General features: G+C 43.4%; 6 protein-coding genes, 5 long non-coding RNA genes and 1 pseudogene across 48 annotated transcripts; 6 read left to right on the forward strand and 6 right to left on the reverse strand.

The window, feature by feature from the left end:
* Nucleotides 1-3,557: 3,557 nt before the first annotated feature.
* LOC123383549 lies at nt 3,558-205,644 on the reverse strand. Of its 2 annotated transcripts, none has more exons than XR_006593379.1 (3): nt 204,417-205,644; nt 51,898-51,960; nt 3,558-3,789 (listed from the first exon to the last, which is right to left on the reverse strand). It is a non-coding gene; the product is annotated as an uncharacterized LOC123383549 (long non-coding RNA). The 2 variants fall into 2 exon arrangements; XR_006593378.1 differs by lacking the exon at nt 3,558-3,789 and adding an exon at nt 37,169-37,936.
* LOC105260248 (transport and Golgi organization protein 1 homolog) lies at nt 10,305-30,682 on the forward strand. Of its 8 annotated transcripts, XM_045051398.1 has the most exons (19): nt 10,315-10,749; nt 13,407-13,538; nt 17,393-17,414; nt 18,359-18,447; nt 18,702-18,764; nt 19,504-19,570; nt 19,734-19,872; nt 21,623-21,724; nt 22,408-22,468; nt 22,575-22,610; nt 22,691-22,758; nt 22,883-22,977; nt 23,986-24,062; nt 25,515-25,659; nt 26,538-26,614; nt 28,175-28,313; nt 29,284-29,386; nt 29,881-29,956; nt 30,075-30,682. In XM_045051398.1, exons 1-18 carry the CDS (start codon nt 10,684-10,686, stop codon nt 29,918-29,920), a joined length of 1,521 nt encoding a protein of 506 aa, XP_044907333.1. In that variant the 5' UTR covers nt 10,315-10,683; the 3' UTR covers nt 29,921-29,956; nt 30,075-30,682. The 8 variants fall into 8 exon arrangements, with proteins under 8 accessions (XP_044907334.1, XP_044907333.1, XP_044907332.1 ...); XM_045051399.1 differs by lacking the exon at nt 30,075-30,682 and having other exon boundaries at nt 10,305-10,337; nt 29,881-30,051; XM_045051397.1 differs by lacking the exon at nt 30,075-30,682 and having other exon boundaries at nt 10,316-10,749; nt 29,881-30,051.
* Nucleotides 32,765-388,740, forward strand: LOC123383548 (transport and Golgi organization protein 1 homolog). Of its 8 annotated transcripts, XR_006593371.1 has the most exons (11): nt 38,417-39,480; nt 39,712-40,072; nt 42,352-42,503; nt 339,734-339,834; nt 340,514-340,574; nt 340,681-340,716; nt 340,799-340,866; nt 340,991-341,085; nt 342,360-342,442; nt 344,220-344,433; nt 344,808-346,049. XR_006593371.1 is itself a non-coding variant. In XM_045051426.1 (7 exons), the coding sequence occupies exons 1-7, from the start codon at nt 339,812-339,814 to the stop codon at nt 388,706-388,708; spliced, it is 393 nt and encodes a 130-aa protein (XP_044907361.1). In that variant the 5' UTR covers nt 339,698-339,811; the 3' UTR covers nt 388,709-388,740. The 8 variants fall into 8 exon arrangements, 1 of the variants encoding a protein (XP_044907361.1); XR_006593373.1 differs by lacking the exons at nt 38,417-39,480; nt 39,712-40,072 and adding an exon at nt 32,765-32,901; XR_006593372.1 differs by lacking the exon at nt 38,417-39,480 and having other exon boundaries at nt 39,597-40,072.
* LOC123378941 (transport and Golgi organization protein 1 homolog) lies at nt 33,169-47,850 on the forward strand. 3 transcript variants are annotated; one of them, XM_045051429.1, is made up of 8 exons: nt 33,169-33,201; nt 33,345-33,445; nt 38,417-38,438; nt 44,468-44,566; nt 45,400-45,435; nt 45,518-45,585; nt 45,710-45,803; nt 47,282-47,850. In XM_045051429.1, exons 2-8 carry the CDS (start codon nt 33,438-33,440, stop codon nt 47,288-47,290), a joined length of 336 nt encoding a protein of 111 aa, XP_044907364.1. In that variant the 5' UTR covers nt 33,169-33,201; nt 33,345-33,437; the 3' UTR covers nt 47,291-47,850. The 3 variants fall into 3 exon arrangements, with proteins under 3 accessions (XP_044907364.1, XP_044907363.1, XP_044907362.1); XM_045051428.1 differs by lacking the exon at nt 47,282-47,850 and adding an exon at nt 46,385-46,419; XM_045051427.1 differs by lacking the exon at nt 47,282-47,850 and having other exon boundaries at nt 45,710-46,355.
* On the forward strand, nt 65,545-325,298 carry LOC109497044 (transport and Golgi organization protein 1 homolog). 5 transcript variants are annotated; one of them, XM_045051392.1, is made up of 21 exons: nt 65,545-65,828; nt 108,471-108,788; nt 128,100-128,175; nt 129,420-129,534; nt 308,635-308,766; nt 312,639-312,660; nt 313,605-313,693; nt 313,948-314,010; nt 314,750-314,816; nt 314,980-315,118; nt 316,874-316,975; nt 317,659-317,719; nt 317,826-317,861; nt 317,942-318,009; nt 318,134-318,228; nt 319,237-319,313; nt 320,765-320,909; nt 321,786-321,862; nt 323,422-323,560; nt 324,531-324,633; nt 325,128-325,298. In XM_045051392.1, the coding sequence occupies exons 2-21, from the start codon at nt 108,698-108,700 to the stop codon at nt 325,165-325,167; spliced, it is 1,737 nt and encodes a 578-aa protein (XP_044907327.1). In that variant the 5' UTR covers nt 65,545-65,828; nt 108,471-108,697; the 3' UTR covers nt 325,168-325,298. The 5 variants fall into 5 exon arrangements, with proteins under 5 accessions (XP_044907327.1, XP_044907328.1, XP_044907329.1 ...); XM_045051393.1 differs by having other exon boundaries at nt 108,563-108,788; XM_045051391.1 differs by lacking the exon at nt 65,545-65,828 and adding an exon at nt 82,425-86,823 and having other exon boundaries at nt 108,563-108,788.
* LOC111559263 (transport and Golgi organization protein 1 homolog) lies at nt 208,813-257,076 on the reverse strand. Of its 7 annotated transcripts, none has more exons than XM_045051412.1 (18): nt 256,948-257,076; nt 225,557-225,688; nt 221,680-221,701; nt 220,647-220,736; nt 220,330-220,392; nt 219,524-219,590; nt 219,222-219,360; nt 217,368-217,469; nt 216,621-216,681; nt 216,479-216,514; nt 216,331-216,398; nt 216,112-216,206; nt 215,027-215,103; nt 213,429-213,573; nt 212,250-212,326; nt 210,551-210,689; nt 209,478-209,580; nt 208,813-208,983 (listed from the first exon to the last, which is right to left on the reverse strand). In XM_045051412.1, the coding sequence occupies exons 4-18, from the start codon at nt 220,731-220,733 to the stop codon at nt 208,944-208,946; spliced, it is 1,299 nt and encodes a 432-aa protein (XP_044907347.1). In that variant the 5' UTR covers nt 220,734-220,736; nt 221,680-221,701; nt 225,557-225,688; nt 256,948-257,076; the 3' UTR covers nt 208,813-208,943. The 7 variants fall into 7 exon arrangements, with proteins under 7 accessions (XP_044907347.1, XP_044907341.1, XP_044907342.1 ...); XM_045051406.1 differs by lacking the exon at nt 256,948-257,076 and adding an exon at nt 228,217-228,365 and having other exon boundaries at nt 221,680-221,697; XM_045051407.1 differs by lacking the exon at nt 256,948-257,076 and adding an exon at nt 228,217-228,365.
* LOC123383546 lies at nt 257,133-263,610 on the forward strand. 11 transcript variants are annotated; one of them, XM_045051415.1, is made up of 3 exons: nt 257,133-257,953; nt 258,172-258,338; nt 259,846-263,610. In XM_045051415.1, exon 1 carries the CDS (start codon nt 257,133-257,135, stop codon nt 257,871-257,873), a length of 741 nt encoding a protein of 246 aa, XP_044907350.1. In that variant the 3' UTR covers nt 257,874-257,953; nt 258,172-258,338; nt 259,846-263,610. The 11 variants fall into 11 exon arrangements, with proteins under 11 accessions (XP_044907350.1, XP_044907355.1, XP_044907351.1 ...); XM_045051420.1 differs by having other exon boundaries at nt 263,354-263,610; XM_045051416.1 differs by having other exon boundaries at nt 258,172-258,294; nt 258,668-263,610.
* LOC123383550 lies at nt 271,275-275,991 on the reverse strand. Its single transcript, XR_006593380.1, has 3 exons — nt 275,857-275,991; nt 275,517-275,639; nt 271,275-275,087 (listed from the first exon to the last, which is right to left on the reverse strand). It is a non-coding gene; the product is annotated as an uncharacterized LOC123383550 (long non-coding RNA).
* Nucleotides 276,191-279,672, forward strand: LOC123383547 (annotated as a pseudogene).
* On the reverse strand, nt 292,647-304,888 carry LOC123383551. Its single transcript, XR_006593381.1, has 2 exons — nt 296,959-304,888; nt 292,647-292,913 (listed from the first exon to the last, which is right to left on the reverse strand). It is a non-coding gene; the product is annotated as an uncharacterized LOC123383551 (long non-coding RNA).
* Nucleotides 332,420-338,019, reverse strand: LOC123383552. The gene is made up of 2 exons (XR_006593382.1): nt 337,880-338,019; nt 332,420-333,193 (listed from the first exon to the last, which is right to left on the reverse strand). It is a non-coding gene; the product is annotated as an uncharacterized LOC123383552 (long non-coding RNA).
* Nucleotides 343,095-364,995, reverse strand: LOC123383553. Its single transcript, XR_006593383.1, has 4 exons — nt 364,888-364,995; nt 364,434-364,590; nt 347,814-347,875; nt 343,095-343,993 (listed from the first exon to the last, which is right to left on the reverse strand). It is a non-coding gene; the product is annotated as an uncharacterized LOC123383553 (long non-coding RNA).
* Nucleotides 388,741-562,038: the final 173,298 nt, after the last annotated feature.

Consider the following 562,038-nt stretch of genomic DNA (forward strand, 5'->3'; position numbering starts at 1 on the left):
TCTCTATCAAAAATAAATAAACATTAAAGGATTTTAAATAAAATCCTGGAAGGAAAAAAATCAACGTTGGCAAAGATGTAGAGAAATCAGAACTTTCAAACACTGCTTGTGGAAATGTGAAATGGTACGGCTACTCTGGAAAACAGTTTGGCAATTTCTTAATAAGTTAAAAACTCTTAAATAAGTTAAAATTCCAAGCTATAAACCCAAGAGAACTGAAGACATGTATTCCCACACAAAACTTCTACATAAATGTTCATAGGAGCACTATTCACAATTCCTGAAATGTGGAAACAACCCAGTTGTTCATCAACTGGTGACCAGATACATCAAAGGTGGTAAAACCGTACAAGGGGATATTGTCTAGTCATCAAAAGCCATGCAGTACTGTCACATGTGTAGATGAACTTCAAGAACATTGTGCTAAGTGAGAGAAGCAAAAGTCCATGTCTTGTATAATTCCATTTATATGAAACCTCCAGAACAGGCAGAACCAAGAGACATAAGTAGATTTAGTGGTTGCCAGGGAATTGGCGTGGGAGGAATTGGGATATGGGCTTTCTTCTCAGAATGATAATAATATTTTTAGACTTAGTGGTAATAGTTGTGCAACATCAGGAGTATAAAAAAAGCCACTGGATTGTCCATTTTAAAATGGTCAGAATGATGGCTTTTAACTGTTGTCAATTTCACCTTTTTTTTTACATTTTTTTCATTTTTTAGTATGTTTTAAATATGAAATTTATTGTCAACTTGGTTTCCATACAACACCCAGCGCTCATCCCAACAGGTGCCCTCCTCAATGCCCACCACCCACTTTCCCTCCCTCCCACCCCCCATCAACCCTCAGTTTTTTCTCAGTTTTTAAGAGTCTCTTATGGTTTGGCTCCTCCTTCTCTAATATTTTTTTAAAAAAATAAAAAATTGAAAGCTTCAAAAAAATAAAAATAAAAATAACCAAGAAGGAGCATTTCAAACATAAAGAACAAGAAAAACATGTCCCTGGTTTCCATAAGATTAAAGTCATACAGCCTTGCGGATACTAAGACATGAGATAAAGTCTGTAACTTTCTGGAATGTCATTGGCCATGATGATTTATGACACTTCATGTGAAAAAACATATGTAGTCCTGCACTGACTGTTCCTTCCTCAGGGAAGTCTGTTCTTTGTGAAGATTTTGTATCCTGGGTGGCTATTTTAACTTGGGCTTAAATGAAAGTCTTCTCCCTTCTCTCTAAAATTAAAAAAAAAAAAAAAAAACTTTTATTCACTTTGAATCAACATAGTTGTTTTGTAGTGTTGTTCAACTCTCCTATTTCCTGGTTGATCTTTTGTGTAGTTGTTCTCTCCATGATTCAAAGTGGGATATTGAAATCTCATACTGGGAAGTATACTTTTGAATAAAAAAGGAAAGTTTAGAGTAATGACGCTGCTTTCCTTGGTGACCCTTTCCCAAAGTATCGTCCTAAACTATTTTTTTTTTTAATTTTTTTTCAACGTTTATTTATTTTTGGGACAGAGAGAGACAGAGCATGAACGGGGGAGGGGCAGAGAGAGAGGGAGACACAGAATCGGAAACAGGCTCCAGGCTCTGAGCCATCATCAGCCCAGAGCCCGACGCGGGGCTCGAACTCCCAGACCCGCGAGATCGTGACCTGGCTGAAGTCGGACGCTTAACCGACTGCGCCACCCAGGTGCCCCGTAAGCAGAAGCAATACAATGAAAACAAAGGTATAGTCCCCCAGAGTGGCTTCTTTGCAGTGGGAATATGCATGTTGTGCTACCTCCTTGCAGCATCCTTTCCTGATTTTCTAGCTGAAGGGAGTTTCTTTTCCTTCTGAACTCCTTGTCAATTTACCGAGGACCTTCCTGATTGCATTAAATTGCTCCTTCCTCGATCTCATCTCCCCTAGGAGTGTTTCAGCCCCTCTGAGGGTAGAACTTTGTCTCAGTCATCCTTAGCTCCAGCTTCTTGCTCAGTGATTTTCATTCTATGGACTTTTGATAACATTTCAGAATACACGTTCAGAAGAAACGTATCATTGCTATTTGCCCAAAGAGTGGTTTTAAACATGTATTATTTCACATGTGGTTTAGAGTATGGACTGTGGAGCTGGGGTCAAGATGGCAGCATGGGAGGGGCCTGAACTCACCTCCTCCCATGAACACAAGAATTCAACAGCTGCTTATGGAACAATTCCCTCTGAAAAGGATCTGAAAGATAGCTTAACAGTGTCTGTAAAATAACGGATAAAAGGATAACATATATGGAAACAGGAGAGGCAGAGACACAGTCTCACAAGAAACCCCACTCCAGGTGTGGTGACCCACAGTCAGGAGGAGCTCATAATACAGAAGTTGTCCCAGAGGACTGAGGGGATTGTGAGCTACCTCAGGCACCCCAACTCTTGGGAACTACATGGCAAAGATGAGCCTCCAAGCATAGGGCCTTCAAAAAATAGGACTTACTTCCTGAAGTACTCAAGGGCTTCTGTTGAGCCGTGGTGTGGCTCACTCCTGTCTTGTCTTCTTTGTGCCTCCCACACCTGGCATTCTCAAGGATACCTGCTCTTTGAATGCTCTTTAGGGTTTTTTGTTTTTTAACTACAAGCCTATTCTCAGGCAAAAGCAATAGGCTGAGCCATTTGTGGGAACTTATAATGGCAAACACTTCATGGGAAACCTCCAGGGAACATGTGCTTTGAGTTTCCTAGGAACCTCCTAATTCCACAAAATATTTCTATTTTGGAGCCTCTCAGAGGCTAAGATTTCCTTGCGGTGATAAATGGCCTACAAGGTAGTTAAGCACTCTCTATGGATAATTTGTGTTTTATTCTCACAAAAACACATATGTCTGACTCTATTACTGTGCCCATTTCACAAATAAGGAAACTGAGGCTCAGAGAGGGATGATATTACAAAAGTGGCAGTTCGTGGAGCTGAGATGAAACCTTAGGCCTGTTTATAGACCCCCACACAATGGGAAGAATTCAGGCATCAGATGGACATCCTTTTACCATCTCTCCATTCTGTGAATGACTGAGACTGGAATCCCATAGGAGCCTCTGTCCCAGGGGCTCCTCTCCCATGTCTTACCCAGTCGCACCCAGGCCAGGCAGCTCCAGTAGGTTTCTGGTGCTGGGGGCAGGAATATCATCAGTTGGTCCCCATGGCTGAGGGCCCATGTATCAGAGAGGATGCTAGCCACTTTCTGGGAGAGATTAATCATTCTTCCAGAGCTGCATTTGTCTTCTTCTCCTTTGGCATCATTGATTATCTCATTTAATCTCTTCAACAACACTAAGAAAACGGGTACCATTAACATCTCCATTTGACTGATAACAAAACTAAGGTTTTAGCTAAGCAGTTTCCTCAAGGACATTTGGTTTTAGTGACAAGGCCAGGATTTAAACACAAACCTGTTTGGCTGCCAAGCCTGTGTTTTTAGTCACTTGCTAGAACACCTCTCCTGTGAATTTGTACTTTCTAGGGCCAGGCATGGATGGGGTTTGAATCTCATGATCTTTGGTTATGAAACAGACACCTTACCAGGGGGTCTTTGCCAACATTTCAAAGTTGAAAAACTTTTTTGGTTTTACCTTTTCAAGTTGGGACCTTTGGTTTAGCACATCCTTTATCAAATTAAAGTGTGGAGAATTGTTTTGCCTCGGGTTTGGAGTCAGAAAATTTGAAGGTCCAAGTAGCAGTTTTTCTCTTTGGTCCTCATCAGGCACACCAGGTCACAGAGAAGATTTGAAACCAGCTCCACATTTGTCTCGGGGAACCACCTAGGCAAGTTGGAGAAAAGGCAGTGTGTCGGTACGTGTCTCAGAGAGATCATCTTTGAGGTCCTAGTGCTGCGAACGAATCCATAAGGTCAACAATTTCTTTATGAATACAAACAAGAGTCAGACTGCTGGAGAGAAAGAAATTGAACACAAATATCTACCGACTTCAACAACAGACTCTCTTAAGGGACTTGAGATATTGGGAGGATGGGGGAGCTGTTGTCTCTGTCTCCTCTGAGAACTGCTTACCTTTTGCAATTTCGATGCCAGCTCTGGGGCAGGAGGAACTTTCCCAGACTTGGAACAAACCAAGTACTGGATCACTTTCATTGGCTCCTAGGCCTAAAAGACAATCTCCTTTGCCTGTGGAAGGTGGGGCTTGGGGGCCGTGAGGCAAAATGAAACAATGAATATATCTTGACTTTTAATAGTATGTCAAGAGAAATAGGCCACAGACTATAGTGCCAGGTGTGGTAGACTTTAAGATAACAGACACAGAAGTTGAGTAAGATTTTATCACAAAGTCTTGCACTGATGAAAGAGATTGCTCATCAGTCACAAGAGCACTGAGCCCTGAACACTGAACCCACAAAAATGTCAGGGTTTCTTTTAAAAACTGTCACATTGAAAGTCCTCTAGATATTGTCCCATAAGACTGTCTCATAACAAAGTTTGTAGCATTTAGATCTGGAGAGGAGACCTTGTGATACTCAGCAGAAGAGGGAAAGGTAGACCTTAGAGTCTCGAGTTAGCAAAATCTAAGAAGGTTATTTAAAAGGAGGTATTGATAATATACATTTCAAAGCAGTCCCAGTATTTAACAAAATATCGAACATGTATCCTTTGTTGGAATTTTAACTTCATTTTTCTAACTGTGTGATGTGTAAATTTATCTGTTTCAGGTGGTTGGCCTTCTTCTTCCCAATTCCCATCCACGTTTGCAAACATAGAAAAGAGTAAACAATGACTGCTTTGGGTTATTGATAGATTTATTCAAGTTCTAGAAACTCAGGATTAGTGATTTTCATTTGATGATACTGGCATATCATCAATGTACTCAACATTAGAACAAAAATACTTGTATCAAATCATGAGAGTTCAAATGCTGTTATTAGCTTCCTACTGTCTACAATACGAACAAATTCTTTAGAGTAAGGTCTGGTTAGATATAGGTTCGGTTGCTTCAACAAACACTCCCAGTAATTTATTCCTTCCTTCCTGAATAGTCTGGGCATATGCAGTCCATAGCTGGCTTAGCAGCTCCACCCTCTCAGGGACTCAGGTTCCTTCTGTGAAGGTGCTCCACCACCTCTAGGGTAGAACTGAGAGGACTCAGCATCATGTCCACATCCAGGAAGTGGGAAGTGAAGGTGGGAAAGGGGAGGACATGCCTCTAGCTTCAGAGAATAACCAGAAAGTTTTCCATATCACTTCTGCTCACATTTCATTGGTCTGAACTTAGTCGCCTGGCTGTACATAGCTTCGTGAGAGGCTGGGAAATGTGGTCTTTCTTTTTGAGTGGTTATGTGTTCAGACAGAAATAGGGCATTCCATTTCTATGAGAGAACTGAGGGCATGACTATTGAGTGACCACTAACAGTTTCTGTCAGGGTCTACCCCTTTGATTAAACAACTGTCCGCAAATACACACAGAGCATCATCCCCACACATAGAACATTGTCATATTCAAGAAATATAACCCCCAGGTCTCCTAGAATGACTACATCTGGGTCAAAATTTAGTATCTCTTGTTACTCCTTGGTTCTCTCCATTCAGTAGGGATAGAATTCCTATCTGACAAACTATAAACTAAAGCATGAGTTATGTCTAGTCTCCAGACCAACCAATATCTATCCCTGGAGTAGGGTATTGCTATAAAAACTCCAATACTGGAAAGAGAAGAGTGAATAATGAGGTAACATAGGTCCCTAGCAATGATCCAACTCCCCTAGGCATGAATTATGACAGAACCCTGTCCTGGCACTCTTTGGGGCCTCAGTCCATTCAGTAGGTCCTGATTCTGCTGTCTGGGAGGCGTTGCTTCCTCTGCTGTCATCTTTAGCTTTTGTCTTTCCCTCTGGAACATTCTTTCATGTTCATCATCCTCTGTGGACAAATCTGAGGTGGATGTTTGGAAGAATATACCCTTCTTGAGGACAGGATGGCTTTTGCAGCCCACTTCCTGCTGCGCAGAAAGGGGATCATGAGGATTGTATTAGAGGTCAAACTAGTCTATGCCTTATTGACAATGGCGTTACAAGAAAGGATATGCTCTCTCCTCCCCATTTTCCTAGGCTATGGTTTCTTTTGCAAGCAAATTCCCTCAAACATTTAGGCTTCTGGTCTACTTTTATGTCTGTCAAATTCCATATGTAAATAGTCATCCTGAAATACTTTGTTCAGGCATAGTTTTGGGGCCTGAAAACTCTGGTCTTCTGTGTAGCTTGTTCTGGGATTTACCAAGTCTCCCTACTAAATCAATGACAGCTATTTTGCACTTAGCCAATTTACCTTGAGTCAGCCATATTGGGGAGGTGACTGAGAAAGGCTTGGGTGTCCTGTCCTGCTTAGGCTACCTATTGAAAGCCACTTGTAATTCCTTCAGTTTGGGGTGCAGAAGTTTTTGCCTCTCTCAGGCTTTGGAGGCACTAGTCACTCTCGTTGCCGCCAAATTGGATTGTCATCTACAGGCAGAAAGAGCTTCCTTAGAAGAGCTGTATACCCTTGAATCAGTGCTGGCAGACTGGCTGACCCTAGCCTGAGATCTGTTTGTGGCAAGTTCCTGGTGAAAGTGGCAAAATGCATCCCACAGACACCACGTTCCAAATATTACGATTAATTTCTTCTTGAGTTTCAGGTTCTGATGGCATGTGATCCGCCATGAGAATGATCATAGACAACAGCTTAGTGTTTTGTCACAACATAAAAACTGTCACCAGACTTGCCACCAGACTGTAATACCTGTGCCGTCCCACCTACTGCCTGCCCACCAAACCTATGCCACTTATGTTGGGTTCTAAACTATCAGCCACTCCCTTCTTGTATCAAATTCTGTAATAGTTTGGATATAGAGCGGGTTGCTCTAACAGGGGTATAAATAACCGTGGCTTCGACAAAATATGTATTTCTCTTTCATGTAACAGTCTAGGTATATGTTCAAACCCACAATGGTTACCCTATAGTGTCAGATACCCAGGATTCTGTATGGTTGCTCTGTGGTTCCTTACTGACAAGGTCAAAGATGACTCAGCACAGCAGATCTGTTTGCAGCGAGCAGGCAAGGAAAATGGGGAGGGGAGAGCATATCCTTTCTTTTAACACCATTGCCCATAGCACACCTCACTTCCATTTGCATTCTGTTGACCATAACTTAACACTTCCTGGTAATGTAAAGGCTTAGTCTACAAAGCCATGTACCCAACTAAATATCAGGAATTCTCTCAATATGAGAGAAGGTGGGAATGGATGTTAGGTGGCAACAAGCAGTACTGTTGACAAGTCAATAATCTTGACTCCACTCTTCACTTCCCAGCCTCTCCTCAACATATGGTCATCTGGGTTCTGGCCTTCACCTCCCAGTTGTATCCTTCCCACCAAGGTCATCCTGTCGTAGCTCAATGCAAGTTGTCTCTTGCCCTTCTCGATCCCACTGTAGCAACTGACCCATTAGACCTCTCCCTCTCTCCCAACCCCAAAAGCTAATCATCAAGACCTCTCACTTGTATGTCTGGAAACAATTGCCTCATCTTCCCACTACTTCCAGTCTTGCGCAACTAACATAGGCCAGGCCACCACCATCTCATGCGCAGCCTTAAAATTGGCCTGTTTACTTTTCCTGCCACCCACTTCCCTTTCACGTCAACCCATTCTCCATCTCCAATCAGAATGATCTTTTAACAATGAAAGCTCAGCAATCAGTCAGTGAATGATTGAAATTCTTCAATGGCTTCTCAGTACTTTCCGGAAAAAGCACAAAGTTCTTTACTGGTTTGCAAGGTCCTGCAGAAACAGGCTTTGGTTACTTCTCCAGCTTCATCTCTTAAAAGAAGCCTGTATTCTCTCCTCACCTTTTTGCTCCAGGTATACTGAAGTACCACGTATGTATCTATTTCCCAGGTCCTCTTGTATCTCTGGTGGCTGTTACTCTGTTTCAGGCATTATCCAAAGTCATTTTCACACATTGGAATTTTGTTCATTTATCTCTTTATTTTGGTCTTTATTTGCTTACTTATTTATAATTTTTGATGAATAAAAATTTTATGTATTTGAGACTTACAATGTGATAGGTTGATATATGCATACACTGTGAAGTGATAACCACAATGAAACTGGTTAACATATCCATCACCACCCATAGCTACTTTGTTTTTGTGGTGTGGTTAGAATGCTTGAGATCTGCTCTCTTAGTCAATTTCAAGTATACGATATGCTATTGTTAACTGTAGTCAACGTACTGTACGTTAGGTCGCTAGAACTTGTGCATCTTACAATGGAAAGTTTGTACGTTTTGATCAGTATCTCCCCCTTTTGCCCATCCTCCAGCCTCTGGTAACTACCCTTCAACTCTCTGTCTCTACAAGTTTAACTTTTCTTTAGACGAAGAGTTCACACCTGCATGAGATTATACAATATCTGTCTGTGTGCGTCTGACTAATTTCACTTAGAATCATGTCCTCTGGGTTCACCCACGTTGTCAGAAATGGTAGAACTTCCTTCTTTCTTCTGGCCAGATACTATTCCACTGAATGCACAGGCCATTTTTCTTTATTTTGATGGGCACTTAAAGTTGTTTCCATATCTTGGCTACTGAATAATATTGCAATGAACATGGGAGTACAGATGTCTCATTGAGATAGTGATCTACACCCAGAAGTGGGATTGCTGGATCATTTGGTATTTCTATTTTTAACTTTTTGAGAACCTCCAAACTGTTTTCCACAATGGCTGTACCGATTTACATTCCTGGAAATAGTGCTTAAGGGTTCACTTTTCCTCCACATCCTTGCCCACAGTTGTTATCTTTTGACTTTTGGAGAATAGGCATCCTAACAAACAGGTGTGAGGTAATAGCTCATTGTGGTTTTGGTTTGCATTTCCCTGACAATTAGCGATGTTGAGCATCTTTTCTTATACCGGTTAGCCTTTTGTATGTCTTCTTTGGAAAAAGTCTATTTGGGTCCTTGCCCACTTTTTCACCCTGTTATATGGTTTCTTTGCTGTTGACTTTGGGAAAATTGTAAGAGGAAACTTTATTTAAAATGGAAGTGTTGAATTACTCTATTGTATACCTGAAACGAATGCAACACTGTATGCTAATGAACTGGAAAGAAAATAAAACCTTAAAGAAAATGGAGTCAGGGGGCCAGAAGGGGGAAGCTCACAGGCTCTACCACGTGTCATTTCCTGCAGACCCACTGGAAGGAGACATATCTTGTAAGCTGACACTACTTCAGCTACTGCTATACTACCTCAGCAAGAGGAAGAAAGGTCTTTCTTCTTCCCCCATGATGGCCCAGCTGGTGACGGTCACAACTTAAGCAGTGAAAAGCCACTATACTTGGATCTCCCAGTTTACTCCAATGGACTTTTACTATATCATAGCCCTCCCGATTTCTTCCTTTCCTCTACAAAAGTGTTCCTCTCCTTTGTTCTCCAGACTTGCTATAGCTTCCTTCTCCCAAGGGGCAGTTCTCTGCTATTCCTAAAGAAGCCATTTTCTTTTCCTGGTAACATAACTGGTAGTTTTATTTTTAAGGTTAACTATTCATGTGAACTCCTTATTTGTTTTGTATATTAACTCTTTCTTGGAGATGGTCTGCACATGTATTCTCCGATTCTGTAGGTTGCTTTTCCATTTTGTTGATGGTTTCCTTCCCTTTCCTTCCCTGTGCTTTTTAGTTTGATGTGGGCCCAATTGTTTAGTTTTACTTTTACTTCGTATGCTTTTGGTGCCAATCCCAAAATCTCATTGCCTAGAGCATAGTCAAGGAGCTTTCCTCTTTGATTTTTCCTAGACGTATGATGGTTTCAGGTGTTACATTTAAGTCTTTAAGCCATTTTAAGTAGATTTTTGTGTATCATGTAAGGGAAGGGTTCACTTTCATTCTTTTGCATGTAGATATACAGTTTCCCAACAGAATCTAATGAAGAGATAGATTGTCTCATATTCACCCATTGCTGGGGGTCACCTTTGGGGAGTCCCTTTGAAATTTTTTTTCAACGTTTATTTTATTTTTGGGACAGAGAGAGACAGAGCATGAACGGGGGAGGGGCAGAGAGAGAGGGAGACACAGAATCGGAAACAGGCTCCAGGCTCTGAGCCATCAGCCCAGAGCCCTACGCGGGGCTGGAACTCACGGACCGCGAGGTCGTGACCTGGCTGAAGTCGGACGCTTAACCGACTGCGCCACCCAGGCGCCCCCATGGAAGGGGCTTTTGAAAAGCCATGGTCACGCGGGGCGTCCTTTGTGAGCTATCAGGGTTGAAGGCAGCTGATTGGTGGAGAGAGAGCATAAAGCGTCTGAATTGCTATGGCAATGCTCAAACAGGTGAAGACTTGGATGAAGAGAGATCTTCGTCTGCTCCACCTGTTACTGACAGTCTACTTAACTGGCTACTGTGGCCTGCTCATCTAGTGATTTACTGACCTGCTGAGCTACTAACTTGTCTGAACCCTCCTCCCTCCCTTCTTGTACTTGATCTGATCCGGGTACTCTCCCTGACCCCCTTCTTCTCCTGCCACACCCCCCTCCCCAATCCCATCCCTATTTAAACCCCGCCCCCCCACCTCACCCCCTTTCCCACCCCGTCCCTTCCCCTCCCACCCCCACCACCTCCTCACCCCCATCTGCACCTCCTCTCTGGTGCCCAGGCGCCCCCTGAAAGGACCAGAATATGACGGTTCGGAAGCTATTTTTCTATATCCTCTTACTCGGGTATGCCGGTTACCCCAAGACAAATGTGAGTACACATCCGACATCAGTGACTTCTTCCTTTTGTATTTATTTATCTTTTTCAGACTGTGGTTAAAAAACCAGCTTTTTCATGGAGTCCTTGATGAGAACTCAGTTCTTTTGGAAAACCCATTAAGTCAGGGCAAGGTTTCTCGACCAGCATGTAGGGGTTCTGGCCACACCTGTCCACATGAAGTTGTGGATCCTGTCTGGGCCACTTGGTCCAAAAAGAGTAGTGTTGACAGGATGGAAACCTGAGCTTCATAATGTCAAGAAAGAAGGACATGGGAAGATACTAAAAGCCACTGAGATCTTTGTCTTAAATAAGGGGCTCGTATGATGTTTGAATTATACTTCCTTAAAATCATTTTTAAAAATGTCAGAAACTCGATTGAATAAGAGCCATTTAATAGTATTAATAGTATTTTATACTATTAGATGGCTCCTGGAAGGCCTGTCAAGATTCTTCTTCAAGCTTTGTAAGTTTAGAGTCCCTCTTATACGTAGTTAGTTTTCCTATCAGCACGTTGTTCACGTTTGTGAAGTTTGGTAGCCCTGGGAACCGTGGTGTCCGAAGTGTTGGTGTTGGAAAGTGAAATGTGGTTTGTGCTCTGTGCTTCCTGGTTTGTTCGCTTTTGGAAACTTGTGCATCAGCCCTCTCCCTCTGGTCTTAGAGGCTGCCCCCAAGGACTCTGTGTCCAACCAGGTAGCTGACAAGCTCAGCGTACATGAAGTGGCCTCAGCCTGCTTGGACATTTATAATAAGAAAATCACTAGGAGTGATGTGATCAGGAAGTGAATGCATTCTTGTCCTTTCTTTAGCCAACTATGTGCAGAGTGTTGATTTACCCAAAGCAAAAAGGGTCTTGAATGTCCTTAGGATTGTCCAACTATAAAGAAATACCTGGTTGCCAGTGTGAATGTTTCGTTCTATCATTAAAAAGCAAAACCTGTACTCCCAAGAGCCTGAGACAGAGACACAGGGGACACCCATAGAGAAAAGTAGATTTCTTGAGATTGGCATGCACCAGATTCTCAGAGAGGGATCTGCAACGTCCCAAGTCAGGAACAACCTAAATTGAGGCAGAATCCTCTCACATGAATACCTCCAGGCACAACAGAATCTATTCTGTCTCTTTTGAGTCTACGAAGGAGGAAATTTCTTGGTTCTGTTTATTGCAATTTCCCCCTTCTACCTAGGCTGCATCTCATAGATCAGTTCAGCTCTCTCTCCCTCCCTCATTTCTGAATTCGTGCACAAACTAACTTGTCTTGCATTTCCTACCTCCACCTGGTCATGACCATTGTCTGTGGGAACCAAGTGTTACTGGCTCCCTTGGATCTAATCTAGTTAACGGTAACTAATCAAATCAGCATACAGATAGCTGGCAGAGGTATCAAGAGTGCCCAGGACTTAGGATGTTTACCATTCATGTCAAGATGGCCTCTGTCTTTTGATCCCCATGATCACTGTGCTGACGGCCCCTGGTCTCTTGCAGACACTGGCCACTCAAAGACAGTGTGCATTTCCCACCAGGACGCAATTTAGTGACCTCAGTTCTGAGAGCTGAAGATACAAATGGTACACATTTTGGAGGCTACTTTCTAGAGAGGTTTATTGGCACAAAATTGATTGATTTAGGTGCAACACTATGAAATAGGAACTTGAATTGGTTGTATTGGCTATTTGGAGATGTGTGTTCAAGTAACTTAAAACCTCATAGATTTCATCAAAATAGACAAGATCACCTGATTATGCAAATCTTTATTTAATTCAGAAATCTGACAATTTGGGCTGTGATTCAGATTCAAAGTAAACCTTGAACGTAAAACCTTATGGGGAGCCTGGGTGGTTCAGTCAGTTAAGCATCTGACTCTTGATTTTGGCTCAGGTTTGTGAGTTTGAGCCCAGCATCAGGCTGTGTGCTAACAGCGTGGAGCCTGCTTTGGATTCTCTGTCTCCCTCTCTCTCGTTCCTCCCCCGCTCTCTCTACTTTCAAAAATAAATCAACATTAGAAAAAAGAAAACCTCAGTGTTTTTAGAAACTCAACAATAATGTAGAATTTATTTTTGCTGGAATAATCCCATATTATTATAAGAGCAGCTGCACATCTCTCAGTTATATCCATATCTGTAAACATCGGTCTCTATAACAGTCTCATTTGAATCTCTAGTACATTTTCATTGTTACTTTCTCCCATCCTTCCGTAAATTTTGGGGTATTTTTGGAAATGTTCCAAAGGATTTTATCCAGGTACTTCATGAATGTACAACAGAAGTCATTTACTTCTTGTCTACTAAAAGGGTAAGGAACAATGAAGCCATCACCACAGTAAGATCGTAAACACAATCATCACTCCTACAGGTTTGCCCCTGCTCCTTTGTAAGCCTTCTGTCCTCCCTCTCCTTCAGGAGGAGGCATTAGAGAGGTGTGCTTATAACCTCCTGGAGGCTGGTTGAAGGTTTATAAAAATGATTCTTGGTAATCGGTTAAGCGTATTCAATGATCTCTGAGTTCGATCAGGCTCTTGATGGCTCAGATGGATTTGATTCTGTGTCCTCTGTTCATGCTCTGTCTTCTGTTAAACGTTGATTAAATGATTCTTGGTGACAGATATTATAAATGTCTTTGCTATTCCTCATTATCTCAAATATTATTTCAGCTTGTCCATATTTTGGCTGACCATTTCCCCCTTGGCTCTCGTGTCTTCGGAACTCTGTGGAAGCTTGCCGTTATTACTGCCACCGTTGCAATTTGTGCATGTCTTATTTACCTCTGGAGAGTTGTCCTTGCTGTGAGTATACTAAAATACCTTACAGATAGGCTTTTAAGCATAAGTAAGCAGAAGTTTTTTGGTAAGCACAAATTTTTTACTAGACCATTTGTATGCACTCAGTACTTCAAATTTCCCTTTAAGCACGGCATTCATTGCATCCCACAAATTGTAGTAATTCCAACATTCATTATCATTTAGATGGACATATTTTTACAATTCTGTGAAATGTCTCCTTGACCCTCTTCTTTTAGAATTTCTCTAGTCTATCTCTATTCTCTATCTTCTATTAGAATATCTCTCATATATTTTGTAGCTTTTCAGTTGTCTTTCTATTATTGATGTCTAGCTTACATATGTGTTCTGAGAACGTATTTTCTATGATTTTGTTGACTTCAAGTGAAGGTGTATTTTATGACCCTGAATATGGTCTGTGTCAGTGAATGTTCTATATGAGCTTGAGAAGAATGTGTATTTTTCTATTGTAGAAAGTGTTCTACAGATGGTCATGGATCTAGGTGATTGGTGATGCAGTTCAGTCCAACTGTGTTCTTATATTTGAATATCTTTATGCTCAATCTGTCAATGACTGATAGAGGGTGTTGAATTCTTTCAGCTCTAATAATGTATATGTCTACTTCTCCTATCAGTTGTATCAGTTTTTGCCTCATGTATTTTGGCACTCTGTTGTTAATGCATGTACATTAAGGATTATGTTTTCTTGGAGAATTAAGCCTTTATTATTGACCTCAGTATCTCCAATAATTTCCCTTATTTTGTACATGTTTTGAAGGACAATTTAATTGTTCACAGAATTCTAGGTGGATGGGTTCTTTTCTTTTAACAGTATAAACATTTCATTCTTCTTGATTGCATCGTTTCTGAATTCTGAGTATTTTTTGTCCTGGTTCCTCTTGGGTAAGGTGTTATTTCTTCCATCTCCCTGCAACTCCAGCCCCCAACACTACCCCTTAGCTTCTTCCAAAATTCTTTGTTTTCAATTTTCTCTTGATTGAATAGTATATGTCTAGGGATAGTCTTGTGTGTTTTGTTTTGTTTTGTTTTGTTTTGTTTTTGGTTTGGTTTGGTTTTTTTGGAGGGGGGTATTTATCCTGCTTGAAATTCTTTGAGTTTCCTGAATCTGTGGTTTATGACTATCATTAATTTTGGAAAATTCTCAGTCATTTTCACTTCAAACGTATAAGTAGGTATTCCCATTTTGTGTATGTTACACCTTTTGTCATTGTCACACTGGTCTTGGATTTTCTCTGTTGTATTTTTAATTTTTTTGTGTGCGTTTCTGTTTTGGGTGTTTCTAGCTGACATTTCCTTCTGCTTGTTGAGTCTTTCCTCAGCTGTGTTGTGTGTGTTAATAAATCCAACAAAGGCATTCCTTATTTCTGTTATGATGTTTTGGATTTCTAGAAGTCCTTTTGGATCCTAGAGTTATCGTTTCTGTGCTCACATTCACCACCTCTTCTTGCATACTGACTACTTCTTCCATTAGAGTCATTATCCTATTAATCAGAGCGGTTTTACATTCCCAGCCTGATTATCCCACCATCTCTGCCATAGGAAGTGTGATTCTAATGCTTGCATTCTGTGTTCAAAATATGTGGTTTTTCCTTTTAGGGTACCTTGTTAAGTTTTTTGGGAAGCTTGGGGTCACGTCCGTGTTTTAAAAAACTGAGGTGAAGGCTTTTAGTGTAAAGTTTTGTCTTTACCTAGGTTTTAGGCTGAGTTTACTCCCCTATGAGACAGGAAGGAGGAAGAGCACTGTAGTTGAGTATTTCCCTTCATCTGTATTGCTTGTCTTCAGAAAAACCCCATTAGGCTTTGGAGAAATAGTTTCTCTGGAGGGCAGGCCTTCTTTTAAAAAAAATTTTTTTTCCAACTTTTTTTATTTTTTTATTTTTGGGACAGACAGAGACAGAGCATGAACGGGGGAGGGGCAGAGAGAGAGGGAGACACAGAATGGGAAACAGGCTCCAGGCTCCGAGCCATCAGCCCTGAGCCTGACGCAGGGCTCGAACTCACGGGCCAGGAGATCCTGACCTGGCTGAAGTCTGACGCTTAACCGAATGCGCCACCCAGGCGCCCCTGGAGGGCAGGCCTTCTAAGCAAGAACAGAACAGCATGAGTTTATTTATAAGTGGCTGTTTTTCCTCTTTTCCTGCCAATTTAGAAATCTTTCCCTTCAAAAAGAAAATATGCATATTAAGTATTTGTAAGGCCATCTCTCTTTCCATTTCCCCTGCTTAGGAAAGGAAACATGTGACATTAAAGGACTATCCATGGTTTCCTGTTTGCCCTCCGTAGATACACTTTCCTATAACAACATTTTTATGACTCACTTTTTGATACCATGATGATATTCCAATATCCTGGCAAGATGTTGCGGCCTGCTTCAGCATCACATCATCATTCAAAACTTTCAAATAGGGATATACGTCCTACAGATCAAGAAAATGTGTCTTTCCCTTTTGTTAAAGTAGAGTCTTGCCTAGATTTTATTGAGCTCTAATTCATCAGGGGATGACTTGGGTCTGGGTGTTACTGGACCACCCAGACCAGGTTCTCCAGTCTCAGTGTCTTACTAATGAACACTGATCGAAAGGGAAACAAAGCAGGTGGCGTTTATTAGAGATAGGTTGTATACAGCGGAGCCACCGAGAAAGAGGAATATCGCTCCCCCAAAGGGTGGTGTGCCAGGCTTATAAAGGCACTTTTCCAAAGGGTGAGGGGCTGGGAGTGGGGAAGCATCCTTCAGTCCCACAGTCATTATCTTAGGGTTGTTACTTTTCAGTGGACACAAGACAATCACAGGATGTCTTTTTCCATGGTTGACGTGCTTTTAGTGCTCCTAGAAAATAGAAATCCTAGTGCAGTCAGGCTTTAAATTGTTATGTCTACTTTTGCCCAGACAACCATTACTCCCTAATACCTGTTCTCTCTTTGGTTCACTTTTCCAGAAGTCTCCAGTATGGAAACTGTTAACCCTTGCCTTAGACCAGTGCCTTTACAAGAATTAAGTTCCTCTTGCTTTTCTTATACCTTCTCAACGGGAGCCCTTTTTGCTTTGTTTTTGAAATGTTAGCCATCATTTCTTTTGGTGCCTGTGCTTTTGCCCTAGCCATGTTCCACTCTCTTTCTCATCTGATGATGTGTTTTTGGAAGACCCTCTGTTTTTAGTGATCTAGGAAAATCATAGCACCTGACATGTTGTAATTGTTTATTGATTCGGAAAGCAGCCAACCCTGTGTAACATTTCAGAAAGCTTTCTAGAGAATGAAAGAAGCGTGTCTTCATACAAAGGTTTTCCTTTTCTTTCCTTGCCGCTTCCTTCCTCCTTCCCATCCCTTCCCTTTCCTTCTCGCCCCCCTCTCGTCCCCCTCCATCTCTCTCTCTCTCTCTATCTCTCTCTCTGTCTGTCTCTTTCTTCCTCTCTCCCTTTCTTTTTTTCTTTTTTTGGCATTTCAAATGATCCTGGGTTCTGGACTTCATTGTGGATATTGGGTTTGACTACAAGAGAAAAAAAATCAGACAAATATTTTATTTATGTATTTGTAAAACTGTCCGCCTTATGCACTGACAGAATTGAATATTTTGATATTTATTTAATATAATGTAAATCTACCTTTTGGTCAAAATAAGCTCTGAATCTTTATGCTTTTATCAGACATGGTTTATAAAGAATCATGAACTAAATATGAAATTCTACTTTTTTATTATATTAATGTTATGAATTCATTATGCTGACCAAAATGATCATTGTAATTTCATTGGATGACATTTCAGTATTTTATCAGGAAGAATAAGTTTTTACTCTTACTATGTTTTGACCTCAAACTTAATTTTGTTTCTTCCTCTCTCAGACAGAGCCTCCAGTATATCCAGGTAAGATTTTAGGTTTGAGTAGTCTTTGTAATTTTTTTTCATTACTCGTGTTTGGTGTGGGTTTTAAGTTTTTAACTAGGGATAAATATGGTGACTTCTGATGTCTAATTGACTTGTTAACTCTTGAAAATCTTTCTCTTCCCTGTTAGAGGCTAAGGGACAATGTGGAGGGATTTGCCTCTCTTAAGACAAGAGACCAGGGGAGGAAAACAGCACAGGAGGAAGGAGAACAGAATGAGTGTAATTTTGCATAGAAATGATTAGGACAGAAGTGATGATATGAGCCAGAGGTGTGGAGTGAGTACTTTGCCATGACCTGGCTTTTGGTGAAATGTGAAGATGAGAAAACCCTCTTTGAGTCTGTCAAGAAGCCTAAGCTTAGAGAAGAAGCCAGGTATTGCCAGGCAGGGTGTGTGTCGCAGGAGAGGGTTAAACCAAGGTTTTGAGTCTGAGGTGGAGGGAGCCATTCATGCCAGGGGAAAAGTGAACTTGATGCAAATGGGGGACAATCTATTCTGCACGGACCCCATGGACTGTGGTGATTCTGTGGTGCTGTCTGTTGAGAGGCAAGGTGGCTACCTGACACTTAACAGGCCCTCAAAGACTGGTTGGTGTTTATCACTGTAAATGCAGCGGTGGTGGTGATGAGAAGAGTGATCTCGGGGCATGAGAGCTCTCACATTGGGCCAGTGTAAGAGGAGTTTGCACTTTGTGTCTGTTAGAGGAGTCAGTGTTCTAGAGCTTACATGTATAGGAATTTCAGTGAAATGAGGTTTCTTGGGTTTAAAATGCTGCTGAAACTTGCTTTCTTCAGGCACAATGAGAAAGCTAAAAAGTTAGTTACACCCATGTGTCAGATCATGTGTCTGTGCTGCTAATACAGTGGGATTATTTGATGTCACTGGTTTGGTAACAACCTTAAAAATTGTTTTATCTCCTTTTAGTTAATGTACAGCAAAAAACTGCAAAGAGCAACACGTTGGAGAAAGAAAACACAGAGCTGGCTGAAGCAATATCCATGTGGGAACAGAAGGTAGCATTGCCCTTTCAAATATTTCTTGTGACTTCATTTTGATTAGTTTTACCTCTTGTAGTTCATCCTACTGACCTATTTCATGTGTTCTATATATACTTCCAATTCAAGACAAGCTTCACAAATGTAATAAAAAACTACCTTTTTATTTGTGAAAGGAGTCACACATCAGACATAGGCTTATCTATCACGATGCTATTTTTGAATTCTGATTCCTTTTTCATTTGTTTTGTATATACATCAATGAATTAAAGATACATCTTCAAGAAGCTAAGAGAGAAAGTAACATTCACTCTGCTGAAGCTCTTAAGTTGAAAGTCAGAATCCTTTCTTTGCCTGGATTGCGTTCTAAAAACACAAGTAAAATTAAGGAATTGTTATGACTCATTCAACATGTTCTGTTGAAGGAGAACATCAGAAAAGTTGAGCACTTCAATAAAATTTTAAATGACACCCTTCAAAGTGCACATGCTACCTTGCAATCAGAAAGAGAGAGAGAGAGGAATGTCAAGAATCGGGGAGTGCTAAGAGTTGGCTGCTTTTACTGTAATTTGACTTTGGAGGCTTTTTGTTCATTGGGTGAGGTGAGCATAGCATATTCGCTTGCTGTTTACCATAGTAGAGAGTGGGCCTCTGGGAGACAAACCTCCATCTGCACAGCTGGCATTTCACTAGGACCACCATGAGGAGTTTGCTATTTCAAGGACTAGGAAGTATCTTTTATTTTCACAACTAGGTCATTACCACATCATTCAGACCTGCCCTCCAAGATAGGGAGAAAATCCCCCAAGATAGTTGAGAGATGAAGGGCAATAGCAAATTGTATACTGCCTTCTTCTCTTAATGCTCAACAACGTTCAGTGTGCATAGAGGAATATTCTCCTAAGAAAGCCATTTGTGAGCCCTTTGACTGGAACTATTTTCCATGTTCTTTGCCTTCTCCTTGTTGTATTTATGCCCCAGGATCTTTCTTTGTTGCCATGCACAGTCCTGTTGCACTCACATTGTTGTGCGATCATTATTTCTTGAATGTATTTTCTCATATGTGTCCTAAAGTCAGAAGATGCAAACGGTCAGTTGGAGGAACTGAGAGCCTGGAGGTCCAATAAACGTGCACTGGAAGGTATGTTGTCTGTTGGGGAGAAATCCCCATATGGTGGCAATGACTTTGCATTGGGAAGGGAAAGAATGCCTTCTTGCCTTCACACTAGTTGCCCTTTTCCTGTCACCCCAAAACCAAGTCTCAGGTCATATGCACATGCACAAAATAACCATTTTTTTTACAGCAAGGATAAAGGACGTGGAAGACATTCGTAATGCTTTGAGTTCTACTAAAGCAATCAGGGAAGAAACAGCCAAAAGCCTGAAGGAGAGAGGAGACGTCCTTGATGAATTCTATGAAGAAAGAAAAATGGCTACAGCAAAGTAAGACGTTCATGTGATAATGGTCCCGAGTACTGTTGTATGAATGAATGTGGTGGCCGCTATAGATAAATATATTTCTTCTAGAATTGGATCCAGAGTATTTTTGCCAAATGCATTCAGGAGAATTGTGCCTGCCCTTCCTACCTTGCTTCCTATAACCTGCATTTTCCTTTCTGTCCTTAGTGCTTGTCACACATTCTTGTGTCATGTACCTGGGGTAGAAGAGGGAAGATACTGGCATTAAGCACACTGATAACAGGATCCCCTCTGGATCCATTTACATTGGCCTATAGGTTTCAATCCCATCCCATTGTCTTATCAGCCGGGAATTAGGTGATCTTTGTTCAGCACCAGACTTGGGTCAAACATATTTAGGGAACACATTGACTTATCTTGCTGCAGAAACCATGGGAGTTTCTTTCTAGACTGTGGGTTGGGATGGCATCAGTACTGCATCTCTTCATCCAGTCTGCAAGGGAGACTCGTATGAAATGTGTCTTCATGGGTTCATTAGAAATTTGGTGCACCAGGTGCATGTTTCTTCTTTGGTCCAGTATTTCCTTTTGTTCTCAGGAGGAGGGCCTTTAGAGCCCCTCATTCACATTGAAAAGGAAATGCTTCCTTGTCTTCCCTGGAGACTCAGCTTCTGTTAGTCCTTTCCACACCCGGGGTGGAGCCTGCTCTGTCTCACTGGCATGTTGTTTTTGTTAATTTGTAAGCTCTTTGTGGGAGCAGGTAGAGCACCCTGACCACCTTTCTATCTTCACCCCCTTACAACAGAGCCTCTACATTACAGCCCCCCCAGAAAACATTTGCTGAAGGACTCCCTGAGAGGCCAGAAGGAAATGCATGTACCTTTCTCTGTCTAGTGCTTTTGTGTCCACTACTAACAGTCTTTCAGTTTTGCATGTGATTCTTGAGTACATCCGGTGCCAAGTTGAAACCCTTTAAAGCAACACCATGGACAAAATAGTCTGAGGGCAACACAGCAAACCAGCCTTTCTAAGCATTTCCCTTTGCTGCCTTCACTGTCAATGAACTGAGTCTTGTTAAATTAGACTGAGTCCATGAAGTTGATAGTTTTCCATCTGAAATCTGTTTCCTGAAGACAACAGCCTGACTGTGGGACAGTTCACACCATGTTCTATTTCAGCATATATTGCCACTCTAAGATTGGCCTTTCCCTCCACCAGGATCTTTGAAAGAGTGGGCAGGGGTTGCACTCCTGAACCTTAGTGGTGTATGGGAGTGATTTGCAATGCTGGTGAAGCCATATCCTGGAAGGCTGTCTTTCATGCTCAGTGTCTGTGTCAGGGTACAACTTCTGGACTGAGATTCAGTGCACTGCCCCATGGAGGTGTAAGGCAATGATGATCCCCTGCCTCATCCTAATGGGTACAGTTGGTCAGGCACAGGTTTTCACACTGACCTGAAATAGGCCTTCTCCATCTCAAACAAAAGACCAACTCTGGGAAGGCACAAGGTGCAATGTTATTTGATGACGATGAAGGAGTAGAAGCAGAGAACTAGAAAGGCGGCTCTGATTGTAGGCCACTTGGCAGCAGACGGAGGTTGAATGTTCTCTACCATTAAATGGGGTCTTCATTTCTCTGACTGTGTTGTCAGTCTGTGCATCGTTGGGGGAGGGGATAGGGATATGTGAATCTAGGCTTTAAGAGAGCTGAGAAGGAAAAAGGCAGAATTTCTGGACCTTGGCTACTGGACTATGTATATATCTTTCCCATCGTAGGAATCTGGATATGACAAACTGTGAACTAGTGGCAATGAAGAATCAGATGGCAACTGCAGAGGAAAATCTGAAAATAGCTACAAGGGACATAGACAAGTGCAAGTGAGTTCAGATACTAATTAGCAGCGGCTCATGAAACCCCTGTTCGTTTCTTAGTTCTAACCTTTGTACAATGGGTAGACTCCATGAATATAGTAATACAAACACAAATTCAGAGGACGTATCCGTAGAGAATTAACAGATAGGAAAAGATAAGTATTAGAAAGAATAAAACAATTAAGCTACTAAACATTTCTGGGTCTCCAGCATTGACCTGCCCATGTAGAAACTTCATCCATGCCAACGTTCCTGAGGGGTGGTGTCAGTTGTCATAATCTAGAGGAAAGCAGTGTGTCATAGGATGAAATCCTATCCATCAACAAGGTAGTACCATCTGATGGTCCTGGTCTTTGCAACCCTAGGAAACCTGGTGAGTACACAAGTTAAAGGAGAATAGAACTTTATGTTGGCTTTATGATGAAAGTCACTTGTCACATGATGAATTAGGGCAAGATTGCAAATGGAAAAGAATTCTATGACCTCTGAACCCTACGGGCATGGAATAATGAGTAAGGAGATGGAACAATAGCTTTGGTTCTGTACATTTATAATTGTGTGAAAAGTGTTTCATGTGAAAGGATAAATTGTATTGGGGAAAGATATGAGGATGACGGGAACATGAGCAGATTATTTATAATCCTACCTAATATTAGGCCTTATTTGACGAAAACAATTGTATCTCACAGACAGGAAATTGAACAAACACGAGAACAGCTGCAGAAGGCAGAACTCACCTTCACACACCAGGTAACGTGAGTTCTGCCTGACATATTGAACCCTTAGTACCTCATGTGGTTGAGTGTAGTGGCCCTTGGAATTCCCAAACATGGACTTTTCATTGTTGCTTTTTCAGGTCGCAGTTTATGAGCGTAATGCTGCGGAAAACTGGGTAAGTGTTTTCCTTTTTCCTCCTCTCTCTTTGGTGCACAGTCTGGCACGACTGAAGGTGGATGTGTTTTTCTCCCCTAGATCAAGACTCAGATCTGGGAGACGAAAATGGCGGGACAGAGCCGGGAGATCGCCCGCTTGAAATACAGGTGTGGGAGCGTGACATGAGTTTTTATGGGTGTTTTGAGGGATGACAGCGGTGCCGTTTAGTGTGTAGTCAGAGGACGTGGCATTGCAACTCTTATGGAAGTCCATTCTTTTTCTGTATCCAAGACTGGTTGGGATGGAAGGAGAGAGGCTGGTTGAGGCATACAGGAGGTGGAGACCAATGCCTGGAGGTCCAGAGATGCAGAACGCTCCGAGGAGAGGTAAGGAGCACGTGGTGATGTGCAGCAGCCTAATTTCTGTGGCAGAGCCTTTTCCTGTGGGTGATCATCGTGTGTCCTGGAGAGAACCACAAACACTAAGGACAGCAGGTGGTCTGAAGGGGTGACAGAAGGGTGTTCTCCTCTGGTACTGCAAGCAGTGAGGCACTTGTCCCTGGGACTGTTGGAGCTCATGCCCCTCCTCTGACTGTGACCCTCCCACCTCCTCTAGCATCCCCCTGTCTGAAGAGCCTGGAAAGGATGATAGGACAGGGGCCTCATCCTTCTTCCCACCCGGACTCAATGTGAAGACTTTAGTTTATTTGAGGAGAAGGTCATTTATTGACTATTTTTAATGTTCCTTTATTTTTATTGTTGTGAACTGTAGACCTACATTCCTGAATCCAAGCTCCAAATGGCTTCGCCCTCTGATGTTATCAGTGCACCTCTGCGGCTTCACTGCTAAACATCCATAGTTTTCCTTTACTCCTTAATATAATATCAGTCAAGTTCAGTTCCATTCAGAAATAGTTACATAATACCGGCTCCCACGTGGAAGGCAGCTTATAGATAAGCTGAAAGACTGAACAATTTGCCTGGAGTCAGAAGAAACACACCCATGCTCTTCTGTGGAGGGTTTTTTGATGTTATCCACCAACTGACGCTCTCGTTTTAATTTTTATCTGAAATGAGATGCTGAGTTATTACCCCTCATGTGTATTGAGAAATGGCTGTTTTGGTGACGATTTCCTGATTTCTCTTTGAGCTGCCCTGTTGAAAGTTATTTGACTAATTATGAAGAACATGAGCCAGGACCCTATGGTTTCTTCATTAAGATATGATGGGATAGATCTCCCCCTTATCACTGGGGTCAACTGAGGCTTGTGGGTTACTCTCTGCCTCTCCTCCTGGTCCTGAGTGTGGGCAAGAGTTTAACACGACACAAAATGTGGTGTTTGTGTGAATTCTGCACAGTCTACTAAAATCAGAGTAAACCTCTATCCCTTTTAGAGCCTTCAGCCGAAGCTGGTGTCACTCCCATGAGTCACAACTACAAGCAGTCTACCAACAATGCCGAGAAGGACAAGGTAAATGCTGGGGACATTTTCAGTTGTAAGTCTGTCAGGAAACCCTCATTTGTGGAACAGCATGCTCTGCGGCCTTATCCCTGTTTTGTGTGTTGTGTGATATGTCTGCCTGTTTATATTTTCCAAATGCACAGCCTTCACCCAAGAGTCTACAGGCTGCTTTCTTTTCAGCCTGTCATCTTTTTTCTGGTCAGTTTAGTAGCCAAAGGAACTTAGAAGTTGACCACCTTTATGGCTTTTCCCTTGTGTTCAAAATAACAACAACAGGAAGATACACTGTACTCTATAGCAAAGTCTCTAAGCTTGTTGACTCCTAACACACTACCTCTCTGTGGGATCAGTGTTGTTGTTATTTTCCTCTTTCTGGTCTCACTATTCATGTGTGAAGACTGTCTGTTCATTGTAAACGTGAAAAGACTTCCCTCCATCTTTATATTGTGTGCCTTGTACAATTTATGATGGTTTTAGACAACGTCATTGTCATAACTCACCACCTTCACGTCTTCATGGGTAAATGAAGTGTTTGGAAGCCTTTCAAGCAGTATCTTAGGTAAAAGTATTCTGAACACAAGGTCCTTCAGTTTTATTCATATAAGCAGGTTCTCTTGTGTCTCCAGTCAGGGTTAGAGCTGATACCATCGCTCATGACACATCCCTGGAAGTGTATACCAAAGTCAAAACACATTTGCATTAATTCTGTTTCCTGAATGTCTGCCTCTTTTTTCCCATACGATGTATTACTCTGTGTCTTGTAGTGTACACAAAACCAGAATTCCTTATGAATTCAGGTGAACACTTGGGGGCCTAGTACTCATTGATGTGTAATATGTTCCGCACAGCAAACATTTCCTCAGGTCCCCTACAAGACTCCAGGCATCCCCAACTCCCGAGTGGTTTCTTGGCCTTTGACAGCACTTGCAGAAAGTAGGAAGACCTCTTTCTCAGCGAGGGAAGCAGAGGGGGCCAAGAGTGGGGCCGGCAGGCAGAACTTGTCCCCAAGAGTAGCTGTGATTTCATGTGCAGAGAATGAGCTGTGTATTTGCAGTCCATTTTTCTGTGTTCGGAATAAGCCAAAAACAGAGCTTTTGCCGTCCCTGTAGTGGAGGGATGCAAAGTGATCCTGGACATGGATGTCCGCCTGTCTGGAATATGCTGCTTCATTAGTTTGGAATTACTTATTTAATCCTGTAAGATGGCATCATTTTGTTCTAAATTCTCAGACCTGGGCAGGGACATGTGGTGACAGTAGTTTAACCGCCTGCGTTTAGTTGCCTAAGCTGTAGGTGGTACCCAGTGGCAGGGACAGAGTTTTCAGGTACTGATGCTACTCTCTCGGATCCTGGTGGCAGAGAAGGGGGCAGGTGCTGACCCGTACTTCTATGGGTTTCAGCTGCTTTGGGGATTGGTTCTCTTGTGTGGCATCTGCACATAGCTGTCACTTCTGTTCTGCAGGGCAGTGTGGATCCGTGGCGACCTCCTCCATCAACTGGAAGATTCTGCACACCCTACCCTAGAGGCCACCGTATGATCTCCTGTGCACATCCACCTCCTGTGCCAGGTTCGGGACCATCCCGAAACCCTCCACCTGCACCACTTGGTAAGATGATCTGGGCAGTATGAGTTGGCTTGCTAAGAACCTTCATCTAATTTTTGTTGTTGTTGAATCTTTTTTAAGAAATTTGTTAATGTTTATTTATTTTTGAGACAGACAGAGACTGAGCATGAATGGGGGAGGGTCAGAGAGAGGGAGACACAGAATCTGAAGCAGGTTCCAGGCTCTGAGCTGTCAACACAGAGCCCGACGTGGGGCTGGAACTCACGCACTGTGAGATCATGACCTGAGCCGGAGTCGGACGCTTAACCGACTGAGCCATCCAGGCGCCCCGTAGTTGAGTCTTGTACAAGGTGCAGAGGTGGTACCACAGACCATTGCAACGCAAGGAAAATGCCTGCCATCATCACCACATTCCTTGAGTGTCTCACGATTGACTTATCATCCTTGTGTCATTTCCCCCACCTTGTGTTGGTACAGGTGTCTCTTGTGGAGATGGAATGGGGCTGTATGCAGAAAAGCAGGCATAGCGCTTCAGCAGATGTGTGCCATACACAGTCCATGTGCTGGGCGGTGGGAGGCATGAGGCGCAGCCTAACGTATATCCATCCAGTTGAGCCCCAGTCATCCACAGTTGTTTGAGGAGTTATGAAAACACCTGAACCAGGGCTTTTATGGGTCTTCATCAGAGTTTAAAGAATGGCTCTCCCTTTACCTTGGGATCACCTGAAGCATGTGGGATACCCTGTGCATGTGATTTGGGATCTGACTGGGCCAAAGAGTTTAAGTTGCTTGAGGAATGAGGAGAGTGGTTTTTGTTTTTTGGGGTTTTTGTTTTGTTTGTTTTTGTGTTTTTGGTTTTTTTTTTTTTTTTAATCTCTGCACAATCTACTCAAAGCAGAATAAACCTCCATCCCTTCTAGGGCCTTTTTCAGATCCACATGTTGCTCCTGTGAGTAACAACAACACTGACTCTACCAAAAGGATCACGGAGGACAAGGTAAATGCTGTGGACATTTTCAGTTGTAACTCTTTGGCAAAACCCTCCTTTTTCTGTTCAGCGCTCTCTCCCGGCTTTGTGTCTGTTTTGTGTGTTGTATGATATGTCTGCTTGTTTTTCTCATTTTCCAAATGCACAGCCTTAACCCAAGTGTCTATGGGGTTCTCTACTTTCTGCCTGTCACCTCCTTGTGGAAGGTTTAGAACCAATCGTGCCTAGGGCTGAGCACCCAAGGGCTTTTCTGGTATATACCTGGAAATAACCCAGGGAGGAAGAGACCACACTCCACCTGGAAGTCTTTTGGCATGACTTATTTTTTCTGGACCTCCTCAGTGTGGAATCATTGCTCTTGCTGTTTCTTCCTGTTCTGTTTCTTTCTAGGGGATTAATGTGTTCAGAAAATCGGCAGTTATCCTTATGTTTTGAAAATGCAAACTGCCTTCACTCCAACTTATATTTTTGTATGTGTCATTTAGAGTGGTCTTAGACAAAGTAAATTTAATACCCATCAACATTCAGCCTTTTTTTCTTTTTTTTTTCTTTTTTTTTTTTTTTTTTTTTTTGTAAATGTGCTGTCTGGAATCTCTTCAGTTGTGCCCTGGGTATACATATTCTGAACTCCAAGAGGTGACATATTTGTCCTAGAAAACACGCATGGCTACATGGGTGGTGAAGAGAGACAATCCGTAATTACCTGCATTGTAATTCTCCACTGTGTCCTTTGTGTTCACATGAGCACGTTCTCTTGTGTCCTGTGTCACTGTTACAGGTGAAACATGGAGATGTACAGCAAAAACGAAAGTGTATTTGTGTTAATTCTGTTAGTTAGAATTTCAGCTTATTTTTTCAGAGAACAAAAGTACCCTGCGAGTTGTACTGTAGTTAACTGAGAAGTACCACTGAATGAAAATAAATTAGCTCAGCCTACCTAACATGTATAGGTAACATGTTTCTCTAAGAACATGCTTTTCGAGGTTCTCTGCATGACCTCAGGATCCCCATCCCCCAACATGTCTCTGTGCCCATGGATAGCACTTGCAGAGAGGAGAAGACCTCATTGTCGGGAGAGAAGCAGATCGGGCACAGGCGGGGGCTTAGAGGCAGAGCTTTGAGCCACGAGGGCTATGATTCCATGTGTGGAGCCTGGGATTGTCATTCCTTCTCAATCTGTAGTTCTTCACATACAAATAAGCAGCCTCTGTGGTGGAGGCGGATGCGGGGTGGAAGGCGATTCTGGACTTAAATGCCTTCCTATCAGGAATATGCTATTTTATTAATTTGGTACTCATTCCATAAATCCTCTCGGATAAGAGCTTGCTGTTCTACATTTGCACACATGTGGGAACACTGGTTTGTCCCCATAGCATCCGTTCCCCTCCCCCAAAGCTATAAGTGGAACTCAAAGTATGGGTAGAGATTTTGGCGCTGATGCTGCCCTCTTGGAACCTGGTGGTGGGCAAGCTGGCAGGAGATGAGCACTGCTTCTTTGGGTTGCCACTTTTTGCTGGTGTTGGTGCTTTGCTCTGTCCTATGAACATAGCTTTCTTTTCTGTTCTGCAGGCCATTATGAATGCAAGAGGGCCTGGTCCTTCCCCAGGATCGCCTTGCAGGCTGTCCCCCATGGACCACCCTTCACCACCAGTCACGGGCGATGGGCCACCTCCGCCTCCTCCACCAGCTCCTCCACGTACTAAATTTGGTAAGATGACCTGAACTGGATGAGGGACTGATAAAGCGTATTCGTCTTCTTGGTGAAAGACTTGGTGGGAATGATGTAGGGATGCTTGTGAGGGCTTGGCAATTCAACTGCAAGCCTGCCTGAGGACAGTGTCACATATCTCAAGTTTCTCAGGACATAGTGTACAATGGGCTGTGTCATTTCCCTGTAATGAGGTCAGCTGTAGGTTTCTCTTGTCTACAAGAAAGAGGAGTTTTACACAAAGGCAGATGTATCAGGAGTACTGGTGCCTGTCTGAAAGACACAATGCTTTGAGCTCCGTGAAGGATGAGATGCACCCCTAAGTGTAGGTGCCTCAGGTGTCCCGTCTGAAAGGGGGCACATGCATTATATGACACAGACCTTGTGGTCACCATAGTGGAAGTACCAGTGAAGGATCCAGTGCAAAACTGGGGGAAACTTGAATCACGCAGGAATAGAAGGGAAGTTGAGCACAGCAAGCAGAGTTTGAGGAGGTGCAGAGGGGAGGGCGTTGGGGTCAGTAGGATGGACTTGGAGGCCATTTCTGGCAGGGCCCACACACTGGGAAGGGAGCATGAGGACAGTGTGAAGTCTGCAAAGGACTGCTGCACGGGTTCAACCACAATGTAGAATGCAGTCATCATCTCTGAAATGTCAACGTTACCACAGTGCACCTAGTTCATAATCTAAATAAAGTTTGTTGTTTCCCTTGGTCTTCTGAAGGGTCTGGACATGTTTGAAGAATGTTCTGGAAGATTTAGGAAATTAAACTTAGGAAATGCTTGTCTGCCTAAGTTAGCGTGTCTCAGTGAGACTAAATGTGAAGGCAGGTTGTAGATCAGCTGTGCCGCTTCCTTGGCCTTCAGCCTGAGTCAGACTCTTGGTGGGGAAGTCAGGGGTGAGGAGGAGCCGCCCCTGCTGAACTCTGGTCACCACACCCCTGCGTCTGCTGTCACCACCCTGCCTGCAGGTTTGCGTCTCCGAAAGTTCCCTCGCAATCTCCTGAGGTTTTGCCTGTGTTCCTGCTGTGTCAGCTCTAACACCAGCTCTCGGCGGTCATCTCAGAGCCTCAGGTTTGTAATCTGAGAAACAGGGACAATGTTGGTTTCTGAGGTCAGTACGATGAAGAGGTGAGAAGCACTTAAGGAATTTGTAAAATGTATGGGAGGAGTGGACACTCACCCTTCTCAGGGTGGAAATGAATGTATCTCCACACAGAAGGTCCTCAACAGATGTTCATTCAATTTCATGAAACTAAGAGTGTAATGCCTGAGGCTGAGAGGTTGGCAATCCCTGTTTCAAAAAATACGGCAAAGACCCCTGTGTTTTTTCTTTTAAAATTCAGGTCCTACTTTATGAAAAAGAAAAAGATAACTGTGATACTGTGTACATTCAGGGATCTATATCTAAGATTTGAAGACAGTCCTAATCCCTTAGAGGTACACACACAGATGCAGCCACACAATTAAGTGTTCATCCAAGGCCACAGATATATTGTTGAAGACAAAATACATAGAGGAGAACACAAGATCCCATTGCAATAACCCAAAATCTCGTTGCCTTACAGGAGAATGCGAACTTCGTGGACCCTGAACTATGACCAATAGGCTGTGGTGATGTGATATATTTAGAAAAGTTGTCTGGTATGCATATTTGACTGAATTCTTTCCCTGACCATTCCTGTCCCCTCTATTTTGTTTTTCCTCGTTTCCCTTAATAAACCCATCACAGTTCTGTATCTCTGTCATTATCTGCTTCCAGGAGGACCTACGGTCATTCTGTGTTGATGTACACAGTGTGACCCCTGTACACACGGTCACAAACAGGGAGAATCTACAGTAATAGGGGCAGAAGATAAGTGACTGTTTGAATTGTATTGACTGCACATGTCCCGCTGGTTCCTTCTGGGGTGGTGGCCACAAGCTTCCTCCAGATCTGGTGACAGTTGTGTTCACTCGTCAATAGATCCTCGCAAGCACGTGGCACTTCCTACTCACCGTGGTGTGTGGTGATCAGCAGGGCAGCTATCAGCCCCCAGGACATGGCTGATTCGTGATTGCAAGACATGGATGAGGGGTCAGCAGTGTCTCGGGTAGAACAGTGAGGAAACCCTGCATGAATCCACACGTTGTGGATTTCCCCACGTACCAGCTACCTCACGGTAGCACCAATCCAGGTGGGAGCTGAGGTAGACTCATGGTAGCAGTTGTGGGTGTGAGTCTTATAATGGCCCATATTCCTCTCAGTGTTTTCTGTTTTTATCTTTTATTTTGATGCAATGTTTATTTTTGAGTGAGAGAGAGACAGAGCACAATTGAGAGAGGGGCAGAGAGAGAGGGAGACACAGAATCCAAAGCAGGCTCCAGGCTCTGAGCTGTCAGCACAGAGCCCGACGTGGGGCTCAAACTCACAAATCCTGAGATCATGACCTGAGCCAAAGTGGGACACTTAAGTGACTGAGCTACCAAGTCGCCCCACCCCCTACTGTTTCCTTTTTGAGGGCCAGGCAGGGCAGAAGTCAATGACATGATACCCATTCCTTCCGCACCACCAAGGAGGAGTTGGGTGTAAGCATGTGACTCTTTCCAGGTCCTCAAAGCCCATGCGTTCTGCCCCAGAGCCCCTGACTCCTGCTTGGCCCTCCTTCCTCCCAGGTTATGGAGGCAACCAGCCTTCCATCCACGTTGGGGTCATGGCTGGGCCACCAAGGGCTCAAAATCTGGCTGTCCACATGCTTCCCTGCGGTGGCTGGGAACAGCCGTGCTCCAGTAAAGGTCAGCATGAGCAGCTTCTCTAAACAGGATTCTCATCCACTGTGATCAGGGCCTGAGCTAAAACATGACAGGGGAGAGGGGGACACAGGAGATGTGGTGCCGTTTCCTGGACAGGGCTGCACAGAGCAGAAGGCCGAGGGCTGCTAATCTCTGGATTCTGGATGGTAGGTGAGCAGTTTAAAACACCACAGCCTTCTCTTAGATCAAAAGAGAAACCTATATCTTCACCCAGCCTTCCTCTGATATGAAGAGATGGCAATTATTATTTGAAGGCACAATTATCTACCTATGAGTCTGATGGAAATGATTTCATCCATCTTCGTCCCTAAAGCACTTTTCATTGAAATTACCCATATAGAGGCAGGAAATTTATACCAGATGTGTAGCTCCCTCTAGATGCACATTCTGACCTTGTCCCATTTGTGTCCTCAAAGACATTACTGACAAGAAAAATAAGCTCTCAACATCAAGATGTTGACGTTAGAGAATGTGGTATAAATGGAATTTCATATGTTCTCAATTAGAAATAATTTTTGATGGTGAAGGAGAAATTAAAAATTTTGTCATTTTTAATTGAAATATAGGAGACTCACCATGTTGTATCAGTTTCAGGCATATATCATGGTGATTCCGTGTGTATACATTACGCTCTCCAGGTACCTAAGGGTAGCTATATTGCGAAAGCATGCAACGCTTTCTTACAGGATTGACGCTATTCTATGGGCTGTACCTTGGATCCCAATGAGTTATTCATTCCATAGCTGGAAGCCTGTATCTCTTTCTCAGAGGTGTCAACTTTTTTATTTAACCCAAGTATTATGGTGCTAAACACCATAATCTGTAGGTCAGCAGGTGTCTATTTCTGTGAATGCTGCTTAAAGCATTACACATGATATCATTATGTCAATAAATTCGGTTTCATTCTTCACTCAGTAAAAAGGAGAAGGAAAAGGTTTCTTCGTGTCCCAAGCAAGCCCTTCGGTAAGACCCTTCCCGATCAGGAGAACAGGCTTCACTGGACCAGCTGCACTCTCAGTACTTCCAGCTGAGCAGCCATGGCCTTGAGCATTGCGGAATTCCCACCGCGGCCGGCAGAGGGCGCGCACGCACCACGCCCAGGGAGGGGCCGGGCCTCTGCGTGGGCAGTGATGGCCTGAGAAGGCGCCCACTAACCAGGCTTTTCTGATCCAGGGCGCCTCGGGGCTGGGAAGGCTTCCTTGCTTCTGAGGACCCAGTGCCTCTGAGTGTGGGCAAAGAGCCAGAGCTGCGTTTCCAGCAGGTTCCGTCCCCGGGCCTGGGGGAGACCCTGGAGGCTTCGCAGCCCCTTGGCGTCTCCTAGGTGGTGGGGCTGAGTCCCGAGGCGGGGGAGGCAGGGCCTGGGCGGCTTCCCCGGAAGCGCGGGTGGTCGGTTGGCGGCACAGTCCCTCGCTTTTTCTGGGCTGTTCCGTGGTTTGTTCCTCATTTCCCCTGCCGGTATTTCCCTGGAGGATCCGTGGATTCATGGGATCCCGTGACGCCATGTCAGAGAGGCTGGGGTTGGTTTGTTCCAGGTCAGGCCTCTTTCGGGGGAGAAAGCCTGACCCAAATTCGGAGGAACAGGAGGCGCATTCAGTTGGGAAGTGAAGCCGCCAAATGTTGACTCTCAGGACCTTCTAGAAGAAGGAGCTGAGACCCACTCTCCGAGTCCTGCCGGAACCAGAGCGAGAGATGAAAACACAATGTGCCCTCCACATCGCACATGCTTTTATGAACTTTCAGTGGGGATTTTTTCCCAACAATGTTGTAGTCGTTGGAAACAACTGGAAACCTGACAGGTATGTTGTGTCGGGAACCGCCCGTTTCTTGAATGTTCAATATTATTCCTGCAACAGAATTTGTTACAGTTATCCTCTCTTCTCTTCTTTGGAAGGAATCTCATCAATAATATCTTAAAAACATCCTCGTTACCTTATCCCCTTTTCAGTTGAGATTTGGCATGTTTTCTGATTTCTCATGAACTCGTGAACATCTGAAATACTTTTAAATTGATTGCAGTTTTACTAAAAGCAGATTCACGGCGTCCCTCCCAGACTGCTCATGGTCAAAGAACATACCAAGGCCACTTCTCAGTATGGGTAAGACTGTACCAAACAAACATCCTGAATCAATTTTAGAAGAAAAAGCCTGATGGTATTTTTTCTTTATGAAAATTGATGCTTAGATACCCTGTTCGATACATTTCCACTTTTTTTTTCCCCTTTCTTTCTCATTTTCTCAGTCAGAGATTCACAGACCTGCCTGAGTTTTACATTCACCACACATACTTTCAAGGCTCCTTTCTGTCCCTGTAAGAAAGAAGACAGACCTTCTGATGCGCAGGCAAGTTGCTGTAACTTCAAGATTTGTGGTGTACGTGTCTGTTAACTCCCCCCCCCCAGTTGAAAATATCACCCCACCTTGAGTACTGCCATAAAAAATGTAACCTATGTTCACCAGTATGATTTCATTTCGTTAGAGTGGATTTCTTCATTTGATATTTTGTGTATATGCATACATTAGATGTTTTAGTCCTGAGAAAATCCCACATGTAGTTGAAAGAAAAATGTACATCCTATATGGAAAATTAGGAGATTGCACATTAAATTCATAAATGTAGAATTTTTTAATGTTTTTATTTATTTTATTTATTATTTTTTAAATATGCAATTCATTGTCAAATTGGTTTCCAACAACACCCAGTGCTCATCCCAACAGGTGCCCTCTTCAGTACCCATCACCCACCCTCCCCTTGCTCCAACCTCCATCAACCCTCAGTTCTCAGTTTTTAAGAGTCTCTTATGCTTTGGCTCCCTCCCTCTATAACCTCTTTTTTTTTTTTCCTTTTCCTCCCCCATGGGTTTCTGTTAAGTTTCTCAGGATCCATATAAGAGTGAAAACATATGATATCTGTCTTTCGCTGTATGCATTATTTCACTTAGCATCGCACTCTCCAGTTCCATCCATGTTGCTACAAAAGGCCATATTTCATTCTTTCTCATTGCCATGTAGTACTCCATTGTGTATATAAACCACAATTTCTTTATCCATTCATCAGTTGATGGACATTTAGGCTCTTTCCATAATTTGGCTCTTGTTGAAAGTGCTGCCATAAACACTGGGGTACAAGTGCCACTAGGCATCAGCACTCCTGTATCCCTTGGGTAAATTCCTAGCAGTGCTATTGCTGGGTCATAGGGTAGGTCTATTTTTAATTTTTTGAGGAACCTCCACACTGTTTTCCAGAGTGGCTGCACCAGTTTGCATTCCCACCAACAGTACAAGAGTGTTCCTGTTTCTCCACATCCTCGCCAGCATCTATAATCTCCTGATTTGTTCATTTTGGCCACTCTGACTGGCATGAGGTGATATCTGAGTGTGGTTTTGATTTGTATTTCCTTGATGAGGAGCGACATTGAGCATCTTCTCATGTGCCTGTGGGCCATCTGGATGTCTTCTTTAGAAGTGTCTATTCATGTTTCCTGCCCGTTTCTTCACTGGATTATTTGTTTTTTGGGTGTGGAGCTTGGTGAGCTCTTTATAGATTTTGGATACTAGCCCTTTGTCCGATATGTCATTTGCAAATATCTTTTCCCATTCCTTTGGTTGCCTTTTAGTTTGGTTGATTGTTTCCTTTGCAGTGCAGAAGCTTTTGATCTTGATGAGGTCCCAATAGTTCATTTTTGCTTTTAATTCCCTTGCCTTTGGGAAAGTGTCAAGTAAGAAATTGCTACGACTGAGGTCAGAGAGGTCTTTTCCTGCTTTCTCCTCTAGGGTTTGGATGGTTTCCTGTCTCACATTCAGGTCCTTCATCCATTTTGAGTTTATTTTTGTGAATGGTGTGAGAAAGTGGTCTAGTTTCAATCTTCTGCATGTTGCTGTCCAGTTCTCCCAGCACCATTTGTTAAAGAGACTGTCTTTTTTCCATTGGATATTCCTTCCTGCTTTGTCAAAGATGAGTTGGCCATCCGTTTGTGGGTCTAGTTCTGGGGTTTCTATTCTATTCCATTGGTCTATGTGTCTGTTTTTGTGCCAATACCATGCTGTCTTGATGATGACAGCTTTGTAGTAGAGGCTAAAGTCTGGGATTGTGATGCCTCCTGCTTTGGTCTTCTGCTTCAAAATTACTTTGGCTATTTGGGGCCTTTTGTGGTTCCATATGAATTTTAGGATTGCTTGTTCTAACTTCGAGAAGAATGCTGGTGCAAGTTTGATTGGGATTGCATTGAATGTGTAGATAGCTTTGGGTAGTATTGACATTTTAACAATATTTATTCTTCCAACCCATGAGCACTGAATGTTTTCCCATTGCTTTATATCTTCTTCAATTTCCTTCATAAGCTTTCTATAGTTTTCAGCATACAGATCTTGTACATCTTTGGTTAGATTTATTCCTAGGTATTTTATGCTTCTTGGTGCAATTGTGCATGGGATCAGTTTCTTTATTTGTCTTTCTGTTGCTTCATTATTGGTGTATAAGAATGCAACTGATTTCTGTACATTGGTTTTGTATCCTGCAACCTTGCTGAATTCATGTATCAGTTCTAGCAGACTTTTGGTGGAGTCTACCGGATTTTCCATGTATAGTATCATGTCATCTGCAATAAGTGAAAGCTTGACTTCATCTTTGCCAATCTTGATGCTTTGATTTCCTTTTGTTGTCTGATTGCTGATGCCAGCACTTCCAACACTATGTTAAACAACAGCGGTGAGAGTGGACATCCCTGTCGTGTTCCTGATCTCAAGGGGAAAGCTCTCAGTTTTTCCCCATTGAGGATGCTATTAGGTGTGGGCTTTTCATAAATGGCTTTTATGATGTGTAAGTATGTTCCTTCTATCCCGACTTGCTCAAGGGTTTTTATTAAGAAAGGATGCTGAATTTTGTCAAATGCTTTTTCTGCATCGATTGACAGGATCATATGGTTCTTATCTTTTCTTTTATTAATGTGACGTATCACATTGATTTGTGAATGTTGAACCAGCCCTGCATCCCAGGAATGAATCCCACTTGATCATGGTGAATAATTCTTTTTATATGCTGTTGAATTCGATTTGCTAGTATCTTATTGAGAATTTTTGCGTCCATATTCATCAGGGATGTTGGCCTGTAGTTCTCTTTTTTTCCTTGGTCTCTGTCTGGTTTAGGAATCAAAGTAATACTGGCTTCATAGAATGAGCCTGGAAGTTTTCCTTCCCTTTCTATTTTTTGGAATGGCTTGAGAAGGATAGGTATTATCTCTGCTTTAAATGTCTGGTAGAATTCCCCTGGGAAGCCATCTGGTCCTGGACTCTTATTTGTTGGGAGATTTTTGATAACCGATTCAATTTCTTCACTGGTATGGGTCTGTTCAAGCTTTCTGTTTCCTCCTGTTTGAGTTTTGGAAGTGTGTGGGTGTTTAGGAATTTGTCCATTTCTTCCAGGTTGCCCAGCTTGTTGGCATATAAGTTTTCATAGCATTCCCTGATAATTGCTTGTATTTCTGAGGGATTGGTTGTAACAATTCCACTTTCATTCATGATTTCATCTATTTGGGTCATCTCCCTTTTCTTTTTGAGAAGCATGGCTAGAGGTTTATCAATTTTTTTTTATTTTTTCAAAAAAACAACTCTTGGTTTCATTGATCTGCTCTACAGTTGTTTTAGATTCTATATTGTTTATTTCTGGTCTGATCTTTATTATTTCTCTTCTTCTGCTGGGTTTGGGGTGTCTTTGCTGCTCTGCTTCTATTTCCTTTAGGTGTGCTGTTAGATTTTGGTTTTGGGATTTTTCTTGTTTCTTGAGATAGGCCTGGATTGCAATGTATTTTCCTCTCAGGACTGCCTTCGCTGCTTCTCAAATCACTTTAAAATCTTAGAGGTTCAGCTGTCTGCTTACATTCACCATCTCTTTTTACATGTTGTCCACTTTTTTCATCATCTGCATTATCATAGGAATGGAAGTGGTTTTAAGTTCCCAGGATGATAATTCCTACATCTCTGCCATAGGAAGTGTAATTCTAATGCTTGCTATCTGTGTTCAAACTGTGTGGTTTTTACTTTACTATGCCTTGTAAGTTGTGTTGAAAGGCAAATGTTATGTGCTGGTAAAGGAACTGAGGTAAATAGGACATGAGTGTGAGGTTTTTATATTTATCTGGCTAGGGGTTAGTCTGAATTGACTCCCAGGTGAGACAGGAAGGTGAGAGCCCTGGAGTTGAGTATTTTCCCTCACCTGTATTGCTTACTCTTTGGGAAATCCCCAGTTAGGCTCTTCGTTCCTCTTGAGGGCAGATCTTTTCTGGAAGAACAGAGTACTTTGGAATTTATTTCTAAATGAGTATTTGCCCCTCTCCCTGCCACTGGAGAAAACTTGCCTTCACACAGAAACACAAATATTGAGTATTTGGTGTGTTCCTTTTCACTTACCCGCCTGTGGGGCTGGGTGACAAGGGACAGGGAAGCTCAGAGGTTCCTAAGTGGCTTTTTGATAGCATGATGATATTCTAATATCCTGGCAAGAGTTTAGGGCTGGCCTCGGCCTCTCATCGTCCTTTCAAACTTTAGAATGGGGAAATATGTTAATGGTGTCAAAACCGGGTCATGCCTAGATTTGATGAGCTAGAATTTATCAGGAGAACTGAGGTCTGCAGAGCTCTTTTTGCTCTTTTTTTAAACATCAACTGTTATTTCTGTTGTTGCTTGTGCTTTAGCTCTAGCCGTGTTTTATTCTTTTTCTCATTTGGTGGCTTTTATTTTGTTTGTAGCAGTCTGGAAAAAATCATGGCACCTGAGGTGCCATAACTCTGTATGAATTCAGCAGACAGCCAACTCCATGTAGTATTTCAGAAGAGCTTTCTAGAGAATAAAAGAGGCATGTCTTAGCTCAAAGGTTTTGCCCGCCCTTCCTCTGTCCCTCCCTCCCTCCCTTCCTTCCTGTTTCTTTATTTCAGGAATTCAAAATAATCCTAGTTCTAAACTTCAGTGTGGATACTGGATTTAAAAAAAAAACAAGCGAGGGAAATGACAATTTAAAGCATTTTTTAAATGTATTATCAATGGTCAAAATTGAATAGGCTGAATGTTCATTTAATATAAACAAATTTTCTGTTTAAAAAAAAAGCTATTTACATTGTGCTCTTTAACAGAAATTGTGAAGTAACATGACTTAAATAGGAAATTCTATTTTTTCTTATCTTTTAATCCTGTGAATTAATTATGCAAAATAAAATTACTGTAATTTCACTGGATTACTATTTTGCTCTTTATCAGGAACTATAGGTTTTTACTAATAATATGTTTTGACACCAAATTTAATTTTGTTTTTTCCCCTCTTAGATGGAGCCTTGAGAATATCACGGTAAGAATTTAAGCTTTAGTTTTCTTTGCAATATTTTCTCAGTACTGGTGTTTGATGTGGGTTGTTTTTTTTTAATGTTTGAGTGAGAGAGAAAGAGTGCAAGTGGGGGAGGGACAGAGAGGGAGAGACACACACAGAGTCCAAAGTGGGCACCAGGTCTTACCTGTCACCACAGAGCCCCATGGGAGGGTAGAACCCACGAAGAGTGAGATCATGCATGACCTGAGCCAAAGTCAGACACTCAACCAACTGAGCCACCTAGGCGCCCCTTGATGTGCGTTTTGATTCACCTAAGGATAAATATGGGGACTTCTGATGTCTAATTGACTTTTTAACTCTTGAAATTCATCTTTCTCTTCCCTGTTTGGAGCCTAAGTGACAATGTGGAGGGAGTTGCCATCTCTTAAGACATCAGGAGGAGGAACACATCACCAGAGTAGAGGGAATGAAATTAGTGTAATTTTACATAGAAATGATTAGGAAACAAGTGATGATATGAGCCTGAGGTTTGGAGTGAGTACTTTGCCATGACCTGGCTCTTCGTGAAATGTGAAGATGAGAAAACTCTCTATCTACAAGCCCATCAAGAAGCCTGAGCTTAGAGACAAAGCCAGATATTGCCAGGCAGGGTGTGTGTCACAAGAGAGGTTTAAACCATGGTTCTGAGTCTGAGGTGGAGGAAGCCGTTCATGCCAGGGGAGAATGAGTGGAGATGAGATTTTTGCAAATGCGGGTAATGTATTCTGCACAGGCTCCATAGACTGTGGTGATCCTGTGGCGCTGTCTGTTGAGAGCCAGGGTGGCTGCCTGACACTTAACGAGCCCTCAAAGGCTGGTTGTTCATCCCTTTGAATGCAGTGGCGGTGGTGGGGAGAAGAGTGATCTCAGGACATGAGAGCTCTCACACTGGGCCAACAAAAGAGAAGTTTGCACTTTCTGGTCAGATGACAGAATCAGTCCCTGTTGGAGGAGTCTGTTCTAGAGCTTACATGTGTTGCCTGTAATTGGGTCCTTCGTGTGTGTTGAATAATATTCCTTTAAGGTTGGAGGGTGGGGCGCCTGGGTGGCGCAGTCGGTTAAGCGTCCGACTTCAGCCAGGTCACGATCTCGCGGTCCGTGAGTTCGAGCCCCACGTCGGGCTCTGGGCTGATGGCTCAGAGCCTGGAGCCTGTTTCCAATTCTGTGTCTCCCTCTCTCTCTGCCCCTCCCCCGTTCATGCTCTGTCTCTCTCTGTCCCAAAAATAAATAAACGTTGAAAAAAAAAAATTTTAAGGTTGGAGGCTAACATTCTCACGTTGGGATGAAAAAAGTTTGTCTTCTAGGAATTGCCATTAATCCACATCCTCCAGCCACTAAGTGTAAAGCTGAGATGGTACCCGTATGTTTGATTCCAAAGACCTTGTCCTCCAGGGCCCCCGGCCTAGGGTTCACGAAAGGCAACCTGTGAGCAGCAGAAAGTCATCCAAGGCCTTCGAGTAGTCAGTCAGTCAGCAGCAGTTTGAGCTTTCCTTGTGTGGAATTCCAAATAGCACCTGGGAGTGTGAGTGGCTCAAATCGAGACTAAAGGATGGTTTTGTTTGTTCCATTATTTGCAGGGACCTATTTATGTACCTTAATAATTGGAGGAGAGAAATGTAAGTTGATAGGATTTGATTTTTGTTTCATCTCTGGTGGTGACATAAGTATTTGAAGTGATTGGATTTTCTAAGAAGGGTGCTTCCAGATGGGAGAGAAATGAGAAGATATTTTATTGTGTTTCTCCATTTTGGACAATATTTTAAATAGGAATCTCATTGAAATAAGGTTTTCTTAGGTTTAACATGCTGCTAAAACTTGATTTCTTCAGGCACAACGGGAAAGCTAAAATGTTAGTTACACCCACCTGTCAGATCATGTGTGCTGCTAATACACTGGGATTATTTGAGGTCACTGGTTTGGTAACAGCCTTAGAACATGTTTTGTCTCCTTTTAGTTAGTTTACAGTGAATAATTGAGAATATCAATACTTTTAAGAAAGAAAACAGAGAACTTCATTGCTGAAAAAATATCCATTTGGGAACAGAAGGTAGCATTGCCCTTTCAAGTATTTTTTTGTGATTTCATTTTGGTTACTGCCACTCTGGTAGAGCATCCTACTGACCTATTTCATGTGTTCTATAAACAAAACCAATTCAACACAAGCTTCACAAATGTAAAGAGCTACCTCTTTATTTGTGAAAGGAGTCACACATTAGAAGATAGGTTTATCTAGCACTGTGCTTTTTTTTTTTTTTTTAAATTCTGATTCCTTTTTCGTGTTTTATACAACAGTGAGTTAAGGAAATGTCTTCAGGAAACTATGAGAGAAAGTAAGTTTCTCTCTGATGAAGCTTTTAAACTGAATGTAAGAATCCCTTCTTTGCCTGGATTGCATTCTAAAAACACAAATAAAAGGAATGAATTATTATTACTCATTCAACATGTTTTGTTGAAGGAGAAGGTCAAAATAATAAGCACTTTAAAGAAATTAAAAAAATAGTGTTTATTAATTTTTTGAGAGACAGGGAGAGACAGAGCACAAGCAGGAGCAGGGGAGGAGTAGAGAGAGAGGGAGACACAGAATCCAAACCAGGCTCCAGGCTCTGAACTGTCAGCACAGAGTCTGACACAGGGCTCAAACTCACAAACCCCGAGATGACGACCTGAGCTGAAGTGGGATGCTTAACTGACTGAGCCGCCCAGGAACCCACTTCAATGAAATTTTAAATGACACCCTTCAAAGTGCACTTGTTGCCTTGCAAACTCAGAGAGAGAGGAATGTGAAGAATCAGGAAGTGGTAAGAGTTGGCTGCTGAGTTGTACTGTAATTTGGCTTTGGAGGCTTTTATTCATTGGGTGAAGTGGGCACAGCATATTTGCTTGCCATTTCCCACAGTAGAGAGTGGGCCTCTGGGAGCCAAACCTCTTTCTGAACAATGAGCTAGAATTTCACCAGGACCACCAAGATGAGTTTTGCTATTTCAGGGACTAGGAGTTATCTTTTATTTTCACAACTAGGTAATTTATCACATCATTCAACTCTGCCCTCCAAGATATGTAGAAAATTCCCAAATATAGTTGAGAGACAAAGGGTGATAGCCACAGTGTATAATCCTTTCCTTTTAAAAAAATATTTTTAAATTATTCTTTATGAATTTTTTGTTTCAATTTTAGTGAGAGAGGGCATGCGAGAGGGGCAGAGGGAAAGAGAGAGAATCTTAAGCAGGATCCACGCTCAGTGTGGAGCCCAACACAGGTCTGGATCGCACGATCCTAGAATCATGACCTGACCCCAAATCAAGAGTCTGATGCTCAACTGAGCGAGCCACCCAGGTGCTCCATAGTCTCTTTCTCTCTTAATGCTGAACAGTGAATTTTCAACGTGAATGGGGAAGAAGTGTGTGTTTGTGTGTGTGTATGCACACACACATATACAGATGTATATAAATATATATATATATATATATATCCCAACAAGAAAACCATTTATAAGCTATCTGACATGAACTATTTCCCACCATCTTTATCTTCTCCTAGTTATATTTATGCCTCAAGGTCTTTGTTTATTGCAATGCACAATCCTGTTCTGTTAGGTGCACTCAAATTTTTGTGCAATCATTACTTATGGAAAGTGTTTTTGTCATATCTGTCTTAAAAACGCAAGATGAAAATGGTGAATTCAAGCATGTAGAGTTGAGAGTCTTGAGGTCCAGTAACTGTCAACTGGAAAGTATGCTGTCTGTTGGGGAGAAATCCCCATATTGGTGACAATGACTTTGCATTGGTAAGGGAAAGAGGGCCTTCCTGCCTTCACGGTTCTTGCCCTTTTCCTATCTCACCAAAAACAAGTCTCAGGTCATGTGCACACTTAGAAAGCAAATCCATGTTTGTACAGAAAATAAAAAGGCCCTGGAAGACAAGTGTAATGCATTGAGGTCTGTGAAAGCAACCAAAGAAGCAAAGGTCAAACAGCTGAAGGACAAAGCAGGCATCCTTGAAGAATTCTATGAAGAAAGAAAAGTGGCTATAGAAGAGTAAAATGTTCAGGTGAGAACTATCACAAGTACTGTTGTATGAATGAATGTGACGGCCAGTAGAGATAACTAAAATTCTTTTCAAATTTTTTGCCAAATGCACTCAGAATTGTGCCTGTCCTTCTTACCTTGCTTTCTGTCACCCGCATTTTCCTTTCTGTCCTAAGTGCTTGTCACATATTGTGTCATGTATTTGGGGTGGAAGAGGGAAGGTGTCAGCATTAATAACATTGATATCTGCATCTGCTTGGGATTCAGTCCCATCACGTTGTCTTGTCATCCAGGAATTAGGTCATTTTTGTTCAGGACCACACATGGGTCAAGAATGTGTAGGGGAAAAATCAATGATCTTGCTGCAGAAACCACAGAAATTTATTTCTGGAAAGAGGGTAGGGGTGCCAGTAGTACTGGATCCCTGCATCAGTTCTGCTAGTGAGATTGTTCACAGAAGGCCAATCCCTAAGGAAGCTATTTCCTGTCCCCTGATTTTTGAAGTGTAACTCTTCTGAGTCTTCACCAAAGCCCGCAGCTTCACTAGGGCTCATCTTTGCTGGCTGCCTCTGAACTAAACACGTTTCCTTCTAAGTCTGTGCCCATAAAGTTGTTCAGCTATTTTGCAGTTCAGTTTTCTATCCCCAAGTTCATTGATGAGTCCTGGGGAGATTGGTTCCCACTGCCAGGCTGGCTTTGTCCTGGGCTTCCTTCTTCTCCATCTTGGTCACATGTGTCTTCATGGGGTCATTAGAAATGTGGTGCATTCGCTCACATGTTTCCTCCTTTGTACAGTATTTCCTTTTGTTCTCAGGAGGAGATCAGGGCCATTAGAGTCCCTCATTCACATTGAAAAGGAAATACTTCCTTCTCTTCCCTGGAGACTCAGCTTCTGTTAGTCCTTCCCACACCTGGGGTGGAGCCTGCTCTGTCTCACTGGCATCTTGTTTTTATCATTTCTAAGCTCTTTTGGAGAGCACGTACAGCACCCTGGCCACCTTTCTATTTTCAATCCCTTACAACAGAACCACTACATTCCAGCCACTCCAGAAAGCATTTGTTGAAGGACTGCCTGAGATGCTGGAAGGAAATGCATGTGCCTTTCTCTGTCTAGAGGTTTTGTGTCCGTTTCTAGGAGTCTTTCAATTTTGCATGTGACTCTTGAATACATCCAGTACCAAGTTGAAACCCTTTAAAGTAACACCATGAACAAAATAGTCTGAGGGCAACACAGCAAACCAGCCTTTCTAAGCATTTCCCTTTGCTGCCTTCACTGTCAATGAACTGAGTCTTCTTCAAGTACATTGGCTCCATGAAGTTGATAGTTTTCCATCTGAAATCTGTTTCCTGGAGATAAACCCAGACTGTGTGACAGTTCATATCAGGTTCTACCTCAGGTGATGTTGCTGCTCTAAGATTGGCCTTTTCCTCCACCAGGATATGTGAAGGTGGACGCAGGGGTTGTACTCCTGACTCTAGCAATGTCTGGGAGTGAGCTGCAATGTTGGGGAAGCCATATCCTGGAAGGTCGTCTTTTAGGGTGATTGTCTTTGTCAGGGTACAACTTCTGGACTGAGAATCAGGGCTCCCCACGGAGGTGTGAGACTAGTGATGATCCCTTGCTTCATCCTAATGGGTATGGGTGGTCAGACAAGGTTTTTGACACTGAACTGAAATGAGCCTTCACCATCTGAAACCAAAGTCCAGCTCTGGGAAGGCACAAAGTGCAATATTATTTGATGACTTTATGATGAAGGAGAGGAAACAGGTCTGACAGCAGAGACATGGCAGCAGACAGAGGTTGAATTTTCTTTAACTTAAATGGGGTGTTCAGTTCATTTCTCTGACTGTGTTGTCAGTCTGTGCATTTATGGGAGAGGTGGGGGAAAGGTATTTGTATCTAGGCCTTCAAGAGTGCTGGGAGGTAAAAAGGCAGAATTTGTGGACCTTGGCTCCTGGACTGTGTATATGTCTTTCCCATCTTAGGAAGCTGAAAATGACAGTGTGAACTGGCGGCAAAGAAGAATCAGCTGGCAGCTGCAGGGAAAATGTGAAAATAGCCATGAAAGAAATAAACAAGTACAAGTGAGTTCAGCTACTAATTACCAGCAGCTCATGAAACCTCTCTTCACTTTTTTTGTTTTTAACCTTTTTACGAGGTTAAAAGTCTATGTTTAGACTCAACATAGTAATATAAACAAAAACGCACAGGACATATGCATAGAGTATTAACAGATAAAAAAAGGTAAGATTTAGAAAGAACAAAACAATTAACTTCATCAACATTTCCAGATTTCAAGCAATGGCCAGACTGTGTGGAAACTTCATCCATGCCAACGTTCCTGGGGGGTGGTGTCAAGTATCATAATCTGTAGGAAAGCAGTGTGTCTTAGAATGAATCATACCATCAACATGGTAGTGCCATTTCACGGCCCTGGTCTTTGCAACCCTAGGAAACATGGTGAAGATCTAAGTGAAAGGAGGGAAGAGCTTTATGATGAAAGACATTTGTCACATGATGAATTAGGGCACAATTGAAAGTGGGAAGGAATTATGTGAACTCTGAACCCTACGGTCATGGAATGAGTTAGGAAAGGATGGAACAACAGTTTTGATCCTATTGTACATTTACAATCATGTGGAAAGTGTTTCATGTGGGGACAGATAGGAGGAGGATGACAACATGGGCAGATTATTGAAAATCATAGCCAATATTGGGCCTTATCTGACAAAAGCTACTATAACTCACAGGCAACAAAATGAAGAAAGACAAGAACAGCTGCAGCAGGCAGAACTCACCTTCAGACACCAGGTAACCTGAGTTCTGCCTGACACACTGAACCCTTAGTACCTCATGTGGGTGAAGGTAGTGGCCCTTGGATTTCCTAAATATGGACTTTTCATTGTTGCTTTTTCAGATCGCAGTTCATGAGAATAATGCTCAGGACAACTGGGTAAGTGTTTCCTTTTTTCCTCCTCTCCCTCTTCGGTGCACAGTCTGGCACGACTGAAGGTGGATGTGTTTTTCTCCCCCAGATCAAGCCTCAGATCTGGGAGAGGGAAATGGCAGAGCAGAGCCGGGAGGTCGCCCGCTTGAAACACAGGTGTGGGAGCGTGACATGAGTTTTTATGGGTGTTTTGAGGGATGACACTTGTGCTGTTTAGTGTGTAGTCAGAGGACGTGGCATTGCAACTCTTATAGAAGTCCATTCTTTTTCTGTATCCAAGACTGGATGTGATGGAAGGAAAGAGGCTGCTTGAGGGATACAGGAGGCGGAGAACAATGCCTGGAAGTCCAGAGACACAGAACCCTCCGAGGAGAGTAAGGAGCATGTGGTGATGTGCAGCAGCCTAATTTCTGCGGCAGAGCGTTTTCCTGTGGGTGATCATCGTGTGTCCTGGACAGAACCACAATTACTACCTAAGGATAGCAGGTGGTCTGAAGGGGTGACAGGAGGGCGTTCTCCTCTGGTGCCCCAAGCAGCGGAGCACCTGTCCCTGTGACTGGTGGAGCTCAGGCCCCTCCCCTGACTGCGGACCCTCCCACCTCCTCCAGCATGCCCTAGCTAAAGAGAGGATCCTGGAGGGGATGACTGGACATGGGCCTTAGCTTTCTTCCCACCTTGACACAATATGAAGACTTTATTTTAGTTTTGTTTGAGGAATTCATTCTGTTACTATTTTTAATGTTGTCATTTTTATTTTATTTTTTCTTGAACCATAGCCCTACGTTCCTAAATTCAGGCTCCATATAGCTTCGTCCTCTGATGTTATCAGGGCAAGTCTGCGGCTTCACTACTAAATATCCATCGTTTTCCTTTTCTCGTTTGTATATTAGTGTAAGTACATTTCTTTTTTTTTTTTTTTTAATTTTTTTTCAACGTTTATTTATTTTTGGGACAGAGAGACAGAGCATGAATGGGGAAGGGGCAGAGAGAGAGGGAGACACAGAATCGGAAACAGGCTCCAGGCTCCGAGCCATCAGCCCAAAGCCTGACGCGGGGCTCGAACTCACGGACCGCGAGATCGTGACCTGGCTGAAGTCGGACACTTAACCGACTGCACCACCCAGGCGCCCCCGTGTAAGTACATTTCTAATCAGATATAGTTATATAATAACTTCCCATGCAGAAGGCAGTTTATAGATAAGCGAAAAGACTGAACAATCCACTTGGAGCCTGAAGAAACATACCCAGGTTGAGCATTCCCTGATGATATACCCCAATCAGTATGCTCCATTTACCTTTTTTAAGCTCGTTTATTTTGAGAGAGAGAGAGAGACTGTGTGTGTGTATGCGCACGCGCACGTCTGGGAGGATGAGAGAGAGGTGGGGAGAGAGAATCCCAACACCGTTAGGGTGAAGCCGGATGCAGGGCTCGAACTCACAAGCTGTGAGATCATGACCTGAGCCAAAATCAAGAGTCAGATGATTAACTGACTGAGCCACCCAGGCATCCTCATTTTTATTCTTAATCTGTAATGAAATGGTGATTTCCCATAATGTATACTGAGAAACCTCTGTTTAAGTGATGACTTCGAGATTGCTAGTTGAGCCTGACCTGTCCACAGTTATTTGATTAATTACGAAAAACATGAACTAGGGCACGGTGAGGTCTTTATCCAGGTGATGGGATTGTCCCCCTTATCCTTGGGGGTCACCTGAGGCATGTGGGATATCCTCTGCCTCTGGCCAAGGACCTGTGTGTAGGGAACAGTTTAAGATATTGGAGGAATGAGGTGAGGGTTTCTTTTAATTTCACACAGTCCACTAAAGTAGAATAAACCTCTGTCCCTTCCAGGGTCCTTAGCAGATCCAGAAACTGGTGCAACCTCTGTGAGTTACAGCAGCTCTGACTGTACGAAGAATGCAGACAAGGACAAGGTAAATCCTGGGACCATTCTCAGTTGTAACACTTTCGGGAAACCCTCATCTGTCTGTACAGCACGCTCTCCTGGCCTAGTCTCGTTTTGTGTGTTGTGTGATATGCCTGCTTGTTTTTTGTTTTTCAAATGCACACTCTTAACCTAGGAGCCTACAAGCTTCTCTATTTTCAGCCTGTCATCTTTTTGTGGTACGTTTAGAAGCCCAAAGGGCTTAGAGGCTGAGTACCTTAAGACTTTACCATGTGTTTCTGGAAATAACGGGAGGAGGATGACCCCACATTCCAAACAGACGTCTCCTGGCCTGGGTCACCCCTTCCAGACCTCAACTCTATGGGAACAGTGTGGCTGCTGTGTCTTCCTTTCTTGATTCTGGCTAGGAGATTAACCTGCTAGAAAGTCTACCATATTGTTTAAAATTGAAAAATGCGAAACCCCATCATTACTCCAACTTTTTATTTTGTGCCCTGTGCAATTTAAAGTTATTTTTTAATGTTTATTTATTTCTGAGACAGAGAGAGACAGAGCATGAGTGGGGAAGGGTCAGAGAGAGAAGGAGACAGAGAATCAGAAGCAGGCTCCAGGCTCTAACCTATCAGCACAGAGCCCGATGCAGGGCTTGAACTCACAAACCATGAGATCATGACCTGAGCTGAAGTCGGTCACTCAACCGACTGAGCCACCCAGGCGTCCCTGTGCCCTGTGCAATTTAGAGTGGTCTTAGACAAAGTCATTATCATCACTCATCACCTTCCCATCTTTGTTGGTAAATGAGTGGTCTGGAATCCTTCCAGCTATACCTTAGGTAAAAATAACCTGAACATTGTGTCCTTCGATTGTGTTCATATGAGCAGTTTCTGGTTGTGTCGCCAGACACTGTTAGAGCTGATACAGTCTCATGACACATCCCAGGAGTTTTATACCAAAACACTTGCATTAAAGCTGTTATGTGAATGTTTACCTTTTTTGTTTCTGTAGGACTTAATTACTCTGTGTCCTGTAGTATGCTTCAAGTCAGAATTCCCTATGAATTAAGATGAACACATCTGAGCTTTGGAGACATTCACCACAAGTCACTTGTTCCTCACAGAAGACTTCCTCCAGGCATCCTCCACTCCCCAGAGGTCTCAGAGGCCTTTGACAACACTTCAAGAGGGAAGACTCCTTTCTCAGGGAGAGGAGCAGAGGAGGCAAAGTGAGGGTCCGGCTGCAGAACTTTTCGCCAGGAGTGGCTGTGGTTCCACGAGCAGAATAGGAGCCATTTATTCGCACGCAATTTGTTGTGTTCCTAATATACCAAAAACAGAGCATCAGGAGTCACTGCAGAGGAGGGATGCAGGGTGAACTGGGACATAGATGCCTGCCTGTCTGCAGAATGCTGCTTCATCACTATGTAATTACTTCTGTTAACCCTCTAGGACAGGACCCTTGCCATTTTACTTCCGCAGACACGGGCAGTGATGTGTGGTGACAGCAGTTCCTCCTCTTGCATCTACCACCCCCAGCTGTAGGTGGTATCCAGTGGCAGGGACAGAGTTTTCAGGTACTGATGCTACGCTCTTGGATCCTAGTGGCAGAGAAGGTGGCAGGTGCTGGCACGTTCTTCTCTGGGTTACAGCTGCTTTTGGTATTGGTTCTCTTGTCTGCATAGGCACGTAGCTGTCACTTCTGTTCTGCAGGACAGTGTGGATCCATGGGGACCTCCTCGGTTAACTGGACGATTCTGCATGCCCTACCCTAGAGGCTCCCCACCCCCATGGACCATTAGGCACGTCCACCTCCTGAACCTTGGCGGCCCTGAACCCCTCCACCTGCAACACTTGGTAAGATGATCTGAGCACTAGAAGTTGACTTGTAAAACACACCCATCTTATTTTTGTCGCTGTTAGCTCTTTGGCCAAGGTGCAGAGGCCATACCACAGACCGTTGTGATGCAAGGGGAATGTGTCTGCTGCCATTACCACATTCCTCAAGTTTCTCATGATCCCATCTTTGTCATTCCCCCCACCATGTGTTGGTACAGGTGTCTCTCGTGGAGAAGGATTGGGGCTGTCTGCAGAAAAGCAGGCATAGCGCTTCAGCAGACATGCCCTGTACACATGCCACGTGCTGGGCCCTGTGAGGCATGAGGCACAGCCTAACGTGTGTCCATCCAGTTGCACCCCCAGCCATCCCTCGTTGTTCGGTGAGTGATGAACACATCTGAATCGGGGCTTTTAGGCGTCTTCATCCAGTTATAAGGGATGGTTCTTCAAGTTCTTCTTGGGGATCACCTGAGGCATATGGGATACCCTCTGCACGTGATTTGGGATCTGACTGGGGCAAAGAGTTTAAGTTGTCGGAAGAATGAGGGGAGGGTTTTTTTTGTTTTTGATCTCCAAACAGTCGACTCAAATCAGAATAAACCTCCATCCCTTCTAGGGCTTTTTGCAGATCCAGAAGCAGGCGACACTCCCAAGAGTGACATCAACCCTGGCTCTGCCAAAACTGCCAAGAAGCACAAAGTAAATGCTCTGGCCACTTTCAGTTCTGAGTCCTTACGGACAGCCACATCTTTCTGTGCAGCACACTCTCCTGTCATTGGCTCTGGTTTGTGTGTCGTGCGGTATGTCTGCTCTTTTGTTTTTGTCTTTGTTTCCAAATGCAAAACCTTTACCCCGAGTCTACGGGCTTCCCTGTTTTCCACCTGGCATCTCTTTGTGGTAACTTTAGAAGCTAAGCGTGCTTACGGGTGAGGACCTTTTCCAGTGTGTTCCTGGAATACATCAAGGAGGATGACACCACACTCCACTTGGAAGTCTCCTACCTTGCCTCATTCTTTCTGGACCTCCTCAATGTGGAATCATCTCCTCAGACTTCTCTCATAATATCCTGAGGCTTTGCCTGTGTTCCTGCTGGCTCAGCCCTAATACCAGTTCTCAGTGGGACCTACACAGAGCCTCAGCTTTGGTATCGGTGAAAACAGGGGTAATATTTGTTTCCAAGAACATTATAAAAGGAAGACATTAAATACGTAAAGCCTCTGCAAAATCTCTGGGAAGTGTCCACTCACCCTTCTCACAGTTTCAATTAAGATATCTCCACACAATGATCATCAAAAAAAGATGGTCACGGGAGTTCGTTAAACTAAGACTGTTAACACCTCAGCCCAGGGATTGGGAATCGCCGTTTTAAACAATAAGACAGGGTCCCTCATTTTTCTATTCAAATTCGGGCTCTACCAGACAAAGAAAGAAAAGATCATTATGAGAATGTGTACATTCACAGATCTAGATCTGAAGACAATCATTTTCCATTACGTATAGACTCACAGATGCAGCCACCCACTGAAGTGTTCATCTGAGGCCACAGATAAACTACCGAGGACAGAATGCATGCAGGAAAACATAAGATAAGACGGAAATAACTCTAAATTTCTTTCCCTTATAGGACAACTATTTTGAAATTTCAAGAGGACTGTGCGCGGTAACAGACGACAGTGATTATGTATCGATTTTAAGAAGGTGTCAGACCTGCCTGAATGCTTTCCCTGCCCGTCCTGTCCCTCCACTTTGTCCTTCCTACTGTCCCCTAATACACCTTTCACCATTCTGTGTCAGCGTCTGCTTCTAGGACCATCCACTCTCACTCCCCATTGAGTACACACAGTGGGGTTCCTGTACACACAGGGAACAAGCTGGCAGAAATGGCGGCGACAGAGGATAGTAGCAACATCACCCTTTGTGCAAGAGAGCCTGAGGGAGTTTTCCAGGGTGGTGGGAACTTCCTGTGTCTAGATTTATGGGGCGTTTATGTTCATTTATTTTAGAAATATTCACTGACTCCCTGGTGCCTCAGAGTCAGATAGACAGGTATCTGCCCCTAGGAAATGGCGGAGTTCTAATGATGGGGAAGGATGAGGGACCAGCAGTGACTATGGGAGAGGAGTGAGGAGACCAACATGAAGTCAGACCCTCGCCCGGGATGCCAGGTCTCCCCAGAGAGCACCATGTGTAGGAGGGCTCTGAGGAGCAGAGATTTCTTGATCAGACCCGTGAACTACATAATCCCCCTGCGGTTTCCTCGCTGAGGGATGGCCAGAGCAGAAGCCAGCAGCTGGAGGACGCCCTGATCATGGCTGGATTGGAGCAGTGGACCTGGGGGACTGAGTCAGAGAAAGGGACGGGCAGAAGGTAGCGACAGGGAGTTTGAGAGACAAAGGGAAGAGAAGAGAAGGGACCTTTCTCTGCTGACTTCACCTACACTTCTGTGTGAACAAAAGGAGATTCTTGCCTCAAGGGTAGGGAAGAAGGCTGGCAAAAAGACAGAGTGACATTCTCAGCTCAAGTGCCCAGGATATCAGCCTTGCTCGTGAGTACCTACCACGGGAAGCCCGTGCTTTCTGTCATAATTGGAACGGCAGCTCATACCATTTAGTGAAAATCAATCCAATTATGAATCCCTCAACATTAAAGTACTGCAACAAAATTAAGTGAACAGACTGAAAGACACAACACAGGATAAAGTCCAAAGGTAGATCGACTGCAGTACTTACGGGAATCCAGTCCATCAGAAAAGGAGGTACCCCAGTGCAGGCATTCAGACACCTGGGAAATATCTGCAAATGTTAAAAAAAAAAAAAATGTAGTCCTTACTTCAAAAACAACATTGGCATTAGACACAAAGGGATCATGACTTAAGGTTTAGAGAGAAACCATATGACTTCATGGTGCTGTACCCATGAGATCAAGTTGCATCAAATTATACCCTTTAACTTGAGGCTATTTGTTATATGTAAATCATACCTCATTAAAGAGAGTTTCAAAACATAAAATGCTAGGAGAAAATGTGGGAAAGTTCCTTTCTAATCCTGAAGTGCATGGGTGATAAGAGTCTGTCCGCCCATGTCTCAAAAATCCAAAAATGGAGGCATTTAAAAAAATTAGTAATAGCAGAGTAGGAGGACCCTGAGCTCACCCTGTCCCATGTTTTCAACTACATAACATCCACATCCAAGTCCATAAACCACAGAGGGATCCAGAGAGTGGCAGAACAAACTCCACCACTAAATAGAAGCTGTATCTGAAAGGTTAGGAAGGTCAGAAAGGTGGAGGGTGGCTGCCTGCAGAGAGGGCAGAGAAAGTGAGCCCTCACACCAGGGAGCTCACACAAACAAGACTAATCCCCAAAACAGTTGGCTTTAAAACCCAGAGGGGCTGAATTCCCTTGAGTTTGGATCCTGGAGCTTTGGAGGTCAGCTGACCCAGCACTGGGTGATCCAAGAGGATGAGTGAGAGCCAGGTCCCTGCCTGTGTAGAGAGGCAATGTAAACATGGCATTGTACACAATGCCAAGGCAACAGGAGACAGATCTGCTCATGCTGACTTCTGAGTGGTTGGGGGACTTTTCCAACAATGAGGGAGTTCACAGGCACCATTTTTCTCCCCCCCTCCCCCCAGATAAAGCACAGAGGCACCTACCAGGGAGTGGACCTGCAAGGACACTCGCTACCTAACGTGCTAGCTGTGTGCCAGTCCCAAGCGTTCTCTGGGGGGCTCACCCACTCCAAGCCTGCTGGCCTTGGCAAACTTTGTGCAAACCACACGGGCACCCTGTGTGGCCAGCTGCAGGCAAAGCTGCCATTGCACACTGTGCACATCTGCACTGCACCCAACTATGCACCCCTGGCTACCCTCACCGGTCTCACCCAGCCACATGTCTCCAGCCACTGATGCACTCTGTGCACAGCCTTGAGCCCCTGATTGCCCTGGTGCATAGCCCCCAGCCACCAAGGACAGCTACATATTTGTCAACAGAATCTTGGCAAGCCAGAGGGAAGTGACATGACATATTCAAAGTGCTGAATGGAAAAATCAGCAGCCAAGAATACACTATCCTGAAAGGCTATCATTCAGAACAGAAGGAGACATGGAATCTCCCCAACAAAAACTAAAAGAGTTTGTACCACTAAATCAGTCCAGCAAGAAATACTAAGAGGGACTCTGAGTGGAACAGAGAGACCAAAAGTGACAAAAGGGAGGGAGAAAACACAAATCCAGTGAAAATGAACATTTCTGTAAAAAATCAGTCGAGGAACTCACAAAAATGGATATAAAATATAATAACGTACCAAAACATAGTAGGGAGGAGAAAATAATGGGTTCAAAGGTAAATGACCATCAACTGAATACAAACGGCTAAAAGCAAAGAAATTATGTAAAAACTTAATGGTCACCATATATCAAAAACCACCCATAAATATTCAGAGAATAAGTAGAAAGAAAATATATCACTAAAGTAAATCAGGAAAACATGAAAGGAGAAAGACAAGAAAGGATCGAGAAAATCAGGAAAAAACACAACAAAACAGGGAATAAAATGGCAATACATACATACAAATCAATAATTACTTTGAATGGAAATGGAATGAATGCTCCAATAAAAAGACATAGGGTGTAAAAATGGATGAAAAAACAAAACAGATTTATATGCTGTCTACAAGTGACCCATTTTAGACCTCAAGACACCTACAGAATGAAAACGAGAGGATGTGGAGAAACGTCACGCAAATGAATGTCAAAAGAAAGCTGGGGTAGCAATGCTTGTATCAGAGGGAAAAAAACAGAATGGACTCAAATAAAATGACAAATGAGAGAGGAGAAATCGTAACCAACACCTCAGAAATACAAACAACCATAAGATAATATTATGAAAACTTGTAAGTCAAAACTTTGGACAATTTACAAGAAATAGATAAATTCCTAGAAACATAGAAGTTACATAACCTGAAACAGAAATAGAAACATGAACAGAACAACAGCCAGCAAGCAAATTGAGTCAGAAATCAAAAAACTCTCAACAATCAAAAGTCTAGGACCAGATGACTTCACAGGTGAACTCTACCAAACAGTTAAAACAGTTAAAACAGTCATCTTCTTAAGCTATTCCAAAATATAAAAAATGATGGAAAACTTCCAAATTCATTCTATGAAGCCAGCATTACCCTGATACCAAAACCAGAACAAGAGCCCACTAAAAAAGAGAACTCCAGGGGCGCCTGGGTGGCTCAGTCAGTTAAGCAACTGACTTTGGCTCAGGTCATGACCTCACGGTTCGTGGGTTCAAGCCCCGCATCAGGCTCTGTGCTGACAGCTTGGAGCCTGGAGCCTGCTTCGGATTCTGTGTCTCCCCCTCTCTCGGCCCCTCCCCCACTTGTGCTCTGTCTCTCTCTCTCTCTCTCTCTCTCTCAAAAATAAATAAAATGCAGTGAAAACTCTTGTATATACATCTGTGTAACCTTTGTGAGAGTAGTTTTGCCCCATAGATTTCTAGAAATGGAATCTTACTCTTAATTTTTCATTAGGTGCCTGCCTTGCCGCCCACATTTCTTAGTTAATCTGTGGGTCCTACTGAAACAGTGGCAGAGGGCAAACAACTGAACTGTCCTGCTTCCTGTTAATTGGAGGTGCTCAGGACTCCTGCTTGGCCACACAGCTTCAATGTTAAGGAAACATGACCTCCTGAGTCTGCAGCGGCCAAAATGTTTGCTTTTGTTTAATTGCCAGTCAGAGGAAAATACATCCCGGGTGAGAGGGCCTGTATCTACCTCATCCTCTTTTCTCATTTTTATTTGAGAAGCAGAGAAGTCCAGGGGCTGCTTGGGGCACGATGAGGGATAGTAAGTTTGTCATTCAGGATTGTCAGATGACTTTTGTGACAGTGGAAAGAAGAATTCTATATGATAATGAAAACAAACAAACCCCACACAGTGTCATGGATGAATCTTTGAAAAATGTTGAGTCAAAGAATCAAGATACAAAAGAATGTGTACAGCGTCATCTCTGATTATCTCCCGTTGTGTAACAAATTACTCCAAATCTTCTGGGTTTAATACAACAGAAATCACTTATTATTGCATATGCTTTCTGTGTGTCAGATATTTGGGAGTGGCTTGGAGCAATTCTGCCTCTGGGTTGCTCTTGAAGTTGAGATTGCAGTCGAATGCTTTTTTTGGGGTGCAGGCATCGGAAGGCTGGACTCGGGCTGAGGATCCACTTCTAAGGTGGTTCAATCACAAGGCTGGCAAGTTGGCGGTAGCCACTGGTGGGAGGCCTCAGTTCCTGTCCACAAGGGCCTCTTCAAAGGACCACTTGAATCTCCTCATGCTCCCCTCAGAGTGAACAATCTGAGAAAACTGGGAGAAAATCACAGTTAACTTTTGTGACAGCCTTAGAAGTTAGTCACACTAGACCAGCCCTGATTCAATATAGGAAGAGACCATTAAGAGACCTGTATCATTGGGGGCCATCTTGGAAGCTGGTGACCATAATTTCATTTATCTGAAGTTCAAAAATAGGCAGAAAAACCCTATATTGCTTAGGGAGGCATGCTTATGTGTTAAAATTATAGAAGAAAAAGGGCAATGATCACCATAAAAGTGGTCATCTTTTGAGGGGAAATATTTGTGAGAGGGTAAGGATCAATTGTGAAAGAATACATTTATGTTTTATGTACTTTTCCAAAGAGTAATAAGTTTCATGATTACAAGAAAATACTCTTTAGAAACAGTAAACCAAAAGAGAATGGACTTGAGAAACAAAAAGTGTTCTTTTGTCTTTTAGGTCTCAAACATAGGATTCCTGAAGGCTAATTGAAAGTCTGGCCAAAAAAGGAAAAAACAATAGCAACAATTAACACTTACAATTAGCCAACAGTTCTCATGTGTTCCAGAAAATAAAAAGCAAATGCTTCATACAGATTTCCTTGCTTAATCCCCACAATAACTAGCTTATTTTTGATTATCCCCTTTTTTGTAAATTAGGAAACTGAGAATGAGGGTGATTTAGGCATCCTACCGACCAGGCAATAAGTGGTAGATGTAGGGTTTGAATCCAGCCACTGTGCCTTTCTGATGCAGAAAAGAAGGTCAGACCATTGGTATACATTTTAATTCTATTTTTTGCCTAGATTGAACAAACTTTGGAAACCCTTAGCTGGATCAGTCAAGTAGTCGGTCCCAGTATGCGACTGGCACGGAGTAAGTACTATAAACTATACTTGAATTAAAAAAAAATGAGAGAGTGGGGTTCCTGGGTGGCTCAGTCAGTTAAGTGCCTGACTCTTGATTTTGGCTTAAGTCATGATCTCAAGGTTTGTGGGTTCAAGCCCTGTGTTGGGCTTTGAGTTGACAGTGTGGAGTCTGCTTAGAATTCGGTCTCCCCTTCTCTCTGTCCCTCTCCTGCTTGCACTCTATCTTTCAAAAAATTTTTTTTTTAAATGAGAGAAAAAAATGAAAAGAAACAGATGTTTCCTAAGTGAATAAAGAATTAAAGATTAATTTATTCTATTTATTTATTTATTTTGCAAAAATCTTGTATGGAGCACATTATGTGGCAAGCCCTGGCTAATGGTCTATGTGTCTTACAAGTATTAATTCTTTTACTGTTTTGTAACTGTCCCCTGATGTCCACTCTAATTCATCTCTAAAAGGTAAGTCGCTGGGGATATTCCCTTCTTCACTTGCCTTGAGGCAAGCTGGAAGTTTTCTGTTTTTCCAAGTACTTGACTTTTGCCCCCTGGGGCTTGATATTTTAGCATCTTACTTTTGCAAATCAATTCCACAGCAGTACTGCTGAACTCTTACCCCTACTGGATTTGGGGGGGGGGGGCGGGGGGCGGAAATGAATGTATTTCCTTCTGTAACCTAACAAACGAGTCCTTGTTTTGTCAAACTTTCTGACAACTTTTTGGGTTAATGTGGATGGGAACATCAAAACCCTTGAGGTTTATCTTGTAAACTTCATGACGGGAAATGTGCATACATCGTGGTTTATTTCAGTTTCTCTTTTTAGTTTCTTTAACAAGTGCTAAATAGGATTCATTCAGTTATTTTCTGGCATGATATTTCTCCAAATCACCCGTTAGCAAGTCTGAACGTGTCTGCTTGTTGTTCTAATGAAGGAATCTCAGCCTCCTTATCAGCAATGCCTCTGGGACATAGGCTAAATTCTACTGTGATAAATCAATTTAGACTGGGAGAGAGTCCTAGTGATGGAAAGTTATTTCGTTCAATCAGTATTTCCTGATGTACAAATGGACACTGTGGAAAACTTAAGTTAAAAATTCCATTTTAATTTGTATTATCTTTGCTATCATTATAAAAAGGAACAGTGTAAATTTGCTAGAAAACATATTTTCTTTTACTTGATGGCTAATCCATTTGTTTATTCAACAGTTATGGAGTATCTATTGTGGGCATGGTCCCAGCCCTCAGGGGGCTCACAGTTTGGGCAAGGGCAGGGGTGTGTTGGGTCTGTGTACCTGTTGGTGATGATAGTGGGGTAGTAGGGTTGGAGGGGGGGGATTTGTATAAAAAGTTAAAGAAATATAATGTGGTATATTGCAAATAGTGTATTTGGGGAACTTAGGGATGGGGCTTCTAAATCAATATGGGGGCCTGGTGAGGGTTGGTAGGGTACAGCAATACTTCCTGATGAAAGTAACATCTGAACTGTATCTTAAGGTTAAAGATGTGTTTGGGGCAAAAGAGAAAGAGAAAGGCACTCTGGACAGAGAAACAGTCTGACCTATTCCAGGAACTCCGAACAGTTTGGGGTTGGTGAAGCTACTTAATATGGAAGTTAGAGAGTGATTTGAGAGGAGGAAAAGGGCTTGGGAGAATCCAGGGTCTGGAGAGCTGGGTATCTAATATTAAAGAGCCTGGTCTACATATCTGTTGCAGTGGGGATCCTAAAATGGCTTAAAATAGGGAAAAGACAAGATGAGGTTTGTGTTCTAGAAAGATCTCTCTTGGCAAAAGTTCAAAAACCTGTGCTTTTTGGTGTAGCAATTCAATCTCCAGGCAATTGGTGTGAACGGGAGTAAAGATTTAGCTACTGAGAAAGAAGTGAAATGCTCTTTATCTCTAATAGTAAACAATTGAAAATAGTCAAAAGGTTCAACACTGCAGACATTAGAAAAATAAATGTAATAAATTTAGAAAATGGCAAATGTATTTTAGAAACATTAAAATGAGGTTGTAGACAAGGAAAGCTATTCATGATACATGAAAAGGAAAGGTGTGACCAAGAAGTGGTATATTCAGTATTACCTTTCGAATATTTACTGAGACTGTACATACATATATATCTATATAATGAATATATTGAATATTGAGTGACATATACTTAGGTATGGGTATCGCTGGAGAGTGGTATTATGGGTATTCAAAAATGTTTTTCTTGTATTTATCTGCATTTTGTAAGTTTTAAATAATAAATCTTTTTATTTATCCAATAAGAAGATAACTTTAGGGGCACATGAGTGGGTCAGTTGGTTAACCGTCCGACTTCAGCTCAGGTCATGATCTCGTGGTCCGTGAGTTCGAGCCCCGCGTCGGGCTCTGTGCTGACAGCTCAGACCCTAGAACCTGTTTCAGATTCTGTGTCTCCCTCTCTCTCTGACCCTTCCCCGCTCATGCTCTCTCTCTCTCTTTGTCTCAAAAATAAATAAACATTAAAAAAAATTAGAAGATAACTTTAAAATATTTTACATAGAAGCCAGTAACATTTGGCTACTTTGGTAGCTGTTTAGAGGAAGACAAAAAAAGCAGGAATGCCCTTTCTGGAGTATGTATTCCATCTTTTGGAACATTTTGTATTGTACTGCTTACTCTAATTCCTGTGACTTCGGATACCTTGGAACGAGAATGTACAGCATGACCTTTAATGATTGTTCTGTATTGGGTTTGGAGTCACCAAGTTCATACCAGGGTCAAATCACTCTTCCACCATTGCTGTTGTATTTGTGAGGTGAGAGCTACTTGGTGCCATTGGCTTGTCTTTAGGGTCTATTAGCTACAAAAGGCACTTTTTTGGTTTGAGTCTCTCCTCGATCAAATTTTAGCCACCCTCATCTGAATCTTCTTCTCAAATAGACCTTGACTTTTGGGCTTGCATTTACATTGACCAATTTTAGCAACAATCCTGTCAAGATGGTTTGGCCATCATCCCCATCCTCCATATCTGATCACCTTCCTTATCTCCCATCCCTCCCCTTGCCTGCCTCAGGAAGAATCCTGTTGGGTCAGTTTAGCAAAGAATTATGCTATGCCTAACCATAAGAGACTCTTAAATACTGAGAACAAACTGAGGGTTGATGGGGGGTGGGGGAGAGGGGAAAGTGGGTGATGGGCATTGAGGAGGGCACCTCTTGGGATGAGCACTGGGTGTTGTATGGAAACCAATTAGACAATAATTTATATATATATATATATATATATATATATATATATATAAAAGAATTATGCTACTCCTTTAATACCCACCTATGGTATTATGTCTACCCCACCTATGTTCTATGTCTACCCCACCTATGTTCTTCTTCTTGACTAGAAATCCCAACTTTTCCTGGGGCATGTGGGTTGCTCAGTCGGTTATGTGACTGGCTCTTGATTTCAGCTCAGATCGTGATCTAATGGTTATGAGTTTGAGCCCCTCCTGGAGCACACTCCACCTATCCCTGCCCCCACCCTGGGCTCCACGCTTACAGTGCAGAGAAACTTGGTAAAAATGTAGGTTCTCAATCTCTACCCCTTCAATATCCTGATTTAGTCGTTCTGCTGCTGGGCTTGGATATCTGCATTGTAATGGCACCTCAAGCGATTCTGATGGACATGGATCATAGACAACCCTTTGAGAAGAGCACACCACTTTCCTCTCCTGGTCTACACAGCATATCACCCTTCCCTCTCCCTGGGCCCCTGTCCAGTGGCTCTGGAAAACCATGGTAGACAGTACTCATAAAAACAATATATTTAGAAGACCAGGATCCAGAGACTCCTGAGGAGCAATAAATGACCACAAGGTGGTCTGTGGCACCTCTGAAGTTGCAATGGTATTTGAGCATGCTCTCTTTTCTGGTAAGAAAGAGTACAGCTTTCAGATTCTCAAAGAAATCCACTATCCAAACATTAACCCTGCAAAGCCATGAAGCAGTTTTATGCCTTGAAAATTAATTATCTTCCCTCTTGATATGTTTCACATCTGAGCTTTGTATAGCTTAGATTGTTTTTCTCGGACCACGCCCATGTCTGGGCACATAGTCTACTGCCTTGGCAGATGTAGGAAGGACATATACTGGAGGGGTAGTGGTGAAGACTTTCCTGTTGAATGCCTCATTCCCTTCTCCTCTATTATCCTTTTCCTTAGCATTTTTCTGTCGTTTATATTGTTCTGGGCCTTTTTTACCTTCTTTTTGAAGTAATTGAACTGGGTTCTTCTTTTGAAGTAACTGAGCCTGAGTGGTTCAGTTGATTGAGCGTCTGACTCTTGATTTGGGCTCAGGTCATCATCCCAACCTCGTGGGATGGAGCGTCAGCTCCACACTGAGCCTGGAGTCTGCTGAAGATTCTCTCTCTTGGTCTCTCTGCCTCTCTCCCGTGCTCTCTCTCTCTCTCTCTGTCTCTCTAAAAAATAAACAAAAATTATGTAAATTGACAGCCTCATTAGTGTTCAATCCTGTGCTTATTAAAATATGCTTCAAATAAGAGAAACACAAGTTGAAAAGGGGGGTAGCTTTATGTGTTTCTGTCTACATAACCGAATTTTTTGCTCCTAGGGAGACTGCAAAATGGTGGGTTTTCTTTGTTTGTTTGTTGTTGTTGTTATTGTTGTTTTTACCTTAAGTCTCTAAAGTAGTGAGAGAGAAACAGGGTAGGGAATGGCTTTAGGTAGCTAGCATCCTTGCAGTCAGAGGTCAGAGTTTGGGCACAAAACCTAGGTCTGCCAATTGCATCAAGCCTTGACCTTGGACAGGACAACACCTAGGTGAAGCAGCTGGGACTCAGCCTAATCTTTTCTGGTGATGGGCAGTTGTGGCTATATCCACTTCCCAGAGGCAGCATCTTGACAGTGTGCCATGTTCAGTGTCAAAGGCACAAGCCGTGATGTTTCGTGACACAGTGTTATCGGTGGTGGTGGCTTCACTAGCCCAGTTCTGTGGCATAGATTTTGGAGTTGTTCCTGGTTGCACAACTTCTGTGCCAAGTCCTGCAGCCCTTCCAGAAGGTCTGGGGCTACTCAGTCTACTTTCAGTGAATTGCTTTCTGCTGAAATCAACCATCTCCTGTTGCTCTTGGATGTTTCCTCCAAACATACCTTGAGCAGCTTTGCTTCCACATCTTCCTCATGTCCCGTTTCTCCTTTTCAAAGACATGTTTTTTAAATCTAACTTTATCAGCAATGGTATACCATTTAAAAAATCATTCTGACAGTTCCCTTTTTTTTCTGTTTATTTTTTAACATGGAGATGTTAAAATGTACGCAAAGGTACAGAGAGTGGTATAGTAAACTTCCAAAGCACATTACCCAGTTTTACCATCTTATTCACATTTCCGCTCTCCTTTTCCCACTTTATGGGGGGACAGTATTGTATGGAGTATTTTATGGCAATTCCCAGACATCATATCATCTCACCCATAAATACCTTATATGTATGTCTGACTATCAGATAGGAACTTCGAAAATAAGATAAGCACGATGTCACTATCACACCTAATAAAGTTAAAAATAATTAAGAAAATCTTTTTTATGTTTATTTGTTTTTGAGAGGAGAGAGAGAGAGAGCGAGAGAGAGAGAGAGAGAAAGGAAAGACAGAGAGACAGAGCACCAGCCAGCGAGGGGCAAAGAAAGAGGGAGACACAGAATCCGAAGGAGGCTTCAGGCTCTGAGCTGTCAGCATAGAGCCTGACGTGGGGCTCAAACTCACGACCTGTGAGATCATGACCTGAGCTGAAGTCGGACACCCGACAGACTGAGCCACCCAGGCACCCCAACAATAATTTTTTAATATCATCCAATTCCAGTCCATGTTCCTACACTTCTAGTGTTCTCCAAAATGAATTTTGACAATTGGTTTCTTCAATCAGACTCCACATAATATGTACACAATGTATGGGTGGGTGATATGATATGTCTGTTTTCCCAATTTGTTTTCAAAATTAAATATAATTCACATAGATCTTATGTATGTCTCTTACTTCTTTAAAAATCTATAGCAGTTCCTCCTTCCTCTTTATTTCATGCTATTTATTTTTTGAAGTATTTCCCAATGTCTTGTAGAATTTCTCAATTTCTTGGTTTGTCTGAGTGCAACCTCACATGTTCCTCTCTCTCCTTTTCTCCCCTAAATTGGTGGTTAGATCTAGGGGCTTGATTAGATTCAGTTTTCATGTTTTATGTCCTATATTTTTCTCTTCTTTATTTTTCTTCACTTTATTTATTTTTAATATCTAGCTTAGTCACATCTCCTCCAAGAGTTCTTCACTTTATCTCCACCTCTGCCCTCGGTGGTGGCTCCTTTCTCAGACACATGTAGCACTTACCTATCTATTTATTTATCTATCAAAGCATTTTCACTTCTATTCTTAAAAAGGCAAGGACTAGGTCCTGAGTGCAGAGATCATGTATGGCTCAGAACTGCTATTTTTCTCCGTATCTAGCACATAATGTGGCTGACACAGAGTAGGTGCTCCATAAATAGTTGTTGAGATAAATGGATATGAAAGTCCAAATCATATATCAACTATCAACTGCTTAGTACTTGCTGCCTTCTGTGTGGTTTCTCACTGGGTTACAAGCCTTGACTCAACTCCTGGAGTATGAGTCCCTTGAGGGCAGAGAGGAAGTCAAATACATTCTTGTAGTCTGGTTACTTAACACTATGCTCTGTTTATGACCAGCGCATGTACAATGTGTCTTCGAGTGAGGACCCTTTCACATTTATCCTTGCTGTTGGATTTTTATAAGCTTAAATGAGAGGTGCGTGTGACAAGCATGAGCAAGAGTAAAATATTACATAAATGTAGATAAGTGTGACAATAATAATCTTCTGTACTTCTTTTGCTTTTGTACTCTGAAGAGACCCAATCTCTGGTTGAAATGTATGAAGATATTGACTTTCATCACCTTTTTAAAGAAAAGGTATCTACTCCTAGGGTTTAATTCATTCATAAAGAGGGATTACAGGGCCATCTACCAGGGGGCCAACTTTTTATCATGTGGATTAATGGTATGGCCATCCCTCGAGATGGGCCATCTATTTAAAGGAGTGAAAAGCGTTTAGGGTGATTACTCAAAGGTCTTTTGGTTGCAACTGACAAAAACCTAAAGCATAATAGTTTCAGCAAAAAGAAAAGAGTTTTGGATTCATAGCTCTGGAAATTCTAAGGATATCTGCTTCTCTGATTGTTGATCTTATCTCACTGTGTCATTTTTGGTCAGCTTTCCAATGTGGCCATAAGTAATTAGCTTTAGGTTGTCTATTTTTGAACACCAAGCTTCCACAAAACAGACAGTCTTTCCCTGTTGCCCTGTAGAAAGGTTCAAAGGAGAACTTTTAATCCTGTTACTGTCCTGTGTCCATCCCTAAAGGAATCACTGTGGCTAAGGAAAAGGGGTCATTCATTGGTCAGGATTAAATCACATACCCACTCTCACTGGGTGGTAGATGGCGCTCTAAATGACAAATGTGTCACATGTGAGGGAAGAGGAGTTTTCCCCAACTCAGAGTAGGATGAGACCAGAAGAAAAGGTGCAGGGGAAAAATAGCAGCTGTATGTGCCTCAGGGCAACCTCCGCTCAGAGCTCTGTAGCCTACAGATCCCTCTGGAAGGTGCACTTGTCTGGTGATAAGTTCAGGGCTCTTGGTTTTCTTGATAGTTTTTTCCCCTTCACGTTTGGTCCCTTTGGTCTAGTAGGTCACTATTTGATGTGAGTGCCATAATGGGCTATTCCATTTCAGTTCTAAAGATGTTACACAGTGCAGTTCTAACATGAACTTCTTGATAGCCTTTAAGGGGTCAATGGATTTCTGGGAGATGCCCAATCATTAATCCAAACTTCTTAGAATTTTATCCTAGTATGATCATTTAGTTTAATACTTCTGGAAGGAAAACTCACAGATGAAATGTTAGTCTGAATGGAATATGTTTAAGATATTATTTATTTTTAAGATATTTACCTTAAAGAAAAATAAAAGAATGACCAGGAAGCATCATTTTTAAAGATTACAAATCACCTTCCCTTGCATTTGACCTTGCAACATCTTCTAAAACAGGTTTGCTAATCTCCTCTCTTACAGATGAAGAAATTGAGGCTTCTAGGAATCAATGACGTGCCCAAGATTACACAGTGCTTTAGACAGGATTTCAGGATTTCACCTCTGAGTCTCATAACTTTAAATACCACCCTCTAACTCTCTACTGCCTCCCTGATGCCTTAAGACATTTTTTAGAAGAAAGAACACATTCTACTGGAAGTAATCAGAGGGAAGGTCTGGAAGTAAACATGAGCCATAACTGAGCTTTTTATTCTGTTACCTAAATGAGTGATGGAAAGCTCAGGCGGGAGGATGACACTCATACAGTTTACGCACCCCCAAGTTCACTCCTGAATTGTTAGGACAATCTTGTTTGAACTCCCAGACAAGTGAGAAATTAAAAGCAGACAGTGACGACTCTGTTTTGTTAACTTGGTGCCTTTTAAATTAACCGGACCTTTCAAGTGCTGCTTTAGATTAAAAGTGGCTAATTGGATAAAGGGAGCAGAGCCACTCAGCTGGATGGATAGTATTGTAAAAGCTCAGACCGAGTTACAGAAAAGGAACGCACAAGAATAATTTTTACGATAATGTTTTAATTATAAAGTGAAGGCAGATTCCTCCACTCTATTCCAATCCGAGGACAAGGTAATATGTCACCGCGGCGCTGAAAAGCATACAGGCTGATAGATAGTTAGGTCCTTTTATTTTAAGGCAGGCTTGAAGGCAAAAACTTTCTAGTGCCAAAACCCTTCACGATTAAAAAAAAAAAATTTTTTTTTTAAAGTATTTGGCGTGCCCTCGCAAATATCTGCACAGGGAGTAGGGCTGACGGTGGGAGAGCAAGGCTGAGGCCATTCTTATTAATATTAAATAGCCACGTCCGTATCCTTGAAGCAAGAGAGGAGAGAGGAGGGAGAGGAGCTGCTGACATTGACAATGAATCCAAACAGGAGTTGCAATAGCGGTGTCCACCACGTTGCCTCTGCCCCCGCCTGGCCTTCTGGGAGTTGTAGTTTTCACGGGAGCGGCTCCCCTGGAAAGCCGGGAACGCCCCGTCCGGACCGAACTACAGATCCCAGGCTGCGCGCGGCCGCCCGCCCCTCCCTCCCGGGTGCGAGTGTAAACTCGCCGCGCGGGGGCGGGTGGCCGCGCGCGGGCAAGCGGGCTGAGCTGGGCACTGCGCGGGGGCACACCGCTCGGGGGACCCAGGCCCCGCCACCTTCCCTCCGCCCCAGGCTCTGTTCTCACTTTTGAGCAGTGGAAGGACGGGAAGCGGGAGCCATGCAGTCGGAATCGGGGATCGTGCCGGATTTCGAAGTCGGGGAGGAGTTTCACGAAGAGCCCAAAACCTATTACGAACTCAAAAGTCAACCTCTGAAGAGCAGGTGAGTGGTGACAGCTGGAGGGAGGCGCGGAGCGCGGCTGGGGGCCCCGTGCCCCACACAGTGGGGCGAGGAAAGCCGGTCGTCCGGGCTCTGGGACAAGGACCCCGTGTCCTTGCCCGGGGGCAGAGGGCGAACTGCCCCCGCAGTTGGGGGGCCGCGTCCGCCCGGGCTGTGCGCCTCCGGGGGCTCAGTTCAAGTGCGCTGCGGGGGCGTTGCAGGCAGCCTACCACCGCCGGCCCAGGTGAGGGGTCCCTGGGCACGGCATACTGGCCGCTGAGACCGGGTGGGGGCAGGGGAGCGACCGGGCGAGCAGGTGGGGGAGGAGGAGCGCGGGAACCGGACGCTGTCCCGGTGGGAAGGAGAAAAAAAGAGTTTCTGGTGAACCTCTTTTCTGAAGATCCCGGCGGGCTGAGTACTCGGAGAGGGAGTGCTTGGGGTGGATTGAAACGCGGCGTTGATGGAAGCAATTAATTCGTTTGTGTCGCCTCCTCGGAGTCGGGCTCCTCTGGGAAAGTCCGCCCCTGGCCGCCTCCAGGTGATGTTTCCCGGAGCCCCGCCTCTCACCTTGCCCACCCGGGCACGGCGGCGCGGGCGGGTCGGGGGCAGCGGGTGGGCGTGTCACCTCGTTCAGATGAAACAACTCCCCGGGCACTAGAGTCCCATTCAAATCCAGGCCTTCCCTGGAGGGAAAAAAAAAAAAGCCTCGTAACTGGAGGGTATTGGGACAGACCTGCATGGCAGGGCCCCTGCTTGGCAGCGACACGCGTTTAATTTGCAGGGGAGTTCAAAAACTTTTTGGAGAGAAGTGAAGACACCCGCTGGTCTGGCGCCCCACCACCTCTAGTGCCCATTTCTTATGCTACCTCCGTTCCCACTCCGTTCTGTCGGAACGGGTTGGGTATCTTTCTTTCTCTGTCCGGGGGCCGCTCCAGACATTTCCCGTGTTTACGAAGAGGGACATGGTCATTGGAGGTTGTGATAGCAGAGAAGGGTTTATGTCCACCCCTCTCAGTTCTGAAATAAGGTGAAGCTATAGTTTGAGGGTTAAGCAATGCTTCTGCACACCCACCTCAAACCTTCCTGCCTGCCCCTCACGTGGGTAAAGTCAGGGTGAATGGACCTGGCTGGCAGAGGGGGAGGAGGGTTCAGTAATCAGGGTGAATGAAGAGAAGGACAACTGGCCGGGGGGTGAAGTAGTACATAGTCCAGTCTTTGCTTCTGGGGTGCACGGGGCTCCTGTTTGCTCTAGCCGCAGGCAGAGCCTGGTTTGTTTCCTTCGGGGCTGCGTCAGGACTCTGAGTCCAAGTTGGGGAAGAAAACCTGGGAGTGGCGTATCCACTTCCCGGGGTTGCTGAAGCAGCCTCTTTGCAGTCGCTTCACAGTGATTGGAAGGAAATGCAGTTAGATGCCTACAAGCAGCCTTTAGTTGATGGTTTCTCTTCATAATGGCTGTTTTGTGTGTGAGAGGAGATTGTGTGTGTTGGGGGTGGGGGTTTTGAGTAATATTGTGTGAAGGGTATTGTTGGTTATGCTCATTGGGGCTTTATGTGCATTCGGCTGAAGGGACCAGTGTTTTACTGAGCAGTCTCTGCTTTTGCTTCTATAAGCAAATGCTTACATGGCCAGAATGAGGGAGTGAGTGTTTGAGTGTGTGTCTGTAGTCCTGAAAGAAATGAATTAACCGGACTGTTTGGAACATTTTTGATGGGAGCTGATACATAGCATTAAATGAGTTTGAGAGAGTGAGGAAAATACCATCTGGAAAAACCCAAATGAGTGCCATGAAACTCATGTTGAAGGATTTGGGCCTGTTCTTTTTCAGAGTCGGCAAAAAATTACTTGCAAGGGTGAGCGTCCTCGGTAGCTAGCTAGCATGTGTAAGGAAAAATGTGGCTACGTGGGAAGCAATGGCTTCACACGTTGAAGCTAGAAACAGGTGCGGGACAGAACCGGTATGGAGAGGAATGCTAAATTAAAAAAGTTGTTGTAAAACTTGTCTGTGGAGCAGACACATGCTCTTTGAAATAAACCAGTTAAATAAAATCTGTGAATAAATATATGGGGTTGGCAAAATTTCCCTATACTGTTTTCCACAGTTGTCTAACTTATTGTCATCGGCATCTGTTGTGTGACTTTAAAAGGGCTACATGTTGTTGGGGGCCTCCTCATGGCTTTTTGTCTGAAGTCTTTGCCAGGGTATCTCCCTTCTTGTAAGTCTTGGTTGGAAAAAGTAGAATTTGAAAGGTCAAGACTGCTGTAGCCATTTCGTCTCTCAGTTATATTCCCTAGATCGTTTCTTGGAGTTGAAAATATGTTCAGAATCTGCCCACCTCTCGGCAGGTCCCCTGCTACCACTTTGGTCCAAGTCCTCACCAGCCCGTGCCAGGGTTATTGCGGTAGCCTCTTGCTTTCTACTGTTACCCCTTCCGGTGGATTTTCTATGTGACAGCCACAATGTTCCTGTTAAAATTGGTTCTCAGGCAGGATAGATATCGCTGCCCTCCCCAGGGGTCATTTGACAATGTCTGGAGAGATTTTTGGTTGTCAGAATGGAAGGGTGTTGGTACTGGTCTTTAGTACATAGAGTCCTGAGATGCTGCTAAACTTTCTGTAATGGACAAGGTAGCAACAGAGAATTATCTGGCCCTAAACTGTCACCACTGAGCCTGAGAAACTGTGGCTTAAAACGTGCCACATCATGTCGTTCTCTGCTTAAAACTCTCCAGTGGCTCCTAGTTTCAGTAACACTCGAGATCCTTTAAATGGCAAAAGGCAGCCTGTATGGTCAAGTTCCCTGTCAGCTTCCTTGCTGTCCCGGAACACTCCGGGCTCCTCCACCGTAAGGCCTTTGTATGTTGTATTTGGCTGGCGCCTCTGCCTGGACCATCCTTTGCCCAGAGAGCCACAGGGCTCACCACCTCACCAACTTCAGGTCTTTTAATATTCCTAGCAGGCCTACCTTGACCTCACTAGGTAGAGTCACTATCCCTCCAGACTCTCATCTTCCTTGCCCTGTACTATTTTTTCCATTGTACTTCTATTATAACCGACTCTCATTTCTACTATGTTTATAATAGGTTCCTCCACGCTAGACTGCCAGCTTCAAGGGAGCAGAGATTTCTGTCTGTTCCTTGTTTACTGTTGTGTCCCTAGAGTCTAGAGCAGAGTTTCTCAACCTCAGTGCAATTGACATTTCATGCTGGATTACCCTTTGTTGTGGGCACCGTCCCGGCCATTGCAGGATGTTGACCAGCACCCCTGGCCTCCGTCTACTAGAGGCCACTAGCGCCCTACTCCCAATTGTGACATCCAGAAACGTCTCTAGACACTGCCAAATGTCCCTGAAGGGTACAGTCACGCCTGCTTAGAACAATTGGCCTTGAACATTGCCTGGCACGGGAATGATTTGTTGTTTGAACAGGTGTTGCTTTCTCCCTTAGGAGTCCACCCAGGACGGGTGCTTGGTTCTGATTTTGCCTTCAACCTGGCGGCCTTTTAAAGTAGGTATCCATCAGGGTCTCTCCAAAGTGGAGATTATATATTCTTCATTTGGGCTGAGCTCGGATGTGCAGGTGTTTCATGAGGAAAGACACGTTTTCATTCCTAACCGAGACCTCCTGGCCTTTAGGAGTGTGAGGCTGCTGGAATTAGATCACGTGACCCTCCTTTTGGTCATAGTCACTGGCAAATCTGCAGTGGAGGAAGACACACGACGAGGAAAGGTTCTAATGAAGAATTGTTTGCAGTGTGGTTCCCCCAGCAAGATTTTTGAAGCCTCTGTGTGTTCTCCTGGGAATGAGCTCTGAATGGTGGGCGGCAGGGGAAATGTGCCGAATTTCAAGGGTGAACCCAGAATTCACACGCTGATGCAGTCACATCAGGGAAACAAATGTGGAGCTGTTAAATGAGCTCCTATCAGTGTAGGCACTCTCTCTAGGTCTTTGGGACCTGAAAACAGCATTTTCTTTTATTTAAAAAAAATTTTTTTTTAAGTTTATTTATTTTTGAGACAGAGAGAGACAGAGCATGAACGGGGGAGGGGCAGAGAGAGAGGGAGACACAGAATCGGAAGCAGGCTCCAGGCTCCGAGCCATCAGCCCAGAGCCCGACGCGGGGCTCGAACTCACGGACCACGAGATCGTGACCTGAGCTGAAGTCGGACGCTTAACTGACTGAGCCACCCAGGCGCCCCTGAAAACAGCATTTTAAAACATGTTAGCCTCTGTCAGGTTTATGGTCCTCTTATTCGATTGACTGGGTGCACAATTCTGTGGCTTTGTACTTGCTAATGCCCTTTTCCTGGACAGACTTCAGACTCGGCCTAATCTAGTTCCAGTTTCTTCTGTCAGAATTTTAGTTATGTTTCAGATAACTGTTGTTTAACTTCCTGCAAATCAGAAATGGGAATGAGGGCAAGTCTTGGGTTTATTATGGCAGGACAGGATACAGCGGTGGTTTCCGAAAGCTGATTCCTGGAGACATGTGTGAAGTTTTCACAGGTTTGTGGTGAATGAGAAAGACAACAACTGTTGTGTCACACGTGCACGTACACGTGTTTCGGGATAAGGCCACTGCCATTTCTTGGATTTATTCTGAGAGTTTCTCTCCTGTCTTCGTAGTAAAACTACCCTTTCTTTTATGAAATGATAATCCATTCTTGGCAAAACACAGCTGTCAATCTTTTACTGGTTTCTGAGAGTTTTCTTGATTTTTCTGCCAGTCCAGTCTGCAGGGAATTGCCAGCATTATTCTAGCATCACTGTCCCCAGCTAGCTGAGACCTTAGGCAGGCTGGGTCTAACTAACTTTAGTTTCCTCATCTGGCAAATGGCGGTCTGCGTCCTAAGGGTCTGAAGAACATTCGCTGTCATGTTGACTGTGGAAGAGTATTAGCCTGGTGCCCGGCCCATAGCAAGGGTTCAGTAAAATGTTAGCAAGTGGTGTTCTTGGTGTTATTTCTTTATTACTTAACAGTGAGTCCTGACATTCCATGAAGCATTTGCATGTGGTTGTCCTTGGCTTTCTACCTTAAGGCCAGGGTTGTTCGTGAACAACAACCGATCTCTTAATGAATACTACTGCCACCTAATGTTTAGATTTTTTTTTTTTTTATATTTTATATTTTTGATCCAACCCATAAAAATTTATGCCGGTTAAAAAAAAAAAAAGCAATTGTGGCATCAGTACCTACAGAAAACTTCATATTCAACATGTGTCTGTTGAGCCCTGTGCAAATTGCTTGTGTAAATTAATACCAGTAAACGTAGCTAACATCTATTGAGCATGCATCACGTGTCAGTGCCTATTCTACGTGTTTTTATGTGTGTGGACTTAATATTTGCACACCTGCGAGAGATGATAATGATAAATAACAACATTAATGATCTTAATTATATTTTTAAAACTGGTAATTCTTAATGCAGTGCTCACTACCTGCCAGGACCGAGTCTGAATATTTTACTTGTGTTAATTCAGTTAGTTTTCACATCCACCCTGGGTGTCTGTGCTTTTATTATTTTTATTTTCCAGAGGAAGAAACCGAGGCATAACAAGTAGATGGGCCCAGGTTTAACCTGAGGCCATCTGGTTCTAGCCCCAGGCTCTTGTCCACTAGCCTGTACCGCCGTGTAAAAGGCACTGTGCACGACAGCAGAAATGGAGAGGAACATCATTCTGCATCTTCTCCAGAACTCTCAGTGGGTGGAGCACCTGGGGGGCTCCATCCGTTACGCGTCTGGCTTCAGCTCAGGTGATGATCTCACAGTTCATGAGTTTGAGCCCTGCATCCGGCTCACTGCTGTCAGCACCAGGCCTGCGTCGGATCCTCTGTCTCCCTCTCTCTCTGCCCTTCCTTGGCTTGTTCTCTCTCTCCAAATAAATAAACTTAACTTAAAAAAAAAGTCTCAGTGGGTGAAGGAAAGAACACATGGATCCAGCTAACCATGCAAGACAGAGTGTGACCTCGTGGGAAGGTGAGCATCAACAGTGGCCATTTCCTAGAGGACGGGAAATAGGAGGCCAGTTATGTGAACGAGCAGGGCTCTATGAGTTTGGCCTGGAAGTTCAAGCAATACTCAAGCATATTTCTCTATAACATTAAATAAGATGTTAGACACCCTGGAGGACATATCCTAAAATAGACTTCTGGGGGTTTTGGTTGCCTTTTAAATGTTTAAGCAGACTCTCAGACCTTCCTCACGGTCTGGGAGCTCCTGGTGCTGGCAGAGACCGGATGCGCGTGAACAGGTTCAGAGGGGGCCGTCCTGAAGTGCTGTGCCCATGGCTCTGTCACTTAACTGTGACGTGTGTGCTTGAGACACTTAGCTTCGAGGAGCCTCAATTTCCTTACCTGTAAAATGGGGCCAACATACTATTGGTAGAAGTTTTAATTTTTAAAAAAAAAATTTAATGTTTATTTATTCTTGAGAGGTGTGAGCAGAGGAGGGGCAGAGAGAGAGGGAGACACAGAACCCGAAGCAGTCTCCAGGCCCTGAGCTGTCAGTGCAGAGCCCGAAGAGGTCTTGAACTCACGAACCATGAGATCAGGACCTGAGCCAAAGTCGGATGCTTAACTGACTGAGGCACCCCTATTGGTAGAAGTTTTGAACTGGAAATAGAATCTGTAAAAGTGCTTTACAGAGTGCCTAGCACACATCAGTAATAAAACTCCTTCTTTTCTACTTTACCACGGTAATTTTTTCCTTCCTCGTAACAATAACTAAGAGGCAATCTCCGAAGCAAAAGAGGCAAGATCGAGGTGCCTCATGCTGGCAGATGTTCAACTCTTCTTATGCAAATTAGTTTTGTGGTATGATTAGATGGAAAATTTGATTAAAGTGGATTCTAAGTGTTGGTTCTGTGTGTTATTGGAGATTTTCCTGAGTCCTATTTATAGAATTTATTTAAGCGTGTGTGTGTGTGTGTGTGTGTGTGTGTGTGTGTGTGTGTGTGTGTGTTTAATTCCCTTTGAGTTCTGCGGTGCAGTTTGCACAGGCTGATGTTTATATCTGCTCCAGTTGTGCAAGAAGTGGAAAATATCCTTTTTTTAGAACAGGTCACATGTGCTTACTGTCAGGAATAGGACCTCAGTGTAAAAAAATGTATCTTGGGACAAATCAAAGTTACTAAATTTCTCCCTCCAACTGCTTTGTTTCAGAACTGGCAGTATTAGGATAAATAATGGGGAAAAAAAACCCACTCGGCTATTTTTTTTTTGTCATTTTTCAAGGACAATAAGCAAGAATTTCACTTGTTTTGTGTGTGTGTGTGTGTGTGTGTGTGTGTATGTATGTGTGTTTGCGTGTTTTAAGTATAAAATGTACTTTGCTGTTATGTCCATCTCATCAAAGTAAATTGTAAAAATATGTTTGACTGCCCTCCAAATACACATAATTTGGAGAAAATAATCAAGAAGGTGGGTCAAAGATATTAAATGCTGTTACTACAGGCTTTTGATATTGTAAAGTCAAGTTTGCAGTTTATACGGAGGTTTTTGTGAGGCAAGTGAACATTGTGTACTCGAGGTAGGGCAAGAGGGAGTCATGCAGTCTGAGTCTTGATGGAGGCAGATGGAGGCTGAGGGCAGGGAGCCGTGTAAGCAGGTCTGGGTCTCTTTTCCAGTTCCTTCCCCCCTGCCTGCGCTCTCTGTTCCTCAGGATTTGGGGAGAGGCCCGGGCTCCTCGTTTCTCTAGGTTGCTCCTTAAATGTGGCTCCCTTAATTCTTTGCTACATCATTGCCTCCTGTGGCCCTCTATGCATGCCACAGAGAATAGAGTACGCCTTTGTGGTGTCCACACGAGACATCTGTCTTGAGATTCAGAACCGTGAGGTTTTTGTCTTCAAGTGCCTAAATTCCCAGGGTTCTCAAGCCCTGGGCACTGCCCAGAGTGTGTTGCAGATGGTAACCCATTGGCTGTTTTCCACCTGAGTTGGAAGTTGAGCCAGGGGGAGGAGTGGAGTAAAGGTGAGAGAAAAACCCGTAGGGAAGTAAGTAAATGGTACCTCAGAATCATGAGGGCCCTGGTATCCTCCCCAAGGTGCATCGAAAACATCCCTCGGTCACTTTTAGCAGGGGCAGTAGAGCTTTGGGTCAGAAGGACCTGGATTTATTTGTGTTTTTTTTCCTTTCTCCCTTCCCTCCCTCCTTTCTCTCTCTTCTCACAGCAGTTATTTATTAAGCGCCTCTGGTGTGTCAGGCTCTGTGCTGGCCAGAGGGGATCAAAGGTAGAACCAGATAGGCAAGGTTCCCACTACCATGGTGCATCCATGTTGGAGATGCGAACACAATTAATGATGTGCCAAATAAATGCACAATATAATTTTTGTTGCTGAAGAGGGAGTAATTGATATAGTGTGATTAGGAAACACAGGGGCTTTTTAGAATGGGTCTGATATCAGGAATCACCTCATGGAGGAGGTGATTTTGAGGCAAGGCTTGAATGCCTGAAATAAGTGTGCAAATCTTGGTGCTTCCCCTCCCCAGCTGTATGACTTTGGACCAGTTGCCCAACTTCTTTGAATCTCAGTTCCTTCTTTTGTAAAATGGGGCAATAACTACCTTATAAGGCTGCTGTGAAGATAAAAAGTATCGCTTGTAAAGCATCTAACATTAGCCTTTACCTTATAGGTGCTCAGGGAGATGCATTCGACGGGTTTAAGGTCATAAATTGAATAGTGGAGAAAAATACAGACGTTAATCTTCCCTGCAACTGTTTATAACTTGGTTTTAAGTGTTTTCCTAATGTTGAGTGAGTCAGAGATTTATGGTTGTCTTTATAAACCTACCCTCAGACTGAAAGTGGAGATGGGTCTTGTTCTTTTTATTATCCTTTTTTTTCCTCCGGGATCGTCTTACTTGAGTCGTCCCCTTGCTCTTCTCACTGTTGTCACATTGAGATTATTCATGTTTGACCATGCTTTCACATAGGAATAGTTTCTGGCTGGGTTTTGAAGTAATATTTGGTATATAGGACAAGTCCAAGGGCTCTTGGAGAAAAACGCAGAGCTTAAGATTCATTTAAGAAAATACACACGCGTACCACAACCAACTCTTCTGGAATTCCTGACTAGCAGTCCTATGTTTCGACCCCTAGATCATGCTTCCTGTCCACACTGAGGTGCAAGAAGCCTTCGGGTGGCCAGTCGGTTAAGCGTCCGACTTCAGCCAGGTCACGATCTCGCGGTCCTTCGAGCCCGTCGGGCTCTGGCTGATGGCTCGGAGCCTGGAGCCTGTTTCCGATTCTGTGTCTCCCTCTCTGTCGTTCATGCTCTGTCTCTCTCTGTCCCGTTGAAGAAGCCTCTCCTCCCACACAGCACCTCGCAGCTTTGGTCAATATTGACATCTACAGGCAATAGCGTGTGTTTTTAATTCAGCAACTTAAAATGAAAATCTTCAAAGCTTTTGAATTCCAGTAGCTGCGTTCTTTGATTCAAGTACCCATGGAGTGGTGACTTTTAAAAGGAAAACTCCTGGGTCATGTGAGAACAAATATTTTAAATCCAAATGCAACGACTTACAAGTCTGTGGAGTAACTGGTAGAATCCTGTTCTTCTATAAGAAAATTGTGGGTTGTTGAGCAACTTCAGGAAGGCATGTGTAGCCTTCACCCTCTCCACCCCCACCCCTTCCCCATGGTGGGATAACTTGCTGAATCATTCACATGCATTTGTCTGTTTTCCTATGTGATCAAGGGCAGAATGGGAAAAGTGGTGGTCGCCGCTGTTGGGCATGGGTAACTTGTTTTTGTAGAACACGTTTTCTCTCTAGGAGGCTTAACTTGCGTCAGTGAGAAGAAGGTTTGAAGCAGGGAGGATTCATTTATCCTGATGGCTGACATTATATATGAAATTATGGGCTGACAGATAGGACTGCTATGTTGACTTCAGTACCTTTATTATAAAATGTTCCTAGGTACTAACTGGTTTCAAGAAGTATGTTTTTCAGAACATACCTTTTATTTTTCTAACTGGAGATTTGAACGTTGGTGGAAAGAAAAGGAAAGATGATTTTCCTGATTAACTTGGAACCTAGCACAGTCCTCACAGAGCCTACCAGAGGACCTCAATGAGATATGGCCGTGCTGTTCGTCTTGCATGCATCTGTCCCAAGCAGCTGGAGGTAGTACTCTAAAATTGAGTCTGTGAACAGACACACAGATATTGTAACAATCCCTTCTCCATCAAAAGAACTGGGTACAGTTTTGCTTTATTTTTCAGCATTTGAAGTTTTTCAATAAAAGATGGAAAGGTACTATTTCAGGGTTAGCTTTGCTTTATTGTATTACTGAGCCTGCATAACAGCCCCATCTAAATTTAGAACATTGGCACCTTGGCCAGTAGAACCCTTTGCAACTAATTTATAATGTTTTTGGCAGAGAATAGCTATGAATAAACATGAAAATAGTATTGGCCAGGTAGGGTCATTTACTTTCAAGAGAAGAGGATGACACCAGCCAGGCGTTCTTGAAAATTCCCTTTATTTATTTTTGAAGGAAGAGCTTGCGGTAGCTTAGTAAAACAGCCTCTAAAAATATAAGCAACTAGTGCGATTCCTGGTGACATTCCAAATAATAGTTTGTCCATTTGCTGCAAGGAAGCATGCCTGGAGAGTCACTTGAGAGATTGGCACTGGCTTGTGTATTGGACGATTGGTGTGTGCAGACTTTTTGGAACCATACCTTGCATCATTTAGCAAAGTCATTTGTCCACTCATCTTTGGGTAGATAAACACTAATAATGTTTTATCTAAGTAAATGCTGTGTGTGTATGTGCTAAATGATGGGATAATGGAACGCAGCTTTAATGACACTGATTATGTATGGAAGCTTTAAATCTTTGTTGATTCAGAAACGAACAAGAAGGTTTGATGGCTCTTGCTTGGTCATAGCCTCATAATCACCGACAGGCACGATTTAACAGTGGGAGGCTGAATGGCAAGGACAATTAATTGGGGTTTGTTTTTGGAGTCAGTGGTACTGACTGGAGTCAGTCATTTCTGCTGGTCCAGTGGACCCCTCTTTCTCACACTTGGGTTCATATACATGACATCTTTCTAATCACTTCTCACTGGCAGCCAACTTCCCTTTCTTTACGTGCTTCCCCTAGGGGACACTTCTTCTGCCTGCCCTTAGTCTCCTTTCCAAATTCTTGCAACAATCCCTTCCCACGTGCTCAGCCCATACTTCAGTTTTCTGGCTCCGAGAGTGGAGGATTTGCCACAGGCCCAGCCACGTTTCTTTTTCAGGGAGACTGGTTTCGGGGAGGTACATGTTGACTAGTGAAAATGAATCCCAGGGTTTTGCTAGGGTGCTAACAGAAAGAGATTCTCCCTTTATTTTCATTGATCTTGAATTTGGGAAGATGTCAAGGTTTAGAATGAAACCATACCTTGTAGACAGAGAAAAAACAAGTTTTTAAATTAGGTTAACTTTGTGACACCTGGGTGGATCAGTCGGTGGAGCATCTGGCTCTTGATTTTGGCTCAGGTCATGATCCGAGGGTCATGGGATCAAGCCCCACATTGGGCTCTGCACTGGGTGTAGAGCTCGCTTAAGAGTCTCTCTCTCTCTTGGGGCACCTGGGTGGCTCAGTCCGTTAAATACCAGACTTTGGCTCAGGTCATGATCTCACAGTTCATGGGTTCAGGCCCCGCATCAGGTTCTGTGCCGATGCTGGAGTCTGGAGTCCGCTTTGGATTCTGTGTCTCCCTCTCTCTCTCTCTCTCCCCTTCCCCTGCTCATGCACCTGCTCTCTCTCTCTCAAAAATAAATAAAACGTTGAAAAAAAAAGATTCTGTCTTTCCCTCTGCCCCCTCCCCCACTCAAGTGGGCAGCTTGACAGGCAGCTTTCCTCCACATGGCAAACCAACTACTCAGTCTCCTTCCATCTTCTGGTTTTCCCGTTGCCTAGGGCCCTGGAGTCTTTTATGTCTGGTGGTAGAAAGGAAAAGAAGAGAAGGCATAACTAAGGTCCACAAATGACAAGCATCGCTTTTGCTCAAATTCTATTGGCAAGGACCAGACTCACGTCTTTTTCTGGTTACAGGGGTGGGAGCTGGGAAAAACAGACCCCAGCTGGACAGCGACACCTCTGTGCTAGAAAGGAGCATACAATTTTGGTGGATGGCTAGCTATCATTGCCATGATCCTGGTAGGAGTGAAGTTAGGCCTCTCCTTGGAGTCTTCTCCAATTAATTGGGTATTTAACCAATAAATTCCTTTTCTAAGTAAATGTATTTAGTTTGGATCTTCTGCCACCTCCAGCTTATGCACTGGCTGAATCCCACCTTTCCGCACTGCTTCCTATTCCACATTTATTGAGCAAAATCACCACCCCACCTCCCCACAAAGCAAGACATCCACCACCACTACCACCTGAGTGCAGCAGTTTTCAAAATGTGACCCTCAGGCTTGTTAGGAATGCAAATTCTCAGATTCCACTGCAGACCTGTTGAATCAGAAATCAGTGGTGGGACCCACTTGTCTGAGCAAGTCCACCACAGTTGGTGATACTTCCTCATGTTTGAGAAACACTACCCCAGTGCTTTCACCATAAATCCTTTGTCTCCATATTGAGTTATTCCCCTCTTTCTGTTTTGGAATGAAATACTTCCTGGGTTAGAATACATTGTGTAAAAAAATGAGGTGCTGCTTGTTATGATCAGGCTAGAGGTGATCCTTGACAGTAATTCCTCACTGATTAAAAACCAAAAACCAAAAACTTTGCCTTCTAGGAAGTTAGCTTTCAGGTCTACATTAGTGAAAACAGGTAGGATTCTTGGTTTTCTAAATGTGATCTTTGGGTGACTTGAAGTTAACCCAGCTTTACTGCCATCAGGAGCCCTGGCCCACATCTCAAAAGAGGGTTGTAATCTAGACTCAGAGTGTGAAGCTTGAATCGTGCTGCAGTCACTTGACTGAAAAGATATGGTTGAGAAACAGGGTGATGATGATTTTGAGCATGCCCACATGACCAAATTGTTTTTCACAAAACTTCTGCTGAATAAAATTTGAAATACGGCTTTCAGCCTGTTTTCCCATCTTAATGAATTCCAGACAGTTTGCAGAGCGTAGGAGCTTCCAAAACAGAGGGACAGAATGGCTGGGACCTGCCAGCCTCTGTCTTGTCACAGTGGGGGTGTTGTGACTTCGTAGAGTTGTTCCCCTTGTTCTGAATCTCACCTGGCTGTTCACTTCTCTGATGGAGAGGTATAGACCGTAACAGGGAAGGGCAAGGCCAAGGTTGTCAGACAAATAGAGCCTATAGAAAATTTCCAGACTCCTTACTTTAGCAGGAAACTCAACCTACCCTTATGTATTTAGACCCAAGCATTTTTCTTTTCCTTCCTTCCTTCCTTCCTTCCTTCCTTCCTTCCTTCCTTCCTTCCTTCCTTCCTTTTTCTTTTCTTTTTTCTTTTCTTTTCTTTTCTTTTCTTTTCTTTTCTTTTCTTTTCTTTTCTTTTCTTTTCTCTTCTCTTCTCTTTTTTTCTCTCTTTTCTTTTCTTTTCTTTTCTTTTCTTTTCTTTTCTTTTCTTTTCTTTTCTTGTCTTCCTTTTCTTTCCTACATGCTGATCTTCTCCAGAGAAAAGACCCTCACCTCTTTTTGTGAACTGGTTAAAAGCCCAACCCATCTAAAAAGTCTGAAGTTCTGGGTTTAACTTCCAGAATAAGACAGATTTTTAACTTAAATTCCAATATGATGATCTATTAGCTTTTTTATAGTTGGGCAAGTTTTGCTTGTAGCTTCTGTTTCAATAGAGGGCTAAATGGGGCTCATGGATGATAATATGATCTAGGCTATAGGGTAATTGTGTGAATTAAAAAGAAATAGGTGGGTACAGTGCTGGGCCCAAAGCCTGGCTCTTGCTGCTTAATACCTGGTTCCCACATTTTGGTTCCCTTTGCATCCATGCGTCAATAAAGGTTTTGACTTGCAATGACATTTTAGTAGGCAGGAAAAGAAGAGGGTCCAAAGAAGCGAAGGGGGAGCCCTAAATGATTCGTAAACTGGACAATCAGCATCAGGATCTTTGAGAGTTGATGCAGATCAAGTAGTGGTGAAGCGTGGGGCGCCTAGCAGGGCGTTTTTCAAAGATGGTGCCTTCTGTTTATAGGTAAGGCGTTACTTTTGTGGCCAGAACAATCTTTGCCTTTATCAACATGTTTCCTTTCATCATAATTACAGACTGTAGCTAGGTGGAAGAATAAATAATAAGATGCACTAATTGAGGTGTCACAACATTGAACAGTATAGCAGCTGGTCTGTATTGAGCTTGAGACACGGGTATCTGTCATTCCTAACTGTCATGTTTCATCTTTGCCTCTAGTGAGTGCCTGCTTCATCTTTTCACATTTAATTTGGCAGCCTCTATCTAGTTGTCTTTATCCAATGTAAGCCACAATGCCCTGTGTTCTTGAACCTCAAAATCTTTGTTATCTTTTATTGTTTTAAGATTTTTCCCTCCTTGTTGCCATGTATAGCTATTTTTGAGACTAGACCCTAAGTTTTATTTATTTATTTATTTATTTATTTATTTATTTATTTATTTATTTATTTTTAGAGACACTGTTTAATTGATGCTTGCTTTTTACCCTTCATTCTGAACTTTTGGAAAACTTGATTGCTAAAGTCCCTCTCATTTGTATGAGCCACTTCATTGAACCAAGTGGGTTTCCATCTGGTTAAACAGATCCTGTGATAAAACTTAAATGTTGTACCCACATCAGTATGATAGCTTAACTGTCTTTTAGTTTTTTTCCCCTTTATTAAGGTATAGTTGACAAATAAGAATTATATATATTTAAGGTGTGCAGCTTGATTTTTTGCTGTGTGTATACGTTGTGGAACGATCACCACAAGATAGCTTGCTTTTCTTGAGCCTCAGAAAGTTTCCCCCTCAAACCTAGGGCCAAACTGGTCACCAGAAAGCAGAAAGGGGGGTTAGCCCCAATAGTGACCATCTGTCTCAGGAAAAACATTCACCTGATACTGCAAACATAAGTGGTTGCCTTCATTGTTACGGCTTTGATGTGTTACATGGTTACATGGATAATGAGGTCACCTGCCTCATCAGATCTCTGTGAAGATTCAGTGAGGTAACGAGGACTCTCTATAGGAAAGGGGCAGTAGATGCCGGCTCTCTGTCGGTGCCCGATTGCCCTACCATTCCTGCCGTGCCACCATTATGTCTGTCTCGGCTTGCCAAGCTCCCATGTGCTATTGCTGGTCATTGCCATTAGAATTTAGGGGTTTACATACGAATCAAAGAAGTGGTTAATCTGGGCAAGGGCTTTGACTCTACCATTGTGTTGTCACTGTTAAGTAAATAAATTATTGGATTCTCCATAGCTTAAAACCCCCAGCCATATAGTCAATTTACAGATATTGGGGATATATGCAGCAAGTCTTCAGACCTGTACTAGCACTCATGTTTCTCCCAGGAATCTGCCAGACCACTTCCCCCAGCTATCAGCTGTTGTGTGCAGAGGAATGGAACTAATTTGATTACCAATTAATGGGAGACATGTTTTGGAAGAATCCATGCACACATTCATACTGGTACATACTGGATTCTCAAGGCAGTGTTTTTCAGAGTGTTTGCATCTTTTCTCTGGTATTACCATGACTAATCAAAACTTCACTCTTGGCTAAACAATTCCCGTCCTGAGTCTTATAAAGAAACAGCGAAAATGACAGTTTTCCTCTTTCCCTGTGATTGAAACGCGCGCGCGCGCACACACACACACACACACACACACACAGCCACATGCACACACGGAAGCAAAAGTCCATAGAGGGAGATGCTTTTGAGTAGAGCCAGTGTGCTGTGAGAAGTAACAAACACAGGGGAGAATGAAGTCTGAGGATTGTCAGATGTGCACAGTCTGAGGGCTTCTGAGCTCTGCATTTTTGTGGGAGGGCAGGATGAATCAGGTGCGTAGGGTAGAGTTGAGAGTTAGCACACCCATAACTAGGGGAAGAGCCAACCATTGGCCATGGACAAGGCAGTTTTGGAAGTTTTCAGAGTCGATTTAATTCTTGGGCATCTAAATAGGTGGATGTTAAGAGATCTGACACTTTACTCTTACTTTCTCAGAGTCATGGTTTGGGAATGATTGGCAGGATCTTTGGGCCAATGTTCCTTGCCCTCTGAGGTAAAATGATATTCAGTAAGTATTTGTTGAGCCCACTGTGGAGTCAGGGGATAATGTTGAGCATATACCTTTGTCGTCTTTGGCAAATGAGTGGCCACTGAGGGATGGTATGCAACCCAGATCAAGCCATCAAGGGCTAGGGGTGTACTCTTTCTGGGAGCGGGAAAAGAGCCCACTTGGTGGTCACATCAGTTACCCTCTGAAAGAAATGTATTTTAAACAGATATTCGCTGAAGAGAGCCTTCAGCTGTCACTTCACTTGAAGCTCTAGAGCCATGAACTCATTCGTGACCTGTGAAGCTCTTATTTAAAAGATAATGAGTATTTCATTTTATTTTATTTTTTAAAAATGTTTTTGTTTTTGAGAGAGAGAGACAGAGCGCGAGCAGGGGAGGGGCAGAGGGAGAGAGACACACACAGAATCAGAAGAAGGATCCAGCCTCTGAGCTGTCAGCACAGGGCCCGACACAGGGCTCTAACCCACGAACCATGAGATTATGACCTGAGCTGAAGCCGGACGCTTAACCGACTGAGCCACCCAGGCGCCCCAGATAATGAGTATTTTAAGAAATCAAGCATCTTCTGCCTACAAGTAGGTACTTTATTGTCTGTCAATTCTCACTTGAAAGAGGCCCAGTGACAATGGGGAATTTGTTCACTGAACATCTCCAGAATCCAGGATAGCAAGAGCTCAAGAAATAATTGCTGAATAAAAGTGACCAAAATGATGAGGTGTTTCTGGTGTGCAAGAAGGGGTCAGTAGCTCTTGGAAAGTCGGTTGAGCTCTTTAAGGAAAATGTGCAAGAAGTTATTTTGACTTTTTTTCTTATTAGCTGTGGGCCCTTAAGTTTTTCTGAGGCTTATTTTTCTCCCTTAAAATATGGGAGTGGTCGTATTCCTTCTTAGCAGAGCTGTGAAGATGATAGAAGGTAATGTGTAACACACCCGGTGTATGTAAACACCTGATTAGGCTAGTAGTGGCCATGAGTGTTGTTGCTACTATGGGTGCTCAGAGATGAAATAAATATACAGTCTGTCCTTGTTATCTGTGACAGTTAGGTTTTACAAAGCCATTCATTTAGGGAGCACTGAGCCATTGCTCCTAGAGGAAGGGCACAGTTGGGTTCCTAGGAGCCTCTGGTTACATTTTTGTCACCTGATTGATCCATAATGTTGTTTTATGTGTGTTTCTGCTTAAAGACACTTTATTTAACCTATATTATTGATTCATTAATATTGAACTCAAGGTGAACACCGCTGTAATTCACACTTTATTGAACCTTATCCAACACATGTATTTTCTGGGTAAGCCACATCACAGCCTTCTTATGTAGAGTAACACTAGATAACACTTCAGTGCTGGTCTTTAAGCAAGTAGGTGAATTTGCAAATAGCGAATCCATGCACAATGAGGGTTGACTGTATTAAAAATTGTTTTCTTGAATCTTTCTCTAGCAGTTCTTTCTCTGAAGAACTTAAAACACACCCATTTGGGAAAACATTTTCAAACACTGTTTTCCTCCAACCTTGTTGCAGGTTCTACATGAAACCTCATTAATGAAGCTTTTCTAAGCACCACATCTTCAATTTTTATGTTTATTTGCCAATAAAAATGGCCCATTACTTCCAAATTTTTAAAGTTGAGTGGGATTGTTCAGATATGTTACTTTTCATTTTGATATATTTCTACCATTCTTTAGGAAGTGGAGTGTGAGAGTGAGGACCTGGAAAAAGAGCCCAGAGATATTACAGGGGCCACTGTTGATGACATAGAAATTCTGGTGTAGGCAGTTTATGAAGAAACTGGGCTCATCTTACTCATGGCCTAGAAGACGATGGTGATGATTTTGACTTCTCCTATTGCAGATTAGCATATTATAAGGATCAGCATGGTTATTGTTACAAACATTACCTGAGCACTTGTTGGGAGTGCTTAAAATTCTTTTAAGAAAGGAGAGAAGAAAAGAATTGTTTTCAGTGGGTCCAGTAGTTTCAGGTTGCCTAGGAGACAGATCACCAAATTTAACAACAGCAAAGAAACCCAAACACCAATGATAGTAACACCAGCACCTACCATTTTTGAAGCCCTTACTACAGTGTGTGTCTTGTAGTGGTTCTTTAATCTCTTATGCTTTGAGGAAACAAACTCGCTGGGATTAAAGTTTTACCTTTCATATGTCACCCACCTTGTGCATCTTCCTACTGTACTTATGTGTAGTATAAAAATAATAGCTTGTTTAGTTTGTATGCGTGTGCACATGTGTGCATGTGTGTGTCTAACTAAGTCCTGGGACCAGGAAGGTACCTGTGTACATTTTTTTCCCCAGATTTTTCCTGTGTTAGAAAAGTCAAGATGCTAAAAGAGAAGGAATGAATAATTCAGATCTAGTTGAATTAAAAACATATTAAGACACCTCCTATCTACCAGGCACTGTGTGAAACATTTGAAATGCCTCCTATAATTTAATTCTAATATGAGGTAGGTAGGATCCCATTTTATAGATGAACAAACTAAGCTTGGCCGTCTTCATTTCAGTCACTTGCCTGAAGCCATTCAAATAAGGGTGGAAGCAAGACTTAAACTGAGGACTGTTTGACTTCAAAGCTCACCCTCTCTAACTGCCATACTGCAGTGTTACTGCATATATTGGGGTGCAGAGAGGGAGGCAGGGTAGGAAGTGATCTGGGGTGACAAGTCGTGTTGATTTTGGAATAGCAAGAGGACTAGGTTTCTGATGAAGCAAAGACAGACTCTGGGTGTGGTTGGACGTCTGTATCCAAGATAAATAGGTCTATCTATTAAAGATAGTCCTTTGTTTTCAAAGCTGTTTCTAAAGAAAGAAAGGTGTGAGGCTGTGAGGACTCCAAGAAAGGTAGCAAAAGGCGGGATGGTGGACGCTTAATTATTCACAAGGATATGGTATGGAAGTTGTAGGTGTTCCTCATTCCTCATTCCAGATCTTCAGATTTTCCTTGCTGATGACATCAAGAAGTCTTGTCTACATACCCGTCCTTAAGGCCTGCCACTGAACATAGAGCTTCTAACATCTTGATGTTTTTCACTTCTCTTTCTCTCCTTATCTCTCCCTCCCTCCTCAACTTGACTGGTTAATTGCTTTTCCTGTGTGTCTTCATAAAGTTGTAGCTAGTTTATTCCATTCTGGACTGTTTATCTTTGAATGCCAAAGGTCTTGAAACATCATAATGTTGTGTAATGAACATAACTTCTGCCTTGACATGTGGGTGTTAAGAGCATTAGTCATTGCAAAGTATTGAGTTAAATATTTTCAATAAAAAGATAAAATGATCTAATAGAGAGGAAGGAGTTTTAAAAATACTAGTTGGTGACTTTACTGGTGAGCTATATATTTAGTGGGTTCCATCAGTGATGGGCTAGAGATTCACAGAATGAACATAAAAACGTTCTTACTCCATATTAGTGGGAGAGGAGAAAGATCAACAAGAGGAAAAAAGCACTTGATTCTCTTACATACTGAGAAGAAGGCAGGCCATCAGATTTTCCAATGCTTTTGCTCTCGATTTACTTCCTCACATGCATCTTTAATTAACTACCCCAAGAAATGTTGGAGATGACCATGAGATAGTTACCATAGGTACTCCTGGGAGGCCTCTTGCTGGAAAGCCCTTAGCTTTGTAATGATGTCTTCTTTTTTTTTAGAAAGCCATCAGGGCATCCCTTGCAGCACCATCTGAGAGCCAGGGCCTTCCTGAGCAAAGAAGGTGTTTCTTTACCCGTGGAGTTGATTTTATGGAGAGTTTTGGTCAGCATTAGTCATTGTGAAACTATGTACCTGCTGTCCTGGTTTATCTCTGTAAACATCTCCCTGAGGCAGAAGATTGAGTCCTCATCTCTCCAGGTCTCTGGGCATCTAGAGATGTTAGAGGTGCCCTGGTTTGCTTCTTGCTGGGATGTGTATAGTAGGTACTGGTCTTCTCTGATGGCATATTGCCTAGATGAGTGACAATCCATTTAACAGGTTGATGTGCTCTCTTGTTCCTTGGGGAGGTTTAAACCAGTGACACTGTGCGCTAACTCTCCTTTACCTTGCCGGCAGTCTTCAGTCATTCCAGTAGATAACTTCTGAGCTAAATACCTTTTCTTTCCTAGAGAGGCTATAAACAAGGAAATTAATATCGGATTAGAAGGCCTAAACTCTGTCTATGGCTGCTAATAAAAACTTCTCAACAAGACTGGATGTTATCAAACGATGTCCAAATTAAAAAAAAAAAACAACAAAAAAAAAAAAACGCAGGAAACAATTTTTTCCTAGTATGATACCTTTTACCAATGGATAATTATTTTCGTGATCGTGTTAGGCAGTGAGGCCATTTTTGTGGTTGGAGAGTGTGTGGAGTGCGTGGAGGGGAGATCTATTTTCACGAGGTTTCCTTGCATTTGTGGCGATATTTTTGGAAGGACTATTGATCTCTGGTCCTCCCGTGTAGGATTTTGAATGTAATTGCTATGCTTATTAACTGAATCTATAGTTAAGAAGGTAGTGTTGAAGGGGAGCCAAGGAACCTGTTGATGTAAAGTCTGTTTTACCTTTTATGATTCCCATCATTTAGCACCTCCCTCCTTCCTGGCTCAATCCCCTGTCATTTTAAGTAGGCAGCAATTACTGGTTTACTAAAGAAGCTGGCTCCTGCTGCCAAGGATCCTATTAATTATCACTCTATCTCTAATTTAGCCTTACTAGTGTTGAGAGAAGGTGCATGTAAGCGTGTGGCAGAGCAGTTGCAATCACATCTTCTTTGTAGTAATCTCCTTTCTGAGACGGTTCAGCGGACTCAATGTTCAGCCAAAGGGCCGCGGAGGCCCTGGTGAGTGTTTTCACCTCTCTTCTGTAGGTTGTTTCGTAGGTCAAGTTCGGGGTGGTTTTCTTCTCCCTTTGACTCTGACCTCAGTAAAAGCTAATGCTTGGCGTTTATGTTGGGAATTCAGACCTACTCCTGGTCTGCCTGTGAACTCAGATGGGACACCTTGAAAATACTATGGTGGTTTCCCCAAGAGCTATTTTCTCTACCTGGGAAAAGGAGAGCGTGGAATTGACCCCCTGCCTGCCTTCAAGAAGGTAATGCAAGTGCTAACGAAGGTAACTCAGTTCACAGGTTGTTTTATAGCAGATTTTTAAAAAAGAGAGTGGCGCACTTAATAGAATATCGAGTCTTGGCTTCTTATCGTTCATCAATGGCTAGATCGCTTGCTGTTTGTTTTTAGAAATGTTCAGTTCGCTTGTTTGAGTGAACCTTTTTTTCAGACGTTCCACTGGATCATTGGATTAGGTTTGGAGTGCCTAAGCTTCCTTTTCCACTTTTTTTTTTTGTTGTTGTTATTTTTGGCAGTGTTGGTGTTTGAAGCTGTTGAAGTGATTCACTGCAAAGTGAATTAATTTTCCACATTTTCAAATGTGTTTTCCAGTCGCCCCCAAGTTTCTTTTCCCCTCTCATATGATTCTGCAGTTGTAGTTCTGTCGTTCTTGCTGGATTATATATAAATGCTGATGTCACCGAATTTCTTAAATTACAGCTGGTGGGGATTAACAGAAATTGTAAAAGAATACCACTTCCTCATTTTGCTCCCTTCTTGACTAATTATTGTCCTTTCAAGTCCTGTCGGAGGATGGGGATTTGGAAGTAAGTTCTCTGTCCTCAAGTCAGAACAGCAATTTTCATTTTCCTTTTTTTCTGTTAAATCTTGTTTTTCAAAAATCATCTCGAGTTACGGATGCTACTTGCATATGCCCTTTAATAACCCCGACAGACTCTCCCCACTCATGACCTTGCATGCTCGGTTGTCTTCTATCCCGGGTGAAGGGTTTTGAATACTTCCCTTAAGTAAGTTTCCTTATATAGAATATTTTTACTCAACAGTCTTTTGCCAGCTCCAGACAGTTACTGGTATTAGGTGGAGAGTTGTGATTCATTTGTTATGTTTTTCCACAGCCTTTTGTTTCTCAAGGAACGCCGACTTCTTTCCCCATTGTTTTCTTGTTTCGAATCTTCTATGTTCTTTGCGAGAGTTCTGTTTGCTCGACACTCTCAAACATTTATTTTTCTGACCTTCTAGCCCTTGTTCTAGGAGTTGGAGCCCGGAACCCAGGCTTTCTGGTTCCCGGTTTGTGGTGTGAGTGATGGCTCCCTAAACCTTGTCCTGGGAATTCTCTGGACTTCAGGGCAGAATATCAGAGGCCACCTGGAAGTGTGTATAAATGGTGGCTGAGCACTGCATGGCTGTGGTATTGATCGAATTGCAGTCCCGTGGAAACAGAAATAGAAAGGGTTCAGCATTTGCACTTTCCTCTGGTGGTGTTTTTGCTTATTTTGTGTATTTGGAAAAGGCAGCCGTATGCAAACTGCTGACTTACTATTTTCCCTGGAATGGAAACCATTTGGATTATTTCAATGAGTTTTAGCTAAGATTTGTTTGTTCACAGTATTAGTTTTGTTTTCTGGTGTCCTGTTTAGAATAAGACCAGAATGTGTCTTTTTACTTCATGGAAATAAGTGCTAGTTGGTAACTTGGGATTTTGCAAAACAACATGAATTTGAAAAATTATGTTTACTTCAGAGTCAAAATGGAAACTCTGTAGTGAAAATTCTAGGTACTTAAATATTTCCATTTTGGGTCACTTTCTTTGAAAAAAAAATTTTTGATTAAATTATTTAAGGTTTCAGAGGAGTCTCTTTCTGGTGAATTTTTCCTACTAATTAATTTTTTCTAATTTTTAAAAAAGAAAATGAGATTAAATAGAAGAATTATAGGACACAAATCACACGTTCCATACTATTTGATGGAGGATGGAAAATGATGACGTGTACTTTTCTGTCGCCTTTGAGGATTGAGTGAATCTAGTTGAACTTTTAGTGGTGAGGTTTGGATTAGGAATAAATATAGAATTTCCTTACTATAAGAACTATTAAGCACAGGTTTGAGTTCCTGAGTATAAGTTATGAGTGTTCAGCCTCTGGAAAACGTGCACTGTAAGATCTGTATGTTCTTAGCCAACACTTGCTTCCCACATTGTGATGTTAAATTCTTTGAATTGAGATGAGAATGGTATAGCTATCTGCAAAATATTTCAAATATCACCACAGAGCTTTTGGTTAAATATGAGTTTCAGAAAGCTTGGATAAAGAGAATAAAGGTCAGGAAGGATAGAATAGTTATGAATTGATTTAATTGTTGGGAATGAATTATTTTTTTAAAAAGAGTTTTTATATCTATTTAGATGACTACATCTAAGAAAATGGGAGTTTAATAGTCGAGGGGAGGTGGGAATTGGAAACATATCATGAGGTAGTAAGAGGATCTATGGATGAGGCGCCAAATGTATGGTACAGTTCACTAGGTTGATGACTGTGAATGTTTTTGTTCATTTTATCCCAACAGATGGCACCATGCAGTAGCTAATAGTTACTGAATACATGCTTAATGAATGAATGTTTTGGGAGGCCTGGATTCAGGGTCAGTTGTGCCACTAACTGATCCTGTGACCCTGAGCTAACCACTTATGGGAACTCTGTCTCCTCTTATGTATAGTGACGGATAAGGACTGGATCAGGGTGGCTGTGTGTTCCTCTGCGGCCCCTTCCCCCAGCTACACCATGGTAGATGATCGCCTTGCTCTGTCCGATGAACCTGGGAGGAGCCTTAGGCCCTTCTGAATTCAGTGCGCGAGGCTTTCACAACTCATCATGGATACTAGAGGGGAAACGTACTTGTTATCTCGGAAGTACCTTCTCTCTGAGGTCCCTTGATTTGGGGTCATTTTCTTTTTGATACCTCAAGCCCACTTACAGATAGGGAATATTCTATGAAGTTTCTTGGTTAGCATGTGTTCGCTCAAACAATGCAATAACAATAGCATACAACATTGTCTCTCCTTTCAGTAATTTTTTTTGGGAGATTTAGCAGATAAAGATAGACTTAATGAATGGGTAGAGACCCTATGTCTCCAGTGGAGTAAGATATCTAGAATTGATCAAATTAACAAAGGTTTTCACTTTTACTCTCTAAACCTCACTTAGCCATCTAGGAAACGATTGTTGAACACCTACTACATGCTAGACTTTATGCTAGTGGTAAGATGGCCAGCCCATAAGGCATGGGCTCTGTTTTACAACTTACAGCGACATGAGTATTATCCTGGGTTCGTAATTGTATCTTTGGGGATACAGGGATCACTTCCTGAGAGGGGAGGAGGGAAGAGTAAAGTCTTACAGGAGAAATGAAGTTTGACTTCATTATCAAAATTTGACTGCCAACCAGATGAGAAGAGGGCTTTCCAGGTAGATGGGAGATGCAGATGTATAGTCCAGTATGGTGCCTTTGGGGCAGTGTAAGCTTTTGAGCATGACTAGAGCATCAGAGAGCATGGTTGGATGGAAGCAGAGGAGTAGCGCTCTGGCTGCCAAATGAAGAAAGGTTTGGAGGATGGCCAGATCTGGTGTCATGGAGGCCAGTTAGGATAGTTCCAGCCTAACAGTCTCTGTGAAAATGATGATGCACATACACACTGTTCAGCCCTTAGAGCGATTGGGATTGTGAGAGGATGCAAACTGTGGGCACAGATTTTAAGGGCATGAAGGCAAAAGTAAGACTGTGTGCACACTGCTTATTAGTGACAAAAGTGAGTGCTCATTCATTTATTCATAAAACATAGTTGGATTCTTATTCTGTACCACATACCTGGAAAACATAATGGTCCCTCCCCTCAGGGAGCCTATATTCTAACGGGAGACGTGGTCAAGTAGACAATGACAGATTACTATATATTCTTTATAAGTTACATGAGAAGAATTCTAAGTGTCCATCCTGTGAACAGACCCACCCCTCTTTTCCTTCAGCTAACTCGTACTCTGACATGCTCTCTCATCCCTATAGTGGGTTTTGAGGATAAAGTTAGATAAGCATTATATTTTATACGCCTTGTATGGCACATGCTTACACACACACACACACACACACACACACACACACACACACACACACACACACCCCTGGTTAAAGACATCTGTCTTTACTCCAGAGGTAAACAAGCACCTAGAATAAGACATACGAGACTTCCTAAAGGTAAGTCTGCTCCAGGTAAAGTGCCAGGTTCCGGATATCTTCTGACATTTTCTAACTCTCCTGTTTTATGTGGAATAATCCTGGCTGTTGAGTTCCAGATCCAAGAAGAAGCATCTTGGCTGTTGTGGTCCTTGCTGGTTTTAATGGCTGCTTTGAATTGGGTTTCACGTCTGTGTTCCAGGTTGCTTCCAATGTTTGGGGTTCATGTGCAGGAGCAAGAATTTGCTTTAGGGCAGCAAGCAAGACTGTTTGACATTAGATAAGTGACTTATTTTAAAGAGATGCTTTGGTACAGAAATGGTAGCAACAAGAAGTTCTTCCCCCAAATAGAAATCTCTACATTCCCCATGCAACCCTGGATAACCTCTTGATTCTGAGGAGTCAAAGTTTAGCTGAGTGGATGTGATAAAAATTCCTAGGAAGCCGTTTGAGGTTCAAACAGTGTTCTTTGAAGACAGAGCATTACAATGGTAATTGCAGCTGGTTTATGTGGGAAATGCTCCTTTTGCATTTTTCCTGGCTTGTACAGGTGGTAAACTGTAGATGCTAAAACTCTGGAGTCAGACTGTCCTAGGCTTGAATTCTAGCTGCACTGATGAGCAGCTGTCTGAATTGGGTAAATCACTAAGACTCTCTTTTTCTTCACCTGTATATTGAGGTCATGGTTAAGCTTGTAAGCCCTATTGTTAAACCTGCCCCTGTTTGAATCTCTGCTCTCCTGTTCCATGACATTGGGCAATTCTCTTTGTCTTTTGCCTTAGTTAAAAATTTTTTTTATTTTAGAGAGGAAGGGGCGACAAGAGCACTGAGAGATGGGGGGGAGGTGGGGGGGGGGAGAGAGAGAGAGAGAGAGAGAGAGAGAGAGAGAGAGAATGAGGATCTCAAATTCCAATGTGGAATTTGACCCCATGACCCTGGGATCATGACCTCAGCTGAAATCAAGAGTCGATGCTCAATTGACTGAGCCACCCTGGTGCTCCAAGTATTTTGCTTTCTTTACAGGTGAAGTAGTAGTAGTAATGTGATGATGATGATGATGATGATGATGATGATGATGATGATGGTGATGATGATAATTGCCACCTCACAAGGATGTAGTTAGAATTAAATGAGATAATGCACGCAAAGGGAATGGTATATAGTACTTGGTACATGGTTAGCCCTCAGTTATTTTTCTTACATTGAGCTTCCTAAAATATTCTGTAAGGCTATTTGATGACTTATATTCTTTTTGAAAATTAAGGCTTCACAAGCTGCACATGTGCTTTCCTTTTTTCTGTTTTAAAATTGAAGACACAATACAATGTTAAGGTTTGGAGTAGGGTTGGCAGATTAAATTCTGGATGTGCAGGTAAATTTGAATTTCACATAGACAAAGAGTAATTTTTTTAGTATAAATATGCCCCAGATATTTCATGGGATACTTGTTCTGAAAACTGGTCTTTGTTTATCTAACTTCAAATGCTACAGGGCATCCTATGTTTTTATTTGCTAGATCTGGCAACCCTAGTTTGGGGGCAAAACTTACCCCTTCATGTTCTCATCTATTTTTTTTATGCAGATAGATGTATATGGATGCTTATACAAGCACAGTGAATGACACCTTTGGAACATGAGCATGGAAATAGTGACACAGACTTGATGTCATATTCCCTAGTATCTCTAGTAAATCTGTCTCCTGATTCATGTAAGCAATGGGACTATCAAACTGAGATTATGTTGACACCTGAGTGTATATAGTACGAAGTTGCTTGAAAATTCTGAAATGTTCTAGTGTTGGTTCTACCCAGAGGGAATTACTAATAATGACACATTAATGGGTAGGTATGCATTCCAGAGAATCCTGAAAACGTAATCATCTTTGAAGGAAATTACCTCATTACTCTTTGAGTCGCCGATGTAGGGAGGGTCATTTCCTATGGCTGGCCTGGTTTTCCAGGTAAGAAAATAAACATACCAAGTGGTTAGGTTAATAACTTAGAATAATTTTATTTTACTTACAGTCAAAGTTAATTTTTTGGTAGGTTTGGTCCTTAAGCTATTAGACTGTTTGGAGACTTTGAGAGAATTAAATCCGAGACTGAGATCGTTTCATTTCAACCAGTATTGACAGAGTGTATAGTGGGCAGAAAGCAACTGCATAGGGGTGGAGAGGAATTTAAGGTTAGCTTCAGCCTTCAAACCTTCAAAAACCGTAGTGTGAAATGGAGCAGCAAGGCCAGAAACAATTATGGTAAAAGACAGAATACATAAGGTCAGGATCCAAGGCAAGTAAAGCCAAGTCGCAGATGGTTGAAGGTAGGAAGTGATTAATTCTGAAGAATAAGTAGAATAGGAACATAATATATTAGGAATGACTTTCCTAGAGGGTCATATTTGAGAGAACTTTTCAAAGATGGGAATGATTTCTTTTGGGAAATAAATTGTTTGAGCTGTAGGCTTAGCATTAACAAAGACCTAGAGGTGGACACATTTTGAAATGTATATTATTTAGACTCAGCAAAAATATATCCAGCACGACAACTGGCTGTGACCTCTTCTCTCCTGTGTCACTGTTTCTGGTCTAGAATTTCCAGATCAGAAACTTGACTTTCTGTAGGTGGAGCTGGATTTGTTCCATGTTGGTTTCTTAAATATTTATCATGGACCTGTTGTTGCTATGTATGTAGTGGCCAGAGAGACTTGAGCAAGTTTAGACATTGTGTCAGGTGGTCACTTAAAACCAACTGAAAGTCACTCTCTTTAAGTATTTTTAAGTGGAATGAACATTTTTTTTTCCCTGAAATGCCCATTTCCAGTGATCTTTCATTTAAATTGGGCAAAAACAAAGCAAGGATGTCTTACGAGGCAGTCTGACTTTGGGCATTTGCTTAAATGACTCTGAAGGCCAGCTGAACTCATTTCCTGTTGGGATGACACTTATCTATTAGACTTGGCCCAAGTCAGAGTTAATAGCCTTAATGGTTTCGAATGGTCCCCAGTGATTCTCCAGCAGGGTGCCATTACCAAATGGGGAGGTTTCTGTAAATGGTGGGCAACACACATACCTGCTTCAGCCATAGTAGATTAAAGGGAAGAGCTGTTGCCAATAGATTTACCTATGGACATTTGGAATCCTAGAAAGTAAGAATTACCATTGTAGTAAATATTAAATTATTTTCTAACAGTTCTTTCCTAGTACTTTTGGTTTTGTTTGTTTGTTTTTTTGTTTGTTTGAAATGATTACATGTGAAACGAATCCCATTTGAAAATGGTCCCAGCATTCGGAATTTGTTCAGATCACCCAGCTTCTCCAGTGAATGAATTAAACTATGATAGGGTGTCCATGTTGTCAAGGGATAATAAGGCATGTCCTGAAGAGCAGTGGGTTGGCAGTGTGCCCAGTGCCTGAGACAGACTGCTCAGGCTTTGGAATGGAAGACTCCAGTCTTCAGTCACTATGTGTGTTGGGCTGTAAGGCTCTGAATTAGGCTGGAAATTAGCAAGGCATTTAGTGATCCCTGGTATTTTATTTTCGTAAATTAGGATTAGCCAGTGTCTTTCAAGTTCTGACAGGTAGTGCTTTGTGGATATTATGCTATTTTAGGTACTGGTGGAGTGAGATAAAGCCTGGATGTAAACCTTTACGGGGTTCTTAACCATGAAAAAGCATGAACTGCTTATGTCAGTTTGAGTCTGTCTGAATGTTTTTATTTATTTTTTTTCCTTGATGGCTGGGCCAAATATTTTGTAGTTTTAGTATCTACCCTTGGTTCCTACCACCTTATTTTTGGCCTCTCTTAATATCTTCCTTGATATATCTGTCATTAAGTTATAATTGAAGCTTGGTGTTTTATATTTAGAATGATGCATGGAGGTTTAGCTGTGCCAGCCATTCAGGCTTAATAGCAAATGTTGGCTTATGCCAGAAAGTTTTTGAAATCTGGTCTCTTTGGGATGTCCAATCTAAGCAAATCACCCCTTTCTCCTCTTAAGCTGAAGGCCATGGGGAAGCAATTCAGAAGAGATTTCCGTATCTGTACATGTAAGAGCATCTTGTTTCTGATTAAAAAAAAAAAATTGGTTGGCTAGTTCACTCTTCAACCCAGAGTCATGCAGCCTCAAAGGGACTGCTTTGACAAGTCTTTATATCGCTGCGTTTCTTAGTTTACCAACTTTCACACAAGGTATCAGTGAATGCCAGTTCTAGAGTGGGCGCATAGTGATGGTAGATGACGCCCAGGCCCCAGGCTGCTTCCCAGGGGCTGCCAGACACTATCAGACATTTCACAGCTCTTGAATTCTCTGGATTTGGGCCACTTTTGAACTCCATCCATAAATCCACATAACCAGTTATTCAGCTAATATTTACTGAGGTTATGCCATGTGCCAGGCACCCACCTCAATTTGAGGAGTAGGGCAATGAACCCAACTTTTGAAAATCCTCTTACTCATGGAGCTTATATGTGGGGGAAGGGAGGGCTGTAGAAATAAATACATACATAAAGAGTATAATGTATAATATGGTAAAGGGTGATAAGTCCTATACAGGAGATAAAACTTGGATGGGCTTAGGGTGATGGGCAGTTTAAAACTGAGTGGTCAAGGAAAGCCCTCCTGAGAAAATGACATTTGAAGAAAGGTCTTGAGGGGGTTAGAGAGTGGGTCATGCCAGCATTTGGAGGAGAAGCCTAGCAGACAGAGGGAAGCATAAGTACGTAGGCCCTGGATAGGGTGTGCCCAATTCCGGACCAGCATGAGGGCCACAGTGGCTGGGACGGGCTGAGCAAAGGGAAGAGTGGTAGGAAAGGGATCCAAATGGAGGCAGGCACTACAGGGGTTTGTAAAGACTGCCCTTTTACTCGCTGAGAATGGGGAGCCATTGCAGATTTCCAGCTGGAGGAGTAACATGACCTGATTAGTTCAGGTGGCCCCTCAGTATGGTGAGGAACACAGTTGTCTGAGAATTTGGAGATCCTTTGAAGTCGTGGTTTTGTCATCACACAGGGACAGATTTGCTCAGCATTCTGAGCTTCCATTGTTTTTCCTCCTTATAGAGCAGAGCTGGTGGACTAGATAGTTTTTATTGACCTTGCAGATTGTGATACTGTCTCTGCATTTATTGATCCCCACCTTCATCTCCGTGTGTGTGAGCATTTTGTGTTTGTGGCTTATTACATTTCTCTTTGAGTATGCACAGCTGGACCTCAAATGTGTGACATATCTTACTGCCCTTTACTTTATATCTTGAAATTTTCCATAAACATTTCACATTGAAAACCTTGTAAACCATGAAGTAATTTTATATATTGATGTTAAAGATTGCTTGCCAGTTAAGTGGTAGGGGTAAACCCAGATTAAAAGTTTTATCATATAGGCTCAATACTATTATTATTATTATTATTGTTACAGAAGATAGAGATAATTTATTGAGTGTTACAGTGAGCTTTCAATTGAGATAGAGTGATTAACAAAACACAGCTTCTGCCCCTCAGGAAGTTGAGCAAGAGGAGACCATCCTGGTTAAGGGAGTGCTCCACAAAGCAGTCTTAATGGCAAAAATCGGGCAGGAAACATGGCCAGCTGAAGGCCTGTCGGAGTCCCACATAGACTAATATTCAGATGCACCTTCACATTGGTATTACATCATCCAGTTAGACCTAGTGCCATGTAGCATGGGAGGTGCTAGGGAGCCAGTAGCTTCTCTTCTGCAGCTTTGAGCAGTTTAGCTCTGCCCCAAACTTGCATCTCGCCGTTGAGCACATCAAGGTTGTGCAATTAGCTGTCTCTAAGGCAGTTTAGGGACCATCTTTTGTTCCTCAAGAATTTGGGCATCTCAAGTCTCTGCCTTCTAACAGAATATTTCTTCCACTTCCTGTGAGAGTTTAATGCCTTTATAGACTGGTGCTTCTGGTAGGCAACGGCTGGTCAGTTCACTTATCTCCCCCGTGGAAAAATACTACCCTAGCCTTGCCTTGCCTTCAGGTCTTCAGTGTGCATTCTGCCAGGACTCAGACGGACCCCCGGTCATGTCTCTCACTGACAATCTATGCCTCATGTTCTATTAACTGGCTTCATCTTGGGCAGCTATGAAATGTTGTAAGTTTCCAGGTTGATGATTTTGGGAAGAACTCCCCAGGAGATAAGAGGGCTGCTGCTCGCCCACACTGGCCCTTCAGCTGTCTCCTGACATCTGCTGGGGCAGTGGAGGCCTTGATGCTGAGGACAAGCTACCATGGTTGTGAGCACCCAGACTCTCAGATGGACGAGGCCAGCCCTTTGGCACCTAAGCTGGAAACAGAGCCAAGAACTCTTGACTCTGATGTCACACTGCTTCCTTTATTTTTTTTTCTACCTTGGGCCTTTTCACACTTTCCTCCTGCCATCTGGAATACTTTTCTATCACCCTCCTCTCTTCCCCATCTTTCAGTCTCAACTTAAAGGTTGCCTCTTGACCCACTTCCTTGCCCCCTCACCTGCATTAGCGGTGCTGTTCCTTTATGGTTTCCTGATCTTTTCCTTCATACCACTTACTTACATACTTAATTACTTCCGTAATTATCCTGTTTTTATCTGTGTGTTCAGTATCTGCCTCCCAACTTCATGAGGCCAGGGAGCACAGTGATTCGACTCACTATTGTATTCCCAGAGGTTAGCCCAGGGCTGGCGCAGATAGGCACTGTATAAATATTTGTCAAGTGAGTCCATAAGTGAAGGAATAAAATGATTAAAAGGCAAATTTTGCATTTTGTCTTGTCTAGTCATATTAAGTGTCTATGTCTATCCTGGCGAAGGGTAACAACTGTTATTGACTTTGCATTTTATTGAAGATGCTGAAGATGTGATTTTTGTCTCCGGCATAACTCTGTGGCCTTGCAGAATTTTATTAAAGTTGTCTCTGCAAAAGCCAAAACTCAGCGACACTCACAAATCAACACTCTGTAACTGGTGTAGGCTTGACATGTTGGGCTGTGATTTATCAGTTTATTTTGCTGTAGTTGCATTTTTATCCCTTAATTCTGTTTCCAGAAATGAGCTTTAGTTCTGTTTACATCCTCCTCCATCCAATTTATTGAAAATGAATAGAGAAACTTTTGCTTTTTCTTAATAGGATTCATAATGCTTTTCTGGAGGGAATTATGTTGGCTCACATAATGGAACTTTTAAGACGGTAGGAGTAGAAAACTGAGTAGTACTTTCTCTAGAAGGAAGAGCAAACTTTCCTACTGTGTGTGGAAAAGAAACACAATAGCAGCAGTGGGCTTTCTTTATTTCTAAAACTAAACTGTCTTAAGTGTTCATATCACAAAGATGGGCTTTTCCCAAGCCTGGCTGGCATGTTTAATTTATAGAGAAAGCATGCATTGTTCTGCAGTGTGCGTTGTGGTTACACTGGCTCCCATAAGATTAGCTCAAAGGTATCTATGAATAGTCACACCCTAAATTACATGAACTGAACAGTTTTAAAGAGGTGGAAAATCTGATGCATACTGTTTCCCAGACATACATGCCTCAGGAAAAAACTTGGGGAGGTGGGGAGTGAAACCCAAACATTGCTTACTTTATATTTCCCATTGTGCCACTTGTTGGTTAAGTGACCCTGGAAAACCAAATTAACTTCTCTGAGCCCCGGAACTTCCATGTGTAGAGTGGAAATAAAAATATCACCTACCTCAGAGTTGTCAGAGAATTTCATGAGATAATATATGGAAAGTGTCACAATGCTCAGCACATTATAAATGCCCTAGATTCAATTATTCCTTGGAGGATAGTGCAGTGAATAGGGTGGTAGTTAAGGGCACAGACTCTGAAGATCCTGGCCTGTGTTTGAATCCTGGATCTGCAGCTTATTGGCTGGGTCATCTTGACCTAGTAACTTGACCTTTGCATGTTTGAATTTCCTCATATGTAAAATGAGTATAGTAATAATACCTGCTACACAGGGTTGTTATGAAAGCTATTTGTCAACCCCTGGTACATGCTAAGTGCTATGTACATGTTTGTGGTTGTGATTAAGAAGGCTTGTCCTACGGGTAGATGATGTAGGGTCATAAGTCAGGTTCCATTATGTACCAGATGTACCAGCACGGAGTTGTCAACGTCTTTGACAACTTGGTTTCCTCTTTTTGTCATTTGAGGATGATGCTAGTTGTAGTGCCAAGAAATCAATGAAATAATGCGTATGTAAAGTGCTTAGCATAGGGATTGGAACATGGAAAATACTCAATAAATAACTACAGCGAAAACTTTTCTTATAATTGTTACTACTATTATATTTCTACTATTGTATGTTTCTACTATTATGTTTCCACTATTATTTAAAAAATTTTTTAATAGTTTATTATTTTTGAGAGTGAGAGTGACAGAGCATGAGTGGGAGAGGGGCAGAGAGAGAGGGAGACACAGAATCTGAAGCAGGCTCCAGGCTCTGAGCTGTCAGCACAGAGCCCGACGCTGGGGCTCGAACCCACGAAACGCAAGATCATGACCTGACCCAAAGTTGGCCGCTTAAGCCACCCAGGCTCCCCTGTTTCTATTATTTTTAATTCTATTGCTAGCATATCTCTGGCTTATGTAGAACTTGTATTCTAAGATGTATTGTATTCCATGGAGATCAACGTGTTTCATATGTAGGAAATAACATTGAGGTTGTTGTTACTGTTGGTGTATTTATATAAATGGAGTTATTTCAGGAAATTGAAAATAGTAGAATTCTTACAGTTATGCATTTATGCTTTTATAGGTCACAGAAGATCGAAGTTAGTCAGGGTCAGTGTTAGGTGGGCAGTTTTATATTCATGGAAAATGACTCATAGGAAATACTAGGAACTAAAATTGCCAAAATAAAGAAATAAAAAGCTAGTACATAAACCATGTTCAAATCAAGTTTGTATGTATTTCATATCTTCACTGGGATTGTGTTCATAAAGTTTTGACATTTTCTGATGTTGAAGCTCACTCATGACTGATAACCATGCATCATCATAATAACCACGCGTCACCAGAAATGGATAAACACTGATTCCAGTGTTGGTAACATTTTCCACTGTAGTCATTTAGGTCACTATTTCTACAGTATCTGTATTTGAACTTTTGTGCTGTTTTGCAATATATCTTTAAGTTCAACTTCCTTTTTTTTTTTTTTTTTATATTAGGTAGGGAAGGAAAAACAGTGATTGTAATACGGAGCTATAAGTGGCTTTTGAGAAAAGCAGGCCTTTGACTAGCATTTGGCCCCAAAGTCCCCTGTGTTTTAATGGAAGGTAGAAGCTTGCACTGGGCAGTTGGATGTACAAAGAAGTGCAAATGGTTGTACTAAGCCTAGGTAGTTAGATACTTTTAAGTCAAAATGTGGAAGTGTTGATAAAATTCCTAGATTATATGTTCAGGAAGGATGGGTAAAGTGGTTCAGCCAAAAGTGCATGGTAGAGTGTCCTTGGGACATGTGCAAACAATGCCAAGAGTATGGGAATGGTTTGAAGGCTGAAACCTGGAGAAGAAATTAATTCAAGTTCAGTGTCATGGGGGCCATAGAATGACTTTTTAATCCATAATTAGGAGGATGGGCTTTATTCACAGGTTAATAGGGAGGCATGGAAAAATTTTAAGTGAGAACTATGGGATTCTGTTTATGTTTTTGAGAGATCATTGTGGCAATGCCACAGAGAATGGATTACAAAGGGTGGTGACAAAGAAGACCAATGAAGAGCAAGCAGTTCAGGCAGGGGATGGTGCTAGCTGGAACTTGCCTGGTGGTTGGAGAATTGGAGAGAAGGGGGTAGGAATAGTAGATGCTGGGGGATGAAGAAGCAGAGGCCTGGGTGACTTAAATGGGAAGAGAGTGAGGAAGGAAGAATGGCTTTCAATCAGGTTTACATGTTCATGCCTGAAACTCAATAGCCAATTAACATTTGTTGAACCAACTAGGGATTCATTTATCTCCCATTTAAGAAGCCAGATGTCTGTGACCACTGCCGTTCTTTTAGTGGCTCCCTGGTGTCAGAACCATCCACAGTGATTTGTCTTGGCGTTTTCCTAGTGTATTTCACTCTGTGTTTGCAAAATGGCTGCTACCCCTGCAGGAGCCACATCTGCTTTAAGAAAAGGGGAACGTGAGGAGGAATAGCAGCTCTACCGAGGGAAAAACACAGGCTTTCCCAGAACCGCTCCACCTGCCCTGCAGATGCCTCCTTGCATCTCAAAGGCTGGAACTGTGTTACATGGCACATTACCTCCCTGAGCAAGTTCTGGTTCTATTAGTAGGAAACAAAGGAAGTGGAACTTAGATCTGCAAATAGCTGCCGAGTTTGCCTCACCCAGGTTTCTGGTAAGGAGTGGAGGACCATCCACAGGTACTGTGGTACTTTTGAGGTACTTTGAGGTACTTTTCTCTCAACTGTGCACTTGGCCCCAAGCTGTAATTTCTCATTAGCATGTAAACTACCAAGTTCTATGTAGTTGTTAGTTACCTTCAAACACATAGAACTCAGAATTGTCTTTAAAATATATTAAACATACCTTGTGTCTTGTTTGATTATAAAATTCTCAGCCTCCAAAAAGACATTTTTCTCAAATTTATTCCAAAGTTTCCTTATCCCTAATCTATCAGGGGACCTCTTTGGGTTTAAAGCAAATGAGAACAATTCCATCTGACATTCACTTACTGATGTGCAAGTGAAAGCAGGGATTGCATGATGGTAAATGTCATACGCTTCACTATGACTTTTGTGTCTGTGAAGGATACAATTATGCCACGTTTATAAGCAGAGAGGGGAAATGTCTGTTCACTTTTTTTGAAGGTAACGTTATTCAGGGGTCATAAGATGCAAATATTTGTCTAATACTCTTTTAATTCAAGCAAGTCTTCCCACCCAATATATGCAGAATTCTGTTAGTGACTGTTTTAGCTAACAGAGGAGAAATTATTTTCCAGTTTTTGAGGTATAGCAGAAAAGCAGAGAGTTTTGGAAAGAGGCTTCTCAAGTGTGCTGCTTTGCTGTGTGATCTTGGGGATATCATTTTACCTCTCCGAATTGGTTTATTCTATGGATTGCAATGACAGCAGGAGATAGTGTTACAGTCCCTACCATATATGTATGCAGAAATGGCTCAGACACAAGGATGGCTGGGCACACTGTGGGTGCAAGCAAAACACAGGGGGCTAGGGTAGGGAGAGATTAATTTCTTCTGGGAGACTTTAAAAAGACTTTGTGGCAGAGGGAATTTAAACTCCATGTTGGAGAATGCAGAGGGTTTACAAGATAATGGAGGATGGCCCTAGGCTGGACAAATGCACACAGCATGCAGGATGCATTTGAGGATTTCAGAGATTTATTGTTTTCAATAAAGGACAAAATGAGGAAAGCCTTGAAAGTCTGTTTGAACGAGTTTGGACTTTGATCTGTAGGTGATGGGGAGCGACCAAAGACGTTTAAAAATGTCATACACATTTAATTTTGAAAGAAGTAAAATATATGGGTCCAAGAATATATGTACATTGAACATATTCATAGATTTAAAAATTAAACTTTTTATTTTGAGATAATTGTAGATTCCCAAAACACATGATTTTAAGAAATTATCTTGAGAGAGCCCGTGTGCCTGCCCATTTTTCCCCACTGGTAACATCTAGTACAGTATCACAACCAGGAAACCTACTGAAGGCTTTTGGGGGGAGTCCATGATATACCTGATCTGTGTTTGAAGTGGGTGGTCCTATGGGGATGGATTGGAATGGATTGGAGGTACAGCATTGGGGCTAGGAGACCCTTAGGAGAGAACCTTAGGAGGTTCTTGCAGTGATCTAAGAGAGGGCATGAAGGCAGTGGTGATAGGATTGGAAAGGAGGGGATAACTGAGGTAGGAACAATAGGATTTGGCAATCACGTGGGATCGACAATAAGACCAGTTGATACTTGGGGCGCCTGGGTGGCGCAGTCGGTTAAGCGTCCGACTTCAGCCAGGTCACGATCTCGAGGTCTGTGAGTTCGAGCCCCGCGTCAGGCTCTGGGCTGATGGCTCAGAGCCTGGAGCCTGCTTCCGATTCTGTGTCTCCCTCTCTCTCTGCCCCTCCCCCATTCATGCTCTCTCTCTCTCTCTGTCCCAAAAATAAATAAAAAGTTGAAAAAAAAAATTAAAAAAAAAAAAAAAAAAGACCAGTTGATACTTAGTGCAATCGCTCAATCAGGTGTGGACCAACTAGTGTGCCAGTCACTCTGCTAAGGACAGTAGGGGTGAAGAGATGATCTGACAGAGACTAAGCCAGGCAGAAACTCAGACCCAACAAGACCATGAACCCTTAGTAGAGGGGCAACAACTATTCTCTCCTGCTGCTGCTGGTTATTACCGTGATGGTCTGGAGGTCCAGTGTGCTGCTACTCTGATTTCTCAGAAACCAGAAATCTAGATTTTTATCTGACGTCTTCCAATTTTAAGTGTTACCTAACATTAAAAACAAAACAAAACAAACAAAAAAAAAACACAAACAAACCAGTGCTAACTAGCACTCATTTGTGGGCTGAATTTACCTCGTGGATGCCCTGTTCCTACCCTCTGTTTTCTCAGTGGAATGTTTAGAGCTTATTTCAATTACCTACTCTTGTGTAACAAATGACCCAAACGAAGTGGCTCAAAACAGTAACGATTTTATTATCTTTCACAGTTTTGAAGGTTAACTGGGCTCAACTGGGCAGTTTTTCTGCTAGTCTTGCTTGGGATCTTTTCTATAGTCGTAGTTAGGTGGTGACCAGGGCTGGAGAAATCTGGAGATCTGCCTTGGGCCCTGAGACAAATGAAACTTTCTTTTCCTCATATAATTTCAGGGTCTCTTGTGGCCTCTCTATGCAATCTCTCTAGTAGGGTCACTGAATTCCTTGCCTGGTGCCTCATGCTTCTCTCCACAGTGAACGTTCCAAGAGAAAGTAAGTGGAAGCTACCAGTCTCCTTATGGCTAGGTCCAGAATTGCCAAAGCATCACCCTTGCCACATTCTCTTGGTTACACAAGTCAGGGGCCAGCCTACATTCACTGTGGGGGGGAACTACAAAAGGATATGAACACTGGGCAGCCTGGTTCAGTTGACTGACAGCCATCATTAGAAACTACCTGCAGCTAAAGTCAAGATGGCCAGATGGTGGTGACGTTGTGTATTAGGATAAGTTGGGAAGACAGGGTAAATTCTTCTGTTTGCCAGCTCATGTCACTCTGAAGTTTTTGGAGCAAACATAATTTTTAGGTTTTTTTTTTTTTTATGGTGATTGTGATTACAGAGACATTTGGTTTTTGATATAATGACTTTCTTTGAATGCATAAATCATTTGTAGTAATTTGGATTCCAGCCTTTAAAAAATGATACGATTAAGTGACTAGACAGATCTATTCTGGTTTTGATGAGGGTGTGTTTTTCACATATGTGACCAGCTTGTTAATGTTTCATCCCTAATCATCCCTAATGTAGCCCTTCAGAAAAGGGGCTCTCAAATAAACTCTGTTGAAGAATTGTAAATCTTTCCTTGCTCCGAATAGATACAGCTCAAAGGTCCACTATCCTGGTGCTTTTATATTCCTAAAACCTAGAACCAGCTACATAATTTGTGGGGCCCAGTACAAAATGGAAATGTGGGACCCCTTATTTAAACATTAATAATTTCAACACAGTAGCAGCAGGGTATTTAACCAAACCCAAGCCCTGTGCAATTACATAAGTGACTGCCCCTCTGGCTGGCCCTGCTTAGACTCTTGAACCTGTGGGCAAATGTTGGGGTAAAGTATATTTTTCCAATAGAGGGTTTTTGGCTGTGATGAAATTCTCAGTTGATTTTGACACCCCCAAACGTTTCTGAAACACTGCTTAGACAAATCAGAAAAGGTAGAAGCTTTGTGTTTAAACAATCCTCTCTTCCAAGCAGACAGTATACCTTCTGGCCACAGCAACTGGTCTTGGCAGGTATTAGGCAGGTATTAGAGCTTCCTGCTGTTCAGTCTTCCAGAATTCCAGTGGTGCCAGTGCAGTAGGGACAGCACCTGTTGTTTAGTGTTTGACAGGTTGTCGCCTGGATGTACTTTCTCTCTGTGCACCGAGCTCTGTTTCTGAAGGATGCCGAATAGATCGCCTGTCTCACTGGTGGGCATGTATGTTCGTTTGGGACAGACACTAGCACAGTTCATTGTGTTAGGGATATGGGGGTCAACATCTCTGGAAGGTAGCTGGTAGATTGTAGACAGGGCTGCCGCATTGCATTTATCGTCTCCTGGTTCTGGAGGTGCGAGTCCAGGATCAAGGGGTCAGCAGGGACATGCTCCCTCTGTGAGTGCTAGGGAGAGATACGTTCTAGGCCTGTTTCCTGTGTTTGGATGGTTCTTAGCATGTGGTAATGTAACTCCAAGTCCTCACATGGCTTCTCTTTGAGTGGGTGTCTGTGTCCAGATATCCCCATTTTATAAGGACATCAGTCATACTCATTTGGGGCTCACACTATTCCAGTACGACTTCATCTTAACAAATTAGATCTGCAATAACCTGGTTTCCAAATAAGGTCACATTCTGAGGTATTGGTGGTCGGGACTTGATCATATGAATCTTGAGGGCACATAACTCAACCTGTAGCAGGAGCCTGTTCTGACAATGGTCTGGGAATGGCAGCCCCTCGCATTGTGCCATGCACAACCAAAGTGGCCATGCCCTGTAAGAATCTCAGTCTCCTATAACCAGTTTTTAAATAGTTTTAATTAATTAATTATTTTTGAGGGAGAGAGAGATAGTGTGTGGGAAGGGGCAGAGAAAGAGGGAGAGGGAAAGAGAATCCCAAGCAGGCTCTGCATCTGTCAGCACAGAGTCCTGTGTGGGGCTTGAACCCACGAACTGCGAGGTCATGACCTGAGCCCAAGTTGGACGCTTAACCTACTGAGCCACCCCGGTGCCCCCTCATATGACCATTTAAAGAGGTGTTTGTGCAGCTGAATTTTTATAATACATGAGCCACTTTGATTTACTTGTTTGGGCTCCTGATTTGTAGCATCATAATCTCTTGAGGTTTTTTTGTTTTGTTTTGTTTTTTGTTTTTTTATCTTCCCTGTCAATCAGTGGATGCCAAGGTCAAATTACCCTCACACCCACACACCTGACCCTCATAATAGAGTAATAATAAGCTAACATTTATTGAATGCTTATTATGTGCTAAGAACTCTGCCTGCATTATCTAATTTTATCTTCACAACAACTCTATTAGATAGTTACTGTTATTCTTCTGTTTAATAGACAAGAACACTGAGATTAAGGGTGGTTGTGTGACTTGCCCCTAGTCACGTAGGTAATTACGTGACAAGCTGTGATTTGATCCCACTTCTGTCGGATTTCCAAACCCAAGCACCATTGCGTGGGGTGTGCACTATACTTTTAGAGGAATGCTTACATATGACACTTCACCATTCAAATCCTGGTCTGTCAGGGGTCTGACAGGGGTCTTAGGGGTCTGTTTTCTTTCTTTCTAGATCATTCCTTGATTAAATATTCTCCATCCACGTTTACGTCTCTCAGGATTCTTAACTCTTTTCAAAGTAACCACCGGGCCTTCTGTTGGTTTTATTGGTATCTACTTAAGTCAATCTAGGAATATGCAATCTGAGTTAATTGAAATTACAAATGGCAAATGGTGAGTGGGATTATATTCGAGCTGTGTGTTTTACAGATCCTTAAGAGAACATTAAAATTAACTCGTTTCCTTGACAGAGATGAGAATAGAGCCTTACGCATCACCAGAGAATTTCCTACTAGTGATAAGGAAAATTAGTCTCATCTAATTTATACTGCTTTTGGTATAATGTGCTCTGTGGTGAGAGGAGAAGACCATTCCCTTGATAAATATCTTTATGCTCTGTTCCCCCCCCCACCCCCACCCCGCCTTCCCTCGCGCCAGCACTAGAATTCTCTTTCTCTATCAGAGTGACTGTCAATTAAATTTATGCATATGAAAAGACAGGCTCTTTTCCAGGTGCGAGAACAATGCTGGTTTGGAAGCCTAGACCTGGGTAATCTCTGACGAATTATGGGGAAGTTCAGATACCCGAAATTTGGTTTGCTTGGATGCTTGTCTCACTTTCCCATCTGTACAGTATTAAAATTGCAAACAATATGATAGAGTCATCTTTCCTAAAGTTCAGATTATTTTTGACTACCAGTCTATGTTGAGCAAGTAGAAAAGAAAGACCAGGTGCTTTATTTGACTACAGTAGACTTAGCCCAGTATATACATATACACGTAGATGCATACATAGACACACAGATGCATGCATGTACATGCATGTATCTGTGTGTATATGTATATCACCTTTGTTAAAATGCCAAGTCGGGATATATTGCTTTCGGCACTACAGATATTGACTGAGGACTTTCTAACTAAAGTATTTACCAGGAGCTATGGGACCCTTGATTATACTTACCTGCATCATTTTGATGAAAAATGTTTTAAATTACCCAGAATATATATATTTTTCTGTGTCTAAAAGCAGTGTTTCACTAAACCCCGAGCGCTGCCTTCAGCCCCAGTGGCTGCCGACGCTCCCCCCTCTCCCCGCCCGCTAGCCTAGTTCAGCTCTGCACTCCCGCCACCCAACTCGCTCCCGCCAGCCCTGCCGACTCACCTCTTCCGCGCCCCGCCTCCTTGGAGCTCGCGACCTTTCCACCCCTCCTTCCCTCCCCCCCACCCCTTTCCTCCTGCCCTCTCTTCATACCAAAAGCGTTGCTTGGCTCTCTCCTGGGGACTTAGCAAGCTGGAGAGCTGAGAGGGATCCTAAGAGCGGGCGCAGGGCGGCTAGTCCGGAGCCGCCGGCCTAGGCTAGGCACGGACCGACCCACTCTCCGCTGCTCTGCGGCCTCCGCTTCTCCCTGTAGGGGGCCGGACCTGCACCCAGCGCTTGCCCCCACTCGTCCTCCCCCAGCCCGGCCAGGCGCGCTCCTCCCCGCCTGGCCCCTCCCTTTAGGCGCGCTACGCGCAGCGTCCGGGAGGCGAAAGCGGGCTGAGCCCAGCGCAGGGGCCGCCCACCACGAGCGCCCCGCGCCTCTCCCTTCCTGTGCGGCTGGCGGCGGCTCGCAGCCCCCGGCAACAGCCTCGGGAGCTTCGTCCGCGCCTGGAGAGGCGGCCGGCCGAGCCCAGGCTGGGAGACTTGATTCGTAGCGTCCTCCGGCTGCTTCTCGGCAGCTTCCTCACCGAGGTGTGCGCCCGCGTGTGCCGGGTGCAGGAGCGAGCGGGGCACGGGCAGCTGGCTCAGCTGGGCTGCGTGGTAGTGCTGGCGCGGGGAGGGGGGCGTGCAGCCGCTCTGGGGGCCGCCTCGGAAGAGACCAGCGAGGGCGCGGGGGTCTGGGACGCGTCCCCTACCCGAGCGCCCACGCCGAACTTCTGCCGGGGCTACTTCGGTATCAGGGACGAGTGGGACCAGCCGTTCAATTGTTCCTTGGGCGACTTCATCTTCTGCTGAGGGACTTGTGACTTGCGGTTCTGCTGCACATTTTAAGAAGCGGCGACTGAACCAGAGCACCTGCACCAACTCTGACATTCCGCTGTGGCTCAACACCCGCAAGCCTCCAGCGCGCAAGGACGGCCCCCAGCACCACCCCACGAAGGACAAGACCAACCGGATCCTTTACATCATGTGCGGGGTGCTGGCCATCATGCTTGTAGGCATCTTCACCAAGCTGGGGCTGGAGAAAGCACACCGGCGGCAAAGGAAGCCAAGTCCAGGTAGGCTGCCTCCCCTCCACCCAACTCCGTCGCCTCCCCTCCGGGCGCCGCTCTCCCTCCTCTTCCCTCTCCACTTTTCCTTGGGCAATGGCGCTCCCCCCCCCCCCAACCCCCATCTCCGCTGGCGGAGATCGCCTGGGCAGCCAATTTCGGCTCCAAGGGCAGAGAAGGGGCGCTGGGCTCCGCACAGGTGTGGACTTGAGCGCGTGTGTGTATGTAGGGGGTGGTCTCTGCACCACCCCTCACCGTCTAGCTGCCCTTTCCCACCTAGGATTCAAGCGGATCTGAGACACACACAGCCCGGGAGCCTAAGGCCCCGGAGTCTTGGGTTTTGGCGAGGGGTCTACCCCTCGGATTCCAGATGCCAGCTTCTAGGTAAACAGGGCAGGTGGCCCGAAAAGGAAGGGCGGCACGTGTGAGGGAGGGAAGCAGTGTGTGCCTCCTTGGATTCGTAAGGGTCGCGAAAAAGAAGCGAGGGAGGTGGAGAGACAGAGGGAGGACGAGAAGAAAAGCCTTGCCTGGAGCGGCCTCTTCTCTCTCTCCCTGAGCTGCCAGGTTCCTGGAATTGGGACCTTGGTTGCCTCCCCGCCACCCGGACCCCTGCCCGCTTTCCGCTGTCGCCACTTCTCCCTGCTGGGGGCCAGGGTCTCCGCCCTGCGCTGCGCCCCTTGCAGGGGTTGGCGAGGACTCCAAGGGCGGGAGCCACCCCTCCTGCCCCACTGATTCTTCAACTTTCCCTCAACTTTCATTAGGCAAGTCCTAGTGATTGAGAGTGCAGCAGATGGGAGAAGGCATTTGGGGATTAATGGAGCGATTTTCCTTTGCCTTTTAAAAAGTGTCTAAGTTGATTCCCACAACCCAGTAACTTTGGAGGCAGAGGGCGCAGCCACTGGGAAGCAGCCCCCAGACGCGATGCAGGCCAGGGTTGGCAGGAGGTCTGGGCGGGCAGGGTTGGAGAGCTGCTGGAGGTCTTGGAACAGCTGGGTGGCTGCTATACTGCTCCAAGACAAGTTTAGGGGCGCGGTGGCTTTTCTCCTTTTTCTTTGTAAGGAAAGAGACTCTGGGACAATCTGTGACTTGGGTTGGAGCCATTTGAGATCCTCACTGCAGTGACAGCCTGCTGGTAATGTGAGATCCTAATAGCTTGTGTTAATCCTGGAGACAGGTGAGGTGAGGACAAGGGAGGCTCTTGAGTGTGGCCCCCCTAACGTCTCCACGCACCTCGCTGCCATCTTTCTTGGGGCTGAAGGACAGGAGATTCTAACTCTCCTGAGCTTCCCTTCTCTTTAGGGGAGCTGGTACAGGTAAGCTGATTTCCAAGCAGGAAAGGGCAAAACAGGCTGAGTACTGTTAGTGGCTACAGTGTTCTAGAACCACCTCTAGGAATGTTCACCAGGGGAGAGAACCTTCAGAAGTGTGCAGAGTTGGAGCACATTGCCTTTCTCTTGCTCCCACAAAATCAAGCTGACCAACCCTGTAAGGAGGGGGAGTCCCTTAGCATCCACAAGAGTCTTGGTAACAGCTTTGCAAATCCCATGATTATATTTGCTGAAGGGTGTCCATCAAAGAGGGCGTCCTCTCCGTATCTGAGCATTTCCTTCTACAAAGTCCATTCTATTTTGAGAAGCCAGTGCTAGGAAAAAGCTTGGGGTCTCCTAAGGAGCTTGAATGATCTCATGGCAAACCTACAGAGAATGATGTAACTGATCACCCTAACCTTTGGTGACCAACAAACGCAACCAAATTCAAACCTGCTTTGATCCTTATCTCCTGCTCTCTGGCTTCCATTTTGCCTGCATCTTGCTATATGCCTGGACTGTGTCAGGATCTTTTACGTTCCAGTGAAAGAAATCTTTTTTTTTTTCAATATATGAAGTTTATTGTCAAATTGGTTTCCATACAACACCCAGTGCTCATCCCAAAAGGTGTCCTCCTCAATACCCATCACCCACCCTCCCCTCCCTCCCACCCCCCATCAACCCTCAGTTTGTTCTCAGTTTTTAACAGTCTCATATGCTTTGGCTCTCTTCCACTCTAACCTCTTTTTTTTTTTCCTTCCCCTCCCCCATGGGTTTCTGTTAAGTTTCTCAGGATGCACATAAGAGTGAAACCATGTGGTATCTGTCTTTCTCTGTATGGCTTATTTCACTTAGCATCACACTCTCCAGTTCCATCCACATTGCTACAAAGGGTCATATTTCATTTTCTCATGGCCACGTAGTACTCCATTGTGTATATAAACCACAATTTCTTTATCCATTCATCATTTGATGGACATTTAGGCTCTTTCCATAATTTGGCTATTGTTGAGAGTGCTGCTATAAACATTGGGGTACAAGTGCCCCTATGCATCAGTACTCCTGTATCCCTCGGATAAATTCCTAGCAGTGCTATTGCTGGGTCATAGGGTAGGTCTATTTTTAATTTTTTGAGGAACCTCCACACTGTTTTCCAGAGAGGCTGCACTAATTTGCATTCCCACCAACAGTGCAAAAGGCTTCCCGTTTCTCCACATCCTCTCCAGCATCTATAGTCTCCTGATTTGTTCATTTTGGCCACTCTGACTGGCGTGAGGTGATATCTGAGTGTGGTTTTGATTTGTATTTCCCTGATGAGGAGCGATGTTGAGCATCTTTCCATGTGCTCTGGCCATCCGGATGTCTTCTTTTTTTTTTTTTTTTTTTTTTCAACATTTATTTATTTTTGAGACAGAGACAGACAGAGCATGAACAGGGGGAGGGCCAGAGAGAGAGGGAGACACAGAATCTGAAGCAGACTCCAGGCTCTGAGCTGTCAGCACAGAGCCTGGTGCGGGGCTTGAACTCAGGGACCGTGAGATCGTGACCTGAGCGAAGTCGGACGCTCAACCGACTGAGCCACCCAGGCGCCCCCGGATGTCTTCTTTAGAGAAGTGTCTATTCATGTTTTCTGCCCATTTCTTCACTGGATTATTTGTTTTTCGGGTGTGGAGTTTGGTGAGCTCTTTATAGATTTTGGATACTAGCCCTTTGTGTGATATGTCATTTGCAAATATCTTTTCCCATTCCGTTGGTTGCCTTTTAGTTTTGTTGGTTGTTTCCTTTGCTGTGCAGAAGCTTTTTATCTTCATTAGGTCCTAGTAGTTCATTTTTGCTTTTAATTCCCTTGCCTTTGGGGATGTGTCAAGTAAGAAATTGCTATGGCTGAGGTCAGAGAGGTCTTTTCTTTCTTTCTCCTCTAGGGTTTGGATGGTTTCCTGTCTCACATTCAGGTCCTTTATCCATTTTGAGTTTATTTTTGTGAATGGTGTGAGAAAGTGGTCTAGTTTCAATCTTCTGCATGTTGCTGTCCAGTTCTCCCAGCACCATTAGTTAAAGAGACTGTCTTTTTTCCATTGGATATTCTTTCCTGCTTTGTCAAAGATGAGTTGGCCATCCGTTTGTGGGTCTAGTTCTGGGGTTTCTATTCTATTCCATTGGTCTATGTGTCTGTTTTTGTGCCAATACCATGCTGTCTTGATGATGACAGCTTTGTAGTAGAGGCTAAAGTCTGGGATTGTGATGCCTCCTACTGTGGTCTTCTTCAAAATTACTTTGGCTATTCGGGGCCTTTTGTGGTTCCATATGAATTTTAGGATTGCTTGTTCTAACTTCGAGAAGAATGCTGGTGCAATTTTGATTGGGATTGCATTGAATGTGTAGATAGCTTTGGGCAAAGAGAGAGATTCAGTGGACCACGTCACTGACCTTCAGACATCGCTGGGTCTCAACAGGTATTCTCAGAGCCCGATCTCTCCATCTCTAGATTTTGTGTGCTTCCTTCATCTTAATTAAAAAAAAACCCTTTTTTTAATGTTTATTTATTTGTGTGTGTGTGTGTGTGTGTGTGTGACAGAAAGAGAGAGACAGAGAGAGAGAGAGAGCGAGCATGAGCAGGGGAGGGGCAGAGAGAGAGAGAGAGAGAGAGAGAGAGAGAGAGAGAGAGAGAGATACAGAATCCAAAGCAGACTCCAGGCTCCCAACTGCCAGCCCAGAGCCGGATATAGGTCTTAAACATGAGAACTGTGAGATCATGACCTGAGTCCAAGTCAAATGCTTAACCCACAGAGCCATGCAGGAGCCCTCTCATCCTAATTTTAAGATAGGCTTTTTGCCTGGGCTGGCAGCCCTAATGCAGCATGTCCTTAACTTGTAGACCCCACAGAATGGGACAGCCGTAGTTCTCCACAAGGTTGGAAGAAACCTTAGAGAGGTCTGTGATTGGTCTCCGATAGCATGCCGGTCCCTGCACCAATCACGTTGGCCAGGCAGAGTGGTGCTCTGACAGATCACTCTGGGATCACATATTCACTGCCGGCCGTGGGAAGAGTCAAGTACATCCAAATCTCACAGACAGTACAGGACCCCCTTCCAGCAGGTGTGTGTTTGCGTACATGGTGTATTTGAGGGGGAGTTCTTCAAAAGACGAGTTTGTAAACAGACAACAACCCTAATGAAAAACCCTCCACGCCCCTTATTGTAATCTGTATTGTTCCTGGTTTGGGTGTATGATTGTTTATATCTACTTGGCTGCCTCAAACCCTTCGTGGAATGCGTGCGGTAGAATAAGTAAGTGATAAGATGTGTAACATGACTGAAAAGACACATCAGCGCATCTCTCCTTACAAAAGGAGGGTGGGGTTGGCAGAGAGCCGTCGTGGCCAACCTAGTACCAAACTGAGCTGTGGAATGTGCTGCCAGTGGAAAGCTTATCTCGGACCTCCTTCAGACTTCCGTGATGGGTGTGCTTGTTTAAACAATGACCCCACCTCCATTCGTGGATGTTGACGAGGGACTCATGATAAAGCAAATACCATTTCCCAGATTGGGAACCAAAGCGGACGAGGAAGACACCAGCCCAGGTTTCACATCTCAAAATTCTCGGTTTGGTTTTTGCCATTCTCTCTTCTTCCTCTCTTACAGGGTCTCTCAGCCTTGACATTTTTTTTTTTAATGTTTATTTATTTTTGAGAGTCAGAGGGGATAGGGAGGGGCAGAGAGAGAGAGAGAGAGAAACAGAGAGAGAGAGAGAGAGAGAGGAGACAGAGGATCCAAAGCAGTCTCTAAGCTGTCCGCTGGGAGCCTGATGCGGGGCTCGGACTCACGAAGCATCAGATCATGGCCTGAGGCAAAGTCGGATGCTTAACTGACTGAGCCACCCAGGGGCCCTGACCCTTTGGACATCTTAAGCCAGATAATTCTTTGTTGTGGGAGCTGCCCTGTACATTGTACAGGGTTTAGCAACATCCTTAACCTCTATCTACTAGATGCCAGTTACACACCCACTCCCCAATTATGACAACTAAAAATGTCTCCAGAAATTGTCAGATGTCCCTGGGGGTCAGGGTTGGGGGGGGGCAAAGTCATCCTGATTGAACCCAATACTCCATTAGAATGTGGCTTCTGAGAGAAGGGAACATATGTGACTTGGCCACTGTTGAACGCCTCTACCTAGCACATTGTCTGGAACTTAGTAAGTGCTCCGTGAATATATATTTTTTTCCCAGTAAATCTTTGTTGACTGAATGAACTGGCCCACTTTGAATTCGTGTCTAGGTGCTCTTGGCCTCCAAGCAGCCACATTTCTTCGTGTTAAGGGAACCAAAATCAGCAATTTGTGTAAAGTCTTACCTTGTTTCAGGTGTATGACAAACAATAAACGTTAGCTCCTGGCATTACCGTGATTATGACCATCTCCTTCCTGGAGTGGTGCTTAGCCCAAAGCCATGTGGTTAGTTTGCGCTGAAAATCATCACTGTTTCTTGAACCACAGGTAGGGACTCAGTTGAACTACTGGAGAATGGGAGAGCAGCAGACATCAAGGGGGTGTCTGAAGGACTTTTGGGGGAGTTCTCTGTGAAATGACATCGCCATGGGCTTTTCTTAGAGCCGGAGGTCTTTTACTAGAGAGCAAGTGCGGAACTTAAACGGTTTCTTATTTTGGAAGAGCACTGCACTCTCTGAGCCTGGTGTTTGGAAGTTGTAGGACCTTTTTCAGTGTCAACATGCCTGGGGAGCCGCCCTGGCCTGACGTCCCCAGAAGCTGACGCTGAGACAAGGATTTGAGGGCAAGTCATGTTTTTAGGAGGGGATCCCAGAAAACACTGTTCAGTGTTTCAAGGTAACAAGGTAGGGAAGCCAATGTGTCAGGCCACTTACCACCGGGGTGACTGGAGCTGGGGTCCTGCTGGGGACTCGGAGAGCAGGACGTGCCTTCAGAGTCATTGCATCTGAGAGGCAGGGAAGGTGGGGAGTTGAGCCACATGTTCTCCAAACAGAGCGAAAGTTACCAGGCAGAAGGTCGCAGGTGTTTGCAGCTGGTGGCACTGGCTGGAGGGGTGGGTGCTGACAGGTTGCTGGCAAGGCACTGGCAATATCTGCTGTGGGACATTGGGTGGACAGGGGTGATGGTGCTAAAATCCTACAGCATATAAAGGAGACCCTCACAAGGAAGCATCATCTCACCCTGAATAGACATCCCTCTGGGAAACATGATAAATGAAAATGGATATTTCCTTTCTCCTTTGGATTCCGGCAAGAAAGAACCGTTCCTATTGTTTCATTTTATAAAAACAATAACTGTTATTTTTTTCCTGGTTATTAATGGCATAGTTGCTCCGTGTAGAAAATGCAAAGTACAAGCAGAAAATCCCTGAAACACATACAGCTTACTGCATCTCATTTTTATTCCCTTTATAGGCAGTAGAAGTCATGGCTAGAAAAAACGGAGTTGAAAGGCAGTCTTGGGTTCAAACCAAAGTCCAAAACTTACTAGCTGTGTGGCCTCGAACAAGCTAGTTAATGTCTCTAAGCCTTTGTTTCCCCAACTGAAAAATGGGGATAATAATATAGGGTTGTTTTGAGAATTAAACGAGATAGTTTAGAGAGTATTTGGTTTATAAGTAAGCACTCATCAAATAGGGTATCTCCTTTTAGAAATGAGAATAATATCAGCTCGTCTTTATGAATTAAAATTCTTCATGTTCTCTTTCCGTGTTTTGTGTTTTGTTTTGTTTAGAATGATTTCATTAGTCTGTTCTTCAGACTTAAAACTTTTCACAAACATTATTTTATTTATGTATTTTTAAAGTTTTTATTTTATTTTGATTTTATTTTTTAAAATTTACATCCAAATTAGTTAGCATATAGTGAAACACTGATTTCAGGAGTAGATTCCTTAATGCACCTTACCCATTTAGCCCATCCCCCCTCCCACAACCCCTCCAGGAACCCTCAGTTTGTTCTCCCTATTTATGAGTCTCTTCTGTTTTGTCCCCCTCCCTGTTTTTATATTATTTTTGTTTCCCTTCCCTTATGTTCATCTGTTTTGTCTCTTTAAGCCCTCATATGAATGAAATCATATGATTTTTGTCTTTCTCTAATTTCACTTAGCATAATACCCTCCAGTTCCATCCACATAGTTGCAAATGGCAAGATTTCATTCTTTTTGATTGCCGGGTAATACTCCATTGTATATATATATACACCACATCTTCTTTATCCGTTCATCCATCGATGGACATTTGGGCTCTTTCCATACTTTGGCTATTGTTGATGTGCTGCTATAAACATGGGGGTGCATGTGTCCCTTCGAAACAGCACACCTGTATCCCTTATATAAATGCCTAGTAGTGCAATTGCTGGGTCGTAAGGTAGTTCTATTTTTAGTTTTTTGAGGAACCTCCATACTGTTTTCCAGAGTGGCTGCACCAGCTTGCATTCCCACCAATGATGCAAAAGAGAGCATCCTCACCAACATCTGTTGTTGCCTGGGTTGCTAATGTTAGCCATTCTGACAGGTATAAGGTGGTATCTCATTGTGGCTTTGATTTGTATTTCCCTGATGATGAGTGATGTTGAGCATTTTTTCATGTGTCGGTTGGCCATATGGATTTCTTTAGAGAAGTGTCTATTCATGTCTTGTGTCCATTTCTTCACTGGATTATTTGTTTTTTGGGTGTTGAGTTTAATAAGTTCTTTATAGATTTTGGATACTAACCCTTTATCTGATATGTCATCTGCAAATATGTTCTCACATTCTGTCGGTTGCCTTTTCGTTTTGCTGATTGTTTCCTTCGCTGTGCAGAAGCTTTTTATTTTGATGAGGTCCCGTAGTTCATTTTTGCTTTTGTTTCCCTTGCCTCCAGAGATGTGTTGAGTAAGAAGTTGCTGTGGCCAAGATCCAAGAAGTTTTTGCCTGCTTTCTCCTTGAGGATTTTGATGGCTTCCTGTCTTCCATTGAGGTCTTTCATCCACTTTGAGTTTATTTTTGTGTATGGTGTAAGAAAGTGGTCCAGGTTCATTCTTCTGCATGTCGCTGTCCAGTTTTCCCAGCACCACTTGCTGAAGAGACTGTCTTTATTCCATTGGATATTCTTTCCTGCTTTGTCAAAGGTTAGTTGGCCATACTTTGTGGGTCCATTTCTGGGTTGTCTGTTCTGTTCCATTGACCTGAGTGTCTGTTCTTGTGCCAGTACCTTACTGTCTTGATGATTACAGCTTTGTAGTATAGCTTGAAGTCTGAGATTGTGATGCTTCCAGCTTTGGTTTTTTTTTTCAAGATCGCTTTGGCGATTCAGGGTCTTTTCTGGTTCCATACACATCGTAGGATTATTTGTTCTAGCTCTGTGAAGAATGCTGGTGTTACTTTGATTGGGATTGCATTGACTATGTAGATTGCTTTGGGTAGTATTGACATTTTAACAATATTTGTTCTTCCTCTCCAGGAGCATGGAATCTTTTTCCATTTTTTTGGTGTCTTCTTCAATTTCTTTCATAAGATTTCTATAGTTTTCAGTGTATAGATTTTTCACCTCTTTGGTTAGATTTATTCCTGGGTATTTTATGGGTTTTTTTTGCAACTGTAAATGGGATCAATTCCTTGATTTCTCTTTCTTTCACTTTATTGTTGGTGTATAGGAATCCAACCAATTTTTGTGCGTTGATTTTATATAGTGCAACTTTGCTGAATTCATGAATCAATTTTAGCAGTTTTTTGGTGAAATATGTTGGGTTTTCCATATAGAGTATCATGTCATCTGTGAAGAATGAAAGTTTGACCTCCTCCTGGCCAATTTGGATGCCTTTTATTTCTTTGTGTTGTCTGATTGCAGAGGCTAACACTTCCAATACTAGGTTGAATAACAGTGGCAAGAGTGGACATCCCTTTCTTGTTCCTGACCTTAGGGGGAAAGCTGTCAGTTTTTCCCCATTGAGGATGATATTAGTGTTGGGTCATTCATATATAGCTTTTATGATCTCGAGGTATGCTCCTTCTATCCCTGCTTTCTTGAAGGTTTTTATCAAGAAAGGATGCTGTGTTTTGTCAAATGCTTTCTCTGCATCTATTGAGAGGATCATATGGTTCTCGTCCTTTCTTTTATTGATGTGATGAATCACAACGATTGTTTTGCAGATATTGAACCAGTCCTGCCTCCCAGGTATAAATCCCACTTGGTCGTGGTGAATAATTTTTTCAATGTATTGTTGGATCCAGTTGGCTAATATCTTGTGGAAGATTTTTGAGTCCATGTTCATCAGGGAAATTGGTCTATAGTTCTCCTTTTTGGTGGGGTCTCTGTCTGGTTTTGGAATCAAGGTAATGCTGGCTTCATAGAAAGAGTTTGGAAGTTTTCCTTCCATTTCTATTTTTTGGAACACCTTCAAGAGAATAGGTGTTAACTCTTCCTTAAATGTTTGGTAGAATTCCCCTGGAAAGCCATTTGGCCCTGGACTCTTGTTTTGGGGGAGATTTTTGATTACTAATTCGATTTCCTTACTGGTTATGGGTTGGTTCAAATTTTCTATTTCTTCCTGTTTCAGTTTTGGTAGTGTATTTGTTTCTAGGAATTTGTCCATTTCTTCCAGATTGCCCATTTTATTGGCATATAATTGCTCATAATATTCTCCTATTATTGTTTTTATTTCTGTTGTGTTGATTTTACTTATTTGGGTCCTTTCCTTTTTCTTCTTGATCAAACTGGCTAGTGGTTTGTCAATTTTGCTAATTCTTTCAAAGAACCGGCTTCTGGTTTCATTGATCTGTTCTACTGTTTTTTTGGTTTCGATAGCATTATTTTCTGCTGTAATCTTTATTATTTCCTGTCTTTTGCTTGTTGTGGGTTTTATTTGCTGTTCTTTTTCCAGCTCCTTAAGGCCTAAGGTTAGGTTGTGTATCTGAGATCTTTCTTCCTTCTTTAGGAAGGCCTGGATTGCTATATACTTTCCTCTTATGGCCATCTTTGCTGCGTCCCAGAGATTTTGGGTTATGGTGCTATCATTTTCATTGACTTCCATATACTTTTTAATTTCCTCCTTAAGTGCTTCATTAGCCCATTCATTCTTTAGTAGGATGTTCTTCAGTCTCCAAGTATTTGTTACCTTTCCAAAATTTTTTTTTTTTGTGGTTGATTTTGAGTTTCATAGCATTGTGGTCTGAAAATATGCACAGTATGATCTCGATCTTTTTATACTTACTTAGGGCTGATTTGTGTCCCAGTATATGATCTATTCTGGAGAATGTTCCATGTGCACTGGAAAAGAATGTATATTCTGCTGCTTTAGGATGAAATGTTCTGAATCTATCTGTTAAGTCCATCTGGTCCAGGGTGTCATTCAAAGCCATTGTTTCCTTGTTGATTTTTTGATTGGATGATCTGTCCATTGCTGTGAGTGGGGTATTGAAGTCTCCTACTATTATGGTATTACTATCGATCAGTTTCTTTATGTTTGTGATTAATTGATTTATATATTTGGGTGCTGCCACATTTGGTGCATAAATGTTTACAATTGTTAGGTCTTCTTGGTGGATAGACCCCTTGATTGTGCTATAATGCCCTTCTGCATCTCTTGACACAATCTTTATTTAAAAAAAATTTTTTTTAACGTTTATTTATTTTTGAGATAGAGACAGAGCATGAACAGGGGAGGGTCAGAGAGAGGGAGACACAGAATCCGAAACAGGCTCCAGGCTCTGAGCTGTCAGCACAGAGCCCGATGCGGGGCTCGAACTCACAGACCGTGAGATCATGACCTGAGCTGAAGTCAGACGCTCAACCGACTGAGCCACCCAGGCGCCCCACAGTCTTTATTTTAAAGTCTACATAGCCTGATATAAGTATGGCTACTCCAGCTTTCTTTTGTTGACCATTAGCATGAAAGATGGTTCTCCATCCCCTTATTTTCAATCTGAAGGTATCTTTAGGTCTAAAGTAGTTCTCTTGTAAACAGCATATAGATGGATCTTGTTTTCTTATCCATTCTGTTACCTTATGTCTTTTGATTGGAGCATTTAGTCCATTGATGTTTAGAGTGAGTACTGAAAGATATGAATTTATTGCCATTATGATGCTTGTAGAGTTGGAGTTTCTGGTGGTGTTCTTTGGTCCTTTCTGATCTTTGTTGCTTTTGGTATTTATTTGTTTATATATATATTTTTTCATCTTTTTTACCCTCAGAGAGTCCCCCTTAAAATTTCTTGCAGGGCTGGTTTAGTGGTCACAAATTCCTTTAATATTTGTTTGTCTGGGAAACTTTTTATCTCTCCTTGTATTTTGAATGACAGCCTTGCTGGATAAAGAATTTGTGATGGCATATTTTTCTGATTCAGCACACAATATATCCTGCCACTCCTTTCTGGCCTGCCAAGTTCTGTGGATAGGTCTGCTGCAAACCTGATCTGTCTTCCCTTGTATGTTAGGGACTTTTTTTCCCTTGCTGCTTTCATGATTCTCTCCTTGCCTGAGTATTTTGTGCATTTGACTATGATATGCCTTGTTGATGGTCGGTTTTTGTTGAATCTAATGGGGGTCCTCTGTGCTTCCTGGATTTTGGTGTCCATGTCTTTCCCCAGGTAAGAAAGTTTTCTGCATGATTTGCTCAATAACCCTTCTACCCCTATTTCTCTCTCTTCCTCTTCTGGGACCCCTATGATTCTCATGTCGTTCCTTTTTAATGAGTCACTGATTTCTCTGATTCTTAAATCGTGCTCTTTTGCATTAATCTCCCTCTTTTTTTCTGCTTCATTATTCTCTAAGTTTGTCCTCTATATCGCTGATTCTCTGTTCTGACTCATCCGTCCTTGCCACCGTGGCATCCATCCGTGATTGCAGCTCAGTTAAAGCATTTTTAATTTCATTCTGGCTATTTTTTACTTCTTTTATCTCTGCAGAAAGGGATTCTAATCTATTTTCGAGTCCAGCTAGTATTCTTATTATCATGATTGTAAATTCTGTTTCAGACATCTTGCTTGTATCTGTGTTGGTTAAATCCCTGGCTGTTGTTTCTTTGTGCTCTTTCTTTTGGGGTGAATTGCTTCATTCTGCCATTTTGAAGGGAGAAAAGGAATTAATGAGGTAGAAAAATTGAAATTAAAAACATTAAAATTAAAAAAATATTAAAATTAAAAATTAAAGACACACACACACAAATCGAATAGATGATGTTAGATCATAGGTGTGTTTTGGTCTGGGTGTTGAAAGTGGTTTGACAGATTAGAGAAAAAAAAGGGGGAGAAAAAAAAGGAAATCATTTGAGAATTTGAAAAAATGAATACACTGAAGTAGACTAAAATGATATGATGGGGTTAAAATAGAATTTGAAAAAATATACACAAAAGTAAAGAATATAGTAGAAAAAAATTAAAAAATATTTTTTTAATAAAAATGAAAAATAAATATGAATTTCTTATTTTTCTGTATTCAAGAAAAAAGAAAAGAAATGAAAAAGAGAAAAAAGATTTAAAAAAATAAAACAAAGAAATCGTTAAAAATTTGAAAAAGTGTATACACTGTAGTAGACTAAAAGAAAATGATGGCAGTAAAATGGAATTTGAAAAAATTTACATAAAAGCAAAAAATATAGTAAAAAAATTAAGGAAAAAGTATAGGAAAAAGTATTTTTTAATAGAAATTGAAAGTAGAAATGAAGTTTTTCTATTTCTACATTCAAGAAAAAGAAAAGAAACGAAAAACACAGGCAAGGGAACAGCATGTACAAAGTCCTGAAGCAGGGGGAGGACAGAGTGGCCCAGGCTCTGAAATGACGGCAGCCACGTGACCCGGGGCTGGTGTCCCTTCACATCGCTGGTACTCAAACCCTCATTAGTAAAAGGGCAGAATCAGACTAGTTCGTGTCTGGGTCCCTTCCAAGAAAGGGGGTCGGCTTAAACATTAAGCAGGCTCATAAGAGCTGTCATATCGTTACCTTATCCTCTGGGTGTCTGGGAGTCCCCTTGGTCACCAGCTGCTGGATTGGAGCCCCAGAAGGGCAGCTCTGTACTGATTCTAGAGGCACAGCCAAGTTCACCCCTGAGCCCGGCCCAGGATTGGTTCTGTTGCTGCGCTTCATCCAGTCTGCTGAGGGTCTCGCTGTGGGTATGACCTGCACGATTAAATGATGGATTTTGCAAAATTCTGTTAGGATTATTTCCCATCCTTGCTCAGAGCCAGATGTTTGACCAAAAGGTAGAGAGGGCTGAAAGGAAAATCTCTGAAACAGGCCTCTGAGAGCAGCACAGGCTTGCAGGCTAGATCGGCCTGCTCTCCCAATGTCCTCGGCTGCTTGGTACCTTCCAGGCGTACAGTAGGCCTTAACTGTGGAGCGGATGGTGTTAGACACCATTTCCTTAGAGGCTTCGTTCTACACATACTTGTCTTTAAGAGGTCATAATGAAACTCAATGTAGGATTAATATTTTGCTTTTTATCCACCCAATATTAATTCGTAAGTTTGTCTTCACACTGCTGAGAAACTCTTAAATGTCATTTAAGATGTTCAAGATCCCACTGGGTCATGTGTGGAACTGCTGAGTCACTATATTGTACGCCTGAAACTAATGAAACACTATGTTAACTGTACCGGAATTAAAATTAAAAACTTAAAAAAAAATGTTCAAGATCTGAAACGTTAAGACGTTCAAGTCGAAACTGCCGAAGAGTTGAGGTCAGCTCCAGTGTCAGCTCGGTGTGGATGAACACGTCTCCTGTCGCCCACAGCCCGTGAGGAAGGGGTGGGTGTTTTCTCTCACCTTCCTCTCAGATGTGTGGCAAAGACTCTCAGGTTAATGTGGGGAGAGGCGCCAGGCACCTGCCAAGGCCCCGAGAAAGCCTGCCGTCCACGGGCACATCGTGCTGGGGTGTCCGAGGATCGGGAGATGGCGGTCAGAACGGACAGTACCTGAGTCTCCGCCATCCCGTGCCCCACACTTCCTCATGGGGTCTGCCCTGTCTCCGCTCTCCTTGGACCGTTTTTGCTCTCTCATGCCCTCTCCCCTTTTGGCCCCAGCCACGCGGCCTTCTTACCAGCCGGTGCTTTTCGCTGGGCCTCCGCTGAAACCCCTGAGAGGGGCCAGCTGGTGGGCCCGGCATCTCCTTTCCCTCAGGTGACCATCTGTGGTCCCAGCGGCCAGCGGGGGGGGGGGGGTTGGGTACTTCGCTGTTGTCCCCTGAACACGGTGCACACGGGGGCTTGCAGAGAGCAGAGGGGCCTGACGCCCATCTGGGACCACGTGGCTTCCAGCTGGTGACCCAGCACCCCACTCACCTTGTCGCCCTCCCCACCGGGCGGGCCTTTCTGCTGGGCTGTCAGGTGCCCGATCTGGGCACGCTGTCTTGTTTACGGCAGCCCCTTCCTCTCTGGGCTGGGGGCTGGGGGCTGGCTGCTCCTGGGGCACTGCCGTGTGCTGTCCTCCGTGCTGGGGTGGGTTTTGCAAAACCCACCGCTCCTTCTCCCTCTGTGGGTTTCAGTGTGTCCAGGGAATGCAGCCTCTGGCCGGCCTCTGGCATCCTCGTGGGAAGGCCTCCCCACTGGCAGCTTTCCCCCTGTCCCACCTCTGCCTGTCCACTTTCCAGACCTGGAGGCTTCATCTTGTCACTATCGGGGGACCCCGAGCTCCAGCTTATCTCCATTATCCTCATCAGACATGCGTGTGTGAACTGTCTGCCAACTTTTTAGTTTACTGAGGTGACAAAGCTGCCAGGAGTCCCGGGAGCCTGTGACAGCCTCAGGGGCAGACGCGCCCTGGGTAGAAGTTGCATAGGAAGACAGATTATGCTCGGGCTGCAGAAGATCTGAGAGTCAGAATCGGGCAGAGTTGATCTGCTGCCCGATTGGAAGGCCAGGTGGCATCGAGTCCCTCTTGGCCTGACCCCCGTTTCCCTGGGAGGTGTGCGGGCCCGTGGTGCCGGGACTCACCTGTCAGGGAGGCCTTTCCCTGGCCTGCTCTGAGTGCATGCTGTCAGCATTTCTGCCCCAGACTCTTTTGCTTCTGCTCACTTCTGACTGTTCTCCCTCCCGATTGCCACCCTTCTACTTGAGCAAGGTTAACATACTCTCATTCTGGCTGGGGAGCCATTTTGTGTCTTTAATGACAGCTTTGGACGCAGATGGTTCTACCCTTGGGAGACCTTTCCGTCATCTTTGAAAGTGTTGGTGTTTGCAGTGTCACTGCCCTTGGGGGCATTCAGAGGAAGACGGAGGGAGGCACGTGGAGGAGGAGGAGGAGTGTTTTGGGTGGCTAAATCTGGAGAGGGAGAAGGTGGCAGAGAAGGGGACTCTGGACAGAGAAGTATTGTCCTTCTGATTCTTGGACGAGGAGACTCTGTGGCTTAGGGGGCTGTGCTTTGGAGCTGGGGTTAGAGGCTCAGAGAAGGAAGACACCAGCCAGGTCACATGGGACCAGGATGTGGGATTAGATGCAGTCATTGCTCTGAGCGTGTCTCTTACCTGCAACACAGTAAAGCACATTTACCATTTCTTTGAAGCTGCAAGGGAGAAGTCCCAGAGTCCTTTCAACTGAGAATACTAAACAGAGGTGAACGAAACACCCATTTCTACCCATTGCACACATGAAAATGTTACTGCTGCTTTCATTGAGGGTCCTGGGGTTAGTGTTGGGTCTTAGCAACTTCAGAGTCAGTTTCTTCCTTCCTTCCTTCCTCCCTTCCTTCCTTCCTTCCTTCCTTCCTTCCTTCCTTCCTTCCTTCCTTCCTTCTAAGTTTATTTATTTATGGGGGGGGGGCACACAGGTGGGGAGAGGCAGAGAGAGAGAGAATCCCAAGCAGGCTCTGTATTGTCAGTGCAGAGCCCGACGTGGGGCTTGAACTCATGAACTGTGAGATCATGATCTGAACCGAAATCAAGAGTCAGGCGCTTAACTGACTGAGCCACCCAGGTACGCCTCCCCCCCCACCCCCGCCCCCTTCCCCAGGGTCTGTTTCTGAGGGCTTGTTTTTTCATTGGAAACCTTGGGTCCTCAAACCTTCATTTACCCTCGAAGTAAACTTCTTCAACTTCTTGTCCTGCATTGGGTCTTCGGGGTTGCTTGTTGAGGTCGAGGCTCTGTTGTAGCGCCGCTTTGATCTGAGATGGTGGATCTGGGAAATTGGCTTCCAGAGGGTAGTGTTAGTGTTGGGAATGTCAGGACTCTGTGGTGCCCCCGGACCTGCACTGTGTGTGGTCCCCACACCACTCGTGAGGGTCGTGTGCCACTCAGGGGTCATGATTTTCTTTATGCAACAGTGGGTGTCCCGCTCTGTACCAGCACTGTGCTGGGCTCTGGGGGGATCCGGAGGTGAGCCCTCCCCACCCCCAGAGTTTTGCATGCAAGGAGGGGACAAGGGACATCAACAGCTCTCCCTGCTTCTATCCGGGCCCCCACCCTGGCATTCTTCTTATAGCAACTGGAGTGATGTCTTAGAACATAAATCAGATTGCATCATTCCCCTGCTCCAAACCCTTCTAGTGCACTGAGGATAAAATCAAGAACCCTCACTGTGGCCGCCGAGGCCCCAGCTTGCCCCACAGCCTGATCCCCTCCTGACGCCCCAGCCACACCAGCCAGCTTCTCCTTCCTTGAACTGAGCCCACAGCCATCTCTCTCCTCCCACCTCCTGCAGCCTGTGTGCATCCTTCAGGTGGCCGCCCAAGTGTCACGTACAGAGGGCTCTTCCACCCCCTCCCCAGGCAAGCTGGGCCTCCTGTTCACACTGCCATAAACCTCGTGTGTCCCCATGCCGTGATCTCAGCTTGGAACTATGTATTTGTGTAATTACATGGCGATCCCCATCCCCCTGCTAGTCTTTGAGGTCCTTGAGGGCCGGGCCGTGTCTGCCCTGGTTCCAGTGTGACACTGACCCTGACCAGAGCCAGGCCCACAGTATGGACTCAGGAAGCCTGTGCTGAGTGCGTGAGCAGTGGGTGGACCAAGTATGTGGGGGTGGGGCATGCCAACGGGAGTGGACACCTGGCAGTTGGAAAAATGATATCCAGGTGGGGACACGATATAGACAGAGGAATAGGGCAGGGAGTTCAAGGATGCATAGAGAGAGAGGCATGTAGCCCACATCAGCTGTGTGAGAGATCTCAAAGGGGGAAAGGGCTTAGCTCTGGCTCTGGACAGAGTGAGGTTCAGACACTCACACATCAGCTTGTGATCTTGGATAGGTCATTGAACTCCTCCAGGGCCATCTCCTTATCTGTAAAATTAAGATAATAGTAGCGTGCGCCTCCAAGGGCACCTTGAGGGCGAGTGAGGCAGCCTGAGTGGCTATGCTCATGCTCCTGTGCTGTGGTGGGAAATCGCTGGGCTGAGTAGGCATGGTGTCTTGAATGCTGGAAGGTGATGTGGGCCTTTACTCCAGCCATGGATTTCCGCTGTGTATGTTGGAGTCCCCATTTTTGGTTCGTGAGGGGGGGGAATCTGATAGCTTTGAGTGGGTTGGACTAGCAGGGGTGAGGCAGAACCGTGGGGGCTCCTGCAGGAGACCCCTGGAAGGTATTGAGCCTCAGCACTAGGATGGCAGTGGAGATGACTGTGGACAAGGAGTGGGTGATAATGAGGTGGAACTGGCAGGTCTGGGGCTCCCCAAGCTCCATGATGGAGGGAGGAGGGTGCCTCACTCTAATGGAGATGGCCCAGTGGAGAGGGTGACACAAGGGAGCAGTTTTGACATCACAATCCGTTGGTAGGCCCTGCAGGGTGGGCCGGTAGAGCTTTCAGGCAGGCAGCTAGCACCGTGGGACAAGGGTTCTGGATTGAGGTCTCAGCCAGAGCTGCATGCTTGGGACTTGTCCTCTTTACACAGCTGGGGGCTGGGGTCAAAACCCTGTTGGATTTGCCAAGGGGGACGGAGGCCTCTGAGCTGCGGTCCAGAGGCACTGTCACAAAGGAAGCAGAAAAGATGAAGAGAGCAGAAAAGATGAAGGTGGGGGGTGGGGGATGATGATGGCCTGAGCTGCGGTCCAGAGGCACTGTCACAAAGGAAGCAGAAAAGATGAAGAGAGCAGAAAAGATGAAGGTGGGGGGTGGGGGATGATGATGGCCGTGGCGATGGTGGTGGGAACCTGTGGTAGGCAGGCTGGGCTGTAGGGTGACATTTCCCCTTCAACCTTCGTTTAAGAAGCAGGAGCGAGTGGAATAGCTTGATGGGGATGGCAGGGTGGAAGAAAAGGTGACAAAACGTTTTCTCATTAGGATTACCCAAGTGCAACCCCTATAAGAACTGGGGAAATATCCAGCAGGATGAAACTCTGGCCAAAATAGGAGGAAAGACAGGGAGGAGGCTGCGTAGCTTAGGGCAATGAGATGTGCTCCCTTCCGCCTCTGCCCCGTCCCCACATCCACGCCTGGTTCTACCGTGGGGGTCGACAAGCCAGAAACTTCTCCACTGAGCAAGTGTCAACCACGGTTGACTCCGACCTTAATGTCACCATCCAGCCCAAGGGGCCCTGGATTTGCACTTTTTTTCGGAAAAGAGACTTGAACAGCAGCAAATACATTTACGAAAGTCTTTAGTGCCTCTGGAGATTATTTGTGGCCTCGCTTGTTCTGAATGCCTTTCCCCCACACCACTCTGTGTAGGGACGTGGCTTTTTAGAAGGCAGCAGGGCCTGGATTTTGATGCAGACACTGTCAGTGATGGGACTGTGCTGCCCCTTTGTGTCTGTCATAAGCCACTACAGTGAGAGCAGTTTTGTCGAACGGAAAGCTGATTATTATTGCCTGATCATGAGGCTGGCTCTGAATATGGACTTCACGCATAATTCCAGACGGCTCAAGGTCAAAAAGGTTAAGTGGGAGGTCGGGGCCTCGTATCAGTGACTGGTGCCAAATCTGAGATTCTGGCCAAAAGAACGAAAGAAGTAGCAGATTAAAATCCGGCGTGCAGGCCAGGAAACATTTGCAAGTCGACTGATGTAGAGAGGAGCCAGTGTCCGCAACGTGTCCTTGCCGCATGGAGAAAATGAAATGAAAACAGGCTGCTGACTTTCTTTCTGCCACTGCTCTCTGTGCACAGATGACCCCCTCGGAAGCCTGGAGAACAGGACAGGATTGGAGGACCACGTTCTCCTGGAGCCTGGGCTCGGGTACAGGTTAGTATTCAGAAACCAAATTGCCTTTGGGATTGAGTTGTCCTGTTCGCAGCTGTGCCTTTTATTCTTTTTTGAAGGTAGGAGTGCACCTGCCAGGATTCAAGGTCAAGGCCTTATTTCACATTACTGTTCAGGTTGAGAATGGGAAGTTGCCAAGGGCGTCAGAGTGTGAGGAACAGTGTTTTACCAAACTTCATTTGTGTACCTCCTTTACTTTTTATGATTTAGGGGCCATATCTGGGTACCTCTTCTAACATCATTTACTGGATTTTAACATTTGGTCACAATATTACACAAGTTTAATATTATGTAATACTTGAGCCACTTAGCTCTCACGTGTTTGAGAAGTGCTTCGACCAGAATACAGTAGTAAGCACCGTGTCAGTTTTCTGATGTTCAAATAAAAGTATCTCAAAGGGAAACGGAGTTGCTCAAAGTCATTGGATGTTTGGTAGCAGAACTCAGATGGACACTAAAGTCTCCCTAATGCCACCACGATCCTTGTGGTTCTTAGAGTTGTTTCTTTTTCTCTCTTCACGGTTTTAATTTAGTGCAAACTTGAGAGAGTAGAGGTAGATCACATCTGCATTTTCAACCTCAGCCCCAGGGTGGGAGTCACTGATCACCTCAAACCATGCTTGGTTTTACTGTCTCCCCCTAAGTCAACGGAGCTCCGCTCTGTGACAGTGACACCACCTGTCGGTTCCTGTACAGTTAGTGCATTGTCAGGATGGGTGTCACCAGGTCCATATAGGGTGCAGAGTCCTTTTTGCTGTTTATTAAAAAAAATTAATGTTTTATTTGTTTTTGAGAGAAAGAGAGAGACAGAGCATGAGTATGGGAGGGCAGAGAGAGAGAGCGGGGGACACAGAATCCGAAGCAGGCTCCAGGCTCTGAGCTATCAGCACAGAGCCCGACACAGGTCTTGAACCCACAAACTATGAGATCATGACCTGAACTGAAGTTGGACATAAAACCGACTGAGCCACCCAGGCGCCCCTGCTGTTTGTTTTAGAAGAATACTGACTATTGATTTTGGGGACACAAATCAGTGTCAGCGAGTAAGCAGATTTGCAAATAGGGAGTCCGCGAATGAAGAGGGCTGACTGCGGTTTTGAAGGGCTGCCTCCTGTGCCTTCTGGTGGTTGCACCTGAAAACACTGAGTACCTGCTAGTTCTTGGAAGGGTGAGGTTGTATATTTTGAGTGGCCGAGTGTAACTTCCTTCTGTTTGCTTTTTCCCAGTGTGGAAGCTGGTCCTCCTGGCCAGGGAGACCTCCTGAGCAGCATGCTACCTTCCTCCTCGGTGCCAGAGTTGATGACAATTAGTAAGTTGCTGAGTCTCCTCCGCCAATGCCGGGTGACTCTCGGACCTGCACATCAGTGGGGTACGGTTGTGCTTGCTCCTGTGTGAGTGTGGACTTTGTGAGATGTGGGGTGAAGTCAGGTGTGTGTGTCCGTGGTCTGAATGTGCTGTGCAGTTCTAAGCTTCCTGAGCTGTGGTTAATGATGTGATGTTTGGGCGTGTGCTCACTCTAAAGGACATGCTTCAGAGCTGGAGCGGCACTGAGTTTTGAGGGGTTTGGGGATTTGCCCCCCGTGCGATTGTCAACCACAGAGGAACTGTGCTAATTGGGTAGCTCTGGAGGAGTCATATTTGTAAATAGGAAAGAGCATGTCTGTTAAGTATGAAGGTTGTCAAAGATCAGGTTCAAACAGTTTCGAACCTTAGCCCTGGGAAGAAAGTATTAGAGATACAACAAGATTAGGTTTGTGTGGCTTTATACAGTAAGGAGTAAGCCAACCGTAGCTTAAGGAGGTAGAAATTCATCTGTCTTTCCAGAAGTAGGCAGGCTGGGGCTGGTATGTGGCTCCATGTTCGTCAGAGACCGGAACTCGCTCCATCTTGTCTCATAGTCCAAAATGGCTATTTTAGCTCCAGCCATCCCAGTCTCATCCCAGGTAGCAGAAAGGAAGAGGGAGCAAAGGAGAGAATTCCTCCATTTCCATAGGTAGGATTCAACTTTTTCCTCTAGCCACTGACTGAAATTTACATTTCCTTCCATTATGAAAGTACCAGCAAACCATAGAAACCATAGTCATGTTAGCAGAATGGGTGACTTTATCGCCGATAGAAGTCATAGGCCCTGTGAGAGCTGCAACGTGAAAAAAAAAAAAATCTCAGACTATTGTTTCTGCTGGAAAATTGGGTGGTTTTTTTAATGTGATGATAAAGAATTCTATGTATTTATTGTATCACTTTTATTTTTTACATTTTGATAATCCTATTTCAGTATAATCTGTTCCTTTGAAGTCTTGTGTGTTTTATTTTATGTATTTTAAAATCTTTTTCTGAGAAGAGGTCCATGGGCTTCACCAGACTGCAGAACGGGTCCATGGTACGAAAAAGGTGATGCCCGCTCCCAGCTGTGAGGACCCTTCCTGGAAGTGCACACAGTATCCCATTGGCATGGCCAACATCAGGCCCATGGCCTCCTCTGCTGCTATGGAGACAGTGCTCCCCACCCCTCCCATTAGGGTTTTCATTGCTTAGGGAGGCGATGCCCACCCTCCTGCCCCCATTAGGGTTTTCATTTTTTAGGGAGGCGATGCCCACCCTCCTGCCCCCATTAGGGTTTTCATTGCTAAGGAAGGAAGGAAGAGCGGGGTCTGGGAGACGTCCAGCACTGCCAAGTCAGGGATGAAGAAGGAAATGAGCAAACTCTCTAAGGTTGGTTGGTGGGAATGACCAGGGTCACTCTGTTCAGTGGAAATGTGCAGTTCATTATGGCACTTCTCAGGCTTGAGTTCAGCTGGGCGGATATTTATAGATCTATACATGTGGGGCACATGGGCTGGGAGAACAGCAAAGTCTCTGGCTTTCAAATTTCAGTTATTTATTTACCACTATACTAGTAGTTACCCTGTAATTTTTTTTTAATTGGGTGCACTTAGGAAAAGCTGAGTGCCTTTATCTAAAAAGGGAAATTTCTGGGGCGCCTGGGTGGCTCAGTCAGTTAAGTGTCTGACTTCGGCTCAGGTCATGATCTCTCAGTTCTTGCAGGTTTGAGCCCCTCATCAGGCTCTGTGCTGACAGCTCAGAGCCTGGAGCCTGCTTCGGAGTCTGTGTCTCCCTCTCTCTCTGCCCCTCCCCCACTTGTGCTCTGTCTCTCTCTGTCTCTCAAAAATAAATAAATGTAAAAATTGAAAAAAATAATACCAATAATGATACCATAGAATAACCATGATTATAGTAAATGGGGAGTCACTATTAGTTGACCTAAATAGCAATTAACTGAAAATAAAGACAGCAGAAAGGAACCAATGTTAAGTTGGCCTGCATGTCATTGCCTGTCCCAGCTTCTGTCTGAGACCCCCTCCCGTTGTTAAAAAGAGAGCTGAGTGAGTGAGCAGCAGAAGGAGAGTGTTGGGAATATCCTAGTGCTAAACTCAGATCTTTTTCCTGGAAGTAACCAGAAGGATTGAGAAGGGACAGAAGGCGCCTTCTCCGAGTCCCCGTGACCTCATGCCTTGTCTTTCTGCATCTGCAGTGCTCTCTGTTTGTGTGGCTCACACCTCATGTAGAGGGACGAGACTTCACTCTGGCCCTGAGGCGTGTCCATTCCAAAGAGTGTACGTTTGCTTTGCAAAGAACAGTGACCTCGAGATCGCGGACACAAATACCAGGCTTCATAGGCCCCTTGCTGTGGGCGCTTTATTGGGGTGCAGGCATCTCCATGCACCCCAGCAGCTATTCAGCACTGTGCTTCCAAGGGGGTTTCCTGTTTCCCGGGATGAAGTCCCTCCATCACCGCTGACCCCAGGCTGCGTTGCCGGCTGGCCTGTGGGTCTCCCTCAGCCACTTTGTGCTAGAGGAAGTAGCTGGCCCTGCGTGTGCACTGGCACTAAGGTCGTCCATATGAACATACTGGAGTTGCACCGATGGCTGAGATTTAGTCTGTTTTCCTTGTTTTTACTCATACGGTTTTCCAGAAATGTAAATCTAGTTTATTATTTGGGATCTTTGGCAAGTAGGGACTTAACCCAGAGTTTATAACTTGAATCTTGGAGGAGATATGTCACCACACCCGCATCTGGACCCTTTGTACTTTGTGCGGGGTGAACGTGTGCTTCCTGGGGCAGGGGGTGGGGGCTCTGTTTGCTGAGGTGGCGGCAAATTTCAATGAGCCTTCTGGATGCAGCACTGGGTTGCCTGTGTGTGTTCCAGATGAGAGATCGGGTTCTTGAAAATATTGGATGGAAGGTGGGTTTGCCTTACGTCCACCTCTTCCTGCCTCTGGCATCGTGTCATCATAGAAAAATGAGAAGCGCAAGCCTGTCCAGGTGTCCAGGGTGTCAGCTAGGTGCCAGCCGGGGTGGTCCTGTAACAGGCTGGGCGGCCTGAAAACAAACTTCTCTCTTGCAGTTCAAGAGGCTGGGAATCCAGGTGACTGTGATGGCTCCTGGCGAGCCCGCTGTCCTTGCCTTGCAGATAGCGTTTTTCATCTGCCTATGCATCCCTGGTGTCTCTTCCTCTGCTGATATGGATGCCAGTCCTGCTGAATTAGGGCCCCACCCTTAGGACCCCATTTAATCTTCATTACCTCCTTAAAGGCCCTACCTCCAAATATAGTCCCATTGAAAGTTAGGGCCTCACATATGAATTCTGGCTGGGAGCCGGGGGCGGGGGGATGGGGAACACCTGCAGTCCTGGGGAGTCCCAAGAATGGTGTTCCAGGAGCTGTCCAACTCCAGATCACAGATTGCATCCCAGCATGTGAAGCACACATGACTCCACTCAGGGGAGATGCCTGACCCCTGAAAACCCTGGCCGAGGGGCCCCAGCTCCGCTCTGTGAAGCAGGGAGCGTTTCCCTCACATCCCGCCAAGCGGCTTCCCTGCTTCTTCTCCTGGTCGGTATAGGCGGCTGTCTGGACACTGTGACGGAAGTGGAGTACTTAATCCTCGGTCAGGCCCCCTGCCAAGCAGCCTTCCCCTCTTGGATGCCTCTGAAATGGCAGAGGGTTTTGTCCTGGGCTTTTTGGCTTTTTGGCTTTTTGGCTTGTTGCTATTAAGTGCCCAAGAGAGGATGCTGTGTCCAGGCCCACGTTACTGCCCTTTCTGCAGGCCCTTTGGCACTTAAGAGCACACATAGACTTCTTGGGAGGAATTAATTATTTAGTGAAGTAGTAAACGCAGTCTGGAGCGCACCAAAACACCCGCAGTTCTGTCTAGGCATTTCCATTTCTGCAGCTACGTTTGTGTTTGTTTGGGTTTGGGGCGCGCAGGGGCTGCACAGGGTGGGAACTGCTGCCTGCCTGTTGCTTCGGTGGGCGACGTGCTGTCCTCGCCAGGAGGGCACGCTCTGAAACCAGGCTGCCCGGTTCCCCAGGCTCTCCTGGGTGGTCTCGAACCTCTGGGGGTCTGTCATCCAAACCCAGGGATGCCGCGAACACCCATCATTTGCTAAGAGTATCTGGGTCAGAGCTGACAGTCGGTAAATAGCGGCTGTTATCACTGAGCCTATTTGTGTTCTGTTTTCTTAACATTATTCCCTGGGCCTTTTCCCCCTCTTCATCTCCCTGATTATCCTGCTGAATGGCTGTAATATTCTGGTTTACTGGATTGTTTGGGTGGGAGGAGTGCACCAGCCAGGTATTTTTGTTTGTTGTTTTTGCACTGAGTTTCTTCACTCATTTAAAAAAAAAATTTTAATGTTTCTCTTATTTTTGAGAGAGATACAGAGTGCTAGCAGGGGAGGGTCGGAGAGAGAGGGAGACACAGGATCTCAAGCAGGCTCCAGATTCCAAGCTGTCAGCACAGAGCCCGACGTGGGGCTCAAACCCACGAACCGTGAGATCGTGACCTGAGCCGAAGTCGGATGCCTAGGCCACTGAGCCACCTAGGCGCCCTGAGTTTCTTCACTCATTGTTAGGAAAGAATGAGAAGTACCAGGCTTATAGTAAATGATTATTTTCTGCTTATGTGTTCTTTTGTGGAAAGTTTCTTTGTGGGATGTGTCATGAGTGGGCCACAGGTGAGTCCCCTACTTATGGGCTTGTTACCAGTAGTCATTTTGTGTCCTCAGTTACCACATTGCCAGTAGGTGACAGCTGGTGACAGCCGCCGGTTTCTTGACGCTTCACTGGCCGTACTTGGGAATAGTTTAATGCACCTGCTACTTTAAGAGCTGGAAAAATGGGACTTTGAGGTTGGGTGTCTGTGCATTCCTCGGAGGGGCAGCCCCTCTCCATGCTTTTGTGTGACATTTGTAACCCTCCACCTCACTTTTTGTTTCTTTCCTTTGTTTTGGGGTCTCTGGTCCTCCCATTGGCTGTTCTGCCTGATTTGGAGAAGGATTGGGGAGGGGGCACAGAGCACTGTTTGCTGTTCATGGCGCTGGCCCTGTGGCTCAGGGAGGAGGCCAAAGAACACGCTGACAGCCCCCACCTCCCCGTGCTAAACTTGGCTTGTGAGTCAGTGAGCAAGGAGCCAAAAGCCTGCCCCGAGGAATTGCCAGCCAGAGGGAAGATGGACAGTGGCGACATTAACAGACACGTGAACTTGGCTTGCAAATCTCCACGTGCTGGAAAGGGGCCTGTTTTAGGGTGTGTTATTAAGAGAAATTGGTCTCAGGTGACGGCAGAGCTGAGGCCTTCAGGGTGAGGGGACTGTGGAGCTTTGCTGGCAGGCGGTGATGTTGGAAGCGTGGCTGGGTAGCGGGGAGAGGGGAGGCCCGAGCCAAGGAGGCTGGAGACAGCCCTCAGTTTGATTTTCTCTCAAGAGCGGTGGGAAGCCGGTAGAGGGTCTTAAGCAGAGTGATGTGACTGTTCCTGCTTGCTCTTGCCAACGGCAGGTTGGAAAGCTCATCTGCTACCTAAGGCATCCTCAGTAGTACGCCCTCCAGTCCTCCCTGTAAGTCCCTGATGGCCCTTTCTTGCTTGGTGGTTCATGAAGGGCCTCCCCTGTGCCTCGCAGGGTGGGGACTCCTGAGTTGACGTCCGTGTCCCCACTCTTTCAAGATGCCAGAAATCCACAGTTGGTGCCCTGAGTGCTGTGCACTGACACCCATAACACAGTGGTGTACTAAGTGCTGCCAGAGAGCTGGGGGGGGGGGGGGGGTTGCGACCCAGAACCACCATCCTGGGGTCTGGCCCCCGCTCCAGTGCTTCCTTGGCTAGGCTTCCCTTTCTCTTTCTTTTTCTCTCCCCCCAGACTCTCTGGGGCCCACTTTCTCACGTGTAAAATGAAGACACTTAAACTGGCTTCTTAGAGCCATTCTGAGGGTTAAATGCACTGACATAGGATGGCAGGAAACCCGAGTGCTGAACCAGGCATTATGTGGGATGGGCACCCCGTCGAATGCTTGTGAGCCTCCACACATGGTGAGTGTTGCCGTTCTGGGTTCCCGAGTCTGGTCATCGCCTGACAGGGCTTGGAGACCGGGTCGAGATGGAGGACGGTGAGAGAATCACCATGAGTGTCCAGCATCATCTCATGATGTTTGGGAGGCATCGCTGGAGGGATGTCAGTTCTTTCTGGAATTATTTCTGGAGACCCTCTGTGGGGGTCAGTTGGGAGCCCATTCATTAGCCCCAACGGTTCAAGCTCTGAACCCTAGTTAGAACCCAAACCTCTAGAGTTGTGAGCCTGGTCCCTGCCAGTTCCCTCCTAGTTCTTTCTAGGTGACCTCAGCCACTCTGGCTTCAGATAGCAGATCCATCCCTGAGTTCAGACTGTTCTCTGGGACAACTTCCTTTGAGGAGTGCCTGGGAGAGGTTCATAGTATGCTGTCTCCTCCCTTGTTTTGCCTCCTGTGACCCAGACTTTATTTACATTATTGCCTAATTGTCACAGCATCCCTGCAGGCGGGCCTCTTGGCCTCTGTTCGTAGTTGAAGCAATAGGCCGAGAGATGCCGCTGGAGGCCTGAGTGCCAGGATGTGGTGGGGCCGGGATTTCCTCTCTCCCTCCTTGCTGCTCCTGGAATCCCACGGCTTCTGGAATGCTCCGCCCTCAGAGGAAAGCATTTGGTCTGCTGCGATGTTCCCCCTCAAAGAGGCTTCCCTCCCCGACCACTGGTCTGGAAGAGCTTTTCCTGCACCACCCGTGCTGTTCTTTCAGTCAGCTTATGTAATGTAACTGTTTGTTGCAATGCAGAGCTGACCCAAAGCAGGCTTCCTGCTCAGCAGGCTTCCTGCTCAGGGGATAAGGCACTGGTCATACTTATTCCAAAGGTCAGCTCTGCTGGAAATGTGCCACCAGAAGAGCCGGGGGCAGCTCAGTGTGTGGTCGCATCCCAGGGGCAGTTACCAGGTTTGACTTAGGAGTGGAGGTAGGCTGCTGGGCCGGGCATCCCATGGAAGTGGTGAGTCCCCAGAGCAGTGAGGCTGGAGAACGCCCCAGGCTGCACCTGAGGACTGCTGTCCTACAAAGGGGTGAGTCCCCCCCCCCCCCCCCCCCCCCCGTGAGAGGGCCTGATCAGTAATGGCCGGGATGCCCGGGGTTCTGGCACAGTTATTCCTTTTCCTCCACCTCTTCCCCCCTCCTCTGAGGGATCTTAAATATTAACTTTAAAGACAACTATTTTTTAGGTTTTATTTATTTGTTTTGAGAGGGGGGGGGAGAGAGAGAGAGAGAGCAAGAGAGCGAATATGTGCAAGCAGGGGAGGGGCAGAGAGAGAGGGGGAGAGAGAATTCCAAGCAGGCTTTACATGGTCAGGGTGGAGCCCAATATGGGGCTTGAACCCAGGAACCCCGAGATCATGACCTGAGCCGAAATCAAGAGTCAGCCGCTTAGCCCAATGAGCCACCCGGGTGCCCCAAAGACAACTATTGTGATTTGTATGTGAATACATTTGCATGGAAGAAACTCCAAAGATACTAACGGGACACAGTAAAGGGTTTGCCTTCCCCCTCGTCCCAGCCTCCCCGCCCCCCATGCCAAGAATCTAAGCTTTGTGGCATTCAGCATCTGGAAGAGCACAGCTGCTGGACTGGACAGACAGGGCTGGCACTAGCCTTTGACCCTCGCCCTCTGTCAGGGTGTCAGGTTGTTCTGAGCAGCACCAAGCTGCCTCAGGCATCCGCACCCCATTAGCTTCCCGGTGCTCATGAGACTGTCCCTGCTGGTCCTTCTGCTGGGAGCACTCCCCCCCGCCTCTGCCTCCCGCCGTGTGGCCTGGAGAGCGCTTGTTCATTTTTAAGACTCAGGTTAGGTGTCACCTCTTCTAGACACAGAGGCGCACACATCACAATGGTAGCCTTGTTGTCAGTAAAGCTGCCTGGAAAAGAGCTGTCAGCTGGGAGCAAGCAGACTTGCAAAAATGTCAACCCTGTGTTCACTAGTCAGGTGGAGACCCCGCCGGGGTCGGTCCTGAGTGTCCCCCACGGGTGGGTGAGCAGCCACTGTGTGGTAGGGTCCCTCCCTAGGGAAAGAAAACAAAAAAGAAAAAAACCTCAAGGCAACCTGGTGATACACGTATGTGACCACATCCCTCGTGACCTTGTAACATGAGACTACTTAATCAGACTGCATGTTTGTGTGCTAACATATACGGGAGACAAAGAAGTAAAAAGCACATCAAAAACTATGCCACGTGGCATTCGGGGCTCAGTTCTTTGGGTACGAACCCAAGTGAGCGGTGCCAGCAGGAATACAGTTGCTAAGAAAAGCCTCGGGGTCACGACTCTCTTAGCGAGAATCCTGCCAGGATTCATTCGGAATGCCCTTCTGATGAGCCAGTTTGTTTTTTAAACATTTATTCATTTTTGAGAGACAGAGCATGAGCAGAGAGGGGTAGAGAGAGGAGACACGGAATCCGAAGCAGGCTCCAGGTTCTGAGCTGTCAGCACAGAGCCTGACATGGGGCTCGAACTCACAAACTGTGAGATCATGACCTGAGCCGAAGTCGGACGCTTTACTGCCTGAGTTGAGAGGCCCCTGGTCTAGCTTACTAAAACACCCCCACCCTACCTTCAACTTTGTAAACGCCTCACTCGCAGAGCCTGTACTCCCACTAGCTAACAAACAGGATTTCTGCGGTTAGACATCTGGACCCCGGGGGAGCTGTACAGGCTGCTACATAGATAACCGCTTTCCTCTCGCTTCTGTAATCTTGCTTACGCGCCCAACCATAGTAATCTTGCTTACGCGCCCAACCCTAACCGGAAGGTCCCTAGCCGCTTCGCAGCCCGGGCTCCAAGTTGCATCAGCCAAAAGAAACTTCATTTCCCAAGCTTCCCCGAGACGAAACTACCCACAACCCTAACCATCACCGAGCAGAGAGCCTACCACCAGCCTGTATGCAAATAAGACTCAAAATAGCATAAAAGACCTGTGACCCCGTTTATCGAGGCTCTCCCGCTTTCCAACACTGGGGAGCCCTGGTGCACCAGTAAAGACTCTCTGCCGACGTCGGAGTGCCGTGTGGTTCTTTGCGCCAACTCTCATTCCATAGGGCCTAGGAGCTTGGCTCCTAACATTTGGTGCGTTGGCCGGGAAACCGAGGGAAGGCAAGAGAACCCCGGCCCCGTCGGTGGATGACTCTCCGGCCCGGGCCACTGACGGACTGACTGAAGACAGACTTCTGTGCCTTTGTCTACACACAGGTATTGTGTTCTATGTTTTGTCTCTGAACTGTGAATTCTGAGGCCGGCCGGCCACCTCCGTAGGAGTGTTGAAGGAGGACAGACGTGTCCTGAACCTTCACACCCCAGCCCCGAGGGACGCCTCGGTGGTGTTTGTAGGGGAGAACTGACAAGTTCGTCAGACTCCCCAAATCCGTAGGCAGGCCTCCCCTGCCATCTGAATCTGAATACTGGCCGCGGCTCCTTGGTTGTTGTCTAGTCTGTGTTGTCTGGTCTGTGTCAACATTGTAGTCATCTTTGTGTATGTGTATGTAAGTGTGCTGGTGTGGACGCGTGGACAGGACAGGACGACACAGCCATGGGACAGACATTGACTACTCCTCTAACTTTGACTCTGACTCATTTCTCGGACGTCCAAGCAAGAGCTCACAATCTTTCCCTTGAGGTTCAGAAAGGTCGATGGCGAACTTATTGTTCATCAGAGTGGCCCACCCTATCCGTAGGGTGGCCCCGGGACGGGACTTTTGACCTCTCTATTATATTACAGGTTAAGACGAAGGTAATGGATCCCGGACCACAAGGTCATCCAGATCAAGTAGCCTATATCCTCACTTGGGAGGATCTCATTCGGAATCCTCCGGCATGGGTGAAACCCTTCCTCCCTTCCTGCCCCCTATCTCAATCTACCCTTCTTCCCCTGAAAACCTCAAAAGACCGTGCCTCAACCCAAGCTTCAGACCCGCCCAAACCAGTTCTTCCTGATGAGTCCCAAAAGGACCCTCTTCTCCTAGACGCTTTGTCCTCGCCGCCCCACAACCCCCTCTTACAGCCTCCACCCTATAATCCGCCCCTGGCCCCCGCCTTGACCCCGGTGGCCCCTACTTCCCCTCCTGCCTCCAGTTCCTCCTCCCCCTCCCCAATTTCTTCCCCCGCCTCCGTCTCCGGCGATCAGACGACCCGAACGGCCCTCCCACTTGGCAATCTTCCCTGTTTCCTCTCCGGACTGTCAACCGGACTATCCAGTATTGGCCATTTTCTGCATCTGATCTTTACAATTGGAAAACTCATAACCCTTCCTTTTCCCAAGAACCCCAGGCCCTAACCTCACTGATAGAATCTATCCTCCTCACACACCAGCCCACCTGGGACGACTGCCAGCAGCTCCTACAGGTCCTTTTGACTACAGAGGAAAGGCAACAAGTTCTCCTGGAGGCTTTCCAACCCAGCTCCCCAACGAAATAGATGAGGGGTTTCCCCTCACCCGCCCGGACTGGGACTATGAAACGGCTCCAGGTAGGGAGAGTCTCCGAATCTATCACCAGGCTCTGTTGGCGGGTCTCAAGGGGGCAAGGAAACGGCCCACCAATTTGGCCAAGGTAAGGACCATAATTCAAGGAAAAGAGGAAAGCCCCGCAGCCTTTATGGAACGGCTTCTAGAGGGGTTTCAGATGTATACTCCATTTAACCCCGAAGCTCCAGAACATAAGGCTACAGTGGCCATGTCGTTCATAGATCAGGCAGCATCCAATATAAAAGGAAAACTCCAAAGGTTGGATGGGATCCAAACCTATGAGTTACAGGAACTAGTTAGGGAGGCAGAAAAGGTATATAACAAGAGGGAGACTCCAGAGGAAAAGGAGGCTAGGCTAGCAAAAGAGCAGGAAGCACGGGAGGAACGAAGAGATCGAAAGAGAGATAAACATCTAACAAAAATCCTGGCAGCTGTAGTGACAGAAAATAGAACAGGAAAGTCAGGGGAAACGAAGAGGCGGCCCAAAATAGAAAAAGACCAATGTGCCTATTGCAAAGAGCGCGGGCACTGGATCAAAGACTGCCCTAAGCGCCCTAGAGACTCAAAGAAATCTACCCCCGTACTCACCTTGGGCGAAGAGAGAGAGTAGGGGCGTCAGGGCTCTGGAGCCCCCCCCGAGCCCCGGCTAACTTTATCTGTAGGGGGGCATCCCACCACCTTCCTGGTGGACACAGGAGCTCAGCACTCGGTCCTAACCAAGGCAAACGGGCCTCTGTCCTCTCGTACCTCTTGGGTTCAAGGAGCGACAGGAAATAAAATTCACAAATGGACTAACTACCGTACGGTTGATTTAGGGCAAGGGACAGTGACACACTCTTTTCTGGTAGTACCCGAATGCCCATACCCCCTTTTAGGACGAGACCTCCTAACCAAGCTTGGAGTTCAGATCCATTTCTCCAAAGCGGGGGCCCAAGTGCTAAACCGGGATGGCCAGCCTATCCAAGTCTTAACTGTGTCCTTACAAGACGAACACAGACTTTTTGAAACCCCGGTCACCACTAACCTCCTCGAAGCCTGGCTGCAGGACTTTCCCCAGGCCTGGGCAGAAACGGGAGGGCTCGGTCGAGCCAAATGCCAGGCCCCAATCATAATTGACCTAAAGCCCACGGCAATGCCTGTGTCTATCAGGCAATATCCCATGAGCAAGGAAGCTCATATGGGCATTCAGCCACACATTACCAGATTTCTAGAGCTTGGGGTCCTGCGACCTTGCCGCTCACCTTGGAATACCCCTCTCTTACCAGTGAGAAAACCTGGTACTCGGGACTACAGGCCTGTCCAAGACTTAAGGGAGGTCAACAAAAGGACTATGGATATCCATCCTACGGTCCCCAATCCCTATAACTTGCTCAGCACCCTGAGCCCAGACCGTACCTGGTACACAGTACTGGACCTAAAAGATGCATTCTTTTGCTTACCCTTGGCCCCCCAGAGCCAGGAACTGTTTGCTTTCGAATGGAGGGACCCTAAAAGAGGAATCTCAGGCCAATTAACCTGGACCCGCTTACCCCAAGGGTTTAAAAACTCCCCCACTCTCTTTGATGAGGCTCTTCACAGGGACCTAACTGACTTCCGGACTCAACATCCAGAAGTAACTCTACTCCAATATGTGGATGACCTTCTTCTGGCCGCCCCCACAAAAGAAGCCTGCATACTAGGTACCAGACATCTGCTCCGGGAATTAGGAGAAAAAGGATACCGGGCATCCGCCAAGAAGGCCCAGATTTGCCAAACCAAGGTAACCTACCTGGGGTACATACTGAGTGAGGGGAAAAGATGGCTCACCCCTGGGCGAATAGAAACTGTGGCTCGCATTCCGCCACCCCAGAGCCCCAGAGAGGTACGTGAATTCCTGGGAACTGCTGGGTTCTGTCGCTTATGGATACCTGGGTTCGCTGAGCTAGCCGCCCCCCTCTATGCCCTCACGAAAGAGAGTGCACCCTTCACCTGGCAGGAAAAACATCAGTCAGCCTTTGAGGCCCTAAAAGAGGCCCTCCTTTCCGCCCCGGCTCTCGGGTTGCCAGACACCTCCAAGCCCTTTACCCTCTTCATAGACGAGAAACAAGGAATTGCCAAAGGAGTTCTAACCCAAAAACTAGGGCCCTGGAAGAGACCAGTAGCATACCTGTCCAAAAAGTTGGACCCTGTGGCAGCGGGGTGGCCCCCATGTCTTCGTATCATGGCAGCCACTGCTATGCTGGTCAAGGACTCTGCCAAATTAACCCTTGGACAGCCACTAACTGTTATCACCCCGCATGCTTTAGAGGCCGTAGTGCGGCAGCCACCGGACCGATGGATAACCAACGCACGCCTAACTCACTACCAGGCCCTCCTACTGGACACAGACCGCATCCAATTTGGACCTCCGGTTACCTTGAACCCTGCCACGTTGCTACCGGCACCGGAAGACCAACAGAGCGCACACGATTGCCGGCAAGTACTGGCTGAGACCCATGGGACACGGGAAGATCTTAAAGATCAAGAGCTCCCAGATGCGGATCACTCTTGGTATACGGACGGGAGCAGTTACATCGACTCAGGTACCCGGAGGGCGGGAGCAGCGGTAGTAGATGGCCACCACATCATATGGGCACAATCACTACCTCCTGGCACGTCTGCCCAAAAGGCTGAGCTGATAGCGCTCACCAAGGCCCTAGAGCTATCCGAAGGGAAAAAGGCTAACATATACACAGATAGCCGATATGCCTTTGCAACGGCTCATACACATAAAAGTATTTATGAAAGAAGGGGCCTACTAACCTCAGAAGGAAAAGAAATTAAAAACAAAGCTGAAATCATTGCATTATTAAAGGCCCTTTTTCTTCCTCGAAGAGTAGCCATAATTCATTGCCCCGGGCATCAGAAAGGACAAGGCCCAATTGCAACAGGAAATAGACAGGCAGACCAAGTAGCCAGGCAAGTCGCTGTGGCAGAAACGTTGACCTTGACCACAAAACTTGAAGAAACCGATCTTACGACCAACAAATATGCTTACACCCCAGAAGACCAGGAAGAGGCAAAGGCCATAGGGGCTATACTGAATCAGGACACTAAAGACTGGGAAAAAAAAAAGGAAAGATAGTCCTTCCCCGAAAGGAAGCCCTGGCAATGATCCAACAAATGCACGCCTGGACACATTTAAGTAATCGGAAGCTGAAGTCACTGATTGAAAAAACTGACTTCTTAATCCCTAAGGCAGGCACCCTCATAGAACAGGTGACCTCCGCCTGTAAGGTCTGTCAACAGGTAAACGCTGGGGCTACCCGAGTGCCAGAAGGAAAACGGACTCGTGGTAACCGCCCAGGAGTCTATTAGGAAATAGACTTTACTGAAGTAAAGCCTCACTATGCGGGGTATAAGTACTTATTAGTGTTTGTAGACACCTTTTCAGGATGGGTAGAAGCCTACCCCACCCGACAAGAAACGGCACACGTGGTAGCCAAGAAGATTTTAGAAGAAATCTTCCCCAGATTTGGACTTCCCAAGGTAATCGGGTCAGATAACGGGCCGGCCTTCGTTTCCCAGGTAAGTCAGGGGCTCGCCAGGACACTGGGGATTAATTGGAAATTACACTGTGCATATAGGCCCCAGAGCTCAGGACAGGTAGAAAGAATGAATAGAACAATAAAAGAGACCCTTACTAAATTGACCTTAGAGACTGGCTTAAAAGATTGGAGACGCCTCCTATCTCTGGCCTTGTTAAGAGCCAGAAATACACCCAACCGTTTCGGGCTCACCCCATATGAAATCCTTTATGGGGGACCCCCCCCTTTTTGTCAACCTTGCTCAATTCCTTCTCCCCCTCCGATCCTAAGACTGATTTACAAGCCCGACTAAAAGGGCTGCAAGCGGTGCAGGCCCAAATCTGGACACCCCTGGCCGAACTGTATCGGCCAGGACATCCACAAACTAGCCACCCATTTCAGGTAGGAGACTCCGTGTACGTCCGGCGGCACCGCTCTCAAGGATTGGAGCCTCGTTGGAAGGGACCTTACATCGTCCTGCTGACCACGCCCACCGCCATAAAGGTTGACGGGATTGCCGCCTGGATTCACGCATCGCACGCCAAAGCAGCCCCAAAAACCCCTGGACCAGAAACTCCCAAAACCTGGAAGCTCCACCGTTCGGAGAACCCTCTTAAGATAAGACTCTCCCGTGTCTGACTGCTAATCCACCCTGTCCCTGCACGAACCCAAAAATGAAACCCCCAGCGGGAATGGTCTTTCTGTGGGTCCTCACAAGCTTGGGGGCGGGAATTGGAGCTAAAATTGTCAAAGAGGGGAACCCACATCAGGTTTACACCTTGACTTGACCTGTTGTTCTTACAAGAAGGCGGGTTATGTGCGGCCCTCAAAGAAGAGTGCTGCTTCTATGCTGATCACACAGGAATAGTAAGAAACAGCATGGCCAAGCTGAGAGAGAGACTCAAACAAAGGCAAAAGCTGTTCGAATCTCAGCAAGGCTGGTTTGAGGGGTGGTATAACAAATCCCCCTGGTTTACCACTTTAGTCTCCTCCCTCATGGGCCCCTTAATACTCCTACTATTAATACTGGTGTTTGGACCCTGCATCCTTAACCGCTTGGTACAGTTCATAAGAGAAAGACTCTCTGTCATCCAGGCCTTGGTTCTAACCCAACAGTACCACCAACTAAGACAATTTGATGCAGAAAGGCCAGATACAATTGAATGAAAGGTTTCATTCGATGCCAAAAGAAAATGGGGGAATGAGAGGCCCCTGGTCTAGCTTACTAAAACACCCCCACCCTACCTTCAACTTTGTAAACGCCTCACTCGCAGAGCCTGTACTCCCACTAGCTAACAAACAGGATTTCTGCGGTTAGACATCTGGACCCCGGGGGAGCTGTACAGGCTGCTACATAGATAACCGCTTTCCTCTCGCTTCTGTAATCTTGCTTACGCGCCCAACCATAGTAATCTTGCTTACGCGCCCAACCCTAACCGGAAGGTCCCTAGCCGCTTCGCAGCCCGGGCTCCAAGTTGCATCAGCCAAAAGAAACTTCATTTCCCAAGCTTCCCCGAGACGAAACTACCCACAACCCTAACCATCACCGAGCAGAGAGCCTACCACCAGCCTGTATGCAAATAAGACTCAAAATAGCATAAAAGACCTGTGACCCCGTTTATCGAGGCTCTCCCGCTTTCCAACACTGGGGAGCCCTGGTGCACCAGTAAAGACTCTCTGCCGACGTCGGAGTGCCGTGTGGTTCTTTGCGCCAACTCTCATTCCATAGGGCCTAGGAGCTTGGCTCCTAACAGAGTCACCCAGGTGCCTCTGATGAGGGGACTTTTGCATAGAGGCCTGTTACAGTGAGGAAGGGAGCTATGAGTATATCGGAGGAAGATTGTTCCTAGCAGAGGGATAGCCAGTGCAAAGGCCCTGGGGTGAGAGGGTGCCGAGTGGGGTGTAGGAAGAAGGAGCCAGGGGCAGTGGGAGAGGAGAGCAGAGAGGGTGGGCATGCCTTGAGCTGTCTGTATGGGATGGGAAACCAATGGGGACTCTGGAGCAGGGGAGAGACACAGACCTATGTTTAGGAAGACCACTCTGGTCACCCGTGGGGAGCTGACAATGGGTGGACTGGGGTGCAGAGGAGAGCAGCTGGTAGAGATGAGGGTCAGGGTTGAGGCAGCAGAGCCAGCTACTGGAGGTGGCTCTCGGGCTCTCTGCTTAAGAGGATGATTTTGGGGTTACCTGGGTGGCTCAGTCAGTTAAGGGTCCAACTCCTGCTCAGGTCATGATCTCACAGCTGGTGAGTTCAAGCCTGTGTCAGGCTCCGTGCTGACAGCTCGGAGTCTGGAGCCTGCTTCAGATTCCGTGTCTCCCTCTCCCTCTGCCCTTCCCCCACTCACGCTCTGTCCCTCTGTGTCTCTCAAAAATAAATGTTAGGAAAAAAAAAAAAAAAAAGAGGATGACCCCTGGGCTCTTTTGAAATTCGGATGATCAGTGCCATTTCTGCCCTAGGTCGAAAGCCTGGGCCAGCCCCAGCCCACCTCTGCACCGGTGTGGTCTCGTCCCTTCCAGAGCTGAGAGTGTGCCTCTTAATCTTTGAGCTGTTCCTTCTGCAGCTCAGTCCTCTTCTTTGACGCCATTTCTTGAACCAGCACTCTTTAGAAAAGATCAATTAGCTTCCTGCTGGAAAGAGCAGGCCTTGTGTTTCCTGATCTGAGCTCCCTACTGGGCTGAAGGAAGCAGCCAATCCTGTTCTTTTTTTCTCAAGGCTACTATTGTTGTTGTTGTTGTTTTGCCTCATTCAAACCCAGTTGCCCTGAGATAGCTTTTTTTTTTAAGTTTATTTTGAGAGAGAGTGTGGGCATGAAAGTGGGGGAGGGGCAGAGAGAAAGGGAGAATCCCAAGCAGGCTTCATGGCACCAGCTCAGAGGCTGACCCGGGGCTTGAACTCACAAACCAGTGAGATCATGCCCTGAGCCAAAATGAGGAGTCGGATGCTTAACGACAGAGCCGCCAAGGTAGTTCCCCACCCCCCGCCGAGATAGCTTTCTGCCTCAAGTTGCCTTCCTGAACCTTCATTTTCCCTTCAGTTGCCTTGCACCTTCCAACAACTGCCGTTTATCGACCCCCCTGATTAATTTTAATCATTTTATATTGGCAACCTTAGTCACAGCTGCCCTTGATAATGAAAAAGGAAAGTGTCTTCTGAACGTGTCTTTGTTTGCATTTATCATCCCTCCTTGGCGTTCTTGTAAATTGTTTATTTGTTTATCCCTAGAGGCCTGTGTGATTAGGGCTCTTCTGAAATTCATTGATCAAAAGGTGAACTATACTTGAAAAAAAACCAATAACCTCCACTCACTTCAGTTTGCTGGAATTGGAAACCTGCGCCTAAGGCTTTCTCAGTTAGGACGCAGCAAAAAAATCAGAATTCGTCTCCTCGAACTGTGGCCATGACTTGGTCTCAGGCCATCTGACGGTTATGTGCCTTGTTTGAAAGATCAAGGGACAGTTCGATGCTTGTGGGCACTTGGATGCCAGAAGAATCTCTTCAAGGGAAACCAGATGCAGAGATTCCCCCTTGCTAGAGGTCTCTGGGGCCAGTTCTTTCTAAAAAGTTCTTGCCACCTACGTTTACCTGGTGGTGTGGCTTCATCCACGATTGCTCCACGATTAGCTTTGGGTTGAGGCCATCACGTGGTGAGCTATAATCGAAGTGTTCTTTATAGCACACGAATTAGTTGAGGCACTGATGCCGCAAATACTGGAAATCTGCCTATTTTGTGCCCGTCTTTGTTAAAATTAGTTGCTGACCCTTGTCTTTATTGCTGTGTATTGTATTCAGAGAATTCTCTGCCTTCCATAGATAGGTCCAAAAGACAAAGCATGCTGAGGGAAAGGAACTGGAAAGAGACCTGGCTTCTGTTGCACCTGGATGTCTGCCAGGAACGTCTGTGTGGTCCCACCCCGCACATGGGAGGAGTTGGCTCTGAACTCAGGCTCACTTGCATCCGATCAATGCTTCTTTTTGCCAGTTCCCTGGCTTATCGCTGCAGGAGGGCGGTTGAGGTTTGCTTTGGGAGTTTCTAGGAAGTCAGCCTCGCTCCCCAGAGTGTTGGGACAACACAATGGGCAGGTGTTCACAGGTAAGGCCACAGCTAACTCACATACAAAGCCGGACTGCTGTAAGAATTTGATTTCAAAAGAGCATTTTGGGGGAAAAAATCCACCCATATCTTTAATGCAATTCGAACCTTTAGTCTATATTAGAATTTTTTCTTTTCTGAGTAGGACCCATAACTTAGAGCAGATTTATTTTTCTGCAGGTAACATGTGAGCCATGGAAAACTCAAACTGGTGCCAAGGGCTATCGGTCTGGGGATTCCTGTCCTTCTCCCCTCTCCTCCCACAAGCCCTCAGAGTCACCAGTATGGTCCTGTGACACAGAGGAGTCACAGTCCCTGACTGAAGTGGAGAGAGCACTCTGGAGAGGAGAGTTTTGTAGAGTTATCTTTTCTGTGGATATGAAGTTCAGGTGATTGAGCTGAGAAGCTGGGGTCAAGGGACCCCAACCATATTTAATAGAGAGCTCCACAGTGGGCGTGCCGCCTGGTCTAGCGTAGGAGGAGACACAGAGTGATTGCTTTCCGGAGGCGGCCCTCCACCATCCATCTTCACTAAAATGGCTCCTCTAGAAAGACTGGCACCTTGTGAGTGATGAGTAATTGTTGGTCGAGTGAGCACAGCGGAATCAAGACCATCAGCAGGTGTCGATGTGCTGACTGCTCACTGTGTGCCAGGCCTCTGCTTGGCCTTGACCATCACCCTCGCGCATCCTCACCCTGACTCGGAAGGAATGTGTTCTTTCGTCTATTTTACCAGTGAACAATCCGCGGCCTGGAGAGATGAAAGAGCTTGTTCGCGGTGATAGCGTTTGGTACTGAGAACCTAGGGAAACTTCTGCCATGGGCATTTTTTTAAGGCCAAGAATTGATTGACAGCCCTGGGATGAGGTGTAGAACTGTGTTAGAAATTGCTAGAAAAAGACAGGAAAAAGGGAAATGTTGGGGTGCACCATAGAGATTGTCCCACTGATATGTCAATTGCTATTTGATTTCCCAAAGAGGATAATTACAACATTCTTGCCGAGGTAGTAGGTGGGCTTGGCATCGGGAGGCCAGGATCTTCTTGGACCATCCGTAGGATGCGAGACGCCCTCTTGGTGGCAGGAAGACTTGACTTTTCCTAACCTTGCCTAACACTCTTTGAGGAGCCCTGATGGAAATGAGGAGGAGGTCCGGGTGAGGCTCAGGGAGAATGCCACCTGGCTCTTGGGGCTGGGATGCCAGTGCTGATGCCCTCTTCGAGGGAGATGCCGTGACAAGCCACAGGGAGACTTGGTTAGTGGCTTCCATAAGAAGAGAGGACTGGGCTGGACCTGACCACGTGGCCGGAGCTGCCCACCGGTTGCCTCACAGGCCCTGGCGTCTAGACCCCACGCTCTGCTGTCAGGATGTCCCGTCAGCCTCCTCTCTAAGATCTGTGGCTCAAGCCCCTTAATGACAGGCTGGCGGCCTAGGAAGCAGACGATTAATACGAGGTGGTGTTTTCTCTAGGGGCCCAGTGACTCCTAGAAAGACCACTGCACACTCATCCTCTTTATGAGTTGGTGCCTTCTCTGGCAGATGGGCACCTCTGCCCCTCCTGCCCTAGCCCACTGCCCCCTCAGAACCCTGCAGTGGTGTTTTCCTGCACTTGGGGCAACATCCAAATTCTGCCATGCTCTATATACAACCCTGACTTTTCTCTCATATGCTCTGCCTGTCACTCTCGGCCACACTGACCTTCAGGCAGCTCCTCAAGGCGCAGAGTTCATTCTTGCCTAGGGGCCTTGAGTCTGGCCCTTCCTTCTGCCTGAATGCCCCTCCTCCTTCCGCCCAGCTATCACCTTTCAGTTTATTACCTTGTTTCGCTCAGGCTCGCCTGCCTGCTCCCTCACAGAATTCTCTCCTTGATTTTTCCCTTCCCAGCCTCTCTGTTTGTGGTGATTTTCTTCTGTGCCTGAGTAGTGTCTGTCTCCCGCAGGTCTGAGGCTCCAAGAGCCTGCCCCCCCCCCCGCCCTCCCACCCCCCCCCCCCCACTGGTGCCACGGGTGGCACATAGCAGGGGCTTGGGAATGACTGGTGAGTGAATAAATCAATGGTCCCAGGATGGGCTGGTGGTGGACCAGGCAGGTGGTATCTTGGGTTGCCCAGGGCGGACAGCAGTAAGAGTTTGGAGCTGCCTGGCCCTCAAGGAGCTGCCCTTTTTGGAGCAGGTGGTTATGAGCTTATCCTTGGAGGAGGGGCAGGGCCAGGGGATGGAGGCCACTGTACCCTTTGGGAGGCTATGAACACAGTGGCTTCTTCTGCCCGGCTTCCTTCCCCTCCGTGGTTTTAGGAACCATTGGCCAGTGCTTGGGAGAAGCCTAGATTTGGGCTCAGGGTGCAGCTCAGTTCTGTGTGGTGCTCACACTGTGACCTTGGGCCGGCCCCAGGGTCCAGGTGGGTGCGTAGGGGCCGCCTCCCCCGCCCCAGGGTGCGGCACAGCTGGGGTCAGTGGGCGGGCTGCCTCGTGCCCTTGTGCCTGTGGGCTGTTCACAGCACCTGGTCCCTTCCTTGCATGTTCTTAAGCCGGGAGGACCCCGGGCTTCTGGCTTACGGTGTGGGTGCTCCGTCGGCTTCTCTGGTGCGTGTCCCCCCACTCCTATGTGGGGTGGCTTGGTGACTCCTGCAGGACACTCCCTGCTGGAGTCCCCGTGAGTGATCAGTGGGGCTCAGCGTTTGTAACTCTCACACAGAGAACGCCCAAACCACGGGTTCCCACAGAGGGGGTCAGTCCGACCCCGGAGGAAATAGGTAAGGGCGGTGGTGTTCCTCACGCTGTCTCCTTGCTGGCCTCTGCACCGTCTGAGAGTAGGGTGGCCTTCTTTCAGGTGTTGGAAATGGGGATTTAGCATGAATGAAGGCAGAGCGTTCTCTGGGGCTGCTTTTTGTCTTGGGTACATGATCCCCTATGGAGTCTGGGGGGCTGTTTCTGCCAGGATGGGGTTCTCTGCCTGTTGATGCAGTGCTTTCCCTTTTCTCGTCTCTACTCCCGGGAAAGGGAGCCAAGAGATTTGGCTGCACCAAGGGGAGGTGCTGGCCTCTTCTTGCTTCCTTTGAGGGATTTGATGTGATGCTGAATCGCCCCAACAGGGCGGGGGTTGGGGGCAATGGGTGGAGGCAGGAGTAGGAGGTGGGAAGGTAATGGCCTTCTAGCTCCTACTGCCACCTGGTGTTTTCCAGTAATCTCCTTTATTCCCCATAACTGCTGCAGGAGGGGGAATGTTGTTCTCGCTATCTTAGGGATGAGGAAATGGGTTCAGTGAGGTTAAATCACTTGCCCAAGGTAGAACAGCTGGTAACTGACCTAAGCTCCTCGGACCATCGAGCAGAAGTGTTTGTTTTTGGCTGTGTTGCTCTGCCTCCCGGGGAAATTGGTAACTACTGAGAAGCTACTGTGTGTGAGAGATGGTCACATTCTAGCAAGGATTTCCTCTCCCTTAGTCCCCAAGGCCAGCCTGTGGTAGCCCAAGTGGTGCAGTCCCCGTTGGCAACTGGAAGGCTCAGAGAGAACAATTAACTCGGTTCTGAGCTGGATTTGGTCTCAGGGTGGGGCTGATCCCAGAGACGGCTTCAGAGGCTAAGAGGGCCTGTGTCCTTGCTGAGTTCTAGGTGGGCCTGCTGGGGGTGCTGGGTGGAGCTAGGAAGTCAGGGAGGGGTGCTGTCAGCTGCAGGCGCTTGAGAGCCCCCTTCATGGTGGTGTAAGTAAGCTTATTTTCTTCCTGTACTGGGTGGTCGGGAGGTGAGTGGTTGACGGCATAGTTCAGCCTCTCAGTGCTACTCAGGGCTCACGTTTCTTCTGCCCCATCTTCTTTATTTTTTATTCAAAACATGTTTATTTTTGAGAGAGGGAGCGTGAATGGGAGTGAGCCTGAGTGGGGAAGGGGCAGAGAGAGGGAGACAGAGGATCCTAAGCAGGCTGCTCACTGACGGCACAGAGTCCGATGTGGGGCTGAATTCACGAACCATGAGATGATCATGACCTGAGCCGAAGTCGGATGCTTAACTGACTGAGCCACTCAGGTTCCCTTCTTCAATATTTTTATTGAAGTGTAATTAACAGAGTGTAATATTAGTTTCAGGTATATAATCTCCAACAACTCCATTTCTCAGTGCTCATTAAGATAATTGTACTCTTACTCCCCTTTATCTGTTTACCCACTTAGCCTTTGGCAACCACCAGCTCTTTGTATTTGAGAGTCTGTTTCTGTCTCTTTGTCTTTTATTTCTTAAGTTCCACGTGCAAATTGGTGCAGCCACTGTGGAGAACCACATGGGGGATCCTCTAAAAATGCAAAATAGAAATACCGTGTGCTCTGCTAATTCCACTACTGGGTGTTTACCTAGGGAAGATAAAAACACTCACTGGAAAAGATCTACGCCCCCCGCCCCCGAATGTTGATTTCCCCGGAATGTTGATTTCCCCCGAATGTTAATTTCCCCCGAATGTCGATTTCAGTGTTTCTTAAAACGGCCAAGCTACAGAAGTTGCCCCAAACCTCTTAAGTTGTTACTTTGCATCCTCCTGTTCATTGCGTCCTGTTTGCAAGCTGGCTGCTGCTGTTGAGACTACCAGACCCCTTTTCAAGCTGGAAGCCAGGGAGAAAGCATAGCCCCTGCTGTTTCTTCCTGGGAAAAGAAAAGCCCTCGCACCAGTCCCTCTAGTAGACGTCCTTTTATCACTTGGTGACCAGAACTGAGCCACGTGGTCCCCTCCAGATACACGGAAAACTGTCAGGCACTGTGCTAGGCTGGACATTCAGAGAGGATAGGCTTCTCTCTGCTGCTACAGATCTCCCCCTCAAGCAGGGGAGGTTGTTAAAGTTGAGGTCCTCCGGCTGCCCCAAGGTGGAGAATTGGCTTCATCTTGTCGAGTCCAGAAGGCTTCCTCCGGAACAGGTGTATAGGCCAAGTTTTAAAGGTGAGATAGAAGTGAAAGGCATTCAATTCAAGTCACTATTTTCAGCGTCCAGTTGCTTTCTTCCTCCAATCTGGCTGGTTCTGCCCATCCTACTCTGAGCTCTGGAGTCTCCATTCCCTGCCCCGGGGGCAGCTTGACCTGTAACTCCCATCTCTTTCCTGTGTTCTGCCTGATGTTCGAGAGGAGCCCTTCAGCCGAGTCATCGGTGCACTGAGAGAGCAGCTGCCTGGCACGCAGCCACGGAAAACCCTGCAACTCGGGGACACTGTGGTGCACTAGGTGTCGGGAGTGTCCAAAGATTGCCACTGTTTGTTGGCCTCTTGTGTTCCGAATGTCTCCTGTCCCTCTGCCTTTTGGGGCCTGCCTCGCCTTAACTGTAAGGCTTGGGAGCGTTATTCTGCTTCCCTTCCCCACTGTCCATGACTGAGGAGGCAGCTTGTGGGGTGACACTTAGCCAGACATTAGCATCCCATCTTTATTTATTTATTTATTAAAAAAAAATTTTTTTTAACATTTATTTATTTTTGAGACAGAGAGAGACAGAGCATGAATGGGGGAGGGTCAGAGAAAGGGAGACACAGAATCGGGAACAGGCTCCAGGCTCTGAGCTATCAGCACAGAGCCCGACGCGGGGCTTGAACTCACTGACCGTGAGATCGTGACCTGAGCCGAAGTCAGCCGCTTAACCAACTGAGCCACCCAGGCGCCCCAGCACCCCATCTTTAATCCACAGAGTGCCTCCTGTCCTCTCTCCTGTCAGATCACCTCTAACTTTGGAGGTGGATTGTAGGTGCCATCATGCCCACTTCAGAGTCGGGAAACTGAGACTCCAGATAGGTGACACGCCCGTGGTGGCACAGGAAATCTGTAGTAGAGCCGGGACCAGAGCTGGGCCCATCCTGGCGACATGGAGCTCGCGTGCTGGGTAGCAGATCTCGAAGTGTCCAAACACAGAGCAGGACGGCAGAGGGCTGCAGACTCAGTCGGGTGTGACGTTGGCCTGTGTCCTCTCAGGAGTTGTGCGCTTCTAATTAATTGCAGATTATGTGTGTGGATCTGTCCGAGAATGGGCCATACACAGCCTGAGGGCGGAAGGAAGCTGTGCGGCTGCTGTCTTAATTATTTATGGGTATTTCACATGCAGTTGTTCTTCCCTGCCATCAGTTAACCGCACCACTGCGCTGAGTGTGAGGCCAGTTGCAGCCGATGTTGGTGTTGGAGCCCTGGGGGCAGTGGCTGACTGGGCACTCCCGACAGGTCCAGGTCATGTTTACGCTGCTCACATTTCGTGGTCCCGCTGAATGTAGCCGGTGGGTAGGAGCAGCTGACGGGGCTGCGGGTGGTCTGTGTTTGCCTGCAGGAGGCTGAAACTTGGCCAGGCCCCTCTGCTGTTCCCGAAGAGCCCCAGCATTGCAGAGCTAGGAGGGTTCTAGAAGACCAGTGTGTCTAACCAACTCACTTGCAGATGGGATGTCTCAGACCCCAAGGGACTGCGAAATGCCTAAAGCACCTTGCTGTTTAGCTACAGAGCCAGCCGAGGGCCCGGAACCGGTATTTGTTACTTGTCCTGCTGACAGCCTTTAATGGTCCCATGTGTCTCCCAGCTCACTGGACCCTTTGGCTCCAGTGCCTACTCCTTGGAGGTTCCAAGGAGCAGCTTGTGGGGCAGGACCTGTTTGTTTGCAGGGGATGAGAACCTGCTTCAGTCAAGTAAGGGAATGCTCTTCTGCCTCCTGCAGCATCGCAGCCCTGGGATCAGATGGTCTCAGGGTCTCCCTGATGAGGGCTCGGTGAGTAGAGGAGTAACGAGGAGGAGCTGGGGAAGGCGTGTCGTGACCTCTGGCCCAGGACTCTGCCTAGACCCCGCTGAGGCTTTGTCGTCCGTGAAAATCAGGAATGTTGACCTTTTTTGGAGTGTATGTGTGGGGGGATGTAAAATACAGCCGGTATGGAGCCCTGGCCTCTTTGTGAGATCCCACCGTGGGGTTGTGGGGTCGGGAAGATGTTAGGTATCGCACGGTAGTTGTGGCTGTGTCTCGTTGTCAAGTGGCCTGGGTTCTGATCTCTGCCTGTTTCCTTATTGATGAAGTGGGTTTGCTTCTAGAACGTGCTTCATAAGGCTGTTTGGAGGGCTTAACGAGACCATTTTTGCTGCGTTTGATCAAATGTCTGGTGTGAGGGGGCATGTATCCCTGGAAGGGCTCTTGAACTTTGTGTTTTTTTCCACCTGTAAAATGGGGGATGACCCCATCAGCCCCATGAAACCAGGAACTCCTTGGTTCCTTTAATACAGCAGAGCCCTGACCTTTGCTCCATGGTCAGCAGTAGAGACAAAATTGTCACGTGCAGGAGAAGGGCTAGACCCTGGGGCCCTGGCCCATCTCTTTAGGCTTTTCCCTTCTGACTTGCTGGCCAGTCACACTGAAACCCCAAGCTGCCTCTAGGGGCGCTGTGTCCCCTTTAAGCTGTAGCCCTGCCAGGGACTGCCTGCTCTCCATGAACACCTGAGAGTGGGCTGGAGTGGGTAATGGGGCTTGTCTGAGTGTTGGGGTACATGTGCCCTTCACCTTTCCCTGAAGGGGAATCCTTCAGGACAAAGGACCGAGCCCTCCCCATCTGCCTATGCCACCTGGTGATTGGGAACACAGGCTCTCGGCCTTGCCGGCTTCTCCAGTTTCCTAGCTGTGTGACCCTGAGCAGGTTCTTTAACCTCTCTGAGCCTTTGTTGGCTGATCTGAAAAATAGGAACAGTGGCAGCTTATAGTTCTGTGGGTTGTCGGGGGGGGCTCGATTGAAGTAACGTCTGCAAAGTTCTCTGGACAGTGGCTGGCCCCCACTGGGAGCTTTTGAATGATGGCACGTGCCATTGCTGGTCTGCTCAGTCCTCTGCCACTTGAGGTCTCCCGTCCACAGACTGCACGTTGAGATCGGCTGAGCTTTACATGGACACTAATGCTCGGGTTGCATTTCTGGAGATTCTGGCTTAGGTGCTCTGTGATGTAGTCTGAGCATGGGTGGTGGGGTGTGTATGCACGTTTTTTTTTTTTAATACTTTTTTTTTTAAGTTTATTTTTGAGAGAGAGAGAGAGAGATAGCATGAGCAGGGGAGGGGCAGAGAGAGAGAGAGAGAGAGAGGGAGACGACCAAGGCAGGCACCGCACTGCCAGCCCAGAGCCTGATGTGGGGCTCAAACTGATGAAACTGAGATCATGACCTGAGCTGAAACCAAGGGTCAGACGCTTAACTGACGGAGCCACCCAGGTGCCCCATGTTTTTAATAGCTTCCTAGGTGGTTCCAACATGCAGCACAACCAGGCTGGAGAGTCATTACCCTCCTAACATCTGCTGTCCCCTGCTCTTTCCCAGGGTGGCGCTGACACCACCTTCCCTCGGCACATGGGTGCTCCCTCACCCTGCTTAGGCCTTGCCGTGTCCAGGCCCTGGAGAGTAAGATCTGGGGAGGGAGGCTTTGCTTTTCCCAGGGGTCGAAGCCAGGGAAGCCACCTCTGTCAGCAGAGACTTGATTCTCTGTCCACACCCATGATTGAGCACCGGGGCACAATTCTTGCACCTGTAGAAAAACTGCACCAGACAGAATGGGGTGGGGGTGTCCTTTTGTCTTTGTACATGAACGTTGTGGGTACTGACCAGATCTGGGTCATTCCCAAGAGACTGTTTTCCAGGGAGGGTCTCCTTCGGATTTCTACATGTTTGTAACATTGCGGGAGCAGAGAATTCTGGCAGTGGTGTCTCTGGAGTGGCAGGGAGGGCGCGGTGCTGACAGTGTTGTGTTCCTTACGGTGAGAATCCTCTCCTGTGGTGGAGATCGTGTTCTCCACGACTGCAGAGGAAGAAAGGGGTTTGTCCGTTTACCCAGGGCTCAGAGACCCGCGTGGCTTCAGGGGCCAGGCCAGTAAAACCTCAGGCTGGGGTGGGGCCCAGGGGGAAAGGACATGCTTTAAGATGTGTTTTTGCTGGGCCTCCCGCACAGCCCAGTGCAGGTGGGTAATCAGGTGGAATCCCACTGTCACAGCAGTAGGATGAAGTTAGTGGTGCCAGGTGAGTACCTCTGTGGAATGTCCCATCTCCTTCTGGACACTTGCTGATCCAGCTGTCACGCACCGAAGAGCAGACAGGCCTTGCTTTCCATAGCTTCACATTTCTGTGACACCATCCAATTAACACCTGTATTCTACTTGTCACTTTAAAACCAGACACTGGACTGGTTTCTACTTGGTGTTTCTCACCGGGCCCTTTCTTTATAAAACACTTCAGCCCCTAGCACCGAAGGGGAAGAGCCCAAGCTCCAGGTGGGATGGCGAAGTAAACGGCGTGACTCTCCCTGCGGTAATCCCTTTAGGTGAGCAGCTGGCTTCTCCCCCTTCCGTCTCCCCTGCCTGTCTTCGTCTCCAGAATCCATTTTTGAACTGGGTCTGTAGTGATTTCTTGTTGGAAAACTACTCGGCAGTGAAGGATGACGAAAATAAGGACGGTAAGAATTGACCAGGCTGGGTGGTGAGGGCCCGCCCGGGTATCTTCCACATGCATCAGAGCTCTTCTGTGAGGTGCGGCGGTTCTAAACCATTCCTGCCTTGCTGTGGAAGCCCGTTTGGCAGTTCTTCAAAAAGTGCAGCAGGGGCGCCTGGGTGGCGCAGTCGGTTAAGCGTCCGACTTCAGCCAGGTCACGATCTCACGTCCGTGAGTTCGAGCCCCGCGTCGGGCTCTGGCCTGATGGCTCAGAGCCTGGAGCCTGCTTCCGATTCTGTGTCTTCCTCTCTCTCTGCCCCTCCCCCGTTCATGCTCTGTCTCTCTCTCTGTCTCAAAATAAATAAATGTTAAAAAAAATAAAAAAAAAAAGAAAGAAGCCACTCCAGACCTTTTGATGCTGGCCTCCAGTGCTGGCTGTGGCTGGGTCGTTCCAGTGTTCCAACCCCACCTCTTCCTGGCCTGCCCCAGCCCCCCACCACACTGTCCCCCAGCCACCCTGGCCATCAGGCTCTTCTTCAGCTGCACCAGGCTGGTTCCTACCTCAGTGCCTCCGTGGTGGTTCCTTTGCTGGAATGCTCTTTACCCGTGTCTACACAGCTGACTCCACCCTGTCAAGCAGGGCTCTGCTCAGGGGTCACCTCCTCTGACCGCCCTGTCTCGTATTGTGTCTTCCCCCTTAGTTTTTATCATGTTACTTCATCGCAGAGTGTATCGGGACCTTAGAGTATCTTGAGTTCACCCTCTCCTGTGCTTGCTGTCTGTGCCCCACTGTGCATTCCACAAGAACAGGGACCTTGTCTGTTCTCTCCTGCCCTGTGTTCAAAGTGCCTTGAGCAATACTTGACTCAGGTGCATGCTCCACGAATGTTCACATCAATGAGTGGAAATTTCAGGGGGGCTGTTGTAGGACCTGGCCTCGTGGCAGGTCATGTGACAGAAGACCCATGGCTGCTCTGGAGAGTGCAGCTGTGGTCGAGGTGATGGGTAATTGCCACATCACCGATGTGCTGGACCCCACCTAACCACGCCTGATACTCACGCCTCCAATCAGATTCTTACCACATCTAGTTTGGTTTTCATGAGCACAGTTAGCACACAATTTCAACTCTCCTCTGGTGTCATCCTTCAGAGCTCTTAACTCCAAGAGTCCTACAATCCAATCTTCTCTGGCCTAAAAAAACGTCTAGAAGTGCCCGTCTTTAGGGATGTCTTGATCCAGGGGTACAAATAACAGGACCTCCCCCCCCCCGCCATCCCCCATTTCTCAGGTCTGGTTTTCCCCCACTTTTCTCCCCCTACTGGTACATGTTTGACCACCAGGCCTCTGAGGGAGAAATCATCCCATTGCGGGTGCTTGCTGACATTTCCGGTGCTGATGCTCCCCCTGCCCCCCCTCCCCCACCACCTTCGTGGCCGAGTCTAGGCTGTCAGCACTGCGTCACTGACTGCTGTTGAGGGAAGACTGCACAGCCTGGGCTCCTGTGAGCCGCTGGGCCCAGCCCCCACACCCCAGTGGGTGCTGGCCTGTTCTCGGCAGGCCTTCTCACGCCGGCAAGAGGCTGCCAGCAGCTCTAGGTTTCATCTGGTCGGCAAACCAGCAGAAGAGAGCACTTCTCTTCCCCACCAGTTTCCATATGAACTACCCTGCCATCTCTCACGTGGAGCAGAGCCGAGTGGTGGTTTTCAGTCTTGGCTCCACACCGAATCACCTGGGGATTAAAACTTCCCATCCTTGCCCACCCGGAACGATTGCGTTGGTGGATTATCATGTGCAAACCAATGAAGTTCACGGTCAGCCAGTATGCTACAAATGTGACAGCAGTCTGGCTCTTGACCAGCAGCGGTCGTTTCAGATCAATGAAAGCTGTGACTTTCATCTCCGATCCAAGTGTGGCCTCAGAACTTGTCTCCAAATAGGTCCACCAATTACAAAGAGGGTGGGTGGTTAGGGGAGGTGGGTGTGCAAGGGAAGGTGTTCACCACTGCTGACTTAACAGGGTACTTGTACTGTGCCCACCCCTGCCCCAGCTCCACAGTGGGTGTCAAGCACGTCTTCCTGGTTTCTCTAATCTTTCCCTTTCTCCAGGAGCATGGCCCTTCTCCTCTTTGCCCAGCATCCTCCCCCTCTGGGTGCCGCTCATGAAGCTTCAGTGTAGTCTGGCCTTGTGCCCCTGTCCTGATGGCTTTCGGATCCCTCCTCTTTGCTCATCCAGTTTCCTCTTCTGGAAGTGCCATTTCCCTTCTCCCTGGTCAGCCAGATGTTGCATTTATTTTAAGAGCCAGCTCTTCTCCTGTCCCTGTAAAGAAATCTAATCACACTGACCTCCCAGTTTCCTAACCTATTGCACTGACAAGCAGTAACCGAGCTCTGGCATTTGATTGCCCACTCTCATGAGTTTGTAGTCCTGTCTCGGATATGTAGTGTGTCTGACCGCACAGAGGACCGTGACTTTAGTTTGTGTGTTGACCAAGGGCACAATAGGTATTTGATAAAACTTGTTGCCACACTCCATCCAAATACTCTTAGTGATTTTGGAGTAGTAGGCAAGTTGGCATAGAGGGGAGCAGTATTACCCGAGAGAAGTTTGGGGAAGCAATGTTACTTAATAAAAGGAAGAGAATAATTGTTCCCCCTTCTTCTAGGAGTGACCCACACCGCTCTGCCCACAGCCCATGGGTGGGGCCTAGGCCTGGGGTTCCACCTAGATGCAGAGATGTCTGGGGAGTGTCCTGTGTGGCTGGGTGGCTGCATCCCAGCAGGAGTTGAGTACAAGGGAGGACGAACAGAGGTTCATGCCAGTCATACTGGGCACTCGCTTGGATGCATGCAGCATCTGTCTCTGAAGCTAGTTGGGTGGCTCCTAAGAAAGGGACCTCATACCCAATATGCTCATTTGGGGACTTGTGCCCTGAGAGTCTTGGAAGGAGTGGTTGGTAACTTGTAAGGGTCTGCAGTAGAAAGAATGTCCAGGAATGTGGCAAAGATATGTCTGTGAGGATAACTGATTACCTTGCCCGTCATGAATTGGGATGAAGAGGTCATGTACCTACCCTTTGTTGAATGATGTTTCTGGTGTCCGCTGCAAATCTTGGCTTATTGATGGGAAGACAGGATACCCTGTGATTCACTCAACAGGTGGACATGTGCCAGGCACAGTTCTGGGAGTACTTCAGTGAATGACAGGTACAAGCTCTCCACCTGAGCTGACTGCCTAGTGGGGGACATGGACAGTGAAAAGGTAGTCAGATAATTACAAATGCATGCTATGATACCGCTCAGCCTTTTCTGATCAGGCCTTGGAATCACCTAGAAAAATAGTTGGTTGATAGTGAAAAGCTTCCATGCAGTGGGTACCTGTAACGTCCTGGACCTGTGCTAGGTTCTTCACCCTGTAGCATCTCTGTTGGCAGCCCCACTTTACAGATGTGAGGAAACCGAGGCTCTGAGAGATGGGTGTGCTCAAGGCCCCTGTACTAGGAGTCTCCAGAGAAACAGCTACATATATACACACACACATTTAAGCACACATGTATGCATACATACATACATGTATACACATATACTTATTTACATACATATGTACACACACAAACATAGGTATATAGAGCTGTTGAAATTAACGTTTACAGTCCTCTGCCTGGAGGCCAAGCCAGGGTTCTTAGCTAGGTTTAGGCTGAGTGCATGCATTTCCTGCTTCTCCGATATGTTCTGCTAGCCAGAGAATAGTGTCCTAGGTGGTAAAATCTGTTGCATCACCCTGGGTCTCAGAAGTTGTGTGTAGCCACTGACCAGAAGCTGCCTGCCTGCGGGGCAGCCTGGGGTGGAGTACCCCGGCTGGGTAGCATCTACCCTACCCCTTAACTTTATCCTAAAAAAGATCCATTCCCTTCCCCTCTTCTCCCCCAGATGACCGAAACCTAATTGTGTGCTGCCACATAGGGCCCCGGGTCAGAGCATGAGTGCCTCGGGACTGGCCATCAGACTTGGGGAGAAACCACTTCTCGGTAGCGGTGGAGACGAGGTATGCTATTGGCATTGTTTTCTTCCTCAATGAAGACTCGTCCTTCCGTAGTAAAAGGAGAGGAGGTGTGTGCAGAGGCCACAGTAGAACATGGAGGCAAAGGCAGGCTTGGGTTTTCCAGCCAGTGGGGTCTGGGATGAATCTCCACACTCTCCTTGACTAGTTCCAAATTCTTGAAATAAGTTTTTAACTCAGAGCTTTCAGTGTGTTCATTTTGGGGGCAGAGATTATAATGGAGTGTTGACTTGTACAACTATTTGAAGTCTCAAGTGGATGATGTATGGAAAGTACCAGGCAATTGTTGACGTTATTTTGGATTGGAGATGGGTTTTGAAGGGCATCTAGTATGTGGAAGGTCAAGGCACATTAGCAGAACACCTGTACGTTAATTTCTGAAAGTGGGTGAATAATTGTGGTGATAATGGTAAAGTACATCTCGTTGAAAGCTTTGCAGTACTGGTAAATCATTTGTGTGATTCACTAGTTTACTGACCTTCAAATAAATATCTGTACCCGTAGCTCAGTACCTGACCCCTTAGGCAGTGATCAGTACTGGAAGCACCTGGAGAACCATTTATGGGACAGTGGCCCAAACTCTGATTTTTTTTTTTTTTAAGTTAGAATTTACTGGAAAAGTCTGGGGAATAAGGCATCCAATACCCAGTGTACTCACCACCCAGATTTAATGCACAGTTTTCTGTATTTATTTCTGATCAATAAAAAAAATGAAGTTTCAAATGCCATTTAGGACATCCTTACTGATTACATCCATATGTTCCCAGATGAACACTGTGGCCCAGCTTGGATGACATGCCTCCCTTAAGGTAATCTGGATTTCAGAGGAGGGTTAGGACTCTGATAGGCCACACCAGGGTCCTCACGTGCCCACTCCTGGGGGTGGGGAGAGGTGAGGTGGGAGCAGCTCTACACAGCATACTCGATTGAGAATGGGATGGGGGCAACCCTCAGAAATGAGGAGGGAGACCGATGAAGAGATCATGTTGGGTTGCAGAAGCGCAGGTGGCCATGCAGCTGGGGTGATGTGGGAAATGTAACGTCTCCAGAATTTTTATTCAGCAGAGGTTTGGTGGTTTTGTGGGGTGGGGGTTTGGAGGCATTGTCTTGGCACTGCGTCTGCATAAAATGCGCTCTGTTATGTCGAATTTGTACGTTCATTTGGGTTAGTGGGTCAAGTAGTGAGGTTTGGCTGCGTTAAAAAAACAAAAACAAAAACAAACCAAAAAAAACCCAAACAGTGACTTCTACAAGATTTTTCCCTTACCTATCACAAGTCTGGAAATACTTAGTCTTCTCTGGGGCTAGTGTGATGGTTTTATGATCATCAGGAACTCGGGCTGCTTTTTCTTTTTGCTCTACCATCTTCAGTACATGGCTTTTTATCGTCTTGATTGCCTCATGGTACCTAGATGGTGGCTGATGTTTGAGCCATTACAGCTGTATGTTAGGCAGCTGGAAGTGGGAAGTGGCGAGGGGCCGAGCGTGCATTGCATAGCTGAATTCTCTAAGGATTTAAAACTTGAGGGGTAATCTGTAAGAAGCTTTTCAGGATACCACCCCCTCCCCCACGACTTCTGCTTCTAGCTCTTCGGCTCCCCTAATTGCAAGGAAAGCTGGGGAATGTGATTGCGTCATTGGCACATGAAGGAGGGATAATGGATATTGGGTAGATAGCCAGCTGTCCTGGCCCCAGGAGGCTGATGGAAGCTATGTGGGAGGGGTGGGGGTGGTGCTGCCAAAGCTCCTCCCCGCCTTCCCTGTTCCCACCACCCCCAACCATCCCTTAGTGCTGTCAGCATCGAGAAAAGCTTCATCAAAGGCACAGGGGTCATCATTGCAAGAGGATCCGGTCCCTGGGTCTAGAAGTGCCCGTGTCTCTCTGGGGACTCCCATACAGGATAACATTTTATTTGCTCACCCTGATTTTATCCCCTGTAGGATGCTTTCCCCTGCTAAATCATTGAAAGAGCAATTGCCTGGAAATACTAAGTATTGATTCATGATTTCTGTTCATTTCTTCTTTATTGTTCGGCGAGAAATGAAGTCCCAGAAATGGAACAGGAGCCCTCGGACAGCTTCAGCTCCCTCCTGGAGGTGGGCCAAAGCCAGATGTACATTGATCATTGCGCTGTTACTTTCTAGGGCCGCCTTGGCCTTGGATTGTTGTGCAGTTTGTCAGTCAACGTCTTGTTTGGTGTCCGGCTTCTCTCCTTCCAGGAAGCTGACAGGTGGCTTGTTTTGTTCAATGCCACTCTAGTTCTGAAACTAGTAGCATTGCTGCCTATTTTGTACTTAAAATTTTTTATTCCTTCCTTTCTTTTTTTTTTTTTATTTTTTTTTTCAACGTTTATTTATTTTTGGGACAGAGAGAGACAGAGCATGAACGGGGGAGGGGCAGAGAGAGAGGGAGACACAGAATCGGAAACAGGCTCCAGGCTCCGAGCCATCAGCCCAGAGCCTGACGCGGGGCTCGAACTAACGGACCGCGAGATCGTGACCTGGCTGAAGTCGGACGCTTAACTGACTGCGCCACCCAGGCGCCCCTATACTTGACTATTTTTAACAGCTGATTGGAACTGGCTTTCTCCATTCATGAGCATGAGTTGGCATCTCCTTCCTTCCCTGTCTTCTAAATCTTTTCAGTCCTTCAGAGACCAACTTGTTCTCAAGCCCTTTGTGGCCTGTAGGTACTGAGTGGTTTGTATTTTTAACTTTCTCTGAATTCTTGTAATCCTTTTTTCTCCCCTGGGCCACCCCTTTTGTCTAGTTTTCTTATGCCCTCCTTTGTTCATTGGTTTGTTCTGTTGACCCACACCCAGTTCAGTTCTTCTGCCTCTGGACAGAGGTTAGTTGTACAGTGGAGGGAACCCAGAGATATGTTCACATGTAATTGTAGTAGAGTGTGGTTGTGTGTGACGGTTGGCTCTTGAGACTTGATTGTTGAATGAATAAATACACGAGAAAGAGTTCTGTAGAAGTAGGTGTAATGGTGGCACAGGGGTGGGTCAGTTAACTGGGACTGATTGGGAAGGCTTCAAAGAGGACATGTTTGTCTTGGGTTTTGAAGGATGAGTAGAAATTGGTCAGGAGGATGGGCCTGTTAGAAGGAACAGTGGTATAAGTCAACACAGTTTGTTTATATTATCTGCTGCTTTGGAGGGAGTATCTTTGTGCTTCTGCATCAGATAATGAAGTCCTTAAAAATGGGAGAGTCATTTATGCTCTTACCTATGGCCGCAGATTACATTTATTGAGCACTTACTATATACCAAATTCTTTACCAAGTATTTTACGTGCAGCAGCAAGCCCGTGGAGTAAGTGCTCTCCTGTCCGTTTTAGGGATGAGAAAATGAAGGCACATGTAAAATAGATACTGTCCCCAGGTCCTTGTGATGAGTAAGGGATTGAGCTGGTAAGTATCCCCTTTTTTCAGTCTTCATGTGCTCATCTTTAAACAGGACTGCTGGGGGCCAAGGGAGTGCCTGGGTGGCTCAGTTGGTTAAGCGTCCAACTTCGGCTCAGGTTGTGATCTCACAGTTTGTGTGTTTGAGCCCCACGTCGGGCTCTGTGCTGACAGCTCCAAGCCTGGAGCCTATTTCAGATTCTGTGTCTCCCTCTCTCTCTGTCCCTCCCCCACTCATGCTCTGTCTCTCTCTCTCTCTCAAAATAAATAAACTAAAAAACCGAAACTTAAACATGTCTGGGGTGCCTACCAGAGAGAGTTGTATGAGGTTTGAGTTAAATGAGATAATGCTTCTAAATCATGCACAGCAAGGGGTCAGATACCACCTTCTCATAATCCTGAATAAAATACCACCCCCGTGCTTTATGTTTCTACCTAGCACTTACCCCTCCTTGGTGTAGAGTTGTTTATTTGCCGTCTCCCCCTTCATCATTTTATACTTGACTGTGTCCCTCGTGCCAGGTAGAGACTTTTAACTATTTGCTGAATGAATGAATACTAGTTTCTAGTTTCGTCACTGTAGCATCTGAAGTACGGATGCCCAGAAAATACTCGGTGAATCTGATTGAAGGTAAACATTTTATGCCAGTTCTATACGCCAGCAAGGGACCATGGATTTATGTGTCACCAGATGATCAACATTGCTGTTTTCTTTTTTGTTTGTTTGTTTGTTTGTTTGTTTGCGGTCATGTGTGAGGAGCTATCCTATGTCTCCTGCCCCTGATTTTCCTGATGTCTCGATTTAAACGGTTTCCAATTTGAGTATGCAATTATGCATCAGTCACAGCGATAACTCGTGCTTTCCTTGGTGGCTTGCAGAACAAGTTAGAGCTTAACTGGAGAAACAACTGTTGGGAGAGCAAGGGCTGGTTGGAGAAGACGTGCCCCCTCTGCCCCCCGGCCCGCATCTGGAACATCACTTCTCCACCCAGATGCCGGTCCCAGTCTTGCCCCTCCCCCAGATTCAGTGTGGATGGTAGCTTGTTAGTGCCCTCTGTGAGTCGGTGGCTGACCGGGGCTCCGGCGATGCAGAGAACAGGTCTCAGATTGTCCCCTGGACCCTCAGTCTGCATTGTGGAGGAGAGCCCCATCTGAGCTGAGCTCTGCCCCTAGCCTGGGGGGTGTCTATTGCTCCACATCTTGGTGTTCTGAGAGGACACACCAGGGAGGAATGCCTTGTCCTCAGATCCGCACTCCCCAAGGTGTGAGGCAGGTGGTTCTGCTGTTAGGTGGGATCATTTCAGGTGGCTCACTAGCCCAGTGTTAACCAACATGGGCCCTGCAGGGGAAGGGAGTGGTTTTCTTTGCAGGGGGCTTTCAGCAGTGCTGGCGTCTTAATCGCTTCTGTGACTCCCTGACACAGTGAACGAGGGCCTCAGGATCAGGGTGCTGGCTGGCCATGATGTCTGGAATTCTAGATGCTGCAGCTCAACCCCAGGTCATCTGGCTGTGTGTCTCTGGAGCACGGCCAGGACATCCCTTGTTGACTCGGGTGATCCTAAGGCAGATAGGGTTCAGAACCACTGACCCTTCAAATTTTAGAAAGTTGCATTCATTGGCTTTGGCTCTCTCTATATAGCAAGTAACATTGGTCTGCTCTTTGCTAGAGTGATTCCATTTTTCAGTAGACTTTGTAAGAAAAAAGGCAAGTTGATTTGAGAAATAACACTAGTAAACAGTAGTGCAGGCGATACGTGAATGTGGCGCTGTGATGCTGTGCCTCGTGATGGACTCTAGTTTGGCAAGTATTCCTCCAGTCGATCATAGCGTCAGCATTTGAGGCCCCATTATTTTGGCTCCTACAGAATTCCTGGGGCTGATTCCCCTTAAGGGATGGCCCCAGACACCGCGCACACAGCTCACTAGCGCATCTACTCGGGGATTCTCCTGGTTATCTATCTCCGCGTAGCAAACGGTCCTAGAATGTAGAGGCAGAAACAGCATTTTGAAATAACTATGTTTTATGGTATGACAGAAAGCTGGCTGCACTTGGCCCTCAACCTCACAGGCTGCAGACTTCTCAAGACCCAGGCAGAGAAGGGTCTGCTTCCTGGCTCACGCGTGTGGTAGGTAGGACTCTGCTTCTTGTGGCCTGCAAGACCCAGAGCCTTAATACCTCTTGGGCTATGGGCTGGAGACTGCCCTCCTTTCTCCCTACCCGGGTTCATCATTGTGGCCATTTGCCTCATCAAAGTGAGCAAGCCAAGAAAGTATAAGATGCTAGCAAGACGGAGGTCAGCTGTAACCAAACCTCCGAAGTGGCACCCCATCACTTCTGCCCTCCCTCTTCATTAGAAGCCAGTCACCGGGGCCCCCATACTCAGGGAAAGGGGACCACACGGGGCAGGAAGGTTACGAGATGGGAGCCACCAGGATGCATCTGGGGAGGCTGCTTTGCACAGGAAGCTTGCTGAACACACCTGCTCCTTAATGTCCCCATCACCTTCAGGGGCGCCCCTGGGGGAAGAGTTCTCGCAGGTCCCGATGCCAGGAGATGGGCTGCTTCGAAGCCATCACAGGTGTATGTTGTGGGCAAAGAGGATCTTGGAACTGATTTTACTTCACTCTTTGGTCAAGAGGCATCTGGGCCAAAATGACTGCTTCTCTTTAGTTGATTGTGTAGAAATAAGTGATTATGTAGAAATGCACAACCTAGAGCTCCCATGACAGGACTTTGTGTGCAGAGCCTCCCCACTCCAGTCCGGAAGTTCTGTTTCTGTCTTTATCTCATCCCTACCTCTTTCTTGCTTGCTTTATTCTTTTTTTTTTTAATATTTTTTAACGTTTATTTATTTTTGAGACAGAGAGAGACAGAACATGAATGGGGGGAGGGTCAGAGAGAGAGGGAGACACAGAATCGGAAGCAGACTCCAGGCTCCGAGCTGTCAGCACAGAGCCCGACGCGGGGCTCGAACTCGTGAACCACAAGATCATGACCTGAGCTGAAGTCGGACACTTAACCGACTGAGCCACCCAGGCGCCCCTTGCTTGCTTTATTCTACCCCACCGCAGATACTCTCGTGTGCCTGAAACTTCACGTGTCTTGGGGTTTGGAGAACGTGGTATCTGGAGTTGTGTTCTGTTCAGGGTGGTCTGTGGATTTTTGAAGCACAGAGGTGACCACAGCACCTCCATCCAGGTGCCTGGGGAGTCCAACCAGGAACAAGCAGGCAAGGCTGGCATTGAAAGCCCCCAGCTGGCTGGCATGCAGCAGAATCACAACTCACAGCCTGAGGAACAGTGGCCACAGCTTCCTGTGTTCCGCAAGCCTCTCTGCCTCAGTAACAGCATGGTTTTGGACAAGGTGTGTTACCTCCTGGAGCCCCACTTTTCCCATCTATAAAATGGGGTGTAGGGCTTTAGTCAGAGGAGGCTGGGTTATTTTGTAGTACCAAACAGCTCCAAAAAGTCAGTACAGAAAACACAAAGGTTTCCCTCTCAGTCACATTCCCCGTCCTCACGGTTGGCTGGGCTTCTGCATCATCACCATCTTCACACCCAGACCCAGACCACAGAGAGGAAAGAGCCTGGCCAAGCACTCACACTCTGTCTCAAAGCTTACACCCAGGTAGGGCACACATCACTTCTCTCTTCACTGGCAAAGCACGTTCTACTGAAGCATCTCAATGCAAGTGGGAGGGGAAGTACAGCCTTGCCAGCATCTGGAAAGAGCGTCGTGGGTAGCCTTGGTGACTTTCACAGGGGGCACTTCTCAGAGTGGTGGTGAGGATTCCAGCAGAGGACATGTGCAGAGCTGTAGAGCCTGACATTTAGTTACCACTCGTGAGCAGTGATGCTGTGGTCATGGGCGTGGTAATGACGCTGAGCAGACAGGTCAAGCTTATCTAGGGGCCCCCGGTTTGATAATCCTTTTTGTCTTTGTGATCTTTTCCTCCAGCGCCTGTGTCATGAGGTTCTCGGGTTCCTGAGTTCCGAGTACTGTGCTTTGAACTGGGGATCAGAGGTAAGACCGACATGGTCTGTATCTTCAGATCGCTCATAGTCTCTCCTTGGCAGCAGGAAATGGAGGGATTTCCTTTGGGTTTTCATTGTCAGGGTTTGACCTTCGTAGGGAACTGTATAGAGTAAGATAAATGCTGGAGCTGGGAGGGGCCATTGTTTCTGTACTGGTTAGGATGCTTTCAGGGACAGAAGCACAGAACCGAAGCCAAAGCAGGTTCAGCAAAGCAAGGAATTTGTTTTGCTGGATAACTGAAAAGTTTAGCACTTGGTGAGCAGTGGCGCCAGGCTGCTCCCCCACTCCAGTCATCATCAAGAGGAAAAATACAACTCTCTGTCCGACAGACAGTTGGGCTGTCCCCCAAATTCCCAACATTCTCTCCAATCAAACCAACTTAGTCATGGGCCAGTTTTGAACCACTCCCTAGGACCATATGGACAGGATGTGCTGTTTGACCTAAGGGATTTAGTGCCTATCCTGGGGTCAAGGCATAGGGTTTTTTCCACATAGATCTCTTGTCAGGTGATTTCCCTTGCCCCTCCCTTTCCACGGGGGAAAAACAAGCTCAGAGAAGCTAAGTGACTTGCCTGCTGCCACTCAGCACGTGAGAAACAGAGCAGGAGCCAGCTGTGGGTCTGGGACTGTGCACTCCTGCTGCTTTGCCTTGGTTCCAGAAACATCTTCTCAAAAAGGTGCCCATTTCAAAGGGTTGGAGAAACCTCCCACGCTGGGAGACGTGAATATACAAGGGACGTTAAATGACACTGTGCTTGGCGTCTTTAATTAGCTAAACTTCATTATTTATTGCTTATTGGTAACAGATTGAAAATCAGGCAGATTTCTCCCTGGCAGGACTGTGTCTTAGGTCTGATCTCTCTGGGTGACAGTTTGGGGCTCTAACTGAAGGTTTCGGTGATTGGCTTCCTGTCATCAGTGCCAGTGAGTGGGCGCTGCCCGGTGGTGATGAGACCACTGTCCAGCTGGTTGTGGGAGGCACTGATTTGGGAGAAGTGGAGCAGTGAACCTTCATGGGTGAGTATTTCCAGAAGGTGCTGTTTTGGCGTTATTGCCAGTCTCCAGTGTTGAGCATCACAGTGCAAGTTGTCTAAGAGGCACATTTTGCAATGTGCCATTTTAGTGTTTGAGGACAGAGAGCTCAGCTCCAAGAAGTCTTTTTTGATTTCTTCTCTCAGTGCCATAATCTTGGAGTCCTGCAGACTGGATCTCCTAAGGCTAATCACCTGCATGAACTGCTCTGTGGAATTTATTTGCCCTCCCACCCATCTGGCCTTTCCAAGAGCTGATAGCACCGTGGGACAGGTCAGGTGAGTGAACTTAGGAAACGATTTGCCCCTATAGTCACCATGTTCCTCAGGGAAGAACACGTCTTCCAGCGGGCCCCTACCCCCAGTCTTTGGAAATGACCATCCCTACCCGTAAGTGATGCCGTGACCCTTCCTTACTCGTTCATTGAGATACTTGCCAAGTGCCTCCTGTGTGTCAGACACTGGGATATGACACGCCAGTATGTAATTTCTTTCACTTAGTGTATGGTAAGCCCAGTGGGGAAGTAGTATCTGCCTGCTTTACCGCTGGGAAGGGCAGGGCTGGGGCCACTGGGGGCTTTGGGCATGCTCTTTGGAGACCATGTCCTGTCCTGGTGTGGGTTCTGGACCCTGTGCTTCCTGCTTCCTCTCCCAAGAACCCTGCACCCTTAAGCAAGTCGGGTCACCTCTCAGAGTCCACATCCCCATCTGTGCATAAAATGATGCCTAACAGGGCCTGGCATGGAACAAGAGGGGAATAAGTGTAACAAATGATCGCAGGTCTGGTGGTTTTACAACAGCACAATACAAATTTATTGCCTCACAGTCATGGAGGCCAGAAGCCTGAAATCAAGTTGTGGGCACCAACAGGGTCTGGCTCCATTTAGAGGCTCCAGGGGAGGATCCTTCCTTGATGTCTCTGGTGGCTGCCAGCCACTCAGCTGGCTGTCCCGTCGGTGACCCCCTCTTCTCCTGCCCTGCGCCCTTCGACCCACAGCCGCCAGATGGCTGTCCGGTCGAGCAGCTGTGGTGAGGACACTAAGGTTGGGGTTCCTGGTAAAACGCCACTCAGGAGGAGGGGGTCTGCCTTAAAACAAATGGAAGCCTTTAAACTACAAGGAACAGAAAATCCACTGGTATGTTTGTAGCCTGGGATAAATCATTCTCAAAAGTGTGGCAAATGCAGATGCCAGCTCAGCGTAAATAAGGAAAGAGATGAAGGATGAGAAAGAAAATAAAAAGTCTTTATTCCAGAAGAGAGGACAGGGCAAAGAAGAGGGAGCAGCTAAGTTTCTGTTCTAACAGAGAGCGACTGAGTTCAGTCCTCGTGTCTCTGGCACCTTGGGAAAAGTGGGCCATGCCAATTCTCTGCTCCTCATGGCGGGGCTGACAGGCTCAAGAAAATGCAGGGGCCTGGGGGAGAGCCGACAGTTTGCTGTAACGTCCTGACCTCCGTAGTGGGGCTGGCACCCTCTGTTTGAAGTGGCTGGTGAACGGGCCCCGAGGTGCCCTGGAGAGATAAGGAGATGAGGTGCGTTCTACAAAGTGCAAAATGGGTTCTGATCAAACATGAGCCCGTGGGAAAGACTGTGAAGTTCTGAGCCACCTGCATCTGCCTTCCTGTTGTCCTAGTGTGGGGAGGTGAGAGGGCGGCATGGGACAGGAGGTTGAGGGGTGGCACTTACTGAGTGCTTACTACTAAGGCAGAGTGGGTACCGCACTGGGCGGCTTGCAGACATGACGAGGTGGTGAGTGCTGGTTCCATTTTGCAGACCAGGAAACCAAGGCACAAGGATTCTTAGGAAGCGGCGAGACCCAGGTCTGCCTAACCTTAAGACGTCAGATGTTGTGTCTTTCCTCAAGGACCTCCGCAGCCAAAACTAATCAGTACAGAGCTTCCAGAGAAGCAGACCCCTCTACCCCTGCCCCAGGTGCTTGAAGTGGCGTCCAGGGTACGGCTTTCTTATTTGTAAGCAGAAATGAAACCCCTGGGAGGAGACATTCCAGAGCCATTTCACTTTTACTTGAACATGAGCAGTGCCTGCTGATGTGCAGATGCGATCACTGCGCTTGTGACAGTAAAAATACCAACGGTGTCATTAGCGGCAACCCTCCTGGGCATGCCCATGCTCTAATGACCTGAGCGTCTTCCCTGCTCTTTACAAGAAGCCGCCTTTCTGAGGCGCTCAGTCTTACGGGTTCTTTCCTTCAGAGATGAGCCTGGATTCTTGTTTTGGACCCACATTTCTTGGTGCAGAAGCAGCAGCCAAGAACGAGGCCTGGGATTCAGCCAAACCTGGCTTTGAATTCTTGCTGTATCCGTGAGCACAACACTCAGCCTCTCGAGCCTCTGGCAGGACGGGGGACACCTCCTACTGAGAGCTTGCTCTGGGCATTTTGTGGATAAAAGCCAACAAGTGACTGCATCTTTAAATGCCATTTATCATCATCAGTCCTTTCCGGAATGACCTGGGGCCTCCTTTCCTTCACTGGCCTCCAAAAGTCATTTCACTGGGCTGTGGAAATCAAACAGTGGTTCCTCCCCACCAAGAAGAGTTGAATGTTGCCCTGAAATTACCAATAATTTTTCTCCGGCTGTTCCGTCATTGAGCGGAGCAGAAGTTGGCCAAGTTTCTCTGTCAACGCCCAGATAGTATGGGTTTTAGGAAGGTGGTCCACACTGTTTCTGTCACCATTACTCGACTTTGTGGATGTCATGTGAAGGCCGCCGTAGATGGTAAGTGTTGTACAAGCATCCCTGTGTCCAGAGAGAATGTATTTACCAAAGCAGGCTGGGATTGGCGCACGGGCCATGGTCTGCAGATTCCTGCTCTGTCGAATGGGGAGGTTCTGGGTCTCAGGCTGGAATTGGCAGCATGAATGCTCCACGGTCTCTGCCCTGGAGGGTCGCCCCAGTGACACACCTACCCTTGCACAGTCAGGGGGCGGGGGAGTGGGGAGTGTGCTGTTTGCAAGGAGACAGCTTCCAAGGTGATAGACGTGGCAGGAACCTTCTGTTGTCCCTGTAGTCTGATGTCTCCAGCAGGTTCACCCAGATGTACCCTCATCTGCTGCTGGGTGATACGGAACTGCTCAGATCTGTCACTCTAACAGCCACAATACCTGTTACTGTTCTTGAGTGCTGCTTAGTGGCCCCAGCTGGGCTCCAAGTGACCCTTGCAGTTGTGTCTGCATCTACATGTACTTGGGGAAGTCCTGCATGCGCTCTCCACTTACCCACAATTCTAGCAAGGGCGGATTTGGATGCTCGTGTTTGCACAAACCTTACACTTTTCTTTGGCATCTCCTGGTTGCTCTGTGCCTCATTTTCTCTGGCCACTCAGTGGGAGATAAGGGTGAAATGAGAATGAATGAGGTGGTTTGTTAGTGGTTTCTTTTTTTATTATTTAAAAATTTTTTTTAATTTACATCCAAATTAGCATATAGTGTAACAATGATTTCAGAACTAGATTCCTTAGTGCCCCTTATCCATTTAGCCCACTGCCCCTCCCAGAACCCTCAGTTCTCCATATTTATGACTCTCTTCTGTTTTGTCCCCTTCCCTGTTTTTATTTTTGTTTCCCTTCCCTTATGTTCATCTGTTTTGTCTCTTTAAGTCCTCATATGAGTGAAATCATATGATTTTTGTCTTTCTCTAATTTCACTTAGCATAGTACCCTCCAGTTCCATCCACATAGTTGCAAATGGGAAGATTTCATTCTTTTTGATTGCTGAGTAATACTCCATTGTATATATGTACTACATCTTCTTTATCCGTTCATGGTTCAGTGGACATTTGGGCTCTTTCCATACTTTGGCTACTGTTGATAGTGCTGCTATAAACATGGGGGTGCATGGGTCCCTTCAAAACAGCACACCTGTATCCCGTGAATAAATGGCTAGTAGTGCAATAGCTGGGTCGTAGGGTAGTTCTATTTTTAGTTGTTGGAGGAAACGCCATACTGTTTTCCAGAGTGGCTGCACCAGTTTGCATTCCCATTGTCTGTATATTATCTGATTTTGACTATGATATGCCTTGGTGGTGGTCATTTTCTCTTGAATCTAATGGGAGTTCTCTGTGCTTCCTGGATTTTGAGGTCTGTGTCATTCTCCAGATTTTGAAAGTTTTCCACTACAATTTATTCACATAAACCTTCTGCCCCTTTTTCTCTCTTTTCAACTTCTGGGGTTCCTATTTTTCAGATATTACTTTTTTTTTTGGTAAGTCACTGAGTTCTCTACTTCTTGTATTATGCTCTTTTGCCTGTTTCCCTCCTTTTTTCCGCTTCATTATTCTCCACAATTTTATGGTCTGTTTTGCTGATTCACTGCTCTGCTTTGTCCATCCGTGCCATTGTGGCATCCATTCTATATTGCATGTCATTTTTAGCATTTTTAATTTCATCCTGACTAGATTTTATTTCTTCTATCTCTCCAGAAATGGATTTTATGCTTTTTCCACCCCCGCTAGTACTCCTATTATTGTGGTTCTAAATTCTAGTTCAGACATCTTGCTTATAGCTGTGTTGATTAAGCCCCTATCATTTCTTCCTGCTCTTTCTTTTGGGATGAATCCCTCATCTTGTTATTTTGGAGGAAGAAAAAAAATTGGTCAAATAAAAAAAATTCAAATAAAGGAAGCTAAATCCTAGGTGTGTTTGGTTGCCTTGTGAAAGAAGCTTGCTATGTGGGGAATAAGTTTAGAAATTTGTTAGCAAAGGGATGACTTGAAATAATGGTTAATTTCGTGTGTCTCAAAGTTTTCATGAGTAATTGTAAAGATAGCTATGAAGAGCTTTGGTAACTTAAAACTTTGAAATTTTGCTAAGTTAAATGATAAACTGGGTTGAATTCATTGGTATCTAAGTATTTTCCAAACAAGATAAAATACTAAAGCAATGATTACTGAACATAGTTTTGTGCTTTCAGCTTCTTTTTGCACAGAACCTGAGGATACTTGGGTTTGTTGGTCAATGTGCTGTGTGCTTAATTGAAAGACTGTACTATGGAAGGACCTCTGTTTTAAAATTTCAGATCTAGAAAAATTCTGATGTAACAGTTCACAATTGGTCACTACTTAGTTTTCACTGGAGACTAAGGTTTCTAAGAGGTAAAATTCTTCTGCTAAATGTAATTAAGATTGATGGAAATAAGGAAAGCAACTCTGAATTTTTTTAAAAAACATTGCAAAAGGTTCATGAGGGAAAATCTTTGGAAAGGAATTTTATGTGCTGTTGGGACAAGGTTGAAATAAATGGATTTTAAAAAGTACACTGGTATAAGATTGCAATTCTGCTTTTCTCTCTGTTAAAAAAGACAAAGGTTTCTTGGAGTGTTGGTTGGCTCTTGATGAAAAAAAAATGTAAACAAAGTTGTTTTTTTCTTCTCTTTTGTCTCCCTAGAAAACCAAAGTTTCTATGTTTTGCCTTTATCGGGTCTTTGGTTACTTAAAAAAGGTTAAAACTTCTCAATATTAAATATTAAACATATTAAACATTAAACAAATATTAAACATATTTGCCTTTAAAATCTTCATGGCACCTTGGTTAAATAAATAATCAAGTTTCAAGTTTCATAATGATCAATAATCCTATTTAGACATGTACTTTAAAACTTTCTGAGGGTTGGGGCACCTGGGTGGCTCATTTGGTTAAGCATCTGCCTTCAGCTCAGGTCATGATCTCACAGTTTGTTAGTTCGAGCCCTGTGTCGGGCTCTGTGCTGACAGCTCAGAGCCTGGAGCCTGCTTTGGATTCTCGGTTTCCTTCTCTCTCTGGCCCTCTCCCACTTGTGCTCTCTTTCTCTCAAAATAAATAAATGTAAAACTTTCTGAGGGTTTTAACAAACTTCCTCAAGATGTGAATTGTAAATGAAATGAAGTCTTTTTGACTAATTAGACTTTTTGTTTGGTATGTTAAATTACTTGGAAAGAACTCTCAAATAATGATAAACCTTAGGTTGTATTGCTTGGGTCAATGCTGTAACTGTTCAAATATATATGTGAAATTCCTGCAGTTTTAATATGCTTTGATAATAAGGTTATCACTTGATATTCTGATTATTGAAGTGTTCTGTGTTACAGAAATAACTGAATTTTCTTGTCAAGTGCATTACAGTCTTTTGTCACTTGCAAAATGAGTTTCATCTTCAAGGAGGTTCATAAAAAGAACTTTTTTAAAAAAACAGATACAGCTTTTTGTATCTTTAAAATCATAAAAGTGAAATGGGCAACAATTTCTAGAACTAAAAAGCTGCATTCAAACTGAACAAAAGATTACTAACATGACACTAAGTGAACTGAAAAAAATTATGATTTTTATGACTTTTGTTTGGAACGTTACTGGTTCTCTAATGTTTGCTCTTCCAGATTAGGAAGAGCTCAGGCTCCAGGCTGAGCATGGAGTCTCCTTGGGTCTCTCTCTCTCCTCCTCTCTCTGCCTCTGCCCCCTTTCCACAACTTGTGCTCACTCTCTTTAAAATAAAATTAAAAAAAAAAAAATCCCAGTGCAGCTCTTTCTGCCCACGGGTCCTGTCCCTGTCCTATAATAAAATCACCTTTTTGCACCAAAGACATCTCAAGAATTCTTTCTTAGCCGTTCGCTCTCTCAAACCCCAACCTTCAAAAATTTTTTCACATTTCATCAAAAGCATGTATGAACTTGTGAAAATTAGTAACGGGAAACCTTATAAAATGGACACGTGATGTTTTGGTAGGGGCAGCTCTCCCACCCTACCATGGCAAATTAATTGTAGACACAACAGGAAAAGAAGGTCTTGACCTTACAAAGACTTGACCTTGCATGTGGATACTAATCGACTACTGCAGCCAGAGGGAAGAAACTCTTTCCTCACCACCGCCATCTCTGCAACAGCTCAATGAGAAGCCACCACATTTCAAACCACCATTTTACTCCAATGGACTTTTAATCAGCCTTTCCTACTTACCCTTTTTCTCCTTAAAAAAAGCATCCCCCCCGACTTTGTTTCCTGTACTTATGGTTTTGCCATGGCTTGTATGGCCCAGATTACAATTTTTCATTCCTGAATAAAACCATCTTCTTCTGGTAAAATAACTGGCGGTTTCTATTTTTAAGGTTAACAATTCTTGGTGATCAGAAGTGGGCTCCAGAGAAGACCCCAACTGCTCCAGAGCTGGCTAGCAAACAGGTGCAGTACCCATGGACATTTCTGAGCTGCTTTCATGCCTACCCTGGGGCTTTAAGGACAAGTTTTCTCCTGGTTTTCAAGCTCCACACCTCCTGTCTCAGTTCTCCAAGATTTATTTGAGATCTATTTACGATGTGTTTTTTTGGGGTTTTTTTTTGTTTTTTTTTTTTTGTTTTATTTTTATTTTTATTTTGTTTTTTTTTTGTTTTTTTTTAATCATCTCAGAGGGTACTCATTTGGCCTTAAGTCTAAAGGAACTGTGCTAGCTTTTGGTCTAGTTCCTGTTTTGAATGAGACTGCTCCTAATGGAACTGGACTAGCCCTCAGTCTGAGTCCTTTTCAAAATCAGACCTTTCCAGTTGGAACTGTGCCAGTAGGAATTGTGAAGGCCTTTGTTCCTATTTCCCTTTGCAACTGGACTGTTCCCATTGGAACTCTGCCTGTTGGAACTGTGTTAGCTTTCAGTCTGTGATCTTTTGGGGGCTCAACTGTTCTCTCTGGAACTGTGCTGGCCTTTGGTCTGATTCCTTCTGGAAACAGGCTGTCCCTGAAAACCTTCTAAGAAATGGGATCCCAGACATCAAAATGCTTTGAGGGCATCCTGCCTACTGGGACTCTGGATGGTTTTATGTTTAAAAACTATGGTCCCTCTCTGTATGCACATTTATAAATAAATAGACTGACTTAACCAGAAATAATTTAGAACTTCAATGGCTATGATGGGGAACTTTCAGTCATTTCAAACGTAATTTTCTCAAAGCTAAACTGGACAACCAGGGTTCTAAAATTGACAAAACTGAATGAGATGCCTATTTCAGTAGGTATTTTGAAGCTTCCAAATGCTATCAAGAATCAAAAATTACATCTCTCCTTGGGGTGCCTGGATGACTCAGTCGGTTGAGCGTCCGACTTCAGCTCAGGTCATAATCTCACGGTTCGTGAGTTTGACCCCAAGTTGGGCTCTGTGCTGACAGCTCACAGCCTGGAGCCTGCTTCGGATTCTGTGTCTCCTTCTCTCTCTGCTCCTCCCCTGCTCATACTCTGTCTCTCTCTCTCAAAAATAAATCAAGATTAAAACAAAATTTTTTTTTAATTATATCTCTCCAAATACAATTTACAATCTAAATGACGCAAGCATAGATTAAAAAGACAAAAAGGGGCTTCTGAGTCCTCTTCTTCCCTTCCCCCACCTTCTCTGTCTACAGAGAGGAGGCAATCACCTTGTGCTCAGGCCACACCTCAGGCCCTGCCTCTGGTGCCCATCTTCCTCTGACATAGTGTGTAAGGCCATGACTAAGGCCTCACATTTTTCTTAAGGCTCCTTTCCTGTTGTTTTGTTTTGATCTCAGTTGTAATGTCCCCAATTGGCAGCTCATACCAGCTCCTCCAGGGTCCCTTCCAGGGCAATAGCCAATTTTTGCATCTTCCTCTGAATATCTGGGGGCAAATGAGTGACAAATTTGTCATTTAAAATCATCTCAGCCTCAGGGGTGTCAGGGGAGATAGCCATATATTTAATGAGAGCCTCCCTAAACCTTTCTAGGAAGGCCATCGGGCTCCCATTTTGTGTTTGTAAAATAGTGGCTAATTTAACATAATTTAAGGGCTTAACCTTAGACCTCCTTAATGTCTCTAAAGCACAAGCTTGGAAGTGGTGGCAATACCATTTCTTAATGGGATGGTCATAGTCTCAATTAGGATCTTGGGATGTAATTACCTGGACCCCAGTAGGAAACCAAAAGTTCCCTATAGGGCCTCCAACCCCATGATAATTAGCGAGTTGTCTTTATCTTTTTCTTTCAGAATTTATGGATCAAAATCATCCCAACTTTTCAGAATGCATCCCACAGGAGTATTGGCCTTGGTTGGAGAATTGCCCATCTATAGGAAAAGGAGGAAGAGGCATCCCTTATCTTAATTTTCCCATAGCTGGCCAGGAGAAGCTTCATGTCCGGATCCTGATAGTTGGACAGGAGAAGAAGCCTCATCTCCTGGCTCTGCATTTTGCCTGGCTACTCCACTGGCAGCCAAAAGCTTTGTCAGTCTCGTGAGGTGCTGGGAGCAGTCACTCTTGTCCAGGATGACCCTACCTCCAAGAACTGACCTTGTCTTCCCTGATTTCTCCTATCGCTCTGTTTTCTGCCTGCAGGACTTTGGGGGTATTGACTACGACCAAGCAAGACTTCCCTGGTTTAGAAGTATGCACTAATTTTATTTTGGCCCAAGAATAATCATCTTTACAAATATATTTTAAAAGGCTTGTGAAAACCATTTTTTGTAAGGATAAAATTGGCTCCCCAGAGGGCTAAAAGGGCCAAAGTAGAGGTCTATTTCCTTGCCTTTTTCAGCAGTGCCCACAGAAATATGTTCTAGCCATTTAGAATATCTAGGATGTTACAAATTGGAGGACACTGGGCTAAGTGTAGCAAAATGGCTCCTATGTATTCTAGTAAAAGCCCTTTATATATTATAGTGGTCTATCCCTTAAATGACACAGGCATCCATTCCTGTTCGAAACAGAAACAACCCAAATATGGAGCATTTGGAGTCTGGCAGCGAGGACATTGTCACCATCTCCCCAGTCTTTGGATCAAAGGAGGGGAAATTTCAAGGCTTGAGTAAAACAAATCAAAAGGGCACGCTGTCCTGCTTTTTTGGTTAAAATCACATTCTCCCCCATCTTTTTGGGCAGACAGAAGTGGGGGGAAAACCTTTGTTTACCTTTTTTTTTTTTAGTCAAAAGCATACTGACAATCCAAGAAACCTTTGCTTTTTTAACAGATACTAGGGCAGAATTTTAATCTTATACCAGTGTATTTTTAAAATCCATTTATTTTAACCTTAGTCCATCCTGAGCACATATAAAATTTATTTCCAAAGATTTCCCTTCACAAACCTTCTACAACTTTCCTTTCCTTTCAGATTGTGACCTAAGCCCCTTTTCTCCAAACAACCAGTCTCATTTGGGACAAAATTACCTTCTTTTACCTTCAACAAAAATGTATTCCCCTTCCTTACATATATCCTACTTTTCTACATAGTAACTTTCTTACCAGTCTTAATTTCATTGAGCAGAATTTTTTTTTCAATGTTTTTATTTATTTTTGGGACAGAGAGAGACAGCATGAACGGGGAGGGGCAGAGAGAGAGGGAGACACAGAATCGGAAACAGGCTCCAGGCTCTGAGCCATCAGCCCAGAGCCCGACACGGGGCTCGAACTCACTGACCGCGAGATTGTGACCTGGCTGAAGTCGGACGCTTAACCGACTGCGCCACCCAGGCGCCCCACATTAAGCAGAATTTTAACTCTTAAGAAACCTTAGTCTCCAATGAAAACTAAGTAGTAACCAATTGTGAACTGTTACAGAATTTGGCAGATGGCAAAATTATCAATTAAGCAAAAGTATGTTTTCCAAAAGACCCAAATGTCCTTTGTTTCTGTGCAATAAGAAGTAAAAAGCACAAACCTATGTTTAGCAATCAATGCTTTAGCACTTTATCTCGTTTGGAAAAGACCTAGATGTCCAATGAATTCAATTTCAATTTATCATGCTAGCAAAACTTCTAAGTTTCAGGTTGCCAAAGACTTTGAAAGCTATCTTAACAATTACCCATGAAAACTTTAAGAATTAACCATCATTTTAAGTCACCCTTTTGCAAACAAACTGCAACAGAGATAACATAAGCTAAAATGACCTTCAGTAAACCTAGATAGAATAAAAAGTTTTCAATTTAATGCTGACTCTATTTTTAATTAAACCAACAAACTTGAATTCATTTAAATACCAAAGTTTCTCTTGCATCCCTTAAAAGACAATCAGTTTGTTCCCTATTGTCAGTTTTTACCTGGGACACTGGTGGGGAGATCTGAAGTGGTGGCCCAAGGGAATGCTCTTCGCTCCCTGACATCAGAGGGTGGGAGGAGAAACCAATGATGCCTGAGGCACTGAGGATGGTGTAGCAGCCAGTTATGCAGGCCTCACCCAAGGTGGTGCAGAAACAGGAGAAGGGGGAGGGGAAGGCAGAAGAGGCAAGATTCTGCCTAAAAGCCTAAGGCCGATAAAAGCCCAGAGAGCAGACAGAGAGGTCTCCTGGTCCTAAAGTCTGTCAACGTGAACAGATGAGCAGACGCCAGGCTTTTCCACCAAGTGGAATTAGGCAGTACATGTTGGGCTAGAGAAGACAGAGAACTTTCCCCGATTAAAAGGAGTTTCAGCAGTGGCTTGGGAATATTCTTTAAAGTCTCCATTCCGAGGCAGACTAACTAGGGATAGTTGGCTCTAATCACCATAGTCAATGACCCAGGAAGTGAATGAGGAAGAACCCCCACATACAGTTAGAGTAACTAGGGATGAGCTCAGGATGGACTAAGAGTGTATTAGGAAAAACAGAGAGTGTTAGAGTCCCATTTGTTAGGGATGGCCTGTCTTTTTTCTTTCCTCAGTACCCTGGGTTAGGTTTTGGAACACTTCTATATATTGATCAGGGTTGTCTGCAACTTTGCTTAGGTTCTTTTTATTTGCTTAGAATCGTGCAAGGAAAATGGAACTTTCATGAGACCAAATTCACCATGAAGCATTTTAGTCAATAGATACATTGAATGTGCCTTCCTTTCAAGGGGAAGATTTTTCATCTCTGACAATCCTGGATAAGGAGGGCATGAGTGTCTAACAGGTAGCTTTTCCTGAGAAGAGCCCTCAGAGGACAAGTCTGCAAGAACTTGCTTTTCTCAGCCCCTTTAAAGGCCAGAAGGTTGGCACCTAACTTACAAGTCTTATATCAGGAAATTTTGACCATTCACCCTCTCTTTTACAATATAGATCTAACGCGGCAGCCCCAAACCTCTGGGATGCAGCAAAGGCAGTCATAAGGGGGAAGTATATAGCAAGCCAGGCCTTCCTAAAGAAGGAAGAAAGGTCTCAAATACACAACCTAACCTTACACCTTAAAGAGCTGGAGAAAGAACAGAAAATAAAGCCCAAAACAGGCAGCAGAAAGGAAAAAATAAAGATTTGAGCAGAAACCAATGATACCAAAGTCAAGAAAACAGTAGGACAGATCAATGAAACCAGGAGCTTGTTCCTTGAAAGAAGTAACAAAATTGCTAAACCCCTAGCCAGATTGATCACAATGAAAAAGGAAAGGACCCAAATAAATAAAATTAAGAATTAAAGAGGAGAGATCACAACCAACACTGCAGAAATAAAAAACAATCTTAAGAGAACAGTATGAGCAATTATATTCCGTTTAATTGAGAAATGTGGAAGAAATGGATAAATTCCTAGAAACATATAAGCTACCAAAAGTGGAACAGGAAGAAATAGAAACTTTGAACCCATCACCAGTAAAGAAAGTGGATTATTAATCAAAAACCTCCCAAAAAACAAGAGTCCAGGGCCGGATGGCTTTCCAGTGGACCTCTACCAAATATTTAAAGAAGAGTTAACATCTATTCATGTGAAGCTTTCCCAAAAAATAGAAATGGAAGGCAAGCTCCCAAACTCATTCCGCGAGGCCAGCATTACCTTGATTCCAAAACCAGACAAACACCCCACATCAAAGGAGGACTACAGACCAATTTTCCCGATGAAAATGGATGCAAAAATTCTCAACGAGATACTAGCCAAGCAGATCCAACAATACATTAAAAGAAGTATTCACCACGATCAAGTGGGATTTATACCTGGGACACAGGGCTGGTTCAATATCTGCAAATCAATCTATGTGATACATCACATTAATAAAGAGTAAGAACCACATAATCCTCTCAATAGATGCAGAGAATGCATCTGACAAAATACATCATCCTCTCTTGATAAGATCCTTCAAGAAAGGAGGAATAGAAGAATCATACCTCAAGATCATAAAAGCTAGATACAAAAGACCCACTTCTAATATCATCCTCAATGGGGAAAAATTGAGACTTTTCCTCTTAAGGTCAGGAACATGACAAGGATGTCCATGCTTACCATTGTTATTCAGCATAGTGTTGGAAGTCCTAGCCTCAGCAATCACACAACACAAGGAAATAAAAGGCATCCAAATCGGCAAGGAGGAAGTCAAAATTTCAGTCTTTGCAGTCGATACGATACTCTATGTGGAAAATCCAAAAGATTCCACACACACAAAAAAAAACAAAAACAGGGGCGCCTGGGTGGCGCGGTCGGTTAAGCGTCTGACTTCAGCCAGGTCACGATCTCGCGGTCCGTGAGTTCGAGCCCCGCGTCAGGCTCTGGGCTGATGGCTCGGAACCTGGAGCCTGTTTCCGATTCTGTGTCTCCCTCTCTCTCTGCCCCTCCCCCGTTCGTGCTCTGTCTCTCTCTGTCCCAAAAATAAATAAACGTTAAAAAAAATTTTTTTTTAAAAAACAAAACAAAAATAAAAAACTGCTAGAACTGATCCATGAATTCAGCAAAGTCGCAGGATATAAAATCAATTCACAGAAATCGGTTGGATTTTTATACACCAATAATGAAGCAGCAGAAAATCAAGGAATCAACTCCATTTACAGTTGCACCAAAACCCATAAAATATCTAGGGATAAACCTAACCGAAGGGGTAAAAATTCGATACAGTGAAAACTATAGAAAGCTTATGAAAGAAATTGGAGAAGACACCAAAAGATGGAAAAATATTCCAAGCTCATGGATTGGAAGAACAAATATTGTTAAGGTGTTAGTACTACCCAAAGAAATCTACGTACTCAGTGTAATCCCTATCAAAATAACTCCAGCATTCTTCACAGAGCTACAACAAAAAAACTCTAAAATTTGTATGGAACCAGAAGAGACCCCAAATAGCCAAAGCAATCCTGAAAAAGAAAACCAAGAGTGGAGGGACCACAAGTCCGGACTTCAAGATGTATCACAAAGCTGTAATCATCAAGACAGTATGGTACTGGCACAAAAGCAGACACATAGATCAACTGAACAGAATAGAGAACCCAGAAATGGACCCACAAACGTATGGCCAACTAATCTTTGGCAAAGCAGGAAAGAATATCCAATGGAAAAAAGACAGTCTCTTCAGCAAATGGTGTTGGGAAAACTAGACGGCGACATGCAAATATGAAAGTGGACCACTTTCTTACACCATACACAAAAGCAAACTCAGAATGGATGAAAGACCTAAACGCAACGCGGGAAGCCATCAAAATCCTAGAGGAGAAAGCAGGCAAAAACCTCTTTGATCTCGGCCACAGCAACTTCTAACTTGACGTCTCTGGAGGCAAGGAAAGTAAAAGCAAAAATGAACTATTGGGACTTCAACAAGATGAAAAGCTTAACTGACTGAGCCACCCAGATGCCCCTCCACTGAGCAATTTTAATGGCTTTTCTTTAAACAGAAGGTTGAAACAAAGTTCAGTCTTATACCAAAAAAAGCCTCATGAATCTGTTAATGATTATTACTTTTTACTCCAAATTGTCTTTAGTGAAAACTCTGCTCCTCCTTTAGATCTATGTTTATTAATGTGCTAGTCTGGGATCTTTCCCTTTTAGTTAAAAGAACCAAGAATGGAATGGGAAATTATGCCCACTCCAGGTTTAATTAACCTGGAAAACCACTTTGCTCAGACCCTAGATGAGTCATCTAGTGGAAAGACTGTTAAATTTTCAATTCTCAACTCCAGCAAATAAAGCCCCCCCAAAACTAGAAGCCTAGTTCCTGCTGTGACTGAAAGAACTAGGATATTGGAAAAAAAGATGGCTATAAGTTTAAGAGCTTCAAGGCCCTCCAGCCCTCTTGCCAACCTTTTCAGTGTCCTCCCAATTCCCAATGATGGGATTCCAAGGAACAATGGAGCCCTTCCCAACCCTCACTCTTAATCTCTTTGGAGAAACTACTCTCCAGATTGGGAATGAATGTATCTCTGTCTTTACTGAAGCTGGAACTAACCCCAGTGCTATAAAGCAGCCCTAGCCTTGGAGTATAAAAACAGTTCATTTGGTGGGGATCTATTAGATCTCAACAGGTTCCTATCTCTGAACCTACTCCCTTTGATCCAGGCCCTTTGAGAGATATACACCGTATTCTCCTTAGTTCTTCGACCCCTATTCATTAACTGGACTGAGATTTCTTAGAAAAATAGCATGCTGGAATTTCTCTTGTACAAAAGGGAAAAATAATTCTAGAATTTGACAACAGTAACCAAAATAGCAAAAAGGGGAAACAAATGATCCTTTGGCACCTTTTCTGTGCCGTGTCTATGCTGGCACTATAGCTGAGTCTGGAGGTACTGATCATTTATTCCTACTGGATCAGCTACCATCCTCTTTATGGGCAAAATCTTCAACTGATGTTGGCAGAATCCACAGTGTACCTCCCGTCAAGATTCAAATCGATCCTGCAAAACTTCTCCCTAGAATTAATCAAAATCCTATAAATTAAGAAGGCCTTCAAGGCATCAACACCCTAATAGAATGTTACAAGGCTCGTGGCCTCATTATCCCCTGCAGTAGTCCATGTAACACCTCTATTATACCTGTGAGAAAACCCAACTGCTGAGGATAGTACTTTGTCCAAGACCTCCGAGAAATAAATAGCACTGTTACCCCTCGATATACCCTTCTTCCCAAACCTCACACTCTACCAACATCCACTCCCACTGAAAGCAAAGTTTTCACTGTCCTTGACCTATGTGCTGTAGTTTTTAGCATTCCAGTTGATATGGACAGCCAGTATGTTTTTGCCTTCACTTGCAGGGAATGACAATACATCTGGACTGTAACCTCCCTGGGTTTCACAGAGTGCTTCGTGTTTCCCACACACCTGAAAGGCTGATTTGGATGATGGAAAGTGTTCTGTAGGCTCTACTTTGTTACAGTGTGTCTATGATTTGCTTCTCTGTTCCCCTCCTCATGCCTCTTCACACGAAGACAGCATCCATCTGTGAAAACTTTTGGCTTTAAAAGGCCTATGAAGACTCCAAAGAAAAACTGCAGTTTGCTCAAACTCCGGTTAGGCATTTAGCTCACGTGTTGTCAGAACAAGGCCAATATCTAGATCCAGGCAGACTCAAAGCATCCTCAATCTCCCACAACCTGAAATTACAAGGCTTTCTTGGACTGGCTGTCTACTGTCAAAACTGGATTCCAATCTTCTCTCTTGAGGCTCAGCTTCTATATGCTTTACTAAAAAAATGAGAATCCTAACCCTTCTATTCGGAAAGAGTAGGGGGATGACACAGCCTCGGAAACTTTATACCTTTAATTTATGTTATATTGGCCATTATGTATACAAGAGAGCCTGGTCCTTACTCACGATCACCTTGCATGCCCTACCCCTGGACCGTCCTTCATCATCAGTCATGGGCTATGAGCCACCCCCCACCCTCCACCGACTCCATTTGGTAAGATGACCTGAACTGGATGAGGGACTTGTAAAGAATATTCATGTTCTTTGTGAAAGATTTGGTGGGAATGATGTAGGGATGCTTGTGAGGGCTTGGCAATTCAACTGCAAACCTGCCTGAGGACAGTGTCACATATCTCAAGTTTCTCAGGACATAATGTGCAACGGGCTGTGTCATTTCCCTGTAATGAGGTCAGCTGTAGGTTTCTCTTGTCAAAAAGAAAGAGGATTTTTACACAAAGGCAGATGTATTGGGAGCACTGGTGCCTATCTTACAGACACAACGTTTTGAGCTCTGTGAAGGATGAGATGCACCCCTAAGTGTAGGTGCCTCAGGTGTCCTGTCTGAAAGCGTCACATGCATTATATGACACAGACCTTGTGGTCACCATAGTGGAAGTACCAGTGAAGGATCCAGTGAAAAAATGGGGGAAACTTGAATCACGCAGGAATAGAAGGGAAGTGAGCACAGTAAGCAGAGTTTGAGGAGGTGCAGAGGGGAGGGTGCTGGGATCAGTGAGATGCAGTTGGAGGCCATTCCTGGCCACAGCCTGAGCAGGGAGCATGAGGTCCACACGGAGCTGCTATGTGGGATCACTCTCAGTGCACAATGCAGTGTTTATCTCCAAAACGTCAGTGCTGCCAAAGTGCACCTAGGCAATCATCTAAATGGACTGTTTTCTCCCTGGGCTTTCTAAAGGTTCTGGATATTTGTGGGAAAAATGCCCGGCAGATATGGGAAGTTTAACGTGGTCTTACGGAAATGCTTGTCTAAGTTCATATCCCTCAGTGAAACTAAAAGTGAAGAAAGGACCTAGGTCAGCTGAGTGCCTGAACTGGCTTTCAGCCTGAGTCAGACTCCAGTGGGTCAACCTACAATTCAGGATTGACCAGATGCCACCCCTGCTGGACCCCTGTCATCACCCTGACTACAGCATTCCATCTCCTCAGACTTCTCTCACAATATCCCAAGGTTTTTCCTGAGTTCCTGCTGTCTCAGCCCTAATACCAGTTCTCAGTGGGACCTACACAGAGCCTCAGCTTTGTTTTCTGTGAAACAGGGGTAATATTTGTTTCTAAGGACATTATGAAAAGAAGACATTGAATACAGAATGCATCTGCAAAATGTCTGGGAAGTGTCCACTCACCCTTCTCACAGTTTCAATTAAGATATCTCCACACAATGATCATCAAAAAAAGACGGTCACGGAAGTTCATTAAACTAAGACTGTGAACACCTCAGCCCAGGGATTGGGAATCACTGTTTTAAACAATAAGACAAAGACAGGCTTTTTCTATTAAAACTCAGGACCTATCAGACAAAGAAAGAAAAGATAATTACGAGAATGTGTATATTCATAGGTCTACATCTGAGCTGTGAAGACAGTCATATTCCATTACGTATAGACTCACAGATGCAGCCATGCACTGGACTGTTCATCTGAGGTCACAGATAAACTACAGAAGACAGAATGCATGTAGGAAAACATAAAACCCTAGGGAAATAACCCCAAATCTCATAAATCTCACTGCCTTATATGACAACTGTTTTGAAATTTGAAGAGGACTGTGTGAGGTGACAAACTATGGTGATTATATATTTTAAAAAGGTGTGAGATCTGCCTGAATGCTTTCCCTGCCCACCCTGCGCCCTCTACCTTGTCCTACTTAGTATCTCCTAATACACCTTTCACCGTTCTCTGTTTCAGTGTCTGCTTCTAGCAGGACTTACTCTCACTCCCCATCGAGTATACACAGTGCGGTTCCTATACACACAGATAACAAACTAGCAGAAATTGCAGTGACAGAGGATAGTAACAAGCTCACCTTTTGTGCAGGGGAGCCTGAGAGAGTTTTCTGGGGTGGTGGTAACTTCCTGTATCTAGACTTACGGGGTGCTTGTGCTCATGTATTTTGGAAATATTCACTGACTCCCTGGTCAGATAGACAAGTATCTGTCCCTAGCATATGGCTGATTTCTAATGGTAAGGTATGGTAGGGTAAGGATGAGGGACGAGCAGTGACTGCGGGAGAGGAGTGAGGAGGCCACACATGGAGTCAGACCCTCGCCCAGGATGCCAGGTCTCCACAGACAGCAACCTTGTGTAGGAGGGCTCTGAGGAGCACAGATTTCTTGATCAGTCCTGTGAACTCCATAATCCTCCTCCAGATTTCTCACTGAGGGATGGACAGGGCAGAGGCCAGCAGCTGGAGGATGCCCTGATCATGGCTAGAGTGAAGCAGTGGACCTGGGGGATTTGGTCAGAGACAGGGACAGGCAGAAGGTAGGGACAGGGAGTTTGAGAGACAAAGGGAAGAGAAGGGAATGTTTTCTACCGACTTCACCCCCATTTCTGTGTGAACAAAAGGAGATTCTTGTCTCCAAGGGTAGGGAAGAGGGCTGGCAAAAAGACAGAGTGACATTCTCAGTTCAAGTGTCCAGGGTATCTGCCTTGCTCTTGAATACCTAACACAGGAAGCCCATGCTTTCTGTCATAAGTGGAACTGCAGCTCATACCATTTGGTGAAAATTGAAGCAATTATGAAGCCCTCATCATTAAAGCACTGCAACCAGATTAGGTGAACAAACAGAGAGAGACAATAGAAGATAAAGGCCAAAGGCCGACAGACTGCAATACTTATGGGAACATAGACTATCGGAAAGGAAGGTACCCCAAGGTAGACATTCAGATACCTGGGCAATATCTGAAAATGTAAAAAAAAAATGTAGTCCTTCAAAAGCAACATTAGCATTAGACACAAAGAGATCGTGACGTAAGGTTTAGGGAGAAACCACATGATTTCATGTTGCTGTACCCATGAGATCAAGTCTCATCCAATTATACCCTTTAACTTGAGGCTATTTTTATATGTAACTTATACCTCATTAAAGAGAGTTTCAAAACATAAAATACTAGGAGAAAATGTGGGAAAGTTCCTTTCTAATCCTGAAGTGCATGGGTGATAGGAGTCTGTCCGCCCATGTCTCAAAAATCCAAAATAATAAGACATTTAAAAAATAATTGCAGAGTAAGAGGACCCTGAGTTCGCCCTGTCCCATGTTTTCAACTACATGACATCCACGTCCAAGTCCATAAACCACACAGCGATCCAAAGAGTGGCAGACCAAACTCTACACCTAAATAGAAAGAAGCTGCATCTGAAAGGTTAGGAAGGTCAGAAACGTGGAGGGCGGCTGCCTGCAGGGAGGGCAGAGAAAGTGAGCCCTCACACCAGGGAGCTCACACAGGGAAGACTAATCCTCATAACATTTGGCTTTAAAACCCAGAGGGGCTGAATTCCCTTGAGTTTGGATCCTGGAGCTTTGGAGGTCAGCTGACCCAGCACTGGGTGATCCAGGAGGGTGAGGGATAGCCAGGTCCCTGCCTGTGTGGAGAAGAGGCAATGTAAACGTGGCAGTTTACGCAATGCGGAGGCAACAGGAGACAGAACTGTTCGTGCTGATTTCTGAGTGCGTTGGGGGACTTCAACAATGAGGGAGGTCACACCCATCATTTTTATCCCGCACCCCCGCAAAACAAGCACAGAGGCACCTACCATGGGGTGAGGCTGCACAGACACTTGCTGCCTAACCCATTAGCAGTGGGCCAGTCCTAAGGGTTCACTGGGGGACTCACCCACACCAAGCCTGCTGGTCTCAGTGCTGGTCTCAGAGCAAACTTTGTTAAGACCACAAAGGCACCCCGTGTGGCCAGCTGCGTGCACAGCTGCCAAAGCATGCTGTGCACATCGGCACTGCACCCAGGTGTGCACCCCCCACCACCCTCCTCTGTTTCACCTAGCCACATGCCCCCAGCCACTGATGCACTCCGTGCAGAGCCTCAAGCCCCTGGCTGCCCTGGTCCATGGCCCCCAGCCACCAAAGGACATCAGGAAACCTGGCATAGCACTAGTAGCCCTGTGCAATTTTGCTAACACTCCCGCCCTGCTCCCAAGTTACCCAGCGGGCATATCACCCCACAGCTGGCCTGCCTGGGTCCCACTAATACCACTGAGAGCAAGCACAGCCCACAACAGGCACACAATCAGTGAAGACACCTACAATGAAAGGAAAAGGAACCCAGACACTACAGCAGGGAGTGAGTGATATCCCTAAGATATTCTCCTGAAGGTCCAGGTCCTGTAAATAGAGACGTGCACTGCTGAGGATTCCAGGACCTCTTAGTCATAAATTCATTAGTTTCAAGAGCATAAGGCACAGCTGACTTTCTTAACACAGAGAAACAGAGCCAGAGAGACAAAATAGGGACAAAGAGCTGTTTATCCACAATGAAAGACCTAGTCAAAGCCACAGCCAGAGATCTAAGCCAAAGTGATATAAGTAACATACCTGATACAGAACTTAAAGCAATGTTCATAAGGATACTCATTGGAGTTGCAAAATGAGTAGAAGAGTGAGACCCCTGACATAGAGATAAGGAGTAACACAGTAGACAGTGAGGATACAATATATGAGAAACATGCTCGCTGGAATGAACAGAGGGACGGAAGAAGCAGAGGAACAAACTGATGACCTCGAAGACGGAGTAATGGAAATTAATCACACTGAACCAAGTAGAGAAACCAGAATTCTGCAACATGAGATGAGACTAAGGGAACTCAGTGATTACAGAAAACATAGTAATATTAATATTATAGGGGTCCCAGAAGAAAGAGAAAAGGGGGCAGAAAATTAATTGGAGGAAATAATAGCTGAAGACTTCCCTAATTGGGGGAGGGAAACAAACATCCAGATCTAAGAGACTAGAGAACTCCCATTGAAATCAACAAAAGCAGTCCAACACCCAGACATATAGTAAGCAAACTTGCAAATTACAGTGATAATAAAAAAAAACTCTTAAAACCATCAAGACAAAAGAAGTCCTTAACTTACAAGACAAAAGAAGTCCTTACAAGACCCATAAGGCTAGCAACAGATTTCCGAACAGAACCCTGGCAAGCCAGAAGGGAGTGACAGGACATATTCAAAGTGCTGATTGGAAAAATCAGCAGCCAAGAATACTCTATCCAGCAAGGCTATCATTCAGAATGGAAGGAGACACAGTTTCCCAAACAAAAACTAAAGGAGTTTGTACCACTATACCAGTCCTTCAAGAAATATTAAGAGGGACTCTGAGTGCAAAGGAGAGACCAAAAGTGACAGTATAGAGGTACAAGACACAAAGCAAGTAAAAAATGAATATTTCTGTAAAAAATCAGTTAAGGAACTCAGAAAAAAATGGATTTGAAATATAGTAACATTTACCACAAACCTAGGGAAGAGAAAAAAATGGGTCCAAAGGTAAAAGACCATCAACTTCATACAATCTGTTAAATGCAGAAGAGGTTACATAAAAACCTAACAGTAACCATATATCAAGAAACAGTCGTAAATATGCAAAGAATAAAGAGAAACAAATGAAAATGTATCACTAAAGAAATTCAGCAAAACATGAAAGAAAGACAAGAAAGGATCAGAGAAACTCATGAGAAACCACAACAAAACAGGTAACAAAATGTCAATACATACATACATATCAATCATTACTTTGAAGGTAAATGGAATGAATGCTCCAATCTAGAGATGTACGGTGTAAGAATGGATGAAAAAACAAAACAGGTTTATATGCCTACCAGTGACCCATTTTACACCTCAAGAATGATAGTGAGAAGATAAACAGCACATAAATGAATGTCAAAAGAAAGCTGAAGTAGCAATACTTGCATCAGAAAAAATACACTTAAAACAAAGTACATAATAAGAGACAGAGGAGGACACTATATAAGAGTAAAGGGTACAATCCAACAAGAAGATATAACAACTGTAAATATATCCCACAATTAATTGGGATTTATTCCCAAGCTGCAAGGGTGGTTCAATATTCACAAATCAATCAATGGGATACAATATCTCAACAGGAGAAAGGATAAGAACCATATGATTGGGGCACCTGGGTGGCTCAGTCATTTAACAGTCCGACACCAGCCTCAGGTCTTGACCTCATGATTCGTGAGTTCAAGCCCCGAGCTGGACTCTGTGCTGAAAGCTCAGATCCAAGAGCCTGCTTCAAATTCTGTGTCTCCCTCTCTCTGCCCCTCCCCTGCTCACACTCTCTCTCAAAATTAATAAACGTTAAAGAAAAGAACCATACGGCCATTTCAATACATGCAGAAGAAAGCATTTGACAAAGTACAACATCCATTCATGATTATAACCCCCTCAAGTAGGTTTACAGGGAACATACATTGATGTAATTAAGGTTATCCATGAAAACCCCTTAGTTAACATCATCCTTAATGGGGAAAATCTGAGAGCTTTTCCTCTAAGGTCAAGAACAAGACAAGGATGTTTATTCTCACCACTTTTAATAAACATAATACTGGAAGTCCAAGCAACAGCAACTAGACAAAAAAAAAAAAAAAAAAAAAAAAATAGAATAAAACCAAACCAAATAAAATAAAATAAAAATTAAATAAAATCCAAATCTTGAAGAAGTAAAACTTTCACACTTTGTAGATTACATGACACTATATATAGAAACCTAAAAAGTCCACCCAATAACTGCTAGAACTGATAAATGAATTCAGCAATGTCACAGGATACAAAATCATTGTAAAGAAATCTGTTGCATTTCTAGAACATAATGAAACAGTAGAAAGAGAAATTAAGAAAACAGTCCCATTTACAGTTGCACACCAATAAGATATCTATGAATAAATCTAACCAAAGTGGTGAGCAACCTATACTCTGAAAACTATAAAACACTGATGAAAGAAATTCAAGATGACACAAAGAAATGGAAGGGTCCATGGACCCATTCCATGCTCATGGGTCAAAAGTACAAATATTGTGAAAATGTCTATACTTTCCAAAGCAATTGACACAATTAATGCAATCTCCATCAAAACACCAACAGCATTTTTCTCCGAACCACAACAGTCCTAAAATTTGTATGGAAACACAAAAGACCCCAAACTTCAGAGTAAACATTCTTTATGTGAAGTGATAATTATGGATGGTATTATGCCTCTGGATCTTCTGCTCCAAAACACTTTAACTCTGGCCTAAGCATTTGAACAAACGTTAGACATATCCCAACCAAGGATCATTCTACAAAATACATTCTACAAAAGTACCCTCAAAACTTTGCAGATTATGAAAAATATGGAAAATCTAAAAATTGTCATGGCCAAGTGGAGCCAAAGGAGACAGGATGACAAAATTTAATGTACCAGCTGGGATGAGTCTGGAACAGACGAGGTTAAAACCGAAGAACTCTGAGTAAAAATATAAACTTTAGTTAATAATACCATTTCTCTTTGGGATATTGATTGTGATAATGTACCAACTCATATGACATCAATAGAAAACAGTCTGATGTATGTGGACACTCAGTACTATCTTCCTAATTTTTTTGGTAATTAGAAACCCATTATGAATGAAAAGATTATTAGTAATCATGGTTTTATTTTTTCAACACATAATATTATACAACTAGTTCTAGTATTAGTTACTAGTGATTGACATTTACCTATTCTTATTGTTCTTACTATGTTTAATTTAAATAATAGCATTCATGTTACAGAAAACTGAATGCACAATGATATACAATTCATAGAAACATCTCCTTTACATATTTTAAGAACATATATATATGTGTGTGTGTATATATATGTGTGTGTGTGTGTGTGTGTGTGTGTATACATACATACACACACACCACTGTATTATGTGGTATGTAAATTAACTGTTTTTCTTATCTTGAATGAGCATGTCATTGAATGGCTTTCCATAAAGGTGGTTATCCTAGATAATGAATGATACTCAGATTTTACAGGATGTACTTCACATCATGCCTGAACATTTTCAAAAAAAAAATGTAAAAATGGCCAGATGATTCATTGTGATTGGCTCACTTATTCTAAAGAATCCTTGTTTTAATATTTTCTTTTTTTTTTAACGTTTATTTATTTTTGAGACATAGAGAGACAGAGCATGAACGGGGGAGGGGCAGAGAGAGAGGGAGACACAGAATCGGAAACAGGCTCCAGGCTCTGAGCTGTCAGCACAGAGCCCGACGCGGGGCTCGAACTCACGGACCGCGAGATCGTGACCTGAGCTGAAGTCGGACGCTTAACCGACTGCGCCACCCAGGCGCCCCATTGTTTTAATATTCTCATGCATATTTTTAGCAGGAATAAAACCAAATCAAATATTTCCAAATCAAAGAGATATTCAAAGACTGGAAGAACGATAGTGAGTTCAAGGGGTTTCAGAAGGAAAAGATGTGACCATGAAGTGGCAGTCACAGGCAAGCAGCTTTCTCTGGGCCACTTTGACAGGTTTGCATGAGTGGATGTCCATCACAGCATGTGACTTGCCAAAGGGTAAGACCCAGAAGTACAAGAGGGAAAGACAACGCTTTAGGAAGAGGTGACTTGGAAAGGGTGGTTCTCTGCCTAAGTGATGGCTCAGCAGCCTGGCTGGGTGTCCCTGGGTCAAAGATTTCAACAGGCCAGCAGTAACGTAGACTCACAAAGTTCTTAGTAACTTAGATCAAAGTAACTTAGACCCACAATGATCTTAGAGTCACAGAGTTGATCTTCATCTGTGATTAGGAGATGGTCATAGTTCCACAGGATATGAAATTGGGCCGGCAGTAGATGGCTAAAATATTATTTAAGAGCATATTTTTAATAAAAAATGGATGTGTAGAAATTTGGGATCAGAATGTTAAGAAAAATCACAGGCCCATCATGGAGTTACTTACATTAAGGCCCCATGTCACCAAACCTAGTTTCATTCCTGCAGGAATGTAACCTTTAACCAGTCAACAAAGAATTTCCTAGTCAGTGCTGGAAATTTAACTGATAGATCCCTGCCATTCCCCTCAGGGAGGCCATCTTGCCTAAATAAGGTATTCTGTGCCACTATTTTTTTTTCAGTTTATTTATTCTGAGAGAGACAGAAAGAGAGCACATGCAAGGGAGGGGCAGGGAGAGAGGGAGAAAGAGAATCCCACGACCACGAGGTCATGATCTGAGCCAGGATCAAGAGTCAGACACTTAACCAAGCCATCCAGGCACCCCAAGAATGTGGAGTTTCAAAGGTTAGCAGGCTTGGCTGGGACACAGCTCTGGGGGCACTGGCCTACTCCTGGAGAGAAGGCAGCAAACTACTTGCAGGCAGATGGCATGGAAACAGTGGTCTGTACAACGCCTGGCACACACAGTGGGGAGATTATACACTCATCTTGGAGAGCATCCCTGTGAGGCAGTGTTCACAAAGAGGGGACAAAGGAACTGGGACAGAGGAGCTGGGTGACGCCATTCCCCTCCTCTGCCCCCCAGCATAAACACAGAGCCACCTGCTGGAAACAAGGCAATTCCCACACTGACTGCCTAACCTGCTTACACCAAGCCCCACCTTCCTGTGCTCTGGCGAGACTGGCCTTCTAGGTCAAGCTTGCCTCGGTCCCAGTGGAGCTGAAGACCAGCAGAAGCCCCTGACCACACCACCTCTCTTGACCAGACAGTTGTGCAGGGTTTCACTTCTAGTGGCAGTCGTTCCAAGTCTCATTTAACAAGCAGATCAGAGCAGACCTAGATAAAACTCACCACATTCTGGCCAAGGACCATACATTGCCCATACAACTGGCCTGAAGGACAGTGCAGCCAGAACACAAAACAGTGCACGCAACACACACCACAGACACTCCCTGATGTGCCCGGCCCTGGACACTAGATGACATCCTCTTCATAAAGCCATTTATCTCACAGGCAGGTAACATAAGGAGCTTTTGGAACACAGAGAACGCAAATACTCAGCCAAAATGCCAAGACAAGAGGGATGCGTCCCAAATGAAGGAACAAGATAAGGTTATGGCCAGAGAAATGGAAGGAACACGTCCAAACTCATTCTATGAGGCCAGCATGGCCTTGAGTCCAAACTGCACAAAGACCCCACTAAAAAGGAAAACTACAGACCAATTTCCCTGATGAACCTGGATGCAAAAATTTGCAACTAAATTAGCACACCGGATCCAACAATACATAAAAAGAATTAATCCCCACAATGAGGTGGGATTTATTCCTGGGATGCACAACTGATTCAATGTCTGCTGATCAACTGATGGGATACATCACATTGATAAAAGAAAGGATAAGAACCACATGATCCTCTCAACAGGTGCAGAAAAAGCATTTGACAAAATACAGAATCCTCTCTTGATGGGAAAAGAAAACCCTCATGAAAGGAGGGATAGAAGGATCGTGCCTCAACAGCATAAAGTCCAGATACGAAAGTCCCACAGCCAATATCATCTTCAATGGGGAAAAGCTGAGGGCTTTACCCCTAATGTTAGGAACACGACAGGGATGTCCACTCTGGCCACTGTTATTCAACATACTGTTGGAAGTCCTAGCCTCAGCAATCAGAAAACAAAAAGAATACAAGGTGTCCAAATTGGCAAGGAGGGGTCAAACTTTCCCTCCTCGCAGACATAATACTCTCCGTGGAAAATCCACAAGACTCAACCAAGAAACTGCTAGGACTCCTACAGGAATTCAGGAAAGCCTCAGCATATAAAATCAATATACAGAATTTGATTGCATTTCTATATGCCAATAATGAAGCAGCAGAAAGAGAAATCAAGGAATTGATCTCATTTACAATTGCACTGAAAACCATAAAATACCTAGGGATCAACCTAACCAAAGAGGTAAAGGACCAGTATACTGAAAACAATAGAGGGGTGCCTGGGTGGCTCTGTCAGTTAAGCGCCGACTTCAGCTCAGGTCATGATTCCCCAGTTTGTGGGTTCGAGCCTTGCGTCAGGCTCGGTGCTGACAGCTCAGAGCCTGGAGCCTGTTTCAGATTCTGTGTCTCCCTCTCTCTCTGCCCCTCCCCTGATCATGCGCTCTCTCTCGCTCGCTCTCTCTCTCTCTCTCTCTCTCTCTCTCTCCCTCTCTCAAAAATAAAGATTTTAAAAAATAAAAGAAAAACAACAGAACGAAAGAAAGAAATTGAAGAAGACACAAAGAAATGGAAACACATTACATGCTCATGGATTATAAGAACAAATATTGATAAAATGTCAATACTACCCAAAGCAATCAACACATTCAATGTAATTCCTATCAAAATAACACCAGCATTCTTCACAGAGCTAGAACGAACAATCCTAAAGTTTGTATGGAAACAGAAAAGACCCAGAATAGGCAAAGTAATGTTGAAAAAGAAAAACAATTCTGGAGACATGCCAATTTTGGACTTTATGGTGTTATACAAACCTGTAATCATCAAGACAGTATGGTACGGACACAAAAACAGACACAGAGATCAATGGAACAGAATAGGGAACCCAGAAGTGGACCCTCAAACATATGGCCGACTCATCTTTGATAAAGCAGGGAAGAATATTCCAATGGACAAAAAGAGTCTCTTCAGCAAATGGTACTGGGAAAACTGGACAGTGAAGAATGAACCTGGACCATGTTCTGAAACCACACACACACACACACAACCTCAAAATGGATGAAAGATCTAAATGTAAGACAGGAAACCATCCAAATCCTAGAAGAGAAAACAGGCAACCTACCTCTTTGATCCTGGCCACAGCAACTACTTGCTTGTTGTGTCTCCAGAAGCAAGGGAAACAAAAACAAAAATGAACTATTGGGACCTCAAGATAAAAAGCTTCGGCACAGCAGAGGACAAAATCAGCAAAACTAAAAGGCAGCTGAATGGAATGGGAGGAGATATTTGCAAGTGACATATCACATAAAGGGTTAATATCCAAAATCTATAAAGAATTATCAAACTCAACACCCAAAAACCAAATAATCCAATGAAGACATGGGCAAAGACATGAAGAGATACTTTAACATAGAAGACATCCAGATTGGTCACACATGAAAAGTTGCTCAACCTCACACGTCATCACTGAAATACAAATCAAAACCACAAGGAGATATCCCCTCACACCTATCAGAATGGCTAAAATTAACACCTCAGGAAACGACACGTGCTGGCAAGGATGCAGAGAAAGGGAACCCTTTTGTAATGCTGGTAGGAATGCAAACTGGTGTAGCCACTCTGGACAATAGTATGGAGATTTATCACAAAAACTAAAAACAGAACTCCACAATGACCCAGCAATTACACTAGTAGGTATTTATCCAAAAGATACACAAACGCTGACTCCAAGTGGCACATGCACTCCAATGTTTACAGACGCATTATCAAAATTAGCTAAATTATGCGAAGAGCCCAAATGACCATTGACTGATGAATGAAGAAGATGTGGTATAATTGATACAATGGAATATTACTCGGCGATCAAAAAGAATGAAATCTTGCTATTCGCAACAACATGGATGGAACCGGACTCTATTATGCTAAGCAAAATATGTCAGAGAAAGACACACATCATAGGATTTCCCTCGTCTGTGTTATTTAAGAAATAAAACTGATACACACAGTGAGAGGAAAGCAGAAATAAGATACACACAGACAGGGAGTCAAACGATAAGAGACTCTTAAATATAGAGAACAAACGCAAGGTTCCTGGAGGGCTAGTGAATAGGGGAATGGGCTAAATGGGTGATGGGCATGATGGGAGGCACTTGGGATGAGGACTGGGTATTTTTTGTACTTGATGGATCACTAAATTCTACTCCTCAAACTGTATTCCACTATAAGATAACTAACTTGGGCTTAAACTTAAAAATAAATAAATAAATATTAAAAATAAATAAATAAACGTACTACCAGTCAAAAGAAAAGAATATTTAAATCAGACTCTTTGAGTGGAAATGAAAAGACCAAAAGTCATACAGACAACAAAGGATCAGAGAAAACATCAAGAAACAATGGCAAAACAACTAATAAAATGGCACTAAATATTTATCTATCAATAATTACTCTGAATGTAAATGGACTAAATGCTCCAATCAAAAGACATTGGGTACGGTGTCAGAATAGACAAAAGAAAAAAAAGCCAGCAAACAAACAAACACACAACAAGACCTATCTAGATGCTGCCTACAAAGCCTTATTTGGACCTAAACTCATCTGCAGACTTAAAGGGAGGAAATGAAGAAATATTTCTCATGCCAATAATGTCAAAAGAAAGCCAGTAGCAATACTTCTATCAGGCAAAATAAACTCTAAAACCAAGACTGTATTTTTGTACCCTTTGGGTAAATACCTAATAGTGAAATTGCATGCCCCAATATTTATACCAGCATTATCAACAATAGCCAAACTATGGAGAAAGCCCAAATGTCCATCAACCGATGAAGGTATAAAGGAGGTGTGGGGTAGGTGTGTGTGTGTGTGTGTATATATGTATACACATACATACGTATATATGTATATACATACGTATATATAATGCATACATACATACAATGGAATATTACTCAGCCATCAAAAAGAATGAAATGTTGCCAATTGCAATGATGTGAATAGAGCCAGAATGTATTGTGCTAAGTGAAATATGTCAATCAGAGAAAGACAAATCTATGATTTTACTCGTGTGGAATTTAAGAAACAAAACAGAGGGCAACATGGGAAGAGGGCAGTAAAAGAGAAGAGTGGTAACAAACCATATGAGTCTCTTAATGATAGAGCAAAAACTGAGGGTTGATGGAGGGAGATGGGTGGGGGATGGGTACTAAGGAGGGCACTTGTTGTGATGAGCACTGGGCATTGTATGTAACGGATGAATCACTAAATTCTACTCCCGAAACCAATCATGCACTGTACGTCAACTAAAGCTTAAATTAACAAAAATAAAGCTGTAACAAGAGATGAAGACAGACACTATCTCATAATAAAGAAGATCCAACGATTGTAAATTTTTGTGCACCCAACATACAACCACTGAATATATAAAACAATTAACAAATGTAAAAAAACTCATTTATAATAATTTAAGGATAGTAGAGGTCTTTAACACATCACTCACATCAACAGACAGAACCTCTGAGCAGAAAATCAACAAGGAAACAATGGCTTTGAATGACACACTGGACCAGATGGGTTCAACAGATATATTCAGAACACTCCATACTAAAATGGCAGAATACACATTCTTTTCAAGTGCACATGGGACATTCTCCAGAATCGATCACATTCTAGGTCACAAATCAGGCCTCAACAGATACCCGGAGACAGAGATTAGACCAAGCATCTTTTCTGACCACAAAGCTAGGAAACTTGAACTCATCCATGAAAGTAAAGAAGAAAGAAAGAAAGAAAGAAAGAAAGAAAGAAAGAAAGAAAGAAAGAAAGAAAGAAAGAAAGAAAAGAAAGAAAGAAAAGAAAGAAAAGAAAGAAAAGAAAGAAAAGAAAGAAAAGAAAGAAAGGCAGAAAAAATAAAGGCCACAAATAAGGGGTGGTTAAACAACATGCTACTAAACGAATGGGTCAACCAGGAAATCAATGAGAAAATACACTGAAACAAATGAAAATGAAAATGAAAATGAAGATGCACTGGTAAAAACCTTTGGAATGAGGCAAAAGCAGTCTAAGATGGAAGTATATATAGCAATACAAGCCTACCTTACAGAGCAAGAAAAATCTCAAACAATCGAAACTTAACACCCAAAGGAATGAGAAAAAGGACAATGCAAGCCTAAAGACGGCAGAAAGAAGGAAATAATAAAGATTAAGGCAGACATAAGTGATAATAGAAACTAGAAAAACACTAGACCAAATCAGTGAAACCAGGGGCTGGTTCTTTAAAAACAGTAATCACCTTGAAAACCTCCTAGGCAGACTTTTCACAAAGAAGAAAGAAAGGACTCAAGTAAATAAAATCACAAATAAGACAGGAGAAATAACAGTCCACAACACAGAAATACAGTTAGAAGATAATATTAGGGAAAACGATAGGCAACAAATTGGACACTCTGAGAAATATGGATAAATTCCTCGAAACACATAAACTACCAAAACTGAAACAGGAAGATACATAAAATCTGAAACCAGAAAGAAATTGAATCAGTAATAAAAAAATATCTCCCCCAACACAAGAAGAGTTCAGGGCCAGCTGGCTTCACTGATGAATTCTACCAAACATTTAAAGGAGAGGTGATATCTATTCTTCTCAAATGATTACAAACAATAAAAAAGAAGGAAAACTTACCAATTCATGTCATCAGGCCATCATTACCCTGATACCAAAACCAGATAAAGACTCCCCTAAAGCAGAAAACTGCAGGGGCCCCTGGGTGACTCGGTCGGTTGACTGTCCAACTCTTAACTTCGGATTAGGTCATTATCTTGCAGTTCCTGGGTTCGAGTCCCACATTGGACCCTGTGCTGACAGTGTGGAGCATGCTCAGGATTCTCTCTCTCTCCCACCCCTCTGCCCTCCCTCACTTTTATGTACTCTAAGTAAATGAATAAACATTTAAAAATATATTAAAAAAATTTTTTAAATAAAACTGCAGACCAATAGCCTGATGAGTATGTATGCAGAAATTCTCAGGAAAATACATTCAAACTAAAGTCAGCAATACATTAATAGAATCATTGACCATAATCAACTGGGATATACTCCTGGGCTGCAAGGGTGGTTCCACATTCACAGATCAATCAACATGATGCACCACAGTAATAGAAGAAAGGAGAAGAACAATACGATGCTTTCCACAGATGCGGGAAAAGCATTTGACAAAATGTCACATCCATTCATGACAAAAACCCTCAGCAAAGTAGATTGAGACTCAACTTACCTGCACATAGTAAAGCCCACCTGTGAAAAACCCACAGCTAATCTCATCCTCAATGGGGAAAAACTGAAAGCTTTTCCTCGAAGGTCAGGAACAAGGCAGGGATGACCCCTCACACCACTGTTACTCCACATAGTATTGGAAATTCTAGCCACAGCAATCAGGCAACAAAAATAAGAGGCACCAAGTCGGCAAGGAAGAAGTGGAACGCTCCGTATTTGTAACTGACATGATGCTCTCTATAAAAAACATGAAAGACCCCCATAAAAATTGCTGGAAGTGATACATGAGTTTCACAAGTCACAATATACAGAAATCAATGTACAGAAATCTATTGCGTTTCTATAGATGAATCATGGATTAACAGAAAGAGAAAGTAAGGAATCAATCCCATTGACAGGTGCACCAAGTACCACAACATACCAGGAATAAACCCAACCAAAGAGGTGAAAGACCTATACTCTAAAGGCTATGAAACACTGAGGAAAAAATGGAAGAGGACACAAAGAAATGAGAATACATTTCATGTTCATGGATGAGAAGAACAAATACTGTTAAAATGTCTACACTCCTCAAAACAATCTACACATGTAATGCAATCCCTATCACCCTAACAAAACATTTGTCACAGAACTAGAACAAGTAATCCCCAAATTTGTATGGAAAGACAAAAGACCCCACACAGCCAAAACAAACTTGAAGAAGAAAAGCAAAGCTGGAGACCTCACAATTCCAGACTTGAGGTTATATTAGAAACCTGTAGTGATGACAACACTGTACTGGCAAAAAAAAAAAAAAAAAAAAAAAAGGAAGGAAGGAAGGAAGGAAAAAAGAAAAACACACAGACACATAAATCAATAGAATGGAAACCCAGAGATAAACTCACATCTACATGGTCAATTAATTCTCAACAAAGCAGGAAAGAATATCCAATGAAAAAAAGAGAGTCTGGGGACACAGGGGTGGCTCAGTCACAGAAGCATCTAATTGTGGATTCAGCTCAGGTCATGATCTCAGCGTTCACCAGTTTGAAACCCGTGTCAGGCTCTGCACTGACAGTGTAGAGATTCTCCCTACAGCGTGGGATTCTCTCTCTCCATTTCTCTCTGCCCCTCTTCTGCATGCTCTCTGTCTCTCTCTCAAAAATAAATAAACTCACTTAAAAAAAAGTCTCAAAATATGTTTTTAGAAAAATTAGACAGCATCTTGCAAAACAAAACAAAACAACAACAGACCACTTTCTTACAACATGCACAAATATAAATCCAACATGGATAAAGACCTACGTGTGAAACCCAAAACCATAAAAATCCCAGAGGACAACACAGGCAGTATCTTCTTTGACAATGGCTGTACACACGTCTTTGTTGATATATCTCCTGAGGTAAGGGAAACACAAGCAAAAAGAATGGGACTTCATAAAAATTAAAAGCTTCTGTCACCAAGGAAATAATCAACAAAACTAAAACACAACCTACAGCATGATGATATTTGCTAACGACATCTGATGAAGGGTTAGTGTCCAAAATATATAAAGTTATACACACCCAAAAAGTGAGAAATCCAACTGAAAATGGGCAGAGGACAGGAATAGATATTTTCCCAAAGAAGACATACAAATAGCCAAGAGACACATGAAAAGATGCTCAACAATACTGATATTCTGGGAAATACAATTCAAAAGTACAATGAGATAACTCATCACATCTGTCAGAATGACTAAAATCAATGAATGACAAAACCACATGTGTTGCCAAGGGAACCATGTGGGGAAAGAGGAAACCTCTTGCACTGTTGGTAGGAATGCAAACTGGTGCAGCCACTCTGGAAAACATCATGGAGATTCCTCAAAAAATTGAAAACAGAACTACCTTACAATCCAGCAATTTCACTATGCGATATTTACACAGAGAATACAAAAATAATACTTCAAAGGGATATAGCAGCATTTTCTACAACAGCCAAATTAAGGAAACTGCCCAAGTTTCCATCAACTGACAAATAAATTGAGATGTAGTATATGGAATGGAATATTATTTAGTTGTAAAACATGAAATCTTGTCATTTGCCACAAGGTGAATGGAGCGAGAGAATGTTATGCTGGGTGAAATAAGCCTGTCAAAGACAAATACCATATGATTTCACTAACACATGGAAATGAAACAAAGCGAAGGGGGCGTGGTGGGGGGATGGAGGGAAGGAGACGGTGACAAACAAACAGACTCTTAACTAGGCAACAAACTGAGGGTTTCCACAGTGGGATGGCAGGGGGTGGGGGGGGGGGATAGATGAAACAGGTGATGGGGATTAAGACGTGCACCTGGGATGAGCACCCAGTGACGAGTGGAAGTGTTGCTCTATATTTACACCTGAAACTAATATTACACTCTACCTTTACCACCTGGAATGTAAACTGAAAAATAACCTAAGGTGAATGACACCTACCTACCAGGTTTTCTGTAGTTTTCAACCACTTCACTAATTGGAGAAATAACCATGAAAATTTGTAAAAACATGTAAGATGTGGGGGACAGTTTGTGCCCTTACCTCGGTCTTTGGTTCCAGCAGGACTCGGAAAGTGGGTCCCAGCTCATTCTTCTAGACGGTCCTGAGACGAATATTTCATGTCTTCACATCCTAACTGAATGCAGCTCCCGGTCTTCTGAATTTCTGTCAGGATTTCTCCCTGGAAACCAGCCTGAATCTGGAGCAAACCATCCACAGCATCCATGATGTGATGTCGTGAGACCCCTCGATCCACAGGTCCTTTAATAAAATACGTCTTGTTCAAATACTGTCCGGGAAAGTGAGGAATGAAACACGGGAACAGCCCACAAAATGCAAGGGCCTGTGCTGCTGACCGACTGGCCAGTGCCCAGGGAAGCCACCCAGGGCCCTCTCCTCAACACTCAGTGCAACAAGGCAGCTTCTCTCTGGCGACTCAGGAGACACCAAGTTACTGCAAGGCTCCCAAGGTCTCCCCTGGAGAGGGCAGCAGAACCAGCTGGAAACGCAGCTCTGGTCTCTGTCCTCAGGCAAGGGCAGAGGCCCTGAGTGCTCTGGGAGCAACAGAAGCCCTTCCTGCTCTGAGGTGCCCTGGGTCAGAAAAGCCGATGGGGCGCCCTCTGCCGGCAATTACCGTGCATAGAGAGGAGCCTGCCCCCAGGGTTTGTGGTGCTCGCACGCCGTCTGCTGGCCACCATGGGAATTCCTGCAATGTTGAAGGCCATGGCCCTCAGCTGAGGGACTGAAGGTGTTCTCGCAAATAAGCCTGTTCTCCACATTGGGAGGGGTCTTAGTGACAGGGCCTGGGACACTAAGAAATCTTTTCCTTCCCCTTTCTTGTGAGTGAAGAATTAAACCACATTTATTTATGTAATGACATCATTTGTAACGCTTGCAGCAAGTGTCACAGAAAAATAGCCCACCTATTTACACATGCTGAACAAGAGGTAATTGTGTTTACCTCCAAACTACTTAGGTGAGATAAAGAATTGACACGTTTGAGAGAGAGATACCAGCTTCCAGCTATGGAATGAATAAGTCCTAGGGCTACAAGGTACAGCCAATGAAATAGAGTCAATCCTGTAATAATAATGTTGCATGATTTCACATGATAGCTACACTTGTGGTTGAGTACAACATAATTTATAGATATATGAAATGACTACACTTTATGCCTAAAACTAATACAACAAATGTGTGAACAATATTTCAATAAATAATCGACATCCTTTACACTATTTTTAATTTCTCCTTCTTTGCCATTAAAAAATCATTTCTGGGGCGCCTGGGTGGCTTAGTCAGTTAAGCGTCTGACCTCGACTCAGTTCATGATCTTGCAGTCCATGAGTTTGAGCCCCACGTCACGCTCTGTCTGACAGCTCAGAGCCTGGAGCCTGCCTCAAATGTGGCGTCTCGCTCTCTCTCCCCTCTCCGTAGTTGGGGGTCTCTCAAAAAAAGAAAAAAAAAATAAACATTAAAAAATTTTTAAAAATTCATTCCTAATTTAGACTCTGTCAAATTCCATTTATCCCACATTCTCTAACATCACCATCTTGATGTTGAGAGCTTATCTGAAAAGTCACTAATAACATCTTTGATGGACACTTGTGACAGGTCAGAATGCAACTTACAGGGAGCTACATGTCTGTTATGACTTTACCATATAAGCACCTTGGCTGATATTTTCAAATTATGAAAATGAGCTGGGTCCTAGCTCATTCTTCTAGAAGGTTCTGAGAGTCAACATTTGGCAGCTTCACTTCCCAACTGAATGCGGCTCCTGTTCCTCCGAATTTGGGTCAGGATTTCTCCCCCGAAACAAGCCTGACCTGGAACAAACCAACACCAGCCTCTCTAACGTGGCGTCACGGGACCCCATGAATCCACGGATCCTCCAGGGAAATACTGGCAGGGGAAATGAGGAACACACCACGGAACAGCCCAGAAAAAGCAAGGGACTGTGCCGCCAACCGACCACCCGCGCTTCCGGGGAAGCCGCCCAGGCCCTGCCTCCCCCGCCTCGGGACGCAGCCCCACCACCTAGGAGACGCCAAGGGGCTGCGAAGCCTCCAGGGTCTCCCCCAGGCCCGGGGGCGGAACCTGCTGGAAACGCAGCTCTGGCTCTTTGCCCACACTCAGAGGCACTGGGTCCTCTGAAGCAAAGAAGCCTTTCCAGCTCGGGGGCGCCCTGGATCAGAAAAGCCTAGTGGGCGCCTTCTCAGGCCAGCACTACCCACTCAGGGACCCGGCCCCACCCTGGGCGTGGTACGTGCGCGCCCTCTGCCGGCCGCCGTGGGAATTCCTGCAATGCTCAAGGCCATGGCTGCTCACAGCTAGAAGTACTGAGAGTGCAGCTGGTCCAGTGAAGCCTGTTCTCCTGATCCAGAAGGGTCTTACCGAAGGGCTTGCTTGGGACACAAAGAAACCTTTTCCTTCTCCTTTTTACTGACTGCAGAATGAAACCGAATTTATTGACATAATGATATCACGTGTAATGCTTTAAGCAGCATTCGCAGAAATACAGACTGCAAATTGACACCTGCTGACCTACAGGTCATGGTGTTTAGTACCAAAATGCTTGGGTAAATAAAAAAGTTGACACCTCTGAGAAAGAGATACAGGCTTCCAGCTATGGAATGAATAAGCCATTGGGATCCAAGGTATAGCCCATAGAATAGCGTCAATCCTGTAAGAAAGCATTGCATGCTTTCCCAATATAGCTACCTTTCTATAGGTACCTGGAGAGCGTAATGTATACACACGGAATCACCATGATATATGCCTGAAACTAATACAACATGGTGAGTCTCCTATATTTCAATTAAAAATGACAATATTTTTTATTTCTCCTTCACCATTAAAAATTATTTCTAATTGAGAACATATGAAATTCCATTTATACCACATTCTCTAACGTCAACATCTTGATGTTGAGAGCTTGTTTTCCAAGTTGTCAATAATGTCTTTGAGGACACAAATGGGGCAAGGTCAGAATGTGCATCTAGAGGGAGCTACAAATCTGGTATAAATTTCCTGCCTCTATATGGGTAATTTCAATGAAAAGTGCTTTATGGATGAAGATGGATGAAATCATTTCCATCAGACTCATAGGTAGATAATTGTGCCTTCAAATAATAATTGCCATCTCTTCATATCAGAGGAAGGCTGGGTGAAGATATAGGTTTCTCTTTTGATCTAAGAGAAGGTTGTGGTGTTTTAAACTGCTCACCTACCATCCAGAATCCAGAGATTAGCAGCCCTCGGTCTTCTGCTCTGTGCAGCCCTGTCCAGGAAACGGCACCACATCTCCTGTGTCCCCCTCTCCCCTGTCATGTTTTAGCACAGGCCCTGATCACAGTGGATGAGAATCGTGTTTAGAGAAGCTGCTCATGCTGACCTTTACTGGAGCACGGCTGTTCCCAGCCACCGCAGGGAAGCATGTGGACAGCCAGATTTTGAGCCCTTGGTGACCCAGCCATGACCCCAACGTGGATGGAAGGCTGGTTGCCTCCATAACTTGGGAGGAAGGAGGGCCTAGCAGGAGTCAGGCGTGCTGGGGCAGAATGCATGGGCTTTGAGGACCTGGAAAGAGTCACATACTTACACCCAACTCCTCCTTGGTGGTGCGGAAGGAATGGGTATCATGTCATTGACATCTGCCCTGCCCGGCCCTCAAAAAGGAAACAGTGGGGGGGGGGGCAGGGCGACTTGGTGGCTCAGTCACTTAAGTGTCCAACTTTGGCTCAGGTCATGATCTCAGGATTTGTGAGTCTGAGCCCCACGTCGGGCTCTGTGCTGACAGCTCAGAGCCTGGAGCCTGCTTTGGATTCTGTGTCTCCCTCTCTCTCTGCCCCTCTCTCAATTGTGCTCTGTCTCTCTCTCACTCAAAAATAAACATTGCATCAAAATAAAAGATAAAAACAGAAAACACTGAGAGGAATATGGGCCATTATAAGACTCACACCCACAACTGCTACCTTGAGTCTACCTCAGCTCCCACCTGGATTGGTGCTACCGTGAGGTAGCGGGTACGTGGGGAAATCCACAACGTGTGGATTCATGCAGGGTTTCCTCACTGTTCTACCCGAGACACTGCTGACCCCTCATCCATGTCTTGCAATCATGAATCAGCCATGTCCTGGGGGCTGATAGCTGCCCTGCTGATCACCATACACCACGGTGAGTAGGAAGTGCCACGTGCTTGCGAGGATCTATTGACGAGTGAACACAACTGTCACCAGATCTGGAGGAAGGTTGTGGTCACCACCCCAGAAGGAACCAGCGGGACATGTGCAGTCAATACAATTCAAACAGTCACTTATCTTCTGCCCCTATTACTGTAGATTCTACCTGTTTGTGAGCGTGTGTACAGGGGTCACACTGTGTACATCAACACAGAATGACCGTAGGTCCTCCTGGAAGCAGATAATGACAGAGATACAGAACTGTGATGGGTTTATTAGGGGAAACGAGGAAAAACAAAATAGAGGGGACAGGAATGGTCAGGGAAAGAATTCAGTCAAATATGCATATCAGACAACTTTTCTAAATATATCACATCACCACAGCCTATTGGTCATAGTTCAGGGTCCACGAAGTTCGCATTCTCCTGTAAGGCAACGAGATTTTGGGTTATTGCAATGGGATCTTGTGTTCTCCTCTATGTATTTTGTCTTCAACAATATATCTGTGGCCTTGGATGAACACTTAATTGTGTGGCTGCATCTGTGTGTCTACCTCTAAGGGATTAGGACTGTCTTCAAATCTTAGATATAGATCCCTGAATGTACACACTATCACAGTTATCTTTTCCTTTTTCGTAAAATAGGACCTGAATTTTAAAAGAAAAAACACAGGGGTCTTTGCCGTATTTTTTGAAACAGGCATTGCCAACCTCTCAGCCTCAGGCATTACACTCTTAGTTTCATGAAATTGAATGAACATCTGTTGAGGACCTTCTGTGTGGAGATACATTCATTTCCACCCTGAGAAGGGTGAGTGTCCACTCCTCCCATACATTTTACAAATTCCTTAAGTGCTTCTCACCTCTTCATCGTACTGACCTCAGAAACCAACATTGTCCCTGTTTCTCAGATTACAAACCTGAGGCTCTGAGATGACCGCCGAGAGCTGGTGTTACAGCTGACACAGCAGGAACACAGGCAAAACCTCAGGAGATTGCGAGGGAACTTTCGGAGACGCAAACCTGCAGGCAGGGTGGTGACAGCAGACGCAGGGGTGTGGTGACCAGAGTTCAGCAGGGGCAGCTCCTCCTCACCCCTGAGTTCCCCACCAAGAGTCTGACTCAGGCTGAAGGCCAAGGAAGCGGCACAGCTGATCTACAACCTGCCTTCACATTTAGTCTCACTGAGACACGCTAACTTAGGCAGACAAGCATTTCCTAAGTTTAATTTCCTAAATCTTCCAGAACATTCTTCAAACATGTCCAGACCCTTCAGAAGACCAAGGGAAACAACAAACTTTATTTAGATTATGAACTAGGTGCACTGTGGTAACGTTGACATTTCAGAGATGATGACTGCATTCTACATTGTGGTTGAACCCGTGCAGCAGTCCTTTGCAGACTTCACACTGTCCTCATGCTCCCTTCCCAGTGTGTGGGCCCTGCCAGAAATGGCCTCCAAGTCCATCCTACTGACCCCAACGCCCTCCCCTCTGCACCTCCTCAAACTCTGCTTACTGTGCTCAACTTCCCTTCTATTCCTGCGTGATTCAAGTTTCCCCCAGTTTTGCACTGGATCCTTCACTGGTACTTCCACTATGGTGACCACAAGGTCTGTGTCATATAATGCATGTGCCCCCTTTCAGACGGGACACCTGAGGCACCTACACTTAGGGGTGCATCTCATCCTTCACGGAGCTCAAAGCATTGTGTCTTTCAGACAGGCACCAGTACTCCTGATACATCTGCCTTTGTGTAAAACTCCTCTTTCTTGTAGACAAGAGAAACCTACAGCTGACCTCATTACAGGGAAATGACACAGCCCATTGTACACTATGTCCTGAGAAACTTGAGATATGTGACACTGTCCTCAGGCAGGTTTGCAGTTGAATTGCCAAGCCCTCACAAGCATCCCTACATCATTCCCACCAAGTCTTTCACCAAGAAGATGAATACGCTTTATCAGTCCCTCATCCAGTTCAGGTCATCTTACCAAATTTAGTACGTGGAGGAGCTGGTGGAGGAGGCGGAGGTGGCCCATCGCCCGTGACTGGTGGTGAAGGGTGGTCCATGGGGGACAGCCTGCAAGGCGATCCTGGGGAAGGACCAGGCCCTCTTGCATTCATAATGGCCTGCAGAACAGAAAAGAAAGCTATGTTCATAGGACAGAGCAAAGCACCAACACCAGCAAAAAGTGGCAACCCAAAGAAGCAGTGCTCATCTCCTGCCAGCTTGCCCACCACCAGGTTCCAAGAGGGCAGCATCAGCGCCAAAATCTCTACCCATACTTTGAGTTCCACTTATAGCTTTGGGGGAGGGGAACGGATGCTATGGGGACAAACCAGTGTTCCCACATGTGTGCAAATGTAGAACAGCAAGCTCTTATCCGAGAGGATTTATGGAATGAGTACCAAATTAATAAAATAGCATATTCCTGATAGGAAGGCATTTAAGTCCAGAATCGCCTTCCACCCCGCATCCGCCTCCACCACAGAGGCTGCTTATTTGTACGTGAAGAACTACAGATTGAGAAGGAATGACAATCCCAGGCTCCACACATGGAATCATAGCCCTCGTGGCTCAAAGCTCTGCCTCTAAGCCCCCGCCTGTGCCCGATCTGCTTCTCTCCCGACAATGAGGTCTTCTCCTCTCTGCAAGTGCTATCCATGGGCACAGAGACATGTTGGGGGATGGGGATCCTGAGGTCATGCAGAGAACCTCGAAAAGCATGTTCTTAGAGAAACATGTTACCTATACATGTTAGGTAGGCTGAGCTAATTTATTTTCATTCAGTGGTACTTCTCAGTTAACTACAGTACAACTCGCAGGGTACTTTTGTTCTCTGAAAAAATAAGCTGAAATTCTAACTAACAGAATTAACACAAATACACTTTCGTTTTTGCTGTACATCTCCATGTTTCACCTGTAACAGTGACACAGGACACAAGAGAACGTGCTCATGTGAACACAAAGGACACAGTGGAGAATTACAATGCAGGTAATTACGGATTGTCTCTCTTCACCACCCATGTAGCAATGCGTGTTTTCTAGGACAAATATGTCACCTCTTGGAGTTCAGAATATGTATACCCAGGGCACAACTGAAGAGATTCCAGACAGCACATTTACAAAAAAAAAAAAAGAAAAAAAAAAGAAAAAAAAAGAAAAAAAGGCTGAATGTTGATGGGTATTAAATTTACTTTGTCTAAGACCACTCTAAATGACACATACAAAAATATAAGTTGGAGTGAAGGCAGTTTGCATTTTCAAAACATAAGGATAACTGCCGATTTTCTGAACACATTAATCCCCTAGAAAGAAACAGAACAGGAAGAAACAGCAAGAGCAATGATTCCACACTGAGGAGGTCCAGAAAAAATAAGTCATGCCAAAAGACTTCCAGGTGGAGTGTGGTCTCTTCCTCCCTGGGTTATTTCCAGGTATATACCAGAAAAGCCCTTGGGCGCTCAGCCCTAGGCACGATTGGTTCTAAACCTTCCACAAGGAGGTGACAGGCAGAAAGTAGAGAACCCCATAGACACTTGGGTTAAGGCTGTGCATTTGGAAAATGAGAAAAACAAGCAGACATATCCTACAACACACAAAACAGACACAAAGCCGGGAGAGAGCGCTGAACAGAAAAAGGAGGGTTTTGCCAAAGAGTTACAACTGAAAATGTCCACAGCAATTACCTTGTCCTTCGTGGTCCTTTTGGTAGAGTCAGTGTTGTTGTTACTCACAGAAGCAACATGTGGATCTGAAAAAGGCCCTAGAAGGGATGGAGGTTTATTCTGCTTTGAGTAGATTGTGCAGAGATTAAAAAAACAAAACATGGGGCGCCTTGGTGGCTCAGTCGGTTGAGTGTCTGACTTCAGCTCAGGTCACGATCTCACGGTCCGTGAGTTCGAACCCCGCGTCAGGCTCTGGGCCAATGGCCCAGAGCCTAGAGCCTGCTTCCGATTCTGTGTCTCCCTCTCTCTCTGCTCCTCCCCCATTCATGCTCTGTCTCTCTCTGTCTCAAAAATAAATAAATGTTAAAAAAAAAAAATTAAAACAAAACAAAAACACAAAAACAAACAAAAAAAAAACCCAAAAAACAAAAACCACTCTCCTCATTCCTCAAGCAACCTAAACTCTCTGGCCCAGTCAGATCCCAAATCACATGCATAGGGTATCCCGCATGCTTCAGGTGATCCCAAGGTAAAGGGAGAGCCATTCTTTAAACTCTGATGAAGACCCATAAAAGCCCTGGTTCAGGTGTTTTCATAATTCCTCAAACAACTGTGGATGACTGGGGGCTCAACTGGATGGATATACGTTAGGCTGCGCCTCATGCCTCCCACTGCCCAGCACATGGACTGTGTATGGCACACATCTGCTGAAGCGCTATGCCTGCTTTTCTGCATACAGCCCCATTCCATCTCCACAAGAGACACCTGTACCAACACAAGGTGGGGGAAATGACACCAGGATGATAAGTCAATCGTGAGACACTCAAGGAATGTGGTGATGATGGCAGGCATTTTCCTTGCGTTGCAATGGTCTGTGGTACCACCTCTGCACCTTGTACAAGACTCAACAACGGGGCGCCTGGGTGGCTCAGTCGGTTAAGCATCCGACTCCGGCTCAGGTCATGATCTCACACTGCGTGAGTTCCAGCCCCACGTCGGGCTCTGTGTTGACAGCTCAGAGCCTGGAACCTGCTTCAGATTCTGTGTCTCCCTCTCTCTGACCCTCCCCCATTCATGCTCTGTCTCTGTCTGTCTCAAAAATAAATAAACATTAACAAATTTCTTAAAAAAGATTCAACAACAACAAAAATTAGATGAAGGTTCTTTGCAAGCCAACTCATACTGCCCAGATCATCTTACCAAGTGGTGCAGGTGGAGGGTTTCGGGATGGTCCTGAACCTGGCACAGGAGGTGGATGTGCCCAGGAGATCATACGGTGGCCTCTAGGGTAGGTCGTGCAGAATCTTCCAGTTGATGGAGGAGGTCGCCACGGATCCACACTGCCCTGCAGAACAGAAGTGACAGCTATGTGCAGATGCCACACAAGAGAACCAATCCCCAAAGCAGCTGAAACCCATAGAAGTACGGGTCAGCACCTGCCCCCTTCTCTGCCACCAGGATTCAAGAGAGTAGCATCAGTACCTGAAAACTCTGTCCCTGCCACTGGGTACCACCTACAGCTTAGGCAACTAAACGCAGGCGGTTAAACTACTGTCACCACATGTCCCTGCCCAGGTCTGAGAATTTAGAACAAAATGATGCCATCTTACAGGATTAAATAAGTAATTCCAAACTAATGAAGCAGCATATTCCAGACAGGCAGACATCCATGTCCAGGATCACTTTGCATCCCTCCACTACAGGGACGGCAAAAGCTCTGTTTTTGGCTTATTCCGAACACAGAAAAATGGACTGCAAATACACAGCTCATTCTCTGCACATGAAATCACAGCTACTCTTGGGGACAAGTTCTGCCTGCCGGCCCCACACTTGGCCCCCTCTGCTTCCCTCGCTGAGAAAGAGGTCTTCCTACTTTCTGCAAGTGCTATCAAAGGCCAAGAAACCACTCGGGAGTTGGGGATGCCTGGAGTCTTGTAGGGGACCTGAGGAAATGTTTGCTGTGAGGAACATATTACACATCAATGAGTACTAGGCCCCCAAGTGTTCAACTGAATTCATAAGGAATTCTGGTTCTGTGTACACTACAAGACACAGAGTAATACATCGTATGGGAAAAAAGAGGCAGACATTCAGGAAACAGAATTAATGCAAATGTGTTTTGACTTTGGTATACACTTCCAGGGATGTGTCATGAGCGATGCTATCAGCTCTAACCCTGACTGGAGACACAAGAGAACCTGCTTATATGAATAAAACTGAAGGACCTTGTGTTCAGAATACTTTTACCTAAGATACTGCTTGAAAGGATTCCAAACACTTCATTTACCCATGAAGACGTGAAGGTGGTGAGTTATGACAATGACGTTGTCTAAAACCATCATAAATTGTACAAGGCACACAATATAAAGATGGAGGGAAGTCTTTTCACGTTTACAATGAACAGACAGTCTTCACACATGAATAGTGAGACCAGAAAGAGGAAAATAACAACAACACTGATCCCACAGAGAGGTAGTGTGTTAGGAGTCAACAAGCTTAGAGACTTTGCTATAGAGTGCAGTGTATCTTCCTGTTGTTGTTATTTTGAACACAAGGGAAAAGCCATAAGGTGGTCAACTTCTAAGTTCCTTTGACTACTAAGCTGACCAGAAAAAAGATGACAGGCTGAAAAGAAAGCAGCCTGTAGACTCTTGGGTGAAGGCTGTGCATTTGGAAAATATACAGACAGGCAGACATATCACACAACACACAAAACAGGGATAAGGCCACAGAGCATGCTGTTCCGCAAATGAGGGTTTCCTGACAGACTTACAAGTGAAAATGACCCCAGCATTTACCTTGTCTTTCTCGGCATTGTTGGTAGACTGCTTGTAGTTGTGACTCATGGGAGTGACACAAGCTTCGGCTGAAGGCTCTAAAAGGGATAGAGGTTTACTCTGATTTTAGTAGACTGTGCAGAATTCACACAAACACCACATTTTGTGTCGTGTTAAACTCTTGCCCACACTCAGGACCAGGAGGAGAGGCAGAGAGTAACCCACAAGCCTCAGTTGACCCCAGTGATAAGGGGGAGATCTATCCCATCATATCTTAATGAAGAAACCATAGGGTCCTGGCTCATGTTCTTCATAATTAGTCAAATAACTTTCAACAGGGCAGCTCAAAGAGAAATCAGGAAATCGTCACCAAAACAGCCATTTCTCAATACACATGAGGGGTAATAACTCAGCATCTCATTTCAGATAAAAATTAAAATGAGAGCGTCAGTTGGTGGATAACATCAAAAAACCCTCCACAGAAGAGCATGGGTGTGTTTCTTCTGACTCCAGGCAAATTGTTCAGTCTTTCAGCTTATCTATAAGCTGCCTTCCACGTGGGAGCCGGTATTATGTAACTATTTCTGAATGGAACTGAACTTGACTGATATTATATTAAGGAGTAAAGGAAAACTATGGATGTCTAGCAGTGAAGCCGCAGAGGTGCACTGATAACATCAGAGGGCGAAGCTATTTGGAGCTTGGATTCAGGAATGTAGGTCTACAGTTCACAACAATAAAAATAAAGGAACATTAAAAATAGTCAATAAATGACCTTCTCCTCAAATAAACTAAAGTCTTCACATTGAGTCCGGGTGGGAAGAAGGATGAGGCCCCTGTCCTATCATCCTTTCCAGGCTCTTCAGACAGGGGGATGCTAGAGGAGGTGGGAGGGTCACAGTCAGAGGAGGGGCATGAGCTCCAACAGTCCCAGGGACAAGTGCCTCACTGCTTGCAGTACCAGAGGAGAACACCCTTCTGTCACCCCTTCAGACCACCTGCTGTCCTTAGTGTTTGTGGTTCTCTCCAGGACACACGATGATCACCCACAGGAAAAGGCTCTGCCGCAGAAATTAGGCTGCTGCACATCACCACATGCTCCTTACCTCTCCTCGGAGCGTTCTGCATCTCTGGACCTCCAGGCATTGGTCTCCACCTCCTGTATGCCTCAACCAGCCTCTCTCCTTCCATCCCATCCAGTCTTGGATACAGAAAAAGAATGGACTTCCATAAGAGTTGCAATGCCACGTCCTCTGACTAGACACTAAACGGCACCGCTGTCATCCCTCAAAACACCCATAAAAACTCATGTCACGCTCCCACACCTGTATTTCAAGCGGGCGATCTCCCGGCTCTGTCCCGCCATTTTTGTCTCCCCGATCTGACTCTTCATCTAGGGGAGAAAAACACATCCACCTTCAGTCGTGCCAGACTGTGCACCAAAGAGAGAGGAGGAAAAAGGAAAACACTTACCCAGTTTTCCGCAGCATTACGCTCATAAACTGCGACCTGAAAAAGCAACAATGAAAAGTCCGTGTTTAGGAATTCCAAGGGCCACTACACTCAACCACATGAGGTACTAAGGGTTCAATATGTCAGGCAGAACTCACGTTACCTGGTGTGTGAAGGTGAGTTCTGCCTTCTGCAGCTGTTCTCGTGTTTGTTCAATTTCCTGTCTGTGAGATACAATTGTTTTCGTCAAATAAGGCCTAATATTAGGTAGGATTATAAATAATCTGCTCATGTTCCCGTCATCCTCATATCTTTCCCCAATACAATTTATCCTTTCACATGAAACACTTTTCACACAATTATAAATGTACAGAACCAAAGCTATTGTTCCATCCTCTCCTTACTCATTATTCCATGCCCGTAGGGTTCAGAGGTCATAGAATTCTTTTCCATTTGCAATCTTGCCCTAATTCATCATGTGACAAGTGACTTTCATCATAAAGCCAACATAAAGTTCTATTCTCCTTTAACTTGTGTACTCACCAGGTTTCCTAGGGTTGCAAAGACCAGGACCATCAGATGGTACTACCTTGTTGATGGATAGGATTTCATCCTATGACACACTGCTTTCCTCTAGATTATGACAACTGACACCACCCCTCAGGAACGTTGGCATGGATGAAGTTTCTACATGGGCAGGTCAATGCTGGAGACCCAGAAATGTTTAGTAGCTTAATTGTTTTATTCTTTCTAATACTTATCTTTTCCTATCTGTTAATTCTCTACGGATATGTCCTCTGAATTTGTGTTTGTATTACTATATTCATGGAGTCTACCCATTGTACAAAGGTTAGAACTAAGAAACGAACAGGGGTTTCATGAGCCGCTGCTAATTAGTATCTGAACTCACTTGCACTTGTCTATGTCCCTTGTAGCTATTTTCAGATTTTCCTCTGCAGTTGCCATCTGATTCTTCATTGCCACTAGTTCACAGTTTGTCATATCCAGATTCCTACGATGGGAAAGATATATACATAGTCCAGTAGCCAAGGTCCAGAAATTCTGCCTTTTTCCTTCTCAGCTCTCTTAAAGCCTAGATTCACATATCCCTATCCCCTCCCCCAACGATGCACAGACTGACAACACAGTCAGAGAAATGAAGACCCCATTTAATGGTAGAGAACATTCAACCTCCGTCTGCTGCCAAGTGGCCTACAATCAGAGCCGCCTTTCTAGTTCTCTTCTACTCCTTCATCGTCAAGTCATCAAATAACATTGCACCTTGTGCCTTCCCAGAGTTGGTCTTTTGTTTGAGATGGAGAAGGCCTATTTCAGGTCAGTGTGAAAACCTGTGCCTGACCAACTGTACCCATTAGGATGAGGCAGGGGATCATCATTGCCTTACACCTCCATGGGGCAGTGCACTGAATCTCAGTCCAGAAGTTGTACCCTGACACAGACACTGAGCATGAAAGACAGCCTTCCAGGATATGGCTTCACCAGCATTGCAAATCACTCCCATACACCACTAAGGTTCAGGAGTGCAACCCCTGCCCACTCTTTCAAAGATCCTGGTGGAGGGAAAGGCCAATCTTAGAGTGGCAATATATGCTGAAATATAACATGGTGTGAACTGTCCCACAGTCAGGCTGTTGTCTTCAGGAAACAGATTTCAGATGGAAAACTATCAACTTCATGGACTCAGTCTACTTTAACAAGACTCAGTTCATTGACAGTGAAGGCAGCAAAGGGAAATGCTTAGAAAGGCTGGTTTGCTGTGTTGCCCTCAGACTATTTTGTCCATGGTGTTGCTTTAAAGGGTTTCAACTTGGCACCGGATGTACTCAAGAATCACATGCAAAACTGAAAGACTGTTAGTAGTGGACACAAAAGCACTAGACAGAGAAAGGTACATGCATTTCCTTCTGGCCTCTCAGGGAGTCCTTCAGCAAATGTTTTCTGGGGGGGCTGTAATGTAGAGGCTCTGTTGTAAGGGGGTGAAGATAGAAAGGTGGTCAGGGTGCTCTACCTGCTCCCACAAAGAGCTTACAAATTAACAAAAACAACATGCCAGTGAGACAGAGCAGGCTCCACCCCGGGTGTGGAAAGGACTAACAGAAGCTGAGTCTCCAGGGAAGACAAGGAAGCATTTCCTTTTCAATGTGAATGAGGGGCTCTAAAGGCCCTCCTCCTGAGAACAAAAGGAAATACTGGACCAAAGAAGAAACATGCACCTGGTGCACCAAATTTCTAATGAACCCATGAAGACACATTTCATACGAGTCTCCCTTGCAGACTGGATGAAGAGATGCAGTACTGATGCCATCCCAACCCACAGTCTAGAAAGAAACTCCCATGGTTTCTGCAGCAAGATAAGTCAATGTTTTCCCTAAATATGTTTGACCCAAGTCTGGTGCTGAACAAAGATCACCTAATTCCCGGCTGATAAGACAATGGGATGGGATTGAAACCTATAGGCCAATGTAAATGGATCCAGAGGGGATCCTGTTATCAGTGTGCTTAATGCCAGTATCTTCCCTCTTCTACCCCAGGTACATGACACAAGAATGTGTGACAAGCACTAAGGACAGAAAGGAAAATGCAGGTTATGGGAAGCAAGGTAGGAAGGGCAGGCACAATTCTCCTGAATGCATTTGGCAAAAATACTCTGGATCCAATTCTAGAAGAAATATATTTATCTATAGCGGCCACCACATTCATTCATACAACAGTACTCGGGACCATTATCACATGAACGTCTTACTTTGCTGTAGCCATTTTTCTTTCTTCATAGAATTTATCAAGGACGTCTCCTCTCTCCTTCAGCCTTTTGGCTGTTTCTTCCCTGATTGCTTTAATAGAACTCAAATCATTATGAATGTCTTCCACGGCCTTTTTCCATGCTGTAAAAAAAATGGTTATTTTGTGCATGTGCATATGACCTGAGACTTGGTTTTGGGGTGACAGGAAAAGGGCAACTAGTGTGAAGGCAAGAAGGCATTCTTTCCCTTCCCAATGCAAAGTCATTGCCACCATATGGGGATTTCTCCCCAACAGACAACATACCTTCCAGTGCACGTTTATTGGACCTCCAGGCTCTCAGTTCCTCCAACTGACCGTTTGCATCTTCTGACTTTAGGACACATATGAGAAAATACATTCAAGAAATAATGATCGCACAACAATGTGAGTGCAACAGGACTGTGCATGGCAACAAAGAAAGATCCTGGGGCATAAATACAACAAGGAGAAGGCAAAGAACATGGAAAATAGTTCCAGTCAAAGGGCTCACAAATGGCTTTCTTAGGAGAATATTCCTCTATGCACACTGAACATTGTTGAGCATTAAGAGAAGAAGGCAGTATACAATTTGCTATTGCCCTTCATCTCTCAACTATCTTGGGGGATTTTCTCCCTATCTTGGAGGGCAGGTCTGAATGATGTGGTAATGACCTAGTTGTGAAAATAAAAGATACTTCCTAGTCCTTGAAATAGCAAACTCCTCATGGTGGTCCTAGTGAAATGCCAGCTGTGCAGATGGAGGTTTGTCTCCCAGAGGCCCACTCTCTACTATGGTAAACAGCAAGCGAATATGCTATGCTCACCTCACCCAATGAACAAAAAGCCTCCAAAGTCAAATTACAGTAAAAGCAGCCAACTCTTAGCACTCCCTGATTCTTGACATTCCTCTCTCTCTCTCTTTCTGATTGCAAGGTAGCATGTGCACTTTGAAGGGTGTCATTTAAAATTTTATTAAAGTGCTCAACTTTTCTGATGTTCTCCTTCAACAGAACATGTTGAATGAGTCATAACAATTCCTTAATTTTACTTGTGTTTTTAGAACGCAATCCAAGCAAAGAAAGGATTCTTACTTTCAACTTAAGAGCTTCAGCAGAGTGAATGTTACTTTCTCTCTTAGCTTCTTGAAGATGTATCTTTAATTCATTGATGTATATACAAAACAAATGAAAAAGGAATCAGAATTCAAAAATAGCATCGTGATAGATAAGCCTATGTCTGATGTGTGACTCCTTTCACAAATAAAAAGGTAGTTTTTTATTACATTTGTGAAGCTTGTCTTGAATTGGAAGTATGTATAGAACACATGAAATAGGTCAGTAGGATGAACTACAAGAGGTAAAACTAATCAAAATGAAGTCACAAGAAATATTTGAAAGGGCAATGCTACCTTCTGTTCCCACATGGATATTGCTTCAGCCAGCTCTGTGTTTTCTTTCTCCAACGTGTTGCTCTTTGCAGTTTTTTGGCTGTACATTAACTAAAAGGAGATAAAACAATTTTTAAGGTTGTCACCAAACCAGTGACATCAAATAATCCCACTGTATTAGCAGCACAGACACATGATCTGACACATGGGTGTAACTAACTTTTTAGCTTTCTCATTGTGCCTGAAGAAAGCAAGTTTCAGCAGCATTTTAAACCCAAGAAACCTCATTTCACTGAAATTCCTATACATGTAAGCTCTAGAACACTGACTCCTCTAACAGACACAAAGTGCAAACTCCTCTTACATTGGCCCAATGTGAGAGCTCTCATGCCCCGAGATCACTCTTCTCATCACCACCACCGCTGCATTTACAGTGATAAACACCAACCAGTCTTTGAGGGCCTGTTAAGTGTCAGGTAGCCACCTTGCCTCTCAACAGACAGCACCACAGAATCACCACAGTCCATGGGTCCGTGCAGAATAGATTGCCCCCCATTTGCATCAAGTTCACTTTTCCCCTGGCATGAATGGCTCCCTCCACCTCAGACTCAAAACCTTGGTTTAACCCTCTCCTGCGACACACACCCTGCCTGGCAATACCTGGCTTCTTCTCTAAGCTTAGGCTTCTTGACAGACTCAAAGAGGGTTTTCTCATCTTCACATTTCACCAAAAGCCAGGTCATGGCAAAGTACTCACTCCACACCTCTGGCTCATATCATCACTTCTGTCCTAATCATTTCTATGCAAAATTACACTTATTCTGTTCTCCTTCCTCCTGTGATGTTTTCCTCCCCTGGTCTCTTGTCTTAAGAGAGGCAAATCCCTCCACATTGTCCCTTAGCCTCTAACAGGGAAGAGAAAGATTTTCAAGAGTTAACAAGTCAATTAGACATCAGAAGTCACCATATTTATCCCTAGTTAAAAAATTAAAACCCACACCAAACACGAGTAATGAAAAAAAATTACAAAGACTACTCAAACCTAAAATCTTACCTGGATATACTGGAGGCTCTGTCTGAGAGAGGAAGAAACAAAATTAAGTTTGAGGTCAAAACATAGTAAGAGTAAAAACTTATTCTTCCTGATAAAATACTGAAATGTCATCCAATGAAATTACAATGATCATTTTGGTCAGCATAATGAATGCATAACATTAATATAATAAAAAAGTAGAATTTCATATTTAGTTCATGATTCTTTATAAACCATTTCTGATAAAAGCAGAAAGATTCAGAGCTTATTTTGACCAAAAGGTAGATTTACATTATATTAAATAAATATCAAAATATTCAATTCTGTCAGTGCATAAGGCGGACAGTTTTAAAAATACATAAATAAAATATTTGTCTGTTTTTTTTTTCTCTTGTAGTCAAACCCAACATCCACACTGAAGTCCAGAACCCAGGATCATTTGAAATGCCAAAAAAAGAAAAAAAGAAAGGGAGAGAGGAAGAAAGAGACAGACAGAGAGAGAGAGAGAGAGAGAGAGAGAGAGATGGAGGGGGACGAGAGGGAGGGCGAGAAGGAAAGGGAAGGGATGGGAAGGAGGAAGGAAGCGGCAAGGAAAGAAAAGGAAAACCTTTGTATGAAGACACGCTTCTTTCATTCTCTAGAAAGCTTTCTGAAATGTTACACAGGGTTGGCTGCTTTCCGAATCAATAAACAATTACAACATGTCAGGTGCTATGATTTTCCTAGATCACTAAAAACAGAGGGTCTTCCCAAAACACATCATCAGATGAGAAAGAGAGTGGAACATGGCTAGGGCAAAAGCACAGGCACCAAAAGAAATGATGGCTAACATTTCAAAAACAAAGCAAAAAGGGCTCCCGTTGAGAAGGTATAAGAAAAGCAAGAGGAACTTAATTCCTGTAAAGGCACTGGTCTAAGGCAAGGGTTAACAGTTTCCATGCTGGAGACTTCTGGAAAAGTGAACCAAAGAGAGAACAGGTATTAGGGAGTAATGGTTGTCTGGGCAAAAGTAGACATAACAATTTAAAGCCTGACTGCACTAGGATTTCTATTTTCTAGGAGCACTAAAAGCACGTCAACCATGGAAAAAGACATCCTGTGATTGTCTTGTGTCCACTGAAAAGTAACAACCATAAGATAATGACTGTGGGACTGAAGGATGCTTCCCCACTCCCAGCCCCTCACCCTTTGGAAAAGTGCCTTTATAAGCCTGGCACACCACCCTTTGGGGGAGCGATATTCCTCTTTCTCGGTGGCTCCGCTGTATACAACCTATCTCTAATAAACGCCACCTGCTTTGTTTCCCTTTCGATCAGTGTTCATTACTAAGACACTGAGACTGGAGAACCTGGTCTGGGTGGTCCAGTAACACCCAGACCCAAGTCATCCCCTGATGAATTAGAGCTCAATAAAATCTAGGCAAGACTCTACTTTAACAAAAGGGAAAGACACATTTTCTTGATCTGTAGGACGTATATCCCTATTTGAAAGTTTTGAATGATGATGTGATGCTGAAGCAGGCCGCAACATCTTGCCAGGATATTGGAATATCATCATGGTATCAAAAAGTGAGTCATAAAAATGTTGTTATAGGAAAGTGTATCTACGGAGGGCAAACAGGAAACCATGGATAGTCCTTTAATGTCACATGTTTCCTTTCCTAAGCAGGGGAAATGGAAAGAGAGATGGCCTTACAAATACTTAATATGCATATTTTCTTTTTGAAGGGAAAGATTTCTAAATTGGCAGGAAAAGAGGAAAAACAGCCACTTATAAATAAACTCATGCTGTTCTGTTCTTGCTTAGAAGGCCTGCCCTCCAGGGGGCGCCTGGGTGGCGCGGTCGGTTAAGCTTCCAACTTCAGGCAGGTCACGATCTCCCGGCCCGTGAGTTCGAGCCCTGCGTCAGGCTCTGGGCTGATGGCTCGGAGCCTGGAACCTGTTTCCGATTCTGTGTCTCCCTCTCTCTCTGCCCCTCCCCCGTTCATGCTCTGTCTCTGTCTGTCCCAAAAATAAAAAAATAAAAAAAGTTGGAAAAAAAACTTTTTTTTAAAAGAAGGCCTGCCCTCCAGAGAAACTATTTCTCCAAAGCCTAATGGGGTTTTTCTGAAGACAAGCAATACAGATGAAGGGAAATACTCAACTACAGTGCTCTTCCTCCTTCCTGTCTCATAGGGGAGTAAACTCAGCCTAAAACCTAGGTAAAGACAAAACTTTACACTAAAAGCCTTCACCTCAGTTTTTTTAGACACGGACGTGACCCCAAGCTTCCCAAAAAACTTAACAAGGTACCCTAAAAGGAAAAACCACATATTTTGAACACAGAATGCAAGCATTAGAATCACACTTCCTATGGCAGAGATGGTGGGATAATCAGGCTGGGAATGTAAAACCGCTCTGATTAATAGGATAATGACTCTAATGGAAGAAGTAGTCAGTATGCAAGAAGAGGTGGTGAATGTGAGCACAGAAACGATAACTCTAGGATCCAAAAGGACTTCTAGAAATCCAAAACATCATAACAGAAATAAGGAATGCCTTTGTTGGATTTATTAACACACACAACACAGCTGAGGAAAGACTCAACAAGCAGAAGGAAATGTCAACTAGAAACACCCAAAACAGAAACGCACACAAAAAAATTAAAAATACAACAGAGAAAATCCAAGACCAGTGTGACAATGACAAAAGGTGTAACATACACAAAATGGGAATACCTACTTATACGTTTGAAGTGAAAATGACTGAGAATTTTCCAAAATTAATGATAGTCATAAACCACAGATTCAGGAAACTCAAAGAATTTCAAGCAGGATAAATACCCCCCTCCAAAAAAACCAAACCAAACCAAAAACAAAACAAAACAAAACAAAAAACACAAGACTATCCCTAGACATATACTATTCAATCAAGAGAAAATTGAAAACAAAGAATTTTGGAAGAAGCTAAGGGGTAGTGTTGGGGGCTGGAGTTGCAGGGAGATGGAAGAAATAACACCTTACCCAAGAGGAACCAGGACAAAAAATACTCAGAATTCAGAAACGATGCAATCAAGAAGAATGAAATGTTTATACTGTTAAAAGAAAAGAACCCATCCACCTAGAATTCTGTGAACAATTAAATTGTCCTTCAAAACATGTACAAAATAAGGGAAATTATTGGAGATACTGAGGTCAATAATAAAGGCTTAATTCTCCAAGAAAACATAATCCTTAATGTACATGCATTAACAACAGAGTGCCAAAATACATGAGGCAAAAACTGATACAACTGATAGGAGAAGTAGACATATACATTATTAGAGCTGAAAGAATTCAACACCCTCTATCAGTCATTGACAGATTGAGCATAAAGATATTCAAATATAAGAACACAGTTGGACTGAACTGCATCACCAATCACCTAGATCCATGACCATCTGTAGAACACTTTCTACAATAGAAAAATACACATTCTTCTCAAGCTCATATAGAACATTCACTGACACAGACCATATTCAGGGTCATAAAATACACCTTCACTTGAAGTCAACAAAATCATAGAAAATACGTTCTCAGAACACATATGTAAGCTAGACATCAATAATAGAAAGACAACTGAAAAGCTACAAAATATATGAGAGATATTCTAATAGAAGATAGAGAATAGAGATAGACTAGAGAAATTCTAAAAGAAGAGGGTCAAGGAGACATTTCACAGAATTGTAAAAATATGTCCATCTAAATGATAATGAATGTTGGAATTACTACAATTTGTGGGATGCAATGAATGCCGTGCTTAAAGGGAAATTTGAAGTACTGAGTGCATACAAATGGTCTAGTAAAAAATTTGTGCTTACCAAAAAACTTCTGCTTACTTATGCTTAAAAGCCTATCTGTAAGGTATTTTAGTATACTCACAGCAAGGACAACTCTCCAGAGGTAAATAAGACATGCACAAATTGCAACGGTGGCAGTAATAACGGCAAGCTTCCACAGAGTTCCGAAGACACGAGAGCCAAGACGGAAATGGTCAGCCAAAATATGGACAAGCTGAAATAATATTTGAGATAATGAGGAATAGCAAAGACATTTATAATATCTGTCACCAAGAATCATTTTTATAAACCTTCAACCAGCCTCCAGGAGGTTATAAGCACACCTCTCCAATGCCTCCTCCTGAAGGAGAGGGAGGACAGAAGGCTTACCAAGGAGCAGGGGCAAACCTGTAGGAGTGATGATTGTGTTTACGATCTTACTGTGGTGATGGCTTCATTGTTCCTTACCCTTTTAGTAGACAAGAAGTAAATGACTTCTGTTGTACATTCATGAAGTACCTGGATAAAATCCTTTGGAACATTTCCAAAAATACCCCAAAATTTACGGAAGGATGGGAGAAAGTAACAATGAAAATGTACTAGAGATTCAAATGAGACTGTTATAGAGACCGATGTTTACAGATATGGATATAACTGAGAGATGTGCAGCTGCTCTTATAATAATATGGGATTATTCCAGCAAAAATAAATTCTACATTATTGTTGAGTTTCTAAAAACACTGAGGTTTTCTTTTTTCTAATGTTGATTTATTTTTGAAAGTAGAGAGAGCGGGGGAGGAACGAGAGAGAGGGAGACAGAGAATCCAAAGCAGGCTCCACGCTGTTAGCACACAGCCTGATGCTGGGCTCAAACTCACAAACCTGAGCCAAAATCAAGAGTCAGATGCTTAACTGACTGAACCACCCAGGCTCCCCATAAGGTTTTACGTTCAAGGTTTACTTTGAATCTGAATCACAGCCCAAATTGTCAGATTTCTGAATTAAATAAAGATTTGCATAATCAGGTGATCTTGTCTATTTTGATGAAATCTATGAGGTTTTAAGTTACTTGAACACACATCTCCAAATAGCCAATACAACCAATTCAAGTTCCTATTTCATAGTGTTGCACCTAAATCAATCAATTTTGTGCCAATAAACCTCTCTAGAAAGTAGCCTCCAAAATGTGTACCATTTGTATCTTCAGCTCTCAGAACTGAGGTCACTAAATTGCGTCCTGGTGGGAAATGCACACTGTCTTTGAGTGGCCAGTGTCTGCAAGAGACCAGGGGCCGTCAGCACAGTGATCATGGGGATCAAAAGACAGAGGCCATCTTGACATGAATGGTAAACATCCTAAGTCCTGGGCACTCTTGATACCTCTGCCAGCTATCTGTATGCTGATTTGATTAGTTACCGTTAACTAGATTAGATCCAAGGGAGCCAGTAACACTTGGTTCCCACAGACAATGGTCATGACCAGGTGGAGGTAGGAAATGCAAGACAAGTTAGTTTGTGCACGAATTCAGAAATGAGGGAGGGAGAGAGAGCTGAACTGATCTATGAGATGCAGCCTAGGTAGAAGGGGGAAATTGCAATAAACAGAACCAAGAAATTTCCTCCTTCGTAGACTCAAAAGAGACAGAATAGATTCTGTTGTGCCTGGAGGTATTCATGTGAGAGGATTCTGCCTCAATTTAGGTTGTTCCTGACTTGGGACGTTGCAGATCCCTCTCTAAGAATCTGGTGCATGCCAATCTCAAGAAATCTACTTTTCTCTATGGGTGTCCCCTGTGTCTCTGTCTCAGGCTCTTGGGAGTACAGGTTTTGCTTTTTAATGATAGAACGAAACATTCACACTGGCAACCAGGTATTTCTTTATAGTTGGACAATCCTAAGGACATTCAAGACCCTTTTTGCTTTGGGTAAATCAACACTCTGCACATAGTTGGCTAAAGAAAGGACAAGAATGCATTCACTTCCTGATCACATCACTCCTAGTGATTTTCTTATTATAAATGTCCAAGCAGGCTGAGGCCACTTCATGTACGCTGAGCTTGTCAGCTACCTGGTTGGACACAGAGTCCTTGGGGGCAGCCTCTAAGACCAGAGGGAGAGGGCTGATGCACAAGTTTCCAAAAGCGAACAAACCAGGAAGCACAGAGCACAAACCACATTTCACTTTCCAACACCAACACTTCGGACACCACGGTTCCCAGGGCTACCAAACTTCACAAACGTGAACAACGTGCTGATAGGAAAACTACGTATAAGAGGGACTCTAAACTTACAAAGCTTGAAGAAGAATCTTGACAGGCCTTCCAGGAGTCATCTAATAGTATAAAATACTATTAATACTATTAAATGGCTCTTATTCAATCGAGTTTCTGACATTTTTAAAAATGATTTTAAGGAAGTATAATTCAAACATCATACGAGCCCCTTATTTAAGACAAAGATCTCAGTGGCTTTTAGTATCTTCCCATGTCCTTCTTTCTTGACATTATGAAGCTCAGGTTTCCATCCTGTCAACACTACTCTTTTTGGACCAAGTGGCCCAGACAGGATCCACAACTTCATGTGGACAGGTGTGGCCAGAACCCCTACATGCTGGTCGAGAAACCTTGCCCTGACTCAATGGGTTTTCCAAAAGAACTGAGTTCTCATCAAGGACTCCATGAAAAAGCTGGTTTTTTAACCACAGTCTGAAAAAGATAAATAAATACAAAAGGAAGAAGTCACTGATGTCGGATGTGTACTCACATTTGTCTTGGGGTAACCGGCATACCCGAGTAAGAGGATATAGAAAAATAGCTTCCGAACCGTCATATTCTGGTCCTTTCAGGGGGCGCCTGGGCACCAGAGAGGAGGTGCAGATGGGGGTGAGGAGGTGGTGGGGGTGGGAGGGGAAGGGACGGGGTGGGAAAGGGGGTGGGGGGGGGGGGCGGGGTTTAAATAGGGATGGGATTGGGGAGGGGGGTGTGGCAGGAGAAGAAGGGGGTCAGGGAGAGTACCCGGATCAGATCAAGTACAAGAAGGGAGGGAGGAGGGTTCAGACAAGTTAGTAGCTCAGCAGGTCAGTAAATCACTAGATGAGCAGGCCACAGTAGCCAGTTAAGTAGACTGTCAGTAACAGGTGGAGCAGACGAAGATCTCTCTTCATCCAAGTCTTCACCTGTTTGAGCATTGCCATAGCAATTCAGACGCTTTATGCTCTCTCTCCACCAATCAGCTGCCTTCAACCCTGATAGCTCACAAAGGACGCCCCGCGTGACCATGGCTTTTCAAAAGCCCCTTCCATGGGGGCGCCTGGGTGGCGCAGTCGGTTAAGCGTCCGACTTCAGCCAGGTCACGATCTCGCGGTCCGTGAGTTCCAGCCCCGCGTAGGGCTCTGGGCTGATGGCTCAGAGCCTGGAGCCTGTTTCCGATTCTGTGTCTCCCTCTCTCTCTGCCCCTCCCCCGTTCATGCTCTGTCTCTCTCTGTCCCAAAAATAAAATAAACGTTGAAAAAAAAAATTCAAAGGGACTCCCCAAAGGTGACCCCCAGCAATGGGTGAATATGAGACAATCTATCTCTTCATTAGATTCTGTTGGGAAACTGTATATCTACATGCAAAAGAATGAAAGTGAACCCTTCCCTTACATGATACACAAAAATCTACTTAAAATGGCTTAAAGACTTAAATGTAACACCTGAAACCATCATACGTCTAGGAAAAATCAAAGAGGAAAGCTCCTTGACTATGCTCTAGGCAATGAGATTTTGGGATTGGCACCAAAAGCATACGAAGTAAAAGTAAAACTAAACAATTGGGCCCACATCAAACTAAAAAGCACAGGGAAGGAAAGGGAAGGAAACCATCAACAAAATGGAAAAGCAACCTACAGAATCGGAGAATACATGTGCAGACCATCTCCAAGAAAGAGTTAATATACAAAACAAATAAGGAGTTCACATGAATAGTTAACCTTAAAAATAAAACTACCAGTTATGTTACCAGGAAAAGAAAATGGCTTCTTTAGGAATAGCAGAGAACTGCCCCTTGGGAGAAGGAAGCTATAGCAAGTCTGGAGAACAAAGGAGAGGAACACTTTTGTAGAGGAAAGGAAGAAATCGGGAGGGCTATGATATAGTAAAAGTCCATTGGAGTAAACTGGGAGATCCAAGTATAGTGGCTTTTCATTGCTTAAGTTGTGACCGTCATCAGCTGGGCCATCATGAGGGAAGAAGAAAGACCTTTCTTCCTCTTGCTGAGGTAGTATAGCAGTAGCTGAAGTAGTGTCAGCTTACAAGATATGTCTCCTTCCAGTGGGTCTGCAGGAAATGACACGTGGTAGAGCCTGTGAGCTTCCCCCTTCTGGCCCCCTGACTCCATTTTCTTTAAGGTTTTATTTTCTTTCCAGTTCATTAGCATACAGTGTTGCATTCGTTTCAGGTATACAATAGAGTAATTCAACACTTCCATTTTAAATAAAGTTTCCTCTTACAATTTTCCCAAAGTCAACAGCAAAGAAACCATATAACAGGGTGAAAAAGTGGGCAAGGACCCAAATAGACTTTTTCCAAAGAAGACATACAAAAGGCTAACCGGTATAAGAAAAGATGCTCAACATCGCTAATTGTCAGGGAAATGCAAACCAAAACCACAATGAGCTATTACCTCACACCTGTTTGTTAGGATGGCTATTCTCCAAAAGTCAAAAGATAACAACTGTGGGCAAGGATGTGGAGGAAAAGTGAACCCTTCAGCACTATTTCCAGGAATGTAAATCGGTACAGCCATTGTGGAAAACAGTTTGGAGGTTCTCAAAAAGTTAAAAATAGAAATACCAAATGATCCAGCAATCCCACTTCTGGGTGTAGATCACTATCTCAATGAGACATCTGTACTCCCATGTTCATTGCAATATTATTCAGTAGCCAAGATATGGAAACAACTTTAAGTGCCCATCAAAATAAAGAAAAATGGCCTGTGCATTCAGTGGAATAGTATCTGGCCAGAAGAAAGAAGGAAGTTCTACCATTTCTGACAACGTGGGTGAACCCAGAGGACATGATTCTAAGTGAAATTAGTCAGACGCACACAGACAGATATTGTATAATCTCATGCACGTGTGAACTCTTCGTCTAAAGAAAAGTTAAACTTGTAGAGACAGAGAGTTGAAGGGTAGTTACCAGAGGCTGGAGGATGGGCAAAAGGGGGAGATACTGATCAAAACGTACAAACTTTCCATTGTAAGATGCACAAGTTCTAGCGACCTAACGTACAGTACGTTGACTACAGTTAACAATAGCATATCGTATACTTGAAATTGACTAAGAGAGCAGATCTCAAGCATTCTAACCACACCACAAAAACAAAGTAGCTATGGGTGGTGATGGATATGTTAACCAGTTTCATTGTGGTTATCACTTCACAGTGTATGCATATATCAACCTATCACATTGTAAGTCTCAAATACATAAAATTTTTATTCATCAAAAATAATAAATAAGTAAGCAAATAAAGACCAAAATAAAGAGATAAATGAACAAAATTCCAATGTGTGAAAATGACTTTGGATAATGCCTGAAACAGAGTAACAGCCACCAGAGATACAAGAGGACCTGGGAAATAGATACATACGTGGTACTTCAGTATACCTGGAGCAAAAAGGTGAGGAGAGAATACAGGCTTCTTTTAAGAGATGAAGCTGGAGAAGTAACCAAAGCCTGTTTCTGCAGGGCCTTGCAAACCAGTAAAGAACTTTGTGCTTTTTCCGGAAAGTACTGAGAAGCCATTGAAGAATTTCAATCATTCACTGACTGATTGCTGAGCTTTCATTGTTAAAAGATCATTCTGATTGGAGATGGAGAATGGGTTGACGTGAAAGGGAAGTGGGTGGCAGGAAAAGTAAACAGGCCAATTTTAAGGCTGCGCATGAGATGGTGGTGGCCTGGCCTATGTTAGTTGCGCAAGACTGGAAGTAGTGGGAAGATGAGGCAATTGTTTCCAGACATACAAGTGAGAGGTCTTGATGATTAGCTTTTGGGGTTGGGAGAGAGGGAGAGGTCTAATGGGTCAGTTGCTACAGTCGAGAAGGGCAAGAGACAACTTGCATTGAGCTACGACAGGATGACCTTGGTGGGAAGGATACAACTGGGAGGTGAAGGCCAGAACCCAGATGACCATATGTTGAGGAGAGGCTGGGAAGTGAAGAGTGGAGTCAAGATTATTGACTTGTCAACAGTACTGCTTGTTGCCACCTAACATCCATTCCCACCTTCTCTCATATTGAGAGAATTCCTGATATTTAGTTGGGTACATGGCTTTGTAGACTAAGCCTTTACATTACCAGGAAGTGTTAAGTTATGGTCAACAGAATGCAAATGGAAGTGAGGTGTGCTATGGGCAATGGTGTTAAAAGAAAGGATATGCTCTCCCCTCCCCATTTTCCTTGCCTGCTCGCTGCAAACAGATCTGCTGTGCTGAGTCATCTTTGACCTTGTCAGTAAGGAACCACAGAGCAACCATACAGAATCCTGGGTATCTGACACTATAGGGTAACCATTGTGGGTTTGAACATATACCTAGACTGTTACATGAAAGAGAAATACATATTTTGTCGAAGCCACGGTTATTTATACCCCTGTTAGAGCAACCCGCTCTATATCCAAACTATTACAGAATTTGATACAAGAAGGGAGTGGCTGATAGTTTAGAACCCAACATAAGTGGCATAGGTTTGGTGGGCAGGCAGTAGGTGGGACGGCACAGGTATTACAGTCTGGTGGCAAGTCTGGTGACAGTTTTTATGTTGTGACAAAACACTAAGCTGTTGTCTATGATCATTCTCATGGCGGATCACATGCCATCAGAACCTGAAACTCAAGAAGAAATTAATCGTAATATTTGGAACGTGGTGTCTGTGGGATGCATTTTGCCACTTTCACCAGGAACTTGCCACAAACAGATCTCAGGCTAGGGTCAGCCAGTCTGCCAGCACTGATTCAAGGGTATACAGCTCTTCTAAGGAAGCTCTTTCTGCCTGTAGATGACAATCCAATTTGGCGGCAACGAGAGTGACTAGTGCCTCCAAAGCCTGAGAGAGGCAAAAACTTCTGCACCCCAAACTGAAGGAATTACAAGTGGCTTTCAATAGGTAGCCTAAGCAGGACAGGACACCCAAGCCTTTCTCCGTCACCTCCCCAATATGGCTGACTCAAGGTAAATTGGCTAAGTGCAAAATAGCTGTCATTGATTTAGTAGGGAGACTTGGTAAATCCCAGAACAAGCTACACAGAAGACCAGAGTTTTCAGGCCCCAAAACTATGCCTGAACAAAATATTTCAGGATGACTATTTACATATGGAATTTGACAGACATAAAAGTAGACCAGAAGCCTAAATGTTTGAGGGAATTTGCTTGCAAAAGAAACCATAGCCTAGGAAAATGGGGAGGAGAGAGCATATCCTTTCTTGTAACGCCATTGTCAATAAGGCATAGACTAGTTTGACCTCTAATACAATCCTCATGATCCCCTTTCTGCGCAGCAGGAAGTGGGCTGCAAAAGCCATCCTGTCCTCAAGAAGGGTATATTCTTCCAAACATCCACCTCAGATTTGTCCACAGAGGATGATGAACATGAAAGAATGTTCCAGAGGGAAAGACAAAAGCTAAAGATGACAGCAGAGGAAGCAACGCCTCCCAGACAGCAGAATCAGGACCTACTGAATGGACTGAGGCCCCAAAGAGTGCCAGGACAGGGTTCTGTCATAATTCATGCCTAGGGGAGTTGGATCATTGCTAGGGACCTATGTTACCTCATTATTCACTCTTCTCTTTCCAGTATTGGAGTTTTTATAGCAATACCCTACTCCAGGGATAGATATTGGTTGGTCTGGAGACTAGACATAACTCATGCTTTAGTTTATAGTTTGTCAGATAGGAATTCTATCCCTACTGAATGGAGAGAACCAAGGAGTAACAAGAGATACTAAATTTTGACCCAGATGTAGTCATTCTAGGAGACCTGGGGGTTATATTTCTTGAATATGACAATGTTCTATGTGTGGGGATGATGCTCTGTGTGTATTTGCGGACAGTTGTTTAATCAAAGGGGTAGACCCTGACAGAAACTGTTAGTGGTCACTCAATAGTCATGCCCTCAGTTCTCTCATAGAAATGGAATGCCCTATTTCTGTCTGAACACATAACCACTCAAAAAGAAAGACCACATTTCCCAGCCTCTCACGAAGCTATGTACAGCCAGGCGACTAAGTTCAGACCAATGAAATGTGAGCAGAAGTGATATGGAAAACTTTCTGGTTATTCTCTGAAGCTAGAGGCATGTCCTCCCCTTTCCCACCTTCACTTCCCACTTCCTGGATGTGGACATGATGCTGAGTCCTCTCAGTTCTACCCTAGAGGTGGTGGAGCACCTTCACAGAAGGAACCTGAGTCCCTGAGAGGGTGGAGCTGCTAAGCCAGCTATGGACTGCATATGCCCAGACTATTCAGGAAGGAAGGAATAAATTACTGGGAGTGTTTGTTGAAGCAACCGAACCTATATCTAACCAGACCTTACTCTAAAGAATTTGTTCGTATTGTAGACAGTAGGAAGCTAATAACAGCATTTGAACTCTCATGATTTGATACAAGTATTTTTGTTCTAATGTTGAGTACATTGATGATATGCCAGTATCATCAAATGAAAATCACTAATCCTGAGTTTCTAGAACTTGAATAAATCTATCAATAACCCAAAGCAGTCATTGTTTACTCTTTTCTATGTTTGCAAACGTGGATGGGAATTGGGAAGAAGAGCGTCAACCACCTGAAACAGATAAATTTACACATCACACAGTTAGAAAAATGAAGTTAAAATTCCAACAAAGGATACATGTTCGATATTTTGTTAAATACTGGGACTGCTTTGAAATGTATATTATCAATACCTCCTTTTAAATAACCTTCTTAGATTTTGCTAACTCGAGACTCTAAGGTCTACCTTTCCCTCTTCTGCTGAGTATCACAAGGTCTCCTCTCCAGATCTAAATGCTACAAACTTTGTTATGAGACAGTCTTATGGGACAATATCTAGAGGACTTTCAATGTGACAGTTTTTAAAAGAAATCCTGACATTTTTGTGGGTTCAGTGTTCAGGGCTCAGTGCTCTTGTGACTGATGAGCAATCTCTTTCATCAGTGCAAGACTTTGTGATAAAATCTTACTCAACTTCTGTGTCTGTTATCTTAAAGTCTACCACACCTGGCACTATAGTCTGTGGCCTATTTCTCTTGACATACTATTAAAAGTCAAGATATATTCATTGTTTCATTTTGCCTCATGGCCCCCAAGCCCCACCTTCCACAGGCAAAGGAGATTGTCTTTTAGGCCTAGGAGCCAATGAAAGTGATCCAGTACTTGGTTTGTTCCAAGTCTGGGAAAGTTCCTCCTGCCCCAGAGCTGGCATCGAAATTGCAAAAGGTAAGCAGTTCTCAGAGGAGACAGAGACAACAGCTCCCCCATCCTCCCAATATCTCAAGTCCCTTAAGAGAGTCTGTTGTTGAAGTCGGTAGATATTTGTGTTCATTTTCTTTCTCTCCAGCAGTCTGACTCTTGTTTGTATTCATAAAGAAATTGTTGACCTTATGGATTCGTTCGCAGCACTAGGACCTCAAAGATGATCTCTCTGAGACACGTACCGACACACTGCCTTTTCTCCAACTTGCCTAGGTGGTTCCCCGAGACAAATGTGGAGCTGGTTTCAAATCTTCTCTGTGACCTGGTGTGCCTGATGAGGACCAAGGAGAAAAACTGCTACTTGGACCTTCAAATTTTCTGACTCCAAGACCCAAGGCAAAACAATTCTCCACACTTTAATTTGATAAAGGATGTGCTAAACCAAAGGTCCCAACTTGAAAAGGTAAAACCAAAAAAGTTTTTCAACTTTGAAATGTTGGCAAAGACCCCCTGGTAAGGTGTCTGTTTCATAACCAAAGATCATGAGATTCAAACCCCATCCATGCCTGGCCCTAGAAAGTACAAATTCACAGGAGAGGTATTCTAGCAAGTGACTAAAAACACAGGCTTGGCAGCCAAACAGGTTTGTGTTTAAATCTTGGCCTTGTCACTAAAACCAAATGTCCTTGAGGAAACTGCTTAGCTAAAACCTTAGTTTTGTTATCAGTCAAATGGAGATGCTAATGGTACCTGTTTCTTAGTGTTGTTGCAGAGATTAGATGAGATAATCAATGACGCCAAAGGAGAAGAAGACAAATGGAGCTCTGGAAGAATGATTAATCTCTCCCAGAAAGTGGCTAGCATCCTCTCTGGTACATGGGCCCTCAGCCATGGGGACCAACTGATGATATTCCTGCCCCCAGCACCAGAAACCTACTGGAGCTGCCTGGCCTGGGTGCGATTGGGTAAGACATGGGAGAGGGGCCCCTGGGACAGAGGCTCCTATGGGATTCCAGTCTCAGTCATTCACAGAATGGAGAGATGGTAAAAGGATGTCCATCTGATGCCTGAATTCTTCCCATAGTGTGGGGGTCTATAAACAGGCCTAAGGTTTCATCTCAGCTCCACGAACTGCCACTTTTGTAATATCATCCCTCTCTGAGCCTCAGTTTCCTTATTTGTGAAATGGGCACAGTAATAGAGTCAGACTTATGTGTTATTGTGAAAATGAAACACAAATTATCCATAGAGAGTGCTTAACTACCTTGTAGGCCATTTATCACCTCAAGGAAATTTTAGCCTCTGAGAGGCTCCAAAATATAAATATTTTGTGGAATTAGGAGGTTCCTAGGAAACTCAAAGCACATGTTCCCTGGAGGTTTCCCATGAAGTGTTTGCCATTATAAGTTCCCACAAATGGCTCAGCCTATTGCTTTTGCCTGAGAATAGGCTTGTAGTTAAAAAACAAAAAACCCTAAAGAGCATTCAAAGAGCAGGTATCCTTGAGAATGCCAGGTGTGGGAGGCACAAAGAAGACAAGACAGGAGTGAGCCACACCACGGCTCAACAGAAGCCCTTGAGTACTTCAGGAAGTAAGTCCTATTTTTTGAAGGCCCTATGCTTGGAGGCTCATCTTTGCCATGTAGTTCCCAAGAGTTGGGGTGCCTGAGGTAGCTCACAATCCCCTCAGTCCTCTGGGACAACTTCTGTATTATGAGATCCTCCTGACTGTGGGTCACCACACCTGGAGTGGGGTTTCTTGTGAGACTGTGTCTGCCTCTCCTGTTTCCATATATGTTATCCTTTTATCCGTTATTTTACAGACACTGTTAAGCTATCTTTCAGATCCTTTTCAGAGGGAATTGTTCCATAAGCAGCTGTTGAATTCTTGTGTTCATGGGAGGAGGTGAGTTCAGGCCCCTCCCATGCTGCCATCTTGACCCCAGCTCCACAGTCCATACTCTAAACCACATGTGAAATAATACATGTTTAAAACCACTCTTTGGGCAAATAGCAATGATACGTTTCTTCTGAACGTGTATTCTGAAATGTTATCAAAAGTCCATAGAATGAAAATCACTGAGCAAGAAGCTGGAGCTAAAGATGACTGAGACAAAGTTCTACCCTCAGAGGGGCTGAAACACTCCTAGGGGAGATGAGATCGAGGAAAGAGCAATTTAATGCAATCAGGAAGGTCCTCGGTAAATTGACAAGGAGTTCAGAAGGAAAAGAAACTCCCTTCAGCTAGAAAATCAGGAAAGATTGCTGCAAGGAGGTAGCACAACATGCATATTCCCACTGCAAAGAAGCCACTCTGGGGGACTATACCTTTGTTTTCATTGTATTGCTTCTGCTTAAAAATAGTTTAGGACTATACTTTGGGAAAGGGTCACCAAGGAAAGCAGCGTCATTACTCTAAACTTTCCTTTTTTATTCAAAAGTATACTTCCCAGTATGAGATTTCAATATCCCACTTTGAATCATGGAGAGAACAACTACACAAAAGATCAACAAGGTAATAGGAGAGTTGAACAACACTACAAAACAACTATGTTGATTCAAAGTGAATAAAAGTTGTTTTTTTTTTTTTTTTATTTTAGAGAGAAGGGAGAAGACTTTCATTTAAGCCCAAGTTAAGATAGCCACCCAGGATACAAAATCTTCACAAAGAAGAGACTTCTCTGAGGAAGGAACAGTCAGTGCAGGATTACATATGTTTTTTTCACACGATGCATCATAAATCATCATGGCCATGACATTCCAGAAAGTTACAGACTTTATCTCATGTCTTAGTATCCGCAAGGCTGTATGACTTTAATCTTATGGAAACCAGGGACATGTTTTTCTTGTTCTTTATGTTTGAAATGTTCCTTTTTGGTTATTTTTATTTTTATTTTTTGAAGCTTTCAATTTTTTATTTTTTAAAAAAAATATTAGAGAAGGAGGAGCCAAACCATAAGAGACTCTTAAAAACTGAGAAAAAACTGAGGGTCAATGGGGGGTGGGAGGGAGGGGAAAGAGGGTGGTGGGCATTGAGGAGGGCACCTGTTGGGATGAGCGCTGGGTGTTGTATGGAAAACAATTTGACAATAAATTTCATATTTAAAGCATACTAAAAAATTTAAAAAATGTTAAAAAAAGGTGAAATTGACAACACTTAAAAGCCGTCATTCTGACCATTTTAAAATGGACAGTCCAGTGGCTTTTTTTATAGTCCTGATGTTGCACAACTATTACCACTAAGTCTAAAATATTATTATCATTCTGAGAAGAAAGCCCATATCCCAATTCCTCCCACGCCAATTCCCTGGCAACCACTAAATCTACTTATGTCTCTTGGTTCTGCCTGTTCTGGAGGTTTCATATAAATGGAATTATACAAGACATGGACTTTTGCTTCTCTCACTTAGCACAATGTTCTTGAAGTTCATCTACACATGTGACAGTACTGCATGGCTTTTGATGACTAGACAATATCCCCTTGTACGGTTTTACCACCTTTGATGTATCTGGTCACCAGTTGATGAACAACTGGGTTGTTTCCACATTTCAGGAATTGTGAACAGTGCTCCTATGAACATTTATGTAGAAGTTTTTGTGGGAATACATGTCTTCAATTCTCTTGGGTTTATACCTTGGAATGAAATTGCTGTGCCATATGGCAACTCCATTTTTAACTTATTAAGAAATTGCCAAACTCTTTTCCAGAGTAGCCGTACCATTTCACATTTCCACAAGCAGTGTTTGAAAGTTCTGATTTCTCTACATCTTTGCCAAAGTTGAGTTTTTTCCTTCCAAGATTTTATTTAAAATTCCTTTAATGTTTATTTATTTTGATAGAGAGAGAGAGAGAGAGGGAGACAGCAGCATGAGCGGAGGAGGGGCAGAGAGAGAGAGGCAGAGAGAGGGAGACACAGAATCCCAAGAAGGCTTCAGGCTCTGAGCTGTCAATACAGAGCCTGACGCGGGGCTTGAACTCACAGACTGCGAGTTCGTGACCTGAGCCAAAGTCGGACGCTCAACCGACTGAGACACCCAGGCGCCCCTCCTTCTAAGATTTTATTTAAATCCAACTTAGTTAACATGTAGTGTAGTACTGGTTGCAGGAGTAGAATTTAGTGATTCATCACTTACACATAACAGCCAGCGGTCATCACAAGTGGGCTCCTTAATGCCCATCAGCCATTTAGCCCATCCCCCCAACCACTTCCCATCCACCAATACTCAGTTTGTTCTCTATAGTTAGAAGTCTCTCAGGGTTTGCCTCCCTCGCTGTTTTTATCTTATTTTTCCTTCCCTTCCCCTACGTTCATCTGTTTTATTTCTTATATTCCACATGTGAGTGAAATCATATATTTGTCTTTCTCTGACTGACTTATTTTACTTATGAACTAGTTCATAAACTACTTCCATCCATGTCTTTGCAAATGGCAAGATTTCATTCTTTCTGTAGTCTGAGTAATATTCCATTATATACATATACACCGATTCTTCATTATCCATTCATTGTTCAATGGACATTTGGGCTCCACCCATACTTTGGCTGTTGAAGCAATGCTGCTTTAAACATCGGGGTGCATGTATCCTTTTGAATTGGTATTTTTGTATTCTTTGGGTGAATACCTAGTACTGCAATTGCTGAATTGTAGGGCAGTTCTATTGTTAACTTTTTAAGAATGTTCATTTGACAATGAGTGTGTGTATGTGATTGGGGGCAGGGGCAGAGAGAGAGGGGCGAGAGAGAGAATCCCAAGCAGGATCAATGCTGTCAGCGTGGAACCTGAGGCAGGGCTCAATCTCATGAACCATGAGATAAAGACCTTAGCTGAAATCAAGAGTTGAATGCTTAACTGAATGAGCCACCCAGGTGCTCCTCTTTTAACTTTTTGAGGACCCTCCATGCTGTTTTCAAGAATGGCTGCAGCAGTTTGCATTTCCACCAACAGTGCAAGAGGGTTCTTCTTTCTCTACACCCTTGCCAACACTCGTTGTTTCTTGTGCTCTGGCAACCATCAGTTTTGAACAGGGACTCTTTTTATTGTCCTTAAGATATTTCCATCTGAGACACAAAAGACAAAGGGGGGAGGTGTGGCCAAGGCCCACACTGGTACACCAGATGCTTTCCAAAACCAATAGGTCTGTAATAGGGTATGGAAGCTTTAGTATAAGACAGACATTGTCATCATCAGTTGCTCCCAGAAATATTCTAATTCTCCAAGCTTGTGAAATCAAGGGAAGCCTCTGCTTGACATAATCATAGAGCAGCCTGCGGCAGACAGATGTACCCTGCATGTGCCAGTCACATAATAGTCCCCAAATATGTGATAAATGGATGGAAGAAACACTATCGAACAGCCAGAAGAAAAGAGGAAGGAATGTTTGTGTTCAGTGCAAATCCAGGATCCACAGCAATGGCTATTTTCACACAAGAGGCACCAACATAGAGGAAGTTTCCACAACCCCCTTGCATCACACAGTTTCAAAATCAGGCTGCATTTCAAATAGCAATTAATCTGACACCTACCCATGTGAATTATTGACCGCTTGAGAGGAAAAGGTAATGGCAACAATGCTCAGAGGGCTCAGAGTCCATTTCCACCAAAGCTGCTATTTGGGTGCTGGCCCAATGGAGAGGTGATAGCCTAGAAGGCTAGTACTGAAAGAGATCTCATGTGCCTGCCAGGATGGTTACAGTAATGGTATTTACTTTAAAGATATGATTGAAGCCTTCTCGTTTGCCATTTTCAGGAATCACCTTTATGCCTGGAACCCTTCAGCTGACTGTCAAGGACACTTTCTATCAATCATACACATCTAAGTCCCAGGGCATGGTAGTCAATGAGGCTATGGCCCCACTTGTGGATCTTGTTGTGTCCAACTATGCCCCCTTGAAGACCAATCTCTTGGTATCAGATAAGAGCTATGATGGGTGGTTAAATTTCAAGGAGTTGATTCACTGAATGGGCACTAAAAACAAGATGCTGAAATAAAGAAAATGTCTATTTTGGAAGATGCGATGATGTGTGAGACGTGTTAATGTAACTTGGGTGGTGTAAAAGGAGAGACAGGGAAGCTGGACAGCAATTTCTAATCCTGCATCCAGAGTACTCCCCTACACAAGATTTATGAACTGTCTTGTTACTTCTCAGTCTGAGTGGAAGGTCACATCTCCTGATTCATCCCTAAGTATTCCTTCTGGGAGACAACCAATAAAGAGCTGATAAAAATATGAAGGATCAGGAAGCATATTAAAAACAAGGAACACTCATCCTCACCAGTAAGTGGGAGAAATACTTATTAGAACAATGGGATGATGCCACATCCACCCTCAGGTAAGCCAAAAATTGAGTTTGAACGCTATAAGCGTGGTCTCTAGATGTAGACCCTGAGCTTGTCTCATCCTGGAAATGCAGTTAGATCAGCACCAAATCATTCTGAACAGCTAGCAAAGAGATTTGAACATTAAGACAATAATCTGCATCACTTGAGCCACAGAACATGGCAGGTATGTGGTGTGGATAGGTGAACTGCTGGAGAGAAAAGCCGGGGAGGGCAGGGAGCTGTTTGTGGAGAGAGAGGACGGAGAAAAGGAAAGGGGGAGAGTGCAGCCCACGGGGATGGTGCAAGAAAAGCACTCCCCTGAACGTAGCTGGAGAGAAAGAGAGAGAAAGTGAAAACACCTGCAGGGGACTGGACAAGAAATCTGTGAAACCACACGAACAAATTTGGAAAGACCATGGATACCTGGAGATTAAAGAACATCCTACTATAGAATGAACGGGTTAACCAAGAAAATAAAGAGGAAATATAAAAGTACATGGAAGCCAATGAAAATGAAAACATGACAGCCCCAAACCTCTGGAATGCAAGAAAGGCAGTCATAAGAGCAAGTATATAGCAATCCAGGCCTTCTTAAAGAAGGAAGAACGGTCTCAAATACACAATGTAACCTTACACCTAAAGGAGCTGGAGAAAGAAGAGCAAATAAAGCCCAAAACCAGCTGAAGAAGGGAAATAATAAATATTAGGGCAGAAATCAATGATATTGATTTTAAAAAAAGAAGTAGAACCGATCAACTAATCCGGAAGAGGGTCCTTTGAAAGAATGAACAAAATAGATACACCCCTAGCCAGACTGATCAAAAAGAAAATGGAAAGGACCCAAATAAATGAAATCATGAATGAAAGAGGAGATATCACAACAAACACCACATAAATACAAACAATAAGGGGGGAATACTGTGAGCAATTATATGCCAACAAATTGGGCAATCTGGAAGAAATGGAAAAATTCCTAGAAACATAAAACTACCAAAACTGAAACAGGAAGAAAGAGAAAACCTGAACAGACCCATCACCAGGAAAGAAATTGAATCTGTAGTCAAAAATCTCCCAACAAAGAGTCCAGGGCCAGATGGCTTTCCAGAGGAATTCTACCAAACATTTAAAGAAGAGTCACCACCTATTCCTTTGAAGGTGTTCCAAAAACTAGAAATGGAAGGAAAACTTTCAAACGAATTCTACAAGGCCAGCATTACCTTGATTCCAAAACTGGACAAAGACCCCACTTAAAAGGAGAACTACAAATCAGTTTCCCTGATGAACATGGTTGCAACAGTTCTCAACAAGATACTAGCCAACCAGATCCAAAAACACATTAAAATAATTATTCCCCACAATCAAGTGGGATTGATCCTGGGATGCAAGACTGGTTCAATATCCACAAATTAATCAATGTGATATCTGACATTAATAAAAGAGAGGATAAGAACCACATGGTCCTCTCAATAGAGGTTCCCGAAAGCATGTGACAAAATATGGCACCCTTTTTAAATAAAAACTTTCCAGAAAGCAGGGATAGAAGGATCATACCTCAAGATCATAAAGGTCACACCGCTAATATCATCTTCAATGGGGAAAAAATGAGAGCTTTCTCCCCTAAAGTCATGAACTCCACAAGGAGGTCCATTCTCATCACTGTTATTACAGAGGGTTGGAATTCCTAGCCTCAGCAGTCAGACAACGAAAAAAAATTAAAGGCATCCAAATCGGCAAGGAGGAAGTCAAAATTTCACTCTTTGTAGACACCATGGTAATCTACGTGGAAAACCCGAAAGACTCCATCAAAAAACTGTTAGAACTTATACATGAATTCAGCAAGGTTGAAGGATATAAAATCAACGTACAGAAATCAGTTGCATTGCTATACACCAACAATGAAGCAGCAGAAAGCGAAATCAAGGAATTGATCCCACTTAAACTTGCACCAAAAAAGATAAAATACCTAGGGATAAACCTAACCAAAGGGGTGAAAAATGGATACACTGAAAACTACAGAAACTTAGGAAAGAAACTGAAGAAGACACAAGAAAATGGAAAACCATCCCATGGAGTGGAAGAACAATTTAACAGTTGTTAAAATGTCAATAATACTCAAAGCAATCTACACGTTCAGTGCAATCCTTATCAAAATAACACCAGCAACAGAAATGGATAGATCATCTAGACACACGGTCAATAAAGAAACAAGGGCCCTGAATGATACATTGGATCAGATGGACTTGACAGATATATTTAGAACTCTGCATCCCAAAGCAACAGACTATACTTTCTTCTCGAGTGCACATGGAACATTCTCCAAGATAGATCACATACTGGGTCACAAAACAGCCCTTCATAAGTTTACAAGAATTGAAATTATACCATGCATACTTTCACACCACAATGCTATGAAGCTTGAAATCAACCACAGGAAAAAGTCTGGAAAACCTCCAAAAGCATGGAGGTTAAAGAATACCCTACTGACGAATGAGTGGGTCAACCAGGCAATTAGAGAAGAAATTTAAAAATATATGGAAACAAACGAAAATGAAAATACAACAATCCAAACGCTTTGGGACGCAGCGAAGGCAGTCCTGAGAGGAAAATACATTGCAATCCAGGCCTATCTCAAGAAACAAGAAAAATCCCAAAACCAAAATCTAACAGCACACCTAAAGGAAATAGAAACAGAACAGCAAAGGCAGCCTCAACCCAGCAGAAGAAGAGAAATAATAAAGATCAGAGCAGAAATAAACAATATAGAATCTAACAAAACTGTAGAGCACATCAACAAAACCAAGAGTTGGTTTTTTGAAAAAATAAACAAAATTGACAAACCTCTAGCCAGGCTTCTCAAAAAGAAAAGAGAGATGAGCCAAATAGATCAAATCATGAATGAAAATGGAATTATTACAACCAATCCCTCAGAGAAACAAACAATTATCAGGGAATACTATGAAAAATTATATGCCAACAAATTGGACAACCTGGAAGAAATGGACAAATTCCTGAACACCCACACTCTTCCAAAACTCAATCAGGAGGAAATAGAAAGCTTGAACAGACCCATAACCAGCGAAGAAACTGAATCGGTTATCAAAAATCTCCCAACAAATAAGAGTCCAGGACCAGATGGCTTCCCAGGGGAGTTCTACCAGACGTTTAAAGCAGAGATAATACCTATCCTTCTCAAGCTATTCCAAGAAATAGAAGGGGAAGGAAAACTTCCAGACTCATTCTATGAAGCCAGTATTACTTTGATTCCTAAACCAGACAGAGACCCAGTAAAAAAAGACAACTACAGGCCAATATCCCTGATGAATATGGATGCAAAAATTCTCAATAAGATCCTAGCAAATCGAATTCAACGGCATATAAAAAGAATTATTCACCATGACCAAGTGGGATTCATTCCTGGGATGCAGGGCTGGTTCAACATTTGCAAATCAATCAACGTGATACATCACATTAACAAAAAAAAAGAGAAGAACCATATGATCCTGTCAATCGATGCAGAAAAGGCCTTTGACAAAATCCAGCACCCTTTCTTAATAAAAACCCTTGAGAAAGTCGGGATAGAAGGAACATACTTACACATCATAAAAGCCATTTATGAAAAGCCCACAGCTAACATCATCCTCAACGGGGAAAAACTGAGAGCTTTTTCCCTCAGATCAGGAACACGACAGGGATGCCCACTCTCACCGCTGTTGTTTAACATAGTGTTGGAAGTTCTAGCATCAGCAAGCAGACAACAAAAGGAAATCAAAGGCATCAAAACTGGCAAAGTGAAGTCAAGCTTTCGCTTTTTGCAGATGACATGATATTATACATGGAAAATCCGATAGACTCCACCAAAAGTCTGCTAGAACTGATACATGAATTCAGCAAAGTTGCAGGATACAAAATCAATGTACAGAAATCAGTTGCATTCTTATACACTAACAATGAAGCAACAGAAAGACAAATAAAGAAACTGATCCCATTCACAATTGCACCAAGAAGCATAAAATACCTAGGAATAAATCTAACCAAAGATGTAAAAGATCTGTATGCTGAAAACTATAGAAAACGTATGAAAGTAATTGAAGAAGATTTAAAGAAATGGAAAGACATTCCCTGCTCATGGATTGGAAGAATAAATCTTGTCAAAATGTCAATACTACCCAAAGCTATCTACACATTCAATGCAATCCCAATCAAAATTGCACGAGCATTCTTCTCAAAACTAGAACAAGCAATCCTAAAATTCATAAGGAACCACAAAAGGCCCCGAATAGCCAAAGGAATTTTGAAGAAGAAGACCAAAGCAGGAGGCATCACAATCCCAGACTTTAGCCTCTACTACAAAGCTGTCATCATCAAGACAGCATGGTATTGGCACAAAAACAGACACATAGACCAATGGAATAGAATAGAAACCCCAGAACTAGACCCACAAACGTATGGCCAACTCATCTTTGACAAAGCAGGAAAGAACATCCAATGGAAAAAAGACAATCTCTTTAACAAATGGTGCTGGGAGAACTGGACAGCAACATGCAGAAGATTGAAACTAGACCACTTTCTCACACCATTCACAAAAATAAACTCAAAATGGATAAAGGACCTGAATGTGAGACAGGAAACCATCAAAACCTTAGAGGAGAAAGCAGGAAAAGACCTCTCTGACCTCAGCCGTAGCAATCTCTTACTCGACACATCCCCAAAGGCAAGGGAATTAAAAGCAAAAGTGAATTACTGGGACCTTATGAAGATAAAAAGCTTCTGCACAGCAAAGGAAACAACCAACAAAACTAAAAGGCAACCAACGGAATGGGAAAAGATATTTGCAAATGACATATCGGACCAAGGGCTAGTATCCAAAATCTATAAAGAGCTCACCAAACTCCACACCCGAAAAACAAATAACCCAGTGAAGAAATGGGCAGAAAACATGAATAGACACTTCTCTAAAGAAGACATCTGGGGGCGCCTGGGTGGCTCAGTCGGTTGAGCGTCCGACTTCGCTCAGGTCACGATCTCACGGTCCGTGAGTTCAAGCCCCGCATCAGGCTCTGTGCTGACAGCTCAGAGCCTGGAGTCTGCTTCAGATTCTGTGTCTCCCTCTCTCTCTGGCCCTCCCCCCGTTCATGCTCTGTCTCTCTCTGTCTCAAAAATAAATAAATGTTAAAAAAAAAAATTAAAAAAAAAAAAGAAGACATCCGGATGGCCAGGGCACATGGAAAGATGCTCAACATCGCTCCTCATCAGGGAAATACAAATCAAAACCACACTCAGATATCACCTCATGCCAGTCAGAGTGGCCAAAATGAACAAATCAGGAGACTATAGATGCTGGAGAGGATGTGGAGAAACGGGAAGCCTTTTGCACTGTTGGTGGGAATGCAAATTAGTGCAGCCTCTCTGGAAAACAGTGTGGAGGTTCCTCAAAAAATTAAAAATAGACCTACCCTATGACCCAGCAATAGCACTGCTAGGAATTTATCCAAGGGATACAGGAGTACTGATGCATAGGGGCACTTGTACCCCAATGTTTATAGCAGCACTCTCAACAATAGCCAAATGATGGAAAGAGCCTAAATGTCCATCAACTGATGAATGGATAAAGAAATTGTGGTTTATATACACAATGGAGTACTACGTGGCCATGAGAAAGAATGAAATATGACCCTTTGTAGCAACGTGGATGGAACTGGAGAGTGTGATGCTAAGTGAAATAAGCCATACAGAGAAAGACAGATACCACATGGTTTCACTCTTATGTGGATCCTGAGAAACTTAACAGAAACCCATGGGGGAGGGCAAGGAAAAAAAAAAAGAGGTTAGAGTGGAAGAGAGCCAAAGCATAAGAGACTGTTAAAAACTGAGAACAAACTGAGGGTTGATGGGGGGTGGGAGGGAGGGGAGGGTGGGTGATGGGTATTGAGGAGGGACACCTTTTGGGATGAGCACTGGGTGTTGTATGGAAACCAATTTGACAATAAACTTCATATACTGAAAAAAAAAAAAAGATTTCTTTCACTGGAACGTAAAAGATCCTGACACAGTCCAGGCATATAGCAAGATGCAGGCAAAATGGAAACCAGAGAGCAGGAGATAAGGATCAAAGCAGGTTTGAATTTGGTTGCGTTTGTTGGTCACCAAAGGTTAGGGTGATCAGTTACATCATTCTCTGTAGGTTTGCCATGAGATCATTCAAGCTCCTTAGGAGACCCCAAGCTTTTTCCTAGCACTGGCTTCTCAAAATAGAATGGACTTTGTAGAAGGAAATGCTCAGATACGGAGAGGACGCCCTCTTTGATGGACACCCTTCAGCAAATATAATCATGGGATTTGCAAAGCTGTTACCAAGACTCTTGTGGATGCTAAGGGACTCCCCCTCCTTACAGGGTTGGTCAGCTTGATTTTGTGGGAGCAAGAGAAAGGCAATGTGCTCCAACTCTGCACACTTCTGAAGGTTCTCTCCCCTGGTGAACATTCCTAGAGGTGGTTCTAGAACACTGTAGCCACTAACAGTACTCAGCCTGTTTTGCCCTTTCCTGCTTGGAAATCAGCTTACCTGTACCAGCTCCCCTAAAGAGAAGGGAAGCTCAGGAGAGTTAGAATCTCCTGTCCTTCAGCCCCAAGAAAGATGGCAGCGAGGTGCGTGGAGACGTTAGGGGGGCCACACTCAAGAGCCTCCCTTGTCCTCACCTCCTGTCTCCAGGATTAACACAAGCTATTAGGATCTCACATTACCAGCAGGCTGTCACTGCAGTGAGGATCTCAAATGGCTCCAACCCAAGTCACAGATTGTCCCAGAGTCTCTTTCCTTACAAAGAAAAAGGAGAAAAGCCACCGCGCCCCTAAACTTGTCTTGGAGCAGTATCGCTTTGATGAAGCCTAGTCTGACCATGTGCCTCACTAGAGTTCCACGGACAAAGGCAGGTTTGTAGCAGAGTATCACAACACGACACTAGGGGAGACAAGGTGTGTGTGTTTTGTTTGTTGTTGCTGCTGCCCTTGGAACTATGCCAGTGGTTTTACAAGCGGTATTTCATTTACTGTACATGGCAATCCAAGGAATGAGATGGTAATACCACCACTTTCTATGGAAGGAGGGAGAGGATATGTACTTTGCCCAAGGTCACACCATTGGTACGAGGCAGAGCCCATGAGTGTGGACCCAAATCTACGGGACCTCCAAGTCCATGCTTTAGTCTCTGCCTCAGACCCTGACAGGTGGGTGCCGTGGAACCACAGTGGGCAGAAGAACCCCCTGCCCCTGGGGTTCATCCAACAAGAAATGCCTTCCTTATCAGAGCCATGTGTGAGCTCACTGGGGTACGTTGCCCATATCACAGCTATGTGCCCCCCTAAAGGAAATATGCAGATACATTATCTAGGGTTAGGGAGGCTAACCATCAGTAAGCAGGCACATGGCTTAAACCACCCCTCCCCACCCCATAACAAAACCGCAGGCTGAAGAAAATACTGATAGAGGAAGCACAAGAAAACAATTGCGTCGACTCTCCCCTTCTCTTCAACAGCTAGCTTGTCACAAGGTTAAAAACAATGATGTTCTATTCAGATCAAAGCAAAGTCAGCCAAGAATAATCAAAACTCTCATGAAAAATATTCAAAATATGGACTGTTTATTAATGGTAAGTTTCATCCTCAACATACATCATGCTTTGATGTTAGCTAATGATCGTATGACATCACCGTGCTTACCAACAAATTTTAAAATAATACTTACTGCACCTTCAGCTCAGCTTAAAATTCATTTTTATGTATGCCTTATAATGTACCTAATAACTGTTCACCGGTACACGCACATACTTATTAGTACAACAAATGTGCATGGATTAGGGTACATGCTAAAAAACATGTTAAAACATGTGTCCAAAAAGCTTCATAAAGAAGACAGTGGAAATCACCAACTATGCACTATAAACCAAATTCCCAAGGATTTGCCATCTATTGGGGGCACATAGTTTGGGTGCTTCTCAAACAATGTGCATTCATGCTACCTAGGGGCCTTGATAAAATGCAGATTCTATTTCAATAAGTCTGTGGCAGGGCATGAGATTCTTCCGCTCAAGCTCCCAGGTCATGAAAATGAAGCTGCTCCACAGGACACACTCTGAGTAGTAAGTTCCTAAAAGAACTATAATGGTAACTTTTAAGTGTCCACTTGACTGGGCCACAGGGTGCCCAAATATTTGGTCAAAGGTCATTTTGGATGCATCTGAGAATGTGCGTTTGCATGAGATGACCACTGACAGTCAAGAGACTGAGTACATTGTGCTCCATCATTCGGGTGGGCCTCGTCTAATCAGTTGAAGGCATGTACAGACCAAAAGGCTGACCCTCTCTTGAGTAAAAGGGAATTTTCCTGCCTGACAGCCTTCAAACTGGGGTGTCAGTTCTGCTGATTTCAGACTTCCTAATGGCAAGTGCACATAATGTATCTCTCTCTCTCTATCTCTCTATATGTATATGTATATACCTAGATATAGATAGGTATAGATATAGATATAGATATCTCCTATAGGTCCTGTTTCTCTGGGGAACCCTAATACAGGTACCTCACTAAAGAAACTATACTTTTCCTTGATATCACTCGTCCCAGTTCAGAACAATTAGGTTGAAACATTGCCATTTTTACCGTCAAAGATGATTGAATATTGACAATTTCATAAGGTTCCATTTAGTGTCAATTTCTTTCAAGATTTACTTGTGTGTTACTTGTCTCGAGCCATTTGAGTGTTAGTTCTTTGAGTGCAGGGATTGTGTCTGTACTGTCACTATTATAGCTCTCAAAACAGTGCTAGGTATGCCATAGGTGCTCAATAAATACCTATTAAATGAATATGTGAATGGGTGAATGAATGAATGAATGAATGAATAAAGAGTGAATGAAAGAGATACTTTCTTTTGTAAACTGGGATGTCAGAAACCAGAATTCCTCTGTGCCAGATGCTGCTCTAGGCACTGTGGACAGTAATGTAAAGAGACAGATCATCAAGTAGCAAACCAGGAAATTAACAAGTTAATTTTAGGCTGTAATGTGAAATGAAGCAAGTAACACCAAGCGATGGGCTGGAGTGGGTGGGGGTGGGGGGGGAGGCTGCGGTAACTGAGCCTGGGTCATCAGGGATGGCTTCTCAGAGAAGGCGACACTGGAGCGGAGACCTCAATGGCGAGGAAGCCAGCATGTGAGGTCTGATGGAGGAGAATTCGAGCCAAGCCAATACGACAGCTCCAAGGTAGCAATGAGCTTGGCATATTTGAGGAACAAAAAGAGAATACGGCGTTCCTTCACTTTCCGATTACGGCGAGCAAATAAAAGACCCCAACATTCCCAAACAGAGCTCAGAACCTCCTCATCTTGCTTCAGAGCTTCCAGGAGTCCCGAGGTCGAAACTGTGTTCTGACATTTAAACACTTGACTAGGATTCCGGAGCATTTCCTCTTGTATCAGAAGCATCTTTTAGTCTTTCAAGAACGCAAGGGTTGTGGGAATGAGGTACCTTTCTGGAGCGGTGGTTACACAGGTACAGGCAAAGCTCCTCAAACCACACTTAAAACGTGTGCCTTTTATCGTGCAACGTATACCCCACTGAAGGTGACTGCTAAAATGCAAGGACTCCATTGCCCAAAGAGAAGTAACCTGCCATGAAAAAAGATATAGAGAGACTACTCCATGGGCAACAAGATGTGCCTGCAAGGGTTTCTCCAAGCTGGGGAGCTGGTGAAAGCCAGAAGGTAACCACAGACATGCGGGATAAAGGGGAAGCAGAAAGAAGAGAGAAGAGGCAAAAGAAGGGAAGACATTTATCATTTGAGGCCACTTCTTTAAAAGAGACTCCAAACAAATAAAAATACAAAAAATAAATAGAAGGGACTCCGGCTCGTCTGAAGCATGTTTGAAAAGCACCCGGGACACTGTGCTGTGTAATGTGCCACTTGGATGTCTGATTCTGTTTGAAGGTGGGCAAAACAATGGCATGTGTTCCCTCCTGGCCTCAAGTGTATGGAGCTTCCTACAGGCATTCCTGCCCCCAAGGTCATTTCTCATCAATGCCTCCTCAAAGGGCACTGGCCCTGCCAGGGGCAGATGCAGGAAACACTCCTGGTCTTGATCTTCCAGCGGCTCCTTGAACTGGCCTCCCTGCATGTGTTGCCATTTGCAGAACCGTAAGCACTTCTTTGCGATCTGAGAGCATGTAAGTCCTGCACGTGTCCACTCAAAGGCCGTGCAGCCTAGTGGTCAAGGACCTGTGCTCTGGCCTCAGACTGTCCCGGTTGGAAGCCTGACTCCTCCACTCCCCAGGGCCTTGTTCATCCTCACGGAAAGCAATCCGTGCCTCTTCAAAGGCACACTGTCCTAAGGCCTGCCTCAGTGGGGCGGGACCTGAAATTAAAGGAGAATTTATACCCAAGCTCACAGCAAAATAGCAGGCTGGACAAGGGTTCTTTCATAACACCCAGGCCAACACTTTGCAAGGTATTCAATGTGGCCATACCTGGGTCTTCTCTCCTATTCTGAACCTGTCACCCTCCGCTGCTTAACCCTGAAGGACTTAGGAGCCTTGACCAATGTCACACAGCTAAAAACATATAACAGAGCCAGAGCTAGGTACCGAGTTTCAGACTACAACATTTACCCCTTTGGCAGGTCAGGGGTAGAAAATTCCAATCATAAGGGTGATGGCAAAGGGGTAAAAGTTGCTGAGCAGTGACCATAAAGAGGTCCTGTGCTAAGGGCCTCCCAAGCCCAGTCTCAGTGAAACCCTCGCACAAGCCTACGACATAGGGATCACCATGGTCGCAATTTACAGACAAGAACCTAAAACTCAGAGAGGTGAAGTCCCTTTCCCAAGGCCACACAACTCTTAAGTGGCCACGCTGGATGGAATCTCCGGCCATCTGACTCGGGGTGGGCCTGACTGCGTCTCCAGGCACTGCAGGGACCAGCACTAAGGGAACTGGGTGGGGGTGGAGACGGAGGAGAACCTGAGAGCTTCCTAAAGAGGGAAGTCACCCCCGGGAGGCAACCAACAGCTTCCTTGGGAAAATGCACGTCTGGTGTTGTCGGTTCTACCAATTTCTCAAGAGAAGTCAGCAATTGGGATTTCTATGTGAAATCTCCTTGGTTCTAAGTTGGGTTTCAAACACAATACATAACAGACACTGAAGAAATTTTACAGCCCAGACGCAGTGAGCCTTGACTGGATCCGAGTTTGGAAGCCCAAGCTCCAGAGGACATTTCTGGCATGACCAGGACAATGCTACCGTGATTGGCTATTTGATGGTATTAGAGTTTCTGTCCTGCTTCTTGAGTGCGATCCTGGGATTGTGTTGTGTGGGAGAATGTCCTTGCTCTTAGGCGATCCACGCTGAAGTATTTAGGGAGAAAGGGAGAGGGCAAAGGAAAATACAGAGTGGGTGCTAAAGCAGATATGACAAGATACTCATAATTGCGTGGCCTAGATTAGTAACTCTCAACTGGGGGTGATTCTACCCCCAGATGACATGTGGCTATGAATGAGGACATTTTTTTTTAACTCACAGCTGGGTTGTCAGGGGGGTGCTACTGGCACCTAGTGGGGGGAGTCGAAGCAGGCTGCCAGACACACTACGATGCACAGAACAGCCCCCCCCAAACCGAGAATGAGCCGGCCCCAATGGCAGTCGTACCGGGAGTGAAAAACCCTAAAGACATTTTTATCCTTCTTTCAAGTTTTGTCTTTTGTATGTGTAAAATGTTTCACAGTAAAAAAAAGAGAGAGAGAGAGAAAGAAACTTAAAAATAAGAATACATAAATAGTGGTGCCTGGGTGGCTCAGTTGGTTGGGCCTCTGACTTCAGCCTAGGTCATGATCTCTCCGTTCCCGGGATCGAGCCCTGTGTTGGGCTCTGTGCTGACAGCTCAGAGCCTGGAGCCTGTTTCAGATTCTGTGTCTCCCTCTGTCTCTCCCTCTGCCCCTCCCCTGCTCATGCTCTGTCTCTCTCTCTCTCTCTCTCAAAAATAAACATGCATTGGGGCGCCTGGGTGGCGCAGTCGGTTAAGCGTCCGACTTCAGCCAGGTCACGATCTCGCGGTCCGTGAGTTCGAGCCCCGCGTCGGGCTCTGGGCTGATGGCTCAGAGCCTGGAGCCTGTTTCTGATTCTGTGTCTCCCTCTCTCTCTGCCCCTCCCCCGTTCATGCTCTGTCTCTCTCTGTCCCAAAAATAAATAAATGTTGAAAAAAAAATAAACATGCATTAAAAAAAAATACATATATAGCAATACCTTGCAGACCAAACCAGTAACCACAGCTGGTTACCCTGGGTAACCACAGCCAGCCACTGTTTGCAGTCACTTGTTCCCATACATAGTGGCAGAATATAAGGCTGCTGTGGCTGATGGATGAGGGTCTCTGAATATCTTCCTATGTCATGGGCAAGACCCCCGCATGCCCATGGATTTCACAGGTCCTGGAATTAGCAACTTTCCCATTTTCAAGTCCCAGTCAGCCCAAAAAGGAGCAGCCAACATGCCCACGATTCTGGGTCTGAAAACTGACATCACGAAGGCCTCTTCTGGGATACCACAATGCCACGGGTCACGAGGAGCAGTTGGTGACATGGGGCTGCTTTCCGATGAAATGAGAATGAACCCTTCATCTCAGTGACCCGCACAGCCAGCCCAAGACAAAATAAATTAAGAGGCTGTGGCCGAGATGGTAATTTCACCCGGAAGCTCTCAGGTAGCTGGGTGTATACCACCCGGGTACCCCCTGACCTGTGGCTGGGACTTGAAATGGTTAATTGCATACACAGAGCACCATGCATTTCGACGGTCCTGGGGGCAGCCCCCAGCACCACAAATACACAAATACACAAAGCAGAAATACGTGCAGAAAACACACAAACAAATGCACATAAGAGAGTGGCATTGGATTTAATGCATCCATCTCCAAGACTGTAAAATAGTCCCAAACTCAAGAACAGTCTTCCTTAAACATGTAGGCCACTTTTGAGGAGCCATTCAGGGAGGCTGCTACATGCGGATTTCTGGGGCTCATCCCAGACCTTTGCTGACCCGGAATCTTTCCCTTTCTGGACAGAACACAAGAATATGCATTCTAGGAAGCTGCCCACCCCCACCCAATGCTCACTCAAACTGAAAACACACTTGAAATCAGGGGGCTGGGGACTGCAGTTTTATAACTCACTGGGTGACCTAGGAGAAGCCACCCAACCTGAGCCATGATTTTGTCATCTATAAGTGGGAACTGATAGCACCTGTCTCCTAAGGTGCTCATGCACACTAAAGGAGTGTTTACACACACATGCACTCAAGTACACACACACACACACACACACACACACACACACACACACACACACACCTCTCTCTAGTGCAGTGCCTGGCAAATGTTCTTTCCTTTTCAGTAATAGTAACTGGCCAGGCACTGGAAAGCCTAGAGACCTTAACAGAAGTACAAAGACTCAGCAACCCTAGAGATTGTGATCTAAATTGCCTAGGGCGGGCCCCTAGCAAGAGGGTTGTTTTGTTTTGTTTTTTAAAGCACTCCAGGTGGTCCTAAACAGCAGCTGGGGTTGAAAACCACACCTGGGAAACTGCCAATAAAATTCAACTATCCTTTCTCTTCAAGAGAATGTACTCCATGGCATTCTGGAATTTCCAAACTGTGTACCAGGAGAGTCTTGTGTCCAGGCTCTTTGAGAAGTGTGGATGCCCAGAGATTCCACATGCAACCAGCCCTTTGGTGGTCCCTGAAGAAGTGGCTGCAACCAACTAAGCTGGGGGGATTCTTTCTCCAGACAGAGCTGCAAGGTGGCAAGACAGGAATAAGATTCCCTCCTGAGCCCTCAGGTCTGCGGTGGAGCTCTGTCTCAACAGGAATACCCAGATCACACAGAGCCTGAAGATCACACATCACCTTCCCCCTCTGCAGGCCCAAGGGAGCCGCCCACCCTTAGCTCAGCTCCCACCTTCCCACCTCCCCTTCTCCCGCCTTTCCTACCCTCCTTCACCCCCCACCCAAACACCCAGGAGGGCTCCTGGAAGCGCTGGTTTGCAAGGGAAAGGCTCAGTGGATACTTCAGCAGAGGAATTAATATGAATCTGCAAGGCAGCCTACCTATGCCTGAGGGACTCTCTCCCTACCAAGGCCACACCCTTTGCCTGCCACAGTCCCGCCTCCCTAGTCTTCCTTCACCTTAACACAGACCCAGGGAACCTACAGGGACTGGCTGGGACTGCAGGAAGTGAAACTCCTGCCTGTGGGGCTGGGGACAGGGCATCTTGGAGGTGCAGGAGGTGGGCGGGGCCAGCGTGTTACTCTCTCAGTTGGTCAGAGTTTCCTGAATCCTCTCCAAGCTAACTTTTGTGCTTCAAGACCCCAACATCCACCCACACCTCCCTGCTGACCCAAACCAAGAGGAATTTCCTCACCTCTTGCCCCAAATCCCTCCCCTCTGGAGGGGAAAAAAAATCATCGGATACTCTGCGTATAAATAGAAAATAATTACTAGTGAGGTGGTCATGCTCCTCCGCCTATTTTGGGTGGGTCTCTTTGTTGAGGTTTTTTAGGCAGGCGCACCGAGTTCCTGCATCCACAGGAGCACACATGGGGCCCCGCCTAGGTGTGGGGAGGGTGTGTGCCTGTGTGTAGGGGGTTGGGGGGGGGCACATGGCGACCCCGTTGCCCACACTCGGCAAGATCCAGCTAGCTACCGCCCAGCCACCCAGCTGTTCCAAGACCGCCAGTCGCTCTCCAACCCTGCCCGCCCAGACCTCCTGCCAACCCTGGCCTGCATCGCGTCTGGGGGCTGCTTCCCAGTGGCTGCGCCCTCTGCCTCCAAAGTTACTGGGTTGTGCGAATCAACTTAGACACTTTTTAAAAGGCAAAGGAAAATCGCTCCATTAATCCCCAAATGCCTTCTCCCATCTGCTGCACTCTCAATCACTAGGACTTGCCTAATGCAAGTTGAGGGAAAGTTGAAGAATCAGTGGGGCAGGAGGGTGGCTCCCGCCCTTGGAGTCCTCGCCAACCCCTGCAAGGGGCGCAGCGCAGGGCGGAGACCCTGGCCCCCAGCAGGGAGAAGTGGCTACAGCGGAAAGCGGGCAGGGGTCCGGGTGGCGGGGAGGCAACCAAGGTCCCAATTCCAGGAACCTGGCAGCTCAGGGAGAGAGAGAAGAGGCCGCTCCAGGCAAGGCTTTTCTTCTCGTCCTCCCTCTCTCTCTCCACCTCCCTCGCTTCTTTTTCGCGACCCTTACGAGTCGCAGGAGGCACACACTGCTTCCCTCCCTCACACGTGCCGCCCTTCCTTTTCGGGCCGCCTGCCCTGTTTACCTAGAAGCTGGCATCTGGAATCCGAGGGGTAGACCCCTCGCCAAAACCCAAGACTCCGGGGCCGTGGGCTCCCGGGCTGTGTGTGTCTCAGATCCGCTTGAATCCTAGGTGGGAAAGGGCAGCGAGACGGTGAGGGGTGGTGCAGAGACCACCCCCTACATACACACACGCGCTCAAGTCCACACCTGTGCGGAGCCCAGCGCCCCTTCTCTGCCCTTGGAGCCGAAATTGGCTGCCCAGGCGATCTCCGCCAGCGGAGATGGGGTTGGGGGGGGGGAGCGCCATTGCCCAAGGAAAGGTGGAGAGGGAAGAGGAGGGAGAGCGGCGCCTGGAGGGGAGGCGAAGGAGTTGGGTGGAGGGGAGGCAGCCTACCTGGACTTGGCTTCCTTTGCCGCCGGTGCGCTTTCTCCAGCCCCAGCTTGGTGAAGATGCCTACAAGCATGACGGCCAGCACCCCGCACATGATGTAAAGGATCCGGTTGGTCTTGTCCTTCGTGGGGTGGTGCAGGGGGCCGTCCTTGCGCGCTGGAGGCTTGCGGGTGTTGAGCCACAGCGGAATGTCAGAGTTGGTGCAGGTGCTCTGGTTCAGTCGCCGCTTCTTAACACGTGCAGCAGAATCGCAAGTCACAAGTCCCTCAGCGGAAGATGAAGTCGCCCGAGGAACAATTGAACGGCTGGTCCCACTCGTCCCTGATATCGAAGTAGCCCCGGCAGAAGTTCGGCGTGGGCGCTCGGGTAGGGGACGCGTCCCAGACCCCCGCGCCCTCGCTGGCCTCTTCCGAGGCGGCCCCCAGAGCGGCTGCACGCCCCCCTCCCCGCGCCAGCACTACCACGCAGCCCAGCTGAGCCAGCTGCCCGGGCCCCGCTCGCTCCTGCACCCGGCACACGCGGGCGCACACCTCGGTGAGGAAGCTGCCGAGGAGCAGCCGGAGGACGCTACGAATCATGTCTCCCAGCCTGGGCTCCGCCGGCCGCCTCTCCAGGCGCGGACGAAGCTCCCGAGGCTGTTGCCGGGGGCTGCGAGCCGCCGCCAGCCGCACAGGAAGGGAGAGGCGCGGGGCGCTCGTGGTGGGCGGCCCCTGCGCTGGGCTCAGCCCGCTTTCGCCTCCCGGACGCTGCGCGTAGCGCGCCTAAGGGGAGGGGCCAGGCGGGGAGGAGCGCGCCTGTCCCGGCTGGGGGAGGACGAGTGGGGGCAAGCGCTGGGTGCAGGTCCGGCCCCCTACAGGGAGAAGCGGAGGCCGCAGAGCAGCGGAGAGTGGGTCGTCCGTGCCGCGCCTAGGTCGGCGGCTCCGGACTAGCCGCCCTGCGCCCGCTCTCAGGATCCCTCTCAGCTCTCCAGCTTGCTAAGTCCCCAGGAGAGAGCCAAGCAACGCTTTTGGTATGAAGAGAGGGCAGGAGGAAAGGGGTGGGGGGGAGGGAAGGAGGGGTGGAAAGGTCGCGAGCTCCAAGGAGGCGGGGGCGCGGAAGAGGTGAGTCGGCAGGGCTGGCGGGAGCGAGTTGGGGGGCGGGAGTGCAGAGCTGAACTAGGCTAGCGGGCGGGGAGAGGGGGGAGCGTCGGCAGCCACTGGGGCTGAAGGCAGCGCTCGGGTTTCCCAGCAGGTGGAGGATGGCTGCGGGACCTCCCGCGCCCTCTCTGGGAGGGAGACGCGGCTCAGACCTGTTCCTGGCGAAGAGGCGGCTCAGCCCCTGGCTTTTTCAGGCGTGTGCGCAGGAGCTGCGGTTCGAATCTGCCCTCCAGGGAAGGGGGGATTCACAGGGGTTAGGTAGGGACAGACTAAGTGGCTTCCACTCCAAGGCAAACTGAGACACAGTCTGATCAGGATCGCCCCTCCATGGTGCCCTGGCCATCTCGCCCTTCCCTTCCCCGACTGAGCCCTCTAGCCAGGCGCGCGTCCGGGGTGGTTCTACTCCCTGGGACTTGCCTAGGAACAAGACTGAGCTGGGAAGGCTGGATGGCAAGCCACCGGCCCCAGGGTAAAGACCCCTGGAGAGGGCCTTGGGAGGAACTGAAGTCAAAGAAGCCCAGGGGGTAGAAAGAGGCAGCAGACCAGGCCCAGGCGTCCCAGAAGGTCTTTCCATGGGATTCTCCCAGGCCCCAGGACCTGCCACTTGTGTCCTTCTAAGACCTCGCGGGGGCGTTCCCTGCGTTCTACAGGAGGGCACACAGCACGCCCAGATCCATGCAGCACAAGGCCTGGACACCTAGCTTCAGCCACCCTCCCGCATCTGGAACTCGCGCCCGGGTCTCTGGAGTCCGCTGGCCCCTTGCTCACGGATCCCCCCAGACATCCTCACCCGCTGTGGTGCAGTCTGGCCTTGCTTCCTGGGCTTCCAGCCTCTGGTCCTTGCCCTTCAGCATTTCCAAATCTGCCCTCTCCACTCAGCTGATTCCAGCTGGAATCAGTTGGCCCTCTCTCATTTATCCCACTTGTTTCCTCTGCTTGAGTTTGACTCCAATAGCCCCCAAAACAGGATTTGCACCAAAGCTGCTACACTGAATTTAGATCTCCACACGCCCCTGTTTTGTTTTGTTTTGTTTTGTTTTGTTTTAATTGCATTAACTAAGTATACACCTTGCAGTCAGCTGGGCGGTTTGCAGGGAAATGATGTCTCCACCACCCTCCCCTCCACTGGGCTTCAGTCAGGGGCTTCTCCGGGCATTTTCAAAGCACCAAAAAGTTGGGCCACCAATAAAATGACATAGTGGGTTCTCTTTAACCGAAAAAGCATGGTGGGGAGGTGGTTACTGAACTCCTTTGCAAGTTTTCTCAAAATGACAGGGAGTTTGGCTCACTGTGCCTTCTCTTGGAAGAATGTCACCTCCTGTCTTCTGAAAGACTAGCATAGAATGACCCTGTTCCAGCAAAAAATGAACCAGGCCGACATTGACCCAGCATATCCAGGAGTATGCCAGCCCTCGGAGACTCACTGAATCGCGGGCTGTATTATGTCCCAAACCCACCTGGACAAGGTGTGAGATTGTTTAGTCTAAATGCATCAGAGCCATCGGAACGAGGTTCCCAAAATACAGCAGTGTGGCATGTGGGTCGACCCACACCCACCACCACTGTGTGAGCCTCTAAAACACAAGCATTGGTGTGTGAGAACTAATGATGGCTGACATCTGATGCCTACAATATACCCACTAAGCTTGTCTTTTCTAAAGTCACCTCCTCACAGATGCTCAAAGCATGCCTAGCATCTCGCAGACAATCTGGGAATAGTTGCTAAACCACTGGAGTGACTGATCTCCTGTAACTCTATCTCTAGGTGATACTACGAGGCCCACACAACAGAGGGAGGGACTAAGGCCCAAAGCGATTAAACCAGATGCCCACAGTAGAGCACCAAGGGACGCTACACAGTTGGCATTTGACCCAAGAAATGTGACTCCTGGGTCTGTGTTGTAACCACTGCAGGTAGTGCCTGCCTAAAATAGGCCTCCAGACTCCCCGTCCATCTGACGTTACATGATGTATTTGGTTTTTGCCTATCTCCGCACATTGAACGGTAAACTCCAGGGCAGAAAGGGGCCTTGACTCATGCAGCATCTCCCAGCACCTACAGCAGCAAGAAGTATGAGAAACACCCAAAAACTATGTACAGGCTGTTTTGATGAACTTACTAAACTCTTACGCAAGACCTTTGGTGTGACACCAAGGGAGGAAAGAAATGCATACAACATGGACAGACAATGGAGTTTCTGCTGTCAGGACCACACAGAGGGATTGGGATATTTCTATGATATTTTTATGATAAGAATCCTAACAGCTATGAGACAATATCTCATTATGATTTTGATTTGCACTTTCCTGGTGTTAGTGACGTGGAGCCCCTTCATGTATCTGTACGCCATTGTGTGTCTTTGGGAAAATCTTTGGGAAAATGTCTATTTAAGTTATTTGCCCATTTTTAAGTTGGATTATTTGTGGGTTCTGCTATTGAGTGATATGAGTTCTTTAAATATTTTGGATATATTTTCTCTTGTTCTGTAGGTTCACATTTGATTTTGTTGATGATTTCCTTTGCTGTGAGATGCTTCTGAGTTTCATGTGGTTCCACTTGTTTCTTTAGTTTTTATTGCTTGTGCTTTTGGTGTCACATCCAAACAATGTTGTCAAGACCAATATTTAGGGGCTTTTCCTGTTGGTTTTCTTCTAGAGTTTTACAGATTCATGTACAATATTTAAGGATGTTGAGTTAATTTTTGTGACTAGTATAAAATATGAGTTTAATTTCATTCTTCTGCATGCAGCTACCCAGTTTTTCCAGCACCATTTATGGAAGAGACTGTCCTTTACCCATTGTATATTCTTGCCTGCTATGTTATAAATTAATTGACCACATATGCATGGGTTTATTTTTGGGCTCTTTATTCTCTTGGCCTATGTGTCTTTTTTTTAATGCCCGTACCATAATATTTTGATTGCTGCAACTTTGCGATACAATTTCAATCCGGAAATAGGATGCCTCTAGCTTTATATACTTCCTCAGATTGCTTTGGCTATTTGGAATCTTTTGTGGTTCCATACAAATTTTAGGGTTTTTTTTTCTACTTCTGTGAAAATGACATTGGAATCTTGGTAGAGATTGCATGGACCTATAGATGACTTTAGGTAATATGGACATTTCAGTGATATTAATTCTTCTGATCCATGAGCATAGGATATCTTTTCATTTGTTTCTGTTTTAATTTTCATCAAAGTTTTATAATTTTCCGTGTACAGCCCACTGTCTCCAGAAATGTGGGTGCTACTGGGTCCTATAGAATATGTAGATCCTTCAAATGCCCCCACTCCTCTTCGTGTTGTGGCCTCTGTGGCCTCTAGAGGAAATGGGGGAAATTCCCTCTGATGCCTAATATACACACAGGTCTAGTTGGGGAAACCCAAGCAGAGGAACTCAAGTTGCTACTCAACCCAATACTGACACCATCTGGATGGAAACAGGAACAAGCTAAGCAGCCACTGGGCTGAACTCAGAGGGGTTTCACTGGTGATCACTCATGAGTTCTAGCCATTAATCCTTTGCACTGACAGGTGGGCTGTTCTAAAGAGATTCGCCTCGAATGTAGACACTGGGAAGCCAAAGGGCAGATTATCATAAGTAAGCCCTGTGGTATCGGGATATGGCATCAGGACATCTGGCTCACCTGCAAGAGCCTGAGGTGATCCTCCCTGTTTTCCATGTCCTGGCTCAGAAAGCACTGGTTGGTAGAAAGGAAAAATGGAATGTTAAAGCAGCAGATTAAATTATTAACAGGGAAAACGACCTTGTCCCGGTGTACTAATGTGCTGTCACAGGCTTTAATGCATTTGAATGATCAAACATATGCCCCATATGTCAGACTGGGGACCCCTGCTAAGGCACCCAACACTATAAAGGTATAGAAGTCTAGGGAGACCGCTATGGCCCCAACTCTCACTGTGGATTCATATGCTATGCTGCTGAGAACACCAAAAGGTGTTGTCTACTGGAATTTGCCATGGGATGCCCCCTAGGATAAGTGAGTTACTTTGTGCCCCTGGGTGAAAGGGATCTACTCCATCTCTACTGGGATCCTGTTGTCATGCTGAAAGTCAGACCTGTAGAAATGCACTATACCTGGAATGGAGCACACCCCATTGAAAGAGGGAAGAACATGGGGGTCCTAGTATGGCATATTCTGCCCCAGTCTATCTCCTCATGCCTGACAGTGCTGCTTCCCCCTGCCTACATGTATGGCCTGCACAATCAGGTGAAGTTCCTAAAGCTGCTGGTCTCCCTCTCCTTCAAGGCCATAAGACACTGACACACCCCTGACAATCACGAGGCTGATCCCTACCCTGGGTATAAGCCCAGGTATAGCAACTGACTGTGCAGTACATACAGCAGATTAAGTACAGTCACTGTGGAGCCTTGGAATGGATGGATTGGCTATTGCCAGGATTTGCCCTTAAAATACAGTGACTTGGCAAATGTAGTAACAGCATGTGCTACGTTTGTTTGTTTGCTTGTTTGTTTGTTTGTTTCTTTTTTCGTGGAGGCTTTGGGTTTTCTCTGTATACTAAGATCATGTTCTTTGCAAATGGGTGATTTTACATCTTGCTTCCTGATTTGGAAGCTTTTTATTTCTGTTTCTTGCCTGATTGCTGTGGTAGGACTTCCAAGACTACGTTGAATAGAAGTGGAGAGAGTGGACACCCTTGTCACCCTTGTTTTGCTCTGGATCTTATAGCAAAATCTTTCACCTTTGACTACTGAATGTGATATTTGCTGCGGGCTTGCCATATATGGCCTTAATTATGTTGAAGTAAATTCCTTTTATACCAAATTTATTGAGAGTTTTGAATTTTAAGTTCTTGTGTATGAAAGTTCTCCATATCCCTGGGTAAGGGCTCAAATGGGGCCTGGGTAAGAAAACACTGACAGCAGCAGCCAAGGTGACCTTGTGTTGTGCTTTTATCCTGTGAATGAACTGGCACTAAATGCTGTCCCTCCATAATTCTCCCCAAGCCGCATCAGAGAGGATTCCAGGGCAAGATTCTCCCTCCTGGTTCCAAGGGCCCTGGGTGACTCCTTATGCCCGTTCAATAACTAGGACACAGAGGTCATGGGGGACACTCCTGTGGCCCCAGGTGCCCATCCCTGCCTGGCTTGCCCATGCCCTGCTGGAGGGTGATGCCAGGGCAAGAGACAGTGAGGTGGCTGGGGCAGGGGGTAAGGGCCGAGGGCAGCCCAGCATGGTGATTCTCCTTGCTTGCAAGACCATGGCTCACTGCTCCATCCACCATCCCAGGGATCTGCTGCCCCTGCTGCCTCTGGATGCTGTTGCTGCTGCTTCCCGGCCCCAGCCTGTACCAGCACAGGTGAATGAGGGATCTGCCCTTTGGGGACTCACGAGGCCTGCAGAACTCCTCCAACTCTTTCCCAGGGTGTCCAATCCTTCCTTCCTTCCATGGGAGCCTGCTTCAGATTCTGTGTCTCCCTCTCTCTGTCCCTCCCCCACTCATTCTCTGTCTCAAAACTAAATAAACATTAAAAAATTTAAAGGAAGTGTGCTTGTATCTCCGCCTTACTTTTTATTTTTTTTAATTTTTTTAATTTCAATTTTTTTCTGCCTTGCTTTTTAAAAACAATGATATCTTCACTGAAGATCATTTAATATATATACACACACAGTATGTATTTGTATATAATATGTGTACGTTATGTATGTTATCAATATAAATTTACTTCTAAGTTTAATATTTGTGTTATTTATATACATTCATATAATAAATATACTTATATATTTATATATTTAATAAATAAATGACAGCATATTTATTATATATTTTTAAAATACAGTTAGATGTATAATAATATGAATGACAATTTATTATAATTTATACCATGTTTAGATTATAAACATATTTATTTACTAAATATGTAAGTAAGGCAGTAATGCCTAAGTTGAGTTCTCTATTTTATTTTATTGATTTATTTTGAGAGAGAGGTGGGGGAAGGGCAGAGAAAGAGGGAAAGAGAATCCCAAGCAGTCTTTGAGCAGTTAGCTCAGACCCCTACGCAGGGCTCGATCCATGAATGGCAAGATCACGACCTGAGCCGTTATCAAGAGTTGGATGCTCAACTGACTGAGCCACCTAGGCACCCCTAGAATTTTTTTTCACTGATCATTCTTTTCAACTGCTGTATAGTATTCCAATATGGAAGTACCCTGAGTTATTTAGTCAGTACCTCACCTATGGAGAGATCTCTCTGGGAGACTATCAGTTCTCTCACCGATGGAGGTGGTTTTCAGTCCTTTGCTATTACAGACAATGCCATAATGAACACTTTTCTACATCTTTGACTATGTATGCAATGACACCTTTCTCTCTTCTTCCCACCCCCCCCCCCACCCCCTGCCTTCCCCTGACCTCTCCTCCTCCTCTCCATCTGGCCAACTCATGGCATCGGGGAGGAGAGACACAAAATGTGACAATTGGTGGTGATGTGACGAAGGCCGGAAGACAGAAACTGGACACACAGTATCCAGGCCAGAATTATAACAGGAATCAACTTGCATTAATTTGGGCAAAAACAGGAGGAAGTTAGGAGGACTTTATTGGGAGATCTAGGAGTAGCACGCAGAACCCCCAAATCTCAGGATCCAGAAAGCCATCAGCCAGGTAGTTAAGTTTCTCTTTGTCTTGTTTCTGCTTCTCTCTAGAATCACATCCATTTTCCCTTTCTGTTTCCCAGCACTGTTTGATCCAGTCTGTGCATGGAGGCCAATGGGATTCCCCACAGGACTCGGTATAGACGTTCTCAGCTCAGACTCGTTGGCTTTTTCTTGGTCCCAGAAGGCTGATGAGGACCAGATTGGCTGGCAACATGATTTGCATAAGATGCAAATCTGAATGGATGTGTCTGTCTTTGTTTTACATTGTTGGATAAGGTACCATCATTAGAGGAAGCAGTCTTGAGCCCCTTAGCAAGGCATTGAAACACTTTAAGCTGACCCCCTACTTGACCTTTATTTCCAGTCTTTTCTCCTCAAAAGCTCCAAGTTCTGGCCGTGCCAAGCATCAAATCAGTTTCTGTATACACGAAGATTACATGCTTCAGCCAGGACAGTGTATGTTGGATTTCAGCCTCAGCTCACCCATCGTTTGGGTAGCTGTACAAGCAGCAACAGGAAATCAGAGTCAGAAGCGATTCGGAGATATAGAAATCCCTTGATCGTGGCGTGGGTGGTGATGAAGGTTAATGCTGGGTTTCCCTGTATATGGGGATGGTGCTCTAACTATTTTACTCAAATTACAAAGGACATGACGGTCTTGGCAATACAGGATTTGGAAGAAGGCATCCAATGGATGGCACCCGGTCTTCACAGGCACCTTGCCTGTTCCTTTAGACTTCCCTAGTTTGTCTCAATTCCGGACAGGTGGCTAAGCAGGTTACGTCCTCTTCAGGTACCATCGACCATCAGAGTTGGTGCAGCTGATGTCGCTGATGGAGTGGATGTCTCTTATCAGAGGCGGGCCATCACCAAGTCCCGTTGATTCCACTACATATTGCCAGGACCCTGGAATATTGCCTTTCTACTTTTCTCCTGGGATAAAGCAAATAAATAACTGTCTTCTGTCACCAGCACTGGTTCCCCTGATGTGCTCTCCACAGAACAGGTGGGGTTATTGTGCAAAAATGTAGATCTTGGTCAGGTCACTCCTCCTTCAATGGCTTTCTGGTGCCCTCAGGCTTAAATTCACTGCCCTCTTCCCCTCCCTCTCCTCCCTGGCAAATCCTGTTGGATCTGGACCTTGCTACCCTTCAGCCTTAACTTCCACCTCTGGCCCTGTCTTCCAGTCTTTTTGCCTAGCTCACTAATGCGTGATCCTTATCTGGAACTTAGTGTAGGCATAACTGCTTGTACTAGTTTCCTCTTGTTGTTGTCACAAATTACCACCAATTCAGTATTTGAAAGCAAGAAAACGTTATTCTCTTATACTTGCAGAGGCCAGAAGTTCAAAGTGAGCCTTAATAGCCTAAAATCAAGGTGTCGGCAGGCTGATTCCTTCTGGGGGTTCCAAGAGATAATTCTCTTCCTTGCCTTTCCCAGCTTTTTAGCTTGTGGGGCTTGTGGACCCTTCCTCCATCTTCAAGCACATCACTCCAGTCTCTACTTCTGTCATCTCATCTCCCTTTTCTCTTCCCTGGTCAAATCTCCCTCCATCTACCTGTTAGAAGAACACTCATGATTACAGTTAGGGCTCCCTTGGATAATCCAGAGCAATTTCTCTGTCTCAAGATCCTTAACTTAATCACATGTATAAAGTCCTTTCTGCCAGGTAGTAGGTTTGAGGTTCCAGGGATTAGGACTTGGATATCTTCGGGGACCATTATTTAGCCCACCACCCTGCCTTCCTGAATCCAAGGCTATAGTAAATACATTAGACCCGCCCCTGGTTCCCTTAGGATGCCATACTTCCCAGTTACATGCATGACAATCATCCATTGAGGAAAGGACTGGTTATACATTCACCAGCTCTCTTTCCTGCTCTGAGCATGTAGGAACACTAAATTTCCCAGAGTCCTTTGTGCTTAAGTTGGGACCATGTGACCGAGTTCAGCCAATGGAATATGGTGGGAATGATGGATGCCACTTGCCAGGCATGGCCATAAACTACCTCACTCCATCCTTCTGCTCTTTCCTCTATGGCTCTGTATGGCCTCCACATGGCTCCCACATGGCTCAAAGTAAAGGATTTTGTGATGGTGGAGCTACATGATGGGAGAGACCTGGATTCCTAAATCACCATTTACTGGGTTAAGTCACTGAGATTTTGTGGTTCTGCAGTACAGCCCATGACCTGCCCTGACGAATAAATTAAGTCTTTTTTGCTTCTTTCCTTTACCAAACTAGGGGCTCTCTTATTTCCTGTTGTATCTGCCACCACCAGCAGAGTGCTTGGCACGATGTGAGCATTCAATAAAGGCTTGTAAAGTGAATGAAAGGCAACTGGATTTAGGATGAGGACATGAGGGGGGTTGGCAAAATTAGGGAGAAGTGTCATCGTCACCATGAGAGATGATGAGGGCTGAAGTGAAACAGGAGGAACGGGGATGACAGGAAGGAAGGATCTGATGTTTGTTCAGGAGGGAGAATTGACAGAACTTGGTGACTGACAGGATACGGGAGTTGAAACAAAGGGAGGCACCAAGGACCTCCCGGTTTACTGGTTTGGACACATGGCTGGCTGTTTGGGTACCAAACTTTCCAATGTACAGGGGTTGTTCTGATTATGTAGGTGAAAGTACAACTTGTATAACTTTATGTGACTGTTGCTTCTTTGCAGACAGTAGAAACGTGTGTATAAGTTTGCCCTGGAATACTGTCGGTGAGGCAGTCTTGGTGATAGGGGGATTTTCATTCTACCGTGGTTGGTAGTAATGCCATTTGAACTGTTTGGTAGGTTGAAGCTATCCTCTAAATGTTTGTGTCCTCTCAGGGGTGCCTGGGTGGCTCAGTCGGTTAAGCTTCGGACTTCAGCTCAGGTCATGATCTCACGGTCTGTGAGTTGGAGCAAGTCTGTGAGTTCAAGTCCTGGGTCGGGCTCTATGCTGACAGCTCAGAGCCTGGAGCCTGCTTCAGATTCTGTGTCTCCCTCTCTCTCTGCCCCTCCCCTGCTCATGCTCTGTCTCTCTCTGTCTCAAAAATAAAGAAAAATATTTAAAAAATTTTTTAAATAAATGTTTGTGTTCTCTAAAAATTCCCATCAGGAAATCCTAATGACCAATATGATGATATTAGAAGGAAGGACCTGTGGGAGATGGCTAGGTCATTTGGGTGGTGTCATCATGAATGGAATCACGCTTCTTATAAAAGAGCCCCCACAGAGCTCCATCACCCCTTCCGCCATGTGAGGACACAGTGAAAAGGTGCCAGCTATGAACCAGGAAGAGGGCTGTCACCAGAATGTGTCCATGCTTGTGTCTTGATCTTTCCAGCTTCCAGAACTGTGAGAAATAGATCTCTACTATTTACAAACCACCCAGTATATCACATATTATTACAGCAGCCTAAATGGACTAAGACGGTCGATATATATACATAAAAAAAAAATAGCTACAGTGATTTACACATTCTGCATGCATGTCCCTTTTCCTTTCTTTTCTTTCTTTCTTTCTTTCTTTCTTTCTTTCTTTCTTTCTTTCTTTCTTTCTTTCTTTCTTTCTTTCTTTTCAGAGAGAGAGAGAAAGCGAGAGAGCAAGTGGTCAAGAAACAGAGAGAGGGAGAGACAGAATCCCAAGCGGGCTCCCCGCTGTCAGCACAGAGCCTGACACAGGGCTCAAACTCACAAACTGTGAGATCATACCCCAAGCTGACATCAAAAGTCGGATGCTTAACTGACGGAGCCACCCAGGTACCACATGCATGTCCCTTTGCAATGCAACCTTGCCACTCTTCCATATTCTCCTTGAATATAAACTGCCGTTGTAGCTTGTTTTGTGCCAACAGAATGTGGCACAGTGATGACGTGCCTGTGCTGACCCGGGGTCTCAATAAGTCTCACGTGCTTTATTTTAGTGACTAGGAACCCTGCCCAGGCGTCATGTGAAAAAGCCTTGGCTACCCTGATGGCTTATGAGAAATCTCATGGGACAGAGAGGAGCTGTCCCAAAGGAAGGCTGTCCCAGACCAACCAGCACCCTGGTGACCTGGCAGTTTAGCAGCAAATGCATGAGTGAGTCCAACCAAGACCAGAGGGACCATCCAGTTGAGGCCAACCTAAATTGCCAATCTATGGAACTGTTAGTTAAATAAGCAGTTGTTATTTAAGCCACTAAATGTTGGGATGATTTGTTACAGGGAAAAAACTCTCTGATACAATCTGTATTTATAGGCATTTGTTGGAGCAGAGAGACATGGGTCCGGGGAGTTGTGTGCTTTGCATCCAGCCGTAGCTAATTCCTGGGGATATACCTCATCATTTTAGCCAATGTAGCTAGCTGGAAAATGCATGACCCTAAAACCTATTTTGGTTTCACAGCACAGTTGGAGGGACTTACATTATTCAGAGAATTGCCTCAAACTACCACTTTTCTTGTGAACAAACCCTACTGTGAGGTTCTTACATTAGTCATCCCAGACTCTGGGATTCGTCTATAGTAAAATGACCAAAAATTAGGCATGATAAGTTTACCATTTTACCCTGGTAAGAAATATTTACACACACACACACACACACACACACACACACACCCAAGACTAACATAGTTTAGAAAGTGATTGTTACACAAATAGAGTATACAACCTTTAAAAGAGCTGCTTATAGAATATCTATTTCATCAACCATAATTTTTTTTCAATTTTCTATGGACCAGTGGAAACTTAACTATGGAAAACTTCAATATAATTCTTGGGACTGACATTTGACAACTACCTGGGTTTTTTTTTTTTTTTTAGTTTATTTATTTATTTTGGTGGGGGGTCAGAAAGATAGGGAAAGAGAGAATCCCAAGCAGGCTCCACACTGTCAGCTCAGAGCCCCACGTGAGGCTTGATCTCAGGAATTGTGAGATCATACCCTGAGCCGAGATCAGGAGTTGGATACTTAACCGACTGAATCACCCAGGCACCTCTAGAACTATTTTTAAAGAGAATCTCCCAAAATTCTTCCTGCGGTAGGGTGCCTGGGTGGCTCTGTTGGTTAAACTTGATCTCAGCTCAGGTCTTGATCTCAGGGTTGTGAGTTCAAGACCAGCATTTGACTCCACACTAGGCATAAAGCCTACTTAAAAAAAAATTCTTCTTGCTACATGCTGAGAATGCTTACATACATGTAGGCTAGGACTGATTTGATGTCAACACTTTAAAGAGACACCTTTGCCTGTGTAGGCAGAGTGAAACATCGCCCTGTAAGTTCCCAAATGCTTGACCTCTCATTTTGCCAGAGTTGCATCCCCTACATAGAGGACTGGCTGCAGAATTGGTGAGGCCCCGTGTTCAGAAATCATTTAAGAGTTTCACGACAATGGCAGAGCAGCAGGCGAAGCATGGGGCCCTCCTGAGCATGGGTTGCTGTAAGGCTGTCCAGACTGCATGCCCAGGAAGCTTGCCCTGCCTCTATATTCTATCCTGTCCTGGAGATCTGAGATTCTGGAGAGCAAGGATGTTGTCTCAGCCTTCTGTCTCCCCAGGACTCAGGGCAGCGCCTGCTACCTGCTAGGCTCCTTCAGGTTTCCTGTCTTAAGAAGGACTGTTTACTAAGCACTGCCAAAGTTCCATTTCACTGTGCTAAGCGCTCCCTGCAAGATATGGAGTGTTTGTAATATTCCTGGGGAAAGCACCATTCTTTTTTTAAAAGTATTTATTTATTTATTTATTTATTTATTTATTTATTTATTTATTTATTTATTGAGAGAGACAGAGAGAGCAAGCAAGCGCATGGGGGAGGGGCAGAGAGAGAGAATGAATTCCAAGCAGGCTACTCGGTGTCAGCGTGGAGCCCAACATGGGGCTTGAACTCACCAACCATGAGATCATGATGTGAGCTAAAGTCAAGAGTCAGAGAGGCTTAGCCGAAAGAGTCACCCAGGTGTCCCGGGAAAGACCCATTCATATCCACATCTTATAGGTGGGGAAACTGAGGCTTAGAGAGGTTAAGCGACTCATTTGAGGTCACAAACCTCATACAGAAAGAACTAGGATTTAAACATGGGGCGGTTCTCAACTGATTTCGCAATGTCTGCTCATCACCTGTGTTTGGTTGTGGCAACTGGGAGGTGCTACTGGCATCTAGTGGGTAGAGTCCAGAGATGCCCCTGAACCTTCTACGATGCACAGGACAGCCCCCCACATCAGCTCCCCCCATCACAGAATGATCCACTCCAAAATGTCAATAGCATTGGGGTACCTGGGTGGCTCAGCCAGTTAAGCTACTGACTTTGGCTCAGGTCATGTTCTCACGGTCCACGAGTCTGAGCCACTCATCTGGGTCAGGGCTGACAGCTCAGAGGCTGGAGGCTGCTTCAGATTCCGTGTCGTCTCTCTCTCTCTCTCTCTCTCTCTCTCTCTCTCTCTCTCTCTCTCTGTCCCTGCTCTGCTCACGCTCTGTCTCGCTCTCAAAAATAAATACATAAACATTAAAAAAAAATGTCGATAGCATTGAAGCTGAGAAACCCTGTCCTCATACCAAAACCCACGTTTCCTAAACACAAGACACTTCATCTTATTTTCTGCATGTTTACTTTATTAATAAATACTATAATGTATTTATTATTCTTCTTAAATGGACTTTAAATTCATGTGCACCTTAAATGTTTTTCCCCTGAAGCCAAGTGTTTGATGTGTCATTAATTTTTTCTGACACACATTAACAATAAATATAAAATTATTTACAAAACATGTTTGGGTACCACAAAAAATCATCTCACCTACTACTTGTAGTCTGGGGGAACCAAAATTTAGACCCACTTCACTTCCCTTGTAGTTTCCTTTCTCTTTTCAGAACAAGAGAATAAAATATATCAAACCAGCGTGTTGCCCCAGCATGGCAAGGTGCTGGCCACATTTTGGCTTCTGTTGGAGAAAGTCATCGAGGGGACATGACCTTCAGTTGACCCCTGAGCTGGCGGTGGGCAATCGGAGGCTCATCACCTCCTCCCCTGTCCTTGCAATGTATATTCCAAACACTGTTCTGGCACGAGGAGTCTGCTTCAAGGATGCAGCCTTGAGAGAGCAAAGTGCTGCTGAGACCATCTGGACGATATACTATTGACCCCTATTGCGGGTTGTGTGTAATATAAACTTGTAAGTTTCTGGCAGGCAGGTGGAGAGATCCACTTGCCTTGCAGGGTCCAGGGCGGGTCTTGTAAGTTCCCTTGCTTATTACCCCCACCATCCACCCATCTGGAGACATCTGCCTCCTCCTTTGGTCTCTCCTTGCCCTCTGTATTTGGGGGTCCAGTTTTGATCTCCCCCAGCCCCCAGGCAGTTCTTAAGGTTTCCAACCAACAGCTTGTGTGTCATCTCTTTTCTTTTTTCGCAAGGCTAACAGTTGCTATGAAACCTTTTTGAAACCCTAAGAGTCACCCTATGAAGACTATTAATAATCAATGCCTTCCGGTGAGGGCCACAACACAGAGTCTAATTTGTGGAGTTGCATATAGACTGATGTGGGCTCCGAGTCCTGGTGAGCAAACCTCCTTTGTAACATTGCTCCTTCCCCTTAATTATTGGGGAGTATGGTTGCAGGTTCCTTGCAAATTGTGCTGCAGACTGACATAATTAAGCCTAGAGCCAACGAGATTCTTCCTTAGATACTAAAAGTGCCTGTGTTGTAAATAATAATGTCATCATCTCTTTCATAGAAAGCACTTTCCTGCAGAGCTGCATGTTAATTTCAACACATTTGGAGGAATTCATTTGGGTAGTGGTGGGGGTGGTCTTTGATGATAATTTTCATCTTCTATGAACTTGACAAGTGTTTCAATTAGGAAGTGAATAGCCACCACCATCCCTACACACACACACACACACACACACACACACACACCCGCACCCCTCCCCACCAGGAACCCTTACAGAAATGGTTTCTCAACCACATGTTCTAAATGGGGACATGTTGTCAATAATCACACTTCTATTAGGAGGCAGTGACTCTATTTACTGAGTTGACATACCCAGAGGAAAGTGGCTTTCTTCCTTTAGAGAGGAAAATGAACCTGATTCCCCCCTTCTTGTACCTATTTTTCAAAGGCTTGGGAAACGGGTGTGGGCAATGTTCCAGGCGGGAACAGCAAGGGAATTTGGTTTGGTTGAAGTTCACAGGGATAGCAGGTTTAAAGTTTGGGATCTGGCAAATAAGCCACAAAGGGTTGGTCTATCAGGTTGGCTTCTTTCCCAAGCAGGCTCCCTGCACTCTCCTTGTGACAAACAGGGGGCAGTCTCTGTTAAGTAAAGCCTGGAATAGCAGCCAGAGTGAATCTCCCCTGAGGACTGGACTCAAATATTCTGGTGACAGGCAATATTTTACACAGACTGGAGATAGATTCTAAAATGGACTTTTCTGTCTAGATTTTGTCTCTTTTCACGAAGGTGTTTTTTTCTGTTTGTTTCTTTTGTTCTGTCTCTCTTGTTTAAAATCAAATTTAAATGTGTCTGAACAACCCCAACTCTTGCGGGAGGTTGTCTGTGACCTATCCTCCTACCAGGCCCTTGTCCTAGGCTCCCAGCCCTGATGCTTGCTGGGAGGTGCCTTGGTGGGGTGCAGTGGGGGTGGGCAGGCAGGAAAGCAGAGGTTAGGAGTCTGGATTTCTGCACCCAGCCCTGGCTTTCCCATTTGCTGACCATGTGACCTTGGGACAAAGACCTTAACCTCTCTGAGCCTCAGCCTCTTGGACCTCGGCAGGCCTGCTGGAAGGGTCCTTTCCAATTCTGATTTAGTGCCTGGAAATATCCCAATCCCTCTGTGTGGTCCTGACAGCAGAAACTCCATTGTCTGTCCATGTTGTATGCATTTCTTTCCTCCCTTGGTGTCACACCAAAGGTCTTGCGTAAGAGTTTAGTAAGTTCATCAAAACAGCCTGTACATAGTTTTTGGGTGTTTCTCATACTTCTTGCTGCTGTAGGTGCTGGGAGATGCTGCATGAGTCAAGGCCCCTTTCTGCCCTGGAGTTTACCGTTCAATGTGCGGAGATAGGCAAAAACCAAATACATCATGTAATGTCAGATGGACGGGGAGTCTGGAGGCCTATTTTAGGCAGGCACTACCTGCAGTGGTTACAACACAGACCCAGGAGTCACATTTCTTGGGTCAAATGCCAACTGTGTAGCGTCCCTTGGTGCTCTACTGTGGGCATCTGGTTTAATCGCTTTGGGCCTTAGTCCCTCCCTCTGTTGTGTGGGCCTCCTAGTATCACCTAGAGATAGAGTTACAGGAGATCAGTCACTCCAGTGGTTTAGCAACTATTCCCAGATTGTCTGCGAGATGCTAGGCACTGCTTTGAGCATCTGTGAGGAGGTGACTTTAGAAAAGACAAGCTTAGTGGGTATATTGTAGGCATCAGATGTCAGCCATCATTAGTTCTCACACACCAATGCTTGTGTTTTAGAGGCTCACACAGTGGTGGTGGGTGTGGGTCGACCCACATGCCACACTGCTGTATTTTGGGAACCTCGTTCCGATGGCTCTGATGCATTTAGACTAAACAATCTCACACCTTGTCCAGGTGGGTTTGGGACATAATACAGCCCGCGATTCAGTGAGTCTCCGAGGGCTGGCATACTCCTGGATATGCTGGGTCAATGTCGGCCTGGTTCATTTTTTGCTGGAACAGGGTCATTCTATGCTAGTCTTTCAGAAGACAGGAGGTGACATTCTTCCAAGAGAAGGCACAGTGAGCCAAACTCCCTGTCATTTTGAGAAAACTTGCAAAGGAGTTCAGTAACCACCTCCCCACCATGCTTTTTCGGTTAAAGAGAACCCACTATGTCATTTTATTGGTGGCCCAACTTTTTGGTGCTTTGAAAATGCCCGGAGAAGCCCCTGACTGAAGCCCAGTGGAGGGGAGGGTGGTGGAGACATCATTTCCCTGCAAACCGCCCAGCTGACTGCAAGGTGTATACTTAGTTAATGCAATTAAAACAAAACAAAACAAAACAAAACAAAACAAAACAGGGGCGTGTGGAGATCTAAATTCAGTGTAGCAGCTTTGGTGCAAATCCTGTTTTGGGGGCTATTGGAGTCAAACTCAAGCAGAGGAAACAAGTGGGATAAATGAGAGAGGGCCAACTGATTCCAGCTGGAATCAGCTGAGTGGAGAGGGCAGATTTGGAAATGCTGAAGGGCAAGGACCAGAGGCTGGAAGCCCAGGAAGCAAGGCCAGACTGCACCACAGCGGGTGAGGATGTCTGGGGGGATCCGTGAGCAAGGGGCCAGCGGACTCCAGAGACCCGGGCGTGAGTTCCAGATGCGGGAGGGTGGCTGAAGCTAGGTGTCCAGGCCTTGTGCTGCATGGATCTGGGCGTGCTGTGTGCCCTCCTGTAGAACGCAGGGAACGCCCCCGCGAGGTCTTAGAAGGACACAAGTGGCAGGTCCTGGGAGAATCCCATGGAAAGACCTTCTGGGACGCCTGGGCCTGGTCTGCTGCCTCTTTCTACCCCCTGGGCTTCTTTGACTTCAGTTCCTCCCAAGGCCCTCTCCAGGGGTCTTTACCCTGGGGCCTGTGGCTTGCCATCCAGCCTTCCCAGCTCAGTCTTGTTCCTAGGCAAGTCCCAGGGAGTAGAACCACCCCGGACGCGCGCCTGGCTAGAGGGCTCAGTCGGGGAAGGGAAGGGCGAGATGGCCCGGGCACCATGCAGGGGCGATCCTGATCAGACTGTGTCTCAGTTTGCCTTGGAGTGGAAGCCACTTAGTCTGTCCCTACCTAACCCCTGCGAATCCCCCCTTCCCTGGAGGGCAGATTCGAACCTCAGCTCCTGCGCACACGCCTGAAAAAGCCAGGGGCTGAGCCGCCTCTTCGCCAGGAACAGGTCTGAGCCGCGTCTCCCTCCCAGAGAGGGCGCGGGAGGTCCCGCAGCCATCCTCCACCTGCTGGGAAACCCGAGCGCTGCCTTCAGCCCCAGTGGCTGCCGACGCTCCCCCCTCTCCCCGCCCGCTAGCCTAGTTCAGCTCTGCACTCCCGCCCCCCAACTCGCTCCCGCCAGCCCTGCCGACTCACCTCTTCCGCGCCCCGCCTCCTTGGAGCTCGCGACCTTTCCACCCCTCCTTCCCTCCCCCCCACCCCTTTCCTCCTGCCCTCTCTTCATACCAAAAGCGTTGCTTGGCTCTCTCCTGGGGACTTAGCAAGCTGGAGAGCTGAGAGGGATCCTGAGAGCGGGCGCAGGGCGGCTAGTCCGGAGCCGCCGACCTAGGCGCAGCACGGACCGACCCACTCTCCGCTGCTCTGCGGCCTCCGCTTCTCCCTGTAGGGGGCCGGACCTGCACCCAGCGCTTGCCCCCACTCGTCCTCCCCCAGCCCGGCCAGGCGCGCTCCTCCCCGCCTGGCCCCTCCCCTTAGGCGCGCTACGCGCAGCGTCCGGGAGGTGAAAGCGGGCTGAGCCCAGCGCAGGGGCCGCCCACCACGAGCGCCCCTCGCCTCTCCCTTCCTGTGCGGCTGGCGGCGGCTCGCAGCCCCCGGCAACAGCCTCGGGAGCTTCGTCCGCGCCTGGAGAGGCGGCCGGCGGAGCCCAGGCTGGGAGACATGATTCGTAGCGTCCTCCGGCTGCTCCTCGGCAGCTTCCTCACCGAGGTGTGCGCCCGCGTGTGCCGGGTGCAGGAGCGAGCGGGGCACGGGCAGCTGGCTCAGCTGGGCTGCGTGGTAGTGCTGGCGCGGGGAGGGGGGCGTGCAGCCGCTCTGGGGGCCGCCTCGGAAGAGGCCAGCGAGGGCGCGGGGGTCTGGGACGCGTCCCCTACCCGAGCGCCCACGCCGAACTTCTGCCGGGGCTACTTCGATATCAGGGACGAGTGGGACCAGCCGTTCAATTGTTCCTCGGGCGACTTCATCTTCCGCTGAGGGACTTGTGACTTGCGATTCTGCTGCACGTGTTAAGAAGCGGCGACTGAACCAGAGCACCTGCACCAACTCTGACATTCCGCTGTGGCTCAACACCCGCAAGCCCCCCGCGCGCAAGGACGGCCCCCTGCACCACCCCACGAAGGACAAGACCAACCGGATCCTTTACATCATGTGCGGGGTGCTGGCCGTCATGCTTGTAGGCATCTTCACCAAGCTGGGGCTGGAGAAAGCGCACCGGCGGCAAAGGAAGCCAAGTCAGGGTAGGCTGCCTCCCCTCCACCCAACTCCTTCGCCTCCCCTCCAGGCGCCGCTCTCCCTTCTCTTCCCTCTCCACCTTTCCTTGGGCAATGGCGCTCCCCCCCCAACCCCCATCTCCGCTGGCGGAGGTCGCCTGGGCAGCCAATTTCGGCTCCAAGGGCAGAGAAGGGGCGCTGGGCTCCGCACAGGTGTGGACTTGAGCGCGTGTGTGTATGTAGGGGGTGGTCTCTGCACCACCCCTCACCGTCTCGCTGCCCTTTCCCACCTAGGATTCAAGCGGATCTGAGACACACACAGCCCGGGAGCCCACGGCCCCGGAGTCTTGGGTTTTGGCGAGGGGTCTACCCCTCTGATTCCAGATGCCAGCTTCTAGGTAAACAGGGCAGGCGGCCCGAAAAGGAAGGGCGGCACGTGTGAGGGAGGGAAGCAGTGTGTGCCGCCTACAACTCCTAAGGGTCGCGAAAAAGAAGCTAGGGAGGTGGAGAGAGAGAGGGAGGACGAGAAGAAAAGCCTTGCCTGGAGCGGCCTCTTCTCTCTCTCCCTGAGCTGCCAGGTTCCTGGAATTGGGACCTTGGTTGCCTCCCCGCCACCCGGACCCCTGCCCGCTTTCCGCTGTCGCCACTTCTCCCTGCTGGGGGCCAGGGATTCCTCCCCGCGCTGCGCCCCTTGCAGGGGTTGGCGAGGACTCCAAGGGCGGGAGCCACCCTCCTGCCCCACTGATTCTTCAACTTTCCCTCAACTTGCATTAGGCAAGTCCTAGTGATTGAGAGTGCAGCAGATGGGAGAAGGCATTTGGGGATTAATGGAGCGATTTTCCTTTGCCTTTTAAAAAGTGTCTAAGTTGATTCGCACAACCCAGTAACTTTGGAGGCAGAGGGCGCAGCCACTGGGAAGCAGCCCCCAGACGCGATGCAGGCCAGGGTTGGCAGGAGGTCTGGGCGGGCAGGGTTGGAGAGCGACTGGCGGTCTTGGAACAGCTGGGTGGCTGGGCGGTAGCTAGCTGGATCTTGCCGAGTGTGGGCAACGGGGTCGCCATGTGCCCCCCCCAACCCCCTACACACAGGCACACACCCTCCCCACACCTAGGCGGGGGCCCATGTGTGCTCCTGTGGATGCAGGAACTCGGTGCGCCTGCCTAAAAAACCTCAACAAAGAGACCCACCCAAAATAGGCGGAGGAGCATGACCACCTCACTAGTAATTATTTTCTATTTATACGCAGAGTATCCGATGATTTTTTTTCCCCTCCAGAGGGGAGGGATTTGGGGCAAGAGGTGAGGAAATTCCTCTTGGTTTGGGTCAGCAGGGAGGTGTGGGTGGATGTTGGGGTCTTGAAGCACAAAAGTTAGCTTGGAGAGGATTCAGGAAACTCTGACCAACTGAGAGAGTAACACGCTGGCCCCGCCCACCTCCTGCACCTCCAAGATGCCCTGTCCCCAGCCCCACAGGCAGGAGTTTCACTTCCTGCAGTCCCAGCCAGTCCCTGTAGGTTCCCTGGGTCTGTGTTAAGGTGAAGGAAGACTAGGGAGGCGGGACTGTGGCAGGCAAAGGGTGTGGCCTTGGTAGGGAGAGAGTCCCTCAGGCATAGGTAGGCTGCCTTGCAGATTCATATTAATTCCTCTGCTGAAGTATCCACTGAGCCTTTCCCTTGCAAACCAGCGCTTCCAGGAGCCCTCCTGGGTGTTTGGGTGGGGGGTGAAGGAGGGTAGGAAAGGCGGGAGAAGGGGAGGTGGGAAGGTGGGAGCTGAGCTAAGGGTGGGCGGCTCCCTTTGGCCTGCAGAGGGGGAAGGTGATGTGTGATCTTCAGGCTCTGTGTGATCTGGGTATTCCTGTTGAGACAGAGCTCCACCGCAGACCTGAGGGCTCAGGAGGGAATCTTATTCCTGTCTTGCCACCTTGCAGCTCTGTCTGGAGAAAGAATCCCCCCAGCTTAGTTGGTTGCAGCCACTTCTTCAGGGACCACCAAAGGGCTGGTTGCATGTGGAATCTCTGGGCATCCACACTTCTCAAAGAGCCTGGACACAAGACTCTCCTGGTACACAGTTTGGAAATTCCAGAATGCCATGGAGTACATTCTCTTGAAGAGAAAGGATAGTTGAATTTTATTGGCAGTTTCCCAGGTGTGGTTTTCAACCCCAGCTGCTGTTTAGGACCACCTGGAGTGCTTTAAAAAACAAAACAAAACAACCCTCTTGCTAGGGGCCCGCCCTAGGCAATTTAGATCACAATCTCTAGGGTTGCTGAGTCTTTGTACTTCTGTTAAGGTCTCTAGGCTTTCCAGTGCCTGGCCAGTTACTATTACTGAAAAGGAAAGAACATTTGCCAGGCACTGCACTAGAGAGAGAGGTGTGTGTGTGTGTGTGTGTGTGTGTGTGTGTGTGTGTGTGTGTACTTGAGTGCATGTGTGTGTAAACACTCCTTTAGTGTGCATGAGCACCTTAGGAGACAGGTGCTATCAGTTCCCACTTATAGATGACAAAATCATGGCTCAGGTTGGGTGGCTTCTCCGAGGTCACCCTGTTAGTTATAAAACTGCAGTCCCCAGCCCCCTGATTTCAAGTGTGTTTTCAGTTTGAGTGAGCATTGGGTGGGGGTGGGCAGCTTCCTAGAATGCATATTCTTGTGTTCTGTCCAGAAAGGGAAAGATTCCGGGTCAGCAAAGGTCTGGGATGAGCCCCAGAAATCCGCATGTAGCAGCCTCCCTGAATGGCTCCTCAAAAGTGGCCTACATGTTTAAGGAAGACTGTTCTTGAGTTTGGGACTATTTTACAGTCTTGGAGATGGATGCATTAAATCCAATGTCACTCTCTTATGTGCATTTGTTTGTGTGTTTTCTGCACGTATTTCTGCTTTGTGTATTTGTGTATTTGTGGTGCTGGGGGCTGCCCCCAGGACCGTCGAAATGCATGGTGCTCTGTGTATGCGATTAACCATTTCAAGTCCCAGCCACAGGTCAGGGGGTACCCGGGTGGCATACACCCAGCTACCTGAGAGCTTCCGGGTGAAATTACCATCTCGGCCACAGCCTCTTAATTTATTTTGTCTTGGGCTGGCTGTGCGGGTCACTGAGATGAAGGGTTCATTCTCATTTCATCGGAAAGCAGCCCCATGTCACCAACTGCTCCTCGTGACCCGTGGCATTGTGGTATCCCAGAAGAGGCCTTCGTGATGTCAGTTTTCAGACCCAGAATCGTGGGCATGTTGGCTGCTCCTTTTTGGGCTGACTGGGACTTGAAAATGGGAAAGTTGCTAATTCCAGGACCTGTGAAATCCATGGGCATGCGGGGGTCTTGCCCATGACATAGGAAGATATTCAGAGACCCTCATCCATCAGCCACAGCAGCCTTATATTCTGCCACTATGTATGGGAACAAGTGACTGCAAACAGTGGCTGGCTGTGGTTACCCAGGGTAACCAGCTGTGGTTACTGGTTTGGTCTGCAAGGTATTGCTATATATGTATTTTTTTTTAATGCATGTTTATTTTTTTTTTCAACATTTATTTATTTTTGGGACAGAGAGAGACAGAGCATGAACGGGGGAGGGGCAGAGAGAGAGGGAGACACAGAATCGGAAACAGGCTCCAGGCTCTGAGCCATCAGCCCAGAGCCCGACGCGGGGCTCGAACTCATGGACCGCGAGATCGTGACCTGGCTGAAGTCGGACGCTTAACCGACTGCGCCACCCAGGCGCCCCAATGCATGTTTATTTTTGAGAGAGAGAGAGAGAGAGACAGAGCATGAGCAGGGGAGGGGCAGAGGGAGAGACAGAGGGAGACACAGAATCTGAAACAGGCTCCAGGCTCTGAGCTGTCAGCACAGAGCCCAACACAGGGCTCGATCCCGGGAACGGAGAGATCATGACCTAGGCTGAAGTCAGAGGCCCAACCAACTGAGCCACCCAGGCACCACTATTTATGTATTCTTATTTTTAAGTTTCTTTCTCTCTCTCTCTCTTTTTTTTTACTGTGAAACATTTTACACATACAAAAGACAAAACTTGAAAGAAGGATAAAAATGTCTTTAGGGTTTTTCACTCCCGGTACGACTGCCATTGGGGCCGGCTCATTCTCGGTTTGGGGGGGGCTGTTCTGTGCATCGTAGTGTGTCTGGCAGCCTGCTTCGACTCCCCCCACTAGGTGCCAGTAGCACCCCCCTGACAACCCAGCTGTGAGTTAAAAAAAAATGTCCTCATTCATAGCCACATGTCATCTGGGGGTAGAATCACCCCCAGTTGAGAGTTACTAATCTAGGCCACGCAATTATGAGTATCTTGTCATATCTGCTTTAGCACCCACTCTGTATTTTCCTTTGCCCTCTCCCTTTCTCCCTAAATACTTCAGCGTGGATCGCCTAAGAGCAAGGACATTCTCCCACACAACACAATCCCAGGATCGCACTCAAGAAGCAGGACAGAAACTCTAATACCATCAAATAGCCAATCACGGTAGCATTGTCCTGGTCATGCCAGAAATGTCCTCTGGAGCTTGGGCTTCCAAACTCGGATCCAGTCAAGGCTCACTGCGTCTGGGCTGTAAAATTTCTTCAGTGTCTGTTATGTATTGTGTTTGAAACCCAACTTAGAACCAAGGAGATTTCACATAGAAATCCCAATTGCTGACTTCTCTTGAGAAATTGGTAGAACCGACAACACCAGACGTGCATTTTCCCAAGGAAGCTGTTGGTTGCCTCCCGGGGGTGACTTCCCTCTTTAGGAAGCTCTCAGGTTCTCCTCCGTCTCCACCCCCACCCAGTTCCCTTAGTGCTGGTCCCTGCAGTGCCTGGAGACGCAGTCAGGCCCACCCCGAGTCAGATGGCCGGAGATTCCATCCAGCGTGGCCACTTAAGAGTTGTGTGGCCTTGGGAAAGGGACTTCACCTCTCTGAGTTTTAGGTTCTTGTCTGTAAATTGCGACCATGGTGATCCCTATGTCGTAGGCTTGTGCGAGGGTTTCACTGAGACTGGGCTTGGGAGGCCCTTAGCACAGGACCTCTTTATGGTCACTGCTCAGCAACTTTTACCCCTTTGCCATCACCCTTATGATTGGAATTTTCTACCCCTGACCTGCCAAAGGGGTAAATGTTGTAGTCTGAAACTCGGTACCTAGCTCTGGCTCTGTTATATGTTTTTAGCTGTGTGACATTGGTCAAGGCTCCTAAGTCCTTCAGGGTTAAGCAGCGGAGGGTGACAGGTTCAGAATAGGAGAGAAGACCCAGGTATGGCCACATTGAATACCTTGCAAAGTGTTGGCCTGGGTGTTATGAAAGAACCCTTGTCCAGCCTGCTATTTTGCCGTGAGCTTGGGTATAAATTCTCCTTTAATTTCAGGTCCCGCCCCACTGAGGCAGGCCTTAGGACAGTGTGCCTTTGAAGAGGCACGGATTGCTTTCCGTGAGGATGAACAAGGCCCTGGGGAGTGGAGGAGTCAGGCTTCCAACCGGGACAGTCTGAGGCCAGAGCACAGGTCCTTGACCACTAGGCTGCACGGCCTTTGAGTGGACACGTGCAGGACTTACATGCTCTCAGATCGCAAAGAAGTGCTTACGGTTCTGCAAATGGCAACACATGCAGGGAGGCCAGTTCAAGGAGCCGCTGGAAGATCAAGACCAGGAGTGTTTCCTGCATCTGCCCCTGGCAGGGCCAGTGCCCTTTGAGGAGGCATTGATGAGAAATGACCTTGGGGGCAGGAATGCCTGTAGGAAGCTCCATACACTTGAGGCCAGGAGGGAACACATGCCATTGTTTTGCCCACCTTCAAACAGAATCAGAAATCCAAGTGGCACATTACACAGCACAGTGTCCCGGGTGCTTTTCAAACATGCTTCAGACGAGCCGGAGTCCCTTCTATTTATTTTTTGTATTTTTATTTGTTTGGAGTCTCTTTTAAAGAAGTGGCCTCAAATGATAAATGTCTTCCCTTCTTTTGCCTCTTCTCTCTTCTTTCTGCTTCCCCTTTATCCCGCATGTCTGTGGTTACCTTCTGGCTTTCACCAGCTCCCCAGCTTGGAGAAACCCTTGCAGGCACATCTTGTTGCCCATGGAGTAGTCTCTCTATATCGTTTTTCATGGCAGGTTACTTCTCTTTGGGCAATGGAGTCCTTGCATTTTAGCAGTCACCTTCAGTGGGGTATACGTTGCACGATAAAAGGCACACGTTTTAAGTGTGGTTTGAGGAGCTTTGCCTGTACCTGTGTAACCACCGCTCCAGAAAGGTACCTCATTCCCACAACCCTTGCGTTCTTGAAAGACTAAAAGATGCTTCTGATACAAGAGGAAATGCTCCGGAATCCTAGTCAAGTGTTTAAATGTCAGAACACAGTTTAGACCTCGGGACTCCTGGAAGCTCTGAAGCAAGATGAGGAGGTTCTGAGCTCTGTTTGGGAATGTTGGGGTCTTTTATTTGCTCGCCGTAATCGGAAAGTGAAGGAACGCCGTATTCTCTTTTTGTTCCTCAAATATGCCAAGCTCATTGCTACCTTGGAGCTGTCGTATTGGCTTGGCTCGAATTCTCCTCCATCAGACCTCACATGCTGGCTTCCTCGCCATTGAGGTCTCCGCTCCAGTGTCGCCTTCTCTGAGAAGCCATCCCTGATGACCCAGGCTCAGTTACCACAGCCTCCCCCCCCACCCCCACCCACTCCAGCCCATCGCTTGGTGTTACTTGCTTCATTTCACATTACAGCCTAAAATTAACTTGTTAATTTCCTGGTTTGCTACTTGATGATCTGTCTCTTTACATTACTGTCCACAGTGCCTAGAGCAGCATCTGGCACAGAGGAATTCTGGTTTCTGACATCCCAGTTTACAAAAGAAAGTATCTCTTTCATTCACTCTTTATTCATTCATTCATTCATTCACCCATTCACATATTCATTTAATAGGTATTTATTGAGCACCTATGGCATACCTAGCACTGTTTTGAGAGCTATAATAGTGACAGTACAGACACAATCCCTGCACTCAAAGAACTAACACTCAAATGGCTCGAGACAAGTAACACACAAGTAAATCTTGAAAGAAATTGACACTAAATGGAACCTTATGAAATTGTCAATATTCAATCATCTTTGACGGTAAAAATGGCAATGTTTCAACCTAATTGTTCTGAACTGGGACGAGTGATATCAAGGAAAAGTATAGTTTCTTTAGTGAGGTACCTGTATTAGGGTTCCCCAGAGAAACAGGACCTATAGGAGATATCTATATCTATATCTATACCTATCTATATCTAGGTATATACATATACATATAGAGAGATAGAGAGAGAGAGATACATTATGTGCACTTGCCATTAGGAAGTCTGAAATCAGCAGAACTGACACCCCAGTTTGAAGGCTGTCAGGCAGGAAAATTCCCTTTTACTCAAGAGAGGGTCAGCCTTTTGGTCTGTACATGCCTTCAACTGATTAGACGAGGCCCACCCGAATGATGGAGCACAATGTACTCAGTCTCTTGACTGTCAGTGGTCATCTCATGCAAACGCACATTCTCAGATGCATCCAAAATGACCTTTGACCAAATATTTGGGCACCCTGTGGCCCAGTCAAGTGGACACTTAAAAGTTACCATTATAGTTCTTTTAGGAACTTACTACTCAGAGTGTGTCCTGTGGAGCAGCTTCATTTTCATGACCTGGGAGCTTGAGCGGAAGAATCTCATGCCCTGCCACAGACTTATTGAAATAGAATCTGCATTTTATCAAGGCCCCTAGGTAGCATGAATGCACATTGTTTGAGAAGCACCCAAACTATGTGCCCCCAATAGATGGCAAATCCTTGGGAATTTGGTTTATAGTGCATAGTTGGTGATTTCCACTGTCTTCTTTATGAAGCTTTTTGGACACATGTTTTAACATGTTTTTTAGCATGTACCCTAATCCATACACATTTGTTGTACTAATAAGTATGTGCGTGTACCGGTGAACAGTTATTAGGTACATTATAAGGCATACATAAAAATGAATTTTAAGCTGAGCTGAAGGTGCAGTAAGTATTATTTTAAATTTTGTTGGTAAGCACGGTGATGTCATACGATCATTAGCTAACATCAAAGCATGATGTATGTTGAGGATGAAACTTACCATTAATAAACAGTCCATATTTTGAATATTTTTCATGAGAGTTTTGATTATTCTTGGCTGACTTTGCTTTGATCTGAATAGAACATCATTGTTTTTAACCTTGTGACAAGCTAGCTGTTGAAGAGAAGGGGAGAGTCGACGCAATTGTTTTCTTGTGCTTCCTCTATCAGTATTTTCTTCAGCCTGCGGTTTTGTTATGGGGTGGGGAGGGGTGGTTTAAGCCATGTGCCTGCTTACTGATGGTTAGCCTCGCTATCCCTAGATAATGTATCTGCATATTTCCTTTAGGGGGGCACATAGCTGTGATATGGGCAACGTACCCCAGAGAGCTCACACATGGCTCTGATAAGGAAGGCATTTCTTGTTGGATGAACCCCAGGGGCAGGGGGTTCTTCTGCCCACTGTGGTTCCACGGCACCCACCTGTCAGGGTCTGAGGCAGAGACTAGAGCATGGACTTGGAGGTCCCGTAGATTTGGGTCCACACTCATGGGCTCTGCCTCGTACCAATGGTGTGACCTTGGGCAAAGTACATATCCTCTCCCTCCTTCCATAGAAAGTGGTGGTATTACCATCTCATTCCTTGGATTGCCATGTACAGTAAATGAAATACCGCTTGTAAAACCACTGACACAGTTCCAAGGGCAGCAGCAACAACAAACAAAACACACACACCTTGTCTCCCCTAGTGTCGTGTTGTGATACTCTGCTACAAACCTGCCTTTGTCCGTGGAACTCTAGTGAGGCACATGGTCAGACTAGGCTTCATCAAAGCGATACTGCTCCAAGACAAGTTTAGGGGCGCGGTGGCTTTTCTCCTTTTTCTTTGTAAGGAAAGAGACTCTGGGACAATCTGTGACTTGGGTTGGAGCCATTTGAGATCCTCACTGCAGTGACAGCCTGCTGGTAATGTGAGATCCTAATAGCTTGTGTTAATCCTGGAGACAGGAGGTGAGGACAAGGGAGGCTCTTGAGTGTGGCCCCCCTAACGTCTCCACGCACCTCGCTGCCATCTTTCTTGGGGCTGAAGGACAGGAGATTCTAACTCTCCTGAGCTTCCCTTCTCTTTAGGGGAGCTGGTACAGGTAAGCTGATTTCCAAGCAGGAAAGGGCAAAACAGGCTGAGTACTGTTAGTGGCTACAGTGTTCTAGAACCACCTCTAGGAATGTTCACCAGGGGAGAGAACCTTCAGAAGTGTGCAGAGTTGGAGCACATTGCCTTTCTCTTGCTCCCACAAAATCAAGCTGACCAACCCTGTAAGGAGGGGGAGTCCCTTAGCATCCACAAGAGTCTTGGTAACAGCTTTGCAAATCCCATGATTATATTTGCTGAAGGGTGTCCATCAAAGAGGGCGTCCTCTCCGTATCTGAGCATTTCCTTCTACAAAGTCCATTCTATTTTGAGAAGCCAGTGCTAGGAAAAAGCTTGGGGTCTCCTAAGGAGCTTGAATGATCTCATGGCAAACCTACAGAGAATGATGTAACTGATCACCCTAACCTTTGGTGACCAACAAACGCAACCAAATTCAAACCTGCTTTGATCCTTATCTCCTGCTCTCTGGTTTCCATTTTGCCTGCATCTTGCTATATGCCTGGACTGTGTCAGGATCTTTTACGTTCCAGTGAAAGAAATCTTTTTTTTTTTCAGTATATGAAGTTTATTGTCAAATTGGTTTCCATACAACACCCAGTGCTCATCCCAAAAGGTGCCCTCCTCAATGCCCATCACCCACCCTCCCCTCCCTCCCACCCCCCATCAACCCTCAGTTTGTTCTCAGTTTTTAAGAGTCTCTTATGCTTTGGCTCTCTTCCACTCTAACCTCTTTTTTTTTTTCCTTGCCCTCCCCCATGGGTTTCTGTTAAGTTTCTCAGGATCCACATAAGAGTGAAACCATATGGTATCTGTCTTTCTCTGTATGGCTTATTTCACTTAGCATCACACTCTCCAGTTCCATCCACGTTGCTACAAAGGGCCATATTTCCTTCTTTCTCATTGCCACGTAGTACTCCATTGTGTATATAAACCACAATTTCTTTATCCATTCATCAGTTGATGGACATTTAGGCTCTTTCCATAATTTGGCTATTGTTGAGAGTGCTGCTATAAACATTGGGGTACAAGTGCCCCTATGCATCAGTACTCCTGTATCCCTTGGGTCAATTCCTAGCAGTGCTATTGCTGGGTCATAGGGTAGGTCTATTTTTAATTTTCTGAGGAACCTCCACACTGTTTTCCAGAGTGGCTGCACTAATTTGCATTCCCACCAACAGTGCAAAAGGCTTCCCGTTTCTCCACATCCTCGCATTTATAGTCTCCTGATTTGTTCATTTTGGCCACTCTGACTGGCATGAGGTGATATCTGAGTGTGGTTTTGATTTGTATTTCCCTGATGAGGAGCGACGTTGAGCATCTTTTCATGTGCCTGTTGGCCATCCGGATGTCTTCTTTAGAGAAGTGTCTATTCATGTTTTCTGCCCATTTCTTCACTGGGTTATTTGTTTTTCGGGTGTGGAGTTTGGTGAGCTCTTTATAGATTTTGGATACTAGCCCTTGGTCCGATATGTCATTTGCAAATATCTCTTCCCATTCCGTTGGTTGCCTTTTAGTTTTGTTGGTTGTTTCCTTTGCTGTGCAGAAGCTTTTTATCTTCATAAGGTCCCAGTAATTCACTTTTGCTTTTAATTCCCTTGCCTTTGGGGATGTGTCGAGTAAGAGATTGCTACGGCTGAGGTCAGAGAGGTCTTTTCCTGCTTTCTCCTCTAAGGTTTTGATGGTTTCCTGTCTCACATTCAGGTCCTTTATCCATTTTGAGTTTATTTTTGTGAATGGTGTGAGAAAGTGGTCTAATTTCAACCTTCTGCATGTTGCTGTCCAGTTCTCCCAGCACCATTTGTTAAAGAGATTGTCTTTTTTCCATTGGATGTTCTTTCCTGCTTTGTCAAAGATGAGTTGGCCATACGTTTGTGGGTCTAGTTCTGGGGTTTCTATTCTATTCCATTGGTCTATGTGTCTGTTTTTGTGCCAATACCATGCTGTCTTGATGATGACAGCTTTGTAGTAGAGGCTAAAGTCTGGGATTGTGATGCCTCCTGCTTTGGTCTTCTTCTTCAAAATTCCTTTGGCTATTCGGGGCCTTTTGTGGTTCCATATGAATTTTAGGATTGCTTGTTCTAGTTTTGAGAAGAATGCTCGTGCAATTTTGATTGGGATTGCATTGAATGTGTAGATAGCTTTGGGTAGTATTGACATTTTGACAAGATTTATTCTTCCAATCCATGAGCAGGGAATGTCTTTCCATTTCTTTAAATCTTCTTCAATTACTTTCATACGTTTTCTATAGTTTTCAGCATACAGATCTTTTACATCTTTGGTTAGATTTATTCCTAGGTATTTTATGCTTCTTGGTGCAATTGTGAATGGGATCAGTTTCTTTATTTGTCTTTCTGTTGCTTCATTGTTAGTGTATAAGAATGCAACTGATTTCTGTACATTGATTTTGTATCCTGCAACTTTGCTGAATTCATGTATCAGTTCTAGCAGACTTTTGGTGGAGTCTATCGGATTTTCCATGTATAATATCATGTCATCTGCAAAAAGCGAAAGCTTGACTTCACTTTGCCAGTTTTGATGCCTTTGATTTCCTTTTGTTGTCTGCTTGCTGATGCTAGAACTTCCAACACTATGTTAAACAACAGCGGTGAGAGTGGGCATCCCTGTCGTGTTCCTGATCTGAGGGAAAAAGCTCTCAGTTTTTCCCCGTTGAGGATGATGTTAGCTGTGGGCTTTTCATAAATGGCTTTTATGATGTGTAAGTATGTTCCTTCTATCCCGACTTTCTCAAGGGTTTTTATTAAGAAAGGGTGCTGGATTTTGTCAAAGGCCTTTTCTGCATCGATTGACAGGATCATATGGTTCTTCTCTTTTTTTTTGTTAATGTGATGTATCACGTTGATTGATTTGCAAATGTTGAACCAGCCCTGCATCCCAGGAATGAATCCCACTTGGTCATGGTGAATAATTCTTTTTATATGCCGTTGAATTCGATTTGCTAGGATCTTATTGAGAATTTTTGCATCCATATTCATCAGGGATATTGGCCTGTAGTTGTCTTTTTTTACTGGGTCTCTGTCTGGTTTAGGAATCAAAGTAATACTGGCTTCATAGAATGAGTCTGGAAGTTTTCCTTCCCCTTCTATTTCTTGGAATAGCTTGAGAAGGATAGGTATTATCTCTGCTTTAAACGTCTGGTAGAACTCCCCTGGGAAGCCATCTGGTCCTGGACTCTTATTTGTTGGGAGATTTTTGATAACCGATTCAGTTTCTTCGCTGGTTATGGGTCTGTTCAAGCTTTCTATTTCCTCCTGATTGAGTTTTGGAAGAGTGTGGGTGTTCAGGAATTTGTCCATTTCTTCCAGGTTGTCCAATTTGTTGGCATATAATTTTTCATAGTATTCCCTGATAATTGTTTGTTTCTCTGAGGGATTGGTTGTAATAATTCCATTTTCATTCATGATTTGATCTATTTGGCTCATCTCTCTTTTCTTTTTGAGAAGCCTGGCTAGAGGTTTGTCAATTTTGTTTATTTTTTCAAAAAACCAACTCTTGGTTTTGTTGATGTGCTCTACAGTTTTGTTAGATTCTATATTGTTTATTTCTGCTCTGATCTTTATTATTTCTCTTCTTCTGCTGGGTTGAGGCTGCCTTTGCTGTTCTGTTTCTATTTCCTTTAGGTGTGCTGTTAGATTTTGGTTTTGGGATTTTTCTTGTTTCTTGAGATAGGCCTGGATTGCAATGTATTTTCCTCTCAGGACTGCCTTCGCTGCGTCCCAAAGCGTTTGGATTGTTGTATTTTCATTTTCGTTTGTTTCCATATATTTTTAAATTTCTTCTCTAATTGCCTGGTTGACCCACTCATTCGTCAGTAGGGTATTCTTTAACCTCCATGCTTTTGGAGGTTTTCCAGACTTTTTCCTGTGGTTGATTTCAAGCTTCATAGCATTGTGGTCTGAAAGTATGCATGGTATAATTTCAATTCTTGTAAACTTATGAAGGGCTGTTTTGTGACCCAGTATGTGATCTATCTTGGAGAATGTTCCATGTGCACTCGAGAAGAAAGTATAGTCTGTTGCTTTGGGATGCAGAGTTCTAAATATATCTGTCAAGTCCATCTGATCCAATGTATCATTCAGGGCCCTTGTTTCTTTATTGACCGTGTGTCTAGATGATCTATCCATTTCTGTTGCTGGTGTTATTTTGATAAGGATTGCACTGAACGTGTAGATTGCTTTGAGTATTATTGACATTTTAACAACTGTTAAATTGTTCTTCCACTCCATGGGATGGTTTTCCATTTTCTTGTGTCTTCTTCAGTTTCTTTCCTAAGTTTCTGTAGTTTTCAGTGTATCCATTTTTCACCCCTTTGGTTAGGTTTATCCCTAGGTATTTTATCTTTTTTGGTGCAAGTTTAAGTGGGATCAATTCCTTGATTTCGCTTTCTGCTGCTTCATTGTTGGTGTATAGCAATGCAACTGATTTCTGTACGTTGATTTTATATCCTTCAACCTTGCTGAATTCATGTATAAGTTCTAACAGTTTTTTGATGGAGTCTTTTGGGTTTTCCACGTAGATTACCATGGTGTCTACAAAGAGTGAAATTTTGACTTCCTCCTTGCCGATTTGGATGCCTTTAATTTTTTTTCGTTGTCTGACTGCTGAGGCTAGGAATTCCAACCCTCTGTAATAACAGTGATGAGAATGGACCTCCTTGTGGAGTTCATGACTTTAGGGGAGAAAGCTCTCATTTTTTCCCCATTGAAGATGATATTAGCGGTGTGACCTTTATGATCTTGAGGTATGATCCTTCTATCCCTGCTTTCTGGAAAGTTTTTATTTAAAAAGGGTGCCATATTTTGTCACATGCTTTCGGGAACCTCTATTGAGAGGACCATGTGGTTCTTATCCTCTCTTTTATTAATGTCAGATATCACATTGATTAATTTGTGGATATTGAACCAGTCTTGCATCCCAGGATCAATCCCACTTGATTGTGGGGAATAATTATTTTAATGTGTTTTTGGATCTGGTTGGCTAGTATCTTGTTGAGAACTGTTGCAACCATGTTCATCAGGGAAACTGATTTGTAGTTCTCCTTTTAAGTGGGGTCTTTGTCCAGTTTTGGAATCAAGGTAATGCTGGCCTTGTAGAATTCGTTTGAAAGTTTTCCTTCCATTTCTAGTTTTTGGAACACCTTCAAAGGAATAGGTGGTGACTCTTCTTTAAATGTTTGGTAGAATTCCTCTGGAAAGCCATCTGGCCCTGGACTCTTTGTTGGGAGATTTTTGATTACAGATTCAATTTCTTTCCTGGTGATGGGTCTGTTCAGGTTTTCTCTTTCTTCCTGTTTCAGTTTTGGTAGTTTTATGTTTCTAGGAATTTTTCCATTTCTTCCAGATTGCCCAATTTGTTGGCATATAATTGCTCACAGTATTCCCCCCTTATTGTTTGTATTTATGTGGTGTTTGTTGTGATATCTCCTCTTTCATTCATGATTTCATTTATTTGGGTCCTTTCCATTTTCTTTTTGATCAGTCTGGCTAGGGGTGTATCTATTTTGTTCATTCTTTCAAAGGACCCTCTTCCGGATTAGTTGATCGGTTCTACTTCTTTTTTTAAAATCAATATCATTGATTTCTGCCCTAATATTTATTATTTCCCTTCTTCAGCTGGTTTTGGGCTTTATTTGCTCTTCTTTCTCCAGCTCCTTTAGGTGTAAGGTTACATTGTGTATTTGAGACCGTTCTTCCTTCTTTAAGAAGGCCTGGATTGCTATATACTTGCTCTTATGACTGCCTTTCTTGCATTCCAGAGGTTTGGGGCTGTCATGTTTTCATTTTCATTGGCTTCCATGTACTTTTATATTTCCTCTTTATTTTCTTGGTTAACCCGTTCATTCTATAGTAGGATGTTCTTTAATCTCCAGGTATCCATGGTCTTTCCAAATTTGTTCGTGTGGTTTCACAGATTTCTTGTCCAGTCCCCTGCAGGTGTTTTCACTTTCTCTCTCTTTCTCTCCAGCTACGTTCAGGGGAGTGCTTTTCTTGCACCATCCCCGTGGGCTGCACTCTCCCCCTTTCCTTTTCTCCGTCCTCTCTCTCCACAAACAGCTCCCTGCCCTCCCCGGCTTTTCTCTCCAGCAGTTCACCTATCCACACCACATACCTGCCATGTTCTGTGGCTCAAGTGATGCAGATTATTGTCTTAATGTTCAAATCTCTTTGCTAGCTGTTCAGAATGATTTGGTGCTGATCTAACTGCATTTGCAGGATGAGACAAGCTCAGGGTCTACATCTAGAGACCACGCTTATAGCGTTCAAACTCAATTTTTGGCTTACCTGAGGGTGGATGTGGCATCATCCCATTGTTCTAATAAGTATTTCTCCCACTTACTGGTGAGGATGAGTGTTCCTTGTTTTTAATATGCTTCCTGATCCTTCATATTTTTATCAGCTCTTTATTGGTTGTCTCCCAGAAGGAATACTTAGGGATGAATCAGGAGATGTGACCTTCCACTCAGACTGAGAAGTAACAAGACAGTTCATAAATCTTGTGTAGGGGAGTACTCTGGATGCAGGATTAGAAATTGCTGTCCAGCTTCCCTGTCTCTCCTTTTACACCACCCAAGTTACATTAACACGTCTCACACATCATCTCATCTTCCAAAATAGACATTTTCTTTATTTCAGCATCTTGTTTTTAGTGCCCATTCAGTGAATCAACTCCTTGAAATTTAACCACCCATCATAGCTCTTATCTGATACCAAGAGATTGGTCTTCAAGGGGGCATAGTTGGACACAACAAGATCCACAAGTGGGGCCATAGCCTCATTGACTACCATGCCCTGGGACTTAGATGTGTATGATTGATAGAAAATGTCCTTGACAGTCAGCTGAAGGGTTCCAGGCATAAAGGTGATTCCTGAAAATGGCAAACGAGAAGGCTTCAATCATATCTTTAAAGTAAATACCATTACCTTAACCATCCTGGCAGGCACATGAGATCTCTTTCAGTACTAGCCTTCTAGGCTATCACCTCTCCGTTGGGCCAGCAACCAAATAGCAGCTTTGGTAGAAATCGACTCTGAGCCCTCTGAGCATTGTTGCCATTACCTTTTCCTCTCAAGCGGTCAATAATTTACATGGGTAGGTGTCAGATTAATTGCTATTTGAAATGCAGCCTGATTTTGAAACTGTGTGATGCAAGGGGGTTGTGGAAACTTCCTCTATGTTGGTGCCTCTTGTGTGAAAATAGCCATTGCTGTGGATCCTGGATTTGCACTGAACACAAACATTCCTTCCTCTTTTCTTCTGGCTGTTCGATAGTGTTTCTTCCATCCATTTATCACATATTTGGGGACTATTATGTGACTGGCACATGCAGGGTACATCTGTCTGCCCCAGGCTGTTCTATGATTATGTCAAGCAGAGGCTTCCCTTGATTTCACAAGCTTGGAGAATTAGAATATTTCTGGGAGCAACTGATGATGACAATGTCTGTCTTATACTAAAGCTTCCATACCCTATTACAGACCTATTGGTTTTGGAAAAGCATCTGGTGTACCAGTGTGGGCCTTGGCCACACCTCCCCCCTTTGTCTTTTGTGTCTCAGATGGAAATATCTTAAGGACAATAAAAAGAGTCCCTGTTCAAAACTGATGGTTGCCAGAGCACAAGAAACAACGAGTGTTGGCAAGGGTGTAGAGAAAGAAGAACCCTCTTGCACTGTTGGTGGAAATGCAAACTGCTGCAGCCATTCTTGAAAACAGCATGGAGGGTCCTCAAAAAGTTAAAAGAGGAGCACCTGGGTGGCTCATTCAGTTAAGCATTCAACTCTTGATTTCAGCTAAGGTCTTTATCTCATGGTTCATGAGATTGAGCCCTGCCTCAGGTTCCACGCTGACAGCATTGATCCTGCTTGGGATTCTCTGTCTCCCCCCGCCTCTCTCTGCCCCTGCCCCCACCCCCAATCACATACACACACTCATTCTCAAATGAACATTTTTAAAAAGTTAAAAATAGAACTGCCCTACAATTCAGCAATTGCAGTACTAGGTATTCACCCAAAGAATACAAAAATACCAATTCAAAAGGATACATGCACCCCGATGTTTATAGCAGCATTGCCTCAACAGCCAAAGTATGGGTGGAGCCCAAATGTCCATTGAACAATGAATGGATAATGAAGAATCGGTGTATATGTATATAATGGAATATTACTCAGACTACAGAAAGAATGAAATCTTGCCATTTGCAAAGACATGGATGGAAGTAGTTTATGAACTAGTTCATAAGTAAAATAAGTCAGTCAGAGAAAGACAAATATATGATTTCACTCACATGTGGAATATAAGAAATAAAACAGATGAACGTAGGGGAAGGGAAGGAAAAATAAGATAAAAACAGCGAGGGAGGCAAACCCTGAGAGACTTCTAACTATAGAGAACAAACTGAGTATTGGTGGATGGGAAGTGGTTGGGGGGATGGGGTAAATGGCTGATGGGCATTAAGGAGCCCACTTGTGATGACCGCTGGCTGTTATGTGTAAGTGATGAATCACTAAATTCTACTCCTGCAACCAGTACTACACTACATGTTAACTAAGTTGGATTTAAAGAAAATCTTGGAAGGAGGGGCGCCTGGGTGGCTCAGTCGGTTGAGCGTCCGACTTTGGCTCAGGTCACGAACTCGCAAGCTGTGAGTTCAAGCCCCGCGTCAGGCTCTGTGTTGACAGCTGGGAGCCTGGAGCCTGCTTGGGATTCTGTGTCTCCCTCTCTCTCTGCCCCTCCCCCGCTCATGCTCTGTCTCTCTCTCTCTTTCTCTATCAAAAATAAATAAACATTAAAGGATTTTAAATAAAATCCTGGAAGGAAAAAAATCAACGTTGGCAAAGATGTAGAGAAATCAGAACTTTCAAACACTGCTTGTGGAAATGTGAAATGGTACGGCTACTCTGGAAAACAGTTTGGCAATTTCTTAATAAGTTAAAAACTTAAATAAGTTAAAATTCCAAGCTATAAACCCAAGAGAATTGAAGACATGTATTCCCACAAAAACTTCTACATAAATGTTCATAGGAGCACTATTCACAATTCCTGAAATGTGGAAACAACCCAGTTGTTCATCAACTGGTGACCAGATACATCAAAGGTGGTAAAACCGTACAAGGGGATATTGTCTAGTCATCAAAAGCCATGCAGTACTGTCACATGTGTAGATGAACTTCAAGAACATTGTGCTAAGTGAGAGAAGCAAAAGTCCATGTCTTGTATAATTCCATTTATATGAAACCTCCAGAACAGGCAGAACCAAGAGACATAAGTAGATTTAGTGGTTGCCAGGGAATTGGCGTGGGAGGAATTGGGATATGGGCTTTCTTCTCAGAATGATAATAATATTTTAGACTTAGTGGTAATAGTTGTGCAACATCAGGAGTATAAAAAAAGCCACTGGATTGTCCATTTTAAAATGGTCAGAATGACGGCTTTTAACTGTTGTCAATTTCACCTTTTTTTTTACATTTTTTTCATTTTTTAGTATGTTTTAAATATGAAATTTATTGTCAACTTGGTTTCCATACAACACCCAGCGCTCATCCCAACAGGTGCCCTCCTCAATGCCCACCACCCACTTTCCCTCCCTCCCACCCCCCATCAACCCTCAGTTTTTTCTCAGTTTTTAAGAGTCTCTTATGGTTTGGCTCCTCCTTCTCTAATATTTTTTTTAAAAAATAAAAAATTGAAAGCTTCAAAAAATAAAAATAAAAATAACCAAAAAGGAGCATTTCAAACATAAAGAACAAGAAAAACATGTCCCTGGTTTCCATAAGATTAAAGTCATACAGCCTTGCGGATACTAAGACATGAGATAAAGTCTGTAACTTTCTGGAATGTCATTGGCCATGATGATTTATGACACTTCATGTGAAAAAACATATGTAGTCCTGCACTGACTGTTCCTTCCTCAGGGAAGTCTGTTCTTTGTGAAGATTTTGTATCCTGGGTGGCTATTTTAACTTGGGCTTAAATGAAAGTCTTCTCCCTTCTCTCTAAAATTAAAAAAAAAAAAAAAAAAAAACTTTTATTCACTTTGAATCAACATAGTTGTTTTGTAGTGTTGTTCAACTCTCCTATTTCCTGGTTGATCTTTTGTGTAGTTGTTCTCTCCATGATTCAAAGTGGGATATTGAAATCTCATACTGGGAAGTATACTTTTGAATAAAAAAGGAAAGTTTAGAGTAATGACGCTGCTTTCCTTGGTGACCCTTTCCCAAAGTATCGTCCTAAACTATTTTTTTTTAATTTTTTTTCAACGTTTATTTATTTTTGGGACAGAGAGAGACAGAGCATGAACGGGGGAGGGGCAGAGAGAGAGGGAGACACAGAATCGGAAACAGGCTCCAGGCTCTGAGCCATCATCAGCCCAGAGCCCGACGCGGGGCTCGAACTCCCAGACCGCGAGATCGTGACCTGGCTGAAGTCGGACGCTTAACCGACTGCGCCACCCAGGTGCCCCGTAAGCAGAAGCAATACAATGAAAACAAAGGTATAGTCCCCCAGAGTGGCTTCTTTGCAGTGGGAATATGCATGTTGTGCTACCTCCTTGCAGCATCCTTTCCTGATTTTCTAGCTGAAGGGAGTTTCTTTTCCTTCTGAACTCCTTGTCAATTTACCGAGGACCTTCCTGATTGCATTAAATTGCTCCTTCCTCGATCTCATCTCCCCTAGGAGTGTTTCAGCCCCTCTGAGGGTCGAACTTTGTCTCAGTCATCCTTAGCTCCAGCTTCTTGCTCAGTGATTTTCATTCTATGGACTTTTGATAACATTTCAGAATACACGTTCAGAAGAAACGTATCATTGCTATTTGCCCAAAGAGTGGTTTTAAACATGTATTATTTCACATGTGGTTTAGAGTATGGACTGTGGAGCTGGGGTCAAGATGGCAGCATGGGAGGGGCCTGAACTCACCTCCTCCCATGAACACAAGAATTCAACAGCTGCTTATGGAACAATTCCCTCTGAAAAGGATCTGAAAGATAGCTTAACAGTGTCTGTAAAATAACGGATAAAAGGATAACATATATGGAAACAGGAGAGGCAGAGACACAGTCTCACAAGAAACCCCACTCCAGGTGTGGTGACCCACAGTCAGGAGGATCTCATAATACAGAAGTTGTCCCAGAGGACTGAGGGGATTGTGAGCTACCTCAGGCACCCCAACTCTTGGGAACTACATGGCAAAGATGAGCCTCCAAGCATAGGGCCTTCAAAAAATAGGACTTACTTCCTGAAGTACTCAAGGGCTTCTGTTGAGCCGTGGTGTGGCTCACTCCTGTCTTGTCTTCTTTGTGCCTCCCACACCTGGCATTCTCAAGGATACCTGCTCTTTGAATGCTCTTTAGGGTTTTTTGTTTTTTAACTACAAGCCTATTCTCAGGCAAAAGCAATAGGCTGAGCCATTTGTGGGAACTTATAATGGCAAACACTTCATGGGAAACCTCCAGGGAACATGTGCTTTGAGTTTCCTAGGAACCTCCTAATTCCACAAAATATTTCTATTTTGGAGCCTCTCAGAGGCTAAGATTTCCTTGCGGTGATAAATGGCCTACAAGGTAGTTAAGCACTCTCTATGGATAATTTGTGTTTTATTCTCACAAAAACACATATGTCTGACTCTATTACTGTGCCCATTTCACAAATAAGGAAACTGAGGCTCAGAGAGGGATGATATTACAAAAGTGGCAGTTCGTGGAGCTGAGATGAAACCTTAGGCCTGTTTATAGACCCCCACACAATGGGAAGAATTCAGGCATCAGATGGACATCCTTTTACCATCTCTCCATTCTGTGAATGACTGAGACTGGAATCCCATAGGAGCCTCTGTCCCAGGGGCTCCTCTCCCATGTCTTACCCAGTCGCACCCAGGCCAGGCAGCTCCAGTAGGTTTCTGGTGCTGGGGGCAGGAATATCATCAGTTGGTCCCCATGGCTGAGGGCCCATGTATCAGAGAGGATGCTAGCCACTTTCTGGGAGAGATTAATCATTCTTCCAGAGCTGCATTTGTCTTCTTCTCCTTTGGCATCATTGATTATCTCATTTAATCTCTTCAACAACACTAAGAAACGGGTACCATTAACATCTCCATTTGACTGATAACAAAACTAAGGTTTTAGCTAAGCAGTTTCCTCAAGGACATTTGGTTTTAGTGACAAGGCCAGGATTTAAACACAAACCTGTTTGGCTGCCAAGCCTGTGTTTTTAGTCACTTGCTAGAACACCTCTCCTGTGAATTTGTACTTTCTAGGGCCAGGCATGGATGGGGTTTGAATCTCATGATCTTTGGTTATGAAACAGACACCTTACCAGGGGGTCTTTGCCAACATTTCAAAGTTGAAAAACTTTTTTGGTTTTACCTTTTCAAGTTGGGACCTTTGGTTTAGCACATCCTTTATCAAATTAAAGTGTGGAGAATTGTTTTGCCTCGGGTTTGGAGTCAGAAAATTTGAAGGTCCAAGTAGCAGTTTTTCTCTTTGGTCCTCATCAGGCACACCAGGTCACAGAGAAGATTTGAAACCAGCTCCACATTTGTCTCGGGGAACCACCTAGGCAAGTTGGAGAAAAGGCAGTGTGTCGGTACGTGTCTCAGAGAGATCATCTTTGAGGTCCTAGTGCTGCGAACGAATCCATAAGGTCAACAATTTCTTTATGAATACAAACAAGAGTCAGACTGCTGGAGAGAAAGAAATTGAACACAAATATCTACCGACTTCAACAACAGACTCTCTTAAGGGACTTGAGATATTGGGAGGATGGGGGAGCTGTTGTCTCTGTCTCCTCTGAGAACTGCTTACCTTTTGCAATTTCGATGCCAGCTCTGGGGCAGGAGGAACTTTCCCAGACTTGGAACAAACCAAGTACTGGATCACTTTCATTGGCTCCTAGGCCTAAAAGACAATCTCCTTTGCCTGTGGAAGGTGGGGCTTGGGGGCCGTGAGGCAAAATGAAACAATGAATATATCTTGACTTTTAATAGTATGTCAAGAGAAATAGGCCACAGACTATAGTGCCAGGTGTGGTAGACTTTAAGATAACAGACACAGAAGTTGAGTAAGATTTTATCACAAAGTCTTGCACTGATGAAAGAGATTGCTCATCAGTCACAAGAGCACTGAGCCCTGAACACTGAACCCACAAAAATGTCAGGGTTTCTTTTAAAAACTGTCACATTGAAAGTCCTCTAGATATTGTCCCATAAGACTGTCTCATAACAAAGTTTGTAGCATTTAGATCGTGAGTGGAGACCTTGTGATACTCAGCAGAAGAGGGAAAGGTAGACCTTAGAGTCTCGAGTTAGCAAAATCTAAGAAGGTTATTTAAAAGGAGGTATTGATAATATACATTTCAAAGCAGTCCCAGTATTTAACAAAATATCGAACATGTATCCTTTGTTGGAATTTTAACTTCATTTTTCTAACTGTGTGATGTGTAAATTTATCTGTTTCAGGTGGTTGGCCTTCTTCTTCCCAATTCCCATCCACGTTTGCAAACATAGAAAAGAGTAAACAATGACTGCTTTGGGTTATTGATAGATTTATTCAAGTTCTAGAAACTCAGGATTAGTGATTTTCATTTGATGATACTGGCATATCATCAATGTACTCAACATTAGAACAAAAATACTTGTATCAAATCATGAGAGTTCAAATGCTGTTATTAGCTTCCTACTGTCTACAATACGAACAAATTCTTTAGAGTAAGGTCTGGTTAGATATAGGTTCGGTTGCTTCAACAAACACTCCCAGTAATTTATTCCTTCCTTCCTGAATAGTCTGGGCATATGCAGTCCATAGCTGGCTTAGCAGCTCCACCCTCTCAGGGACTCAGGTTCCTTCTGTGAAGGTGCTCCACCACCTCTAGGGTAGAACTGAGAGGACTCAGCATCATGTCCACATCCAGGAAGTGGGAAGTGAAGGTGGGAAAGGGGAGGACATGCCTCTAGCTTCAGAGAATAACCAGAAAGTTTTCCATATCACTTCTGCTCACATTTCATTGGTCTGAACTTAGTCGCCTGGCTGTACATAGCTTCGTGAGAGGCTGGGAAATGTGGTCTTTCTTTTTGAGTGGTTATGTGTTCAGACAGAAATAGGGCATTCCATTTCTATGAGAGAACTGAGGGCATGACTATTGAGTGACCACTAACAGTTTCTGTCAGGGTCTACCCCTTTGATTAAACAACTGTCCGCAAATACACACAGAGCATCATCCCCACACATAGAACATTGTCATATTCAAGAAATATAACCCCCAGGTCTCCTAGAATGACTACATCTGGGTCAAAATTTAGTATCTCTTGTTACTCCTTGGTTCTCTCCATTCAGTAGGGATAGAATTCCTATCTGACAAACTATAAACTAAAGCATGAGTTATGTCTAGTCTCCAGACCAACCAATATCTATCCCTGGAGTAGGGTATTGCTATAAAAACTCCAATACTGGAAAGAGAAGAGTGAATAATGAGGTAACATAGGTCCCTAGCAATGATCCAACTCCCCTAGGCATGAATTATGACAGAACCCTGTCCTGGCACTCTTTGGGGCCTCAGTCCATTCAGTAGGTCCTGATTCTGCTGTCTGGGAGGCGTTGCTTCCTCTGCTGTCATCTTTAGCTTTTGTCTTTCCCTCTGGAACATTCTTTCATGTTCATCATCCTCTGTGGACAAATCTGAGGTGGATGTTTGGAAGAATATACCCTTCTTGAGGACAGGATGGCTTTTGCAGCCCACTTCCTGCTGCGCAGAAAGGGGATCATGAGGATTGTATTAGAGGTCAAACTAGTCTATGCCTTATTGACAATGGCGTTACAAGAAAGGATATGCTCTCTCCTCCCCATTTTCCTAGGCTATGGTTTCTTTTGCAAGCAAATTCCCTCAAACATTTAGGCTTCTGGTCTACTTTTATGTCTGTCAAATTCCATATGTAAATAGTCATCCTGAAATATTTTGTTCAGGCATAGTTTTGGGGCCTGAAAACTCTGGTCTTCTGTGTAGCTTGTTCTGGGATTTACCAAGTCTCCCTACTAAATCAATGACAGCTATTTTGCACTTAGCCAATTTACCTTGAGTCAGCCATATTGGGGAGGTGACTGAGAAAGGCTTGGGTGTCCTGTCCTGCTTAGGCTACCTATTGAAAGCCACTTGTAATTCCTTCAGTTTGGGGTGCAGAAGTTTTTGCCTCTCTCAGGCTTTGGAGGCACTAGTCACTCTCGTTGCCGCCAAATTGGATTGTCATCTACAGGCAGAAAGAGCTTCCTTAGAAGAGCTGTATACCCTTGAATCAGTGCTGGCAGACTGGCTGACCCTAGCCTGAGATCTGTTTGTGGCAAGTTCCTGGTGAAAGTGGCAAAATGCATCCCACAGACACCACGTTCCAAATATTACGATTAATTTCTTCTTGAGTTTCAGGTTCTGATGGCATGTGATCCGCCATGAGAATGATCATAGACAACAGCTTAGTGTTTTGTCACAACATAAAAACTGTCACCAGACTTGCCACCAGACTGTAATACCTGTGCCTTCCCACCTACTGCCTGCCCACCAAACCTATGCCACTTATGTTGGGTTCTAAACTATCAGCCACTCCCTTCTTGTATCAAATTCTGTAATAGTTTGGATATAGAGCGGGTTGCTCTAACAGGGGTATAAATAACCGTGGCTTCGACAAAATATGTATTTCTCTTTCATGTAACAGTCTAGGTATATGTTCAAACCCACAATGGTTACCCTATAGTGTCAGATACCCAGGATTCTGTATGGTTGCTCTGTGGTTCCTTACTGACAAGGTCAAAGATGACTCAGCACAGCAGATCTGTTTGCAGCGAGCAGGCAAGGAAAATGGGGAGGGGAGAGCATATCCTTTCTTTTAACACCATTGCCCATAGCACACCTCACTTCCATTTGCATTCTGTTGACCATAACTTAACACTTCCTGGTAATGTAAAGGCTTAGTCTACAAAGCCATGTACCCAACTAAATATCAGGAATTCTCTCAATATGAGAGAAGGTGGGAATGGATGTTAGGTGGCAACAAGCAGTACTGTTGACAAGTCAATAATCTTGACTCCACTCTTCACTTCCCAGCCTCTCCTCAACATATGGTCATCTGGGTTCTGGCCTTCACCTCCCAGTTGTATCCTTCCCACCAAGGTCATCCTGTCGTAGCTCAATGCAAGTTGTCTCTTGCCCTTCTCGATCCCACTGTAGCAACTGACCCATTAGACCTCTCCCTCTCTCCCAACCCCAAAAGCTAATCATCAAGACCTCTCACTTGTATGTCTGGAAACAATTGCCTCATCTTCCCACTACTTCCAGTCTTGCGCAACTAACATAGGCCAGGCCACCACCATCTCATGCGCAGCCTTAAAATTGGCCTGTTTACTTTTCCTGCCACCCACTTCCCTTTCACGTCAACCCATTCTCCATCTCCAATCAGAATGATCTTTTAACAATGAAAGCTCAGCAATCAGTCAGTGAATGATTGAAATTCTTCAATGGCTTCTCAGTACTTTCCGGAAAAAGCACAGAGTTCTTTACTGGTTTGCAAGGCCCTGCAGAAACAGGCTTTGGTTACTTCTCCAGCTTCATCTCTTAAAAGAAGCCTGTATTCTCTCCTCACCTTTTTGCTCCAGGTATACTGAAGTACCACGTATGTATCTATTTCCCAGGTCCTCTTGTATCTCTGGTGGCTGTTACTCTGTTTCAGGCATTATCCAAAGTCATTTTCACACATTGGAATTTTGTTCATTTATCTCTTTATTTTGGTCTTTATTTGCTTACTTATTTATTATTTTTGATGAATAAAAATTTTATGTATTTGAGACTTACAATGTGATAGGTTGATATATGCATACACTGTGAAGTGATAACCACAATGAAACTGGTTAACATATCCATCACCACCCATAGCTACTTTGTTTTTGTGGTGTGGTTAGAATGCTTGAGATCTGCTCTCTTAGTCAATTTCAAGTATACGATATGCTATTGTTAACTGTAGTCAACGTACTGTACGTTAGGTCGCTAGAACTTGTGCATCTTACAATGGAAAGTTTGTACGTTTTGATCAGTATCTCCCCCTTTTGCCCATCCTCCAGCCTCTGGTAACTACCCTTCAACTCTCTGTCTCTACAAGTTTAACTTTTCTTTAGACGAAGAGTTCACACGTGCATGAGATTATACAATATCTGTCTGTGTGCGTCTGACTAATTTCACTTAGAATCATGTCCTCTGGGTTCACCCACGTTGTCAGAAATGGTAGAACTTCCTTCTTTCTTCTGGCCAGATACTATTCCACTGAATGCACAGGCCATTTTTCTTTATTTTGATGGGCACTTAAAGTTGTTTCCATATCTTGGCTACTGAATAATATTGCAATGAACATGGGAGTACAGATGTCTCATTGAGATAGTGATCTACACCCAGAAGTGGGATTGCTGGATCATTTGGTATTTCTATTTTTAACTTTTTGAGAACCTCCAAACTGTTTTCCACAATGGCTGTACCGATTTACATTCCTGGAAATAGTGCTGAAGGGTTCACTTTTCCTCCACATCCTTGCCCACAGTTGTTATCTTTTGACTTTTGGAGAATAGCCATCCTAACAAACAGGTGTGAGGTAATAGCTCATTGTGGTTTTGGTTTGCATTTCCCTGACAATTAGCGATGTTGAGCATCTTTTCTTATACCGGTTAGCCTTTTGTATGTCTTCTTTGGAAAAAGTCTATTTGGGTCCTTGCCCACTTTTTCACCCTGTTATATGGTTTCTTTGCTGTTGACTTTGGGAAAATTGTAAGAGGAAACTTTATTTAAAATGGAAGTGTTGAATTACTCTATTGTATACCTGAAACGAATGCAACACTGTATGCTAATGAACTGGAAAGAAAATAAAACCTTAAAGAAAATGGAGTCAGGGGGCCAGAAGGGGGAAGCTCACAGGCTCTACCACGTGTCATTTCCTGCAGACCCACTGGAAGGAGACATATCTTGTAAGCTGACACTACTTCAGCTACTGCTATACTACCTCAGCAAGAGGAAGAAAGGTCTTTCTTCTTCCCCCATGATGGCCCAGCTGGTGACGGTCACAACTTAAGCAGTGAAAAGCCACTATACTTGGATCTCCCAGTTTACTCCAATGGACTTTTACTATATCATAGCCCTCCCGATTTCTTCCTTTCCTCTACAAAAGTGTTCCTCTCCTTTGTTCTCCAGACTTGCTATAGCTTCCTTCTCCCAAGGGGCAGTTCTCTGCTATTCCTAAAGAAGCCATTTTCTTTTCCTGGTAACATAACTGGTAGTTTTATTTTTAAGGTTAACTATTCATGTGAACTCCTTATTTGTTTTGTATATTAACTCTTTCTTGGAGATGGTCTGCACATGTATTCTCCGATTCTGTAGGTTGCTTTTCCATTTTGTTGATGGTTTCCTTCCCTTTCCTTCCCTGTGCTTTTTAGTTTGATGTGGGCCCAATTGTTTAGTTTTACTTTGACTTCGTATGCTTTTGGTGCCAATCCCAAAATCTCATTGCCTAGAGCATAGTCAAGGAGCTTTCCTCTTTGATTTTTCCTAGACGTATGATGGTTTCAGGTGTTACATTTAAGTCTTTAAGCCATTTTAAGTAGATTTTTGTGTATCATGTAAGGGAAGGGTTCACTTTCATTCTTTTGCATGTAGATATACAGTTTCCCAACAGAATCTAATGAAGAGATAGATTGTCTCCTATTCACCCATTGCTGGGGGTCACCTTTGGGGAGTCCCTTTGAATTTTTTTTTTCAACGTTTATTTTATTTTTGGGACAGAGAGAGACAGAGCATGAACGGGGGAGGGGCAGAGAGAGAGGGAGACACAGAATCTGAAACAGGCTCCAGGCTCTGAGCCATCAGCCCAGAGCCCTACGCGGGGCTGGAACTCTCGGACCGCGAGATCGTGACCTGGCTGAAGTCGGGCGCTTAACCGACTGCGCCACCCAGGCGCCCCTGGGGAGTCCCCTTTGTGGCAGCTCATTTCTGAGGTTCACAGACACCCATACTCACTAAGAAATAAACAGACACCACAAGCACAGAATCACACCCAGCCTCACCTGGGAACACAGGTATGGGGCTTATGAACAGATTCACACACAGACCCACACTGCAGACATGGCCAGTGACACCCCGAGGAGAACACACACACACACACACTACACACGGTAAGACCCAAGGGGCAGCAAATTCACACACATAACTAATATATACACGTACAAAACCCAGACATACATAGACACTCCCATAGGGACACACATGCCCCCAGATATGTACATAATGGAAGGGGCTTTTTTTTTTTTCAACGTTTATTTATTTTGGGGACAGAGAGAGACAGAGCATGAACGGGGGAGGGGCAGAGAGAGAGGGAGACACAGAATCAGAAACAGGCTCCAGGCTCTGAGCCATCAGCCCAGAGCCCTACGCGGGGCTGGAACTCACGGACCGCGAGATCGTGACCTGGCTGAAGTCGGACGCTTAACCGACTGCGCCACCCAGGCGCCCCCATGGAAGGGGCTTTTGAAAAGCCATGGTCACGCGGGGCGTCCTTTGTGAGCTATCAGGGTTGAAGGCAGCTGATTGGTGGAGAGAGAGCATAAAGCGTCTGAATTGCTATGGCAATGCTCAAACAGGTGAAGACTTGGATGAAGAGAGATCTTCGTCTGCTCCACCTGTTACTGACAGTCTACTTAACTGGCTACTGTGGCCTGCTCATCTAGTGATTTACTGACCTGCTGAGCTACTAACTTGTCTGAACCCTCCTCCCTCCCTTCTTGTACTTGATCTGATCCGGGTACTCTCCCTGACCCCCTTCTTCTCCTGCCACACCCCCCTCCCCAATCCCATCCCTATTTAAACCCCGCCCCCCCACCTCACCCCCTTTCCCACCCCGTCCCTTCCCCTCCCACCCCCACCACCTCCTCACCCCCATCTGCACCTCCTCTCTGGTGCCCAGGCGCCCCCTGAAAGGACCAGAATATGACGGTTCGGAAGCTATTTTTCTATATCCTCTTACTCGGGTATGCCGGTTACCCCAAGACAAATGTGAGTACACATCCGACATCAGTGACTTCTTCCTTTTGTATTTATTTATCTTTTTCAGACTGTGGTTAAAAAACCAGCTTTTTCATGGAGTCCTTGATGAGAACTCAGTTCTTTGGCAAAACCCATTAAGTCAGGGCAAGGTTTCTCGACCAGCATGTAGGGGTTCTGGCCACACCTGTCCACATGAAGTTGTGGATCCTGTCTGGGCCACTTGGTCCAAAAAGAGTAGTGTTGACAGGATGGAAACCTGAGCTTCATAATGTCAAGAAAGAAGGACATGGGAAGATACTAAAAGCCACTGAGATCTTTGTCTTAAATAAGGGGCTCGTATGATGTTTGAATTATACTTCCTTAAAATCATTTTTAAAAATGTCAGAAACTCGATTGAATAAGAGCCATTTAATAGTATTAATAGTATTTTATACTATTAGATGACTCCTGGAAGGCCTGTCAAGATTCTTCTTCAAGCTTTGTAAGTTTAGAGTCCCTCTTATACGTAGTTAGTTTTCCTATCAGCACGTTGTTCACGTTTGTGAAGTTTGGTAGCCCTGGGAACCGTGGTGTCCGAAGTGTTGGTGTTGGAAAGTGAAATGTGGTTTGTGCTCTGTGCTTCCTGGTTTGTTCGCTTTTGGAAACTTGTGCATCAGCCCTCTCCCTCTGGTCTTAGAGGCTGCCCCCAAGGACTCTGTGTCCAACCAGGTAGCTGACAAGCTCAGCGTACATGAAGTGGCCTCAGCCTGCTTGGACATTTATAATAAGAAAATCACTAGGAGTGATGTGATCAGGAAGTGAATGCATTCTTGTCCTTTCTTTAGCCAACTATGTGCAGAGTGTTGATTTACCCAAAGCAAAAAGGGTCTTGAATGTCCTTAGGATTGTCCAACTATAAAGAAATACCTGGTTGCCAGTGTGAATGTTTCGTTCTATCATTAAAAAGCAAAACCTGTACTCCCCAGAGCCTGAGACAGAGACACAGGGGACACCCATAGAGAAAAGTAGATTTCTTGAGATTGGCATGCACCAGATTCTCAGAGAGGGATCTGCAACGTCCCAAGTCAGGAACAACCTAAATTGAGGCAGAATCCTCTCACATGAATACCTCCAGGCACAACAGAATCTATTCTGTCTCTTTTGAGTCTACGAAGGAGGAAATTTCTTGGTTCTGTTTATTGCAATTTCCCCCTTCTACCTAGGCTGCATCTCATAGATCAGTTCAGCTCTCTCTCCCTCCCTCATTTCTGAATTCGTGCACAAACTAACTTGTCTTGCATTTCCTACCTCCACCTGGTCATGACCATTGTCTGTGGGAACCAAGTGTTACTGGCTCCCTTGGATCTAATCTAGTTAACGGTAACTAATCAAATCAGCATACAGATAGCTGGCAGAGGTATCAAGAGTGCCCAGGACTTAGGATGTTTACCATTCATGTCAAGATGGCCTCTGTCTTTTGATCCCCATGATCACTGTGCTGACGGCCCCTGGTCTCTTGCAGACACTGGCCACTCAAAGACAGTGTGCATTTCCCACCAGGACGCAATTTAGTGACCTCAGTTCTGAGAGCTGAAGATACAAATGGTACACATTTTGGAGGCTACTTTCTAGAGAGGTTTATTGGCACAAAATTGATTGATTTAGGTGCAACACTATGAAATAGGAACTTGAATTGGTTGTATTGGCTATTTGGAGATGTGTGTTCAAGTAACTTAAAACCTCATAGATTTCATCAAAATAGACAAGATCACCTGATTATGCAAATCTTTATTTAATTCAGAAATCTGACAATTTGGGCTGTGATTCAGATTCAAAGTAAACCTTGAACGTAAAACCTTATGGGGAGCCTGGGTGGTTCAGTCAGTTAAGCATCTGACTCTTGATTTTGGCTCAGGTTTGTGAGTTTGAGCCCAGCATCAGGCTGTGTGCTAACAGCGTGGAGCCTGCTTTGGATTCTCTGTCTCCCTCTCTCTCGTTCCTCCCCCGCTCTCTCTACTTTCAAAAATAAATCAACATTAGAAAAAAGAAAACCTCAGTGTTTTTAGAAACTCAACAATAATGTAGAATTTATTTTTGCTGGAATAATCCCATATTATTATAAGAGCAGCTGCACATCTCTCAGTTATATCCATATCTGTAAACATCGGTCTCTATAACAGTCTCATTTGAATCTCTAGTACATTTTCATTGTTACTTTCTCCCATCCTTCCGTAAATTTTGGGGTATTTTTGGAAATGTTCCAAAGGATTTTATCCAGGTACTTCATGAATGTACAACAGAAGTCATTTACTTCTTGTCTACTAAAAGGGTAAGGAACAATGAAGCCATCACCACAGTAAGATCGTAAACACAATCATCACTCCTACAGGTTTGCCCCTGCTCCTTGGTAAGCCTTCTGTCCTCCCTCTCCTTCAGGAGGAGGCATTGGAGAGGTGTGCTTATAACCTCCTGGAGGCTGGTTGAAGGTTTATAAAAATGATTCTTGGTGACAGATATTATAAATGTCTTTGCTATTCCTCATTATCTCAAATATTATTTCAGCTTGTCCATATTTTGGCTGACCATTTCCGTCTTGGCTCTCGTGTCTTCGGAACTCTGTGGAAGCTTGCCGTTATTACTGCCACCGTTGCAATTTGTGCATGTCTTATTTACCTCTGGAGAGTTGTCCTTGCTGTGAGTATACTAAAATACCTTACAGATAGGCTTTTAAGCATAAGTAAGCAGAAGTTTTTTGGTAAGCACAAATTTTTTACTAGACCATTTGTATGCACTCAGTACTTCAAATTTCCCTTTAAGCACGGCATTCATTGCATCCCACAAATTGTAGTAATTCCAACATTCATTATCATTTAGATGGACATATTTTTACAATTCTGTGAAATGTCTCCTTGACCCTCTTCTTTTAGAATTTCTCTAGTCTATCTCTATTCTCTATCTTCTATTAGAATATCTCTCATATATTTTGTAGCTTTTCAGTTGTCTTTCTATTATTGATGTCTAGCTTACATATGTGTTCTGAGAACGTATTTTCTATGATTTTGTTGACTTCAAGTGAAGGTGTATTTTATGACCCTGAATATGGTCTGTGTCAGTGAATGTTCTATATGAGCTTGAGAAGAATGTGTATTTTTCTATTGTAGAAAGTGTTCTACAGATGGTCATGGATCTAGGTGATTGGTGATGCAGTTCAGTCCAACTGTGTTCTTATATTTGAATATCTTTATGCTCAATCTGTCAATGACTGATAGAGGGTGTTGAATTCTTTCAGCTCTAATAATGTATATGTCTACTTCTCCTATCAGTTGTATCAGTTTTTGCCTCATGTATTTTGGCACTCTGTTGTTAATGCATGTACATTAAGGATTATGTTTTCTTGGAGAATTAAGCCTTTATTATTGACCTCAGTATCTCCAATAATTTCCCTTATTTTGTACATGTTTTGAAGAACAATTTAATTGTTCACAGAATTCTAGGTGGATGGGTTCTTTTCTTTTAACAGTATAAACATTTCATTCTTCTTGATTGCATCGTTTCTGAATTCTGAGTATTTTTTGTCCTGGTTCCTCTTGGGTAAGGTGTTATTTCTTCCATCTCCCTGCAACTCCAGCCCCCAACACTACCCCTTAGCTTCTTCCAAAATTCTTTGTTTTCAATTTTCTCTTGATTGAATAGTATATGTCTAGGGATAGTCTTGTGTTTTTTGTTTTGTTTTGTTTTGTTTTGTTTTGTTTTGTTTTGTTTTTGGTTTGGTTTGGTTTTTTTGGAGGGGGGTATTTATCCTGCTTGAAATTCTTTGAGTTTCCTGAATCTGTGGTTTATGACTATCATTAATTTTGGAAAATTCTCAGTCATTTTCACTTCAAACGTATAAGTAGGTATTCCCATTTTGTGTATGTTACACCTTTTGTCATTGTCACACTGGTCTTGGATTTTCTCTGTTGTATTTTTAATTTTTTTGTGTGCGTTTCTGTTTTGGGTGTTTCTAGCTGACATTTCCTTCTGCTTGTTGAGTCTTTCCTCAGCTGTGTTGTGTGTGTTAATAAATCCAACAAAGGCATTCCTTATTTCTGTTATGATGTTTTGGATTTCTAGAAGTCCTTTTGGATCCTAGAGTTATCGTTTCTGTGCTCACATTCACCACCTCTTCTTGCATACTGACTACTTCTTCCATTAGAGTCATTATCCTATTAATCAGAGCGGTTTTACATTCCCAGCCTGATTATCCCACCATCTCTGCCATAGGAAGTGTGATTCTAATGCTTGCATTCTGTGTTCAAAATATGTGGTTTTTCCTTTTAGGGTACCTTGTTAAGTTTTTTGGGAAGCTTGGGGTCACGTCCGTGTCTCAAAAAACTGAGGTGAAGGCTTTTAGTGTAAAGTTTTGTCTTTACCTAGGTTTTAGGCTGAGTTTACTCCCCTATGAGACAGGAAGGAGGAAGAGCACTGTAGTTGAGTATTTCCCTTCATCTGTATTGCTTGTCTTCAGAAAAACCCCATTAGGCTTTGGAGAAATAGTTTCTCTGGAGGGCAGGCCTTCTTTTAAAAAAAATTTTTTTTTCCAACTTTTTTTATTTTTTTATTTTTGGGACAGACAGAGACAGAGCATGAACGGGGGAGGGGCAGAGAGAGAGGGAGACACAGAATCGGAAACAGGCTCCAGGCTCCGAGCCATCAGCCCTGAGCCTGACGCAGGGCTCGAACTCACGGGCCAGGAGATCCTGACCTGGCTGAAGTCTGACGCTTAACCGAATGCGCCACCCAGGCGCCCCCTGGAGGGCAGGCCTTCTAAGCAAGAACAGAACAGCATGAGTTTATTTATAAGTGGCTGTTTTTCCTCTTTTCCTGCCAATTTAGAAATCTTTCCCTTCAAAAAGAAAATATGCATATTAAGTATTTGTAAGGCCATCTCTCTTTCCATTTCCCCTGCTTAGGAAAGGAAACATGTGACATTAAAGGACTATCCATGGTTTCCTGTTTGCCCTCCGTAGATACACTTTCCTATAACAACATTTTTATGACTCACTTTTTGATACCATGATGATATTCCAATATCCTGGCAAGATGTTGCGGCCTGCTTCAGCATCACATCATCATTCAAAACTTTCAAATAGGGATATACGTCCTACAGATCAAGAAAATGTGTCTTTCCCTTTTGTTAAAGTAGAGTCTTGCCTAGATTTTATTGAGCTCTAATTCATCAGGGGATGACTTGGGTCTGGGTGTTACTGGACCACCCAGACCAGGTTCTCCAGTCTCAGTGTCTTACTAATGAACACTGATCGAAAGGGAAACAAAGCAGGTGGCGTTTATTAGAGATAGGTTGTATACAGCGGAGCCACCGAGAAAGAGGAATATCGCTCCCCCAAAGGGTGGTGTGCCAGGCTTATAAAGGCACTTTTCCAAAGGGTGAGGGGCTGGGAGTGGGGAAGCATCCTTCAGTCCCACAGTCATTATCTTAGGGTTGTTACTTTTCAGTGGACACAAGACAATCACAGGATGTCTTTTTCCATGGTTGACGTGCTTTTAGTGCTCCTAGAAAATAGAAATCCTAGTGCAGTCAGGCTTTAAATTGTTATGTCTACTTTTGCCCAGACAACCATTACTCCCTAATACCTGTTCTCTCTTTGGTTCACTTTTCCAGAAGTCTCCAGTATGGAAACTGTTAACCCTTGCCTTAGACCAGTGCCTTTACAAGAATTAAGTTCCTCTTGCTTTTCTTATACCTTCTCAACGGGAGCCCTTTTTGCTTTGTTTTTGAAATGTTAGCCATCATTTCTTTTGGTGCCTGTGCTTTTGCCCTAGCCATGTTCCACTCTCTTTCTCATCTGATGATGTGTTTTTGGAAGACCCTCTGTTTTTAGTGATCTAGGAAAATCATAGCACCTGACATGTTGTAATTGTTTATTGATTCGGAAAGCAGCCAACCCTGTGTAACATTTCAGAAAGCTTTCTAGAGAATGAAAGAAGCGTGTCTTCATACAAAGGTTTTCCTTTTCTTTCCTTGCCGCTTCCTTCCTCCTTCCCATCCCTTCCCTTTCCTTCTCGCCCTCCCTCTCGTCCCCCTCCATCTCTCTCTCTCTCTCTATGTCTCTCTCTGTCTGTCTCTTTCTTCCTCTCTCCCTTTCTTTTTTTCTTTTTTTGGCATTTCAAATGATCCTGGGTTCTGGACTTCATTGTGGATATTGGGTTTGACTACAAGAGAAAAAAAATCAGACAAATATTTTATTTATGTATTTGTAAAACTGTCCGCCTTATGCACTGACAGAATTGAATATTTTGATATTTATTTAATATAATGTAAATCTACCTTTTGGTCAAAATAAGCTCTGAATCTTTATGCTTTTATCAGACATGGTTTATAAAGAATCATGAACTAAATATGAAATTCTACTTTTTTATTATATTAATGTTATGAATTCATTATGCTGACCAAAATGATCATTGTAATTTCATTGGATGACATTTCAGTATTTTATCAGGAAGAATAAGTTTTTACTCTTACTATGTTTTGACCTCAAACTTAATTTTGTTTCTTCCTCTCTCAGACAGAGCCTCCAGTATATCCAGGTAAGATTTTAGGTTTGAGTAGTCTTTGTAATTTTTTTTCATTACTCGTGTTTGGTGTGGGTTTTAAGTTTTTAACTAGGGATAAATATGGTGACTTCTGATGTCTAATTGACTTGTTAACTCTTGAAAATCTTTCTCTTCCCTGTTAGAGGCTAAGGGACAATGTGGAGGGATTTGCCTCTCTTAAGACAAGAGACCAGGGGAGGAAAACAGCACAGGAGGAAGGAGAACAGAATGAGTGTAATTTTGCATAGAAATGATTAGGACAGAAGTGATGATATGAGCCAGAGGTGTGGAGTGAGTACTTTGCCATGACCTGGCTTTTGGTGAAATGTGAAGATGAGAAAACCCTCTTTGAGTCTGTCAAGAAGCCTAAGCTTAGAGAAGAAGCCAGGTATTGCCAGGCAGGGTGTGTGTCGCAGGAGAGGGTTAAACCAAGGTTTTGAGTCTGAGGTGGAGGGAGCCATTCATGCCAGGGGAAAAGTGAACTTGATGCAAATGGGGGACAATCTATTCTGCACGGACCCCATGGACTGTGGTGATTCTGTGGTGCTGTCTGTTGAGAGGCAAGGTGGCTACCTGACACTTAACAGGCCCTCAAAGACTGGTTGGTGTTTATCACTGTAAATGCAGCGGTGGTGGTGATGAGAAGAGTGATCTCGGGGCATGAGAGCTCTCACATTGGGCCAGTGTAAGAGGAGTTTGCACTTTGTGTCTGTTAGAGGAGTCAGTGTTCTAGAGCTTACATGTATAGGAATTTCAGTGAAATGAGGTTTCTTGGGTTTAAAATGCTGCTGAAACTTGCTTTCTTCAGGCACAATGAGAAAGCTAAAAAGTTAGTTACACCCATGTGTCAGATCATGTGTCTGTGCTGCTAATACAGTGGGATTATTTGATGTCACTGGTTTGGTAACAACCTTAAAAATTGTTTTATCTCCTTTTAGTTAATGTACAGCAAAAAACTGCAAAGAGCAACACGTTGGAGAAAGAAAACACAGAGCTGGCTGAAGCAATATCCATGTGGGAACAGAAGGTAGCATTGCCCTTTCAAATATTTCTTGTGACTTCATTTTGATTAGTTTTACCTCTTGTAGTTCATCCTACTGACCTATTTCATGTGTTCTATATATACTTCCAATTCAAGACAAGCTTCACAAATGTAATAAAAAACTACCTTTTTATTTGTGAAAGGAGTCACACATCAGACATAGGCTTATCTATCACGATGCTATTTTTGAATTCTGATTCCTTTTTCATTTGTTTTGTATATACATCAATGAATTAAAGATACATCTTCAAGAAGCTAAGAGAGAAAGTAACATTCACTCTGCTGAAGCTCTTAAGTTGAAAGTCAGAATCCTTTCTTTGCCTGGATTGCGTTCTAAAAACACAAGTAAAATTAAGGAATTGTTATGACTCATTCAACATGTTCTGTTGAAGGAGAACATCAGAAAAGTTGAGCACTTCAATAAAATTTTAAATGACACCCTTCAAAGTGCACATGCTACCTTGCAATCAGAAAGAGAGAGAGAGAGGAATGTCAAGAATCAGGGAGTGCTAAGAGTTGGCTGCTTTTACTGTAATTTGACTTTGGAGGCTTTTTGTTCATTGGGTGAGGTGAGCATAGCATATTCGCTTGCTGTTTACCATAGTAGAGAGTGGGCCTCTGGGAGACAAACCTCCATCTGCACAGCTGGCATTTCACTAGGACCACCATGAGGAGTTTGCTATTTCAAGGACTAGGAAGTATCTTTTATTTTCACAACTAGGTCATTACCACATCATTCAGACCTGCCCTCCAAGATAGGGAGAAAATCCCCCAAGATAGTTGAGAGATGAAGGGCAATAGCAAATTGTATACTGCCTTCTTCTCTTAATGCTCAACAACGTTCAGTGTGCATAGAGGAATATTCTCCTAAGAAAGCCATTTGTGAGCCCTTTGACTGGAACTATTTTCCATGTTCTTTGCCTTCTCCTTGTTGTATTTATGCCCCAGGATCTTTCTTTGTTGCCATGCACAGTCCTGTTGCACTCACATTGTTGTGCGATCATTATTTCTTGAATGTATTTTCTCATATGTGTCCTAAAGTCAGAAGATGCAAACGGTCAGTTGGAGGAACTGAGAGCCTGGAGGTCCAATAAACGTGCACTGGAAGGTATGTTGTCTGTTGGGGAGAAATCCCCATATGGTGGCAATGACTTTGCATTGGGAAGGGAAAGAATGCCTTCTTGCCTTCACACTAGTTGCCCTTTTCCTGTCACCCCAAAACCAAGTCTCAGGTCATATGCACATGCACAAAATAACCATTTTTTTTACAGCAAGGATAAAGGACGTGGAAGACATTCGTAATGCTTTGAGTTCTACTAAAGCAATCAGGGAAGAAACAGCCAAAAGCCTGAAGGAGAGAGGAGACGTCCTTGATGAATTCTATGAAGAAAGAAAAATGGCTACAGCAAAGTAAGACGTTCATGTGATAATGGTCCCGAGTACTGTTGTATGAATGAATGTGGTGGCCGCTATAGATAAATATATTTCTTCTAGAATTGGATCCAGAGTATTTTTGCCAAATGCATTCAGGAGAATTGTGCCTGCCCTTCCTACCTTGCTTCCTATAACCTGCATTTTCCTTTCTGTCCTTAGTGCTTGTCACACATTCTTGTGTCATGTACTTGGGGTAGAAGAGGGAAGATACTGGCATTAAGCACACTGATAACAGGATCCCCTCTGGATCCATTTACATTGGCCTATAGGTTTCAATCCCATCCCATTGTCTTATCAGCCGGGAATTAGGTGATCTTTGTTCAGCACCAGACTTGGGTCAAACATATTTAGGGAACACATTGACTTATCTTGCTGCAGAAACCATGGGAGTTTCTTTCTAGACTGTGGGTTGGGATGGCATCAGTACTGCATCTCTTCATCCAGTCTGCAAGGGAGACTCGTATGAAATGTGTCTTCATGGGTTCATTAGAAATTTGGTGCACCAGGTGCATGTTTCTTCTTTGGTCCAGTATTTCCTTTTGTTCTCAGGAGGAGGGCCTTTAGAGCCCCTCATTCACATTGAAAAGGAAATGCTTCCTTGTCTTCCCTGGAGACTCAGCTTCTGTTAGTCCTTTCCACACCCGGGGTGGAGCCTGCTCTGTCTCACTGGCATGTTGTTTTTGTTAATTTGTAAGCTCTTTGTGGGAGCAGGTAGAGCACCCTGACCACCTTTCTATCTTCACCCCCTTACAACAGAGCCTCTACATTACAGCCCCCCCAGAAAACATTTGCTGAAGGACTCCCTGAGAGGCCAGAAGGAAATGCATGTACCTTTCTCTGTCTAGTGCTTTTGTGTCCACTACTAACAGTCTTTCAGTTTTGCATGTGATTCTTGAGTACATCCGGTGCCAAGTTGAAACCCTTTAAAGCAACACCATGGACAAAATAGTCTGAGGGCAACACAGCAAACCAGCCTTTCTAAGCATTTCCCTTTGCTGCCTTCACTGTCAATGAACTGAGTCTTGTTAAATTAGACTGAGTCCATGAAGTTGATAGTTTTCCATCTGAAATCTGTTTCCTGAAGACAACAGCCTGACTGTGGGACAGTTCACACCATGTTCTATTTCAGCATATATTGCCACTCTAAGATTGGCCTTTCCCTCCACCAGGATCTTTGAAAGAGTGGGCAGGGGTTGCACTCCTGAACCTTAGTGGTGTATGGGAGTGATTTGCAATGCTGGTGAAGCCATATCCTGGAAGGCTGTCTTTCATGCTCAGTGTCTGTGTCAGGGTACAACTTCTGGACTGAGATTCAGTGCACTGCCCCATGGAGGTGTAAGGCAATGATGATCCCCTGCCTCATCCTAATGGGTACAGTTGGTCAGGCACAGGTTTTCACACTGACCTGAAATAGGCCTTCTCCATCTCAAACAAAAGACCAACTCTGGGAAGGCACAAGGTGCAATGTTATTTGATGACTTGACGATGAAGGAGTAGAAGCAGAGAACTAGAAAGGCGGCTCTGATTGTAGGCCACTTGGCAGCAGACGGAGGTTGAATGTTCTCTACCATTAAATGGGGTCTTCATTTCTCTGACTGTGTTGTCAGTCTGTGCATCGTTGGGGGAGGGGATAGGGATATGTGAATCTAGGCTTTAAGAGAGCTGAGAAGGAAAAAGGCAGAATTTCTGGACCTTGGCTACTGGACTATGTATATATCTTTCCCATCGTAGGAATCTGGATATGACAAACTGTGAACTAGTGGCAATGAAGAATCAGATGGCAACTGCAGAGGAAAATCTGAAAATAGCTACAAGGGACATAGACAAGTGCAAGTGAGTTCAGATACTAATTAGCAGCGGCTCATGAAACCCCTGTTCGTTTCTTAGTTCTAACCTTTGTACAATGGGTAGACTCCATGAATATAGTAATACAAACACAAATTCAGAGGACGTATCCGTAGAGAATTAACAGATAGGAAAAGATAAGTATTAGAAAGAATAAAACAATTAAGCTACTAAACATTTCTGGGTCTCCAGCATTGACCTGCCCATGTAGAAACTTCATCCATGCCAACGTTCCTGAGGGGTGGTGTCAGTTGTCATAATCTAGAGGAAAGCAGTGTGTCATAGGATGAAATCCTATCCATCAACAAGGTAGTACCATCTGATGGTCCTGGTCTTTGCAACCCTAGGAAACCTGGTGAGTACACAAGTTAAAGGAGAATAGAACTTTATGTTGGCTTTATGATGAAAGTCACTTGTCACATGATGAATTAGGGCAAGATTGCAAATGGAAAAGAATTCTATGACCTCTGAACCCTACGGGCATGGAATAATGAGTAAGGAGATGGAACAATAGCTTTGGTTCTGTACATTTATAATTGTGTGAAAAGTGTTTCATGTGAAAGGATAAATTGTATTGGGGAAAGATATGAGGATGACGGGAACATGAGCAGATTATTTATAATCCTACCTAATATTAGGCCTTATTTGACGAAAACAATTGTATCTCACAGACAGGAAATTGAACAAACACGAGAACAGCTGCAGAAGGCAGAACTCACCTTCACACACCAGGTAACGTGAGTTCTGCCTGACATATTGAACCCTTAGTACCTCATGTGGTTGAGTGTAGTGGCCCTTGGAATTCCCAAACATGGACTTTTCATTGTTGCTTTTTCAGGTCGCAGTTTATGAGCGTAATGCTGCGGAAAACTGGGTAAGTGTTTTCCTTTTTCCTCCTCTCTCTTTGGTGCACAGTCTGGCACGACTGAAGGTGGATGTGTTTTTCTCCCCTAGATCAAGACTCAGATCTGGGAGACGAAAATGGCGGGACAGAGCCGGGAGATCGCCCGCTTGAAATACAGGTGTGGGAGCGTGACATGAGTTTTTATGGGTGTTTTGAGGGATGACAGCGGTGCCGTTTAGTGTGTAGTCAGAGGACGTGGCATTGCAACTCTTATGGAAGTCCATTCTTTTTCTGTATCCAAGACTGGTTGGGATGGAAGGAGAGAGGCTGGTTGAGGCATACAGGAGGTGGAGACCAATGCCTGGAAGTCCAGAGATGCAGAACGCTCCGAGGAGAGGTAAGGAGCACGTGGTGATGTGCAGCAGCCTAATTTCTGTGGCAGAGCCTTTTCCTGTGGGTGATCATCGTGTGTCCTGGAGAGAACCACAAACACTAAGGACAGCAGGTGGTCTGAAGGGGTGACAGAAGGGTGTTCTCCTCTGGTACTGCAAGCAGTGAGGCACTTGTCCCTGGGACTGTTGGAGCTCATGCCCCTCCTCTGACTGTGACCCTCCCACCTCCTCTAGCATCCCCCTGTCTGAAGAGCCTGGAAAGGATGATAGGACAGGGGCCTCATCCTTCTTCCCACCCGGACTCAATGTGAAGACTTTAGTTTATTTGAGGAGAAGGTCATTTATTGACTATTTTTAATGTTCCTTTATTTTTATTGTTGTGAACTGTAGACCTACATTCCTGAATCCAAGCTCCAAATGGCTTCGCCCTCTGATGTTATCAGTGCACCTCTGCGGCTTCACTGCTAAACATCCATAGTTTTCCTTTACTCCTTAATATAATATCAGTCAAGTTCAGTTCCATTCAGAAATAGTTACATAATACCGGCTCCCACGTGGAAGGCAGCTTATAGATAAGCTGAAAGACTGAACAATTTGCCTGGAGTCAGAAGAAACACACCCATGCTCTTCTGTGGAGGGTTTTTTGATGTTATCCACCAACTGACGCTCTCGTTTTAATTTTTATCTGAAATGAGATGCTGAGTTATTACCCCTCATGTGTATTGAGAAATGGCTGTTTTGGTGACGATTTCCTGATTTCTCTTTGAGCTGCCCTGTTGAAAGTTATTTGACTAATTATGAAGAACATGAGCCAGGACCCTATGGTTTCTTCATTAAGATATGATGGGATAGATCTCCCCCTTATCACTGGGGTCAACTGAGGCTTGTGGGTTACTCTCTGCCTCTCCTCCTGGTCCTGAGTGTGGGCAAGAGTTTAACACGACACAAAATGTGGTGTTTGTGTGAATTCTGCACAGTCTACTAAAATCAGAGTAAACCTCTATCCCTTTTAGAGCCTTCAGCCGAAGCTGGTGTCACTCCCATGAGTCACAACTACAAGCAGTCTACCAACAATGCCGAGAAGGACAAGGTAAATGCTGGGGACATTTTCAGTTGTAAGTCTGTCAGGAAACCCTCATTTGTGGAACAGCATGCTCTGCGGCCTTATCCCTGTTTTGTGTGTTGTGTGATATGTCTGCCTGTTTATATTTTCCAAATGCACAGCCTTCACCCAAGAGTCTACAGGCTGCTTTCTTTTCAGCCTGTCATCTTTTTTCTGGTCAGTTTAGTAGCCAAAGGAACTTAGAAGTTGACCACCTTATGGCTTTTCCCTTGTGTTCAAAATAACAACAACAGGAAGATACACTGTACTCTATAGCAAAGTCTCTAAGCTTGTTGACTCCTAACACACTACCTCTCTGTGGGATCAGTGTTGTTGTTATTTTCCTCTTTCTGGTCTCACTATTCATGTGTGAAGACTGTCTGTTCATTGTAAACGTGAAAAGACTTCCCTCCATCTTTATATTGTGTGCCTTGTACAATTTATGATGGTTTTAGACAACGTCATTGTCATAACTCACCACCTTCACGTCTTCATGGGTAAATGAAGTGTTTGGAAGCCTTTCAAGCAGTATCTTAGGTAAAAGTATTCTGAACACAAGGTCCTTCAGTTTTATTCATATAAGCAGGTTCTCTTGTGTCTCCAGTCAGGGTTAGAGCTGATACCATCGCTCATGACACATCCCTGGAAGTGTATACCAAAGTCAAAACACATTTGCATTAATTCTGTTTCCTGAATGTCTGCCTCTTTTTTCCCATACGATGTATTACTCTGTGTCTTGTAGTGTACACAAAACCAGAATTCCTTATGAATTCAGGTGAACACTTGGGGGCCTAGTACTCATTGATGTGTAATATGTTCCGCACAGCAAACATTTCCTCAGGTCCCCTACAAGACTCCAGGCATCCCCAACTCCCGAGTGGTTTCTTGGCCTTTGACAGCACTTGCAGAAAGTAGGAAGACCTCTTTCTCAGCGAGGGAAGCAGAGGGGGCCAAGAGTGGGGCCGGCAGGCAGAACTTGTCCCCAAGAGTAGCTGTGATTTCATGTGCAGAGAATGAGCTGTGTATTTGCAGTCCATTTTTCTGTGTTCGGAATAAGCCAAAAACAGAGCTTTTGCCGTCCCTGTAGTGGAGGGATGCAAAGTGATCCTGGACATGGATGTCCGCCTGTCTGGAATATGCTGCTTCATTAGTTTGGAATTACTTATTTAATCCTGTAAGATGGCATCATTTTGTTCTAAATTCTCAGACCTGGGCAGGGACATGTGGTGACAGTAGTTTAACCGCCTGCGTTTAGTTGCCTAAGCTGTAGGTGGTACCCAGTGGCAGGGACAGAGTTTTCAGGTACTGATGCTACTCTCTCGGATCCTGGTGGCAGAGAAGGGGGCAGGTGCTGACCCGTACTTCTATGGGTTTCAGCTGCTTTGGGGATTGGTTCTCTTGTGTGGCATCTGCACATAGCTGTCACTTCTGTTCTGCAGGGCAGTGTGGATCCGTGGCGACCTCCTCCATCAACTGGAAGATTCTGCACACCCTACCCTAGAGGCCACCGTATGATCTCCTGTGCACATCCACCTCCTGTGCCAGGTTCGGGACCATCCCGAAACCCTCCACCTGCACCACTTGGTAAGATGATCTGGGCAGTATGAGTTGGCTTGCTAAGAACCTTCATCTAATTTTTGTTGTTGTTGAATCTTTTTTAAGAAATTTGTTAATGTTTATTTATTTTTGAGACAGACAGAGACTGAGCATGAATGGGGGAGGGTCAGAGAGAGGGAGACACAGAATCTGAAGCAGGTTCCAGGCTCTGAGCTGTCAACACAGAGCCCGACGTGGGGCTGGAACTCACGCACTGTGAGATCATGACCTGAGCCGGAGTCGGACGCTTAACCGACTGAGCCATCCAGGCGCCCCGTAGTTGAGTCTTGTACAAGGTGCAGAGGTGGTACCACAGACCATTGCAACGCAAGGAAAATGCCTGCCATCATCACCACATTCCTTGAGTGTCTCACGATTGACTTATCATCCTTGTGTCATTTCCCCCACCTTGTGTTGGTACAGGTGTCTCTTGTGGAGATGGAATGGGGCTGTATGCAGAAAAGCAGGCATAGCGCTTCAGCAGATGTGTGCCATACACAGTCCATGTGCTGGGCGGTGGGAGGCATGAGGCGCAGCCTAACGTATATCCATCCAGTTGAGCCCCAGTCATCCACAGTTGTTTGAGGAGTTATGAAAACACCTGAACCAGGGCTTTTATGGGTCTTCATCAGAGTTTAAAGAATGGCTCTCCCTTTACCTTGGGATCACCTGAAGCATGTGGGATACCCTGTGCATGTGATTTGGGATCTGACTGGGCCAAAGAGTTTAAGTTGCTTGAGGAATGAGGAGAGTGGTTTTTGTTTTTTGGGGTTTTTGTTTTGTTTGTTTTTGTGTTTTTGGTTTTTTTTTTTTTTAATCTCTGCACAATCTACTCAAAGCAGAATAAACCTCCATCCCTTCTAGGGCCTTTTTCAGATCCACATGTTGCTCCTGTGAGTAACAACAACACTGACTCTACCAAAAGGATCACGGAGGACAAGGTAAATGCTGTGGACATTTTCAGTTGTAACTCTTTGGCAAAACCCTCCTTTTTCTGTTCAGCGCTCTCTCCCGGCTTTGTGTCTGTTTTGTGTGTTGTATGATATGTCTGCTTGTTTTTCTCATTTTCCAAATGCACAGCCTTAACCCAAGTGTCTATGGGGTTCTCTACTTTCTGCCTGTCACCTCCTTGTGGAAGGTTTAGAACCAATCGTGCCTAGGGCTGAGCACCCAAGGGCTTTTCTGGTATATACCTGGAAATAACCCAGGGAGGAAGAGACCACACTCCACCTGGAAGTCTTTTGGCATGACTTATTTTTTCTGGACCTCCTCAGTGTGGAATCATTGCTCTTGCTGTTTCTTCCTGTTCTGTTTCTTTCTAGGGGATTAATGTGTTCAGAAAATCGGCAGTTATCCTTATGTTTTGAAAATGCAAACTGCCTTCACTCCAACTTATATTTTTGTATGTGTCATTTAGAGTGGTCTTAGACAAAGTAAATTTAATACCCATCAACATTCAGCCTTTTTTTCTTTTTTTTTTTTTTTTTTTTTTTTTTTTTTTTTGTAAATGTGCTGTCTGGAATCTCTTCAGTTGTGCCCTGGGTATACATATTCTGAACTCCAAGAGGTGACATATTTGTCCTAGAAAACACGCATGGCTACATGGGTGGTGAAGAGAGACAATCCGTAATTACCTGCATTGTAATTCTCCACTGTGTCCTTTGTGTTCACATGAGCACGTTCTCTTGTGTCCTGTGTCACTGTTACAGGTGAAACATGGAGATGTACAGCAAAAACGAAAGTGTATTTGTGTTAATTCTGTTAGTTAGAATTTCAGCTTATTTTTTCAGAGAACAAAAGTACCCTGCGAGTTGTACTGTAGTTAACTGAGAAGTACCACTGAATGAAAATAAATTAGCTCAGCCTACCTAACATGTATAGGTAACATGTTTCTCTAAGAACATGCTTTTCGAGGTTCTCTGCATGACCTCAGGATCCCCATCCCCCAACATGTCTCTGTGCCCATGGATAGCACTTGCAGAGAGGAGAAGACCTCATTGTCGGGAGAGAAGCAGATCGGGCACAGGCGGGGGCTTAGAGGCAGAGCTTTGAGCCACGAGGGCTATGATTCCATGTGTGGAGCCTGGGATTGTCATTCCTTCTCAATCTGTAGTTCTTCACATACAAATAAGCAGCCTCTGTGGTGGAGGCGGATGCGGGGTGGAAGGCGATTCTGGACTTAAATGCCTTCCTATCAGGAATATGCTATTTTATTAATTTGGTACTCATTCCATAAATCCTCTCGGATAAGAGCTTGCTGTTCTACATTTGCACACATGTGGGAACACTGGTTTGTCCCCATAGCATCCGTTCCCCTCCCCCAAAGCTATAAGTGGAACTCAAAGTATGGGTAGAGATTTTGGCGCTGATGCTGCCCTCTTGGAACCTGGTGGTGGGCAAGCTGGCAGGAGATGAGCACTGCTTCTTTGGGTTGCCACTTTTTGCTGGTGTTGGTGCTTTGCTCTGTCCTATGAACATAGCTTTCTTTTCTGTTCTGCAGGCCATTATGAATGCAAGAGGGCCTGGTCCTTCCCCAGGATCGCCTTGCAGGCTGTCCCCCATGGACCACCCTTCACCACCAGTCACGGGCGATGGGCCACCTCCGCCTCCTCCACCAGCTCCTCCACGTACTAAATTTGGTAAGATGACCTGAACTGGATGAGGGACTGATAAAGCGTATTCGTCTTCTTGGTGAAAGACTTGGTGGGAATGATGTAGGGATGCTTGTGAGGGCTTGGCAATTCAACTGCAAGCCTGCCTGAGGACAGTGTCACATATCTCAAGTTTCTCAGGACATAGTGTACAATGGGCTGTGTCATTTCCCTGTAATGAGGTCAGCTGTAGGTTTCTCTTGTCTACAAGAAAGAGGAGTTTTACACAAAGGCAGATGTATCAGGAGTACTGGTGCCTGTCTGAAAGACACAATGCTTTGAGCTCCGTGAAGGATGAGATGCACCCCTAAGTGTAGGTGCCTCAGGTGTCCCGTCTGAAAGGGGGCACATGCATTATATGACACAGACCTTGTGGTCACCATAGTGGAAGTACCAGTGAAGGATCCAGTGCAAAACTGGGGGAAACTTGAATCACGCAGGAATAGAAGGGAAGTTGAGCACAGCAAGCAGAGTTTGAGGAGGTGCAGAGGGGAGGGCGTTGGGGTCAGTAGGATGGACTTGGAGGCCATTTCTGGCAGGGCCCACACACTGGGAAGGGAGCATGAGGACAGTGTGAAGTCTGCAAAGGACTGCTGCACGGGTTCAACCACAATGTAGAATGCAGTCATCATCTCTGAAATGTCAACGTTACCACAGTGCACCTAGTTCATAATCTAAATAAAGTTTGTTGTTTCCCTTGGTCTTCTGAAGGGTCTGGACATGTTTGAAGAATGTTCTGGAAGATTTAGGAAATTAAACTTAGGAAATGCTTGTCTGCCTAAGTTAGCGTGTCTCAGTGAGACTAAATGTGAAGGCAGGTTGTAGATCAGCTGTGCCGCTTCCTTGGCCTTCAGCCTGAGTCAGACTCTTGGTGGGGAAGTCAGGGGTGAGGAGGAGCCGCCCCTGCTGAACTCTGGTCACCACACCCCTGCGTCTGCTGTCACCACCCTGCCTGCAGGTTTGCGTCTCCGAAAGTTCCCTCGCAATCTCCTGAGGTTTTGCCTGTGTTCCTGCTGTGTCAGCTCTAACACCAGCTCTCGGCGGTCATCTCAGAGCCTCAGGTTTGTAATCTGAGAAACAGGGACAATGTTGGTTTCTGAGGTCAGTACGATGAAGAGGTGAGAAGCACTTAAGGAATTTGTAAAATGTATGGGAGGAGTGGACACTCACCCTTCTCAGGGTGGAAATGAATGTATCTCCACACAGAAGGTCCTCAACAGATGTTCATTCAATTTCATGAAACTAAGAGTGTAATGCCTGAGGCTGAGAGGTTGGCAATCCCTGTTTCAAAAAATACGGCAAAGACCCCTGTGTTTTTTCTTTTAAAATTCAGGTCCTACTTTATGAAAAAGAAAAAGATAACTGTGATACTGTGTACATTCAGGGATCTATATCTAAGATTTGAAGACAGTCCTAATCCCTTAGAGGTACACACACAGATGCAGCCACACAATTAAGTGTTCATCCAAGGCCACAGATATATTGTTGAAGACAAAATACATAGAGGAGAACACAAGATCCCATTGCAATAACCCAAAATCTCGTTGCCTTACAGGAGAATGCGAACTTCGTGGACCCTGAACTATGACCAATAGGCTGTGGTGATGTGATATATTTAGAAAAGTTGTCTGGTATGCATATTTGACTGAATTCTTTCCCTGACCATTCCTGTCCCCTCTATTTTGTTTTTCCTCGTTTCCCTTAATAAACCCATCACAGTTCTGTATCTCTGTCATTATCTGCTTCCAGGAGGACCTACGGTCATTCTGTGTTGATGTACACAGTGTGACCCCTGTACACACGGTCACAAACAGGGAGAATCTACAGTAATAGGGGCAGAAGATAAGTGACTGTTTGAATTGTATTGACTGCACATGTCCCGCTGGTTCCTTCTGGGGTGGTGGCCACAAGCTTCCTCCAGATCTGGTGACAGTTGTGTTCACTCGTCAATAGATCCTCGCAAGCACGTGGCACTTCCTACTCACCGTGGTGTGTGGTGATCAGCAGGGCAGCTATCAGCCCCCAGGACATGGCTGATTCGTGATTGCAAGACATGGATGAGGGGTCAGCAGTGTCTCGGGTAGAACAGTGAGGAAACCCTGCATGAATCCACACGTTGTGGATTTCCCCACGTACCAGCTACCTCACGGTAGCACCAATCCAGGTGGGAGCTGAGGTAGACTCATGGTAGCAGTTGTGGGTGTGAGTCTTATAATGGCCCATATTCCTCTCAGTGTTTTCTGTTTTTATCTTTTATTTTGATGCAATGTTTATTTTTGAGTGAGAGAGAGACAGAGCACAATTGAGAGAGGGGCAGAGAGAGAGGGAGACACAGAATCCAAAGCAGGCTCCAGGCTCTGAGCTGTCAGCACAGAGCCCGACGTGGGGCTCAAACTCACAAATCCTGAGATCATGACCTGAGCCAAAGTGGGACACTTAAGTGACTGAGCTACCAAGTCGCCCCACCCCCTACTGTTTCCTTTTTGAGGGCCAGGCAGGGCAGAAGTCAATGACATGATACCCATTCCTTCCGCACCACCAAGGAGGAGTTGGGTGTAAGCATGTGACTCTTTCCAGGTCCTCAAAGCCCATGCGTTCTGCCCCAGAGCCCCTGACTCCTGCTTGGCCCTCCTTCCTCCCAGGTTATGGAGGCAACCAGCCTTCCATCCACGTTGGGGTCATGGCTGGGCCACCAAGGGCTCAAAATCTGGCTGTCCACATGCTTCCCTGCGGTGGCTGGGAACAGCCGTGCTCCAGTAAAGGTCAGCATGAGCAGCTTCTCTAAACAGGATTCTCATCCACTGTGATCAGGGCCTGAGCTAAAACATGACAGGGGAGAGGGGGACACAGGAGATGTGGTGCCGTTTCCTGGACAGGGCTGCACAGAGCAGAAGGCCGAGGGCTGCTAATCTCTGGATTCTGGATGGTAGGTGAGCAGTTTAAAACACCACAGCCTTCTCTTAGATCAAAAGAGAAACCTATATCTTCACCCAGCCTTCCTCTGATATGAAGAGATGGCAATTATTATTTGAAGGCACAATTATCTACCTATGAGTCTGATGGAAATGATTTCATCCATCTTCGTCCCTAAAGCACTTTTCATTGAAATTACCCATATAGAGGCAGGAAATTTATACCAGATGTGTAGCTCCCTCTAGATGCACATTCTGACCTTGTCCCATTTGTGTCCTCAAAGACATTACTGACAAGAAAAATAAGCTCTCAACATCAAGATGTTGACGTTAGAGAATGTGGTATAAATGGAATTTCATATGTTCTCAATTAGAAATAATTTTTGATGGTGAAGGAGAAATTAAAAATTTTGTCATTTTTAATTGAAATATAGGAGACTCACCATGTTGTATCAGTTTCAGGCATATATCATGGTGATTCCGTGTGTATACATTACGCTCTCCAGGTACCTAAGGGTAGCTATATTGCGAAAGCATGCAACGCTTTCTTACAGGATTGACGCTATTCTATGGGCTGTACCTTGGATCCCAATGAGTTATTCATTCCATAGCTGGAAGCCTGTATCTCTTTCTCAGAGGTGTCAACTTTTTTATTTAACCCAAGTATTATGGTGCTAAACACCATAATCTGTAGGTCAGCAGGTGTCTATTTCTGTGAATGCTGCTTAAAGCATTACACATGATATCATTATGTCAATAAATTCGGTTTCATTCTTCACTCAGTAAAAAGGAGAAGGAAAAGGTTTCTTCGTGTCCCAAGCAAGCCCTTCGGTAAGACCCTTCCCGATCAGGAGAACAGGCTTCACTGGACCAGCTGCACTCTCAGTACTTCCAGCTGAGCAGCCATGGCCTTGAGCATTGCGGAATTCCCACCGCGGCCGGCAGAGGGCGCGCACGCACCACGCCCAGGGAGGGGCCGGGCCTCTGCGTGGGCAGTGATGGCCTGAGAAGGCGCCCACTAACCAGGCTTTTCTGATCCAGGGCGCCTCGGGGCTGGGAAGGCTTCCTTGCTTCTGAGGACCCAGTGCCTCTGAGTGTGGGCAAAGAGCCAGAGCTGCGTTTCCAGCAGGTTCCGTCCCCGGGCCTGGGGGAGACCCTGGAGGCTTCGCAGCCCCTTGGCGTCTCCTAGGTGGTGGGGCTGAGTCCCGAGGCGGGGGAGGCAGGGCCTGGGCGGCTTCCCCGGAAGCGCGGGTGGTCGGTTGGCGGCACAGTCCCTCGCTTTTTCTGGGCTGTTCCGTGGTTTGTTCCTCATTTCCCCTGCCGGTATTTCCCTGGAGGATCCGTGGATTCATGGGATCCCGTGACGCCATGTCAGAGAGGCTGGGGTTGGTTTGTTCCAGGTCAGGCCTCTTTCGGGGGAGAAAGCCTGACCCAAATTCGGAGGAACAGGAGGCGCATTCAGTTGGGAAGTGAAGCCGCCAAATGTTGACTCTCAGGACCTTCTAGAAGAAGGAGCTGAGACCCACTCTCCGAGTCCTGCCGGAACCAGAGCGAGAGATGAAAACACAATGTGCCCTCCACATCGCACATGCTTTTATGAACTTTCAGTGGGGATTTTTTCCCAACAATGTTGTAGTCGTTGGAAACAACTGGAAACCTGACAGGTATGTTGTGTCGGGAACCGCCCGTTTCTTGAATGTTCAATATTATTCCTGCAACAGAATTTGTTACAGTTATCCTCTCTTCTCTTCTTTGGAAGGAATCTCATCAATAATATCTTAAAAACATCCTCGTTACCTTATCCCCTTTTCAGTTGAGATTTGGCATGTTTTCTGATTTCTCATGAACTCGTGAACATCTGAAATACTTTTAAATTGATTGCAGTTTTACTAAAAGCAGATTCACGGCGTCCCTCCCAGACTGCTCATGGTCAAAGAACATACCAAGGCCACTTCTCAGTATGGGTAAGACTGTACCAAACAAACATCCTGAATCAATTTTAGAAGAAAAAGCCTGATGGTATTTTTTCTTTATGAAAATTGATGCTTAGATACCCTGTTCGATACATTTCCACTTTTTTTTTCCCCTTTCTTTCTCATTTTCTCAGTCAGAGATTCACAGACCTGCCTGAGTTTTACATTCACCACACATACTTTCAAGGCTCCTTTCTGTCCCTGTAAGAAAGAAGACAGACCTTCTGATGCGCAGGCAAGTTGCTGTAACTTCAAGATTTGTGGTGTACGTGTCTGTTAACTCCCCCCCCCCCAGTTGAAAATATCACCCCACCTTGAGTACTGCCATAAAAAATGTAACCTATGTTCACCAGTATGATTTCATTTCGTTAGAGTGGATTTCTTCATTTGATATTTTGTGTATATGCATACATTAGATGTTTTAGTCCTGAGAAAATCCCACATGTAGTTGAAAGAAAAATGTACATCCTATATGGAAAATTAGGAGATTGCACATTAAATTCATAAATGTAGAATTTTTTAATGTTTTTATTTATTTTATTTATTATTTTTTAAATATGCAATTCATTGTCAAATTGGTTTCCAACAACACCCAGTGCTCATCCCAACAGGTGCCCTCTTCAGTACCCATCACCCACCCTCCCCTTGCTCCAACCTCCATCAACCCTCAGTTCTCAGTTTTTAAGAGTCTCTTATGCTTTGGCTCCCTCCCTCTATAACCTCTTTTTTTTTTTCCTTTTCCTCCCCCATGGGTTTCTGTTAAGTTTCTCAGGATCCATATAAGAGTGAAAACATATGATATCTGTCTTTCGCTGTATGCATTATTTCACTTAGCATCGCACTCTCCAGTTCCATCCATGTTGCTACAAAAGGCCATATTTCATTCTTTCTCATTGCCATGTAGTACTCCATTGTGTATATAAACCACAATTTCTTTATCCATTCATCAGTTGATGGACATTTAGGCTCTTTCCATAATTTGGCTCTTGTTGAAAGTGCTGCCATAAACACTGGGGTACAAGTGCCACTAGGCATCAGCACTCCTGTATCCCTTGGGTAAATTCCTAGCAGTGCTATTGCTGGGTCATAGGGTAGGTCTATTTTTAATTTTTTGAGGAACCTCCACACTGTTTTCCAGAGTGGCTGCACCAGTTTGCATTCCCACCAACAGTACAAGAGTGTTCCTGTTTCTCCACATCCTCGCCAGCATCTATAATCTCCTGATTTGTTCATTTTGGCCACTCTGACTGGCATGAGGTGATATCTGAGTGTGGTTTTGATTTGTATTTCCTTGATGAGGAGCGACATTGAGCATCTTCTCATGTGCCTGTGGGCCATCTGGATGTCTTCTTTAGAAGTGTCTATTCATGTTTCCTGCCCGTTTCTTCACTGGATTATTTGTTTTTTGGGTGTGGAGCTTGGTGAGCTCTTTATAGATTTTGGATACTAGCCCTTTGTCCGATATGTCATTTGCAAATATCTTTTCCCATTCCTTTGGTTGCCTTTTAGTTTGGTTGATTGTTTCCTTTGCAGTGCAGAAGCTTTTGATCTTGATGAGGTCCCAATAGTTCATTTTTGCTTTTAATTCCCTTGCCTTTGGGAAAGTGTCAAGTAAGAAATTGCTACGACTGAGGTCAGAGAGGTCTTTTCCTGCTTTCTCCTCTAGGGTTTGGATGGTTTCCTGTCTCACATTCAGGTCCTTCATCCATTTTGAGTTTATTTTTGTGAATGGTGTGAGAAAGTGGTCTAGTTTCAATCTTCTGCATGTTGCTGTCCAGTTCTCCCAGCACCATTTGTTAAAGAGACTGTCTTTTTTCCATTGGATATTCCTTCCTGCTTTGTCAAAGATGAGTTGGCCATCCGTTTGTGGGTCTAGTTCTGGGGTTTCTATTCTATTCCATTGGTCTATGTGTCTGTTTTTGTGCCAATACCATGCTGTCTTGATGATGACAGCTTTGTAGTAGAGGCTAAAGTCTGGGATTGTGATGCCTCCTGCTTTGGTCTTCTGCTTCAAAATTACTTTGGCTATTTGGGGCCTTTTGTGGTTCCATATGAATTTTAGGATTGCTTGTTCTAACTTCGAGAAGAATGCTGGTGCAAGTTTGATTGGGATTGCATTGAATGTGTAGATAGCTTTGGGTAGTATTGACATTTTAACAATATTTATTCTTCCAACCCATGAGCACTGAATGTTTTCCCATTGCTTTATATCTTCTTCAATTTCCTTCATAAGCTTTCTATAGTTTTCAGCATACAGATCTTGTACATCTTTGGTTAGATTTATTCCTAGGTATTTTATGCTTCTTGGTGCAATTGTGCATGGGATCAGTTTCTTTATTTGTCTTTCTGTTGCTTCATTATTGGTGTATAAGAATGCAACTGATTTCTGTACATTGGTTTTGTATCCTGCAACCTTGCTGAATTCATGTATCAGTTCTAGCAGACTTTTGGTGGAGTCTACCGGATTTTCCATGTATAGTATCATGTCATCTGCAATAAGTGAAAGCTTGACTTCATCTTTGCCAATCTTGATGCTTTGATTTCCTTTTGTTGTCTGATTGCTGATGCCAGCACTTCCAACACTATGTTAAACAACAGCGGTGAGAGTGGACATCCCTGTCGTGTTCCTGATCTCAAGGGGAAAGCTCTCAGTTTTTCCCCATTGAGGATGCTATTAGGTGTGGGCTTTTCATAAATGGCTTTTATGATGTGTAAGTATGTTCCTTCTATCCCGACTTGCTCAAGGGTTTTTATTAAGAAAGGATGCTGAATTTTGTCAAATGCTTTTTCTGCATCGATTGACAGGATCATATGGTTCTTATCTTTTCTTTTATTAATGTGACGTATCACATTGATTGATTTGTGAATGTTGAACCAGCCCTGCATCCCAGGAATGAATCCCACTTGATCATGGTGAATAATTCTTTTTATATGCTGTTGAATTCGATTTGCTAGTATCTTATTGAGAATTTTTGCGTCCATATTCATCAGGGATGTTGGCCTGTAGTTCTCTTTTTTTCCTTGGTCTCTGTCTGGTTTAGGAATCAAAGTAATACTGGCTTCATAGAATGAGCCTGGAAGTTTTCCTTCCCTTTCTATTTTTTGGAATGGCTTGAGAAGGATAGGTATTATCTCTGCTTTAAATGTCTGGTAGAATTCCCCTGGGAAGCCATCTGGTCCTGGACTCTTATTTGTTGGGAGATTTTTGATAACCGATTCAATTTCTTCACTGGTATGGGTCTGTTCAAGCTTTCTGTTTCCTCCTGTTTGAGTTTTGGAAGTGTGTGGGTGTTTAGGAATTTGTCCATTTCTTCCAGGTTGCCCAGCTTGTTGGCATATAATTTTTCATAGCATTCCCTGATAATTGCTTGTATTTCTGAGGGATTGGTTGTAACAATTCCACTTTCATTCATGATTTCATCTATTTGGGTCATCTCCCTTTTCTTTTTGAGAAGCATGGCTAGAGGTTTATCAATTTTTTTTTATTTTTTCAAAAAAACAACTCTTGGTTTCATTGATCTGCTCTACAGTTGTTTTAGATTCTATATTGTTTATTTCTGGTCTGATCTTTATTATTTCTCTTCTTCTGCTGGGTTTGGGGTGTCTTTGCTGCTCTGCTTCTATTTCCTTTAGGTGTGCTGTTAGATTGTGGTTTTGGGATTTTTCTTGTTTCCTGAGATAGGCCTGGATTGCAATGTATTTTCCTCTCAGGACTGCCTTCGCTGCTTCTCAAATCACTTTAAAATCTTAGAGGTTCAGCTGTCTGCTTACATTCACCATCTCTTTTTACATGTTGTCCACTTTTTTCATCATCTGCATTATCATAGGAATGGAAGTGGTTTTAAGTTCCCAGGATGATAATTCCTACATCTCTGCCATAGGAAGTGTAATTCTAATGCTTGCTATCTGTGTTCAAACTGTGTGGTTTTTACTTTACTATGCCTTGTAAGTTGTGTTGAAAGGCAAATGTTATGTGCTGGTAAAGGAACTGAGGTAAATAGGACATGAGTGTGAGGTTTTTATATTTATCTGGCTAGGGGTTAGTCTGAATTGACTCCCAGGTGAGACAGGAAGGTGAGAGCCCTGGAGTTGAGTATTTTCCCTCACCTGTATTGCTTACTCTTTGGGAAATCCCCAGTTAGGCTCTTCGTTCCTCTTGAGGGCAGATCTTTTCTGGAAGAACAGAGTACTTTGGAATTTATTTCTAAATGAGTATTTGCCCCTCTCCCTGCCACTGGAGAAAACTTGCCTTCACACAGAAACACAAATATTGAGTATTTGGTGTGTTCATATTCCTTTTCACTTACCCGCCTGTGGGGCTGGGTGACAAGGGACAGGGAAGCTCAGAGGTTCCTAAGTGGCTTTTTGATAGCATGATGATATTCTAATATCCTGGCAAGAGTTTAGGGCTGGCCTCGGCCTCTCATCGTCCTTTCAAACTTTAGAATGGGGAAATATGTTAATGGTGTCAAAACCGGGTCATGCCTAGATTTGATGAGCTAGAATTTATCAGGAGAACTGAGGTCTGCAGAGCTCTTTTTGCTCTTTTTTTAAACATCAACTGTTATTTCTGTTGTTGCTTGTGCTTTAGCTCTAGCCGTGTTTTATTCTTTTTCTCATTTGGTGGCTTTTATTTTGTTTGTAGCAGTCTGGAAAAAATCATGGCACCTGAGGTGCCATAACTCTGTATGAATTCAGCAGACAGCCAACTCCATGTAGTATTTCAGAAGAGCTTTCTAGAGAATAAAAGAGGCATGTCTTAGCTCAAAGGTTTTGCCCGCCCTTCCTCTGTCCCTCCCTCCCTCCCTTCCTTCCTGTTTCTTTATTTCAGGAATTCAAAATAATCCTAGTTCTAAACTTCAGTGTGGATACTGGATTTAAAAAAAAAATAAGCGAGGGAAATGACAATTTAAAGCATTTTTTAAATGTATTATCAATGGTCAAAATTGAATAGGCTGAATGTTCATTTAATATAAACAAATTTTCTGTTTAAAAAAAAAGCTATTTACATTGTGCTCTTTAACAGAAATTGTGAAGTAACATGACTTAAATAGGAAATTCTATTTTTTCTTATCTTTTAATCCTGTGAAATTATGCAAAATAAAATTACTGTAATTTCACTGGATTACTATTTTGCTCTTTATCAGGAACTATAGGTTTTTACTAATAATATGTTTTGACACCAAATTTAATTTTGTTTTTTCCCCTCTTAGATGGAGCCTTGAGAATATCACGGTAAGAATTTAAGCTTTAGTTTTCTTTGCAATATTTTCTCAGTACTGGTGTTTGATGTGGGTTGTTTTTTTTTAATGTTTGAGTGAGAGAGAAAGAGTGCAAGTGGGGGAGGGACAGAGAGGGAGAGACACACACAGAGTCCAAAGTGGGCACCAGGTCTTACCTGTCACCACAGAGCCCCATGGGAGGGTAGAACCCACGAAGAGTGAGATCATGCATGACCTGAGCCAAAGTCAGACACTCAACCAACTGAGCCACCTAGGCGCCCCTTGATGTGCGTTTTGATTCACCTAAGGATAAATATGGGGACTTCTGATGTCTAATTGACTTTTTAACTCTTGAAATTCATCTTTCTCTTCCCTGTTTGGAGTCTAAGTGACAATGTGGAGGGAGTTGCCATCTCTTAAGACATCAGGAGGAGGAACACATCACCAGAGTAGAGGGAATGAAATTAGTGTAATTTTACATAGAAATGATTAGGAAACAAGTGATGATATGAGCCTGAGGTTTGGAGTGAGTACTTTGCCATGACCTGGCTCTTCGTGAAATGTGAAGATGAGAAAACTCTCTATCTACAAGCCCATCAAGAAGCCTGAGCTTAGAGACAAAGCCAGATATTGCCAGGCAGGGTGTGTGTCACAAGAGAGGTTTAAACCATGGTTCTGAGTCTGAGGTGGAGGAAGCCGTTCATGCCAGGGGAGAATGAGTGGAGATGAGATTTTTGCAAATGCGGGTAATGTATTCTGCACAGGCTCCATAGACTGTGGTGATCCTGTGGCGCTGTCTGTTGAGAGCCAGGGTGGCTGCCTGACACTTAACGAGCCCTCAAAGGCTGGTTGTTCATCCCTTTGAATGCAGTGGCGGTGGTGGGGAGAAGAGTGATCTCAGGACATGAGAGCTCTCACACTGGGCCAACAAAAGAGAAGTTTGCACTTTCTGGTCAGATGACAGAATCAGTCCCTGTTAGAGGAGTCTGTTCTAGAGCTTACATGTGTTGCCTGTAATTGGGTCCTTCGTGTGTGTTGAATAATATTCCTTTAAGGTTGGAGGGTGGGGCGCCTGGGTGGCGCAGTCGGTTAAGCGTCCGACTTCAGCCAGGTCACGATCTCGCGGTCCGTGAGTTCGAGCCCCACGTCGGGCTCTGGGCTGATGGCTCAGAGCCTGGAGCCTGTTTCCAATTCTGTGTCTCCCTCTCTCTCTGCCCCTCCCCCGTTCATGCTCTGTCTCTCTCTGTCCCAAAAATAAATAAACGTTGAAAAAAAAAAATTTTAAGGTTGGAGGCTAACATTCTCACGTTGGGATGAAAAAAGTTTGTCTTCTAGGAATTGCCATTAATCCACATCCTCCAGCCACTAAGTGTAAAGCTGAGATGGTACCCGTATGTTTGATTCCAAAGACCTTGTCCTCCATGGCCCCCGGCCTAGGGTTCACGAAAGGCAACCTGTGAGCAGCAGGAAGTCATCCAAGGCCTTCGAGTAGTCAGTCAGTCAGCAGCAGTTTGAGCTTTCCTTGTGTGGAATTCCAAATAGCACCTGGGAGTGTGAGTGGCTCAAATCGAGACTAAAGGATGGTTTTGTTTGTTCCATTATTTGCAGGGACCTATTTATGTACCTTAATAATTGGAGGAGAGAAATGTAAGTTGATAGGATTTGATTTTTGTTTCATCTCTGGTGGTGACATAAGTATTTGAAGTGATTGGATTTTCTAAGAAGGGTGCTTCCAGATGGGAGAGAAATGAGAAGATATTTTATTGTGTTTCTCCATTTTGGACAATATTTTAAATAGGAATCTCATTGAAATAAGGTTTTCTTAGGTTTAACATGCTGCTAAAACTTGATTTCTTCAGGCACAACGGGAAAGCTAAAATGTTAGTTACACCCACCTGTCAGATCATGTGTGCTGCTAATACACTGGGATTATTTGAGGTCACTGGTTTGGTAACAGCCTTAGAACATGTTTTGTCTCCTTTTAGTTAGTTTACAGTGAATAATTGAGAAGATCAATACTTTTAAGAAAGAAAACAGAGAACTTCATTGCTGAAAAAATATCCATTTGGGAACAGAAGGTAGCATTGCCCTTTCAAATATTTTTTGTGATTTCATTTTGGTTACTGCCACTCTGGTAGAGCATCCTACTGACCTATTTCATGTGTTCTATAAACAAAACCAATTCAACACAAGCTTCACAAATGTAAAGAGCTACCTCTTTATTTGTGAAAGGAGTCACACATTAGAAGATAGGTTTATCTAGCACTGTGCTTTTTTTTTTTTTTTTTAATTCTGATTCCTTTTTCGTGTTTTATACAACAGTGAGTTAAGGAAATGTCTTCAGGAAACTATGAGAGAAAGTAAGTTTCTCTCTGATGAAGCTTTTAAACTGAATGTAAGAATCCCTTCTTTGCCTGGATTGCATTCTAAAAACACAAATAAAAGGAATGAATTATTATTACTCATTCAACATGTTTTGTTGAAGGAGAAGGTCAAAATAATAAGCACTTTAAAGAAATTAAAAAAATAGTGTTTATTAATTTTTTGAGAGACAGGGAGAGACAGAGCACAAGCAGGAGCAGGGGAGGAGTAGAGAGAGAGGGAGACACAGAATCCAAACCAGGCTCCAGGCTCTGAACTGTCAGCACAGAGTCTGACACAGGGCTCAAACTCACAAACCACGAGATGACGACCTGAGCTGAAGTGGGATGCTTAACTGACTGAGCCGCCCAGGAACCCACTTCAATGAAATTTTAAATGACACCCTTCAAAGTGCACTTGTTGCCTTGCAAACTCAGAGAGAGAGGAATGTGAAGAATCAGGAAGTGGTAAGAGTTGGCTGCTGAGTTGTACTGTAATTTGGCTTTGGAGGCTTTTATTCATTGGGTGAAGTGGGCACAGCATATTTGCTTGCCATTTCCCACAGTAGAGAGTGGGCCTCTGGGAGCCAAACCTCTTTCTGAACAATGAGCTAGAATTTCACCAGGACCACCAAGATGAGTTTTGCTATTTCAGGGACTAGGAGTTATCTTTTATTTTCACAACTAGGTAATTTATCACATCATTCAACTCTGCCCTCCAAGATATGTAGAAAATTCCCAAATATAGTTGAGAGACAAAGGGTGATAGCCACAGTGTATAATCCTTTCCTTTTAAAAAAATATTTTTAAATTATTCTTTATGAATTTTTTGTTTCAATTTTAGTGAGAGAGGGCATGCGAGAGGGGCAGAGGGAAAGAGAGAGAATCTTAAGCAGGATCCACGCTCAGTGTGGAGCCCAACACAGGTCTGGATCGCACGATCCTAGAATCATGACCTGACCCCAAATCAAGAGTCTGATGCTCAACTGAGCGAGCCACCCAGGTGCTCCATAGTCTCTTTCTCTCTTAATGCTGAACAGTGAATTTTCAACGTGAATGGGGAAGAAGTGTGTGTTTGTGTGTGTGTATGCACACACACATATACAGATGTATATAAATATATATATATATATATATATATATATCTCCCAACAAGAAAACCATTTATAAGCTATCTGACATGAACTATTTCCCACCATCTTTATCTTCTCCTAGTTATATTTATGCCTCAAGGTCTTTGTTTATTGCAATGCACAATCCTGTTCTGTTAGGTGCACTCAAATTTTTGTGCAATCATTACTTATGGAAAGTGTTTTTGTCATATCTGTCTTAAAAACGCAAGATGAAAATGGTGAATTCAAGCATGTAGAGTTGAGAGTCTTGAGGTCCAGTAACTGTCAACTGGAAAGTATGCTGTCTGTTGGGGAGAAATCCCCATATTGGTGACAATGACTTTGCATTGGTAAGGGAAAGAGGGCCTTCCTGCCTTCACGGTTCTTGCCCTTTTCCTATCTCACCAAAAACAAGTCTCAGGTCATGTGCACACTTAGAAAGCAAATCCATGTTTGTACAGAAAATAAAAAGGCCCTGGAAGACAAGTGTAATGCATTGAGGTCTGTGAAAGCAACCAAAGAAGCAAAAGTCAAACAGCTGAAGGACAAAGCAGGCATCCTTGAAGAATTCTATGAAGAAAGAAAAGTGGCTATAGAAGACTAAAATGTTCAGGTGAGAACTATCACAAGTACTGTTGTATGAATGAATGTGACGGCCAGTAGAGATAACTAAAATTCTTTTCAAATTTTTTGCCAAATGCACTCAGAATTGTGCCTGTCCTTCTTACCTGGCTTTCTGTCACCCGCATTTTCCTTTCTGTCCTAAGTGCTTGTCACATATTGTGTCATGTATTTGGGGTGGAAGAGGGAAGGTGTCAGCATTAATAACATTGATATCTGCATCTGCTTGGGATTCAGTCCCATCACGTTGTCTTGTCATCCAGGAATTAGGTCATTTTTGTTCAGGACCACACATGGGTCAAGAATGTGTAGGGGAAAAATCAATGATCTTGCTGCAGAAACCACAGAAATTTATTTCTGGAAAGAGGGTAGGGGTGCCAGTAGTACTGGATCCCTGCATCAGTTCTGCTAGTGAGATTGTTCACAGCAGGCCAATCCCTAAGGAAGCTGAGTTATTTCCTCTCCCCTGATTTTTGAAGTGTAACTGCTCTGAGTCTTCACCAAAGCCCGCAGCTTCACTAGGGCTCATCTTTGCTGGCTGCCTCTGAACTAAACACGTTTCCTTCTAAGTCTGTGCCCATAAAGTTGTTCAGCTATTTTGCAGTTCAGTTTTCTATCCCCAAGTTCATTGATGAGTCCTGGGGAGATTGGTTCCCACTGCCAGGCTGGCTTTGTCCTGGGCTTCCTTCTTCTCCATCTTGGTCACATGTGTCTTCATGGGGTCATTAGAAATGTGGTGCATTCGCTCACATGTTTCCTCCTTTGTACAGTATTTCCTTTTGTTCTCAGGAGGAGATCAGGGCCATTAGAGTCCCTCATTCACATTGAAAAGGAAATACTTCCTTCTCTTCCCTGGAGACTCAGCTTCTGTTAGTCCTTCCCACACCTGGGGTGGAGCCTGCTCTGTCTCACTGGCATCTTGTTTTTATCATTTCTAAGCTCTTTTGGAGAGCACGTACAGCACCCTGGCCACCTTTCTATTTTCAATCCCTTACAACAGAACCACTACATTCCAGCCACTCCAGAAAGCATTTGTTGAAGGACTGCCTGAGATGCTGGAAGGAAATGCATGTGCCTTTCTCTGTCTAGAGGTTTTGTGTCCGTTTCTAGGAGTCTTTCAATTTTGCATGTGACTCTTGAATACATCCAGTACCAAGTTAAAACCCTTTAAAGCAACACCATGAACAAAATAGTCTGAGGGCAACACAGCAAACCAGCCTTTCTAAGCATTTCCCTTTGCTGCCTTCACTGTCAATGAACTGAGTCTTCTTCAAGTACATTGGCTCCATGAAGTTGATAGTTTTCCATCTGAAATCTGTTTCCTGGAGATAAACCCAGACTGTGTGACAGTTCATATCAGGTTCTACCTCAGGTGATGTTGCTGCTCTAAGATTGGCCTTTTCCTCCACCAGGATATGTGAAGGTGGACGCAGGGGTTGTACTCCTGACTCTAGCAATGTCTGGGAGTGAGCTGCAATGTTGGGGAAGCCATATCCTGGAAGGTCGTCTTTTAGGGTGATTGTCTTTGTCAGGGTACAACTTCTGGACTGAGAATCAGGGCTCCCCACGGAGGTGTGAGACTAGTGATGATCCCTTGCTTCATCCTAATGGGTATGGGTGGTCAGACAAGGTTTTTGACACTGAACTGAAATGAGCCGTCACCATCTGAAACCAAAGTCCAGCTCTGGGAAGGCACAAAGTGCAATATTATTTGATGACTTTATGATGAAGGAGAGGAAACAGGTCTGACAGCAGAGACATGGCAGCAGACAGAGGTTGAATTTTCTTTAACTTAAATGGGGTGTTCAGTTCATTTCTCTGACTGTGTTGTCAGTCTGTGCATTTATGGGAGAGGTGGGGGAAAGGTATTTGTATCTAGGCCTTCAAGAGTGCTGGGAGGTAAAAAGGCAGAATTTGTGGACCTTGGCTCCTGGACTGTGTATATGTCTTTCCCATCTTAGGAAGCTGAAAATGACACAGTGTGAACTGGCGGCAAAGAAGAATCAGCTGGCAGCTGCAGGGAAAATGTGAAAATAGCCATGAAAGAAATAAACAAGTACAAGTGAGTTCAGCTACTAATTACCAGCAGCTCATGAAACCTCTCTTCACTTTTTTTGTTTTTAACCTTTTTACGAGGTTAAAAGTCTACGTTTAGACTCAACATAGTAATATAAACAAAAATGCACAGGACTTATGCATAGAGTATTAACAGATAAAAAAGGTAAGATTTAGAAAGAACAAAACAATTAACTTCATCAACATTTCCAGATTTCAAGCAATGGCCACACTGTGTGGAAACTTCATCCATGCCAACGTTCCTGGGGGGTGGTGTCAAGTATCATAATCTGTAGGAAAGCAGTGTGTCTTAGAATGAATCATACCATCAACATGGTAGTGCCATTTCACGGCCCTGGTCTTTGCAACCCTAGGAAACATGGTGAAGATCTAAGTGAAAGGAGGGAAGAGCTTTATGATGAAAGACATTTGTCACATGATGAATTAGGGCACAATTGAAAGTGGGAAGGAATTATGTGAACTCTGAACCCTACGGTCATGGAATGAGTTAGGAAAGGATGGAACAACAGTTTTGATCCTATTGTACATTTACAATCATGTGAAAAGTGTTTCATGTGTAAAATTGTATTAGGGGACAGATAGGAGGATGATGAGAACATGGGCAGATTATTGAAAATCATACCCAATATTGGGCCTTATCTGACAAAAGCAACTATAACTCACAGGCAACAAAATGAAGAAAGACAAGAACAGCTGCAGCAGGCAGAACTCACCTTCAGACACCAGGTAACCTGAGTTCTGCCTGACACACTGAACCCTTAGTACCTCATGTGGGTGAATGTAGTGGCCCTTGGATTTCCTAAACACGGACTTTTCATTGTTGCTTTTTCAGATCGCAGTTCATGAGAATAATGCTCAGGACAACTGGGTAAGTGTTTCCTTTTTTCCTCCTCTCCCTCTTCGGTGCACAGTCTGGCACGACTGAAGGTGGATGTGTTTTTCTCCCCCAGGTCAAGCCTCAGATCTGGGAGAGGGAAATGGCAGAGCAGAGCCGAGAGGTCGCCCACTTGAAACACAGGTCTGGGAGCGTGACATGAGTTTTTATGGGTGTTTTGAGGGATGACAGCTGTGCTGTTTAGTGTCTAGTCAGAGGATGTGGCATTGCAACTCTTATAGAAGTCCATTCTTTTTCTGTATCCAAGACTGGATGTGATGGAAGGAAAGAGGCTGCTTGAGGGATACAGGAGGCAGAGAACAATGCCTGGAAGTCCAGAGACGCAGAACCCTCTGAGGAGAGGTAAGGAGTACGTGGTGTGTGCAGCAGCCTAATTTCTGCGGCAAAGCCTTTTCCTGCGGGTGATCATCGTGTGTCCTGGACAGAACCACAATTACTACCTAAGGATAGCAGGTGGTCTGAAGGGGTGACAGGAGGGCGTTCTCCTCTGGTGCCCCAGGCAGCGGAGCACCTGTCCCTGTGACTGGTGGAGCTCAGGCCCCTCCCCTGACTGCGGACCCTCCCACCTCCTCCAGCATGCCCTAGCTAAAGAGAGGAGCCTGGAGGGGATGATGGGACATGGGCCTTAGCTTTCTTCCCACCTTGACGCAATGTGAAGACTATTTTAGTTTTGTTTGAGGAGAAGTTCATTTCGTTACTATTTTTAACGTTGTCATTTTTATTTTATTTTTTTCTTGAACCATAGCCCTACATTCCTAAATTCAGGCTCCATATAGCTTTGTCCTCTGATGTTATCAGGGCAAGTCTGCAGCTTCACTCCTAAATACCCATCGTTTTTCTTTTCTCGTTTATATATTAGTATAAGTACATTTCTATTCAGATATAGTTATATAATAACTTCCCATGTAGAAGGCAGCTTATAGATAAGCGAAAAGACTGAACAATCCACCTGGAGCCTGAAGAAACATACCCAGGTTGAGCATTCCCTGATGATACACCCCAATCAGTATTCTCCATTTACCCTTTTTTAAAGCTCATTTATTTTGAGAGAGAGAGAGAGAGAGAGAGAGAGAGAGTGTTTGTGTGTGTGTGTGTGTGTGTGTGTGTGTGTGTGTGCACGCGTCTGTGAGGAGCAGAGAGAGAGGTGGGGAGAGAGAATCCCAACACTGTCAGGGTGGAGCCGGATGCAGGGCTCGAACTCACAAGCTGTGAGATCATGACCTGAGCCAAAATCAAGAGTCAGATGATTAACTGACTGAGCCACCCAGGAATCCTTATTTTTATTCTTAATCTGTAATGAAATGGTGATTTCCCATAATGTATACCGAGAAACCTCTGTTTAGGTGATGACTTCTAGATTGCTAGTTGAGCCTGACCTGTCCACATTTATTTGATTAATTACGAAAAACATGAACTAGGGCACGGTGAGGTCTTTATCAAGGTGATGGGATTGTCCCCCTTATCCTTGGGGGTCACCTGAGGCATGTGGGATATCCTCTGCCTCTGGCCAAGGACCTGTGTGTAGGGAACAGTTTAAGATATTGGAGGAATGAGGTGAGGGTTTCTTTTAATTTCACACAGTCCACTAAAGTAGAATAAACCTCTATCCCTTCCAGGGTCCTTAGCAGATCCAGAAACTGGTGCAACCTCTGTGAGTTACAGCAGCTCTGACTGTACGAAGAATGCAGACAAGGACAAGGTAAATCCTGGGACCATTCTCAGCTGTAACACTTTCGGGAAACCCTCATCTGTCTGTACAGCACGCTCTCCTGGCCTAGTCTCGTTTTGTGTGTTGTGTGATATGCCTGCTTGTTTTTTGTTTTCCAAATGCACACTCTTAACCTAGGAGCCTACAAGCTTCTCTATTTTCAGCCTGTCATCTTTTTGTGGTAAGTTTAGAAGCCCAAAGGGCTTAGAGGCTGAGTACCTTAAGACTTTACCATGTGTTTCTGGAAATAACGGGAGGAGGATGACCCCACATTCCAAACAGACGTCTCCTGGCCTGGGTCACCCCTTCCAGACCTCAACTCTGTGGGAACAGTGTGGCTGCTGTGTCTTCCTGTCTTGATTCTGGCTAGGAGATTAACCTGCTAGAAAGTCTACCATATTGTTTAAAATTGAAAAATGCGAAACCCCATCATTACTCCAACTTTTTATTTTGTGCCCTGTGCAATTTAAAATTATTTTTTAATGTTTATTTATTTTTGGGACAGAGAGAGACAGAGCATGAACGGGGGGAGGGGCAGAGAGAGAGGGAGACACAGAATCGGAAACAGGCTCCAGGCTCTGAGCCATCAGCCCAGAGCCCGACGCGGGGCTCGAACTCACGGACCGCGAGATCGTGACCTGGCTGAAGTCGGACGCTTAACCGACTGCGCCACCCAGGCGCCCCTGTTTTGTTTTGTTTTTAATCCCCCAACAGTCTACTCAAATCAGAATAAATGTCCATCCCATCCAGGGCCTTTAGCAGATCCAGAAGCTGGTGTCACTCCCATGAGTGATACCAATACTGACTCTACCAAAAGTGCCGAGAGGTACGAGGGAAATGCTCTGGCCATTTTCAGTTCTAAGTCTCTCCTGACACCCGCATCTTTCTGTACAGCACACTCTCCTGCCAATGTCTCTGGTTTCTGTGTCGTATGATATGTCTGCTTGTGTTTTTATTTCCAAACGCACAACCTTTACCGAATAGTCTACGGGCTTCTCTACTGTCCACCTGGCATCTCTCTGTGGTAAGTTTACAAGTTAAGTGTGCTTAGGGGTGAGGACCTTAGGGCTTTTCCAGTGTGTTCCTGGAAGGTGGATGATCCTACACGCCACTTGGAAGTCTCCTGGCTTGCCTCATTCTTTCTGGATCTCCTCAATGTGGCATCACTGCTCTTGCTGTTTCTTCCTCTCCTGTTTCTGTCAAGGGTTTTAATGTGTTCAGAAATCTGTGGATATCTCTACAATCTGAAAATGCAAACTCCCTTCACTGCAACTTATATTTTTGTATGTGTCATTTAGAGTGGTCTTAGACAGCATAACTTTCACATCCATGAGCATTCGATCTTTTTGTGGTAAACATGCTATCCAGAATCCCTTCAGGTGTGCCCTGGGTATGAACATTCTGAACTATAAGAGGTGACATACTTGTTGTAGAAAACATGTACTGAAAGTTAAGAATTTTGGAGAAAATCCAAAATTACCTGTGTGGCAAGTCCCCACCATGGCCTTCCCTTGTGTTCATATGAGCAGGTTCTGTTCTGTCCTGTTTCAGAGGTACAGGTAAAACACGGAAATTTACACCAGAAATCAAAGTGCATTTGTGTTAATTTTGTTAATTAGAATTTCAGCTCATTTTTTTAGAGGACAAAAGTACCCTGCAAATTTTACTCTACTTAAGCTGAGAAGTACCTCTGAATTAAAATAAATTAGCTGAACCCAATTAACATGTATAGGCGAAGTGTTTCTCTAAGAGCATGCTTTCTTTCCAGGTTCTCTGCAGGACCTCAGGATCCCTATCGCCCCATGTGTCTCTGTGCCACTGGATAGCACTTGCAGAGAGGAGGACACCCTACTGTCAGGAGAGCAGCAGATCGGGGACAGGCGGGGGCTTAGAGGCAGAGCTTTGAGCCACAAGGGCTATGATTCCATGGGTGGAAACTGGGACTGTCATTCCTTCTCATTCTGTAGTTCTTCACATACACAGTAAGCAGCCTTTGTGGTGGAGGGGGATGAAGGGTGGAGGGTGACCGTGGACTTAGATGTCTTCCTATGGGGAGTATGCTATTTTATTAATTTAGTATTCATTCCATAAATCCTCTAGGAAAAGAGCCTTTGCTGTTTTACATTTACAAACATGTGCGAACGCTGGTTTATCCCCATAGCATCCATTCCACACCCCAAAAGCATTAGTGGAACCCAAAGTATGGGTAGAGATTTTGGCGCTGATGCTGCCCCCTTGGAACCTGGTGGTGGGGAAACTGGCAGGAGATGAACACTGCTTCTTTGGGTTCCCACTTTTTGCTGGTGTTGATGCTTTGCTCTGTCCTATGAACATAGCTTTCCTTTCTGTTCCGCAGGCCATTATGTATGCAAGAGGGCCTGGTCCTTCCCCAGGATCGCCTTGCAGGCTGTCCCCCATGGACCACCCTTCACCACCAGTCACGGGCTATGGGCCACCTCCTCCACCAGCTCCTCCATGTACTAAATTTGGTAAGATGACCTGAACTGGATGAGGGACTGATAAAGCGTATTAGTCTTCTTGGTGAAAGACTTGGTGGGAATGATGTAGGGATGTTTGTGAGGACTTGGCAATTCAACTGCAAGCCTGCCTGAGGACAGTGTCACATACCTCAAGTTTCTCGGGACATAGTGTACAATGGGCTGTGTCATTTCCCTGTAATGAGGTCAGCTGTAGGTTTCTCTTGTCAAAAAGAAAGAGGAGTTTTACACAAAGGCAGACGTACCGGGAGCACTGGTGCCTGTCTTAGACACAATGTTTTGAGCTCTGTGAAGGATGAGATGCACCCCTAAGTGTAGGTGCCTCAGATGTCCCGTCTGAAAGGGGGCACATGCATTATATGACACAGACCTTGTGGTCACCATAGTGGAAGTACCAGTGAAGGATCCAGTGCAAAAATGGGGGAACTTGAATCACGCAGGAATAGAAAGGAAGTTGAGCACAGTAAGCTGAGTTTGAGGAGGTGCAGAGGGGAGGGCGTTGGGGTCAGTAGATGCAGTTGGAAGCCATTCCTGGCCACAGCCTGAGCAGGGAGCATGAGGTCCACACGGAGCTGCTATGTGGGATCACTCTCAGTGCACAATGCAGTGTTTATCTCCAAAACGTCAGTGCTGCCAAAGTGCACCTAGGCAATCATCTAAATGGACTGTTTTCTCCCTGGGTTTTCTAAAGGCTCTGGATATTTGTGGGAAAAAATGCCCGGCAGATATGGGAAGTTTAACTTGGTCTTACGGAAATGCTTGTCCAAGTTCATATCCCTCAGTGAAACTAAAAGTGAAGAAAGGACCTAGGTCAGCTGAGTGCCTGAACTGGCTTTCAGCCTGAGTCAGACTCCAGTGGGTCAACCTACAATTCAGGATTGACCAGATGCCACCCCTGCTGGACCCCTGTCATCACCCTGACTACAGCTTTCCATCTCCTCAAACTTCTCTCACAATATCCCAAGGTTTTTCCTGTGTTCCTGCTGTCTCAGCCCTAATACCAGTTCTCAGTGGGACCTACACAGAGCCTCAGCTTTGTTTTCTGTGAAACAGGGGTAATATTTGTTCCTAAGGACATTATGAAAAGAAGACATTGAATACAGAATGCATCTGCAAAATGTCTGGGAAGTGTCCACTCACCCTTCTCACAGTTTCAATTAAGATATCTCCACACAATGATCATCAAAAAAAGACAGTCATGGAAGTTCATTAAGACTGTTAACACCTCAGCCCAGGGATTGGCAATTGCCCTTTTAAACAGTAAGACAAGGTCCCTCATTTTTCTATTAAAATTTAGGCCCTACCAGACAAAGAAAGAAAATTATGAGAACATGTACATTCAGAGATCTAGGTCTGAGATATGAAGACAATCATTTTCCATCACATATAATCTCACGGATGCAGCCACACACTAATGTGTTCATCTGAGGCCACAGATAAACTACAGAAAACAGAATGCATGTAGGAAATATAGGATCATACAAAAATTACCCAAAATCTCTTAAATCTCTTTGCCTTATAAGACAACTATTTTGAAATTTGAAGAGGACTGTGCAAGGTGACAGACTATGGTGATTATATATTTTAAAAAGGTGTGAGAGGGGCGCCTGGGTGGCTCAGTCGGTTGAGCGTCCGACTTCGCTCAGGTCACGATCTCGCGATCCATGAGTTCGAGCCCCGCATCAGGCTCTGTGCCGACAGCTCAGAGCCTGGAGCCTACTTCAGATTCTGTGTCTCCCTCTCTCTCTGGCCCTCCCCCCATTCATGCTCTGTCTCTCTCTGTCTCAAAAATAAATAAATGTTAAAAAAATTTTTTTTTAAATAAAACAAATAAAAAAAAGGTGTGAGATCTGCCTGAATGCGTTCCCTGCCCATCCTGTCCCCTCCACTCTGTTCTTCCTAGTGTCCCCAATACACCTTTCACCATTCTATGTCAACGTCTGCTTCTAGGAGGATCTACTCTCACTCCCCATCGATGCATATAGTGGGGTTCCTGTACACACGAGTAACAAACTGGCAGAAATGGTGGTGATGGAGGATAGAAGCAAGGTCACCCTCTGTGCAAGGGAGCCCGAGGGAGTTTTCCGGGGTGGTGGGAACTTCCTGTATCTAGATTTATGGGGTGTTTGTGCTTATTTACTTTAGAAATATTCACTGACTCCCTGGTGCCTCGGGGTCATATAGACAGGTATCTGCCCCTAGGAAATGGCTGAGTTCTAATGGTGGGGAAGGATGAGGGCCCAGCAGTGATGGTGGGAGAGGAGTGAGGAGGTCACAAATGGAGTCAGACCCTCGCCCAGGATGCCAGGTCTCCCCAGACAGCACCACATGCAGGAGCGCTCTGAGGAGCAGAGATTTCTTGATCAGACCCGTGAACTAAATAATCCCTGCAGTTTTCTTCACTGAGGGATGGCCAGAGCAGAGGCCAGCAGCTGGAGGACGCCCTGATCATGGCTGGATTGGAGCAGTGGGCCTGGGGGATTGAGTCAGAGAAAGGGAAGGGCACAAGGTAGCAACAGGGAGTTTGAGAGACAAAGGGTAAGGGAGAGAAGGGGACTTTCTCTACTGACTGCACCCACATTTCTGTGTGAACAAAAGGGGATTCCTGTCTCCAAGGGTAGGGAAGAGGGCTGGCAAAAAGAGTTAAATTCTCAGCTCAAGTGCCCAGGGTATCTGCCTTGCTCTTGAGTACCTAACACAGGAAGCCTGTGCTTGCTGTCATAAGTGGAACTGCAGCTCATGCCATTTAGTGAAAATCAATCCAGTTATGAAGCCCTCATCATTAAAGTAGTGCAACAAAATTACATGAACAGAGTGATACAAGAGAGATTAAAGTCCAAAGGTAGACCGAATGCAATACTTACAGGAATATAGACTATCAGAAAAGAGGTATCCCAATGCAGGCATTCAGACATCAGGGCAATATCTGAAAACGTAAAAAAACTTTCTTCGTTACCTCAAAAGAAACATTTAAGTTAGACGCAAAGGATTATGATTTAAGGTTTAGAGAGAAACTGTATAACTTCATGGTGCTGTAGGCATGAGATCAAGTCTCATCAAATTATACCCTTTAACTTGAGGCTATTTTTATATGTAACTTATACCTCATTAAAGAGAGTTTTAAAACATAAAATACTAGAAGAAAATGGGTGAAAACTCCTTTCTAATCCTGAAGTGCATGGGTAACAGGAGTCTGTCTGACCATGTCTCAAAAATCCAAAATAGCAAGACATTTAAAAAATTAATAATTGCAGAGTAAGAGGACCCTGAGTTCGCCCTGTCCCATGTTTCAAACTACATGACATCCACGTCCAAGTCCATAAACCACACAGCGATCCAACGAGTGGCAGACCAAACTCTACACCTAAATAGAAAGAAGCTGCATCTGAAAGGTTAGGAAGGTCAGAAAGGTGGAGGGCGGCTGCCTGCAGGGAGGGCAGAGAAAGTGAGGCCTCACACCAGGGAGCTCACACAGGGAAGACTAATCCTCATAACATTTGGCTTTAAAACAGAGAGGGGCCAAATTCCCTTGAGTTTAGATCCTGGAGCTTTGGAGGTCAGCTGACTCAGCACTGGGTGATCCAGGAGGGTGAGGGATAGCCAGGTCCCTGCCTGTGTGAAGAGGCAATGTAAACGTGGCAGTTTACACAATGCGGAGGCAACAGGAGACAGAACTGTTCGTGCTGATTTCTGAGTGTGTTGGGGGACTTCTCCAACCACTGGGTGTGTTGGGGGACTTCTCCAACCATGAGGATGCTCACAGGCACCATTCTTCTCCCCCACCCCCACTCCCAGAATAAGCCCAGAGGCACCTACCAGGGGGGGGTGAGGCTGCACAGACACTTGTTAGCAGTGCGCCAGTCCCAAGGGTTCACTGGGGGACTCACCCACTCCAAGCCTGCTGGTATCAGGGCAAACTTTGTTAAAACCACAAGGGCACCCTGTCTGGCCAGCCACATGCATAGCTGCCACAGGACGGTGTGCACATCTGCACCACACCCAGCTGTGGTTCAATAATCACAAATCAATCAATGTGATACAATACATCAACAGGACAAAAGATAAGAACCATATGATCGGGGCACCTGGGTTGCTCAGTCCTTTAACAGTCCTATATCAGCTCAGGTCATGACCTCATGATTCGTGAGTTTGAGCCCCGCGTCAGGCTCTGTGCTGACAGCTTAGAGCCAAGAGCCTGCTCCAAATTCTGTGTGTGTCTCTCTCTCTGCCCCTCCCCTGCTCACGCTCTGTCTCTGTTAAAAATGAATAAACTTGAAAAGAAAAGAACCATACAATCATTTCAACACATGCAGAAAAAAAGTATTTGACAAAGTACAACATCCATTCATGATAAAAAACCCCAAAAAGTAGGTTTAGAGGGAACATACATCAACATAATAAAGGTCATCTATGAAAACCCCACAGTTAACATCCTCCTTAATGGGGAATTTCTGAGAGCTTTTCCTCTAAGGTCAGGAACGAGACAAGGATTTCTACTCTCACCACTTGTATTAAACATAGTACTGGAAGTCCAAGCCACAGCAATCAGACAAAAAATAAAAATAAAAAATAAAAGGAATCCAAATCAGGAACAAGTAAAACTTTCACACATTGCAGATGACATGGCACTATATATAGAAAACCTTAAGGAGTCCACCCAATAACTGCTAGAACTGACAAATGAATTCAGCAATGTCACAGGATACAAAATCACTGTACAGAAATCTGTTGCATTTCTAGACAACAATAATGAATCAGTAGAAAGAGAAATTAAGAGAACAGACCCATTTACAATTGCACACCAAATAAAAAAGACACCTCACCAAATAAGAAGATACATATGAATAAATCTAGCCAAAGAGGTGAGCGACCTATGTTCTGAAAACTTTAAAACACTCATGAAAGAAATTCAAGATGACACAGAAATGGAAGGACATTCCATGCTCATGGATTGGAAGTACAAATATTGTGAAAATGTCTATACTACCCAAAGCAATTGATACAATGCAATCTCCATCAAAATACCAATAGCATTTTTCACAGAACAAGAACAATCCTAACAAAAGACCCCAATCTTCAGAGTAAACACCCTGTATGTGAAGTGATAATTATGGATGGCATTATGCTTCTGGATCTTCTATTCCAAAAGATATGAACTCCAGTCTACTCATTTGAAAACATTAGTCATAGCCAAACCAAGAATCATCCTACAAAATACATTCTACAAAAGCACCTCTCAAAACTTCGCAGATAATGAAAAATAATGGAAAATTAAAAAAATATCATGGCCAAGTGGAGCCCAAGGAGACAGGATGACTGAATGTAATGTGCCAGCTTACACATTACAGATGAGTCTGGAACAGAAGGGGTTAAACCTAAGAAATCTGAGTAAAAATATAAACTTTAGTTAATAATACATATCTCTTCTAGATATTGATTGCGATAATGTACAAACAGATATGACATCAATAACCAGAAAACAGTCTGACGTATGTGGAGACTCAGCACTATCTTCCCAAATTTTGGTAACTAGAAACCCATTATGAATTAAAAGATTATTAGTAATCATGGTTTTATTTTTTCAACACATTATATTATGTAATTAGTCCTACTTTTAGTTACTAGTGATTGACATTTGCCTATTCTTATTGTTCTTATTATTGTTTTATTTAAATAATTGCATTCATGTTACAGAAAACTGAATAATACAAAATGATATGCAAGTTATAGAAACATCTACTTTACATACTTGAAGATAATAACATATGTATATGCCACTTTATTATATGGTTAAGTGGTTTTCTGATCTTGAATGAGCATGTTATCGAATGGCTTTCCATAAAGATGGTTATCGTAGATAATAAACCACACTCAGATTTTACAGGATGTACTTTATATCATGCCTGAACATTAAAAAAAAAAAAGCACAAATGGCCAGATGAATCATTGTGACTTGCTCTCTTATTCTAAAGAATCCTTGCTTTAATATTTTCATGCATATTTTTAGCAGGAATACAACAGAATCAAATATTTCTAATTCAAAAAATATCCAAAGATTAGAAGAATGATAGTGAGTTCAAGGGGTTTCAGAAGGAAAAGATGTGACCATGAAGTGGCAGTCACAGGCAAGCAGCTTTCTCTGAGCCACTTACACAGGTTTGCATGAGTGGATGTCCATCACAGCATGTGACTTGCCAAAGGGTAAGACCCAGAAGTACAAGAGGGAAAGACAACGCTTTAGGAAGAGGTGACTTGGAAAGGGTGCTTCTGTGCCTACGTGATGGCTCAGCAGCCTGGCTTGGGGTCCCTGGGTCAAAGGCTTCAAAAGGCTAGCAGTAAACTTAGACTCACAAAGATCTTAGTAACTTGGATCAAAGTAACTTAGACCCACAAAGATCTTAGAGTCACAGAGTTGATCTTCATCTATGATTAGGAGATGGTCACAGTTTCACAGGATATGAAAATCGGGCCAGCAGTAGGTGGCTAAAATATTATTTAGGGCTGTATTTCTAATAAAAAAATGGATGTGTAAGAATTCGGGTTTGGAATATTAAGAAAAATCCCAGGTCCCTCATGGAGTTACTTATGTTAAGGCCCCACATCACCAAACCTAGTTTCATTCCTGCAGGAATGTAACATTTAACCAGTCAACATAATTGCCTAGTCAGTACTAGAAATTTTACTGATATACCACTGCCATTCCCTCAGGGAGGCAATCTTGCCTAAATAAGGTATTCCATGCCACTAATTTTTTAATTTTTAATTTAAGTTTATTTATTTTTAAAGAAACAGAGAGCGCATGAAAGGGAGGGGCAGGGAGAGAGGGAGAGAGAGAATCCCATGACAACGAGGTCATGATCTGAGCCACTATCAAGAGTCAGACACTTAACCAAGCCATCCAGGCACCCCAAGGATGTGGAGTTTTAAGATTAGCAGGTTTGGCTGGGACACAGCCCTGAGAGCACTGCCCTACTCCTAGAGAGAAGGCAGCAAACAACTTGGGGGCAGGTGGCATGGAAACAGTGATCTGTACAATGCCTGGTATACAATGTCTGGTGCACACAGTGGGGAGATTATACACTTCTTGGAGAACACCCCTGAGAGGCAGTGTTCAAAAAGATGACCGTCTAGGGACAAAGGAGCTGGGTGGCACCATTTCCTTCCTCTGACCCCCGGCATAAACACAGAGCCACCTGCTGGAAACAAGGCAATTCCCACGCTGGCTGCCTAACACACTTACACCAAGCCATACCCCACCCTCTGGTCTGGTGAGACTGCCCTTCTAGGTCAAGCTTGCCTCAGTCCCAATGGAGCTGGCCGCTTCCCCCAGAAGAACAGCAGAAGCCCCTGACCACACCAGCTCTCTTGACCAGACAGTTCTGCAGGGCTTCACTTCTAGTGGCAGTCATTTCAAGTCTCATTTAACAAGCAGATCAGAGCAGACTTAGATAAAACTCAGCACATTCTGGCCAAGGACCATACATTGCCCATACAACTGGCCTGAAGGACAGTGCAGCCAGAACACAAAACAGTGCACGCAACACACAGCAGAGACACTCCCTGAAGTTCCAAGCCCTGGACACTAGATGGCATCCTCTTCATAAAGCCATTCATCGCACAGGCAGGTAACATAAGGAGCTTTTGTAACACAAAGGCAAATACTCAGCCAAAATGCCAAGACAGGAACCCATCCCAAATGAAAGAAGATAAAGTCATGGCCAGAGAAGTGGAAGGAACAGTTCCAAACTCATTCTATGAGGCCAACATTGTCTTGAGTCCAAAGTGGACAAAGATTCCACTAAAAAGGAGAACTACAGACCAATTTCCCTGATGAAACTGAATGCAAAAATTCTCACAAAAAATAAGCAAACCAGATCCAACAATACATAAAAAGAAGTATTCACCATAATGAGGTGGGTTTTTTTCCTGGGATGCACAGCTGATTCAATATCTGCAAATCAAGTGATGTGATACATCACATTAACCAAAAAAAAAAAAAAAGGATAAGAACCACATGATTCTCTCAATAGATGCAGAAAAAGCATTTGACAAAATACAGCCTTCTTTCTTGATGAAAAAAACCCTCACGAAAGGAGGGATAGAAGGATCATGCCTCAACATCATAATGTCCATATGTGAAAGTCCCAAAGCTAATAGCATCTTCAATGGAGAGACACTGAGAAGCTTTCCCCCTAAGGTCAGGAACATGACCAGGACTAAAACATAAATTAAAAAAAAAAAAAAGAAACAGTACAAGAGATGAAGATGGACACTATCTCATAATAAAGGGGACAATCAAACAATAAGATCCAACGATTGTAAATTTTTATGCATCCAACATGCAATCGCCAGATATATGAAAGAATTAACAACAAACATAAAGGAACTCATTTATAATAATGATAGTGGAGGAATTTAACACATTACTTACATCAAAGGACACATTCTCTAACAGAAAATCAACAAGGAAACAATGGTTTTGAATGACACACTGGACCAGATGGGTTTAACAGATATATTCAGAACACTCCATACTAAAATGGCAGAATACACATTCTTTTCAAGTGCACATGGGACATTCTCCAGAATCGATCACATTCTAGGTTACAAATCAGGCCTCAACAAGTACACAAAGATGAGATCAGACCAAGCATCTTTTCTGACCACAAAACTAGGAAACGTGAAGTCAACCACAAAAAAAAGGGGGGGGGGAGAAACCACAAATAAAGGGAGGTTAAACAACATGCTACTAAATGAATGGGCCAACCAGGAAATCAACGAGAAAATACACTGAAACAAATGAAAATGAAAATACACTGGTAAAAACTTTGGAATGTGGCAAAAGCAGTCCTAAGACAGTATATAACAATACAAGCCTACCTTAAAAAGCAAGAAAAAATCTTGAACAATCCAAACTTACAATTAAAGGACTGATAAAAAGAACAATCCAAGGCTAAAGACAGCAGAAGGAAGGAAATAATAAAGATTAAAGCAGAAATAAGTGATATAGAAACAAAAAACAGTAGACCAAGTCAGTGAAACCAGGGGCTGGTTCTTTGAAAACAGTAATCAACTTGAAAACCTCCTAGCCAGACTTATCACAAAGAAAAAAGAAAGAATTTAAATAAATAAAATCACAAATAAGAGAGGAGAAATAACAGTCAACACCACAGAAATACAATTAGAAGACAATATTATGAAAAACTAAATGCAAACAAATTGGACACTCTGAGAGAAATGGATAAATTCATAGAAACACATAAACTACCAAAAGTGAAATAGGAAGATATAGAAAATCTGAAACCAGAAAGAAATTGAATCAGTAATTTAAAAAATATCTCCCCAAACACAAGAGTTCAGGGCCAGATGGCTTCACTGATGAATTCTACCAAATATTTAAGGAAGAGGTAATATCTATTCTTCTCAAATTATTACAAAAAATAAAAAAGAAGGAAAACTTACAAATTCATGTTATGAGACCATCACTACCCTGATACCAAAACCAGATAAAAACGAAAACTGGGGCGCCTGGGTGGCTCAGTCGGTTGAGCGTCCGACTTCGGCTCAGGTCATGATCTCACAGTCTGTGAGTTCGAGCCCCGCATCGGGCTCCGTGCTGACGGTTCAGAGCCTGGAGCCTGTTTCGGATTCTGTGTCTCCCTCTCTCTCTGACCCTCCCCCGTTCATGCTCTGTCTCTCTCTGTCTCAAAAATAAATAAATGTTAAAAAAATTTAAAAAAACGAAAACTGCAGGGGCACCTGGATGGCTCGGTCGGTTGACTTTCCAACTCTTAATTTCTGATTAGGTCATTATCTTACAGTTCATGGGTTCAAGTCCCACATTGGACCTGCGCTGACAGTGCAGAGCCTACTCAGGATTCTCTCTCTCCCTGTCTCTCTGCCTCTCCCTCACTTTTATGTACTCTATCTCTCTAAGTAAATAAATAAACATTTGAAAATATGTTTTTAAAAATTTTTAATAGAAGTGAAGGCCAATACCCTGATGAGCATGTATGCAGAAATTCTCATTAAATACCTTCAAATGAAATTCAACAATACATTAACAGAACCATTTCCCATAATCAAGTGGGATATATTTTTGGGCCGCAAGGGTGGTTCCACACGCACAGATCAATCAACATGATGCACCACAGTAAGAGAAGAAAGGATAAGAAAAATAAGATGCTTTCAACAGATGCAGAAAAAGCAACTGGCAAAATGTCACATCCATTCATGATAAAAACCCTCAGCAAAGTAGATTGAGACTCAACACACCTGCACATAATAAAGTCATCTATGAAAAACCCACAGCTAATCTCATCCTGAATGAGGAAAAATTAAAAGCTTTTCCTCTAAGGTCAGGAACAAGACAGAGATGTCCCCTCTCACCACTGTTATTCCACATAGTACTGGAAGTCCCGGCCATAGCAATTAGACAACAAAAAGAAATAAAGGAATCCAAATCAGCAAGGAAGAAGTAGAACCTTTGCTATTTGTAAATGACATGATGCTCCATACAAAAAACATGAAAGAATCCCATAAAAATTGCTAGAATTGATATATGAATTCCACAAGTCACAATATACAAAAATCAATGTACAGAAATCTATTGCATTTCTATAAACAAATCACGAATTAACAGAAAGAGAAATTAAGGAATCAATCCCATTGACAGGTGCACCAAATACCACAAGATACCAGGAATAAACCTAAGCAAAGAGATGAAAGGCCTGTACTCTCAAGGCTATGAAACGCTGATGAAAGAAATGGAAGATGACACAAAGAAATGGAAATACATTTCATGTTCATGGATGGGAAGAACAAATACTGTTAAAATGTCTACTCTCCTCAAAACAATCTATACATGTAATGAAATCCCTATGACATTAACAAATTTTTTTTTAATATATGAAATTTATTGTCAAATTGGATTCCATACAACACCCAGTGCTCATCCCAACAGGTGCCCTCCTCAATGCCCATCACCCACCCTCCCCTCCCTCCCACCCCCCATCAACCCACAGTTCATTCTCAGTTTTTAAGAGTCTCTCATGGTTTGGCTCCCTCCCTCTCTAACTTTTTTTTTCCCTTCCCCTCCCCCATGGTCTTCTGTTAAGTTTCTCAGGATCCTCATAAGAGTGAAAACATATGGTATCTGTCTTTCTCTATATGGCTTATTTCACTTAGCATCACACTCTCCAGTTCCATCCACGTTGCTACAAAGGGCCATATTTCATTCTTTCTCATTGCCACGTAGTACTCCATTGTATATATAAACCACAATTTCTTTATCCATTCAACAGTTGATGGACATTTAGGCTTTTTCCACAATTTGGCTATTGTTGAGAGTACTGCTATAAACATTGGGGTACAAGTGCCCCTATGCATCAACACTCCTGTATCCCTTGGGTAAATTCCTAGCAGTGCTATTGCTTCCTCATAGGGTAGGTCTATTTTTAATTTTTTGAGGAACTTCCACACTGTTTTCCAGAGTGGCTGCACCAGTTTGCATTCCCACCAAAATGCAAGAGGGTTTCTGTTTCTCCACATCCTCTCCAGCATCTATAGTCTCCTGATTTGTTCATTTTGGCTACTCTGACTGGAGTGAGGTGGTATCTGAGTGTGGTTTTGATTTGTGTTTCCCTGATGAGGAGCGACATTGAGCATCTTTTCATGTGCCTGTTGGCCATCCTGATGTCTTCTTTAGAGAAGTGTCTATTCATGTTTTCTGCCCATTTCTTCACTGGATTATTTGTTTTTCGGGTGGGGAGTTTGGTGAGCTCTTTATAGATTTTGGATACTAGTCCGTTGTCCGATATGTCATTTGGAAATATCTTTTCCCATTCTGTTGGTTGCCTTTTAGTTTTGTTGGTTGTTTCCTTTGCTGTGCAGAAGCTTTTTATCTTCATAAGGTCCCAATAGTTCATTTTTGCTTTTAATTCCCTTGCCTTTGGGGATGTGTCAAGTAAGAGACTGCTACGGCTGAGGTCAGAGAGGTTTTTTCCTGCTTTCTCTTCTAGGGTTTTGATCGTTTCCCGTCTCACATTCAGGTCCTTTATCCATTTTGAGTTTATTTTTGTGAATGGTGTGAGAAAGTGGTCTAGTTTCAACCTTCTGCATGTTGCTGTCCAGTTCTCCCAGCACCATTTGTTAAAGAGACTGTCTTTTTTCCATTGGATATTCTCTCCTGCTTTGTCAAAGATTAGTTGGCCATACTTTTGTGGGTCTAGTTCTGGGGTTTCTATTCTATTCCATTGGTCTATGTGTCTGTTTTTGTGCCAATACCATGCCGTCTTGATGATGACAGCTTTGTAGTAGAGGCTAAAGTCTGGGATTGTGATGCCTCCTGCTTTGGTCTTCTTCTTCAAGATTACTTTGGCTATTCGGGGCCTTTTGTGCTTCCATATGAATTTTAGGATTGCTTGTTCTGGATTTGAGAAGAATGCTGGTGCAATTTTGATTGGGATTGCATTGAATGTGTAGATAGCTTTGGGTAGTATTGACATTTTAACAATATTCATTTTTCCAACCCATGAGTACTGAATGTTTTCCCATTGCTTTATATCTTCTTCAATTTCCTTCATAAGCTTTCTATAGTTTTCAGCATACAGATCTTGTACATCTTTGGTTAGATTTATTCCTAGGTATTTTATGCTTCTTGGTGCAATTGTGAATGGGATCAGTTTCTTTATTTGTCTTTCTGTTGCTTCATTATTGGTGTATAAGAATGCAACGGATTTCTGTACATTGAATTTGTATCCTGCAACTTTGCTGAATTCATGTATCAGTTCTAGCAGACTTTTGGTGGAGTCTATCGGATTTTCCATGTATACTATTATGTCATCTGAAAAAAGTGAAAGCTTGACTTCATCTTTGCCAATTTTGATGCCTTTGATTTCCTTTTGTTGTCTGATTGCTGATGCTAGAACTTCCAACACTATGTTAAACAACAGCGGTGAGAGTGGGCATCCCTGTCGTGTTCCTGATCTCAGGGAAAAAGCTCTCAGTTTTTCCCCACTGAGGATGATATTAGCTATGGGCTTTTCATAAATGGCTTTTATGATGTTTAAGTATGTTCCTTCTATCTTGACTTTCTTGAGGGTTTTTATTAAGAAAGGGTGCTGGATTTTGTCAAATGCTTTTTCTGCATCGATTGACAGGATCATATGATTCTTATCTTTTCTTTTATTAATGTGATGTATCACGTTGATGGATTTGCAAATGTTGAACCAGTACTGCATCCTAGGAATGAATCCCACTTGATCATGGTGAATAATTCTTTTTATAAGCTGTTAAATTCGATTTGCTAGCATCTTATTGAGAATTGTGGCATCCATATTCATCAGGGATATTGGCCTGTAGTTCTCTTTTTTTTTTTTTTTTTTTTTTTTTTTTTTGCTGGGTCTCTGGTTTGGGAAACAAAGTAACACTGGCTTCATAGAATGAGTCTGGTAGTTTTCCTTCCCTTTCAATTTTTTGGAACAGCTTGAGAAGGATAGGTATTATCTCTGCTTTAAATGTCTGGTAGAATTCCCCAGGGAAGCCATCTGGTCCTGGACTCTTATTTGTTGGGAGATTTTTGACAACTGATTCAATTTCTTTGCTGGTTATGGGTCTGTTCAAGGTTTTGATTTCCTCCTGTTTGAGTTTTGGAAGTGTGTGGGTGCTTAGGAATTTGTCCCTTTTTCCAGGTTGTCCAGTTTGTTGGCATGTAATTTTTCATAATATTCCCTGATAATTTCTTGTATTTCTGAGGGATTGGTTGTAATAATTCCATTTTCATTCATGATTTGATCTATTTGGGTCATCTCCCTTTTCTTTTTGAGAAGCCTGGCTAGAGGCTTATCAATTTTGTTTATTTTTTCAAAAAAACAACTCTTGGTTTCGTTGATCTGCTCTACTGTTTTTTTAGATTCTATATTGTTTATTTATGTTCTGATCTTTATTATTTCTCTTCTTCTGCTGGGTGTGGGGTGTCTTTGCTGTTCTACTTCTAGTTCCTTTAGGTGTGCTGTTAGATTTTGTATTTGGGATTTTTTTGTTTCTTGAGATAGGCCTGGATTGCAATGTATTTTCCTCTCAGGACTGCCTTCGCTGCATCCCAAAGCATTTGGATTGTTGCATTTTCATTTTTGTTTGTTTCCATATATTTTTTAATTTCTTCCCTAATTGCCTGGCTGATCCATTCATTCTTTAGTAGAGTGTTCTTTAGCCTCCATGCTTTTGGAGGTTTTCCAGACTTTTTCCTGTGGTTGATTTCAAGCTTCATAGCATTGTGGTCCAAAAGTATGCATGGTATGATCTCAATTCTTGTATACTTATGAAGGGCTGTTTTGTGACCCAGTATGTGATCTTGGAGAATGTTCCATATGCACTCAAGAAGAAAATATATTCTGTTGCTTTGGGATGCAGAGTTCTAAATATATCTGTCAAGTCCATCTGATCCAATGTATCATTCAAGGCCCTTGTTTCTTTATTGACCATGTGTCTAGATGATCTATCCATTGTTGTAAGTGCAGTATTAAAGTCCCCTGCACTTACCACATTCTTGTCAATAAGGTTGCTTATGTTTGTGAGTAATTGTTTTATATATTTGGGGGCTCGGGTATTCGGCGCATAGACATTTATAATTGTTAGTTCTTCTTGATGGATAGACCCTGTAATTATTATATAATGCCCTTCTTCATCTCTTGTTACAGCCTTTAATTTAAAGTCTAGTTTGTCTTATATAAGTATGGCTACTCCAGCTTTCTTTTGACTTTCAGTAGCATGATAGATAGTTCTCCATCCCCTCACTTTCAATATGAAAGTGTCCTCAGGTCTAAAATGAGTCTCTTGTGGACAGCAAATGGGTCTTGTTTTTTTATCCATTCTGATACTCTATGTCTTTTGGTTGGCGCATTTAGTCCATTTACATTCAGTGTTATAGAAAGATATGGGTTTAGAGTCATTGTGATGTCTGTAGGTTTCATGCTTGTAGCGATATCTCTGGTACTTTGTCTCACAGGATCCCCCTTAGGATCTCTTGTAGGGCTGGTTTAGTGGTGATGAATTCCTTCAGTTTTTGTTTGGGAAGACCTTTATCCCTCCCTCTATTCTAAACGACAGATTTGCTGGATAGAGGATTCTTGGCTGCATATTTTTTCTGTTCATCACATTGAAGATTTCCTGCCATTCCTTTCTGGCCTGCCAAGTTTCAGTAGAGAGATCCGTCACGAGTCTTATCAGTGTCCCTTTATAATTTAGAGCACATTTATCCCTAGCTGCTTTCAGAATTTTCTCTTTATCCTTGTATTTTGCCAGTTTCACTATGATATGTCGTGCAGAAGATCGATTCAAGTTACGTCTGAAGGGAGTTCTCTGTGCCTCTTGGATTTCAATGTCTTTTTCCTTCCCCAGATCAGGGAATTTCTCAGCTGTGATTTCTTTAAGTATACCTTCAGCACCTTTCCCTCTCTCTTCCTCCTCTGGAATACCAATTATGCATAGATTATTTCTCTTTAGTGCATCACTTAGTTCTCTAATTTCCCCCTCATACTCCTGGATTTTTTTATCTCTCTTTTTCTCAGCTTCTTTTTTTCCATAATTTTATCTTCCAGTTCACCTATTCTCTCCTCTGCCTCTTCAATCCAAGCTGTGGTCATCTCCATTTTATTTTGCAGCTCATTAATAGCACTTTTTAGCTCCTCCTGGCTGTTCCTTAGTCCCTTGATCTCTGTAGCAATAGATTCTGTGCTGTCCTTTATACTGTTTCCAAGCCCAGCAATTCATTTTATGACTATTATTCTAAATTCACTTTCTGTTATATTGTTTAAATCGTTTTTGATCAGTTCATTAGCTGTCGTTATTTCCTGGAGGTTTTTTTTTATGGGGAATTCTTCCATTCCGTCATTTTGGATAGTCCCTGGAGTGGTGCGGAACAGCAGGGCACTTCGCCTGTGCTGTCTTGAATAACTTGCATTGGTGGGCAGGGCCGCAGTCAGACCTGATGTCTGCCCCCAGGCCACCGCTGGGGCCACAGTCAGACTGGTGTGTACCTTCTCTTCCCTTCTCCTAGGTGCGGGATTCACTGTGGGGTGGCGTGGCCCATCTGGGCTACTTGCACACTGCCAGGCTTGTGATGCTGGGGATCTGGCATATTAGCTGGGGTTGATCGGCCAGGTGCACAGGGGCGGGAGGGGCAGGCTTAGCTCCCTTTTCCTTTGGATATCCGCTTCGGGATGGGCCCTGTGGCACCAGGAGGGAGTCAGACCCGCCGGAGGGATGGATCCGCAGAAGCACAGCGTTGGGTGTTTGCACAGTGCACGCAAGTTCCCTGACAGGAACTGGTTCCCTTTGGGATTTTGGCTGGGGGATGGGCGAGGAAGATGGCGCTGGCGAGCACCTTTGTTCCCCACCAAGCTGCGCTCTGTTGTCCAGGGCTCAACAACTCTCCCTCCCATTGTCCTCCAGCCCTCCTGTTTTCCGAGCAGATCTAACTTATAACCTTCCAGATATTAAGTCCCGCTTGCTGTCAGAACACACTCTGTCCAGCCCCTCCACTTTTGCAAGGCAGACTCAGGGTCTCCTCTTTGCCAGCGGGCTGCCTCTCCACCCCGGCTCCCTCCCGCCAGTCCATGTAGTGCGCACCGCCTCTCCACCCTTCCTACCCTCTTCCATGGACCTCTTGTCTACACTTGGTTCTGGAGACTCCGTTCTGTGAGTCTTCTGGCAATTTTCTGGGTTATTTAGGCAGGTGTGGGTGGAATCTAAGTGATCCGCAGAACGTGGTGAGCCCAGCGTCCTCCTATGCCACCATCTTCCCAGAAGCCTCCAACAAAATATTTTTCACAGAACTTCAATGAATAATCCTAAAATTTGTATGGAAACACAAACGACCCCAAACAGCCAAAACAAAACTTGTAGAAGACAAGCAAAGCTGGAGGCATCACAATTCCAGACTTTAGGTTTTATTACAAAGCTATAGTGATCAGAATGGTATGGTACTGAGGGAAAACACACACACACACACACACACACACACACACACACACACACACAGATCAATAGAATGGAAACCCAGAAATGAACTCACAAGTATATGGTCAAAGTGGGAAAGAATATCCAATGGAAAAGATAGTCCTGGGGTACATGGGTGGCTCAGTCACTTAAGCATCTGACTCTTGCATTCAGATCAGGTCATAATGTCAGGGTTCATGAGTTTGGACCCCACGTCAGTGCAGAGCCTGCTTGGGATTCTCTCTCCTTCTCTCTCTGTCCCTCCTCTGTATTCTCTCTCTGTCTGTCTGTCTCTCTCTCAAAAATACAGATGGCCAACAGGCACATGAAAAGATGCTCAACCTCACTCATCATCAAGGAAATACAAATCAAATCACACTGAGATACCACCTTACACCAGTCAGAGTGGCTCAAATGGACAAATTAGAAAACTACAGACGCTGATGACAAGGATGTGGAGAAACAGGAACCCTCTTGCACTGTTGGTAGGAATGCAAACTGGTGCAGCTCTCTGGAACACAGTGTGGAGGTTTCTCAAAAAATTAAAAGTAGAGGTACCCTATGACCCAGCAATAACACTACCAGGAATTTACCCAAGGGATACAGGAGTGCCGATGCATAGGGGCACTTGTACCCCAATGTTTATAGCAGCACTTTCAACAAGAGCCAAATTATGGAAAGAGCCTAAATGTCCATCAACTGATGAATGGATAAAGCTAATGTGGCTTATATATTCAATGGAATACTACTTGGCAATGAGAAAGAATGAAATCATGCCATTTGCAGCAACATGAATGGAACTGGAGGGTAGTATACTGGAGTGAAATAAGTCAGAGAAGGACAGATATCCTATGTTTTCACTCATATGTGGATTGTGAGAAACTGAACAGAAGACCATGGGGGAAGGGAAGGGGAAAAAATAGGCACAGAGAGGGAGCGAGGCAAACCACAACACCCTTAAATACAGAGAACAAACTAAGTGTGAATGGGGGGGTGGGGGAGAGGGAAAATGGGTGATGGACATTGAGGAGGGCATTTGTTGGGATGAGCAGTGGGGTTGTATGTAAGCCAATTTGACAATAAATTATATTCACAAAATAAACAAACATAAAAAAAGTCTTTAACATATGGTTTTAGGAAAACTAGACAGCAACGTGCAAACAAACATGGAACACTTTCTTACAACATACACAAAAATAAATTCCAAATGGATGAAGACCCATGTGTGAAACCTGAAACCACAAAAACCCCAGAGGAAAACACAGGCTGTAACTTATTTGACACTGGCTGTACCAACTTCTTTGTAGATACGTCTCGTGATGTAAGGGAAACACAAGCAAAAATAATGGGACTTGATAAAAATAAAAAGCTTCTATAACAAAGGAAACAATAAACAAAATTAAATGTAACCTACAGAATGGAAGATATTTGCAAACAACAACTGATAAAGGGCTGGTATCCAAAACATATAAGGTTATACAACATCCAAAAAATGAGAAATCCAATTAAAAATGGGCAGGAGACATGAAGAGACATTTTCCCAAAGAAGACACACAGATAGCCAAGAGACTCATGAAAAGATGCTCAACACTGATCATCAGGGAAATACAATCCAAAAGTACAATGAGATACCACCTTACATCTGTCAGAATGACTAAAATCAATGAATGACGAAACCACACGTGTTGCCAAGGATGTGGGGAAAGAGGAACCCTCTTGCATGGCTGGTAGAAATGCAAACTGGTGCAGCCACTCTGGACAACATCATGGAGATTCCTCAAAAAATTGAAAAGAGAACTACCTTACAATCCAGCAATTTCACTACAAGGTGTTTACACAAAGAATACAAAAATAATACTTCAAAGGGATACATGCACCCTGATGTTTATAGCAGCATTTTCTACAGCAGCCAAATTACAGAAATTGCCCAAGCTTCCATCAACTGATGAATAAACTGAGACGTAGTATATGGAATGGAATATTATTTAGCCATAAAAACATGAAATCTCATCATTTGCCACGAGGTGGATGGAGCGAGAGAATGTTATGGTGGGTGAAATAAGCCTGTCAGAGAAAGACAAATACCAGGTGATTTCACTAACACGTGGAAATGAAAGAAAACAAAGGGGGGGAAAAGGAGACAGTAACGAACAAACAGACTCTTAACTAGGAAACAAACTGAGGGTTTCCACAGTGGGATGGCCGGGGGGGGGGGGGGGGGAGAGGAATGGATGAAACAGGTGATGGGGATTAAGACGTGCACCTGGGATGAGCACCCAGTGACGAGTGGAAGTGTTGCTCTATATTGTACACCTGAAACTAATATTACACTCTACCAACTGGAATTTGAACTAAAAAATAACATAAGGTTAATGACACCTACCTACCAGGTTTTCTGTAGTTTTCAATCACTTCCCTATGTGGGAAAAATAACCATGAAATTTTTTAAAAGCATGTATGATGTGGGGGACAGTCTGTGCCCTTACCTCGGTCTCTGGTTCCAGCAGGACTCGGAAAGTGGGTCCCAGCTCATTCTTCTAGACGGTCCTGAGACAAGTATTTCATGTTTTCATGTCTTAACTGAATGCAGCTCCCGTTCTTCTGAATTTCTGTCAGGATTTCTCCCCAGAAACCAGCCTGAATCTGGAACAAACCATCCACGGCATCTATGATGTGATGTCATGAGACCCCTCGATCCACGGGTCCTTTAGTAAAACACATCTTGTTCAAATACTGTCTGGGAAAGTGAGGAATGAAACTCGGGAACAGCCCACAAAATGCAAGGGCCTGTGCTGCTGACCGACTGGCCAGTGCCCAGGGAAGCCACCCAGGGCCCTCTCCTCAACACTCAGTGCAACAAGGCAGCTTCTCTCTGGCGACTCAGGAGACACCAAGTTGCTGCAAGGCTCCCAAGGTCTCCCCTGGAGAGGGCGGCAGTACCTGCTGGAAACGCAGCTCTGGTCTCTGTCCTCAGGCAGTGGCAGAGGCCCTGAGAGCTCTGGGAGCAACAGAAGCCCTTCCTGCTCTGAGGTGCCCTGGGTCAGAAAAGCTCACGGGGCGCCCTCTGCCGGCTATCACCGCGCATGGAGAGGAACCCGCCCCTCCCGGTTTGTGGTGCTCGCACGCCCTCTGCTGGCCACCATGGGAAGTCCTGCAATGCTGAAGGCCATGGCCGCTCAGCTGAGGCATTGAAGTTGCTCTGGGCAACATAGCCTGTTCTCCAGATTGGGATGGATCTTAGTGATAGGGCCTGGGACACAAAGAAATCTTTTCCTTCTCCTTTCTTGCAAGTGAAGAATTAAACCAAATTTATTAATAGAATGACATCATTTGTAATGCTTTAAGCAATGTTCACAGAAAAATAGCCCACCAATTTACACATGCTGAACAAGAGGTAATTGTGCTTACCACCAAAATACTTAGGTTAGATAAAAAATTGACACCTTTGAGAGAGAGATACTGGCTTCCATCTATGGAACGAATAAGTACTGGGGATACAAGGTAGAGCCAACGGAATAGAGTCATTCCTGCAAAAATAGTGTGGCACGCTTTCATGTGATAGCTACACTTGTGGTTACATACAACATATTTACAGACATATGGAATCACGAGGATGTATGCCTAGAATTAGTACAAGAAATGTGTCAACACTATTTCACCCAAAAATGTGCCAAGGGGGGGTGCAGGCGTGCCACCCCTCCATCACTGTCACGCCTGCACCAGCCCCCAATAGCGATGGAGGAGTCTCATGCTTGCACCCCTTCATTGGCGATGGAGTTGCGATGCCACTATCAAATCTGATGCTTCCTGAATGGCTCTTTTCACTTTCACAGCTGAAGAAGCCAGCATCTGTTAGGGTTGGGGTCAGGGGTTAGGGTTAGGGGTTAAGGTTAGGTCACACTTGCGCCACCCCATCGGTGACGGAGGCGTGTCACGTGTCACGCTTTCATCTGCAACCCATCATTGGCAATGTAGCAGTGATGCCGCTTTTAAATCAGATGCTTTCTGCGGCGCCTGGGTGGTTCAGTGGGTTAAGCGTCCCATTTTGGCTCGGGTCATGCTCTCTTGATATGTGGTTTCGAGCCCTGGGTTGCCCCTGTGCTGGCGGCTCTGAACCTGCAGCCTGCTTCAGATACCGTCTGTCTCGCTCTCTGCCCCTTCCACACTTGTGTTCTGTCTCTCTCTCAAAAAAAAAAAAATGTACCTAAAAGCATCTTAAATCAGAGGTTTCCCAGATTGCTCTTTTCCCTTTCATTCCTGAAGATGCAGGCATCTGTCTCACCCATTGTTCTTTTGTTATCTTTGGGATAGGTGACGACATACACCACATTTCCCCAGCCAGCATCGGGGACATGCAACATTTCTTCTACCGGCCGGCCACCTCTCCTCCACTGTGACACTGCATTCCTCCAGCTCATTCTACATCCTCCCAGAAACTGGACTCTAACTCTGGACAGCAGCCCCGTCCCATCGTCTTCTGATGGTATTTCAGTAGGTTCTTCATTCACATCTTTGGTTACCTGAGTGTCTTCTGACATCTTCTCTTATTTTTCCACTGGGCCACGGCTAGGACGCCCGACAGGGAACCCGAAGCAGCGAGGGATCCAGAAGCAGCCCAGCTACCGCTTGGCTCTCCCAAAATGGTCACCTTGGAACTCTTTATAGAAGAGGAGAAAACACCACTGCCAGCGCCACCGTTTAATAACCCTGGACTTAATGTGGAGCAAACAACCACCCACCCCCAAAAGGAAACTCTGGCAGAGTACATGTATAGTACCTACGGCATTGATCAAGTATTTTGGATCAATAAGTGAGGTTGTACTTTTGACTGGTAAGTGCAAATCTAAATCCCTCGGAGCAGATTTTATTCTCCGAGGTCACCCCAACTTAAATTGTTGGCCCATGGGGAGATTTGTTGTCCCTACTGGTCGTGTTGGTGTGGGCTCTTTGGGCCAGTGAATTAAAGCTCCATAGGGCTTTCTTGTCTTCTCGTCCTATTCTTGCTTCTTCACGGGAAGGTCAGTTTCACAGGTTGGAAGTAAGAGACAGTAAAACCCTCACGTGGCCATTCTTACTAATCTCTATTTAGGGAACAAGTGATTTGCAGGTCAGGATACCAAGGCCATTTAATGAATGTCCCCGGGCAGGCAGTGCCTCTAACACTAGAAATGCTAGAGGTGATGTTTTTGGTGAACAGGCAGGGTTTGTGTTTGCTGAGATCCTTTTACTTGGTTTAATCTTTCCTTGATTGCATACCTGTGTTGGGTCAACAATTGGTTTGATATTTAGTTTACAGTTAGGTTATTTTCATTTTATTGTTAACTAGCAGTGGTTATCCCCTCTGATATAAGCTTATGCAAGGAGAAATATTTCTTGTTACTCATACTAGCATTATTGCTTCTATTGTCAAAGTAACCCACTATTAAGTTAGGAGTTGGGCACATATTTTTAGTACTCACATCTGAAGATCGTATACCAATGCCTGAGCCCTACTACAAGAGCTCATCACCACATCCCTAACAGCTGCCTACGGTATGCCAGTCATATTCTTTGCCCTTCTAGGGCAGCCTCGTTTCAATTCCTTATACTCTCTCATTGGTGAGGTGGCGATGTAACGCTTCACCCCCCTCATCGGTGATGGAAGGGTGTAATGCTTGCTGTCAGCACAGAGCTCACTTTAGATCCTCTGTCTCCCTCTCTCTGCCCCTCCCCTTCTCATCCACTTGCTCCAAAATAAATAAACATTTAAAAAGATCAATTGCCATTAGATACATTTGTGCCATCCTCACAATCCTGTTGGCTCCTGACACTGTAGAAACTACTTTCCCCACCCTTCCCCCCACAGTAGCCATTGGCCACACCCAGCCACAATCTATCCCAGATCATCCTCGTTTGGGGAGGACAGAAGAGGAGTACAGAGCATTCTGTTGCTCAAACCAAGCAAATAGGACTCTCCTTGTCCATTCTTCATGGACCTCTCCGGTGTCCTTGCCTGAAATAATTCTTTGGCCCTTCTGAGATAGGAGTCCCAGCCAGAGCTGACAGTTGGTGGTGCATGTACCGCAGAGAGTCTGGCAGCGCTGGGGAAACACCACATGGTTCATCCCAACAATGCTGAGTTTGCCAGAGGGAAAGTGGCCGGGGCTCTATGTAAGAACTAGAATACAAGAGCAAATGGCCTTCGGGTCCTCTGTGCATTCTGAAACCACTGCTGCTCAGCCCAGCAATGACTTGCAAACAGCAGCTGGTGTCAGTGGCCATAAGACAGATGAGCCTGCTAAGCTGGCTGGAAGAAATGACAGGTCATTGTTCTCTTCAGTGTTGACTGTGCACAGAGCAAGTCGCCCCACCAGCAGCAAAGGTGAAGATAAATAGTTCTAACCGGAGTATCAGCTGAAAAGAGCAGGGAGTGGTATGGGAGAAGCAGAATAATTGTCAGGGATAGAATGTTAAATGTTGACAGTAAAACACTTGAACATTCCACCTGATTATTTTGTCTGGTGCTTGTAGTTTAAAAAAAAAAAAAAAAAAAAAACAACCCAGCATTTAGTTACCAAAGGCTTTGAAAACATCTATAAAAATTTGGTGCACGAGCAAGCATGTCCTTTGACGTGAAAGTTCTAGAAGTAATATAGATAGAAGAGGAAGGAGAAAAAAATCTCTTGAGCACCAGCTTTGTACTCATCACACTATAGCCACTATTTATTGAGCCTCTACAACAACCCTGTGAGGTACGCATCGCTATCCTAGTTTCACAGAAGAGAAACTATGCTTACACAGGGCAAGTCTCCTAAAAGCACGCAGCCCTTGAATAGGGAACTAGAATTTGAATCCATGTGTGCTTGACTGAAATGCCATGATCTGTCCTTCAGGCACACAGCCTCCAACCCACAAAGAGCGTTAGGGAAATTTTAACAGGAACCACGGTTCAAGAGTCAGGTGATTTGTTCTTGTAATAATGGATTGTCCTCTTTCCTACTGCTTCTTTGCTTTCCTGTCCCCGTGGTGGCTAAACAGTAGTCTGCAGACGAACAGAGCTGGTTCCAGGGAGGAGAAGCTGGAAGGATTATATTGTGCGTGTTCACTGTTTTCCAAAGGGTTTCTTCAAGACGCATGCCATGGAACAACCATGACTGGGGAGATAAAAGCTTCATCACGGCCTATGTCACCAGCAGAGACTTTGGGGAACAAATGTTCCCGTTCAACATAATTAGCTTGGCCAGTCGGGACTGCAACTTTCAAATATGGGCGACTGTTTTTTCTTTGCCAAATCAATGAGTGAGGATCCAAAATACTAATGACGGTGCAGAAACTACCCACCACATATTACACAAGCATGTGAAGACTACCATGGTTATTCCATCTGTTTGTACCACACAGCCATGAGACATGTCAAAACAGAAGAATAAAAGCCATCAGAGTTTATGAGCTGATGTTAACCCATCCAGCTACATGTCTACTATAGTGTATTATGGGTGTTATTTCAGGCAAGTAGAGGTTATAAGCCCTATTCTCATTAGAGAAGGCAGCAATGGATAATTTGTACCTACAAAGGTAATTGAATGTTGCATATAATTTCCTTGAGAGCCTGTGGCAAATGTACGTAGAGTCTTTGAATAAAAAGCTCTTGTGGGTATTAAAAGGTTGCCTTTGGGTTAGATAATTCTATAATACTAATTCTATTGGGTCAGCCTCATTGTTTAGCGGTAATAACATAAAACATGCCCTTCAAAACTTACTTAAGGTCAAGGCTTTTTTACAGAAAATAAAGTTTTAGGCTTTTTGAGTTTAGAGTGTATGGTGTCCGGGGACGTGAAGCAAGTTTTATATGTCTTGTCTTCCCTAGGACCTGGTACAGTGCATGACTAAGGTGGGCTTTTAATCAATGTTTATAGATGATTGGGCCAACATGCTGGAGAAGTAGGGGGATCCATACTTCCCATGTCTCTCAAACAAAGAGGTGCAGAAGCCAAAAGACTTTGAACACCAGAGCCTGGGAGGAAAAGAGACTGCATCTACTAGGAAGAAAATGGGAAAGCTGGAGAAAAGATAGGTGGGTAACTGTGAAATGGGGGAGATTTAAAAAAAAGGCTGCGTGGGCATGGAGGGGAGGGACCGCCTTCTGCAGAGAGACAAGGGGAAGAGAAAGAGATGCTAGGGAATTGTAGGACCATATCTGGACAGGATAAAGACCTTGGACTGAGACTGAGAGGGATCTGATCTCTAACTGTGGGGCTTTCTTCAGACTGGAGCCGGCTCCCTCTTCACACACCTGGGGAGGAGGGGAGCCAGCCTGGGTGTGATGATAGGTCAGGGGCTCAGTCTGCAGTTGGAAAAGTGGTTCCCTTCCTGGAGCTGCGCGATAGTACAAAATCTGCCTGTGTCCACCACCCCTAGGCTCAGTGGCTGGGCTGAGGGTGCAGTCTGCAGGAGGCAAAGGCAGCTGTCTCCCTGGAGTGCTGTGGGAAAAGACAAAGCCTGCCTGAGTCCACCGTCCACCACCCCAGGGGCTTGCGGGGAGGGCCGCGGCTCTTGGTCCACAAGAGGAGAAGTCAGTCCTCCCTGTAGTGTGGTGGCACAGACAAAGCCAGCCAGGACCACATATCCTCCCACTGAGAGGTGCTTCCCCAGTGCCAGAGTGCACGGAGCGGGACTTTGAATCCTAGCCAGCCCGGGTCAGGGGAGTTGGTGAAACGAAAAGGACCCACCTGTCTGCCCCCGCGGTGCAATGATAATGACTCAAATGGAGTCCAGCGGTCCAGCTCCATGGAGAAGAGACTGGGGATCACCATTTCCCACCACCACCACCACCACCACCAAAGCGGGGCCTCAGGGATTACTCCCGGAGCCCACAGTGGAGGTGGGTCCAGACTACACCAAATCACGCCCCTTTGCACTGGGTAACTGTGTAACTACCTGAGCAGCGCACACCCTGTGGAAAGCCCCTCCCAACGAGGGATGCAGCATTGTCTGGATTAAATCTAGGTCAATTCTGGATATATAGATATATTCTCCCCGCCCCCATTTCTCCTCCTTATCTCTTTCCTCCCCTAGGCTGGTTACTCTGGTTATTGGTCTGTCTAAACAGACATATTTAATCCATTGTCTTGATACACATTCTACACCATCTTCTTTACACTCCTTTCTCTCTCTCTGGAATAATCAAGCCATATAGTTTCTCTGTCTGGGTAACTTTATCTTCGTTTTGTTTGCCCCGCCTCCTTCTTTATTTTCCTTTCTCTCTCTCTGGATTAAGTCTTTTAGTCTCTCTACCTAGTCAACGTTTATTTTTTCTTCCCTCCCCCTTCCCCCACTCCTGTCATTTCTCGCTTTGTATGTGCTCTTCCATCAGCACTGCCTCCACCTTCTTCTTTACTTGTAGTTGGTGTTTTGGGTTTTTGGTTTTAGTCTTTAGTTTTTCATTTTTGTTTGTTTGTTTGTGTTGTTTGTGTGTTTGCATGTTTTTGTCTCCTGTTTGTCTATCTGTTTTCCTTTACAGGGCTACTCCAAGGAGCAAATCAAAGCACATCTGGTGGAGGGGCCAAAATATCACTACAAGTAGGGTAATAAAATAACCAAAGTCACAACAACAGAGAGCAAGTAACAATCTCCGAAAAAACACCTCCTGAAGGGCCAGGCCCTGGACAGTGTATGATCCTCCTTGAATATAGCAGTGCTCACAGGTGCAGAGCACACAACAAGCTTTTAAAACACATAAGGGACAGAAAACTAGACAAAATGGCGAAAGAGAAAAATTCAACTCAAAAGAAATTCCAGGAAGTAGCGACAGTTAATGAATTGATCAAAACCGCTATATTAAGCAATATAACTGAGGAAGGATTTAGAATAATAGTCATAAAATTAATTGCTGGTCTTGAAAAAAGCATAGAGGACAGCAGAGAATCTATTGCTACAGAGATCAAGGGGCTAAAAAATTGTCATGATGAATTAAAAAATGCTGTAAATGAAATGCAAAATAAAATGGAGGTGGCCACAATGAAGATTGAAGAGTCAGAGGGGAGAATTGGTGAATTAGAAGATAAAATTATGGAAAAAGAGGAAGCTGAGAAAAAGAGATGAAAAAATCCAGGAGAACGAAGGGAGACTTAGAGAACTAAGTGATGCAATCAAATGGAACAATATCTGTATCATAGGAATTCCAGAAGAAGAGAGAGAGAGAGAGAGAGAGAAAGGGGCTGAAGGTGTACTTGAACAAATTGTAGCTGAGAAATTCCCTGATCTGGGGAAGGAAAAAGGCATTGAAATCCAAGAGGCACAGAGAACTCACTTCAGACGTAACTTGAATCGATCTTCTGCACAACATATCATAGCAAAACTCGCAAAATACAAGGATAAAGAGAAAATTCTGAAAGCAACTAGAGATAAACACACTCTAACATATAAAGGGAGACCAATAAGACTAGTGGCAGATCTCTCTACTGAAACTTGGCAGGCCAGAAAGGAATGGCAGGAAATCTTCAATGTGATGAACAGAAAAAAATATGCAACCAAGAATCCTTTACCTGACAAGTCTGTCATTCAGGATAGAAGGAGAGATAAAGGTTTTCCCAAACAAACATAAATTGAAGGAATTCATCACCACTGAGCCAGGCCTACAAGAGATCCTAAGGGGGACCCTGTGAGTGAAATGTTGCAAGGACCACAAAGTCCCAGAGACAACACTACAAGTATGAAACCTACAGATATCACAATGACTCTAAACCCATATCTTTCAATAGCACTGAATGTAACTGGACTAAATGCTCCAACCAAAAGACATAGGGTATCAGAATGGATTAAAAAAAATAAGACCCATCTATTTTCTACAAGAGACTCATTTTAGACCTGAGGACACCTTCAGATTGAAAGTGAGGGGATGGAGAACTAGCTATCATGCTACTGGAAGTTAAAAGAAAGCTGGAGTAACCATACTTAGACAACTAGACTTTAAATGAAAGGCTGTAACAAGAGCTGGAAAAGGGCATTATATAATAATTACAGGGTCTATCCATCAGGAAGAGCTAACAATTATAAATGTCTATGCACCAAATATGGAAGCCCCCAAATATATAAAACAATTACAAACATGAGCAACCTTATTGATAAGAATGTGGTATTGCAGGAGACTTTACTACTCCACTTACAACAATGGATTGATCATCTAGACACATGGTCAATAAAGAAACAAGGGCCTTGAATGATACATTGGATCAGATGGACTTGACAGATATATTTAGAACTCTGCATCCCAAAACAACAGAATATACTTTCTTCTCGAGTGCACATAGAACATTCTCCAAGAGAGATCACATACTGGGTCACAAAACAGCCTTTCATAAGTATACAAGAATTGAGATCATACCATGCACACTTTCAGACCACAATGCTATGAAACTTGAAATCAACCACAGGAAAAAGTCTGGAAAACCTCCAAAAGCATGGAGGTTAAAGAACACTCTACTAAAGAATGAATGGGTCAGCCAGGCAATTAGAGAAGAAATTAAAAAATATATGGAAACAAAGGAAAATGAAAATACAACAATCCAAATGCTTTGGGATGCAGCGAAGGCAGTCCTGAGAGGAAAATACATTGCAATCCAGGCCTATCTCAAGAAACAAAAATCCCAAATACAAAATCTAACAGCACACCTAAAGGAACTAGAAGTAGAACAGCAAAGACACCCCACACCCAGCAGAAGAAGATAAATAATAAAGATCAGAGCATAAATAAACAATATAGAATCTAAAAAAATAGTAGAGCAGATCAACGAAACCAAGAGTTGGTTTTCTGAAAAAATAAATAAAATTGATAAGCCTCTAGGCAGGCTTCTTAAAAAGGAAAGGGAGATGACCCAAATAGATAAAATCATGAATGAAAATTATTACAACCAATCCCTCAGAAATACAAGCAATTATCAAGGAATACTATGAAAAATTATATGCCAACAAACTGGACAACCTGGAAGAAATGGACAAATTCCTAAACACCCACACGCTTCCAAAACTCAAACAGGAGGAAATAGAAAGCTTGAACAGACCCATAACCACCGAAAAAATTGAATCAGTTATCAAAAATCTCCCAACAAATAAGAGTCCAGGACCAGATGGCTTCCCTGGGGAATTCTACCAGACATTTAAAGCAGAGATAATACCTATCCTTCTCAAGCTGTTCCAAAAAACTGAAAGGGAAGGAAAACTTCCAGGCTCATTCTATGAAGCCAGTGCTACTTTGTTTCCCAAACCAGACAGAGACCCAGCAAAAAAAAGAGAATTACAGGCCAATATCCCTGATGAATATGGATGTAAAAATTCTCAACAAGATACTAGCAAATCGAATTCAACACTATATAAAAAGAATTATTCACCATGATCAAGTGGAATTCATTCCTGGGCTGCAGGGCTGGTTCACTATTCACAAATCAATCAATGTGATACATCACATTAATAAAAGAAAAGATAAGAACCATCTGATCCTATCAATAGATGAAGAAAAAGCTTTTAAAAAAAATGCAGTATCCTTTCTTAATAAAGACCCTCGAGAAAGTCGGGATAGAAGGAACATACTTTAAACATCATCAAAGCCATTTATGAAAAGCCCATAGCTAATATCATCCTCAATGGGGAAAAACTGAGAGCTTTCCCCTGAGATCAGGAACACGACAGGGATGCCCACTCTCACCGCTGTTGTTTAACATAGTGCTGGAAGTGCTAGCATCAGCAATCAGACAACACAAGGAAATCAAAGGCATCAAAATTGGCAAAGATGAAGTCAGGTTTTCACCGTTTGCAGATGACATGATACTATACATGGAAAACCTTATAGACTCCACCAAAAGTCTGCTAGAACTGATACATGAAATCAGCAAAGTCTCAGGATACAAAATTAATGTACAGAAATAAGTTGCATCTTTATACACCAATAATGAAACAACAGAAAGACAAATAAAGAAACTGATCCCATTCACAATTACACCAAGAATGCACAATCCCAATTCACAATTGCAAACCAAGAATTAGGTTTAGGAGTAAACCTAACCAAAGATGTAAAAGATCTGTATGCTGAAAACTATAGAAAGCTTATGAAGGAAATTGAAGATAACAAAGAAATGGAAAGACATTCCATGCTCATGGATTGGGATAATAAATATTGTTAAAATGTCAATCCTACCCAGAGCAATCTACACATTCAGTGCAATCCCAATCAAAATTGCACCAGCATTCTTCTCCAAGCTAAAACAAGTGATCCTAAAATTTGTATGGAAATACAAAAGACACTGAATAACCAACGTAATATTGAAGAAGAAAACCAAAGCAGGAGGCATCACAATCCCAGACTTTAGCCTCTACTACAAAGCTGTAATCATCAAGACAGCATGGTATTGGCACAAAAACAGACACATAGACCAGTGGAATAGAATAGAGACTCCAGAATTGGACCCACAAATGTATGGCCAACTAATCTTTGACAAAGCAGGAAAGAATATCCAATGAAAAAAGACAGTCTCTTTAACAAATGGTGCTGGGAGAACTGGACAGCAATATGCAGAATAATGAAACTAGATCACTTACTTACACCATTCACAAAAATAAACGCAAAATGGATGAAGGACCTGAATGTGCAACAGGAAACCATCCAAACCCTAGAGGAGAAAGCAGGAAAAAACCTCTCTGACCTCAGCCGCAGAAATTTCTTACTGGACACATTTCCAGAGGCAAGGGAATTAAAAGCAAAAATGAACTATTGGGACCTCATCAAGATCAAAAGCTTCTGCACTGCAAACAATCGACAAAACTAAAAGGCAACCGACGGAATGGGAAAAGATATTTGCAAATGACACATCAGACAAAGGGCTAGTATCCAAAATCTATAAAGAGCTCATCAAACTCCACACCCGAAAAACAAATAATCCAGTGAAGAAATGGACATAAAACATGAATAGACACTTTTCCAAAGAAGACATCCAGATGGCCAACAGGCACATGAAAAGATGCTCAACCTCACTCATCATCAGGGAAATACAAATCAAAACCACACTCAGATACCACCTCACACCAGTCAGAGTGGCTAAAATGAACAAATCAGGAGACTATAGATGCTGGCGAGGTTGTGGAGAAACGGGAACCCTCTTGCACTGTTGGTGGGAATGCAAACTGGTGCAGCCGCTCTGTAAAACAGTGTGGAGTTTCCTCAAAAAGTTAAAAATAGACCTACCCTATGACCCAGCAATAGCACTGCTAGGAACTGACCCAAGGGAGACAGGAGTGCTGATGCATAGGGGCACTTGTATCCCAGTGTTTAGAGCAGCACTTTCAACAAGAGCCAAATGACAGAAAGAGCCTGAATGTCCATCAACTGACGAATGGATAAAGAAGATGTGGTTTATATATACAATGGAATACTACTTGGCAATGAGAAAGAATGAAATCATGCTATTTGCAGCAACATGGATGGAACTGGAGTGTATTATACTAAATGAAATAAGTCAATTAGAGAAAGATAGATATCATATGTTTTCACTCATAGGTGGATCCTGAGAAAGTTAACAGAAGACCAGGTGGAGGGGAAGGTGGGAAAAAAGTTACAAAGAGGGAAGAAGACAAACCATAAGAGACTCTTAAACACTGAGAGCAAACTAAGGGTTGATGGGGGGTGGGGGAGAGGGGAAAGTGGGTGGTGGGCACTGAGGAGCGCACCTGTTGGGATGAGCACTGGGTGTTGTATGGAAACCAATTTGGCAACAAATTATATTTTTAAAAATAATAAATAAATTAAAAATCAATGTTTATAAAATGAATGAACAAATGAATGAATGAGACATTTGTGACTCTTTGGTTTGAGTTTATAAAATTAGTTCAGTAGGTACTGCTTATTTCTACTTAAATTATTAAATCGTATTTTGTGCATTTTCCTCTAACTCACAAAATGCTTACACCTCTTTCAGTGCTGTTTCTTATATAAAGATGTCTGGATCCTGAAGGCAAAAACAAGCTGAGTTAGGAATGGCATATATATGCCATTCCTCTCTTCTGTATCCACGGCAGACATTTTTGTTGACACCAATTTCTCCCTCGCCTCAAGACCCTTCACAGTCTGACCACCCTGGCAGCTCCCAACAATTGCCTGGATCTGGCATAAAAGATGAACCTACTGACCCTCCTTAAGCTGAGATTTCCTTTTGGTATGGATAACATGAGAGATGATCTCAGTGAACATAATAAGACCAATTGGTGAATTTAGATTTCCTACCAAAGAGGTGATTCTACTGGCAACGCAGTTTTCTTAGAAGATAAATCTAGTTTTGCTATTTTGTTTTAGGAAGAGGACAAGGTTAGAAGAACTGTGGGGTATGCTTGGTCCATCCAGCCTCCTGCTTAGCCAGCTTCCAAGTGGTCCTGGGTACTTAACATGTAGTTGTCCCAGCTCGTGAGTGAGGTATTTCGTGAGATATGAGAAATAAAGTATACTGCAATGATTAGATGCTGATATTTCTAAATGTGCAGTCCACTACATTGCAACCAGGAGATAAAAAAATAATATGAGAATAACTTAAGCATTTTAGAACTGAAGGTGCCTTAGCAATGGCCTCATTCAGCAGTTCTCAAACCCTCTTGGCTTCAGGACTCCTTTTCAGGCATAAAGAAATAATCTATGTCAGGCCAGTGAGAGCCTCCTGGGGACTTTGGGAACAAATTGATTGGGGGACATACCCCATCTTCCTCCAGGATTGCAGACTCAGAGGATCAAGTTGCCGTGAGACAACTCTTCTGGCTTTGGAGAAAACGTCATCTGCAGACTGGATCCAACTTTCTGAGGAAACCCAAACTGAATGCTGTGGACAAAGCTTCAAAGACCCCTGGACCTGTGGTCCAGTCATGCCTTAACTTGGACGTGCTAGACAGCCCTGACTGGTTCACCTCCCAGCAAAGTGACTGAAGGGATACACTTTTGCTTGTACTAGTTTTTGTGAAGATTCCCTTGCAGTCAAGGATCCTTATTTACACAAATACCCACACTAATTTTCAGGATTTGGTCTAATTTATGCAAACCACTTAGCACAAAGTGACAGGCTCCATGATCATTATCGTGCAGCTGATTGCAAAACTGGTCCTGATGCACCACCACCTCCAACAGCCACGCTTTTCTCTTTGTCATCTGTGTTGTGTCCCCGCTCCTTCCTCCGCTCTGACTTTGGGCTCTGCTCTGTGATTGGTTTTTGTAATGGGATTTAGCAGGCATGATCCAAGAAAAAGTTTAAAATGATCTTGGGCTACCGAGGTTGCTCTCTCGCTCTCCGCTATCACCAGGGGAAGACAAAAGGTAGTTTCTTAAAGATCAGTTTCAATGCGGAATCTGGAACCTGATCAATAAAGTTTTTATATTCCATTTCATTAAAATTGGTCCAGCGTGAACTTTGAACAGTTCCTTTAGCCATGAGTGATTTCGTAACATCATGGATCAAGCATTTGGAAGATACTGGTTCCCTGAGTTGTACGGATCTTCCAAATGTCGCACATTCCGTTGAAATATCACAAATCACATATGTCAATATTCCCACCAACCTCATTAGAAAAACTCGTCATGTCATGCTCACGGAGGTGCTTATAAAATTTTCCACAGTTCCCATCTGTACATGAGACTTCAAATTCTGCAGTTGGTAACACATGCTGTCAGTTGTTTTCCTGAAAGTGATGGTCTCCCTTTGCTCATTTTGAAGAAACTGTCTTCCAAATATCCAAATCTGAATAACCATAGTTTGTCTGTAGGTAGTTTTTCAAATGGAGATCCCACCCTATGAAAAAAAGCGGTTAGTTTAGCTCTTAACCCAGTTGTCCACAAGCACTGTTCCTCAAGACAGCCAGAGTACTTCAAAATTCAGCAAAAAATGCTTCCTGGATGCTTTCCATGTTGTCACACAGAAAACCGAGGGCTGTTATTCAGTAAAATTAATAATTTGGTTCATCAAGGACACTCTTCATGAAACTGGCATTTATTTTTACTTTTATTTTCAAATGATGATTTGTCCCTGTGAGTGCCTATCAGTGAAAAACAGAACGATGCCTAGAAATTCCGTACCACTGCCTGGATCTATGCTACAGCCCAGCAGTTTGGCCCAAAGTTGCTTTTGCACTAGACATGGCAAATGTCAAAACCATTGTTCCACGACTAAATCATGAAGTGCAAAACATTATTCAAAATTTGAGTGTTTCAGCACTTTTTTTTAAAAATCTGTTGCTGAGGATTCATGGAAAAAGATTCTATGGGATAGTGAATCGATGCTGATAGGGGCATGCAAGCAAACCAGCAAGCCCAGGTCATCTTTAGATTCACTCAGATTTGCAGGGCGCCTGGATGGCTAAGTCGGCTGAGTGTCCAACTTTGGCTGTCATGATCTCATAGTTCATGGGTTCAGGCTCTGTATCAGGCTCTGTGTGGATAGCCTGGAGCCTGCTTTGGATTCTGTGTCTCCCTCTCTCTCTCTCTCTCTCTCTCTGCCCCTCCCCTGCTCATGCTCTGCCTCTCTCTCTCAAAAATAAATAAATGTTAAAAAAAATTATTCACTCAAATTTGCAAACTGTAAGTACAGTTTTGCAAGTGAGAAATTAATGCGAATATTTGCAGCGAAATATTCAAATCCATGAATTACTGTTATCTCCGGAAAATGGCACTGTTGTTGTTCTTTTGACTGACTTTTCATGCAGCAGGCATTCAGCAATGTCAACAGTACAGGATTTATTAGTTTAGCAGCTCTTCTATGTGCTTCTCAAACCAATGAAATATTTAACCTGTGAGATGCATCAGTAGCTGCTTTGTTTCTAGCTTGCAAATCTGTATCGAACAACTTTTGACTTTTAAAGAGTTTATCACATCTGTGGTTAAAATACTCAATTCTTTTTTTCTTTAAACTTTTAATGATTGCTCTCAATGGTATCTCAATTGGTACCACAATTTTGCACACAATAATATTTGAAAATATTCTGTTGCACAGACCAGTAAGGTAATTGTTAGCATCTATAACGATGGCTCACATTATATATTTGTTATTTTCAGCTTTGCCTGTTTTGTTTTTTGCCATCTATCCTTCCCTTCCATGGGACAGAATTCTCTGAGGTATCTGTTTTCTCTTTCAACATCTTCAACATTTAAGCAAGCCATTTTAATCTCCCTGTTATAAGCCAATGAACCATCTTTAAATATAAAGAGAATATCTGTTTTTCATTTGAGAATAAAATACAAATCCTAAAATAATTTTGATAAACCTTTAAATGGAGTTTTTTGAAAAAAAAAGTATAATATTGCAAAATGAGACAATAAGGTATACTCCCATTTAGTTGTGTCTTTGTGTGTATACAAGAAAAATTCATGGATTTCAAAATTTGTTGGACGTCAATGAGATTATGCTTGTGAGAGTACAGTAGAAGTATTGAAAAAGTGTGAGTTCATCTCCGGAAAGATACATGCTTACACCTTAAATTTACTACCTCTGACAGGTGCAGGCACCACAGGAATATTCAAGCATATATTCAATTTTCCATTAAAGTGATGATGTCAACACTTGTCCTGTAGTTTGGAGAACTATTTGTGAGGGAATGACTGTAAAAGACAAATGTGTTTTTAAATTACTGTGAAAATCAGAGCTTCTGGGTGGCTCAGTTGGTTAAGTGTCAGACTCTTGATTACAGCTCAACTCATGATCTCGGAGTTAGTGACATCGAGTCCTTGGTAGGGCTCTGCACTAACAGCACGGAGCCTGCCTGGGATTCTCTCTCTTTCTCTCTCTCTCTCTCTCTTTCTCCCTCCCTCTGGCCATACCCTGCTCATGTGCTCTTTCTCTCAAAATAAATTAAAAAAATTACTAGGAAAATAGTTTCGAGCTCCTAGACCCCCTACAAGGCTTGTAGGAAACCTACAGTTCCCCTAGACTGTACTCTGAGAAGTAGTAAACTCCTTTATATTTTGGAGACAGAAAAAGAGACAGACCAAAAAAAAAAAAAAGGCACTTACCTAAATTAGCTCCAAAGGTAGAATTATCATGTAAATCTCCTGCCTTCCACTACTATAGAGTGCCTTCTCTGTCTCTCTGTCTCTCTCTCCTCATCCTTTTTGTCCCAACATTCCACTGAATTAAAAGTCCCAAGAAGATAGAAATCTTCATATTCATCTCTGGGTGTCCCAGCACTTACCAACTAGAGCAAATTGATACCCAGTAACTGATTTGTCGTTTTGGATTCAAGATTTGGTGATAAGAGATTGCTTTTGTATGCTCACATGAAAATCAAGGCTCAGGTAAAATTACCATGACTTTTAGAGATAAACTAAGAGTTCCTCTAATTTAATCTTTGGCCATAACACAATCTTTCTGTTTTTGTTTTTAGTAAAAATGGCATTCAATTACTAATGAGAAATCTAGCTGAGCTAACTTAAACCACAAGTTAGGGGGACGTGGGTGGCTTAGTTAAGCACCAGACTCTTGATTTCGGCTTAAGTCATGATCTCACAGTCATGGGATCCAGCTCGGCCTGAGATTCTCTTTCTCTCTCTATCAAAAATAAATAAACAAACAAACATTTAAAAACAAAATAAAAAGTACTCACAAGTTAGTTCATAGGCTTAGGTAACTAACTGTAAGTCCAGTGATGGGTTTGGCTTCAGGAACAGGCGATTCCAGGAGATCAAACAATATCGCCAGATACGACCACCGGTCAGGTCTCATTTCTCTTCTCGTGGCATTTTGGCTTTATTTCTATAAAGATTCCTTCCACAAGTGAGGGAGGAAAACTTCTAGCAGCTCAAATCTGTATCTGTACAGTCTATAATTCAAAGACAGAGACATGCTTTCTCTCTCCTAACATTCATTTGTCAGTCACATGAAAGAACTTTTATTAATGTTTCCAGGGCTCACACGCATATCCCTGGAAGAATTAGTGAGGTTAGGAGGATGGGGTTCTATGATTGGCCCAGACTTTAATATGTGCTCACCTCTGAAGACAGAGATAAAATAGACCACACTTGTGACTCCCCTTCTAATTTTTCATGGAGTGAAAGTGGGTACTAAAGAAAAAGCTGCTGCATTTTAATTTACAATATTTTTATGACCAATATACATATACTTCATAATACCAAAAAAAAAAAAAAAGGAGCATGAAAATCACCTGCAATGCTACCATACACAGAGATTGCAAGAGAAAAATGCATGTGTATATTTTCAGTTTGGAAATAGGATTGAAAAAGGAAAAAGATGCAAGTTTTTAAGTTCGATATATATTTGGGGTGCCCGGGTGGCTCAATCAGTTAAGGGTCTGACACTTGATTTCAGCTCGGCTCGTGATCTCACGGTTAGTTAGTTCAAGCACCACGTTGGGCTCTGTGCTGACAATGCGGAGGCTGCTTGGGATTCTCTCTCTTCTCTCTCTCTGCCTATCCCCGGCTAACGTGTGCTCTCTCTCTCTCTAAATAAATAAATAAATAAATAAACATTGAAAATTTTTAATAAAATAAATTAATATATAGTCAACCATTTCCTCCCATTGCAAAATATTCTCCATAACCTAACTGTAATGACTGGTTCAAAGAGCAATCTTGGGAGATGCTCACAAACTTTCCTCTTCCATAAGAGTAATTTTGATCTTCTTTTTGTAGGTGAAGTTACTATTTTCTCTGCAGCGTGCCTTGGTGTTTAGGTAAGGCTATAGGGTGGACGCTGAGCATCTCATGGAAAGCCTTTACTTCCCTATGCCCCCAAATAAATTCATATTCAAATATTGAATCTGGGGAAAGATTACAGACATACCAGCATGTGCCCGGACTTGCAGAGATTTGAAAGAAAGCTTGGCTGGAGGCCCGTCTCGCTCCTGCCATGTGGCTGAGCAGGCTGTGAGGCCAGAACCTCACACGTGCATGAATGCCGGAAGCGGTGAGCATGGTGAGCAATATCCTGACTTGATTATTTCAGATTCTTGTTACTTGTTAAATAATGGAACAGGAACAATCCACAGCAGGCGTCCTTGAAGTTACAGGGAGCCAGTCATGCCTAGGAGAAAAAGTCTGTGAAAATGTCCTTCTTTCCTTGCACAAATACGGCCAGATGCGAAGACCTTCAGTGAAAGTCTTCCCGATTGAGCTATGGAAATGGATGCGTTGCATGTGCTCCATTGTGAGACAGGATTCTCTTAAGCGGTATGCCGGTAAATGTTCAGCAACAAAATAAAGAAAACAAAACAGTATTTCTAAGCGTTTGCCAACATCTAATGTATAAATACTCCCGCAATGTTTAGTTTTCAATTGTCAACCTGACATCACTGAATGTGGTTTTAGGAAGAGAATCAGGCATTTGACTTCGATCACCTGGCAAAAGCCTGCAGCAGCACAACATTGATTCAGCCCTTCCCTTCAACCACGTGTTTAGTGAGTTCCTCTGCGGTGTCAGACCTGGTGCTAGCCTCTGGGGGTTCAATAGTGAGCAAAACACACACATTGTTCCCGCTCACTTGGATTTGTAACGTAGTGGAGAAGAGAGACGTGAATCAAACATTCACTAAAATAAAAGTCACACTAAAGTAGGTACTAAGAGGTTGTTACCTTGTCTGCGATCAGAGAAGACTCCCCTGACTGTTATTTGTCCTCATGCCAGGGTAGGATACTGGTTTCAAGCCAGAGGGAAAAGCAGCTTCTAATGTCTGGGTGTCACCCCTTTTCTCTTGATAACCAGATCCTTGTATTAAATCCCCATATCTGAAATATCTAGGGTGGATTCTTTTTTCCTGACTAGACTCTAGATGATGTACTGAGGAAGTACATTTGAATTGAAATCTGTGAATATCTTACATTGGCTTTCCCCCCAAGCATCGAAACCTTGAGACAAGGATTTGAAGAAAAAGTAGGGGAGTGGAGAAGTAAGACAAGGGACAGAAGGAAGTAATTAAAGCATGCGTTATCAAGCAAACTAGCACCGTGAGCATCTTGAGCTGAATTCTACCTGGGACTCTCAAAGAGTGTGTTGAAAATGCCCCTCAGACTTATTTAAGGAGAGAGACAACTCCCAACAGCCATCTGTTGAGGGCTGCTTCTGAGGGGTGTAATTCCCCAGCATTTTTGGCATGCAGTAAAAATGGAAAGTGTGCACACTTGTGGCCAAGGAAGACCACAGGCAAGGAGACTCAGGGATGGCATTTGGAAGTCGGGTCAACTGGTCTAGAAATGGTCAGTGCCAAAGGGATTTGTGCAGGGCACTGATAATGTCTGCTACAAATAAGTAAAAATAAATCGGTGTGTGTGTAGAACCACGTGAACACCTTTGTAGAAAATGTATTCAAAGCTGTTGAGAGTTGGCTCAAATACTACAAGTATGCATAAGTAGTTCATCATTCTATACCGGGCTTCAGCTTAATATGTTTGGACACCACTGTAATAATAGCAGCCCTAAACCAACCTGAGTTATATTGCTACCCACAGATAGCTCTTGAAATTTCCAACCTTTGACCTTTGAAAATGTGCAGTTGGTAAGGATGTGTTGTATTAATATCATGTGTCAACCTTCTCTCTGACATTTCCCTCTTTCACTAAAGCCTTTTATTTTGTCTCCAAACTACCTTCACTTCCTCTGCCTATACGTTTTCACAAATTCTTCTACCTTTCTAGGATGCTTCTGCCTTCCTCCTCCACCCTCCCCCACACACACAAAATCACACAATCTGTCCAGTGAACCCCCATTCATTTTTCCATACCCAGGTCCAGCATCAGCCCCTCTGTAAAGCTTGCTCTGAGCCTCAGGATCAGATAAGCTTAGCTTTCCTACACTCCATTTTACATAGCAGCATGTGGTCAAGAACAAGAACTTGAGAAACAAACTACCCTCCCTTTGTATTCAGGTAAAGTTGATGGGACACAAAATTAACCATCTTAAAATGTGCAATTCAGTAGAATTAGTACATTCACAATGTTTTGCAACCATCATCTCTAACCAGTTCCAAAACATTTTTAACACCCTAAAAGGAAACCCGGTACCCATGAAACCAGTAACTGCTTTCTAAGAGTTCATTTATCCTGGATATTTCATGAAAATGGAATTATACCAATATGCAACTGGCGTTCGTGTCTCACTTCTTTCACTTGGCATGTTTTCCAGGTTCCCCCATGTTGTAGCCTATGTTAGTACTTCATTTTTATGACTGAAGAATATTCCCTTGTATGGATATGCATACCCTTGTATGGATTCCCTTGTATGTATGTACAAATAGGTTTGAAAACCTATTTCCAATACTTCTGGGTATCCACTTAGGAGTGGGATTTCTGACTCACATGGTAATTCTATGTTTAACTTTTTGAAGAACCATTGAATTCTTTTTCACCGTAGTTACACCATTTTACATTCCCATCTTCGAGGTAAGAGGGTCTAATTTCTAGAACTGCCCAGTCTTGAATATCGGTCCAGCTGCATACTAGCTGTGCAGTCTTGGGCAAGTTACTTTCTGTGCCCAATTTTTATCATAAATAAAGAAGAGTAGAATTGTACCTACCTTATATGATTGTTTGAAGGATTGATTAAGTGTATAAGTGTATGTAAAACACCTAAATACTGCCTGGTCCATAGGAAGCACCAAGTGTTAGCTATTTTAGTTATTTACTGCTGTTAGAGCACTCATTATTCTCCATGAAAACTCAAAACATATCTCTACTTTTTAGCAGCATACCTGGCAAACAGAATATAGTCAACAAGTGTTTAGAGATTGAAATGGATGGTAAAAGCTAAGGAACTTTTCAAAAATAAGTAGGTAGAAATTTAAGCCATATTAAATATTGAAAAATATAGCAACAAGTATTTAAACTGTGTGATACTCACATAATAATAGATACATAGATAAGTATTTTGTAGGTAACAATCAAGTGGTCCATGATAGACCCTACTATATAAGTTTTTTTTTTCAAAAAAAATGTTAATGTTTATTTATTTTTGAGAGAGAGAGAGAGAAAGAGAGCAGGGGCAGGAGAGGTGCAGAGAGAGAGAGAGAGAGGAAGACACAGAACTCAAAGCAGGCTCCAGGCTCCACACCGTCAGCACAGAGCCTGATGCAAGGCTGAAACTCATGAACTGTGAGATCATGACCTGAGTCAAAGCTGGATGCTTAACTGACTGAGCCACCCAGGCACCCCTATAAGTTCTTAATATATGGCAGGCGTATGATAAATTATAAAGAAATATGAATTATAAAAAGTTCTGTATCTAACACCATATACCAGGGTCAATCCAGATGAATGTGAATTTTTATTTAAAATTAAATTACACAAAATTACAAGAAAATTTAGGCAGGGGCACCTGGGTGGCTCAGTTGGTTGAGCATCCCACTTTGGCTCAGGTCCTGATCTCATGGTCTGTGAGTTCGAGTCCCAGGTCGGGCTCTGTGCTGACAGCTCAGAGCCTGGAGCCTACTTCAGATTCTGTGCCTCCCCCTCTCTGCCCCTCCCCCCTCATGTTCTGTCTCTCTATCTCTCTCTGTCAAAAATAAATAAACATTTAAAAAAATTTTTTTTAAAGAAAATTTAGGCAAATATATTTGTCTCTCTACCTGTGGAGATAAAAGTATGGGACAAATCTCAAAGGAAGAGAGCAATGAATTTGGTTATTATAACAGAAAAAGGCTCTGCTCTTCAAAAAATAAATGAAATAAAAAGGCAAGCAAACAGAAAAAATAACATAAATATTACAAAGTGTTTATATCCTTAATGTAGAAAGAACTGTTATAAGTCATTAAGGAAAACAGCACAGCAGTAATAGAAAAATAGGGGAAAAAGTAGTTTTTTAAAATAATTTCCAAAGGAAAAATAATAACCAAAAAACAAATTTAAAAAAATCATGAAAATGAAAATATCTTATTTTATTAAGAAACAAAGAAATGTGAAATAAAGGAGAAGCCATTTTTACCCAATAAATTAACTGGACTTTAGACACTGATAAGCCTCAGTGACAATGTGGGTACACTGAGATGGGGCTGTCACATATTGCTGATCGCTGTACAAATTGTTACAAATTTTCTGGAAATTCTAGAACTTCTTTTAATACAATCGTATATTCTTGTTTATGCCTGGTTTCTTCTACAAGTTTAATGTTTTTGAGATTCATCCATGTTATTGTGTATATCAGAAGTCCTTTCTTTTAGTTGTGAAGCAATGTTCTGTAGTGTGAATACACAACAAATTGTTTATCCATTACTATTGGTGAACATTTGGGTGGCTTCTAATTTGGGGCTATTACAGATAAAGCCCGTTATGAACATTCTTGAACAACTCCTTATTTGGACACATGTTTCATTTGGGGGGGGGGGGGCGGTAAATACCTAAGAATGAAATTGCTATATTGTATGGTAAATATACATTGCAGTTTATAAGAAACTGTCAAACTATTTTCCATTTTCTGAAATATTCGACTAATTTATATTTCTACCAATAAGGTATGAGAGTTGAAGGAGTTCCATTTCTTCACCAACACTTAGTATTGTCAGTCTCTTAATTTAGGCAATCTATTTGTTGTGTGTTTTTAAATGTTTATTTAGTTTTGAGAGAGAGAGAGGGAGAATGCGAGTGGGGGAGGGACAGAGAAGGGGAGACAGAGGATCCCAAGTGGGCCCCACGCTTACAGCACAGAGCCCAGTGCAGGGCTCAAACTCTTGAACTGAAGTCAGGTGCTTAATCGACTGAACCACCCAGCTGCCCCAGGATTTTTTTGTTTTAAAGTAAGAATATTTTTTGGGTGGTGTTGTGTTCGTCATATTACCTCCCATCTTGGCCATGATGTCTGGTTGTTTCTTTTTTTTTTTTTAATTTTTTTTTTCAACGTTTATTTATTTTTGGGACAGAGAGAGACAGAGCATGAACGGGGGAGGGGCAGAGAGAGAGGGAGACACAGAATCGGAAACAGGCTCCAGGCTCTGAGCCATCAGCCCAGAGCCCGACGCGGGGCTCGAACTCACGGACCGCGAGATCGTTACCTGGCTGAAGTCGGACGCTTAACCGACTGCGCCACCCAGGCACCCCTGGTTGTTTCCTTCTTAACAGACTAAAGGCAGAGCAAGTTCAGGTGGCCAAAACCTGATCTTTCCAACCTTTCATCAATTGGTTCATCTACTGAAGGCCTTTGACTGAATCAATTATTTTATTAGGGAGTACAAAATGATAATTTAAAAAATTCTCTCATTCTTTCCATATTTTTACCTAGAACGTTCCCATAAACCACAACTTTCACATACTGACCATAGCTATTTTGTTGCCCTGAAAGAGCATCTACACAGGAAACAGGAAAAATCCTTATTCTTTCTCTTAAGGTGCCAATAAATGGAATTGTCAATAATTTTTTCGAACAGTTTTCTCTTGATTTGGGAAAATGTTCACAATATAATGTTGAGTAAGCAAAGCAGGATAAAACTATATTTAGTAAGACCATTCGTTTTCTCTGCTTTATGGGATTGTAGGTAGTTCTTATTTAAACTACACTTACTATATTTTGCTAGTTTCAATGACGAGCAATACTTACAAAATCTGTCCAAAAAAGTTATTATAAGTTTGCTGACTTATTCGATGGATGGCTGGATCAAGTTTTTTCAACATTTCCCATTTTCACAGCTGTTTGAGGCTGTGTAGTGCACATATTATAAAGGGGGTGAAGAGCATTGGACAGGGAAAAGGCAGAGGTTCCATTAAGCCAGCTCTTGAGTTTCTCCGATCTGATCCATTTTCTTCCTTTAGGTCCTGACATCTTTTAAGAAGAGGTGAGATAGAATGGGCTGGACTATAAATAAAACTGCTGCTGGCAAGAAGAAAGCATGAGGGGTTGCTACCATAAAATCCCACCATGAAGACTTGAAAAGAAAAATGCCTCAGGTAAAAGTAAAAGGCCTATGTTCCTGCTTGTTGATAAGTAAAGATATTTAGAGACATAACATCACCTCTGATCTCTCTAATGTTTTTATAGCTCATGCTGATATTTAGGTATTTGGGATATGTCAAAATCCTACTCTGTTACACACTGAATCGGTCAACATGCTCCAAAGAGTGCCATTTACTGTTGTGTGTGTGCCTTTTAAGTGTTCAAATCTCTGCACCAAAATGAATTCCGCTTTATCAGAAAACAACTCAGTGAGGGATCTTTATGCGAGACAAATACTGATTGGAAAATATGGCTTCCTTTGATCCAGGCACCCAGGTCTTCCCTGGAGCCATGGCTTATTTATGGAAGTTGAAGGCTAGCATTTTCACCTTTAGCATTTGATTGTCAGAATCTCAGCCTGGCATACGAAAATCTGAACTCACAGTTTTTCCCCCTCTACAGGCTATTTGTTCTTTAGTGCAGCTTTCATTTCTCTTCGGACACATTCTCTTTGGCCGATTCGGCACCATTAGACTACAAAATGCCTCAAAGCATCAAATGATGTTTATTGAGATTGACAATCTCTGGGAAGCAGGCTTTCATTCTGGTTTGACTGAATCGAGTATTTCCCCCATGACAGTCACCCATGCAATTATTTGATCAGAGAGAGGCTTCATGCTGTTTACCAGCGTGGTGATCCCAGAAGTGAACATCATGAAAGGATTTCTCATTTTAGAGAAAGATACTGATATTTCAAGTGGCTACTATAAGCTAGACTTTTTTGTTGTGGCTATTTGTTTGTTTTCCTCCAGCAACCACATCCAGTTTTCCTCTAAAGAATGAGCACTCCACATTTGTAGTCATGAGGTTTAGGTATGACTGACTTCATCTTTCTGGGGATGGGCTTCCATAGCTTTCAAATAAATGTACTTCTTTTCTCTTACTATAGTGATTGATTTGAGAAGAGGCAGGTAAATAAAGCACACTGATTCCAGGTACTGAGAGAAGTTATCTCCTTCTTCCATGGAAACCACCAGAGGACAGAACTTTCTTTTGGCTAGACAGTAAAGCATGAAGATGTATGACCTAGAACTTCCTCAGCAATTGTTGAAAGATGAGGTGAGCCATTCTGGGAACACGGTCAATGCCCAGAGGAGGCACACGACACAGAGGTAGATTACTCGTGACTCCATAAACTCTGGACCAAAGCTCCTCTGGAGGTTTTACAGTGAGTGAGCCATTAAATGTGTCTATATTTCTTAAGCTAAGTTGGATTGAGTTTCCTGTTGTTTGCAATCCAAGATTCTTAGCTAATGAGGAGAAGTCAGTCTAATGTTGGCTCCTTTGGCAAGGCCAACACAGGAGTTCAGGCTATTGATTCTGTTTATAAGGAGTTCAGAATCAGGAAAGACGAATACTTGGTGAAAGAGGTAAAAATATTAGTTACATCTTGGGTAAAGGCACAAGGGAGCTTTCCGGGTGGCTGGAAATGCTCTGCATCTTGACCTGGAGAGTGGTTACACAGGTGTAGACATATATAAATATTCATTAATCTGTACACTTAGCATTTGCACATAATATCACTGCATATCACTGCACATATATTATACCTCAACTTAAAAAAATCTTTAGCTAATTGAGAAAGAATATTTGACCAAAAATGGCTGCCAGACTGAATTGTTGCTGTAGCTTCCAATAGTACCAAGAAGCAAATTGCTTTATCAAACTTCAACAAAAAACCGTGTCATCAGATGCATCTCTGGCAGGAGGGTATCTGTAGATGCATGACATAATTTAGATGCACACACTTTGGGAAAAATCTCTGTATACACATCCATACATACATCCATACATACAATACACATCTTAGGTGCATATGTAGCCTGTATTATATATGTGCATGTATATGTATAAATGTACATTTTTGAATCTATATGCTCCTAGTATGTGTGTATGTGTGTACATATATATATATATATACATATGTATATACACACATACACATACATTTTGAGGAATACACACACAAACACACATGTATAAACACACATACATAATACATTTGAGGAACATACAGAGTCAAACCAAGATGTAGTGACCAAAAAGAACTGTGCTATGAAATAATTTAGTGTTCACTCTTGAAATCATTTTTTTTTTTTTGGTCAAAGGGCAGGAGTAGATGTCATAACTTTGAGCTTGTATTGTTTCCAAAAGAAAGAAACAATGCAATTCACTGGCATACTCAGTTGCTTCCAAACAAGGCTCGCCTCTGACAGACAAGTGACTCACAAATTCATCTTTTTACATGAAATTTATGTTGCACTTAATTTTTCTCAGGGCCAAAGCTATAAATAGAAATCAGGTCATTGTATCATGACAATAAAATTACGATTATTTATGCACATTGGAGATGAGAAAGCGACTTGCCTTCATAAATTACCTTTTTTCCATGATTCATTGAATTCTTCCTGACCCATGAATAATGAGGTCCCTAATTTCCTACAAAGAATTGGAAAAATGAAGACAAATTGAGGGTGGGAGGAGCCTGCAGGAAAATTATTAAATTAGGGATTTACATTTTTACATAGTAAGTGTATGGAGAATGTTCCATGGCAGTCTGTACTAAATCGATGCTGCATAATGTGGAAAATAGCAGCCTGATGATTCTTTATTTCCCTTGACAAGTGTAAATGCTGTTATTCTAACAATGGCACCGAATACTTTTTTGGAGACTGCTTGTTATATTCAAAAAAAAAAGCCTCCTTTAAGAAGCTCTTATGTTAGTAGCATGTGCAATCCTACCAGCTTTCATACACCCTCAGCAAAAGTCTGTTTTGCCTGTCACAGGCTCTCTTTGCTCCTGACTGCAAAATAAGCATTTAAAAATGGGGTTTTTATTAAAATCATGAAATGTTCAAATAAAATTGGACTGTGTGAAATGCAACATTCACCAATGGAAAAAGTCCATGAACAAGAATAGTCCAATGTTATTATATAACATCATGGAAAGAAGAAAGAAATGTTGACCATTTTTCTTAAACTATGTACCAATAAATTCCTTAAAATGTAAGTTGCCGGAGTCATCCTCTGTCTCCTCTAGAGAATGAGAAATAAGGATGATAAGCATTAATAGAAGAGAAATGAGTAACACTATTATAAAATAATCTCACCATTTTCTTATGCCAATAAATTCTAAAAGTGTCATCATCATTTCCAATTTTATAGAAGGGCTGCAGTGTGATAAAATACAAAACAAATATGAGATTTCTTTCATTTTAAAAGTACGATTGGATCCACTATAGGTAGAATTTTATTTTTTTTCTCCAACAAAAGGAAAACAATAAGTGCAGTGAAACGGAGATCCTTGTTTAATTAAAAAAAAAGGATTTTCTGCTCTCACACTGTAAGATCTTTGCATTTCAGACTCTACTAACATGACATTCATCATCATTTGGGTAAGTGCTTAGTTAAAGTCTTCCCTTGTGGCTTCAGATTGAGAACAGCATCTGATCAGCAGCCTTGGTTTCACACTGGCACAACTTCTCATTAAAATACATATGAAGACGTGGTGCGAGATGAAAAATCAGGGCAATAACCCAAACTAGGACTGATGGTCAACCTAAGCCAATATTTTATATAAATTCCCACTTACTTAGTAATGCCTTTTTAATAGGATGTGAATGACCTTTATCTGTCAGACCTCTCTGAAATACCAGATTAGACATTTTAGTAAGCTAAGCTATGTCCCCTGCCTCCACCCTACCGGTGTTCTTTTGGAAGCAGACATTGGTGGCATTCTCCTTCCGTTCTTTCTAACTCCCTCTCTACCCCAGTAAGGTCTCTCTCTTTGACATTGGATAAGAGACGAAAGCTCCCAGCAATCAAATGGGAGAAGACAAAGGAAGTGCCCCCCTGGTACTAGCTGAAAATTGTACTTGTTCATTTATTTCATGAAACACTTGGCAGTGGTAATAGGCTAAGATCACATCGTGCTGCCAGAGATGCACTTGATGCAGGCATCGATAATGGAGCTGGAAGCTGTACGTGTGAATTTATTTTCCCAGGTTATATCTTAGTCCTTCATCAAGGCTATTCGCACAAAATAAGAGCCTCTAGTAAGACACTCATATGTTGAGGCACCTGGCTGGCTCAGTTGGTAGAGCATGTGACTCTTGATCTCAGGGTTCTTGATTTCAGGCGAGTTCGAGCCCCATGTTGGGTGAAGAGATTACTTAAAAATACAACCTTGAAAAAAGACCCTTGTATGTTTATAGCATACAACCAGGAGTATGGATTGAGTGGCAATCCCTACACCCTGGTGAATAGCAAACAAAAGATCAGATGGACTCTGTCATTCCTATAGGCAAAAAACAGACAACCTCAAAACCCCCCAGGAATTTATGAAAAATATGGCAGGAAGGGAAAAGAAACCATTACCCTGGAAACTCAGAACTAGCCTCTGAAAATGATTCACCACAAAAACAGGGTGAAAAATTTAGAAAATCGGCGTCCTTACTTGAACCACAAGAAGTTTGCCATGAGGAAATCATACTGAAATGAAAATAAGATGGAACACAATGAAACATGAGATTAATGGGCTAAAGAGGGACAAGGAGAAAATTAAAATTGCAATGGCAGAATGAAAAACTTGTGAGAGGATCAACATGAAGATAGTCACTGTTGAAAATTAAATCATTGTGGGGGGAGATGAGGTTAAGACACTCTTCCATTCTCAGAAGCAAACGACAAAGACATTAAGACAATTCAGTGAATTTGGAATGGAGATTATACTTAATCATTTACAGGTACTTCTGAGGAAAGAGCCAGACTATTTTGAATAGAAGAAATCCTGCATAAGTTTAAGGAAGTAAACCTTCCATGACTGAAAGAAAACAACCAATAGCGAATCCTGTGTATAAAGCTGTGAAAGAGGTTGCCATTGTTTAAGTTAACCAGCATATGCCTGGAGACTTTTTGAGTTGCAAGAATAAATATATACATCCTAAGAGAGCCTAGCAAGGTAGTGGGATGAGGTGGGGTTGTGGTGGGGAGAGGCCAAGTACAGGTAACACAAGAATTGAATGTAACACCAGATGTCTCCTTAGCAGGAACTATGAATGTCTGTAGTATTTTATGGAGAAAATATTTTAATACAAAATTGGCCCTAAAAGGGTAACACATATCTTTATTAATCATTTCTTCAAATTGTCTTTGTGACCCGAGAAATATCTAGGGAAAATGCTATTTTATAGAACTGCTCAACCTTCCCCTGAAGGCCAGAGGTGAGGAAAAGGGCGAAAAAGAGAAGGCCTTTGACTTTTTGGAGATGTCAACCAATGAAAGACAAAACTGCAAGCTGCAAAATAAAATATGTGCCTTGGGACACCTGGGTGGCTCAGTTGGTTGAGGGGCCAAATCTCGGTTTCAGCTCAGCTCATGATTTCATGATCTGTGGGATAAAGCCCCGCGTCAGGCTTCGGGCTTTGCACTGACAATGTGGAGCCTGCTTGGGATTCTCTTTCTCTTCCTCTCTCTCTCTCTGCCCCTCTCCAGCTCGTGAGTGTGTGTGCACTCTCTCTCTGTCTCAAACTAAACATTTTTTTAAAGTGCATTTATTTGGAGTCTTAACGATTGCAATCCAAGAGGGGCGCCTGGGTGGCTCAGTCGGTTAAGCGTCCAACTTCGGCTCAGGTCATGATCTCGCGGTCCGTGAGTCTGAGCCCGGCGTCAGGCTCCGTGCTGACAGCTCAGAGCCTGGAGCCTGTTTCTGATTCTGTGTCTCCCTCTCTCTCTGAGCCTCCTCCGTTCATGCTCTGTCTCTCTCTGTCTCAGAAATAAATAAACATAAAAAAAAAAAAAGATTGCAATCCAAGAGACACAGATTCCACTGAAATCAAAAGCATGTTCTGGGGTGACAAAGAGGTTAGAGCTTTTGAAGAGCAAAGAGGAAATTTATATAAGTTGTTTTGAATGAAATGAAACAGGTGCTGGTATAGCTACAGTTACCCTAATCTATAGGTGGCTGGTTGCTAGGGCTAGTGTTAGGTGGAAAGTTCATTTGTGTCCATTCTTACCTATAGCAGATACCTTGGCTTTGGGCTGAGTTCAGAAAAATTTCTGAGAATTTGAGATGGAAGACATGTATAAGTCCCACCTCCTCAATGTCCTCCTGGCTCCATTTTAAATAACCCTCTTAGCATTGCTTACTCCATTTTTTTCTGGGTTGTCAAAGAGGACAACCAATATTTTCCTAACAGTTCCGTAATGATTAATTTTACGTGTCAACTTGAATGGGCTAAGGAAGCCCAGACAGCTGATAAAATATTATTTCTGGGTGTATGTGTGAGGGTATTTTAGAAGAAATTAACATTTGAATAGCTGAACCAAGTACAGATGGCTCTCCTAAAAATGAGTGGGTGTCATCCAACTTGTTGAGGGCCTAAAAAGAACAGAAAAGTGGAAGGATGGTGAATTCTTTCTGCCAGAACTAATACATCCATCTTCTCCTGGACTGGGACATTGGCAGTCCTGGATCCCACCCTTTGAGACCTGAATTCTTAATCATTTACAGGTCCTTCTGAGGACTGAATTCTACCACTGGCTTTCCTGGTTCTTCAGCTTCCACGTGGATTTCTCAGCCTCCATGATTGCATGAGGTTATTCCTATAATACATCTCGTCTTGTATGTATGTATGTATCCCATTTGCTCTTTGTCTCTAAAGAACTCTGAAAAGAACTCTGAATTGAACAAGTTCAATAACGTGTTTGGTATGGAAGTTGCAGGGGGGTGGGTGGGGAAGAGAATTCTTTCTTTTGCATTATACAAGTGCCAACACGTGGTTTCTGCTGTCTCAATGTTTTCAGCACAAAGACCTGACACTCTCTATTTTCACACTCTTTAATTTTTGAAAAAAGGGTTTGGATAATTGGTAGTTTTTTTCCTTAACTGTTTCACAGGAGGTAACAGTGAAGCCTTCTGACCTTAGGCTTTTCAACATAAGGTTTTTATTTATTAATTTGATTTCTTTATGTAGGTCAATTAAGATTTTCTTTTTTTCATATTTTTTAATGTTTATTTATTTTTGGGGAGACAGACAGAGTGCAAGAGGGGGAGGGGCAGAAAAAGAGGGAGACACAGAATCTGAAGCAGGATCCAGGCTCCTAGCTGTCAGCACAGAGCCCAACATGGGACTCGAACCCAAGAACCACGAGGTTGTGATGTGAGCTGAAGTTAGACACTTAAGAGACTGAGCCCAGATTTTCTATTTCTTTTCAAGTCAGTTATGATCACTTGTATCTTTCGCAGAATTCATCAATTTGTATACAGGAGTACTGATGCATAGGGGCACTTGTGCCCCAATGTTTATAGCAGCACTCTCAACAATAGCCAAACTGTGGAAAGAGCCTAAATGTCCATCAACTGATGAATGGATAAAGAAATTGTGGTTTATATACACAATGGAGTACTACGTGGCAATGAGAAAGAATGAAATATGGCCCTTTGTAGCAACGTGGATGGAACTGGAGAGTGTGATGCTAAGTGAAATAAGCCATACAGAGAAAGACAGATACCATATGTTTTCACTCTTATGTGGATCCTGAGAAACGTAACAGAAACCCATGGGGGAGGGGAAGGAAAAAAAAGGTTAGAGTGGGAGAGAGCCACAGCATAAGAGACTCTTAAAAACTGAGAACAAACTGAAGGTTGATGGGGGGTGGAAGAGAGGGGAGGGTAAGTGATGAGTATTGAAGAGGGCATCCTTTGGGATGAGCACGGGGTGTTGTATGGAAACCAATTTGACAATAAATTTCATATATTAAAAAAAATTAAAAAATAAAAAATAAATAAAAATTAAAAAAAGAATTCACCAATTTCTACAAAGACAGAGTTGTATTTAACAGACTTATACGTGGAATTGTACATAATATTCTCATATAGTCTTTTAGTCTTTGTAGAGTAGATAGCATGACACTTCTTTCATTTCTTATTTCGATCATTTTTGTCTCCTCTCTTCATCTCTTCATTAGTAACTAAAAGCTTATCAATTTTGTTAATCTTTCTAAAATGCACACTTTCGGTTTCCTTGAATTTCTTTATTGTTTTTCCATTTTCTATTGCATTGACTGCTGCTCACTTTTTCTTTTTGTTCTTCTTTTTTAAATTTCTTAAGATGGAAGCTTCTATTATTGATTTGACACCTTTTTTATCTGTTCTGTTGTATTTTTTTTTTTTGAGAGAAAGTGCGCATGCGTATGCATGATGGGGAAAGAAGCAGAGGGAGAGGGAGAGAAAGGGCCCCAAGCAGGCTCCATGCCTAGTGCAGAGCCAGGTGCAGGGCTCCATCAGACCACCATGAGATCACAACCCGAGCTGAAATCAACTGACTGGGCCACGCAGGTGCCCCCTTTTATAAGCATTTGATGCTATAAATTTCTAAGTTCTCCTTTCTCTGCACCCACAGGGTTTTGATATTTTATACCTTTACTTCCATTCAGTAAAAAGATTTTCTAATTTCTTATGAGTTTTTTATAAGTATATTATTTAATTTCTAAATATTTGGAGATTACTCAAATTTCTTTCTGTTGAGTTCTTAAGTGTAATTATTTTGTAGTCAGAGAATGTACTTCGAATGATTCCTAACATTTAAAATTGAAACTGTTTTAGTCCTTAGCATATGGTCTGTACTAGAAAAGGTTCCATGTGCACTTGAAAGGAATGTGTATTCTTTTGTCCTTGGGTAGCATATTCTATAAATGTCAGTGAGGTCAAGTGCTTCAAAGTGTTCAGATTTTCATTATTCTTGCTAACAAGATTTTCTGTCTTATTCTATTAGTTATTTACAATGGGATATTGAAATCTCCAACTATAACTTTCAAATTTTTGGTTCCTCCTTTCACTTCTGTAAGTTTTTGCTTCGTGTATTCTGGACATCCTTTGTCAGGTACATATACATTTATAATTGTAATACTGTCATGATATATTGACCATTTTACCACTATTAAACCTTTCTTTTTATCTCTAGCAATATTTCTTGTCTTAAAGTCTATATTAATATATATTTCTTGTCTTAAAGTCTGATATTAATATTATCACTCCAGCTCTCTGATGGTTACTACTTGCATTCAGTGTTACAGTGACTGCTTTATTCAATCTTAAATTATTTAAGAAGTTAAGAGAAAAATCTACCCACATCATCTTTTATGTTTACCATTTCTTGTGCTTTTTTTTTACCTTCTCAAGGATTTGAATTACTGCCTGAAGGTATTTGCTCTCAGCCTAAAGCACTTCCTCTAGCATATCTTGTAGAGCAGGCCTTTCTCAATGGATGCTCTCTGCCTTTGTTTACCTGAATTTGTTTCTGTTTGGCCCTCATTGTTCAAAAACAATTTTAGTGGATGTAAAATTCTTAGTTGATAAGCATTTCCTCTGAGCAGTTTGAGGCCTTCTGGCCTCCATTTTTCCTGATAAGTAGTCAACAGTTAGTTGGATTGTTTGACTCTATGTAATGAGTCCTTTTATTCTTGATGCTTTTGAGAACTTTTCTTTGTCTTTCTAGATGAGAATTTCCCTGCTTATCTACTTAGAGCTCCTGGCAAGTCTTGGATCTATAGATGAATACTTTTCATTAAATCTGGAAAGTGTTAGGCCATTATTTCTTCAAATTTTTTTTCTGCCCTTTTTTACTTCTCCTCTCTCTCTGGGGTACCCATTTTTCACTTGTTAATGCACTTGATGTTGTCCCATAGATCTCCAAGGCTTTCATTTTTCTTCAATCTTTTTTCTCTCTGTCTTCTAGACTGAATCAGTTCTACTGATTTTTATGCAAGTTCACTTTTTCTTCTGCCTTCTCAATTTTGCTACTGTGTCAATTTGGTGAGTTTTTCATTATGATTATTGTATTTTTCAACTTTAACATTCCTACGTTTTTCTTTTCTTTTTCTTTTTCTTTTTTTTCAAGTAGGCTCTAAGCCCAACATGGGGCTCAAACTCACGTGACCCAGAGATCAAGAGTCACATGCAGTCACATGTTCAGAGCACCCGGGTGGCTCAGTCAGTTAAGTGTCAGACTCTGGGTCTCTGCTTACATGGTTTGTGAGATTGAACCCATGTCAGGCTCTGTGCTATTAGTGCAGAATTCTCTCTCCTCCTCTCTCTGCCCCTCCCCTGCTCTCTCTGTCTCAAAATAAATAAGCATTTAAAAAAATAGTCACAAGCTGTATTGACTGAGCCTGCTAGGTGTCCCTCCATTTGTTTCTTTTTGATAGATTCTGTTCCATTGTTGATATTCCCTATTGTTGAGTTATGGTCATCACATTTTCCTTTGTTCTTTAAACATGGCTTCTTTTAATTATTTGAACATACTTGTAATAGTTTCATTGAGTTAATCCAGCATCTAGACCCATGAAGAGACAGTTTCTACTAATTACTTTTTGTCTTGAATATGGGTCACCCTCTCCTGGTTTTCTAGTTCTCACAATTTAAAAACTGGATATTTTAGATAATTTATTATAGCAACACTGGATTGCAATTTTCCTTTTTTCCTATGGTGAGTTTTATTTGCTAATGTTTGTTTCTTGCTGTTTAAAGCAACTTGCCTGTACTTAATCTATAGAATTAGATTATTACCTCACAATGTGCAGCCTCTGATGCCTCTGTTCAGTTTTTCTTTATTTTCTTTGTTTAGCTTATGTCTACATAACCTAGTGTTCAACCAGCGATCGGCCAGTGGTTGTGCAAAATATCTTAAGCTCAAAAGGCTTCCACCATCTGCTTGTGGATCTGTGTTTGGTTTGAGGCAAGCATTCAAAATTTAGGCAATATTCAAGTCTGCCCTAACATTTACTTTCCACGACACTCATTTCTCCCATTGTGCATAAGAATAGGCTCCTAGACAGCCAGACAGCCATCTGTAGAATGGTTATTAAACCTTTCAATGGCTAACTCATATCCCTATTAAAGTTTTTGATAGTCCTTCAGTCTATCATTCCTTTCCCCCCAGAGGGACTGAAATCCTGGGCTCAGAGAGAGGGCTCTAGCCCTTTCCCATTCACCCCAGTTGCCAATTTTCCACTCTCTGCTCGAAATCAAGTTAGCCTGCTCCTCTTGCAACAAGGCTGTCAGTTTTCATGGTCAGTCTCATCTGATAGAATTGGTGTGCTGGCCAATCTGGGGTGGGGTGTGGGAGTAGCCACAGGCAAGAAAGCCACAGACTTCTACTGTTCTTACTCGAAGGTCAGCAGTTTTTCATGAATATATGCTTTTCAAATTGTTGTTTCCTTTTGGTCCATTTCCAGAGCCTCAAAATGACTGTTTTTGACAATTCTGCCTAGTTTTGTAGGTTTTGTTGTTGCTGTTTTTGAAAGAGGATTTATCAAGCTAGTCACTACTTCAAAACCAGAATCTACACAACCTCCACCTCCCTGTGTTTTTCAGTCTTTGCTTCCAGGCTACGCTTAACCATCGCATTGTCAGAGCAAATCCTAGGACACGCACAACTCTTTCTAGGGCAGATTCTTAGCTGAAAACCTTTTATTGTCACTTGTTGATTCCCAAGTAATTGGGTAACCCATATGAGATCCGCATCTTCTCCAGCCCTCTTAGTTTGCCCTTCCCTGCTTCCCCTGCACAAGCAAATGTCCTACTATCCCCCAGAGAATGATGGAACATTGATGAGAACTTTCTTAGGAAAGATTGTATAGAAGATTTTTTTTTTTTAATCACACACCACTCAGCAAAAAGCCATAGTAAATCCTCTTTCACTAGTCACTTCTAATCTCATCAAAGTCCCACTTTGCAAGACTGCAGGGGGACATTACACCCTCACCTTTTCTCTAAATAGTGTTGAGTCCTGTTACTACTCTTCTGAAAATTATCCATCTGCCAACACATACCAGATCTAACTTCTTCCTTCCCTTAATTGTGCAGACTAGCTTCCCTTTTCCTTGTGAAGACTGGACTCAAATTCTAAACCTAGATTTCAAAGGCTTGCAATTGGTTTCATCAAAAAATCTTCTAAAGACTGTTGGATCTCTCTCTACAGAGATTTTGTACCACAAGATCAGTACATAAAATGTTTTCAAGTGTTATTTTAAATTTTTTTTAACGTTTATTCATCTTTGAGAGACAGAGACAGAGCATGAACGGGGAAGGGACAGAGAGAAGGAGACACAGAATCTGAAGCAGGTTCCAGGCTCTGAACTGTCAGCACAGAGCCCGACCCGGGGCTCGAACTCACGAACTGCGAGATCATGACCTGACCCAAAGTCGGACGCTCAACCGACTGAGCCACCCAGGTGCCCCTAGTGTTAAGTTATTTTAAAAATCACATTCTATCACTTCATACTTGGCAGACAGTCCAATTCTTACTTTGTTAAGAAGTTTGAGGTCATTTGACCTGAACCCCTTCATCTACCTGTCAGCTTGTGATTAACACCTACCTATCCCTTATGCTTTCCTTGGGTCCCAAAGAAAGGAAAGTGGGTCTCTACATCAATGTTTAGAGTCCCTACCTACATACTGGTTAATGTTCTTTTAGTTTCATTTAACTTACTGTACCTCTGGATAGTTTAAGCAAAGACTGATTTATACAAGAATGTTAGAAAAAAGAAAAGAAAGACCTACTAAGGACCTCGGCAGTAGAGCATGTGGTTCTTTCCTCAGGGATGGTGTCATAAAATGATGGAAGGAAGTATCTGCTTAAGTTTCAAATCGCAGAAGAAACAATCTGATTGGCTATCTTGTTTCAGAAGCCCTTTCATAGACCAATCACAGTGGAGTGAGATGAGGTTGGGGTCTGTCACTGAAAGAAAGGGGAGCAAAGGTGCTGGATAGATAAGGGTAGTACTATAGTAGAAATAGACCTAGAGGGTGTTGTGCTAGGTGAAATAAGGCAGAGAAAGACAAATACCATATGATTTCACTTATATGTCGAATCTAAAAAACAAAACAAATGCACAAACAAAAACAGAAACAGACTCATAAATCCAGAGAACATACTGGTGGTTGCCAGAGGGGAGGAAGGGGGAGGAATAGGCCAGATAGAAGGGATTAAGAGGTACAAACTTCCCATCATAAAATAAATAATTCATAATGATGAAAAGTATGGCATAGGCAATAGAGTCAATGATATAATAACATTGTGTGATGACATAAATACACAATAAATACACTTATTGTGCTGAATGTTGCATAATAAATAGAATTATTAAATTCCTATGTTGACCACCTGAAACTAATATAACATCATATATCCATTGTACTTCAATAATAAAAGTTTTAAAAAAATATAGAACTGCAGTGATACTGACAAACTCTTCCCTCCTGACTTTCCCTCGACCATCAGTGTCTCTCTTTCAATTGGTTATTTCTTCTTGTCTTCAAATAAGTGCAGATACCCCTTAGCTTGAAAGAGAATTTTTCTAACTTTGTAACCTTCACTTCTCATCTTATTTTTTCCCCTTCTTTTCATCAGGTTCCCAGGCAGCTGATTTACTCTCTGAAGAAAGCTTGCTTATATTGTTCCTCTTCACCTTCTTTGCTATCTCAAACCCTCTCTTTTTTCCAGAAAGTCTTTGGAAAGCCTTTCCTCCATCCCTGTTGACCCCAATCAAAAAATTCTAAAACACCATTTAGTTTCAGCAACATTATTAACTATGTTAGATGCTGTTTATTTGAATTTTTATGGATTTTATAGCTTGTTTTTAATTTTACTTGTTTTCTTGTCAGTTTTATAGTTAAGAACAATAGGGAGTTTATAACATGCTTTTATGTTTGTACATATTTAAATAGTATTATAGTAAAAATAATTCAGGTAAACCCTGGGAGTCTGAGAGAACACTTTTCTTTAAAAAAAGGTCTTGGGGGGCGCCTGGGTGGCGCAGTCGGTTGAGCGTCCGACTTCAGCCAGGTCACGATCTCGCGGTCCGGGAGTTTGAGCCCCGCGTCGGGCTCTGGGCTGATGGCTCAGAGCCTGGAGCCTGTTTCCGATTCTGTGTCTCCCTCTCTCTCTGCCCCTCCCCCGTTGATGCTCTGTCTCTCTCTGTCCCAAAAATAAATAAAAAACGTTGAAAAAAAAATTTAAAAAAATAAAAATAAAAAAAATAATAAAAAAAGGTCTTGGGGCGCCTGGGTGGTGCAGTCGGTTAAGCGTCCGACTTCAGCCAGGTCATGATCTCACGGTCCGTGAGTTCGAGCCCCGCGTCGGGCTCTGGGCTGATGGCTCAGAGCCTGGAGCCTGTTTCCGATTCTGTGTCTCCCTCTCTCTCTGCCCCTCCCCCGTTCATGCTCTCTCTCTGTCCCAAAAAATAAATAAAATGTTGAAAAAAAAAATTTTTAAAAAAGTCTTAAGTTTCAGGAAATGTAGGTCTATGGTGTAAATTTATTGCTTAATCACAGTATTTCCTGGTAGGTTATTGAACCTCACTTAGTGATAGTCCCCACAAAGGTACTATAAATTCTTCAAAGGTAGGGAAAATGAGGTCTGTATTTCTTTGTGTATCTTCCTCGAAATATCTAGCAGCATCTCAAAACCAGATTTTATTGAGTGAACTCATAGAAACTTTGATTCTTAAGAGTAGTTATGAAATTTTTTTAGAGATAAGAGCTATCTTTTTTTTTTTAACTTTTACTCATTTCTTTGAGACAGAGAGAGACAGAGCACAAGTGGGGGAGGGGCAAAGAGAGAGGAAGACACAGGATCCAAAGCAGGCCCCAGGCTCCGACCTGTCAGCACAGAACCCAACACAGGACTTGAACCCACAAACCAGGAGATCATGACCTGATCCGAAGTTGGATGCTTAACTGACTGAGTCACCCAGACTCCTCAAGAGATAAGAACTATCTTTTACTGAGTCCTGCCTTTTTTTCAGCACCAGGAATTGTACTAGTGCTTTAGACTATCTCCGTCTTCACAATGAACAAATAGAATAGATCTAATGAAGATAACCATTTTACAGATGAGAAAACCGAGGCTCAGAGAGATTAAATAAATTGCCTATGGCCATATACCTAGTAAATACTAGAGCTGCAATCGCATATGAAATGATTGTTAGAGAACTAAGTGCAAGACTCTTACAGCATAAGTCTCATGATAATTTAAAACTATATTTTGTAAGATTTATATTCAGTCCTTAGTCTGTAAGAATATCGCTAGGTTTCTTTTTTTCACTGAATACTTGACAAATGGTAAAAACTTAGTCCGTGTTTATATAGTCATGGATGCATTTCCCCTCACTACATTTTGTACTCTTACTACCAGAAATTTATTTATACTCATTTAGTCAAACAACTTTGTTTAACTTTGCACTTGATAAGAGGATATTTTAATGTTTTGGGCTGTATTTTGTAATACAGGAAATGCCATGCCAACACATCATTAACAGCACATTTCTGCCCATTGACTTTCCATCTGGAGCAAGGAAATATGTGTTGTGGTAAGTACTGTACAGAGAATCAATGTTGCTAATATTTCAACCAGTGAGTAGCCATATAAAACACTGTAAACAGAACCTTAGTGTAAATGGAATAGGCATGTCTCAGCTCAAGCTTTGCCTGATAATTGCTGCATGTATCAATTTTTAAGCAATTATACATTATAAAAAATCATTCCCAAGACTTTAACTCCAGGACTTTAAAATCTTGATGACTTTGTTTCACATTCTCAATGGCACAGATTAGCTAATCGGAGGAAGAGAGGGCTTTGTGGTTAGTGCACAGTAACGTATAGCTTGGCCATGGTTGGGTTGTCCACTCCTTATGGCTGTATTCAAACATGTGGTCAAAACCACTGTGCCCCATCAATGATGCTACTCTTGCTCATTTTTGAAGAGCAAGCTTAAGAGTTAGAGTAACCCTTATTCTAAAGAATAAATATTTAAAGAGGAGGCATTGACCTTTCATGGTGTAAGAAAAAGAATCCAAAATTCTTATCATGGTCTAGAAGTTCCTGCTTACTCTAGACCAACCCGGGTAGCATTCTTGGCCTCTCCTTGAAAACCTATGTAAAAACTGCTGTTTCCTCTGCCTGAAGCTCTCCACCATTCCTCTCCCTGTCCCCTGTTATCCCTACTCATTCCTCAGATCTCAGCTTAAGGGCTACTACCTCAGAGAAGCCCTCCCCAACTAAGTCTAGACTCTCATCATAGACTTTCATTGCAAGCTGAACTCTTATTTGGTAGCACTTATGAGTAGAATTAGATACTTGTTTTGACAGCAGGTGCTTTGTCTGACAAAAGATCAGATGTTCTCTAGGATCTACCTGGAGAGGGAGAGAAAGAAGGGGGGAGAGACACAGAGACAGAGACTTCTTGAGAAGGGGAAAGGAGAGGGAGAAAAGTATGGAATAGCTGTGCAGGGAGAAGAAAAGACAGATAGATGACGGGCCTCAGAGAGGAAAAGAAGAAGCCTTAGCTGCTAGGGATCCAACCCATTAATTAATTTTGTGTGGTCCAACCTACATTTCTTGCTTATGACAGAGGCTGCTACTGTGTACCAGCACCTTCATTCTCCTCTTATTCTGGGGCACACAGTTAGCCTACATTTCTCAGCCTCCCTTGCTCTTAAGTGATACCATGTAACTGAGTCCCAGCCAATGGAATTATGGACAGAAGGGATGTGTATTTCCAGATGTGGCTCCCTAGTACTCCATTGGACCTTTCCAGGTCCTCTCTCTTTGCTCATTGATGGGTAATGAACAGAATTCATCAGAAGATGTGAGACCTAGTGCAACTCTTAGCTAGAATGAACCTACATCCCTGAATCAACTTGTGGAAGGCCACCTAGTGAAGACCCAACTGGTCTATGAAATGAGTGAGAAACAAACTTTTACTTTGTTAGGCCACTGAAGATTTAGTGTTTGTGTTAGCAGCTAACTTTCACTTCCATAACACATCTCAATATTTTCATATAATATACCTTTCTTTGGCTTATATTAGTTTGAAGCATCTTAATTATTACCAAATAGCAAAAATTAACTGGTAAAATACTTATAAAGCTTTTAATCATTACTATCAAGATAGCTTTATATTTACTACCAATATATAGGCTTACTATATATGTAATTATATATATAATTTTGTATAATATCTATATGGATACATATATATATATATATAGAGAGAGAGAGAAATATTCCTGTTATGTATTACTATGGGAAACACAAATTTAGAATCAGTGATACTAACTCAGCAAGAGTGAAACATAAAATCTATTACTGTGTAACTGAAAGAAATCAAAAAGCAAATACTTATTGAGCTATTATACACGTGTGTGTGCATGTGTGTGTGTGTGTGTGTGTGTGCATGTGTGTGTGTTTCTAATACACAGCCAGGTTGGGGGCCATTGATCCACAAGGACACACACCAAACCATTGGCAGTGTTTATTGCTGGGGAGGCCTAGAAAGGAAGAATGCTTGCATTCTTCTGTTATCACAACTTGTATTATCACATGGTTCTGCATTCTTGTTCCAAAAAGCATGTTCCTAAAATTAAGTTTTTGCTTAGGTAATATATGCATGTGAGGCAAAACTGAAGATACAGAAGGGTTGTACTAAGAAATGAGCCTCTCTGAGCTCTCTTGTTTGTAAGGGACCCATTTCACCTTCCAATCTGAACCTCAGCAAAAGCTACTGTTATGAGCTATATTTATATGTATATAAATATATACATTTATAATTAAATATACAAAATATATAATTGCATAAAATATATTAAAGATATAAATTAACATGTATTATATAAACATGCTTTCTTATTTTTAATATTATATATTTATATTTTATGTATGTATATTTCCACATATACATAAAAAAGGTTCATTTTGAAACAGACAAAACAGGAATGACTTTAAGTTTATCTATGTCTTGAATTGTAAATCATTCTAATTAATCTAGTCTGATTAGTATAGGATTTATATCACAGTGGATCTCTTACATTGAATTCATTATATTTTGATATATCCCAACTTAATTTCAACTCTCAAGATACCAATTAGAGAGACCTTTTTTCCATTCTCTCCCTTACCTCCTCCTAGGCATCTTTTGTGCTTCCAAACCCTGCCGATTACTCTGCGGGCTCCTGTGTGCTGTGTGTGTGTGTGTGTGTGTGTGTGTGTGTGTGGTGAGCACGCAAACGGCTTCTGCGGGAAGTGACCCCAGGGAGCAGGCATGAGAGACAGACGGGGAGTGCCACAGAGAAGGTGGGACAGACAATGTAAAGCCACTGCTCCATGTGACCATTGCAGCATCCTCTGGGACCTCCCAAGGAGCCGTGTGAAATGCATCTCAGAACCGTCTGCCAACTGGGACAAAAGGCGGAGGTATTTCTCCTGAGGCACCCATCGCTCATTGTGTACCATTCACTTTTGGATTTGCTTCTTAATGGTCCTGAGGCAAAACTGTCTGGTTGCACAGATGTTAATTATCCGAGACTATTCTTAATTAGTTGTGTGAGTTATTCGTTCTGGATCCATGACAAAACCCTCAGACGCTTTGGTCCCTGAAGACATAACCCCGGGAGCTTTCCAGGAGCTTGGTTTATGACCCCTCCTCCATGTCTCTCTCCCGTTTTGAACCAGAACATTTCAGCTTAGTCAGGCTCACAGAGGCCACCCCCCATGGGGACCTTTAAAATTAAATTCTCGGGATGTACATGATTTTTAAAAGCCCCTTGCACATACAGGCTAAAAGCTTCAGTGCTGCTGCCGGTGAGATTATTCAGCTCCAGATCAAATGGCCTTGTGGACGACCTGCTCTTCTCTAACTGTGAACTGACCATTCATTTTCCTTGGACTTGTAATTTCCCTCGCTCTGGTGATTTGTGCATTGTGCTGTACAATGTATTAAGCATGATGGCTGCCTTCACGATCATCTAAAATAATTAAAGCTTTATTGAGGAGAGCACTGTACAGATTAGTGTATTAAATACTAATCTGCTTGTTCATTACAGCCTCTTACACAAAACTGGGAGGTGGGTATGCCCCAGCTCATATGAAATTACCTGTTCCTCAGAGAATACTCATATGGACAAAGATGGTTGCATAGATGGTCATTTTGAAAGGGTTTACTGGAGGACATTGCTGGTCCATTCATCTGGGAACCTACTTTTTCGGAACAGAACAATTGTTAACAACAAAGCTTCCTTCACGCCGAAGACCAGCTCTGGGCAGCAAGAAATGAAGCACTCCAGGTAATAAAATATATGCAAGAGAAAAATGATTTCCACTGGAGATATACCAGAGGGGGAAATAGAATGGTGCTCATGTTGAAGAAGTTCAGAACCAGCATTCTTTTTATGAGCCTGGTAAGAGTGTTAGACCTGCATGGGTAAAAGGAGAACATGACCGATTGGAATCACAATTTAAACTCTTCTTTACGAGATACAGTGGATCGTTAAAAAGGATGAAGCAGTGTTTTATATACCACTGTGGAAAGATACCCATGATATGATAAAAGAACAAACAAGTTAAGGAGTAACAGGGTAATATAATCTCATTTGTATAACATGAAATTACTCAAAACCTTATATATAACGTACATATATTTATAAATATGTCAAGTAATGTTTGAAGGATAACAAACCAGCTATGTTTGTGTTTCTTTTGGGAGAAGCAATTTATATTAGGGGAGGGAAGGGAAAGCTTTTGTTTGTTCTATCACAGCAAAATTTTAAAAATAAATGAGAGACAAATACCTCAGCAAAAATTAGCTGAAGAATTTTATTAGTGTAAAAAATTGTTTTTACAATTAAGCTAGAGTCCTAAAACATTTGGGATCAAAGGAATGGTATAGAAAATTGGTTTAGATTCCATAGTTTCCAGGAACCTTAGAGTGTTAAACTGAGGACTTGAAGGAAAGTATGTTTTTCTAGAAATCTAATTTATTTCCCCACCTCTCTCAGAAATATTTTTCCTACATAAAAAAAAAAAAAAGCAGTGCAGTAATTTAAAAGGAAGCAGGCATGGGGTTTGGAGTCAAAGAGAATGATGTTGAAATCCTGCCTGCACTGCTTATGAACTATGTGACTCAGAGCCACACCCTCAATCTTTCTAAGCCTCTGTTTTCTTTCCTGTAAAATGGAGAGAATAATAAAACTAGAGCATTATAAAAATTAAGATACTATATATAAAAGGCTTGGTCTATTAGCTGATATAAACTAAGCACACAATAAATGTTAGCTATTTGTAGGTGCTATAGAATGTATTATTGTCCAGAATACCCTGTCTACCTTCTGAAGAAGATTTATGTGTCTCAACTCTGTTGAACTCAAGAGTAGCCAAATGACTTGCTTCTGCCCATGAATCATAGAGAGAACTATGGCTTCCAAGAAGACGCGTTAAGAACCAACCCATTTTGGGGCGCCTGGGTGGCGCAGTCGGTTAAGCGTCCGACTTCAGCCAGGTCACGATCTCGGGGTCCCGGAGTTCGAGCCCCGCGTCAGGCTCTGGGCTGATGGCTCAGAGCCTGTAGCCTGTTTCCGATTCTGTGTCTCCCTCTCTCTCTGCCCCTCCCCCGTTCATGCTCTGTCTCTCTCTGTCCCAGAAATAAATAAAAACGTTGAAAAAAAATTTAAAAAAAAGAACCAACCCGTTTTTCACTATTTTTCTCTTTCGTCTTTCCCATGACATCAACAACGTATCCGATAGAAGCTGTTCCAAGAGCCTAAATCTTGGAGTGAAGACAAACATGGAACACCAGCCAATCAACAATAGCCATGGTGTGTAACAGGAATGAAAAATAAACTCTGATGGTGTAAATCAGTGGGATTTTAGATTGTTTGTTACTGCAGCTAAACTTAGCTTCCCTGACTGATAGACACACTTTCCTCTTGGCTAAAAATTGAGGGGCAGGATTTTTTTTTTTTTTTTTTTTTTTTTTTTTTTTTTGCTATCTACAGTTAGAGTTATTAGTTGTAAACACCAGAAGAAAATATCAACTTCTACTTTGGGGGGACACAAACTCATAAATAGAATATTCCTCAAACACAGAAAAAGTGTTCAAATTTTAGGGATGACAAAAAGCAATAGACAAACCTGTACAATATAGCTCTTCCAAGAAATGCACAGCTTGAGGGGTGCCTGGGTGGCTCAACTGGTTAAGTGTATAACTCTTGATTGTGGCTCAGGTCTTGATCTCACAGTTCATGAGATTGAGCTCCGCATCAGGCTCTACACTGACAGCATGGAGCCTGCTTGGGATTCTCTGTCTCCTTCTCTTTCTGCTCCTCGTCCACTTGTGCATGCACTTGCTCACTCTCTGTCTCTCTCTCTCCCTCCCTCTCTCAAAATATTAAATAAACATTCAAAAAATTACCACACAAAAAAACAAACATACAGCTTGCTATGGTATAAAACTGCATGATTTAAGGCAGTAAACCACTAGCCACATGTGACTATTAACATTTAATTTAAGCAAAGTGAAAAATTCAGTTACCCTGTCTCACTGACACATTGCAGTCATCCATTGCCACGTGTGGCTAGTGGCTAATGTATTGGAAATCATGGGTATAGAACATTTTCATCATTCCAGAAAATGCTCTTGCACAGTGCTGATACAGAGAATGGAGCTTGATGTTTTGAACTAATCTGCAGTGTAGAGAGCTGGCTGTCCAGTGCAGTGAGGGGAGTGCTGGTGAGGGTCCACAAGCTGGGTTCCAGTGACTAACCACCCCTTTGTGTCTTTAGCCTCTTCAAGACTTGATTTTCACATCTGTCAAACAAGGGCATGGTAACTGTCATGGAATCAGTCCCCTCAGGCAGCCCCCAAACAAGACTCCCGTAATTGGCTTCCTGCTGACACTTGTCCTGGGAAATTTCTGGATCATAAGGCCAGGTAGTGATGAGGAACAGTGAGGGGTGGATTTCTACTCTATAGGTGAATGCTTAAGGATTATAAACTTGGCCCCTTTTGTCTTTCAGGTGGGTACCTTCTTATCCATTTCCCCAGCATTATTTTGACTAAGTGTGAAGGAATTTTGAGGCCACAAGTTCAGGACTGTTAGGATAATTATCAACCACCATTTCATGTCGTATGGATAACATTTCCACTTTCTGGTGTCCTTTAGTTAGTTTCTCACTGCCTTTGAAAAAAATGATGCCTTCGGCTTCTAACCTTGTTCTTTCTTGCAGAATCACCCATCCTTCGGTCCAAGGCTAAAGTCTTCTTTTTCTTATCCTCCTTTTCCAGCCCTAGAAGTCAAGGCTTTTTTGTCTCTGAGTATCGTTTGGCAACAAGACTCTAGAAACTCTAGAAAAACAAGAGCCAGTTCTTTCATCTTGAATCCATTTACTTCTTTCCATTTTCACTGCTACCTCCTGGTCCAAGCCACAATATCTCATTAGATTGCCTGCTGGCTTGCCTCACTGATTAATGAATTAAATAAAATCTTTAACAAGTACTTATTTGAGGGGCTCCTGTGTGGCTCAGTTGGTTAAGCGTCCGAATCTTGATTTCCCAGTTCGTGAGTTTGAGCCCCACCTCGGGCTCTGTGCTGGCAGTGTGGAGCTGGCTTGGGATTCTCTCTCTCTTCCCCTCTCTCTGCCCTTCCCTAGCTTGCTCTTGCTCTCATAAATAAATAAATAAATAAACCTTAAAACAAAACAAGTGTTTATTTTATATCTGTATGAGAGTCATGACTTTTATCTTTTTTGACAAACCTGTTTAACACTACATTCCAGCTACTTAGATGTTTCTACACCCCACAGAATTTCGTTCTTCACCCAGCGGCCAAAGTGGTCCTGATTAAACTGGTAAACAGAACATGCCTCTCCCTGACTTTAAAAATGTCTCATGGTTTCCTGTTCCCTTTAAAATAAAGTCGAAAGTCACTGTTTGGTCCCGAGGCCATGCAGGATCTCAGTCATGACAACTTCCGTCTCATCTCCTATTGCTATCCCTCACAATCAGACTATAGGAGAAACTTGGCGCTTCCATGGAAAACAATACATTATCTAATAGACTTTACAGGACGTTCTTCCAGGATATCTGAGTCTGATTCTATGGAAGCTATTTTCACAATTCTGTAATTTGGCAATGCAAAGTAGTTCTTGTCTCTAGACATGCAAATCTATTCTGCCCAGAAGATCAATTGACTTCCCTCCCCTACGGTAAAAGAAGCTAATTTTGCCTCCCTTTGCACATTCGATATTCCTTTACTCCATATAAATATGTTTTGTTGTGACTTCTTTGAAGCATTGATAACATCTACCAGGTTCCATCACAGATAAATAAAATCCTTACCAAATGTTTATTTTATATTTATATAAAGTCATGCTTTTATCCTTTTCTGAAAATGATCATTTAATATTCCATTCTAGCCACTTGGGTCTTCTTTTTTTCTCAACTACTCCAATTTATTTCTGCCTTGGAATCTCTGTATTTGTTGTTTTCTTCATCCCAAATTCCTTGCTCTAAGATTTTCCCATCGCTGACTTGTCTTTATTCAGGGATCAGCTCAAATGTCGCCCCCTCAGAAAAATCTTCCCTTGCCACTCCCATTCCTGATCACTACCAGTTCCTCGCAGTTGTCTTCTCAACAGTTTAAGCTGAAGGGGTAGGATCATTTGGGACTGACCTTCTGCCATCAGAATTCTGTCTGGCATATGTTTCTCACCCTTCTCTACTCACCCAAGGTGAGGCCACCACTTTCCACTCTTCCCAGGTAATCTCGGCAGTTTCTTGTTGCAGCAAGTTCCTACTTTTTATCCTTCTACCAGTTGTCACTTATCAGCTCATCCTCTTCCATGGACACCTGACCCAAAAGGTGTATTATTTCGGAGTTAATAGCAAGGGCTCTGAGATCAAAGGAAATCTGGATTTGATCCCAGCTGTGCCACTTATTATCTGTGTGAGCTTAGGTAAGTGTTTTAAACTCTCTAAACCTAAGTCTTCTTATCTAAAAGAGGACCTTACTAACACCTTTAACTCCAGGATTTTCCTGAAGATCCAAGTACGATAACGTGAAGAATTTAGCCAGTGAGTAGCCTATAGGAGGTGAGGTAAATTAGGACTGTTGGCTTTCCTTTATTCTACATTGATTCTTGAATGTTTCACTCCTTCTTCATCTTCTCTCTGACAACTTTACAAGGAAATTACATGAGATGTCATAGAAAGTAAGGCTGTTGAACTTGAAATGCCAAAGTGTTCTCCTTACCTGGTATGAATACCTTATCCCTTCCTGGGAGATGCCAACAGAGGGTAAGTGGGACACTTCTCTCTCTCTATCTATCTCTCTCTATCTCTATCTCTCTATCTCTCTCTCTTTCCAAGGAGACTCCCTATCCCTAGGATAGGGCTGATGCTCTCTCCCTTGGGAATTCTTCTGAGGTCTTCCATTTCTAGGCTTCTAAGAACTAAGGCAGTATTAGTATGGGGTAGTGGGTAAGATAGAAAGGAGTTCATTTTAATTTTAACTTTAGTAGAAAATATTTGTGGAAGTAAAAGGACATTGACAAATGAGATAGGAGGAAGTTTGATGAAAGACAGAGGAGTTTAGCATTTGGAAAACAGCTTGATGGGGTGGGAGAACTGACATCAATTTTCATTTCAAAGTGAAGGATGGAATTAAATATGCTGTAAAGCCATCCTTTGCTCCCTAGCCAGCATATTGACTAGCAAAGGTTGTGCTCCTAGAAAAGGAAGCATATGGTCACGTTCCCACTCAGAAAAACCTGATGGCCAAGACAAATAAACGTGAACCTTATGTCTGCAAGTAATACATGAGAGCCGCCATTTTTCATTCTTTCCGTACTTAACGATTCTCAAATAGAATGCGAATTCTACAGTCCTGTATTTTTGCTCACAAGTGCCCAGTTCAGGTGAACATTTTCTGTTAACTTAGTCTTTATTTCTCATTCATGGCATTTTCTCTCTTAAGATTCTTCACAGAAAAGGTTATGGAATGCATGTTTGAATTTCATTTGCTGGTAAAATATGACCAAATCCATGTACTAATGAGCTGGGTTTAACAGGGATATTTCTGTCTCCATAAATGGGTGGAATATATAAAATATGTTGCATGTGTGTTTATTTTCACCCTTTTGTACACAGAATGTAATTGTTTTTAACGATAAGAAATTGGAGAGGGTGGCAGATTGCGGGGATGAGAGAATAGAAGGTGCCATTGAACCCAAGGGGATCGCCGTCCACAATTAGAGGTATAAATGGCACACACCTGGTACTGACACGCTGAAAAAGAAAAGATAGGCACCCATCTTGGTTGCTCTCTCTGAGCCACCATGATCTTGAACCACATTTGTTGGAAAGAATCCTGGATTGTTTGCAGTAGAATTCTTATACTGGTTGTGGTCCCTAGGATAAATCCTACATTCTCTGCACCTCCATTTTTTTCATCTGTGAAACAAGAGAAAGAATCAAATTATCTCTTCATTTGTTTCAGCCCTAATGCCAATTCTACATGCTGGCTAACGTTTGCTTACGTAGGTAGAAAAAAGAAAAATGATTTCACTAACATTTGAACCTGAATTGGAGGGTTAGAACAAGGGAAGACTTTTACATTACATTCTTTACAAGTGACACTTGTAAAGAGGCTTAGCGGCCTGGGAGAATGCTGTCTATATAATGTTAAGTAAAGAAAAGAATCAGGAAACAAAATGGCATAAACAGAAGGATAGCAATGATGAATATTATAGAAGAAGATCCGTGCCCACATTTTTTTTAATGTTTGTTTATTTTTGAGTAAGAAAGAAAGACAGAATGCAAGCAGAGAAGGGGCAGGGAGAGAGGGAGACACAGAATCTAAAGCAAGCTCCAAGCTGTCAGTACAGAGCCTGGCACTGGGCTCAAACCCATAAAACACAAGATCATGACCTGAGTCGAAGTCTGACTGAAGTCTGATGCATAACCGACTGAGCCACCCAGGTGCCCCCAGGTCCATGCCCACATTTTAACAGTCCTTGACTCCTGGTGGTGGAATTATGGCTGAAACATTTTTGAACTTTTTGATGTTTTTTTCTTTTTCTATACTATTCTATATATTAAATATTCTTTTTACATGCTGTTCATTTCCTACAAGGAGCATGTTCTGTTTTCTAGTCAGAGGCATGTGCTTTAAACAGTTTTCCCTAGCCATTGGTGATGGATTTCTGTGTCTGGAATCTCCAGTTCTATTAAGTGACAAATGGCAGGAATCTGAAAAACAGCCAGCCAGCTGAGTTGAGGACATAGCCTGTGGTCGGTCACTCGACAGGGTAAAGTATTCTCAACTAAACAGCTATTGAATCCCTGGCCTTGGTATTATTAAGGCCATGCACCACCCAAAGGAACTAGCTAACAATAAATGACTTTCGAAGTATTAAAATTGAATAGGTCTTCCTGCCGCTAGAATTAGGTCAATGACACTATAGGTGGTTAGGTTGCAATTTAGATGTTTCAAGGAACTTATTTATGATACAATACTCTTCCTCTATCAAAGGGGAATAGACAGTGCCAGAGTTAAGTGTCATTTACTGGATGTGTGCTTTGTGCCAAGGCTTGTGCTAAGCCCTGAGGATATAGGACAAATAAGATCCAGTTCTGCTCATCAACTTGATACAGAAATCACAACAAACAGCTGGGCTGCCATGTGATGGGAGATGATGGGAACAAGCACAGGGCATTGTGGGAACTCAGAAGGGCACATTAACTTCGCTAAGAGATGGGGAAGACTGTGGAGAACTCTCCCTAGAGGAAAAGGTCCTTGAGCCGAGTATACCAAATGCACAGGAATTGGTCTGGTACAGAATTTAAGGAGAGAAAAGCACACCAGGCCAAGAAAACAGCATAAGCAAAGTCCAGAGGCAGGAAACAGCATGGAGCAAGACCTTGCAAAGTGGGAGGCAGATAGCAGTGAGAAATGAGACCAGAGAGGAAACCGAGGGGCCAGATCAAGCAGGACCTCACGCACCCCATGAGGAGAGCAGACTAGACCAAGGGAAGGCAAAGTAGGGCCTGATAGCCAAATTTGGGCTCCTACTGGTTTTTGAACAACCCATGAGTTAAAAATAACTTTCATTCTCTTAAATAACTATATTTTATGAATTTATAAAAGTGCTTACATAATGGCCTCAATTTTGCTTAGGTCTGCAAGGCCTAAAAGATTCACTAGCTGGTCTTTAAGAAAAGTTTCCTGGACTAGAGTATACCCTGAAACTGATAGGAAACCATAGAAGGGACACGGGCTTGGGGGTGAGCTTGAATAACAGAACTGGAATCTGGGAAATAGCTGGAAAGCTGTTGGAGTGAAAGATGAGACCTGTCTTCATTATGGCAATGGTAAAGAGAAAGTAGAAGTGGATTTCTGAGAAGGATCCTGAGTTCAATTTTGGTTGTGTTACCCTGGAAGTGCCTAGGGACCTGCGCCTGGAGAAGTCTGCCAGCTGTTGCATATATAAATTTGAAACGCTCTGAACAGAGGTCAGGGCTGAGCTCTAGTCCTAAGAGGCATCAGCAAATAGCTGGAGACTGGAAATTTGTAAGTGGATGAGATCATTTGGATTAAGTATGTCAGTTAAGTGAGGAAGTCAGAGGGCCATGGGCAGAATCTTGGGAGCCACCATATTTAAAGTGCTGGAGATGGATGATGAAATCACAAAGCAGAAAAGAATGAGTGGGCAAAGAGATGAAAGGAGAACGAGGCACATGTTTTCATGGAAGCCAAAGAAGTAAAGAATTTCAAAAAGGTTAAGGTGGATCAACACATATTTTCAAAGCAGGAAAGACTTCCAAAGTGCTAAGGACTGAACAAATGCCCAATTTAGCAGTTGGGATGATTTGGTAAAGTTAACAGAATTTTTTTCGTAAAAGAGATTGGATTTTCTTAGAAGAAAGGTTGGATGAAATTTTCCCACATAATTTCTAGATGTCTAGATTCCTCAAGTCACTCGATGATCCTCAGATTTATAGACACATGGGATTTGTTCCTTGTCATTTGTAAGAAACGTTCAAAACGCAGTGTAAAAGGTATTAAAACAACCTGAATTAAGTTAATGGATCAAGCATTTGAATCATTATATTTGGATTAGTGTTAAAATTATTGTCCAGGTAGATGTAATAGATACCTCATACAAAGATATTATGACTTGCCCAACGAATAATTAAAGACAACAACACAACTTTAAAATAAAATAAGCAGGTGGTGTAAACAAGAAGACTAACAATGAACCTGGAATCTACCAGCTGTAAATCCCTTGAGAACAAAGAAACAACCAAGATTAAGAATGTAACGATGTATACGTTTGTGGAAAAAAATCAAGGCAACAAAGCAAAGTACTGGTGAAGAAATATGTTTGAATATTAGCAAGTAAATGAGTTTTACAAGCAGTCATTCTTTTCCTGAGCCAGGCTCCCCTTCAGATGTAAATCCGAAACCTTCCTGCTGGGCAGCTACCCTTCTTTGACTCCCTGTGGTTCAAAACAAACGTGCCATTAGCAGCTCTAGATGGAAACACCCCAACTTCCGGCCCATGAGGGCCCTCATCTCCCTCTCTACAATGATTGGCCCAGAGATGGGCTACCGACTCAGCCTGAGCCAATGAGCATCAGGCTTGGGTGTTTTCCCTGGCACAGGCTGGAAAGAGCCATTCCTGTTGCCTTGCAAAACCAACAGGGTGTTGCCAAACCAACAGGGTGCACACGGAGAGCCGAGCCCGCCGGTGACTGAGAATAAAACTTCCAGAGAGGGAAGTGGAGGAGACAGAGAGAGAGGCACTTTCCTGAAGACATCATTTAAGTTACCGCATCTAGCCATGCCAGAAGCAAGCCCTGGACATTTCATTCTAACAACCAAAGAAATTTCCCTCATGCCTTTAGGCTGGTTTGATTTCAGTTTGTACCATTTGCAGTCAAAATAGTCCAGACTGATAGGCCAAACTAAGGATATTTGGGAATGGAATGTAACTCACTGTAAGGTAGCCCAAAATTGTAACTTTTACGTGTGCCCCAAAATATGGTCATTAACTTAGTCAAAGGTTTTTTTGGTTTAAAGCAGGAGAAACACTGAATTTGCACAAATGAAGAGGAGTTCATTGTATCAAGTTAAGGGTCACTCACAAAACCCAAGGGCAGGAATTAAGGTCAGTGATCACAAAGGAGAATAAATGACCTCTGCAAAGTCATCAGAAGTCAAGAGAGCTATTCACTCTTCTCTCTCTCTCAGGATTCAGAGGATATGTCTTTTGCTCCATAAATCTGTTCTGTTCTCAGTTTACCTGGTCCCTAAGAAACCATCCTAATGTGACTTCATTCTTTACTGATGTATGCACATAAGTTCAACACCTGAGGATAACTGATCCAACCTTTTCAAGTACCAGTTCTGAATTCTTGGGGTGGGGGAGGGGAAAACGAATTTGATTAGCCTAATCTAGCCTAATCTAACCGTTGATCCAATCAGCTGGGTTACTGGCTCTATTGCCCAAAGGGTGAAGCAGTTATTACCTCCGAAAATCAGAAAATGAAAAAGACATGAGGAAGCCCTGGGGAACAGTGGGAGAGCCTAGAATACGTAACTCGAGTTCTAGGCAAAACTGACTGAGTGGTTTTCAGTGGTTTACTCCCCTTCTTGGAGCCTTAGTGCCTCTACTATGCCATGCTGAAGCTCTTCATACAACCACCATTATTGAATGACATCATGTGCCTGAAAATACTCTGTGAAAAAAAAATTGGTTATTCAAATCAGTACATTCAAAACAAAAGTTCTGAATGAATGCACAGAGTAGAAACAATGAAACTTTGGAGTCAGGTATATAGACTCCAAATCCCGACAGGTAATTCACTTCTAGCTATGGGAACTTTGGCATGCTCTCTGAATATCTTTTCATCAACACAGAACAAGGACAATAATACCCACCTTACCAGGCTAATGTAAAAATGAAAGTGTCCCCAGATATGAATTACCTAGCCCAGTACCTATGGCACTCAGTAAATACTAAGTGTCATCATTCTTCATTATTAAGGCACATTATTATTATTTATCCCAAGATGTTTCCACCCTTCACCTAAAAACTCTTTCATGGTAATGCTTCAAAGAAACACTTCTGTTGGAAAAAACTCTGTCAAAAGCATCCCTTTAAACACTGGTTCTTAACCATTAGAGATACCTGGAGGCCTTTTTAGAAATGCCAATGCCCGAGGCCCTCTACATACCAGCTGAATCACAATCTCTGAGCCTGGCCCACAGTGAAAAATGAAAAGCTCAGTGTTTGTGGAATGAATGAATCAATGAATGTGCGAAAAAACAAAGGACTGAGACAATCCTCCAATGAATGCAGTCCATTTCTAATAAATTGAGGCAAAAATGTTACATTATGTACTCTGATTTATATATATATATATATATATATATATATATATTAATGTTTTTTAAAATGTTTATTTTTGAGAGAGAGAGAGAGCAAGCAGGGGAAGGATAGAGAGAGAGGGAGATACAGAATCTGAAGCAGGCTTCAGGCTCTGAGCTGTCAGCACAGAGCCCGTCGCGGGGCTGGAACTCACAAACCGTGAGATCACGACCTGAACCGAAGTCGGCCCATTAACCCACTGAGCCATCCAGGAGCCCCACTCTAATTTATATTTTAAAAGTAGATTTACAGGGGCGCCTGGGTGGCTCAGTGGGTTAAGCGTCCAACTCTTGATTTCCACTCAGGTCATGATCTCATGGTTCATGAGATCAAACCTCAAGTGGGGCTTGGTGCTGACAGCATGGAGCTTGCCTGGGATTCTCTCTCTCCCCCTCTCTCTCTGTCCCACTCCCTCTGCGTGCACGAGCACTCTCTCACTCTCTTTCTCAAAATAAGTAAACTTTAAATACATAAATAAATAAATAAAGATTCACACACAAAGAGAACCCTTAAAGCAACCGCACCAAAGAAAGAGTTCTGGTGGTTATATCAAGACACGGCTGCTTGTTTTCTGGTCATGTTTGTGTTTTCTTCACTTAGTTAGATCACTGTTGGCGAGCCAGATGTCGTCGGTGACAAGCGCATTTCCACAATAACACATGGAACGGTATGAAAGTGCTGTGCAGAGGACGCAGGCATTTGCTTCCAGGATGAAAAAGCCACCTCTTATCTGCTGCTGCTTTTGCTTTGCATTTGTTTCTTGGGTTCTCATGCCTTCATAGAGATGGAGCTGTTGACAGACATCTGGGGAACACCCCAACCAATTACACTCCCTGAGCATTTCCTTCTTCTCCCCGATAAAGCTCTTGAGTTTTTGACTTTCACTTACGATCGGCACGCAGACCACTTTTTTTCAAGCACTTAATCCACCAAGTACTGCAAGTCAAAATAAAGGTACTTGTAAGGAAAGAATTCGAGAAGGGAAGAGCTTTATATAGACCGCTCGGCTCCGTTTAACCCATAAAAGGTCAGAGGGAGGAAAAAAGTCCTCATATAATCACGAATCAAAACTCTGAACTGTGAAGTACAATTGATATGCCCTGGCAGTGTGGCTCAAAACTACAGGTTGGGAGAGACTGAATATTTGAAGGCTTAGCAGCATGTGAATTTCAGAAATGGAGACCCTAAGGAAATAAGCAATGAATTCAAAGGATTTCCAGTTGAAATATAACATAGCTATTGGAAGAAGAAAAGAAATTGGTTTCATTTTTGGTGAAAGTAAGTTAGTCTGCTAGAGAGGTCTAGAAAATAAGGGATAATAGAGTGGTAAATTAAACTGCATTCATAAATCACTCTTTAAAATGATCACATGAATGAGTGGAAAGGAAGTGTTCTGAGGAAATACACAAGGATGTTAGACTCAATGTTACACATTGAGACTCAAATGGATCAGACACACCACTCATCAGGGGTCATGGGGTCAAATGTTTACAGGGCCTTTGAATGGAGGGGTTTGTGCATAAGACAAAAGTGAGAGCAGGAAACTTAGGCAAAATGGAGTGTGAATACAATATTATAAACAGTATCCACCACTTAGTATCAGTAGTGTTGCCATGTTGGATATAAGTCCCCAGCCTCTTCTCTTTTAACGAGAATTTAGAAATGCAGATTTATTTTTCATGTGAAGATCTCCCAATTTAAATGTTGAAAACAAAATCAAATATTTTAAGTATACCAAATTAGCCATGAAACATGTCAGTGAACTGGATGGCCCATGGGCTACTGTTTTGAGAATTTTAGGGTATGGATTGATAGGTATTGGTGTTGTACCCTTCCAGAACTGGGTTTTAATCCTTTCCACCACAAGGCAGCTGTGAGGACCGTGGGGAAATGAATGACTTAAACGTTCAAAACAGTTGCTTTATCTGTAATAAGAGAATACTAACACTTTCCTTCCCTGGCTGCTGTGAAGGTTGTATGTGAGCACAGGGTCCAGGAGCAGGGGTGACAAGGCACAGGACAGGAGAGTGTAAGCTACTCTGGATGTGTTACGCTGTGCCCCCCCCCCCCATCCACGAAAAGGCCTGTGAATCCAAGGAAAGAAATATTCTTCCAAAATTTCAAAACATGAAAGAATCATTAACATAAGGGTCTATGAAATAAGATATACAAATGGGAAATTTTGAGTCTTGATTTACATGATAATGATAAAATAGATCAAATTTTGTCCCATTAGAATGTATAAACAACAAAATTTACCCCTCTCCCACCCCCCCCCCCACACAAAAGATCCAAAAAAAACAACTTAGAAGTTAGTGATCTCTTAGAGTGGTGTTTCTCACTCTCTTCTTCATTATCTCTCCCACCAAGGAATGATTCAAGATGTTTATTGTTTCTAACCACCACTCTCCATAAAAATTTCATACCACAGATACACTGCATATCTGTTTATGTATTGTATGTGTTCCCATGCTTCATACACAAAAAGAGTAATTTTCTTAATGGATTGGAATACTCAATATTGTTAAAATATCCATCCTACTCAAAGCCATCTCTACATTTAGTACAATTCCTATGAGAACACCAATGGCAGTTTTTAAACAGAAATAGAAATCACAATCCTAAAACTCATATGGAACCATTAAAGACCCCAAATAACCAAAATGATTTTGAGAAAAAACAAAGCTGGAAGTATCCTTCAGCCCAATTACAAGCTATACCACAAAGCTATCACAATCAAAACAGTATGATACTGGCATAAAAACAGATGCAAACACCAATGGAACAGAACCCAGATCTCAGAAATAAATCCATGCATATACAGTCAACTGATATTTGGCAAGAGAACCAGGTGTATTCAATGAAGAAAAGAGAGTCTTTTCAATAAATGATGTTGGGAAAATTGGATATCCACATGCAAAGGAATGAAACTGGTCCCCTCTCTTATACCTCTCACAAAAATTAACTCAAAATGGATTAAAAATTTAAGACCTGAAATTGTAAAATGCCTAGACGAACACATAGGGAAGAAGTTTCCTGTCACTGGGCTTGGCAATGAGTTTTTGGATATGACACCAAAAGTACAAGCAACAAGGACAAAAATAAGCAAGTGGGACTATATCACACTAAAAACCCTTTTTTCCCTATGCAGCAAAGAGTCAACAAAATGAAAAGGTAACTTGTAGAATGGGAAGAGATAATGGCAAATCATGTATCCGAGAAGGTGCTAGTATCCAAAATATACAAAGAACTCATACAGCTCAACAGCAAAAAACAGAATAATCCAGTTTAAAAATGGGCAAAGAACCTGAACACAGATTTTTCCAAAAAAAGACATCTGACTAGTCAGTAGGTACATGAAAAGGTGCTCCACATCACTTATCAGGGAAACACAAATTAAAACCAAAATGAGATATCACCTCACCCCTGTTAAAATGGCTACTACCAAAAAGGCAGTAAGTAGCAAATTTTGGTGAGGATGTAGATAAAAGGGAACTCTTGTGCACTGTTGGTATAAATGCAAATTGGCGCAGCCACTATGGGAAACAGTATGGAGGTACCTCAAAAAATTAAAAATAGCTCTACTATAAGATCCAGCAACCCTTATTCTGAGTATATACCTAAAGGAAATGAAATCACCATCTTGAAGAGATATCTGCACCCCCATGTTTATTACAGCATTATTTACAAAAGCCAAGATGTGGAAGCAACGTGTGTGTATGTAAGTGAATATTATTCAGCAATAAAAAGAAGGTAATCCTGCCCTATGTGACAACATGGATGGGCCTAGCATGATCTCACTTGTATGTAGAATCCAAAACAAAACAAAACAAAACAAAACACCCCTCCTAGTAACAGAACCGAGTTAGTGGTTACCAGTGGTTGGTGGGGTTGAGGAAAGGGTACAAACGTCCAGTTAGAAGAGGAATAAGTTGTGAGCCTCTAATGTATAGCGTGAGTATAGTTAACAATCCCATATTGTATACTTAAAAGTTGCTAAGAGAGTAGATCTCAAAAATTCTTACCACACACAGAGAAATGGTAACTGTGTAAAGTGATGGATGTCTTAACTAACCTTATCCTGGTAATCATTTTGCAATATATACATATATCAAATCATTGTGTTGTACACCTAAAACTAATACAATGTTATGTGTCAATAATGTTTCAGCAAAGCTAGAAAGACAAACAGAACAACAAAAAAGAGTTAAGTTTCCCTCACCCCCAGACCAATACTCATCTCTTTGGGAATAATAGTCCCACTGAGAATGCATATTTTAAAAAGACCCGCAACACAGATTGAGTTCTGACGTTTTTGCCCCACTTTGGAATTAGAGATAATGGATATAAATCTTGTTATTCAATGTCTGGAACAGCATAGACGCATGATAAATTATGACTACTATAATAAATGTTAATAAGATACATGGAGATGTAACATGTAACAGGATATTTCTTTGGAGCGCTGAGTATCATAAGATGTCCAGAGACATGTCTACTTTCTATGTTTTATTGCCTTGCTCCCAGATCTTTATGAAGGCAATTTTATAAGACATCAGAAACTCTCCAGCAATCCCTCTGGAGATATCACTTCCCAGGAAACCATATTCTCTAAAGAATATTAGCAACATTGCTGTTCTTTGCAATACTCTGCGTATTTGTAAAATGCAAGGGAAAAATACTCTCAGCAAATATGTCAAATAGAAAAATCACCTTTGCTTAAACTTATCTCTGGTCAGTAACAAACTATCATTTGTTTTGCAGTCAAAGGTCACTCTTTTTCTTTTTCAGCCTGATGAAATCTAAGCCCCAAAGCCCTGATATGTAGGACAGGGTTCCTGGGCTTGGTTTCATGTTTTTGCAGCAGCTTTGTTGGTACATTCCTTCCAGGCCTCCTCCATGGTGTTGGGTTATTAGCCAGACTCCAGAGAGAAAGAAGTACCACTGTATTGTAACCTCTCTGTGGCCTCACCAAAGCCTAATGCTTGGAAGCCTAACAAAAGTATAAATTTAACTGTGAGGACATTAGGAAAGCATACCCCAGGAGGAAATCTCTGCGGATGATGTCAGAACAATTAGATATTAAAAGTTGCAGACTCCACGATTATTAACAAGCTCAGGAAAACTAATTAAGAAGGGTGAGTAGATGCTACCTGGCTCGTTCAGAAGTGTAGCTTGCCAATGAAGATTCTTTACCTGGAGATTTGGTGAGTTGCCTAGGAGTTTCCAAGTGGCTAATAGCTGGGGGCTAGAGCTGAGGACAGTGCACAAAGAAAAGAAGCTCAAGAAATTATTATTCTGGGGATACTTCTATTAGAGCTCTCATCTGGTACTTTAATCATTTATTCACATCTCTATTTTTTTTTTTTTTTTTTTTTTACAGCCTGAGGTCTCCAGTATGGCAAGACTGTTCTTTACCACCTAATTCACTGGCAGGAACATACCTCTCAGGAAGAGCTTCTTATCATGATTATTATTATTATTATTATTATTATTATTATTCAAGGAATAATGAAACTTTCACCCTAATAAGGGGTTAGTTATATATATTCCCTCCAAAGAATGTATGCTTTTAAGTCAGATGGATAAGTTTCAGTTTCGGTTCTGTTATTTATAGGCATTGATTACTATATATATTTATGAGCCTCTGTTTTCTTATCTGTAAAATGGGAATAATTAAAACTGCTGGGCACTTTAGAGTTACTGGGAACATCAAATAAGCCAGAGCATAGGAGTCTCACACTGTAATATGTTTACTTCAGTGTTTAACACATAGAAGGTATTGGATAAATGACAAGTATTATTGCTGTAATTGTTACTATCATGATCATTTTTAACAAGTTTCAGCTTTGAAAGTCATGAAATAAACCAAAGAAAATCATATATATTCAAAATTTTGCCAGAAGATCCATTAATTACCCTTAAATCAATAGAGCTGGGTCTCCAGGAGGATCAAAAACCAAGAATTAGTTTACTTTTATTTGTTTTGCCTTTTGGCTGTGGCTTCTCTCTCCCTGAAGCATTGGAGGCCAGAGCCTAGTTTGTGGAGTGAAAGGGAGGAGACGTAAATCAAAGGATGTTTTTCTTTTGGCCAAAACTCACATAGTCGAATTTGAGTAAGTGGAGCATGTGTATGATGTGAGCCCCTATTTTATAACTTGTGTTTCTTTGAATGCTGACTTTGAAACAACTTGGGGTCTCCACACACAGAACAGAGCTGGCTCATAAGAGAGTGAACTATCTGATAGAGAAGGCTGTTAAATCAAGGTAGATAGGAAGCTCCATTGCCATTTGTAGGTCTCTTAAGTATTTCGTTACCATTCCCAAGAACTTCGAATGACAGATTTTCCAGTTTTGTAAAGTAACCACGATCACTTGTTTTTGTCATAAGGTCAGCTGTGAAATCACCACCAGCTATGGCCATTTCCCTCTCAAAAATGTCATAATAAGCAGACCTAATCGTCTCCACCATTCAAATAACAGATCTAAAATGTCCCCTGACACCTGTGTCAGCTGTGACCCCCATTATCAGAAACAATGGATTGTCTTAGCAATAGGGAACTGGCCCCTCTGGTCCATCAGCCCCCCAGTATTCTAGGAATTGAAGAATTGAAGAAAGAAGTGGAATATCAGCAAGACCAACATGGACCTGAGCTCTTTCAAAAGCCGGAGCCTTGAAAACTGGTGGTTCACAGACCAAAGCCACCCCACAGATGTTTTTTGTTGGGTTCACACAGTGTTAATTTTTTTTTTAATTAGCTGCCAGTATTTAAAAATCAGGAGGTATTTCTTAAATTTTGTAATTTCTGGTTTCCCTTGAAAAAACCAAAGATTGGGCAATACTGGACCTGCCTTCCCACGTGGTTCCCATTTGGCCTCAGCTGAGTGTCAGATCAGGTACACTTCTCCACTTTGCCAACATCCTAAGCACTTACCATTTTTTCTTTGTTCTACTTGTATTACGTATGTAACACTATTGTTTCAACATATTATGACTTTTCTTATAGTAAAGACAAAAATAATATGTTCCCTGTACCCATGTTTCTACCCAAAGCAGGGAACGGAAATGACTATGTGACTTAAGACTTTTACAAAGCTCGGAACACCTGGGTGGCTCAGTCAGTTAACTGTCCAACTCTTGATTTCAACTCAGGTCATGATCCCAAGGTTGTGAGGTCAAGCCCCACGTCAGGCTCTAGGCTGGGCATGTAGCCCCTTTTAGATTCTCTCTCTCCTCCCTCTGTCCCTCTCCTCCCCTCTCTCACCCTAAAGTTAAAAAAATTATTTAAATCTTTTATCTGTCTCCATTCATGTAATAATCAGTTGATGCACACAATATGGGACACTACTAGTTTTTCAAATAGTGAAGTACCTCTATACTAGTTGGAAACAAACAAACAAACAAACAAACCATTGTCCCCAACTGTTCTGTATCTTCTGCTGCCATAACCATCACAACCCCTCCCTTGAATCCCAATGGTGGAGGGTTGATGCCAGCCCCAGCGGAGTGCCTTTAGGACCCTTCCGTTGTTCTGGGTACCCATAAACACCATTCATCTGGTAAGTTGAGAGTGGCAGGTTCCTTGGCCTATGTTTGTCCTTATTTCTGCCACTTTAAGACATCTCACCTCTGGAAACATTCTACACTGATGATGAAACCCATCATGCCCCACCTGGTCTCAACCCTCCAACCTAACAGGTCCCAAAAGCTTCCTGGTCCTCATTGCTACACGTGCTGGGAAAGGTATAAACGCCTCCCCAAAGGATGGTGTTCCCAGGAAATATTGCAATGTTGTCCTGGGCTTCAGGGAGGGAAGAGCCTACAAGTATTTGCTTAAAGGGTCACAAGTGAAACACATGTTTCCTATTCCTCCACTATGTTTAGTTTCCAAAGTGTCAAAGAGGATGCCACCCACCTTGGTGCCTGTGCCAAGGACAATCTTCATGGCCAACCCTGGGCTCTAGACATCTCACCAAGCTAACTCATTCTCATCTTTCAAGTCTCAAACTCATTATGTTCTCCTCCATGATCATTTCTCCAGGCTGTTAGGTGTCTCTCCCACTGTGGGCTCGCCCCCTACTCCTGCACCACGCTGCCCTCACCTATTTGCTGTGCACATTTTATGTGCACCATTTATTTCCAGCTCACAGCACAGCTCATGGCACACAGTGGAGATTCAAAAGGTATTCACTGAATGAGTGACTGACAGAATGAAGGAAGATTCCAGATTCTATAAACTGTGTGTGCTGCAGTGCAAGTGGCAGGTCCCTATTCCCACCAGCGTCTCCTGCTTGACTCTTCACTCTTCCCACATGGGACTGTCTTCAGAGGAATGCCTTTGGGAACTGCAGCCCCTTCCCTGGAAAGTCAAAGGACGTGGGTATTTCTTCCCTCAACCCAAAGAAGCCAGTGACTGGTAAAAGTATAGAAGCAGCAACTCTTCCTCCCGGTGGGATAAGGTCTGAAGTACAATTTCTGTTCCATTACTCCTTGCATGGTCATGCAGGTTATGGGGCTGGACCTGAAATCTCACCTTTGTTCCCTTTCCTCCACTCTACCCCACTTCTTCAGCTCTGTCTAGAGGGAGAACATGATTCTTGGGGTGGGACTGCCTTTGGGAGAATCCACTGTGGGACAAATTGGCCAGTGATCGTTTATCAAGCACTTCCTGTACACAAAACACAATTATTGGGTAACACCAGGAAGTAGATTGACTGGTGCTTCATTCCCTTCGGCCCACATCTTTAGGGATAGTACAGTTCTAAAATTATTCAACCCTCAAGGATACCATTTCAGCCAGCACTTTGTTATTTTGGCATTTTTAAAATAAAAACTTACCACAACAGTGGGTAGCCCATTTTAAAAAAATAAAGGATGCTAGAAAATCAATAGCTTTTACTCTAAAGTCGTAGAGAAGGTGCCAACTCCGGATTTTCTTGGATGATTCTTCCAGGGGAACTTGCACCGGCTATAATCACATGGTTTCCCCAGATACCAAAATAGAGGAGTTATTTTGAAAGGTCAGTAATGGAGTCTTGATGTTGGCAGTCTTGAGGAAATCATTGATTGCCCCATTAATATTTTAACCTGCATGAAAGATAAGTAAAGGCTAATCTTGTTTTAAAAATACTCTACTAAAACCCATCTATCAAACAGGTCCACATTTGATTCCATTAATGCCAGTGATAAAAATCATAGATCAGGGTTTCTAAACTTTGGCATTATGGACATTTTGGGCTAGATAATTCTTTGTTACGGGGGCTGTCTTGTACACTGTGGGATATTTAGGAGCGCCCCTAGCTTCTACCCACTAGATTCCAGGAGCACATCTCCATCCCCACCCTGGCCAGTTGTGACAACCAAAACATATTTCCAGGCATTGCCAAATGTTCCCTAAGGACAAACTTGGCCCTGGATAAGGACCACTGATCATAAGTGGTAAATTCCAGAGGTTTGAGGTTCAGGGGCGGGAGAGTGGGTGTCAAAAGAGAACTCTCATTTCTTTTCCTTTCCTTTAAGTGTAATTGTGAAGAATAAAAGATGTCATCTGGATCCTGGAGATTATAAATAGAACCCCCTATAAATGGGCACTGAAGTGAATAGTTGAGGTCGGCTTTAAGACTGATACAGAGCATTTTTACACAGTGTCCTTCTTTAGAAAAGAGGTTCACATAGTAAAGAAGATTGTTTAAAAATGTGTGTCATGATTTGTCTTGATGATTAAAAGACTATCTGGGAACTTGGTAGATCAAATCTAAGTACTGATTAAACAGATTTCTCCCTAACACTTTTGGGTCAGCTTTTCTTTCCCGCTTGAAAAAAAGCAGGTCGCAAACATCTGTTTTGAGTCCTTGGAAACTTGAAAAGATTAAAATCAAAAATAAGAAGAAAATAAACAAAGTTTCTGTTACCATCTGTCTCCTAACGGTCTCTCACTTCAAATTATTGTGGATGTAGAGAAGGGCAGACATTTTAAGTCTTTTGAATCCCTAAAGTAAGCCAATAAGGAGGCCTTTGTGGATAACTTTAAAGACAGTGAGGATTACAGTAAATCTTTTTTTTTTCCTTTAAATCCAATTCAACGCATGTATTTCCAGTCTCTCGGTGATGTATCTGTTTGAATGAAGCACATTGTCAGCCAAACAGTCAATGCTACATCAAGCCTCCATCAACTTAGATAGACTCTGTTAGTGAAAAGTATCCAATCAAAAACTGAATCCTTGGATATTTTGAATACTTATTAAAAGCATTCTGTCAGATGGAGGGATGTTGTTTTATACATTTTATGCTTAGGTCCTTCTGGAGTCAATTTGCTTATCCCCTCATCAATACCCGAAGCCAAAGGTATGACATGTCTTACTTACAATAAAGCCACTGCAAAATTCTTTCATGTGTTCCTATGGTTGAACATTTTATATATTAACACTTGAGTACTTTCCAGTATTTGGCTTTTTGTATTTTGGAGTTTACTTCACACGCTCTGTTAGGCACAGTTAAATGGTTAAATATCTACTCTGCTGTGTTTCTACCAAAGAGAACTAATGTTTGGCTTCTTTCTAATATAATTCCTTATCAGCTCCATCTAGGAACTGGCAAAGTCAACAGCTAAGTGAGCTGCCTGGTGGTCCCAATTTTAAAGTGGCTGGATAAGGTTTCATGGGTTTTAAAACCTAAATTCTAGTCATTATTTTACAGTCTAGTAGGGGAGTCAGGCATTAAGCAACGAGTTACACCAGTAAATGTAAAATTACCAATTTGTTTAAGGCAGCATTTCTCAACCTCAGTAGTATTGACATTTGGGGCTGGATAATTCCTTGTTGTTGAGGGGCTGACCTGTGTATTGTAGGATGTATAATAGCATCCCTGGCCTCTACACACCTGGAGAACCTCACACCCCCTCCCCTCCAATTGTGACCCCCCCCCCAAATGTCTCCAGACATTGCCATATGTCCTCTGGGGGACACAACCATCCCCAAACGAGAAGCAAGAAGGTACCAAGGGGACCGAGAAGTTCTTGGTATTATCCAGAGTGTACAGCCAGTGATGTAGCACAGCCTGGATTTTCTGGAAAGACTTCTCTGAGGCTATGATGTCTGAGCTAAAATCTCAATGGTTAACAGGAGTTAACAAGGCAAAGTGGGGAAAGAAAGCATTTAATTCATTCGTTCATCCAAGAGATACTTAGTCTTAAAAAAGTAAGACAAAGTTGGAGGAACCACACTACTTTGTGTTAAGATTTACCATAAAGCTGTAGCAATCAAGACAGCGTGATATTGGCTAAGGGATATACACATAGATGCATAGAACCACATGGAGAGTCCAGAAATACACAAAAATGGCCTGTGGAGTTTTCACAAAGGACAAAGACAACTCAAGTGAGAAATGCTAGCCTTTACGGTAAGTGTTATTAGAACAGTTAGACATTCAAATGTTTTAAAAAATTAACCTCTTGGGACACCTGGGTGGCTCAGTCGGTTAAGTATCTGACTTCAGTTCAGGTCATGATCTCACGGTTTGCGAGTTCAAGCCCCGCACCAGGCTCTGTGCTGACAGCTCAGAGCCTGGAGCCTGCTTCAGATTCTGTGTCTCCCTCTCCCTCTGCCCCTCCCCTGCTCATGCTCTGTCTGTCTGTCTGTCTCTCTCTCTCTCAAAAACAAATAAACATTAAAAAAAATTAACCTCTTACCTAAACCTCACACTTTATAAAAAAAATTAACTCAACATGAAATGAAAAACTATAAAACATTTAAAAGAAAACAGAGTCAAATTGGCATGACCTGGTGTTGGAAAAAGAGATCTTAAAGATTACACTAAAAGCATGAGAAGGAGGAGGAGGAGAAGGAGAAGAAGAAGAGGAAGAGGAAGAAGAGGAAGAAGAACTCCTTGAACGCCTGCTCTATGTCACTTCTGTGCTAGGTGCTGGCCATACAGCAATCAATGAATCAAAATAACATCCATGTTTTTCGAGCTTCTCTTGTAGTAGGGAAGACACTTAATAACCAGGCAAAACAAGAGACAGGTGTAGAGGACTATTTCATCTAGAGTGGGCAGGAAAATACTCTCTGACTAGGGGATCTTTTTGCTGGTTCCTGAGTAATGAGAATAAGTCATCCAAACAAAGACCTGAGGGAAATGAATTCTAGGCAGAGATAGTAGCAGGTGCGTAGTGACCACAGGGGAGAGTCTGAGAATGTTTGGTACCAAATCTCCTTCCCACCCATTTGAAATCCTGACCATGAGATTAAGAAACTAAAACCCAGAGGTGTTTAATGGCTGGCTAAGCAGTTGCTTACATGATGACCTATTTCTGGAGTCCATTTAGGTACAAATAGACCAGATCACCATTGGCAGAGTAAAAATCAAAGATACATTGTTGGCAGAACCTGCGTTACTCTATTTTTCAGGACAATCCATCCAAGATCACATTGTTTGAGTGGTCAAGAGAAGCCATCATTGGCTGCATCCATTCTGTGGCTAAGAGAAAGAGCTCTTAATATGGCATTGGCTATAAATCTAGCCCCCTTTCCTGAAGACAAAATTTACAAGAGAGATAAACAGCCTCCAATTCCTGTTAATAGAGTCTACAAGATTGCTTTATAATGAGGAAGGCAATTGACAAGATCATTTAAAAAGAAGTGATGTGGCAAATGCACCCAGAGGCTATGTTTTCTAATAAAAAGGTTGCTTTCAATGACATACAATATTTAGCAGAGCACTTTCCTGTGTTTATTTTTCCCAAAATAGCAGCAGTTTCCAAATGCTAGTTCCCTACCCCATCCTGATAATTCCCCAAGGATTCAGATTCTCCAGGGATACTGTTGAATTTTAGAGCTATAACTATCTAACTATCCCATTTTACAAAGAAAGGAACTGAGGCCCAGAAGAACTGAATGAGTCACCAAGGTCATAAAATAATTTGTAACATTGCCAAGAATATCCTTTTCTAAGTATTCCAGTCTATGTTTCTTGCCCTGCATGAACTAACGCCTTTATTTTGCATAGATTGCTCATTAAACGAAGTGTGTTATGAACTGAAATCCACACTTCCCTTTGTCATTGCTCATCACACTAAACCAGGGGTAGAGTTTGCCCTTCATGGGACATCTGGCAATGCCTGGAGACGCTCTGGTTATCACAACCTGTGACGAAGAGTCTACTAGCTTCTAGTGGGTAGAGGCCAAGGATGCTGCTAAACATCCTATAACGCATAGGAAAGCTTCCATAGCACAGAATTTTCTAACCAGATTGACCATAGTGACACATTTGAGAAGTGTCGCCCTAGGCTTTGCATACTGCCTTTCTTCAGTAAACTTTCAGGTCAGTGAGAACGGGCCTTTCCTCATTTACTCTTGTCTCTGCTTCTGGCAATCTGTCCGTGCTGCTGGCAGTAAACGCATTCTCAACACTTAAATGTTAAATTAAATTAAATTTAAGACGCAGTGAAAGGCAGCAATTCCTTCAAAAACTGCTGAGAGGCAGAGGAATTGCAGAAACCAACGATTACTTCCCATAGTTAGGAAACATTTAAAAATGACAGTTCTTCATCTTTTGGAGAGCACACATCTCTTTGAGAATCTCACAAGAGCCATGGATGCTTTCCTCATAAAACCACCATCCTTAACAAAATTTCCATACAACAGGACCAATGGACTCCCTGACATACTAGAGGGGTCAGAAGTTCTGGGTCTCGAAAATAGTATAGAATATTTTTTTACTTCTCCTCACCCTTTGGATAGGATAGTAAACCACTGGTTCAATACTGACTGTCATTCTTTCTTTCTTTTTTTTAATGTTTATTTATTTTTGAGAGAGAGAGAGGGAGACACAGAATCCAAAGCAGGCTCCAGGCTCTGAGCCTTGTCATCACAGATCCCGACACATGCTCAAACTCAAGGAACCATGAGATCATGACCTGAGCCGGAGTTAGATGCTTAACCGACTGAGCCACCCAGGTGCCTCCCCAGGGTGACATTTTTTTAAGGAAAATTGGTTCCTACTTTAAATATTTTAAAATAAAATGATTCAAATATTAGAAATGGCCTAGACAACCATTCACTAAAAAGGACAAGTGAAATGTAGAATATCATACTGGATCCATACACCTCAACCTGGATAGACTTTGTAAAAAAGACTGGCTATTTAATAAAACACACAGGCTATGATAACTTATGTGTGGTCAGATATCACACATGTAAACTTTAAGACACAAATAAAACAACACTATGTAATATTCATAGATGCCTATATCTCTATGGAAATTTGGAAGGATTCATGCAAATTTCATAATAATAGTTACTCTTGTGGAGTTGGAGGTAAGAAAAAGTCTCCGGTTGGGGTGCCTGGCTGGCTCAGTCAGTGGAGCGTGAGACTCTGTATCTCAGGGTCGTGAGTTTGAAAGCCCCATGTTGGGTGCAGAGTTTACTTAAAAAAAAAAAAAAAAACACACGATGGGGCGCCTGGGTGGCGCAGTCGGTTAAGCGTCCGACTTCAGCCAGGTCACGATCTCGCCTCGCGGTCCGGGAGTTCGAGTTCGAGCCCCGCGTCAGGCTCTGGGCTGATGGCTCAGAGCCTGGAGCCTGTTTCCGATTCTGTGTCTCCCTCTCTCTCTGCCCCTCCCCCGTTCATGCTCTGTCTCTCTCTGTCCCCAAAATAAATAAACGTTGAAAAAAAAAACACGAAAAAACAGGGACTAGGAAGCACAAGGAACTTCACTCTTCTGTAAAGTTCTATTTCTTCTGATTGAAAACAAAGGACAATGGACAAACGTGTTAAAACTTCCAATCCTGATGGGTAGCTTTAGGGATTTTTGTTATATTTTGAGATAGTCTGTATTTTGAAAACATTTCTGAAAAAGGAAAAAAAAAATCTCAGATTTACAATGGAGGTTTCCAGTTTCTGAGACTCTTAGAAAAATTATCTCTACTCCTTCTCCAAAGTGTGCTAAGGTCCTTATAAGTTTACTGTGTATTTTGTTTGCTTTGGCAAAACAAGCAAACTGCGCCGACATGCTCTGTATGCATGGCTTAGTTTTTACAGTTGCCGATTCACAACTGTATTTTGCTTTTCCTGCCCAACTAGTTCTTATGCATGGTAGAGAAGTCCACAAGGTTCCTCTTAAATATTTTACTGTTTCTCTTTCCTTGGCCAAATTTAGTAAAGAGATGCAGGGAGAGAAAATGTAGAGGAGTGGACATGCAGAAAGTTTCCTTAGTACATGAATGTAGTAGAATTATACTGGTCTTCTATAAATGTTACAACCAATTTAGATTATATGATCATGTGACTGAAAAGCCATTTATTGGAGTACAGATTGTGTGCTCCAAAGACAGTGAGTATCATCTTCATTTGTTTAAACAACATACAGCATTTGAAATCATGTAATTAGGGACATCATTTAAATGTTAGCAAGAAAATAGAAGCAGATGTTTGTATTAGAAAAGTCCTAGGCCATAAGCCAAGCAGCCAAGATTCCACTTCCTGTTCCACTATTAAATGACCGCGTGTTCTTGGGCAAATCACCTTGACTGTCTGAGCCTCACTTTCCTGATCCGTGAAGTAAAAAGGCTGAAATGGATCAGGGGTCTCCAAGTGGTGGCCCTTGAGTCATATCAGGTCTACAGATACGTTTTGTTTGGCCAAGGGCTCAAATGGTTCCAAATTAGTCGTCCACATTTAATAATCAAGAGGTTTTCTAAAAATCCAGGACTCTGTCTTCTCTTAGAAAGAAAATCTGGTAACACTATTCCCAAAACATTATTACTGAGCAGTGAGGGCTACCACGGGACAGGGCGTATACTTTCCAAAGTGCCACAGTCTTGTAGAGAACAACCATTCTCCACTGTTAACACTTGAACAGTTGCGCTCATTTATCTTCTTGCCTGGCTCCTCTAGGCGTTTCAGTTTGTAACTCCTGGACCAGAAGTTCTCTAAATTCCTTCAATTTTTATCATTTCTTGCTGCTAAGCAGAAAGGGGGTTGCCATGAGTCAACTAGGCACCCAAATCGAAACAGACATATGGAAAAATGAAACTGGATGAGCTTCTATTCATTACTGGGGTGGAGAGGAAAACTATGTTGAGCTAATGGAAATTTTGTTTCCTTGTTTTATTCATTTTTTAAAGAAATCATGAATTTTTAATGAAATAATCCTAGAAGCATGGAAAGGACGTAGAATTATTAGAGTGGCCAGTCTATGGGGGAAAAATTGTTACATCTAGAATAACACTTAGAAATATCCTTTTAGAAATACTGTATTAACATCAAATTGTACAGGCTGGATTTTGAATCTTTCCTGAAAATACACTCAGGTACACCCACACATGAATCCAGATGTTTATGTTAATATTTCCAACTTTTAACCTCCAGCAAGTCAGAAAACACCATGTCAGTTTGCAACCTCTCCAGTGAAAAAGAGTCCTTCCCAAAGTCACTACCAAAATAGCCCCTCTAACAAGACTGGGATCTTTGTGATTAGGTAACATGGCTACAAACTAACTATAAAACATGGGTTTTATCTCCCATGGAGTGTCCTTGCCCTTTGGAAGGAAAGACGATACTCCCTGAACACTTAGATTTAAGATTCCACTGGACTCACACTATTCACTAAGGGGTTGGACTACAACACTGGCCTCTTTCCAAGGTGTTTTAGTTCGTGACATGCCAAAAGAACATTATTAAAAAGCATTTTCACGTATAAAAAAGCTTAGCGATATACCCTCAAAAGACAATTACGTACGTATCATCAGGAGGTTCCCATTCAATTACATTACTTCCGAAATCTGCAAGCAAGCACAGTTAGCCTAGTGACACAGATTCATGTTCACAGCTAATCATCAGCAACCGCTTCATTTGAGGCTGAACCCTATGAAACTGCCGATATTTGACCTTTAACCCCAGAAGGCAATTTCCTAGGATTTAACTTAGTATCAACCTGTGTTGTATTTAAATGTAAGTACTTAAGTTTGTAGTTTGTTTGTTTGTTTGTTTCTAATTTCAGGACATCAAAACTAGCACACTTACAATAAGGCACTGATTTTTTAAAAATTTTTTTAATGTTTCTTTATTTTTGAAAGAGAAAGACAGAGCATGAGCAGAGGAGGGGCTCAGAGAGAGGGAGTCAGAATCTGAAGCAGGCTCCAAGCTCTGTCAGCACAGAGCCTGAGATGGGCTTCCAACCGACAAGAGGCGAGATCATGACCTGAGCTGAAGTTGGTTGCCTAACCAACTGAGCCACCCAGGCACCCCAATAAAACACTGATTTATTGTTATTTACATCATGTGACATAGGCAAAGATTGAAGATAATATTCTAGTGCTTTTGCGCTACATTTGAGAATAAAAAAAACAGTAGTCTTGGTTGAGTGGTGAAAGAAAAGGCTTTTAATTTTTATCTCGATATACGTGCAAAGGCCATGGGGTTAAATGAAAAGGTGAGGCTTCAGTTATAATAAACATTCTCCATGGAAGCGTGAAGTCGCAGGTCACCCTGTTGTTCTTTATGTGTTAAGTGCTTTCGGGGTAGAGGTGTGTGTCTGGGGCTCACATAGAAATGGATAATGCTAAAAAAGAAAAAAAAAAGAAAAAAAAAAGAAATGGATAATGCTTTGGTACCCTTTAAAAAGGGGCAGACTGGGGCACCTGTGTGGCTAAGTGGGTTGAGCGTCTGACTTCAGCTCAGGTCATGATCTCACCGTTCATGAGTTCAAGCCCAACATGGGGCTCTGTGCTGACAGCTTGGAGCCTGGAGCCTGCTTCAGGTTCTGTCTCCCTCTCTCTCTCTGCCCCTCCCTGCTCACTCTCTCTCTCTCTCTCTCTCTCTCTCTCTCTCGACAATAAATAAACTTAAAAAAAAAAGGGACAGAGTAACTTGGAGTGTATCAACAGCTGCCTGTGATTCTCATTAACAGTTCTTGGTTATCTAAAGTGTGCTTTAGAAAGAACACACAATTAACCTTGGACAATCAAGTACCTGCAACTATGGTTGTTGATTGGTCTAATGTTACTGTGATTTAATTTTAAAGTCCCTCTTAAGAACCCTGGAAATCAGTGCAATCTACCTAAGCCATTTTATTAATAACAAAAGTGCCAAAAAAGCCTGGGCCTCCTGTATGGTGGATGAGACTTCCATTCTCAGAGTCAGAAAGTCCTGGGATCAAATGTTAGCTCCTGACTTATTGGCCATATAACCTCAAGCAATTCATTTCCCCTCTCTGGGCCTCAGTTTCCTCACATGAGGAACAACAGGGCTTTGCTTCATCGAGTGACCAACTAAGTGAGACCTCAAACAGAAAGTGCTTTACAAACATGAGTATGTGTTCTTCTTATTACAAAATTAATGAACGTTTGCTCACTCACAAGCTTTTAGCTACGAAATATGCAAGCAGTATTTGTGTTCTTATCCCCAACCTGAGTTTTCAGTGGGAAATTATTAGGAAGCACAAACTCCTTTTTTTTTAGTTTTTTTAAACATTTGTTTTGAGAGAGAGAAGTGGGGGAGGGGAAGAGAGAGAGAGGGAGACAGACTCCCAAGCAGGCTCTGTGCTGACAGTGCAGAACTGGATGCTTAACTGACTGAGCCACCCATGCACCCAAATGCACAAACTCGTTGAAGCTGTGAGGACCAGGATGCTGCAGGGATGGTGTGACTTCTTTTTAGATCTGGTTTTAAAATTGTAAATAAAGCCAAAAAAATCAAAGAAGCCCAACTGTTCACCAATACATCCATAGAGAATTGGGTGTTCTGAAGCGGGCTCTGCTCTGACAGCAGCAAGCCTGAGGTGGGCCTTGAACTCATGAACTCAAGATCATGACCTGAGCCGAAGTCAGACACTCAACCGACTGAGCCACCCAGATGCCCACCTGCGTGTACATGTTTAAAAGCCTAGGAGTATAAAAAGTTATAAAGGTGCTCATTTAGGGTGGTGAACTTATGGCTAATTTTCAATTTCTATTTTTTGTACTTTTTGTGTGGTCAAAAACTTGCCTAATGAATATATATCCATTTTTAGCTTAAGTAAATAAGTACATAGATAAATAAAGAAACCAATAAATAAATCTGTTTTAATTTGGAAATAAAATATTCCTGAAACATGTTCTTATTAATTCAGTAGCTGAATCTCATGGTGCGCATACTGAAACATCCTCCTTGGAACTGCACAGAACTGAGATAAAGAGCTAGAAGGTGGAGGTCCAAGCAATTCCTAGCACCATCGTGCATCAAAAATCTGGGGAGGCTGTCATTCGTCACCTGGAAATTCTCCATTTCAGGATAGAATAGTTTTCTCTTTTGCTGCTTGTTGCTTTCTTTTTGTTCATGCGTATTTGTCTCATCTCACCAATTATTATGAGTTTCAGAAAGGCAAGACCCATTTCTTTTATTTCATTTGTTGCATGATTTCTGCACAGTGCCCAGCCCTGTGTTAAGTATTCACTAGTCATACGGAAAGTACAGGAATTGCTAGTCTCTGAGTGTGGTTCCTCTAGCCAAGCCCATGGTGGAGATGATAAATGTACAGTCCACGGGTGGATTTGACCTGCTGATATGTTTCATTTTGATCATAGGATATTTAAAAATGGTTAGTTGCTTGCCAAGGTGTTTTAAACATGGGGAGATTTCATGCCAAAATCCAGGTTTCCAGCTTTTCTTGGAAAATCAAAACATCGGATCAATCAGATCAATACTCCCACATGGCACAGTGTGCCAAGCACGACAGTGGCTGCCTCCTTTAGAAGGGGAGAATATACGGGGCACCTGGGTGGCGCAGTTGGTTAAGCGTCCGACTTCAGCCAGGTCACGATCTCGCGGTCCGTGAGTTCGAGCCCCGCGTCAGGATCTGGGCTGATGGCTCAGAGCCTGGAGCCTGTTTCCGATTCTGTGTCTCCCTCTCTCTCTGCCCCTCCCCCGTTCGTGCTCTGTCTCTCTCTGTCCCAAAAATAAATAAACGTTGAAAAAAAAAATTTAGAAGGGGAGAATATGTTCTCCATTTTGCCACAGTCCCTACCTGATTACTTCACATCTGTTCTACTCTACTCTTTAGTGTTACCTACCAGGCCCTTGAGTTGGACACTTTTGAGAAGTTCTCTGCTTGGTTCTTCCAACCTACAAATCTCTTGGGCTTCACTGCTTGGTCCATACTTTGTTCAGCTTTCTGACCATGCTCTCTTATAAATGGAGTGATTTCTTTCAGGAAAGCAGCCTAGCAATGCTGCATTCTTTGTGAAGCCGTTTCCAGATTCCCTCTTCCAGATGGATCCTTTAAGCACTTGTGTATGGGTTAAGCACTTGTCACGGGTACATTGTACATTGTAAGCACCCCAAACACCTTAACCTTATTATTACACCTTTTTGTGTTCCTGTCTTTTCTTTCAGATCATAAACTCCTTGCTAGCATAAAGGGTGTCACTCATCTTTAGACCCGGTTGTAGCAATTGTACAAAATTGGTGCGTAATAAGTGTGCAATGAATTAGACAGGAATGCACGCACAGCACTGAATTCATCATGAGGGTGTAACAATTTAGGGTGGAAAAAAAATCCTGGGTCAGTGAGGTTGGGTGGGCAACAAGGGATGTGGAGGGAAGAGCAAAGCAGTATTTCTCAGGTGGAGCCCTGAAGAATTTGTTAAAAATGCAGTTTTCTGATCCATGAGCCTTCTGGAGCTGGGGTCTTGGAATGTGAGGTTTTATCAACCCCAACCCCAGAGATTCTGATATAATTGTCTTAAGTATTAAAAGAAAAGTAAATCCTCCCTTCTAATATGTATCCAGAATTAGTAATTCTATACAACAGTAAGAATAAAGAAAACAAGTTTTGTTTCTTTGTTCCCTTGCATTGTGCTTTTTTTATTTTGCTATTTTTGTATTTTATAAACATTTATCACAGATTGAAGTTGGAAACAAAGCTGTCCCTTTTCCTTTAATAATAATCACTAATATTTATTAAGCATTCACCATGTGCCCGACACTATTCCAAATGCTTTACAGGTGTTAACTAATTCAATCCTTACAACAACCCTATTAGGATGGCCTTGTTATTATCCCTATTTTAGGTTGAGTAATGGAAAAGTTGGGTTTCAAACCCACATATGACCGACCTGGAGCTCCCATTGTCAAGCAGGAGCCTCTTGGCTCCAAGAAAATGCAGTAAATATCCCACATCTTCCAGAAAACTCTCTAGACTACTCTGACTGACCACATCAACCTTAATGACAACGCTTACATTCCATTTTCCATATTGTGGTCTGCATCTAGTTCCCCCACCCCCCCCCCCCCATATATACCAAGCACTTTTTGGATGGCCAGCCTTGTGCTATTCACTTCCCCTGCACTGTTCCACTTTGCTGTACATTCCTAGGATGTTCTCTAGTGCCTTTGGTATATGTATTGACTTTCTCTCCAAGGACATTACGTGCACTTATGAGGGCAGAGTAAGCCATTACTCTCTGCACTGCTGCCTTACCTGGGGCCCTTTGCTGCTGTCTACATGGAACAGACAGTATTGTGCAATGGTGAGGGAGTCTTCAGATCTGAGTTCAAAGACAGGTACAACCACCTCTAGTTTCATATTCTTGGGCAGGTCAATGAACCTCTCTGACCCTTAGGTTTCTCCTCTGCAAAATGCAAGTCCATTAAACTCAACAGACATTGAATGAGCTACTGTTGTGTGGCACGGGCTGATCAAAGTCGGTGTAGACCCTGAGCTCATGGGGCTTCTAGTCTTCTCCCTTTTCTCCCAGGAGAACTAAATGGGATAATACCAAGTAAAGTGCTTACTCAGGTCAGGTCTTGGGGGCATGTAATAGCTGCTCAACAGATGTCAGTTATTCATTCAATACAGTCTATTTAATTAGAAGCAAGCAGTCCACTCAACACCAGAAGAAAATTTAATTACTTCACACCACACAGATGTAATATTATACACCACTCCATCTCAAGCCTTTACTATTCAGTTCTTGCTTTGCACTTCATGTCTATAGCAGCTATGCCAGGGCCTGGGAAAACAAGTGAGCTTTCCCTCCCCAACCCTGTCCTTCTTTTGTAGGCTGGTGATCTGTCAGAAGAAGAAGGAGAAGGAAAAGGAAAAGGAAAAGGAGAAGGAGAAGGAGGAGGAGGAGGAGGAGGAGGAGGAGGAGGAGGAGGAGGAGAAGGAAGAGGAGGAAGAGGAGGAGGAGGAGGAGAAAGAAGAGGATGGGGGCACCTGGGTGGCTCAGTCAGTGAAGCCTCTGACCTCAGCTCAGTTTGATCTAGGAGCTGATGGGTTTGGTGGGTTGGAGCCCCCCCCCCCCTCCCCTCCACATGGGGCTCTGTGTTGACAGTTCAGAGCCTGCTTCGGATTCTGTGTCTCCCTCTCTCTCTGCCCCTCCCCTGCTCATATGTGCAATAAACATTTAAAATTTTTTAAAAAATAAAAGAAGAAAGAGGAGGAGGAAAAATGCCAAAACCAGGGTTAGGGAACTGGTCTCTTTCATATACTGACATTGATGTATCAACCAAACTTTCAGCAAAGTGCAGAGGTATGATATGATTGTGTAGTCTCAAGACAATTATTTAAAAAAATAGATTTAGCTTTAAAAATGAATTCATAGCATATAGAGAAGTGGTCCGGCAATAGGACGCACATGCAAGGGTGTTTGGGAACTATTTTTTCTCAGTGCCGACAGTGCATCTCCCCTCAGGTGCGCTACTCCTCAACTCATTTGGAGATGCTGTGACAATCCCAATAGCAGATCCTTCCCGAATGGTCCTCCCTTCCTCCTCCACCCTTCTCTCGTTTGCCACATCACACTCGGTATCAGATCAAGCTGCAATCTCTGTCTTGTCACTTAGCAGCTATTTTGAGTTAACCTCTGGAGTTTCTGCAGGAGTAGAGCAGAATAAAACTCTCCTGAATCAGGACCGTTCTGGAGGGAAAATGCCAGGCACGGAGTAGGCTTTTATTCTCTTTTTTACTCTACCCCCCCCCTTCTCCTTCCTTCTTACTCTTACTTCCCTCTCTCCCTTTTTCCTTCCTTCTTCCCTCGTCCCCTCCTTTCTCCTTTTCTCTCTTTCAAGAAAAGCCACCAGGTTCGCGGGAATCTCAGATGAAGTCCTTAGCCAGACCCACTCCCGTTCCAGATTAGATCCCCAGCTTCCCGCGGCCGCCCATGCCTCATCCCCTTTATTCTAAGGTCAGCGAGGGCTTGGGATGTTTGAAGCCTGGGAGGCGAACAGAGTCCCTCCCCGCGCTTTTCTGACTCAGAGCCAGAGATGGAGAGGCGCGGGCTCGCGCCCCCTCCCTTTCCCCCACTTTCGGCAGCGCCAGCCGCTCCGCGCCCCTTGGCACCAGCGCCTTTTCTCTGTCGGGGAAGGCGAGCCCAGCCCGCAGCCGCGCGGCGGGGGCCGAGGGCGCCTCCTCCCTTCCTCCCGCTCCCCTCCCCTTCCTCCCCTCCCGATACAATGACTGGGCCGGAACAGCGCATCAGCCGAGTCTCATTGGCAGCGGCCGCCCCAGCCCCCGGAGAGGCGGCGGGAGGGGGCAGCTGGGGAGAGAGGAGCCGGGAGCCGGGGCTGACAGCGAGGGCGGGCGGGCAGGACGGAAGGACGGGAGGACGCGAGGCAGGCGGCCGGGGCACAGCTGTTAAGTGTGGATCAAAGCGAGGACGCGCGGCGAGCGGCGGCTGGGGCGACGAGCGGCCCCGGGCCGGGGATGCGGCGGGAGCCGGCTCTCCAGCGAGCCCGGGAGTCGGGCCGCGCGGCTCACGTGCTGAGCAGGAGCTTGGGCCGAGAGGAGAAGGAAGAGGAAGGCAGGCGCCCGGGAAGGCGCTGCGCAGGGCGGAGTTGCTTGCACGGCTGGCTCCGAGCCGGTCGCCAGGTCCCGCGCGGTGAGCCACCGAGACAATAAAGTAGCGGTCGGCAGCCCCAGAGCGAGGAGGCAGCAGAGCAGGTAGGGGGGCGACTGCCAGGGGTGCCCAGCTTGCTGCGGGGGGTGGCGGGGGGGATGTGCGACCGCAAGCGGCGGCCACCTCAGGCGCTGAGCGTGCGCCTCGGGCGCAGCGCGCGTCCGGGGACCCCCAGCGGAGGTGCGGGGCTCCGGCGCTCGCGCGGGCAGGAAACCCCGCCCACGGCTCCTGGGCTCCGGCTGCCTCCGCTGGAGGCTCCGGGGCCCTTGGCGCGGCGCTTTGAGCGCTTTGGTGGTGTGCGGACAGGAAGTTTGGCGGTTTCGAGGCGTTGGCGCTGGTGGGGTTTGTAAACGCGCCGCCAGGGACCATGTGCTTTGGTTGTTGCGCGTTCGTGGGAGGTGGGAGAAACGCTGATGAATCCCAGATACTTTCAAAAGGCAGAGAAAGGACTGGCGTTAGGAGAGAATACTTGGGGTTTGGTTTGTCTACCCCTTTTAACTAGGCGTGTCTGATCCTAGCCGCTTGTCTGTTGGAAAGGCTGTGTGCGTGTGGATCGCCCTCTATCAATTTTCTGGAGTATTTCACCTTTCACCTTCGTGTGTGTGTGTGTGTGTGTGCGTGTGCGCGCGCGCGCGTGTCGGGGGAGGGGACAAAGATGATGTTTTTGGGAAATGCCATTCGGTTTGGACTGGAAGGTAAACTTCCTTTGCATTGAATGCCCTATGCTCCGAAAGAAACTGAGCAGTGGTTGGTGTTGTTGACAAAAGGGGTGAGAGCTGGTCTGAAATCTTCCCCGAGCCTGAGAAAGCAGCCGCAGGAGGAGGTCTCTCGCGCTCTCCTTTGTGTGGACGCTTCCTTCCAGATGTGAGAGGGTTGGGCTGGGCGCTCCTGGGTGGGGTAATAATTATCCCGAACATTCCTGCGATCTGCTAGGACTTGTAAACATACCAGAGCCAACTCCTCTGAACTTTTGCAAACCAACTTGGTCTGCTTGCCGGTGCCCAGACGGCTGCGTCTGGAAGGTGGCCCCTTCAGAAGAAAGACTGCGGAGTGCTGACAGCAGCAGGCTTTCCGGAAAGCTGGTGGATCCACAAAGGTTAGCTAGTGTTTGCCCCAGAAATTGACCAACCAATTTGGAGGATGTGTGCGAGGTTTTAACGCAATCCCTGACATGCTGCCTCCCGTCCTCAAGAGAATGCATCTGTGGAGCTTCCAAATCAAATATCTGGAGGAGAAGAAAAGCAGCTTCACCTTACTTAACCTCCTCGGGCGGCACTTTCATGTGCCATACACATGCTGTTAAGAATGGTGGTTGACAGCTTATTGTGCGTCGGGCATCCCAGTGGGCACGTTTGGGGCATTATAAATAGTCCATGGAGTGGTAAGCTGAGCGCAGAGGGAGGTTAAGTAGCTTGCTGTAAGTCACACTGGTAATTTGGAGTTTACAAGACATCTGATTCCAGATGCCGGGCTCTTAACCATGACAATGCCTCTAAAGGGGATGTGCTGTAATGGCATTAATGATGACGAAGAAAATAATAGTAATAACAATAAGTCCCTCACATATTTTTTATTAGATTACATAACATGATGGTGACTGACCTAAAGTAAATACTCAGTATATATTTTGGTCTCTAAATTAAATGTCACAAACTAGGTGATGGTTATATTGATAAGTCTATGATGCTTTTTTCTTTTTTATATATCTGAGAATTTTGTAATAACAAGTAAAGCACAACCACACACACACACACACACACACACACACACGCACGCACACACACACACGTTTGAACAGTGCTTACATTTCTTAAAAGAGGGCCAGAAGAATTCAGGCAATTCCAAGGACTTATTGCCCAGGAGAGGTTAATCACTTCTTTATGACATCTGCAAATATTAATCAGACACTTTGGTTGCTTAAATTCAGTAATGCAGGTGGAATGTATTTGAAAAATATAATGAGGGAAAATGAAGAAATCTACCTCAAATGCCATTTTAGTGAGGTTTGAGTTTCATTATTGCAGGGAAAATCTCAGAAGTCGCTTCTCCTGGGTTATGCAGGTGATTGCCTTAAACCTCACCCTGCTTGGAGATGAGTCAATTTTCCTCTTAGTGGCAGGACAGTTCTTGACTTCTCAAACAGGCAGACAGTTGTGCTTGAGCCTAATAATCTAGAATAATTTCGGGGGAGTTAAAGCTACAGCCACTCCAGAGTGTAAAAGCAGCTAAAGTTTTCTCAGTATTGTTTACCGTCGTCACTGGCCTGTTTCTAGCCAGCATGAGAATCCTTGTTCTCCATTTGATTTCACAGATTTAATCAAGATTCTGCATTGCTTTGAGCAGACAAAAAGGAAGTTTTGGCTAACTGACAATACAAATAAGGTACATGGAAAACAGTTAGAAAAAAATACCCTGTCTTACACAGCCTGCAGTGATTGTCTAAAATTTCAGGAACTCTTCATAGTTATTTTACACACAGTACACACATAAGTGAAAGGTTGAGGCTTGCACTGCAAGTGACCTCCCTCTCTCTCTCCATCTCTTTCCCTTCCTCCCTCTCTCTTCCTATCTCCCTGCCTCCCTCTACATCTGCCCCAGAGATCTGATCTTATCATGAACACATTATTTTTACATACTCAGTAACTGCTGAGGCTCACTGGACTTGCTGTCTTCAGCCTATAGATAAATAAATCATATAACTGAGCTCACCAGTTAAGACTTAGGTGTGTGTCTCTCTCTCTTTTTTTCTCGATGTATCTCTCATCTCTCTCTTTTTAGATATGGTTTTTATTTTGTTTTAGAAGATGTTTTTTTTTGAAAGTAATTTATTTATTTCTGGGTCATTAAGATTTCTCTTTCCTCTTCTGGTAAACATGTGTCTTGGGTAGTCAGAAATGGTAAGGTAACAGTTTTCTATTGCTAGATGCTTGAGTTAGGGGCCAAATCCTATTTTCCTCAATGATCTGATTGACCAAAATTATCATGATGTTTCTTATCTCATTTTTTTCTGGTACGATCCTTTTTTAAGCTAATCGCACAAGGCAATGTTTTCTAAAATGAAGATCATGAGGGCCGCCTGGGTGGCTCAGGCGGTTGAGTGCTTGGTTTCAGTTCAGGTCATGATCTCACGGTTCATGAGTTCAAACCCCGCATCGGGCTTTGTGCGGGTAGCACAGAGCCTGCTTTGGATTCTCCGTCTCCCTCTCTCTCTACCCCTTCCCCCGCTAGCTCTGTCTCTCTCCAAAATAAATAAACATTAAAATGAAGGTCATGAAATCGATTTAGTGGGCTGCAACCAGTATTTTTTTTTAAAGTATAACAGGACAGAAGATATCAGCATCATCATATGTTAGTAAGTGTTCTGTAGTTTCATGAAACTTTGAGTCAGTTCTGTAACTGGGGCTGCATGCACATTCTGGGTTGCAGTATAAAATGTAATTCTTACCATGAGTTGCTGTCCAAAAATTGGAAAGCTACTGCCACAGGGTGTATTTTCATAATAAGTGACAAACACCCAATTCAACTGGAATTAGGAGATACATATCTATACAGATATATGTAAATTTTTTTCATATATACAGGTTCAAGTTACTGAAAGATACATACTTAGAACTGGCCCCAAGTGCATCTTGCTCAGGGCTAAACAATGACTTCAGAATCTGATTTCTTTCTTTGGGTCTTCAGCTCTGTCTTCCTCTTTTTTCCTCTGGGTATAGGGTCCCTGTTGGGTGACTAGCTGACTATAGCAGTTGCTAGTTTACACGATTTTCGGTTCAAGTCCAACAAAAAAGGATAGACCTCCTTTGCCCAGGTGTTGAACAAAAAGCCTCAAAACTAGTTCCGACTGGCCTGATTGGCATGGTTTGGAGGGAAGCCCTGTGCCAAATGACTTCTGCAGAGGTTGAGGTCTTTGCCTTGTGGTGGAATCTCACCCAGACCACATGGACTGTGGGTGGCAGAGGGCTGGACCTCCAGATAAATGCAGTTGCTGGATAAAGGGGAAATGGATGCTGAGGAAATCAAATACACATTTGTTGAAACGTACAAGTGTCTGACTCAGTGAAAGGTGATTTCTGTTCTCTGTGATGCCCGAAAGAATGGAGGCTGAACTGAATTATACTGAGGCACATAGGTTATCAATATGACTTCTCATGTATGCAAGGAAAGCCTTAGCTGTCACTTTTAACCTCGTCAATATCAGGACTTAGGAGATCACAATGCAGAACAGGTCAAATTGATGGCGGTTGCTCTGCTTCACAATGGCACTGAGGGGAAAAAAAGGCAGATATATTGATTAAAAATCCACCACAGACCCTAAGCCTCTTACAAGGGGTGGTCTTGACCCTTCTTGCGTTTATGTGCGAATCTTGGAAGGCGGCGTTTATTTTAATCACTTGGCTGCACTAATGTGGTGAAAGTAGTTGTTGAAGTGGTGTCTTTCAGCAAATTGTCTGAAGAATACACCTCCTTGAGGGCCAAGGCCAGTGAGTTTTCTGCTCCACAGCTCATCAGCCTTGAGATATTTATCTGGGTCTGTGTTACTCTGCCCTTGGGGATGTGCTGCTTTTAATTATCCTCTGCCACTTCGTGTACAATTATCCAGTGGGTAAGGGGGCCCTAATTGTGTGCGGCTGTGGAGATAATGTGCACTCACAGCAGAGGTTCCCTCGAAGTAGGGGACGGATCATGCTGGCTTGCCCGGGTCAGTCCTGGTTAATGCCTCCGCCTCCAGTTTGGATGATAAATTATATGGTCACCTCACATAGACTATTTTAGGGGACCGTGATTAGAGGTCTTTTTAATAGATAAAGAATTCCTTTCACCAGGCAAGATTAAATGTAACATTTAAGGATGGATGCTTGTGTGGTTAAAGTAAAAAGGAAAGCAAGAATGTGGTTACCAGAAAGGTCATGATAGTGTAGTGATTCTTAACCCAGAATGATTTTGCCCCCAAAGGGACCCTTGTCAATGTCTAGAGAAATTGCTGCCATTTATTGTTGCCATTTGGGGAAGGTGCTGTAGGCATGTAGCATGTGGAAACCAGGGAGGCTGCTAAACATCCCACAATGTACAGGACAACCCCCAGAACCCAGAATGTATATAGTGTTGAGGATGAGAAAGCCTGGTATACTAGTTATATTTGAGGAGGAGGGAGAGAAAGTGTCTAGGAGCTTCCGAGGCAACAGAGTGATGGATACGTGGCTGTTTACGTGGAGATTATAGTGAGTTGTGTAGTTCCATTTTGTTCATTTTTTAATGTATGTTATACTTAAGAATAAAAAAAAACTTTAAAAAAATAAAGAGATGCTCACCATAACTGCAGGATAGGATGGACATCCCGATGCCTATTAGGGTCCTGTTCAGATGTGAAGGCTCAATACATAATAGTAGAGTAGAGCTAATGGTAACAAGACCAGCTCACATTCCCTAAGCATTCACCTGTGCTGGGAATTGCTTTGCCAGGATCCCATCATATTTGTTGAATTGACAAAGTCTATGTGTTGACCAGTATTTTACAGAAAGACAGACTGAGTTTGGGTTAGGGACACTGGCTCTCGAGTCAGATGACCTGCCCTCAAGTCCAGTTGCACCACCTATGGAGTGTAGGACTTTGAGCAAGTGGCTTACCCTTTTTTGTGCCTCACTTCTCTCATCTATAAAATGGGGAGAGTAGGAGTTCCTACCTCATTGGGTTATTGTGAGGATAAAATGACAGTGTAAAGTGCCTCATACAGTGCCTGCTACATATTAAATACCCCACAAATATTAGCTATTATTATTTTGGAGGCCAAGAAAAAACATTAATAGCTATATTTTTTTATTGGACACTATGTGCTAGATTTCAGTCTAAGCATTTTTCAGCCATCCTTTTCTTTATGCTTGCAAAAATCCTCTGATATAGGTGTTATGTACGTTTATCACTCCCATTTTATAGATGAGGAAAATGGAGACTTGGTGAAATTAGCAAATCATGGAGACTTAATTTCAACCCGAAGTCGTTCTGACTGCAGAGCCTCTGCTCTCAGGTATTATGTCCTTTTGTGAGATCCGAAAGGGAAACTTGAGATCAGCTAACCCACAAAAATGAGTCCCAAAGAGAGATGTGATTTGGCAAGTTATTAAGGGATGGTACAGGGCCAGAACCCAGATTTTTTGCCTCCCACCATCTTCCAAAACCATCTGTGTTTTGCAGACAAATGCATCTACCTCACAAGGCAACTGTGGTGGGTGGGAGCAGACCCAGACCAGGGACACAGGGTCTGGAATTGTGGAGATGTCTTCTAATTCAGCTACAAAATAGCCCAGGGCTGTGTTTGCCGAAGTGGGCTAGGCGTACCCCTGGTGATGTTTGAGTTAATCTTAGATGATAGATGGAGAATTATTTTACTTTGATGGTTGCTTGTTTGTTTTAATGTGCACCAACATATTTTTTTTCCACTTAGACCTTCAACACTTATTAAAGAATGTATTTCATTCTGCCTTGCTGAATAAACTATTGACAGACTGCATATTACCGCTTAGGATAAGGCTTAGGATATGACATTTACATAATGTCAATGTAAAATAATTTTAAAATATTTGTTAGTAACAGAGTGTGGGTGGTGCTGAAAAATGGCTACACCCCCAAAGGGAATCTGCCAATGATGGAAGTCTGGGAAATACCAGACTAGAGAATGTGTCTCCAGCATGGTGCTCTTGAATCCCCTGGGGATCAGATTCTGATTCAATAGATATTGGGTGGGAGCCTGAGAGTCTGACGAGCTCTCAGGTGATGCTTCTGATGCTCATCTGTGGACCATACTGTGCCTAGCACGGGATCAGAGAACCTAGAAGGTTCGTGGACATGTGCTGGGTGTTGTGGAGGGGTCAGAGATGGGTAAGGTAATCCCCTGCCTCCCAGGAGCTTAATCTAGTTGGGGAGAGAGGATGTGAGTGGGCCAGGGAGGTCTGCAGAGAAAGCTTGGCGGGGAGGGAGAGGTTCAAGTACAGGTGCAGGTCTGCCCAGAGCCGCTGCAGCAGGATGGCAGGAGGGGAGGAGGGGGATGTTTCCCTTTGGCCTGAAAGATGTGTGGCAGCAAGTGGAGAGTTCCAAGACAGGCTTGCCAAGCAGGAGGAAAGGTGTGAATAATAAGGAAGGCTCTAGAAAATGCCTCTATATGCAAAGTGGAGATTTCCACAGTAATGGGATCAACACAGAATTAGTCTGGAACGTTCAGTTAGAATAACCTGCCTGGCGACGTCTGAGTGGCTGTCAGTTAAGTGACTGACTTCTCTTCAGGTCATGATCATGTGGTTGGTGAGTTCAAGCCCCACGTTGGGCTCTGTGCAGACAGCTCAGAACCTGGAGCCTGCTTCAGATTGTGTGTGTGTGTGTGTCTCTCTCTCTGCACCTCCCCTGCTCACGATCTCTCTCTCTCATTGTGTCTCTCCAAAATAAATAAACATTAAAAACAAAAAAGAGAGAATAACCAGTTTCTTCAAAGAATAGGCCCCTGCCTAGAAATAATAGTCCCCCTTTTCTTGAGTCTCCAGAAGTGCCAGGCATTTGCCATGTGCTTTTTGTACAGTGTGTGGCACCCATCTCCACGGTGACCCACAGTACCCCGCACTTTACAGAGGAAGAAACCAAGGCCTGGAGGGGCTGTGTGACTTGTTCAAAATGCACCCAGCTGGTAAGTGACAGACCCGGAATTTGAACTTGGAACAGAGTCTGGGCTGTTTGACACAATCCTGCGAGAGACTCTGCTCTTTGTGATCCCTGACAGTTTCAGCCTGAGAGGTCTAGCTTTCTCTCCTGAGAGCATACCTCCCAGGAGCTTCGTATGGCCCATCGTGCTTCAAATGAGAGTATTGCCCCCTGAAACAGATCCTCAGCAAACATCCAACATTGTCAGGTGGTGTATCCTTCATTGTTATTTATACAAGTTTATTTTTCTTGCTGCCTTGCTAGATAAGTTATTAACAGACCAGAGTTTTTGGCATTGTGACCATAAATTAGAAATAAGTTCAAAAATGCATCCCTCCACCCAAATAAACACTGGCTGTTTTGTTACAACAAGGAGGCGCTTTCCTTTGGAAATCACCAACTAGCCTAGATAGACAGTTATTGGAAATAATTATGCCTCCGCCACAGCATGGGGCCAGTCACAGCCCCGCCTGATTCAAAAGGTCTTTCTGGAATACCAGCATCCATCCTCCAGCTGGTGCTTATAAGAGCCAACAGCGTCGGTAGGGGACCCAACAATGGACGCAGCCTGAGGATTGTTTCCAGGCTTCCCTTGTTGGATCTGACCGAGCCCATCCCATCAATACGGTCATTGTAAAAGAGCAGGAGGACCATATGCAACCCGAAAGGGAGGTGCAAAGCTCACAGAGCCACCCTGGTCCTGGTTCATCCAGGTTTAATACATGGTACAATTATGCCAGATGAAGGAGGAGCTGGGGAGAAAAAGGGGTTGAGAAACAGGAAGGCCAGTTCTAATCTCATCTCAGCCGCCAACTGACCTGATCTGTGTTAATTATCTCTCTGAGTTTGTCAAGTGGCTGGTGACACTTGAGGTTGCTTCCATCCTAACCCTTTACGCTACGAGCCATCCCACAATGTACAATGTACAATGTACAATGTGTGCCCGTGTGCCTTATCTGCCCCTGTTGTATTATTCTCATTTTTTTAATTGTTTTTAAGTCCCAGATAAATGTGTTTAAAATAAGTGCATTTACAAAGGGCTTCCTTATCAGCAGTGTGTTGGTGGAACAATTCAGTAAAATTATTTGCTGTGCAGTAAAAATAATATTTGGCATAACTTGTCATCAAGTAACCTTTCAGTATTGAGGCAAAGATCAAAACATTAGGGTAGCGTAGCTTTTTTGAGAAGCTGGGAAAGATAAGGGTATTTGAGGCCATCACAAATGAACTAATTGCATCCATTTAAATGGACAAGTTGAAATGCAAGATCCTGATCAAGTAATGAATACCATGTGCCCCTAGACTGGGAACAACGTAGAGCCTCAGCCCAGTGGGGCCATAAGATGTAAATTGAGGACATAGCATGGTAATTTGCTCCAACTGTGCTAAATTAATTCAATGCATTTTGAAGTGAAAAAAAAAAGTGTGTTATATACCTTCCTGTTCTCAATCCAGCTGAATTGTCACTGCCTACAAAAAGGGGAGTGTCCCGTTATCTCAAGGCCAAAGTTTGATTCAAACAAATGAAGAGTAAGAAATCACTTTTTTGCAGCGATTCAGCTGCTTTGAGCTGTTTAGATCACGAGTGGTTCTCGTACTTTGTAGCAGGAAGGCTTAATTACACCTGGAAAAAGCATACCAGAAAACTATCGCTAGTCTTTTTTTAGACCTCAGTGAGAAGATTTGAAAATGATCAAGATAAAGGCTATTTAAAAGTTGATAGATTGTCGACAAGTGTTCATACTATTCGGTAAATACTTTCACTATAATGATAAGGGGGGCTGTGCAACTGTGTCCTCTTTCAGAGTATACAAGGCAGACTTTCTTCTTCTCACTTCTTATACAGTTTCATTTATCTGGGGTTGTCAAGGAAAAGTGATTTTTCCAGGTGATTACAGCTTACCTCTGCCTACCCACATTTTTTTGCTCGAACTATTTTTGATGAAAACATGGCACATGCTTTTTTACTTTTTTTACATGGAGTATATAAATGTGGGTAGATGGTTCCCGGATTTGGGCTCCTCATGACAAACACCGCGTTTTGTTCCTTGCCATCATCCTGTTACTCTTTGACAGCTGAATTGTGGAGCTGAGTGCCTCTGTATAAATAAACACCGATTTTTATTCTCTAACAGTAATTGGTAGTCCTAATCACACGGTTTCTCCAAGTAGTCAGCAAACCCCACGTGGGGTGCTGGGAACTTCATGCACATTATAGTCTTGGCTAATCTGCCTAGCCCCCAAGAAATGAGATTATTCTTCCTGTTTTACAGGTGAGAAAATTGAAGTTTAAGAAAGTGGTAGTAAGCAGAAGAGCTGGGATTTGAACCCCTGTCTCTCCATGAGGCATGCTTGTTGATAGCTCTTATGAGAGTTGCCTCTTGCTCTCGTTCTCCTCTCTGCCTCAGTTTGGGTATTTGTGTCTGTCCCCTTGCTTTAAAGACTTTCGCTGAGTTAAGTATGCAAGATTAGGTGTCTACCTTTTTTACGGGTATCTTTTTCCTTAAATGGGGTTCTGAGGGTACTTTTGCTGATTCCTAGATTCCCAGATATATTCTGCACAGTTGCAGTTTCTGGAACTCTAACCTGTGAATTCACCACTGTGTATGCTAAGGCTTTGGGGGGATTAGAGGATTTTCTGCATTATGATTCAGCAACATAATCAAGAAACCTGCCATCAGGAATGCTTGGCGAGTCCAGAATGCAGGGGTCAGCAAACTTTCTGTGAAGGGCCAGGGACTAAATGTATGAGGCTTTGCAGGCCATATGGTCTGTGTTCACTTACTTAACTCTGTCTTTCTAGGGCAAGAATTGTCACAGACAATACATAAAATAATGGGGGAAGCTAAATCCCAGTAAAACTTTATTTAGGAAAACAAGCAATAGGCAGGAGTTGGCTGATGGGTCTAGTAGTTTGCTAACTCCTATTATAATGGGGGAAAGGACCACCAGTCAGGATATTTTATTTATTTTTAATTTTTATTTTTATTATTTTATGTAAATAATTTTTAAAAGTTTTTTTCATTTATTTTGAAAGAGAGAGCATGAACAGGGAGGGGCAGACAGAGAGGGAGACAGAGAATCCCAACAGCGCAGAGCCCGACGCAGGGCTGAAACTCACGAACCATGAGATCGTGACCTGAGCTGAGATCAAGAGTCAGACACTTAATGACTGAGACACCCAGGCGCCTCCCAATCAGGATATTTTAAACGCCTAACTAGGTAGGTAGTTCAGAGACAGTGAGTATAGAATGAGTGGTGGTTAGGCCCATGGACTCTGGAGCTAACTGCCTGGAATTTGTCTCCTTGCTCTGCCACTAACTATTCGAATGCAGGCAAACATCCTAATCTCTCTGTGCCATGGTTTTCTTTTAAGATTAGGAAAATAATGGTCCTTACATCATAGGGTTGCTTTGAGAATCAAGAGAATTATATATAAAGTACTTAGAAATAAGCGCTGTGTAACTTTCTGTGAAGTTAAGAATCACAAGGAATCTGATTTCTCTCTAGTGATACTAAATATTGTAATGAGTTGAGGGAAAGAACAAGACTTCGTTTGCTCTGAGTGCAGTGGAGGGCAGCGATCAGGCTGCGGCCAGTTGAGGATGGACGTGTGGAGGGAGGAGGGAAGTTTGCTAGTGAAGGCAGCACAGTGGGTCAGGAGAAAACCTGGGCTCCTTGGCTGGCAGTTACGGGGAACTGGGTGTAGCAGTCTGGTCTTTACATCAGTTCCGTCTAGGGCGCTGCTTTCCCCATCTGTAGAATAAGGGGGTTCACCTGGGTTAGTGCCTGTGAATTGTTTGCTCGCAGGTTGAATTCTGCCTATAGAGAGCTTAGTTAGCCCCTAGAGCATTTAAAAAAATATTTGAATTAATCATCGGCAATTACGAATCAGCAGATTCTGCAAAAAAAACCTTTGGATTCCAGGTTTCTTTTAAAAATTCAGAAGCTCTAACAATACTGGCTGCATTCCCTCCTGGCAACAGTTGGCTAGTTCTGAGTGATGGCGGCCCATGGGTTCCATCGTTGATTACTGCAGCAGGTGTCACTGGTGCCCAGCCCATAGACTTGCCCTTCCATTTCAGTGCAGGCCAGCCTGACCTCCCGCTGCCAGCACCTGCATTCATCTTGCTGAGGACTCTCTCTGACTGGGGGTGAGTGCCAGGGATTTGATGCCCACCTTTCCAATGATGATGGGTTCAGTGCACAGACACCTGAGCTCCCTTGCCCATCTGGTGAGACAACTGAGGTGTTATTCTACACCTATTTCGAGAGTTTTGCCATAGGGTTCATCTCCCGTCACCCGTAGCAATAGTTGACTTAATAGGACACTCCCCTTTTTATGGCGTTTCATTGCTTTTCTCATTTCCCCACTCTCCCACTGGTGGTCCCTGGGATGACCTCTCAGAGAAATACCTTAGTTGCAGTTGAATCCTTGTGCAAGGCCAGCTTCAGGAGGAAGTCAGAGTAAGAAAACCGTGGCCTTACCACTGAGGCCAAATGAGAATTGCCCTTGTTTTTCATCATGCTTGGGCAGTTTTCTTCCGTAGAGAAATAGTTGTCCATCCCATGACTATCGAAAGAGGGAAGGTTAGGGACTGAATGGGCTGTAAGCGTCCAGAAGAATGGGGGTATATTCCTTGTGTAAGTAAAGAATAGATGGAAAGCTTTTGTGCAAATGACCTTTTTCATTCACTGAAGTCTTGCCCCATAGGTGTCTGAATTTCTGATTTCTTCAATAGAAGATCCTTATGGATTCTTTTTAAAAAATTTTTTTTTTCAACGTTTATTTTTTGGGACAGAGAGAGACAGAGCATGAACGGGGGAGGGGCAGAGAGAGAGGGAGACACAGAATCGGAAACAGGCTCCAGGCTCTGAGCCATCAGCCCAGAGCCCGACGCAGGGCTCAAACTCACGGACCGCGAGATCGTGACCTGGCTGAAGTCGGACGCTTAACCGACTGCGCCACCCAGGAGCCCCTTTTCTTTTCCTTTTTTTTTTTTTTTTTTAATTTTTTTTTTTTTGATCCTTATGGATTCTTAAAGTGGGGACGATTTAATGGGGGTATTCTGCAAGAAGCAGTCAGAACCCCTGCAATGTGATTGGTGGATTGATTTAAACTGCCTGAGGAGATGTGCAAAAAAAAAGGAGATTTGAGAATCAAGCTTGTTTTCTAATAGGTGACCAACCAACCTGGTTGCCTCAGGGCTGAGAACTCTCCTGGGATGTACTAAATCTGGGGAAATCCCAGGCAAACCAGACGAAGCTGGTCACCTACTGTAGATACAGGTCACACCTAGGACTTTTCAAAGTCCATCCCCTGAAAGTTTATGTCCTATGTGTGTGTGTGTGTGTGTGTGTGTGTGTGTGTGTATACATAAATGTGTGTGTGTGTGTGTGTATGCTTATGAGTGTATATATATATATATACATTTAAATAAAATATATATGTATATATTTATACATATGTATATATATGTATATATGTATATTTATTTCTTTATATGTATATATATGTATATATATATGTATATATATGTATATATGTATATATATACATGTTTATATGTATATATATATGTATATATATGTATATTTATTTATTTTGAGAGAGAGAGAGAGGGGAGGAACACAGAGAGAGTGAGACAGAGAGAGAATCCTGAGGAGGCTGCACACTGTCAGCACAGAGCCCGAAGTGGGACTTGAATTCACGAACAGTGAGATCATGACCTGAGCCAAAGTCTGATGCTTAACTGACTGAGCCACCCAGGTGCCCCAATGAAATCATTTTTTTTTTAAATTTTTTTTTCAACGTTTATTTATTTTTGGGACAGAGAGAGACAGAGCATGAACGGGGGAGGGGCAGAGAGAGAGGGAGACACAGAATCGGAGACAGGCTCCAGGCTCTGAGCCATCAGCCCAGAGCCCGACGCGGGGCTCGAACTCACGGACCGCGAGATCGTGACGTGGCTGAAGTCGGACGCTTAACCGACTGTGCCACCCAGGCGCCCCTGAAATCATATTTTTAAAATGACCCCAAATTTAAATGCATGCTGAAAGAAAATAACTCCTTTCTAGATTTCTAATTATAAAAATCTGGGTAAGTTTAACAGCATGACTTCAGTTTTCCTTTTTGTCTGTGCCTCTGCTTTGCCACTGTGTGGACTTAGCTGGCTGTGGGGTAACACAACACTGTTAGTTAAAGGAGTGAATTTGGAAATGTTCAGTACCTCTTCCCTTTCAGGGCCTCCACTCTGTCATTCAAGCAGGGGCTCAGCAGCGTTGCCCCCACATTTGACGCTCTGAGCGCTCTCCTCAAAGGTAAATAGGGAAAATGCAGAAGGTGCCTCACTTGTGTTTGAGGGTAAAACACTTCCTGGACATTTGCTCTGCCTTAAGTTACCCATCATCTTTCTTCCACTGGGTGTTTATCTATTTTTAGTCACACTGTTTTAATCAGAAGTGAACTTGTAAAAAGCTTTATGCCCAAAGTAGAAGAGTGTCACAGCTGGATGAGGGAGGGAGAGCCATGCCCCCAGACAGAGGACATAAATAGCAAAGGGTGTGAATGGCACTAGAATGTGGGAATCTCTGAGAATCAGAAACCAGATGTGTTGTCTGCATAGCACAGCGTGGAAGGAAGACCTGGGCATTTGAAATTTAGCAAGATTTTTGGCATCAAATGAGGAAACTTAGACCCTGGTGTAAATATATAAGACTAAATGGGAAAGTTATAAGTAGATTTGTAACCAAAAATATATTGTGTTTGAACCCAAGATCCATCATTTAACTCCATTTATAATCTCACACAAGTTAGGAAACCTTTCCTGAGCCTCATTGTCCTCATTCATAACACGGACCTGAGAAAGACCAGAAGCTGACTCTTAAGTGCCAGTAACGTACTATCACCAATGCTAGGGATGTTAGAGGAACTGCTTTATTTGAAATTTTACAGTCCTGCAAGGTTGGTATAATTAGCCCCATGTTACAGATGAGGAAATGGAGGCACTCGCATGTCCAATAGTTTTCCCAGCATCACTCAGCTAGTAAGTGATGAAGCCAGAATCCAAACCTGGGTCCGGCTGACTCCAAAGCCTGTGCCAGCCTGTTGTAACTTACCTCTCAGTGCTGGCCTTCCTTGCGTCCGTCCAGAAGCGTATCCTGAGGTAGACTGCAAGCAGTGTATTTGGAAAGTGCAAGAAACAGCAGGAAGTCAGGAAATGAGACGAGGAACAGAAGGCCCACAGAAAGTGTGTTATCCATCCAACTGCCACCATGGGCTAGGAGAGCTCCATCCCACTGTGGAAACTTGGAAACCAGCACAGTCCCTACATGCAGCATCGTGCAGCCCAGTGCAGTGGTCTCATCCAACGGGTGAGGGAGCTGGGGTGTTTATACACCCATTTGAGGTGTATAGCCTCACCATTTGAGGGCTGCTTCTGGGAGGAAGAGTGATAATTCCTACAGGCTTCCCTTGTATCCTGTGCCTGGCAAAGTAGGACCATCAGCCCGAGGAAGCCCTGGCAGAGAAACGAATGCAGGTGTGGTGGTTGGGAGCAGGGCAATGTAGCAGTAAGGAGAAGTAAGTCCGGAAGCAGTAAGGAGAAGGGAAAGAGTGCTGGCAGCAGCTGCTACGTGGATGTTAGAACCAGTCAATATGTGTAGAGGCAGGCCTAGCGCCACCATTTATGGAGGGTATAGTATGATTGTGTACATAATTAACAGTGAGAGGACTTTTGAGGGCTTAGTCTGGGTCTTGTGAATCCTTGCTTGACCTAGAATTGTTCCCAGGCACCTAGAGGGAGGCCTAAGGGAGGTCATCTTGCATGTGTTGGTCATGAATTTGGGATAAATGCCAGGCCTGCCTAGCCCTCCACATTGGGCTGTTTGTTTGGTGGCTCCAGGCATCTGAGGTCCATTGAGATGTCTACTACCCCTGGGTCTGGGTCCAGAGGGAAAAGCTGCAGTGGGTGCTTCCACACAGAACCAGCCACCACTTCCTCCATTCAGAAACCCAAAATTTACCAGCCCTGTGTTCTCTGAGGAAGGAGGGTTTGAAAAAGGATTGTGAACCAAAAACAGGAAAGGATAAATGCAGCTTGGGTGACATGATGAGCCAGGACTTACGTTTCTCTTATGATGATAACAGCTTGTTTTCCTGCCACCTCTTAAGGTTTGCTTTTCTTTCCAAATGTAATTACTGAGCACTACAGCTGTTATACTTTTGGGTTGTCCCACTTCCAACCTTCCCTCGGTCCACTGGGGGGGTTCCCCATTTTGTGTGGTCTTGGTGGGGGCAGTGCCCATCTCTCCCTCTGAACCAGAAGATCAGATTGTTCCTTTCTTCATGTGATGCAATCCAGGAATATGGCAGAGTCTAGTTTTTGTTCCCTTCCTCCTATTAGTAACAACCCCCACCCTTTGGGTTTTCTCTGGGCTTCTGGCTGCCATGGTAGGGACTACATTTCCAATCCTCCCTTGTGTCTGGTATGGCCATGTGACCAAGTTCCACCTAATCCACCTCCATGAATGGGAGAGGAAGTGGTGGGTGCAGGTTCTAGTTGTTCCCATTAGAAGGAAACACCTTCTATTTGTTCTTCTCTCCTTGCCTTAAGCTCTGGAACAAGGAAGAGGTAATGAGACATCTTCAAACATGGGGATGAGGGCAATAATCCAGTCTTTGGCTTGCGACCTTGGGAGTTCCCCAGGTGAAATCCGAAACTGGCCCCCTTAAATGGAGGTCAAGAAGAAATGGAAGAAGGAGGCAGACCACTGCACCCTCTGAAGGCTGAGTCCTTGAAATGGCTCCTACTGAGGGAATGCTAGGCAGAACGTATATTCCAAGGACAGTGGCGGTGGGGGGTGGAAGCAGGATGCTTATGGAGCCACTGATGGTCTGGGTCCAGCTTAAGTGTCACCCAGCAGTCACATCCTCTCTTATGACTTCCAACACCAGGAGATGGCAGAGCATGAAGGTTAAAGAGGTCCAGGTCCCTCCCTCTCTGTATGGAGCACAGCTACACTACCAGCCCCTGCCCCTGCCCGAACACCCTCTACTTGAACTTGAATTTGAACCAGAACTTAACTGAACAACTCTTACCTGGTCTTTGTTAAAAACCAAGAACCTATATTTTAACTGACACAAAGGCTTGACACATGACTTAGCCTAAATCAATGGCAGTTACTAGAAAAAATCATGGGAGTTGGTGCCAGGAAGACCTGGGTTTACCCTGCCACTTACTAACTGGATGATGTCAAATAAGAGATTAATCTAAACATTTTCTGAGGCTGTGGGATGCATTGTCATATTTAATACTCCAAAGCAAGTCTCTGGGGGGAAAATGCCCGGCACAATGCTTGGCACATGGTCAGCAATCAATGGAAGATGGTTATTGATGTTATTGTATCATTATTAATTATTCACAATGCTGAATTGTTGCTGACCACTCAGGCGGTAAGGCAGTATTAGTAACCTTATACCTGCTGGCTCTGAGGTCTGGAATTCATTGTCCAAATTTCTATAGAGTTTGGGTGATCCGTGGTAAATTAGCAGGTCAGCAAAAACTGTATGTTCCTTCAGACCACTGTGGGTAGCAGGCACTCGCTTACCTCAAGTAATTAGTGGAGCAGAGGGTACGTCTGATGATGACGTGGACAGACCCCCCTGGGGTGGTGCCTTTTGATCCCTCACGACGCACACCCCGGGTAGGTGTGGAGAGTAGCAAGTACAGGCAAGGTGTGCCTGTCAGGGGAGACTGAGTATCTTTCTTTCCAGCACTCTTCCCCGGGCTAACTGGGAAGCCGCATCTTTCGTGTCTGTGACCACTGCCAGTGGTTTACCTGATTTCCGCCTCCTCCATTCTTAGTAACAGACCCCCAGTTTTCCTTGAGGCGGTAGTATGCTTTGCTGAGAGACTACCTTTCCCTTTCTCCTGCCCTGTTCAATATGGCGGTGGGAGCAAGTGCTGGCTGGTGAAGTGTACGTGTGTTTTGTGGAGCTTCTGGGAGGGTCCCAGGTGGGAGCTGACTCAGACGGGACGCATGCTCTTTTTGCCTTTCTGTCATCCTTCTGCCGCTGCCCAGAACACAGGTATGATGGCTGGAGGGAGCTTCAACACCACTTTGTGACTTTAGCAACAGCCACGGGCTCAGGATAGCCAAGTAGAAGGTATAGGGATGTGCTTTCTTCTGGAAATGGCTACCCCACACGAATCCTTGAGTGCCGCCCAAAGCTCCTCCCCCCTCACCCCTCCCCACCATTTCAGCTTTCTGTGTGTTAATTGGCTTTGGCCTTATTTTACCTGAAGCATTTCAGTAGCCTTGAAGGTTCCAAGCACCATGCTACAGGGCTACGAAGCTACTTCTCTCATCTTCTTGTGGGGCTGGATTCATTTCTGCATCCTTTTTGCAAATGCCCAGTCTGCCTTCTCAACAGAGTAATCTGATACCACCATTCTGCCCACTGAACTTACTCATGACTGAACATTTTGGTGCTTAATTATTCTGACTTTTTTTCATTTGTAATTTTATGGACTTTGCTTGCGGTGAAGGTGTTTTCTTTTTTTCCCCCAATACAGTAATACTTCTTGTTTTCTGCTTTTCTGAATATGTGGATGGATTCCTGATGATTGTTCCCACAGAGGAGGGATCTTGGAAAAACTAACCTGTGAGGTAACCTGAGGTTTGCAGCCCCTTGGTAATCTCTGTTGAATTAATAAGCTCAACACTCTGCTGGTTATTCATCTTTTTAATAAAAAAAATTTGTTTTTAATGTTTATTTATTTTTGAGACAGAGAGAGACAGAACATGAACGGGGGAGGGTCAGAGAGAGAGGGAGACACAGAATCGGAAACGGGCTCCAGGCTCCGAGCTGTCAGCACAGAGCCCGATGCAGGGCTCGAACTCACACACTGTGAGATCATGACCTGAGCCGAAGTCGGATCCCTAACCGACTGAGCCATCCAGGCGCCCCTGGTTATTCATCTTTTGATTCTCATCTCCAGGCCCATCTCCCTCTCCTCTGAACTGGGATGCGGGATACAAGTCTACAAGCTACATCTGTCACCCTCACTTTTAGCTGGCTTCTGATTAGGCTGTGTCAGTGGGAGGTAATGGCTGGTGATAGGGATGCAGGAGGATGGGGAAGGGATTTATTTCTGCTTCCAGCTCAAATGTGTCTCTCTCCTAACAGCAGCAGGTATCAGTGGAGCTATAGCCAGGAAATGTGTACTTGAGTGGAAAGACCAACCCTAGTCTCTTATTTACAAACTCCTCTTGCATCTGAAGAATCTAAGTGAGAAAGTAGCTCAGAATAATAAGTGAAGTAACTAATGTGCCCCAAACATGTACAAATTTCACAACCTGCAGTTGGGTTCATTCATCCATTTAGTCATTCAAGAAACATTTGTTAAGTGTCTACAGCAACTGTGTGAGTGACCCTGGGGATCATAACGTAGGTGATTGAGACAGTGTTATTTGGAGAGGGAGTGTTACTTTGGATTAGCTCTGGAAGAAATACTGTTTTTGGAGTCTGTCTTTCAGCTGAGCCAGAAGGCCAAGAAGGAGCCAGCCATGTGAACCTCTGGGGGGAGAGCATTGCCAGGCAGAGGGCATGGCTAATGTACTTGCCAGGAAGTAGGAGCATGCCAGGAGGGTTTTAGGAATGGAAAATGGGTGGGTGTGGCTGGAACTAGAGAGCAGGGGAGGGCATGATGAAGCAAGATTATATTACGGAGGGTCTTGTAGAAGGTTTGTATTTTATTCATTTTTTTAAAGTTTTTTGTATTTTATTCCTTAAAAAATTTTTTTTAAGTTTATTTATTTTTGAGAGATGGACAAAGAGAACGCCTGGGGAGGGGCAGAGAGGCGGCGGGGGGGGAGGGGGCGGAGAGAGAGAGAGAGAGAGAGAGAGAGAGAATCCCAAGCAGGCTCTGCACTGTCAGCACAGAGCCCTATGTGGGGCTTGAACTCATAAACCGTGAGATCATGACTTGAGTTGAAACCGAGAGTTGGACGCTTAACTGACTAAGCTACCTAGGTGCCCCTGGTTTGTATTTTATTCTAAGGACAATGGAAAGCCAGTGTATTATTATAAGCAGAGAGGTGACATGATCTGACTCACAATTTTTTAAAAAGTTGCATGAGATATTTACTAGGTGGAGACTATCAGTAAAAGCATGTTAGCTAGGAAGGTGTAACCAGGCTTCAGGCAAGTGGTGATGGGGGCTTGAAGTAGGAAGAACATTCTTCAGGCAAACCAATTAAAAGAGATGCGAAGGGAGGGGGTGAGGGCAGGGCTTGGGTGGGGGGGGGGGGAGCAAAGAAACCAACACAAAGACTGGAAGAGGCTACTGGGAAGTTTTTCTGCCAAGAAGTTCGTTGTGTTATGAAGCCACTGAGGGTCTCAGAGGCAGAAATCAAAGTGCCTTCTTCAGCCTTAGGGCCCGGCCCGACCCCAAGAGTGGGTGAGCATCCATTGTGAGGGAGGGTGGAGTGCCCCCACCCCCCTGCCCCGTGCTGGGTGCCACTCGCTGCTCTCAAAGCCTTGGGTCATTGTCCAAAGGAGCTGGCTTCCCACACAATCACCTACGACTTCATCTAAGTCATCTCTGTCGAGCTATACTCAGGGAACTTTCATCTGACCTTGAACACAAGCAGGATTGGAAGTGCTGATCTCCAGGGTAAAGTATGTGCTGACTCCAGAGAGAACTAGGAGTCTCCTCTAGGGAATATCTAGAACCAAGTGGAAAAAGTGAGAGTCCTGGGGGCCCAAACGAGCCCCGTTTACATTCCAGGTAAGAAGACCAGGAGGGGGTGACAAGCCCTTCTAATATTTTTTTTCTGACTTTAATTCTTGTCTTTCCTCGTTATGGCTGTTTGCCTGTCATAGCTTGGGCTTCCCCTACAGCAGAGAAGACAAGGGTGTCCATGGTTTATTTTGGGAAGAGGTCTCCATGAGCCTGAGCGGGGATTGTGTGACTAGGGAAGAAGGGTGCAGACCATCACCTGTGGGCAACCGGATCTCTGTCCCACTGGGGATGCTTTGAGATGCCATATAAAATGCACCTTAGAATTTTCTACCTGTGGGGAGGAAAAGGGGAGTCTTTTTGTCCATGGGCTCTTGTCCCCCTTCGAGGCCAGGCTGCCTCCTGGATGTCTGCACCCTCACACTTCCAGGCTTTCTCAGGTCTCACACAGAGTGGCTCCTGGCAGGCATCCCACGCCCAGTCCTAGGGCTGAAAGCCCAAAACTCTTTCCTTGTAGGCTTTTACATTACATGCTCTTTTAACATGCTGGGTTTTGACTCTAGAAAGGTCAGAGAAGTTAGAGAGAAAAAGGGTCTGAGAGAAAATAGAAAATGGCTGCCAAAAGCCCTCGAGATTGCACTTAGGTCTCTCGCACAACTCCTCCCCCTCCCTCCTCCCAAGCCCCCTCCCCAGCCTTGCACACCTACGCACTTCACTTCCCTGATTCACTCTCATCACCGAAGGCGCACATCTTACTTTGTGTCAGGCTTTTCTTGATTTCCCAAATTTGGCAATGTGAACTGCCTTAATTAGAGCTTTTTGATTCTAAGAACCAGACCCCCATGAAAGAGGTTTAAGTTAGGGGTTCAGTCGATTGCGCGTCCAACTCTTGATTTCGGCTCAGGTCATGATCTCACGGTTCAGTTCGTGAGTGCAAGGCCTGCGTCAAGGTTTGAGCTGAGTGTGGAGCCTGCTTGCAATTGTCTCTCTGCCTTCCCCGCTCGCTCATGCTCTCTCTCAAAATAGTCTGTAATCTACAGACTACTCACATCAGGATCACCTGGGTGTTTTCTGCAAGTCCCCATCGCTACGCCATGCCTACCTGCTTTACCAGGAGCCTGAAGGACTGGCCAGATGATTCTTCTGCACATTTGCAATTGAGAATCACGGCTCCAGGAGACTCCCAGGGCTCTGTGGAAAGGGTACACACAGCTGGGCCTCCGAGGAACCAGAACCATGTTGGCCATCTACCTAGGTCTGCAGGACCTTCGTCTCTTGTTTCCCTGCTGGTCTCCTTAGTTATCCTCCCTTGCTTACACGTGGCTCCCTCAGTCCTAAACTCTGTGGCTCCCACAGCCACCTGGCTCAATGTCCAACTCCCCATCCCAAACACCTGGACCTATTCAGCTTGAGTCAGGGGTCACAATTGCTCCAGTCAGCTGTGGCCCAGGGGATGGAAGCTGGATGGTGCCTCATGTCCCCTTCTCTGCCATGACCGTGGACTAGGTACGTTTTGTAAAGAAGAATGGTGATCGGGAGAGAGTGTTAATTTCTAGTGGAATCTCCTATGAGGCTTTGATTTTCTCCTATTCTACCATTTAGTATATAATATTGTAATTGGCAGTGAACCTCTTGGCATCTAGGAGAAATTTCAGGATCATCTTCTATCCCCATATATTCCCAGAATTTACCGGAGTGCATGTCACCAAAAAGGGACTCAATAAATAATTAATGAATTACGATTGACCAGATATATCACTGCAGATTTATAGGAGCACATGATTCCATTAATTTTTAAAAGTTTTAAATCAATTTTATTAAAGCATCATTTACACACAGTAAAATACACTCATTTTAAGTGGACAGTTTGATGAGTTTGACAAATGTATGCACCAGAGTAAACATGTGCCAATAAAGATATGGAACATTTCCATCACCCTGGAAGTCCCTTCTCACAGACTGGTAGCACTTCTCCAAAGTACTTGGAGAACAGCAGCAGCTGCATCTGCTAGGACCTTACTAAAAATGCACATTCTCGGGCCCTACCCTGACCCACAGGATCAGGAACTCTGAGTGGAGCCCAGAAATCTGTGTTTTAGAGGTGATGCTGATGAATGCTTAAGTTGGAAAACCATTGTTCTAGGTCATCTGGGGTTTCTTTTTTTTCAACGTTTATTTATTTTTGGGACAGAGAGACAGCATGAACGGGGGAGGGGCAGAGAGAGAGGGAGACACAGAATCGGAAACAGGCTCCAGGCTCTGAGCCATCAGCCCAGAGTCTGACGCGGGGCTCGAACTCAGGGACCGCGAGATCGTGACCTGGCTGAAGTCCGACGCTTAACCGACTGCGCCACCCAGGCGCCCCGCGGGGGGTGGGGGTGGGGGGGGTTCTTAACAATAGGCAGCTGTGGGGCGCCTGGGTGGCGCAGTCGGTTAAGCGTCCGATTTCAGCCAGGTCACGATCTCGCGGTCCCTGAGTTCGAGCCCCGCATCGGGCTCTGGGCTGATGGCTCAGAGCCTGGAGCCTGTTTCCGATTCTGTGTCTCCCTCTCTCTCTCTGCCCCTCCCCCGTTCATGCTCTGTCTCTCTCTGTCCCAAAAATAAATAAACGTTGGAAAAAAACAAAACAAAACAAAACAAAAAAACAATAGGCAGCTGGGGCGGAGCCAGATGCAGGATAGTAGCACCTGAGGGTCTACCCTGGGATGAAAGGAGACCCCACCGTGGCAGGAGCCCATAAAGTGGTGCCCATCACTATGTGGGGCCCGCAGGACGGATGTGAAAGCAAACAGTTGGAGTCTGGAGGACAGGCTGTTTTTGCAGCATGATTCTGGAAGACCGCAGTGTCACTGTAGATGTATAGGAGCACATTACCCCATTACACGGGGCCTTTGATAGCTTTGGGCTCCTTACGCAGTGAGGCCTTTGAAATGACATTATCATATGATGAGATTTGATATTTGGGCAGTTTTCCCCCGCTTTGGAAGGATTCAGGTCAAATCTCTACTTTGCTCATGCTACTTTGATTTAACATTTTTACTTCCTCTGTTCAACTCTTCCTTTGCCTTTATGAGGTTCATTTTAGAAATTTATGTGTGTGACTTTGTACTCTTTTTTCCACAAGGTTGTGAACAAATCAACCCCAGTCTAGCTGGGCCAGTCATCATGGAGGGAGAGTAGAATGAAGAGAGTGTGTTTATATGTACTGTATGCTACTTCAGAAAACCAGAAATATGCACCTACAGATTCCAGCTTCAGGAATGATGCTGTCTGATGTCCAGACTTGGTTTCTAAAGAGATTTTTGAAGGACAGGAGGAATGGAAGTATGTGGGTTCCTAAGAGCAGAGCAAAGAGATGTTAGGAAAGGTTATTCAAAACTTGAACATAAAGCAGAAGGATTACTATTTGTATTTTCAACATGATCTGAAAGCACTGTCCAGTCAAGCCCACCCAGGGGTCAACCCAGCTCTCTAGGGGAACGAATTTTGACTCACAATGAGAGCCCAGATTCTGTAAAATTAAATGCTACCTTATAGGAAACTGATGAGAGCCAAATATATTCCCTTTAGGAGAGATTCTGTCAATTTCCTATTGCTGCTAACAAATTACCGCAAATTGAGTGCCGTAACACGACACAAATTTACTGTCTTACAGTTCTGGGGGTCAGGAGTCCTAAATGGGTTTCACTGGGCCCAAATCAAGATTTGGCCAGGTTACATGTTTTTTTGTTGTTGTTGTTGTTTTTGTTTTTGTTTTTTTTTAGAGGTTCTAGGGAAGAATCCATTCCCTTCTGTTTTTCACCTTCTAGAAGCTGCCTACCTTTGTTGGCTCTCAGCACCTTTCTCCATCTTCAAAGCCAGCAGTGTAATGTCTTCCAGTCTCTCTAACTCTGATCTCTTGCCTTCCTCTTTCTCTTATAAGGATCCCCATGATTACATTGTAGCCCACCTGGACAATCCTGGCTAATCTGGCCATTGCAAGAGCCTTAAATTAATCACACCTGCAAAGCTCTCCCTTTTGCCCTAAAAGGTAACATATTCACAGGGTCCAAGGATTAGGACACGGACATTTTAAAAGGGCCATTATGCTGCTTAACTATAAAAATGCAAGTGATTTCATTCATGAAAGAAGTTAACAAACCCCAAAAGTTATGGTTTAATTATAGTTTTGGAAAATTATACTTGACCACAATGAAGGGGAGGGGTATAGCAAAGTGACGCAAGAGCCAATTGAAAGAACTCCCAGGGGCCAAAGCTGGGACAATTTGAGCAACAAAATAAATAAAGTAGTATTGGATTATAACCCAAAGTGGAAAATATCCATGAGGCAGTGGTGTAACCAATATGGCTGAATAAGATAGCCCTGGCTGGTAACCTTCTCTCAATAATAGCAATTTAGAATTCATCCACAGACAAAAGCGCCTTTGAGGTAGCTGTAGGAAATAGCACCACACACCAGCTAACCTGGGAAGGAGTCTTGCCCTCCCGTGTGCCGCGTCATAGCCAGTCAGACCTCAGTTCCAGCTGTGGACCCTACATCAGCCTGTGTTCATCCAGCTTCTCTTGGCTGTGTCCTGGAACCTCTGGAAAACACTGCCTTTGACAGTCACTCACGGATGAGAGAGCCTTGTGGAAGTCCAGGTTTTCAGCCCAGAGCTTCTAGCACCCCACTACCACAAAAAATGTGAGTGTGGACACTTTGTAAAGGGTAAGAGGAACAGTTTGTCTTTATCTGCATCACCCTGCCCCAAGGCAGCACAGCTCAGTGCCAAGCAAGCCCTTTTCAGCCTGTGATTTCTTCCTCTGTAGAAGTGAGACTATGTCAGGGACCACCACCTTCCCCGGCTGTGTCGGATGTTGCCAAGGAGGCCCGTTTTGCTCTCACTTTCCAGTGTACTGATTCATGAACTGCATGATAGGGGGTAGGATGAAGATGGGAGAGCAGCAGATGATAGGACTGTTAGAGGGCATTAAAGGGATGTGGAGCCTACCAACTGTGTCACAGATTCCATCAAGAAACCCGCCCACAAGCCCTTGGGACACCTCTCTTCTGCCCCCAACCAGCCCAAGCACCCCCACCACTGCATACCTCATCCACACACATTGCTACTGTGGCCAGCTCTCTGTGTGCACTCCTGACAGTGATGGGAGTGAGTTTTGGCAGGTGGCTACTGAGCTTGTGTAGAAAGCTGTCTTCAATCTGTGGGCCAGGAAGAGACCACAAATTTGGGAAAGCAAAAGGGAGTATGTTGGCAGGCCGTCTGGTGCACTGCCAGACTGAGAGAAGGCTTACAAGCTTAAGAATTCTGCCACAAGAGGGAGCAAGAAGTGTGAAATAGGTGTATCCATAGAAGCCTCAGACCCCCTAGCAGAACTGATGGAAGGTATTTCTCTTCCAAAGTCAGTTGGTAAAGACTGGAGAAGGTGACTGATATTACAAATGGGGAGACAAAGGAAAACTGACAAAAGATTGAAATAACTAAAATCAAGAATGAAAAAAGGACATTACAACGGATACCACAAAAATACAAAGATCATAAGACACTATTATAAGCAACTATATGCCAACAAATTGTATAACCTAGAAGAAATGGATAAATTCCTAGAATCATGAGGAAATAGAAAATCTCAACAGACTGGTAATAATGAGTAAGGAGATTGTATTACTAATCAGAAACCTCCCAACAAAGAGAAGCCCAGGACAAGATGATGTCCCTGGTGATGTCTTCCAAACATTTAAAGAGAAATTAATGCCTATCCTTAAAATCTTTCAAAACTTCCAAAAAATCAAAGAGGAGGGAACACTGCTGAGCTCATTTTACAAGGCCAGCATTACCTGATACTAAAGCCAAATAAGGACAATACAAGAAAAGAAAACTACAGGCCTATATCTCTGGCGAATATAGCTGTAAAAATTCTTGACAAAATATGAGCAAACTGAATTCAATAGCACATTAAGAGAATCATGCACCATGATCAGGTGGGATTTATCCCTGGCATGCAAGGAGGGTTCAATATACACAAATCATAAATATGATACACTACATTAATAGAATAAAAGACAAAAATCATATGATCCTCTCAATAGATACAGCAAAAGCATTTGAAAAAATACAGCATTCTTTCATGATAAAAACTCTGAATAAATAGGATATAGAAGAAACATACCTCAACATAATAAAGACCATGTATGACAAGCCCACAGCTAACATCATACTCAATGGTGAAAGGTTGAAAGCTTTTCCTCTAAGATCAGGAGCAACATAAGGGTGCCCTCTCTTACCACTTATTCAAAACAGTACTAAAAGTTCTAGCTAGAGCAATCAGGCAAGAAAAAGAAATAAAAAGCATCCATATCTGAAAGGAAGAAATACAATTGTCTCTGTTTGCAGATTATATGATCTTCTATATAGAAAATCTTAAAGACTCCACCAAAGAACTGTTAAAACTAATTAACAAATTTAGTAAGGTGCAGAATACAATGTCAACATATAGAAGTCAATTGTATTTCCATACACTAAAAACAAAATATCTGAAAAATAAATTAAGAAAATAATTCCATTCACAGTAGCATCAAAACAAATAAAATACTTTGGAATAAATTTAACCAAGGTGATGAGAGAACTGTACAGAAAAAAACTGTAAGACTTGGATGAAAAAAATTTGAAGGCATAAATAAATGGAAGGATATCCTGTGTTCATGGACTGGAAGAAATAATCTTGCCCAAATGTCCAAAGTACCCAAAGCCATCTATAGATTCAGTGCAGGATTCAGTGAAGTCTATTTCAAAATTCCAATGGCATTTTTCATAGAATTAGAAAAAAATATCCTAAAATTTTTATGGAACCAGAAAAAAGATTCAAATATCCAAAGCAATCCTGAGAATGAAGAACAAATCTGGAGATATCTCAATTCTTGATTTCAAATGATAATAAAAAGCTATAGTAATCAAGATAGTATGGTACTGTCATAAAAACAGACAAACAGATCAGTGGACAAAATCAAGAGCCCAGAAATAACCCCCCACTTATATGGTCAACTAATATTTGACACAGAGCCAAGAGTATTCAATGAAGAAGGGATAGTCTCTTCAATAAATGGTGCTGGGAAAACTAGATTATCCACATGTGGAAGAATGAAATTAGACCCCTATCTTACACCACTCACAAAAATTAACTTTAAAAGAAGTAAAGACTCAAGCATAAGTCCTAAAACCATAAAACTCTTAGAAGAAAACATGCAGAAAAAAACTCTTTGACATTGGTCTTGACAATATTTTTTGGCTATGGCATCAAAAGTACAGGCAATGAAAGCAAAAATAAACAAGTGGGTCCATGTCAAACAAAACAGCTACTGCACAGCACATGAAAAAAACAAAATGAAAAGGCAACACATGGAATGAGTGAAAGTATTTACAAATCATATATCTGATAATGGTTTCATGTCTAAAATATGTAAGAAACCTTTACATATTTTAGTTATTTACATATTTAGTTAGCAAAACCAATGAAAAAAAAAATACCCACACTGATGCATTTAAAAAATGACAGAGGACCTGAATAGACATTTTTCCAAGAGAAGACATAAAAATGATCTTGAAAGGACCTACAGGTACGTGAAAAGATGCCCAACATCACTAATTATCAGGGAAATGCAAATCAAAGCCACAATAGAGACATCACCTCACATCTATCATAATAGCTATTATCAAAAAGATGAGGTAAGTTTTGGTGAAGATGTGGAGAAAGGAAAATCCTTGTGCATAGTTGGGTAGGAATGTGAGTTGGTACAGCCACTATGAAAAATAGCATGGAAGTTCCTCAGAAAATTAAAAATAGTACTACTATATGATCCAACAATCCCACTTCTCGGTGTATATCCAAAGGAAATGAAATCAGGATCTCGAAGAGATAGTTGTACTCCTTTGTTCATTGCAGCGCTATTCACAAAAGCCAAGATATGGAAACAACTTAGCTGTCCAATGACAGATGAGTGAATAAAGAAGATGTGGGGTATATAGACAATGGAATATTATTCAGCTATAAGAAAGAAGACATAGCTGCCACTGTGACAATAAGCATAGATCCTGAGGGCATTGTGCTGGGTGAGATAAGTCAGACACATAAAGACAAATACTGTATGATATCACTGATATGTGTCATCTAAAACAACCAGAATTACAGAAACAGTACAGTAGGGGGGTGGGTGGAAATGGGATGATGTTTGCCAAAGGGTACAAACGTACAATTATAAGTTCTGAGGATTTAATGTACAGTGCGGTGACTGTAGTTAGCAATACTGTCTTATATACACGAAACTTCCGAAGAGGGTAAATCTTAAGTTTTTAACCACAAAAAAGAAATGGTAATTACATGAGGTGATGGAGATATTAATAACCCTACTGTGGTTATTATTTCAGAATATATAAATGTATCAAATCACTTTATCATACACTTTAAACGTAGACAAGGTTACATGTCAATTATATCTCAATAAAACTGGAAAAAATAAAAATAAAATACCCATGAGTCTATGCTGATAGCAATAAATGACTAAGTAAGATGAACAAATTATCCCTTGCAAAGAAATTACAAATAATTCATGTAGATACTCTACTCTCAAGTGTAACTTCCCACTCCTTGAAGTGTTGGCTGCATGTAGTGACTTACTTCCTAAGAGTACATTGTGGAAAGGGGAGGAAGAGAATAACTACATGGAACAACATGGCAACACTACTTCAGCTGGCTGATCAAAGTCAACATCAATAGTGTTTTTTATCGTTTGTACCTTTGGTATGTTGTGATGATGATGACACTTTGTGTCGTTGGTCTTCCTTCCAAAACACATAACTATAGTCTAATCATAAGAAAACCACAAGATAAACCCCAGGTGAGGGACATTCTACAAAATGCCTCATTATTACTCCTTAAAGCTGTCAAGGTCGCCAAAAATTAAGAAAGTCTGAGAAATTGTCATAGCCAAAAGGAGCCTTAGGAGACATGAAAACTAAATGGAAAGTGGTATCCTGGATGGAAAACTAGAATAGAAACAGTATGGAGGTTCCTCAGAATTTTTAAAATAGAATTAATTACCGTGTGATCCAATAATTCTACTATTGAGTATTTATTCAAAGAATACAAAAACCCTAATTTGAAAAGATATATGCATCCCTATGTATATTGTAGCATTGTTTACAATAGCCAAATTATGCCATGCACCCAAGTGCCCATTGATAGATGAATGGATAAAGAAGAGGGGGTATATATACAATGAAATACATACAATTCAGCTGTAAAAAAGAAGGAAATCTTGCCATTTGTAACAACACGGATACATCTAGAGGCGATAATCCTAAATGAGATAAGTCAGCCAGAGTAAAACAAATGCCATGTGATTCCACTCATATGTAAGATTTAAGAAACAAAACAGATGAACAAAGAAAAAAAGAGACAAACCAAAAAACAGACTTTTAACTGTAGAGAACCAACTGGTGGTTACTAGAAGGGGGAGGATGGATTAAATAGATAAAGGTAATTAAGAGTACACTGATCATGAGCACCGAATCATGTAGAAAATTGGTGAGTCACTAAATTGTACACCTGAAACTAAAATAACATGGTATGTTTACTGGAATTAAAATTCTAAAGTTTTTACTTTTGATGAAATATATTTTATCCTTTTTTTTTTTTTCGTTGCTGTGCTCAAATGTCATACCTAAGGAACCATGGCTCAATTCAAGGTCATAAAGATACACCACTAAGTTTCATAATTTTAGCTCCTACCTTTAGATCTTTCATCCATTTTGAGTTAATTTTTGTATTTAGCATGAGATAATGGTACAAGTTTATGTTTTTGGCATGTTAATATCCTATTTTCTCGGAGTCATTTGTGGAAAGGACAGTTCTTTCTCCATTGAAAATCCCTTGTCAAAGATCAATTGACTATAGATACATGGGTTTATTTCAATTCCACTGATACATATGTGTGTCCTCAATTCCAATACCGCATAGTCTTGATTACTGTAGCTTTGTAATAAGTTTTGAAATTGGGAGGTGTGAGCCCTTCAAATTTGTTCTTCTTTTTCAAGATTTTTTTTGAGCTGTTCTGTGTCTCTTACCTTTCTGTATCAATACAGCCTTAGCTTCTGTAAAAAGGGAATTGTCTCCCAATCCATGAACATGAGATGCCATTCCATTTATATAGGTCTTTAATTGTTTTCAACAATGTGTTGTAGCTTTCAGAGTACAAATCTTTCCCTTTGTTTGCTAACTTCATTTCTTAAGTGTTTTATTCTTTTTGATGCTATTATAAATGAAATTATTTTCTTAATTCAATTTTTGGATTATTCATTAGTAATGAATAGGAACCTACCTGATTTTTACATGTTGATCTTCTTGTATTCTGCAGTCACTCTAAAATTTATTTATTGGCTCTAATAGGTTTTATTTTGATTCGTAAAGATTTTTTATATACAAGATCATGTCACGTACAAATAGAGGGAGTTTTACCTTTTTCTTTTCAATCTGGATGCTTTTTTATTTTTGCTTAGTTTCCTTACTTGGTTAGAACTTCCAACACAGCATCGAATAGAAGGGATCAGAGCAGACATTCTTGTCTTGTTTCTGATCTTAGCAGGGATTGTTTACTTTTTTTGTCCACAGTATCTAGCAGAATACTTCTTAGCCTTTTTGGGATCATGCATCCTTTGAAGGATCTGATCAAAGTTATGGTGCCAGTTCTAAGAAAACCACAAGCATAATAAGTACATAATATTTCACTTATAATTTAAGAGCCTTCATAGCCTTAGCACAGTGCCAAGAGTGTAGTAGAAATTTTGTGAAAATATGTCAAATAGCTGAATCCATGTGGTATTTTAATAATAATGAGGCAAACATACCACCTTTATACTTTTACAGTACTTCGATATTCTCTATCCCTGTTGATCCTCACTGTGATTCTATGGTTTGATTGCTGAGATACTGGTAACCCCATTTATGAGAGATTAAACATAGACCCCGAGTAGTCAATAAATTAGTGATGGAACTAAGACCACCAGCACTCCATCAGAGGAATGTTTTTATAAAACCTATAGAATATATACTCATTCTGTTTTACCTCTCTCTTTCTAGCAGCTTCTCTTTGAGATGATATTTAGTTTGGGAAGGAGTATAAAATAATTATAATGATAGCTAATAATTTTAGAGTGCTGTTATGTGTTCATTATTATTATTACCCTCAGTTTTACAAATGAGTCTGAAAAAAAGATCCCACAGCCCCTGTATTTCCCTGAAATGTATTTATATTGAAAAATAAATTGATGCTCAAAGAGTCACTTGCCCAAGGTCACACAGCTAATAAGATCTGTAGTCAGGATTCAAACTCTAGCTGCCTGATTCAAGAGCTGCCAATAAGCCTGAAGCCTGTCCTGTTATTTCTGTCATGTATTTAATTTTTAAATACTGCGGGCTTTGGGAATCGGAAAAATTTGTGTTCATTCCCTAGCTCTGTTACTTATGAGCTGCTGTGTGACCTTGATGGTCTACACAAACATGATTGTCTTAAGTTTCCTCATCTGTAAAATGAAGATAACAGTTACCTCAGTGGATTGTGGTGAGGAAGATAAAATGTGATAATGAATGTCAAGTTCATAGCATGATGCTTGGTGTTCAGTTAAGGGCAGCCCCTTCCTACGATGGACACATCCCACTACTCCTAGGAATAGGTAAACACTTTAGCATAGTGAGAGCCCTTTTGTGATTGGACCCCTCTGCAGTGATATTTCTCAGCACGTCCCATCTCACTGTAAACTCTTACCATGTTGAACTGTTTTAAGTTCTGCAAAATGCATCATGTATTCTCTTGCTTCCAGACATTTGTCAGGAATGCCTTGGCCTGGCAAATCCTGCTTTTCTCTCGTGTCATAGCTGAGACAGCCCTTCCAAAAAACATTCCCTGACTATTCCCCTTTTGCATGTCTGGGATGAGCAATACTCTTGTTTGATTCCATTGCCCTTGCACTTTGCTGAAGCTCATTTCTTGCACTAAGTTGTAATTATCTGTCTCCACAATAGAATGTAAGCTCCCCAAGACTGTGTCATATTCCCTATTGTATCCCTGGTGCCTGGCACCATGTCTAACTTGGAGTGGGCACATGGCGAATAAATAAGGAATGAATGAAGAGAGTGTCACTGTGCCCCACTAGCTGTCCCCATGTACCTGTTCTCCCTTTTGTCCATTTTTTGTAGTTAAGCTGTTAAAACTTTAATTTTACGCATACACCACACACACACACGACTACAAATAAAGTGGAGAATCCTGAAAGAGATTGGTCAATAAATAATTGGGTAAGGGGCGCCTGGGTGGCTCAGTCGGTTAAGCATCCGACTTCAGCTCAGGTCACGATCTCATGGTCCGTGAGTTCGAGCCCCGCGTCGGGCTCTGGGCTGATGGCTCCGAGCCTGGAGCCTGCTTCCGATTCTGTGTCTCCCTCTGTCTCTGCCCCTCCCCCGTTCATACTCTTTCTCTCTCTGTCTCAAAAATAAATAAATGTTAAAAAAAATTAAAAAATAAATAAATAATTGGGTAAGATTAATGTCAGTATTCTAGTTGTGCTATTATACTATGATTTGCTCCCCTCCTTTTATAGCTTAAAACACTGTGGTAAAAAACACATAACATAAAATTTACCATCTTAAACACTCTTAAGCGTATATAGTTCAGTAGTGTTGCATGTACTCACATTGTTGTGCATCCTATCTCCAGCACTTTTCATCTTGCAAAGCTGAAACTTTATACCCATTAAACAACTCCCCTTGCCTCTCTTCTGCCAGCCCCTGGCTACTTTCTTCTCTATCCCATTCTACTTTCTGCTCTATGAGTGTGACTGCCCTAGGGATCTCAAGTAAGTGGAATCATACGGTCTTTGTCTTTTTGTGATTGGCTTATTTTACTTCACATAATGTCCTGAAGGTTCATGCATGTGGTAGCATATCACAGTATTCCTTTCCTTTGGAAGGCTTGGTAATACTGCATTGTATGTATATACTACATTTTGTATATTTATTCTTCTGTTGATGCTCAGTAGGGTTGCTTCAACCTCGTGGCTACTGTGAATAGCGCTGCTGTGAACGCGGGTATGAAAATATGTCTTCAAGACCCTACTTTCAATTATTTAGGACATATATCCAGAAGTGGGATTGCTGGATCATGTATGGTAGTTTTATTTTAACTGTTTTGAGGAACCAATATACTGTTTTCCACAGAAGTTGCATGTTTACAATCGCACCAGCAGGGCACAAGGCTTCTAGTTTTTCTACATCCTCATCAACACTGTTCTTTTGTTTGTTTTTATAGTAGCCATTCTAATGGATATGAAGTAATACTTCATTGTAGTTTTGATTTGCATTATTCTGATGATTAATGATGTTGAGAAGCATCTTTTCATGTTTGCTGGCCATTTGTATATCATCTTTGGAGAAACGTCTATTTAAGTCCTTTGCCCATTTTTAAATCAGGTTATTAGATTTTTTGTCATTGAGCTGTAGGAAGTCGTTGTATATACTAGACATTAACCCCTTTAGGAATATAATGTGTACGCATTTTTTCCTATTCCATAGCTTTCCTTTCCACTCTGTAGATTGTGTCCTTTGATGGGCAGAAGTTTTTAAGTTTTAAGTAGTCTCATCTGCCTATTTTTGCTTTTGTTGCCTGTGCTTTGATGTCATATTCATTGTCAAGTCAAATGTCATGAAGCTTTTCCCATATGTTCTTATCTAGTTTTTAGTTTAGGATTTTATATGTAGGTCTTTAATCCATTTTGAGCCTTTCTTTCTTTCTTTCTTTCTTTCTTTCTTTCTTTCTTTCTTTCTTTCTTTCTTTCTTTCTTTCTTGTATTTGATGTAAGATAATGGTCCAACTTCATTTTTTTTCATGTGGATATCCAGTTTTCTAACACCATTTTCTGACAAGACTGTCCTTTCCCTATTGAGTGGTCTTGTCATCCTTGTTAAAGATTGTTTGACCATATATGCAAAGATTATTTCTGAGCTCTCTATTCTATTCCATTGGCCTTTATGTCTGTATTTATTCCAGTACCACACTATTTTGATTACTATAGCTTTATACTATATCTTGAAATCAGCAAGGAGCATTCTCTAACTTTGTTCTTATTTTTCAAAATTGTTTTGGTTATTTGGAGTCCCTTCAGATTTTATAGGAGTTTTAGGATGGATTTTTTTTATTTATTCAAAAAATTTTATTGGGATTTTGATATGGATTGTATTGACTCTGTAAATTGGTTTGGGTAATGCTGACATCTTAACAATATTAAGTTTCCCAATCCATGAATACAGAATGTGTTTCCATTCATTTGTATTTTCTTTTATTTCTTCCTGCAGTGTTTTGTAGTCTTCAATGTACAAGTCTTTCACCTCTTGGTTAAATTTATTCCTATGGGTTTTTTATGTTATTGTAAATATAACTGTTTTCTGAATTTCTTTTTTGGATTATTCATTGCTAGTGTATAGAAATGCAGTTGATTTTTGTGTGTTGATTTGTATATTTTTATACACAGAGAGTTTCTGTGTGTGTATGTGTGTGTGTAATCTTTAGCTTGTTCTAGATACAAGATCATGTCATTTGTGAACAAAGATAATTTTACTTCATCCTTTCCATTTCAGATGCCTTTTAATTCTTTTTCTTGCCTAATTGCTTTAACTAGGACTTCCAATACTATGTTAACTAGAAGTGGCAAGAATAAGCATCTCTGTTTTATTCCTGATCTCAGAGGAAATGTTTTTGTCTTTTATCATTGAGTATGATGTTAGCTGTGAGCTTTTCATATATGGTTTTATTATGTTGAGGTAATTTACTTCTGTTCCTGGTTTGAATGTTTTTTATCATGAAAAAGGGTGTTAAAACTTGTCAAATGATTTTTCTGCATTGATTGAGATGATCAAGTAGTTTTTGTCCTTCACTCTGTTAATGTGATGTATTATATTGATTGCTTTTTTATATTGAACAATTCTTGCATTCCAGGAATGAATCCTACTTGTTCATGGTGGAGTAATTCTTTTAATGTGCTACTGAATTTGGTTTGTTAGTATTTTGTCGAGATTTTTGCATTAGTATTCATCAGGAATATTGGCCCATAGTTTTCTTTTCTTGTAACATCTTTGTTTTCCTTTGGTGTCAGGGTAATAGTGGCCTCACTGAATGAATTTGGAAATGTTCCCTCCTCTTCAGTTTTTTGGAAGAGTTTGGGGGAAGATTGGTGTTAATTCTTATTTAAATGTTTGGCAGTATTCTCTGCATTGAAGCCATCTGGTCCTGGGCTCTTCTTTTTGGGAGATTTTTAATTACTAATTAATTCTTCTTACTATTTATTGGTCTGTTCAGATTTTCTATTTCTTCATGATTCAGTCTTGGTAGGTTGTGTATTTCTAGGATTCCTCTATTTCTTATAGGTCATCCAGTTTGTTGGCATATAATTGTTCATAGTAATCTCTTATAATCCTTTCTATTTCTGTGGCATTGGTTGTAATGTCTCCTCTTGGATTTCTGATTTTAGTTATTTGAGTCTTATCCCTTTTTTTCCTTAGTGTTAGTAAAAGTTTGTCAATTTTGTTGATTTTTTAAAAAAACTAGCTCTTAGTTTCATTGATTTTTTTTCTATTTTTTTTTATTTAGTTATATCTGCTGTAGTCTTTATTTGTTCCCCTTCTTTGCTTTAATTTTGGGTTTAATTTGTTCTTTTTCTATTCCTTGAGATATAAAGTTAGGTTGTTGTTTTGAAATCTTTCTTCATTTGTAAATATGTCTCTACACATACATACTCTCTTAGCACTGCCTTCAGTGCATCCCAGAAGTTTGGTACGTTGAGGTTTTGTTTTTATATGTCTCAAGGTTTTTTTTTTTTTAACTTTATTTTGAAGGGGGAGGGACAGAGAGGGGGAGAGAAAGAGAATCCCAACCAGGCTCCACACTCAGCGCAGAGCCTGACACAGGGCTCAATATCATGAACCTGTGAGACCATGACCCGAGCTGAAGTCAAGAGTTGGACGCTCAACCGACTGAGCCATTCAGGCGCCCCTCAAGGTATTTTCTTAACTTCCCTTTTGATTTCTTCTTTGACCCATTGTTTAACTTTTGTTCTTTTAATAATAGAACACTCCTCCAAGTTTTATGGGCATGTGGGTTTCCAACTAGAGACTAATTTCCCCAGCCTACTTTGTAGGCAGCTGTGTCCATTCTCCAAATTTGGGCCTATAGGATGCTCTATTTTCTCCTCCCTCCATTCCCAATGGTGAGAATTGGGGAAATTGCAACATCTGGAGCTGCCATGTTGGAAACCATTGTGAAAGATGGCAGCACCAACCCACCATCATGCGTCCCAGTGTGATCCAACAGAAAAGAACTCTTTAGACTCTTAAATACAGAGAACAAACTTAGGATTGATGGGGGTGGAGGAGAGGGAAAAGTGGGTGATGGGCATTGAGGAGGGCACTTGTTGGGTTGAGCACTGGGTGTTGTATGGAAGCCAATTTGACAATAAATTATATTAAAAAAAAAAAAAGAACAGAGCTCTTTACCTGCCTTAGACAACCTGCTTCTGTGTAGACCATTATATAAAAGAGAAACACATGTTTGTCTCAATTAAATTGTATTTTGTAGTCTTTTGTGATAGCACCTTGGCCTGTACTGTAGTAATGCTTTAACTTTACCAAAAGTGTTACAATAACCTGAGGAATTATGCAGAGTTGGCTTTGTTCTTTGTTGGCCTTCCTTAGTAAGACATTAAAACTAAATGAGTAAATAAATTCTTATGAAAAATTAAATGGGGCCCTGACCTACCCAGCGTATTTCTTCTTAACTCTAGCACCATATTGACCTCACTATGGAGAGCAGGAATGGGTATTTTTATTTTTCTCTCTTTATCTGGTCCTTGTCCACTTCTGTACCTTCTTCTTCTCATTCCCTCTCTGTCTCTCTGCTTTCTGTTCTAGGCAAAGCACCTAATGTTCTTTTCTTCCTCTCTTCTTTTCTTTCCATCTGGACACACTCTTTCCTGGAACTGGAGGACCTTTGCACATGCGAATACATATCTGGAATGCTCTTCTCTTCCTCTTGGCTTCAGTGCATTCTACTTACAGTCATATCTCGGTTAGCACCTCCTGCAGAAGTCTTCCCTGACTTCTGAAAATTGGCGTGTTCCTCTCTCATATGCTGTATTAGTTCAGATCCTCTGAGAAGCAGATGTCAAAAAGCGATTAGATGTGCAAGGGATTTTTTAGGGGAGGAGGCAGGAGGAGCTGGAGAAGCAGAAATAGATGGAGAGAGCCTTCAGACGGTGATGCAGGTCGGCTTCTGTGAAAGATGAAGGAGAAGTGGGAAGGGTCTCAAACTCTGCACAGCTCCAAGAACACTTCAGGGAGGCACAAGTGTCCTCAAGCACAAGCTGCCTATTGGAGGCACAGAATTCGCCCACCACGCTCAGCCATTGGCCAAAGGATCTGGAGGAGCAGCCGCCAGGACTGTCAGTGAGCTACGCTCCCTGCAGTCAGAGATGCACGCGGTGCATTGTCATGGCCACGATATATGGTCTTGAGCGCCCTGCCTGTGTTTACACAGGCTTGTGTGACCATACATGCACAATCTCCCTGCACTATCCACTCCATGAGGTAAAGGACTGTGTGTGTTTTGCGTGATACCCCCAGGGCCTAGCGAGTGTCAGGCACATTTTAGAGACAAAAGCCACTAGCACACTTTTAAAAATTAATTTAAAATTCTTTTAAATTTTAAAAAGATTTTAATTCAGTCTTAAAATTTTCTTCGACCTGGTTTAAAGGGGAAAGTGCCCTAGGGGGAAATAATGAATATCAAAATACATATAATCTGTAATTGTGGCGGTATAACTCTGAGAGCATGAGACTGAAAATCTCTATTAGATGAAATTTAATGAAATAAAGGCCTTATGGCAGTGGATCAGGTCAAGTGGTAGAAAGACCTAATCCCAAGCAAATCTTAGACCTGAAAATTTATTCATTGTTCCTGGAAAGATGGTGTGTGTTCTGAGATATCTTTATGAGTTTAATAAAATACTCTATTTATAAATGATTCCACATGTAAATAAATGCTTTATTGGTCTACATGAGAAAAAGAAGGTCAGATTTATCGGTCAACTATAAAAATGTAGATGATTCTCCCAGGCTCACTGCTTTGAAGTTAGGCAAAGAGCAAATGTCAGCAAAGGGCAGGCATGAAATCTGGGCACTAGGACAGTTATGCATGAACATTCTTGATTTCCCCTATATTTTAACTGTTAGTATAAATGTGGGTGGCCTGGAAAGTGCTTCACTTATAGTATAATGTGTGGGAGTTTAGGGCCCCATGTGGCATCACCACATGTGAGTCTGCCTGCTGTGGTCATCAACACCTTTGGCTTTCCTGATGCAGCTTTGAGCTCACTAGTCCTGTAGTCCTGGATATGTAAATTTAGACCTATAATTTACAAGTGTGCCCATGGTGCTGGGCTTATCTCCTCAGAGGATGCATGAAATCAAGCGTTTGAGAGTAGAATCCAGTTTTGCCCTTGATTTACGGTTTCAGATACATCTGAACTTCCTCTAAATTTCTTCACCCCAAATGGAAACTGCTTTCCTGTTTTATCTGATGCTAAAAGTAATATTAAAGCAATTCAGGATCAAGGGGGAGAATAAAATGAAACAACTGTAACTCCACCACCAGGGGAGAAACTGCTTAACATTTTGTATAGAGACTTCTGGACTGACTTCATTTCTTTCTTTCTTTTTCTTTTCTTTTTCTTTTTTAGTTTATTTTATTTTGAGAGAGAGAGAGAGAGAGAGAGAGAGAGAGAATGTGTGCTTGCTCATGAGCAGGGGAGGGGCAGAGTGACAGAGAGAGAGAGAGAGAGAGAGAGAGAGAGAGAGAGAGAGAATCGCAAGCATGCCCCATACTGTTAGCACAGAGCCTGATACAGGGCTTGATCCCACGACCGTGAGATTATGACCTGAGCCAAAATTCAGAGTCGGACGCTCAACTGACTAAGCCACACACATGCCCCTGAACTGACTCCATTTCTGATCCTCATTTGGCCATGGCTTCTGATACTGTCCTTCTACGTTATGATATGATCTATCTCATTTTTTCGGAGTTCTAATCTAATAACAAAAATATGATCAGTGTACTGCATGCTTTATGGAGATTGTGTAATTTAATCCCTCAACCACTCCTTGCAGTATGTAAAATTATTCTACTCTTTTTATACAGTGGAAATGGAGAACTTGGGAGGTATTAATATTAGCTAAGAAAAACACTGACATTCTAACCTGGCCAAGTTCTCTCTGATTTGAGAGGTAAGAAGTCCTTTATTTTACATCTCCTGTCTGTATTTTATGGATTATTACAGGCTATTTGTAAATTCTTCTGGAACAAAACATGAGATAAATCCCATACAAACATACATATTTGAAGCGATTCAGGGACCTTGCTATGTGAATAAATACATGGTCTGGCCTTCTGTTTTCCTGGAAGAAACCGTTTTGTCAAGGAACTGCTCTCCTAATTTATCTGACTTGTAATTTCAGGGTTTCATAAAGCAAAGGCCCAAGCGTAATTACTCTGAGTGCCCCCATTTAAGCCGTCATGTTTTTTTTTTTACAAACTCTGATGCTTGGCGACCTAACCTAGCATGTCCGTAATGTCTTGTGTGTCTGCTTAGTTACTCACAGGCTTTCTAGGTAGGCCTTCACTGCTTTATGGCTGTTAAATATTCCCAGCTACATTTTAGTGCTCTTGGTCTTTTAAATGGGACATAAATCCTATGTTTCATGTATGAGTGCTTCCAGTCTGAATACCCACCTCTGTATCTCAGTCTCAGATGCTCCCTTAGGATTCTCGAGTGAGTGGCTGAAGTCATTATTGAGGCAAGAGCTATTACTTGAAGAGTTGGCAGACTTACATTCTTCTACCTTGCAAGCAGCCAACGATGTGCTTTCTTTCATACACACTTGTGTATTTATCAAATTGAGAGGGAGAGGATCTCATCTATTGCCTCAAGTATTTTGAAGATTGAGTCAAGAGTTACAAAATTGAAATGCTGGTAAGGGCCATCCAGGCGGATTGCATAAGTGTACAATCAAAGCTCAGTAGAAGCAATGGGGAGGGAGGTGGCCTGGAGCAAGCTGGAGAACTATGCTCACTTGAATTATTTTTTAAAAAAATATTATGTTGGCCAAACAACACACACGAAAAGCTGCGTTTAGACCATGATGGGCTGCCATTTGAAAATTTCTAAGCACTGTAATGGAAGATTAGTACACGATAGGGAAACATTTTAAGGTCTTAGAAGTTTGACCACTGTGTCCAAGTGGATCTCTTTCTCTTTTTATCCTATTTTCCAATAGTCACTCTGTTCCCTTTTGTAGTACTTGTAACAGTCTCTGTAATTAGTTTTTGTTGTGCATTTACTTGTTTATAATCTGTCTCTGTCTCTCTCTCTGTCTCCCTCCCTCCCTTCCTCTTAACTTTTAAGCTTCATGAAGGCAGGGACCGTGTGTATCTTGCTCATGGTTGTAATTAGCAACACTAGCCACGGACAGGCACGTAACCGGTCCTCATAAAAATTATTGAGGGGATAAGGCAAAGAGTGTGATACATCTTATCATCATGCGACATATCTTATTCACCTTGGTACCCCAGCACTTGGTACCATCGTAGTGATGCAATAAGTATTTGTTGAATGAAATTGTCGGTGATCTTGGTTCACCACAGATGGTTAGCCACAGCAAAGTGGTTTACATTGGGTGGGGCCAAGGTTTAGAAATAGATGTGGTCACTAGGCTGGGGATGCATGGGCACTAGACCCAGCCCTGTAAGGAAATTCAGTAAGACAGAAAATAACCGGTTTTATGGATACTAATCAGGCATGACTGGTAATCTGAACAAGCTGTGCACATCAGGGATGCCTAGTGATGGATAAAAATAGGAAAGCAAGGAAAGATCTGTGTTCCCACATAGAGGTGTGCAGTCTTGCCACAAGTAAGCCAACAGATAATAGAACTAAATCCATAGTAGCTGAAGGCTCAGTTCCTATGGTGGTAAAAAGGGAATGAGGAGAGAAAGGCCCAACTGAGATTAAGGCGCTAAGAAACCCTCTAGGCATCCAAAGCAGGTTTAGGATTTTAAATTTCCAGAAATGGTTGCAAGGTATAGACTCAGCCTCACCATCCATGCAGAACAATCTCTGAAGCCCAGGTCAAGCTCCCAGCAGCAGTAGTGTTGGTTGGTGTTGAGTTGCCTAATAAATTTACCCCCACTGAGGACACCATTTTGCCAGTAACTGAGGGGCTAAGATCAGCACCCTTGGCTATAGGGAGAAGAGCTCCCAGTACCACCTTTCGTCCTGAGTGTCCTATGATCCTAGAATGTTTAGTTTCCAGAAACGGAGAACCCATATGGGTTAATGCTTTCACATGATAGAGCAATAAAGACTTTGGTTGTAAATAATAGAAAGATCATTCAAAGTACCTTAAGGGGAAAGAGGAATCTACTGGTTCGCACAAACACACCGTGTAAAGGCAGGAGCAGAGCCAGCCCTAGGGTTTCTGCTTTCTCTGCCTGTACTGCTGTCTGTGTGGCTTCAGTCTCCTCTGTTGTAGGTGGGCTTTCCCTATAGAGATCAGTGTAGCCTTGATGGTCAAGAGCATGAACTTGGGTAGTCCCACAGTCCAGGTATGCCCCTCATCTGTGCCCTTGACCTTAGACAAATTCTTTACTTGTAAAATGTGCATACTTAATAGCACCTATCATAGGTTATTGCAAGTGTGAAATAGGTAAACAAATGTAAAACTCTTAGCATAATGCCTGGTACCTAGAAGGTACTCTGTTGCAATTGGTGAGCAGCAGCTCTGGCTCATAACATAGCAGCTCTGATGCCAGAGGGGAGAAAATGATTTGGTACACCAGTTCTGCTTAAAGACCTCTTCTCTAGGAAGACCTGTCATTAGTTCAGCCCTTGACAGAGATACTGTCCATGTGAGGGGAGGCAACTTCTATCAAAAGGGGGGAAATTGAGAGATGAGGGAGAGATGCCTCTATCTACAAAAATTTGCAAATCCCCTTCCATACAGTTGGTGCTAGGAAGTGGCTGCCCAGCCATGGACTGTGTTTCCTAGCACTTATCCCCCCTACGTGGGGGTGGGGGAGGTGGGAAGACATACCTGTGACTGGTCCTTGCTCATGTTGGGTGAGTAGAAATGCTGTATAAAAGCCAAGGCTCTGAAGAATTGCTTCGGTTTTCTCTGGGATTTCTTTAGGATGTAGTTAATGATGTGGACATTGGTTCTCAAGCCTCATTACACATTGGAATCACCTGGTAATCTTTGTTTTTAAGTATGAAATTTATTGTCAAATTGGTTTCCATACAACACCCAGTGCTCATCCCAACAGGTGCCCTCCTCAATACCCATCATCCACCCTCCCTTCCCTCCCACCCCCCCATCAACCCTCAATTTGTCCTCAGGTTTTAAGAGTCTCTTATGTTTGGCTCCCTCCCTCTCTAACCTTTTTTCTTTTCCCTTCCCCTCCCCCATGGTCTTCTGTTAAGTTTCTCAGGATCCACATAAGAGTGAAAACATGTGGTATCTGTCTTTCTCTGTATGACTTATTTCACTTAGAATAACACTCTCCAGTTGCATCCATGTTGCTACAAAAGGCCATATTTCATTCTTTCTCATTGCCACGTAGTATTCCACTGTGTATATAAACCACAATTTCATCAGTCCATCAGTTGATGGACATTTAGGCTCTTTCCACAATTTGGCTATTGTTGAGAGTGCTGCTATAAACATTGGGGTACAAGTGCCCCTATGCATCAGCACTCCTGTATCCCTTGGGTCAATTCCTAGCAGTGCTATTGCTGGGTCATAGGGTAGGTCTATTTTTAATTTTTTGAGAAACCTCCACACTGTTTTCCAGAGAGGCTGTACCAGTTTGCATTCCCACCAACAGTGCAAGAGGGTTCCCGTTTCTCCACATCCTCGCCAGCATCTATAGTCTCCTGATTTGTTCATTTCAGCCACTCTGACTGGTGTGAGGTGGTATCTGAGGAGCAACGTTGAGCATCTTTTCATGTGCCTGTTGGCCATCCGGATGTCTTCTATAGAGAAATGTCTATTCATGTTTTCTGCCCATTTCTTCAATGGATTATTTGTTTTTTGGGTGTGGAGTTTGGTGAGCTCTTTATAGATTTTGGATACTAGCCCTTTGTCTGATATGTCATTTGCCAATCTTTTCCCATTCCGTTGGTTGGCTTTTAGTTCTGTTGATTGTTTCCTTTGCAGTGCAGAAGCATTTGATCTTCATGAGGTCCCAATAGTTCTTTTTTGCTTTTAATTCCCTTGCCTTTGGGGGAATCACCTGGTAATCTTAACAAAACTAATTACAGGCCTAGTTTTAGACCATTGGTTCCTAACTAGGGGACCTTTTTGCCCTCCCACCCCACAAGTGAGCATTTGGTAGTCTGAGGACATTTTTGGTTGTCACAACTTGGGTTAAGGAGTTCCTGGAATCTAGTAAGTCAAGGCCAGGGATGCTGCTGAACATTCTACAATGCACAAGACATCCTCTCCTAACAAAGCTTTGTCTGGTTCAAATTTTGTCAAGGTTAAGAAAACCCTTTCCTAGCGGTTGGAGAGCCACAGGCTAAGAGACCAGATTCAGGCTGAGTGCCAGAATTACTGCAGCAAAGGGGAGCTGCCTGTCAGTCTGGAACACCCACTGTGGAGAGTTACCTTAATGAAGAATAGAGCTTTCTTGTCTTAAACCATCAACCATTGAAACTTGGGGTCTCTTGGTGACAGTAGCTAGTGTTGCTGTAAATAACAACAGAGGAGAAATGTGCTAAAGACATTGTAATTATTTAGTTTATGCAATGGACAGATATCATATTACCATCTGCCCAGGTAGAAATATTAAATTGTGGACCACTGTTTTGCTTAAAATTTACCAGTAATTCACAGCACAGATTTCCCTAATTAAAATCTCCCAGATTAGTATGCAGTGATTTTTTGTGGCGTGGTAATGGAATATGAGTATTTGCTTCGTATCCCGGATGGCAGATATTTGGGTCTGACCTTTCTAAGTAGGTTAGGTTAGGTTTCAACTCAAAATTTGTTTTATTTAGTATTTCCTCTGTTTTAGTCAGTAAATGTTAAGTTAATCTTTCACATCATCTTATTCGTTATTGTTTGTAATGAAGACAAGTTGGATTTGTGAGGCAAGAGAAGAAAAATTGTTACAGATGGCAGCTTTAGTAAATATTGTAAAAATGCCAATCTCTTGAATCTGTTTGACTATGCAAGTCACTGTGAATGTTTTGAAATCAGATAATATTGACACTCCTCAGGGATTTTGTTATTTCAGGAAATTTAGAAAAAAAGAGGCAATACTACTCTCAGTGTGAGGGGCTTTACTGGGGCCCATATCTGCTCTAGGAGTGACCCAGGGATAGATAATAAAACACTGAACCCTCTGGCCATGTTGACTGATTGGTACCCAAGTTGGTCCAATTAGGGCCGATCTTGGGACCTGTTCAGGATCTGTCAGAAGAGGACAGGTTTCTTTTTGTTGGTTTGGAGCTCTAAGGCTATCAGCCGTGAGCCTCGGGCAGCTTGCTTACTTAAGGATGAAGCCAGCACAAAGAAAAGCATAGGTAAGATGAGGAAAATGAGAGGGCATAGAGAGGACGGATAGATTAGGTTCTAATGACATCATTTCATTTGAGTGTCTGGGCCAGGGTATCAAACCCCACCTCTAAGTCAATGGCACTTTCACTAACCCAAGCCAGTAAGTCTCCCTTTTTGCTTAAGCCAATTTGGGTTGAGTTTTTCTGTTGTTTATTTCTATCTACTTTCAAGTAGCATGGGTGGGATGTGTTAATTATATCTGACCCTTAGGAGCTTCCATCTTCATTTGTTTTGGTAAATTATATTATTACTATTGATTATTGGGCTCCTTTCCCAGTAATGAACTTGCTCCTCAGTTATTTCCATGAAACTGGCATTGCCTATCTTGTGAAAGGAGAATACTTCTCTAACTCATTGATGTCAAGTCTGGCCATGCCACTTGCTTTGGTTAGTAGGATGTGGGAAGAAATGACGGGTGTCATGTCCATGCAGAAGACTTAAGGGCTGTCACAAGGGTTTGCCAACCCCCCCCTTTTTTTTTCTCTGGCAAGTGGCCATCAAATCCCAGGATGATACCTAGAACAGAGAAGATATTTGGAGCAGAGCCTGAGCTGACCCATGGCGGACAAGTAACATGAACAGGAAATACATTTATTTTATTGTAAACCACTGATATTTTGGATTTGTTGTTACTGAAACATAACCTAATAAAAGCTGACTAATATACTTACTATTTTTTATTTTATTTTATTTTATTTTATTTTATTTATTTTAATTTTTTTTTCAACGTTTATTTATTTTTGGGACAGAGAGAGACAGAGCATGAACGGGGGAGGGGCAGAGAGAGAGGGAGACACAGAATGGGAAACAGGCTCCAGGCTCTGAGCCATCAGCCCAGAGCCTGATGGGGGGCTCGAACCCACGGACCGCGAGATCGTGACCTGGCTGAAGTCGGACGCTTAACCGACTGTGCCACCCAGGCGCCCCTACTTACTATTTTTTAAATGCTTGCCAAAGTTTATAACTGAATAAAAATCTAGAGCACCTATAATGTTGTCATTTATATCCTGCAAGTTATGAAAAAAGAATTTGGGATGACTCTCTCTCTCTCTCTCTCTCTCTCTCTCTCTCTCTCTGTGTGTGTGTGTGTGTGTGTGTGTGTGTCTCCTTTTGGTGTTCATAGCCCTATTATATGCAGTGGTAATCAAGAACATGGGCTTTAGCTCTGTGATTTAATAACTGGTAAGTTCTTGGGCACCTGGCTGGCTCAGTTGGAAGAGTGTGTGACTCTTGATCTCAGGGTTGTGAGTTCAAGGCCCACAATGCATGTAGAGATTACTTAAATAAATAACACATAAAAAAAGCTAGTAAGATCCTGAACTATTCTGAGACTAAATGTCCACCTTATAATAATAATATCTTCTCATAGGATTTTTGCACATACAGAGCTAAACACAGTGCGGAGTACGTAGTAAAACACTGAGTAAATAGTAACTCTTATTCTCATCATTCATTGTAGAAGACAGGGCCCCCGATGAATGCTTTTTTTCTAAGCTTATTTATTTATTTTGAGAGAGAGAGAGAGAGAGAAAGAGAGAGAGAGAGCAAGCTGGGGAGGGGCAAAGAGGAGAGAGAGAATCCCAAGCAGGATTTGCACTGTCAGCACAGAGCCCAACACAGGGCTTGAACTCACGAACCAGGAGATCATGACCTGAGTCAAAATCAAGAGCCAGAGGCTTAACCTGCTGAGCCACCCAGGCGCTTCTTTTTGATGATTCCCTTGGGTGGGGTCCAAGGTAAACTTATTAACCAGTATTAAACACCACTCCTTAACAGATGGCATTCTGGGGAGGCCCCCAAGACATTACTTTGAAACTTGCAGCCATGCCATTCCAGGAAATCTTAAGTGGGGAGAATGCTTTAGAGAACGTTGGATGGGTGTTGAGGTAATATCCTGTGAAGTGGGATAGCCATTTATGCCCTGAATGTCTTTGTGCTCTGAATTTAAATGAAACAACTGCAGAGTTGGTCCTTAAATGAGAACTGAGGACACCAGAATCTAGTGGGTGCCCTTGAACATTCTTCATTTACTAGTGGTATTTGGCAACTTTGTTTTGCTAGAGTGTAAAGATTATGTTGGTTGAACTCCTTTAATGTTCTTGTAAAAGAGGATGAGGAGTTTTATGACAGCAGTAATTCTTAGGGCAAATATCTCTGGGTAATGAAGAGTAGGTCTTTTGAGTGATTTGGTTGAAGTGTGTGTGTGTGTTTGACATAGAAAGTTCCAGAACATGAGACCTTATGAGGAAAGGAGAAACTGAGCTTAGGACCTATTTCGGAATTGTGGCTAGTTCCAGTGTCAGAGTAAATGTATTTAATTACTTAGTTAATTAATTAATTAATTAATTATTTCAGCAAATATTGCTCTCTCTGTGTTCAGGTATTGAGTCAGAGGCTAAGAATATAGAGACTCATTCATTCTGTTATTCATCAGCAAATACTTATGGAGCACCTGCAATGGTGCCAGGCACTGTGCCTGACACTTGGGGATACAATAGCAAGTGAGGTCAGGCAGTATCTGCGACCTCATGGAACTTAAAGTCTAAGAAGTAACAAAGGTGATGAAGTCATCACATAAATGTGAAGTCAGGTGAGGATAATCACAAGGAAGGAAAGTGAGAAGAACTGTGAAGATGTTTATCAAAGGGCATGCCATCCTGTCTGATGGTGTCAGAGATATGATATGGCCAGATTTGTGTTTCAAGTGAGTAGTCTGGTTTCAATGTCCAAATGGAGATGTGACAATGAAGGCAGAGAACCGGTTAGGGGGCCGCCGCAGAGGTCCCCAGCAAGAACTGTGGATGGCCCAGACCAGGGAGGTGATCATGGAGACAGAAGTGGACTGATATCAGAAACCTTCAGGAGGTAAACTGCATTGAACTTGGTGAAGAATTGAATGAGAAAGAAGAGGGAAGCGAGGTCGAGAGTAACGTCTGGGGTTTAAACTTCCCTCCCTGGCCTCTAGAACCTGATAAATGCACCATGAAAAACAATATGAAGTATATGCCCCAGCATAAGCAAAATTAGGGCAGAGTTAAATGGGGTGTGATAAAATGTCTCTGGCAGCCTCGTGTTTCAAGATTAGAGTATAATGTGTTTGTTGCATAGTCCATGGCCAAAGTTAACACAAGCACCCGGATTGTAATATACCACTTGAGGATGCAATTTGAATATTCCAGCCCCTGGTCTAACTGTGAAGTCAAGCTGTTGTGTGGTCCTGTAATATTCTCCATCCCATCCCACCCCTGAAAAAGCTCTGTGCTCTTTTCTTGTCAGAGCTGTTTGCAAAGCCTGAGGGATGTCACATAACAGCATGCTCTTCAAGGAATTAGCTTTGCAATTTAATGAAGAGAAACTTTTATGACTTCAGCTGGCTCAGTGTTTATAGTTTCTCAGACTATACTATAGTTAAAGCTTGGTTATAAAAGCATACACGTAGACTCATGTAAGTTATATAACTTATAACTCTACAATATATAACTTGTAACTCTTGTAAGAGTTAAAAGAGTAAACACTAGGCACTTGTTAGTATCACTTGTGAATTAGAAAACAGACTTAACAAATATTAACTAACTTGTTTATGGACTCTTGGGGACTCATTGTTCATTGCTTATATTTATACCCACAACTTGTTCCTTTGACAAATATTTATTGAGTATTTACTGAATGCTATGACTGTTTCAAGTAAACAATATAATAAATTTCTGGTCCTCACAGGGCTTATGCTCTATTTGGGAAGATAACAAAGCAAAAACAACTAATATAGTATATATACATATTTATAACATGAATAAAACAGGGTGAGGAATGTGGTAAGGCACATTAGAAAAGCTGCTCGTTCAAGAAGTCCTTTGTGAAGGGAAGATATTTGAGCTGAGACAGGATTGATGACAAAGAATTTGGGGGGCAGAAAGCATTTGGGGTGGGGGAAACAGCAAGTGCAAATGCCCCGAGGCAGGAAACGGCTTGGCACGCTTTACAACAGGAAAGAGAAAGCCATGTGGCTGGAATGTCTGAGCCTAGGAAAGAGGAGTCTCCTTGGGGGGCAAGAGATTAGAGGCTCTTTAGAGCCCCAGTGAAGAGCTTGGATTTTATTCTAAGTGCAACGGACGCCACTGGAGGGTTTTAAAGCAGAAAAGTCACGTGATCTGAGTAGGAGTTAAGAAGATCCTTCTAGTTCCTGAGTGGCAGGTGAGTAAGGTAGGTTCCCCAGAGTAGAAGGAAAGTCTGGTCATTTGGGCCCTCATTTTAGAAGAGAGATAACAGAGAAATGGGTGAATTTTCTATATCTCTTGGATGTGAGCTGACAGGGCTTGCTGGTGAACTACATACAGGAGATTAAAACAAACAAACAAACAAAGAAACAAGGGCAACTTCTGGGTTTTTGATCAAAGCGATTAAATCATGAAGCCCTATACTGAGGATTCAACCCAGACCTCCTTAACATTCCAGCAATCTCTTTTGAAAGGCAAGTATCTAATTGCCTGTTCTGGTGAGGAATTCTTCCTTTTGAAGTGTTATCTTATTATTCTATCTCCAGGAAGCAGGAAGAAAGAGAGATTGATATTTATAGGGTGCATTTAAATTCAGGTTTGCCTTCCCCAGATGTCTGCTCCAAGCCTTCTGACTAGGTTAGTAATAGCTGTGGAGCACTCCCTCTGCCACTGATAGGGTCTGCCTTAGTGTCCAATTCCTTAGCTCTAAAGGAAGACAAAGAGGTTGACAGTTTTGGCCTGACTGGCCTTCTTGCGGCCCAGTGCTGACTTTCGTTTGCCGTCTACTTCCTGGATCTGGTGTCATGACTTGCCCAAGAAGACTTTGCATACATGCTTGGTAGCATGTGTTGACAGATTGGCTTCCAGAAGGGAATCTGGACTGTGTTCAGGGGCATCTGACAGTCCCTAGAGCCCAGAGAATGACAGTCTGGCCCCTTTGTCTGTCTCCTTGCTTTCTGCAGTCAGAGGCCAGGCCCCAGCACTCAGTGCTGCGGTGGAGCTGGGTCACCACTGTGGTTTGGACAGAGAGTGAGGTGGGGCGAGCTGTCCTCAGGCTGCTCCGGAGTTGGCTTTAGACAAGAGACTAAGGTCAGGCACGTGGTCGAAATCACACATGTGTTCCTGGCAGAGTTCGCATCAAGCTTTATGAAAATATTTTTTTATAACTTCATCTGTGCTTAACAATGATCAATTTCTTGGTTGGAGATGCAGGGAAGGTCCTTGGGATATATTCTCCCTGAGGATGGAATTCTGAACTCTGACACTGAGTAGGTCAGCTTTACCCCTTCAGATTTTGTAAAGTCTCTTGTTTGGGCCTAGAGGAGAGTGTCAATCAGTCAGGATCCTGGCAGGAAACAAGATTCTCCTCTGATGGTTCAAATGTAAGCAAATTAATGAAGGAATTACTCTCAGATGTGTGGGCAGGACTAAGGAAACAAATAGGGTTGAGGTGCCAGGCTAGCAGCAGGGTAAGCTGTCACCAACCCCAGGGCGAAAAGGGACCAAGGGCAGAACTGTGGTTACCTGAGCCAGGTGGGACCAGAAACCATAGAGCAGGAGCCCCCCAGTAGGGGATGGAGCCCCTGAGGGAGCAGTCACTGCAAGGGAAGTAGCCCAGAGGTGGGAGGGAACAAGAAAGAATTACCCACCCTCTCCTGTCATCTCCTGTCTGTCTGCCAGAAAATGGAGGCGGATGGATCATAAGGAGCAGACGAAGACCCACTAGCAAGAGACGAAATGTCATTCTTCACTCCAAATCATAAGATTGGCACTGTCTTTAAACACACGCACGCATGTAGCAGGCACACCTCCTCCCAAAAAGGAAGTCCAACTTTGTATCTTCTCTTATTATTTGGAAATGTGTATGTGTAAGACACAGTTATATTTTCGGTTATGTATCTTCTAATTAAAAAAAAAAAAAAAAAAAACTTCCTTGGGGCACCTGAGTGGCTCAGTCAGTTAAGTGTCTGACTTCGGCTCAGGTCATGGTCTCATGATTTGTGGGTTCGAGCCCCGCGTCGGGCTCTGTGCTGACAGCTCAGAGCCTGGAGCCTGCTTCAGATTCTGTGTCTCCCTCTCTCTCTGCCCCCTCCCCTGCTTATGCTCTCTCTCTTTCAATAATAAGTAAATGTTAAATTTTTTTTTAAAACTTCCAGCAAACTACAATTTGCATATTTACTTGTAAATTGCTTGCTGTGCACAGTACCATGGCAGGTAAGAGCTTGGGTTCTGTAGCTCAGGTTGCTGTGAGCATTACCTGAGCATCTACAAAGCCCTTAGAAATGTGCCTGACGCAAAGTAAGCAAATGGGTTACGTTGCAGTAGAAAACATGTCCCAAACACAAGCTTTAAGGGTGAGACAAAAGTATATAAGCAGAAGTTTAATGAGTATTTCTGTACCCCACCTTGCACACGTCGTTGGGGGTGTATGCTCTCCACCTTGGAGACCAGCAGTTAAGACTTAGTATTTGCTACCTAGCAGACTGTGCTACCTTGAGTAAACTCACCTCCTGCAACCTTACTGGCCTCATCTGTGAACTAATAGCAGTTAATAGTGCCTGCTTTATAGGGCTGTTGGAGGAGTAAATGCAGTACATCCGGTCACTTAGCCCAGGCCCTGCCTGGCACATCATGAGTACTCAGTAAAATATTACATGTGATTATTGCTGTGAAAGTCATGGTCATTGTGTTTAAATCGGCAAAGAGGAAAAAATTCATCCTTAATCCTACAGATTCATATAAGATCACTGTAAAAAATATGTGGGCATATTTTTAGACCTTTACTTAAAGACTCCATATACATAGACATATTTTACCTAATTGAATCATTGTACATTCTTCTATGGACCTATTTTTTTTTAATGTTTTTTTAAACGTTTATTTATTTTTGAGACAGAGAGAGACAGAGCATGAACGGGGGAGGGACAGAGAGAGAGGGAGACACAGAATCGTAAGCAGGCTCCAGGCTCTGAGCCATCAGCCCAGAGCCCGACGTGGGGCTCCAACCACAGACCGCGAGATCGTGACCTGAGTTGAAGTCGGACGCTTAACCGACTGAGCCACCCAGGCGCCCCTCTGTGGACCTATTTTTAGTGGCTATGTAACATCTTATAGGCTCAGAATAATTTATGCACCCAACCCTATTGTTGGTTATTTATGGTTTCTTTTTTTCAATTTTCTTTTCTATTTTAAGCAACACTGTGATGAGTAATATTTTTAACAGCTTTATTGGGATAGACAGTTGACCCTTGATCAACGCATGTTTGAACTGCACAGGTCCACTTGTACGTGGATGTTTTATAATACAGTACTATAAATGCATTTTCTTTTCCTTAGGACTTTCTTAATATTTTCTTTTCTGTAGCTTGCTTTAATGTTAGAATACAGTATATAATTCATATAACGTACAAAATATGTGTTAATTAACTATTTATGTTATTGGTAAGACTTCCTTCCAATCAAACATAGGCTGTTAGGGGGGCCTAGGTGGCTCGGTCGGTTAAGCATCCAACTTCAGCTTAGGTCATGATCTTTTGGCTCGTGGGTTCAAGCCCCTACATCGATTGGGCTCTGTGCTGACAGCTCAGAGCCTGGAGCCTGTTTCAGATTGTCTCCCTGTCTGTCTGCCCCTCCCCCTTCTTTTGTTCTGTCTCTCTCTCAAAAAATAAACATTAATTTAAAAAAAAAAAAAACAACAAGGGGTGCCTGGGTGGCGCAGTCGGTTAAGCGTCCAACTTCAGCCAGGTCACGATCTCGCGGTCCCTGAGTTCGAGCCCCGCGTCGGGCTCTGGGCTGATGGCTCAGAGCCTGGAGCCTGTTTCCGATTCTGTGTCTCCCTCTTTCTCTCTCTGCCCCTCCCCCGTTCATGCTCTGTCTCTCTCTGTCCCAAAAAATAAATAAATGTTGAAAAAAAAATTAAAAATAAAAAAAATAAAAATAATAAAAATAAAAAAAAAAACAACAAAAAAAGTAGGATTTTAGTAGTTGTGTTTTGGGAAAGTCAAAAATTGTACTTGAGGGGCACCTGGGAGGCTCAGTAGGATGAGCATTGGACTCTTGGTTTCAGCTCAGGTCATGATCTCACTGTTTGTGAGTTTGAGCCCCATGACAGCACGGAGCCTGCTTGAGATTCTCTCTGTGCCTCTCCCCTGCTCACGTGCATTTGCTCTTTCTTTCTATCTGTCTCATAAGTAATAAATAAACTTAAAAAAATTGTACTTGGATTTTTAACCTCGAGAGTTTGGCACCCTCAACCCCTGCATTTTTCAAGGGTCAGCTATAATTTACATACCATAATATTCAACCATTCAAAGTGTGCAATTTAATGGTTTTCAGTGGATTCAGAGTTGGGTAACTGTCACCAAAATCTAATTTTAGGGTATTTTTGTCACTCCAAAAAGAAATCTATACCCATCATAGTTCTCCCCCTCTCCATGCCTCCTCGACCCAGGCAGCCATTAATCTACTTCCTGTATCTCTAGGTTTGTCTAAATTCTGGACATTTCATACAAATGGCATCATATAATATGTTGTACTTTGAGACTGGCTTTATTTACTTAACATAATGATTTTGAGGTTCACCCATGTTGTAGCACTATCAGACCATCATTTCTTTTTATTGCTGAATATCCCATATTATGGACACATTTTATTCATCCATTTGTTAGTGATGGGTTAGTGATTCGGGCTGTTTTCATGATGCATGATGATCTTATAAATTAATCTTTGTACACATCTTAATTATTTCCTTTGAATACATGTCTAACTATGAAAATGCTGGTTCAAAGATTATGCACATAATTTCTAAACTTTCAAATATCCAACACTTCTGATCCAGTCTATCATTTGAGCACATTAATTACTTCTATTGTCCATTGAAGGGTCACTGCTCTTCATCTTTTGAACTACAAAACTTTTCTTTTATGTTCCTGTGACACCGGCAAGTATTTGCTACTCCTAATTCTCTACAGAACAATCCCTTGTGGATTCTATCCTCTTGGGTGCCTGAGACTCTCGTGGGCAGCGATATTCCTAAAGGGAGCTAATTGTATTTACTTGTATCAATCTTTATCCTTTTCTTTTTTTAATTTTTTTTTTAACATGTATTTATTGTTGAGAGACAGAGACAGAGCATGAGCAGGGGAGGGGCAGAGAGAGAGGGAGACACAGAATGTGAAGCAGGCTCCAGGCTCTGAGCTGTCAGCACAGAGCCCGATGTGGGGCCTGAACTCACGAGCTGTGAGATCATGACCTGAGCTGAAGTCAGATGCCCAACCGACTGAGCCACCCAGGTGCCCCCATCTTTATCATTTTCAACTAGAAACTCTCTGTAGTGTGGCATTAGTGAAAATCAACAGAGACCCATCAGTGGCAAATAGCCTCTTTAAATTGTTTCGCTTCGCCCTATTTTTAAGTAACTTTCTGTCACTATGAACCTCTTGAAAGTGGTTAAAATCCAGAAAAATTCTTAAGTCAGTGGAATTGTGACCCAAGGTTTCACAGCACACAGGCAGCTGAGTATCGTTAAGTGCATCATCTTATTTCAACAGACTTTTCCCATCCTTTAAGAATTTGAAGATAAGTGAAAGTTTGTTTTCTACATACTGTGGTTTTTAATCCAGCATAGCTGTTAAACTCTTGGGGTGGCCACCTGGGTAAAATCTACTCACGGTTTTCCCTTATTATGTGAACGGATCCTGCAGCGAAGGCAGCTGGTGAATAAACACCAAGCTTAAGCCTTCGTCGGTGTGAATCCTGGATAATGTTTACAAATAGAATGGTCTCTGCAGCAACCAACTAGCAGCAGATAAGAGAGCCACCTCATTTATAGCTGCGTTTAATCTTTCCAAAGCCAGAAACATATTTATTGAATGATGGTGAATAGAACAGCTTATTACGGCCTTCACCCCTGGAGTCTCGTTCTCCGCTGACCTTTCTGGTCACAGGCAACAAAGGTGATTAAGATACTTCGTTCTTTGTACAAAGACCCATTGACGGCATTCCTCCAGGCTCCCGGATGTTCTTGTCGGGTTTACCTTCATCTTTACCCCACTGCCTCTTGGAAACAGCCCCACGTGTGTATGAAACTGCTGGCCTAGAAGAGAAGAAAGTGTAGCAGGTACTAGTAAGTGTTTGACTTCTCTTACGTGTCACTTAGAACAGGCATTTTTAGGGGCGCCTGGGTGGCGCAGTCGGTTAAGCGTCCGACTTCAGCCAGGTCACGATCTCGCGGTCCGTGAGTTTGAGCCCTGCGTCGGGCTCTGGGCTGATGGCTCGGAGCCTGGAGCCTGTTTCCGATTCTGTGTCTCCCACTCTCTCTGCCCCTCCCCCGTTCATGCTCTGTCTCTCTCTGTCCCAAAAATAAAATAAAACGTTGAAAAAAAATTAAAAAAAAAAAAAAGAACAGGCATTTTTATACAGGCTATCTAATCTCCACCTCACAACCCCCGCCCCACGCAGTAGGTGCTGTTATACCCATTCTAAAAATGAGAAAGTTGAGGCACATCTGCTCCCTGTCTCTTGGCCGCTGAAGTGTGAAAAAGTTCTAATTCAGTACAGACTTCCTATGATTTCGGCATAGGAAGTGCATTCATTTCTAAGAGTGAATAAAGGTGACCTGATTTGCTAAATTCTTTCCTGTCAGAGATAGTGCCTGCCTTGGTGGCCAAAGCCTTTTAAAATAAATGCTGCAATGTTATATTTGCCAGGATGAGGTGTTCAGAGATAATGCCTCTCAAAAAAAAAAAAATGGGGAAGTCCTATGATCAAGAAATTTGAGAACTTTGAGGTTAAACTAAAGGACACAAGATTCTTGATTGCCGACCTTCTCAGAGACTCGAATATAGCACGTGCATTGTGAGTCACCAAGGTGGGTAGAAGATAAATACTTTTTTGTGGGACACCAATTAGCATTTTATTTAAAAATTTTTTTTAATGTTTTTATTTATTTTTAAGAGAGAGACAGACAGAGCATGAGCAGGGGAGGGGCAGAGAGGGAGGGAGACACAGAATCTGAGCTGTCAGCCCAGAGCCTGATGCAGGGCTCAAACCCATGAACCATAAGATCATGAGGCCATCTGAAGTCAGAGGCCTAACCAACTGAGCCACCCAGGTGCCCCACCAATTAACATTTTAAAGAGCTGGTTTTTGTGACGCACACAGGGTCAGAATGAACTTAATGGCCATTCCTTTTGGGTTTAATTTTTTAATAGAGGCAAAGCACACAGAGGTATTTAGTGAAAAAAAAATATTTCTCACTTTAACCTTTGCTTCTGAGATTCTCTTGAGAGACAGCCATTGATTTCAAGTCTGAGATATTCTATGCATGTGCGACCATGTTTGTATGTATGTATGTGCATGTATGTCTGTGTATGTTTCAATTTTGAGCACTCTATATACATTTTTTTGTGCTGTGTTTATTTTAAAATGTTTATTTTCTGAGAGACAGACCATGAGCAGGGGAGGGGCAGAGAGAGAGGGGATCAGAGGATCCAAAGTGGACTCTGCACTGATGACAGTGAGCCTGATGCGGGGCTCGAACTCACCAACCATAGATCATGACCTGAGCCAAAGTCAGACGCTCAACACTGAGCCACCCAGGTGCCCCTGCACCTTGTTTTTTTTTTTTTTTTAATTTAATATATATTAGAAGTCATTCCATATCAGTACATACAACACTGTGTCATTTGTTTTAATATCCACATAGTATTCTATTATATGGATGTGCCCTAATTCCTTTAACCAGTACCCTTACTGATGGACGTGTAGAATATCATATTTCTAATTTTTCCTACTGGAAACTGCTGCAGTGCGTGCCCTTGTACATATGTCTTTGTCACCATGGTGCTTCTTGTATCAGCCTTTGATAAAAGCCAAGGGAATAAGAATGTAAAGTAATAACAATAATAATAATAACAAATGACTCTGTGAAGTCAAAATGCCACATGTTTTCAGTCTTTTGATCGTCTGGCTTGATCCAGAAGTGTTTAGAGAATTTAGAGTTCTGGAGACTGTAGGTCCAAGCCCTAAAAGAACATGTTGTCTGAAGTTGTTTAAAATAGAAGAAACAAAAGATAGATGACGTTTTGAGAGAGAAGAAAAATTCAGGTTTTTGAAAAATTGTTTCTCTTAGACAATGAAGAGGTTGGGAGTTAATAATTGTATGTGTGTTCCTGCTCATGGCAAAATGAAACTTGAAGCACGAAACGTCTAAGAACAGGGATTTCCTACATGCATAACCTTTGATTTTTGATTCAAACCTTACAGCAGACTGCTTCAGTCACATTGGTTCAGAAGCATGAGTTTTGCTTCCTCACTATCTTGTACTGGATTTCATTTCTGCCAAAGAGCATTTACCTCTCAGTCCTTAAGCCTTGTTTTTCCTTAAGCCTTGAACATATTTCTCCCTTTTCTTTTTTGTGTACTGAATAGAAAAAAAAAAAAAAAACAACAGAGAGTAACTTCATGTAACAACAAATAAAATATTTCTTCTTAAAATGATGTGGAGTCTAGTTGGAATTATGCTATAGGATTTGATGTAAGTCCGTCTATGTTTTGTTAAACGGCTTTATTGATCATGCCCTCCATATTTTTTTAATCAGCTTGAGCAACGGGGTTCAATCTTAGAGCATGCTGGGCAAATTGCCTTGAGGCCAAATTGCTATTGGGACATCAGGTAATTTAAATATATTTCACATCAGCTGGTCCTCCTTTGGGAGAGCACCAGTATGCTATAGCCCCTAGTCATCACAAAGTTCCATCACTGGAGGTTAGGCACTCTGTGTGTGGTATCTGATCATTTATACAAAATGTTCAGCATCATATGATCCTCCATTAATAGGTGGATCCTGCTGTTATCCCCATTTTATCGATAAAGAAACCAAGGGACAGGATAAAAGTAACTCCTTCTGCACCGTCCAGCTGGGATCTTATCGAGCTAGAATTTGAACCCATTGTTATAAAAATCTTGCCCAAATTAGAGATGGCCTGAATCTTTAGGTCTTACTTGGATTCTTTGAAGGCTGAAGAAATGTAATCAACTGTAAGAGAAGAGGTTTTATCCCTCCTCCTGTCTAGTGATACCAAGCCGTGTGGATGGTCCCCAGTGCTCACAGCCCTGTGCGCAGAGCAATTTGTTCTCCTACATATAAGCAGGCCTGGCTCCAGAGTTGGCCCAGCTCTCTGGGCCAGAGGCTGGAGCAAGCCCAATGACACAGGTGACTCTTTCAAGGAAGGAGATGCCCTGACCCTTTTGTTAACTCCCCTGGGACAGAAGTCATCACTTGCAGTGATGTGCAGTCAAACTTGCAGGTCAGTTAGATGGGCAGGCCCCTCACCATGCTCTAATAGAAACAGTCCCCAGAATTTTCCACGGAGAAGTTTTACAAACATTAGCTGTTCCCTCTCTGTGTTCTCCTTTGTTGGAAATGGTTAGAATGCTAGAACCCAGCGTAACAGTAAGTTTCCGGATTTCCCCTTTGTGTCAGGCGGCCGATGCAGCGTCATTAAGTAAATCCTGAGTATTAAGGCGTTTTCAGATCGTAAAGAGGAATTTGACCAAAGGATTCCCAGAAACACAAATCTCATTTGATTCCTAATGCTGTGCTCCTCACCACTGCCATGCTGTGGGCATCTGGTCATTTGCAGTTTGTCCTTTGGGCAGAGTAAACCCTTCTACTGCAGGAAAAATCTCAAAAACTTCATATAAACAGAACAACACCTATGGAGTGCCAGGAACTGCCAGATGCTCCATATCCCCATAAAGACAGATTCCTGGCACCGTTTCACCAAGGACACACTGCCAGCTGCCCAAACTCAAACCAGGATTCAGATGCAGGTCTTGCACACCCTTGCTTCTGTATGTGGTCATTGCCCCTGCTCAGCTGCCTCCCCAAACAAGCAAGATGCAGAAATCAGAGACCAGAGGGAGTCTTGATTGCCAGGTTCAGGTTCCTGCCAAGGCAGGATGTAATTGCAGGGCTAAGGCTAGAGCCTATGATAAGCGGATGCTAAACTTGTTTTTGGCAGAACATCTGGGATGTGTCAGGGTTAGGGCAGAAGTGGGGGAGGAAGGGGCTTAGGTGCAAGGATCCCTTCGTGATCTCTGGTCTCCTCTTGCGTGAGCATGAGGACATTTCCTGAATGCCAGTCCTCAATATTTGAGCGGTTGGCTCAGATATGCTCCGGGTCTTTAAAACGTTCAGGCCCGGAGACATGGTTACAATAGCATGAGCTTTTTTGCTGTATCTGAACTTGGTCTTCATCTCTCTGGGGACCCTGGTTTGAGTTACTTGGATGTGATGTCTTTCATGATGGAACAGCTAACTTGTGAAGAGGCTGCTGACGTTTTTCCTATTGACTATGCTGTTCGCCAATACTGTCCCAGGTTAGAAAGGCATCAAGCACCAGTTGAATGGCTTTATCTTTGTAACTTTAGCCCTGTTTTCTTTCTTTTTTTTTTTTTACAGAAGAGAAATCAATAGATATGTTACTTTTATATAAAATTTCTTTCATTCCTATCATTTCCTTTCTTTTGATTTTCTTATTGTCCGGAAGAATGTTAGGTGAAGATATACTCTTATGTTTACAATTTTTTTCTTTTTTCCCTTGCTTTCTCCCTCTCCCGACCCAGCCACCACCTCTCTTTCTCTCTGTACTTCTTTTTCAAAGATTGAAGGGCTTGATGCTTTGTGGCTACCCGCACAAAGGCAGCTATAAATTTGAGAAACTCCACAATCTGCCATGCTTCATTCTCCTCCTTTGTTTCCCAGAGTGATCATCATCGTTTTCCTCTGGGTAATCGCTAACGGGAGGACTCCAAACTAAAAGGAGGAACACAGCACAACACTGGGTGGCTTCCTGACACCTATTGTTGGAGCCCAGCTTTGATTTTCCTTTGCTTAGAAGTGTGGGCTAGCCTCTGTTATTTGCTTTTCTCTCCTCTCATCAATCTTGCTTGAGACTCTAGTTTTACTGAAATATGTTGTCATCAAGCCAGCCAGGTGAAAAGGAATCCATTTTCCTGAAATCATTCTTTTGGTGAGAGGCTTTCTGTGTAAAAAGATTGTAGAGTAAATCCTTGCTGCTTTTCAGGGTAACTGGGGGGTGAATGAGGGTGGAGTTTTGGAGAGGAGGAAGGAAAGCTTTCCTTTTTTTACTCTGTTGTTTCCTGGTGAAATGGGGAGACCCTGGGCCCTAGAGCCTTGACCTAGCCCGTTCCAAAGCTGTCATTGAAGGTTCTTGATCTCCTCACTAGAAAGAATTCAAGCACAAACACAGTACAGCGAACGAGGGACACAAGTGGAAAAGTTTATTAAAGCAAAAGTACACTCTCCAGATGTGAGAGCAGGTGAACTCAAGAAGGAGAGAGAGAGAGAGAGAGAGAGAGAGAGAGAGAGAGAGAGAGAGAGAGATGTGCGCCCTGGGGGGTTAGGTTTTTATCTTTCATTGACAGTTGTTAACCAGGGGGTGGAATATTCACTACTTAGGGCAGATATTTCTTGGAAGCAGGGTTTCCCACTTTTTCTTCCTAATTTGGTCAGGGGTTTCCCGTCATGGTATCTGCCATGTTGGGCCTGTCTGGTGTGATCCACCTTCTCATGGAGTGCTGCCAGGACAGGCCTCTCTGACTTTCCCAGTAACTGGCCATGACTTCCTTGTTGCTGGCCTCCAGGCATCAGGTTAAAACCTAACTTAACTGCTTACTCTGACATGATTACAAGGGCAGAACCAAGCATCTTAACGATGGCTCCATCTGTCTTAAAAGTTGGGTAGCTAGCAATTCTTAATTACAGACTTCATGTGGTGGAGAAAACTAGGGCCCATCTCCTCCCCTCAGGGAGCATAAGCTCTAGTATATCCATAAACAGACAAACAAACACAGCTATGAATATGGAAATAAACACAGAAGCCAGCTTAGGGACAGACGCATGCCATGAAGCAAGACGGGTGGAAGGTGGTAACTGTGGGCTGCTTGGGCTAAAGATACCCAAGTCTTTGCTTTTGTACTGAACCAAAATGGTGGGAAAGGGGCAGCCTTGTAAATATCTGGGAGAAAAGTTTTCCAGGAAGGAAGCATCACTGCAAGTGCCTGAGACATGAACAGGCATGTGTTTTGAGAGACAGGAACATCCAGCTGTTCTGAAAGATAAGAGGGGTCAGTTCGTGGTGAACAGAGTGAAAGCATTACTGACAAAGGGAAGGATTGATTCAGGGACCTAAAGAAAGAAGACTAAAAATAATAGAAGTCCCTGTTTGGCTAGTAGCACTATATGGTGCAGATGTACTTTTTAAATAGCTTTAGTGAGATGTAGGGGCGCCTGGGTGGCTCAGTTGGTTGAGCATCCGACTTCGGCTCAGGTCATGATCTCACAGCTCGTGAGTTCGAGCCCCACGTCGGGCTCTGTGCTGACAGTTCGGAGCCTGGAGCCTGCTTCAGATTCTGTGTCTCCCTCTCTCTCTCTCTCTCTGCCCCTAACCCACTCGCATTCTGTCTCTGTCTTTCTCAAAAATAAATAAACATTAAAAAAAAATTAAATAGCTTTAGTGAGATGTAATTTACATACCAACATCCCATGGAAAATGTTTATACATTTGATATGTTACCCATTTGATATATGTATGGTGACAGTTAGGTGACACTTAGTATATATACAGAGTTGGGCAACTATTGCCATAATCTTACTTTAGAACATTTTCATCATTCACAAGAAGAAATCTAGTGCCCATAAGCAGTCACTTTCCACACTCTCAACTCCCACTCCAGACCGAGGCAACCACTAACCTACTTTCTGTCTCTGTACTATTCTGTCTCTTGCCTATTCTGGACATGGGATCATATAATCTGTGATCTTTTCTGACCTCCCTAGAATGACGTGTTTGAGGTTTTTCTATGTTGTAAGGCTGTAAGTATTTTATAATATTCCGTTATATGGATATACCACATTTTAGATAACCGTTCTTCAGTTAATAGACATTTGGGCCGTTTCCAGTTTGGGGCTATTACGAATAATGCTGCTGTGAACATTTGTGTACAAGTTTTTGTGTGGACGGATGTTTTCATTTCTCTTGGGTTAAATACCCAGCAGTAGAATTTCTGGGTCATGTAGAGACTCTATGTTTCACATTTTGAAGAACTGCCAAATTGTTTTTCACACTGACCATGCTGTTTCACATTTACACCAGCAATGTGTGAAGGTTACAATTTCTCCATATTCTTGGTAACTCTTATTACTGTCTGTCCTTTTGATTACAGCCACTCTAGTGAGTGTGAGGTAGTATCTCATGATTTGAATTTGCATTTCTCTAATGAGTAATAACGCTGAATGTTTGTTTCATATGCCTATTTATTTGGGGAAATGTCTATTTAAATCCGTTGCCTATATTTTCGTGGGGCTATCTTTTTATTATTATTATTGAGTTATATGATTTCTTTTTACATTCTGGAGGTACGTTCTTTATTAGACATATGATTTGCAAATACTTCTCCCAAGACAACAGGTTATCTATTCACTTTCTTGATGTACCCTTTGAGGCACAGAAATTTTTAATTTTAATGTTGTCTGATTTATTGAAATTCCCTTTTTTTGCTTTTGCTTTTGGGGTCATGCCTAAGAAATCTCAAAGGCACTATGATTTACCACTGTATTTTCTTCTAAAAGTTTTAGAGTTTTTATTTTAAATTTAGATCTGTAATGTACTTTTAGTTATTTTTTTGTTTATGCTACAAGGTAGTGACCAAATCCATTATTTTTCATGCAGCTATCCACTTGTCCCAATATCTGTTGAAAATATTATTCTTTCCCTACTGAACCATGTTGGACCCTTTGTAGAAAGTCAATTGACTATGAACATTAGAGTTTGTTTCTAGGCTTTCAGGAGAATGCATTTTTAATGCATGGCATCAAAAATGATGGCATTTTTCTAACATGGGGTGAAGCCTTCAGAAAACCAAGCTCTGGTGGGGGAGTAAACAGCTGGTAACTGTCAGATAAATTCTGGATTGAAGGGGCTTCATTTTCTATGGCTAAAAAATGAATTTATGGATGAAGACTCTGGTATTTCTTACTTACAGTACTGGAAAGAATCTTAAGCAATTCTTAGACCCTTGATAGGACTATATCTTAACCATTCTTGACAGGGCGGTATCTATTCTACAGTTCTTTTTTTTTTCTTTTCTCTTTCCTTTTTAGTCTTAAGATATAAGCTGGGTTGAAGAGATGAGATTTAGAGATTTTAGTACACATGTCAATTGGGTGATACATACAACAATGTGAATAGAATAGAATAGAATAGAATAGAATAGAATAGAATAGAATGTGTAGATATTTGAGATCACTTGATCACACAAATTCAAGGGCAAGGATTTTTCAAGTTAGAAAGGTTTTGAAGTACGCTGGAAGAAACATAGACATTGGGCATTCATCCTCCAAGATTCATGCTCCCCTCTAAAGCCTTTCCCGTGGGGAATTTCTTCCTGGACCATTCCCTTGTGGGATAAACACTCCAAAATGCATCAGTGTCCCTGGACTGTCTCCTAAACTCAGGCTCCAAATGTCTTCCTGGATATTTGCACTAGGACACCTACTAATACTGAAGATCCCAAACAGAGGAGTTATCTCTGGCATCTTCTAAGAGGAAACAGTTTATCAGTCTTGTGGATTTATCCATTGCTGCAGGTCTTATCTCATCCATGAGATTTCCATTCCTCTGGCCTCCAGCTGAATCTCCTGACACAGGGCGGTAACTTTCTGATCAGACACTTCCCGTGGAATTTCTTTATCTTCCAGATAGATTGGGTTAATTTTGTTGGAAAACCTCCTTGATTGCCTCAGTCTCTGGGTCCCTAGATCTTCATTGCCGATAGGATAACACCTAAGCTTCATCGCTTAAACTTCAGGGTTTTTGTCCACCTGGTCTTTCGTTTGCTTTCCAAGCCTGATCTCTGACTTCTTCCATACATGAGTTTGTCTTCTCACCAGACAAACCCATTCATTGTTTCCTGGACATGCCTTTACCTTTTTTGCTTTGGGGTTTCATTCACCCTTTGCCCTCCACATAGTATATTTTTTACTCTCTTTTCCTTCTCCTTATAGAAATATCCCCTTTCTTTCAAGACAGTACAAATCCTCTTTCTTCTGGTTAGTTCAGAGTTCAATGATGGGTTCAAATCTCAAGCCTTAATGGCTTAGTTACATGGTGGAGATTGCAAACTGGCAATCCATGGGCTGAATCCAGTTTACAGATGTTTTCTTTCATCCATATGATGTTAATTTTTTTTTTTTTTATTAGTTGCCTGCAGTTAAAAACCTGAGGTTTTACATTTAGGAGAAAACAAACAAACATACAGATTTCCAGCCAACTCGGAAAAATTCTATTCCCACGTGGCAACTGTGTATTTGCTCTCTTGAGCTGTCCCATTTAGCCAAGATGTGTGTGTGTGTGTGTGTGTGTGTGTGTGTGTGTGTGTGTGTGTGTTTATGCCAGCACCACTGCTCTGTATTTGGTTCCAGGCCAAACCTCCTTCACTGAGGTATATCCCCCACCCCAGTCCCTGTGGAAAGTTGACTGGGCACTTAGTCCTGTAAAGCCTTATGTTTCTTCTTTAAAGAAGAAATCTCTCTTCCCTTACTCTTCGCTTTTTGTGTATTTGTCTTGGACCCTCATTAAAATGAAATGCTCATAGCATAGTACCTCCCATGAGATCTTGTCTGTGACAGATACTAAATAAAGGCAGTAAGGTGATTTTTAACCTCTCATTTCTTGCTCAGAATATCCCACCCTTTGCTTAAATGGATTTAGGTAGTATTTTTGAAAGACCTGTACCGCAAGGGTATAGAAGAGGAATCTTAATGAAGAATTAGGACCAAAGAAAAAAAGAGAATGCAATAAACATGGTTGCCATGATTTCATATATAAAGAGAAAACAGAGCTAAAATATATTTTATTTCAAGGAGAACCAAATCTGCAAGCTGAACCCACAAAAGGCTCACTGAGCAGTGTTGTGGTTTCATTATTTATGTGTTGGATGTAACTGGCTTTTATTTTTAAATGCATTTTCTTTCAAATGAAATAATCAATTCAGGGCTCACAATAAGGTCATCATAATGGAAATTAAGTCTTCCATTTTATTTCAGTTGATTTTAAAAATAACTCTACAGATCCACAGTTGGCTAACATTTATTGCTTTTATTTTTAGGAGTTGGCAAAGCAATCCTCTATTTTTCCACCAACAGTTTCCAGGTTTTCTTGTCTTCTCCTACTCATGAAGCTTACCAGCATGAAATTCAGGGCAGTGCCCCTTTGGTGAGCCGTTCCCAAGACGGTCTCATATTTTTCAGTGTTTTATCATTAATGTGAGGTGAGGCAGTTCTACAATCCATTTGAGGCTTTCCATTAGTCCAGCACAGATAATTGGCAGACTTTCCTTCTACTGTGGAGTCCACAATATCCTCTTAGACTAAAGATTTTAAGAGGAAATCTCTTTAGGGCTCTCAATCCTTATAATCATGACTGTCATTAATGGAAGCACTTCGTAAGGGAAAATGTTGCCCTGAAGAAAAGAAGCTCTTAAGACTCGAAGCTCTGACAGAGGTCTCAGAATACCGTGGTGCTCTTTCCCACCCAGAATATTTGACTGTTCTTCCCACATTGACGTGGATTAAGAACATGGGATCTCTTTTGACCCAGGAACCTCACAATCCTACATGCTTAGTCACTAAAAGGGTACGTCCTGTATGTTTGCTACATCTGGTACTACCACTCATGAACTTTTTTTTTTTTTTTTAAATTTTTTTAACATTTATTTTATTTTTGAGACAGAGAGAGACAGAGCATGAACGGGGGAGGGTCAGAGAGAGAGGGAGACACAGAATCTGAAGCAGGCTCCAGGCTCTGAGCTGTCAGCCCAGAGCCCGACGCGGGGCTCGAACTCACGGACCACGAGATCGTGACCTGAGCCGAAGTCAGCCGCTCAACCAACTGAGCCACCCAGGCGCCCCATGAACTTTTTCTTTTGCTGCCTTTTTTAAACTCAAAAAGAATTTCTAAGATGACTTTACATAAGTACTATAAAAGGACTACCAATACTCATACCCTACAATTGAACATTACTAGAGTATTAACGGCAATGAAAACACATCAGTGTTATTCAATTCTGTCTCAGTCCTCCTGCCCACCAGAGGGCTCTCCTTTCACTCTGTACCACAGGGGATAGACTGGTTTTCGAGAGGGACTCAACACATAATAGCACCAAACGGAGACTGCCTGAGGGCTATTCAGAGGGGTTAAAAGATGATCACAAAAGAATACATTTGTTTTTTCTAAATGTTATTTATTTATTTGAGGGGGGGAGGGGCAGAGGGAGAGAGAAGACAGAGAACCCCAAGCAGGCTCCATGCTGTCAATGCAGAGCCCAATGCAGGGCTGGATCTCAAAACCATGAGATCATGACCGGAGCCAAAATCAAGAGGCAGATACTTAACTGACCGAGCCACCCAGGTGTCCCCAAAAGGATAACTTTTTACCTTGGGATGCAGTGTTGTTTAGGGGCCCCTCTGGGGTTCCCATGACGTCATCTCAAGCAGTGACAAAGCCCCACACTTGAGCAGTCCCTGAACTGATTTCGCTGTTCCTGCCACCGCTAAAATATCTCAGAAAACGTTGGTGAAAGCTTTTATCCTTGAGTTAGAAGAAAATTGCTTTCAGTGAGCTTCCAAAAACAAAAAAACAAAACAAAACAAAACAAAACAAAACAAAACAAAAAACCAAAAACGCCACTGTGAAATGCTTGCATGGAATTTCTTCTTTAAAGAAAGATGTTACAGCAGTGCCCCAGAACAGACTGGTTTAATTTTCCTGCCTCCTTCCTTCATTTTTCCCCTTCCTACTTCCTTCCCTTTTTCGCCCTGTCCTTTCTTTCTCCCTTGTCTTTTCTCCCCTTTCCTGCTTCTCCTCCTCCTTCTCACTCCTTGTTAGTCATGTTCCCAGAACACACACCTGTCTGTGGGAGTGTGTTTTTGATCATTAAGCACAGGAGCAGACACACTTCACGTATCTCCAGGGTATGACCTTTAATTCCCAGTTTACCTAATTCTGTGATATTCTTAGGGCTGCAGAAAAGCTCTTAGCAACAGTGTTTAGGGTATTTGTCAAGTGCTGTATCTCACTGCAGCTTTTGCTCATCTCATCTTCTAAGAAAGCAAACTGAAGTGTAAGGAATTGAACTTGGGCATTGAACTACAGGTTCGTGTGGCTATGTTGGCATGAGCAAAGCCAATATATGCATGCTCAGTGATTTCTGAACCCCATGTGGTGTTTTTCCCCTAAACAGAATTTCAGCTTTTATTTTTTTTATTATTTTTTTTAATGTTTATTTATTTTTAAGAAACAGTGTGAGCTAGGGACCGGCACAGAGAGAGGGGGACAGAAACGGGGATCTGAAGCAGGCTCTGTGTTGACAGCTGCGAGCTCGATGCGGGGCTGGAACCCACGATCTCACGTGAGATCATGATTTGAGCCAAAGTCAGACGCTTAACTGACCGAGTCACCCAGGCCCCCCCAGAATTTCAGCTTTTAAAAGAATTTGTTTCATTTATTCAATCAGTTGTGTCTTTGGCATTATTTTAGAGAAGCAGTTTGCATAAAAATCTAGTCAACATTTGTTGGATTTTCTACTCAGCTATGCTTCAGTCTCCTTCTTTTGGGAATCGCCTAGCCAAGCTCTATTTCCCTAGTTGCTGTAGGAGCAACCACTGTATACAGCTCCCTATTTGCTGTAGGAGCAACCACTGTATACAGCAGGACCCTGTCTCTTTTGACCCTTGGTTTGTCCAGGCACCTGACTCTAGGGAGACCAACTGGAGGTCTTCCTGGGATCCTTGAACTTGGTACCCTGAAGGTTGAGGTTTTTCTCTTTCCAAGGACTGAAGTTATAAAAGGTGAAGCTTGGGAACCCTTGTGTTGTTTGATACGATATAGCCCTGTAAATTTATTTTTCTTTCTTATGATTCTCTTAACATTTTCTTTTCTGTAGCTTACTTCATTATAAGAATATAGTATGTAATACATATAACATGGAAAATACATATTACTCACCTGCTTTTATATTATCAGAAAGTCTGCTCAACAGTAGGCTACTAGTAGTTAAGTTTGGGGAGAGTCTAAAGTTATCTGTGGATTTTCAAACGTGTGAGGTGGGATTGGCGCCCCTAACCCTGCGTTGTTCAACAGTCAACTGTAATAGTCTCACCCCATATTACAGATTAGGAAGCTGAGTCCCTGAGAAGTTAGGCAATGTTCTCAGAATCACCCAGTTAGTAAAGGGAAGAACTGGGATTTGAACCTATGATGGTCCAGCTTATTCGTTTTCCCAATTTCACCATTATAACCTCCCTACTGACATTTCTTTGATTTTCTCTTATTTGTGTTAGTTGCTTTTTGTTGTAAAGGATGGACTGAAGATCGACTAAAATGACTGGCAGTCTCTTTGAGGATTTATAAAGATGGAAGGAACCAGCCAGGGCGCCTGGGTGGCTCAGTCAGTTAAGAGTCCGACTTCAGCTCAGGTCATGAGCTCACCGTTTGTGAGTTTGAGACCCTGCATCGGGCTCCGTGCCGACAGCTCAGAGCTTGGAGCCTGCTTCAGATTCTGTGTCTCCCTCTGTCTCTGCCCCTCCCCTGCTCTCACTCTGTCTCTGTCTCTCAAAAATAAATAAACATAAAAAAAAAATTTTCCTTCCTGGATGGAAGGAACCTTCCAGATTAAATTCTCCAAACCCTAACTTATTTTATGGATCAGGATCTATAGCCTAAGAAGAAAGGGTACATGCCCAAGGTCACCCAGCTGTTCTAAGGCAGTCCTGTAACTTGAATTTATCTTCTAGCACCCAGATGTTTGCTCTTTCATTCAAACACATTCTTTTGGACTAAACTTAAAAGCCACTTTCTTCACAAAACCTTTCTAATCCTTAGACTGGATGAATTGCTTCTGCTATGGGATTTCCTACAACCCCCTCTTTCTCCATTCATAGCATACCATTCCTGGCTCATGTGCTTCTTAAACAACCCATCTGCCCCATGAGATAGTAGCCTCTGTGAAGGCAAGAACCCTCTGTGTCTTGTTCACTGTGGCCTCTTCAGTGGCATATGCTTAATGTGCCAAAATGACAAATCACTGCATAAAAAAAAAATAGCACATGAGACCTGCAGCAGTGTTCTGGTGTTGAAGACAATGGAACTATATGGTATTAGAATATATCTTCCAGTTGTAAATCTTTGGTTTTTGCTATGTCGAACATTTGCCGTTGTGATCACATGTGTAGCATTTACACTTGTAGCTTTGGCGTCAGAAACACTGAGATGAATTACCAGGAACCGTGTTTCTTTCTTCCTTTCATATTAACTTCGGTTTGCTGGTTCAGGGTTCTGTCACATGTACGTAGTAGTCCCTAGCAGGTACATGAGCCAAGACCACCCTAAACATGAGAAAGCGAGAGGAGAGAAGGTAATTCCGACCATTATATAAATTACCGGTGGTCTTTAGCATTTGCGTATTGGAAGAAGACTGGAGTGACCCAAGTGAAAGGTTGGAAACAAAGAAGAGAAGTTATATGGCAGGTTGGGAAAAGCCTAGGGAAAGAAGCTGGCCTAAGGGCTCAGGCTTGAAAGATCAATAATATTTTGCTGTGGGTGTCAATGGAAAGAGCAGCCTTCTCTTTGTTGAATTGAATAGGTTTTCTCCCTTTTGACTAAACCTTGTGTTGGATAAGCTCCTTCAAATCTCTTGCCTAGAGTTCATCTTCTTTTTCCCCTAAATTTTCATGTCACGATCAGCAGTATCAAATTTTCATAAATTACACAGGTTTTCAAACTCATTATTAAAAAATACTCCACATGCCCGTGCAGCTGGATTACAAACCATCAGTTGAGTTTCCAACAGACACAAAAACAGAAGAGTTTTGGAGAAATGGAAATATATGTACTGAGGTGACTCTAGAGAAAAAGACAGATATGGCTGGGGAGGCAAATTAGGGTCACATGCAAGATGCCTCTGAAAGCCATACCAGGTGTGGGGTTTGCAAGAGATTATCATATTTCAATCCCTCCAAGTTCAGAAGGAGGAGTGAGGTGGGGATCAAGATACGAGCTTTACTGACAATGAAGCCACATTGTAGACATGAACCAAAATGGTCTACATTATATTCCATCCCCATACCTGGGCTTTGGAGCCCAAATTTGGGAAGAGCTGAGGTGGTATAGTGGACTCTTTACCCACTAGTCTGATTGAAGATTGGAACTTGCCTCACCCCTGTCAAGTCCAAGAGTAGGACAGGGAGGGAGAATATGCACACTTGTTGTCAGTATGCAGCTTAGGAGTGGAAAAGGTGAAAGAGAGCTGAGGCTGTATATTAGTGGTTGGTCTTCTCCCATTCTTACTAGGTAAATTACTCCTGGAGAGAGAGAGTCCCAAGGTTTTTCCTCCAGCCTTCGTCTCTTTTAGGGAGCATCCTTTCTCCTTTACTTAGAACCATAAGCAATGGTGTTCGTGAGAACAATCCCTCAATAAAGAAGTCATATCCCAAATTGCTCTCATTTTTAAGATAATGTATGCAAAGGACATTAGCCAAGAATACAATTTCCCAAAGACTCCCTTCAAGGCTTGAAAATGGGAATACAGCCACGAACGAGTATGGGCAAAACTTGCAGTCCATTTGGCGCTCTCTATTCCTGATGTGTCCGGTCTGGTAATGCAGTGGCCATCTGACCCATGGCAAGTTCCTAGTAGACATCATCTTAAAACTTGGCTGGTAATTTGAGGTAGAATTTTCAAAATAATGTCTACCTATACAAATCTTTTTCCAAGGAATAGCGTCATTTGAAATGAAAAGCCAAACCAAACGATTTAGTATTTCTTACAAGCTCTTTAGGAGCATGCTGGAGAAAGAGACACATCTTGGCAAAACAATAGCCTCCCCTACTAATGTAAATATGATTTCCGTAATGAGCCGCGTGGTGGTGCCTTCCTGATGTAATTGCAAGAAGCCTCTTTGGCCGTGTGGAGAGATTTTATTTGCTACCACAAATGATAAACTTGTTTTCTGCAAAAGTAACTTCTTTGGGGAATATACATCAGAAATATTCCCATCATTTGGAGTCTTTAATGTGTTTTGCAGCTGAGCGTCTTGGGGTATATTTCAGCAAACCTCTGAACAAGATTTTCTGATTCCATCCCACAGAGAGCTGTGCTGCACTGCTATTAATCTGAAACATTTGCTGCATCACAGCAATTTGGTGAAATTATAATTGAAACATGGTGCTTGACCCGGAGGGGACCATGGAGAAAGGGATTTGCTTTGGTGGCTTCTCATGCATCATTTAAAGCCTGCTGCCCCGGAATCAAAGTCTCGCTTATATCTTAACTATATGAACGCTTTATTGACAGCTGCTGCAGCCCGGCTGCAGAATACTGTGCTTCTTGCCAGCCCTGTCATTTTGTTTGGTTTGTCTGTCTTTACTTTTCCATAAATTGGATTACTCTGATTAATAACGAGATTGTGAAATAAGAGCTTGTTATGGGATTCTGGTGACTATCAAGCAGAATATAATTAAACCACAGTTATGCAGTCTAATTGAGGAAAAGACATTTGGAATTAAGGGAAGTTGGCAATGTTTAGTTATTAATTTCATGTGTACAAGGTAATACACTGGACCGGCATAGGATTACTGATTGTTGGAATCCTTCTGAGCTCAACCTAAAAAGAAGAAATGAAGGGATGAAGTAAATAGATTCTGTTATGTCATTGGGGGAGTGATCAAGAACGTGTCTTTTAAATCCTGTTTACATTCTGAAGTCGTTTTAATTAAAAATTGTCAGTTGAACCAAATCAATTAACCCTCCCTGTTTCTGTAACAGAGGCTGCTGGCTGTGCCCCAGTAATTCCTTTTCCTTTTTTTTTTTTTTTAAGTAGTAATAGAACTGGACATATGGCCACTCAGAATCCTGTCTACATTTCTCAGCCTTCCATGCAGCTGGTTGTTGCCATGTGACTATGTTCTGGCCAGTGAGATGTGACATGTGCGATTCATTTGGGGGTTGTATCTTTAAAGGCGTCGAGTGTCTGTATCATCTCTGCCTTCTTCACAGTGGCTGGTGGCCGTCTTTTCCTGAGCAGCTGGCTGAGATGAGATGGAAGCTGTGGGCTAGGGATGGCAGAAAAAACGTGGTTCTGATGACTGTAGGGCCACCTTAGCCGGGACCACCTACGCAAATTCATCTATGAGGAAGACATCAAGAAAGAAATCAACTTCTTTCTGGATTAAGCCAATCTCTTTTAGATTCCCTTTGCCACACCATCCTAAACTGATACCTTCCTCGGCCTTCAGAACCCAGACTGTGTAGGTCATAGGTCTGTATCGATGGAAAGTTAAGTGCTTCCAGCAGCAAATAGGAGCAACCTGGGCACACATGGGCTTAAACGGTGAAACAAATTTGTAACTCTCAGAACATCAAGTTCAGAGGTAGGGCACAGTTTTTGTGTTGCATATTTAGCAGCTCAATAATATCATTAAGGCGTCAATGTGCTTCTTCCTGTCCTCTGCCATACCTGATATGAGCTTACTCTTCAAGCCAGTAGCAGATAGGAGTGTTCCAGATCTGAGCATCATGTCCAGACAGGACAACATTCATAGGGAAAGGAAAGACCATTTTTTAGGAGCTGCCTTGGGAGGGCCTAAAATTTCCCAGACATATCTTGCTTCCCCAGCAGTCTTCCCTTCATGTTTCAGTAGCAAATTTTGACTCACATTCCTGACCCGGGCACTGACAAGGAAAATGAAATTATCCCTAAGGCAAACGGGTGCACCACAGGGGCTTGAGTAAGGCCTGTATCTCTAGCTGTGTAGAGGAAGGGGTTGAGAAAAAAAAGAACAAACCTTGGAGGTTACGATTGAGGAAATGGATGATGGGCAGGCCACCAACAGTGTGCACTACAAAAGGAAACATTATAAAAGGATCTGGAAAAAAGTATGAACGAAAAGGTTTATACCGGAAATTTGCCGCAAAATAAGATGGGAAAGGGGATGTGGTTGGAGTACAGACAAAACAAGGCTATCCATGAGTCAATAATTGTTGAAGTTCATGGGGGTTCGTTATACGTTCTTCGCTGCTTTTGCATCTATTCGAAATTACCTATAGTTAAAAAAAAAAAAAAAGACTTTAAAACAAAAAATCCAAGCAAAGCAAGAAAAGAAAGAGCAGCATGAGAAATTTTACCTATTTTCATATTAGCAATAATGGGATCTAACATTTAAGTGTTTGCTCTTTGACAGACGCTCTAGTAATCAGCATAGAATGGCATAGGCTAGGAAGGTAACTTATTTACTGGTGTGGCTGGCACTTGCAGAAACAACTTCAGGCCTTGGTAAGTGCATCCTTTGGTTGTACTTCTTCCGCCTGTGGGCTCTCTTTGTGCTGTGGTCCCATTTTGTCAGCATCCCTCCCTTATCTGCGAGTGATACGTCCCAGGATCTCTAGTGGGACAGTAGCAAACGCGTCATCCTCTATGTTTTTTTTAGTACATCCCTCACTAGGATAAACTTTAATGTACAAATTAGACATAGTAAGGGACTAACAGCAGCAATGATAAAATAGAACGACTATAAAAATATACTCTAAAAAAGGTTATGGGAATGTGGTCATTCTCCCAAAACATTTTATTGTACTATACTCGCTCTCCTGGTGATGGCGGGAGTTGGTAAGATGCCTACACAATGAGATCAGGTGTGAGTGAGTGACGGAGGCACTACCCTAACCCTAACTTCTAACCCTAACCCCTAACCCCTAACCCCTAACCCCTAACCCTTACCTTAACCCTAACCCTGTAGGTTTTGGTTAGTGTTGACTTTCTGACAATATGTCAAGAAGATCATCCACTTCAGGACCAAGGCTGAGTGCAGGTAACTGAAACCTCAGAAAGCAAATGCGGATGATGGGGGACTTCAGTAGTGGCAGCAGAAAGTCCCACGCTGGGATCCCATTGACACAGTGTGAATCCCATACCCATGTCTAAGCCAGTCATGGCCAGGAGAGTGTGGTGCTCTGAGAGACCAGTCATATTCTCCCCCTGGAGCTGAGAGTAGTCTCATTCCAGCTCAAACGCCATCGACTGGGAGAGACTAATTTCCTGTAAAGAACATCAGGACAGCATGGATACTGGGCAGGCGAAAATACCAGGTGGCCATTGTGCTTATATTATTGTTTTTATTCCTACTGAAACCCCTGGGCACCTACTGTGATTACCCCCATTTTACGGAAGAAAACCCTGAGGCTTAAGAAGTCAAGTGACTTGCCCACGACCACATTTTTAATGATAAAACTGGGAGTCAAAGAATGAGAGTTTGATTTAGGGACCACGTGCCCTACTGTTTACAGTGAACGTCTGGCTATAGGTTTCCAAAGTCAACTGGCAAACAGTGAGATCTCATTAGTGAGGATGGTGCAGCATAGTGGTTCCAAGCATGGGTTCTGGAGTTAGATGGATTTGGGTCCAGACCACGATGCTCGCCACTCAGGTGCTGGGTCTCTTAATTAGTGCTCAAGGTAGTATTAGTCTCGTGCCAGAGATGGGGCAAGTTGAGATCAGACGTCCTATGTGACTTGCCACGATGCAGAGCCAGGGCTCTAGTCCCTGTCTCACTGGCCCCAAAGCCCAGAATCTGCCCCACCAGCGTGATTCACACTGCCTCCACGACTGCAGGGGAGAGGGGTGAAGGCCAGTAAGGCACGTTCTAGGTCCTTAACTTTCACTTTTCCCGGGAAGTAGCAATTTAAAAACCTCTTTTCGAGCCTGGAATTCTACATCAGGTTTTGCTTTTTAACAGAGTTCTCTGCCTTTCAGTTTATTCGTTTTAACTTTGAATTATAGAAACGCCCAAATACAAAATCCATATATCTTCATCTGTGTACAACAACAAAACCCATATACAAAAGACAAAATATATATGATGGGCATCCCTGTACCCAGTCACCCAGCTCCAACTTTATCTCATGATCAACTGTGCTGTCTCAGTATTTCCATTCCCCCCTCATTGTTATTTTGAAGCAAACCTCAGATAGAAGGTCATTTATTTTGTAAATATTTTAGTGAGTATCTCTAGAGGGTAAGGTCTCTTCTTCCACAATGCCAATGTCACCTCTTTAAGTTTAAAAATAATTTCTTAATGGTGTCATACATCCAATCAATGTTTCCCTTTATGTTTGCCTCATGGATGATATATAATTTTTTTGTGGATTGTTTGAATCCAGATCCAAGTAGCATCAGTCCATTGAGATTGGTTATGTCTGTAGGGCCTTCTTTTTTTTTTTTTAATTTTTTAAAATTTTACATTTATTGATTTTTGAGAGACAGAGTGAGACAGAGCACGAGCAGGGGAGGGGCAGAGAGAGAAAGGGACACAGAATCTGAAGCTGCCTCCAGGCTCTCAGCTGTCAGCACAGAGCCTGATGCAGGGCTCGAATCCACGAACCGTGAGATCATGACCTGAGCTGAAGTCAGATGCTCAATCGACTAAGCCACCCAGGCGCCCCGGGCCTTCTTTAATCTGTCAGTTTCCCCTCTATGTCTTTTGTTTTCCCCTTGCAATTTATATGTTGAAGAAAGTGAGTTATTTGACCTGTAGAGTTGCTCACTGTCTGGATTTTGCTGATATCATCACTGTAGTATAATTCACTGGGTTCTTCTGTTAATTGGTCATTGGTTATTGGATGTAGGGGTTTGATCAGATTCTGGCTCAATTTTGGTTTTTCAAGAGGAATTTATAGATACAATCTTGTTCCCTCAGAAGCCTCATGGTATGGGAGGGATCACTCTGTAATGTTGAAAGACATCAGAATAATGGTTGCATAGGAGTAAGAAGAATGGAATGACCAGGAAGGGGCCAGAGGAACTTTCTGGGCTGATGGACATGTTCTAGATCTGGATGCAGGTGTGGGCTACTTAGATGTTTGTGTTTATCAAAACTTACTGCAGGTAGATTGTGCTCAGTTACAAAGTAAAAGCTTAGGTGCTGACACTTTATTGGAGAGTTCAATCCCAGGGACCAGGGGTGAGGCAGGGAAGGAGAGAAGGTGAATACAAACAAGCCGGCCATGGCTTTGTGACAAGCTGATCACTTGATCTCACAGGGATGTCCTTGAAGAAGAAATTACCATGCCTCAGAATAGTACAGGTGGAGGGAGGAAGTAGACTTTGCCTGACAGTACCCTGAGAGGCCAAGGGGGATCCATGGTCATGAGTACCTCAGCCTGTGGCTGTGACAGAGGCAACAGCACCTCGCTCTGCGGAAACTTTGTGAGCCATTGCAAGGGCCACTCAGACCAGATACAAGACCCCTGGGTAGATATTGGGTGATGCATAATTGACTCAGGGGTAGACACACAGAGGTCTTTTGCTATGGTTAAGGGTCAAACCCTCCAGAGCCAGATTGCATGGGTCAAGATTCTGTCTCTGACATCTACCAGTTAGGTTGCTTTGGGCACGTGACCTAATGTCTCTAAGCTTCAGTGTCCTGGTAGCAGATGCCATTGGTGCTCCGGGGCACACACACTGACAAAGCTCTTTGTGTCTTTCATCTGAGGAAAGTCATTCTCTAGTCATAGGAATGTGCTCCTGTAACTGTGGACAGGGCACATATGCAGGAGGGAAAGTGAATATCTCCAGGCATGACCCTCAACCAACACGGGATGGGAGCTACGAGATAAAACTGCTGCTTCCTTGTTCCATTGAGGGAGAAGTCGGAGGCATGCTCACAGAGCCTCTCAGAAAGTTCCCAGAGATTTTGAGCCTTGCTTATTCACAGCCATGACCAACTCGAAATGCTCTGTGTACTGGCTTCCTTCCTTTTCCTGCCTCGCTCCCTCACTCCCCTCTCTGTGCTTCTGGGAACATGTCCCCCCCCAAAAGTACTTATCCCCGCTTCCTTGTCTCGGGGTCTGCTTTTGGAAAAACCCAACCTCAGATCATCAACCATCAGCAAAATATTGTAGTGATCAATTGGGATAATATAGATAAAGCCCTCAGAGCAGTGTTTGCTTCTTAGTAACCATAAAATAAATGGAGCAATTATTCTGACTATTTTCCTTCAAGGTCACCACCAAGGATGACCGTTCAATTTATCATCCAGTTGAGACATGTTAGAGATGAAAATGAGTGCTATGTGAGTAAGAAACAACAGGTGGAAACTGACACTATCCCTAGAAAACCAGAAGGTATTGTCATGCGACAGCCATGACCTCAGCAGACAGGAATTCTCTATACAAAGGAATTATAGCGCAAACACTATAAACGCTTCTCAACTGAATTGTTTCATAATTTCACATTATTATGTATTATCCTTTTTTTTTTTTTTTTTTCAACGTTTATTTATTTTTGGGACAGAGAGAGACAGAGCATGAACGGGGGAGGGGCAGAGAGAGAGGGAGACACAGAATCGGAAACAGGCTCCAGGCTCTGAGCCATCAGCCCAGAGCCCAACGGGGGGCTCGAACTCACGGACCGCGAGATCGTGACCTGGCTGAAGTCGGACGCTCAACCGACTGCGCCACCCAGGCGCCCCATGTATTATCCTTTCTTAAAGTGAAGGCTCACCTGTATTGTATCACTTTAGTGCCCAGAAGAGATAATACTAAATTTCTTCATTTGCAAGTTAGCAGTAGAATTGTCCCTTACAAAGAACTGACAAGGGGTGTCATGCACAGGAAGAAGTGCTTTAAGATCTAAACACGATGAAAAGAACTGTTCAATCTTCTCCTAGAAGAGAATTGAATTTTGAAAGAGTAAAAACTTCATATGTAGGAGGCTAATACCCAAATGTGATGCGCTTGAAGGAATATTAAAATTACTGTCTAAATAGTGTTGACTGAGAATAGCTACTTCTCACGGTGAGTTAAGAAATGTAGAATCACAGCCCCCAGTAGGAGCTGGAAGGGGCCTTGTTGCCATCTAATCTGATGGTTCCCTTCCAGGTCATTGGGAAGAGCTTTTGTAAATATGCAGAGAGTTGGTTCTTACCCTACGGAGGCCACACGTGGCCTACAGCGGGAGTCCTCAAACCGTGGCCCCCAGGCAAGCTGGCCACATCCAGCCATGCTCATTTGCATATACATCGTGTATGGCCACTTTGACTACACAATGGGGGAACTGAGTATGAGCAGTTGGAACAGAGATCATATACAGCCTGCACAGGCTAAGATATTTGTTCTCTGGCCCTTTATAGAAAAAGTTGGTTGACTGCTGGCCTAGAGGATTTAGCTTTCCAGAAGATTCTGGTGTACAACCAGGGTTAGGAATTACTGATGACAATTTGTGTCCTTCATTTATAGAAACAGTAAGCTGCAAGGCCCAGAGAGGTGAAGTGACCTGCCCAAGGTTGCAAAGCCAAGACAAGACTGAGAAGCTTCTTACTGTTTAAGCCCCATTTTCCTAGCACAGAACCCTCTGTCTCTAATGATAATCCCAGCTTCTGTTAAAATTCAGCCTCTTCACTTGACCACTGTGGAGCTCAGCTGACAACAGTTTCCTGGCCGACAACATTTGATGATGAATAATACAGTGAATTGGCTCGTCATCTGGCATCGTAACTTTCCCTCATGCCAGAATGCTTTCCTTTGTCACTGGTACCATCTGGATAGAAAACTGTATGGAGTTTCCAACAAATGGCATTTGACAGACATGTGCCTGCCTTGGAAATCTCTGAAGTGAAAGTCTTGTCTAGCGTGACAGGGTCATATGTCCCGAAAGAGAATCATTTATTCATTCGTTCAAGCAATCAACAAAGCATTTACTGGGCACAATGCCGGGCACAGGGAATTTAGTGTCAGTCTCCATGGATCCTATAATTTGATGAAGGAGGCAAACAAACAAACAATAATAGACAACTCATTAACTAAATAGATAAGTATGTAGATAGAAATTGATGACCGCGATCTCTGTGTTGTAGATGAGACACACTACAATAGTAACAAAAAAAAAAAAAAAAAAAAAAAAAAAAGGCAACAATTATAGTGCTTATTCAGCTCCAGGCACTCCTACCTGGTTTGTATGTAATGATTCATTTCATGTTCACAAAAGTCCTGTGGTGGTAGCTGCTGTAATGTCCCCCGTTGTACAGAAGGGGAAACTGAGGCACGCATTGGTTAACTGGCTTATCCAAGATCTTATAGCTAAGAAATGGTGAAGCCAGGATGTAACTATAGACAGTCTAGCTCAAGAGTCCCTAACTACTATGTTCTGTGCCCCCCAGTAGAGGGATGCAGACCTAAGAAAGCGCCTTTTAAGCTGATCTGGTGTCGGGGCACCTGGGTGGCTCAGGCGGTTGAGTGTCCGACTTCGGCTCAGGTCACGATCTCGTGGTCTGTGAGTTCGAGCCCCGTGTCGGGCTCTGTGCTGACAGCTCAGAGCCTGGGGCCTGCTTCGGATTCTGTGTCTCCCTCTCTCTCTGCCCCTCCCCCGTTCGTGCTCTGTCTCTCTCTCTCTGTCAAAAATAAATGAACATTAAAAAAAAAAGGCTGCTTTAAGCTGATCTGGTGTCTTTGGCAATGCTGGGCGCATAGATAGTGAACGTATGAATGAATTAATTAGTGAAGGTATAAATATATCTGTATACATATATATGTATGTTCATAAGAATTATGTCTGGCATAAAATGAACTGTTTTGAGACCTGCATTACCCGTGCTCATTTTCTTCCTTTCGGAGTGTTTGAGCTATTACCAACTATTTCAGCCAAAACACTCCTGCACTCTCATATGAAAGGTGAAATGCAATAATTAGATAGAGCTCATTAAATCAGTTAAACTATTCTGAAGTAGGAACCAGAGAACCATAATTTAATAAAACGTTTGAAGTATTAGTATGCAGTGAGAATAATAAAAATAAGAAGTCAAACTTACAAGATTGCTACAAGAAAAAAAGGCGATCAATCATAAACAGAAGCCCTGAAACTGTATTTATTGCCTTTCCTTTGCATACACAGCATTGTGCAAAAGTGCACGCATTTGGGAGGAATTGAGCTGATTCAGATTCTCGGGGAGTGCGCATGCCCTCAAGGTTTCTAAGGTTCTGAGTCTCTGAGGCTACTTTGGGGGAACCAACAGGCGGGCACTCTTTAAACCAATTTCAAGTGGCATCCTTGTGAAACCAAAGCTGTGGGTCTTTGAAGCAAGTTAGAGTGCTTTTGCCACCGAGTGGAAGAGCCACACTGTCCTGGTTAACAAGGACAGATTCTATCAGCCTCTGATAGCAAGGATGTTTCTCGGAGCCATGTTTAAATCTTTATGGCCAGCTTTGGTCTTCTCAGTAATCAACACCCTGAAGGTGTCCAAGCACCTGCTCGCTTCTGGGGATATTTAAGTCATGTGAGATGAAAGGAGAGAGTGTTTGCTGAACAGGTATTTTTTGAAATCTTCAAACCTTTACCGTGGTTTGCCAGCCGAACACATCTCCACCTTCCTTGTTCTGTCTTCGCAAACAGCGAGGATCAAAGCCTTTTCCCTCTCTTTCTCTAACTCCACTGTTAGGGCCCCGTTTACATGGTGTCCTCTCAAAAACCTCATGCTGAATCATCTCAGACTAGGTTAGTGAAGGCCTGCAGAATATGCCACCCCAAAATATGCTGCTTTGGAATATTAATTATTTTTGAGCTGTAGATAATTGTGAGGCAGTGGATACAGGGAGAGGCTTTCTCTGAACTGCCCTTACCTGCCTTAAGACAAGTTCTCTTGAAAATTCCAGCTGGCATAGGTGCTTCCCTGGGAGTTTCACCAACCAGGGAAGATGGTCTTCACCACTGCAGAGAATGCAGAGGAGACTGGAGGTCAACACCACACCCATATAGACTTTGTCACAAACTCTCATACTTCCTCATGAGACTACCTCATACCTTCTAAGCACCCATTCATGTTTCCTACAAATTATTTGCTGTTCCTGGAGGAGCCTCCATGCTCCGCCCCTTTCCCTACTAAGATGATATTTAAGCCTGAATTCTAAGCTACTTCTTTGAGTGACTCGTTTTTCCCTGGGTACCTCCCATGTTTGCATGCAGTATACCTGTTACTAAATTCTGCTGGTTTTCCTCCTGTTAATCTTTCATTACAGGGGTCTCTGCTAAAAATTCAGAAAGGGGAAGATTATTTTTCCTCCCCAACATTAATCTTTCTTATATTTTCCTATACTCTCATAGTATAGTGGGCTTGGTGACTGTTGAGCGTCTTGTGTCTTCCACGGGTATAGGCTGTGTTTCTGTAGTTCATTTTGCACCTAGCGTGTGTGTGGCCCAATGTAGAAGCCTACTAAATAGATGTACGATGAGGGAATGTATTCTAGAAACGGATGAACTCTGTTTCACACCATCTTTGAGAGCTTTCTGGGGCTCTGTGGTATAATTCTTTTTATTGGCTTTATATTTGCTTATGAGCTCTCTTAGTTTGAGTTCCTCTGAAGCAGAATCTGAAACAAGACTTTGGGTGCAGGAAGTTAATTTGGGAGGAGATTTCCAGGAAGAGGGAGAGAAGGAAGAGGGGAAGAAGGGAAGGAGAAAGAGCCAAGAAAGATGGCCTCTCTGGGCAACTGGTGTTCACCTCTGCCGGGATGCTGGGACCCAGAAACTGGGGCATTTATCCACTGATCCCTCACTGTTGAAGGTTGTCCCCAGGGGCGTTACCTTCTGCTACCTACTTTGGAGGCAGAAAAGCAGAGAGGTATGCATTTGATGAATGAAGCGGGAGCTGTCAGCATTACCAGAAATGTCCATCTTGGCTAAGACTAAAACCAGGGCAATGTGATCGAGGTGGGAGACACTACAAGTGTTCGACTACTAAGTCAGAAAACCTCTTCCCTGAACACATTTTGTAATCTAGATAGAAATGGTGCACTGTGCTTTGGAAGGAATGAAGTGGATTATTGAAAAAAAAAATTAATGTAAAGAGAAACTATCTAGGTCACAGTGGGGACCAACATTAATACTTTTTTAAGAAACGTGGCCCTGGGTACTACCCTCTCCGCCTTGGCCATGTTTTGGTTTTACTGGAATGCGGTAATAATAGGGAGTGTGCTGAAAGGGGTGCACCCTGTGACACCAAGAAGATGTCCCCTTGCCTGGTGAAGCCTGGGAAACAGGCTGCTGCTATTTATGTAGACTGGAACTTTATTTTTGCTGTCTTTCCTTTCAACATCACTTATTTTCTGTTTTTTATTATGTAAGTAAAGCATGTTTATGCTGGAAAATTTAGAAAATGTAACAAAGAGGAAAATAGGAAACAAAAGCCATTATTATATTTCCCTTGCCTCAATACAGTGAACCTAAACCTTTTTTTGCGTTTCTCTTTCAGTGATTTACCCAATCATTACAAAAATGTAACCATACTTCATACCACATTTAACATTTTTCACTTATTGTGGACATTTTTCTTTTTCCTTTTTTAAAGTAGTTTTGTTTTCAGTTTATTTGGAGAAAGAGAGGGAGAGAGAGAGAGTGGGGAAGTGGGCAGAGAGAGAGAGAGAGAGAGAGAGAGAGAGAGAGAGAGTCTCAAGCAGGCTGTGCGCTGTCAGTATGGAGCCTAATTCCAGGCTCAATCCCATGAACCTGAGGTCATGACCTGAGCTGAAATGAAGAGTCGGACACTTAACCGACTGAGTGACCCAGGTGCCCCTCTTTTTCTTTTTTTAAAATGTTTACTTATTTATTTTGAAAAAGAGAGAGAGAGAGAGAGAGAGACAATGAGCAGGGCAGGGGCAGAGAAAAGGAGAGAGAATCTCAAGCAGGCTCCATGCTGTCAGCACAGAACCTGATGCAAGGCTCGATCCCACAAACCGTGAGACCATGACGTGAGCTGAAGTCAAGAGTCAGACTCTCAACCGGCTGAGCCCCCCCGGCACCCCTGTGGAAATTTTTTTATAGTGATAAATATGGATAAGCAATTCCTTCCCTCCCTCCTACTCCCCTTCATTCCCTCCTTCCTCCTTTCCGGCAATCCTTCCTTTCTTTTGTAAAAATAATTCTGATTTTGTTTGGTTACAAATATAATTTGTGTTCAGTGTAAAAAAATTGCACTTATATGTATATGCATGCACACGTGTATACAGACAGACACAGACACACAGATACACACCTACATATATGTATGTTAGACCACTCAGAAAGAACTACCATCTAGAGCAAGGGTCAGCAAACTTTTTTTTTAAAGGGCCAAATAGTGAATATTTTCAACTTTTTTTTTGGCCATGCAGTCTCTGTTGCAACAACTCAACTCTGCATTCTAGTGCAAAAGTAGCCATAGCTAACGTGTAAAAGAATGAACATGGCTGTGTTCCAATAAAACTTTATTTACAAAAACTGGCCACTAGTCCAGGGACTGTAGTTTGCTGAGTTCTGCTCTAGGGAAAAATAGTAATAACATGCTGCCAGAAATACATGTCTTTTTTTTTTTTTTTACAAAAACAGAATCATACTACATTAGCTATCTTGTATTTAAATATTTATGGGTGTCTGTTATGTGCCAGCTCATGGAAAGTAGTGTAGACAGTGGTGAACAAGACAGACCAGAGACTCTGCTTTCATGGCATTTATTGCAGGGGACACACTGTGAACCCAGTAAGTGCTCTGAAAGTCACGTGGGCGGCTGTGTTAAACGCTTTCGTGTATCATAACTTTTGCTACAAATTCCCTATTCATGGGTGTTTAATTTCCTTAATTGCTTCTGTTGTAGATTACACGGTCATAAGAATTCTTGGAATTAAATCTTTATGAAAAACCATCACTTTTTACTTAGGCTGAATTCCTTAAACTTGGAATCGCTGAGTCAAAAGGCATACGATTTTTTTTTTCAGCCTTTTATTTGCTGGGCATTGCCAAACTACTTTCTAGAAAACTTACACCAGCTTAGACTTTCACCTGGGCTGACCTTTTTTCTTTCTTACTTCCTTTGTGCAACAAATTGAGTTTCATGAATCGACAAAGTAAAATGAAAGTGGCGTAAATCTAAGCCATGAAACAGAAATGAAGAGATAGGGAATCGTTTGAACGAGAGGAGCCCTCTTTCAGATGTTTTGTCTCTGGGGACATCCTGTGATTTGATCCCTACATAATGGTTAGAATTAAATCTCAGAGGTTCTTTAGAGCTAGCGGACATCAGTTATTAACTGCCTTCACGATGTGCCAGAAACTATGCTCAGCCCTTCATCTGCCTGATCGGAATTAAGCCTCAGAACAAAATTGAGCTGAGAAGCTACAAATGGCCCGATGGTGGAACAGGACCATGACCATATCTCTTTGAACTAGAGGAGAAATCTCAAGCTGGCAACCTTGTGGTCAGTTTTCTTTGGCTCACACAGTGTGGCCCCGTACAGTGTGTAAAATTTTGTTGACGTAGCTCCAACCATTTTAAAACTGGAAAATGTCCCATAAAATCCCTTCTCAAGACTTTGCAAAATTTGCAAGATCGAGGCACACCAGGGTCCCATTCCCGCTTGCTGAAAGTTGAGTGTGTCAGAAGGTTTGCTCTCTCTGCACTGGGACTTCCATTCTGGTAAAGATATTATTGAGCTAAGATTGGCAACCCCTCTGAATTCCATCCTCTTTCAAACCAGTAGTGACTTTACTGTTGGGACAGGGCAGAGGTGTGGGGACAATGCGTTTCCTGCCTCCTCACCCAATCCACTCCTCTTATGTAGTTGATTGCCTGAGTTTGTGGTCGTACTGTTAATCACTGGGCTGTGGAAAAAGACAGGACTAAGGAGATGGAGGCTGATATAGGTCCAGCCACCACTGCGACCCATCATGGGCCCTGGTGGTGGGGACACTTGAACTGTTAGGTGAGGGCACACCAGCTGTTGGGGGACAGTGGGCAAGATGACTCTTAGTTTCTCGGCTTCTGCCTCTGTCCTCTTATGTACTTCTTTCTCACTTGTGCTTTGTTCATCCTCCAGATTCTTTTGTCATACGTGTCACCACCATACTTGGCCACGTGGAATAGGTCTCTCTACTCCATCTCACCTTAGAAAATAGACTTGGCCAGGAAGGGCACACAAGGAGTCAGACCATTGTCTCCTCCCCTTTCCTCTAGTATCTCTCTGCCAAATGGCACTCCCCACAGCCGGGCCCTGTGCCCACCTGTCCCCTGCTTGGAGCCCAGGCACAGACTGGTTTCCTGCTAGGAATGGTTCTGGCCTTTGCTTAGCTCGTAACTCTGTATGGCTGGAGAAAAACTGGGGCTCTGCAGGCCTCGTGGCTCTGGGAGCCAGAGCTGGGCTATCTCAGGTCTTTACCTGGCATTGTATCTATTTGTATGTATCTGTATACAGCCATATTGTGCAAAGAAGAAATTGCTGTTACATATATGTGCTTCCCATACCCTAAGCAGGAAGGAAAGGACAATCTGAGAGTCTGAAGGTACCAGCAAAGAGTAAGAACCAAATCTGAGTGCGGTCCCTGCAATAGCAGGAAGTAGATTTAGGGACTCCCTGGGGCCAAAGGAGCCAGGAGAAGGAGGCTTCTATAAGGTGCTGCAGCAAAGTCTCTGTGCCGGGAGGGGGCACATTCCTGCCCCACGTCCCCCATGAGCCCACCTGGCAGCCTCTGTCTTCAGCAATCTCTCTCATCTCCAGATTTCTGAAACTGCGCTCTCCAGTATGGACGCCATTTGCCACGTGCAGTACCGAGCACCTGGAAGGTGGCTAAGCCAAGGTGAGCCGTAATGGAAGTATAAAATACACAGACGGCTCGAAGACTCTGTACGTGCAAAATATCACATTCATAAACTCATAATGGTCACATGTTGAAATGATCATATTTTGGCTATCTTGGGGTCATATATGCTACTAAACTTGATTCTATCTGCTTCTTTTTACTTTTATTAAGTGGCTACTGACGTTTGAAAATTACCTATGTGCCTCTCCTTTGTGGCTCATGTTCTGTTTCTGTTAGACGGTCCTATTGTACAGTGCTCCCTGACTCAGCCACGTCAAATGTGCTTCTTTCTGGCTTCGCTCTGTATTTGTTACACGCAGGCACACTCACACATATGCGTGTGTATATATGTATAATAGAATAGATACTCTCAGTCTCCCTAGGTATAAGACAGGACTCATGTCTCCTTACTCTGTGTTTTATCACTGTCTGCTCAGGTGCCCCTTTTGCTATTAGACAGCCAATGCATGTTTCATAATGATGCTTTCATGCATTTGACAAATATATATGGAACCACTACTCTGGGCCAGGCTCCCCTGGGAACTTAGTAAACTTTAACTCAATATCTGACCTAATTCCCACAGGGTAAGAGTTATTAGCTTTGTTTCACAAATCAGGAAACAGAGTAGAAAGTTGGAAGTAACTTGCTCAAGATCACCTACTGTGGCAGGAAACAGGATTCCAACACGCTGTGGTCTGGCTCCAAATCATGTCTCCTTTCCACTTGAATATGATCATACTGCTGAGGATTCTTTAGGCCAGGCCACTTGCCCCCTAAACCCTGTCTTCTTATGTGTCTGTACATACCTATTACATGCTTGTTAATGGTCTGTCTTTCCCAGGAGACTTCACAGGAGGATAGAAACTACTCTTCTGAGCACTGTTGCATCCCTGGGGCCTCGCTCTCTTGGACATATGAAGGAATAAATGATAGTCCCTTCTCCTCCCAACCATTACAAAACTCATGTTGATTTCCGTTTTCCCTGGAGAGGATACAGATAGACATAAAACTCTAAAGCCATTTTTGCAGCAACTGTAATGTTGTAAACATTCATTTTGTATTTTATTTATTTAGAGCTCCATTATGCAAAGAAAGAATCATTTATGTGAGAGTCTGGGGAAGTAATCTCTCTTTCCCTGCTGATCCCTCTTTCTGCACGTTACGTTATCTCAGACCAACATGACAAAACCCAGGCACATGTCTTTTGTCAAAATGGAATGTGCATCCTCACAACAGCTGTGTGTTAAATGTTGCCAGAGCCTTGGTACCAACCTAGGACTGTGGGCTTTTCATATGATCTCGGCATAGCTTACTCATTATGGAAGTGGCGAATGGATTGTAACACGCCAAGACCACTTAATGGTGGTAAGACGGGAAACCATCCTGCCCACCAGAGAAGAAAGGCAGCCAGGCATGAAGAGAGGAGCATCAAGCTGTAAACCATAAGAGTGGTCACTGGTCTCAGCTTTGCCATTGATTCTCTCCCCGACCTTGGATGAGCCGTGATTCCTCATGTTGTGAACCTTAGTTTTCACATCTATTAATTTGAGGACATTAAAATACATCAGAAAGGATAGCAATGTCTACATCTACCCTGTGTAACTATTGAGAACAGGAGAAAAAAAAAAGTCTTGGGCAAAAAAATCATAAGACTCTGGAGTCTGAGTCCGAGATCTGAATTTAACACCTGGCTCCTCTCGACTGGTTGTCTGACCTCAAACTGGTCATTTCACTTATAGGGGCCTTGATTGCCTTTTGTTTGTGTAAAATGTGATCATTAGACTGAATGACCTTTTTTTAAAAAATGTGTATTTATTTTTGAGAGAGAGAGAGAGATAGTATGCTAGTGGGGAAGGGGCAGAGAGAGAGCGGGAGACACAGAATCTGAAGCAGGCTCCAGGCTCTGAGCGGTCAGCACAGAGCCCGATGCAGGGCTCAAACTCACGAACCATGAGATCATGACCTGAGCCGAAGTCAGACACTTAACTGACTGAGCCACCCAGGTGCCCCCGGACCGAATGATCTTTAAGTTTCCTTCGTGGTTGGAAATATGTACATGTATTTGTGTAGAGATTAGAGGGTGGATTTTGGTAGATGCATTCACTAGCTTTTGTCCTTCCTAGGTGGGGACAATTATTTAGGAATCAGAAAATTTTTTAGGGTCACATGGTGTAAAAAATGTACAGTGATTCCTGTGTGAATGCTCTGGAAGCAAATTAATCTCCTTTTCATTAGAGCCATGAGTTCCTCTAAACAAATGAGTCAGAGCAAAATTTTGGTTGTCATCATCAGAATCTTCATGCACAGGTTGACCTTCTATATACAGTCCATTTCTGTCATGTCTGGTTGTCTAGTCTACATTGAGTAGTTATGTAGTGTTGAGGTTGTGTAGGTTATGTTAGAGTTAAAATACATGGTCTTTTATTAAGTTGGTTTCATTTATAGATCTTGAGAGGCCTTGGGGTGATAAAATCTGAGTTATGCATTGCATTAAGCAGAGTTATATAAAGCCTGTTGAATATTAATTTTGTAATGATTCACCTTACAGTTTTATGAGACTAGATATAAAAAGATACTGTGAATAATTGAACCTATGGTCTATAAAATGAAGTCTAGAGAAGAGAGAATAATTAGAAGTGAAGAGGGCCAAGCCTTTTCCTTCTTCGCTGAGATCAAGTTAATTTAATCTCATCCCCTTTCTGCAGATTCAGGCTTCCTGGTTTCTTAGAGCATTAGATGAATGTGCGGTATAGAATACAAAGCTAATAAAATGTGGATCTTTTCTACCATGTTATTGTTTTCATTAGTTTTAATGTGTCCTCTAAATATATTTTAACTTTATAGTCTGAATATTTTATATATATCCTTCTTCAGGTTGCGTTTTTCAAAACTGCTTCTAAAATAAGGCAAGTTCTTGCACATAAGAGATAGAAGTAGTTATATTTCTTATCTTTCAAATTGTATTTTGTGTAAGTTATACAAATGGGCAATAAGCATGTGAGAAGATGCTCGATATTATTAGCATCAAGGAAACGCAAATTCAAAACGCAATGAGATACTAGCAAATACCTATTAAAGTGGCTAAAATTAAAAGACTGACAATACCGAGTGTGGGTGAGGACGTGGAGCAACTGAAACTCTCACACACTGCTGGTGGGATTTAAAGTGGCAAAGCCATTTAGAACACACTTTTCAGTTTTGCTAAAATTGAAAATGCCCTTATTAGAAGACCCAGCCAGTCCACTCCAAGGTATTTACAGGAAAGAAATGAAAATATACGTCCATGCAAAGATTTGCCCTGGAGTGTTGATATGGTTGCCTTTTTCGTAGCTCTAAACTGGAAACAATCCAAATACCCATCAGCAGGTAAATGGATAAATCATTTGGGGTCTAGCCATACGATAGAATACCGTAAAATAAAACAAAATAATTTAAAAGAAGAACAAACTATGAGTATGTGCAACAATATGGATGTAGCTCAAAGATATCATGCTGAGTGAAAGGAGCCAAGCACACAAAATTTAGACTATAGGATTCAACTGCTATGAAATTCTAGAAAAAGCACACTAATATCTAGTGACAGAAAGAAGAGCAGTGGTCGCCTGGGGCAGAGGTAGGAAGTAAGAGGGAGGATATCGTACACAGGACCATAATGGAACTTTTCAGGAGATAGAAATGTTCTATGTCTTGGTTGTGCTGATAAGTACAGAAGTGAATATATGTCAGCATCTGATGAACTGAACACTTAAAGTGGGAATATTTTATTGTATGTAAATTATACCTCAGTAAAGTTGATTTTAAAAAAAAATTTTTTTTAATGTTTTTTTTATTTATTTTTGAGACAGAGACAGAGCATGAATGGGGGAGGGTCAGAGAGAGAGGGAGACGCAGAATCTGAAGCAGGCTCCAGGCTCTGAGCTGTCAGCACAGAGCCCCACACGGGGCTCGAACTCCCGGACCGTGAGATCATGACCTGAGCGGAAGTCGGACGCTCAACCGACTGAGCCACCCAGGTGCCCCTAAAGTTGGTTTTTAAAATGCCTTTTGGGGCACCTGGGTGGTTCAGTCGGTTGAGCGTCTGACTCTTGGTTTCCGCTGAATGCTCTCTGGGTTCGTGGGATTGAGCCCCACGTCGGGCTCTGTGCTGAGTGCAGGGCCTGTTTATGATTCTCTCTCTCCCTCTCTGGCCCTCCCCCACTCACGTGTGCATGCACACTCTCTCTCTCTCAAATAAATAAACTTTCAAAAATAAAAAATAATAAAATGGCTTTTGCAATATCTTTCGTCGGTTTATGAGTATACTCCCTAAACACTGATCTTCCAAGATTTTGATTCCAAGTCAAGTTTCAGTATTTACTCATTGTGAGATGGAGTCTGATACACACATATACAATAAAATCGGTGTAACAAGTGTTTGACCAACCTTTAGAATTTCCCCGAGAAACAAAAGAGATGACAAACTGGTAGAAATGATTTATAAATCATGATACTGTGCAGAAAATTGCCTGTTGCTAACCCTCCGTAGTTCACTCTGCCAGTCAGAGTGAAATTACCTTGGTATGGGGCGCATGTAAAATTAGTTGAACCTCTTATCTGGGCCCCAAATGAGCTCCCCCCCCCCCGATTGAATGCCTGGCTAGTGTACAGACTATCCTAGCAGATTTCCTTAGCATTTTAAAAATATCCACCTGCCTCAGGCCATGTGACACAGTGATCCACCCACTCACACCGTAAACCCTTCACTTCCAGCATTGACAAGCTACACAATCATTCCTCCAAGTCAAGATACACTGTACGAGTCAGCTTGTCAACGAGGTTTTAAGCTTCATCTGACATCTCCCAAGAATCCTCTGCTTTCAGAGCAATGAGCTCTAAGTTGGAGGCTCTAACCTAATTGTGGGGTAACGATGAGGTTGTTCTTGGAGAAGCCTAGGTCTCTTCTGCACATTAACAATTTGTAGCATGGGCAGGTAATTGCGTTTTGATTCTGAATGGACAGGGAGCACTGAAAAGTTGGGTCCTGCTTGAATCTAAAACAACACATACATTCATTTGACAGAAAGTCATTTAAAAAAATTTTTTTAATGTTTATTTTTGAGCAGAGAGGGACAGAGCGTGAGCAGGGGAGGAGAGAGAAAGAGGGAGACACAGAATCTGAAATAGGCTCCAGGCTCTGAGCTGTCAGCACAGAGTTCGACACAGGGCTCGAACCCGTGGACCGTGATATCATGACCTGAGCCAAAGTCAGACGCTCAACCGACTGAGCCGCCCAGGTGCCCCATTGACAAAAAGTCATTGAGTACTGTGTGCATTGTCCTGGGTTCTGGGGGTTCAGCAGTGAATAGGACAAGCAAGGTCAGTCTCCTCGGGGAGCTTACGTTCTAGTGGAGGGGTGGGTAGCCATCAAGTAAACATGTAATTTCAGGATCGTACGGGAAATACGCAAGGGTAGAGAATAACACAAATGCAGGTTGATACCATACAGGATATAGTGGTCAGGGAAGATCCTGCATGTTGAGTTGGGAAGATGAGGTGGAACCAGCTGTGTGACAGTCTAGAGAAACAGTAATCTGAGCAGTGAGGACTGTAAGTGAGAATGAGCTCGGCAAAGTAAGGAAGGAAAAGGAAGCAAATGTGGGAAGTATCAAGGGTGGAAGAAGGACTGTCGTGAAATGACGCTTCAGAGGTGGAGAGCAGATAAAACTTAAGTTTTATTCCATGAACATGAGAAGATATCGGGGCACCTTGGTGGCTCAGTCATTAAGCATCCGACTTGGCTCAGGTCATGATCTCACCGTTCATGAGTTTTAGTCCCACATCGGTGTACTCAAGCCCCACTTTGGGTGAGCAGGATTTCTGCTTTGAGTGAGTTTGAGCCTTGCTTTGGGGGAGCCCCACTTCTCTCTCTCTCTCCCTCTCTATCTCTCTCTGCATTTCACCAACTTGCACCCTCTCTCAAAAAAATAATAATGATGAGAAGTTATTGAAGGGCTTTAAGCAGGGGGAAAAATTATCTGATGTGTAAATATGGCCACTACGTGAAGAAGGGATTGTCTTGGGTCAAGTGGGGAAATTAATAAGAAGACTGTTGAAATAGTCTAAGGGAAAGATGATTGTGGCTTGGACTGGACTGGTGGCATTAGAAATAAGGAGATAGGAACAAATCGAGGGGCGGACCATAGTGGTAGTGCTGCGAGGGTTGGAGCAATGGGAAGTGGTGGGGAAAGCATCCATAGTTTTATGGTCTGAGCAACTAGTAGCTAATGGAAGTCTTTATTAGGAGACCACCTACAGTGATTGGTTATGGTGTCTGTATCCTTGCTTTGCCTTTAGGACACTGACCAAATGACTCTGAAGATTGAATAGCAGTTAATTATTTGTAAACATCCTGTGAATGGAACTCAGGTTGCAAAGACTCTGTTATCTCTCATCTGTGATTTTCCAGACATGCTAATAAATGAGTGCTGGAAATGTCATGATTTTCTAATCACAACCTTCTTTTCCTAAAAGCCGTTTCAGCCAACATCCATCATCAGTTCAGAGCAATATCCAAACTCTTTCTAGCTCTTGTTTACTGCTGGTATGCCACTATTCCCAACACACTCACTGCCAAGGAAGTACTTTGAGGAGTCTACTTGTGCTCTGGAAAACTTTTAGGAAGGTTGCCTTTTTTTGTTAATTATGGCTCAGGGATTACTTTGTCAGAAACTCGGAAGCCCAGGAGTCTATAAAAATGACAAGGTATTATTAAATATTTAAATATTGCTCATTTCTCCATGTAGTATGAGATTTGGGCTGAGATTGAATCTTGGGCTGTTTCGTTTCCGTGTTTACCGTCTTGCATAGAATCACAGATTCAATTTTGTCTCTTGAGCAAATTTTAAATTTGCTTCAAACAAGCAAGAATGGCATTAAATTGCCTTGACCTAGGTGCGTTGAGATTTTGTTGTTTCTCTGTATTCATGGAGAGTAGTGAACATTAGCACTGAAACAGAAGCATCTCAGTTTGTGAAAATGCTGTTGGAGTAACGATGAGAAAAATCTTTTTAAATGTTTTGGATTATTTTCTTTTGCATTATAAAAATAACCTAGCCCATCCTAGAAAATTTGGAAGGTACAAGATCAAAATCAACCATAGCCCAATCACAAAGAAATCCATGTGATGTTAAAGTTTCTCATGAAATGTTAGTGTGGAAAGGGGCTTGTTGGATTATCTGGTCCAACTTCTCATTTTGCACGTGAAGAAACTGAGGTGCGGGGCAGTGTGGAGTTTAGAACCCAGGTTTTCTCAGTTTTGAGCTGTTTTCCTGATTGCTGATGTGGCTTCACAAGCAGTCTAGATTCTTGGGGTCTTAATGGAGGCTCAGTATCTGCCACACCCTCTTTCTGAGCAAAGGGGTTGTGACATCTTAACACTGGGCATGCACGTGGCTCCATCTGCCCCCTAGTGTTCAGGAGGATGCATGGTCTTAAATAAGGATGGTGTTAAATGGCCTTGACTTGGAGAGCATTTCCCATTGAGCCACCTGCATCAGAATTATCTAGGATGCTTGTCGAAAATGAAGATTTCTGGGACCCACCCCTGGTTTTTGAAATCAGAACCTCTAGAGGTGGGAGTAGGAATCTGCGTTTTTAACAAACTCAGATCCATTGAAAAATAATACTTTGTCAATAAGAATAAAACTTCCCATATTGAGTCATTCAAATTCTCTAACCTGTGATAGATAGACGATAGCTAGATACATACATACATACTAGTAAATGGGTAAAAAGTTTCTGACTCCACACAAAGAAACTGTCGATGGTTATCTCTTGGGAGTAGAAATAGGGTGAATGGGAGAATGAAGGCTTCTCTGTTCCATATAAGCTAGAAACCTGGATTTTCAGAACACAGATGTGTTTGGAATTCCCTTTATAAGTATGCCTATGGTCAAGCTATTTCTTTGAGAGACTAGAAATGTCTGCAGATTATTATTTATTTGCTAGTATGTGGACAGTGGGAGAAAGGGAACACTTCGCTGATATAAGAGGACATAGAAGGATCAACCAAGGGACAAGGTGAAATCCAAGTTCGTTCATTTATTTGCTCACTTATTTATTCAATACCTATTCATTGACTACTTTGCGTGTACCAGAAACCATTTGAGGTGCTGAGGACATGGGAGGGAATAAGACAGCAGGGTCCCAATTATGTAGAGCTTACAGTCTATTATGGAGAAACACCAATAGAGTTAAACAAGATAATTTTAAATGGTGACAAGAGCTGTGAAGAAATAAAGGAGCTATGCCATTATGAATGATTGAAGGGCTATTCTCTAGTGGGAAGGGACAGCCTGAGAGGTGACATCTGAGCTGAGGCCTTAGTGGCAAGAAGAAACCAGCCATGTGCATATCTGGGGAACAAGTTTCCATGAAAGGAGGCTGCAAGGACAAGGTCCTGAGGAGAAATTAGCTTGATATATTTGGCATGTGTAAAGAAAACTGGCATGGCTAACACAAGATTCAAGTTAAAGTTTAAGAGGAAGACAGGGCCAAGCCACATACTGTAATCATGCCACAGTAAGCAGTTTGGATTCTATTTTAAGTGTAATAGAAAGCCTCAGGAGACCTACATTCAGGGAAGGACAGTTGATATCATGAGATTTGAGTTTTTTTTTTTTTTTTTTTTTTTTTTAAAAACCACTTCAGCGCTCAAAATTATATAGAAACTGGGAGTCCAGTTTTAAGAAAATGTGCAACTACTTCAGGAGAAAATTACTGGGAACCACAAAAGAACAAAAGAAATAGTAGGATATACCATATACATGGAAAGGAAAGACCAATATTATAAAATGCTGATTTTTACTGAAGAAAGGATTTATAAATTCATTGAGGTTCTGAACAAAATCCCAACAGCATTCTAAAATTGAATGGAAATGTAAAAATGCAAGAATTTGGGGCACCTGGGTGGCTCAGTCAGTTAAGTAACCAACTTAGGCTCAGGTCATGATCTCATGGTTTGTGAGTTAAAGCCCCATGTCAGGCTCTGTGCTGGTAACTCAGGGCCTGGAACCTGCTTTAGATTCTGTCTCCCTGTCTCTGCCCCTGCCCCCCAAAGAATAAGTAAGCATTACAATTTTTTTAATAATAATAAAAATAAAAATTCAAGAACGTAATAAGGGAGGTTTGCAAAAGAAGAAGGAATGAAGGTTTCCCCTAATTATCAAAATATTTATAAAACCATAGTAATTAAGACATTATGTTATTGGTATAGCGGTATTGAAAAATAGATCAGTGGGACAGAATAGAGACTGAACAAATATAGACCCTTCCCTGTAGACCCTATAGACACAGGAAGCATTGAAATTCAGAATGGAAAACATAGAATATCAGAAGTAAATGTGTATCAGAAGTAAGTTATTTCTCCTTATGGAAGAATAAGTTTCCAGACTTACACTTCGTACAAAAATCAATTGAGGTGAATTGAAAACCTCAGTATAAAATGTAAAAGTTCAAAACCTGTAGGGAGATAAAAAGAAAGTATCTTTATACCGTTAGGATAACATAGATTTTGTAAGCTAGAGACACAAAACCACACTTAAGAATGATGAAGTTGATGGATTTCACTATATCAAAATGTATAACTTGTATAATGTATAACAAAATAATGCCATAAAATTAAAAGGCAAGTGACAAACCAATAGAAGATATTTGCAACCTGAAATAACTGACAAAAACCAGGTTTCTAGAATCTCTAGCAAATTCCTATAAATCAATAAGGAAAAGTCAAACTACCCAGTAGGAAAAATGGGCCACTTACTAACAGTCCGTGTCTTGAGGGGAAGACATGAATGAGCAATAAAAATGTGAAAAGGCTTTCCACATCGCTGATAAAAGCAAGAAACGCCAGTTTAAAATCCCAGGATAGCATTTTATGCCTGTCGGAGTAGCAGAAATTCAAAAGGTTGAATTAGACAAGTAAAACTTGGCAAGGAATTGAGATAAACAGCACTTGGAGAATAAGTTGTCATCCCCCAGTTACACTTGAGAATGCACATATTCCACAACAGATTTTCCTGCAGACAGAAAGTTAGCAACATTGTTTCTCCAAGGAGGGAGCACTTGGTATTTTTGTGAGGGGCAAGTCTCTGTCCCTCGAGACTTTCATGCACTGTAGAAATTTAGCATCCCTGCTCTCCTCCACCCCCAACTCACAAAAGAGCTCTCTCCCATTTTCAGTTGCCCCCAGGAGAGCTGGACTTAACCAGGACAAAGTCCTGCAGGTATACACAGGGCTGCCACAATACTAATGGGCCGGGACAGCCTCTGCCACTGAACAGAGGGATCTGGACTCTGGAGGAGGATTGTGAAGGGTGTCCATCGGAGCATCCTTTGTCATGATTGGACCCCACCCAATAGCCATCAGTCCAGAAAAGGAGAATTAAACTATGGTATGGTTGTATTATAGAGTGCCATACAACAGTCAATGACCTAGATCTGTATGGACCAAAATGAAGATGTCTCAAAAACAATGTGGAGTACAGTGTAATATACATGCTGTACTTTATAAAAACTGTAAAACCTACACTACTGTAGGATATGTTGTTTTGGACACACACACACACACACACACACACACACAGACATATCCATGTGTGAACTGGAGGGGTTTAAGTTCCATGTGGTTCTATTTCTCAAAAGAGTTAATGAATGCGAAGAACAACATTAGTTCATTTTGAGTGACGGCACAGTGACGCGGACAGGAGTTTGTCACATCATCCTTTGCGTAATGCTGTATTTTCGCCAGCACTCAGGCTGCTGAGTGGACAGTGGATGGGGCGAATGGAAGGGTGAGCATGGGAGTGAGCATGGGGACAAGGGGGCAGTGAGGCTGTGCTGGAAGAAGATTCGGGCCCGGGAGGAGCCAAGTGAGGACCCCAGCATCCCTGCCAATGCTACTTTGAACTCCAACGGCACGTGACCACTTTTCTGCTTCATTTCTCTATCACCTAAAGGTCTTTCTGGAATAACACTTCCCTTTATTGCTTCCTCTGTCTTCCAAGCTATGATGTTGTCACCTAAGCAGGCCAAAGATTTGTTGGCTGCCTTTTTTTTTTTTTTTTTTTTTAGCAGAATGAGACATTCTGTATAAACAATTTAAGCCCTCTCTCTCTATCCCCATCCCTGCAATTACGCTCCTACATTTCTTTTTTATTTTTTTTTTCTGGAGCATTTTTTATTGTGGTAAAATATACATAATGTAAATTTTACCATTCTAGGGTCACCTGGGTGGCTCAGGTGGTTAAGTGTCCGACGCTTGGTTTTGGCTCAAGTCATGATCTCACGGTTTGTGGGATGGAGCCCTGTTACGGGCTCTGCACTGACAGTGTGGAGCCTGCTTGGGATTCTCTCTCTGTCTCTGTCTCTCTGCCCTTCCCTTGTTTGTGCTCTTTCCTCTCTCAAGCTTAAAAAAAAAAGTTTACCCTTCCGACTATTTTTAAATGTGCAGTTCAGCAGCATTAAGTAAATTCACAGTGTTGTAAAACCTTCATTGCCATCGGTCTCCAGAACCTTTTTCATCACTCCAAATTGAAACTCTGTGCCCATTAAACAATCACTTCCATTCCTCAGTCCCCTATGCTCTGATAACCTCTGTTCTACTCTCCATCTGTATGAATTTGACTACTCGAGGCACCGCATGCAAGTGAGATCATACAATATTTGTCCTATTGCATCTGGTTCATTCCAGTTACCATAGTGTTTTTAAAATTCATCCACAGTGTGGCATGTATCAGGATTCCATTCTGTTTAAAAATGGATACTGCTCCATTGTATGTGTATACCACGTTTTGTTTATCCATTTATCTTGTCAGTGGACACTTGGATTATTCCTGCCTTTGGGCTACTGTGAACAGAATAACATATAATGCAGCTATGAACAGGTGCACAACCGTCTGCTTTCAATTCTTTGGGGTATGTACCCAGAAGTAGAATTCTTGTATCTTATGGTAATTTTATGTTTAATTTTTTAAGGAGCTTTCAAATCATTTTCTACAAAGACTGCACCATTTTACATCCCCATCTGCAATGCGTTCTAACTTTTCCTCATTTTCACCAACATTTGTTATTTTTCACTTAAAAAAAAAATATCCCACCTAATGGGTATTAAGTGGTGTCTTATTGCGGCTTTGTCCTACACTTCTTTTATAATTAGTGTTAAGAAAGCCTCATACATGTCTTCTGTTCAGTTGATTGGTCCCTAATACCCATGATTTTTAGTGTTTTTGCATTTCTTTAAATGCATGCCATGAAACACAGGTCCTATTATAAGCTTCTGGCACTGGGGGCTTGGGGGCATGAGATGGGAGAGGTTAAATTGGGAAACAGTGCAAACGACAGCGACAACAAGCACCTCCTGCAAAGTCATAGCGAGTGCATATTTAACTTTGGCAAATTGAAGACGTTAGTGTGAGTTGGTATCCTGACCCTCCTGGCAGTTCTCAGTGTCTTCAAGCATCTTACCATGCCGAGGGCGATTCGTAGGCATGTTTTTATACAGGGGCCCGTAAAGAAAGCCAACTCTTCCATGTGGTGCTCAAAAGCAATTTTATCTGTTGGCAACTTTGAAGGAAAACCTGGCCATGTTGATGATGACATGCGATGGTAGACTGTATGGTGTGGCACTTTCCCTACGGGATTCCCAGTGTGTTCGTTCTGATCATTCACAGTTTTCAGTTTGAACTGACTTTAGAAATTACTTCCAATGCAAGATGCAGTTTTACTGTATATCCTCCCCTTGAAGTTTGAAGCATATATTTTCCAGACCCTGAAAAGTCCTACAATAAAAATAAAAAAACAAAAACCTGACTACCATAGATTAAAGCAGGAGTTGGCAAACTATCTCTGTCAAAGGCCAGAGAGTAAATACTTTTGGTCTTGGGTCTCTGGCACAGCTATTCAGCCGTGTGATTGTAGCTCCGGAGCGACCAGAGGCAGTCTTTAAATGACTGGATGTGACTGTGTGCCAAAAAACTTTACCTGCAGAAACAGTCAGCAGGCTGGATTTAATTTGCAGGCGATACTTTTCTGACCCCTGGTTTAGACCGTTGTGACCAAAGGTTGTTGAATCATGACCTTTCCCACCTTTATTTTTTAAAATTTAAAACCTGTAATAGACCCTTAGGGGCCTGAATTCAAATAGTAGAGGGCTTCGAATCTTTATGGGTGACGCTGAATGTTGATGGCATGTAGCAGGTTTGTTGTTTTTCTAGTACCTGGCTTTGCACTGCTGTGGCAACAGAAATAGTTACTGAGTGGGCAGTATGGGCTAGATTGTGTCCTAAGATTCATATGTTGAGGCTCTGACCCCCCGATACTTCAGAATGTCACTATATTTGGAGAGAAAGCCTTCGAAGAGGTAATTAAGCGAAAATGAGACCTTTACAGCAATCTTCGAAAAGAAGAACAAAACTGGAGGTGTCACAATCCCGTATGTCAAGATACACTACAAAGCTGTTACAATCAAAACAGTATGGTACTGGCACAAAAATAGACACGTGGATCAATGGAACAGAATAGAGAAGCCCAGAAATAAACCCATGATTATATGGCCAATTAATCTATGACAGAGGAGGCAATAATATCCAATGGGAATGGATTGGATAATCCATTTCTTTTCAACAAATGGCATTGGGAAAAGTGGACAGCTACATGCAAAAGAATGAAACTGGACCACTGTCTTAAACCACACATAACAATAAAATGGACCAAAGCCTAAATGTGACCCCTGAAACCATAAAATTCCTAGAAGAAAACATAGGCAGCAATCTCTTTGACATCAGCCATAGAAACATTTTTCTAGATGTTTCCTTTGGTAAGGGAAATAAAAGCAAGTTGAACTGTTGGGACTACCCCAAGATAAAAAGCTTTTGCACAGGGAAGGAAACCAGCAACAAAACGAAAAGACAACCTGCTGAATGGGGGGAGATATTTGCAAGTGATGTCTCCAATAAGGAATTAATATCTAAATTATACCAAGAATTTCTACAACCCAACACACAAAAAACAAATGATCCAATTTAAAAATGGGCAGAAGACATGAATAAACATTTTTTCCAAAGATGATATACAGATGGCCAACGAACTTGTGAAAAGATGCTCAACGTCACTAGTCATCAGAAAAATACAAAGCAAAACCACAGTGAGATATCACCATACACCTGTAAGAATGGCTAAAATCAACAACATGAGAAACAACAAGTGTTGGCAAGAATGTGGAGAAAAAGGAACCTTCGTGCACTGTTGATGGGAAGGCGAACTGGTAGAACCACTGTGGAAAACAGTATGGACGTCCCTCAAAATATTAAAAATAGAATTACCATATGATCCGGTAATTCCACTGGTAGGTGTATACCCAAAGAAAATAAAAATACTAATTCAAAAAGATACATGCACCTCAGGAGAAACCAAACTTTGTTGCCACCTTGATCTTGGACTTCCAGCCTCTAGAACTGTGAAGGCTGTTCAAACCACTCAGTATATGGCATTTGTTATGACAGCCTAAGCAAAGAGGTGATCATATCTCAGGCATCCTAACTCACTGAGACCTTGAACTTATTTGCTCACCTGTAGGTTCTTAATATGACAAGTATCCTTCACTGAATTTTATGGGTGAAGTTACATGATATGTTCTAATTGCATTTGCATATTTGGTATATCCAAAGATCTTAAGACATTTCCCTCCTACACATTAAGAGTTGAATGGTTGAATATACTCCCATAGTGCTTTTAACTTATTTTTCCTCTGTTCTCTTCTTTAGTCTTCTTTAAAACACTATCCATTCCGTTTCTATTCTTGGGATCTGGAGTTTTCAAATAGATGCATATTTCCTGGGTTGTACAGTTGCTGCTCATTACAGGTCGGAAGTCAGAGTATATCGGGCCATGGGATCAAAGAACTTACTAGCTATTGTAGATGAGGTTGCTATAAACATAAGGGTGCATGTATCCCTTGGAATTAGTGTTTTTGTATTTTGGGGTAAATACCCAGTAGTGCAACTGCTGGCTCATAGGGTAGTTCTATTGTTAACTTTTTAATGAAACTCCACACTGTTTTTCCAGAATGGCAGCACCGGTTTGCATTCCAAGTGTCCATCAATAGATGAATGGATAAAGACATGGTGTGTGTATGTGTGTATATAAAATGGAATACTATCCAGTTATAAAAAGGAATGAAATATTGCCATTTGCAGTGACATGGATGGAGCTAGAAATTACAATGCTAAGTGAAATAAGTCATTCACTTTCGAATGTCCCCTCTCTGTAAAGAGAGATTTCCTGTTATTCTTCCTTTCTAATCTTACTCTAATAAACTTTTACCTGCTGCTAAGAAAGAAAGAAAGAAAGAAAGAAAAGAAAGAAAGAAAAAGAAAGAAAGAAAGAAAGAAATCAGTCAGAGAAAGACAAATACCATAGGATTTCACTCATATGTGGAATTTAAGAAGCAAAACAAATGAGCAAAGGAAAAAAGAGAGACAAATTAAGAAGCAGGCTCTTTTTTTTTTTTAATTAGTTTTCTTTATTTTTGGAGAGGCAGAGAGAGACAGTGTGAGCAGGGAGGGGGCAGAAAGAGACGGAGACACATAATTGGAAGCAGGCTCCAGGCTCTAAGCTGTCAGCACAGAGCCCGATGCGGGGCTGAACTCAATGAACCGTAAGAGCATGACCTGAGCTGAAGTTGGATGCTCAACTGACTGAGCCACCCAGGCGCCGGAAGCAGACTCTTAATAAAAGAGAACAAACCGGGGCGCCTGGGTGGCGCAGTCGGTTAAGCGTCCGACTTCAGCCAGGTCACCATCTCGCGGTCCGTGAGTTCGAGCCCCGCGTCAGGCTCTGGGCTGATGGCTCGGAGCCTGGAGCCTGTTTCCGATTCTGTGTCTCCCTCTCTCTCTGCCCCTCCCCCATTCATGCTCTGTCTGTCTGTCCCAAAAATAAATAAAAACGTTGAAAAAAAAATTAAAAAAAAAAAAAAGAAAAAGAAAAGAGAACAAACCAATGTTTACCAGAAGGGAGGTAGGTGGGGGGGGGGGGATGGGTGAAATAGGTGATGGAGGTTAAGGAGTGCACTTGTGATGAGCACCAGGTGATGTATAGAAGTGTTGAATCACTATATCATACACCTGAAACTATTACAACACTCTATATTAACTGTACGGGAATTAAAATAAAAAAACAAAAACAACAAAACTTACTAGCTGTGTGTCACCTCAAACAAAGTATCCTCTTGCCGTGACTCAGTTTCCTCATCTTCATAAGATAATGATTCCTATATGATTTTCACAGTTCCCCGAAAGCATTAGCTGCAATGTAAGTGCTATGCCCTGCGCACTAAATGGCTTGTGGTGGGCACTCAATAAATGATTGCCTTTCTCTCTCTTCTGCCCTGTGATCCAGGCTGCTTGTTATATCACTATTTATAAGGTCTAACCCCCAGTCTAGGAACTTATGTAACCTGGTGGACACATGGAATTTGTAGAGAGACGTTTTGATAAAGCAGAAAACGTACGGAGTCACGACGGTGCCAGTTCTCCATGTGGTTCTCCTGCAGGTCCCCTTCCCTCTCTCGAAGCCTCAGTTATCTTACTGTAAAGTGGGGGCTGGGACTACACTATCCCTCTCGTATATTCTATACCCAGTATTTTCCCTGGAAGCCACGGGTCTAAGGAGATGGCTGGATGTGAGAGGTCTTCATTCTGATTTCATCCTACCCAAACCATTACTGCAGTCCCATGGCTACACTCTATGAACATTAGATCCCACTATTTAAATTTAATTTTTTTGTTAGCATTTTAATATTGAATTTAACACACCTCACATAAAATTAGGGTCTTACTGGCTTTAAGATTCAAAGATAAGTAAATTAGTTTGTTTCCTAAAATTTATTTTTGTCCTAAAAGGATACTGCAAATATTGCCCACAAGAAACTCCCAGCTGGGGTACCTGGGTGGCTCAGTCCATTAAGCATCCAATGCTTGGTTCTGGCTCAGGTCATGAGCTTATGGTTTGTGAATTCGAGCCCTGCATCAGGCTCTCTGCTGACAGCGCAGAGATTCTCTGTCTCCCTCTCTCCGCTCCTTCCCCACTCATGCTCTTTGTCTCAATATAATAAATAAACATTAAAAAAAAAAAAGAAAAAGAAACTCTCAGCTCTCATTGTGGTGGAGCCCCTGGAATATCTCGCTCCTGTTAGAAAAGATGGGTGTATCATATGGCATCAGTAAGGAGACAGGAGCAAAGGTGCTGATGAACAAATTGTCCTGAGTTCTTTCTGCTTCCGGCCGCCATCTTCCACTTCACGCCTGTGTCCATGTCCAGGGAGAGCTGAGGCTCAGGTGGAATGGGGAGGTGCAGTGCGGGATGGTTGGACAAGTCGAGTTTTATCCACTCACACGGCAAAACAGTGAATGCCACACCTGCTGCTTCCGCCTTCTTGTCCACTTTTTACACACTCCTGGGTGTGAAACAGTTTGGCCCACAGCTGACAAGAAGCGCACTTCCTGACTTAAGGAGAGCTTCCGAGGGATAGCTGTTTCCTTTTCTTTTATAGAGAAAATGACAAATACATATAAATGAGCATCTTAGGGCGCAAGACACACACTAAATTTCATCAGTATTCATGACATGTGCTTCATTCTCTCCACAACTGACATCTGTTAAAAACGAGATTAGGGGCGCCTGGGTGGCGCAGTCGGTGAAGCGTCCGACTTCAGCCAGGTCACGATCTCACGGTCCGGGAGTTCAAGCCCCGCGACGGGCTCTGGGCTGATGGCTCAGAGCCTGGAGCCTGTTTCCGATTCTGTGTCTCCCTCTCTCTCTGCCCCTCCCCCGTTCGTGCTCTGTCTCTCTCTGTCTCAAAAATAAAATAAAACGTTGAAAAAAAAAATTAAAAAAAAAAAACAAAAACACGAGATTTGGGAGTGCTATCCTGGTTCCAGTAATTCTGTAACATGGATTCTGCGGTGATGCTTTATTGATTTCTCCCACTTTTGTCACCCTGAATTTACAACGACTGTAGATAACTTTCAGCCCTGCGGAATCTCCTTCTACAGAGACGGTAACACTGTCTATTCAATGAAATGCATTATGTAAGAGGCCGAATCACTTAGTTGTTGAGAACAGCCTCAATTTCATTTGTATGTCGAGATAGCTCCATTTTAAATCTCGTTAGGTAAATTTCTAAAACGGTGATTAAACTGTAGCCAGCCAAGGGAAAACTGGAAATAAATTAGAAGTGTCACTGATTTGAGAACTCTAGTTCTTTCCTGCGTGCCTACAGAAATTAAGGAGCGTCTCTTTTCTGGGTTACAGGCTTTGGTGAGAAATCCGGAAGAAAGAATGTGTGAAAGAAAAAGATGACAACTATGCATGGCAAACAAAATCCAAAGATTATTACAGTGAAAGCAAGAGGAAGTCAGAAGAATACCTACTAGTAAAGGTAAGTGGACACCTGTAAATGCTGAACTCTGATGCTGAACAGGAAAGTGGGTTTCTACACGTATGTGTGTGAGTGTACAGAGACTTACCAAGTGGGGATAGGATAGGATAGGATAGGATAGGATAGGATAGGATAGGATAGGATAGGATAGGATACATAATATGATCTACCATCAAAATATCTGTGTTCTAGAAATGAGGAAGAAAATTAGTAAATACAGTTAATTCCTTACTCTCAAATAAAAGCTAGCTGCCCAAAAGTTGAAAAATAGACTTACCTTTTACAAAGGGGTTCTCTTTTCAGAAAGCAAAACAAACAAAAAGCCAAAATAGCCAATGTACTAACTAACTGTGCTGTGCCGTTGACCCATTTCCTACAATATATTTCCAATATTTTATACACACAGTTGTAAAGTATATTATCTTTTTGTTCTCAGTGTGAACACTGACCGGCTTAAGTCCAGAGGACAATTGAGCAAGCTAATAGTTGATTATTTTTATACATGCAGTGATTTTCATCCTTAGCTTTCTTGTAGTACAGGTGTGCTCTGTACCTTTAGTGTTAGTCCTTTGGGTCTTTCCCCTATTTTCCATGGCTTTTTACAATAAAATAAGAGGGAAATTGAAATATTTCAGTGGCAGCCGAAACTGGAAACCAAACTGCCAGGCTCATGGGCAGTGCTAGCCTATGATGTCTCAGGACTACATTAGGTGATCTCAGAAATCCATATTTGACACAGTCCATATTTGATTTGAGGGAGATTGATGTATAATGTGAAAAGTATGAGTTGTATCCAAGCAGAATGTACAACAGTTAAGGACAGCATGTACACAGTCTCTCGAAATGCTTCCTTGAGTGAAATAAACAGGTGGATTGCAATTTCCACGCACCAACCCGGCTGGAGAGGACTATCCTTGAGCAGTCAGAGACATGGACTCAAGATTCTTGGTCTTCCACTGACCACTTCTATGACTGTGGTCAAAATGGCTCATCTTCCTTCGCCTCCGTTTTCTTGGGTAGATGAGGATACCTGGATGAAATGAGTTAATATTATACAAAGCACTTGGGAGAATGGTGAGCACATAGAAAGTGCTCAATAATTAATGGCTGATTTTATCCTTGAGTAAAGTGTCCTTCAGAGATGGAAATCTCTGTTGTTTTCTGTGGAGCAGAGAGGTGGAGGAGCCGAAAGGGTGCAGAGGAAGTGAAGGCGAATATGTCTCACCCTGGGCACGTATGCACCGTCCACGCTGCTATCTTGGGAACCCACGGGCACTAGGAAGGATAAAAGAAAGCTACAGGGGGCTCAGTGTGTCTTTCAAACTCGTAGTCGCTTAGGTGCTTCAGGAACAATTGGAGAATATAAACTTAAGTGGTGTAGGATCTTAAATTACAAAGCAGGTCATCTCAGACTCTTGGCTGTAATCTGTAAGGCACGGTGTGATCCGGCCCTAGCCGGATTTATCTCCAGCCTCTCCCACTTGCATTCTGGGCTCACTCATACCTTGTTCCCGACCCTTTCAATCACAACAGATCCTTTGCACACACTCCCCGTGAGCCTTTGCACACACTACCCAGTGCAGCCTGTATACCCTCCCTCCCTGCACCTGACTCCTTCGCACTTTCCTTTCTGTCTCAGACCTGTCTACTAAGAAGAACCACCGCCCCCCCCACCATGACACTGTCTTCCAAAAATATCACTGTTACATTTGTTGTCATTCTCGTCAACACTAACTTTGAGGGTCTTTTTGTCCATATCCTTGAAACAAGGGACATTCAGAAGTTTTCTCATCCTTGCCAGTCTGACAGGCGATGAGCTTGGCTATTTAAAGTAGGTATAAGTGGGGTGCCTGGGTGGCTCAATGGGTTAAGGGTCTGACTTCAGCTCAGGTTATGATCTCACAGTTTGTGAGTTTGAGTCCTGCATCGGGCTCTGTGCTGACAGCTCAGAGCCTGGAACCTGCTTTGGATTCTGTGTAACCCCCTCTCTCTGCCCCTCCCCCACTCGTGCTCTGTCTCACTCTGTCTCTCAAAAATAAATAAATGTTAAAAAAATTTTTTTTAATTTTTAAAAGAAAATAAAGTAGGTATAAGAAAGGACATACAGACAGGCAATGAGGGCAGAAGTTAATCATTCATTAACTTGTCATTAGAGCCTGTTTCCTTTAGGGCACTCATTCTTAATGGGAATTATTTTCTTTATTTGCTTCCTCAGTTATTTTTCCTACCTTTCTTACTGGTCTCTAGGTCCTGTGAGGCTGGGATGATGTTTTCACAATAATATTCTGGGATCCTGGTCCAGCAACTGCTGTATCTGATGTACTTGAAAAACATTCTGGGAGTGAAAAAATGAATGAGAAGGACAGGGTCCCTGATCTCAGGAGCACAGGTGTTGTAATTGAGACAGATGATCGCTTTACAGGACTAGAGATTCAGAATTAGAGCAAGGAGATAATCAATGGGTCTCACAAAAAAATTTGACTCATGGAGGCAGGAGAAAGATTCTAAACATTAACTGCACAGCACAAATAAGGACCAACTTAAATGAGTATAGGCCGTAGTGCCGGGCAGGGTGTTTCCTTTCAGTTGCTGGATTGTGTGGAGATGGGCGGGGTTCGAGGGTAGGGCTCAGGGCAGTGATCGGTTGCCCAACACTACGGAGAAAATTTTGTATTTTAATATTAAGTGCAGCTACACGTATGCATTGCTACTGAATATCAGCCCTGATTATAGTATACCTTATTTAAATAACCAGGTGCATCTGTCAAACTGGCAAGAATGACAGAAGTTCTAAATACCCCTTGTGGGAAAGACATGGACAAAAAGGCTCTCATGATCACTGTCGATGAGACTGTCAACAGTGGCCATATTTTTGGAAGCTAACTTGGCAGTGTTTGTCAAAATGTTAAATGCACATTCGCATTGACCAGATAATAGAACTTTTAAGAGTTTGTCTTCCAGGGGCGCCTGGGTGGCGCAGTCGGTTAAGCGTCCGACTTCAGCCAGGTCACGATCTCGCGGTCCCGGAGTTCGAGCCCCGCGTCGGGCTCTGGGCTGACGGCTCAGAGCCTGGAGCCTGTTTCCGATTCTGTGTCTCCCTCTCTCTGCCCCTCCCCCGTTCATGCTCTGTCTCTCTCTGTCCCAAAAAATAAATAAACGTTGAAAAAAAAAATTTAAATAAAAGAGTTTGTCTTCCAGACAAACTGGTCTGAATACAAAACACTGTATGCACAAGTACATTCGCTCTAGCGCTGTTTTAATAGCAAAAATATGGCAGCAGTTTATGTGTCTATTAATAGAAGAGTAGTAAATAAGTGGTGGTATTTCCATCCAATAGGACAAGGTAGCCCCTGAAATGTATTAACTGAAAGGGGAAAAGCTCCTGAAATTGTGTATATTATGATCATGTCTGTCAAAAGCGAATGAACACAACTTAAGTGTCCATCAGCAGATGAATGGATAAACAAAATTTGGTCTTCGATGGAATATTCTCCCGCCATAAAAAGGAATGAAGTTCTGATACATGCTACAATATGCATAAATTTTGAAAACAGGGGTGCCTGAGTGGCTCAGTCAGTTAAGTGTCCAACTCTTGATTTTGGTTCAGGTCATGATCTCACGGTTCATGAGTTCGAGCCCCATGTTGGGCTCTGTGCTGATAGCACAGAGCCTGCTTGGGATTCTCTCCCTCTCCCTCTCTCTGCCTCTCCCCACTCACATTCTATCTTTCTCTCAAAATAAATAAACATTAAAAAGGGGGGGGGAAGCAAAAAAAAAACCATGAAAACATTACAATAAGTGACACAAAAGGACAAACACTGTACGATTCAACTTATGTGAATTATCTGGACTAGGCAAATTCATAGAGCAAGTAGAGATTACCAGGAATTGGGACAAGGGAGGAATGGTGCATTAATGATTAATGGGATTAACGGGATTACTGTTTGGGGTGATGAAAAAGTCTTGGAAGTAGATAGTGGTGATGGTTGCACAACATTGTGAATGAAATTAACGCCAACGAATTGTACATTCAAAAATGATGAAAATGGCAGATTGATGTCATATCTATTTTATCAGAATTTTTTAAAACTTGAGAGAAAAAGTAAATGAGCAGACAAAAAATAAAAGCAGGCCCAAACACACGTGTGCCCACAGGCACCATATAGTCTGGGAAGTTACCTTCAGATTGTTGACAGTGATTGTCTAACAGATGGAATGAGGGGCAGAGCAGGAGAGAAGAAAATTTTATCCCCTATCCTTGTATATTTTTTTGCATTTTTCACAGTAAGCATAGATTTTAACATTTTTTCAATTGAAGGGTTTTTTTTTTAATTTTTTTTTCAACATTTATTTATTTTGGGGACAGAGAGAGACAGAGCATGAACGGGGGAGGGGCAGAGAGAGAGGGAGACACAGAATCGGAAACAGGCTCCAGGCTCTGAGCCATCAGCCCAGAGCCTGACGCGGGGCTCGAACTCCCGGACCGCGAGATCGTGACCTGGCTGAAGTCGGACGCTTAACCGACTGCGCCACCCAGGCGCCCCTGAAGGGTTTTTTTTTTTTAAAAAGTCATCCTGATCTGTGGTAAAACCCTAGAGTTGGTACCATTTTCCAGTTTACAACCAAAACAATCCTGAAAGGTCTGTTTCCAATTGAGTGTGCTCACATATAACATCCCTGTGTGTGCAATGTTTAACCTGGAGTGAGAATTTAATTACAGTTTTAAACAAGAAATAGTTTTCCTTTTCTAAATTAAACTACATCTTGTGGAAAACAGGCTCTCGATATAGAAAGAACTTGATCTTATCCCTCCCTCAAAGAAGACCAACTCCTCTATCTAGTAATTTCCTGCAAAGGAAACTGCTTCTGTTCGTAGTTTTACATCCTCTTTGTTAGTAAAGCATCTAAGGCATGTTGGCTATAAAATAATGAGACTTAATATCAGAACACCCAGAAGTTTTTATGCATAATAAGAGATTTTTTAACCATAATAAAATTCCGTGAAAATAGCATTTGAATGGGTCATCCATTTTGCAAAATGTGTAAACCCTATAACGTAGTCACAGGTTCGTATAAGTAAAGAGAATATATGGAAGGGCATGCACTTCATGTTGGAAACCTCAAGGAGATGATCTCATGAATGGTGTCAGATGAATGGAGATTACTTACTTCTTTATATGCCTGTGCCATGTTTAATTGTTACAGTTAAGGGCTTTCTAATAGCTTTATTAAGGCAGAACTGACCAGCAATTAAACTGCACATATTTAAAGGGTACAATTTGAGGAGTGCCTGATGGCTCAGTCAGTAGAGCATGGGGGTCATGAGTTCGAGCTCCAGGTTGAGTGCGGAGTTTACTTTAGAAAAAAATAAATTAAAACAGAGTGTCAGATTTGAGGAAAACATGTTGTAACTCTATGAGGAGGGAGATGCTAACTAAACTTACCCTGGTAATAATTCCACAACGTGTGTACGTCCAGTCATTATGCCGTCCACCTTAAATTTACACAGAGCTGTATGTCAGTTATATCTCAAGGAAACAAAAAAAAGGCAAAGAGAAGGATGAGGGGGAAGATGAAACTGGCAAAATATTTTCAAATACAATTAAGAAAGAGGATCCTCTGAGAATTCTTAAGTGTCTTGCTTTTTGTTGCATGTTTGGCACTGCTTAGGCAGTAAAATAAAGCAGCAGCTCAGAGCTGAGAAGCCAAAAAATAAAAAATAAAAAATTAAAGTGGGCAGCCTGATAAGTTTTGGCATATGTTTATACTCATGAAGCCATCACCATAATCAAGTTAATGAAAACATCCATCATTCTTCAGTCTTCTCATGCCCCTTTGTAATCTGCCCTTCCTGCCCTATCCCACTCCTCTCTTACCCCAGGCAACCACTGATCTTGTTTCTATCACTGTGTATTAGTTTGCGTTTCCTACAATTTTGTATGAATGAAATCCTACACTACAAATTGTTTTGTCTGGCATCTTTCACTTAGCATAATTATTTTGAGATTCATCCATGCTGTACTGTGTATGATGTTCCATTCCTTTATATTGTTGAGTTGGATTCCATTACCTGAATAACCTCCATTTGTTGAGTTATTCCCCATTAATGGGTGTTCGAGTTATTTCCAGTTTTTCACTATTACAAATAATGCTACCACGCATATTCATGTATAAGTCTTTATGTGAATATAGGCTTTCAGCTCTCTTGGGTAAATATCTAGGAGTAGAATGGCTGGATCCCATGGTAGGATATGTCAGCTTTTTGAGAAATTGTCACACTGTTTTCTTAAGTGGTTGTACCAGTTTACATTCCCACCTGCCTGAAAGAGAGTTCCAATTCCTTCACCTTCTTATCAGTAGATGGTATGACCAGTCTTTTTCCATTTCATCCATTCTGATAGGTATGTAGTAATAACTCGTTGTGGTTTTAACTTGCTTTTCCCTAAAGACGACTGATGCTGAATATCTTTTCACATTCTAACTTGCCATCTGTATATTTTCTCAGTGAACTGATTCAATCTTTTGTGCATTTTTTAAAAGTCGGTGTTTTGTTTTGTTTTGTTTTTTAAGTTTTATTTATGTAAGTGATCGCTACACTCAACATGGGGCTTGAACTCACAATCCCAAGATCAAGAGTCAGATGCTCTACTGACTGAGCCAGCCAGGCACCCCAGGTGTTTTGTTTTCTTATTGAATTTGAGAGTTCTTTATATATTCTGGATGCAAGTCCTTTCTCAGATGTCTGCTTTGCAAATATTTTCTCCCAGTGTCTACCTTGTTTTCTCTTTTTCTCAATGGTGTCTTTTGAAGAGGAGAGGTTTTTTTGATGTGTTTAATTTGGGGTTTTTTTGTTTGTTTTTAAAAAAATTTTTTTAATGTTTATTTCTTTTTCAGAGAGAGAGAGACAGAGCGTGAGTAGGGGAGGGGCAGGGAGAGAGGGAGACAGAATCTGAAGCAGGCTCTAGGCTCTGTGCTGTCAGCACAGAGCCCAATGCGGGGCTCGAACTGACAGAATGAGATCGGGACCTGAGCCAAAGTTGGACAGTCAACCGACTGTGCCACCCAGGCGCCCCTTGATGTGTTCAATTTGTTTTAATTTGAATTGTTATGGTGAGGGACATCTAAGGATATTTGTCAGCCCTCACAATTTTTACATTTAGATACCCACCCTACACGGTATCAAGCATGTTAAAACTCACATGTATCCCACATTAAAGATAATCTTTTACTCTCTTCCCTTTTTAAAGGCTTTTTAATTCATTTTGAAAATATTTATTACAAGAAACTCATTTAGTTTCTTATTGGCTATAATTCTTCAGGATTCATCATGTATCCTTGATGATTCATGCCAAGTAAAAAATGTAACTTGAAATTACCTTAAAACATAATGTAATTTAATATAAGCTACACTTTATCAACTAACAAAGTTTGACAATACATTAATTTTTGTAGATATTAATTTAAGTATTTATTACTTTAATTTGGGTAGTTTTCTTTTTCATATTTAGAAGCCAGTAAGTTTGTTTGCTTATTTTTTAGCTCTGGAATATATGTAGCTTCTACAATTTGAAAAAAAAAGCCTGGTTAAAGTACGTTTAAGGAAAAATATAATAATTAATAAATTCAAAAGAAAACAAATAACTTAAGCATGTTCTCAAGCATGTAATAGGCAATCATTAGGTGTGAGTAACCGGGTTTGAAAGAGATACTTGGAGACTGACTGGCATTCATAACACTAAATGTTAAGGGGCTCCTGGGTGGCTCAGTCGGTTAAAAGCGTCGACTTCAGCTCAGGTCATGATCTCGCGGTCCGGGAATTCGAGCCCGCGTCGGGCTCCGTGCTGACAGCTCAGAGCCTGGAGCCTGTTTCAGATTCTGTGTCTCCTTCTCTCTCTGACCCTCCCCCATTCATGCTCTGTCTCTCTCTGTCTCAAAAATAAATAAATCTTAAAAAAGAAATTTAGAACACTAAATGTTGAGGAATTTGATGTGTTTCTGCTGGTACTCAAATTTCCTGCTGAAGTTTGGTTAAAACAAAGAAACAAACAGACTCTCTTTTGGCTCCGAAGTCTCACAAAGTGATGGTTCTTATTTTTTAAATTTTCTTATTTTTAAAAATGTTTTTATTTCAAAATTATTGCATGATTTATGTAAAGATAGTCAAACAGGAAATGTATTTTATGATGTTGAATATTAAAGGCTCTCACTTCCATTCTTCAAAGTTAACTGTTAAACATTTTCTTTAATTAAAATAAATAGAAAACAGATGCAAGTTCTTTTATTCCCTTCAAAGCAAGAAATAACTTTAAAATCATCAAAGATATATACAAATATAGGAATATCTAAATGTCAAATGAATGATAGAGATTAAAATATGTGTCCTTCGTATGGAAGTCTGCTTGAAAACCATTTAAAAATGTTAAACGATCATTAGGAAAATGCAAATCAAATCCCATAATAAGATACCACTTCATCCATTAGAATGGCTATTATATATGTATTTTTAAAAAGTGCTGGTAAGGCTGTGGATAAATTGGAATCCTGTGCATTGGTGGGAATGTGAAATGGTGCAGTCACTGTGGGAAACAGTATGGCCATTCTTCAAAAAAAATTGAACTAGAATTAGAGTGCCTGGGTAGCTCAGTTGGTTAAGCGTCCGACTTTTGATTGGGGCTCAGGTCATGATCTCATGGTTTGTGAATTCGAGCCCTGCACTTGACATGCTCTCACTCCTCCTCGCTCTGCCCCTCCCCTGCTCACGCTTCCCCTCGCTCTTTCTCTCTCTCAAAATAAATAAACGTTAAAGAATTTTTTTGAAATAAAAAATGTTAAGCTAGAATTACCATATGATCCAGCAGTCCACCTCTGAGTGCGTACTTAAAAGCATTGTAAGCGGAGACTTCTTTTTTTTTTTTAATTTTTTTAACGTTTATTTATTTTTGAGACAAAGAGAAAGAGAGCATGAACAGGGGAGGGTCAGAGGGAGGGAGACACAGAATCTGAAACAGGCTCCAGGCTCTGAGCTGTCAGCACAGAGCCCGACACGGGGCTCGAACTCACGGACCGTGAGATCATGACCTGAGCCGAAGTTGGCCGCTTAACCGACTGAGCCACCCAGGCGCCCCTGTAAGTGGAGACTTCTTGAACAGATACTTGTACACCAATATTCATAGCATTACTCACAACCGCCAGTGGTAGAAACAAGCCAAGCATCCACTGACAGGTGAATTGATAAACAGAATGTGGTCTATACATACAATGGAATACTATTCAGCCTTAAAAAGGAAGAACATTCTGGCACATGGTACAATATGGAAGAACCTTGAGGACTTTATGCCGAGTGAAACAAGCCAGACACAGTAGGACAAATATTGTATGATTCCGTTTATATGAGGTTCCCAGACTAGTCAAATTCATAGAGACAGAGGTGGAATAGTGGTTGCCACGGGCTGGGGGGGAGGGGAAAATGAGGAGTCACTGCCTCATGGCTACAGAGTGGCATTTGGGGATGACGAAAATGTTCTGGAGAAGGATGGTGATGATGATTGTCCAACAATATAAATGTACTTACTTCCACAAAACCCTACACATAAAAATGGCTAGAATGGTAACTTTCATCTCACGTGTGTTTTACCACAACTTTGAAATAACATTAAGAGGAAAAATTTCCGAATGTTTCCAAATAAAAAAAAAAAAAAAGCTAAATTACCACCCTAATGCACTTTAGTGATAGCCAAAATTTCCTAATGGTCTCATGGCCCAAAATGAAAGAGCAATATTTTCAAAGGGAAAAAGATTATTTTCCTCTCAAGTGATCCTTTAAATGATACTTCTGACTTTAGTAGTGCCGCTTCAGAAAGAAATAACCAGCCACCTCACAGGCATTCTTTAAAGACTTTACACATATTAACTCATTTAATCTTCAACAGAGCCAGGAAAGGCTGTTATTTCCATTTCAGAGATGAGAAAGGACGTGGAGAACAGAGAGGTTATGTAACATGCCCAAGGTTACACAGTTGGTGAGAGGTAAAGCTGGCTGTCAAGCCCTGGAAAGATGGTTCTAGAGCCCACAGTGCTCTGAGCCACTACGTTTTCCCATCTAGTAGTATCAGGGGAGCTGTCTATATACTGGGGGAGCATGCCTAGAATTTCTACCGGGTGGTTATACCTGGAAAGCTTAAGAGTATTGATACTCTTTTAGCTTTTCTTCAGTAAAAGCTTGTGCCTTGAAATATGTAAATAATTTATCTCCAACTGGAAATTATTCTTCAACATTTACCTGGCTTTTTAGTAGTGCCAATCTTGAAGGAGGTGCAAGAAAATGCTATACACAAAAATGTAAGTTTTCTAAGCTTTATCAAGGAAAAAGCTCTGGAAAGACTATCTCCATATTGAAAGAAGATTCTTATATTCTTTCTTTCATCCTAAGATTCATGCCTCCCACAACCTTACATTAATTTAAAAAATAATCATGTTTATGTTCAAACAAATTTAGGAAACGGTGAATTACAAAGAGTTAGAATTTCTTTACTGTGGGACTTCTTGGGGATTAACATACTAATAAACATTGTGTTGGGACTCCTGGATGGCTCAGTGGGTTAAGCATCTGACTCAGCTCAGGTCATAATCTCACAGTTCATGAGTTCGAGCCCCACGTCAGGCTGTTTGCTTACAGCTCAGAGACTGGAGTCTGCTCCGGATTCTGTCTCCCTCTCTCTCTGCCCCTCCCCCACTCACCCTCTTGTCTTTCTCTCTCAAAAATAAATAAACATTAACAAATTTTTTTTAATATTGTGAATTGCCAAGAAAGGGAAATCATATGTATTATGTTAAATAATATATTAGTATATGTTATATAATATACAGTTGTTTCCCAGGGTTCTTTTACCACTACTGCTCCCATGGAAAAGCATGAGCGGTTGAGTGCTTCCTGGAACACTTTTGGGAATCTGGGACATAACTAGGGATTTTCCAAATCTACCACCAGGGGGCACTCCCCTCCCATTTATATTCTGACAAACATTGGCCAAAACTTCATTTTCCCTCAGCACCCATAAGACAGGCAGACATTTTGAAGCAGACTTTGCTAAAACCTTTCAAATGATGAAGAAAAGAAATAAGAAAAATGAGAAGTTCTATAGTCACACCTCCCAAATCCATGAGGCTGAGCTGAAGAAATAGCAAGTCTGCTAAACTCTCCTGGGCCAGTATGGAATACAAGTTGTCAGCCATATTGCTTGCCTTTTTCCACTCCTGTTTCTTAGCCAAGTGACCTGTCTGTCATCTTGACTCCCAAGAGCATCTATGGGCTTACCTTCTCACATCTGAGGATAAATCCCATAGACCTTAATGTTTTCACAGGTTAAATTATTCTCTAATTTAAATTTCCCAGGTCTGCACTGTGATCTTTCCTCTCAGTCCTGGCTGGCAGTTCTGAGGTACCTCTGTGGTGGTGAACCAGTATGGCAGTTCCATGAATGTTCTAGTTATGATTAAATGTGCAGTAAATGTGTCACCCTCATGTCGCTTGCCAGGGCACACTTTATTAATCAGCAAAGCATGCTTTCTTTGTAAAACTCAGAACCAGTCCCACAGTCCTTCCTGACACTGGGCCCCAGGCAGGCATTACCAATGGGTTGCTGTTAATGAGAATGGAAAAATCCTTTCATCCAAGCTTAGGATATAAATTCCACCTACCTCTGGAACCTTCTGTGTTGACTCTCTCAGATGAATGTAATCTCTGGTAGCCTCTACTGAAAACACAGACACAGACACACACACACATTTTAAAAAGCCTATTTTGGGGGCACCTGGGTGGCTCAGTCAGTTGAGCGTCCGACTCTTGGTTTTGGCTCAGGTCATGATCTTACAGTTCGTGGGTTCAAGCCCCGCGTTGGGCTCTGTGCTGACAGTATGGAGCCTGCTTAAGATTCTCTCTCTGCCCCACCCCCACTTGTGCATATGCTCTCTCAAAATAAATAAACTTGAAAAAAAAATTTTTAAGTCTACTTTAGCTCCACAATAATGAAAGTCTCTGTTATAAGCCCATCTGAGCCTTATCCGTACCTTATCCATAGAGCACTGGAAAGATACTGTACCTTATTGGAACAGGAGGCTTGTTACATCCCAGCATGTGCCAGAGGCTTAAATTTGGCCCATTCTGTTGTTTAACTTCTGACTGATATGGATATCATGTGCTTATGCCCCATTTTGATTAGCATGTCCTTGGAGTTGACTTTGTACAAGCTGCTCAGAAAATAGCCTCTGCTCTCTGTCGAACTTTAGCAAGTATCAGGCATTAAAGGGCCTAACCTGTTACGGTAGGCTTTGAAATGAATTGTCATCTTTCAGGTGTTTTTTTTTTTTTTTTTCTTTTAGCATTCACGAATAAGATGGGCAATACTTTGTAGTCACTAAGCTTGAACTCTGGAATTAGATGGGGTTCCACTCTTTGCTGCCTACTTAATTATTTTAGAGCCTTTGGCGAATTTCTCCTTCACCGCTCCAAACCTCCTGAAAAATAGAGGCAATAATAATACCTATCGTGTTGTGGTTCATTTATAAAATTAACGTTATTGTGTATCTATTTTGTACCATGATTGGGTGGATTTAATGGAATGGGACATGTAACTAATTCACTTATTAAATGATACTATTGTTATTATTCCTCTTCTATAGCACTAGTGTTTCAGCTGAAGCCCTCATGAAAGGTGGGGGCAAAAGATGGCCCTGGTTCTTGAATTCCAAGTTGATTAGAAATGAAATGTAGGTGGTAGACCAGCAGTCATTTAATTTTAAAATTGTGCACGGGAGGTGAACTTTCCGCAGTGGCCAGCGGGGTGCGCTGTGTGAACAGAGTACGCGACTGCCACAGCCTGGACAAGGTCGCGCTCGCCCTCAGGGGAATGGGGCTCAAAATGGTGAGCAAGTTCAACTTAACCGCCAATTCTCTAGCTTCTGTTTCCTGCTGAATTGAACTCCGTCCACATTCTAATGGCAGCAGAATTGATTCACGTGTACTAGATGTCCTCTCTGACCAATACTGCTTTTGCAAAGAAAGCGATGTGCTTGGGGAAGCGTGAGGAGAAAGTGACACTGATACATTGGCTAATTGTTAAGAAAGCATTATGGAAATACTGTAAATGAAAAATTGACTACTGAGGAGAGAGGATAACACTGTGGAAAATAATAAGACAAGGAAATCTTGGAAAGCACTAGTTCATCAGCCACTTTCCTACTGTTCAAAGTCACAGTCTGGCCACAGTGGCCAAGTTCTAAGGACCAAAAGGTGAAGTTTTTATTGACAGCCTCTATGATTTTTTATATTGTTTTTATTGGATTTGCGATTTAGAATCTCACATTCTTTTAGTCTTGCCTCTTGAAATCAGCTTCAGAAAGCAACCCAGTCACCTGAGCAAATTTCAAATTTATCTTTTTTTTTCCAAAAGAGCTGTTTTTATTCCAAATACGAATTTCCACATTGGGACTTAAGGTATGCAGCATACGTCTTACATCAATTACATTGTCTTATAAAAATAATTCAGCTTCTGACATTTGGATAAAAGAAATATTGTATCTTGTTATATAATATTTATTCTTGATTATCAGTGAAATCAAGGTTTTTTTCTTGTATTTACTGGCCATTTGTATCCCTTAGGAAGTTGCATATTCCCATCCTTCTTTTCCCATTGATTTGTTTTTTACATTAATAGATTAATGGGGCACCTGGGTGGCTCAGTTGGTTAAGCATCCAACTCTTGATTTCAGCTCAGGTCATGATCTCACAGTTTGTGGGACCGAGCCCTGCGTCAGGCTCTGTGCTGACAATACGGAGCCTGCTTGGGCTTCTCTCTCTCCCCCTCTCTCTCTGCCCCTCTTGTTTGTGCTCTCTTGCTCTTACTCTCAAAATAAATAAATAAAGTGAAAAAAAATTGATCAAGAAGGAAATCATTGATTTGGGGGTGACGGACCATGGTACAAGCAGCAGGTCTTTTTTTTTTTTTTATTTTTTTTTCAATGTTTTTTTTATTTATTTTTGGGACAGAGAGAGACAGAGCATGAACGGGAGAGGGGCAGAGAGAGAGGGAGACACAGAATCGGAAACAGGCTCCAGGCTCTGAGCCATCAGCCCAGAGCCCGACGCGGGGCTCGAACTCACGGACCGCGAGATCGTGACCTGGCTGAAGTCGGATGCTTAACCGACTGCGCCACCCAGGCGCCCCAAAGCAGCAGGTCTTAATAATACAGTCCTGATCACAAAACAATTCCAAAATATTGGAGAAGGTGAATTCTCAGCTTCTGCCTAAATTTTAGAGTTAAGTGTTGTGTCTTGACTTCTCTCTCCCACTTGGCGTCAATCTGGAGCTCACAGATGGCTGGTTCCTCTTCTTCAGAAGAAGGTGTGTACATTCTCTGTGAGCCCTGTGGCAGGTGCAAAGTGCTTGGAGAGAGGGACTCTTCCATATTCCATGCAGAGCCCCGTAGAAGAGGTGGGTCGTGCTGCTTGGCCATCCTCCTTGAGAGAAGGCACCAGGGGCATTTGTCTGTGAAAGAGCATAGCTCGGCCTACGAAAGGGAGGTGCATAATTCCTTCATCAGCCTGGGCAGTGATTGGATTATAATCATTTCTGTATCTT

Source organism: Felis catus (assembly GCF_018350175.1).
Source record: "Felis catus isolate Fca126 chromosome A2 unlocalized genomic scaffold, F.catus_Fca126_mat1.0 chrA2_random_Un_scaffold_37, whole genome shotgun sequence".
Lineage (NCBI taxonomy): Eukaryota > Metazoa > Chordata > Mammalia > Carnivora > Felidae > Felis > Felis catus.

Coding starts and splice junctions, on each gene's coding strand:
- LOC105260248 (XM_045051398.1), top strand. CDS start 10,684: ATGACGGTTCGGAAGCTATTTTTCTATATCCTCTTACTCGGGTATGCC. Junction 19,873..21,622: donor AGAAAAATGGCTACAGCAAA/GTAAGACGTTCA, acceptor TTCCCATCGTAG/GAATCTGGATATGACAAACT. Junction 24,063..25,514: donor ACAATGCCGAGAAGGACAAG/GTAAATGCTGGG, acceptor TCTGTTCTGCAG/GGCAGTGTGGATCCGTGGCG.
- LOC123378941 (XM_045051427.1), top strand. Junction 44,567..45,399: donor AAAGAAATAAACAAGTACAA/GTGAGTTCAGCT, acceptor TTGCTTTTTCAG/ATCGCAGTTCATGAGAATAA. Junction 45,436..45,517: donor ATAATGCTCAGGACAACTGG/GTAAGTGTTTCC, acceptor TTTCTCCCCCAG/ATCAAGCCTCAGATCTGGGA.
- LOC109497044 (XM_045051391.1), top strand. CDS start 86,794: ATGTTCAGCCAAAGGGCCGCGGAGGCCCTG. Junction 318,010..318,133: donor ATCGCCCGCTTGAAATACAG/GTGTGGGAGCGT, acceptor TCTGTATCCAAG/ACTGGTTGGGATGGAAGGAG. Junction 319,314..320,764: donor ACAATGCCGAGAAGGACAAG/GTAAATGCTGGG, acceptor TCTGTTCTGCAG/GGCAGTGTGGATCCGTGGCG.
- LOC111559263 (XM_045051406.1), bottom strand. CDS start 228,282: ATGACGGTTCGGAAGCTATTTTTCTATATCCTCTTACTCGGGTATGCC. Junction 225,689..228,216: donor CCGGTTACCCCAAGACAAAT/GTGAGTACACAT, acceptor ATATTATTTCAG/CTTGTCCATATTTTGGCTGA. Junction 216,207..216,330: donor ATCGCCCGCTTGAAATACAG/GTGTGGGAGCGT, acceptor TCTGTATCCAAG/ACTGGATGGGATGGAAGGAG.
- LOC123383546 (XM_045051414.1), top strand. CDS start 257,133: ATGTCAGAGTTGGTGCAGGTGCTCTGGTTCAGTCGCCGCTTCTTAACA.
- LOC123383548 (XM_045051426.1), top strand. CDS start 339,812: ATGAAAGAAATAAACAAGTACAA. Junction 340,717..340,798: donor ATAATGCTCAGGACAACTGG/GTAAGTGTTTCC, acceptor TTTCTCCCCCAG/GTCAAGCCTCAGATCTGGGA. Junction 340,867..340,990: donor GTCGCCCACTTGAAACACAG/GTCTGGGAGCGT, acceptor TCTGTATCCAAG/ACTGGATGTGATGGAAGGAA.